This window comes from Pipra filicauda, unplaced genomic scaffold (genome assembly GCF_003945595.2).
Source record: "Pipra filicauda isolate LSUMZ 115617 unplaced genomic scaffold, ASM394559v2 scaffold47_size6085603_pilon, whole genome shotgun sequence".
In the NCBI taxonomy this organism is placed as follows: domain Eukaryota; kingdom Metazoa; phylum Chordata; class Aves; order Passeriformes; family Pipridae; genus Pipra; species Pipra filicauda.
Window position 1 is genome coordinate 3,716,192 of NW_024104620.1, and position 470,684 is coordinate 4,186,875.

The 470,684-nt window shown below is 48.5% G+C and overlaps 10 protein-coding genes and 3 long non-coding RNA genes across 24 annotated transcripts; 6 read left to right on the top strand and 7 right to left on the bottom strand.

Moving 5' to 3' along the window:
* Positions 1-403: 403 nt before the first annotated feature.
* Positions 404-9,309, top strand: LOC113995884 (peroxisomal membrane protein PEX14). Its single transcript, XM_027736415.2, has 5 exons — positions 404-505; positions 1,053-1,155; positions 2,414-2,511; positions 5,623-5,714; positions 7,444-9,309. Exons 1-5 carry the CDS (start codon positions 467-469, stop codon positions 7,907-7,909), a joined length of 798 nt encoding a protein of 265 aa, XP_027592216.1. The 5' UTR covers positions 404-466; the 3' UTR covers positions 7,910-9,309.
* A 13,412-nt stretch (positions 9,310-22,721) lies between these two features.
* Positions 22,722-297,302, bottom strand: CASZ1 (castor zinc finger 1). 5 transcript variants are annotated; one of them, XM_039386350.1, is made up of 22 exons: positions 296,797-297,302; positions 272,692-272,769; positions 181,918-182,061; positions 124,633-124,692; positions 85,711-85,870; positions 67,228-67,797; positions 59,554-60,391; positions 56,803-56,871; positions 52,464-52,554; positions 50,275-50,439; positions 47,644-47,816; positions 46,059-46,927; positions 43,994-44,135; positions 42,769-42,832; positions 40,080-40,240; positions 37,034-37,156; positions 36,151-36,486; positions 35,186-35,384; positions 34,496-34,667; positions 31,674-31,822; positions 29,647-29,881; positions 22,722-24,797 (listed from the first exon to the last, which is right to left on the bottom strand). In XM_039386350.1, the coding sequence occupies exons 5-22, from the start codon at positions 85,727-85,729 to the stop codon at positions 23,536-23,538; spliced, it is 5,637 nt and encodes a 1,878-aa protein (XP_039242284.1). In that variant the 5' UTR covers positions 85,730-85,870; positions 124,633-124,692; positions 181,918-182,061; positions 272,692-272,769; positions 296,797-297,302; the 3' UTR covers positions 22,722-23,535. The 5 variants fall into 5 exon arrangements, with proteins under 5 accessions (XP_039242284.1, XP_027592128.2, XP_039242285.1 ...); XM_027736327.2 differs by having other exon boundaries at positions 124,607-124,692; XM_039386351.1 differs by lacking the exon at positions 181,918-182,061.
* LOC120324286 lies at positions 203,796-205,070 on the top strand. The gene is made up of 2 exons (XR_005565462.1): positions 203,796-204,108; positions 204,642-205,070. It is a non-coding gene; the product is annotated as an uncharacterized LOC120324286 (long non-coding RNA).
* A 3,271-nt stretch (positions 297,303-300,573) lies between the features above and the next one.
* Positions 300,574-310,151, bottom strand: LOC113995839. Of its 3 annotated transcripts, XR_005565476.1 has the most exons (9): positions 310,113-310,149; positions 309,586-309,708; positions 306,041-306,134; positions 305,847-305,913; positions 303,479-303,624; positions 303,268-303,374; positions 301,752-301,859; positions 301,485-301,626; positions 300,574-300,634 (listed from the first exon to the last, which is right to left on the bottom strand). It is a non-coding gene; the product is annotated as an uncharacterized LOC113995839 (long non-coding RNA). The 3 variants fall into 3 exon arrangements; XR_003543549.2 differs by lacking the exon at positions 300,574-300,634 and having other exon boundaries at positions 301,415-301,626; XR_005565477.1 differs by lacking the exons at positions 300,574-300,634; positions 309,586-309,708 and having other exon boundaries at positions 301,415-301,626; positions 310,113-310,151.
* Positions 310,152-310,681: 530 nt separating this feature from the next.
* On the top strand, positions 310,682-315,676 carry LOC113995841 (TAR DNA binding protein). Of its 2 annotated transcripts, none has more exons than XM_027736328.2 (6): positions 310,682-310,761; positions 311,154-311,411; positions 312,122-312,285; positions 312,585-312,725; positions 313,230-313,400; positions 313,757-315,676. In XM_027736328.2, exons 2-6 carry the CDS (start codon positions 311,174-311,176, stop codon positions 314,285-314,287), a joined length of 1,245 nt encoding a protein of 414 aa, XP_027592129.1. In that variant the 5' UTR covers positions 310,682-310,761; positions 311,154-311,173; the 3' UTR covers positions 314,288-315,676. The 2 variants fall into 2 exon arrangements, with proteins under 2 accessions (XP_027592129.1, XP_027592131.1); XM_027736330.2 differs by having other exon boundaries at positions 313,233-313,400.
* A 2,682-nt stretch (positions 315,677-318,358) lies between these two features.
* MASP2 (mannan binding lectin serine peptidase 2) lies at positions 318,359-343,997 on the bottom strand. Its single transcript, XM_039386338.1, is given in 10 exon segments — positions 318,359-318,664; positions 320,509-320,594; positions 320,597-320,698; positions 327,020-327,151; positions 327,408-327,585; positions 328,566-328,785; positions 331,059-331,219; positions 335,380-335,473; positions 342,062-342,215; positions 343,898-343,997. Coding segments are annotated over 7 exon segments (981 nt in total). The 5' UTR covers positions 331,160-331,219; positions 335,380-335,473; positions 342,062-342,215; positions 343,898-343,997; the 3' UTR covers positions 318,359-318,502.
* A 125-nt stretch (positions 343,998-344,122) lies between these two features.
* Positions 344,123-347,694, bottom strand: LOC113995844 (somatostatin-2-like). The gene is made up of 2 exons (XM_027736333.2): positions 347,526-347,694; positions 344,123-344,458 (listed from the first exon to the last, which is right to left on the bottom strand). Exons 1-2 carry the CDS (start codon positions 347,625-347,627, stop codon positions 344,243-344,245), a joined length of 318 nt encoding a protein of 105 aa, XP_027592134.1. The 5' UTR covers positions 347,628-347,694; the 3' UTR covers positions 344,123-344,242.
* A 7,474-nt stretch (positions 347,695-355,168) lies between these two features.
* SRM (spermidine synthase) lies at positions 355,169-360,777 on the bottom strand. Its single transcript, XM_027736332.2, has 8 exons — positions 360,519-360,777; positions 360,258-360,378; positions 359,910-360,002; positions 358,574-358,727; positions 357,822-357,905; positions 357,348-357,493; positions 356,401-356,523; positions 355,169-355,838 (listed from the first exon to the last, which is right to left on the bottom strand). Exons 1-8 carry the CDS (start codon positions 360,662-360,664, stop codon positions 355,821-355,823), a joined length of 885 nt encoding a protein of 294 aa, XP_027592133.1. The 5' UTR covers positions 360,665-360,777; the 3' UTR covers positions 355,169-355,820.
* Positions 360,778-362,517: 1,740 nt separating this feature from the next.
* Positions 362,518-377,720, bottom strand: EXOSC10 (exosome component 10). 2 transcript variants are annotated; one of them, XM_027736342.2, is made up of 25 exons: positions 377,577-377,720; positions 376,517-376,653; positions 375,974-376,097; positions 375,383-375,487; positions 374,799-374,964; positions 373,988-374,099; positions 373,622-373,697; positions 373,375-373,485; positions 372,843-372,986; positions 372,354-372,544; positions 371,577-371,733; positions 370,792-370,940; positions 370,430-370,480; positions 369,573-369,684; positions 368,881-368,931; positions 368,284-368,362; positions 367,999-368,120; positions 367,599-367,694; positions 366,907-366,981; positions 366,406-366,493; positions 366,117-366,190; positions 365,387-365,552; positions 364,849-364,910; positions 363,651-363,724; positions 362,518-363,071 (listed from the first exon to the last, which is right to left on the bottom strand). In XM_027736342.2, the coding sequence occupies exons 1-25, from the start codon at positions 377,703-377,705 to the stop codon at positions 363,041-363,043; spliced, it is 2,682 nt and encodes an 893-aa protein (XP_027592143.2). In that variant the 5' UTR covers positions 377,706-377,720; the 3' UTR covers positions 362,518-363,040. The 2 variants fall into 2 exon arrangements, with proteins under 2 accessions (XP_027592143.2, XP_027592142.2); XM_027736341.2 differs by having other exon boundaries at positions 365,387-365,555.
* LOC120324271 lies at positions 377,279-378,745 on the top strand. The gene is made up of 2 exons (XR_005565435.1): positions 377,279-377,325; positions 378,489-378,745. It is a non-coding gene; the product is annotated as an uncharacterized LOC120324271 (long non-coding RNA).
* A 101-nt stretch (positions 378,746-378,846) lies between these two features.
* Positions 378,847-440,148, bottom strand: MTOR (mechanistic target of rapamycin kinase). Of its 2 annotated transcripts, XM_027736339.2 has the most exons (58): positions 439,974-440,148; positions 439,488-439,596; positions 437,981-438,213; positions 437,427-437,627; positions 436,580-436,714; positions 435,858-436,133; positions 435,436-435,544; positions 434,418-434,604; positions 434,099-434,227; positions 433,235-433,479; positions 432,846-433,061; positions 432,003-432,208; positions 431,369-431,491; positions 430,946-431,035; positions 430,768-430,860; positions 430,128-430,262; positions 429,767-429,896; positions 429,335-429,585; positions 428,443-428,484; positions 427,253-427,339; positions 426,537-426,704; positions 425,587-425,699; positions 424,816-424,978; positions 424,475-424,567; positions 423,646-423,792; positions 422,692-422,834; positions 421,932-422,094; positions 421,668-421,813; positions 405,816-405,891; positions 403,830-403,969; positions 401,345-401,445; positions 400,381-400,496; positions 398,961-399,038; positions 398,493-398,600; positions 396,462-396,587; positions 395,687-395,818; positions 392,844-392,959; positions 391,362-391,479; positions 390,399-390,605; positions 389,723-389,823; positions 389,364-389,460; positions 388,636-388,734; positions 387,954-388,076; positions 387,145-387,327; positions 386,394-386,528; positions 385,936-386,110; positions 385,579-385,714; positions 384,854-385,001; positions 384,018-384,140; positions 383,744-383,826; positions 382,715-382,787; positions 382,127-382,201; positions 381,739-381,874; positions 381,387-381,452; positions 381,166-381,246; positions 380,800-380,880; positions 380,283-380,388; positions 378,847-379,807 (listed from the first exon to the last, which is right to left on the bottom strand). In XM_027736339.2, exons 1-58 carry the CDS (start codon positions 440,091-440,093, stop codon positions 379,792-379,794), a joined length of 7,608 nt encoding a protein of 2,535 aa, XP_027592140.1. In that variant the 5' UTR covers positions 440,094-440,148; the 3' UTR covers positions 378,847-379,791. The 2 variants fall into 2 exon arrangements, with proteins under 2 accessions (XP_027592140.1, XP_027592141.2); XM_027736340.2 differs by lacking the exon at positions 428,443-428,484 and having other exon boundaries at positions 439,974-440,081.
* On the top strand, positions 414,503-420,853 carry ANGPTL7 (angiopoietin like 7). 2 transcript variants are annotated; one of them, XM_027736343.2, is made up of 5 exons: positions 414,503-414,984; positions 416,547-416,650; positions 416,988-417,182; positions 417,991-418,189; positions 419,294-420,853. In XM_027736343.2, the coding sequence occupies exons 1-5, from the start codon at positions 414,600-414,602 to the stop codon at positions 419,461-419,463; spliced, it is 1,053 nt and encodes a 350-aa protein (XP_027592144.1). In that variant the 5' UTR covers positions 414,503-414,599; the 3' UTR covers positions 419,464-420,853. The 2 variants fall into 2 exon arrangements, with proteins under 2 accessions (XP_027592144.1, XP_027592145.1); XM_027736344.2 differs by having other exon boundaries at positions 416,550-416,650.
* Positions 440,149-441,615: 1,467 nt separating the features above from the next.
* Positions 441,616-448,431, top strand: UBIAD1 (UbiA prenyltransferase domain containing 1). 2 transcript variants are annotated; one of them, XM_039386356.1, is made up of 3 exons: positions 441,616-441,634; positions 442,608-443,166; positions 444,774-448,431. In XM_039386356.1, the coding sequence occupies exons 2-3, from the start codon at positions 442,644-442,646 to the stop codon at positions 445,259-445,261; spliced, it is 1,011 nt and encodes a 336-aa protein (XP_039242290.1). In that variant the 5' UTR covers positions 441,616-441,634; positions 442,608-442,643; the 3' UTR covers positions 445,262-448,431. The 2 variants fall into 2 exon arrangements, with proteins under 2 accessions (XP_039242290.1, XP_039242289.1); XM_039386355.1 differs by lacking the exon at positions 441,616-441,634 and adding an exon at positions 442,327-442,507.
* Positions 448,432-470,684: the final 22,253 nt, after the last annotated feature.

A 470,684-nucleotide genomic window follows, 5' to 3' on the forward strand; every position in this document is an offset into this window, starting at 1 on the left:
TTACTCTTCTTTCTCAAAACACTCCCTTCTTTCCTTTTTCCTGCACTCCTCTGGGTCTCTGGCTCTTGTCCCCATTTTCGACAATTGTGATAGAGGAGAACAATAGGTATTCAGGTAGGGAGTTAACCTCAGCTAGTATGGACCCTACAGACAATTATCTGGGATCAGAGTGCATTCTGCAAGGGAACAGGAGGGCAGAGCAGCTTGATGGAACCTTTTTAATTGCTGCTGTGATTTGTCTCCCTGTGACACTTTGTGCAAGGTGTCAATGCCAGAGGTCTGGCCAGATGTTTGTGTCCTCGGGCCAGAGGCCTGCACACTGTGTGCTATTCATGGCTCTTTTCTCTGATAAAATGGGTGTACAAAAATGTTGTCACCTGCAGTTCTGACTGTGATTGTTTCTTGATTTTGGCCCTTAGGTCCCCCTGGCTCCAGATGGCGAGATTATGGGGCTTTGGCCATCATAATGGCAGGAATTGCCTTTGGATTCCACCAGCTCTACAAGGTAATATCTGAGAGAGCCATGTTATGCTGCCTGTGTCCAAATCACCGTGTTGGTTCCAAGCTGGTGAAGCATCTCTGTCCTCAGTGGCACTGCCATTGGTATATTTGAGAAATATAGACATTTAACATGAAAATGCAGAGTCAAAAAAAAAACCATGGAGAGCAAACAAAACTAGTTTTTAGCTGTAACTCTCAAACTGCTGTAAACAAGGTAATTTTCATCAGGTTTGCTCTCAGTGCATATTCAGTTCCCAGGCCCTGTGCTGCAGAAGGATCCATGGCAGTGAGAGTTGTGACCTGTTAGACCCAGTCCATCCTCTGTGTACAGGGTTAGGAACTGGTTTTTAGCACCCTGAGGAATGTAACCACAAAACTCTTCTTCTGCAACTTGTTTTGACACCTCCTGTAGGGGTGTGTGTGGATAAAGGATCACTGGCGCTGTGATAAAGGCTGACGTTTGGGGGTGGGATTTGAGGATGTTTCGGGTAGATTAGAAAGAGCACTTTGCATATCCCTATTTCCTAAAAAAGTTTCTGTACTCCATGCAGAAATACCTGGTTCCTCTCATCATGGGAGGCAAAGAAGACAGGAAACAACTTCAGAGGATCGAGTCAAACATTTCTGAGATGAGTGGCAGCGTGACACAGACAGGTAAAGATTAATGACTCCATCAATTCACCCCTCAAAGCCTTTCTCCCTGTATCCTCCATTCTGCCAAGACCCCCACCCTTTTCTTTCCCTCCATCTCCACTTTATGTGGTGACTTCATTTATCTGCTCTGAGAATCTGTTCACATTTGCAAATGAAGCCGCCGTCATTTCGGTTTAATTTGAAATTGCTTGTTTACTGTCGGCACGGCCTCAATTAATTATGTTTTTACGGAAAGGCTCCCAACCTCAGAATATTAATAAGGGGAATAAAATGACAGCCTTTCGGAGGGCTGTAAAGTTCATTTTTAATTTCTGCTTCTCTGATGTTTTCAGGGGCTTTTTTTTGGTGGTTTCCCCCCACCTTCCATCTGAAAATCCGAGCAAGGGTCAGGAGAGTCTGTAATTACTGTGCCTCCCTGACCTGAGCCACCTTCTCTGTTATTGACTCCATAGGGTGTCTGTTCATTACCCAATGCCCTAATGATGGTCTGGATTAGCTGTTGCCTGTCACACCAGTAGAGGTTTTAATTTTATTTATTTTATCAGCTTGTTTACTACCTGGAAGCTTTGGATAAAGTGCCAAAGTAGAAAAGTTCTACAGCTGGAGTTGGAATCCAGCAGAAGTTACTCAGTGTTTGCTGGGCTTTAGGAGAGGAATATAGGGTGCTCTCCTGAAATAAAAGGGGAAAAGCACAAAGTATACTCAGTTGGGAGGAAAAAAGGTGTGATTTTCGGCAGTAAGTTTGTTAAAGATATTGGGGTTGAAGGAACTGGTGGGTTGAGAGTGGGAGGATGCTAATTACACTTTTTACTGAAGGGTGAGAAGAAAAGCATCTTTCATTTCTCATGATACCCTGAGGTCAATCCTGGGAGCAGCTTCTTCCCAGATTGGAGCTCGCCCCAGTGTTTGCCTGCAAGAGGCCTGAGATAGATAAATGATGCAAACATTGTATAAGTTCAGGGAGATGTACAAATCATAAACCAATATAATTAGAAGGGAGAGGTTTTGGACGGATATACTGTGGGCTATAGACATCTATACAATGGAAAGATAAACTAGAAATACTGGAGGTTAGATGCAGTGCAGGTAGATTACCCGTAGTGCAGATAAATCATATGGATTAAAGTGAGCAGGCAGGCATAGATAAATTAAATACAGTAGGAATAGAGGCATCTCTGTAGCTAGACAGCAGGAAAGGAGTGTGTGAGTGTGTATGTGCATGTATCTCACTTTGACTCTCCTGCTTTTTCCCTCACAGTGACTCAGTTACAGACAACTTTAGCAGCTGTCCAGGAGCTGCTAATCCAGCAACAACAGAAAATCCAGGACCTCACCCAAGAGCTGGCTGCTTCTAAGGTATATCCACCACCATGTCTGGAACATGCATGGCTTCTTTTGTGGGCACATGGAAAGCTCCTGTGGGGTTCACAATGCAGCCATCAGCCCTGTCAGATCCCCAGCCAGTTCCTCTGTCCATGGGAGGTCTGGTTAAAGCACTGGCTGTGGGTTGGGCACTCAGTGAAACAATCTGACTTTGGAGGGGGCTTTGCTGTGCAGCTCTGGATGGAGCACCTGTGTCTGAGGCCTCACACCCGTTCTCATCTTCTGCAGTGCATTTGAGATGAAATAGTTGTGGTGTTAGTCCACTGACCAGTTGTGCAGAGGTTTTGTTTGCGTGTAATATGTAATTTTACATGTTTCTGTTTCTCTTGTCTCTTAAGTCACTTTTCAAAACAGTGACTTAATCCTGTTCAGACAAGCATACACTTGAAGGACTGTATTTAAGTCACTTGTTCAGATCCAGGCCAGGTAATGGCCCATCATTCTTACAATCTGGGTTCTTGTTCCAGTGATTTTGGACAGCTCAGTCACATCACAACCCCATTAGTGACACACAGTGACCCATTCCCCTTGACTCCTGACTTGCCCCTGCCAATAAAACCATCAGTTCTGACCAGTTTGTGTTGTTACATGTGTAAATAAAGTAACCACTTTTAACCAAAATTGATTTTCTTTCTGGCAATGAGAATTAGTGCTTCGCATCTCCAGAGTACTTTGCAGCCACCGGCTTAAGCATTCTACAGACAGAAACTGTGGATGACACGTGAGGTGGGGTGGATTTGAACCAGTCACATGGAGATGAAGCCTTCCTTTGACTCACAAACCTGGGATTCTTCAGGGTCCAGTCTCTGGGCAGGGAGAGATTTTCCTGTGAAATCCTTTAGGCAAAGCTTCCAGCCTTCTACCTGGAGCAGGAATTGTCTTCTCCCCTTCCCTACACTTTAAGCTCGTACAGGGCCTTTGATGGTGTGTCACTGGTGGGCCACAGCTGACTCTGTGCTGTGCACACTGTACAGTAGGAATCCCTCAGTGGCACAGCTGTAAACCCAACCATGAAAGCCAGTTTATGGCCACAACACTCTGCTTCAATTTTCCTTGGGAACTGTGGCCTGACAGTGGCCTGGAGCCAGCCCGGAAATTGGAAAACTGTTTTCAGGTCTTAAGTGTTAAGATTAAGAACACATGTTGAACTTTAAGAAGGAAAAAGGCCATAAGAGTCTTGGTGGTTTAGAGAGTCTTGAAGAAGTTTTTCCTCCCCCCTCTCTACCCCCTGCACTGAAATGGTAGCACACATTGTTATGATATCTAAACCTCATGTGTACAAAGAAAAACTTGGGCAACCCCACAAACCAAGGAATAAAAGCTGTGTTTTCTCAGCTGTAATGTAAGTTTTTATATCTGCTTTTCAAACTCCTACTGGCATGCTGTAAAAAATTAAAAAGAGGGACTTTAAGTAATTAAAAAACGTACATAAAAATTCAAGGCTTGAATTTTCTACAACTGTTTTTAAAGAGACTGGCTAAAAAGCCCCAGATGTCAGATTTTATTTCTAAATCCTAGGCATCTGGCACCATATGTGTTTCGGAAATTTGAGTCCTTTGCAGGCCAGTGAGTGGAAATCACTCCCTTGTTAATGTGCTGCCGTAGCTTTCAAGGTCTTGGAAAGCCAGAACAGTGGCTCCTGGATTCTTGCTGTCTGAGGGCTGGGAGTGTGAATCCCAAGGGAAGGCATCTGTGTATATCACAGCTCCTACAGCCCCAGCCTCTCCCAGCAGTCTGGGGTCGGAGCCCAGAAGTCCCTGTGAGCAGTGCTGGCTGTGAAGGTGCTCAGGGTTACTCAGCACCAGCTGAAGTCTGTTTAAAGAATAAGTAGGAACAACCAGTTCTGGCTACATGGAGTAGGAACTGCTGAGGAGGAGATTTGTGTTATTCCAGCCCTGGCTTCCTTTGGCACGGGGTTTATTAGAAGTATCTCTGGAGCGATGCTCACAAATGGGTTCATTCCAAATGGCTTTTAGCAGAAATTACTGTGGGAAGTGCCAGGCATGAGTGTGCTCTGCTCCCACAGCTACAGGAGCTGCTGGAGCAATAGGATGGGGGAACCGTAGGCCGTGATCTGTCTTTAAGAAAGTCCCTCCCATTTCTCAAGGTCCCGAAAGGGTTAAAAGAAAGAATGCCAAAAGTATTGTCTGCAGCATATTCTGCTCAGTTACTTGCTCTAATTTCTGCCTGATATCCCATGGCAATTCTGATGCAGTGCTGACAGCAGCTGTACCAGGCTTCCAGGAGTTACTTACCATTTTTCCCCACCAAACTGCATCGACTGCCTTGAAATATCCAAGAGACAGAGCCTAGTCCAGCTGCTGCTGGGGGTCCAGCCTGGTAACTCCAGCACAGCTCTAATTCTTCACATCGAGGAAGGGAAGATTTTTGCAGCTTTCAAGCACTGATTTATCAGCCCACCTCTAAACACCACAGAGTGCAGATAATCGATTCTTTCTTTCATGATTTAGGAGAAATGAACAAATGGTTTTAAAATAGTTGTTAATATATAATATTTGAATGTGTTGCCTCAGCTAAATGCAGTCACAGGAAGGAGTAAAGGACCTGATTCAGTGCAACTCCCACAGCTGTTCAGGATCCTAATTCTAGTTCTTCTATAGAAATTCATTAGGTCAATGCCAAATGATTTAGTTTATCTCTTTGTGTATTGTTCTGTGTCTGATATGTTGATGGAAAACATCCTATGTGGACCCAGCTTTGTCTGAATTCTCATAAGTGATCCTGGAAAAAGAAGTGGCCCCTTGAGATGCTTCAGCAGTGGTTGTGCATGGGATGTTGGAAACAAGATTAGTTAGTCCCCCAAACACATAGCAAATATTTGAGTAGTCTTGGCACCTTGAGACAATTAGTATTTCTGATCATTGTGGGGATCTGTTCAGGTCCTTCTGTATTGTGGAAGTTGTTTTGCTCAGATATGAGAGGTTTTAAATGTTAGAGCTTATGTATGTTATCCACAGGACTTGAGATTCCCAGATAGGATAACTCAGGAAAAAGTGACATTGGTGACAAGTGACATTGTCCAGTTCAGACTTTGATCTTCATGCCTTGTTTTTCATGTTCTAGGCCACAACTTCCACCAACTGGATCCTGGAGTCGCAGAATATTAATGAATTGAAATCTGAGATCTACTCTTTAAAAGGGCTCCTCCTGAACCGGTATGAGCAGAACTGGGAGCAGGTTGTGGTGGGGAAAGGGCTGCTTTCTGAATCCTCTCAGTCATGGAGAGGAAAGGCATTTCCAGCAGGAACTAGCTCTATATCCTGTTATTGCTATTTTAATAATACCACTTTGCACTCCACTGTCACTTTCTATTTGCAGGTCTCAAAATGCTTTTCAAACTTACCTTAAATCACAGAGTGCTTGGGGGGAGTTGATAAGATTTTTCCTTTTTGTTTGTGGTAGAGGAGCTCTGGGCCACTCCCTGCAGTCAGGATGCCTCTCACCTCCTCTCAGGCACTGCCTGCATCTGCACCTACATTCTGTTGTACAAAGAGTCACCTCTGGCTGCAGCTCAGCTGCCTGTTCATGGTCAGGGCATAACCAGGATGAAAAGAGTCTCACCACAGCAGAGCCTGTTTATCTCAGATAGCTCGGGTATAGACATCTTACGGTGTAGGAGATGTCCGAAATGAGGTGATAGAAATCCCAGCCTATGGGACAGTCATAAGAACTGGGATCAGACCTCAGTTCTTGAGAAAATTCTTTTTTTTCCAAGTATGTTAATTAAGAATTTATCCAGCTTTTCAGCTATTGATCCCTTCACTCAGATCTGACTCCCTTCCCTCCTTCTACATGTAGCTAAGTCTTCTCAAGTCATCTGTTTCCTAAGAGATGGACTTCAAAGGTCAGTCTAAGATTGAACTAAACACGTTCTGGATCTCAGCAAGTGGGCTTTTCAGAAGTCTGAAAAGTATATTGTCTTTAATATCCTTTTAGATTCTTGCTACACCTCTCATTCCTCCCAGGAGTCTCGGTAGGAAGCTCTGAGGGACTGAGGACACACATTAAGTTCCTGTCTGTTAAGCTGGGTCATACCAGCCTCACTTCTGGGGGGAGAGTGTTACTTGATGACTCCCACTTTCCACACACACAGACGAGGGTGTGTGGGGAGTACTAGATCAGACATGCTTTTTTGCCTTGCTCTTCATGGTGGATGACTCTGAGGGCAGCACTGCTCCCCTTACACTTAGATTTGTCCTGTCTGGTGCTTGGATTCTCCTCGCAGGCATTATTTTGCTACTGTCGTATCCCTAAAGCCACCTGGAAAGGACTCGGAGAAGAGCAGCCAGCTTTCCCAGCTGGTGTGACTCCATTCAAGTCAGAGGAGCTGAACCAGTTTGTGGCAGCCAGGGCATGGCCCAAACATGTAAAGTGCCTGCTGGGACTGGGAGAAAGGCTCTGGATTGCCACGAGCCAGAATGCAATAGTGGTGTATCACTGTGGAGGTGAGAGCCAGGTGGTGAAATTCCTTGGCTCGGGCACAGGACCTGGTGTGTCTGACTTCTTGCTCCAGTGAGAGTTTTCTTTTCCAATTAACTAGTGATTGTTTTATGAAGGGACACCCGTGCCTTTTCTCAGGCAGCATTCCTGAGTGCTGGCTTACTCTGTGAAAATGGCCAAATCAGATCATTTTAGTGCTTCAGATTGCCCAGCTGGGATATTTTCCTTGCATACAGGGAAGGGTGCTTGTAAAGCACTTTGAGAATCTGGCTGGAGAAGCGAAGTGGCCTTGGTTTTGTTCATTTATGGCAAAGAGACTTGCAGTTTCAGTCCTGCTTTACGTGACTTCCCCAGTGCAAATGCCATTCTCTCTAATGATAACCTCTCGGTATTTTTAATAAAAGCCCCTTTCTCTCCTTCTTTTCCCCTCTTCCCCTCCCCAAGGAGGCAGTTCCCTCCCTCCCCTTCGGCTCCTAAGATCCCATCGTGGCAGATCCCAGTGAAGCCGAGCTCACCCTCCAACCCCGTCGTTGCCAACCACAACAGCAGCAGTGACATCTCCCCAGTCAGCAACGAGTCGACCACCTCGTCCCCGGTGAAGGAGAACCACAGCCCCGAGGGCTCCAAGGTCAGCTGCCACCTGCTGAGCACCGAGGAGGCCACCAAGGCCGTCATCGATGTCACCAGCCAGGTGAGGATGGAGGTGCAGGGGGAGGAGGAGAAAAGGGAAACCAAAAGGAACGAAGAGGAGGAAGAGGATGATGAGGATGACGATGTCAGCCACGTGGATGAGGAGGAGTGTCTGGGTGTCCAGACTGAGGACCGGCGAGGAGGGGATGGTCAGATTAATGAGCAAGTGGAAAAGCTACGAAGACCTGAGGGAGCCAGCAATGAGAATGAGATTGACTAAGACACCCTGGCTGCTGCTGCTGCTGCTGTCCATCCTCCCTGGCCTGCTGCACTGTCCCCGGTGCCTCTCCCGTTTTGTGGAGAGAAGTGCTACCATCTCCTCCAGTGATTCTCCCATGACTGACCTCAAGCAGGGTCACGATTGCCTGGTGAACAAGGTGGGCCCTGTTTCACCACAGGGCTTTGCAGTGTTGCAGTGGCTTCTTCTCCCCTCCCAGACCTCCTCCCGCGAGCTGGGGTCACTGCTAGGCTGGAAGACCGATCGCCTTACCATGCACCACAGCTACAGAATCAGCCCTCCTACAAAAACACCATCTCTCCTCAAACAGTCAGCCTCTTGCTGCATCCTAGAGCCCTTCTATCCAACTTCAGAAATCTGTCCTGAGCTCCTTGATTTCACAAGCCTTTAATCCCCACATAAGGCCCAAACCAGTTCTGTTTCCCAAAATAAACCCTCTGTTTTATTTCTCAAACTACTTGATATTCTGTTGCCAAAAAAAAAAAAAAAAAAGAGCGTTTTAGCCCTGAGTTCCTCACCAGACCTCAGTCTTGGCTCTTCCAAACCTTATGCCAAGCCTCAGATTCCTGAAACTACCTAGCATCTAAAAACACTAAATTTCTGTGGAGTCCAAAGAACACTATTTCCACCCCATGTGCTTACACTCATCAGAGTGGCCTCTTACTAGGGACCAAGTCCAGGTGTCAGAGCTGCAGTAAAATCCATGGGAACAGGTGGCTTTGTTGCTGATTGCTCCCCAGTAAAAGAAGGCTTTAAAAGAAGTTGACTCCACTCATCCCAGTTATTACCCTTCCTCCTCCAAAGACAAGGAGCTCACATCAGTTTTTGACATCTTACATTTTATTTATAGCTGCCCTGAATGAACAAATGAATAAATGAATGGGGTGATATATCAGATGCTGAAATAGTTGGTTAATTCTGAGTGTTTGCAATGGTTTTTAGCCTGTTTTTCTCTCTAAATGAGAAGAAAACCAACCTTAAATGGTTAGCTCAGACTTGTATCTCTCCAGTGACAGGCACCTGCTTCAGCAGAGCAGTCTCTTCAGCAGAGAGAGCAGCTCCAGCTCTGAGGTTTAACCACTGGCCCTTCTTGCCCAGTCCAGCCTTTTTTTGCCCCGCTGGGGCCATACACAAATCAAACCAGTGAATTTTGAAACCTCTCATTTGCAGCATTGTGTTCTCAGCTGGTAAAATGGTGGTGTCCAATGATATTATTCACTGCATCAGAACCTCTTAGCAGAGCAATTCTTGTAACAACTGAGTCTCACTGTCCTCACCAAGCAAGTGTGCTCGTCTGTGTGATCATGTATAGATTTCAAATATAAAATATGATTGTATATAATTGTAATAAATATGACTTACCACTATTTAACACCAGGCTATCACTGGATTACCATGGCTCTTATTTTTGGGGAGAAATATGCATTGGGGGGGGTAAGGGGAGGGAAACGGGATGGTTACAGAAATTCAATCCCTTGAAAATGTTTTCTGAAGGATGTTTGTGGTTGGTTTTGTGACTTCTCCAGTCCTAGGTGACCTCAACAGGAGGCAGTGCAGGGAGCAGTGTCAGGTACACCATAAACAGCTCCAACAGCTCCAGTGCTGGGCTGTGTCTGATGGTGCAGAGGTTGGGATGGGTGGATCAATCACCTGGGCAGTGAAATACAGCTGTTCTGCTGCCTTGGCTCCCAGCAGGAGGCTCTGCAGGGTGTGGAATGCTGGGTCCTGCTCCTTCCACCCCGGCAGCAGGAGGTGCTGAAGGGAGCCTGTGAGATATCCCACGGCCCCTCAGCCTTATCTGCTGGGAGGGAATGCTGTGCTGGATCCCATGACTGGTCTAACCCTGCCATCCCAGTCCAGCAGCCACTGAAGGAAAGGGAGTGCAGCAAGTAATTTGTAGCTACTACAGTCCCATCGTTGTTCAACAGAAGGATTTGGCTCCCTTCTGAAAAATGAGGGATTTACTTGATTCCCGAGTATTTGGGTGTCTGGTACACAGTGACATTTTCCTGCTCAGGGGGAGTGAAAGGGACCTTCATATTACTGTATTTAGACCTGCTGCTGAATGTGATGATTTCTCATGCCTTAAATGGACGAATATCTTCCCCAGGAGTGAGTGTGTGTGTGTCTCTCTCTCCCTCTCCCTCTCAGTCTCTCTCTCCACTGTTTAACGTTCACAAAGAACGTCACATTTAGCTAAAACAGGGCAAATTTGAAAGTGTTTAAAAGGCCAGGCTTTTCTTAAGAGATGGCACTTTGCATTTCTCCAAGCCAAGAATCCTCATGAAAAGAAAACACGGCCGAACGTAGGGGTGTGATGAAAAAGTATTGTCCTGCCTGTGTACATTTTATATACATAGAAGGTTTTGAAAATAGAAAGTGCCTGGACAACAGCAGTTGGTGAAATGTGGAAAATATGTTGCTGAGGTATGTGCCTTGCAGAGTGACTTACGAGGTTTACAGTGCAGCCATCCCTGCGGGTTCATTTTTCCCCCCTTTTCCTCCATGTTGCCAATGTTCAATTCATTTACCTCAAGATTCCTGGTGCAGAGTAAAAGGCAGTTTTCTTGAACTGCTCTTTTCTATCCCTTAGTTTTTTCCTTCTTACTGCCTTTACCAATTCTGTAGATCACTGTTTTTCCTTTCTCCAACCTGATAAATCCCAGAAAACTCCATCCAGGCCATTGTTGCTCAAAAAATTTAACTCTGTGCCTCTGGCTGCTGATGGGGTGTTTGTGTATTTTGCTGAGGAGATCTAACCCACCAGCAGAGAATTTGGAAGAAGCCAGACCTTCTGTCCAGCAGGTACTGTCTTGAATCACGAGTTTTATTCCTCTGTCTCACGTTCCTTGTCTTTCCAGCATAGCAACAGTTGTAGGGAGAGGATTTTGGTCCTTGTAACCTGACTGCTAACTTGTGATTTTTTTTTCTTTTTTTTTTTTTTTGCTAGAAGAAAAACCTCCTTAGCTGCCCTGTGAAATGTTTACCCCACTGGCCAGTTGGCACTGAGAATTCATCCTGTTAGCTGAAAGATGACCAGGTAGGGAACATTTTTTTCTGCAGAACAAGACAGCAGCAGCAGTTCCTCACCACCTGGCTCATTCAAGTACTTTGTTTTACTGTGAACTCTTATTTTTACTGTATTTTACACAGGAAGAAGAGTAACCCTCCAGAGAGTGAGTTCAGTGGGTTCGTAACATGGTTTCTGTAGCTTCTTGGTAGAATACAGAAAGCAGATGAGGGAAGTCTGGGCATGTTTCAGTGAATCCCTGAGAGCCTGTGCTCTCTCCTAGATGAAACTATCAGGCTGGTGCTTCCCAGTAATCCAAGAATAGAAAAGCTCCCTTTCCAATACCTGCAAGAGAAATATGGGCAACTCAAAAAATGTGACCAAGGGGGAAAGGGTTAAGAGAGACATCTCCTGATCATGTTTGTCCAACCTTCCTTATCCCCAGATGTGACAAATTAGCCCTTTGTCAAGAGCAGGAAGAATGTTTTTTAATTGTCTTTTGTGTGTTGGGGGTGTAACTGAACAGTGTTTGGGATCAGAAGGAAGAGGATGACTTTGCAAAGTATTTTACTTATAAGTGTGCCTTGGATTTCACACGTGCTGGTAAAAAACACAGAGTATGATAAACACAGAGCTGTGACACAGACAAGTTGCTGAGGAAGCCAACTTTGGGAAGCAGGTGTTGTGCTGGCCCTGCAGCTCACACAACTCCCACCCCCATGGACCCTGTGCCCTGGAACGAGAGCCCCAGCCCCTCCTGGCCACCACCCACTGTGGCCACTGACCCTGACGAGCTCCAGCCCCTGTTGTGGCCACTGACCCTGAGGGCTGGGCTGCCCAGGTGAGTGAGGAGCTGCCCAGCACCTGCAGCAGCCTGGAGATACTTCAGATCTGCTCTTTGCTTGCTGCAGCTCAAGTTCTTCTGGCAAGTAAGTGCTTTTTATAACTATGCTCTCTCTTGATTTTGTCTTCAGTAGGGTGGAGGAACTGGCTGCATTTTCACTGCTCTGGGGTTGGTTGGGTTGGGTCCATCCTGGTGTGTGCTGGTGGAAGGGCTGTGGACAATCCCAGTCCGTGGTGCTTGTATTTGCAGTGCCCACTGTAGGAATGGAGGCTGCCTTTGCTTTTCCTGTGCTGGGGCAGTGTCATGCTGGGGGAAAACAAAGGCTCAGGCAGCAGGTCCAGAGTAGCTTTTTGTTGCAGACCTGTTGTGTTCCAGTCAAGGTCTCCGTGCTTGATCAGACCCTCCACACCCAGCAGGCTGTGGAGAACGTTTGCCACAGGAAGCTTTGGAAGGTCCTTTCTGTGTGGTGGTGCTTTACATTAAGCACAGATTGTTTGTGGTGGTGACTCTGCACTCCCAAAACTGGTGCTGAGCTTGCAGAGTCTTCCAGCCTGGACTGGACCTCTCAGACCACTGGGTGCTGTGCAAGTGCAAAGCAGGAGAAGGGCTTGGCCTCCAGGGATTGGAAACATAAATAAAGGGATGGTGGGAGGTGAAACAGGAAACTATTTACCTAAGGTCACAGGAGAGACCTTCCAGCTTTTTTCATTTTCCCTTTTATTGTCTTATCCCCAGACTATGCTGCTTCCTCAGGAGTCAGCCTTGGTAGGCACCTTTGGAGCTGTGTCTGCCTATTATGCTGATGAAGGGCTGGCTCTTACCACTATTTACGTTCTTAAAAAGGAAATAAAATAATGGAAATGTGCCTAAGGTGAATTTTGGGGTAGGGGGAAGATGGAGGTCAGGTCCTGACCCCCTCTACTTGCTGTGCAGTCCAAGCTCTGAGCTGCACTTGTAGGTTGAGGGGCTGGCATGGTCTGTCCCAGCTCAGGGAAAAAAACAATCCCATCCCCAAAAGGGAGCAAGCACTAACCTAATAAAGGCACCAGCTGGACGAAGGGAAAACCAGCTCGTTGGAAAAAAAAAAAAAACAAACCTCCTTTCATTAGAAAAATAATATATTTCATCCAAATAAGGTAAAAATATTTGAAATGGGGCAGAAGTGAGCACTAGGCAGCATCTGTCAGGCCCTTTCTGAAAAGGGGAAGATTATTAAAACTCAATTACAATTTATTTTTGTAAAGTGTCTTTCAGGCTAAAAATCTCCCCAAATGCTTTGCAAGGACTGCTCAGGGGTTACTTACAGTATGGAGCATCTTCAAAAACATCCTGTGTTCCTACCAAAGCCTCCTTCCCTGCATCTGCTGGAGGATTTCATCCTTCAGGATTTTATTTTTTTTCTATATTTGCACAAATAATGAGAGATGTTTTATGATGCTGGCTGCAAGAACAGCCTGAAGGGGAGTGGGGGAGGGAGGTTGACACTGTATTTTTTTCTGTTTTAGGTAAAATACTTGCTTTTCTTTAGGACTGTGTGTCCTGCATGAGAAGGTGACTGGCTGGGTAGGGCTGACTCAGGGGATCTCAGAGTACGACCGGCTTCTTTGTTGCCTGTTTTCCTTTCTGTGCCTGTCCCTTTGCCAGCCTGTCTGTCTGTCAGTCCCTTTGCTTGGCATGGCTGTTCTGTGCAGCATCCCTGGTGCTGGTTTTCCAGCCTTCCCTCATGCACTGTCTCCTCATCTCTTCCCTTTCTAACAGTTGGCTGTTTCAAACTTTATCCCTCTGCTTCTGTGGCTACTACTGAGGTTTTGTCTGTGTGCACCGAGAGTAACACCTCTTCAGAATTAATTTAACTGATTTAATTGAACCAGAGCAAATTCTGGGGTGGACATTCTTCCATCTCTTTGAACAGATTTGCTTTCCTTAAGCAGTTTCAGCTGAGCTGGGTATGCACAAAGGGCTGGGTGCTAAATGCTGCAGCTTTCCAGAGCAGGTGAATTATTGCTTGCTTCCTGCCCTCTCAGAGTGTCTGCAGCAGATCCCATTGCTGTGTAACTGCTTCCCTGCTTACCTGTCTGCTTCTGTGCCTGTGCAGTGATAACAGCACTTCCACAGTTTTGGGTGTGAGATGGAGCTTGGGGCTCCCTCCTGCCTGTTCCCCAGAATGACCCTGGTGCAGCCTGGCACTGGAACATCCCACTGCTGCACCTCTTTCTTACCTCCTTTTCCCCCCAGCCCTGAAACCTGCAGGCAGAGTCTGCTGATCTGTGTGAAACAGTGGGAACTCATGATGGATGCCCCAGCAGCGGGGGTGGATGTGGAGGGGCTGCAGCTCTGTCAGAGGTTCTGTCCTGGGCACAGACCAATGGATGTGGTGCCACAGGCCAGGGCTGGTTCCCTTCCCTCTTGCAGGCACTGCTGGCTCTTCCTGGGATAGTGCCTGAATGAAGGCACTTGCTTCCCTCCAAGGGCTCTCTGGCTCTGGCCACAGACCGGAAGGCTTTGTTGTGTCCTCCTCAGTGTGTGGGATGCAGAGCTGTGGCACTGAGGCAGAGCTTGGCCGTGCCCTGAGATCCCAGGAGGGTCTGTGGGGCTGCCGGTGGCAGTGGGGGCTCGGGGCACAGGCTGCTGGTCCCTGGCTTTGCAGAGAGCACAGGGCAGCACCCAGCCCTGTGGGAAGGGAAGGGGGCAGGGAACAGCTCAGTCTGCCTGTCAGATAAATCTTCAGCTGTTTACTTAAATCCTCAGTGTTTCTTCATTTGTTTGTTTAAGAGTTTCCCTGCCAAAAAAGAGCAAAAGGAAGGAGGGAAGCTGCCTCTGTTGGCCACCCCTCCTCAGCCAGGATGGGCCTGGGGCACTTGAGGGGCAAGGGCAAGAGAGGGGGGAAGCAGGGCACCCAGCCTTCCCAAGGGAACGTGAAGGGATCTGCCCCTGGAGGGACCATGTTCCCTTGTGAGGGAAGGTGTGTCTGAGGGACTCCAGTGACCCACTTCTTGCCCCAGGGCTGGCATGAAGAACTTGTCATCCCTTCCAGCACCTGCTGTACCTACAAATGCTGTTCAGTGCCTTTCTCCCCTCCTTGCCCTCACCCCTTTGGTTGGGATTGTTGCCTCTGGAGTTGGGTCTTGTCAGCTTTCGGGTATTGGTAAAGTTTGTCCAGGACAGCAGTCAGAGGCCCAAAAAGAGAGGGCTTCCTGCCTGAACATTGGATTTCCGTGTCACAGTGTCTGTCACAGGACTCAAAAGCATCTTGCTTAACCTTACTCTTTATAGATAGCCATAAAATGCATTAAGGGCAGTAAACATCACATGTGCAGTTCCTTCACATGCTTGCACCAAAACTGGCCTCTTTCCTTGTCCCAGTGTTGGGCAAACCCGGGTATTTTACTGTGGCTGTGTATGTGCAAGTCTGGTGTACAGATGTATTCACACATCCTCTCCCCTTTCCAAGTTTGGTCATATTAAGCAAAGTTCTGCCTTGATTTGTAAAGAAAGACAAATTATTTATTTATTAGTGTACATGAAACTCCACAGACATTCCTGACAACCCACACGCTTCTCTTGTTCAGAAAAGGTACGAGCTGCTCAGTGACTATCAGAGAACTCCCTAAAGTTCGTGTTCCTCTTGAAGATGATGTGCAGTTTTATTGTCATGTTTGAAAGCTTCAGTCTTGTATGCAGACTGGGGAGGACAGAGCTTTGGCTGTAACTTCTCTCCTTCCCTTTCCCCAGAGTTGTTTTTTTAAAAGGGCTTCCCGTGGCCTTCCAAAAAGGCACCTGCAGGTTTGTGAGCACAGTTCTGTGCCCGTGTGCCAATGCAAAGCTCTGTTGTGACTCAAGCAGTTGATGCAGTCTGTATGTACCTTACAGCAGGATTGGTGGTTCAGAACCTTCCTTCTTGGAAAGAGTTTGTGCAGAACTGTGAAGGAAATTTTAGAGGTCAAGTGAAGGTCTTTGCTTTAAACATTTGGTCCTCATTCTCTTGTTCACGTCTGTGTCATAATTCTCCTCTCTTGCTTTGTGTCATTATACCCAATGCACAGTGAAAATACTTTTCCAGGAACTCTCAAGGCCTTTGTTATCTCTTAGCCTGTTGTTACCTATTAATGGTTTCTCTCTTAGCTCCCTTACCTGAGCAACACGGGCAGGACCAACAGCTGGCTCAGTCCATTCTTTCTCCATTGTTTAACAGACCTGTTTCCCTGGCAAGTCTCTGGGTCATTCTGAATGTCACGGTGCCTTGGGAAGCCAATGCTGGGCACTGGTCCCTGCAAGCTCCAAGTTATGCCCAGCACATGTTGTGCACCATCACAGATGCTTTTCCTCTGTACCAGTGGGCACCAGAATTCTGAATTTCCTTCTGTCGGGGTACAGGAGGCATTGTGCCCCTGGAGTAAATCTCCTCCTGAGTCACACATGCTTTACTCACTCTGTGCCCAGCCATGAGGAGTATTTCTGTGTCAGGTGCAGCTCTGCACCCACTGCTCTGTGGGCTGGTCCTCACAGCCCCTGTGAGATGGTGCTGAGTGAAGACAGTCAGGGTTGGAGCTGGTGAGAGCTTGTAAGGAAGATTCCTGCAAATTAAATGGCTGCCTGCTGCACTATGAGAACTGTTCCTCCTGGGCCTGGGACACAGGGAGAGGGGTAACCCAAAGGTTTGTTTTCCTAGTGATCTCTGGAAATGCTGTTGCTGGACTGTCTGTGAGAAGCTCTTGGATGAACAGTGATGGTTGTCTTTCTAAGCCACAGTGATGGCAGTTACCTTCAGTTTTGACCAACACTCTATTTCTGTCCTTGCTGGCCCTTCTGGCTCCAGCAAGGACAGGTCTCCATGAGCTAAGGCTGGACCAGGCATGTTTGGTTAATGACATCTAAAAACCAGGATGATTGAAAGCAGCAGCACAACCTTCTGTTCTCCCGTTCCGTGTCCTGGAATACCTTGGATGCTGCTTGTTTATGTTTGAGGCGATTGAACTTCTGCTACCTCTGTTGGTTTAAAGTCTTGAATTGTTTGGAGAGGGGAAGGCAGTGCTGCTGTTTGAGTTTTGTGTTTGGGCTGGTGCCAAGGGATCCTCTGCCGTGGGTGCATGTGTTGGTGGGTGCTGCAGGAGACTGAAGAGGGGATATCCAGTGTCTCATGTGAAACAGGCAGTGTGGTTTTGTGGCTGTGTGTGACTTGTGAGTGCTGCACTCACAAAGAATGGTGTTACTGGGTACACACGAGGTATCAAAGTACAGTAGCAGCAGCAACTGCCCAGTTTTTGTCCTGACATTAGAACAAGTGGCCTTGCCTGGTGTCTGGTGCTTCCTGGGGCTCACCAAGTGCAGGGGCTGTGGGTGCAGAGCTGCACCAGCACCAGCTGTGAGGGCTTGGAATGAATGTGATAGAGAGACTTTGGTCATTCAGCTTGCAGCTCCCCCCCGACTTAGTAATTCTTTTATGAAGTGCAGTCAGAGTTCCACAGAGAGCAGGCAAGTTCCAGCAAGAGCTTTCAAGCAGCGAGTCGTGTCGTTCCTGTCCCCTGTCCCCCCCCGGAAACACGGTCATGTAAATATTCCATGTGCTGTGGGCAGAGCTCCAGTGAGAACAAACCTCTGCGCTCCAAGGTCGGATTAGGAGCGTGTTCAGATAATGACATCTGAAAACAGGATGGCTGGGAGCTGCAGCAGAGCAATGAGGGGGCTTTGAAAGAGAGAGGAGTCTAATCCACTCTGCTAATAAGGAGGCAGCTGCTGCCAATGCACCAGGCTTGGCAGGCACTGCTCTGCTGCTCCCGGGTTCTCTGACGATGGCAGAGAGGCACAAAGACCCGGCTGCTTCGAGATGGCTGGGGAAGAGCCACACGGGAGGGCTGTTCTCGTGTTCTTTGGGTAAAATGAGAACTTGGACATTGCTTGGCTCTGCATCTCCAGTAGCACTTGGCAGGACAGGAATTGTGCAGTGCCCAGGAGCTCACCCGGCACTGCCAACAGGGGATGGATGCACAGACACCCAAATCCTGCTGTTGGTGCAGAACCAGCTGCATTTCCAGGGCACTGGAGCCCATCCAGGAAGGCAGCTGGATGTGTGCTGTCTGTGGGCCGTTCGGGGGCCTCACCACCGGCAGAACCATTTTGGGCAGGGTGGAGGCAGCTCTCGTGCAGAGTTCAGTCCTGGCACACGTAAGGATTCCCCCCAGGACTGGGGATGGGTGCCTGCAGTGACCTGCCATGGAGGGCAGATGCTCAGGGACGTGTCGGCCCCTGGCAGGCACCGCGAGGGCAATCACTGCAGAGCACAGGATGTGCTGGAAACATGCACTGGGGCTTTCTTTCCCTCAAAGAAATTTGCTCACTTCCTCATAAAGTGGCATCTACTGCCTGTCCCAGAGCAGGGATGCCGGTGACGAAAGCCTGTTCCAGACCCACCTTGGGTGTGGAAGTGCCCAGGCCTGGGATGAGTCCTGGGTAGGAGCACAGGGGACAGGCTGGACTGAGCAGGTTTTTAGCTCATCTGTCATTCTTCCCACCAGCCCCCTTGGCAGCTGGAGCAGCTGTACCAGGGCACTGTGCCCACACTGGGGCTGTCAGGACACCCTTCTGCCAGGACATCCTCACCCCTGATGGCAGCCAGAACTCTGGTGTGCACAGGTTTCTGCAGCAGGAAAAGCTGCCGAGCAGCCAGGGAGGAAGGCTGGCTCTGGGCTGTTTGATGGCTGGGGCACAGCTCTGTGTTCTTGCTGACTTCTGCCAGAAGTGTGTGACTGAGGAGATCTGCTGCCCCCTCCCCTTCCATCCAGACAGGATGTTTCATTCAGGCTCCTGTCTTTTTTGTGTGGGTGAGTCAAAGATGTTGATTTGGGGCTTTGAGTGTCACTGTAAGGTGGGTCTCAGCAAGGGCAGTTCCACCATGGATCCCAATCCAGCACTCTGAGCCTGTAGGCCAAGGTAGGAGGGGAAAAGTCAAAATGTGAACGGTCACCTCTCTAATTCCACATCCCAATTAGCAAGTTGTGGAGCTGCGAGCAGGGCTTTACCAGGGACCCTGATGGTACTTCCAATAAAACCACAGCACTGTGGAAAACCTTAAGGCCAGAGTCCATGTAAAGAGAATTCCCTTCCTACTGCACTTCCCATCTGAGCACTGCTGTTCCCTGTTCTGTGGGTGCAGGGCTTCCAAACACCCCCTGCTCCAAGCTCTTAAAAACATAAACCTCAAGCAAGAAGACAACTCGATCACTTAAAACTTTGGGGTTTTTTTTTCCAGTTTTTATTGAGTGAAAATGTCAAACCTTGCATCAGTCATGCAAAAAAAAAAAAAAATCAAATAAATAAAACACATATATTAAATTTCTAATAGCACTAAATTCAAGTGGAAAAATATTCAGTTCTTAATAACGCAGGTGCTGAAGAGACCAGATTCAAGTAAATCAGAGCACACCATCCTGTTTAGGGTGTTTTTTTTCACTTTCTGCATTTTTGTCTCAAAACCTATATATATATCTATATATCTATATATATGTATATACATATAGATATATACACACACACATATATATGTGCATACATATTATTTTTATATTTATATATATACACATACATATTTATAAAACATTAAAAAGAGCATTGGTGGTTCAAGCATTTATTTCCCCCCCCTCCCCCACGGAAAGAAAAAAAAAAAACCAACAACAAAACAAAAAAAATTACACATTTAAAATTCAAAATGAGCTAGCAATGGCTTATAGTCCTAGTGTGCAATATGGATATTACAAAAGGCTAGAATCCTCCCTCATTGTCTTTTTTTTTTTCATTTTTGTTTTTTTAAAGTTGTTTTTGTTTTTGTTTTTTTGCTACATTGGAAAATTTTTTTTAATTTTTTTTTTCTTTACAAAATTCCTTCCACGCAGACTTTAATCCAGTTGAGTTTGTGGCTAGAATGAACAATCTAGTCAATAGTTTTTGTTTCTTTTTTTTTTTTTTTTTGCTCTTCAGCAGTGAATGGTAGCAGAATCAGGAGGGTCCATCTCAAGGTTTATTTTGTTTGGTTTTTTTATCTTGTTTTGGACAGAACAGTTCCGTTTCCTCTCTCCTCTTTCCCCTCCTCACAGAGTCAGTTGAATCTCCCTCTCTTTCTCTGGTCATTCTTTAAGCACATTATTTCAACAGCACTGACAGTCCCACTGATATGAGAGCTCGGAGTGACAAACGCCTGCTCTGACGGGGTCCTTGGGCTGCTGAGGCCCTGGGTCAGAAAAGCACTTAAGCTCAGGCTTAAACCTGGGCCCGCTCAGAGTCATCTGCTTAAGGGTTTTGCTGAATTAAAGCCTGGACATGGCAGAATAAAAAGTCGGGTTTAACCTTGTTGACTTGTTGTTGTTGTTGTTGCGAACAGAGACAGTGTAAGAGTTACAGGAGCAGGAGGAGGATGCTCTGGGGCCGGCCCGGCCGGTGGCCACTGTCCTGCCAGGGCACCTGACCCTGCCCAGGGGTCACCTGGAGCAGCAGCCCGGGGGGGAAAGAACTCTTGTTCCCTGTGCCAGCTCCCGGAGAAAGGGGATAGAACTTTGGGAGAAGGGCTGAGATGTCAGGGAGAAGTAAGGGCGCCTTGGGGGAGAAAATGGTGTGCATAGATAAACACAGGCCCTTCTGGCACGTTGGGCCCCACAGAAGGACGTGTGACACGGGGCCCATCCCGGCGGATCCCAGCCCGCTCCTGCCCCCGGGATGTGTCCCGGCCAGTGCCAGGCAGAGCTGCTGGACACGTCACCCCCTCTCTCCACACACTTCTGCTTTCCTGCTTTCCCCACTGCTGTGCAGTGACTCCTGGAGTCTGGTGAGAGGGGAGGGGTTCAATGCTGTGTCCCAGTGCAGGTTCCCAGCTCCGGGCAGCAGGGACAGGGCCCGACTGTCCCCAGGGACACGGGTGGCCCAAGGGAGCCCCGCGCTGGCCCTGGCACCGGGCAGGGCTCGGTGCTGCTCCCACAGTCACTGACAGACATCCTGTGTTTCAGTGGTACAAAATCATCACATCTGCTTTGCCAGATGTGGCTTTGTGTTACATCCAAGGATTCCTCCTGGAGCCCATCACCATCCTATCTAAGTATTGGACATGGGGAAAATGTACAAGTACAGAACCTGCAGCAAATGCTGGTAAAGTAAAATATTTTTCTGCCCCATCCCATTTTGAGAAATTCCAGGGCATCATTCCATCACTCTGCCCCAGGAACATGAGCTTCATTCTATTCAGGAATCAGGTTGTGCTAGGAAACACACAGCTGAGGGCAGGGGATATACCAAACAAAACAAAAACAAACAAACAAAAAAAAACCCCTATAAAAATAAAAGCCACACAAATAGCTGATAGAGGAAAAGAACTCCAAAGAATTAAATAAACTACAAACTAGTAATAACAATATTTCATTTGTTTTTGTTTTTTCTTTTTTTTTTTTTCATTTGTTTCATCTCTACAAAATTCAAGTTAGAATTCGGAACCGTGCAGCTCCGGTCAGTGCTGGGAGTGTCAAGTCAGCCTCAAACCGCAGCGTTAAGGCCCCCCCTCCCCTGCCACCCCCTACAAACAAACACTACATCGAAGGAGAGAGAAAAAAAAAAAAAAAAAAAAAAAAAAGGAGAAAAAAAAATTGCACACAATTAACCATATCTAAGGGCTATCCAGAAGGCAGGTGACCCCCCCTCATCCCCCTGGCATTGGTGGTTTCTCTTTTGTTCTATATATAGTAATAACCTTTACAGGAAAAATACTGTACAACTTTTTTTTTTTTTGCCTTTCCTTTTGAAACATTATCTGAACATTCTGTCCCCACATTTACACAGCTGAGCTGCTTGTTTATAAATCAGACCTGATCTGCACCAGTTCCTTAGGGAAATAATTAAAAAAAAAAAACCAAACAAAAAACCAATGCAACCTAAACTTCTTGAGGCCTTTATCTGTTCAGAGTGAAAACAAATCCCGGGGATCCCTTGGAGCTGAAGGGCTCATAGAGCTGAGGAGGGGAGAGGGCGCCTGCATGGTATGAGAAAAAATAATTAGGTTTGTTTTTTTTTAAAAAGGGACAAAGCTCAGACTAGGCTGGTATACTTAAAACTGGCACCGAAATAACTATTATCAGAATTAATCCATACTAGTCCTTCTGGAGCCCTGGTGTGTGGACAAGCCCTCTGAGGCTCAGGCAAGGATTTGGGGTCAAACGGCCACTGGCTCACCTGCTGGAGTCTGGGACAGTGTCCTGTAGTGTGTGTTCCCAGACCAGGCTAGGAAAGGAGAGCAGGGAAGAGCTTGGAGCAGGGACAAGCCCGAGCTGCTGGAGGTGGCAGGTGCAGCAGTGTAGGTGCATTTGCTCACGCAGTGCCCGAGCCCCGGCCCTCCCTGTCCGAGTTCTCCGCGTGGCCCCGGCCCTGCTCGGCTCCTCCCCAGCGCTGCCCTGGGGCTGCAGCGGCTCCGGGGGCTGCGGGACAGGCGTGTCCCCTCCTGCCCCAGGGCCGAGCAGGACACCCACCGCGGATCCCGGGCCTGTCCTGCCTCCTCCTGCCTCGGCAGCGCTGCCTTGGCCTCTCCCAGAGTCACCAGGGCTCCGTGTCTGTCCTGTCCTGGTGCCAGGCTGGGGACAGGGCTGGGCACGGGACATTCCTGTCCTGGTGCCAGCGCTCGGGGCAGAGTCCGGACGCTCCTCTGAGCACGGTGCTCCCTGTGGGACAGGGCAGCTCACAACCTCCTGAGATGGGGATACTGAAGCACCACAAAAACGCCTCACCCTCAGCAGAGAGGAAGCACCTGGGGGTTGGGATGAGATGGAACTGGATGGCGGATTAACCCCAGTCCTCCAGTGTGACAGACCCTGTGACTGCCCGCTGTGTTCTTCCCAGGTTACTTCAGCTAAATCCCTACAGGCAGAGCAGCAGGGATGAGGAGAGGTGTCCTACAGAGAAAGTGTAGACTGAGAAAGTTTTACAATATAAATAGCATTCAAAATTATTATCATTAACAGTAAAAAGGATCTGGAAGAACAGAGGAGTGTCCCGTTCCCACCCCTGCTCGTTCATTAATGCGTCCTCATTTATGTGACAATAAATACCCACTCCCACCCTGGCTGTCTGATGCCATTCATTTAATGCTGGAGAAAGAAGGGGGAGGGGTGGAGAGAGAGCACACCCCTCACCCCTCCTTCCCACCGGCAAAAGCTGAGCTACTTGTCTCTGTGACACCAATTCCTTGAATTTTATATATGTGTGTGTGTGCGTACATTATATATAGAGAGACACACACACAAATATATATCTCTAAAATTCATTACCTGTTGTTCCCACCCACCCCCCTCCAAGAAGTGGAGATTATTATTATTATCGTACAACTGAAAACATGGAAAAATAAAACCCAGAAAGAAAATTGGGGGGATAGAGCCCCACCCATAACAAAGGGTCCCCAGATGGGCACAGGCCCCACGCACCATGCAGGGAGCAGGGAAGAGCAGCGGGTACCCTCAAGGTTCATGTCCATATAAAGGGTATTTTTTGCTGCATCCTGCCCCCTGTTCCGGGATCTGTAGAATGGAGGAGGCAGCACCAGTCCTGCTGCAAACCGATCTCTTATGGGGCCTGGGGAGGAGCAGGGGTTTCCTTCCTTCCTCTCTCTCGTGTGTGTGGCACGGAGTTTGTTTTTCATTTGCCATCCCAATCTTTGTTCTCGCCTCACATAGGGTCCTCTTAGTAATTCTGTGTAAGAGCAAAACCAAACCACTGCCGTCGTCGTCTCTTGGATTAAGGAGAAGCTGCTGGAGCAGCGGTGGAGGCTGGGGCAGCAGCTGGAGCTGGAGCAGGAGCAGGAGCAGGAGCTGGGGCTGGAGTGAGGGCTGGCTCGCCCTGTGGCCTGGAAGCATCACCATGGTCTGTGGAAGAAGCAGCCTCCTCTGGTTCTCCATCTTCTTTAGTGGCCAGGCCTTCAGGGTCAGGCAGCGATTCTTCAGAATCCGTGTTCAGGTCTTCCTCTTCATCATCCTCCTCGTCGTCATCATCATCATCCTCCTCTTCGTCATCCTCCTCTTCTTCATTCATCTCCTCCTCGTCATCCTCTTCATCCTCTTGGGAAGAGTCATCCTCGTCCTCCACATCACCAGAGCCCGATGCCCCCGGGCCCCTCTCCTGGGCCGCGGTCCCAGCTCTGCTCGGGGACGGGCCCTCGGTGGCCTCTGCCTGTTTCTTGCTGAGGTCCAGGGAGTCGTTGAGGCCCACGCCGGCCGCGTTCTGCAGGAAGAAGAGGGAGCTGTTGTTGTCAGTGCTGAGGTTGAGGGAGCTGTCCAGGTTGATGGAAGAGTTCTGGATGTCATACTCGAGGGTGGAGTGGGCGAGGCCCTCGGGGCCAGGGGAGATGGCAGGCAGCTCCCCTCGCTCCTGCTTCTCATGCTTGCGCTTGTGCGAGTCCATCTGTGACATACCCACCACCGTGTGTTTGCAGCCAGGGTAGGTGCAGTGGAAGTGGGAGCACTTGAGTTTGTACTTGCAGTCGGGCACCTCGCAGTCCACGCTGGAGCTGAACTGGCAGAAGCCCGCGGCGCTGATGACGTCCTGCTTGCCGTGGTGCTTGCGGTGGGCTGTCACCTTGGTGCTGTCAGTGCAGCGGAAGCCGCAGCGCAGACAGTGGAAGTGTGTGCTATTGCCAGAGAACTGACAGTCTGGGAAGTTACAACTCAGCGAAGACTTGAAACGTTTGAAATCATCCAACACCAGGTTGTCGACGCGGTCGTGGTGCTGCGCGTGCTTGTACATGTGGGTGCGGCCGCAGAACTTGTAGCCGCAGTTCTCCCGCGTGCAGTGGTAGTGGGTCACCTTGAGGGAGAACTGGCAGCTGGAGTCCTTGCAGTCCTCGTAGAGGTCATAGCGCCGGAATCCCTCCAGCATCATCCCCTCATCCAGCATCTTGCGGGAGGACGCGGTCTTGCGGCGCTTCCCAAACGGGGACATGTCCTCGATGATCCAGAAGCGCTTCTTGGCCCCCGAGGCAGTTGGCATAGTGATGGTGTTCCCTGGGGAGAGAAAGCGAGAGCGGTGTTGCTGACAGCCAGGTCTCTGCATCTCCCAGCCATCCTGGCAAGCTCATCCCTCGAGCTCTGAGTGAGCCTGAGCTCCGGGATCCAGCACTGGCTGACGCCTGCTGGACATCACTTCCTCAATTTTCAGCATATCCTGCCTTGCCTCAGCTGGTGAAGCTGATCTTGTCCAAATGCTAACTGTTGCTTCTCTATTCGATACTCTCACAGTTTCTCCTGCTGCTTAATTAATCTCTAGTCCCGTTTTCCTCAAATGAGACTTGAATAGGGAGGAGCTGGCTTGTTCCAGTCCAAGGACTAAGGTGTGTTACTGCAGTTCTTCACCACTGGAGTGGTGAAGGAGTTTCAGGGTGCTAAAAGCCAGGATGTGTGCACTGTTCCACCTATCCAGGCTCTTGAAATCCACTACCATTGCCAAGGACAGGCAGGAAGTGAAGAAGATCCCATGCCTGATTAAAACTGCCCGGGGGGGAATTTATAGAAACAGGATGGACTTTGGCCAGGAGACTGCACCATCCCTCACTGTAATGAGCCTACATATTACAGTGAGTGCACTTAGAAAGACAGATGGACAGATGTTCAATGGGGCTAATTCTCATCATCACTAGCCAGTGGACTCTGAGAGAAAATACCAGTTCTGCAGCTTTCCCTTGGGTCTCAAAAATCACATGATGCCCCCAGTAAATAAAGAGCCCTCATCTGTCTTCCCTTTCATTCACAGGGCCAGTGCATCTGGCCAGTGCTCCCGTCCCCCAGGAACACAGTGACATCAAGGACTCGACCTCATTATATCTATTAACTTTTTTTCCTTCTCTGCTTGCTAGTTCCAGAATCAAACCACAATCTTCAGTATCAACATGCAGCGCAGACAAGGTTGGAGGCAAGAATTTCTCACCAGGTGCAGACCCGTGAGTGTAATTGGAAATTATAGCTTGCAACTAAAACATACTTCTTTTTTTTTTTGCCTCTCTTCTGCTGAAACTGCCATCCTCTTGAAAAGAGACACCATTTGTGACACTGAGTGCCTGGGGCCCGAGAACCCAGAGCAGCTTGAATTCTTGCCTGGGAGACTGAAGGAGCAGTCATCTGTTTGACTGGTGTAGAGTTATTCCCTTTCTGGCTGATGCACAGGTATTCCAGGAATAGTATTCCATACTAGTGCTGCCCTGCTGGCCCTTCAGTGACAACCCTTCAAGAGAAGGAGGTGACCACTGAGGGAACTCCCGGAGTTACCCTGGCACTGTAGGACACAAGTCACTGGAGTGGAGCAGGAACCTCCTCTCCCACATGGCCAGGCTAGAGAGGCTGCAGGATCAGCAAAGAACAGAAGGTTTCTCCACACCCATTTGTTCATGGCACTTGTGCTCAGGCTGCAGGTCAGGACACCAGCCTGGGGTTCCCAGGGCGAGCCCTCGGAGTGACAGGAGCTGGTGCAAACTGCACGCTGGGGATAACTCCGTGTCACTGCAGGCTGGGGATTGGCAGGCGCTTCACTACAGAATCTGGGACCAATTTACTCCCTGCTCCCCTCCTGAACATCTGGTACTGTAAAATCCAGTTCTCCACTCCCAGCCAACTCATGTGAGTGCATTTGTGCCTGGACAAGTTGCTGGTGTCCAGAGAAACTCCTTATTTTTAGAAAATTATAGCCAAACCATCAAGTCCTTTAGCATTAATTTGCATGAATGGTCATACTGTCTTCAGATGGGAATATGGGATACGTCATCTTTGGGGAAAGACTCTGGATGAGAAATAAGTAGAATTTAAATTGTACCTGTTTAAAACTCAATGTATCTACCCAGCTTTTACAACAGTTAAACAGATGTGCTTAAAACTTCAGTTAAAAAGCAATTCTGTTTCCTCATACAGGCAAAGTTTCGGAGTAAGGGCATGATGGAGAGAGATGACACCTTGGGGCACTCTCCTCTTTTGCCACCAGCCAACCTTCAGTCCCTGCACCCCATGGAACATTACAAGCCTCAATGGATGTGATCCCCAGCAAATCTCAGTGGTAAATGTTTGCCATGAGCTTGTCTCTCCAACTACCAAACTATACATAGGTAAAAACAAGAAACTTTGATTAGAGGAAGCACAGCACAAGGTTAAGATGTTTCAGGTTGCATGCAAATAGTTAAAAAAGAAGCAAAAATATAGTTTTTTGTGAATTTTGTTAATTGGCACACACTCCTCTGGACAGGGCAAGGATCCTTCTCCTGCCAAGTCCCATGAGAAAAACCCGTGAACTTCCAAGGGGAGTTGGTCCTCCAGCCACAGTCCCAACCATTGACCTCGGATTTAAACATTACTAAAACTGGCAGGAAGAATGACTGGGACATTTGTAGGCTGCCAGAAGCCTCTTAAGTGAGAACTTTAAGCATATGCCCTTAATTAACTAGAAAAGAGTTGGGAGTTGGGAGAAGAAGCCAAAACTGAGACACACCCTAAAAACCAATCCCAGCTGGAATGAGAATCCCCAGCCTGAGACATCTTGATCTTAGTCACACATGGGAAACATGGCAGCTTAAAACTAAAAAATCTCTCTGTGTTTTCTGCAGCTGGTTAGAGCAGATATAAATAACAGTGAGTGTGAGAAACAGCCCGAGCTGCCTGATGATGTCATGGCGTGACACCGCCTGGACTTCATGGGGAAGGCCCTGAGCTGTGGCTACATATGAAGCTCCCAAGATCAACAGAAACACAGGACCTGGTGCCTCCTCAGACATGGACCTGCCAAGATACACGTGCAGCAGAATATGGCAGGCACTGGGCTGGGTGGCCTGGAAGATCTAAGCAAGAATCCCAAGTCCCATTAATGCCACATGAGCCAAAGTTTGCTCTGTGGCCTCCTTGATGTTAGCAAGAGGCTGAAAGTGCATTTTAGCTGTGGATTTTGTTAGGTTTTTCTCATAGTTAGGAATTGGTGGGAATTGCTCTCAGGTACCTGAGTGTCTGTGAATGATTTGCTGTGGTTTTGGTTCCTTTAGCTGTGGTTACTGTGTGAGCAGGGAGAAGGAGCAGGCACGGGCAGGCCCCTGGGTAACGTTAGATAAGGCACAGAGCGACCTCGGCTGCTCTACTGACCCAAAGGTGCAGAGAAAAAAACGTGGGCAGGGTGAGTGGGGAAGGAGGTGGGCACAGGACACGGAGAGAAAGCAAAGAAGTGTTACCTGCTGCATCCTGCACTAAGGGAACGTCACTTTTTACTGGAGTTGGAGTGGCAATGATGGGCGAGAACCCAGCGGTGCTGGCGGCAGGCATGACAATGCCTCTGCTGGCTCCCAGAGTGGCACTGAGCAGGGAGTACGAGAGACAAGATGGAGAGAAGAGATAGGGCAGGGTGGGGAGGGGAGACCTAAGCAGGGCTTGTGAGAAAGATGGAGGCAGAGATGGTGGTGGAGGTTGTGGTGCAGTGTGGGCATCGTCGGCAGCAGCAGTAGCAGTAGAAGGAACCAGGCAGCCTGGAGAATGTGGAGAGAAAAAAAAAGCAGAAAAAAAAAAAGAAAAAAAAGAAAAAAAAAGAAAAAACACAACAAAACAAAAACCAAACCAAAACAAAAAACAAAAGAACTGAAATGAGAACCCAAGAGCAGAAGCAATATGATGAAAATGGAAAATACATTCACAAATGTATGAAACAGAACTGTAATGGAGAAGGAACAGAAGGTGAGGAACTGACAGCACCAGGAAGAGAAGGGTTGTCTCTGCAGGAAGTAGGGTGGCTTTATGGCATGGGGGAAGAGCCACAGGGTTTCAGGCAGGAATTCCTGATTGACTGGTCCTTGTTCACCTATGTGGTGCCTGCCTGTTCCAACTACCAGCTGTAAGGGTGCTCTCTCTGACATCTGGGGGGTGGAGCTGCTCCTGCCTGGAGAGCATTTCCTAGGAAATGTGACTTGGGCCACCACTGACACAGGAGAGAGTGCCAGGAACCACTGCCCACAGAACCCTCTGGAGAAGCCACAATGTCATGGGGCAACCACTGTGGGGACCCAGCAGTGACATGAGGCTGGCTGGGCCATGGGATGGCCTTCATCTGGTGTGGGAAAGAAAAGTAGGAAAATTAAAGCAAACTGAGGCAGCCTATGCAGAGTATCACACTTAACCTGGGAAGGACAGCTAAGAGATTCCTGAAACCATGAGATGATAACAGAACTCCAAACTGGCACCTGAGTCCTGACAAGCTGACCCTGTAAGACAGGGCAGTGTGAGATGGCTGCACGTTACCCTGGCAAACGGGACACAAGGGCAGGAACTTAATTCCCAAAAGAGGGGGTGATGGGGGTCTCCTCTGTGCAACACTGCACAAAGTGGAACAAGAGTTTCTGTGTGAGGAAGGGAGCTCTCTGAGCTGCTTTTATATGTGGCTTCCTGAAGATGTGGTAGGTTTTATCCCCTGTGTAGATAATATTTGCTGTTGTACAGTCCTTCTGTATCTCACCAGTACAGGAAAGTGCCTGACTTCAGATGCTGCTCAAGGAAATACAGAAAGGTACCAAGGGAAATGCCAAGTACAGAACAGGCCCACAGCTTTTTTTTTTTTAAAATCAACTATTAAAATAGACTCAACTCCAAGACCCGGGATAAAAACCTCTCTTCATGGGGACAAAAAAGGTATGCTGTTAGTTCCTGGATGCTTGAGGTGCACATTTTGATGGACCTTTCTCTCAAGTGCTGGAGAGAGCTGGGTTAGCGTGAGGCACTACTGTGAAGTTGGTACAGTTCATATTTTAAGGTGCAGCTATCCCTTGGCCTCTCTTCATGAGTTTATCTCCCAAGAGAGCAGGCAACTGATGACCCATTTCACACCCCTGCCCTTCTCCCTTACCTGCTGATGTACTTTCGTTGCCCACTGGAGTGCTGGAGCAGCTGCGGTCCATGTTGGAAGATTCCGAGGAGATCCCCCCAGGGCTACAGCCAGTGTAATCCATGTACTCATCTGTTTCCGTGTCCATCATGCTGGGGGGTCCCTGGAAGGAAGCTGGGGTTCCTGATGAGGCTGGGCTGGGTGCCATGCTGCCAACCTGGGGGAGATTCTCATTTCTTGGAGTGTGGCCAATAACCTGCAGCAAGAAAACAGGACAGGGACTTTCACACCAAAAGCGAGATGCCAAGACCAAAACCATCTGTCTGCACGTTTATCTCTCTCCAGTTCATGAGGGATGGCTGGAACATGCTTGTGAGTGGAACCCATGGCACTGGGAGAGTGAATCTTCCTGCACGGGGAGCTCAGAGCATTAAACTTGGCACGGGCACGTGAATTGTGATGCGCTCAGAGGCTGGGAGTGTTAATCTTGGCACCACCTCCTGGTGTGTGGATTCTGAGGCGTTCACAAACAGGAGGTGTTAATCTTGACATTGCTGCCTCACTGGGTAGGTCCTGCTGCAGTCAGACCCTGAGTGTCAGTGTCAGACCATGACTGTCAGTGCTGAGACACGGGGGACACACGTGTGTGCTGTGCTCTCAGCGGCCTGGCCTTGTCTGGACAGTCATGGGTTGGTACCCAGAGTATATCCCAACACTGCACCAACTGCCTACAGAGCACCATGGCATGGGAAAAACTGGAGGCAGTGGCAGCCCAGCAGTCTGGTCAGCTCTGCCATGAGCCCCAGGCTGTGGTTTGACCCTTGTTTGCTTGTTTGCTGGACTGCTCCATGGGCTGAGCCCAGACCAGGATGAGTGCTGTGTGCTCTCAGGACTGCTCAGGTCACCACTGCTGCTTCTCACTGACACAGGACTGCCAGTGAAAGGAGATGGAGGTCAAACCCAGCAACCCCTGCCCAGCATGCACTAAAATTCTCAGGTCTGAACTCAGCATGTGCTACAAGAGTAGTGAACACAAATCTATTTGTTAAACCCTGAGTTTGATTCTTGTACCTAAGCTTTCTGTGTAAAGACCCAAAGCTGCCACAACAGCAACACCAGTTCCTTGGCATCGGTGAGCTCATTAAATCCAACAGCACTAGGCTTGAACAAGTTCACTTACTGACAGTAGTTAATAACTAACAGGGACCTCTCATTCCCATGTTGTGGAATGAAAGAGGGTTTCCATCTTGCTTCTACAGATGGTCCTTTTTGTTTTCCATAAACCAGATGATGTTCTTATGGTCAGATCAGCCACAGGCATTTAAATAAAGCCAGCTTGTTTCATCTCCTAAGTCAATGGAAGCTAAAGCAACTGAAGAGCAAGAACGAGCAGGAGGTGGTAGAAATGCTGTCCCTTGGAGCAGCAGCTCAGTTCTGAAGCTCTTCCATTTATTCAGAGAACAGATAAATCTACTCTGCTAGTTGCTCTCAGTTACATGTTAGAAAAGCAGCAACTGCATCACTGCTACTTCCTGAGAGAGGACAGGAGTGCCCCAGCTAACTCCACATCAATAAGGGAAGAGACATTTCAAGCCTGGTATTTCTCCCATCTTAGGTGGAAGCAGCAAATGATTCTTTATGTGCAACAGGAAATGTTTGCTTTAACCAGCACGTTCAATTCTTCCACATCCTAAGCACTTTAATTTTAATAAGCCAACTGTGTATACTGAGAGAGCTGGGAGAGAGTGCAAGCTGTAAATATGATTATTTTAGTGTTATCCTTCTCAATTTTTTCCCCCATAATTCACAAGGAGAAGCTGTTTACACTAAGCAATGCCTTGCTGTCTGTGCTTCATCATCTTTCCTCATATCGTGTAAGTCCAGTGAGGTAAAGCCACTCTGAGTGTTCTCCCATATCCCAGTAGGATCCCCCAGTGCAGACACACATCCTTAAGAGTCTGGGTCCAAGTGTCCTGGCCCTGCAGCAGCTTTGCAGCCAAAGGGACCAACGCTGCCTGTGGATCTACAGCTCCAATAACAGGAGTTACCTGAGTGGGAACACGATCGAAGTTCTTCCCCAGCATCCTCCTCATGTGCTTTCTGGCGTGGGATGTCATTTGGTGCTTGAGCAGGAAGGAGAACTGGCAGCCCTCTCGGATGCAGTGGAAGTGACTGTTCACCTGGTTGTATTTGCAACCTGCAGACACAAAACCCGTTGTATGTAGTGCATGAAGGTACGGGGAGGGAGCAGGGCTGGGGGGAAGGTGGTCGGACAGGACAAAGCTGCTGCCATGTGGGTTTCTGGGGGATTGAACATTATCAATGGTCGTGGCTTCTTCAGGAACAGTCTTGAAGGTAAAAAAACAAACCCACAGTCTATTGCCTGCTGAGCTACTGCAAGAGAGGATTACAGTGTATGCTGATTTAAGAAGTGAGCCTGAGCCGAGTCCCATCCCTCATTGTTTCATTATAAAGAAAGGAACATTACCATTACATCTAGTCGTGCCTAATGCTCTCCAGTCTTAGCTAGTGCCTTTTCTTTTACAAAGAGAACAAAACCAAGACATTTAGCTGTATCACAGAAGTTACAGTCAAAAATACACGCTCATAATTAGATTAGAAATAAAAAGTTCTTTTTCTCTTTTTTTCCTTTAACTGTGCTCTTGGAAAAGCAGTCTCGTATCAGCTCTAGCTCTGGACAGTGTGTGCTCTCTGGTCAGATAGGAATGAGCCAGGAAGTGTTCATTGCCACTCCAAATTTGTTGTATAATAGGGGCAGCTACTGAACAACAAGCAATTCACTGGGTTCTGGCATAGAGCACTTCACACGTTCTGCTCCTCGTGGCTACAGTCATGTGTGCCAGGGGTGTGTGGCATTAACAATCCCAAACAGCCACTTCCTATAGCTGATAAATAATGGCTTGGTATAGTTCAAACACAGCTGTACCAATAATCAAGTTCTGCTGTTCTCCCCCCCTCCCTTGGCCATACCCTCAGATACACAGAGGTACAGCCAGGCTCACTTTTACGCCCATCCACCTTTACTTGAACATGTATTTTTTCATCTCTCTCTCCAATCATACACGTATATATTTATACACACAGAAACATACATTAAAAAGACCCACCACCCTATCATGTGTGTTTGTTCAGAAACATTCACAGCCCTTAAAGCAGGGCAGTGATTTCTGCTTACACCCATACACACACATTTTCTGAATATATCTCTACACGCACAACGTAAAAAGCAGAGACGCAGGGAGACACAGGGATGGATTCATGTTGGTATAACCACACACCCCCACACCACCCCATCACACTGCCTCTATCTGTGCAGGCAAATGCAGGGTGCTGGCTAAATGTGTGTTTACTGCACAGCAGGCCCAGCCTATGGGCACCTGTACAAACTGCTGGATGCAGGGACCCCATCCCTCCCCAGCACAAACACTGCTGACACAGGCACAGCCTGGAGCTGCCTCGCTGCCAAGCAGCTCCTGGATCACCCAGCCCATGTGGAGCTCTCAGACAGCGTTTTATGTCCATGCCAAGAGTGTGTTTGTTTAGGTATCACTCTGCCCACAGCCCCACCTCTCCTGCCCTCCCCATCCCTCTGATCCCTGTGCTCTGGGACTGGGAACAAACAGTGCTGTGGGATGAAACACTATCAGCACAGGGCAGGTGAAGGCTCGCCTGTTGCCAGGGCACCGTGTGGGCTGGGTGTCATCTATCACTGTCCTGCTTTGTCTGGCCCCTGCTATCACCTGAAACACCCAAAGGTGAGCAAATAACACAACTGCTGAATCTGCTGCCATGTGTCAGTGAGACCCAGGCAGGTACTGGCCACAGGGTGTTGACACTCATTACCCTGGTTACCACAAACAAGCTGCCATTCGGGTACAAATTTTTTGACGTATTCAAAGCTGAGAAGTTTGGTTCTGGTTACTGTGGCTGTTTCCCTGCAATGGGGGGGAACAGCACCCAGAAACATTATTCTGAACCTTGTTTAGTTCCAGCCTTTGTTCCAACCAGGAGTGACAGGGAACTCTTGGGTCTGTGACACTGTTAAGCCAAACCACAACAAGAACCCCAGGAAGTTCAGGGCAGAGCTCTGCTGGAGCTCTCTTTAGGGACTCCCCCTGTTCAGAGCCCCGGATTTCAGCTCTAGGTCCCTCCCCAGGAACTCATTCTACTTTCTGTTGTTTTGTGTTTGTTTTCCCAGCTTTGCACTGGAGGCACTTGGATTTAATAACTGCTGCAGTGCTGCTGACAGTCCTGGCAAGTGGGCCAGCCCCAGTCTGAGGCTGTGCCATACTGGGTGTTCCCCTAGGGCCTGCTCAGATGGGAGGCTGTATTCCCTGGGAGCACGATCACAGGGGCTCTGGAGAACTGGTTTGGAGGAGAAGGGAGTAGTTTATTGCATGCTCTTCTCCACCTCTCTCTCTCTGGTTATTTGCCCTTTGACTTCCAAAATGCTGCACTGGCAATGGTTAAAAAAAAAAAATAAAATCCTCCTAAGAGCACCCTTAAGCTTCCCCCAACACAAGCAGTAGGTCCAAAAGTATAAAAACAAACAAACACCAAAAAAAAAAAAAAAAGCTTTGACAATTAGATAAAAAGGAAAAACAAAGGGGAAGCTGTATGTCCAGACAAATACATATGTACAATTCTCTCCATCACAGTTTCTATCCATTTACTTTGAGTCTATTTGGGAAAACATGATGCACATCAGGAACTGCTTTGTGTTTTGTTGCCTGTCTTGTTTAGTGATTTAATGACCAAATACCTCTTAAGCAAAACCTGCAGGTCCTAACTCCTGGCATTCTTGGCCTGGGCATGGCACAGCCCACATGAGAAAGAGAACAAAACTCACCCAATCTGCCACATTCTTCCCTCTTGGTAAAATACTTGAAGCCGTTGGCTGCCCTCCTCTCTGCCTTCTCATGTTTCTTCACGTGCCAGGGCAGCTTGGTGGTGATGTTTGTCACGAAGTAGCAGCCAGGACGCAGACAGTGGTAATGCCCTCGCATCCGGAATTCACAGTGCTGGGGGGACAAGCAGGCACCTGCTTTAGGCAGGACTAAAACAAATGCACCCTCACCTGCCTGCCACTAATGGTGTCCCTTCTGAGGAGTGAGAGGGGCCTGAACTGACGCTCCAGATCCCGAGCATTTTATCTTCCACAACCTGCAGAGCACCTGGTTCCCTCTCGTCTTTTTGCCTTGCTGTTGTGTACTCTGTAACACACTGCTCTGTGTGGCTTTCCCTGGATTCATCACAGATTTTTATTCTATTTCATCCTGTGTCTCTCAGGTCACTCTGGTCCCCCTGTCTGCTTCACCCCCTGCTTCACCCCAGTCAAACAAACACACAAGCACCGCAATTTCCCATTAGATAGAAACCAAACGTTTTGCAAGACCATGTAATTAAGACCCTTCCACGGTTCTGTAGTTAGACCAGGAATGCCACACTCAGCCTCCCTTCCTGCTGGGGAGTCAGTGTACCTGATCCTTCTCCTCCTCCCACTCCCACAGCATTCCAGATGCTCTGGAATGGCTCTTACCTGGTTGGGACAGAGACACTGCAGGGAGTAATAAGCAAACTGGTCTCGCACGTTCACCAGGTTGTTGTTGGGGTTGATGTGGTCCAGGCAGTGGGATTCTGCTTTGCCAGAGGTTTTGCACACATACTTGCAGTTCCCAAAGAGACAGTGGAAGTGGAATTTGTTGGCGTACTTGCAGTCTGTTGCCAGGCAGGGATCACTGGAATACATCCAAAACCCAATCATCACCTTCACTCGTTTCACACATTTGTTCCTTTGCCAAAATTTAATTCACGGGGAGCCCAGCTGAAGCCTCCATTCCAAACATGGCCCACAGATTTCCCATAGCCACCTTTCTCTTTAGGGAAATTGAAGCTGGCAATGCTACTGCAATTCCACCCAGGCAGGGCACTCTCCTGATTAACATTATTAGAACACAGCAGTGCCTGGTGGGTTCTGTAGTCTTTGAGGGCCACTCTTCCAATTTAAAGCTCAACAGAAACAAAACTCTTGGGAAATCCCACTGCAGGATTCCAGGGCTTCCCCTGATCAGACAAAATCATCACTGGTCTGCCTCATCAGCTCAATGGGTTTGGTACCTTACATCCCCAATTCATTCCATAGATTTCGGGCCCAATAACCCTTCAGTGTCAAAAATACTGCAGACACCTGTGTTTCTGTACAGCCCTCATAAGGGATAAAAAAGGAATCAGTGATATATCACCAAGTTTATTTCTCCTCTAAATTTGTGCCTAGAAGTGCTCTCAGATGTACTTGAAAATCTTGATTTTTTTTTTTCCTAAGATAACTGAAAGTATTTCCTGGACTTCAGAGAATTAAATTTTCTGTGGGGTAAAGGCCAGAGTACTTTCTAGGCAGAAGGTCTCGGTGGTGAATAGAGGTGTAGTACTGCAGCTCTGAGGAGTGGCACAGAGGGCACTGCAAGGCTGGGGGGACAGAGGAGGCAAAGGGCAGCTCCAACTTACTTCTCCTGGAACTGGAGAAATCCGGGTTTGACCTGAGGCTTGGCGTTCTCCAGGGAAGTCGTTGCCAAGGGTGAAGCTGCCAGGTTAGGCACTGATGCTGGGATCTGAGGCATCTGGGGTATAGTGGAAGCCAGCTGCTTCCAAGCCAGCAGTGTGGGGGCAGAGGGCACAGTAGCTGGACTTGGAGTGGGCACGTCGAGGGCAGGAGCACTTGCCATGGTGGCAGAAGTAGCAGATGGTGATGAAGGGGCCAGTGAAGCTTTACTCTCAGTAGTGGTTGAGAAGGGAGACTCAGAGTTACTTTTCACAGTTCCACCCTCAGTTCGGAAGTGAAAACTGCAAAAGGACAGCGTTCATTCAGACATAAATTCTTGACCATTGCAAATAATTTGATTAAACATCAACAAGAGTGGGGCAGGAGTCTGCAAGCAAATTAGCTGAAGATAAATCCTAAAAGGGGCTCTGTAAACTGTGCGTAAAGATTTAGGGCCCTCCTAGACCGTCTGTGAGGAGAAGGGAATTCCTTAAGAGGGGTGGAGAAATCAGAGAAATGAGGTGTGTGAAACCAGGGAAATGCCACAGTCGGAGCTCAGTGTGCCTGTGGGGCAGCTTCCCAGGGCTGTGGAGAGAAGCCAGCAGTTTGTTGTAGTGAACCACAGGGAACTATCCAACAGGAGAGACCAACTGTGCCAACAGATCTGTCTTAAAATCTGCAACATCTCCTTCCCTTTGACCCCTTCAGACTCAGGCTGCCCAAGGCCTGACTCACTCTTTACTTGGACATTCCCCTGCCTTTACAAGGAACTTGGGGTGGTCTTGAGCTGGTCTCTCCCTCCTTGCAGTGTGTGCAGAGCTTTCTCAAGGCTGCTGCTCTCCCACTTACTTGGCGTGTTTGATGGCTCCATCCAGGGTGCTGAACAGGGCCCCACATTCCTCCACCACGCAGTGGAAATGCACCTTGTGCAGGAAGTCACACTGGGCATCGCAGAAATCCTTGGTGCCAAACCTGGCCAAAGCAGACAAGCAGGCATCTTAGGGAAGGCCCCAGGAGAGAAGCAGGGTTGGAACAGACATATTTCCTTTGTTTTTCAACTCTATCAGCGTTCCCACAAACAACAGTCGCTCAAGGGAATCCAGATTCCCCTCCTGCCTTGAAGCAGCAGGGTATCCCACAGATGGGAGACAGGGAGCACCACCTATGTACCCACTGCAGCCTGGACTGCAGAAACACTGCAGAGCATCATCCCTGAACACAGAACAACCACCCTGCCATGCAAGCACTGTCCTGGATGTGCCTTGTGTCATCCTGGAGTCATCCTGGAGTCAGAGGGTAAAACCAGTTCAGTGTGGTGTCACTGCTCACCCACTGCTGAGATCCTCTGTCTTTAAAAGAGCAGCACAAATACATGTGGTTTCAGGAAACTCCAGAATCACAGGGAATGGAGAAATCAAGTAAGAAACACTGGCAGGAAGGATTTGAAACTTAACAAGGGAATCTTGCATAATTAAGATACAACAAACTACAGTTGCTCTGATGAGCAGGAAAGCAAGAAACAAACGGCAGCCTGTGTGGTCCCAGGAGGGACCTCTCACCAAGGGGAGGGTAAAGGGAAAAGAAAAAACTTCTACTGGAGAAGGCCTGGATATACAACACATGCTGTCAGTTATGGCTGCAGGGAGAAGAGGAAGGAAAGCAGGGGTGGGGTGAGAGAGATGAAAACAAGTTACTGCAAACTAAAGGGGTTGCTTTACCAGGGACAAGAGGTGCTCAACCTAAAAAAGAAGGCCCAATGAAAATGGGAGGTGATGAGTCAGAAATGGCTGCACTATAGCATTTGCTTTGGGTGAGAAAACTAAAGACAAAGCAGATAAAGGGACTGGTTGGAAAAATATAAATATACACAAATCAGCCAGTCTGGGTGATGTATGTCCTGAAGTGCAATGGAAATTAACTCCCAAACTGATTGCATGACTATTTGCTGGTTTTTAAGCCACAGAGAAGAGGGAGGTACTATGTAATTGGAAAAAAAAAACCAACAGTCAAGGTACTGGTTGTTTCAGGGGGAAAAAAAAGTCAAGTCATCTTTGGCAATTATCACACCTCTGGCCTTAACTTCTCCTTCCAGTAAAGTAATGGAACAAATATTAAGAGGGAGGAGAAAATCATTAAACATCTAGAGGATAAAGGAACCATGAGCAATAAACAGCATCAGGATTATAAAGAATAAATCTTGCCAGACAAATTTAATTGCTTTTTTTGATAGAATTACAAAATTAGTGGATGAAGGGATGCAATATATTTGGATTTTAGTAAAGCATTTTGATACAGTCTCGCATATGCTCAGAATTAATTCCAATTGGCCTGGATGTGATGCCACCTCATGGCTTGAAACTGGCTGAGGGACTGTAAACAAAGGCTGATGACAACCAGCACCACACTGAGCTGGGAGGAGGCATCGTGTGAGTGCTGAGAGGAGGACTTGGGGTAGCCTGAGCTTATTTAACATCTTCATTAGTAATCTAGGAGTGAACAGCGTGATAATGAAATTCAGAGAAGATATACTAAACTGGGAGGAGTTGGTAACACCAGTGCAAGAGGAGAGAAAGAGCAGAGAGAGGCCTGGCAAGAGAAGGGAGAGAGTTCAGAGCACCAGAGTTGTGTTTGAGAACACACAGCTGATACACTCGGGGGGATTTGTACACAGGGGACTCACAGAGCAACACGAAAGCCTGCCCTGTGTCACAGGGGGTGGCAAACACAGGACATACACGTTGCTCTGTATAGGTGCAAACAGTGAGCTGCCCATGTGGGGGGCACAAAGCTTGTTCTGCCTGGGTGGTGCCAGAGCAAGGGCAGCCCAGTTGGGCACAGAGTCAGACCAAAGGAAGTAAATAAGCCTGGTTAAATGGCACGCTGAAAGTCTGTGACCATCTGAAAGGGGTGAACTCCCAACTGCACAGAGGAATTATCTGCTGTGGTTCAAGGGGATACAACCAGAAAGAACTGCAACAAAACTACAGAAAGGGAAATTCAGGCAGCAAACATGGAAAAAATTGTGACACTGAAACTTCTTAGGTGGTAGAATAATGCTCCCAGAGACAAGAAAATAGCCACACTGCCTGGCATAATTACAACTAGGCTGGACCAAATGCAAATGGACTGCAGGGAAGGATCTCACAGTGGCCAGGGGCAGATGGACTAGAAGACTTCCTAGTCTTTTCCATTAAAGCCTGTGATTTACAAAGTGTCCAGAGGCATTTGTAGGCGATTAATCTGTGTCAGAGCACAAAGCCATGTGTCTGCCTGGGTGTATGTGTGTGTGCTCAAAGCATGTGTCTGTCTGGGCATGTATGTGTGTGTGGGTGAGGTCTGGACCTGTTCCATTTTCTTTCTGAGTCTCCTTTCCTACAACAAAACCAGCAGACACCATCCCAGTTCCCATACCCCTTATACATACTGCCATGTCCCAAATCCCCCCAACTTTCTCTGTTTCAGTGGCCCGTGGTCAGAGGAAATGCCCCAGGAAGCCCTTTAAGGCTCCACGACCCCTGTGCAGTATCTGAACATGGTCCCACACGAGGTCAGTGCTAAGGGGACACTGCAGTGGGTCCCCAGGACTCACAGATCAGGGACATAAGGAGCAGCCTAAGATGAAATGCAGGCCAACAGAGCCTTGTGAAGATCTGTGCTCATATTTGGTTCTCAAGATGCCTTTGGAAAATAACTCTGTGGGGCAGACATTCCTTACGGGACATCAGCACCTGGTGCAGGTAGCAGGGACTGAACACGCTCCAGGTAGTCAGGGTATGGCAGAGTCAGGCCTTTACATTTAGCAGAACTCTGAATTCAGGGGTGAACCAATGAGCCAGACACTTTGCAAAGAAATCCCTTCCCCTTTGCTGCATTCCCAGTTCCACGCTCTCCTTACCGGCGCAGGTACATCTTCCACGGCTCAGAGAGCTTCTCCTGGACAAGGGCCTTCACTGCCTTGCCCAAGTACTGGGTTGGCTCCCCAGCCCCAGCCTGGCTGCCATCACCTTCTGTCTTAATGTTCAGCAGGTTGCCAAGGCTGGCACTGGTCTTGGACATCTGGAACAAGAACACAGACACTGAATCAGGCCCAGCAACAGCCATGGACACCCTCAGGACTGTCCCACACCAAGCTGTGTCTTCAAAGATTGTGAGAAGACAAGAAGTCTGCACAGGCTGCCCCAACTACATCAGCAAAACTTAATAACACCTCACTTCTGCATCCTCCACCCAACTATCACAGAGCACTCGAGTTCCCATTGAATATTCATGGCTCTTGTTCAGCAGTGAAGCCTCGTGTCTATTTTATACAGGGGGGAACTGAGGTGAAGAGAGGTCTCCTATTTGACTATGGAAAAGGTGTGCAGGCTAAAACAGTAATAGCCCTGTGGAGCTCCTACAAAATGCTGGTCTCTACACAGAGCTCTGGTAGAACTGGTAAGCTCAAGTTTATTTTGAGTAACCTTGTCCCTGCCCCAAGGATGTCTCCTTTTAAAGTGAGTATCAGGTATGTTGTGAGGGTGGAAGGAGGAGAATGTCATTCAACCTGGGAAAAAAATTCTGCCTCTACTTAAGTCCCTGGAAAATTCTTATTAACTTCAATAATGAAATATGTCACTTTCTGTGCTAAATGGACACATCCCCCACAAAGCAGGACTCAGACTCACAATGTGCATTTTGTGAGGCTTCAAATTGACTCTGCACAGAGAAGGTTTAGAGGTCCAGATGTGGTGTGCAGGACAGAAAAAAGAAGTCACTCAAGAGTGCTTAGAGGGAAAATTTTCTTTCAGAATAAATGCACAATTTCCCAGACCCTTTCTTGCTCTGTTGTGCTCTCGATTACCTCCAGTAACAACAGTGAATTTCACAGCATGAATAAAATGCAGGATTGGGCCCAATACTTGCACTGGAAACTCCACCCACTCGAGGATCTCAAAGCCCTTTATAAATATCAGTTAATTAAGTCTGACAGCCCCCTAAATAAACTGCAATAGGCTACAGGAATCCTGGCTATTTGAGGCTCTCTTAATGCCCCCTGAAGGTAAAGCCCCTGCTGCTGTGTGGAGACTGCAACTCTTTATGGCTGGAGTCAGAAATCCAGGTCGTCTGTTTCCACTGGGGTGCTGGGCATTCCAGTCCTGTAAAGGGCTCTTTTTCCTAGACAATGAAGGATTCCCCCACGGACACAAACTGTGCAGCAAGAGGAAAAGACAAGTGTGATGTGTTCCTGAGCAGACCGAACTCAACTCGGTTCCTTAGAATTCTTGGAATCAGTTCCTTTAATCAGTGGGTTCTACTCTTTGCTGCTTTGTGTCATTGGTTAATCCCCTTCTTTTAAAAAAAAGAACCTGAAGAACTCACAGTTTGCCCCTGTGCTACGCCTGTTTGGCACAACATAAAGAGTCGTGTGTCAGGCTGCACACAAGCCAATGCTGATTTCCAAGCATATGCTTAAATCCCATGTTATCCTGGAGATTTTCAAGTGAAGTGCCCACTGAAAGAGAATTTCCCCGATTTGGGGCCTTCAGAATGACTCAGGACCCCGGAGAGCAAACTCACTATGCACATTTACTCGCTAGAGAAAAAGCTGCATATTTGGAACCACTAAAGGGACAATACATGGGAACAAATAAGAAATTAAGTTTAAAAGGGGACATCAAAAACCCAGTGTAACAGAGAGCCCACAGAGGAGAAAAGTGACACGAAGGATAAACACAGAAATCAAACAACACAGTGAAAACCAGTGATGAAACAAGAGAGAAAGGAGGCAGGAGATTACGAGGCAAAGTCACTTTGCCCTCTCTTGAGGGTTATATGGCCTTGATGCTTGTAATGCCCAGAGCCAAGGGGTGGGCAATAGTTATGCCTGTAAAACCATCACACAGCAGAATATTAAAGCATGGCTCAAAGGCTGCCCTGATCTCTACTGCAGTTGTATGCAGCAGCAAAATTAATCTTGGTACAGTAGAATTTATCATGTGAAAGGGAAATATATATTTGAGATGATGTATAATTTAAGGAAAAAGTAAGGAAAAAGAAACTGTACATTATCTGAAATAAATATTCTAGAACACGGTAAAGGGGATTCTGTTGGACACCATTACTCACACCAGAAAGACAGGAATTGATGATTTTGGTTCAAAACTTCTAATTTTTTTCCTTCTCTTCCATAAAAACAAATTATTCTCCCCCTCCCCCAATGAAAAAAAATGTTTTTAAGTAAATAAACAAAATGAATAACTATAAAAAGAGAGCGAGAAAGAAGTTGCCAGGTTCTGGAAATAAAAATGAAAGAAAAAAAAAAAAGCAAAGGAACCTTTCGGAGCCGTCTAGAAAGGATGGAAAAAAAAAAAAAGGTGTCAGAGGCTGCAATATATTTCTTCAGCCAGTTCATTAAATTAATTCGTAAGCAGTGGCTCTGAAATTATACCCGATGAAAAATGGTCTCAAAATTTAAATGGTACAAACTCATCTTATTAGAGGCAAAACATTAAAAAACAAACGCATCTCGGCCCCCCCCCCCCGCTATCGCGGCTTTAATTTCTCGTGGTGGGGGCAATGAAAGGCGTGTGATGGATGGCTCTTACCTTATTCATAAGCGAGGATAAAAGAGATGAATTTGCCGAGACTGTGTGGCCATTTGATTCATTACTGGAACACACAAACCAACAGGGTTTAGTTGAGATGTGCACAGGGACCGGGAGCGCTCAGATTAATCCTCCTCCCTTCAAGCTGCCTCAGTCCTCACCTGCTGCATCCGTAGGAAGAGAATGATGCCCACCCTCCCCTGGGCAGGCCAAACTCGGGATAGCCAAGATGGAGAGAAAGGGAGCCCGAGGTCTGCAGGATTTAGTTCTTTAAGCTCCTAAACAGCCCAGACCACTAACTCAGTGTCCAACCCACCCAACCCACCACACTTCATTAGTTGACTCACAACCTCCCCCATGTTCTGCTCCTTCATCCCGCTAGAACTTCCCATGAATACATCCCAGAAAACCAAGGGGGACGTTGCTGAAGACTCACACTGCCAGGGACATGGGTCCCCTGGGCAGCAGAGAGGAAGGCAAGGCAATGGTCAAGTGCTGAAAGGCAGCCTTGGGATCTCACACCATCAGCAGCAGCTCTAAGTGCTGGGGTACCAGGTTTAAAGAAGGTATGGCCAGGAATGTATGAAAAGGTCAAAGTGGAGCTCACTTATCCCCAGGATCAGTTCCTCTGCCCTTTTTCCACACAGGACAATCCCCAAACACTCCTGTTCTCAGCAGATATGCCAGGCAAGTGGGACACATGTTTTGAGAAAGGTGCGTTCACATTGCACAACCATGACCATAACCATGGATCATGCCAGACCCAGACCAGAGTTATCCTGACACTGGGCTGTTTTGTGTGTCCGATTTCTCAAGCAGGTGCTTCCCTCAGACCTGGTTCAGCAGACAGACAGCAGTGCCAGTGCTGCTGCTCAGAGCGTGCTGAGGTGTGGCACTGGGCCTTTGATCAGTTCGGATCACAAGAGCAGGACTAAGGGAAAGCAGCTCTGCCAGTGGCTCATTTTCCAGAGGGGAGGTCAAGAGGTGAGGCTTTTGTCAAAGAGTCAAAAGGTGCTTGTGAGCTCAAAAAAACATCTGGAGAACATACACTTGAGGGGGACTATAATGACTATAATAACCATCCCTGCCTGCAGTTTCGGGGAGTCCAACTCAGCCCCTGTGAAACTGCCTTTCACCAACACTCCGTGTCCTTGTGTTACAGGTACAGGAACTTCCCAGAGCTCGATGCTGGGAAGAGCTCAGTGTGCCTGTCCCCTTCTCTCACCCGTGATCCTTGACGCTCAGGTCCAAGCTGTGCTCCTGCAGGGAGTCCTGACTGGTGGCAGATGATGATCCCATGGCCTCCGCAGGTTCCTGCTTCACCTGGACCGGATTGAACCGTCCGGGAGCTGCTGGTTGTCCATTCCCTGCTCGAGAAAGACACCCAAATTAAGTGCAAAATTTAAATGAAAATGTAGGTCTAAAATGAGGTTACAATGGCAAATAAGTAAGTTAAATCACTGGCACCAGTGCCTAAATGGAAAAAGCAAAGGAAAAGTGTGGGGGGAAGGGAAGTGCTGGGATTGCTGGTCAGCGTTTATTGCCAAGTTGACATGATGGGTTCTGACGTCCACTCCAGCGTGGAAATTCTTCAAGTGATAATTATTGCAAAATTATGTCAAAGTTGTCCAGGCTATGGGCCCTTTAAAGGAGAAGGGCGGAAGGAGCGTGGGGGAGACCTGATTCTCTGCACAAACTGTCATAACTAATTTGCGGGGCTGCCTCTTAAGCGTTTATTAAAGACTCTGTTAATGCTGAGGCAATGTGGCAGCTTTCGACTGCTAGTCAAGCCCCCTTCCCCGTCCCCAATCCCAGCGTTGCCGTAGCGACAGCGCCGGCCCCGACACTGCGCCTGCCCAGCAGGAGCATCTGCCCCGCCGGGGCGATCCGAGGTGACAGCGAGGGACCCGCGACCTCCCGCCACCGCCCCCGCCACGTCCCCACCGACCGGGCAGTGCTGCCCCGCGGGGAGCTCTGGGGAAAGAAAAATCCGAATTAAAGGAAGAGAGGGGGAAATAAAAAAAAAAAAAGAGGGGGAAAAGGGAGAACAAATTAAAGAGAAAAAAAAATTAGGAAAAAACAGCAAAGAAAAAAGGAGGGAAAAAAAGTTGCTGACAGGAACATGTCTGCAGAGCTTTTCTCCACAATCCCCAAGTGACTAAAATATTAATTTGCCCTCCGGCAGTACAGCTGACAGCGAGCTGCTTCTCAGACAGCAAGTGGCATTTTATTAAAAAATAAAGGAAAATAGTTTCCTCAATGACCTTTCTCTGCTTTAGGAAACAATTTTTCAAACAATAATTTTAAAAGTATGTGAAAGTTCCCCTCCCTCTTTAATCAGATCGCTTCGTCCTACTCCCCCGTTTGCTCAGCACTCCCACAGCCAGGGTCAGCAGCTGCTCCAGCCTCTCCATGCCCCAGGAAGGAGCTCCAGGGCAGCCCAATGCCATGGGGGCTGCCAGGCACAGCCTCCCCCCATGACCCCTCGCTGCCCACCAGGAGCTGACTGTGTTCAGCAGACTGTGGAGGTTCCCTGTGCTCTCCTGGGAACCCCATGTCCCTCTCTGGAAGGGCTGGGCATGGGCTATGACCTACATCAGGTCTAGGTGGCAGCAGCAAGAGCTTCATGCTGCCCCAGGGGAGTTCTCATTCCCATCTTTTATCTCCTCAGGGAGCTGCAGGGACAGGTGAAGCACAGTTTGCAAGGACTGACCAGGAGAAAGGTCCTGTTTGTGGACTGTACCAGCACTATCCCCAAACCCACAGGTGGGGCAACAGAGCTGGAGCACAGAACCAGCATCCCAGACCAGAAAAACAACAGGCCATGGGCTACAGCATCATCACCACAGGGACCAGCTAAAGCTCATACAGTCTCTGCACAGCCTGCAAGTATTGGCCAAGCTTTTCTTCATTTCCATTTTCAGTACAGTGCCTCTCTCTTTTCAACTTACAGCAAACTACACATGGCAAAACTCTTCCTTCAGCTCTGGTAAGAGCCTGCTCCTTTTGTGGGCAAAGCTGTGTTTCCTGCCTCTCTTCTGGCCAGGTGGGTATAGCCAGAATCCACAGGAACCCATGCCAAGACTGCCCTCTCCAAGGGTTAACTAGACACAACCAAGTTCACTCTCCCATTCATGTTCCTTTACTACCTCCTTCCCACCTCCAGTCCCATGGAAGTGGGAAGGAGGTAGTAAAGGAACATAAATGTCACTGGGTGGCTTCTCATTCACTCTCAGTCATCAGGCACTGCTCTGCCTCCCACCACTATCACCACTCATGGGGTAACTCACCTGCTTCAAGTGCCACAGAGGGCTTGAGTGCAGCTGCTGCCAGCCTGGCCATCATAGGAGAGATTAATCCCTTGCTAGCAGAGATCCTTTCCATTATAGATGCTGCTGGAGCTGGAGAGGAAGTAGCCGCTGGCTCACCAGATCCTGAGACTGCCTGGGATGAGGAATCTGTAGGAGCAGATGATGTTGGATTGGCGCCAGAAGAACCAGCAGTCATCAGATTAGCCGAGCTGGCAGGCAGTGGTGTAGAGACCCGACTGGGGATGATGGGGAAGAAGGATCCAGCTGTCCCAGGAAGTGCTGAGTTGGAGAGTGCCAGGGCCAAGGGTATATTGCTGGGAAGAGCCTGGGAGAGCAGGCCAGAGATCTTGGTGGCTGGTGTCATGCTGTTGGCAGCCTTGGTGGCCTGTGAGGAAGCGAGCTCGGCCGCAGAGGAGGGCGCGGCCGGGACGATGAGAGACACGGAAGACTGTTGGCTGGTCGGGGAGGCACTCAGGCTGGAGTTCTTGGAGCTCATGGCAGAGAAGTCAATGAGGTCATCGTTACTGGACTCCTCCTGCTCGTTGTCCTTGGAGCCCAGGAGAGAGGCAGGCAGGCCCAGCACTCCCGAGCTCCGGATGTGCCGGCGCTCGTGTTTGCGTTTGTGGGAGGTCATCTGGCTGGTGGAGGTGAAGGTGAAGCCACAGCCTGCCCTGATGCAGTGGAAGTGGTTGGTGGCCTTGCTGTAGACACAGCCCTCATACTTGCATTCCTCGTACTTGTAGAACTTCTTGAAGCCATCCTTGGCATAGGCATCATCTTTGATGTGGTAGCTCTTGTGCTTCTCAATGTCACACTTGTTCTTGAAGGTGAACGTGCACCCAGGTCTCCTGCAAGGGCATCGAGGACAGGGGGGTTGGCTGTGTGGGCAGGAGCACAGCCCAGCTGCTGTCACCTGCCTCCCTCTGGGACAAGGACTGGGGCCAGGATAAGACAACGGCCTGGCTGCAGAGGAGCTGAGGAGCTGTGACACCAAGGCCAGCAGAAATGCTGCCATGTGGGACAGCTGGGATGCTCACTCCCCTCAGAGGAACAGCCACAATAACACAGGCACCCTCCACTGAAAGTTCCAACCAGAACAGCAGCTAAAGGGGACTAAGGTACAAACTGTGTTTTCCTGCTCTTCCTGAGAACATGAGAAATCAATAGAAGAGCAGTTGTGCACAGAAGGCCCAGTCAGGCCCCAAAAGGGATGAGCTGGCTGGAAAAAACCCTACCATGGAAGTGCCATTAGCAGTGTATTAAGGGCCTACTTCAGCTGCACTCTGATGAGCAATGTGATCTCTTTCCCAAATGATTCTAGGATGTATTTTCTAGTGGGTATCCTCTCCTCAGATCATACTCCTGCCTTCAGAGTGGTCTCTGGAAAGATCCTGGAAATCCCATCTGCCCTGGAACATGAGTTCTCTCAGGAGCAGGACTGTGAAGGTCACAGCAGGGAAAAACCAAGTCCCTGTGCACACTCCTGAAATTCGGACTTGGTAGAAGGAGGTAAACAGAGCACACAGCTCTGAGGCAGGATTCCTCCCCCTCCCTGCTGTCTCACCTGCAGTGAAAGTGAGTGGTTTTCTGCCCGTAGAACTGGCACTCCACAGTGCCACAGTCCTCCGTGGCGCGGAACCGCTGGAACCCGTCGTTGATGAGCTGAGTGTTCTTCTTGTGGAAGTTCTCGTGGGTCATCACGTCAGAGGTGCTCGTGTAGACCTTGTTACAGCCCACCTGCCCCAGGCCAAAACAGGAGTCATCAGCACAGTGGTTTAACAGCCTGCCATCATCACCAGCAGTAATAAACACACGAGCAGCACACGTACATTTAACAGTTCCATTTGTGTGCTGCTCCTTGGAGTATTAAGTCATCACTTCAATTCCCAACCTAAAGACTGAGAGAGCAGTTGTGGGAAAAAAAAAACAACCCAACCCAACTCTCTGGGCATGAAACAGTAAGAAAAAAAGGGAGGATTGAAGGGATAAAAGACCAGCTCTGGATAATCATGCCTGCTTAGGGAGGCAGTAAGCAGGGTTCATGCTCTTAAGGAGAAGGGAAGACTAAGAGATGTTGTTACTTGTTGTTATCTTGGGGTGACATGGAATGAAGTAGGAGCTTCAACTATTTGGGGAATACAAAACTGAGTGGGAATAAGTTATTTTCTTCTTTAGTCCTTCTGAGAGGTAAGGCAGGGTGGTGCAACATGGGGCCAACCAATCTTTCGAGGCCATAATAAACAGTTTAATTCTAGCAAAGCTTACACCCAGTGTTCAGCTGGTGACTTTTTTTCCCTGTCCCTGCTCAAGACTTCCCACGTCAATAATTTTAAACTTGTGCAGCAAATGGGAATGGTGTGATGAGGAGGGAATGCTGAAAACCTGCCTTCCTCTGGGCAAACCGGGCAACTTTGCCATATTGAGTAAAAAACCACTGGAATCCCAAAACGTCCTCAGCCCTGCTGAGGGAGGATTTTTTTTTCTTTTCTTCTAGCACAACGTGTGCCAATGCCTGCACCATCTCAGAACTGAAGAGAACAAAAACACCACCCCTTAGTTCAGCCCAGGTTGATTCAAACAGGCCATAACAAAACCCATGACAAATACCCAGGAAAAAAAAAAAAAGGATCTCCAGCTATTTCCAATATTAAAGAGCCTCTCTCTCTCTGCACTGACACCTTGAAAAAAGACAGGCCCTGCACGGTATTAAAAAAAAGAATTAAACAAAAACCTCCTTAGGAATAATTTGCAATGCAGCTCTTGGTGCTAAAGCCTAAAAAAATGTCCGTTTATATAAACAACTAACTGAATTTTATCCACACCAATTATGGACATAAAGAAAAAAAAACCCCATGAGATGGATGGCACAAATTCTGCCATTTAAGCAGTATTTTCTTTAATTGGGAGTTTATATTCAGACACCTTTCCTGTAAGACACTGCTTACAAGGGCGTTATTTTACTGGAAGACAGTGGGCACAGGGTGGAATTAGCCATATATAGTTGTGTAAACGAGGGTCTCTATTTGAACTCAGAGTGACTTGAAGCTGTGAAACACTCCTTGTACTCTAAAAAAAAATTAAATTCTATCCTGCTCAATTGAAGAAACTAAACAATCAATATTATGGAAGTGTAACAGAAAATGTCCTCAAGAGCAAGTCACATGAAGTTCCCAATTTATCAAATGCTGTAAGCACATGCTTCAACCAGCCCCTATTCAGGACAGAACTTGAGTGCATGCCTAACATTTAAGTATGTGCTTAAGCCCCATTGACTTCAGAAAGCTTACCTGACTTCAAGTTAAACATATGCTCAAGTCTATCCCAGCAAAGCATTTAAGCATGTGATTAAGGCCTTGTGACTTTAACTGGGATCTTAAACTGCTGGGACAGGGCAGGGACTGAGCCTGACTCTTCTGACCAGAAAAGCTGCCACCAAGGGTTGCCTGGTCCCTCTGTAACTACAGCACATTCTCAGGGCAATGGCTTAGGCCACAACTCTGATGAAACGAGCACATGTCAAACCCTTGAATCTGAGGAACAATCAGGGTGAGACCCAAACAATGTGGTGTGTCTGTGTCTAGAACAGTGAGGGCACCTCAGAGACAACTGTGCAGCAGCTCCAGCTCTGGCTGTGCCCTGGCTCCTGGAACATGGCTCCAGTGGACATCACACACAGGTACCACTGGTGGGGGAGATGGAGAACCCGGGGGGTTAAGTCTAAGTATGTGACATTGAGGTTTAATTACTTTAGAAATTGATTATGGAGGAAATTAACCCGGTGTTGAAGGGCAGCTGTGTCACAGAAAAGTCTGATTTCAAGGGAGGAACAGATCAGATTTGAGTGGAGGCAGAGGTCCCTGAAGCTTGGAAAATGGGACTTGCTTGGACAAATGAAGTCCAAGACTGTGAGAAAACCTTAAGACCTGCTTTGCCTCACTGCATGGACAAGGCTTCTAACAACAGAGAATGGGGCTTCCCTTTGCCCTTCCCAACACTTGGCAGGGCAAGTGCAGTGAGGACAGGGCACGGACTCTTCAAAGGGGCTCCTGAATCAGAAGCAAGCAAGACAGGCTATGAATGCCCCCCTGAATGTCACCCCTCTGCCTCAGAAGTGTTGGCCTGAACTCAAGAACCCTTGAAGAGCACCGCAGGCAGGACAGGGCTCCAGCAGTGGCCCTGGCTGTGCCCCCATTACCTGCATGCAGTGGTAGTGTGTGCTCTTGCCGTTGAGGTGGCAGCCGTGGTAGTACACGCTGCAGTCGTCCAGGGGGCTGAAGCGCATGAAGCCGTGCTGCAGGGAGTTATCCCGCTTCTTGTGCATGTTGTAATGCCGGATCACATCCTGCTTACTGGTGAATCTCTGCAGAGGGACACAGACAGACACACACGCTGAGACTTGTGGTGGCAGTGGGGGAGTAATCCCAGGGCAGGGTGGGTTTTGTTGTTGTTAGTGGGACCAGGAGTTTAAAGCTTGGCAGTAATCACCCCAGGAGAGTCAGGCTGAAGAGGAATCGTGTGCATCTATCTCCTTGGTAAAGGGAAAGTAAACACGACACTGGGGTGATGTCCAGAACCAGCTCCCTGCAGCTTTAAGACTGCAATTTTTCTAATATAATTTTAGCTGCTCCTATCTCAAGAAGACCTATAGATAGAAAGCAAACCAGTGAACTAAACAGGCTGCAAGAGAGTAACCCAAGCTTCCAAATCACTCACTGTAGTGGTTAGCAAGACACTGGCTGCCACACTCATGTCAGACTGGGAAAAACACTCTGCTCTTTCACACTGTTTTCCCATTCTAAGTCTCCTGCCTCCCCTACAGGGTAGGATAACTTTATTAGGAAAGCAGGGACACACAACTGCCTTCCAGTCACAGAAAAAGATGGCAGTAGAGCTCAGAACTAAATCTGTATGACCAGAATATCCTTTTAATCCTCTACCTGCCTGAAGGAATGAAGGGGTACCCCACTGTCGGAGCAGGCTAAGTGCCTTTAAAATGAAGCTTTTCATTTCTATTTCCCACAGACATCAATATTTAACACTGAAGGTGGGAAAGTAAATCTGATTTTTTTAAAAGAAATCAATATCCATTTATTTTGAGGAGTAATTGAAAAGGCCTGTATTCTAATGTTTAACAACTTTTCCAGTCTCCCTCATAGGAAACAAATGATTATCGCTTCCACTCTTTCCTCCTATAATATCAATCCTGATCAATCTTGCTGGTATTGGCACGGGAATATAGGGATATAGATTTCAACAGAAATCCCTTGGAGGCTGGAGGTATGATTTCCCAGGGCGTACATACAGGATTGCTATTGCCAATCATTGTTAATTTGTGCCCACTTATTACAGAGCGTTACTTATTCTAAAATATATCTCAGCCATAAAATAATTTGCATTTTAAAAAGCAGCCTAAATCCTTATTCCCTGCGAGACCAGACAGTTCCTTTGCAAGCAGCTTCCAGACTCCTTAGGAAATAATCATGAGGCCAATCATAATAATAGGTTTTTCTGTTTTTCCATCCTCTGTGTTTCTCTCTTTCTGGTGCAGGGATATCCATGGCACAGTTGGGACAGACTCATTTCCATTACTTGATGCTGGGTAGGAGGACACTGAGTGCATCCCAGAGAGAAACTCTCCTTTGATCAATAGAAACCCACAGCCAAGCTCAGCAGATCCAGATCGACTTCCTCTGCTGTGGTCAGGCTCATCCCTTGGAGACCCAGAGGTCTCCCGGGGCAGGGCTGAAGTTGTGCCTGATGCACAGCAGAGGCCAACCCTGGGATTCCCACTTACACACCAGCCTGACCACAGAAATGGCAGTGTCAAACTCCTGGACCTGGGATGAGGGTAAACAAACACAGCACGTGACCCGCTGGCCTGACGTGGATCCCCTGGCAGTTCTCCCAGGAATTACAGCATCGCTCCTGCCCCCGCGCCTTCCCCACAAATCCCGGACCGCCGCTGGTCTCGCTGCCTGTTTTGTTGCAGATACTGCTGCTACAAAGTCACTCGGGCAGCGGGAGGGAAAGGGACAGACTAACAGATCAGCATTCCCTGTTTCAGGCACAATTTGTAACACAGCACAATTTATGCTCTTGGTTTCACTGATATAAATCTGGAGTAGTTCCCAGTGACTCGAGCTGATCTATATTCTGCTCTTCCTTGTAGCGGTCTGGCTTTGGTTAAATGGTATTAGATTGAGTTAAACGGGAGCAAAATAGAGTTCTATTAAATTCAGAATATATCCTGTCCTCTTTCAGAGCAGGAAAGTGAAAAGGCATGTGTGTGCACGGGGGAGGACAGCACAGGAGGACACACACCTCCCCCCCTGCCCCGTGTGCTCAGGGGGCTGTGCTGGTCACTCCTGAGCAGGGTTTTTTTACCTGGTAGTTGCACTCGGGGTCGAGGCAGTGGTAATGTTCTCTGTACTGGTATGCACAGTGTATGTGCCCACAGTGCTGGCTGCCCGAGAACCTGCAACAGCAGAGCAGGGGAGAGAATGAATGAGACACTGTCCTGGCAGCAGTGCCTGTGAGCAGGGTACAGATAAAGTCCTGTTTTCATCCCACATGTTTATGGCATTAAACCCCATCTCCTTTATCCCCCCCAAGGATGGTGACCCTCCCGCCTTCCCTTGCTTATTTGTCACTATTTAAAGGTGCTTCTTGAGCCGGATCATTCAGGTCTTGTACATCCCTAATCTGTTTTTCCCCTTGAAATTCATCTTCGTTATCTAAGTTGTTTACTCGGGAAGCACAAAGAAGGAGGGTTCCTTGAACTAACCATCACACAATTCTAGAATTCTCATGTGGGGGTTTAGATACCACAGCAGCAAGTGTCAGAAATCTCCCATGACAGAAGGAGACAAATAAAACATTGGGCAAATACGGATTTGAAATTTTCAGTCTAAGCCCACCTAGCAGGACCTCAGAAAAGCTGCAGACAGCAAATTTGAAAAACTCCAGACATACAGGGTGGAAAAAAGACCAGAAGTGCCATGTAATACCTACATACAGTCAGTACATCTAATGTACTGACTGACAGACATACCAGGAATTGGCACAAGGGGATGATCCAGTAATGGGGTAATCAGTGCAGTGAACTCTCTCATGTATATTCTAGAGGACCATGGAAGAGCTGAAGAGCTTGAAAGGGAAAAGCAGTGGAGAGAAGGGGACTCAGAGGGGAAACATTCAAAGATAAAGTACCATCTGCTCAAAGGTTCCTCAAAGGTTCCTCACGTCACTTAGTGCTAAACACAGCAGGAGTGCATATGATAAAGGGCATGGGAAAGAAACAAGGAAGGGCAGTGGATAGAAAGGGAAAATGAGAGGAGTGAGGGTGTCCTGGAGAAACTGAAGAACGGGGCAGGAGGAGAAAAGATTATGGATCATCATAAGGTGAGGTAACACCAGGCTACAGGATAGAAAAATTCAGGATGAAAAGCAATACTAAATAAGGCATTTCTGAAGCACAGTAAGGAAGAGGAGGTCAACTGTGGAGACAGCAGGGCCTCTAGGAGATGGAAAGGGGACTTAATTGACAGAAAAGATAGACATTGCTAAAAAATTAAATGACTTCTTTGCCTCAGCATTCACAAAGGGAGACAGGGACAGATGCCAGGAGCAGACATGCCTTTCCCTGGGGAAGGAGAAGAAATACTGCAGGAAATCAGGATCACGTCAGAACAGGTGATTGAGAAACTGGAACAAACCTCAGCAGCAGGAGAAGAAACAAACCACAAGGCAAACGGCAGGGCTGGCTGCACAAACAAAGGTGTGGAGCCCAGGGCAGAGGGAGCTGCTCCTGCTCAGTGCCTGGGCAGCTGCAAGGCTCGTCCAGGGCAGGGGCAGAGTCACCCTGGCACTGACCAGCACAGGGAGCCAACTAGTCCTGCCAGTCCAGGCCTTCATGTCAACAGCACCACCAGCAGCTCTTAAAGGAAAGGAGCTTTAAAGGTAAGAGAGAGTAAAGGACTGTGTGAGGCTGGAGAACTGTGGGTGCAGGCCAGGCAGAGGGAAAAGGAAGATAAAAGACCTTGCTGACAAATACAGAAGCAAAGCAGGCCAAAATATTATCAAAAATGAGGATGCAAAATGACCAGAGATGCCAAGTGGAGTGAAAGAAGGGCCAGACACTGAAGAGATCTGGCTATGGGATGATCTCAGTTTCAAAAACACCAGCTAAACAAGCACTCCAGCACTTCCAACTCCTACCCTCCCTTCCACGTGCCACAGAAAGGTGTGTGTGGTGTCTACAGCACAGGAAGGGAGAGGCAAGTGTTCCACCAAACCCTGTGCTTGGGGAAGGAGGGAAGCAGCAAACCCAGCACAAAGGGGAAATTCTGCTCCTTCAGTCCGTAAGGTTGGGCTCCTAAAGGGTTATATTCATCCTGTGTTTCTTCTGACACTTGAAACAGTTCAAAGCTATTAATTTTTAAAGCACAGCATCTGTTTAGCTTTTTCATAACAGGAAAGCTTACACACCACACACTCACTTACATGCAGACACACGGGCACATTTACATGCACAGACTCAGGTACATCAACACCCCTCTGAATTTACATGAACGTACCCACAATTTCCATGCACACAAACAGACACAAACACACCTGAAACAGGAAAACTCAGACCACCTCATCGCACTGATATGCAAAGCCCAACTCCTAAATTGTCCATACAGGCCCTGTAGATTCATTTGCCCAAGAACAACACATTCCCTCTTCCCTCACTTTACTTTTTTTTTTTTTTTTTGGCCAGAAAGAACTAGTCTTGATCTGGCAAGAGTTGATAAATAAATAATAATAAAAATAATAAATAAAGAAGTCAGCATGCTTAGAGAGTGTTTACAGACTCATTACTCTGTAACGATGATATGAAAGAAAAAAAAAAAAATCCACCCCAATTACAAGGGGGGAGGAAACCCACACAGAAATAAATATTTAAGCAAGTGCTGCCAGAAGCACCATCTGCTGAGGCACTAATAATAATAATAATAATTTTTTCTGTGGTCTTTTTTTTTTAATTATAAATATACAGAGGGGGGAGGCAGGGGGAAAAACAACCCAACCCAAACTAGCTAAGTAAGAGGTTTTGTTTTGTTGTGTGAGAGAATGGATTATCCCTGGGCAGCTTTTGGCAGTGGCTTTGGCAAACTCATTAAGCTAATTATGCAGTACAGACATAAGAGTGTCGTGTCTCTCTCCCCCCACCCCTTGATTTTAAGGCTTTAAACTGTTTTTAAAAATGTGTGTAAATTGAAGGGAAGTGGCTGTGCTGCCAACGGGCGGCTTGCGGAGCCTTTTAAGCAGGATGTGGTGTCCCTGAGGTATCTCACGAGCCTCCCCCAGCTACTGCCTGACCCAGGGGAGGGGGCTTGCAGAGCACCAAGAGCACTGGATGTGGCTCTAGTGTTTATTTACACAGTTCTCTGCTAGAGAGGGGAACAGGGGACAGAAGGGTGCCACCTCCTCTCCCACTGCAACCCCTGCAATTCCTGCAATCTCAGAAATGCTCCTTCTGCCCCATGCAAGGAGAGGTTTAAATCCCTGCTTTCCTTCCCATACTCTCTCCCAAGGCAGTGAGTTGCCACATGCTTGAGGAGCTGCATGTGGTGGTGCAACTGCCCTCTCTTCCCATGGGGTCTTCTGCTTCCTCCTTCTGTATCTGGGATTTGGGCAAAAGAGGAAAGGAAATCACCTCCTGTTCCACTCTTCAGCTAAGGGAGAGAGAGTGCTGTTCCAGTTCTCCTGATGTGCCAAGATCTCCCCCTGTACCCTCCTAGCAGCTGACTGTCTCCCACGGGGAGACTCTCTGTAGACTCTGGCAAGGTGGGAAAGCACAATACACATTCCCCTCCCCTCTTGTTAATAAGTGCTGGTGGGAGCAAACCCCTCAGCTTTATTTCTGGAGAGAAGTGTTTGCTTGTTTCCCTGACTGGTGTCTGTCCGGGTACAAGGGGCTTCCTTGTGAGCTTTTTTCACAGTACAGATGGAGGATTCAACAGGCCTAGGGCAAAGGCTGATGGACCCTTTACACCAGGAGCTCTGAACCAGGCAGGTGCTGTGCAGTAATCTCCTCTGTCCCTCTGGCTCTCATGGCATTGCTCACTCTGTCTCCCCACAACCACCCTGGGCTCCCTCTCAGCATTGCTCAGTCCTGACCTAAGCTCTCCCACAGCTGGGATAAGGTGCCCTACTCTGCACCTGATTCAGGGAAGGTTTCTCATACAAATGAGCTGCAAAATTTTCTAGGATAAAAATCTCACGTTGATGCCAAAAGCTGCCTAAACTCAGGTCACTCGTGGATGCCTCCAGCCTAGATTCTCAGAAGTGAGATGTTCTCTGCTTGCCTCCTGCAGGCACTGGACACAGCAGGGGAAAAAGGCTGGAGACAGTACAGCAATGGGCAGAAAGAACAACAGTCAAGAGGCAGCATTCCCATTTAAATCCTGGGCTTCTGCAGTGAAACAGTTTTCCACTATTTGTCACGAAGTCTAACAGCTCTGGGGAGTTGAGCATGCTCTTGGCATGCTTGAACACCTCTCACAGCTACTGCTCTCCCAAGCAGGGCAGCAGAACAAGTACAGCTGCCAAGGGAAATGGAAGTGCCAGTGACTGGTTTAAACACTTGATCCAGATGGACAAAACTTCGTCTCTCCCACCACCAGTCCACCCTCTTACATCCAGCCCTCTCCCCAAGAAAGTCAAAAGTTTTGCCTACCTGGCAATATACTTCTGGTAAATATTTACATCTTCGCTGACGGCTGGTTTGTCAGTGGGTAATCCATTCCTAAGGAGAAACACACAGGGCAGAGCTGGTTAGCAGGGACAGGGCACTGCCTAAACTCCACACACCACTGACACACCAGGAGAGAGTGCCCAGGGAGGAGCACCAGAAAAGACATCCATAGGTTTAACCTCCCTTCCCCTTTCCCTTCCAATCCTGTACCTCCTTCTCCAGGGAACCACACAGTCAGCCTACCACCCCTCCTGCATGTTCCTTCTTTGCAGGACCCAGTGCAGTTTGTTGGAGAAATCAAGATCAACCACAAAACGCTGTTTCTACAGAAAAAACTAAAAATCCCTACGCAAACAAGAGATGGCCACATGAAAACACCTGAAAGCACCTGGCAACGCTGCCCTTGTGTGCACGGTTCAACTGAGGGAGAAGAGTTGTGAGCTCCTGCCCATTTCCTGTGGCCAGGAGACACCCTGCGCTGTGACCAGCACTGGAACCATGGCTCCAGCCCCTGACAGGGCTTCAACTGCCTCTCTGTTTCACAGACACCCCAAAACTCCAACAGACAGATGGAGCAGCAAAGGTATTTACGTACTTTAATCAATGAGAAAGCCAACCCAACTGTCACATAAGCCTGGGTTATTTTACATCATTAGTAAGCAGACAAAAATAACATCCTCAGTGAGTTCAGCAAGAGAGAAAACGAGATACAGGGCCAGGCTCCAGCCTACCCAAGAGGCAGGGGCATACCAAGGCCACCCCAGACAGGCTGTACACCATCTCCCTTCTCCTCCAGTGCTCCTCGTGACAGCCCGGTTTAAACAAGGACACTTTCGCACAGAGTTCACTGGAAGGTAGATTAGTTCAGGGCAGGTTAATAGCATTAGATGTCAGAGAGTTTAAACCCATGGCAAGGGGGTATGTGCATATGTGTGAGAGTAAGGGGTAACTCCTGCCAGGTCATTTGAACCAAGTGGGCACTGAGAATGGACAGCCAGGGCCCAGATACCACAGTCAGTACTTCCTCCACCAGCTCAACTAATGGGATGGGCTGCTGTCTTTTATCATGGAAGCCTGTATCTGGAAATTAGCCTGAAGGGGAAGGGCCCAGAGCCCCTTCTGTACTCCAGTGTGTGATCGGGACATGGCAAGTGCCAGGCTGAAGGCCCTGGTCACCTCCACCCCTGCTGAAGCCCCATGTGGCCCCCTGTGGCCAGAGCAGGGATCACCATGGTGCTGCAAACCCACATTTGCAAGAGGCAGGAAATGAGCAAGAGAAAGGAAATCAAACTGGGATCCCAGTGCATCACCACCGCAGATAAGAGGCTCGCAGCCCCTCAGGCACAGCTCTAGGATGGCCACTGAACTCCAGGCAGCTGAGCTTTCTGAAGACACTTCAGGCACAGAGTCCCTGGCCAAGTCACCCATCACAACAAGGCACTGTGCCTACAGGAATATTTACAACAGTGTTTTTTAGTAACAGGAGTCCCTGCCTGCCATCTGGAGCACATACAGGTTCATCCTGAGCGGGAGCCAGATGCAAATGTTAATAATCCTCTGCCCTTTCCCATACACCTTAACCATGGAGTTCCCAAATCTGTCTGCAGGCACTTGATAAACGACTGTTTCACATGGAAGACAGGTGTCATTACACAGCTCTGCCTTCCAGGTGGGGAAACATGGAAAGTGGGGAATGCACACTTGCTTGGGACTGCAAAGAGGATTCAGCCCAAGGCCTCCTAGGTCCATATGTCAAACACAGAACAGACTTCCTCCTTATCAGAAGGCAAAGTAGAAGGGGGTGTGTGATGGCACTTGCCACAGAAGTGCAGGACAGAGGTCCTGGACTTATTACAAATGACCCCATGAGATTCACAGCTCACAGCAGCCCCAGGTCCACAGTGAGAAACAAGTAAATCCAAACCATGACAAGAAAGCAGAGAAGTCCCTCCTCCCTCTCTTTGCAGCCTGACGTACATATGTATCTCTTCTACAGCTCCCACCTCTGGAAGCCACATTTAAAACGTAATCCAAGGTTTGGCAAGGCCTTCAGATATGTCCATTGAGTCATGGCATCGCTGCAGAGATTGCTGGCAACGTGTGTGTAGGAGGCTATTAGTGGTAATTGGGCTAATGAGTTTGCCCAGTCTGAGGGGTAATTGAATCACCTCTATTTGTGTATGGAACAAGAAAATTGAGAAGATACAGGCCTGGCCCCACAGAAGTATGTATATGGTTAACTCCCATGAAAATTGATGGGAATTAGGCACCAAAATGTCTTCTGAGTTCTGGGACAAACCAGCCCATCTTGCCCCATCTTGCTAACAGTGAAGTCAGCAGAGTCTTGCCATTGAGTTAAATGGAAGCAAGAATCAGGTTCTCCTACAGACACATCTGGATGTCCAGGGAACTGGAGGAAGGAGAAAGTAAAGCAGTTCCAACCTTGACCTTAGAGTGCTGACAGCACCATGTTCCCCCCTCTTTCATTGTAACATATGGACTTAGGAGCCAGTGGACTCTGGATTCATGGCTGTGACTGCTGATGGCAGATCACATCCTCAGTGCAAATAAGATAGAGACGTAGGGTGTTAACAGAGAAGACACTTCAGCAGAGAGCAAAAATTACACAGAGTAATTATCATCCCAGGAACTGGGACTGCCCACTGACCCACACACAGACTTCAGTATGAGCCCCCACTAGTACACAGATAAGAAAAGTAGGAGGACACTTACTTTACTGTAGAGACTGTTCCAGTTGTGATGGAGTCTGTCTTGGAGAAGGTTGATTTCAGGTACTCAGGAGTGTTGAATGGCAATGAGACGGACTGTTCTGGCCCGGCCACGGGAGTGCTGCTGGGGGTGCTGGCGAGGGGAGCAGGGGCCAGGCTGGGAGCTGGAGCTTTTACTGGAGTGAGCTTCTGAATGTTCCTCACATCATACTTGGAAGGCCGGCCTACCTTGCCCGTCTTGAAGGCGATGGCTCCTCCCATATCTGGGCTTCCTTCTCCAGGCTTGAAAAGGTGCAAGTACTTGACGTTTTCTAGGTCATACTTGGAGGCCTTCTTGTACGTGTTGCCGTTTTGTGGCCTGATGCTCTCACCCGTCTTCAGCTTCTGAATGAAGAAGTCGTACTTGGAGGCCCGTGACATCAGGCCCTGCATCTGGGAGCTGCTGGGAGAGGGCAGCGGCAGGATGGTGGCTTTGGTCTCCGTCAGCAGGGAGGCGTCTGGACCTGGCACCCGAATGGGCTGCGCCAGCACCGAGGAAGGTTCTTTGCCCAGCTTGGGGCCCAGCTCCTCGGACTTGGCCAAGTGCATGGGCCACGAGAGCTGCTCCCCGGCCTTCAGCTTGCGGATGTACTCCTCGTACTTGGAGAAGCGGGCGCGTTTGCTCATGGCGTCCTCGCCGGGCAGCGTGGCGGCGGCGGCGGCCTCTGAGGTAGCGGCGTTCAGCTTGTCGAAGCTGATCTTGCGGGCCAGCTCGTCCCGCATGTTCTGGTCGTCGTAGCCGAACATGCCCAGGAACTCGTTCATGGTGGTGGCGGCGTAATCCTGCAGCGACGACGCTTCCCCTGCGGAGAACCCGCGGCACGGAGTCAGGCACGGCGCTGGATTTCCCTCTCCTCCCATACCAGCTCCAGTAGCGGGGACGGGGGGAGGAAGGGGAGAGGGGAACATGATCTACTGACGTTTGGCTCACTTGTTAGGTTTTACGACTCTTAAATTAATTTGTTTAAAAAAAAAAAAAGTAATTAATACTGGGGTAAAATAAAAAGAGTTCATCAATGCCAGGAAAATCAATTTCCTAAATGTTCTAGCCGATGGCTTTTCAGTACATTAAACAAAGTTTCATAAATGTCTCTGCACTCTTGCCTTGGCCTAATATGAAGAAAAAGTAATTTTACTGGAAGTGAGACCGATGCCAATATGCCGAGGTTTGTACAGATCTGTCCTTGTGTGTGTTTGTATATGGAAGGAGGGGCACGGAGAATGGTGTGTCTGTGTGTGTAAGGGGGGGACCACGTGAAAATGTTGTGTGTGTTGGACAAGAGCAGGGCTGAGGGCAGGCAGGGCAGCGTGGTGTGAAATGGTAAGGGACAGGCAAGGCAATGTATGGGGTGGAGCAGGAGGACGGCAGAATGGAATCCTGCAGAGCAGAAGGGAAGCAGCAGAGGTGGACATGAATTAAGGCAGGGGAAGAGCAACAAAGGCTGTGCATGAGAAGCTTGGGAGTGAGGAGTGGGGAGAGGGGAATGGAGAAGACAAGGCAAGACAAAGACAGGACAGCTCCCCACAGCTGCTGCAGTCCTTCCCTTCCCTGTCCATTTTGTAAGGGTTCACACAACTTGCTCCCTTCTTTCTCAATCCCAATGACTGGGCAGCTTTCCATGTGCAAAGGGGCCGCAGCAAGGGCTGTGAAAACCCACAGGCAGGCTCCTGAGCAGCCAGGAACAGCTTCCAGTAAGACCAGGAAAGGGGAAAGTCCATACAGGTGAAAAACAGGTAAGGAACAGCGTTCTCTCCATCAGGATTTGGAGCGAGGAGAGAAAGAGCTGTTGTCCCGGGCCTCGGAAAGGGGGAGAATGTCTGTTCTCTGGAGTGTGGGTTGGGGAAGGGGCAGGAAGGGGTTAGTCTACCTGAGCCTGAGATCACAGGGTGGAAGAATGAGCAAAAGCTGTCCTTCCTTGGGTCTCTCCCTCCCTTCCTCCCTCCCCTACTCCCTCAGGCAGTTTCGCAGGCCACCGCGATGGGAAGAACACACATCTGGAGGTCACCCAATATCAGTGTAAAGGAGGAAATAAAGATTGCTCTGACGTGCCAGCTTGGACTCATTTAGGCTTCAGTCTGACACAGCGCTCCTCCTCCTCTCCCTCTTGCTTTCTCCTGCAGAGTAAAGATTTACTGTGTGCAGGAGTCCTTCAAACCTCCCTCGTCATCTTTTCCAAACACTCACACTGGCTCTCGTGGGCAGGCACACTCCTTCCCAGGGAGCCAGCACAGGCAAAGTGCAGAATGGAGGTTTTAGGCACTGGGTCCTGCTCAAACCAAACCAACACTGCCTTGAAATAGAGGAAAAGGAAAGCACCAAGACAGCCACAGAACAGGTCAGCAGATCCAAAAGATCCATAGGATCTGGGGGACCTGACAGCCAGGTAGGCACATCCACCAGAGCATTTCCACACACACAAGAGCCTGTCAATGAGCACAGTCGAAGTCCAATAGCCATCAGCACCACAGATCAGTTTGCACAGGACTCTGCAGAGGAAGAGACTGACTGCAACGGGCACGGAATGGGCAGGACCATGAAGGTCACATTCCTGCTCCAGGACTGCCCGGAATGGCTGTGCTGCTGCAGCACAAGTGCTGCTGTGCTGGGGCCTGTCTACGTGGTACTGGAGGGAAGGCAACAGTGAACAACATCCCTGGAGCCCGTGAGGGGAAGGACAAAGCCACACCTGCTAAGTGCTGGAATCTGGCTTAGCCCCAAACGACCTTCCAGTTCTGGGCACTTAAGCCCAGCATTCTGCGTGGGATTTGGGATGCCTGACTCCAAAATAAACACCATGTTAGCCACAGGATGAGTGGCAATGCCCCTGCAGTGTCAGGCTCCGGCTGTAGCACAACCTCATGGGTTGGTATTAATCAAATGCAGAAACATGCCCACAGTGTCCAGTAACAAGGCCTGCCTGAAGGACAACTTTATCTTTCACACACAGGCATATTAAATGATTTCATCCTGCTGTAAAGCAGTTCTCCTTTTTACCTCTTTTTCCTCTCTTCCCTACCTCAATTTCAGTGTAACCCTATGACCCAACAAAAGTGAATAAACCCATGAAATCCCTACTGGGTCTAACACTTCCCTGTTTCTGTTAAATCTGCTTTCCCTGTTCTGCTTTTCCCCTGTTTTTGGACCAGTAAAACAACTCCCAGCCCCACTCATAATTCCCTGACTTCGAGCACTGCACAGAAAACCTCCAGCCAGCCTGTGCCAAACTGCAAGGGGAGAAAGAATAGCACAGAGGGGCTCTGATATGAAATTAAACTATTAAGTGTGATTTTTACTAGCTTTAACAGCTGCAATGAAAGTCAGTCAGTGGGTCTCGTCTTTAGTACCATGTGGCTACACCTGAATTGGTGCAATTAGATGCAAACCCCAAACCTATAGGAAAGCTGGGGGGGGGGGGATCCAGACCTTTTTTTGAGGTATATTTTGGTACATTTGAGGTACATTTGACTTTGTCCTTTGCAAAGTCTGAGTTGGAGTTCAGGTTTCACTATCCTGGATTTAATTCCCCAAACCACCTTGCATTCTGCTTTTCCTTTGCCCAGATTTGGTTCCAGACGATCGCAACACCCTCCCTGATCAACAGCTTTGCTGGTGCTGCTCACTCTTTCCTCATCCAGATTTGAGATGAAAGCCTGGCCAGCTCCCACTGCTCACTGCCTGGGAAGTGCAGCTTCTTTCAGAATCACAGAATCATTCAGATTGGAAAATACCTCTAGAATCACTCATCCCGTGAGCCCAACACATCCCCTAAAGTCAAGGGGGTCACTTGATAGCTCAGGCACCCAACCTGAAGGGTGGAGGCTCTTCTAGTGGAGGCACCTTAAGGCAGGGAGTGGGCTCACCAGGAGCAGGGTATGAGACCCAGCCAACTCACTTCATGTGCATTTTCAACCAGCAGTGAAGAGCTAATTATCATTACCTCATCATCAGAAACCCCCCCTCACACCCACACACAGATAAAACCGAGGCAGGACAGAAGTTGGGAAACACATCCCTGTGAGGAGTGCACAGCCCTGGAGGCCTCAGGAAGCACTGTCCCTGTGTTTTCCTCCCCCTTCCCTGCACTGCATTTTTGTCTCCTTTCCTATGTGATAATAAAAGGGCTCCCTCTCCCCTTGCCGCTGCTCTCCATTTGTGGGCATTGCCAAAGAGCAGAGATCTGTGTGTCTCAGAGCAGCTATCGTATCACAAAGGATCCCAAGCTAGCAAAAAAGGCGCTAAAAATAGCCTGCAGCAGCACACTATATATGGAAGGAAAAGCAAAACAGCCCAAATGGAGTGCAAGGTCTGGATACTGGGGGATGGGACATCCCAGCCAGGGCGCTGTCCTTTATTCTGCTTGGGAGGGAAAACACGCAGACTTGGGGGATACAGGATGATGAGCAAGGAACTGGCACTCGTCATTCACGTTCTCCCAAGTGGAGTCTCCTCAGGAAATTATGAAGAGAAAACCCCCCTGGTTAAAAACAGGGCCATAGAATATTCCAAGAGACTTAGCCAAGAGGCTAAGAAAAGAAAGGCAAGTCTGAAAGCTTGTACAGGGGGACGCTCCTGGTGACTACTTTAGCCCACTATGTAACAGGCAAAGTAAGGAACACGGGACTGTGTAGGAAAATCTCCCTGGGCATGTGCGTCAGGGAGGGACTGTGGAGAGGGATCTCTGTCACTGACTGCACAGAGAGAGCTCGGTGCTATATATAAATGTGCTCAGGGCAGTATGGACCCATCAGTGGGCAGGAGAGGGTGCATGAATGAATGAAGAAACATATCTGCACGTCCAGATCGGCTTCTGACACCCATCTCCTGACAGACACCAGCTTTGTGGCTCCTGAATGTGATTCCCAGCTGGACCAGGGAGGAGATGCACACGGCAAGACTGAGCCCTGACTCCCGAGTTCCTCGTTTCCAAGGGGAGGCTCAAAAAGAAACATGCCCTACATGCACGTTCTCCATCTTGTTGCAAAGCATGAGGCTTGAACAGCATGGACTTAGTCCCTCGTGCACAACAAGCCTCACAGTCTGAGCCTGGAAAGAGACAAAGGTGGCCAGGATTTGTCATCAGACCACAGGAGGTGCTGGTGGAGGACACAGGCAGTAGCTGAAGTCCCATAAAGTGGACAATGTGTGTACACACCACAGCTCCAGGAAGCAGGAATCCTCAGCCCCATATAATTAGGATCACTTTCTTCACTGACCAAGAAAGCCATTAGATGTAGGGTTTGGTTTTCTGTGTGGCTCCTGCTTTTAACCCAAGCGTCCAGCTGATCAAAGCGTGGGCTCAGTTTTAAATGCTGCTGAGCACAGCCAGCCCTGTACCCTCTATGTCCTCAGAGGGAGCAACTAGTGCTCAGAACCTTCAAAACCAGGTTTCTGCAATGACTCCCCAAAAGCCACACTGACTGGGAGGGTAGAGCTGTATTCCTCTCCTTTCATCTGACTCCTGCTACCCTCCAACTCCCAGGAAAAAAGCCTCCTTTTTGGCACAGGTAGTTCCAGATCTCATTGGAATAAGCTTAACTTGCACCCAGTACCACCAGGTCTGAGAGGACTTGGTGACGAACAGTTTAAAATTAATTTCCTGAACACTGACAGAATAAAAAAAGGAAAATAGGTTTGTCCTTTCCAAAGCAAGGGATGTTTCAGTTTGTGCTTTTCAGGGAAATGTTGCAAATGACATTTATAACAGGGTTCTCGCAACAGACGCTCAGACGTGGCAGCACGTCTGTTTGCAAGTCAAATCCCACGTGGCTGTAAATGTAAACTGGACCCCGCGTGTGCCATTACCTGCCTTAGACAGAAATGAGGCTTCAGCCCCCCCTGAACACTTACACGTTTTTGCATAATCCCTTGACAACACAGTCCTGCAAAGGCATTTAACTGAGATCTCCTACCCCAGTAAGAAACCTCAGCTCCTTTTCATTTTCCCCAGTTTGGCAACATTTTTTTTACATTTAAGTTCCCCTCCTTTTAGTTTCCATAGCGAATAAAAGCTGCAAACGGCGGCGGGGGGGGGTGGTGGTGGTGGTGCTAGTGTGAATTAAAACAAACTAAAAACAGAGTCCAGGCACAATCACCTTGTGTCTGGGAACGACAAGGGCTTTCCTATCAAAGGAAACTGAAGGTCACACTTTTCCTCATTGATCTTGCAATGTTTGTTAATTACTCTGTCACTGATGTGGCGAAGGATAATTAAACAGCTCTGTTTATATCTTATATGCATAATTATGTGCGCTGCCACTGAACTCGTGAAGACTAGAGAATGTGCCTCTCCAGAAGGGGAACGGACAGACGGAGATGAGTTTCGGCTGCATTATTAACAGGAGGAGGAAAACACGCGCGCACACAAAAGCAGGAAAGTTTGATGGATTCACAAAGTGCTGAGATCAGGGGAGGGGTGCGTGCAGGTGGAGCAGATTAGGGGGAGATCTTTCAATTACAGATTCAGCCCAGCTGAGTGACAAATTGGGGGAGGGAGCTGCTCTGCCCTAATAGAGAGAATTCAATTTACCCAAAGCTTTTACCAAGACTTAGCACTCATACTGCCCCCCAAATCAATCTGGGGGGAACATGTGCATCATAAAGGGAGCACAAAATTCCTCTGGGGCTTTTCCCAACACTTCTTGCTGAATTCAGCTTTTGAATGAACCACAAAAATAAGGCAGAAGCTAAGTGAAAATAGGAAATGCACACACAGGCTGGGGAGAACACCTTGTACCTGCACACGAGTTGGTGTCCAGGACGGAGCTGGTGGGGGACACTGAGCTTTGGGACCAGCAGCTGCACCAGCCTGATCCCGAGCTCAGGGTGGGCAGAGCTTGAGGACTGGCCCCTCACGAGGGGGGCAAGGCCACAGCGAGCGTCACCTCAGCCCCTCCGGCCGGGGAGGGAACGAGAAGGGATGGCTCTGCAGGGACACCGAGAAGGGATGGCTCTGCAGGGACACCCAGGAGGGATGGCTCTGCAGGGACACCCAGGAGGGATGGCTCTGCAGGGACACCCAGGAGGGATGGCTCTGCAGGGACACCCAGGAGGGGCGGTGTCGCTGTCACAGCGCTGATGCCCGGCTCCCGCAGGAGCGGGATCGGCACCGGGGGCCGGGAAGGGGCGACCCTGCCGCAGCTCCCGGAGCTCCCCGGCCTGTCCCGGGTCCCGCGGTCAGTGCCGGTCCCGCGGTGTGTCCCCGCTGATGGAGGGGCCGTGAGTGTGGTCACACAACCCACCACCCGCGTGGGGACACCCTGTGAATCCACACGGGATCTGCCACGAGGGCTTTCTCTGCTTTCCTTCCCTCATGTGGGAATGCATGAGGAGGAAATCAGCACTCACCGCAGCTGTGGCCGTGCGAGGGGTGTGCAGGAGTCTGAGGGGGAGATCTGCTCTACCTAGGGATCTGTGGTCTGGAATGATCCATCCAGCCACGTCCACCCTCACAACACCCCTCTTGGTATGGGGAGGCTGAGCCAGAGACAAACTCCATATGGTCCCAAGAGCAAAATGCCAGGCCTCTGTGAGGGAATCGGGGCTCTCACTCTCCCCCCTTGGCTGCCCGGTGCTGCAGCCTGGGCACGGACACCCAGAAAACGTGACCGTGTGGGGAGGTGGAGGGGATGGAGGGCTTACCTGAGGTGGTTCCTGCTCCCAGCTTGGAGCCTGGCTCGCCACTGGAGGACCGGTAGGCATCATCCTTCAAGGCTGGCCCGTCTGAATCCCTGTCATCCAAGAAGTTGCCATCCTGCAAGCTCCTCAGAGCGTCTGCCTCGTCCCCATTATCTTCCTCGTCGCTGCAGCCCTTGGGCTGCACCATGTAAACCCCTTCTGGGGGCACCTCCGCGCTCTCGGCGCCCTTACATTCCTTGCCCTCCACTCGCCCCAGCAAGGGCTCCTCGTTGTACTCCCCATTCACCCACTTCTCAATCACCTCCCTCCTTTTGTCCTCCTCGATCTTCTGCACGCGGCTGAGTCCATCTGAGAACTCTGTCCCCAGCTCCTTGGTGCCGGGCTGAGGCAGGTCCTTGTTGCCGCTGTCCCGCTGCGGCCCCTTGTCGGCGCGCGCCTGCTCGGCTCCCCCGTGGTCGAAGACGACCTGGCGGCTCAGCTTGGCACAGATGGCATTTAGCTTCAGGCCGCCTTTGCGCTTGGCAGCCATTGTGGGTTTTCCTGAGGCTGCGTCAGTGCATATAGTTCTTTCAGCTGGAAAGAGAGAGGGGAAAGAAGCAAGGAAGGGCATTAGTGGGATCAGACAACTTGAACCCAAACAGCAGACGGCTGGTGACAACCCAATGGGTGTTCAGGGATGGCCAGTGTCATCCTTGGAATGGAGCTGCCACGTGTTTCCTAAGCTCCAAGCAAAAGCCCAGCCAGGAGAGCTCGGTGAGAAGCAGGCTCTGAACCTGCTGGGACCAAAGGATGCCACTAGCCTCAAGAAAGAGATGTGTATGTATGCTGGGGTAGAACTGGGCTCAAAAGGCCCCAAACACCTCAGGTACAGACCAGCCTTTGCTCATGGCTGAGGCAGGATATGAGGTCTGTTAAAAGCCCAACTCACTCTCTCCTTCAGACTGCAGCATCACTTCCTTTAGGTCCCCAGCTCCATTCCAGATGTGCTGGGTGCCAAACCCACACCAGCCAGTGACTGCACCCAAGCACCTCCAGCAGGGAGAACAGCTCGCCAAGCCCACCCTAGTGAGGGTTTCACCTAATGGCATTTGTGCTCGGTCTCAGGAAAGAGAACCAGTATGCACCAGAAAGAACCAGTATGGAGAACAGGAGCCCCGGCAAGAGCAGGTGCTGGAGCACCAGACTGGGGTGTGACAGCTGTAGAGGAGAGAATCGTTGTGGGTTGGTATCGGCTGATCAGGCCCCTTTGCCTGCTCGCTCTCACCCACAGGAAATTCTGCTCTCATACTTCCCAGCACAATCAGCTAATTAGTGTGAGTTTGTTATTTTAATGTAGTTTATTCATATGTGACAGCTAGTAAAGGAGGGGTAAGAGAAGGTGGGGGGAGAGATGAAGAAGGTAAGGTCTTAACTTCAAGGTCACGGAGAATCTTGAACTAAATGGTCCCTATCAGAGTCACTTGCATGATTATTGCACCAACAATTAACAAGATTCAATCGCAAATAAAAGCAAAAAACTGATTCTAAAGCAGGTGCATTGTCTCATTTCCCTCTTTACATATGACACTGCTGAGAGATGCCCAGACTAAGCAGGGTTAAAGGTCCCAGGGCTGCAGTGGGCACACAGCCTGGCTCTTCCCCCAGCGCAGAGCCGGGGCAAACCCTGCCCTGTCCCAGGACTCAGGAAGAGCACCCAATAAAACAGTTGCTGGTCACACGCACCACTGGAGTTACTGTGGGAATGTTGCTGGAGGTCCCTCCAAAATGGGCTCTTGGATTTCATGTCATGCTGAAAGAGGGGTTAGTCACATGGAGAGCAAACAGAACCTGTCTCCAGATCTCGAATGGTGAGACACCACTGCACAGGAGTCCCTTGTGGCAGCTCAGCCCACACCTCCCTGTCACCAGCACAGAGGTGCTGCTGCACAGAAGCACAGTGAGATTAATCAGACCCCCTACAATGCATCCAGAAGCCACCGTGACAGCCCCTAATCCCGTAACATGACAGCCCAATACAAACAGACTGAAACTTTAGACCTGCTGTCCAAGAGCCAGAGAGTGGCTGCTTAGCGTAAACTCCTGACAGCTTCAGACACGCTTCCCTGTCAGAGACCGCAAGAAAAATAACCCCCCGACAAATATATCAGCCCCCCACACAAAGGGAGGCAAAATGTACTCCTCCACTTTCCCAAGGCACCCCCGGCACTAACACCTACGTGCAATCATGCTTTCACGACGGGAAAGCACACGGTGCCCCCAGACACGTCCCTCCCCATCCAGAAATTATAGCTGTTCAGGAGCTGTGTGTATGCGCTGGCACGCTCCACCAGCGGAGTCCTACACGCACAGGTTAAGAAGTCCCATCTCCCCAAAATACATTCCTGTGCATTCCCCCACGCATTCCCCTCTCGCACATTCCCAGCACAGCGCGCAGCCCTCGCGCATACAGATGGGCACAGGCAGGCGCCCGGGAAGCTGCGACTCTCTGAGTGCTGGCACCTTCCCTTCCCACCGCATTCCCGCTCTATTTAGGGCAGAAAGCGCGGGCCGATCCTGCGCGCAACTGGTACCACAGAGGGAATCTCGGGAGGCTGCTGTGAGCTCCAGCTGGAGCCTGGCCAGGACACCAGCGGAGCCCCGGCGGTGCGGGTGGTGGGGACGGTGCTGCCGGGCCGTGCGGGGCCTGCCCGGGGCCGGGGCACTGGGTCAGCACGGAATCACCAGCCTCTCTCCTCAACTGCCCGGTGATTCCCCGTCCACGTTCTCACGACACCCGGCCCTGCTTAACTGGTGAGATCAGCACCGCTCGCAGCTGGAGATAACTGGGAGGCAGACACGCGGCAGCCCGAACCCCCGCTGCCCTCCCCCTTCCTGCCAGGAGGGCAGGTCCCATTATTCTGGTCTGGAGGTGAGCAGCCAAGTGTGTGCACCAGCCGGCAAATGAATATATAAATATTTATTCAAAGGAAGAGAGGAACAGACGTTCCCGAGGCTGCACTTGCCGCGTACGCAGCAACTCCAGGGAGCCTGCAACTTGTCTTCCACTCCTGTTCTGCCTCCTTCCATCACACACACCCTGGCTTTGCCCCTCTGCCTCCCCAGCCTCTCCCCCCCAGCTCCTGCCCTGCCCTTGGCATCTTTCCTGTCCCTTCTCCTTGTGTTTGGGACTTTTTATCATTTTGAGAATATTTTCCTAAAGTTCAAGTTAAAAATAAAGCAAGTTCTGAAAACGTACCATTTCCCTGATCTACAAAATTAATCCTCCCACAGACCTTCCTGGGATGGGATTTGCTGCTGTAATATTGGGGCTCTACACATCTCCATCCCACCTATCCCATATGGCTGGAAATCAGAACTCCCAGCTTCTCCTGCCAACCTTGCAACCACCTCTCCACAAGTCTGGACACATTATTTTATCTTTCCATTGCCTTATTTCCTTGCCTGTGGAATAGGAGGGACATTACCTGTATCAATGTTCCTGTTCCCCTCTTTTAGGCTGTCAGGTTCACCAGCAGAAGGGAAACCCTTCTTACAAAGAAGGGCTGAAGATGGCCATATAGGAGGGGGCCAGGACACCTGTGTTTCCTTCTCTCAGGCAGAGGGAGAGGAGCTGAGCTACAGGATGAGGGACCTTCATACCTGCCCAAGGTCAGGACTGCTGGACCCTCAAAGCCAGGCAGAGGCTCCCTCCCCCCAGGCCGAGCTCCCCACCCCAAATCACCCCTTGTCTCCATTGCACTGTTTAAAGATTCCAGCCTAAGTAAACATCCCCCTTCATTTTCTTCGTCTAAATAGAAATGTTTTGATTTCACATCAATCTGAGGAAGCCGTTTATAACCTGAGCCTGTCACACGGACTTTTCATCTCTGCCCAGGACAAACTCTCCCACATGCTCTATTTACACTGAGCACTTCCTCTGAAAACAATGCCACCGGGAGTTTACTCCTCTTGCCCCCTCCCCACACCCTGTGAGGAGACACCGGCTGCCCCCGCTCTGCACCCACCCCTGTGGCATCTTGGAAGGGAAGGTACAGCTTCTCCCTTGGAAGGGAAGGTACAGCTTCTGCAACCACAGCTGGCAAGGAGGAGGACAAAACTCACCATTTCACTGCCTTGTCACCCCTTGACCTTTCTGCTCCCACTGCCCCCCGGTCACCATATGCTGCCAGCACCCCACATACAGCCCCCAGCTCTCTCCCTCCACATAGCCCCCAAAGCAGCACCCTCTCACTCATGAACTCCACTGTGAGGTGCTGCCGAGGTGGGCATGGCTTGGCCCTGTCTCCCCCAAGGGAGAAAAAGGGGCTCTGGGAGCACACTGTGTGCAGGAATGAAAGGATTGCAGCCCAGACAGAAATAGGCCATCCCAGCCACTGGGCAAACTGCTGCAGAGAGAAGTCTGGCTTTGCAAGAAGAGGAGGAAAGAGTTCAACTCTGCCTTTAGCTTGGGGTCAACAAAAACACACCCTGGTTGAGGGGAGAAAGGGTCTCAGCTGTGAAAAAGGGGCGTGTGGGAGCTGGATGAAGCAGCTGGCATGGGTGGAGGGTAACAGCAGAGCTTACTGGTGTGGGAAGAGCCAGGGGTGCAGGGGGGACCCCTGTGATGGGGCAGGGGCTGAGGAGGGGCAGGAGGGGAGGGGCAGGAGGGCCCAGGCTGGGGGGGGGAGAGGGATGCTGGCTGGGGAGGGACAGCGTTGTCACTTCAGAGGGCCGGGTACGTGGAACAGATGGAGCTTTCATATTCCTATTGAAGAGTTTTAAGCCCAGCTGAGCAGCTCCGTTCAAGAGGGAGGTCCCAGTGCCAGCTTTCCAGGAGCTGCAAGCTCTCATTCGATTAATTATTAACGGCATTATTTGGGGCGGGGAGGGGGAGGAAAGGAGGGCCGACATGCTGCACAGTCCTCTGCTTTTTAACCACTGTGCTGCAAGCTCGACTGGAGAGGCTCCAGTCAGCCCAGCAGCCCCAAACAGGGGCAGCACGGCTCGCTGGGGTGAGGATGCTGCACACTGGAGCCTCTTCACACTTGAGCTGAGGTCCCTAAAATGGAGCCAAACCTTCACAGCAGAAGGCCACTGGGGCATTGGGAACACGCTTCCCAGGAGCAGTGCCCTGGTGCTGCCCAGCCACATGCCGGGAGGAGGCAGGGCAGGCAGCCAAACGCTCAGCCCCTTCCAGAAAACACTTCCCCTCCAGCACGAAGACTGGTGCATTACCCCAGGCAGGGCCAGGGCAAAGGGAGAACATCCCAGGCATGGCCCGCAATGTGTGAGAGTGGATTTAGTGTGTGTATTTTCCCCTCTTCAGTTTATCAATAAAACATTTTATTGCTTTTAGCCCAGGAAATGACCTTGGATTAGTGGATGCTGTCTCTTCTGGCTGACCTTGGGGAGTTCACAAAGGCTCTTTAACAACCTCCTCTGCCCTGCATGGATCCCGCCTGTGTGTGTCTGCGTGGAGCGGGGAAAGCCCTCGGTGTGACAGTGGGACCTGACAGGCTCCAGCTCAGCACTGGGCAGGAGGAGAAGGAGAATCAAAGACGTGGGAGGAGAAACGAAGCGAGCAGCCAGGGTGTCCTCACTGAAGCGCTGCCAGCTACACTCCCTGCTTTCCCACAGCCGTGAGGGCTCTCCCCACACATCCAGTCCATAAACCGTGCAGGAAAAGCCAGGGACTCTGCCCTGCTCCCATGGCAGTGCAGTCTGCCTGCATTCCACAGTGCCTCACCTTCTCCTGCCACACAGGCATCTCCAGCCCCACAAGGGGCCACTTCTCTCCCTATTTCCAGCTCCCAGAGCCTGGTTCAGCCCCAGCCCAAAGGGGCAGAGAGCAGTGCCAGTTCACTTCAGCGAGCCTGTCCTGCTTCCCTCTGCTCACCCTGCTCAGCTGCAGAGTTCAGATGTAGTTTTCTGGTGACAGTGAGAGGCCGTGCACAGGAACCAGCGCTGGGCAGTGGGTGACAGACATCCCAAGAGCAGGGGGTGGGCTCTGGAGATGCTGGTGCCCTGCACTGGGGCTGCTCCTGTTTCCACCCGGCCACTTGGCTGCTCCAGTGCTGCTGACAAGGATTCTCCAGGAGAACAGCTCATGAACACAGGGAGCCCCCTCCTTTCCTCAAACAGAAAATAGCCAAATCATCTCTGAGCAGTGTGTATTCTCAGTGCATTTCTGGAGGGAGGGAATGGGACAAGAGAAACCAAGAGGAATTTTCCTCTTCGGGGGAACAGAAACTACAAGCAAAGAGGGTGAGTGCTGAGCTTTGAGCCAGAGGCAGGTCCCCTCACATGCAGCAAACAGCCCATCCCATCGGGCCATCCCCTCGCTACCCCCCCCTGTCCACACGAGCTTCCCTTCCCAGCCATGTCCTCTCCCACTGTCCCCTGGAACTGGACACAGAGGGTCCCCATCCTCTCCTGCAAACATTCCAACCCTTCCAGTGCCACCCACAGAGGGAACCCCTCCCAGCATGGCATCCAGCAGGCAGGACCCCCTCCCCAGTGCCCGGTGTCTCCCGCAGTCGTGTCCTCCTGAAGAGCGAGCCCTAAAGTGTTAACGGCGATTGGTGAAATGGCACAGCAGATTGCTACAATAAATAATTTACTGATATTTATAAATATTCAAATCAGCAGGCTTCAGAAATTGAAAGGGGGGGGACTGAGCTGACGGGCAGGAGGGGTGTTTAGGGAGGGGAGGGGGGGCTGACATTAATTCCCAGGCTCTCCAAATTCATTTGAGAACTGTTTCTCATTTCAAACAAATATTAAATCTTTTGGTGTCAAGCCTCCAAAATAAAATATCAAAGAGAAAGTCACCACCCTCTTGGTGGCTGATGTCTTGTCTGCCATGACTCTGGGTGCCCTGGGTGGCCCTTGGACTACCAGTCACTGGGGGAGCTATGGCAGCCTGCACTGGCCAGGTGAGGTATGAGAGCAGAAGCCCACCCAGACACACCTGTAACGCAGCCCATGACATCACCAACCACCATCTGAGACAGGAATTCCAAGTGCTATCACCTGCAAGACCTTGCCTTCGTCTTCCAGGAGATTTTCTAAATCCCATTGGGAAGAAAGGGCTGAATGTTGAACAAATGAAGGTGGAGCCACGACTCCTGACTCCGCTGGGGAACACGGCCTTGTGGCAGAAACAGAGCAGGGAGGCAGGCTCCTGACTTCCACTCCTTGCCTCTGCAAGGGAATTTGGTTTTGGTGATTTAAGATGGGGGTTAAGAGCCAAGAGTGCTGGCTTCCAGCCTGGTTTCCAATCACAGTGTAACCATCAGTCCCCCCCAGCTTTCTGTGCCTTAATTTCCCCATGCAGGGGGGTGGAATGAGGATAATTACCCACCAGTGGGCTTTACTCAGTGCTTTGAGACCTCCACATCAGCACTCTGTCACTGTGCTGGATTGTTACAGAGTCTTTTTCACCTCTCAGCATCCTACTGACCCCTTAGATGGCCGAGGGAGATGATCCCGTGTCCTCCCCTGGACCACCCCATTGGTAACGTGAGGCTCCAGCATGGGGTGAATTTCCCCTAGATGAGTAATGGCTTTTCTAATGCACGGGCAGGCTGTCAGCTTCCCTACTCCCAGTGTTTTATGGGTTTAACTGAACGGCTCTGAACTCCCTAGTAAGAAATAAAGTTATCCCTCAGCGTCCCTTCTAAACATTTCACTCAGTGCAAACGGTGTTTAAGAAAAATGAGGACATATTTCTTCTTAAGGATGCAGTATCCCCCTTCAGAGGCCTAATTTATGCCATATATCACTGGCCAGGGAGAGAAAGGCAGAGCAGACCTCACACTAGGAGTGAGCTGGCCCTCGCACAGCCACTCCTGCTGCAATGGTGCAATGGGCTGCAACTCCAAGTGCTCCCGAGTCCGCAGAGTCCCCGCTGGAGCGCCGAGCGCGGCCGGGAGGCAGCGGAGCAGGACGGACACCTGCGGACACCGCGCTGCCTCCTCGGTGCCGCATCCCGCCGCAGGGACCTCCTCACCTGCCCCTCCAGCCCCGCACGGGGCCCTGCTCCAGCCTCCCCCAGCCCCTCTGCCTCGCAGGGGCTGCCTCTGCCACACTCCCTCCTCACCTGCCGCTGACCTGCTCTGCTGCCGCTCCACCAGCTCTTCACAGGCACTTGGCACAGCTGGTGGGGAAAGTGGTTCGACTGCGAGCAAGGACAGGGCTAATCCTTCTTCACAGCTCTTTAGTAACGCACGTCTGAACCTTTTCCTAGGCAGATCTCAAAAATGATCCTAAATGTGCTTTGATCTTGTCAACCTCCGGCTTCCTCATTGGGAGAGCCGCTAAGAGTCCACCGCCCACCCCCAAGTGCAGAGGCAAAGCTCCTCGTCTCTGCCCCTTCCCTTTGCCCTGCTCTGCACTCACATGCCCTGAACCCCTAAAAGGGCAAGAAACAAGCCCCTTTCTGCATACAGGTAACACAGGGAACTTCCAGAATTAACAAAAGGAGGTGAGCATAAAGAAGAGGGGAAAAAAGTGGGAAATGGAGTCAGGAACTCTGGTTCTGCTCCCTGATCTGCTACTGACCTGCTCCTTCTCCCTGGGCAAACGACATCATACAGGCTTCCCTTCTGCCCTTGACCTCCTGGGTCCCTTCAGTGGTCACCCGTTGGGCAAGGATTTCTTGCTCAGCTTAGTGGGTTTGGTGTCTTTGCAATTTTAGGTACTACTGCAGTTCAAGTAACAGCAGAGGAAAAGCACTGATACAGGACAGATTGAAGCTCAAAAGTCCCTTGTGTCCTGCAGCCAACTTCCCAGCTCATCTGTCAATGCAGGATCTTTGATAAGGCTTTTCAACAGTTTTCTCCTCATGAAAGCCTGCTCTCAGTGCTCCAGACCAACACAGTGAGTGGGGTCTTGGGCTCCCTAGGCTGAGCAGCAGCTCCCTGGCAGGCTTCTATCCTCAGAGTTTTTCTTTCAGATAACATAAAGCCAAGAGGATCAGCTTTTCTGATCCAGTTTCTCCTCCTTGCCTTATTTATTTATTATTAATTCTTTAGTCCAGTTAAAAGGTTTACTATCCAGAGGAGCATAAGTGGCCTCACTCAGCCTAAGTAACTCTATAAATCAAGCAGAACTGCTAACATCTACATCACAATCCTGCCATCAATCTCCCCACAGGTTGTGAAGAAAACCAAGGGGAAAGACGCAAAAGGGAGAGTGAAGAGTAATAGCTCATCACCCTCAGGTCCCTGCAGGCCGGCTGTGGCCCTTGGAAAACTCCCTGTGAAGCCAGACGTGTTGTCAGGGCAACTAAATGCAAACACGGTGCCTAACTTCTGCTCCCCATAGCACACAGGCACAGGCCGGGGGCTGTGCCAGCAGGACCCGGTGGATGCACAGAGGGAGGGAAGGGGTGGTGGAAGCACAGGGCTGGGAAAGCCTCTGGAGCAGGGCCTGCCAGCCTGTGTGGGAGCCAGCTCCCAAGGAATGAAGAAGAGGCCAAGACATGAGACTCTTGGAACACTGCACAGACACCTCTGCAAACGCTGAAGGAGCCAGGGCAGGGGGGCAGGGCATCATGGAGGTAGGATCAAGAGGGAACCAGACTTAGCTGCAAATACCTGATGCTAGGGGAATAAAAAGGACCTGGGAGAGACAACAGGTCTCTTGAAAGACACAGATTTGGAAGGGAATTGCTCAAATTTTCATCAGTCCCTCTTGGTGGTTCATCTTTAACGAGTGACTTTACAGAGAATCCAAACCCACCATGGCCCAAGTCAGGGAAGAGCAGCTCCCTGGTGTCAGGCTCATCCCTAACTGAGGGCAGGGGTCAAGTGAGCCACCTCTTAAAACAGGGTCCCTCCAACCCTGTTGGTAGTTGGTCAGTGGTTTAAGAGCAATTTGCAATCCCTTTCAGCACTATTAAGCTCAGACCCAACAAAGAATGCAGACTCCTAATTAATTGCAGTGGGAAGTCAGGAGCTAAATGGGAGTTGGGAGCCTGAATGCTTGTTGCATCACTGAGAAACACAGGGCCAGAGAAAGTTCATTATTGTGGTCTTTCAAGGTCCTGCAAAGTAAATCAGTGTGTGAGCCCGCAGGAGGTGAGAGCTCAGCAAGAGCTGCAGACACAGAGCAAACCAGAGCACCTCAGCCTTGTCCTTCCCAGAGCCCCCAGGCACTGCCTGAGCTGTATGTGAGCAGGTAACTGCTCTGGGCTGGGGATGCACAGGGGGTACTCAGATCCCTTAGAGGTTTCTGTGATTCCCAAGTGGGGCTGGGAGTCATTTGTGAACCCAGAGAGCAGGCACCCCTCACACACAGCACTGGGAGCTCAGGAGCTCTTGAATCCCCAGAGATGTCTGGGACCTGCACATGCTGTGCAGTGTGATTTGGAGAAACCTTGCCTGCCTTGTGTGGAAAAGGCTCACAGCTGGGCCAGAGGAGAGCGAGCTCTGGTGTGAGAGCAGTGGCTCATCCCTGAGTTGTTAACTCAGCACTCCTGTCAGAGCAGCACGGGAGAGCAACCCCATGGCTGGGCCATGTGGGCACTCACCCCACGCTTCCCAGTGCTCACACCTCTCTAATTCCCTGCCTTTTACTGCTCTTCCTTGTGGTCATTAGGGCTCATCTTCTTATCTGCCCTGTCCTCGTGAGCCCGTCCATGCGCCTGTGCTATCACTGCCTGCAAACACCCGTCAGTGGGAGCACACACGTGTACGGAAACGTGGCCGTGCAGGTGCCACCACATGCACAGGCACACAGGACCCAGCCCATGGACACACACAACTGTGCTCGTGAAACACTGTGCACACAGAGCATGTGCTAATGCACACAACGCCCGTGTAGCTGTGACTGTACAGGTGTCACACCTGCACACGTATGTACAGACAGACAGACATGCAGACCCTGCTCCGCTCAGCCCTGCACACGTGGCCAGCACCCACACAGAGCCCACCAGCACCCACACAGAGCCCACCAGCCACACACACAGAGCCCACCAGCACCCACACAGAGCCCACCAGCCACACACACAGAGCCCACCAGCTACACACATGTGCAGCCACTCAGGCAGGAGCTGGTGCGATCATGGAGCACCGCATGCACACTCACACTCACACACACTCACACACTCACACACTCACACACTCACACTCACACTCACACTCACACACACACACACACACACACTCTCACACACACACTCAGCACACCAGGAGCGGTTTATTCTGCAGCTTGGAGTGAGAAGACAGCGGTCTCCCAGCTGGACCCTGCAGACAGACTTGGCTGCAGGGGCAGACACACTCCCCATCCCACCAAAGAGCCCCTCTGTCCCCCAGCCCAGCTGCAGCTCACACCTTAAGGCAAACAGAGCACCGGTGAGTGGCTCACTGGAGCCGGCGTCCCAGCGGAGTGTGTGTGCCGGGCAGGGGATCTCTCCCTCTCCCTCTCTCTCTCTCTTCCACTCGCATCTTTTCATGAACTCTATTTCTCTTTCCTTTCTGAAAACAACTGAGCTGTAAATACTGTTTAACCTTCTTCCCCCCTTCCCCCCTCCCCTCCGCACTATAAAAACACAAATATGCCATAACTCAGCTGGCTCAGCCGCCGCGCCTCCAACATGCCCTGCTCCAGGCCTCTCAGGAAGGTCATAACAAACGACTTTCCGATTCAGTGCTCCTGAAATAATTTTGTGTATTAAAACCTGAATCTGCACTTTCTGGACCGAAAGCCTCTCTTAATTATGGCAAGCGTCCTTGGGATGGACAGTGATCCTTCACTACAGCACCGCTAACCAACCGGAGAGGCAGCGGCTCCGGCTCCCCACCACCACCTCCTCCCGCTGCCCCCTCCCACCACCACCCAACCCACGGCCCCCCTTGCTCCCTCGCCCCCCCGCCTTCCCTTTGCCCAATCTGTTTTCAAAGTGTGTCTGTCCTTTATTAAATTGTTTTCTTTTCCACATTATCAGTTGCCATGGAGACCTCATCTCTCGGATTATTTGAATTTCATTATATCTATTGATTTGGGAGCATTTCATCTTTTTTATTGTTTTTCTGTCAATTTTCAAAACGAATAACCATCTAATTTGCGTCAGTGCTGATTATGTTTGTCCCTCAATAGAGGTCGGCAGCTGCGTCGGGGAAACAAATCAATGGGAAACCATCATAAACCTCCCCAGTACAATCTCCAGGATATGTGGGTGACATTCCACGCCTGCGAGAAACACTCATCATATCCAAACTTCTTTCTTTCTTTTCTTTTTTCTTCTCCCCTCTTTTCTTTTTTTTTTAATTTTTTTTTTTTTTATTTCCCCCTCGTAGCAAGCTCTGCCGGCCAGTGGCGGGTACCATTTAAAATCTTATTTATTTTTCCCACACACATGTACAATTTTGGACGCATCGCATTTTCAGACAGGGAGGGGACAAGGGTGAGAGGAGGGGGAAGGAATTTTTTTTTTTTTTGTGAGAAAGAAGGGAAGAAAAGAATGACAAGAGAAAGAAAAAGAGGAAAAGTGGATCGGGATTGCAAATTGCTTACTATGTTTTTTTTTTAAATAATTTATGCAATTTTAAGCATTTATGTATAAATTTTTTAATAAGCCACCCTGGAGCAAAATAGCCATTAACATCCCAACGTCCTTCTGTCCAATGGGCTCGTGTGCAGGATCAATTTCCGAGAGTACTTTCCTTTTTTTTTATGACATGATAAAATGCTTTTAAAGCAACTTACACAAATATGGAAATTTTTTTCCCCTCCTCTTTTTTTTTTTTTTTTTTTTTTTTTTATAACAGCCTCCACTTATTCACCAGGGAGAGCGAGCGAGCGAGTGTGTGTGTGCTGGGGAGGGCAGTTGGCAGAAGGATAGACCCAGCCCTAACTGGAACGGACCTGCCTGTCCTTCTAACAAGGGCATAAACTTTCATTAGCGATGCACACAGTCAAAGGCAATTTAGGGAAACGCGCTGTACAGAAAAGGAAAACCTCAGCGTTTTTACTCGGTGGCTCCTTGGCTCCGTCCAGGGGGCTCTATCCTTGAGCTCTGCTTGTGCTCTCCAACCAAAGTGACCCCACCGGCCACGGGGGAGGCAGGAGGGGCCGGGGGGCAGGGGCTGGGGGTGCTCTGGGTGCCCGGCAGTGCCCGCAGGCCCCGCGGCTGGGCGAGGGAAGCCAGTCAATATTAACGTCTTGCTGGAACCCACTGGTCCTGCAAGAGGCCCAGAGGTATCTCTTGCTCTGCCCACTGCAGAGCTTCACCCTCCATGGGACCAGTCCTCCCCAAAGGTCTCTATTTTGGGTTCCTCCACACTGGCAAGGAGCTCGCAGCCGCTCGATGCCCCTTTGGGGCATTAGTCAGAAGCTGGCTCTGCCCAGACCAGACAGATGTGTCGCTGCTGCTCCTGTTTCCACAGGGTATATAGGCTAGTTATTTTTGCAGCTGGGACATGTTCAGCCTCACACAGGAACCTGGAAAATGCCATTCCTGAAGGGATGGCTCCTGCCACTGGCCCCGAGAGCAGGCACAGCTCTGCGGAGGACGGACACGAGCGCACGGCTGGAGGGAGAGCAGCCCAGCATGAGGGGCTTGGTGGGGTCTGAAAGACGTGACCAGATGTTGGAAATGAAAACTATTTCTCCAGCTAGGAATTCCCTTGGCTTTGGGGTTGAAGCTTATGCACCTCAAGTCAGCTATGCATTACCCATGCCCAAGCATGGAAATCCCTGTGCATGTTCCTATTATTTGCTCCAACATCAAGCCCTGACACTGCTTTTTCTACAAGAGCAGATTTCTTTACCTTTTTGTACGACACACACTCAGAGATAACACAGACTTATGAATTTAATCCTACTGACAGCAGGTTTGCCCATTACTGGTACCTTACACAGACCCCTGCACTCTCCCAGCCCCGGTGCAGACCCAGCCCAGCCCCACAGTGCTGGCTGGCACAGGGGCTGGGCACACACCTGCCCCACCTGCCATGGTTGAGGGTATAGGAACTAAACCAGAGGTAAAAAAAATAATAAAAAATAAAATGAAATTCAAGGGGCAGCCAATGCTCAGCTGGAAAAACACAAAGTGCCGAGAACAGCAAACCCAATCAATAACAATCACAACCCCGGCAGCGGGCGAGGAAAGCGTGAACCGTTTTGGCCTGCTCCCTGCATGTTCACCCACTTGGGAAAACACACTCCCAGAGGCCCAGGATTTCATCCCCTCCCTCTCCACCCTACATTTGCCCTCACCAAAAAGCCTGGAGTGTAAGTCCGCAGGCTCCTGTTCTGGTCAGGAACTCAGCAAAGAGGGGAGAGGGTCCCTGCACAGAGGAACTGGACTCACAGCTGGTGCCTGAGGAAGCAGGCACTTTTTTTCCAGCAAAGTGCTCCTTACACCCCACCCCCTCCTAACCTCCCCTTCCCTCCAAAATTTTGCCCTTTGTGCCCCCTTCACTTCCCAGTTGCCAGCCTCAGCCTTAGGTTGATCTTCCCCTTCCCTCTTCTTTCCTCAAGTTCCCAACTTCCTCCTCCCCAAAGCTCTGGTGCCCGAGCCCACACCCTCTTTACACCTCTCTCCCCTCATTCCCTGTGGGCCTGACAGCCAGGTCTGGCAGAAAAAGCTGGACTGCCCAGGGGACCAGCACTGCCAGGGACTGGTGACCAACCTGGGGAGGGGGAACATGGAACCTGCCCGGGAAAACACGGGAGCTCTCCCTTCTCCTGGTCTTGCGTCACTCCCCGCACAGACTGCACAGATTTGGGGGATTTCACTGCAGCAGCAGAGGTCAGCAGGAGTTGAAGGTTTTCAGATCATATATATCACTCTATATGGTCTTGTCTATAGCGAGCGCTAAATATAGCCAAGCCAAACCTGGAGGTGACTTCAGTGCTGTGATGCAGGGACAGCAGCCACTGCACAGGCACCTCCACTACCTCAGAGCAATACAGATGTCAACAGTCACAGTCCAAAGCCAAGGATGCCTGTAAACCCTCTGTTCTCCCACTGCCAAGAGGGTGAGCCAGGTTCTTTCCCCTCATCTCCCTCAGGTCTCCATAGTTCCTCCTTTTCAGGACTCAAAATAAGGCATCATTTTCTTGCTTCAGGGTCCATTTTTCCATGGGATGTTGGACCCTCTTATCTCTGACATGCCAGCATCTGTTTCAGCGCAGCTACTTAAAAACTTAACCAGTGGAATAAGCTCCGGATAGAAGGGGAAAGTCTCTTGTGTGGGTCAGAATAATTAGACTGAGCTCAAATTGGCTTTAGGCATCTGCTGCTGCCTCTGAGCAAAATCAAGCCATGCTGCTTCCATCAGCATCTCTCTGCTGTGGGCCTCACCCCGCACAACTGAGGGGATCACACACTGCCTCGTATAGGGCATCTCTGGGAACAAGACTTGCTTCAACAGAAGCCATAAAGCCTCCTTATCCAGCTATCATTAAAGCCCAGAGAAAAGAGGCCAGACAGAGAGATTGAGATGAGCCATTTCCCCAACAAACTTGCTTCCCTTTTTCATTCGCTCCTTTCTTTCTTTTCCCCCCTTTAACTGTCATTAAAATAACAAGTTTCTGTTACAGTCTAAACATTCCCACATTGTATAAAGGGTTATGTTACACTAGAGTCACTGCCGGGCCCAGTGTTTGCACAGAAACCTCACTGCAGGTCCCCCCTCCTGACGAAGTGACTTATTAAAGTTTAAACAGTAATTAACAGAACAATAAAAATAAAGGGATGTTTGGGGAGTCGTAGTGCACACAGGGTTTTTGGCAGTGCCAGCACTTTTCAGTGCCCTGCGCTGGCAGAAAAAAACGGCTGCAAAACCAGTGGGAGAGATGGTGAGCAGGAAGGCAGGAAGGGGATGTGGAGAGGCTGAGGTGTGATCCCAGCCCAGCACGAGGGTGTGGAGAGCAGCAGGATCCGAGGGAAGGGTTTGGGGACTGGGGCAAGGATGCTGAAGGGTCACCTGGCAGGAGGCTGAGTCGGATTTGGTGCTCACTACCTGCCCTGCACTCAGTGTCTTCTCCCATTCTGCTGAGATGGCCTGGACAAACCCCCAGAATCTGAGTTTGGGGAATTGTGTCTCTGAAACCAGAGCCGGGCTTTGGGGCAGTGGCTCCTCTACTTTGTAAGACTGGTAGAGAGGAAAGAGCAACCACAGAGCAAACCCATGAGAAAATCTTGCAAGAGACAGACCTTCCAAAGAGACCCCAAGAGCAGCTCCCTTACTTGGGAGCCTTAAAATCAAACAGAAGACGTCTCGTAAGGACCAATCCTGCCCTGTGCCTGTGCAGGTGTGAGCTGCAGATCCCGCAGTATGTTACTAGCTCTGGAGTCACTCCCTCCTGAAATGCAGCCAGAGCCAGGACCACAGGGTCAATCCCTAGAGCTTTGCCAGAGCCAGGACTTTCCCAACCTATGTGAGGTTGGCTAATCAGGGCTCCCTTTACAGGAGCAAACCTGCTTTTCCTCTGCTTTGTTCCCATCCCAGTTGCCTGCCTTGCCCAGGATGAGCTCTAGAGCATGTGGGTAGAGTTTAAGCTTGGGCTGTCAGCCCTCCCTGTTACCCAACATGCAGCAATGCAGAAAGATCTCATTTGAAGATATTTTTGGTGCCTATTGTAACTATTCTCCAATGTTTGCCTCAGTAGCTCACAGTGCTAGTTGGCTCTAGCCCTGATGTGTGACTCAGTACACACAGCATTGTGCAGTCCCATGTTTGCTAAATCTCTTCCAGTACAACTGCTCAGTTTGCAAATAAAAAGACAGCTCCGTGAGGGTGTATCTCCTGTGCAGAGGGAACTCAGGGAGTGCTGCCTTCAGCCTCTCCCACAAAGCCCTCTCCCAAGCCTAGGACTTTGCACCCTGGTCTGTCTGGGGAGCAGTGGCTCCCACCCGGGCTGGGGCTGCCCCACTGCCCAGAGGAGACCGTCCAGCACCAGCTGCTCCCAGCCAGCCCACAGCCTCCCTTCCCTCCTGGGCTGCAGGAGGAGGAAACCTCAGGAGATGTCCCCAGAAGTCCCAGGATCACACCAGTACAGGTCACCCAAGTGAGGACACTGGGTGCCTCCTCACACCTCCTGGAGGTTAACCCCCATTTCAGGGTGGGCTTGGCAGTGCCAGGTTAATGGTTGGATTTAATGACCTTAAAGGTCTTTTCCAACCTAACCGATTCCATGATTCCATGAATTCAGGCCAGGCTTCCAAGGTGCTGGTTTAATAAGCCATGAGGAAGCCTGCACTAGCCATGACAGCCCTGCCAGGGTGGCATGTCAGGGTTCAGAATTAATGAAACCAAGACCCTGTCAACCTTGGTGATTTTACTGCATTCAGGTATAAATTTATAAACTTGCATGGAGCTCCAGGGAGGACATAGGATGAAAAAAAGGGGGGAAAGGCTGAGTTGAAGACACATGGATGCCCTTTTCCTTTACACCTTTGTTTTAAGTGGGCCCCAGCAGCCGAGCTGCTAGTGTGACACATGGCTCTCCATGCCCCCCTCACTGCCTTGCCCCACTCAACACTCCCCTTCCCTGCTCAGGATATCTTCACAAAAGCCTTCCTGAATTCTCATGAGGTCCCTGGGTCCCACTGCCAGGGAGGTAAATGGGATGGCAGATATGTCATCACCCACTGCCTTGTTTGGCCAGCTACACTATGTCCTTTTATCCCCAAACCTTGTATTGCAACATTTTTATTTTCTTGGTGGCTTTTCTGCCTCCACGGGAAATTAAGTGGAACTGGCTGGTTCAGACTTGCCCTGGAGACAGAAAGCCCCTGAATCCATTGCAAGTCAGGCAGGGCAACCTCTGCCTGAAACCCCCAATCAGCTGAGCCACTGGCTCTGGCTTTTTCTCCCCTTTCCTGCCCCAAGCCAGCTGGATGCACAGGGACAGCAGCCAGGATTCAGCACTGGAGCAAGATGCTGTGTGAGAGCTCACAGACTGAAAGGCCTCCCCAGGAAAGGCAGGTACAGGTGTCTGTCTGCCTGACTCACTTCTGAGGTCTCCCTGCACATTCCCAAGGCTTCTCTGAGCTGATGTGAGCTGAGCTGCCAGTCTGCTTCCTGAAGGACTCTCTTGCCCCACAGACTGAGGATGGACAGCTCATCTCCAGTCCTGAGCACAAGCAAGCAAAATCAACGTGTCCAGTACCTCAGACACTCAGCCCAGTGCCTCAGCTCTCCCCTTCCCGACCCTCTGGGCTCGATCCCTCTCTGATGCTCCCACACTCATGTCACTGCTCAGCTCAGAAGAATGATTTTAGAGCTGACACATCAGTGACAGGAGAAGGGAGCTTATGCCTTTCCACTGCCACTCACACCAAGCTGAGAGAAAAAGACACGCCACCCAAATCTGAACTTTTCATCCCATTCACCCAACTATGGGATGTTTCCCAGCTCCTGGCTGTGCTGGAGTCAGGGTCTCCAGACTCATTTGCAGCGAGAGTGGCAGTGCTTGAGAGGGGAGAAGTGTTGAACAGGTACAAGCAGGTGCAAATAGAACAACAGAAGGTGCCCCCAGGTCAGCACTCACGTGCATTTTCCTCGGCCATGTCTGAGGAGACTTGGAGTCAGAACAGAGCACAGCTTTGCATGGGGGTCTCACACATGTTCACAATGCAGAAAGACTGTCCTGTGCACTTCCTTTTCCAACACGTCGTTCAGGATGTCTCTACAGCAATGCCAGTAACTGCCTGTAGGGAATGTTATGTTAGAAAATTATCTAATGCACTGTTAATCATCTGGTCTTGCAATCTACAGAAGGAAATCGGAGCAGCCAGCACAGTATGAACCTTCTTCCAGACACCACTGACTTCAGATACCATTATCACTGGTAGCCTGGTCCACGTCCCAGAACTCAAACTCTCTTGGTTAACAGGCCATGAAATTATTTAGACTATTCTTGATGTTACATTCTGTTGTATTTGTAATTAACACAGAAGATCAGCAGTGCCACATCCTGTATCTTGCTGAATACAGAGGAGACTGCTTAGAAGCACTTAGTCTTCACCTAACTCTGTTCTGTTAGGTTTAGGGCAAGCCAACTCTTCAGAGCTGACCTGTCCCAGAAGGAAAGGGTTTGATATTGTCAGAGTTTAACCCACAAATGTTTGAAATAGTATATGGGAACCAGCACTCTAAAATTGGGTCTTACCTCTTTTTTTTTGGAAAATACTTTTAAACAAAAGAAAACAATCTGCCAGCACACTCAGTGTTCGGCGCCATCTTCAATCAGGGAAGCCTAATTATACCCATTATACTGATGAGGAAGCACTGGCACAAAGCTGTGCACTCACAGGGCTACAGATACAAAGCAAATCAGTGGTAAAGCTGGAATTAAACCCGGGAATCACGGTGATGAGCTCATCACCCACCTCAGCACAGCCCCCTCGCTGGCCATGGCTGGTCCCACCCATGTCCTGCAGGTTGCAGAGCTGGGGAGGAGCCCTCCACACATCTACTTAACAGGGTGAAAGTCTCAGTCCCCGTTCTGAGGTGGTTTGGGGTGCTCTGGGACACTCAGGGACTGGTCACATCATCAGACCCGCAAAGACCAGTCACTGTATTGAGACAGACCAGTGGGCTGCAGACACCCAACAGCCAGAGCATCAGGTCTGAGCCACCATGAGACCTCCCCATGACCACACAGACCAGGCAGAGATGAATCATCTGCTCCTTCTGAAGCAGCTTAATCAACTTCCCCCCATGTGGATCCTTGCAGCAGGTCCAGCCTGACCCGTCCATGTATTAATGATCCCCTGGGATGTAAAACCCAGAGATTTTCCTTGGCACCGAGGGCCAGCACTTGCTCTGCACTCTCCCTGCCAGGTGCTGGGTGCTCTGGTCTAAGAAAGGCTGCAGAATCCCTCGGGACTGAGAGTCATTACATAAACAATACAATAGGATCACGGGCTGTAATTGTAAAAGCGCCGGAGGTCTTGGCACCGGAGTCTGCCTCAGCAAAGGCCTCTAAATGGAGACCCAAACAAAACAAACAAAAGCCCCAACTCTGTCAGCGCTTAATGAACAATAATAAATAATAAATAATAACCCTAAGAGCCAACCTAGCAAGACAGATGTGAGGCATCACTCCGAGGAAACACTGTCCCTACGGTAGTTACCCTCACTCCCCAATTTCCAGTTCAGGTTGCTGGGTTCTTGCAGGGTCTGGTCCAGAGGGGAAACCTGGGATCTCCGTCAGGAGTATGCACTCCCCCTCCATCAGTAAGATGTGTAGGAGCTGCAGCCTTTGTATGTCCCTGGATTGGGACCTTCACCTGCTAAGTGAGTGCTCACAGACACCAACTCATGCCCAGCTCGTTCCTACTGCAGGATCTCTCTTTAAGAGCCAAAGGCAAAAAGAAGCAGATGGAGCTGAGCAAGGGAATCCAGATAGGTGTGAGTCCGGAGAAGCCTCTCCCCAGCATCATTACAGTCTGGACTCAGAGTCCCCCACCTGTTCTGTGCAAGCTGAGCTCCCGGCAGGACACCAGGAGAGCTGCCTGGCAGGGACAGGGGCTGAAACAAAGGGCCTAATTTAAGTATTTTTATAACTCGGTGCTTGTGACAGTGGGTTTAGCAGTTGCCAGCCATCTGGAATAAAGAATTACAGCCACCTCCCCTAATCCTATATTGCCTAAACCCTAAAGCTGGTTATGGTGCAAGGATGAGGCAGCAGGTTGGGAGGAGGCAGTGATGGGAAGGTGGGGGTGGAGAAGCGACCGCAGGAAAATCGTCAAACTTATTTCTTTTTCTTGCAAGGTGCTGGGTGGTCCCAGCTGTGCCAGAAGTATTTTTGGTAGGAATCAAGAGAAGACAGAATGAACAGAAACAGGGGAGAAGGGAGACAAGGAGCCCTCCATGACCACACAGTCGCATGCACCACACACACACGCTCTCGCACACGCACACAGAGGCTTACTGGTCCGCGCAGGGCTGTCAGGTAAATTAGATCTGAAAGCTGACAATTTCTGACCATATTTCCTTGATTATTTCAAACAAATGCACACCAGCCGCTGTAAGGAGATTAAAGTGACATAAACGTCCCGAGTGGGAGGAGGGAGGGCAGAGAATTCAGGTCACCCCCATCCGTCCCCCATTTGACAGCCGCTATATCGCTATCCAATCCAATAAAAAAATCCCCCCCTTTTGCTTTAATTAATTTTACAGCTAGCTTGCTTAATTACTTTCAATCAAAATCCTCCTGCCATCGCAAAATTAGAGATGGTTGAGCTCCATTAGCCTAAATTCTTCATTTCCATATAGAAAGAGGTTCCCTCGGCAAAGCCAACAGGGCTCCCTCCTATCCAAGCTGCCATCGGACAGATGCCTGTCCCTCTGTCTGTCTCCAGTTCCTCAGGAGAAGGAAGGGGGGGAGGAGACAGTCTTGTTCCCACCACCCCTTTCATAAAGCATCTCCTTGAGAGCTCTGGGCACAGGAGGCCTCTCTGCTCACAAGAGGTGAGCTCAGCCTGCCCTCCCGGCCTTCCTACAGCCGGGCTGGAAGGAGTTTTTCCATGGCTGCACGAGGGAGCTGGGTGGCCCGGCCTCACTGCTGTGCTCCCAGCACTGGGGATGGGATCTGGAAGGGACACTTCTGCTAAGGTTGGTCTGAGCACTGTCATCCCACACAGGCACCACTGACTTGAGATGATCCCTGTGGACACATGGAAAGGACATCAAGGGGACACGGGGGCAGATCATCTTACATCTGCCTGCTGTGGGTTTGGTACCTTCCTTGGGAGCATCTGGCACCAGCTGCTGGCAGAGACATGGCACTGTGGGCCACGGAGCTGCGACATTCCTGCAGCCCCCATGGGCACCATCATCACCTCTCTCCTGCGAACACAAATCCTGAACTGTCCCATTTTGGGCTGCTCTGAGAGCAGTCCAAACTGGTCTCATGCCCATGAAATCTCCTCTGTAGCACAGGGAGTGGCAGCAATAAGCCACACAGCACCGTAGAGGAGAAGAACAAGGAGTGGGTGGAGAGGATGGACACAGGAGGAAACCCTGGAAGGAACTGGGTATGCTGGGAGCAGAGAAGGAAGACTAGCTCCTCTCAAAGGATAGTGGGAACTGGAAAGAATTACCCAAACCATTCCATGCTTTCCTCCCATTTTCTCCCATTTCCTGTTGTCTTCTCCTTTCCCATCTCTCCACACCAACTGCAGAGCAATGGTCCTAATGGGATTTTACCCGTGCTCAGCACTCCGTGTGGGCACTGAGTCCTGGGAACCAGCCAGTGGAGCTTGGCCCCTGCTCCCTCCTCCCATCACCTGCCCAGGCCACACACACCCCCCTGACCTGGAGCTGCAGGAGGGTCACACCAGCACCCCAGGCCCCACACCTTCCCATCCTGCAGGAAGCTCAAGGGGATTCCTAAGCACCAGCAGCCCAACACTCCCCCTGGCTCCAGGGAGGGCAGGTCAAACCCTTGCTTCTTCAGAACAAAATGAAGAAGAGACAAACACAGACCTATTTTGTTTATAAGCTTAAAACTGAATCCAATGGCGCATCTACCTGGGGATTTTAGATTAAATGGTTTAAGAAACTCAAATAGGCTTTTTAATCCGGTCAAATAAAAAGAGCCCCAAAGAAGAAAAGAATTCACCCTGCCGAGCCTCCCGCCTGTGCAGACAGACAGGAAGAATGGTTTTCTTGCTCTCTGCCACTCCTCCCCACCCTGGCATGGGACAGAATGTATTTGCCAAACTCTGGAAGCTCAGGATACACCCTGTTCAGGACGCGTGCAGACTTCACTTTCCCATGGATGACCCACTCCTATCTCACTGTGTAACATCTTCTTCACCCTCTCTGTGCTCTCCTGGGCTGTTCAGCCGGGTCCTTCCCCCTGACACCTGGCAGGCTGTGCACACACAGTGCCAGCTCTGGTTACATCACCAGCACCAGCCAAAAGCCAGCCAAGCGACGGCACCGACACCCCTAATCCCCATTCCACACACACATTTAGGCTCTGTCTTTCATACAAACTACAACCCTGAGTGCTTCACAGGAGAAGACAAGGGGCTGAGCAGCTTGTGAGATGCAGGGGGAACCAGCACAGTCTGCCAAGGGACAGGGCAGACGGACAGTCAGTCCAGGTCTGACGGGTGGAGACCAACCCCACACGGAATTGGGGAGTGTGAGCAACGCCAGAAACTGAACCCTGACAAAACACAGGAAGCAAAGGAGCTCTCTTCTCTGCTGGATGACCACCTCCCCAGGACTTCCAGCCTCCCACCTCCCCTCAGTATCACATCTCACCAACTTCCCAACAGACACTGTCCCCTCTCCCCCACCACTGCCCCACTCCGGAAACGCTCAGAACCAGCCTTCCCCTGCACATGCTCTGCAATAAAATTCCCGACTTGTGTCTCGCCTGCTCCAATGCTCAGAGCAGCTGGGACAATAGAACAGAGAGGCCCTAAATCCACCAGACTCACCCTAAATAGCAATGGCCCATAATTTTGCCTGACATTCAGGAGCTTGTTATTCTTTCCCCTCGTCGCCTGGCTGGAGCTGTTCAGACCCATCAGTGTTATTCTATGCATTAAATGGGAAAAAAACACAACTCAACAACAACCCAGAGTTTCCAAGCCTGCCCAGTGAGGGCTGAAGGGGCAGCATCCATAGCTGAGCTGGCGGTGGGAGGACAGGAGGAATCAATGCCTCAAACCCAGACCCATCCCCTCTGCAGGGGAACAGCATGAGTGGGTCCTGCTGAGACCCCCAGCAGAAACACACTCCCTTTTCTCTGCTTCCATCCCTAAGAAGGGGGCTGCCACGTCTCCCAGCCCTTCCAGCCTCCCACCTGGAGCCCGGGACGGCTGCTGCCCACCCCTCCCCACCACCCGGCCGTGGGGAGCTTTAACCACAACAGTTTGGGGTTTGGGTTTTTTGGTTTTTTTCCAGGCTGGCTCCAGCTGATTAAGGACCTGCAACAGGATGTAGGGATTACAGCAAAACCTGGCTCCAGATCAGCTGGGGCACAGAGCCAAACGAGAGAGCGAGGATTGCCCCCAGCCTGGCTGCCAAGCCGGCACTCGTCCTGTTGGGAGGCCGGGAGGGCCAGAGCCCTCCGCTGGAACCAGGCCCCTGCCCTCGCTGGCTCTGCTGGGGAACAGCCTGCAGCCCACACTGACAAACGTGCCCACAGGAAGGACAGGGCTGTGAGGACGAGGGATCTGTGGCTCGCAGGGCTCGCTGGAGAGAGGAAAATCCCTACGGCCCCACTGCTCGTGAGGTGTGAGGGGGCAGGTGCATCCCCACCTCCCGACTGGGGCAGCAGGAACAGCCTGAGCTGGAGGTGCCCCGTGGTTCCCTGATCCCTCTGCCAGGGTCTGCACCACGTGGAACTTCTAACGGGTATCCTGGAATAACACACGGCAAAATACTCTGTGCTGAGTTTTTAATCCAGGAAGAAGTGATCAGGGAAGGCAATAATCTCAGTTGGCACACGGAGCACAGCAGGATCTTGCTTCTGGGGAGGCATCAAGAGCAGAATTAGCTTCAAGGAGACTCTGGGGCTTTTTTTTTCTTCTGCTAACACTGATCCCTGCCCGGACCAGCAGCAGCAGCAGCAGCTCCCAGCATCTTTCTAAAGTGCCTGTCACTGCAATATCCAACTGCTGATGTCCCCTAGGGGACATCCCCCCATGCTTGGGTTTTCCACGTCCCTCTTGGACTGGAGCAAGAGGGACAGCAGCAGTGGGAGCAGCCCTCCTGCTCTGACCTGAAGCTGTTAGCCTCAAGTCGTGTTTTAATCAGGTCTGGCAGAGCTGCTGCCTTGTTTCCCAGCCTGCCACCTCAGAGGGATAATTTGCCAGTGCTTTCTCAGAGAGCTCTCTGGAAGCGCTTTGCAGAGCCCGAGTTTGCCTCCCCTTCATGGCCAAACCCTGCGAGCTTCGTGCTGGCACATCTCCCTCTCCTAGTGACCCCCAGGCTCTGTCTGCGTAAAGGGGATCGTGAAGATGCCAGGACTTGGTCCTCTCTTCCAAGCGCTGCCTGGCAAGACCTGGCAGTGAGAGGGGGAAGCTGCTTGGAGCAGCAGGAGGGGGTGGAAATCTGTCTGGCAGCAGCAGCGCAGAGACTTCTTAGTGCTGCCCACCAGACTCATCGTAGCAGAGAAACTCTGGAGTCAGCTCCTGCCGGCCTGGGGCTGCGGGGGGAGCAGGAGTTGATATTGCAGGCGGAGGCCACTGGGATACCATTGAAAGCTGCTAAATATGACCAGGTTAGCACTTTAGTCTTTAATGGCAGGTCACCATTAATAAACCCAGGGCCCCAGGGTGCAGTACAGAGCCTCCCTCCCCCCCTCCCCGAAACACTCATTTCATTAACTTCTCTGCGCGCGGCGCTCGGCACCTGCCAGAGGTTCTGCAGCCGGGAGGGCTGGCAAGGGTTAAGGACATCCTTTGGCAGAGCCAACTGCTCTCCTGACACGATGGAGAAGGGGAAGCCTGCACAGCTCCCTCTGCTCCCCACTGCTCCCCTCTGCCTCTGGTTGCTCCGGTTCATGCTGGATGCCAGCCCACAGCTCTTGGCCCCACACAGATGGGCACCCTGGGAAGGCTCCTGAGTGGGAAACACTGTCCCAAGCCTGTGGCCAAGGGGCTGAGTGCAGGTGAAGGACAGCCAGAAGTGTGGCCCCAACCCCAACCGCAGCACCCAGTCCCTCTCTGGCCCTCAGGAAGTCACCTCCCATCACTGTGCCTTGCTTTCCCATTGAGGAAAGATGACAATGGCACCAATGGCCACAACAGGGAAGGGCAGAGGGGAGTTACTTTGAATCCAGGCAGGCAAGAAACACTTGTTAAATAAAGAGACTGCCTAAACAATGGAGGCCAAATCCCTCTCTCAGGGAGCCTGGAATGAACCACAGGATTGCCCCAGTATACGAAAGCGTGAACTTGGCCATTGCAGAAGATAAATGGCAGAGACGGGCCGGTGGGGCCAGTACAGCACGTGCCTCGTGCTCTGTGCAGCCTCACACGTGGTCCCACAGAGGTCTCTGATCCCGTGGCTGCACACAGAGGGCAGGGAAGGACAAGGTGAGAGGCAAGCGGAAGGACAGGGCTTTGCTCCACCTGCTCTCACTGTGACGCTGGTCCTTTCCCAGAGGGATGGTGGGACAGGAGGAGGGACAAATAGATGTGCCAGCTGCCAAAAATCCCATCCCAAGTCTCTATCGATCTGCCCTACTTGGCAACTGAAGCTGCAGCCACCGTCTGTGGTGCTTGATCAATAAGACCTGGGAGGACAGGGAGGGAGAGGCCCTTTTATGGGAAGGCGGGTCCTTAGAGGGAAGTATTTTGATTTTTAGAACGACTGCAGAGTCAAGGAAGAGGAAATACTGGGACTGAAGCTGCAGTTTAGTTTGGACTCATTTCAAATACCTGCTGAGCCCTTTACACTGGGCCCTGGTGACCTCCTGCCCATGGGAGCTGCCTCAGCCTCAGTCCCCGCTGTCCACCCACAGAGCCTCTCGCCTGTCCTGGATGCTCTCAGCATCAACAGCACAGAGCCTGTGTGTGGTAATTCTCCAGGAGCTCCCTACAGATCCTCCCCAGGGACCTGGGGAGAGGCAGAGACTCCCACAGCCACGTGAGAAGGAATTGCTGTGCCACTCAAAGAGCCTCTGGAGGTGCCCCAAGTCCCCAGGTGACACTTTGCAGTGACTGTCCCTGGGGGCAGCCAGGCAGGAAGGTTCTGGCCTTGGTGGCAGTAGCCAGGCTGATTCAGCAGAGGAGCTGGGCTCTGACAGGCCTGCCCACGCTGCTCCCACCCTGCTCCGTGGAAAGCATCACTCACTGCCACCCAACCCCTCCACGGAAGGGATCACAGCCTGGTGAGACACAGCAGGCCACGGACGGGGGGTCAGTGACCACCACCAACCCCTTGCCCTGTCTGTGCCTCCAGACCGCTCTCTTATGCTCAGGTCACCTAGCGGGGCCATCACTAGCGAGCCCTGGAGCCCAGGTGACCTGTTGGAGGAAAGCCCTGTGTTTGACTGCTTTGGCCCCCCCAGCTTATTGCTAATTTTGTGCCCATTAACCCCACCAGGAGAAGGCAGCAGAGGAGGAAAAGTTTTTTTCTAATAGAGGGGCTTGGTAGGGCCAACTCCAGTGGCAGGAGTGGCCCATTCCCAAATCCAAGAGCCAGCAGCAGCTCATTGGCTCCAATCAGAGCTGGCTGCAAGGGGGACGGTGCATTGGGTGTCACCTCCAAATGCCCTTTGGATAGATATGGAGAGAGAGAGACAGAGGGAATCTGCAGTTGTTCCAACGTTTCTTGCTCAACAGAACAACTGTTGCAGTCCTTTTAGTACAAACCCAGCAACTGTTCCCAAAAGCTCAGCCTCCTCAGCTCCTGTCCTTAAAAAAAACCCACCAACCGATCTCCAAAACGTCGGCTTCTGAGTCAGGGCAAAGATGTTATTAACAAAAACATCACTCAGGGGTGGGACACCTGCTCCCTGACAAGCAACTGGCCTGGCTGCCCATGGTTAGCGAATTACATCAGGCCCCAAAAAGAGAAGGGAAAGGGAGGGAGAAGGGGAGAGAGTGGAAAAGAACAGACAGAGGGAGGATGACAGCAGAAGGGAGTAACAAAGACAAAGAAGAGCAGGAGAGGGGAAGCACAGAGAGAAAAGAGCAAGTGCGAGCGTATGTGAGAGACGGAGCAGGAGAGAGCGGGAGCGTGGGGGGAGCAGGGAAGTGTGCGGGAAGTGCGGTGTGTGTGCAACACAGTGTGGGAGTGCGTCTGTGAGAGAGACTGTGTGCATATGGCAGGGACCGCAGCGAGGAGGAGGAAGAGAAGAGTAAGGAAGGGGGAATGACGCCACGAGAAGCAGAAAAATCTTGGAAAAGTGTAACAAGAAAATAGGGAGGAAGAGAGAAACAAAAGGAAAAGTGAAGGCCATCGAACAAATGAGTCTGGTGAAGCAAGAGAGCAAAGATAAGAGCAGGGAGGGAGGGATGGGAAGAGGAGGTGGAGGGCACTTGGGATGAGGCAGAGCCAGGGTGAGGGTGAGGAGGAGAGAGGAAAGGGAGATGGGGACAGAGAAAAAAAAAGAATAAAAGAAATAAACAGGGAGGAGGGAGAGAAAGATGTCTATTAAAAACCTCAGTGCATAACACAAAATGTCAGGGTTTATAGCTTCATTCTTGGCATTGCTGGTACTGAGAACCCCACACAGAAATGTCACTGCTTGTCATGTTTAATCACCTGCTATTTGTTAACACCTTCGCTGCGAGGAGTCTGCCCCTCACCCCTTGCAGGCTTTCCTTTTGGAGAATAAACTGCAAAAACATGTCCCCGCCTTGCAGTTCTCCTTGGACAGTTTCGGTTGCATCCCGGGCCGAGCAGGGGAGGCCAGGCAGGGCCGGGACACCGGGAAGGTTGTTTGACTTCCAGCTGGGACTCAGCATGGGCAGGGCTCCTGCGGGAGCAGGGAACAGGCACAGCATCGGGAGGCAGGGACACGGGATGCTCCGGGGAGAGCAGGATGATTCTGGAGCAGCGGGGGGCAGGTGAGTGAGGTGGGTTTGGGGGACAGTGACTGCAGGGCAGAGAAAGAGACGGCAGAGAGGGGGGAAGGCTCAGCTCATAAAATCAAGGTGCACACGGTGGGGAGTGCGAGGGCAGAGAGGAGCAGGGTACGGGCCCTTCTCCTGCTGCATCCACCCCGTGTTCCCATCCCACTCATGTCCTGTGCCGAACACATATAAATAAAATCCCTGAAATCCATGCAAGTCTGGAATTCTCCAATCTGTTTGCTTGAGCAGCAACTGTCACATAAAAGCAAACATCCAAAGCGATTAAATGTACAGTTACAGTTCCTTGCCCTGGCATCTGCACTGGTGACTTTGCTCTAGTTCCTCCCGAAGCCTTGGACTGATGGGTTTTATTTATGCTGGTTTTCCCCTGTGTCAGGCACTCGTGCCCCCACTGCCTGTACTTCCCACCCAGCCACATACTGTCTGTCTGACATCACATTGCACTGCTGTAGAAATTATTTTGAGGTCATCACTAGACAAGACTTTTCCCTGCTATTTCATGCACTCCAACTGGAAAGAAATCAAAAAATGCTCTCCTCCATACAGTAAGTAGGGCCCTCCCATACAATGAAAACCTAATTCTACAATTTTCAGGCTTGTGGAAAGAAATCATTCCCCCACCTGAATGAGCTAAAATTTAAAGATGTGTATGAGAAGATCATTAGTGCAGCTATTTAGTTTTAACCAAAGCATGGTGACCAACACAAATGAGGGCTCAGCTTCGACACAGTCCTTGCCCCACACTCTGAACTGCTTATGCAGTGTGTAGGGTTTGGGAAGTGCTGATGGCAGTGAAGTCAGACTTCCCCTCTTGAAAGTGAAGAGAATTTGGGGAGTTGAAGGAATGACAGCACGATGAGCTGTAAGGGGAGCCTAAATCCATCCAAACTTTTTCAGCAGGTAGCAGAAGCCATCAGCTGCCTGGACAGCAGCTCAAGGATTTCTGCTCCGGCCCCTTGACTGCTGGGTGCCTTCTCCCTGTGTGCCCAGACCCCTCCTGCAGCTGCAGGACCAAGGGGTTTCCCGGCACTGGTGTCACCAGACACTAAGGACACACCAGAGAAACATCCCGTTCAGAAATAATACAGAAATGCAGAAATTCAGTGCTCATCTCTCTCCAATCCCTACAATACAATTTTAACACCCAGTTTAGATCCTTTGGGACTAGATATGGGACTGAAATAAAAACCTTCAGGCCCAAACCAGGCAGTTCTGGAATCCCAAATTCCAGAGTACACTTGGACCTCACAGTTTCATCTCTGGTAGTGACAGCAGTGTGTTTCTACTCAAATTTTCTTCCTTGCAAGAGTGTTTTCTTGTTTGTTTTTTTTTTCTGATTAAGATCCTCACTAGTCTCCAAAAAGCAAATATTTTCATCCCAATCTCACACACCTGAGGGATTCCAAGGGTCATGGGAAAACCTGCACTGCTGCTCCTGTCCACTCCTGCACTGAGGACAGAGGCTTTTGCCCCATCCAGCACCTGCCCCAGACACCCACAGCCCCCCCCAACTCCACAAGTACATTCAGGCCCAGTTTTTGAGCCTGGGCTGTGACACACAACCCCAGCTGGTGATTGCTGCCTCCGGTGTGGGGAGGGCAGGCAGAGGCTCAGCCCAGGAGCTGGGGACAGTGGGTTCTGCCCCTGCCCCGGAGGGCCGGCACGAGGTCCAGGAGCCACCCCAAGTCCTATTCTGGGAACGGGAACAGTACACAGAAAGGCCTCCCGCTGGCCTCTCGCCAAGGATAAAATTCACCCTTCTGAACACAGGCCAAGATGATCTAAAGTGACTACTGACTTTTGTTGCCCAACTTGAGTCACCTTAAATGGGCCTATTTTTCAAGTGTCAGTGCTCAGCACGGCTGAGAATCGGGCTCTCTAAGATGTCTAAGTCTACAAGTCCAGTCACTGCTGTAACAAGAAAGACCATTATTCCTCTCCTGTGTGACTTCTTCCAGTCTGGCCAGGCCTTTTATCTTTTTTCCTCTCCCCTCCCTTCTCCTTGTTCTTTTCTTTTTCAGCTTTTTATGAATTTCTCTCAGCTTTCCTCCCTCTCCCCCCCTCAAGGTCATGCGGCTCATTTCCACGTTGAACATTTACTCAGCAAGCCAGGTCCTTTCACAGGCGCTCACCACAAATATGCTTTCTGATAAAGTAAGGAGAAAAGAAACTGTAAAACCCAAAACAATGTCAGAAATGAATACAAAAAAATCCCACCAGGGCAAAGCAGGGCTGTAACAGGGCAGACTGTTTCACCAGAGAGAGCAAGGAGGTAAAGCACCCCATTTCCCTGCAGTTCTCTGTTTATTTTCTTGCTCTCCTTTACTGTTTGCTTTTCTGAATATTTCTGTTCTGTTGTTAGGGCTGTGCCACCTATATGAGAGAGACTGTTATATTTAACCTCTTCTCTTTATCCTCAGTGAAACTCACCCTCATTCACAGGTCAGAGCCCACCCAGCCCGTGGGCACCTGCTCCTTTATGGCAGCCCCAACCCATCCTGAGCAGGGTGTTTCCAGCTACGCAGTTTGCTTGGTTTTCCTAAGCCCATTACATGTAAGCAGCTTGCACAAAGCATCAGGGTTTGTGTCCACCCTGGGTAATACACAGCACAACACCGTGTGGCCAGAGAATGCACAAAGGAAGGTCAAACCCCTCTCCCCACTCTCAGGAATGGATGGAGCCCTTTGCATGAGTGTGGTAAGAGGGAACGGGTCCTGGAGAACTGTTTTCATACTTAATTACCAATTCAGCTCCCAGATCAATCCTACAGACTGTCTGAAACTAAGAGCAGCTTCACGAGGCCCACATTCTCCAGCCCAGGGCAGGTCTCCAGAGAGCTCAGCCATGCTCGCTGCTCTGAGATGCTGCAATCTTGATAAACCTCCAACTCCAAAGAAACAAAATTTGGCCAACACAGCATGACTTTGAAAATCCAAGCCTCAGGCTTGCAGTGTCCAAGAAAGTTTTAGAATTATTTCTCAGTGACATCATCCAATCTCCATTTGATCATCAGAGACAGTTACTGGCCCTCACATGAAAGACGGGGTTTAAAAGTGTCCGTTTGCTCACTAACATCTCTTCACCTGAGATCCAAACCCGCCTGGCCTTCGTGGCCACTGGGAAATGGTAAGGAAAAGTAACTTTTGGCTTTTCTAGTCAGGTCATGGTTTTATGCCCAGGAGTGCATCTAGCCCATAATTTCCTGTGGGAGAGAGGCCACCATTTCATTGCTGACCAAGTCAGGTTTAGGATAACAAGCATATAGTACCAAAAGGCTTCCACCTACCAAGACCCCTGAGGGGTTCCCTGAGGAACACTGCTTGGAGGAAAGGGAGCTGCTCTGAAAGCAACAACCTTCTTTTTCTTGAGACAGCAGGGCTCTGCCTTCTCCTCACTCTAGAGTTGTTGCTTTAGGATGCTTCATGTTGCTGCTTTCCTCTACTGAGCCCACAACAGAAAACCAGAAATTTGTGGATTCCTCCTGGCAGGGGGGAAGTAATTCTCAGCTATGCTGCCTGCCCTCCACAGCTCTCCCCTGATTTCTAACACGGCCAAAAAGGCATCCCCCACTGCTCCCATGCACTGCCCACCCCACAGTGGCTGCCACGGCGCAGAGACCCACCCAGCCTGTTTCCATGGAGCCTGACCTTCTCCTGGAGGTTGCAGAAATACACCCTTCCATAAACAGATACTTCTACCTAGGAAAGCCTCAAAGCTCTGTTGGGATACTCCTGGTGGTGCTGGCTCGGGAAGCTGGCTATGAATACCTTGGTGGAGCACCTGGAACAGTGAGTTCTCCTCCAGGAGGGTATCGGCACAGCCGACACCAGCAAGAGCAGGTACCTTGGCAAGTGCCACGGCAGAGCTATTACAACATTTGGGCCCACCAGCATCACCAGAACTAATCAGTTACAAGTTCTGACAGACAGGCACAGCCCTGAAATCAAATATAGTTGCAAAATTATTCTGATTTCAAGTGCTTTTGGCCACTTGCAACTCTGCGTTGGCAGCACAGCGCCGGGGAGAGCAGCACACTGGTGGCAGTGACGCTGTCCCGAGTGGCAGCACACTCCAAGGGAGCGGGGCAGGATGCTGCAGGACACTTTGTTGGCAGTCAGGCCCCTGCAGAGGTTGGGCACTGAGCCGGGTGCCACCACACTGTGCAGAGGCTCCTGCGACCCCTGTGTCTCCCTGGCACGGCCCGTCTCGTCTCACTGAGTGCTGCTCGCCCTCCCTCCCTCCCAGAGCGCACATGGCTTTAATGTTTTTATTACCTGTTTGACTCGCTGCCTTATTGCTTCTCCTCTTAATGGGGCTGTAACCGTGGAAACGAGGAATAAACGGCCACCAGAAAATGAGATGATTAAACAGGTCACCCTGGCAAAACAAACTCCGTGCTCACACAGCCTGGGCTGCGTGTGCAGTTTCTGCCCAGGGAAATGCAGGGCCGGCTGGCAGAGGGCGGGAGGGCTGGATCAGGCTCCTGGAAGGAGCACACCACTGAGAGGTGCCTCCTTGGAGAAGTGTGGTCTCTGCCCAGAAGGGATGATGCTGTGTGTCTCCCAGGAGGGACATGTGGAAAATGGCAAGGTTTGCCGAGGGAAGATGGAAGATAGCGAGGACAAGACACATCCATGTAACTGGGGAAAAAATAGCAACTATGATGAATATAAATAGGCTGGGCTGAAAACAAAACACAAGTCTGAGACAAGTTGGTGTCCTCTGTTGTCCCCGTCTCTGGCATTGCCCACGCCTGCCTCGTGGCAGCTCCCAAGGGAGTGTAGAGGCTCTTCTGCCTGCACTTCTCCAGGCCCACGGGGCACAGCTCCACCACTCTCCTTGTCCCTCCAACGGCCAAGCTGCACTGGTGCCGCCCTGGCAAAGGCACAGCACTGTCCAGCCAAGCATGGCCAGGACCACAGGGAACGTAGGATCTCATGGAGCACAGATCTGGCTTTCCAAGAAGCATCTGCAGTCACTGTGCTCACGGCTCCTTCTCTGAAGCCACGGGGCTGGGAGGAGAGGGACAGGACCATGACAGCTGGGAGGGCATGAGCACAGCCTGGGCTGGTGTCCACTCCAACACAGCCCTCCTCGTGACGGGGCAGAGGGCTGGTCCACACCAGCAAGACAAGGAGAAGGCAGAGGGTCTTTGTGTCTCAGCACCCCGCTGGGTGCCAACATCTGAATGAGATCTCAGTCAAGCTCAGAGGTAATGAGTTTCAGACCAAAATGTTGTCGAAAACAAAAATAAAACCCCCAAATATGCACACCGCAATCAAAAAAGCACAATCACAAACCAACATTCAAAGTACTGAGGATCCTGCCAGAATCCCCATCCTGCCCCAACCTGTCCAAACCCAGACTCACTGGGTGCTGGCAGTCTGGGAAGAGCAGACTTACTCCACCAAGAGCAACAAATTCAGCAGAAGAAATTGGAACGGCAAAGCTTGGCGAGGTGGAGATGTGAGACAACTGCTTGGAGCACACAGGCAAGTGGTTGTGCTTTCTTTCAAAAAAACCAGCAGGTGGTTTATGAAAAGGGCCCTATTCTTTAGGGTAATTTGAGCCATATTTCATTGTTTGATAGAAAAATCCTAATATTCATGACCTCCTTTAACTGGAAGAAGTTTGCTCATCTGAATATCAGCCCACAGAAAAATGGGAAAATGAAAAATAAAGAAAGTAAGATAATGGAAGGGAGGTGGAGGGGGGGAAAAAAAGGAAAGGAAAAGCAAGACAGAATCAAAGGCAGAATGGGAAGTCCAGGAGGGTGACAAGAATGACGGGTCTGTGGGAATATGGAAAGGAAGGACATAAAGGAAAGCTATTTAGCAAGAGAAATTACAACACTGCAGCATAAAAAAAGGCTGAGAAAAGCAAGGGTGAGTGACGGAAAACACAGCAAGAGTGAGCAAAGGAGCTTTCCCTTAAAGTTTCCAAACGCACGGATCAACTTTGCAAAACTGGGATTCCTGTCCTACTGAGCTTCTGTTAAAAATATTCACATGCAATCAAGAAGAAAAATCAGACCCTCTCTCCCCAGCCTCTGTTTCCTCACCCTCTTCCAATCCGGTCCTCCTCTGCTAACATCTGCTGCCTGCCTTCGGGACATGCAGATGGTAATTACTCCAGGAGCAGCTTCCTCTCCTTCCCCTGCTTGCAGAGGGCCACTTGGAAGAGAGCTTCAAGCCATGGAAAGATACCACACACACCTCCACGCCCGGGAGAGGGGGGATGTGGGAGCCAGGGCCGTGCCCAGAGAACTTGATAGCACAGGGGGTGGGAAAGGGGTGAAAAGATGAAGACATTTGTCTACAAAACACACCAACAAAACATCCCCCTGGCCTGAAGAAGGGGGGCCTGGGGAGAAGTTGGCTTGAGATGTGGGACTGCTCGTGCTCCTCCAGATAGGGGAAGGGGTGCTGGAGGAGAGGTGCGCTGGGGAAAGGCAGGCAGTGAGGAAGAGGAGGAGGAGGAGGAGGAGGAGGAGGAGGAGGAGGAGGAGGAAAAGGAGGGCTGCCCTGGGCGAGCCGGCTCAGGGAGTGGATTCATACAGGCATGGAGCTGGCAAACACCAGGCGGAGAGGTGGAGCTGCTTTAATGAGAAGATGCTTCTATGACTCAGGCCTCAAAGGGATTGGGACTTTATTATTTTATTTTTCCATAATAAATTATGCCCTGGGATGCCAGGTCCCGCCGGGTTTTTCTGGAAATACCAGACAAAAGCTGGTGTTGCTACCTGGCTTTTGACAGTTTCCCATGTATGGAAGCTGAAGGTTCCTGGTTCTTCCTCTGCTCTGCCCTGGCCCAGCCAGTCTCGAGAGCGGGGCTGACACCACTGCACCATTCCAAGAGAACAGCCCAGCTAGAGCTCCTCACCTCCCTGCCCAGGTCCTGGAGAGCCCCCTTTGCAGCTCCACGATAGCCCACCCTGGGCCCACGGGTGCTCCCAGCCCGTGGAGCTGCAGCTGCCGGGATGTCAAAGGTGCCACGGGTCAGGTGGGCGCAGGAGCTCCCGGGAAAGCGGGAGTGGGCTCAGCTCCCTCTCCCACACCCCAGGCACCACACCCCGGCTGGAGGGAGGAGCTGCTGCCCGACCCCCGCACCCGTCCATGGACAGCAGCCAGGCCTCATTCACTTATCTCCATCACTGAAGCGCCCAGCCCTGGCTCTGGGCTGCACAGGGGAGTATGATTATGCCCACTTTATAGATTAGGAGTTATTCATCCTACACCAAACCCTCAGACTCTGCCGTGTCTCACAGACCTGTTCTGGAGCTCTTTGTTAGATTTAGGCTGAACTTGGCCCTAGTTCAGCTCAGAAACTTGCGTTACAAAAATCCCCTGTACAACCGCCTGCCTGCCCGTGGCTGTGGACTGAGCTGACTCCAAGGCCATCGTTCCTGGCAGCAGGAATGGTGGGAGATTCACTGCAGGGCAGTGGGAGCACAGGGACACCCAACACACAGACCACGCTGGTCCTCTCTTGCTGCTAAGAAAGATCCACTCGTGGTCACGGCGACGCGAGCACATGGAAAGAGAGGGTTCATCGAGAGCAACCTGGAGAACACCAAGTTCAGCACGACACCAACACAGGGCACGTGAGTGTCCGGGAGCGCGGAGGTGGGCGAGTGTCTGGGGCAGACGGGCATGTGCAGGACACGGTGACGGGGACGTAGGTGTTGGGTGTGGGGAACACCTCCAGAAATGCTCCGGCAGAGCTTGGTGCTTTTACTGATTTCACAAGAGGCTCTGCTAAAATGTCACCTCTCCGAAGCAAAACAGGAGCACGTCGGTGAATCATCGTTTCACACCCCAAAACCAGGAATGGGTGGCAAAACTCTCTAGTGAGGCACCAAATCCTCAGGGGATTGCCATAAAATGCACCTGGTGACTTTAGTCTTCCCATCCTTTTTCCTAGTATCTCCTGATCTCCACCCCTTGCTCTCTCTTGCCAACCTATACGGGTTGTTCAGCTTTTATTTCGAGCATGAAACTGCCTTAGGACTGGAAGCTTTAAGCAGTTTCCCAGCCTCCAGAAATTTTCTGGTTGTGTTTCTCCACGGCAGAGCAAACAATTGCTTCTGTACCTGGCCACCACACCTAACCCCCAAATGCAATGAGAACTCAGAATTCTTTGGGAAACAAGAACGTGTTTTACATGAGTGAAGCACATGCTTTTTGTTCACTATAACTATTTGTTCCTGAAAGGACTTGACAAACTGTTCTATTTTCTGGAACCACCACAAGAAGAAAGATGGGAAGTCCCTTGAGAAAGGGGAGAAGGTTAGTGCCAAGTTAATGCAATGGGAAGGGAAGTTGACAGCTGGACTCAGCCTCTGAGATGGGCAACAAGGGGGCCTAGAGTCTGGGAGAGGGAAGAGCACCACCATCCCACTCCAAAACACGCTCTGCTCCTCAGACAAAGCCTGTGCTTACAGGGAACAGCAGCCCAGCCCCTCACCTGTGATCAGTGCTACTGCCTGTCCTCACCAGCAGGTCCTGCCAGGGACCAGGAGCCCGCCCAGAGGAGCTGCACAAAGGAGAGGAAGCTCCAGGGTACTGATCCCAGCCATGGCCATGCTCTGTGGCCATCTGTCAGTCCAAAGATGGGCCCCATCCAGACCAGCTCTGTGTAGCCCCTGGGCTTTGCCCACCCAGGGGCTGTTCTGTCACCCTCTTGCAGCACCATGGTGACCTGGCCCAGCCCTTCACCCGCCCGTGCCCCTCCAGCACCAGAGCACTGTGCACTCTCCCCACTGTGCACATCCTCAACCCAGCCCCGGCTGCTGTTCCAGCCTGCAGAGCACTGGTCAAGCAGGAATGGGGATTAGAAGACAGCAAGTTTTTCTTTTGCTATCAATGTCTGCCTCTATCTCCCTCGTGAGCCCTCGGAGAGGAAACAGGGAGCAACAAGGTCCTGGTCCAAAGGGCTCTCAATCCTCAAAATGGATTTTACCTGTCTCTGAAAGCTGCCTCCATCTCTCACCCCCATTGCTTTCTCCCTAGGGAAATCAGTCTAAAAGGGGCTAATGGAACAATGTCCCTCTCTCTCCCCCCTCTCATTTTCTCTCTTTTTTTTTTATTAGCATTTGTGGAATTTATTCCCAAACTCTCCTAATCTTTCGTACACAACCATTTGATTTGCATAACCCAGCCCCCTCTCATAAAAACTGGCTGCTAGTTTAATTAAAAAATGTAAATTTGCTGTCATCTCGGGGCCTGGTGAATTAGGACGACATCGGCATTTTTTATTGCTGAAGACGTCCAAATTGATCCAGTCCGCACTGAACCGGAGGGGAGGAGACGGGGCCGCGTGGGACTTTTGGCTGGAGCTCCTGCCCCTCCCCTGCTCCCAGCCAAGCCTCCTCTGCCCCCTCTCTGCTTTGCAAAGTGCAGCTGAGGACGAGGACATCGGTTCTCCCAAAGCCCAGCTGGATTGGCCAGCGAGGCCTCTGCGGCGTCAGCACTTCTGGGAGCTCAGCCCTGGGTGGCACCTGAGCTCTCCAAACCTTGGGAACGGCCGTGGCTCCAAACCCTGGGAGGGAGGGAAGGAGCCCAGGTGGAGGTGGGAGATGCAGCACAGGTAATGGTTGTCTTCACCTCCCACAGGACTTTTCATTACTTTCCAGACACTTTCAACCAACTTTTCAGAGGGAAACCTAAATTGTAGGCTGCACAGCAGCCCAGGGGTATGGTCTGATGTCAGAGGGAGAGTCAAAGTGGCCACAAAAGCTCTCGCTGTGAGGACATAGCCAAGTGCTCTGGCAGCATGAGAAGTGGGACAGACAAGGCTGTGCAGGCAAAGTCCTGAGATAAATTCCAAGTTCAAATACTCCTTTCCAAGAGTGGTGAGGAGGACTCAGGGTGGAAGCATAAACAGTCCAGGAAAACAGAAAGAGAAACCGATTATTTGGAAACTACATATTTTATATTTGACCCCCTCCAGCCGAGGTATCTGTACCATTCCGAGCTGGTTTCAGTTCAAGTTGCCTCTCCCCCTCTGGGACACCGGAGCAGAAGGGTGCAGTACCTGCACACACTGGTAGACCCACTGGCAGACCTGGTTTGGAAGGACTCATAGAACCCAGCAGACAAGGTGCAGGCGAGGAAATGGGAGTTTTTTATCTCGGGGATCAACTTTCTGGTCTTTCTGTGAGTTATCTCTCTATGGTAAAGCAGTCGAAACACTCCTACGGACTTCAACTGGCTTTGAAGCACCTTCTCCAATTAATAGTTGGGCCCTGCTTACACCATGATGGAAAGGTTAATTCCTGCCCTGCTAAACCCTTCTCCCAAGGAACAATCTTCACTCGGTAGGCTTAAGCCCTTGAATGCTTTCCACTCAAGAAGTATCTCATAGGACTCCTGGAAAGGGACGTGAACACCTGAACAAACTGCCTGGGAACCTTCTGCAGACCAAGGGCTCAGGAACGACACCAACCTTGACTAAGCCAATGTCTTCCCAAAAACCTGTACTGTCAAAAAAAAAAAAAAGAAAAAAAAGAGTTGCCACCACTCCAGAGAAGGTGTTTCTATCCACTGGGTGTTTCAAACAACAACAGTGATTTGACAAAGGCATAAAATGACCCTGGGAGTGGAAAATTAGGTGTTTCTCCACTCATTTACCATAGGTGCTTTAGTCCTCATTCTGAGATCAGTTCCTGTAATCTCATACCAAGGATAATTAGGTTGGGGCACAGTTTCCCAAAGGAAGTGACAGGTGCCCAGTCAGTCAAGATATTTACAACCAGACTCGCAGAAAGTCACATGTAGGGAACATCTTGCCACGATCCTGGGCAGATGGACTCAGTCCATGAATTCTTTTCAGCCCTTAACCACTCTGAACACTTCTGGCCCTAGAAGGTCCATGCAAGGATTGACTGAGCTGAGAAAGCTCTCAGCAAGAGCAGACTGTCAGACCCCACATACTGAGTTCCTCTGGGAAAGAAACCCCTCCGGACTTGCCTCTGCCAGCTGGCAGCTCGTGTGAGCAGCCCTCGGGCACTGCCTCCAGGGAGCCACTGCCTGAGGGCTTGGAGAGAATTCAAGAGGCAGCGACTGAGGGAGATAAACTGGCCCAAGCAGATAAGGGTTAGAGGTGGTGATTATGGGGCAGGTCTTTGCCCCAAGATCATGACAAGACGGGTTCACCCACACACAGACCGTAATGCTGACTTAAACAGATCTCCCAGATCCTCATTTCCATGGCTTCCTGCAGCCCCGGGTTCCCATACCGGAGACCGAAACCCACGTGTTACCTGGGCGGCAAGGCCGAGCGCCCACGACACTTCCGAGAGGAAGGAGAATCCCTTTTTTGGGGCGGGGGGGGGGGGGCGTTTGGCTTGGCAGCCCCTTTTCGGGGGCGGCGGTGCAGGAGCCCCCCGGGCAGCGGGCGGGTCCCGCCGGCAGAGGGCACTGCGGGGCCGGGGCACGGCCCTGCCCGCCCGGGGCCACCCCGGCCGGCGACACCCGGGCAGCTGCCACCGCTCCCGGAGATGGAGATCAGGGGTAAATCACTGTTTATTGCTCTTTAAAGCATTTGCCCTCCTGCAGTGTCACCACATCCTTAACTCCTGGGCTGCCCACGCAGCCTCCCAGCTCCTTGATCTGAGAGGGAAGCAGCCGCACGCCCACGGCTGGACCCGGGCAGAGCCGGCGTCGCGCTCACGGGTGGAAGCGGCTCCGGGGCCGCTGGGCTCCTGATATCAATGGTAGAAATAAATAAAGAAATGGAATAAACGACGACAAAATTATCCCCTCAATCACAACATCAGAGTACATAGTTCAGGCCCAGTCAATCATCAACCAGTTTATTACCATCTTACTCCTTATTAAAAAAAACAACAGACACACACGTACACATAGGCTCCGGCAGTAATTACCTGGACTGTAGCACATCGCCAGCGCAGGCCTCTTTGGCCCATTGCTGCCATTTGGATTGTAAATGGCAGAGAATGGCTTACACCATTTTGGAGGAGCAAGTATGGTTGTGTTGGCAGGTACGGGGCCATGGTGGTGGGATGTTGTCCCAAACAGAGAGGCAACATGGCCCAAGGAATTCCTACCAAACTCTGCATTTGCCCGCTTGGTAAAATCTAAATGAGACTCTGATTCAGACTGTCCAAGGGCTGGAAAACCCACCAGCACTTTGAGCCCCACTGCCCCCAGCTGCAGTCACACCCCAGCCCTGTCCAGCACCACACCCAGTGGAGCCACGAGCCCAGCCCAGTGCCAGGCCAGACCCTGCTCCTCGTCCTGATACCTGATCAAAACCAGTGGACGCGCCACAAAAAGCTACAACCAAAAACACGCCCAGTCCCAACACTGGGGCCTGTAATCTAAAACCAAAACATTGCCCCAGCCTGGCCACCTTTCCTCCTCCCTTCGAGATGTGAAGGGGTGGGGGAGGTCTCATACACCTCACATGGAAGGACAAAAACAAACCCATCCCAGATATGCCCAGGTTGAAAAAAAAAAATAATACTCATTAAATGTAATAAGCAGCCTCTTCATCCGACACTGCCTTGTCCCAAATAAATTAAATTCCTTTTCATTTAGACAGCACAGGAACCTGACAAGCAACCTTTACCATCGAGACGCCAAGAGCTCAGGAGGGGGAAAAAATGAAAGAGAAAACAACCCACACAACTTACAACAAATACAAAGGCAGAATCATTTCAAAACCCCCATAAACTTCCCCTCCGCATCCTCTCCCGGCCAGCCCGCTCCTCGCCCCGCCGCCCGCCCGCCGCCCCGGCCCGCGGGGGCCGCGCTGCCGGGAAGGACCGGCGGAGGGAGCGGAGCCCCCGGCTCACCTCGGCGGGGCCGGGAGAGCGGGGCCGGAGCGGCGGCGGGCGCGGGAGCAACTTCCGTAAAACAAGTGAAAGAAGAAAAGTGAAAGAGGCGGCGAGCCCCCGGCCGCACCGCACCGCACCTGGTGCCGCCCCCGCGCCCCGCTCCGCCCGCACCGCGGCCCCGCACCGCCCGCACCGCGCACCCGCCGACAAAAGTTTCGGTGCGGCGGCGGCCCCGCGTCCCGGAGAGAGACTGCGCTGCCCGCAGCGCCGGCCCCGCGGCCGCGGAGGGGCTGAGCCGCGGCCGGGGCGGACAGCGCGGACAGCTCGGACAGCGCTCCGCTCCGCTCCGCCCGGCGCGGGGGCACCGGCACCGGCGGCCGCACCGAGCGGGGGCTCCGCCGAGCGGCGGGCGGGGGGCTGGGGGCAGGAAAAGGACAATTGTGCTGTACTTACCATAGTCGGAGAGACGAAAGCCGAATTCACTTAAATAATCAACTTTCATAATACTTAATTAATACCTAATTGCAGCTGATTGCTCCCGAATAACAAGTTGTTTAAAGCACTGATGTCATTGCCGTGCCGGTCCTCCCCGAGTCACTTTGGCAGCGGGGCCGGGGGCGGGCGCGCCGCCGCGGGGGGCGGTGACTGGCGGGCTCGGACCCGCCCCCGCGCCGGGCCCGCCGCCGGGGGCAGGTGCGGGGCCGGGCCGGGCCGGGGGCGGCGGCCGCGGGGCCACCTCGGGCGGACCCGCAGCGCGGCCCCCGCGGCGGTCCCGGCCCGCACTCGGGGAAGCAGCGCGGGGCTGCCCCGCACTCGGGGCCGCCCGCCGAGCCCGGCCCGGCCGCGGTGCCTCCGCAGCCATCGCGGGAGCGGCGAGCACGGAGCGGCCGGCGCGGGGCAAACCGCGAGGGGATGGGGATGGAAATGGGGGTGGGAGTGGGGATGGAGCGGGGCCGGACGAGCTGCAGCGGTGCCTCCGAGTCCGGGCACGGCAGGACCCGCGGGCAGGGGCAGGGCGGGCACCGCCGTCCCACGCGTGTCCGGGCTCGGCCGTGCGGTGCGGGGCCCGCACCGAGGGGGGCTGGAGCACTGGTGGCCGCCACCGGCGGGTGTCACAACCCTGGGCGCATCTTGCCCAATGCCCCGCAGGAAGCCCGTGCCGCTCCGCCGGGCCCACGGGAGGCTGGGGGGGGCTCTTTTGCAGCGAATTTCCTCATTTTTTGTTGCTTTATTTTTCTAAGTAGCAAAGAATGCGAGGGAGGTTCTGAGAGGCGTGTTGGGTAAACAGAGATATAAGCCTCTTTCTTTAAAACAAACGAGCAGATTATTTACCTGATTAAATAGGTATTTTGAGCAGGTTGAAGGCTGTTTTTGTGAACACACCATATTTGGCTCCATGGATTTTGGCAGAGCTGGGCTCCTCACCGGGGCTGGGGAGCTGCCCATGGACTCACCAGCTCTTAAATCCTTTTTATAAGCAGAACTTAATGTGCTTCTCAAAGGAGGCCAGCATCATTACCCCACTGGGGATGGGGAAACTGAGGCACTAGCGAGGGAAGTGACTCGCCAGAAGTGGCTGGACAGGTTAGTCACAGGGCTGGAAGGAGCCCAGGTGTGTTTGGCTCTGTGCACCAGGATACACTGTACCCACAGAGTGTCCTGAGCCCAGAGACCCAACTGCAGCTCACTCATCACCTCAGCAGTGCTGCATTTGCATGGGCAAAAACGCACGGGCAGCGCAGCCGGAGGGCAGGGAGAGGGAAGAGGAGAGGGGAGTCATTTGTGGAAACCACAAGTATTCCGGCTTCGCCTGGAAAAAAGTCTAAACAAAGTCTGCTAAAGCAGAGCCACCCAGAGACCCTCCGGGCCAGGAAGCAGGTGGGGACAGCAGTGTCAGGCAGGAGGCAAGTGTGCCCTGCCCGGGGCTGCTCAGCCAAGCAGTGCTCCGGAACAGAGCCCTGCACGGGACTCACTTTCCCACCTGCTACAGTCAAGCTCCTGCTTTGAGATGGGCAAAACTTTATCAGCATCGCCCTGACTTCCCCACTGGTTTCTAACAACACCATCGGCTCCAACCTGCACTGTCACACAGTGCTGCCATTAAAATCCTGCCTGTCTGTGCTTCACTGGCCCCAACACAGGCACTGGCCGGGGCAACAGCACCCACAATCCTCGGCACAGCCTGCCCTGATCCCTACGCCAGTCAGACACTACAGCACCTGCCAGGCAATATTCCACATGGGGAACTGATGGACAGTACCAGAAATGTTTGTGCTGGCTCTGTAGGAGCTCAGTTTGGGCCCAACGCTTCCTTCCAGGTGTGAGGTTGCTGACAAGTCCCGTAAGTTCACTGCATTTCACATCACACAGATTTCTCCATTTTCGCCTCTCCTATGAACTTAATATTTAAGCAGTGGGAGTTCTGGTCACTGCTGTTGTTCCCTGAGTGAGTGGCCCCAGCTGTATCTCCACCTCCTTACGAAGGGGAACACACACTCTAACATGGATGTGTCACTGCACATACACAGCCCCACAGACCCTCTAAACATACCTGTTCTTCTACGTGCACCAAGCTGAGCACGTTCACACATCAGTATCCAAATGTTCCCCACCCCTCCCATCCCTGCACGCACACGCAACATGCATATGCACTCCACAAAGAAAATGATACTCTGTGCTCACTGACATTCAAATACACACATATCCATACACCATGACACACATGAACCCACACACACAACCTAAACACACCCGGAGGATCCCCTCCGCAGACTTCCCACTGTCCCTCCCACTCCTCCTTGCAGGAACAACTTGCCAAGGTGTTTTTTCAGGTGAAGTCCACGCCCTGCAGCTGACGCAACGGCAAGGCCTGATTTCCTATCTCAGTGATCTCCAGTCACAGGATCAGGTTTTATTTCCCCATCCTCCCTCCTTTGCCTCTTACCCAAGAAAAGTCGGTTCTTTCCTCTCTCAGGGGCTCTGGAGCTTTCTGCTCCCTTGAGGACCCCTGTGCCCCCCATAAGAGCAGCATCTCCCCTCCTTCCCCTATCCCTCCAGGGTATGGATACACTTGAGGGAAGGCTGCCTCTGACCGTGCCCCCCTGCACCCCAGGAGCACTTGAGGGAAGGCAGCACCCCTCACCCTGCTCTGAACTGTGCTGCTGTGCCACAGCAAGAGCCACCCCAGCCACAGCTGCCCTTTCATGGCAGGTGAAGCGATCTCTCCTTGTCCCTTCACACCCTCCCAGGGGCATCAGGAGCTCTCAGTAATTAATGTTTGCCAGGTGCTCAGAGATCCTCAGATGAAAAGTGCAATGGGAGGGGGAAGGATGATTAATTTATTATTATTATTACAGTTTAATGCTTTCCCCGCAGACAGTGTGCCAGGGCTAAGCAAGGAGTGAGTCATGCTGATATGTGGGACATCCCCCTTTTTGTGTCTCTTCTACCTTTGTTTCTTAGGCTTAGCCCATTTTCTTGGCAGTTTCTCCCTCCTTAGCTGGAGCTGACCCTGGGGCCTGGGGCCGTGCTCTGGATTCATGTGGGCTCAGGGCGCTGGCTCCCAGATTGCAGGTTGGAGATCTGGCAGCGCTTTGCTCCTCCTCCTGCTCCTGCTTGGGGAGTCTATTAGGCAAATGCTCTTGCCCTATTTCTGTAATTTTGTTTGATTTCTGTTTCGTCAAGGGAGGCGCCCGGAGGCCTCGGGGCCTGGGCGGCAGGAGCAGACAATCCGTGCTTTCTTTCCCTTTCCTTCTCCTTCCCTCCTTCCTTCTCAATTCAGTTTCAATCACATTATTGGCACATGGTGCCCCAGAACACATTGCCAAAGCGGCTGTGCCGAGTCTCACTGTGCTGGGTGGGGCTCTGCTGGGATCACTCCCGCCAGTTGCCATTCCTTGGCCTTGCTCAAAGAGTTTGACACCAGCTCCCTGCCATGTGGCTGCCGCTTTTTCAGACACTCCACAGCTTCCAGCATCTGCTGGAAGCCAAATACTGCTCATCTCTTGACCACTGCCCAGAGGGAATGACTGTAGCGGGAGCGGACCATACAGCACTGAACGTACATGGCATGTCCTCGTGCTCCACAGGGGCCCAGAAGACTTGGGGGGAAGGAGTGGCAGGGGTTTGAATGCGCTAACAATTAGTTACAATTTACTACAGCGATTAAAAGTGCAGCCTGGGGATTTCAGGGCGAGGAGGCAAGGGCAGAGTGCTACCCAGGCATCGCGGCCAACAGGGAAGGTACCTGGCACTCAAATGCAGGCACTCTGCCTGCAAACCCAGCAAGTGCCACCCTCAGCCAGCCCAAAGCTGCCCCCACAAAGCCCCCCACAAAGCCCCCGAGCCCTAGCTTGGCACACTGGGATGAACTCCAGAGGCACCAGGAAACCACTGCCCAGTGATAGGTCACAGACTGGGCAAGACCCATTGCTGTAAAACATGGGGCAAGCACAAAAAAACAGTGATTTCTGTCAAGAGGAGCTGCAAACCAGCTTGTGTTCCTGCACAGACACGCTTGGATACAAACGAAAACGTGAGCACTTGCCATGTGCACGCACACACAGAGTCACATGTAAGTGCACAAACATGTGACTGCCGTGTGTATGGTCCTGGCACACCAGAGTGACACCCACCTGGGCACCCAGGGCAGGGCAGGATCGTCACGGATGGTTTGGCAGTGACTGTCCTGTTCTGGACACATGTGGAAGGCCAGATGCCACAGAGATGCAAAGGGGCTCTGGGTAGAGAGGAGCTGCTACCCTACTTACTCTACAGGGCAATGACTTGCCCCTCAGCAACTGTGTCCTGCCGTGGGCTGAGGACACTGGCACACAGGGCTCTCAACACACAGCCCAGCAAGCAACAGAGATGGGACAGGCAGAGAGACAGGCTGGATTTTACAGGATTCTGAAGCTGTCTGAGGAGTAGGGCTGGTCTCCATAAATTCACTCTGGATTTGGCCTGGCTTGGGCAGGAGCAAGAGGAGAAAGGAGGGAAGGCAAAGGGAGCAAAGAGTCTGCTCTGCTCCACCTGCCCCATCACAGGCAGAGGCCGTGTCAGCCCTGCTCCCAAGGGGTCACTGAGATGGGTACAGAGCAGAGTTGGGGACTATTCCTGATGGAGCAAGTGAGACAGACATTCATTAGAAGTGACAGCAGGGAAGTGAGGGGAGATGATGGAGAAGGTAAGAAACGGGCAGCAGACCCCAGGCTGCACACAGCGGGGACCGACTGCCATTCCTCCTCTGGGCTGTGCCAGCAGGATCCCCACCACGGCACCGGGAGGGCAGGCGAGGCGTCCCGTGCTGCAGCACCCGCCTGTCCGCCTGGGCTGGCCCTGCCTGTGCAGCGGGGCTGGCTGAGCACGGTCGCTGCCCACCCGGGGATGTGGCAGCACGCACGGAAGGGGCTCTGAGCGAGCCCATCGCCGTGCCGGCACGGCCCTGGCACGGCTCTGGCACAGCCCTGGTACAGTCCGGCACGGCCCCGGCACGGCTCTGGCACAGCCCCGGCACAGCCCCGCGAGCCGGGCCGATGGCACAGGGACACACCGCGCAGAGCCAGCTCACAGCCCGTCGCAAGCGCGGCCGCGGCCCCCCGGGAGCCCTGGCAGGGGCCGGAGGGTGCGGGGAGCAGCGGCGGGCGGTAAGTGTGAGGCAGACGCAGCGATTGCATTACTGAAGGAGCCCGGGCTGGCAGTGCCGAGCTATCGTCCCTGTAATCCTGTTAGCCAGCAATCTCCATTCCGAAAGAGCTTCATTTCTTTGTGAATATTTGTAAACTAGATATCTAATGGAAAATTATAGGAAAATTATAGTGAAATTCATGACGAAGAAATCCGATTAGCCCTAATTCAATTATGCCATCTTAGCCCACACAGCACATTTCCCATTTTTTTCCCATAAATACCAATGCCAGGGGTCCGGGTAATCAAATAAAATTGAAAATCATCTTCCCATTAAATTCAATTAGCTGCAATTTCTAAAGCCTATCAGAGATTTTAATTACTAAATTATAAAATTCTCCAATGCTAAATTGAAACTAAAAAAATTGCACATCCTTGTATTTCAGAAGAAAAAAACCCAGCAGAAACCTTGAAAAATACCCTTCTCCTCCCATCAGCACCCACGTGAGCACGGGTCTGGGCAGGCTTCACCAGAGAAATGAGTGTGGAGGGACATGAGCCAGGCCTAGGGAGGAAGGTGGCTACCTCTGAGGGAAAGGGCTCGGACATCAGCTGAGATTAAAACCTAAGATCCAGCTCTATTTACAACTCGGTTGGGTTGGAAGAGGGAAGGGGAGAGGCTGGCAATCTCAGCAGTGCCTCTGCTCCTGTTTCCCACACGAGCTCCCGGGTTCCAGCCAGTTCTCCGCGCCCCCGCGCTGCTCTGCCAGGCACTGGTGACAGGGCACGGTGCTCCCGCAGCCGGGAAACAGGAGACTCTCTAGGAGCTGAAACGAGTTTTGCCTGCAAATGGGCTCGGTGAGGCAGTCCCTCGAGTCTCCATGTGCCAAAGCCAGGGCAGGAGAGCTGGTGATGCCCAGAGGGAAGCAGGAGGGCAGATGCTGGCTTTGTGCTTCTGATAAAGCTCCTTGAATAATAGCCATGCAAGCCCGGTCCTGACACTGAATTAAGGGAAGCTGGAGCCCTCAGCAAACTGATTTAGCTTGAAGCACTGCTTCAGCGAACACGTGGGATGTTCCAGAGGAGGGGGACGTAATCACCCTTCCCTGATAGCACAGGGAACTCTCGGAGTTCACAGAGGCACCAGGCAGGCAAGCCCATCCCTAAACTGTTCTTTATTCAACAACCAAGCCAAGCAGGCAAACGGGGAACCAACAAAGCCTGTGCCTACAGATGCTCTCTTCCAGCCCTGCTTCTCCGGGGACCAGCGTGGCACAGGGACGTGGCGAGGGGCAATTAACTGTGCCAGCAAGCAGAGGGAGGGGAAGTGAAGCTCAGCTCTCCAGTCACAATACCTGACCCTCCACGAGACAGCGAGAGAGGATTTTCCAACACTGCCTTTATGCCAGAGAGTGCTTCTGCGTGGTACCTTGAAGGGTTTATTCATGCACTAACATAAACGCATCTCCCAGCTCTGAACAGGAGCTCAGGCTGCCCCGAACCAGGCCGATACTCGGTTTAATTTACTGGGCGCCCGAAAGTTGCCAGCAGGGAGTTGCCCGCAAACAGAACAACAACAAAAAAGTTAATGATCTGGGCTTTTTCTTTAATAAATAGGCAAACTGGCTGAGCCGGATTGTTGGCTGGGATTCGTCTCCCCTTTATCACCCTGGAGCTTCTGTGACACATTCTCCAAATCATCAGCATTTTGCAATTTGAGGTCGTTACCAAATACTATTTTTTTGCCAAGGAAGGGAGAAAAATAAATTAATAATTAAGAAGCCCAAGCAGGGAGAGGCTGTGGGTTGGATGGCGCTGCCACCTCCGCGGGGATTGCTCAGGCACCTGGCACCCGCCCAGCGCGCACCTCGGTCGCCGGCTCACCCTGGAATGTGGTGCTGGCACCCAAGTGCTACTCGATTTTACTACGAATTAATCAAAGTCTCTTCTGCAAACGTCTAACGCTAAATCACCACTGGCTGAGCTTCAAATGCAATTCCCCCGTTCCAGGGATTTGGCGCAAGGAGATTACCAGCTCCAGGTGAAAAGCTGAAGGGGGTTTCCTCTCTGCACATCTCCTGGTTCTCCAAGGCATCAGCCTCTCCCAGCTGGAAGGAGAACAGATTTCCTGCAACTCTTCTCCCGCTCACAGCAGGTAACTGCACAGACATTCCAGATACGCTGGGATAAATCCGCCTGTGCTGCCTGGCTGGAGTGTACTTACACCACGGGGGAATTTGATGTGACTGTGAGCCAGCACAGCGCTGGGTGTGCCTGTGCCCCCACGATCCCAGAGCTGTGGACACCCCTCCACACCTGAGGGCGCGCGGGGCTGTGCCCTGTGTGGTCTGGCTGCGTGCACGGCCTCGTGGCCACGCGTGTGCGCGGGGCTGTGCGGTCACACGTGGCTGCCGCAGCCAGGGCTACACAGACGTTCTCTGCGGGCGTTCCTGCCCTGTCACTGTGTGCATGTCTCATTTGTCTCCGAACCTGCCGTCCCGAGCACCCTCCCCGTTCCCGGCCAGCCCCCAGAAGATGGGTTGCCACGGCTGATGCTCTGTGTGGCATCAGCACACGTCCTCACACCGCTCGGCAGACACGGCCCTGCCCTGAGCCATGGGCGAGCTCTACTCCCCTCTCCACACTTTGCCTGTCTCAGAGCCCTCTCGTATTTTCAGTGCTCACCAGACCGTGAATTCACCTTCATACCAGTTACAGGGTTATTTAGCTTCTCCTGACGCTGATAACCACCAAACTTTCACTGGCAGCTCAGCCTTCCCCTGGGAGACACACAGCAGTCCTCTCTCCCGTGCCCACAGTGCCCCCACCCACGCACACCCACCAGGAGCACGGGGACAGGTCCCCAAGCAGGACACGGTGCCTGGGGACACTGCTCACCCGCCAGCCACAGTCTCTTATCCCCACCCACATCTACACTGTCAGAAAGAGCAACAGAGCAGAAGAGTTAAAAACCGGATGGAAAGAATGAAATAGAGAAGAGGGGGAGAGAGAGAGAAGAGGAAAAGGATGATAAAGCAAAACCAGTACAACCAGAGAAGGAAAAACCCCCAAGACAGCAGAGAAAGGAGCAGAGAGAGAGGCAGGAAGAGTGCAGGGATATACTGTGGGGTTTTGCCCCTGTACACCCCACAAAGCAACACTCTCCATCATTTAACATTAACATACTCTACAGCTCTCCCTGAAATCTTAGGAATCAACTAGGCAGCCCTTGTGCAGCAGCTGGACTAGCTGTGCGTGGGCTGGGGCACTGCTGAGGAGAATTGAGGACGATGAGCCTGTATGGGAAACATGGGACTCCCCCCCAGGGTGCCCAAAGGCCGTGGGAGTGCAGAAAGCCCCAAATGGGAGGGTGAAACCTCCGTGCAGAGCCACGCACAAGGAAGGTCAGCAGCCTGTCCCTCCTACTGATCCCCTGTCATGAGGAAACCCTCTCTGCTCTCCTCTGCTGGCCCAGAGCCACCTCTGCCACTCTCCCTCCCACTGGCTCGGAGCCATCATTGCCTGTTCCCCCTGCTGCAGACCTGTAAGGCACCTTTTTGCCAGCTTTCCCCTCCCCTGCCACAGCCCCTGTCTCTTGGCATCATGTCTTTGGCCCAGGGCCTCGCTGCTCACCCCTGGCCACGTGGGCTTTGCTCCCTGGTCTCCTGGGCTTTCCCATTCTGACTGAACAATTCCCAGCTGAAGCAAGTGCTGCAGCGACATTTCACTCTGCAACCAAGCATGTGCTGACGGCGAGTGGCATCCCCAGGAAGCTCCTGCCTGGCCCCCGGGGCTGTGCAGGGCCAGACTCTGCTGACGAGGTGCACAAGTCACTGCACAACTTGTGGGGCCTCTTCCCACCCTGGCTCTGCCCCAAGCTGTCTGCAGCCAGTCACCCGTCCCACTGCGGCCATCCCCACCTCCTGTCCTGCACAGCCCCACGGAGCAGCTTGGCCCCTTATCCCAGGAGACAAAATCAAAAAATCACCCCTCCTTTGGTCCAGGGATTTCACCTCTGCTGGTGTAACAGGGAGCTCAAATTGGGCACTTTGTTATCTTACCACAGCTGTGGAATAGGGACAAACTCAAACATGACTCCTGTCCTCCATCAAGTGTGCAACAGTACATTCTCACAAGCACAGGCTGTGCACAGGCACATTATATGGAACAGCATGGATCTGGGAAGGGAGCAGGTAGGGGCACAGAGCTGCTCTTGTGCCTGAGGCAGTTGTAGGTGACCCTACCTAACACCAGAGACTGCAACACAGACAGAACTGGTGTGACTTTTGGGGTTGTCCCAGGCAGGGCCAGGAGTTGGGTTTGATGATCCTTGTGGGTCCCTTCCAACTCAGGATATTCTATGATTCTATGACATTATGAACTGCAAGAGCCCAAAGGGACGAGAACAGGATGGACCAAAGCAGTAGCTCAGGCACAAATTCATCACAGCCAAAGACTTCCGTCACAAGTTCATCACAGCCAGACACTTCCCCCTGTCCTCCAGCTTCCTTGGGATGGTTCCTACCGCTGGAACTTCTGTTGGATTCACGTGGCCACCCAGCACAGGCAGATCTGTGGAGAGACGGCAGAGACACCCCCGCAGCCTCACCTGCCCCGGGAGCAAACCCCGGGCTCTGCTTTCCCCGTATCGCCACGAAAAAAAAGCTCTGTGCAAACAATAGATCAATAGAGCCCCCGCCTCTTCGGAAGGAAAACAAACACCCGGATCACCGCAAATTAGAGAATGTTTCGCTTCACTTCATCCAAACAGGCTGACAATTTTTTTGGGTTGTTGCCACGGCGACAGAATAACACAGCGTTCAGCCTGTTGCAGAACAATCAATTAAGTTAATGCCTCGGAGTGCCTGTTTACCCTTCCATTTAGGAGGTGCTGCTCTCGCTCACTTGCTTTCTCTCTTGCTTGTTTCAAATTTCTCATCCTTTGCTTCCTGCTCCTATTTCTTCTCTATTTAACCTAAAATAAAGTCCATCCCTTCAACTACCTTCTGGCTTCTAAGGAGACTCCCACTTTTTGCCAGGATCACCTGGAATAGTTTTTCCCTCTCTCTGACTCCTGTCCTTTCTCCTTTCTTCCTGGAAAAACAAAGCGACTGGGGATTTACCTTTACCTTGCACGGTACAACCCTGTCCCCTCCTTCTGGTGTGCTCAGGAACTTGCAAAGTTTCTAAACATCCCCTGGGCAGAACGAGCACCTTCGGAAGAGGCAAAGTAATTCTGCTTTTAACAAGATGAGGTAACTTTTGAGCTGAAGACCTATGAAGTGATCAGCAACCCTGCCACTGTTGCTGGTTTTCACACTGTGAGCCACAACCATAAATGAAGAACCATCTTGTGCTAAAAACTGTTTGAAAAGGAGAACTATAAAAGGGCCTCACAAGGGTCTGCGTCTCATCCTGTGGTCCATGTCAAATGAAACTCCTAAATATGTGCTTAAATGACTTTGGCTTCAGTGAAACTCATCCCAGTGCTCAAAGCATTGTGCTGAACTGAGCCTGGGCACCACAGGCAGCAGATTATGGCAGATCCATCATCCCAGTCCTCTAAAATAAAGGATGCCAAAGCATCTCTTGGCTCTGCCCTGGCCACCAGCAGTTTGCCAGGCCTTTCACAGGCTGACATGCTCTTGCCACTGATCATGTGGGTTTATTTCCTGCCTAGCTGGCAGCGTGAGCAGTGACACTTGGCTGTGTAGCTTCACTGCCTGTCTGCAGCCACGTTCCCATCCTTGCCCTGCGAGCAGTGATAACAGCCCTGGGTCTCCCCCAGCCCTCCTGCAGACTCTGCTGCACCGAAAGCACAGCTCTGACATCCTGGGGGAAATGAGGTACCCAGGAGTGAAAGGATTTATCCAAGGCCAAGCCAGAGATATAATTCAGGGCTTCTATCTCCACATCTCTCTGCACCCTGGTGCTATCTTCTCATCAGCACAAAATTCCTATGCTTTTCTCTGAAACCTCAGGAAAGGTGTCCGCTTCCCTCACATCCTCATACACAGGAATTAAAGGACAAGGCAGAGGAAAGCATGATGTGAAAACAGGGAGATTCCATGATGCTGTCTTCTCATCCTGCCACCAGCAACAAGTGCCTAAATGTAAGGCACATTAATTTAGCATTGAACAGATGGAACAAAACTGCAGGCAAGCAGACAGAAAAGGGAGGTGCTCAGACACAAGGAAAAATTACAGTAAGAGGGTCAAATACAACATCTCCCCACTTCCCATGCTGGATCCTTTTCCAAGGATTCCATTCTCCCAAGCTAACACCAGAACCCTGCTCACGGGGAGCACCGAGGCTGCGCAGGGGCTGCAGGACCCCCGTGCCGGCAGGTCCCACCAGTGCTCCCTCTCCCCCTCTCTGAGAAGAAGTTGTCAGCAGAACCTGTTGGAGCAGGGGCTCGTTGACTGCTCCCTGTCCATTACAGCCCGGATTATAAGCATATTGCACAGTGCTCTCTGCACGGTGCTGGGGAAATCCAATACGCTGAAAGGTTAATGCAATCAATTAGGGTGACAAGGAAGTAGAGTAAAGCCTTCTGAGTAGATGAAAGGGAGAGAGAGATGGAGACAGGGAAAAGCAAAGAGAAGCAGGGGGGGAAGGAGCAAAGAGTGGGAGGAAGAGGAGGAAGATGGTATACAAGGCTTGTGCTGCAGACCACAGGGCACTGGTGTGGCATGGACGGGGTTGTGTGACCTACAGAGACGAGGCAGGCCATGGATCCCCAAGGCAGCAGGTAGGCCAGGACTCCCTGTTCTTGGTTCCTCCTGCCCTCTCCTGCAGAACCACAGCTGCCCAGGCTGTCCTGTCTCCAGCCTGCTCCCTGATGCTCTTCACTGGGGGACTGGCAACACTCCCTGTGCCTTTCCTGCCCACCTCCCACAACGAATGGAAGCAACTGCTTGAGTTCAGAGTTGCTGTGCAAGGCAAAGGATCTCAGCAAGCCATGGGGGAGCATAACGGGAGGAGAAAGAGGGAACAGGAAGGACAGAGAGAACTTCCTCTGGCATCTCTGTGTAAACCTCCTAGCTAGGCACTGCTCATCACCACCTGCCACATATGCCTGCACCTATCCCCTGGTGTTTTTTGGTCTGGCTCTGTGGGAGCCAGACCAACCCTGCCTGTCTTGGGAGCACCTGTAACAGAGGTGAGGTCCTTCTCTCTTACTCTTTCAGCCTCCTTCCACATGCATCAGCCTGGGCTCTCCTGCAGGGCCAGAGGACAAACCCCAGCCATGCCCCAGCTGCAGCAGGTTCACCTCTGCCTGCAGACAGTTTGATGAGGGTGCTGAGGCTCTCAGCCCACCAGCACAGCACGGAGATCCCAGTGCCGTAACGTGCATCCTGCTGCTCTGTCCAGCATGGCACAGGTCCTCCCTGGGGCATTCAGCTCCGGGGAGAGCCCTCTCCTTCCCCTCCAGCCCCCTGAACCACTGCTGCCTGGCTGAGCTCCTGCTCTCTGACCCCGGGCAGTGCAGCACTTCATTAACCTGGGCTGGCAGGTCAGCCAGCGCAGCCCCTTCCTACCACAGCTCCTGCCTGTGCACGGCTCGGCCCGGGAGAACGTGACACCGGCTCATTAGGACAAATTATTACTCTATAACCCCTGCCGCAATGTCCCTTAATATGCCTATTTAGCAAGAGACAAGTCCTGGTGGGCTCCTCGGCATTAAAACAACCTCACAAATCACCAGAGGCACAAGCACGGAGATCTCTGCTTCTGGGGGCAGCGGGGAGGGAGCTGTGCCCGGGTGGGTGCTGGAGGGGCACAGAGGCCAGGCTGTTCCCCTGCAGCAAGATGAAGCTCCTGGTGTTGCTGGGGGGATGTTCTGAGGCAGGGAGTTGCCGTCTGGCTGTTGGCTCATCGTGCAGCCAAACACACTCAAGGCTTCAGTACAATGAGGTGATGTTCCCTCGTTGAGAGCTGCTTAGGAAGTATTCTGGGATGCCTGTTCAAACTGGGCCTCCTTCCCTCTGCCTTATCCCTGCCTAACTGCCCTCAGGACTACCATCAGTGTCATGTTCCATGTGAGACCTACAAGATACAAAGGTTTCCCTGTGACATTCCCAAGTCAGTGTCTGGCTTCCCAAACCCACCCACAACACTAACCCCACCTGCCAAGTCCTTCAGGTTAACCAGCAAAGCCAGAGAGCAAGTTTGGAAGCTGACACTGCTGGCAGGCTCCGTGTGCTGCCTCCTCATGTGAGGCTGTGCTACATTTCGGGGGATAAGCCCATTGCACATGAGAGCAGTGGGCTCACACCTTGTGGGGAGGGCAGGGCTGTCATCTGTCTGGGGCTGATCCAGAGATTACAGAACCACTGCAGTTTTGGGCACAGCGAGTGAGATATCACAGGGGGAGACAGAAACATGGGCAAATGTCAGAGGATGGGTGCTACCAAACAGCAACAGGGAGCATGAGGAAATCAACCTCCTGACTGGCCTTTGGGAGAGGGAAAAGGGAGAAATAAAACAGTGATTCACGTAACAGAGAGAAGTGGCAGCAGTGCCAGGCAGGAGAGAGTGAGGAAGAAAAGTAATGGAAAGAAAATAAGAAAGTGTGAAAAGTGTGTGATGCCGGGCACAGAGGAGGGGAGGATGAGAGCACGGGGACGGAGAAATGAGGGACCTGGGAGAGAGAGAGGGAGGGCGGGAGGCAAAGGAGGAGAAAAGAGCAAGAATAGCCACGCAGCGAGGAGCACGCGGGCGAGGCAGAGCGCTGTAACCAGGGTTGTGAAGCATGAAAAGGGAAGAATCTGCCTGTTCCTTTCAGCGCTCGGAGCATGGCGCTCGGTGGTGACCTACACTGTGCCCGGCTGTGATCACGTTTTCAGGGCCACTGCCTGCCGATCCCAAACAATGATGGGGAGCCTTTGAAGTCAGAGAAAGAAGCCGCAATGTGAACTGGGGACTTTCTTTTTTTTTTTTTTCCCTTCTCCTTCCCCCCCCCCCCCCCCATTTTTTTAAGGGTCGGGGGAAAGAGGGAGGAAAAGGAAGGCCCAAAGTGGTGGGGGGAAGGTTGGGGGAGAGGTTGCAAGGACAAAACAGAGAGTTGCTCTCGGTGGGGTGCCTCGAAACGAGAGAGACAAAAAGAAAACAAACAGTTTATGAGTAGGGCACATGCTGCCTGTGTCTGCCTGCCCCGCGCTGCCGGCCCCCTGTGCTCCCAGGGAGGCTTCTGTTCCCCAGCAATGATGGATGGACGCACAGGGCCATTCAGCCCTGCCATGTTACAGCAGCGGTATTTACATAACACTGGCCTTCCACCGGTCACCTCTGACACTGCCCAGCCCGGCCTGGGGCCCCCTCCCGCCCCAGCCAGCACCGGCCCCTCGCACGGCGCTGGGACTCAGCCTGTGAGCTCCCTGGAACCGGGCATCAGGGGTCCCCACTGCCACAGGGATGCTCTGAGTGCAGGCACATCCCAGATCCCAGAGAGCGCTCCCGGCACCTCGGAGGGGATGTCCCACAGGGCAGAGCACTGCCCACCCTCCCCATGGCCACTCCTGCCCTCAGGCCTGCCGAGGTGCCTGGGCAGGGAGAGGAGCAATGGGAGAGGCCAGCAGTGGCAGTGCTGAAGGGGGTACCGAGCAGGGACACAGGGAAGAGGGTGGGAACTCTCCAGGTGACACGGGGAGCTGAGGTACTCCTGGGGCCACAAGGAAGGGCCAGAGAGAGCAGGAACTGCCTTGGCATCATCTGAGGTGGCACAGGGAATCTCTGACCCAGCACATGGAAATGAGGCATTTAAGAGACACAATCACCTTTCATTCCCATGGGCTTTAGGCCTCTAACTCTTATCAGACAAAGATTAAGTGACCATCCAGCTCTAGGAGATCACGAAGCTGGAATTTTTTTGCATAAGACAGACCGTGACGGTCTAGCTAAAGGGAAAACCCAGAAAAGTCAGGATTCTGCTGGAGACAGAGCTGCTTCCATCCTACTACCACGGTGCTGCAGTCTGAACAGATAAAACTGTGCCAGAGGAGGAGGAGAACAGGCACATCACCATCTGAATTATGTGAACTGAGCTCAGCAAAACTTCACAGTAGATGGAGACTGCATCCTATTCAGTGAAAGGACCTTATCCATCTCCCCCAGCCCACACGGATGAAGATGAAGCAGTACCCTCTCACCAAAACCCTCACACAGTTTTTTATCTGTAAAGATAGAGGCAGGAGAGCAGATATTGAGGAGAACCCGCAGTGACAAAACCAGGTGCCAGAACAATTGGTGTACAAAGACAAAGACAGGATTAGGACACACACAGGCCATGTCTGCAATAGACCTTCTTCTGTTTCCATCTCTGTAACTAACACTGGTCCAACCCCAGAAGTTCTAGTGCAGACACAGCCACAGTGAGCAGGCCATAAGTGTGAGAGACACGCAGAGGAAAAGAGAACCCAGGAGGGCGTAGTGACATACCCATTGCAGTCTGAAGTCTCTCCTACCTTTCGGAGATTTCAAGGCCTGGTTTCTTGCCTCGTTTTTAGCTCTAAATTCACTTCATTCTGGAAGGGGAAGAGAAAGGATCCAGTTAACACACAGGGAACATCGGAGCAAGAGCCAAGGCACAGACAACTCACAACACCTGGGTGAGAACCCTCCTGCAAGCAGGGCCAGCCTGGGATATTCAGGCTCCACAAGGGAACAAAATGCTTTCCTTGCTCCTGGCTGTACCCCACAGTGCCACACACCCCGCCAGACACACCATGCTCTGGCACTTCTCTGTGGAAGAGGCTCCCAAGGAGGCTTGGGAATAATTTCCCATAGAGAGAGCAGCTATTACTGGTCTGAATCCTGCTCTCCAGGTATCAGAGACAGACCTCCTGCTGGTCTGCACCACGCTCTGCCCACACATCCAAGGCTGCCTTCTGCTCCATGTCAAATTTTTCCCTTCCCAATCTTCCCATTTCCTCTGCTGACCCCTCTTTCACAGAGGTTCACCCGTGTGCTAATGCTGAGGCCTCCCTTGCACACCAGAGGGGCACAAGATGATGGGGTGCAGGGCTGGGTCCCAGTGCACTGAACCCCTTTATCCACCCATCTGTGCATTTTTTACCCTGGAGAACCCAGAGAGTGAGGAGGAAAGAGAAAAGGGACAGGGGAAAAAAAAGTCACAGCAAAACACATGAAAAGTAAATTGAATTATTTAAAACCATATGTTCCAAAAATGTGACAGAGCATAAAAGCCGTGCCGTGAGACTTCAGGAGGGGGTTATCCTGCGCAGGAGGAGAGTTCGCGGGAGGGGGAGGATTGATCCACAGCCAGCCAGGGACCTCCCTCTCCCAGAGCCGGGAGGGGCCGCCAGCACGGGGTGGCTCCACGCACAGTGGTGAGGGTGCTCGGGCTGTTCCTGCAGCCTCTGTTTTGCAGCCCTGCCAGAACAGCTCCCACAACTGCCCGGAGTGGCAGTGCAGTGACAAACTGCCCCGAGGTCACGCACGGCCAGCCCGGGGTTGAATCCAGCTTTCCACACGCTCCCTCTCCGGATGCACCAGCGGGTGCCAGGAGCCAGCCCCTTGTAGGGACCCTCTTTAGCCCCTGGGAGGGCAGCAGTGAGAGGGACTGGGCTCAGGGGACGCTGTGCTGCCCCTGTGTCCGGGGCGCTGGCGCTCCGTGCGTGTGGCCCGGCTCCTCCCGTCACTCACACTCCAGCACTGCCAAAGATAGATGCCTGGTGTTGGCTGGGACCCAGAGTGGGAAGGAGCTGGTGAGATATCCCAGATGGATGGATGGATGGACACAGAGCGCAGGGAGCCCCTCGGGTGAGGGAGATGCATAACCAGCCTGGCTCCTTCCTTTCCCACTCAAATCCTGGTGCTAACAAGGCTGAGGGCACGGCTGGAGTAACAGCTCCCCCACTTGAGGTGCTTCTCCCACCCTGGCACCCTCGGTCCTTCTGGCTCTCTCATCCCTTCTCCCACCTTTTTCTTCCCTTTGTTCTCCCTTTCCTCCTTGCTCTTTCCACTGCTTTCTCTGCCACTCTGTCACGCTCTTTTTTCTCTCCCTCCCTTTTGTTCTCTCCCCCTTTCCCGAGCTCTCTGCCTGTAACTCTCTCTGCCTTCCTGCCTTCACTCCCTCGCCCCTGCTCACGGTCAGTTCTTGGGTTTGAGTTTTTAATTGTTTTTTTTTTTTTCTTACTCCTCTTCTTTCGGCCGCAGCTTATCAATGATGCAAGAGGAATAACGCCAATTTACTTAGAATGTGTAATCCCCAAATCAGATTGGGGGATTGTATGAGGCAATATGACCTTGCATATGTCTCCATTAAAGCCAGCCAGGCCTCCTCTTGTATTCTGTGTTCCCAGTACATATTTAGACAGATAACGCTAATTGTACTTGACATGTCCTCTTAAGGATGGACTCTTCCCTCCCCCAGCTCTGCTTCCCTGCCTGACAATGTGCCAGAGCCCAGCCCGCTCGCTGGCAGCGTGGCACGGCACGGCACCTGCGGGGCTGCCCGGCCGGGTGGGCGCCTGGCACGGCCCCCATGTCCAGCCCTGTTCCGGGAACGCCGGACGGACACCCCGGCACTGCCCGGCTCTGCACGAGGAGGGGGCCGGAGAGGGCAAGGAGCAGGGGGAGCGCTGCTGGGACATAGTTAATCTGAGATTACACACTGTTACTGTGTCAATCGTGGATTCTCCAGGAAAAAAGCCGTCAGACAAAGAGAGGAGACTTGCTCGCCATGACCAGCTTTGAAGGCTCCCTCCTTTCCAACCAAGGGCTTCCACCCCGCACCTCTCAGCTCCCACATAGGCTTTGGATAAATATTTATATCTGGCTACTGGACACCAACTCCAGCTTCTAGGGATCATCACTGGAAAATGATAAAATCCTAGAACTGCTTGGGTTGGAAGGAACCTTTAAATGTCACGTAGTCCAACCCCCTGCCATGGGCAGGACACCTTCCACTATCCCAGGTTGCTCCAAGCCCCATCCAATCTGGCCTTGGACACTTCCAGGGATGGGGCAGCCACAGCTTCTCTGGGCAACATGTGCCAGGGCCTCACCACCTTCACTGTAACCATTTTCTTCCTTAAATATAGGCTAAATTGCCCCTCTTTTAGTTTAAAACCATCACTACAATCACTACAGGCCCTGCTAAAAAGTTTGTCCCTGTCTTTCTTATAAGCCCCCCTGCAGAAGCACTGAAAGGCTGCCTCTTCCCCATGCCTGCTGTACACTGCTGCTCCAGAGCAGGCAAGCAGGACGCAGGAGGAGGAGGGGAGCTTATTCCAAGGAAACCAATGGATCCAAACTCTTCGCCAAAGTGGACTCAGATTTTTTTTTTCCCCTTGACACAACATCCTAATTCGACTTTTTCAGTATCTTTCCTTCAACAACCTTTTTTCCTTCCTCCCCTTCCTACCCGGCAACTGCGCATTTATTAATTCATGAGGCACTAATTAGTTCTTTGTTTAATTTTGTGTTAAACAGACTGACCGGAATGATAACGACTTGCAGCGTTGCATTACGGTCCCCAACCGCCCCTGTTTTCTGACAACAAGGGAGCGCAGTGAGACTGGCGTGATGAACCCCAATTCCCACTCCAGTTGCACTTCATTAAGTCAAAATGTGACAAGAAGCTTAGAGAGCAACTTTCAGATCGGATCGCACATAACAATTGGGCAGGAAACTTTCCGAGGGGGAAGCGGGAGCGGCACTGGCGGCGGAGGCTGGCACCGCGCAATTCCCGCCGGGCTGCCTTAAAGGAGCCGGCTCGGGCTGCCGGCCCAGCAGCACTCGGGGCACGTGCTGCCAGCCAGGGGTGCCAGGGGAGGAAGAGGAGAGGAAGGGCAGCAAGCCAAGCCAAAGGCACGGCAGGGCAGGACAGGAGGCATTGCTGCTTCCCACTCCTCTCGGTTTCCTTCGCAGCGATGGGTTGTGTTGGCAACCGCAGAGTCCAAGTGGGACAATCCCTCAGTGGGTCACTCCAGAGCTCCAAGGGCATCTTTAGGCACCTTCAGCTCCATGCCTCAGTTTCCCTCCTGTAGCTCTGCAGTGAAACAGCTGGTGACCCTCAGCTGCTCTTCAATTGTCAACAACTACACGATTATCACGGAGCCCCTAAACTGCAAAGGGGGAAGGTGAATACTGTTGCTAAAACCAGAAGGGAAAGGATGGCTTGGACACCAGAGAGAGGGATGGCTGCTCTCCCAGGGAGGGAGCTGTGCCTTCATTCAACTTTGCCTGGCGCTCCAGTGGCACTACCAAGTTTTGGAACTGTCCTGATCAGCCTGCTATGAGCAATAAACTTGGTAAGCCACAAAGCAAGCACCCAGCACCCTGCACTCAGCCCTGTGGGTGGGAATCCAGCCACCCCAGTGCTGCCTATCCCTGAGCTCTGCTGAGTGCCACAGGGTTTGGGTGTGTGGTCACACATCCAGCCTGGCCCAAGCATCACCTGGCAAAAAATTCCTAAGCATCACTTACTCCTCAGCACTGGCCAACATGGGACTGACAAACAAATGACATGGATCTGTCCCAGCCTTGCTGGTACATGAAAGTGTACATTGTGGCCACCTCCTTGAGCCCCTTTTGGCTCACTGAAGGGCAGTGAAACGTAAACAGCCTACAAGAAAATGTAAAGGGTCTTAAAACACCCCCTGAGAGGATAGGTGTGTGTGAAAAGGAAAAGGAGACTTCCCAAGTGCACAGAACAAGGAAATTTTGCTACAAATCAAATATATCTTCTGCTATTGCATGGACATCAGCTCTGGGAATAAGCCAAGATCACCTAAAAGTGAAATGAGCTGTGAGGTCTCAATGCCTTTTGTAGCAGATATTTTTCCACACTTCTCCTCATCCCCTCTCCCTCTCTCCTCAAGACAGGAAGACTCACCCTCACCTTGCTTCCAAAGCTCAGCTAAGGTCCAGAACACTGGTGAAGGCATGAGGGCCTCTCTGAGGGTTCATCAGGACTGGGTAGGGACACTGGAGCCACGTGGGAGTGCAGAGCCCTGTGTCCTGGGCAGGGCAGGGCAGAGGAGGGGGCCCTGTGGCCGCAGCCCCCGAGCCTCGCGGGATGCCCGCACAGCAGCAGCTGGTCCGTGCACTGTCAGTGTTTGCACCTGAGTGAGCTCCAACCACACGAGTCTTTGGGAAAGGGGCCAGGCTGCAGCAAGGTATCACAGCATGGTGTTTGCCAGTACACTCACAGCTGAACAACACACAGATCTGAGAGCAGACGTGTTTGTGCTGGCTTCCATCTTTCATGAATCTGGAATGCAGCAGGGACCTCTGTGACTGACAAAAAGGCTGTTCCTCCATGACAGAAATCCCAGGAAGACAGCACATCCCTCTGATTTCAGTTCTACGTGAGCTCTGGATCCCATAAAAAGGCAAATGTAGGTATTAACACTCAGTTGGAGGGTTGGACTGGTTGTCCAGTAAGGGCAGAAGCACCCATTTAACACCTGAAGGAGGGACAATTGAGGAGAACAAGAAACACACCCTGCTGCCACCAGCCTAACAAGCCTTCTTGGTTTGCAGAAGGGCTGGAATATCCTGGCTGCTGTATAGCTCCAGCTGCGCAGTCCCACCCAACTATCATCTCCTGCCAATCTTGGGCTGCCCAGGGAAAAAGGCATGGGCTGAAGGAGAGGAAAGGAAACCCTTTCTTGGCTGCCATTGCAAGGCAATACCAGCAGTGCAACACAAACCAACTCCATCCACACTTGTAGGGCTACACAGCTGCCAGTGGTCCCTGCAAAGTTTTGTGCTGAGAATTAACAAGCATCCCAAATAGGTCATGGTCTGCCCCTTCTTCCTAAAACAACACGCTGAAATGTCCTAGACTCCATCCCCAATCCTCTTTAACCAGGAAAACTCTCCTCCCAGGATTACGGGCCCACTGCCCCCCTTCTCTTCCCCTCCATCTGGCTGGGAGCAGCCTGGGACCGAGCGCTCTTCCCAGCCCTGGGAGAACCCTGCAGTTTCTCTCTCATAAAAAAGAAAAATGGGAGCTATAAAAAAGGCAAAGAAAAGAAAAGCAAAGCAAAGGGAAAGCACTGCGAAGGAGGAAAAGAGCAAAACCCCCCTTCCCTTCCACCCTGTCCCCATTACCTGCCTTCAGCTCCGGGTAGAGCTGCCTGCTCCTCTGCCTGAGCACTCCCCTCGGCACAGCGCTCCCTGGGGACATCCTGCCCTGCCTCTCACCCTGGCCCCTCTGCTCAAACCTGTTGAGCAGAGCCTGGCTCAATAAAGGTGATGCAAAAAGGAGGAGGAAAACCAGCACTGGGCAGCAGGAACGGGACAGGGGCCATCGTGGAGGTAACCCTGCAGCTCAGAGTGCTGGAGCAAGGGACAGAGGGACAGGGACAGCACCCACTGCCCGTCCCAGCTTCCCAGCACTGATGGCACTTGGGACCAGGAAAGGCCTGGGCCCCCCACCTCACAGCACAGCTACAGCCCAGCCCAGCCCAGCAGGAGTGGAGCGCCAAGGGGGGATCCCGAGGATTTCACCTCCCGCCACGGCTTCTGTAAAGCGCAGCAGTCCCCAAACTTGGCATTCTGCAGCCCTGGGCTGGCTCCTGCTAATTTGCTGTCAGGCTGCCTAAGCAAACCAATTAAAACTAATCATTAATTATAAAAAAGAGAGAAAGAAAAAGACCCTGCACGAACGGAGAACTGGAAAGGGCATGGGGAAAAGAAGGGCAGGAGGTGGCAGAGTGACAGAAGAGAAGTTGAGAAAGGCAGGGAGGGGAAAGGGGGGGAAGAAAAGGGTTTTAAAACCCCAGGTGCAGAGCCTGGGATGAAGGCAGCAGAAGGGCAAGTGGTCTCCCAGGGCAGGGTGGGGAGAGGTGAGGGAAGCAAGGAGGACCCGAGGAAAAGGGAAAAGGCGACTGCCAAGGATGGTGAGGCACATGCCGAGCCCGGGTCCTGCCGCGGTGGGAGCCGGCACCGACACAGCCGTGAGGCTGCTTCCATGCTCCCTCTATCCCAGCCCCAGCCAGGGCGGCATGAGCTGCATTTGGCAGAGCAGTGGGCACCTGCCAGCCTGCGGAGACAGGGCAGAGGAGGGTGCAGGGGGGCAGAGCCAGGCGTGAGCACCAGGGCTGGGGAGCGCTGTCCCCCCGCGCCAGCGCTCCCGGCGCTCCCGGAGCACATGCCTTAGAGATGGGGATGAAAAATGGGGCATTTATGAAAAGCCCCTGATTATGCGGCCCTGGCGGGGCCCCGGCTCTGCCGCCGCGGCTCCCGCTGGCTCCCCACGAGCTGCGGGGGCAGAGAACCCCGGCAGCTGTCGGCGCGGCCCCCGCCGCCCCCGCGCCGCGTTTTGTTCGCCGGACCCGCACACACGCACACGCTCCCCAACGCCCCTTTTGAAGAGCCTCAGGCCCACGTCGGGCTGGCGGATGGCGGAGAGGTGGGGGCAGTGCCATGGAAACGGGCCCTTTCCTGGGGAAACGCGTTGCCGGCCCCCCCTCCTCGTCCCGGGTGCCCCCTTTGAGGAGCTGTCAGGACCCTGAGTGAGTGTCACACGACCCAAGGACCAGGCGTGACCAAGCCTATTTTCTGCCTCAAATTTGATTGATTAAAAAACTTTTTAGGAAAACCATGTTAAAAGACAAAAAAAAAAAAAAAAAAAAAAAAAAAAAAAAAAAAGAAAAAAAAAAGAGGAAAGAAAAAAATTAAACAGAAAGGGACAAGGGGGTGGGGGAAAAGGGAAAGGCCTCTGTGCTGGGTTTCCCTGGCAATAGCACCAGGGGACAAGTGTCAGAGGCAGATAAACAGCATAACCAGGCCGAAAATAAAGGTCAAAGGAAGCATGAAACTTAACACAACAGTGATTAAGATAATGATGAAGCAGGGGACCCCAGAAAAAAAAATAAGTGTGACACTCAGAAACACACATATATGCTCCAAGTGATGGCCCAAGAGACCTGGTATGTGGGAAGAGGTAACAGGGCTTGTTAGGCCTTGGGGTACCTGGAAAAGAGTGGAAATGAAGGAAAAATCCAAGGGGAGGATTTGGGGAGAGGGGTCTGTGATTTCCCCTTGGGCTGGTTGCTGTAGGTCGAGTCTGCCCAACGCCACCAAGCCCCAGAGCCAAAGGGGACCCTCCCATAACACAGACACCCTGTCCCAGCCAAGTCATGCTTGAATTTGCCACTGAATTCCTCAAAAGAGTTTCCCTGACGCTGGGAGGAGAGTCTGGGTGGGTGTGGATCAGGGAGGCCCTGCTGACACCAGCGGGGCTGTGCTGCCTGACACTGGCCCAGGCCTGGCTCTGTGCCCTCCAGCAACTGGGATAAAAAGCCTCCGAGAAGCCAAGAGGGAGGGACGCTGGTCAGACCTCCCTGCCCACCTCCTCCCCCTTGCCAAGGCTAATTGTGCAGAGAAAAGCCCAGAAAGGCTGAAGGACTCAGAAAGCCAGTCCAAGAATGCCATACCCTTCGGCATTTGCCTGCTCCATCTCCAAACCTCCAGGATGACCTCACACGTTTGGAGCCCAGCTCATGACTCCCAGTTGCCTGGGACTGGCTGTGTTACCACTGCCAAGAGGCAGCAAAGAAACTGGAAATTGTTCACCAGCTTCTTCCTCTGCGAGTCTGGGAATTAAAACTTGTGCAACAGAAAGTGTGGAAGCACAAAAGGCTTTCCAGCTTTTCTGCACCACCTTCTGCACCACCTTCTGCACCACCTTCCCGCTGGGAATAACTCTGATCCCCTGCAAAATATCTCTGTTCTGCCTTTTCTGGCACGTCAGAGTCCTGGTGCAAGGGCATCTTTAGGGATTCAGTGGGACAGGGACGACGCCTGGGCTTCCTTGTCCCTTGCACTTGGCCTTGGGCAGGAACCACCACACCTCACTCATTGCCTTATGTCTGCACAACTCAAACTCTGACAGAACACTGAGCAGAAAAGAATTGTTCTCCCTCCTGCCAACTACCTTTGGGAAAAGTAATTTTTTAGCTGAAAATTTTCTTCCACGCAGTGTTTGTCGTGAAGGAAAGCAAAGAAATGTTTTCACAAAAAGGCTGGAAAAGTGCTACATGTGAGTTTATCCACACACACTTGGTCAGAAAGCTGTTTTCCATCAAACATATTCCAATGCAAAATTTTCAGCATCATATTCATGTGTCTCCCCCCTCCCCCATCATTGATATTCATGGTCTTTTGTAAAGAATGATTCAATTAAACCACCAATGCTCCTCGCTAGAGGAGTCTGAACAGTGAGAGGAACTCCCCAAAAGTAGTGCTGGGCCAGGCTTTGTCCACCAAACATCCACCAAAGATGTGCAGGTTAGAGGGGCTGGGACACCACCATCTCACACCCCCAGAAAAACTGCTGTTGAGGAAAGAATAAAATCACTGCTCTGATCCCTGACATTACTGGCTGAAAAATGTGCTTTGAAAAATAATAATGGAAAACAAGCTCTTTTTTAATTTCATTTTTGAGCCATTACGGTTCATGTTTTCAATCTTTTTTCTTTCCTCCTTGGTAATCAGAAGAGCGAGAAATGTGATTAAAAACTAAAAAAACAAACAAACAGTGAAAGCTGAGATCCTCATGCGTCCAGGAACATGGACTTGAAGGGAAAACACCAAATGCCCTCAGGCACAGGGTAAAAGGAAGGGTTGGCAAATGTTATATTTTGGTTAATGCTGTCATGAAATGCACAGAAAGTCGAAGATACCAAAGGTACTTGGAAAGGTGTTCTTTAAAGGTATTCTGGAAAGGTTTTCCTCCCTGCACATCTGATAACAAAGATTTAACACGCACTCAGACGTGGGCACAGCCCTGAGACGGGGTGAGGAACTAGTGCTGGGGACGTGTGTGAGAAACTGCATTAAAGTTAAAACCCCCTCAGTGACAGGGCTGGTTCCTTTTTACTTTTTGCAAGGAAAACCAACCCCGTCTCCCCAGTCTGACAGCGGAACCTCGAGATTCTCTGCCCAGATGTCGGATTATTGTTGAGCAGCACCACAACCACTTTTATCAAGATCTTTTTTTTGCATTTCCCAATGAAAATAATACTCTGCATCTGCAAAAGCTTGGTGAGCAAAGATCTGCTTCACTTTCTAACACGCTTAAACTGATTTCTCATGTTCAGAAAGGAAACACAGCAACTCTGGCAACAAAACTAAAGAAAAAAAGGAACACACCAGACCAAGGGCGACCTGGAGTGGAGGCGCAGACACTTTTCCAGCAGCACACATTCCCTCCCTCCCCTGGCAGCCTCAGCCCAGCAAAGGAACAACTCTCCCTGGCTGCTGCTCTCTGATGCAGCACCGTTGTGGCCCCACTGGCACAGAGAATCCCACAGTGCCCAGCGGGCTGCAGGTACCCAGGCAGTGGGCTGGCAGGGAACATGCTCTGACACGTGTGTCCCTGCACATGCAGGACCCAGTACCCACACACACCTCGCAAACGTGTGCCGAGCACAGCAAACTCCCTCGCCGTGGCCGAGGAACTGTCAGGAGAACACAAGCAAAAGCTGCTTCTTGACAGCGAGTCATTTATATTTTAGCTTCGTTCCATTATCCTAACGAATCCTTCATCAGCAGATGCAATATTAACAGCAGAAAATCAGCTCATTACATCCGGGGGGATTTCATCAAGTTGACAATCATATATGCAGCTACCCGAGCCTGGAGAGGACAGGGCTCTCGTTATTTAGTTATCCTGGTTTCATCTTAGAGGCTTTTTCTTTCTTTCTTCCTTTCTTCCTTTTTTTGGTTTTTTTTTTTTTGAGGGGACGGTGTCCCAAACAACCCCCAGACCCCTGAGCTTTCAAGATGCTGGTCCACAGACAGATCCACTCAGCTGGGAAATGCTCCAGCCCATCTACAGGAGCAGCAGCTGTTAAGAGGAGAAAAAAACCCTCTCACAATCTGCACCCTCTGCAGCTCTGAGGACATTCTCTGTGGAGTTCTGACTCCAGGAGAGGGTTTCCATCCTATGTAGCTCCTGCCTTGTGTCCAGGAGCATATGGAGTGGCTGCTCTGGTTCTTCTGCTCCAGGCAGGACTCCCCACTTCATGCTCTGAAGGGTCTCTCTCTGCAGTGTCCCCAGAGGGATAAGACACATTTAAATAGCCTGGGATTTCATGAACTTCCCAGGCAAGGAGCAGAAGAGTCAGTCCAGGTGAGTTGAAGGCAAGAAGAACAGAGTAACAGGGAGAGTTGAAGGCTGAGTTCAGGAGATTTTGGGGCTCTTTTCCTCTCCTGCCTTGTCTAGGGAGCATTAAACAGCACAGCTGAGGCAGCCAGAGCAGGCTGACAGGGCACCTTTAGATGCTGCACTAGAACACACCTGGAATAATCCAAATATCATCCTGTGAAACATCGAGGTGAAAACTTTGAGTATTTGCCCTACTTCCCCCACATACTCTTGCTTTAAAATTATGGAAATGGGCACAGATATTTTGGGTTCCTTCTGTTTTTCACAGTCATCTTGGGACTGCAGGCTGAGAAGCCCTGCAGCATGAATACTGCTTGAAAATTACCTTCCTGCTCTGCCTCCCCTACTAAGGGTCTTCCTCAAAAACAGCAGCCCAAGAAATCCTTGGTATCCCCAGTCTGAAGAGCCACTGCCTGCAGCCTCAGGATTCCTCACTGCCTACTAAGGAGCTTTTCTGCCCACCCTGAGATTCCCTGGAGGAACAGGGATCTCCTGCTGTTCTCACTCACACGTGGTGGGTGCCTTTGCCACCATGGCATTCCCAAGCCTGGTGATTTCAGCTGGAGAGCAGCTAACTGGCTTCCAGGACTTCTTCTCCATCAAGGGATGAAGCTGGAGAGACCAGTCTGGAGTTGGACATGCACCACTCCTGGCAGACACCAGCTTCTGGACAAGCCTCTCTGCTGCTCAGCCTCAACCACCCAACACAGCTGAAGGAAGAAGTTGAGCTCATCTCCTCCAGCTCAGAGGGGGCTGGGATGGGCACTGCACATTTTCCCAGCAGGACTGGATTTCTGCACAGCAAGGAATATGTTCCTGGGATGTCAACTCCAATCTCTACTGCGCTCTGACAGATTTAAGCTCCAGTTTGTCCGACAACATCCCAAAGTGTAAGAAACTGGGGGCAGACTCTCTAATCAGGCTGTAGGACAAAGGCCCGGTCTGACCCTGTCACTTCCACTTACTCTTGCTGTCCGTCTTGCTCCCCCCACCCTCTCGGCAGCCTCCCTGCCCACCCTGGGCTGCCCTCCCTTCCCTAACACAGCTGGGCTAATCCTGCTCCTCCCGCGTCCAGCGCAAATCCTCCCCAGAGTAAACCAATCCTGGGAATTTTTATTAGATTATCAGCCTGCCAGCTCAGTGCTGGCTGGACTAATCCTAATCAGGACTGATTTCTATTAGCCAGCTTCAGGGAGGAGCTGTGCTGTCCCAGCACCCCAGGCCCACACTGGGGGAGCCCGAGGCCTTTTAGCTCATTCTATACAAATTTTCCTTTTAGAAAGGAACAAATTTAGCCTGGGATCACCAGCAAAGTTTGCATGTGGGCTGTGTGGGCAGCCACGGGGCAAACTGTCCCCACCTCATCACTGAGCTGCAAGAGAAGCCGAAGGGGTCCAGGCTCCACAGCCCCTCCGGCCCCAGCTCCAGGCCGGTGTGGCCAGTTAGTGCCACATGGAAAGATGCTTTGTGGCAGGGGACGTGAGCCTGCTGGGGAGCGGGCTGAGATGATGGGCTCATTTCAGACAGGAGGACAAGCAGCCGCAGCTCGAGTGCCCAGGACAGAGTTCGCAGTGCTGGCTGAGTCAGCGAGGTCTCCATGCCCCATTACCCATGCCCAAAGCAATCTACTCTCACTTCCCTCCCCATTCTACTAAAGCAAACTGTCGCTCAGGTATTTCTCCCCTAACCCCATTCCTGGCCCTGGAAGCGACCTGACTGAAAATGTTTGCTCTTTACTGAGGCTGGTGAAAGTTTTGCTGCCGACTTAACAGGATTTGAGTCGAGCCACGAGGGCAGCTTGAGCACGAGTTCACGAGCAGGGTGTTGAGAAGAGCAAGGCTTTGTCCCTGCCTCTGTCCCCTTGTCCCACTCACCCGCTCCGTGCCGAAAGCACAGCTATTCCCAGCAGCCCCCAGGGGACTCCACCGCACTTCTGAGCGCAGCCAGCGGCGCTGCAGCCGCTCCGCAGAGAGACAGACATCGCGCGGGGAGCGCTCGGCAGAGCCTCTCCTCCCAAAAGTGACCGCGGAGCTTTGAAACCTCCCAGAGAAGAGGGGTCATTTAAACCCAATTGCCGTTAAGCCTCTTCTAAACTTGTCTACTCATCCTCTCACAATCACACCATCTTTATGCTGCCTCCCAAAGGAGGAGGAATCGCCTCTGGGACTGAGCTGCACCTCCCGGGCACCGCGGTTCTCTCTGACATGGTGCTCAAGCGAAGAGGTTGCCCTCCCATACAGCAACTGGAGGGACAGTGATGCACCAGACAGGGCTTCAAGCAAGTCAAAAGATGCCCCAGGCTGAGACCAAGGCTAAATATGCTTGGTCTAGACTAAATAGCCCCAGAACAGGAGCCAAGAGCCAAAGCCCTGCCTGGAGCTCCGGGCGCTGCCCCTCTCAGCTTTGTGGGGGGGAAGCACCACGTAACCCCAACAAGGGAAGCATCTTCTAAAGGAGCAGCTCCACAGCCTCCAGACACTGGTGCTGCATCAACTCAGGACCTTGTTTTGTGCCTGGGGACATCAGTAAATCATGAGTAACTGTCCAGAACGTGAGGCTGTAAGTCAGCACAGCTCAAGCCTTGCTCTCCTTTCCGGCCAGGCTTACAGCACCAGTCCTACTCTGGTAGGTGGCAAGGTTTCCTAAGAGAGTTAACCAGATCCGGCTGGAATCAGAGGCTGCAGCAGGCTTCCTGATGTCAGAGAGAGAAATGGGGGACTTGGCCCAAACCCTCCAGAAGCCACATCAAAAAGAGATGTGGGCGAGAGCCAAGAACAGATGATCCAACTGTGAAAGGGCTTTGTGTGTGTATGTGTTTGTGTGTGTGCGTGCGTGCATGCGAGGAGAGAGGAAAAATCAAAAGAAAGAGAGAAAGGAAAGAGGAGGAGTAAGAACGAACAGAAAGATGGAAAGAAAAGGTGTGGAGGCACGAGATCAGGAAGGGACCAGAGCTGTCACAGTGTGTGTGGCCTGCGTGCAGGCACGCGATGAACAACAAAACATGGCAACGATATATAATCGATGTCATGTGTTAATGATAAACACGGATCAGGAGAAACACTGGTTCTGCCTCGAGCACTCCCAGCCCGGATCTCAGAGTGCTGCAGAACTTGTTTCAGTAAGGCAGCACAGCTCCTTCAGCTTTGGTGGAGGCATGGTAGTGGGTATCCTTTGGAAAACCCTGCACACTCCTTGCTCTGCTGCAAACCTGGATGCTGCTCTGCTCCTGTGCATGGAGTGCTGCCACAGAGGCAAGGAGAAGGCAGCAGATTTCCATGGGGGAATTGGTGGAAGAGCTGTGGCTGGAGACCAGGAGGCTTGACTCCCAGTTCTGCGATTTAACCACCAAATCAAGGTTTAGCCTATTTAGAAGCAAAGCAGCACAAGCATTACACAGTGCTGGCAGGATGGGGTCACGATCCCAGGCTCCTCACTCAGAACTAAACCCATCAACAGCAGACTGAGGGAAGAATCCTGTGACTGGGCTTTGCCCTCACTGCAGGAGGTTCCCATGATATGGGGGTCTGCAATAGTTAAATCAGATTATGTATCTCTGCTGTAGGAGAGCAGCAGCTCACCCAAAACAGCTCCTCAACCTCTCCTTTCCCACCTTGCTGCCTGGGCCTCCCCCTTACATAACCTGGCAGGCAAACTCCAGGTAAAGGAGATGAGAGCCAGGGACCAGCCAAACCCAAACCTCTTGTTGAGATACATAGTCTGAGGGACAGAGAAAGAATACCAGGGCCTTTCTATCCAGAGCCTTGTACCATAGCCCAGCTGTTGGCCAAAAATGCTTGAGTACCATGGGTGGAGGTGAAAGGGAAGATGAGACATGCAGCAAACTGGGGACAAGAGAGAAAAGGGACTACGTGAGAGATACGACCAGGTGAACAGTGGGGACACCAAAAGATGACATGGGATAAACCCAACTTGCTTCTGTCCTTTACAAGGGCTCTGGTCTCAAGCAAGGACATTAATACACACCTGGCCTCACCATCCACACCGGCTGTGGTCAGGTAGGAATGTGTCCAGCTCCACGTCCCCTGGAAGCTGGGCCATGCCCAAATGCAATCAGGGAAAGTTTAGACTTTCCTCCCCCCACTGCCTGTTTTTTTTTTCCTTTTTTTTTTTTTTCCAATTTATCAGCAGATTGTGTGGAGCCGAGTGGCGCTCGCCTCACCCTGCTAAATAAAGCTTTGGTATTTCTGATAAAGCCATCAAATTCCTTATCACGCTGACACAAAGAGCATTTAAAGAGACACACACACTCTCCAGCACCCTCCACTTCCCAGTCCCAGGCGCCTCAGGGTAACCTTTCCGAGCTAAAATGACAGGGGGGGAGCAGGGGGAGGTAGCTGTTGGATCTCTGTGTTTCCCAAGCCCCAAGCCCATGTTGTGAGGGGACCCAGCTTGTTTAACCTTTAAAGAGGGAGGCTGGGTTCTGTCAGGCTGTCCTGAATACTGGGACAGATTCGATAGCTCTGTGTAAATAATGCAGGCTGAGATGTGGCATCAATAGAAATGCCCTGCAACAACAAGAATATTGACAGCCGGAAAATCCTATGAGGAGGACGGCAAACCCAAGTGTCCGTAGGTGCTTTTAAACCAGGAGAAGGGGAAGAGAACCAGAGATCTTGGGCTGTCACGAAGACACAACTGGGGCTGCCATTGCCTCTTGGATGTGCTTTTCCTCATGGTGGCAGGGTGTGAAAAGATATGGCTGTGCCACAGCGTGGACTTTGGCACTGCCTTTTCCCTGCTCCACCAGCCTGGAACCTGCCCGGTCCCCTGGGCGATGTGAGCCGCCGGGAACTCCTGCTTCCCTCCCCGCAAACACAGCCCGCAGACATTCTCCCTCCTCTCCGCCACAGCACAGGCTGTTGTTTAACCTTCAAATTTATTATTTTTAATTATTTTGATTTATAAAAGCGTGCGGCAGTTAAAACCACATTAAATAAACTCAGCGTTACGGCGCTTAACAAACACACATAACTTTGGACTTCTGAGGACTCCATAAAATAATCATCTGCCTGGAAGTCGCTGCAGCCGCCCGCCCGCGCCTGCCCCGGCGCGCTCCCCACCACCACCACACACCCACAGCCACAGCCACACGCCCCTAATCCAGAGGGATATTTCAGGCTCTGACCTTCCCTTCCCCAAAGGTGTTTCATCCCATCTTACACGCTGCTGAGATTTCAACAGGAGAGCTCACGGTGTTCTGATACCATGAGAAAAATCGAGCGGCATTAGGTCCCTCCTGCCTTGGCAGGTCTCAAATCCAGCTCTGAGCACCAGCCCCTCTCCTTGCTAAGCAAACAAACAAGCCTGGAGGAGGTGAAGAAGAAACAAGGAAAGAGAGGAAGGAGAAAAAGAATGAATAAAAAAGTGAGAACACCAGTCTGGTAAACTCCACCCAGGATCCCATTGGGAAAGGCTGTTTTAGGACCTAATCCAGCGTTAATGAGATCTCTGCTTCCAATGCCTCTGCACAAACCCTCTGCCACCAGCTGAATGCTGGGGGTGTGGGCTCTGCCTCGCAGCCCCTCTCCCCACCTGCCAACACATCCCAGAGATGTGGAGAGCACACAGCATCCTCCTCCCATCCGTCCCTTGCTTCCAGAGGCAATAAAACACGCCGATGCTTTCAAATCCCAATCACCTGCTGTTTCTCAGCATGGCAGGGCCATCCCAAGCAACTCAGTGGGTGGGCCTGAGACACACGCAGAAAGTTGAGGGAAGAGACTCCCCTGTTTCATTGGCATCTGCAGTGAAACATCAGTGATTTACACAGGAAGTAGGTGAAGAGCAATTATAATTGATTGGGAATCATTTCCTGATGGTGTCTGGGTATGACGGATGGTGCCGGCCGACTGCTGAAGGACAGCAGGCGCTGGAAGAGACAATCTGTAGTTCCCGTCCGCTGGGCTGAGTGTGCCACAAACCACCAAACCCTCCTCTGCTCAGAGACACGGCTCTCCCCAGACCAACCCGGCCCTCGAGCTGAGCCTCTGGTCCCTTGGTGGCCACGGTTTGACACCGAACCTTGCTGTGCTCTGGTACAGCACGATGCTGGAGTTACCTGCCACCCATGAGAACTGCAAGGGAAAAATTCCCGTGCGCACTGCAAGTGCTAACGCACATCCTACACTTCCCCTCTTTTCTCTAGAACCTAATACATATATAGTACAGTGACATTTCACATCTCTGCAGCAACTCACGCCCAAGCCCATGTTACCTCACGGATGATATTCCTGAATGCCTATCACTCCTCATAAGGAAGAGCAGAACAAAACTCATAAACAAATCCTTTTGTTAAAAAGTCACAAGCAAGTATCCCAAATGCCTGCTTCAAGCAGAATTTTACGCTCCAACAGAAGCTCCATGAACCTCTCCAGGAAACTCTCCAGCAGACATGAAAGGCGTTTGGAGGCTGCAGTGATGGTAGAGATTTATAAATGGGGAAACTTAGTCACTGGAGATTAACATGATTGACTGAGATAGCCCCGTCCTTGGCAGAACTGAGGAGGAGCTCATTCCCGCACACCTCCTGCTCCAACCACCGACTCGTCCTGCCTTGCACTTGGCAACGAGAACAGTGACACTCTGCCACAGTTTGGGCTCAGGAAATGAATTTTTAGGCTTGACAGGTGTTGGGGGTTTTGATGTTTTAGTTGGGTTTTTTCCCCCATGAAGTATGTGCTTTTGTAGTGAGCTACTGGAGAGGATGGAGAGAGCTGGATGTGGGGCAGAGGGGGAGGACACTGTGCTGACCTCCTTGCCCTTAGTTTGGATTTTGTTCCCCTGGGAAGAGTCCCACGTGCGCTGCGAGTGCTGGGAGCTGAGACAAGGGACCCAGACATGCTAAATATAAAGGCTACAGGACTGAAGAGGGTTTGTGGGTTGTTGTTCATGGGGAGGGGTGGAGGTAAAGGAGGGGGCTGGGTCACAAACTGCCTGCAGTCACAGTAGCCTGTCAATAAATTTTGCATTCACTTTACTTTCCGACAGGGATTCATTCCCTAATATGGGGCTGGCAGCTTTCTGGGTTATTTCGAGTGTGTGTGATAAAGTTCCCTGGATACTGATGGCTTCCTAGGATCAGGATTCTGAAAAAAACCCAGCAACATGCCTTGATGTGTGGGGTGAAGAGAGGAACCATGGCTAATTACAGGCTTTTCTGCGAAACGAGGCGGTACAGGGGGGTGAAACTCAGTCCCTTCGTCTAGGACAGAGCTCTCTGGAGCCAGGAGCCGAATCCTTCTGCTAAAGAGAGTGCCCTGAAGATTTTATCATGTGCCAAAGCCTTTCCTGCAGAGACTCCAAGCACGGAGGGGAGGCAACCTCACACCCTCCTTTCTGGCCGCTCCATTACGCCTGACCCTCGTGCATCAGGTGAACGCTGAGGATGAGACAGCCCCTGCCCTGAGGCGGCCGGGCTAAAATATCACAGGCAGGCAAAGGGAAATCAAGGCTGAGGGAGATGATTTCATCTCCTGATGACTTGTTTAAGGTTAGATGGGTCATGGCAGAGCCAAGAGGAGAAGCTGGGTCCCCAAACCAGCACTCACATGCTCTGGGTTGCGCTGTCTTCCCCACCTTCTGGCAGTCATTTCAGAGGCCCTGAGAGACCTGCTCCTTGCACTCTGATAAGGCGAATTATCTCCCATCTATTCCCAGATGATTTCCTTAAACCTACCCCCCCCAGCAGCCCCCACACTCCATTACTGACAGCTCTGGAGTACTTGTCTAACCAGAGCCTCTGCTTTGCTCTTACTCTCTCAGCTTTATGACTTAGCTGTGTTTGGTATATGGGGGAATTCTCCCAACAAAATGTGGCCTCAGAGAGATCTGCTCATGCCAGGCTGTGCCAAGGTGAGCTCCATGCTCTGCCCAGAAGTGGGCTTTCTGAACCAAATCTCTGTTTTCTAAAGCTCAGGAGTGGAAGTCCTCAAAGCTGGCCCCAGCAAATGTCTTTAGGGGTCCTTCTGACTTGGATTAGCTTTTAAGAAGAATGAAGTGAAGTGTGCCACAGATAATATGCCATGATTGCAAACATGTCCGGCCCTCTCACCTCCTCCCTGACCCAACCCCAGGCAGCATTCCTGTGGGGAGTTAGAGCTGTGCCACCCAACCTACTGCCCAGGAATGGCAGGGAGCCTTCCGTGGGCTCCTCTCCAAGAGTCCCTCGGGCCAGAGGCCACTTTCTGCTGTGCCTGGAGAGGCTGCCAGCTCCCGTCACCCGCAGCACTGGGCAGGGAATCCCAAGCTTACCTTCCTCTGCAATGCTCAGCTGAGACTCCTGAGGGCAGCTCTGAAGAGAAAGGGATTGAGAACCCGCAGAACCAAAGCTGCTGCCACACCTGTTGGCTTGGAGCAGCCAGTCTTTGGGGACACCTCAGTGAACTGAGCCTGGAGAGGTCTCGGTCCTCATCACCAGACTGGTGGGTGAGGACAGGACGAGGCTCAAGGGAAGGAGATCTCTGAGTGAGCAGGTGGACAAGGGCACTCACCACGCCACGGTGGCTTGCAGAGGAGAACCCACGTTTGCATACGTTTCAAGTGAGCACATTTTCCCTGGAATTTGCAGCAGGCAGGGAGTGTGCCCGCGGTCCCACACCGCAGCACAGCCAGCAAGCGGCAACTTGCTAATCTGCCATAACACGATCATTTACGTTCGTGTGAATGTACCCTTGGATCCCATTGCAGTGTTAACCTCAGTGTCCTGGCCAAAATCCATCTCAAGCCACTGCATGCTGCCTACAGAAATCCCCCAGTCCGTTTCCAAAGTGGAGGGTCAGGTTCCTCACATCCTGCCCTGGGCTGTGGGCAGTGCTGCTGCCAACACCAAGGACAAAAGTGCCAAAGTCTGGGGTAGGGGTAGAAACCCAGGAGATAAAGAGGGAACACCACCACAGATTTGGATTGGGGAAAATGTTATCCCTGCCTCAAATCAGAGGAGACCATAGAAACAGAGAAAGAGAAGGTCCCAGCTGGGGATTTAACACCCACTCCAGCCCTCTGGCACCTCCTTCTCCCAAGCTGGAGGCAAAGGCAGCAGCACCTGAGCACAAGGATCTCCCTCCCTGGTGACCATGGTGTTCCCCCAGGGACACAGTGGCTCTCCTGTAGCCACTGCTTGCTTTGGGCACTGAGGCCACCCACACGGATCCTGCAGCCCTGCCATCCCAAAGGCCTGGCACTGCCCCAGCCAGGGAGGGAGCAGCCATCAGGATGGCCAAGGTGCTCTCATCCAAGAGAGGAGACAAGGAGGGCCCTGTGACAACCCAACTCTGCAGCTGGACAGGGCAGGCAGGGGAAGACATTTTGGAAGTGCTCCCCAGCATGCCTACGGCCCCAAGAACAAAGCTATGGGGAGAATGGTGCAGTGCTCTACCAGCTGCTCTGAGACATGTCATTTATTTATTTATATTATTATTTTAGCTTTGGGCACCAGCTAGTTTTGGGCCACAAGGGGTTAACCACAAAAGCTGCTTTCTCTGCCTTCGCTCTACCTCAATTTCCACTGCTCCCATCACCTTCCTCCCCCACCCCCTGATCTTATGAAAAAAACCCATCAAAATAACTATTTTATGTCTCCAAATATGCAGATCATTTTCTTTAATGAAAGATGCTTGACGTCTCCGATCCAATTAATATGCAAATGCAGGCGAGGATTTATTTGTGACATTCTGTCTGGGTGAGAGAAAACAAAAAAGGCCTGTTAACCAAAACACTAATTGCTGTGACTGATTGTCACATATCATCATTTTCATAGGATCTCCTCCATCCCTGGCTTGCAGGGAGCTGTGAACCAGGACTCGGAGACTAGCAGACACCAAGGAGAAACAGGGCAACCAGCTACCTGCCTGGCACGCTCGGATGAGCCGGGGCCTCCTTCCCGCTGTATGCCCAGCCCCTCCAGCTCCCAGCCCTCCCCAGCCCGGCTGGTACACACAGTCAGAAGCAGCTTTTCATGACCCCTTTTGTGCTTTCTGGGCAAGATGTTCTGTTATCCCCCAAAAGCCTCAGGAGTTACCAGTGTGGGTCTGCCGTTCCCTTTGCACTGTAACATCACACTACCTTGCACTTTCAAGGAGAGGTGCCCAGAGATGATGTACCAAACTGGGATCTCACCACCACTGCCCAGCTCAGCATTCCTGGATCGCATTCTCCACTCCCATAACTCATTCGAACTCAGCAGTTCAACCAGGAAGTGGTTTTGATCCAAAGACACTGAACCAAACACCATCAGACTGGGAATGAGCACACCCAAACTTTCCCATGTGCCCTTAGATATTGCACTGGACAAATTACCTATCCCACTCTCAGACATACAAATTCCATGACTGTTTACAGCAGGCACCATCTCTTTACCCACCAGGCACAAGGCACAGAGGACAGTGAGAGGGAGAGGATGGGAAAGGGCACAGCAAGTCATCAAGGCCGTGTCTGCACTGCAGCTTTCTTGGGTACCTCAGGCTGAGCAGCCCCAGCTCTACAAGGGCTGCAAAACCTTCCAGAGTAGCTGAACAGAGCCCAGGGCAATCAGGCTGTACCACAGTCTGTGCTGCCCACGCTGTGGCCATCTGGTTTAAAGGCACTGCTGAGCACACCCACGTGAGCTGTGAGACCTCAGCCTTGGTCAGAGCCCATAGCAGAGGCGGGAGCTGCCAAGCTGTGCCGCTCACCCGACACCGCACAGGCTGTGCTGTCCCTGGCTACAAACGAGCTCATTCCCCTCCTCTGCACCCTTGGGTGAGCACAAGACCCGAAGATTACCATATTTGAGAGCCTAAGATGCTTAAGGACACCAGAGATGACATATCCCAAGGGCAGGAGGGTTAAAAGCCGAGGTTCCCAGCTGCTGGGTGTTTGATACCTGCCCTGGAATATCACCTGATGGACAGCTGACTTCAGTGGATGGTTTCTGCTCCTTCCCCTGCTCCTTGCCTGCTTTCAGAGCAACTGAGAAGGCACAAATTTGCAAAACTGCCCAGCACCAGGGTCAATTCTGCTGGCACTGAAGTGGCTAGTCAAACTTCTGGGACTTCAAGGAGATCAGGTTTAGGCAAACACAAAGCACATACAAATCCTACTGAGAGTATTTTCCTGCCATTACCTCCCACGTAAGCAATTGCTGGAATTGCCACAGGGAGATTCTGTGATTATGTACAGAAAGGGCATCAATCAGGCCAACTCTCTATTCAGCTGCCTCCCATCCATTGAAAGAAGTCTGGGAACGTTTGATCTGGAAGTTAGAGCACAGGATTGAGAGGTGGGTGCTCAAGCGCCACTCCCTGCTCTGCCAAAGGCTCATGAACACCTGTAAATTATTCATTTAACTTTTCCTGTGACTTGATTTCCCCTTTGCTTGAGGAGGGCAATGAGGCTCCTTCGCCTTGCATGAAGTCTGAACTTTTGCTGATCTTCTCAAGAGGGTAAAGGGCACTAAACCTGAATTAAATGGCACTATGGTTGTCAGAGCGTGTGCTCATGTTCCACTGCACCATCTTCCAACATAGGATTCTTGAATTTTCTCAAAAAATTCCTTGACTCAGCACATCACCCCCCTTAAAATCCTACACACTCATGAGAAGGAGGTGGAAGAAAGGTGAAAGGGCTGTAAGCCCATCTCAGCCCCACAGTCCAGACTAACTGCCAAATGCACTCCCGTGTGGGGAGATCTCCAGTGCTCCCCTCCGAGGCCACCACTCCCTACAAAAAAGCACAAATTCACACCACCACCTGTATCTGAGAGAGCAGTGGGGAAAAGCATTTAATTTAACTTTCAGGGTGTTAGGATAGGTCAGCAGATTCCTGACACCACTAAAATTGAAGTGAAATCTGGGTCTTAATGAAGTCACCAGGAGTTCTGCCATCCAGTTCAGCAGAGACACGCTTCGGGTGGATAAGGCAGGTTGTAGCTTTAATGTGTTTTAGCTTATTAGTGTGAATCTGAGGGGCTCTCCAGGGTTTAGCTTGACCAGCTAATACATATCAAAATTAATTTTTACCTTTTCTACACAAGACTTTTCATAAGGGTTAGCAAACAACTGCTCTACACAAATCCTTTTCTTTCTTCCCTGCAAGGAGAAGACCCAGGAGATGAACTCTGCAGAGACTAGAGAAACAATTTCTGTTTTAAAGCATACATGCTTTGACATCTGGTTTAAAACCAAGCCAGGCCAAAAGGGACTGCAAGTTACTACTCTGCTGGCTGCCCAGTGGTCTGTATAAAACACAGAGTCGTTTGCCACATCTGTACCCACATCTACCCCCATAAACAGGTCAGAGCAGCTGTGTAAGGCGTGTGAAGTAATCTCAGAGAAAATACAAATCTGTGATGGTACTGATAAAAATTTCCCAGCACAGGCAAGAATATGAGATGGACAGAGCCAGGTATTCAGGCCTGAAGCAGGAAAACCTACAGATGTAGATGAAGCCTAACATGCTTGAAGACTTCCTGCACCTCCAGATTCCTTGCTGGAGCAGAACTGGGGACATCGCCCTCAAAAGTGCTTGTCTCCCGAAGTATAATGACACATTTCCTGATAAAGCTGACTTCCAGGGGATCTGGCTCACAGACAGTCAAGGCAACAGAGTCAGCTCTGGGCTGAGCACCCTTGCGATGCAGGGACGCACAAAAACCAACTCGTCAGCACGCTCATCCTTTCAGCAGCTCTGGATGGCTCCCAAATGGGATGTCTGCTGCACCCCGCCACCCAGCTCTGGGATAAGGCGGCACTCAACTGGAAGAGGAAAGGGCCCCTGAAGAGATGCCTGAGGGATTTGGTGGGCTGGGAACCCGGAAACCGTCTGGGATGTGGGTGGAGAGATCGGTGCAAAATAGCAGAGCTGTGACACACACACTTTCCATTCATCAAAGTCCAGGGAGAGAAAAAAGCCAGTATTTTCCCTGCACACATGGGGGAACTGAGGCACTGAGACCACCTGGGGACTCCACTCCAGGAGCTCCAGGAGCCAGTCCAGGCCCAGCCCCTCAGCATGGCAGAGCTTGACACCCAACACATCTTTCCTCACAACTCTCCACCAACTGTGTTATCTTAGTGGCACAAGCAGGGAACTGAGGCACAAATGGGGTAAGAGATTTGCTTTAGATCAACACAGAACTTGGCAGAGTAGAGAGCTGAGACAAATCTTAGATCTCCTGAGTCCCAAGATAATGCCTTAACAGCCTCTGTTCATCAGAAAAGACTCCCAGTTCTGTGATTCAACTAGTTCATTATCCCACCCCAAGAGTTTAAGGAAGATCTCAGTTCTGGCTTTTCTAATCACTAAAAGGAATGATTAAACTAGTTTCAGACCAGTTCTGAAAGCTGTCAATTATCTGATCCTGCCATGGGCAGGAGGTATGCTCAGCAGGCTGATGGCAATGTTGGATAAATCCCACAGGGATATCTCCCACCATAGATCCACAATGTGGACAGGGTTCCTGTGATCTTACCTGGAGATGGAAGAAGAAGAATAGGTGAAGGGGACCACGGCAGTCCCTTTTCAGCAAGAGGAACACTCCTAAGAGGGACAGAGTTGCACAGAGGCCCTTGGCCAGTGGATGTAGAAGAGCAGCAGGAAGGCCTAGCACAGCAGTTGCCCCCAGGTCTCTACCTGTTTTAGCTCCTTTGGGCTGACAGACTCCTTTTCCACAGCACCTAAATGCTTGACAGCTTCAACACACAACTGACACAAGGCATGGTGCTCTTCCCAGCACAGCGGAGTGAGGGACAGAGAGGCAGGGTCCTTGTCTCCAGAGCCCAGGGAGCACTGCTGCATCCACCACTCGTTACAGTCACAATCACAGACAGCACAGACACTGTCGGGACCAGGGCTTTCCCTCCTGTGCCATGGAGGTGGTCAGTCAGTCTGAGGACCTCCAAAAGGCATCATCCTGTGATCACTGACACCCTTCACCCAAAACCAGGAGGTCCCTGAAGCCTTTTGTCACCCCTGTTACCAGCAAAGGTGGCGGGAAGGGCAGCATCGCAGGAGGGGGCAGGAGACACAGCGGCAGTGGCATGGGAGAAGAGACAAGCAAGGGCTGGTAAACAACCCCCTCCCGTCCCCAATCCCAGTACTTTGAAGATCCGTGTGTTTTGAATTTAATTTTGATTTTCTCGACTTCAGCAGATTAAAGTTGAAATAACCTACAAATTACTTAATGTGTTGTAAATCTTCTGAAATTAAGGCCTAATGGGTAACACATGTCGGCAGGCAGGAGACACAGAGGGGAAGCTGGGTTTCTCACCAGCACGAGGAATGCTGTGGGGATGTGAGCCAAAGGAGAGGGGGCTGGGGCAGGGGATGTGGAGTTGCAGCCCTTTCCCACAAGCCTCCCGGTGCCCACCTTGCCTTTGGGTTGGAGCCACCCCTGATCCATGGTATCCACACCTCCTGGCAAGGGGGACAGCGGCCAGAGGGGCCATGGTGGGAGGGCACTGAAGGAACTGGGAGGCAGGATGCTGGTGAGCCAGCAAGGGGCACAGACACCAGAGAAAACCCACTTTAACACCTCATTTCCCACCTGCCCTCACTGGTCAGCCCTTCGGTGTCCCCTACACAGCTCGTAGATCCCAGCTGCCAAACAAGATGCCCCTTCACACCAGCATCTGCCTGCGGGGACCTTGGGAACAGCTCCACCACTTTCTGCACGGGATGCCTTGGCATGGGGGGCTTGGCTGAGCCGGGAGCTCTCCCTGTTCCCAGGGCCTGCCCTCTCCATGCACCTGTCTCACCGGCCCCTGCGCCGGGCGGCCCCGGCTCCTCTCCCACACAAGCCGCCAGCTCTCCCGCTGCTCCTGCCTGCTTGGGTTCCCCCTCCCCTCCCTCCTCTTCAGCAGATTTCTCTCAAGTGCGCTGCCATATGGTTCCAGTTAAGCCCCATATTTTTTCTTGTCGATTGAAAAGACACACTTTCCTCTGTGCCAGACAGTTTACAGATTGCTCCGTTGGCTCAATTTCTTATTGGATTTCTCAAAAAAACTGACATTTTAAATTAATTTACAGCCACAACAAAAAGAGTTCAGAATTTTAATGGTGTTGTAAGTAATTTTTAGGTAATCCGCTCCAGATTTTGATATTAACCTTTGAATCGGGAGTTCAGGCAGCTACTATGTTACAGCACTTTAGCCGGGCTGGGTTTTGGGGAGGGGGGGAGGTAATTTACTGGGTGGCAGCCCGTGAGCCGGGGCGGCTGGGAAAGCACACGGCAGTGGCGCTGGGGAGGCCACGCGGGCGCGCGTTGGCGGTGGCGTGTGCGCGGCGACATGTGGGCACAGATGTGCACGGGCATGTGCGCGCCCGCCGTGCGTGCCAAGGGCGGCGGGCGCGTGTGGGAGCCGCCCGAGGATGGGCAGCACCCGGGCCCGGGGCCTGGCTGTGGGCTCACACCTCCGCACGGGTGTCAGCACGCGTGGGCAGGAGCGTGGGGAGCCCAACCTGCGGCTGGGATGATCCTCCAGGAAGCGGGAGCGGAGGCGGCTGGGTGGGTGGGTGGGAGGCGGGTGAGCGCGGTGGCACGTGCAGTGTGCCCGCAGCCAGGGCCCATCCTGGCAGCCACGGCCTCCCCACGGCCCTGCATCCGCTCACAGGGCCCGGGTGCGGGTCATGGACACGGCCTTGCCACCTCCGCGCCCTTCCTCTGCCAGGGCCACATCCAGCACAGCCACCGCCGCTCCCCGGCCGTGAGCCTGCTCTCAGCCAACCTCACACCTGAGTGCTGCTCTCCTTCCCTTCTCGGTGCCAGCCCCCACCAGGTCACTCACTAGGGCCACCCTCGAAGTCTAAAGCCCAAAGGTAAGGGACGCTCTGCCAAGCGCTGCACAAAAGGGGCAGCGGCACGAGGAGTTCTGCATGGAAGAGCGAGGTGTCTCTCTCTGAAGGAAAGCAACTCACTTGGGATTAGAAACAACACAAGGAAAAAGCCAGAGATACTGAAAATGCCCAGGGGAGGGGAGAGGGAAGAAGAGAAAAAAGCAGAAGGAATGAGAGAGAACAACTAAAAGAGAGAGAAATGAAAGAAGGAAATTAAGCGGCAAACAACAGCAGCAAAAGAAAGAAAAAGCAAATGAGAGAGCAAACAACTGAGAGAACAAATTGAGGAAGAAGGGAAGGAAATTAACAAATAATTAAGAACAAATGAATGAAAGAACCGAGACAGAGTGACGGAGATACAAAGCAACAAAGTGAAGGAGCCGGCATCCCTCCTCCCCTGCCCCGGCCAGCAGTTCCCGTGCCTGGAACCGCAGTGCCAACAAATGGGATTTGCAGAGAGCTGGCAGCCTTCACGAGCCCCCTCAGATCCCGGCTCCAGCAGCAGCCAAGGGACCCGGCCACCCGTGGAGCAACACGCCGCCGGCACCTTCTCCGGAGGCTGGATGGGACACATCCATCCTCAGCCTCTCCCCAGCCACAGCCAAGGTGCCAGGGTTAGCAAAACGCCTGGCATGCCCCTGGCTTGCTGCCACAGACCCTCACATCCCATTTCCCTTTATCATTTGCTCTGCCTGGAAATCCCTTTCCACTTTCCAGCTGCATATGGGCAGCAAAGCCCCTGTGCCACCCTGAGCTGTGTTACCACCGTGCAATTGCCAAACCAACCGAGACAAAAGGGGAAGGGGGGGCCTGAGTACGGAGCAGCAGCCTCGCCAACATTTTACTAAGCTCTGGCACAGAGCAGACGGTGGCTGGATATGGTGCCAACTTACTACAAGAGCGGATTTTTAACATTCCTCCCCTCCAGGAGTCACTCGAGGCAGCCAGGGAACCTCAAGCAGAGAGATGTGAAGACAACAACGGCAGCCTGAGGTCTGCTCTGCTCGGAAACCCTGCCATGGGACAGAAGTGACAGCAAGCACCATCTTCTGGAGCACAGGCCGTGGGCACCTGCACAGGTGGGAGCAGTCCAGCCAAGACTGGCTGCACGCACTGCCCAGGTACGGACTCTGGGGTATGCCCAGGCTGTTGTCTCACAAGACTTGGGAAGACTTCAGGATGTATGGAGAAAAACAACAAAGTCATAAAAGCTGAGGCGTAACGGCCCAGCAGCACTGAGGTGCTCCAAAGAGCAGAAGGGATGACAGGAGAGGCACCAACACCTGGTGGGTCCTGCACACCCACCAGGGAGGAGGGGAGGGGCAAGGGATGGGAGGAGCAGAGGAGATGCTCCCTTTGGTTGCTCTCAGTGGCCCCTGGACCCCAGGCCATGGGAGGGGGGGTCCATCCCGCTCCCCTAACTCTGCCCTTGCCCCGTGCCACCAAGCTGTGACCTCCAGCTCGATTGCTAAGCAGAGCTGTCTCTTCCCAGCCACGCCACCTCCTTCGCTCCTGCAAGAACCTCTGGGATTCACCCACCTCCCTGCCAGCCCAGGAGTTCACAGGAGCGCCAAGTCACTTCCTGGTCCTACATCCTGCAAGACACGGCAGTGGCTGATAGTGCTGATCAAACCTGGCGCGGAGCCACACGCAAGGACAATGTGCCACGTTCGGATCCACCGGGCACAGCGCCACGGGCAGAGGGACTCAGATGCCCCTCGGCACCGTGCCAGGCGTGGGGGGGATTCAGATGCCCCCCCTGGCGCTGTGCCAAACTGGGGGGGAAGGGCTGGATGCCCCCTTTGGCACGATGCCGGGTGCTGAGGGATTCTCCCTGTGGCACCCTGCCAGCGGGAAGAGGGACCCTGCAGCCTGGGTCCAGGCTCAGGGAAGTTGTGGGATGGAGGACTGGCCTTCTCCCGTTCCCGTAGCAGCCCTGCGCGGCGAAGGCGCCTGCATTTCGCTAAGGCGGCGAGCATCCGAGCCGGCTGACGAGTCCCGGTGACAGGGATCCCTGAGAGCTCCCTGCTCGGGGCTCCTCGGCAGCGGGGCTGCCCTGCCACTCAGAGCACCCCTCGCAGGCTGCCTCGCCAGTGATTGACTGGGGAAAGTTGCTATGACGACCTTGGTTTGAAAAAACCCTCAGTAGTTGCCAACTATTTGTGTTGTTGTTTTACAACTGTGGCCAGTGTCACATGAGCAGGAGCCGGCTGGGGGCCTGGGGACACAAAAGCGAATGGCTTTTTAATGGAGTGTCCTGCCAGCGCTTGAAGACTCAATAAAGAGGAGCTGGCGAGACCCCTCCGTGCGGAAGGCCCCGCGCACGGGGCCAGGGCCTCTTTGTAGAGCCGCGGCCGGGGTGGGAAAGTTTGGAGGAATCAGAAGAAAAGCCTCCCCCCGCAGCCCGGGCTCACAGCGCTGTCTCCCTGGGGATGGGTCCGTCCCCAGCTGGCCGTGGAAGTCTCAATGGAGCTCGCTCCGGGCACCTGTCTTGCCCAGGGCCGGTGCTGCCCAGGATGGCGGAGTCTTGGAAGGATGTGGGAAGGTGCAGGAGGGAACACAAAGGGTTTTCCTGGGAGCTGCTTTGGAGCAGGAGGAAGATAGTTCAAAGAGCTGGAAGGGAGAAAACAGGCAAAGGAGGAGGAGTGGGAGATCCCCACCGCTCCCAGGAGCTGTCTCTGCCATGGCCAGACCCTGACCGGGGCTGTGCCGGAGCTGGAATACGCGCAGGCTCCCAGGTCTGAGCTTGGGAGCAGATGCCCCTCTCAGTGGGAAGAGCCCCAGGAGCAGTTTTAGGGGGCAAGCTGGCAGCAAGAACAGCCAGCTGCAAAGGGCACTTGGGCACTTTGGGGCACAGAAGCTCCTTCTGAACTGGAAAGCAAGGGGAAGGACAGGCCAGGGGTGCAGGGAAATGTGCAGGGCTCAAAGGATGCTCTTCCCAACCCTGTGCGATTCTCACAGACCTCTCCGACTCCAGGGCCTTTTCTTACAGAAGCTATAATTATATTACAGAGTTCCTGTGTAAGCTACTGAGCTTTATTAATTAATCCTGCTTGGTCTCACCCCAGCCAGAGCCTTGGCCTCGTGCAGAGATGTGGAATTTTCCAGGAAAACTTGAAAATCGTCATCAAGGAGAAGAAAATGTTTGCACTCAACCTTTAAAGTGTAAGGTGGAGAAAGGGCTCATTTCTCTGATTCAGCTGTGAGGTGGGAAGAGGCAGTGAATGCACGGTACGGATCTGAGGTGTCTCTGACCAGAATCAGCATGGAATTTTCCCAGAGAAGCCCCTGAAGACGAAAATTTGGTTTGGGGATTCCTAACTGCAGACTTGGATAGGGATAAAGGAGAGGCTTAAAAGCACACCTAGCTGTAACTCCCTCTGAGCTCTCAGTTAAGCATTCTCAGTCCAGAGAAGTTCAGCCCACAGAGCCAGCAGAACAGAGGAGAGGGAGGCCCCATTAGCTTTTGGATGGTCTGAAACAGGCTTATTCCTCAAATGACATGGGAGCAGACATGGAACGAGGCAGAAATCACCAGGCAGACGTGGAAGCAGCTGAAACTCGGCCGCTCTAAAGGGGTTTTGCTTAGGGATATGAGAGTCTGTTGGAACCCCAAACTGAGATGGAACCTGGAGAACTCCACAGACTATAAAATTAAAGATGTTACCTGATGTCATGGCATGTAATGGGGAACTAATGCTCTCAGACTGACTCACCTTTCCCAACTTTCATCAGGCCATCACAGAGAGGAGGGAGCAGCACTGCCTGTAGCCTGTGCATCCCCCCTCACTCCTTGCCCAGGCATTTGTACCTGTGGAGAACGTACTTGCCTGCCTAGAAGCTGGTCTTGGTGGACAGGCACAGACACTGCCCACCCTGTTGCAAGCTACAGCTGCAAAACAAGAGGCCAGAGCCTCTACAAGGATCACACAGAAAAGTGTAGCTTCAAAAAGCAGTGGTAGTTTTTGTCTGCGGTGGCCAGGATGAGTAAAAGGCTCACTTGATGAAAGTATCCTACTTCAGAGCTCAGGGAATGACTCTCCTTCCTTCTCCACACTGAACACTCCCTGTACACCAGAGGTTTAGCACCTCACCACGCTCTGCTCATGGGAGGGTTCTGCACACCCCTGGAACCACGACTGAATCCTTCAGAAACACATTCCAAGGTGCCCACCCACACCCCTGCACACGCAGCAGGGGCAGTTGTGCACACGCCTGCGCACAGGCACGTTTTCCTACCTGCTCCTGACTCCTATCAGTCATGCTGATGAAACTCTACCACTTAAGAAACGGCAGCAAAGCAGCAAAAACACAAACAAACTCGCCCCAAATGGAGACGTCCCTCCTCAGCACACTCTACCCACCCACAGTGCCTGGGATCCTGAGCGTGTCTAGTTCCGTCCCGGCTTAATCTCTTGCCCTAAATTAGGTAAACTCACTCCATCCACGAGCCACTGGCTTCTACTTCCATCTTGGAAAAGTAAAGGTGACTCAGTGATCAACAAAATAAATGAAAACAGAGAAAAAGGCACTAATTGGTGAGCACCTGCCTGGAAGGGATGGGAAAAATATCCCCCTCAAAAAAAAAAACCTCTAGGAAAACAAAATGCACCGACATCTTTTTATTTTGTTTTTTTCGGTAATTATACTAAAGATGAAAAACTCATAATAAACATCTCCCAGTCCCCACCTGCTAACAGTAATTATAATAGACTCAACAATAAATGGTAAAGCAGAGCAGTGCTGCATCTCGGGAATTCTCTAGGGTATGTGGATTAGCTCGGAAAGCCTGAATGATTAAAATACACTAATTAAAATTTTGTGTTCCTTGGTAACTCGTCTGCCTGGGCCCCTGGTGTTGGCAAAATGGGAATTAACGTGACAAAAGCAACACAGAGGGTTTTTGTTTTAAATAAAGAAGGGGGGGGAGATCTATATAAACAAGTTCTCTCTGCGCACACACACAAATTCAGAGGGACACAAACTCTTAGGGAAGGACTGAGGCGCGTTGCTGGTGTTTAGGATGAAAGCAGCAGGCAAAGCCTTCCCTCACTGCCCAGTTTCTCCCCAAACCATCGAGGAGGAAAGCCTGGGAGAGAGGAAGGGAGAAGACAGAGAGCGCTGGCTTAAGACAAACAGGGTCATGCGTGACCAGGAGCCCGGCTCTTTTAAAACAATTAGAGAAATAAACACAGGGAGAGGTGGAGAGGCTCGCGCAGGGAAACCCCAGCGCAGGACACTCTTCCGCTCCGTCTCCCTCACGCACATTCCTCCATGGACTCGTCTGCCCTGCTCTTTACCAAAGAAAACAGGACTTTGGGATAACACACCAGAGCTTCTACCCCACTGCAGATACACAAAAGAAATTGAACACTTTTGGGTTGCCCTTAGCAACCTAATTGCATCAGTACATTGCACACAGGAGCCAAAGTAACTGAATTTTGATGAAAAGACGGCGGTAATTTACGGCATCACGAAATTAGTTGTCATAGCGACGGGTTAATTACATCTCAAATTAACAATGCAAGTGTGGTGAAATTAAATATAAATCATATTTTCTGCATAAATTATAGGGGTTGATTAGACCGGGGCTCGGGGAGAGGGAAAGGTTGAGCCGCCATGGGCCTACGCAGCTTTCTGAGCCGACGAGAGAGTCTCCTGGAAACATCGGGAGGAAGACGGAGTAGGGGGGGAATGAAAAAGTGTCAAAGAAAAAAAACGCACTGCCTCGCTGCTCATCTTCTGTGGGGTTTTCTTTGGCTTTTTAATTGTTACCTGAACTCTCCCTTAGTTTCCCCCCGCGGCTGCAGGAGGAAGCGGGGAGAGGAGCCAGGCCCACGCACCGCGGAGCTGAGCGCCCGTCCCGCCCCGGCACCGGCACCGCGTCGGGGAAGCTGAGCTGTGCAGCGTGTGGGCTGCCTGCCCTCACACCCCCTGCCCTCTCCACGGGCCAGAACGAGGGGCCGGCTCACACCAGCACTGCTTGTGATCTTTGTGCCCAGCAGAGAAGCCTCGTGGCCAGCCCAGCTCCCTCGGTGCAGGTCACCACATGCCATCCTACACCCCTGGAGTCGCGCTGCAGCTGCCCCGGCTCTAACACATCCCTAACCTCTAATTTCTCGCCTGGTTCACGGCAACAACATGAAATGTGGTCTGCCAAACTGAGGAAATCCATTCCTGGCAGAGTTTCTGCCCGGAGGAGTGGCACAGCCTGACCTGACACTGGACGGGGAGAGGAAGGCGATCTCTGACGGGTTCTCACCCGCAGTTTCTGTTCGGAGCACACCCCGAAAAGCAGGTCAAACCAAGTGCTGAAATCAGAGGCTAAAGGGAGCAAGAGAAAGTATGTGACACTGCTAAGAAACAGCAGCAGGTAAAAGAGGGCACTAGTGCCCAGCTTCTGCTCAGACATACCAAAAGATCACCCTGCCCAACACATGCAGAGCAAACCCCACTTGTGCTCGGACCCCAGCCCCGTGCCCCCCTGCTTGGGGCAGCAGGACGGGTATGGCAGAGACTGCAGCAAAGCTGGGAGTGGGTCACCAGCTGCAGCACCAAGGAGCTGTGTGGTTGCTCTATTAAACTCTTGGTGACCCTCGGCGGGCGCGGAGCATCACCACTCACAATGGGACACAGCGAACAACAAACAGCAACTACTGAAAGAGTGGCTAAAAATACCCAGCCCCCTGCAGCCCTGGGAGCTGGGTGCCTAAAGGAGCTCCAGCCTCCCCTCCCATGGCCACTCTCCTCTTGGCTTCCCAGGGGCTCACAGGGGAAGGTCACAGTCCTCTGAGGGTACAGTGATTTTGCCTGGCTGCCAACCAGCCCTGCCCCAAGCAGGGGATGATGTTCAAGAGCCTGGCACTGCTCTCCTCTCAGGCCCTGGCTTCTGCTGCCAGCCAGGGTGACAAGGGGCACCAGGCTGCTCTGTACAGGGCCCTAGTGCTGTGCCCAGCCAGCCCCTGCCAGCTGCAGCACAAGTGGTGAGGAGAGGGGATGTGGAAAGTGTCTGCTCCAGGAAGGAGAGGGGACGTGGTAAATGTTCATTCCAGGAAGGAGGGGACTCAGCTGTCAGGAAAGGACACATGGGAGTCAAACCATCCAAGCATGGTCCTCTGCTTCCTGCTTCTCTGAGCAGAGTGAGGAAAACCTCAACAGAAAGTCTGCAAAGGGCAGACAGGACATACCTGCAGCACAGGCAGACAACCATTAAGGTTGGGAGGAGTGGGGTGAGCTGCCCTCCCAGCTCCATGAGCCAACAAGGCTTCCCACAGCCCTGCAGGACTCGCTGCAGTCCCCAGCACAAAGGGAGATTCCCATGTTTAACTCAGACATGTACTACCCCTGAAGAGAAAGCACCCAGGAACCTTTCCCACTGTGCCACTCTTGCAGAACGTGGTGACAAAGCTCCCAGGGGCTGCTCTCAGCCCAAAACCTTACACTGCAGGTTTGTCTTCCCATCCCAGTCCCGCTAACTTTGCCTGTAACCCTCCTGCAGCCACCACCAGAGGAGTGACTGGAGGCATAGAGCTCTTTGGGGACCTCCCTAAAATAACAGTTCCCTCCCACTTTAGAAATGTTTCTCACATAGCCTGCATCTGCCCAGACTCCTTTACGCTCACAGGGGCCATCTGCTCAGGGTGAAACACAGCTCTGCCACCTCCCAGGTACCCTCTCGGTTCCCAGCTCCTCACCTGTGCTGCCACACTGCTTTGCCTCCTGCCCACACAGCTCACAGGCAGCACTCACACGAAACACTGAGATCCTCACAAAATCCTGCCACATTTCATCCGGGCCTGGATGAGGAATTTCTCAAGTAGGGGAATTTGGGGTTTGTTGTTTTGTTTTTTTTTTCAGAGGGGAAGGAGGGAGAGCATATGAAAGAAAGGAAGGAAAAAGCCTAAAAGTAAAAAGCCCTCTGGTCCTGGCAGCCGGCGTGATCGATGGTGGTGGATTTGCATGTACATTTCATTAATTTTTCAGCATGCATTTTATTTATCTATGCGCCATACATCTGCTGAAGTTTATATACTTGATAATATATAAATATAGACACACAGCAATCAATACGACATCCGCTTCGCAGAAGCTTCCATTAGCCCCCCACACTCCCCCCCCCTTCCCTTCCTCATTTCCACAACCTGCTGCCTGGGCACCTTGTGCTGTTCAATCGGTTTCCGATTTTCATTAGCGGTGGAGCTCCGGCTCCCCCGGCCCGGCCCTCCCCGCTCCCATTCATCCCCCGGCCCGGGAGCCGCTGCCCCGCGCTGGGGGAGCCTCTCCTGCTCGTCTCCCCTTGCTGTGTCAATGGGCTTCCCGAGCCGCAAGCGCCGGGATGCTGGGGCTGCCCCGAGCCTGAGGGACACCTCGGAGCGCTCCCAGCATTCCCTTCCTTCCAGCTGCCCAGTGGGATTCTCCGGGTGGGCAGCGGGAGCAGCGCAGAGCCCTGCCTTGGATACGGACACTCCTGGCTACTCTCACACCACCTTCTGCTTCCCTTCCCCAAATAAGCCACAGCCAAGGCCTGAATGTCCACATGGACCAAACGCCCTCGATCCTTTGGCTGTTTGGTTTCTCCATCCCATGTAACTCCATCATCCCACGGTCTGCAGTGTGTTGCAGGTGATACACAGTGTGTGGATGTGGGTGGGAGAGAGGGGGAGCACATCCAGCTGGTTCCCTGGAGGGGAATTCTCCAAGGAGGAGGGCTCTGAGCCAAACAGGGCACCCTGGCACGCTGCTGCCCAGCCGAATTACCTCCTGCGACATGGCCCGGAATCTTATTAAGTGGCTTTGTAGCCAGGATCAAACCACAGCTCCTAAGAACAGCCTGGGTCAGTGTAAACTGTGGCCTAAATTCCCTTTTTTTTCTTGGTGGACTGTCTTCTCTCTGCCTTAATTGCTCCTCGAAGTTTGGGAATTTAACTTGGCCATCCAATCTGTCCTCTCTTGGGAAGAGCTGTTCTACACTCCATTTCTGATCTGTCACACATCTCAGGCATGTCACACTCCATGGAACGTTTCTAGTCCCCCTTTCCATGCCAGTTTGCAACTCCATAGGAAGGAGTGTTTCTCATTATTGATTTATCTGTCTTCACTACAGTCTTTATCTCAAATTGGCTGGTCCATCTACAGGGCAACTTACAAACATCTGCAGCCTGGAAGGAACACTTGGGAACCACTCAAACTACTTTCTTTAACAGCCAGGCAGCACATCATGTCAGACAAGAACTGTAGTGTGGAAGTACCTCGCGTCACAGGGAAATACAACTGGGGAATTTACTTTAAAAGAGTAACTGTTCCTATTATTATTATAACTGACTACAAGCAAATCAGTGCAAAGCCTGAGGAAATTTATAAATGCTTTTTCCCCTGATTTAGGCTGGGAAAAGAGATCTGTTCACAGGAGAGAATGTATGGGAGGGTATGTGAGAGCAGAGCAAAGAAATTAAAGCCCAAGTGACAGATTTCCAGGGAACAGGTCTGAACCACGAGTACATCTTTCCTGTCTGATTAAGGAGCCGCAGAACCTCTTTAACAACCCACTGGCCCTGCGTGGCCAAACCCTTTGCTCTCCCAAATCCCAGCTGGGCACTGCTCTCCTCAGGCAGGAGGCCCCTGGCTGATGTGGAGATGCAAGTGGAGGGTTTGGCAGCAGACCCTGCCCCACCACAGCCTGTCCTTGGCACCTGGAGGTGGCCACAGGCACCCAAACCTCAACTTGTCCACCACAACCCCTTCTCCTGTATCCCAAGAGCCTTCCTTCCCAGCTGCATCCCACTCCATGCCACAAACACCATCCAGCTGGTGGTCAACGGGAGGCTTGCGAAGGGGAGAGAGACTGAAAATAAATAAAAGGATGCCTGTGCCTTTAAAAGAATTTTCATTTATAGGCTCTTCTCCTCTTCCACCATTTCAGTGATCTATATGCAAATATGCTAATGAATGCAAATTAAGACACCACTTTTAGTCCCAATTTAATAGAAAGCATTAAAATACCTTTTTTTTTTTCCCAAAAAACTCCATATGCATGAAGGAAAGGCTCTTTTAAATTTATTTTATTTATTTTTTAATTTTTTAACTTTTTGTTAAAGTCACATCCAGCAGCAAACACACCATCAAAGTGCTGGAAACAAGGAGGGGAAATCTGACTGACATTTCCAGGTGCCAATTACTAAGATCTCGTTCTTCTTCTGGGAGGACTGTGAATTAATTCCTTCTATTTTTTAAAAGGAGCTATTAAAGCTGATGGTACAGCTACGCTGTTCTCACTCCGAGTCTCCCCCACACCTCGAACAGAATGAAGCTGTGGAAGGAATCCCGTCACATCCACAGAGACGTTACACAGTGTGGAAGGTTACACTCACTTTTTGGAGGGACAGGTGTAGAAAAGCACCAGGGAGTGGTGCACACACACATAATCCTGGCTCTGCAGGGGGGACACATCCTGACCAGGAGCTGTAATTAAAGCCTGGTACTTGGGGGGGCTGTGACAGCACTAAAAACTGACACTATTGCCACGGGACCTCCCAGCCTCCCGTTCCCGGAGAAGCCTCCAATCCCAACGTCAGCCTTCCCAGCCTTTTCAAAATATGCTTAGCTTAGTTCAATGAACAAAAACCTCCAAAAACCAACAGATGCAACGCTAGATTATGTTAGCAATGCTGTGAAAGTCTACAGGAAAATAAACTATGACTCATCTTTTTAAAAGTACTTTAAAGACAAATCTTTCCACTCAAGCAAAAATCACGGCTCTTACCAAAACTTTTTGAGATGAAAAATGTAAATGAAGTAACAGTCAAACTTTTCACAAATCCAAAGTAATTCTTTGTAGTTGTTCATATACAGAAAGAAACACCATTTTCCTTCAAATATTTCATGTGGCTGTTTTCTAAATGAAAACTTTCTGCACTTAACTACCTCCTCACCTACCACCATCATCTCATTTTATCTGAAAATCCAAGGTTCAAAACTGTGTAAGGCCTAAAAGGTTGCCTCCATTTAACCCACAGCAACTTCTTTACACATCTTTATACATATATTTTAATTGAGAAGCAGGAAATTGCTCCTCACCCAGCCGTACCTGCTGCACGGCCCCTTCCCCCAGCGCTGCACACCCAGTGCCACAAGGCCTGAGCAGAGAACAAAAGCAGCCAGACTCCACTCTGCTGACTGGGTTTTATCTGTGGTAATTTTACCTCCTCCACAAGGCAGTGGGCCAGAGTCTTTTTGCAGCAACACTAGAGTAAATCAAGATCAAAGCCTCCCCCCCAGGATAGTGGTACTGTTACTCAGGGATTTACACAGCTCGGGCACGGGTGAGAACCCCGTCCCCGCACGGAGCGGGAGCCCCTCGCTGAACGCCCTTCTGGCTGCCCAGAGCAGGGCCCTGCCCAGTGACAACTGTGTTAGCAGTGATCAATACACAGAGAGGCCACGGGCTGCATGCCACACTTCTCCTGGATGAGGCCAGGGGAAGGCAGCCCGTCCCGTGCTCGCTGTGCCAGCTGAGTGCCTGCTCTGCCCACAGGGATCCCGCTGCCCAGCCGAGGTGGCCACTCACCTGGCGGTACAAATAACCCCAATTTCCTTCTCTAACCAGGATGGTAACAAGCCCACCAGGGACCCATCAGCTCCAGGAGCCACGGCAGAGGAGCTGATGGCCCGCCTTGCACAGGGCCGGCTGCAGTGACGCCGGATGCTCCACGTCCTGGGGGTGCAGCCCCTGGCACACCCGGAGCTCTCTGCCCACCTCTGGCGTTTGCCCAGGGCCTGTGGCTGCCTCTGAAGGGGCTCATGGAGTGGGGTGTGCCCCTGAGCCCCCCGTGACACCCTGTGTGACAGACGCTGCTGCTTCACCCAGGGACAGCGATCGCCCCCTCGGCGCAGAGTTTGCTGCGCCTTTCTCCTCCCCACAAAGCTCCCTGCGAGCAACATGAAAGCACAAAGTGCATAAATAGGCTCCTCTGACATGATTGGGCACATCTCTCAATGTTTATGGCAGAGAACAGATATTTAGATATTTACAGGGAATATGTTTTGTCGGTGCCAAACCCCAGGTTTTGCTGTCAGAAAAAACAAACAGAAGCACCGAAACTTGCCTTCAAATGGAAATCTGCACAGAAGAGAGTGATTTCCCCATCAAACCAGTTTTATTAGATATAAATATCTAATTATTTGTACCAAGTGCTGGGTTACCAAATATTTTACATGTAACTCGAGATCATGTGTAGGAGTCTTTATAAAAAAAAGACCTGTGTATCTACATATATATACTGAACTTGATTTGAATGCCATCTGAAATATTTTTGCTTTTTCTGATTTTTCCAGGATTATTTAAATGAAGATTTTTTTTAAAAAGGAAGACATTCTCTCTCAGTTTGTAGGAATTCTCCTGGCCCTGAACACCTCCCACTCTAAATGTTACTAATGAGACACTTTCACCTCTGAATTTTCCAGCAGGCTTCTTTCCCTCGATCGCTTTTCTAACATCTTTTCAGTGCTGTCCTTGTAATTCTGTAAATTCACATTCATGAAAAACACGTTCCAAACACACTCAAGACTCACCAAAGCCCATCCCTCCAAAGATCAGAATTAATGAAATTAGCAAACATCACAAACACTACATACAAAACTCATACTAATACACAGAGTGTGTATCCTAAAACACACACAAAATCCTTATGACTCAAGCCCAAACTCCTACACTGGCCTCACACAAGGAAATACATACACAAATCTACATACATACACACTGCAGAGACATATGCCCACACAACAAACACCAAGACAGAATAAAAACACACACAAACAGCTTGATAAACACACACATCTCAGCCATACATACATTACCTCCCCAAACCACAAAAAACAGAGCCTAAATATAAACTCCTCCCCAACAATACACAAACATCCCCCAAAAACACACCACGCACACCCGACGCCTGCCAAGTATAATCACAGATACACACAGCAAATACCTGCTTCAAAACACACAACTCATCAGAGGCAGCCCACTAACTACAGAAAAAAGGAGCTCCATGTGTACATTTAAAGGTTTAACACCTTATGTCAGCTTTTCCTTTCAGGAGAGTGGGGAAAATGAGAGACAGACAGACGGACAGAGGGGAAGGAGGGAGTGGGCAGGAGGCGATGGGGAGGAGGAAAATGGAAGCTGCCTTGTGGGGAAGGATATGGATCAGGCTGTCATCTGGAGACCCATCTTCATCCAGAATTAATGCACTGAAGTTCTTTGGTTTTACTCTAAATGGTTTTAAAGAGACAGCCCAAGCTGTGCCCTGGCTGCCAGGCCCACGGCTGGCTCAGGCACCCGGGGATGGAGCAGGCAGCAGGTCCGGCATTTCAGGGCCGAGCTGGAGAACCCGAGCACGCACTGGAGAACCTCCGTGGGAGGGAGGGAGGTTATTTTTGAGATTGGTCCACACGTCCCAAAGAGCTTAACCCGTCAGCTCGCTCTGAGCACTCAACAGGGGCAGGGTGGAGGCCGGCGCTGCCTGACAGCGGCTCCAGGAGCTGTGTCCGAGTGCTGCGGGACAGGGATGAGCGCCGGGATCCCCGCTCCGAGCCACGGGAAGGCTCTGGCTGTGCGGAGCAGCTGGAGAGAGCCGCACATCCCCGCGGGGAGGGCCGGCACAGCGGGTCCCCATCCTGCTCCGCTCTGCCGGGGAGCGGGATCAGACGGGAAGTCTGCGAGGCACCGGAGCGAGCAGGCAGAGAGCAGGATGCTGCAGGGAGAGCAAAACCTGCCACCCCTCAGGAGGGGCACGGTGTGGCTGCCAGAGAGCCCGGGGCACCGCGGGGCGAACGCCGGGAGCCGCCTGGGGAAGGGCTCCTGGGGCCAGCCGGGAGAGGCCTCCCATGGACACTGGGAAGAGCAGCCCTCAGTCCAGCCCCTGCGCCCCTCAAACCACAGGCTGTCCTCAGGACAGAGCTCTGGAGGAATGGGATGAGCTGCGTGCTGACCCCCCTCACCACCTCCCTCAAGGGAACCAAGACATCCTTACCTCCGACTCCCAGACCCCGGGGGGATGCTACGGTTGGGGCGGGGGAGGAAGAACTGAGAGCAAACAACAGCAACAGGAACAGAGTTGAGCCATTTCAATTATTCATATGCCAGATGGATTCTTTTCCTGCCCTTTTTTTTTTTTTTTGCTACAAAAATAAAAAAAGGGGGGAGAACACTGATGTTTGGGGAGTGAAGGGAGGAAAACATATTTTCCCCAAAACAAAGTGCAAAAAAGAGAGGGGAAAGCCCCAGCATACCCATCTCTGTGTGAGGAGACCACAGGGAGTGTGAGTTTCCACTCACAGGGGAACTCACAAATGACTGATCTTTTATTTTATACGCACAGAGCTAAAGAGAAGGAGAAAGTGCACCAAAAAAAATATGAGCAAGAGAGAAAGAGGGATGGTGACACAGAGAGAAAGGGACACGGAATGAGAGAGAGAGACAGCAGAGAGAGAGGGAGGGGGGCAGGCAGAAGAGGGCTTTGACCTTCTGTGAAGGATATAAAAAATCCAGCAGCCTCAGGGGACACCCAACTATCTAGCATATTGCTGTTAAAATGTCTGCAAAATTTAATACACTTGGCATGCCATCTAATCAGTCCTTGGAAACCACGGTTTCTCTCCCTCCTGCACTCCAACTGTCTCAGACCTCCATCATTTGGGGACAGGGCTGGGTATTTCCTACAGATGACAGAAAGTTTGGTGTATGCACACAGGGCAGGTTGGGGGGTTCAATTTGTGTTCCATCTGCCTTTTTCGGGGGGGAAGCAAACAGCTGTCATTTTCCCTCAAAGAAAAAAGTTTGTACGAGATCCCTGCTTGCTGCTGGATGTGCAGGGTGAAGGGTGCCTGGTGCAGTGTGTGCAGGAACACGTGTGTGTGTGCACGGACAGGGCGAGGACGGACGGATGGACGGACAGGATGCACGGGGTACACACCTCATGGCCCGGCTGCTGCCAAGGGCAGTGGGCACAGGAGAGGATGGATGGATGGATGGATGGATGGATGGATGGATGGATGGATGGATGGAAAACACAGGACACAACCAGCCCCCCAGCCCAGCTGTGCCAGAGGCAGCGGACACAGGAGGGGTGGGAGGGAGGAATGGATGGATGGGAAGCAGAGGGACACACACACACCCACAGCCCAGCTGTGCCAGGTGCAGCAGGCACAGGAGAAGCTGGAGGGATGAATGGAGGGATGGATGGATAGATGGATGGATGGATGGAAGGATGGATGGATGGAAGGATGGAAGGATGGATGGATGATGGAAGGCTGGCTGGTTGGTGGGGGAGCAGAGGGACACACATGCCCCCAGCCCAGCCATGCCAGGGGCAGCAGGCATAGGAGAGGCTGGAGGGAGGGAGGGATGGATGGATGGAAGGATGGACAGATGGATGGAAGGATGGCTGGCTGGCTGGCTGGCTGGCTGGGAAGCAGAGGGACACACATGCCCCCAGCCCAGCCATGCCAGGGGCAGTGGGCAGGGCGGTGCCAGCACAGCCAGGCCGGCGTGTGTGTGCAGGCGCTGTGGGCGCGCTCACTCCCCCAGCAAGCCAAAGCTCGTGCACGCCCGCCCGGCGTGGGCACCCTCACCACAGGGAGCGGGCTGGGGGGGTGAGGAGGGTGAAACCAGCCCCAGGACGGGGCGGCACTTTGGTGCTGACGCTCCTCACTGAAAGGGACAGCTGCCTACACCGCCCCAGAGCAGCAAAGGAAACAGCTCTCGGGGAAAACAACAACAGAAAAAAGCCCCAACCCTCAGAACAACAAACACATCCAACACTTGTTACCGTGTGCAAATGTCTGGCAGGAGCTCAGGGGGTTGCAGGACTCCATAAAGGCTGGGCAAAGAGTTTCCAAGCCGAGTGGAGAAGGGCACCCTGTCACTGTGTGGGAGGGGGATGGAGGTGCTTGTGGCCGTGCCAAGACAGTCGGCAAAGAGCTGGAGAGAGATCAGCCCTTCCGGAGGGGAGGCTGGTGCCTCCAGCTGGGTGTGGAGGTTTATGACCTTGGTCACCCAAAGTGGAATCCCTGGCAGGTGAAGACAGGCAGCCTCCCTGAGAGCAGGGCACAGGCTCTCAGCTAACACAGAGGCACTGCTGGGTTCCTGGTGCAGGTGGAACCTGGACCAGGGGATTCAGGCACGTGGGCATCCAACCTCCCACCTGGGCAGCCTCAGCCCCATGGACACAAAGGGAACACAGGAGCCCAGGGCCCTTCTCAGTGTGAGGAAGGGGACAGATGAGCTGGGGAAAGGGCTGAGGTGCCAGGTGAGGAGGGAACTGAGCCCACGAACACCCCGAGACCCCGGAGCAGAACGGGCACAGCTGCTCACAGACAGGCTGGTCCTGCAGCTCAGGTTCTTCCCAGCCCCTTGGGACTCTGTCATGGGAAAACCACAGCACAGAGGGAAGCCTCTGCAACCTGGAACAAGCAGGGTTCTTGGCCCTCTGAAGATGGGGCAAAAAGGCTCCTGGGTCCACCTTTTCCCTGCAGAAGAAGGGGCTTGGTGAGAGTGAAGGTGGAGAAGAAGCACAGAGGTAGGGACAGCACTGGGAGGAATTCTGAGTGGAGGAAGAGAAGGTGGCACTGAGCCACGGGTGGGATAGGAAAGGGCATGGATTCACAGAGCTATGGAGAAATTTTAAACCAAGACATGGGCCCCAGCTCAATCAAAACTTTGTTCAGTACAAAAGTTAATTGCTGAGGAACCAAATAAAAGAAACCCCACAGGCTGAAAACTGCTCAGAGTCTTTAATTAGCCAAAAAAACAAAGTGGTTACAGGAAAATGAGAGTGTAAGAGGGGATCCCGAGGGAGTACTTATGCTTCTCCCCCTTCTCTCCTTCATCACCAAACAGCCCAGGGTAGGGCCATGGTAGCAGCCTCTGTGATAGCAGATTTGGGAGAAGTATTTGGGGTTGGTTTCTTTTTACTGTCCAGAAGGTGAGAGCCCCAGCCAGGGAAATTCAGATTTGAATCAGGCACCTGGTAAGCCCAGAGGTTCCAGAGCCTTCTCTTCAACCCCCTGTCAGTGCCTGACAGAAAGGCAGGGAATGCTTTCCCTGTTTGCGTTGGGACATTTGGCTCTCTGGCCCTTTTAGTGCCAAGGAAAATAAATTGCCCCTAGGGTCTGAGCCTCAAAAATGAGAAAAAAAAAAAAAAAAAAGCTACAGGTTAGAAGCAGCATGTTCTTTAATGAGCTACAGGATCATCCATACAAATTTTCCTATTTCTGCTGAATTCCAACAAATTCAGAGCTCTTCCTAATCCCTGCACAGGCTGGCAACTGTCTGAACAGCCACATTCCCAAGTGCCCAGTAACTTGCCAGTCATTTCTTCTACTGCTTTAAGAAAGCAAAGTAAAGAGGAGAGAAGAAGTGCCTGAGTGATTTAGCTCTCCTGCTACCCCCACACACCGTTCACACCTTGCCCCTTAATTCCTGCCCAAGGCAACTGGACTGGGTTTGGAGTCTCACCCACGCAATTCTCCTGGCTCTCCCTCCCGTGAAGGGCTCACAGTCTCTGGGGTGAAAGCTCTCCATTCCTTACAGGCGACACACAGACTCACCCTGTGCACTTGTGGGACTAAAGGGGAACGACACACAGCCTGGAGTCAGGGAGCAAGAGCCAATGCCACCTGTACATGACCTGTGAATGGCACTGGAGTATGTGACCACCCCCAGGAGCTGGGTACGGATCCTGCATCATCCAAGCTCAGAGCCTTCCCAGAGTAATAGTTTCAGGCATGAAAACGTCCAAAAAAGACCCCTAAGAATAGCACACATGAGAAAATAACACCTTTATGGAGGAAGCATCCAGCCCATCCTAATCTCCAGGCTGATTCCACCCTGCTCCAGCCTACCCCCTCCCCTGGGGCCTATCTAGCTGGGAAATCACAGACAATCGGGGAGGCTGTTCCAGCCAATTTCCTTCAGGGAACCTGCAACTTCCTCCTGGGACTGTCCTCCCATTGGTGTGTTGCTGCCTCGCAGAAGAAAGTGAGGGCCACAGTCTTCCCCAGAACTGGCTCTACCTTTTCTCTTCTCTCTTAGGCAGCACTGAGGGTCACAAATCTGACCCACGGGGTTTGGGCAGAGGCAGTGAAGTGGAGGAGGGCTTGAGGAATGAGGCTGGTAATGGCAGGAAACAGGGTAAACACAGGCGCTATGCAGAGAGAGAGAAGGAGAGGGAGGTACTCCAGGAGGCTGTAAATTCATATTTGTAATTACTTCCTCATGTTTTTCAGCACTCCTCAGTCAAGTTTGATTAAAATTCCTTCCAAGGGAAGACGCTCCACAGAGAGAGCTGCAGTGGAACAGGCAGCTCGAGGAGTTTGCAGAATTGCTGGGGTGGGCACCAGGAGCAGTAGTTTGGGAGCTGGGTAGGGATCAGCCGCCCCCTCAGCACGGCTCCATGTCCACGGGAAGCCACCCTCGAGACACAGAGCACCAGCCCGGGTCTGCCTGTTCTCACACTGTCAGGGTATGAAATAGGACACGGCTCCCAACCCTCATCCCTCAGACACAGAGCTGATGTGAGACAGCTTCCACAACAACCTTCCAAACTGGCAGAGAGGGTCCTCCCAGGAGCATGGAATGACTTCCTATGACACATCTGCCTCAGCAGGTGGGGGAAACTTATGTTACTTTCCACCCAAGAGTCCCTCATCCAAGGGCTACTCTTCTCCACGGTGAAAAGCAGGACTCAAGACCTCACATCCTTGTTTGGTTATTCCAAAGAGAGAAAGCCTGAGATCTCACCAGGCAACAGTGATTCATGTGTAGCAGAGATCCCTCCAAAAGCACGAAAAGGAAGCACAGTAATAGAGAAGGACTAATCACCTTCAGTCCTAAGCAGCCTTGGCACCATCCTTACTGGCACCAGCTGTCACCAGGCAGGGGTGGTCTTCCCAGGACAGCTGACAGTTTAACAAAGTTCTCCCAGGGATATTTCCAGGAATGGCTTTGGGATGAAAAGCTCAAAGGCTCAGAAACCCCTTCCCTCACCAACTCATGGTTACTAGTTGTGCAGGGTATTTCTGTCTGACCCATTCCCTCTTTCTCCTGGGTGTAGGAACCTCTATTGCCTACAGTTAAGTGGCTCCCAGGCTGCTGTGTCCCCTCTGTCCTCTGTCCATCCCCAGACAAGATGTTCCCTCAGTGCTATGGCCAACTCCCAGGCTGCATCTCCCACTCTCTGAGCCCTTCCAAGCCCCCAGAAGAAAGGGTGTGAGTACAGCCAATTCTCCCTCTTGACCCTGCCCCTGCTCTGCCAAGCTCCCTGTGGGCAGGGATGCCCCAGGATGAGGGCTGGGGACCAGGGAAGGTAAGCAGCACCAGGCTTTTTTTGTTTATCCTTGATGCTGTGGTAAGAGTGAGACGGAAGAGATGCTGCTGGATATCAGCCTCTGAGTTCCCTACACGGCTCTAGGGAAATCATGATTATCTTGATGCCTGGTTTCTTTCCCTTCTCTCCCCCTCCCCTCCCTGCTCTGAATATCTGAGTATCTTAATGCTCATGTGAGTAAGGGACAGACCCTGCCACAGTCGGCTGAGTGGGAACAGGCAGGTTCTGCTGAGTTTCCTCTCCTACCTGCCTCTGCCAGGACAGTTCAGCTGACCAGGAGACATCCAATCCACGATACTGCCCATGCTGGTGTGCAAACAGATGATAACACACCCTTTCTGGTGGTCTGGTTCTGGTTGCTCTCCACCGTGTACAAGACACAGGTCATGGAGATGACTCCAGCCAGCTCTGCCATCTTTTTGTGCTCCCTTCCTGTCCAACCTGTGCCCAGCCTGTATCAGAAGGACCTTGGGATGAGGAGAGGAGGAGGCAGGAAGATTCCAGCTGCACCTCAGATCCTACATTCAGGACCAGCACTATGCTGAGGAACAGGAGTGCAGAAAATGGTGTGTAGTGCTGCCCTGTGCACAGGTGAGATCAGACACGGCCAGGTTGTAGAAGAGGGCTCGTTCCTCATGGTGAAAGCTGGGAGGAGAGCACGAGTCCACAGCAGGGAGACCACAGAGTTACTGCCTAAACCCTGCAACCACTGCAGCCTAAGCCAGCAAGGTACATACAGTCAGAGGAACACAGATGAGCGTGACCAACTGGAGAACTGCCCAGTTTTTGGGAGCTGCATCAAAGCACTGGGGGACAGGAGGGTGCCCAGGACTCGCCGCTGCCCTGCTGCCTCTGGCTGCACGTGCTGCTGACCATGCACTGGGTGTGGGAGAGCAGGGGGACCCACGTGCCCCAGGAGCAGGGCAGTGTGTCTGGATGCAAAGGAGGCAGCAGCTTGTGTGAGTGTGAGGAAGGGAGGCACAGCCCTGCACCACGTCCTCCCTGCTGGGAAAGTGCCTGAGCTGTGTTTGGAGAGGGGAACCTCTCGTCTGAGAAACCCAGAGGTGGTTTGAGGGGGCCTCCAACTCCAAAGTCATCCAAGTTTCTGAGGTAATTAATTTACTGCTGAAAGAAAGAGCAGGAAGAGCAATAAAAGAGCCTTTGTACTTAGGGTGGGGCAGGAGCATGGGAAGTCATTTCACAGAATAAGGAGTTGGGGGCAAACAAAAAAACAAAAAATAAAAATAATAAACTGATTGACAAGCTTACAAGAAAAGCCACATTTTTAACATTCTTAATCCCTAGAATAAACACACAGGGAGGAATGAGGACAGGGCTGGCTGTCCTCAGACATCACTGGGAGAGACTGGCCTTGGTGCAACCAAGCGATTCTGTGCTGGTGGCTGTTGTGGATGGTCCTGCCCGAGCCAGGGGCACAGACTTCTTAGTCTGTGAAAGTGTGTAGGGGAAACAGCACAGAGGATGGTAAAATCAAAGGCAGACACTCACTTGGATCTTAAATCTCTCTGCTTTTTTGTTTCATGCTGTCTACACTACTGCTGTTTTAACACAATCAGAAGTACACTAGAAACACAGAAACCAACACATCCCACCCAGTAGTGGAAATACAGTGGTACTTTGAGAGACGTACACCTTCTTCCCACCCCAGTCAGCTGCCTTAGGAAGAACCAAGCTGCATAACACTGTGTGCCCCCACCCCTGCTTTCATCTGATTCCCACCCATCCCCAAAGCATCCTTCAAATTTCTCCAGGACAGCAGGAGTTAAATGGCTGGTTTTAGTGGTAGAGACACGTTTAGGAAGGGATTGAATGTGCGCGTGGTGCAGCCCGTTCCCTGTTTATTAATAAGCTATTTATCATTGGTGTTGTTTTTAATACCATTTTGGCTTAATGTTGTTAATGAAATATAAATACCCGCACTAATGATGTTGGTCAGGAGCAGCGTGGGCCACTGGCAGCTTTGCAGGAGGGAGGCCAAACCACGGCTGGGTGTGCGCGAGGCTGCGACGGCGCGACTGCCAGCCCGGCTCCGGAACAGCTTCCCCACACACTCCCACAGCACTGCCTGAGCACGGCAGGGTTGGGAGGGATGGCACAGCATGGCATGGCATGGCATGGCATGGTGCAGCACTGCCAGGAGGTTTCCAGCCCGCTCCAGCAGCCCAGGCCCAAGCTGGTGCCCACCAGGAAGGCGGCTCAGGATCGCAGTTCAGCTCCAGCAGGGTACAGCACTGCTCCCTCTCCACTCCCTGCCTTTTGAGATCACAACGAGAAGCCAGCCTGGCCCAACATGTCTCTGTGGAGGACCCTGCAAGCTGCAAGGCAGCTCTCTAGATGGAAATAAGTAGAAGAAGTCAGATGAGTTGTGTTTGCTTAATGCAGTTGCCCCACCGGAAGAGCGATCTGCAGGCTCTGGGCTACGCTCCCCCAGGGCAGCTCCCACAGGATCCCAAGACCCTTCAGCAAAGAGGCGTTCCCAGAGCACCTCAGAGCTGCCTGTGGCTCACTCTGGGCTGGCTGCAGGGGCTCAGGATGGCTCCAGGCCGTGAGGTGCTGCGGGGTGGGGTGGGGTGGGGCAGGAGGAGCTCGCCCTGCTCCTGGGACCTCTGGCCACTCCACGGCCACTGCCCCGCTCCCAGCCCTGGACAGGGAAGGGAATGTGCTACTCTGGGTCTGCTGCAGGCCAGGTGGGGATGGAGGAACTAAAGGAGTCTCCTGCCCTCGCAGGAAACAACCCCAAAAGCTTGGCCTTTGGCAAGGGCTCAGAGGTTTGCTCTGGGTCTGCAGAGAGGGCTCGCACAGGTCCCTCTCCATTAGCTTGTGTCTAGCTAGCACTGTCATGGGGCAGGGATTACAAATATCCCTAAGAAGGCTTTTGGAAATCCCATCTTGCATTACCATTTGCATTAGAGCAACCCCTAGAGAGAGCTGAGGCCTGGGCACACTCTCAGGAAGAACCGTGGGCCAAGAGAGGTTTCACGGTGCCAGAAGAGAATGGTATGGAAAGGCAAACCAGCTTTGGGACTGGTCAGTGGAAGAGCCGGGGAAAACCTCTGCCCAAGGCCACTGCCCTGCCCAGCAGGCACAGCAGCTTCTGGAATCAGAAGAGAATCTGAAATGGACCTTCATCGCCAGGAAGTCCCAGACTTCTATAAGTCTCCAGAACAAAGCCAAGCACTTGCCTCAGGAGCAAACTCCAAACCTCACCACCACTGGAAGAGTCAGTGAAGAAGCAAATTTGGCAAAAAAAAAATATCACACTCTGTCTTGAGACAGCTCTCCTGATAGCAGTTCATCTTGCTCCGAGTGACCCTCTCCATTAATCCCATTTAACAAGGAGGGAACCAAAGAGTTCCCTACAAGGCTGAAAGCCTCGTGGAATGGAAGAACTAAGTGCAGAGGATGACCAAGCCCCCCTTACCCACTGACCCCTCCCAGGCCAGAGTCACCACAGCCCCTGTGTTACGGCCTCATGCCCTCCTTCATGTTGCTGCCTCTGCCACAAAAGCCAACCCATCATCTGTCTGCATGAACTGCACAAAGATGCATCTCTCCTCCTCCCAGTCCCCACCAACACCCTTTTCTCTTCCACTTTGCAGTCTCCCTCTTCTTCTCTCCCAGGCAGCCAGTGCAGAGGAAGCTACAACTGGTCTGCACTGGGAACCCTCCTGGTGTCCTCTGCCACAATTTACACTGTTCCTTTAAGACGTTATCTTTTAATTTGGTGCTTCCCCCTTTCCCCTCCTCAACTAACTGATTTATTAGTTTACATCTCATAAATTGTAACCCCTCACCTCCCCCTTCACCCTCCCAGATGCCATAAATCCCCTGCAGGGCCTCGACACCCTCCTGCGTGTGGTGCAGCCCCCTGCCCCCCAAAGTCACCTCCGAGTCCCCGGGGAGCGCGGGGCTCATTTGCTGGGGGTTTGGTCTAGCTCGTCTCAGCAGCTAATCCCTTGGGTGGCTCCTGTCAGATTATTAATTAGCTAAAGCGGATCGGCCCTGGAACAACATGCGGTTGGACTTCAGATAAAACAGGACGGCAGAGGCTTGGCATGGAGTTGTTTAAAGGGACATTGTCCCTTTTTTCCCTTGCCTTCCCCCGAGGTGGGAGGAAGGAGAGGAGGAGATGGGCAGCTTCCACAGGTGCTCACAACCCCCCCAGTCTGGCGCCCTGGTCACAGGGCTGTGTTGCTCAGAGCAGGGCGAGCACAGCCCTGGAGGTGCCAAGGACAGGAATGGCACCGTCCCCATCCTCGCCCTGTGGCAGCTAAAACTTCTCCAGATGTTGGAAAAGCTTTGTGAACCTGCTCAGAGGCACGCAGCACTCGGATGGAGGGTCTCACCACTCCTCACTGCCACCTCCCTTCTGCTGTCCCTTGTGCACTCACTGCTCCCTGTGAAAGCCTGGTGTTTGCAGTACCCCCAGAGACAGGGGGCTGTTCCAAGGGCCCACGGCCTTCCCCGTACGGAGATTTTAAACCAGGAGAAGCCATCCAGTTTGTGTGTGCAGGTTTTAAAACTCCCTGTCTTATCCTGGGCAGGATAAAGAGTGAGTGGTCTCACACTGACTGGAAAGCCTGAAAGAGTGAGCTGGAACAAGAGTCAGCTCGACCAGAGCTGGGAGCAGCTCCCTCCTCGCTCCCTTCCCACTTTGGATTGTTTTGACTCAAACCGATGAAGCTGAAATATCGAGTCACAACGGCACTAAACTTCATTACAAGCTCTTAACACAGATTACTTAATAAAAAACAGGCTGCTTTAATTGCTTTTCCCCCATTAGCATTTCTGGAGGAGAAAATTCTGATTAATTTGAAGAGGCACATTTCCCCCACCCCTTGTGCTGGCCTGTGAACCAGACCTCCTTCCCACACCACCATTGTCCAGAAGAGCATCCCAGAGAGTAAACTGAGCCCAAATCCACACGACTCTGAAAAACAAAGGGACTAAGGGCCTGGATGAACAGATGGGAGTAATGGAGTGAAGCAAACAAGGGGAAGAAAAATCTCCTCTCCTTTCTGGTAAATCCACAGAAAGTGGCACAGGGGAACGAGGAAGAAGTGGGTAGAAGAGGATACTGGTAGGACAGCCAGTGTGGCAGGGATCAAAGAGCAAGGAAGTCGGGAGGTGACTGATTTGGTGGGGTCCTGGGAAGCACCTTCACCTTTCTTTGCAGCTGGGAAAGGAGCGAGAGGCAGCTCTGACAGGGGAACATTGTCTAGATTTTCAAAGTCTGGGCCAAAAGCCTGGGAACTCAGTGCTTTCCAAATGCTCCTGGAATGGTCCCTGTTCCTTGTTCAGGCCCTGCTTGTGTATCTGGTTCCAGGGGAGAATAACTGCCCGTTCCCCCTGGCTGGTCACCCCCAGTTCAGGAGTGCTGGGAAGTCAGGGAGAGGCAGGGAAGCACCCCTCACGGTCCAGTAGCTCCCTCCAGGCTGGGAAAACCAGGGATACAACAGTCTCATGGGCAAAGGAAGGAGCCCCTTGAGGGGAAAGCCAGAGCCCAGCTGCCTTGAGGAACAAGCAGGGCAGGCAGCAGTGCTGCTACAGCACAAGACACCAAGCAGCTCTTCTCACCATCTACCTTTACTCCTGTTTCAGGGATTGAGGATGCCCAGTTCCCATTTCCTCAAAGATGGGTATCAGAGAGGACAACCCCCCTCTGCCCCACGCCATATCCTCCCAGCTCAGGTAGGACCTGCACTGCTCCACTGTCAAACAGCCCTGGGTAAAACAAGTCAACCAAAACATTCCCGGCTTTCGATTCCAGCTCCTGTTGTAACTAGCCCTGGCAAGGGAGGATGGCAACCAGGCTCCTGAGTGGGCTGTTCTCTAGGTCAGCATACTTCAGGGACACGGTAATCAAGCAGGAATTGCTCCCATGTGCCAACTCTTGTCAACCTTGCAATGCTTTGTGTTTTTCTTAAAGTCTGAGATCTTGCAAGTTACATAAGAATTTTGTTTTGTACAACAATGTGTGTTTAGTGCTATCCCTCCCTCTGCTCCCTGTGCTCTCGCACTTGCAGGGCACAGCAACCTGAAATGTGATCTGTGTGCATCCTGAACCATAGAAACCCCGGTATTATTAAGTCTTATAATTGGAGGGAGGAGGGGAGTAGCTTTTGACTTCTGAAAGGACAAGGCTAGCAATATTGTTTGCTCATTTTACTTTCAAACTCACCTTAGTTTGTCCTCTCCCCTTTTCTCTTGTATGTTCTATTAATGTACAGCTTACACGAACTCAGCAAGAATCACAAGAAAGACACTGGGACAGATCATAAACTGCCCTGGCAAAGATCAGGATAGTTCTGCTGACGGGAAATGCAGCCCTGGTGCTTTACATCAGCAGATGGTTTACCTGTGGCTCTTAATGGTTAATATATAACTGCAGTAATAACAAAAAAAAGCCCCAGCATTAATACATAATTTGTCAGAGGCAATATGCTAAAACAGCCTTCCCATATTCAACTCAAGTAGTGAGATAAGGCTCACCTCCAGCACTGCCCAGGGGCTGAGCACCAGCTCTGGAATGAGCCCCCAGCAGAAGACATCAGAGAACAGACCCCATTCACTTTACACTATTTGTTCATTTCTCACATTTTTTGTTTTTATCAACATATTTCTAAGAACTGCATTTTGAACATGCATTTCCCTCGAACACTCATGTGCATACTTAGCACTGATTGCTCCAAGTGCTTTCCAGCCGGTTTTCCTTGAGGAACTCCGCGGGTCAGCGTCCCTGCTGGCTGGACAGCTGCCTGAGGGACAGACAGACGGCCCCAAGTACAGTGCCTACCAGAGCTGAACAAGTTCCTAAATGTTTAATGGAACCCTGCAAACTGGCAGAGCACTATTATTAGTTTCTTTCAGCCAGTCTTTCATCGGGGTGCCACAGAACTGCTGCCTGAGTCCCAGCTGAGAGAACTGCTGCTGGATCTAGGAAGGATGGGAAGAAATACTGTCAGATGGTTAAAGGAATCAGGAGATCTGGCTTCTCCTCCCAACTCTGCTTCTGAGTCATTATTAACATAAAATCAGGTTTGTTACATCAGTGAAGCTTGAGTAAATAAACCACGACTCATCACTGTGTTTTATTTTGCAATATCTCAGTGGGCTCCTCTCTACAAATAAACACTATTAATGCTCAGTGCAATTGCAGGACTATGGGGAAGGAGAGATAAAAGCACCTCTATTGGTCTAAAACATTTATGAAGAGCAGCAGGGCAAAATCTCAGCTTTTTGAGGATATTGACTTTTACAGGACAGGAATGTTAAAGAAAAGGCAACCCTTACTTGGGGGGACTAAAAGACAAATAAGTCACGCCTGCAGGTCTGACAGAGCTGATGGGTAAAAGAGATTGGGAAACATCCCAATCCCCTTCTGAGGAGCTAAGGCTGAAATCCTGACTCTGCTGAGGTTTACAGCAAAACTGGGGCTTGTTTAATAGCACCAGGATTTAACCTCCATAAAGTTCAAGTGCAAAGACAGAAGCCTTAGGAAGGAGAAGGCCAACTCTGTCAGCAGGGCTCCAGGAGACTGAGGACACCATGAAGTCAGAATGACTGAAGGTGGCAGAGGAAGCAAGGTCTGAACCCATGAAGGCCTGGACCAGTCCTATCTCTTCCAGCCTCTCCTCCTCCTCCACTCTGAGTTTGAAACTAAATCATTCCACATCTCTCAAGAGCCTTGTAAGTGTTTCCTCCTCGAACTCTGGCATCAGGGCCCTTCTGAGCTCTTTCAACCTGCCCAGATCCCATTGCTGAACTTCCCTCTCCACCACGAGGTTCTCTGAGCATCTGCATCTGTCCAAGGGAGCAGGAGGTGCCAAGGACCTTAGTGGATCAGGCTGCAGTCCCATTCCCAGACCAGATATGGGAAGGACAGCTATAAGGGCTGCCAAGCACATGATCCTCTCTCCCCTCCTTTGACTTCCCCCCATTCAGCTTTCCACAGCCGCCAACCAAACATCTGATCGAAGGCCCGGGGGAGGGAGTCAGAACTGTCCAGTCTGGTTATGAGTGAAGGTCATTGATCCAGCGCAGACCAGGGATGCGGAAAACAGGGGAGGGAGGAAAAAACCCTCAGCGAGAGAGGAGAGAGGGAGCGAGGCAGGCAGAGCCGGCACGGCTCAGGGAGGGAGCGCAGGGAAGGCAGCGGAAGTGGCTGGAACACGGTTTCACACTCCGAGACCCAAGGGCTGTTGTCAACCCGTCCTTCATGCTCACATCTTGTCACACTAGAGGTCAGGTCTCCCAAGCGTTCCTGGAGAGCTGAGCTAGCCCATATGGCAGGCAATATGTTAACAATATGGATCAGCTGCTCGTCAGGGCCTGAGCAGATGGATGTGACAACCCTGCTCTTATCCCAGACAGGCTTTTAACATCTTCCCTCTCCTCAACCCAGCCCTGCTGGAAGAGCCCTGCCCGGGAACTCTTGCCTCCAGCCAACATGGACCGTGGGGCCACAGGTCAGGACAGGCAGCGTGGAAATGCCTGCCTGGCTTTATCTGGATGGAAGGAGCAGGGCAGAGCCCCACTCAGACCAGTGCAGGCAGGAACCAGGCCAGGCGTTTATCCCGGGCGAACGGAAGGGCCTCTCTACACTGCGGATCTGTGCTGGTAACTCCCCAGCAGGGTGATACAGGAGATACTGTATTCAGATATATGTATATGGCGTGTTACCACCAGATGCCACACGTTACAGTCTAGACTGAGTTTTGTAACTGCCTGGGAAAATTTTCTCTCACAGAACAAGTAATACATAAATAGATGTATATTTTAATGGGCAAGTTAAACTCCTCCTGGCAAAGGCAGGCAAGCTGATTTCATACACAGGCGGGTAAATTTCCACAAGGATTTTGCAAGGCTGTTTCATATTCCCCAGCTCGGGCTGGCTGGGCTGGCCCGGCTGCACTTCTCTGGAAGGCAACGTTCCCACCTCGCTCCCTTCACAGCTGTGCCATGCAGTGAACCCAAGGACCCCAGCAAAAATAACTCCACCAGCCCAAGCTAACCCCCAAATTTAGCTTTTCTTCAGCATTGAAATAGGGAGAAATATTTTGCACATTTAAACACAGACAAAGCAAATATTTCTAATCCCTTTCTCACCTTTTTTTTTAGCTTTTTCCCCTGCATAAAAGGCTTCCCTTCACCAACCGAACAAGAAAGCTCCCTCCAACCCTTATAGCTCCAGGACTAAACAGCCAGCTTGTGCTTATAAACAGAGTGAAACAGCAATCACAGCCTAGGGATGGGCTCTGGAGAACGTGCAAACAGCCTCTGTAGCCCAAAGTAAATTGAGCTTGTTTTGAAAGTAGAAGCCATACAACTTGCTGCAGGGCTGAAGACTGGAACACAGGGATTTCTAGTCCAGAGCATGAGCGATCACAAAGCCACATGCCTGAAAGGCTAAATGCATCTCCTTCACTGGAGTGATGTTTGTAGAACTAGGGGGACCTCAGAACACAGCTGGAGTCCAGGGAAATATTTCTATTGTCTCTAATGAGCTTCTGTCCCTCAGGAAACAGCCCCTGAAGGACCCTCAGCAATGCACCCGGTACTGGGAGGAGAAGGCAAACACAGAAAAGGATAATTGATCTGCAAGAATCTGAACCTTAAGGTTCACTTCAGAACTCAAAGAATTCCTGATTTATCAGTCTCCTCCTCTTACCTTCTTGTCTCGGGGGTTCTGCTCATCCCAGGTCTGGGTCAGATGGACATGCAGGGCTTTCAATACCAGGAGCTACACCAGCAGAAACCTGTGACAGGGGTCACAGGAAAAGTTCCCTCTGATGGAAAAATTGACCCAGAACCTATGAGGCAGCTTCCCCAGCAGAGTTTTTCCCCCTGGATGTTGGCCCTCTCTGGAGAGGCACATAAGGATATTTGGTGGAAAATTCACCTGCTGCAGTCAAACTTGAGCATTTGTATCTTATTTGGTAAAACCTCAAGGCTCTTCATGTTCGTTTACCCTATTCCCTTGGGCAGAGCTCCAATTTGGGAAGCTCTCTTGCCTCTGGAGGCCTGGGAAGGCACGTGCCACTGCTCTAAAAGGGGACACGGGCAACAGAACAGCTCACACAGGGATAAAGGCCAGAGTTCCCTACATTAACAGTTCAAAACCAGGCTTTCCAAATAAAGCATGCCAGACCCTGGAGGAGTTTCAGCACTAGGAAGGTGTGGGAAGGCAGAGTTCACCCCTATCCCATCCTGAAGCACACTGCATTTACTGGCAGGTTTACTGAAAGCACTCAGGTCTGTAGGCTCTGAACACGTGGCAAGAACTAAGCCCTGCTGAGCCTTAGAGGATCACGGCTGTTGCTCCTTAAGGGAGGGCACTCAGAACACAAATAAATTCCCCCGTGCCACACACAGCCAGGGATGGCCTGGGAGAGCTGGAGCCCCAGACCAACTTCTTAGCCCTGTGACTTTTCTCATCTCCCCTCTTGCTAAGCCAATATAGTCCCTCCACTGGATCCTTCCAGCTCAGGTCTCAGCTGTACCTGTGACTCACAACAGCTCTGGATACACCGCTTTGCCCAGGTACCAGTTATGGCACAGCAGCAAAAAACAGAGGAACAGGGTGATACACAATCCCCTCAGGCACTTCAGTTGCTAATCTTCATTCAGGCATCATCGGCATTAAATGGTGCCAGCAGAGTATGGAAACACCCCCTGACAAAACCTCTACCCTACAGAGCAGATGTAATGTCACCCAAAGCCCAGACACAGCGAGGAGCCTCAGCACCTTCCGCCTGCAGCAGCACAGCAGGGCCACCAGGTACCTCCCAAATCCCCAATCCATTGAGAAGAAATATATTATCCCACTGTTGTGTCATACCTTTATTTGCAGAGAAGCTGTGACGGCAGCCAAGCAGTGAAGAAAGTAAAACAGCTTTTAGAAACACAGAGTCCCACCCCCTCAACCTCTCGGAGTTACCCACCGTGACCACAGACATCCTCAAACTCTTCATTTGTGAAACAAGTCAATCAGAAACTGTCCCCACACAATACTTACCCAGGGGACTCCCATGCAAACTACTTAGCTAATTGTTAATACTGCGCAGCAGCTCATTAGGAAGAAGGAGGCGAAGAGAGGGAGCTGCTCAGACCAGGGCTCTGCTGTGTCAGCTGGGTGTCTGTGCAGAGATGGGCAGCGAGGGCAGGGGTAAACCCAGTCCTATTTGTAAGCCAGCTCAAGACAAACCAACACCCCACCATGCATTTACCACCCAAAACACTGACTTTCAGCGGCTCTTCCATCTTCACAGGCTAGAGATTTCCCAGGAACTGGAATGAAGGCTCTGGAGAGCCAAAATCACTCACTCCAGTCCTACTTCAGAGCAGTTTGATCACAGAACAAAAGCCAGTACCTTGCACTGAGAAGTCACAGGCTTCAAGGTCCATTCCAGTGTACAAAGCAAGGAGAGAAGTCAGGTTCTTTGTTTTGGAGGTGGTCTCAGATGAAGACAGTGTGAATTTGATGGCCTCCCTTCACTTGGTGAAGTCTCTTTGCCCTGAGGAGAGTTCCAAAAGGAAATGAATATTCCCTACCGAGCAGTCCCGGAGCCCAGGTGAATCACGAGCACAGGCAGTGACGCCGGGCTGAGATGCCACAGCCACCCACAGCCCTCAGCCCTCGGTCACACACCCCGGGCCAGCAGGGCCCGGCACTGCCCGGCCCGACGGACACGGCGCGGCCCCATGTCCTGCTCTGCCGCGCGTGGCACTCGCGGCTCCAGCGCCAAGGTACAAACCACCCCGGGGACCATCCAGTGGGCCACGCACTCCCAACTTTCCCCAGAAAAAAATCCAGGTCAATCAGAGGCAGAAGCAGCCTACAGTACTAAGCCACTTACAGCAAAGAGCTTCCCCCCATAGGCAGCTGAGCGCTCCTGCCCACGTGAGCCCAGGCTGCCATCCCTGCTTTGGGGGATCTGACAGCACAGAGCTCCACCGGCAGCCTGGGACACCCCCACACCAAACCCCACTCCCCTGCCCCAAAGGCGGTACACACGCAACCAGACGAGACAAAGAAGAATTATTATTTCCAGTTTAGTGAGGCCCACGGTAATTAAGTGACTTGTCAAAGGTCACTTGGCAAATCTGAGGCAGAATTGGGAATTACAACTAAATCTCTCAAACTTTGGCCCAAGAGCTGGACAGCAAAAGTCCTGTGCTCCTTGGATGCACACTGCTACCTCTGCAACAGGTTTCACGCTTCTCCCCGCTCTCCCTAGCAGTTAAGACAATTCCCTTCCATTTCCTGCATTGGAGGAAATGAATAAATGCACAGATTTAAATAACAAGAACTTTTACCTTACTTACAAAATTTAAAAACGTCCTAGCTCCAACCTTTGAGAGAAGCTCAGAAGCTTCAGACTCTTCTGTGAGGTAGGATTTGTAGACTGGAGGGTTTTGGTGGTGGTGGTTTTTTTTAATTTCCATCAGACAAAAATAAAAGAAGCGAAACAAAAGAGGGTTGTTGAGATCAATTTGTGATAGGTGCCGGGCCAAAGAAAATGGAGCCAAAGAAGTCAGAACCCTGCAACCAGCAACCTTTGTGTCAATTTAAGCAAATATTGTGGCGTTTCCATGGCAATCCCTGTTTTGAATATCCACTACACTCACTTTTTAAAGGGCTTTTCCTGTTTGCGTTTCAACTTCAAAACCTGTAAATATTTTCAGCCTTAACACATCCCGACCTCCCCCAGCCTCCGAAATGAGATACTATCAATGCTCTGACATGCAGTCTGCTGTCTGCAGTACCCCAAAGTGTGAGAATTCACGGCAAAGGCAGGGTGGCAGCGGGACACTGCAGGGACAGCAGGGGCACGGCCGGCCCTCTGTCCCGCCCTCCGCTCCAGCCTCGGCAGCTGCAGGTACAGGAGCCCACTCCATTCTTTTCCCAAACTGGTGAGTGGAACGAGCCGTGGCAAACCCTCAGCACCGACAGCATCGGCCCAAGGCGAGCAGCAGGTGTTTTACAAGGCTCCCTCCATCCCGCCCTGCCAGCTCAGGCCACCTCTGACCCATCACTCCAGCCACAATTCCCGCTGGAAGCCTCTTCCTGTGACCTGCTCCCACAGCCCAGCGCTGCCCCCCGCCCTGACCTGCGCTCCCCTCCCTTCCCCTCTCACCTGAGCTGAACCACGGCCGTCACTCACACTGATTTATGGGATGCTGCGTCATGTGCGAGTGGGAATGAAGAGTCAACTTTGTCCTCACTTGCAACCTGGGTTAGGTGTAAATTCCCAAGCTTCCTCAGCAGCAGCCTGCAGGTCCCTGCTGCATCACCAACACAGAGCCCAGGGGAAAGTCCTGGTGAGGGAACCCTGGCCAGGTGCTGGTATCACCTGTCAGATCTGAGCACCGGGAGCCTGCAGTTAACCCTCTCCCTGAAGCACAAAGCATCTAGTGCTGCATTTGTGCACGCAAGGGTGTGCATGAAAACACCTTCTGCTGCACTTCAGAGACACACTGAGCACTTTCACCCCCAAGTCCCCAAGTCCTAAAGCTTCACCCTGCACTGTCAGAGTGCAGCCCCTCCCGGCAGTCATGGGAGTGCACTGGTTAATTCTGAGTTTCCTGGCTGTGATGGATTTGTGCCAGGCCTCAAATGTTAGCTTAGTGTAATTTTTGGGAAGTCAATTTCCTTTGTTTTGTTTTGGTTTTTTTTTCCCCTCATTTTTTTTTGTTTAGGCTTTTTTCCTCTTTTCTTTTAAATGGAAAAGTAGGGAGCATTTGAACGAACGTCAGGACAGGGCCATCCATCCACGGGCTGTAGTTTCCCAAGAGCATTGTACAGGCACCATGGTACGTGCACAGAACAGCCATGGAAACAAACACCAAGTGACTTCAAAAGCCGTTATGCCGAGTGCCCACAGAGGCACCTCCCGGGAGCGGTGCCATCCTCGCACCAACGTCACTCCTCGGCCCTGACCACCCCTCCCACAGCACTGGGTGCTTCTGGTACCACCAGCAGATGATGCGTGATACCTGCTGTCCTGGCCAGCTTCCAGCTCAGGTAATTACATCCTACAGGAGTTTCAGCTGGATATTTTATCCCTTCTTCACTTCCGGCCTGGAGCTGCTTCACTGGGAGTTGCTAAAACTCTATCCAGATCCACCCCGGATGTGAGTGTGTGCCAGGGGCTGGAGGGAATTCTGTGCATCCCTGCAGGTCCCAAAAGCCTGTTGTTCCAGCAAACAACCTCTAGAAACACGGGACAACACATCTTCTTAAGTACATCCCGTAACACCCCCACCCAAGAACGAGGTGAAGAGCTGAAAAAACAACCGGCCTGACACACCGGGAACCAACAACTTCTGGAGGCACGTGCTTAACGTCGCCCCGTGGAGCCATCTTTTGGGACATGGACACTGGCTCCTCTGCTTCCCTGAAGTGGGAACTCTCCTCCCACCATGCCACAGGCTCGGTGAAATTAAAACTTGTGGTGGCAGCGGTGTGAGGCTGAAGCCACAGCCGCCGGTCTGCCTCTGCCAGCGGCGCCACACGCCGCAGGGGAGACGAGTGGCGTTCCTGGACAGGAAAAGGTGGGCCAGGTTTAGAGCACCCATGAAAACAGGCAGGGTTCACAACAGGCCAGATCAACAGGTGAGGGGCTTCACTCTGTCTCGACCCCTCTCATCATGCTGCCACTAGAAAGCCAAGAGCAGGAAACACTGGCAGGGTGACACTGGATGCTCTCACCAAACCCTGCCAACAAGCTCTCCACAGTGCAGGCAGAGATGCCTCCTGAGGAGGCTGTGCTTTGGTATTCCCACGGCCACAAGAATTCAGAGCCCTTCCAAGCTGTCCAGGACATTTGGAAATGACCTGCTGACCCACTCAGGACAACCCAGGAGCCCCCAGGCTTATAAGTGGACTCTATCAAACCCACTTTTCTTGCCCTCTTTGTCTTCATCTTTCAGAAGATTCTGGACCAGACTCTCACCTGGTGTAAAATCAGTGCAGTTTCGGTGGCTTCAGTGAAGTCATGCCAATTTAAACGAGTCGAGGATCCGGCCCTCCAAGTTACTGGAGTTGCCAGTTCTTCCTTTGGATAATCCCGAGGGTGATTTCACAGCAAGCAGCGGCACAGGCCCAGCCAGCCTGGCAGGATCAGCTGCGCCCTCCCACCCCCTGCCAGTCAGGCGGTCCTGGCAGAGTCCCTGCTGGGAGACCCTCTGCAGCAACTGGGCCCACTGCACTGAGCTTCCTTCTCTCTGTCCTCTAGTGACAGAGCCAGCACAGAGTAAATCACGCCAGGCTTTGGATCAAGGCTTTCTAATTGCTCTTCTCAGCAGAGCTCTTGCCTTCCAGGGCACTGTGTCATGTATTTGGAGGGGGTGCTGGTCACTTGAACCCCAACCAGGTTTGGTTGACTGTGAAAACAGCACATCTTAATGAAGAAACCAGAGCTGGTTTTCCTCTCCCTCCACTCCCACCAGTCTCTAGTCCAAGGAAGGTAAAGAGCCTGTTGCTGCCTGGCTGCTGTTGAGTGAGCGGCTACAAATCCCTTCCTCGTCCCCAGTCCCACTGTCATCCTGCCATCTATCCACACCACGTCCCGAGGTGAGGGAAGCAGCGATACAGGCACAGGGAACGTGGCACGGCTTCAGCAGGCACTGGGTGCGCAAGAACTTTCCATGCTCTGCCCTCACAAGTCCTTTGCTATCCCCCCAGAGCAATTTTCTAGGCAACAGCGCGGTTGCATTCCCTTCCCTATCTCCTAATAAATATCATGCTAAGCAAGATGAGTATCTTCTTCCCAGACCAAGCAGCATGACCCACTTTCTGAATCAGGGCAGATGCAATTGGGCCCTGGAGTCCTGGACCCCTCCCAAAGCAGAGAGATTTTGTAACAATTACAGCAAGAAGCAGAAGGAATAGAAAAGTAATAAGTGATCAAAGAGTGCAGTGGGGGAGCTGAAGCTGTGGGGTAATTACTACTCCTGCCATCCTACGCTCTGGCATTTTCCTGGGACACTGAGGCAAGAGCCGCGTGCACATTCACACAACATCTCTCCTCCACTGCCCTACATTCCTCAAAAGTAACAGGTCCAATTTCAAATTCTGGCTAATGGCTCAGATGAGACAACTGCTGCCCTCCCTGCACACCCACCTTGATTTTTGCCCTTCTCTTTTTCCCTTTCTCTTTTCTCTCCCCATGGCAGAGTAGGACCACAGGATTCATATTCCAGCAGTGCCAGTCCCCCTCCGTCAGACACACACGTACACACGTCCTGCCCTGCCCCTCTGACAGCCTTGACGACTCTGGGCCAAACCCTGCCTGGCTCACCAGCCACACCACAGCGAGGAGGTGGCTGGATCCTGATCCCAGCAGCACTACTCTCTTTGGATATGCTCCATTTTTCCAAGGAACAGCTCTGTACTTTCCCAGATGTAGCTGGGATCAGATTATGACCCAATGGGCATGGAAAGCAATTAAAAGGAGGTGGGGTGAATGCCAGTAGTGCTTTCATTGCTTGAACCCACAAAGAAAACTTCCCTCCCAGGGGAGTACAAGTCTCCATGGCCAAAAGCATACAGAAATCCCATACCAAGGAGGAGAAAACAGTGCCCAGACTGGCTCCTGTACTGTGCTCAGCCCTGGGGCACACAAACCCACGAGCCTGTGTGCCCAGGGGTGCTGGGGCACTCACCAAAGGGTCACTCCCCTGGAAAGCTCAGTCTGTGTAACAGCAGCAGCTCTGAGAGAGACGAGCCCCCTGTGCCAGGGACACACAGACAGCAAAGACAGCACCTGCCCCAGAGCAAGTCTGACAGACAGAGCAGTGACGGGCAGGGAAGGGAGCGGAGCTGCCGACGCTCACCAGGAGCTTGGAGCTGGCTCTGCCTTCCAAACTCTGGATTCCTCCCCTGGAACACACCACCACCCAGAACCAGCACAGAAACACACTCCAGTGGGGGCTCTGACCAGCACCAACAGTTGCCTTCGGTGTTTGACATGGTGAGATAAGGCAAAAGTGACTTTTAGAGGATTTCCACAACAACTTTTCTTCCTAGTTAAATAAAAGAATTTGAAAAAGAAATAGAAAAAGAAAACCCTTTCACCTAAACTTCAGAGATAAAAAAGAGGGAAAAAATCTTCATCTTAATTCAAAATCCTATTTGATGTGTCGTGGCATGAAAATGTTTTTCACTGCATTTTTTCAGTGTGATCTCATGCACCCTGCAAACGGGGTACGCCCAAAACACCAGGTATTTTATGGGACACAAACAGAGCACAAACATACACAATTAAAAAAAAAATGGGATTGGTAAATATTTAAATTAATCAGAGCTGGCATCTGTGCAGCCTCCCCTCCCAGAGAGAGGGATGTTTGCAGCTTTGAAAAAATAAAAGTGAATAACATGACCTTTTCCTTCATGTTTGTTAGCTCACTGCAGCTCGGTGGGTTGGGGCAGCCCAGGCACCTCCCAAACCAAGGCCAGCAAGTGCAGCTGGGGCTGCTCTCCCTGCCCAGCTCCAGGGGCTTGGGGGGACGGAGCTGGTGGGGATGGAGCTGGTGGGGGAGTTGCTCCAACCTGTTTGCTGCCTCACTCCATAATGCACGGGGTTTGTTGTGTTTGGTTTGGTTATTTTTTTCCCTCCAGTTTAATTGTTGGAGGAGTTTATGAAGCTGTTTGCCAAAAAACAATCGACTCCAGGGAGCCAGCTTACACAAAAAGGGTGTGTCGCCCGAGCGAGGCCGTGGAGCCATGGAAACCACCACCTTTTGCATTTGCCCAGGTGAAGCCAAAGCTTTGTGGACGGCTTGTGAAATCAGCAGAGATCTGCAAGGAAGTGAAACACGTACACGCCACTGTGGTTCAGCCCTCGCAACGCTGGTCCCGTCCCCCGGCACCGAAATGTCCCGCAGGAAGGGGCAGCGCTCACCCTGGAGCAGGGCCGGGTGTGTCTGACAGGCCACAGCGGATCCATGCGGTGTCCCACGCCCGCCCGGAGCCCCGGTGGCTCCCCCAGGTCGGCAGAGGCAGAGCTGCCCCTGCAGCACTCCCAGCTGTGCTGGCACACCCCACGCACAGCTGCTGGGGCAGGCAGAGGGACTCTGCTCACACAGGGGGTACAGGGCACCCACAGCACAGGTCCCAAAGGCACAGAGCACGCCCTGGGGGCTCGCTCTGACCCGCAGAAGGGAGGCTGGTGGTGGTGGTGGTGGCAGGGGTGCGGTGAGGGGACAAGGGGTGTCCCCCCAGGTCAGTCACAGCAGCGGGGCTGTGAGGGCTGTGCCGTGCAGGACCCCGTGTCCAGATGCAGGCCAGCATTTGGGGGGGGATGTTTGTCTTGCGGGTGGCTGGAGAGGGATCCTGGCTGCATTCTTCTCAATCTTTGAAAAGAAAACAGAGAATTCCTCAGGAGCACTGGCTGCTGGCCTGACTGACAGAAAACAACCCAGGAACAAAGGGGAGAAGGGATTTTACAGCCACCCAGCTCCCCAGTGTCTGCTCCAGGACTCTCCTGCTACCTCTGGGAGATGGAAGAGTGCTCTGAACTGCAGCTCTTTTCAAAGGGGTAACATCCATTATTCCCCAGTGCCAGCTGTGGAAGCAAAGCGTGCTGACGGCATTTCAGGGTGCGGGACTTCACCCACTCTGGGGGAACACGGGCAGGGAAGGGAGCAGAGGACAAAGCCTTACCAGGCCAACTCCTGCACAGAGCACAGAGCATTGTGTGGTACAACCCAGAAAAACTGAATGGGCACAGAGAGGCCACTGGAACAAAGTTCCAGGATCATCCTCAAAATCAGAGCTGGCCAGAGCCAGCAAGAAGCCAGAACTCTCTTTGTCTGGTTTGACTTCAAGTCTGCCACACTAACAGTGGGATGAGTCAATCCTGGCACTTCTCTTACCTGGAGCCAAAGGTCCCTGACCACAAACCACATCAAGAATTAGCTCCTGTGCTCAATGAACCCTGGAGAGAGGAGCACTGACCCCTCAGCGTAGGAGAGGCTAGGGCAGCGATGCTTCTCTTGATGCAGGAAAGGAGGGAAATGTTGGAAAGCCCATCAGTACTTTTATGATTCACTGTTGGCCTCTACACGTATATTTACACCAGATCCAAATTTGTCACCAAATGCAATGACCTGGCCTTTTCCCATTCACAGCCCCTTGTTCTCCCCTTTCCTTAGAGAATCCCAAAGTAGGTGCCAGCCAGACACAAGTACTATTTAACTGGAAGGTCCCCAGGGCCACCTCCCAGCAAAGGCAAAGCTTGTGGCACCAGGCAGGACTCACAACAGCACCCAGGTGCTCCAGCCACCCCTGCCCCTCTGGGCTGTCCCAAGGCACAGCCCAAGGCCACTGCAGAGCCTGCTGCTCCCCAAGGGCAGCTCACAGAGACAGGGGACACTCCCTGGACAGGTTCCCCCAAGGGGGACCACGGGAAGGGCCCAGCCGGCCCACAAAGCAGGCAAGTGCCGGTAAGGCTTGGTGCGTCAGCCTTTCTGGCATCGACCTCCCAAACTCATTCAAATATTTCCCTTTTTTTTTTTAATTTAATGTTCCCTATAATTCATCTGTCCCAAAAGATAATCAATAGAGGCCGTAATGAAAATTTGAGCCATATTTTATGAGCCGCTGCAGGAGAAAGGGCCACATCAGCAGGACTAGCCTTGGCTTCCAGCATCATTCCTGTGTGCGCTCGCCTGCTCGCTGGCCAGGCCCCCCCTCCACCCACCCAAGGCTGCTGACAGGGGCAGGCCCTCCAGGAGAAACTCCCACCCTTCCCTCTTACTTCAAACAGCAGCTGCTGGAGGCACAGATAAAGGGAAGTTCCTACACAGTGTGAAGGCCCCTGACCCAGCAGCCCTGGGGAACCTCTGGAGCATCCCTCAGCTTCTCAGCTCTCCAACAAATCCTACGGCCCTCAACCTGACCCTGGGGGGAACACGATGATCAGGTAGTAGGATCTGAAGAATTATTCCTGCCCTTCACAGTAATTCCATAATCCTGGGCACTGCCTCTCAGTCAAGCTGGGCTGCACACTCCTCCTCTCCCAGATGTCACCCAAGAGCGAGGGCAGTCACTCGGGGAAAGAAGAGGGGTTCTTTCAAATCCAGAGCCTGTTGTGCTGCACTGCAGCTCTTCAGAGCTCCCACTTTTCACACCAAAGACCAAAAGAGCACCTCTGGGCTCCCCGAGTCATGAACAGTGACACAGTTAATGAGGGATCAGGGTGGGCTCTCCAATTCCAAACACTGAACATCAGCAGCCAGAGGAGCAAACTCCACAGCTCCACTCCAGCATAACACTTATCTCTTCTCCCTCCTGTGCACTGTTGGCTGGGTCTCAGTTCTACTGGTACAGTCGAGCTTTTGAGTGGCTTGAAAACAGGGATCTGAAATCCCAACTTTGTTCAGCACCACAAGAAAAACAAGGGGGTGGGAAAGGTTCCAGGAGCCTAAAGCACATTCTCACATCTACCAGAAAAATCCATGTCCAGTCACTAGGACTGTGCTCCTCCATGTCTGCTCTCAGGGAACCTCAGACAACCTCACCTGCCTCTCTTTATTCCTTCTAGGCACAAATATTACAACTGCTCCCCAGTCCATCCATTTTACTATAGGATGTATTAATTTAGGAGCTGTGCTGACCTTGCCTGGCCAGTGGGGTAGTGGCAAGGAGGGGCAAGCACATCTCAGTGCCACCTCCACACGCTGTTGTGTGTTTTTCAATCCACATGACAAAACCCGCAGCACTTTTGAGCACCTTGATCTATTCTCCCAGGTTTGTTGGTTTTGCACATGGACAGGGATGCAGCCAGAGCTGAACGAAGGCAAAAGCCTCAGTCCTGTTCCCGGAAGCCTTCTCCATCTCAGATTCCCAGCAGCAGGTCCCCTGTCCTCCCTCTAAAGGCTGGAGCATATTTCACTGCCTGAAGCTGCCGCGTCCGCAGGGAGCCGGAGGTAACAAAACCGTCTTTGATTTGGCCAAGGGAAAAATATCAGAAGTGAAAGGCCAGAGTGAGGAATTTATAACAGCAGCTAAGGCAGCAAAAATACAAGTGCCTGACCAGAAGCTGCCCTCCTGCTCAGCATGTCATGTTGCTCAGCCTCCCATGTGCCTTGGAGGGGCGGGATGTGGCAGAGAGCACAGCCAGAAACCATCGATTTCCTACATGCAGTGTAGTGACACCCTCATGAGATCCCTGAAAAACAGCATCAGCCCAGGGGCTGAAGCTGCAAAGCCAGGAAGCCTCTGCTCACCCAAAGGTGCAGGTGGGGGTCTCATCACGTTTTATGGCTCCAGACTCTTGCCTTTCCTTTACATTGTGCAGGTATAGTGGTGATAGTTTCCCTCCCCAAGTAGAAAATGCTCTCTGGATGGACAGCCTGAACCCCTGTAACCAGCAGCCAGCAACAGCCAAATATCTCCCCCTTTCCTTTCTCTTGGAAACTTGGAAATCAACCGTCTTTGTTTAAAAAACACAACACGATATTCAAATTAATTGTTGTTTCCAGTATGTAGATAAGGTGACAGATTTGCAGGATGTGTGACAGAAGGACTCTGAATCCAGAGGACATGGGTGAGCAGCTTCATGCTTTAAACCTACACTGGAAAAGGGACTGAAATCCCAAGCAGAACTGGGAAAGCATTTCAGTCTCTGAAGCCTCGTGTCAGCACCACGCAGAGCCATCACCTCCTTTTTTTAATCCAGCTGCCAACACAGTATTACAGAGGTACCTGCCTGTGAGAAACTCAGGGGAAAGCACACAGGGCTGTGCACGGCTGCTGCACTCACTGCTAACTTGCCCCAGATTTGAACTGGTGACCCTCACTAATATCATCCAGCCCCTTGATATCCTCAGGGAGCAATCAGCACGTTTTATTAACCCAGCCCATTTTAGAAGTGCACACGCAGTATTCTGGTTACTTGTTACAATTATGGTTATAGGTCCATTCCGTCCCCGTGCCTGTGCTGGAGGGATGTGTGGGGCTTCCACAGGGATCCCGGGGCTGAGCCAGCCCTGGTGCTCTCGGAGACCAACCCAAACCACTGCCTGCAGACATCACACACAGCAGAGACATTCCAACCTAACACAAAGCCTCAGAGATCCCCACAACCAAATCCATTTTTTAAAATGACACGTTTCCACCTATTGGTCCCCGGAGTGAACTAATTGCTTTTGCTAGTTTTAAAAGCCAGAGTTATTTCACTGAAAAAAAATGAGCAAGTGCAAGGGAAATCGGAGACATCCTCAGCTTTCTGACATAAAATCCCCATGTATGCAGATATATTTGCTGCCCGGTCAAACTTCCAGCTTTGCTGCATGGAATGCCACAGGGGAATTCTTCACTTCACAGTGAAGGTGGGAAAACAAGGAGTTAAAGTAACCTGACCAAACTCAAACAGCAATTTAGGCAGAGCTAGAAGATAAAATTTCTGTCTGTGCTCTAACCACTAGGTTATCCCCTTCTTTGCTAAACAGACTCCACAGTCTAAAGGGAAAGTGCTATTTCCACTTAAAGACTGGTGTTTTGTGGGGGGGGTTAATTTTATGGTTTTTTTAAAGATGACACCCCACAACAGGGAATCTGCTCAGCAGGGGGTCAGTCCAGGACCAGCTTCGGTCACTGTCTGGTTCAGAGACAGACTCATTGAAAAGATGGCCAAGAAAAACAAGAGCATTTTCCTGCACCCTGAAATAGCAGGACAGTCTGAGTGTACCCCTGACACACAGACCCAGGAGTTGAGATGCCCTGTAGACAAAACAGCCCAGAGTCCAGCTCTAGACCTGCCTGCTCTGCTGTAAAGGCTGGAGAGTCATTTACAGGCCAGAACAAAGTAGTTACAGACAATACAAATGCACAAATTACGTATAGTTACAAAATCTGAAAGAATCCCAGAAAAAAACTGAGGGATAAACTTTTCAGGGATGACAACTAGAGAAAGAAGTGCATGCCTTTTCAGAAACCTGTACTTACCTGGAGCAGGAAACAACCATAAGTTTTGGGTGCAGGAGCACATCCTGGGACACATTCATCACACAGTTCTGTGAAAACCAGTCCTCACACTGAGCAGAAACCCAGCAGGAAGCAAGAAGTCCCTACTTCCCTCAAGGTAAAAGCACTTCAGCCCCACCATTTGCTGGGAAAGTTTTAGATGAGATTCCTTTTCCAAGTCCAAGTGAACTGCTTTTTACTTTGGTGAAGCTCAGCTCTCTTTCAAAGGAACCAAAGCTGAAGGTGACCATTGCTAATTTTTTTATCATCATTTTATGAGCGTGTTAACCTTAATTCACAAATGCTCTACAGAGTGAATTTCCTTCTATTCCACTTTTCATACTTGATTAGCAGTATTTCAAAGACATGGATTTTTAAAAATGTGTACAAGGAGTTACCTCATACAAACTTGTAATGGCTTCGTGCAGAGCTATCTGTTTTCTACAAGATCCACATAAAAATAAGATTGTTATCAATTAATTTGAACTGAGCCAAAATAACTGTTTCAGTGCAGGCTATCAGTTTAACTACTGCATCTCAAGTTAAACAGGTATAAATGTTTTATACATAAAAGGCTCTAGATTATAGAATTCAAACACATCTTCTACCGTTTCCCCTTTTTCAGCACTTACACTCCAAATTCCCTTTGGGAATTGAGGTGTTGGACAGTGGGAAAAACATCAGTCTCACGTGTGCATGAGGAGGTCACTTTGCTCTCATGTTTACAACACAGAGTTTGGAAAACTCGCTTCAAGTGAGAACTTTCTCCCCCTGGTTCATCGCTCAGTGGGTATTTTCCATTCAAGATATTTATTTGTAAAGATCCTCCTCTGTTTTCCAAACCCCAGGTTTTATGGAGGAAACACTCTGCCCTAAATCATCATCTCCAGGCCAAGGAAAGCTGCTTATGATGTTCCTGCTTATTGCACACACAAACCTCTACGTGGAGATTCTTAATCTTCACCCACCCAAGATTAAGGCAACGCAAATTACGAAATCGATACCGATACAGAGGCAACATCTATTACAGTTCCAATGTTTTTGTTATATTTTTTTCTAAACTCTTAAAGCAGTATGATTTTAATGTGATTGTTATTGTTTATGCAATACAAACTCTCTGTTGTTTGATGCTGTGGGAACTTATGCAAATGCCCCATTTTCCTTATAGAAACCCTTCCTCTGACACCTCTTGTGAGTAAAGGAAATATCTGAGTGTTTGCAAGCTGAGGATCCATTTATATTTAAGGCTCCATTACTGATCAAGAGGCAAAGAGTGTCCTTACAGTGGATATAAATTATAGTTATACTAATTTTAAGGCCCTCACTCCCTGTCCTAGTGATGTAGCAGAAGAGCTTTTGAATAAAGGAGATTCTTCTCTCACAGCAGTTTTGGTTCCTTTCTTTCATTAATCAAAACCTATTTTTTACATATATATATATAGATAGATACACACACACGTGTGGTTTCTCTCTATATGCATGTCTGAATACCTCTTTGAGGTTTAACACTCCTGCACCCAAGATTCAAACACAACAAATCAAAAATCATTTTGCAAGCAACTACAACAGGCATTTCCAGAAGTTACATCACATAACAAGTCACGCAATTAAACTTTAATGAAAAAATAAAAACAAAAACACCAAGCAGCCCCTGGTGCTTGCTTTGCCTTTCACACAATCCATCATAAAAAAAAAAAGCAGGACGTTAAAATGGAAGATCCTCTGACTAAAGCTGTGCCGTAAACAATTTTTTCCTAATGAATTCCACCTCTTTACTCCACTGAATCAGCAGAGCCGGATGGAATTTCTCCCCGCTCTTCCTTCTCTCTGTATAAAGGGATGTGCTGCTGATAAAACTAGTAACCCATGAAGATCATTTCCCCGAGGTGAGATCCTCCTGCCAGCAGTGCTGCTCTCGGGGGGTTATGGTCCAACACCCTCCCCAGCCCCTCGACACCGGCGGGACGTCGGTGCTGTGAGGTGAGAGCTGCTGCAGGCAGGAGGAGCAGAGACTTCCACATTTCTCTTAGGAAATGCTCACACCCGGCTCTTCCAAACTGCTCAGCACCTGCAGCTCTGGAAGGCTCCAGCTGGAGCTGAGGCATTAAACACCTCTCACAGCAGCGCCTGAACCTCGACACGCTGCTCCTCTCCTTCAGCCTCACCCTCTGCTCCTATTTTTTCCACACCTGCAAATGATATCCCTTTAAAATCAAACCTTTCATTTGGTGTCTGCTCAGATCCTATCATTTGATGAAAGGTAACTGGGGTTTACACAAGGACAGGGGAACACAGAGGGGTTGTCGTTTCCAAAACACAGTTTGGAAAGGCAAAAAGGAAGCAGCACGAGTGTCACAGTTGGACCATAAAAGCCATTAAGGCCCTGGACGAGGGAGTTCCACGGGCTCCACTTCTCTCACGGCTGCAGAAACAGGACTTTGCTCAGTGAGGAATAAATTCAAGCTCCAACAAAGTAGGACAAATCCAGCCTTCCTTGTCTCTTACAATCTTTTTCTTCCATTAGGATTTATTTTTCTATTTTCTGCAGTGTGTAACAAAACAAATCTAAAATCAAAATAAATTTTAGAATGTTTGATGTGATTTATTTGTCACCACGTATTTTTCCCGCTGTAGCTCTTTTGAACAGTGAGATAATCAGTTTGTTTAAGGCTTTGGTTTTCCTGAACTAGTCCCCTAGACCATTATATCTGGACTCTTAATACTGCAGAGGGAGTATAAAATACATTTAAAATTAAAGTCAGTAAAATGCACAAGAAAAAAAATGAATTGGGAAAGTGTCTTTGTCATACTTTTGTCTTTAAGAATTTTTTCCCTGTTCGTATAATAAAGTTTGGTCTAATCAGTGACATTATTCTTCCCCTTACCTGCCAAAAGGGATTTCAGTTTTTAACTAAGGCTGAGCTTCCTTTCAATTATTTTCAGAGAAACCTACATTTGGATAGGGGGTTTTTTTCAGTTCACTATATTGTATTACAAAATGAAAGATCTGTCCATAAGAAAAGAATATATTTGTTACATTTGCAAAACACCTTTCCTCCCCAAGTGTTCATGATAAAGGCGAGGTTGGTGCCATGGAAGTGCAGCCAGCAAAGTCTCACCGTGTATGGATTTACCACCATCCAGAGCATGGAAAGGCTGCTGTCCTTTTCCTGTGCTTCCCAAACCATGTGTGAGCTAACCACAAATGCATTGGGGTTTCTCTTCTACACCCATCACCTCCCCCTGCTCTGAACCTGCGCTGGTGAAAAAGGGGCAGCACATTTGGTGAGGGTGTAGCAGCTGCTGTGAGAGCACAGCACTCACCCCTTTAGCATGAACAGAGAAGAGATCCCATCAAACAGGAGCTGGGCTTGGCTATGGAATCTGGGATTAGACATCTGGAAAACCACCTGAGGAAGCAGGCTTGGGAAGGCAATGGGGCATTGAATTCCTTATCCTCCCTGCCTGCTGAACACTTCCAGCCATCTCAACACAACCTCAGGCGTGTAGAGACACAACCTGCCCATGACAGAAGGAAGGGTGACAGCAGGAGGGATGGGGAGAGAAGGACAAATGACACGAGGCGGACGAAGACCAGAAGCAGGTGACAGGTACAGCAAGGCCAGAAAGCAGAAGGTGCAATTTGGAATCCACAGAGCATCTCAAAGTAGTGCAGGAAGCCACATTCCACCCTGAACCAGAGAGCAAACCTGGGAGCCCAAAGTGTGGGTGCAGGGGTGTGGTAAGTCCTCAGCTGGGAAGGACTGGCTTGGCCGTACCAAGCAAGACAGTCTCTGGCTTCAGAGACCGAACACAGCCCCAGAACAGCTCTGCTAACTCAAGGAGAGTTTTAAACACTACCCTAACTCCCTAGGTTAGAAAAAACTTCCTGTTTGCAGTCTGGAGCCTTCCAGTTTCCTTGAGGATGAGCAGTGATGAGTCCAAAACACTGGTCTGATAACGAAACAGAAAACGAGAGAAAGCCCGTGGGCCTGGGGGTTCCCACGACTCCCTGAGCTGAGCAGTTCTTCCTGCCTGGAGCCAGGAAGAGTTGCCCAGGGAGATCAAACCTGCCTTGCAAAGACCCAAATCCAAGTCATGCAAATTCCAGCCTTCCTCCAAGCACTGATACCGGCACAGGGACTCTGACTTCATCAGATGGATGAAGGAAATGGAAAAAGGAGGGGGGACCTTACTGCCTACACACACATACACACCCCACCTCAGGCAATGGAGGGGGTGTGAATAATGGAGCAGGTTCCACAGCCAACAGCATCCAGGGTCGAGTCAGTAATCCCCTTTTTCCATTTCCGTTTGCTATTTGATGTAATTATAGTTTTTGATTGAAATCCACCCGGAGTGTAACCCCTCTGCTTAATGCACTGTTTAAATCCTTGGGTACACAACCACGCTGCTCCCCAGACTCGCCTGGAATAGGAAACCATTTCAATGCCAAAAATAAGTCTTTGCTTTCTTTGGTAACGCCCTCAGTCTTGGCTCAGCCTCTGCTACACCCACCAAAGGAGCAGGGCAGGGAGTTTGAGAGGGTTGCCCGATACCACCCATGGGCTACTGACTTCGTGCTAGAACTGGAACCTGCAAGAGGGTTTAAAAACTTTTGAAGGCTTTCTTTAATGCCAGACACAAGGAGAGGTCACACAGTGGTACGGACAAAGGACCTGGAGCCTGGCCTCCACTTTCCCAGTGGATCTGCTGCTATCCAGACCATAAATAGTAACAAGCCAAAACTCCATCCTGCCTTCGCGTGGGGTAAACAGTGGTTTCTGTCCTGAAAGGCCTCCTGAGGATAAAATGAATAGACATTCATAGTCCAAAGGAGAGCTGGGAGATCTACCTCCCTGCAAAATCAGATCTCTGGAGCTGGTTTTTCCTCTCCAGTTCACTCTGTACCACTTGGCCAAGAATGCAGGGCAACAGCCAGACCAGGCGGCCAGACACCAAACGAGCACCTGAGCAATTACAGCCCACAGGAGGAGCAGCCACAGCAGAGTGACTGGGCTGGCAGCAAAGTCCCAGTACTGCTGGAGAGGACTGCTTTGGAATAAGCAATGTTTGAGGTGCCCATCAGTCTGCTGGCTATCAGAAGGAACAGGGTTCTCTGAGCACTTCACACCCAGTCAGTACCTCTGTCACTGTACAAACACCTGGTGTGGTTGGGGAGGTACATAATACACAGACTTGCTTCAAACAAGCATCTCAGGACAATGAACAAATGTACAATTTCACTAAAATCACAAAAAAAAATCTTAATTCTCTGATTCAGGAGAGACTCAGCATGGCTCCCTTCATTCAAGTGTTGTGTGAAGACTGAGGTGTGAGCAAGGTGGACATCAACAGAAAACAGTAACTCAAAGCCTTCCCCGGCAGGGGAACAGGACCTCTGGGATTTGAAAAAAGGGAATTTACAACTCCTGTTCCACACCTCCCTTTCCACAGGGAGAATGAAGCCCTCACAGTTACCTCGTGAGATTTTCAGACCTGTGGCAAAAACTCAGAATAAGTCTAAGAAAGCTGCTGGGCTTTGGATGCTTCTACACCCTGAGACACCTCCCTCCAAGAGGCACATGGCCAGCCCAGTGCAGGACCTTTGGAACCAAACATGGCTCTCTGGACCCGATTCTTGTGGCTCGGCCTTTATAGGATCATGAGAACAGCACTGTTATAAACAACTTTACAAAGGTGAAAGGGACCAGGTAATCTGCCCATCCCTTTCCATTTGGTGCCCAAGAGGAGTCCTGGGTGAAGGAGGAGGTCACTGAACCAGCCTCCTGGGCTGGAGACACCTTCCCTGGCAGCGCCGTGACTCAGCGGTGAATCAGAGCCCGGATGGGCCGGGCCACGGCAGGAAGGTGAAGACAGCACAGCGAGAGAAAGAGAGAAGTACAGGCAGCATGGGAAGTGTGGGTCCCCTGGGCCGGAAAGCAAAGCCTGCCCAAGGCTCCCACACTTCTAGGAACTGTCTGTCACTGGCAGCATCTGTTAATCAGCTGAGCCCCAGCTCCCGCACCTCCTTCACGGGCAGCGCGGGCACGGCCGTGTCTGGGGGCACCCCCTGCCCTGTTCTGCCCCTTCCCGACGCCCACGGCAGCTGGAGCTGCTCACCAGCACAAACCTGTGTCTCACCAGCTCTTCCCACTCTGCTCCAGCCCTTCTGCTCAGTGGGCACAGGCAGGCAGGTTTTTTTTCTCTCTCCTCATCAGATATCTCTGTCTCTCTGAAATATTCAGATGATTTGGTTTTGTTCTCTTCTCCCCCACATCAAATCCTCCCCCTGCTTGTGGAAGCAGTGGATTTCACCCAGGCACAGGAGGCTAATTTACACCCTTCAGGGTTTAAAATAGCAGTGGCGTAAATGAAAAGTCCAATTTCTTCAAATTTGCATTGTAAAACCATCCTTCAACTTCCTTGAAATAAATTTTACTATTTTATTAGTGCAAACAAAATGGTAATAAAACACTAATACAGCGCCTTGTATCCAGGGGAAGAGCTAAAATTAACATAGACCGAGCAGTGTTTGCTATTACATTCAATTACCTTTTTACTTGAGATTTACATTCTCATCCCCTTAATCTCCATAGTGGTGGCTTTGAAATCGTTCCCCACAGTCATTCCTGTGCTCGGAATGGACGGCAGGAAAGCCGCCACCACGGCTCCTGCTGCCAGCACCCCCGTGCCAGCCCCTTCCCTCGAGACCCCTGGGCAAGTTTCCCCGGAGCGCCTCCGGAGAGGAAACGCAGCAAGTGTGTTCACCTGCCTCTCTGGGTCTCGCTCGGGCCCTAATTTCCAAACTCCAGACAAATACACGAGCAGCAAAAATACAGCCCGTGTTCCGTAGCTGCCTTCAGTCTGGCTCTGGAAACTGCTCCTTAATTCTCAGCCACAAGCTGTGTTGGAGGCAAGTTTTATTATCTCCACTGTGCAGATACAAAAACTAAGGCAAAGACTGAGGACCAGCGTCGGAATGTGGCAGCTCCTGGTGTAAATCTGGAGTAGCATATTTTGTAGTGGAAGTGTTCCAGCTTTTGCCTGGGACTCACTGAATTCAGTCTCTGCTCTGGAGTTATTTAATTGGGATCATGTCCTGCAGCCCAGGGATCCCAGATCCCCAGGCTTAGCAGTACATTCAGGAAAAGAGCAGCTCCAGGGCTGTTTGATGAAACTCAGAGGGAACATGCACTGAAAAGAAAGGTCGCTAAGGATCCATGTCCCAGTTAATGCAATACAGGGAATCCACTTCCTCAGTATCAGGGGAAAAGTTTTCACTGGCAGCACCTTTGGATTACTTCAGTGTAACAGGCATGGCAGTGACTTGGCCATTATCAGAAGAATCCCCAAGACACCTCAGGAAAGTATCCCATCAGTCCAGCTCCACACAGTGACTGATACTCGGCTCTTCTTTCTTCCTTTTCATGTACTGAACGTTGGACACCTCCCCTCCTCCCAGCCAAGTCAAAACATTTAACCTTTCTTTGGGGAGCATGGCCAGTACCTGCCCTACAGGTGATACCCACAATTTTGCTCACTAATTTTGACACAACGCTTTGTGATACCTAAATGAGATAAAAGAGATTAATTAAGCGCTGTGTAATATAGTTCTAACCTGGCCAAAAAACGCCTGAACAGCCTTTCATCCTGGACTCCTCGCTACCCAGCTATTCCAGCATTACAGGACCACTGCAGCACTGCACAGAGGCAACAGCTAAGAAGTAACAGGGCAATTTGGGAGGGCAGCAGGCAGCGTTCTCGGGAAGAGCATCTGAGAGGAACAGATCCCTTGAGTGTCACCCCAGCCCAGCTGTACTGAACACACAGCACGTGGCCTGCAGGCAGGTGCCTGGCAGAGAGAGCCTTCACCACCTGATTGGATGGGAAAACACTTGTAACTGCTCCTGCCAAGTTCCAGGCAGCCCAGCAGTGCTGTGTGGCCCTGGCTGGACCCACGGTGAGCCCCAACAAACCGGCTGAAACCCAACCCCACCAGGATCCATTTTGTCCCACACAGCAGAAGGTCACTCTGATTTCCAGCGCCCCTTGGGCAGCTATCCCACAACTCCCAATTCTTCTTTTGGAAGAAGAACGTTGCAGGCAATTCAGCAAGAGATTTTGTGCCAACCTGCAAAAAAGGGAGGTCTGTGTCCTAGCGCTTGGTGGTACTCAGGAGTCCCCCAGGCAGCATCCCTGACAGCTGCCTTCATGGCTCTCTTTGTTTTCTCATCAACAAAACCCTCTGGTTTCTGCATTTTAATCATGATTTGTCTGCCTAGCCCCTAAATTGCTCATCTGTCTCTCCTCCTGAGAAGCATGGTCCTTCATCCTTCCCTTCTAGCCATCTTGATCTTCATGGCTGGAGGAGAAGGATCATGCAAAGCATGTATAAATGATAGATAATGATAGATATATGATAGAATAAATGATAAATCCTGCCCATCCAAATAACAAATGTGTCCCCAGGAAACCTTTCATCTGTCCACCTTCTAGAAGGCAGCACACAAAGGCCCTTGCGCAAACAAAATTATCACAAGACACCTGAGCAAAACAAAAAACCCCAAACAATAAAGAGTAGGAAGAAGAAACCTGCCCAAGGGAACAGGGCTGAGGTTGGTTTCAGCTGGTCTACCCCTTTTTTCTGTTCTCTTTCCCCCGCTCCCCTGAACAAAGGAAGTTTGTTGTCAGGTTCAAACATTTCCTGGGCCTTGTCCGAGTTCCACCTTGTTTTCTTTTTCTCTTTTCCCCACCTTGTACAAATAAAGCAAAAACCAACTGGCACCACCTGTGATGAAAGGACAGCTAAATGCAGAATTTTATCTTTTCTTTCTTTTCTCCCTCCTCCTTTTTCCCTTTTCCTTGGCCAGAAGTTTTGGGCAAAGGACAAAAGGTATTGTTGGGTAAGCACAATTCCAGGGGCTGAGTCACGCTCAGACACTGAAGCTCTGGCTGCTGCTGGGGCACAACAAGCCAAGCCACTGCTTCACTACATGCAACGAAATGCCAGCAGCACCACTGCAAGCTCTGCCAGCCCCAAAGCACAAGGGGCAACACAGAAATTCTCGCAGCAAGAGGAGGCGCAAAGAAATCAAATAAAATCCTGGTACAAATATCTGCACCTAAGAGATCTCAGGAGGAAAGAGTGTCACACAGCAGGGGCTGGATGGGCTCCTCCCTGAAGACAGTAAAGGTTGTGAAGGTCACAGTTACAGCAGTCACCGCCTTCCCTTACAAGAGGGAAGGCCCAGATGCTCCTGGAGCCCCGAGCACAACCCAAGGGGCAGGGGGGGCTTCCAGACCCTCCCTCCACGATGCAGAAAACCATCAACCCATTTCTGGCTGCAAATTAAACGGTGCCCCGAGCGGGCACTTGCTCAGAGCACGTTCTAAAGCACACTGTAGACCCTGCAACTCAATGGTGCATCTGGGGGAGCTGGAGCACGGGCTGTTTGTTTATTTTATGATGCACTTTGGTCTCTCTCAGTTGCACTGTTATCCTACACCTGTTCGCTCCCCTTTCTCCGGGCTGATAACAGGCAGCACGTTGTGCAGTGGGGGCCTGGCCCAGCTCTTTCCGTGTTTAATGAGACACGTGGATTTGGTTCCAGACTATCAATAGTCAGGCAGAGGGAAGAGGCAGAAAATTTCCCTCAATAGGCATAATCAGTTCAGCAGAATGATGTGGAGCAAGGTCCTCATACGGATCGAAAGAGGACAAATGCCTTTGTTGATCAACCCTCCCTTGGGCAAATCCGGCTTCCCCAGAGCAGCCCATCTCCCTTGGGAATCCACACTCACACAGGGTGTTACACTGCTGCTCTGTTTCCCCAACGCACACACAGGCCTGGCCTCTTTCAACAGTTCTGGCACCTTTTCATGGCAGACCCCATGACACACGGAGGCGGCTTAGAACAAGGAATCATGCTTTTCCAGGAACGGGGAATCCAGATTTTCTGGTTTATAAATTTTCCCATCTGGATTTGTTTTGCTGTTCATAGGGTAGATCACCAGAGATAAGGAGAGAAAAGTAAAGAAATATCAGAGCAGTGGCAGCCCCGACGGGCTCAGATGAATTTCGTGCATGTCACAATCTCCTGTTTGGGCAGAAATTTGAATGCATTTTCCAGCAGCAACACAGATAAACTGGCATCTCCCCCAGGGACTGTTTCAGTTTCTGCTGCTGCCTAAGGGTTCTGTGACGTAGGAACTGAGGAGCTTGGACATGCCCACTCTCAAGACTGACTCCATAAGGACATGGTAACTTCTGTGCCACTTGCATGGCAAAAACTAAAATCAGCTCAGGCTTCTTCGTGTGAAGCCCATTAGAAGGGCCTATAGACAAGCAGGTTATTACTTGAAACAGCTGCAATGAAAGACTGTGTTGGGAAAACCCTGCACAAGCTTCCAAGTGGCATAGGAAGGAATGAGTAGGTCATCTCCACGTAACAGAACCAATAGCTTCACTCCCCTCCATGGCACAGGGCCTGTTGGAGCCTGTTCTCTGCAGGAGAATCCCCCAGGATTGCAGCCAGATGGTGTGGGAACAGACCTCCCAAACCCTACCAAGTCATCCCTCTGCTCTCAGGTAAGACCAGGCCCTACCAGGACCTCTCTGCCCACCTCTGCAGCCTTGTCCCAAGGCGCTGAACTGGCTCCCAATGCCACTGGCCGTCCAGGTACAGAAAGGCACCTGTGGACTAGAGCGAATATGGGCCTGGACCCTAAAGATTCCTGCAGGTAAGAGCATCCTGAGGAGCAGAACCAAGGGGCCAGGAGCTGTGCTGCTGTGCTGTTTGCCCTCCCCTGCCACCCCTCAGCTGAATTTACACAGCGAGGATGGCGCAGCCAGCGCGGCGCTGTCAGCTGGGAGCCTCTGCACACTAAGCTCCTGGTTAAATGTTTTCATCAAAACCAGAGCGAGAAAGTGCAGAGCAAACACCACCAATTAGTGGCTGGGATGAAGCGTTCCTGCCAGCAGATCTGGTGAGAGGGGCATGAGTCACCTTAACCCTTTGGGAGCCAGAGCCAGCACAGCTCCACAGGGGAGAGGAGGAAGATGGGAGAAGAAACCTCTCACAATCCTTTTATTTGATACCACTCTTTTTCATGTATTTGTAGGAAGTTGAATTCAGGAGCCAACACTCACTGTGCCTGAAGCCACATTATCCCCATAAACCCCTGCCCTCGCTGTTCCCACACCTGGAGGAGCCTGAACCAGGCAGCCCATCTGCTCCAGTGACGATGGGCGTGAGGTGGTCAGAGAGCCGGGCAGCAGCCCAGGGCAGAGGCTGCCAGGAGCACACTGAGGAGCTCTGGGGTCAGCCATCCCTCAAGCCATCTCTACCTTCCAAGCCCATTCCAGCAAACAGAAAATATGCCATCAGTTTTGCTGAAGCCAAGGGGTCAGTGACAGTAACCTGGCAGTACTCGATGTCTCGTTCCAAGATAAAATGATTTGTCTCGGACCAAATGCTTCCCCATCAGAAACACGATGAAATGGCTGTTAACTGTCCAATTTCTGAACATGTAAGAGGTGATCAAAGTTAACTGTGTGTCTGGGCTAAATTCCCCTTCAAAGCAAGCAACATGCTGCTGTTTGCAGCAGGATTCAGTGCCGACAAGCCAAAAGTTCAGCTTTCTAGGAGTATCCAACATTGCAACATTAGAGGTGTTTAGAGAGAACCGTCCCTTCCACAGCAACAAACCCTGAAGTCAGAACTCTCCTTTTGCTCCCAGTCACTCAAGCAAACACCCACTGACTCCAGCTCAGCACAGGACTGAGCAGACACTGCAGGAAGGGCCCCAGACTGCACATGGACCAAATCCTGCCCAGCTGTGACACCATCCAGCAGAGACAGCCCTGCTGTGCCAGGCGGTGTTTGGGAAACTCTCAGCAAAGGAGGCTCCCCCACAAGCTCCCTGTCTCCAGTAAGGGGCAGGAAGAGGCACAGGGGCAGTGGACCTGCTGCTCTGGAGATCAAGAGGCATTCCCCCCAAGGCAGGGAAGCTCAAAGCCAGGAAAAGATAAATTAACACCGCAGCTTATGTTGGGAAGATGTCTCTCAATCCAGGGTCCAGCAGGGCTGTGGGGGTGCAATCCAGGATCTGGCCCTGCCCAGTTCCACGTGTCCAGAGCTGGGGCCCCCCGAAGTTGGGAATTTCGAGCATACCAGGACTACTGGAGCAGACGGCTTCAGATCCTGCTGAGCCAGCTCGTGGCTGTATTCAAAATTGACTAAATTTACAGCTGTAGGCTGGGAGTTTATACAACCCCTAACTTGTTAGGGATGGCTGACCAAGCCAGAACGATCGCTCCCCAGCCAACAGGGCTCTTATTGGTTAGACCTCTGAGTGCCTGGCAGATTTTAGTGTTTTTCTTTCTATTTTTCTTTTGCATAGGTGGGGGAATAGGAAAGGAAACATTTATTTTTTTTCCTTTCCTCACCAAAGACAAATTAAAATGAAATCTTGGGTGCTATCCACCACGGATTCCTCAGCATATCAGCTGGTACTGTAGCACACCCAGTGACCATCTCCTTGGATGAGGCTGCCGTGTTTTTCTCCCTCAGTGCAGTCTTGCACCATGAACAGCTCCCTGGGGTTCACTGTATTATCACCACAATTCACAAGGCTGTTCTCATCTGGCCCCTTTTGCGTGGACACTTCCCTCCCCATCCACCCCAGACCCCACAAATGCTACTCTGCTCCAGCCTGGGCTGCAGGAAAATGTGGTCTGAGTTGTCTGAGTTTAGTGCAGCAAATACAGTGCCCTGCAAAGACCTTCCTTCCATCTCCTTTGCAAGGAGAAACAGCTGGAGCAGTACCAGACCTGAAGTGATCTGAACCTGGATTCACAAGCAGCAACACAAGGAGCTGCCAAGTAACGGGCAGGCAGCAGGCAGGAGTGTGAGCAGGACTCCAGGAGCCCTCTGATGGGAACAAAACCAGCATCATTCACTGTGCCTGCAAGTGTGGAAGAGATCCAGTCAAGGAAAGCGTGGGGCTCACCTGCACGTAGCAGCCTCAACCTAAAATCCTCTATTTTCACTACAGCACGGTCCCAGGTCTTGTCTGAAAGGCATTTTCAGAAGGAAATTCGAGCATGATGCAACTGCAACAAGGCTGGATGAAGGACTAGGGGGTTCTCCCGGGACTCCCTTTTCTGTGTGACCACAGACAAGCCAAGGACACACACATCCAGGAGCACGAGGTGCTCAAGCATGGTGAGAGGCACACACACCTACCTCAGCCATTATATATGGTGCAGGCACCCTGTTCCCTGCCCTGGGAGGGCAGTTTTTCTAGGACATGGCTAAGGAGCATTAACAGGTCTCTCCTTTACCCTCCGCTCCATCCTGAATACGTAACAGCCCAGAACATCAATACTTTACATGAGTTAAAGAGCCAGCTGAGGTTTTAGGGACTCAGGCAGGATAAAACACTCTTTAGCACCCAGCCACCATGTAAGAAAATTAGAGAAAATAGGGACCTTTGGTGAAGTCTTAAATAGGAGACTGGAAAAGGGGAAATTTCCTCTCTCCCTGCTCTGTGAGCAGGGATCACACTGCCTGCTGCCGCTCCCACAGTTTAAAATACTTAAGTCCTCCAAGGTGCAGCTTAATTTTCTTTTTTAAAAAAGAAAAGTGTCAGTCTAATTAGATAAATCCTCCAAGCACGTGGCCCGGAGTTCGTCATGGAAATTAACCTCCTTGAAAGATCACAGTGACTGAAATAAGAAACTGTGTGTTTTGGCATAGTGCAGTGAAATGGGAGATGCAGGCTGCATTTCATACACCTTCCCTTTCATAAACCTGCCGCGTTTCATATCTGCCCTACTGGCCCTGAGCTCGGCACCAAGACTTTATCTCTGAATGCCTGTTTGCAAATCGCTGCTGAGAGGTTACAATAACCCCTGGGAGAGATTTTGCTGGCTCACCAGTGTGAAAGGACACTGCTCCCCTGGTATAAAGCTGGGCCAGCCTGAGGCACTGGTGGAGGGAGGGGCTCGTCACCAGCAGCCCTATGGAGAGGATGTTCTGCAGACACAGCCACCAGGGAGGCAGCCACGCTGGGAGCTGTTTGCCAGCCTCCCAACTGCTCTGCCAGGCTCACCGTGCAGCACGCAGACAAGTGTGATTCTGTGCAGCCCCCCCCTCTCCCTGGATGGGGATGGGCTGAGTGGGGCAGGAGGAGACACCTCGAAGCCACAGGCTGTGATCACATAGCTCAGTTTGCATTTACGCCAGTTACAATCCCATCTAATTTAGAAGGCTCTGCCTGGCCACACTGGGGAAGGTGTAGGGCTGGGCAGTTCATACTGCTTAGGAATAAAAGTCCTGGTCACTTTGCTACTGGAAGGAGAAGCAAAACCAGAAAGAAAAGAACTGGCTTTATAAGTGACAGTCAACTGCCAGGCCTACCTTCAAGTCCAAGCAGGGACCAGAACCAGACTATTTCGTACTTTTAGGAAATGTTGACCAGTCAACTTTTCTCCAAACCCACCAGACAGACTCTCAGCACTTGCTCCACTGGCCCCTCCTGAGTGCTAAAATGCATTTTGTAGTGGCAGTTCCAAACAGCCCTTCCCCATCAAGGAGATGGAAGGATTCTCTTTCTAAGCTTTCCAGCTCCCACTGTTCTTTCAAAGGATAAAACTCAAAAGCCCCTAAAAAATCTGTCGAGTTCATCTACCTCCTTCATTGCCACGTCTGATGGATGCTGGTGTGTGCAGTGCTGTGCTGCCCTCCCAGCACTGGGACCAGCCTTGCCAGCTGACTTCACATGCAGGAGGATGAGGACCAGCCTCAGAGACCAACTCTGAGGTGACTTGTTGTATTGTCATTGAAATGACAAGCCCTATGGCTCAGAATCTGGGAGCAACCTATGTTGTTTCAAAACAGCATCACTGGTGGCAGCACAAAAATAGGATACCTTCTGGAGAGAAAACCACCCCAAAATGCCACGGCGGGCAAGGAGCCAAAGGCCCCCAAAGGCCCAAACAACTGACAGTCCTGCAGCCCCTTTTCCTGCAGCGCTGATTACACACGAGGCCTCGGCAGCTGGACGGCTCTAGAGCCGCCCCGGGAGCGCAGACTCCTGAACCTCCGGGTCCTATTCTAGAGCAGCTCAATCACGCGTGAAAGGGATTAGCTGACACCTCCCCAGCCACTGCACACAGCGAGAGGGGGTGCAGGCACATCCCTCCCTACAAGGGCCTGTGTCTCCTTGCTACAACTCATTAACCGCCGAAGAAAATAGTTCAAAAGGCAGACAGTGCACAAAAAGCGCATTGGTGTTTCCTCCTCCCTCCAGCTCAGGGTGAGACGTGCTGGAAGGACACCACCAGAGAAACCAGGATGAACTCAGCCCTAATACAGTTTCTTAGCGGTTCTCTGCCAAGTACAGGCAAGCCCCACAGTTCCATTACTAATAACTTAATACCTAATAATATTACCAATGTAACGCTTAACCTTGAAGCCAAGCACCTGGACCCAGAAAAATCAGCATTTAGCAAGACTTCCACCTCATTTTGTTTGGCTCCTGCCAACTGATCAAAACTCAGCATCCACAACTCCCTCCCACCTGCTCCAAGGTATTTGGAGTCATTTTAAAAAAGGTAAAGCTCCTACTTCAGCCAGAAGCTATGGGCTGAACCAGAGAGACAACACTGAGACTGCAGGAGGGGAAAAAAATTCAAGTGCTCCACTCCCTTTCTTTAGGCTTTGGATGCATTAGGCAAATTCCCAATTACAGCAATCCCTTCTGCCTGCAACTGGACTTGAGATAAGAGACCAGAAAGAAGGGTCAGTGGGCACCGCTGAAGACTCAGCATCTTCCATTACACATCAGCACAGTAAGAAGGGCGCTGCCAACCCTGAAATGTTTTTTTCCAAGAGGAACACTCACACCCTTTAAAATGGGTATGGTGAAATCTCCTGGAGAGGGAAGGACTCGGCAATGCCGGCAGGTTCCTGACTCCTTATCATCAGAGCAGGCAGCCCAGCCCCTGAATTCATTTCATCAGTGTCCTCTTTCTTCCTGCTACACGGGCTCAAATCCCCCAACGCGACTGCAAACACGCTGCCAAGGAGGTCGTGTGATATCTGAATCCACAACGGATTCAAAGACATCTCCATGTTTTGCTGTCAGCCTGAAGTTTGAATAAAGGAGCCCACCAGAAAGAGTGAATGAACGTCGCTGGCAGCTGCCAGCAGAGCCTGTGCTTTAAGCCACCTAGTGTCCGAGCAGCGCAGGGAGAGGCTCCAGGAAATTCAGGCAAAGAGAAGGAGTTGAGGCATCCAACAGGAGTGACACGAAAGGAGCCACAGAGAGGGTGCACAGGCTGAGAACCGAGCCCGAGCAGAGGAAGCAGGTGCCAAAGCAGAGCCATGGCACAGCACCCACCCTGGGATGCTGCTCCCGCTGGGGGGTGAGACCCTCCAGCACTGGGCAAAGAAGGGTGGGCAGCAGACTTGTTCCTCACATCGCTGTCTGTCAGAGAACGTCACCATTGGAGGCCAATCTTTCAGCCCCAAGGTCCAGCTGGGCTGGTTACCATCTCTGGGATGCAAACTTGGAGACAACTTTCCCAGGCACAGGCCTGTGGAACGAACCCAAAGCGCCCGGAGCCACAAGCCCTACTAACCCATGCCCACTCCCTTCAAAACCACTTTCATCCACATCTCCTCTCCTGCCCCCGCAGTAGCCCCCTCCTCCTCACTCTCTTTCTCTGTGTCCTCGAGACTCCTCTCACCTTGAGGAGTGTTAGGATTACCCAGCATTTACACTCAATGCTCCTCTTTATTCCTTAAGACTTATTAAGAATGATAATGAGCTCCAAAGCAGTGACACGTCTCTCTCTCTCCCCCTCTGTCGCGCTCTCTCTCTCTCTCTCTCTACGTGCCTTTTCCGTCAAAGGCACACAGGACAAATCCGACCAAAAAAAAAAACCCTGACAATATGGATCAAGGACACATGAGGATTTATATTCTACAAATCCAGCCTTTTTTGTTTTTATTATTTCTACTCAAATTCCAACCCTTTCCTCTTCTTACTCATGTTCTCCCCCCTTTACCCCAACCCTCTTGGACTTTGAATAAGAAAGAAGAAGAAGAAGAAGAGGAGAAGAAAGCTGCTTGCCTGGAAAACGTCGTTAATGTGGAGCTCTTAAACGGTTGATTAATTTTAGCAAAATTTACGATGCGCCCTTGCTTTTCTTTGAAGCTGCAGCCTTATACACCAAAAGCAAGTTAACTTTGAGATCTCTGTGCGAGCCCACTGCCCCCTAATTCTTGGATGCCCTATTTAGGTACACGAATGTACAGGAGAGAAATGCTAGAGCAGAGCATGGAAACAGTCGTCCTGCCGGGTGCTCAGAGTGGTTCGATTCAAATCCCTTTAGCACAGCCTAATAATCACAACCTGAAAACTCCCAACTTCTCGCTGTTTAACTTCCCATAAAGATTTTAAAAAAATAAAAAAAATAAAAAAAAAATCACCAGTCAGTCCTTCAAACCCAAAAGGAAACAGGGAAACATAAACACCAATTCCAGGAGAAGTGTCTCCAAGTTCCATCTGCGCACGCCACAGAAACGCCGGGCTCTCGGCTGCACTGAAACATCAGGTTCTCCCAAAGCCACCTTTAAACCAGCCACGTTTCACCAGAGGGAAAAACCGAGCCTAAGGAGACGTCACGTACTGATCCACCCGTACCCTGAACGGTACCTCAGGATTTCAGTCATCTCCCCAGCTTCCTCCTGCCCAGTATCTGCTTGTATTCTTTGTCTCCCTCTGCTAGACTCTGTTTTTCTGATACAGACATCAGGAGGTTAAGGGCTCAATTATCAAGTCTGTTGAATCCTCAGCTTCACGTTACTTGGGGGGTTCTCTGTTGCTCTTTGGAACTACACTGCAAAATCTCTTCCCTTCTCGGCTTTTCTTTTTCCTCCTTGTAACGTCTGTTTCCGACACACCCCTGTGCCTGAACCCACAGATCTATTTGGGGTAAACGGAGAGAAACCCTGGATTGCTTTGGGAGACAGAAGCATTAATAAAAATAACCGTAAGACTGCACAGCCACACTGAACCTGAAGCACTCGCGATCTTGAAACCCAAAGTAACATCCACATGGAATTTACAAAATATGATTCGAGTGGTTCTAATTAGCCCCAGTCTGTGGAAAAATTGGAAGGAAGCGGCTCTTTGATTAATGTTACAAACCAGAAAGGAAACAGATTTTAAAAGTTAAAGTAGCAGCATTGTGGAATACAGAATCATTACCAGCATACATTTATGATACCTGCTTCAATCGGATGGCTTGGGGTTTTGTTTTTAGGGTTTTTTCCTTTTTACTCTGAGAAAAAAAAAAAAGGAAGACAGGATGCAAGTAAAAGCTTTTGTTTATGGAAGTGTGCGGTGCTTTTATCTCCCAAGGAATTTATATAGCTGGACTGTGTATAAATCCTTCTGAAAATGAAATTAGCAAAAACAAAACAGGGGTGAAGGTGCTGGGGGGGCCTGGGGGGGAATCACCACCTCAGTAAATCATAGTGGATAACCAGCCCCTGGCTTGGCCAGATAGCAAATTCAGCTGTAATAGGAAGGAACAGAGTTGGGAAGGGAAAGGACAAGATTCATACCTGCAGCAAACTCCTGGCAAAAATGGGGGGCTATTTTCAATAAGCTTTTCAAAGTTACTGTGCAAGTTTGCTTGGGCTTGAAAAGAAAAAGGAAATAAGGGTTTTTTTCCAGCTAGCTTGATTGTTTTGGGTGGAGCTCAAGCGTGTGTGTATATATGCTGTATATAAAAATGAATTACTAATTCTTTCCTGGAAACTGTTTGAATTACAATCTGCAAGATACAAAAACACACCTTTATTTTAACACTGATTTTAATACAGATAGAATGGGGGGGGTGGGGGATAGTGAGGGAAAGGTTTTTTTCCCAGTACACAGCAAACCCCTTCAGCAAGAATAACACCCCCCACATGCAGCCAGAGACACACTTTGCTCAGCTGTACAACACCAACTCAACTCCAGCCCTCAGTGGCTTTTCCCTGTACCAAGGCTTCGCTCTGAAACTGCGAGAATGACAATGTCATGTGTGTGGAAAGCTGACACTTGGAGCTTTTAAAAAGAAATGAGGAAAAATAAGCTGTTGACTTCTTGGTTAAAGTATTTTCTTGTTCTAACTCATGTTCTTATGTCACTGGGCTAAAAAAAAAAAAAGAGAGAGAGAGGGAGAGAGAGATATGACTTTCCTTGAATGATCTGTTTAACCTAAGCCAGAGGAAAAAAAAAGAAGTCATTAATTACTTATGTGAGCTATTGCTTCTGAAAGACAATAAACCTGCCTGGTCGCCATGGATATGACATATTTGCTCTGAAAACAACACAATAATTAGCAAAGGGGAAAGATACAAGGAGAATATGCAAACTCCTGAGTTTAAAGCCATAGTGTTTCCTTTTTTCCCCCCTCCTCTTTTTACTTGTCAGAGTCAATTCTGTTTGCAATTCAAATCAAACAAATAAACAGAATACCTACAAAAAAATTTTAAATGATCTACAGCACGACAAATCACACAAAAAAAAAAAAGGAGAAAAATTATCAAGGAAAAAAGATAAAGTCTGGTATGGACAGATCATGAACCACCTGGGTGTTTTCCATATACGTGTATGTGTGCACATATATATGTGAACTGTAAATGTATATACACACACAAACATATATGAGTTATAAGGGTTACAGGCACTATTTCCTCTAGGATTATTCTTTTATTTTAAAGATCAGTACAGAAGCATATCAAGAGGAAAAAGATCTCTGTTTTAGGGAGGGGAAACATTTTGAAGATACACTAAAAGAAAGTACAACAAGGGGTTTCTTACTGTGTTCAACATGCATTTTGTGCTGGTATAGGATTTTCTTTGCAAACCTTTTAACTTTTCTCCAGGAGATGAGCAAAAAACCCACAATTGGTGTGCACTGTGCGTCAGCCTCATCGACACAGCAGCTTACCAGGAGTTCTCAAATTTTAAGCACAAAAAAAAAAAAAATTCTTCTCTCACCTCAATTACTTTTTCTGAAGTGATATTACACTGATTCACATGTAATAATGCAATGGATAAGTTAAGAAATAATGAAAACTGAGTTATATGCAGAGACACTTCTTTGAAATAATTTATAAATGTTGCGGGGAAAATGTTTTTTAGATTGCTCTCTCATTAAGATGAGACAAAGACTATTAAAACCTTCTCTAATGCGGTAGCTTTCTGGATTCTGACCTTCCACATTTAGAAACCAAGTAATAAAAACACCCTAACAAGCACTTTATCTTTGGAGATATTTGACTTTGAACTTATTTTAACATTAAAAAGACTTGGGAGGTATAAAAATAACAATATAGTTGCCACAAGTTTCTGTTGTTGTTGTTTTCACTGCTAAAAAAAAAAAAATCTTTAGAACAAAATAAGCAGATTAAGGAAACATCCCCCTAATTTAACTGGCTCTTTTTCTGTTTTTTTTAAACAATAGTTTTTAGCTGGACGCTTTGATCTTGAAAGGGTTCTGCTATCTTGTGTGATGAGGGGGGAAAAATGATCTGTTTTAAATGATGATGCAAAAAAAAGGATCAAAGCCCTGACTTTCTGTTAGCCATAATAAGCTCTGTCTTGCACAAAGCTTCAACTTCAGGCTTTAATATATAAAATATACAGGAGCCCAATAAAAGCACTGAAAAGGTACAAAGTCTGAAAACAAAAGGGGACGCTGCTCCTTTAAACGTTTTAGTGCATATGGAGTTTGATTTCTGAAAGAGATCAGTTTAACATCTCCATAGAAACCAGCAACAGATTATCATCAACAGAATAAATAACTAGTCTAATAAATTAAACAGGAGGCATAAGATCTGGAAACTTGATTACTGAAGTTCAACAATATTCCCCCATAAACTCTTCCAAACCACCTTTAGGGTAGCTAACAAGGTGGCAGCGACACACGAGATAAAGGGTAGGTGGGAAGCAGGCAGGACTTCTGAAATGAGAAGTCCGAAACCTTCGCAAGAAATTATTCCACGCTGAGAGTCAGCAAATCAATAGAGGAAATAAATTCATCAATGAAGTTTTGGGAGAGACAGCTCCTGTTCCAGGCAGCGGGCTGCCAGGACCCGCTGTGCAGCGCGGCGCGGACAGGAGGGGGCACACAGAAGGTGGACGTGCTGCTCCTGAAAAGTTTCACCTTCCCGGCCCGAAAGGGCAGGAGGGCTCGGGCCGATCGATCAGCCCCGCCGTGGTTCGGGGCAGCCCCCGCCCGCAGCCCACCCCTCAAACTTTGCCGCACAAGTTGCCCGCGGCGCAGCCGGGCGGCCCCGGCGCCGGCCCTGAGGCGAGCGGCGGCGACAGCCCGAGCCTCTTGACAGCTCTGCCGGCGCCCCGGGCCGCCCCCAGCCCCGCTCCAGCCCCGCTCCAGCCCCGCTCCCCGGAGCGGCGCTCCGCGGCCGGCGGCGCTCGGGTCCCGGCCCCGCACCGCTCCTCGCCTCGTCCGCCCGCGCCCCGCGCCCCCCCCGCCCGGCTCTGAGTGACGGCTCGGACACCTGTTCCCCGCGCCCGGAGCCCGCAGCGCGGGCAGCGGCTCCCCCGGGAGCCCCGCTCCGCGCCCCCCGCCCGCCGCCGCCCCGGGCGGCCGCCCCCCGCCCGCCGCTGCCCCGCCGCGCTCGGGGGAAAGGGGGAAAGGGGGCGACGAGGGGAAGGAGGCGGAGGGGGGAAACTTCCTGGCTCCGGATGGCAAATCAGCTGCGCATTCTGCAAATGCCACCGGGTAAAAATAACCTGCTGCTTCGCCCGGGGGCCGGGCACCGGCTGCCCCGAGCCGCGCTCCCGCCGCCGCGGCCCCTGCCCGGGGGGCTGCGGCCGTCCCGCCGCGGGCACCGGGCGAAGCGCTGCCGGCCCCGGCCCGGCCACTTTGCAGAAAGTTCCCTGGCACGGCTCGCCCCGCCGCACCCGGCCCTGCCCGCCGAGCGCTCCCGCCGCCGCTCGCCCAACTTTGCTGCCGCCTGTCCCCCCCCGAGCCCGCGGTGCCGCGCCGGGACCCCCGGGCTGTGCGGCGCGGCGGGGCCGCGTTACCTGCGCCCGGCGCGGAGCGGGAACACGTGTTCCCTGTTCCCCCGGCCCCTGCCCGCGCTCCTGCCAAAGTCTGGGAAATTGACGGGCGCCGGCGCGGCCGCGGCTCCGCCGCCGAGAGCGGGCACGGCGCTGCCCCGCCGGCCCCGCCGCCGCCGCTCCCCCCGCCTCCCGCGGGGCCGCCGCTGCCGCCCGGTGCCCGCCGAGCCTGCCCGGCGCCCGGGGAGCCCTGCCCGGTGCCCGCGGAGCTGGGCGCTGCCCCGGGGAGCCGCGGCGGAGCGCGGAGCGCTGCCCACCTGCCGGGCAGCGCCGCCCGCCCGCGCAGCGCCCCGGCCCCGGGGCTGCCGGCGGCGGGGCCGGGGCCGGGCGGGAGCGGACGGGCTTACCTGCACTTGGGGCTGCTTTGGGTGACTTTCCAAGTCAAGGGAAATGTGTGTGTGTTTGGGATGGAGGCAGCAGCGCGCATGCGCCATCAAACTTGCCCTGATCCCGGATTTTTCCTCCTCGCGCTCCCCTTTGCTTTGATTATTGAATTTTCCTATTTCTAACAGGAGGGCGGGCGCCGCGCAAAACCCGGCCTGGAGCCCGCGGGGCGCCTGCCCCGGCCCGCCCGGGGAGGGGAAGGGGGGAGCGGCGGGAGGGAGCGGGCACGGAGCGGACTCGGTCTCCAGGCGGGCAGGGCAGGCAGGCAAGGCAGGGGCGCCTGCAAAACCCGGACCGGATCGCCCTCCCCTGGCAAGGGAAAAGGCGACAAAGTGTTCCCATTTCCCAGCCCGCGCGGGCAGCTGCCCCGTCCCCTACCCTGTCCGTGCAGCAGCGGTTCCTCTCTCCCATCCCTCCTCCCTCCCAGAGGCCCACTGGAAGTTTTGTAAAATTTTCTATTTTGCAGCCTGGTGACCCCTGTTCACCTTAGTACCCTGAGACTAAACTCCATGGAGATGATCAATAACTGGGCTGTGAGTATTGCTTTATTCTCCAGCTGGTTTTCCTAGGCATGATGTTCAGTTTCTATTTTACAAAAACTTCTAAACTTCGATACTTTTCTTTTGCTTGTGTTCTTAGTCTGGATTTCACTCAAGTTTAGAACTGAACACTGTCTCGTTGCACCTACAGCTGTACTATTTCTCAGTTTGGGGGTGCTGGCTTTGCTGGCAGTTACGCACAGGACTAACTTTTGGGGGTCTGGATCCTAGAGAAAACACCAAGGAACAGACGTGCAAGCCACGGGCAGCCTCGTGGACTGGGCTGGGTTTGGGGGCTGTCTCTGCAGGATGAGAGCCAAGAGTTCCCCTACATTTGCATGCACCTGAATTTCCAACAGGCAGGCATCACATTTCTGTGTTAAGAAACTACTTTCTTCAGCTCTGCCTTTTCTTTCTCAGCTCTACCTTTCACCTCGCTGAGACAGCGAGTGTACATTACAGTGATGTGCACATTTTGTGGTGGTGATTGCACAGAACCATCCACAGAGACCCTTTCCTTCCTCCCTTATGCCCTCTAGGGCTCCCCAGCACCGTTCCCTCGGGGGTTTGGAGGTGCTGCCCATGCACTGAGTCTGAGGGACGGATCTGCCTCCATGGCAGGACTTGCAGGATTTGGGCCCTCGGCCCAAGCTGGGCAGACCTGTAAACCCTTTTCTCACTGGGAGCTCTGCGTCAGCACACCCACACAGAACCCCTTGCAGGAGAGTCTCGCTCTCTCCCTGTGCTTCCCTGTCCGTGTCTGCCTCCACCTGTTGCCTCTTGTCCGATGCTCACACCGGCAGCTCTTTGGGGCAGAAACCACGGTTTTGCTCTGGATTTGTCAGTGCCTTGCACAATGTGGCCCTGCTCCATAATCACAGCTCCTGTGTGCTATTGCCACACACATAAATAATAACAATAATTAATAATAATAGGCTAATTCCTCTGATTTCGATGTGACTACTCATGTGAGTAAAAGTGACTCACGTACGTGTTTGTGGGACCGCTGCCAGCTCTTGGGCTTTTATGGTGAGTCTCCCAATATTTGGTGCTCTCCTTTGATCCCCAACTCCTGGAATGACACATTTCTAGCACTTTTGTTTACACAAGGAAGCTTGGATATGTGGCCTAGTGCTCCCAAAAGCCTCAGAAGCCAGAGGACAAACAAGAAACTTCCAAAGAAATGGATTTTTAATGGCTTTTGAGAAAATCCTGTGATTTGGCAGCTCGGGGAGAGGCGGAGTCTGACTCATGAATTTTGAGCAGACAAGTTTAGCAATGTGCATCAATTGAGTTAAATATTTAGGTCCCTGTAAAGACTAGACTTTTGCTAACTGGGCTGAATTTACAGTGGAGAGATATATTTCTGTGGAAATACTCAGTGTTTAAAGTGCCCGTGTCTTTGCAGAATCTGGGGTTTTGTGTATTTGCATATTGTTTGGGATTTGTCACTCTGTAGTTATTTATTTTTACCTGCTCACAGTAAGAAAGCAGGAAAATGGGGATGAAAATGGCATAATTAAACTAAATAGGACTGTGTGAGACTGTTATAATAATTGTGGCAAGTATTTATAAATTGCTGAAAATAAAAACACCAAACTTATTGAACTTGTATGCTGGAGAGACACTGCCAGGTTAAAACCCATGTGTTTCTGAAAGTAAATGTCTCAACTTCTGGTACAAAAGCATAAAAGAGCAGATCCCAAGCTATGAATTCTTGCTTATGAGGCATCCCTGAAGAATGAAGGGCTGGGAGAATAGGGCCCTTTAATTAAACCTGCATCGTTACTTTTAATTGCATTTACTTATTATTTTCTCTTGTTCACTTTTTTGCATTTCTCTCATCTGGGGTGTTGAACACAGACTGAATGGCCTTCCTTCTGCTTGGAAGTTGGCTAATTTTGGAGTGCTGAGGAGCTGTCCTAGTTAGGAGGAGAACTTGGGGACAGCCAGGTGTTTTTGGGGTGGCCCTGTTCACCCCCAAAGATCTCTCCTGCCTGTGCTCCCCTGCACGCTGCAGGAGGGTCAGACACCCTACAAGCTGTGCCTCTGACAGCTCCAAGTCTCCTTCCAAACACACCTCACCCCAAGCCCATCCAGCCCATCTGATGTTCACCACACGAGCTCCAGCAAAGGCTCCTCAGCCAGATAGATCAGGAGGTAATGACACCTTACACAGCCCGTTCGAGATAGAAAGAAAATAATTTAGCAAATTGCAAATGATGCATACTTAACTATTTATGCAGCATCTTCCTGTCATCAACCCAAAGCAATTTTACTTCCGTGTTGAACAGTGGATGAAAATGTTCTATAGATTTAACCATTGCGGGAGTTCCTTTTAAGTGGTGCAGTAATCTCTCTCCAGCTAATTTAGTGTTGTAATAAGGCACCACCCTCACAAGTCCTTTGTGTTCTTGTGTCAATACTGCCCCCAAACCAAAAGTGCTGGCATCTGCATCTGTCAGAAAAGTGGGTCTGAAGCACAAAAAGACTAAGAAAGAAGCAATATGGCCATCGGCGGAGCAGCCTCAAGAGCCTTTTACCAATTCTGGACCTACTCGATTTCGTTCAGAATTCCACTAAAACACGATTTGCTTTCTCAACAAATCCATGCTATGGTTTAACAGCATTGGAAAATTCAACAACAAACCTTCTTGAACAGAAGCTGAGTGAGAAGTACCTGGGGAGCCAGGATGCTTCAGTACAGATTCAGTTTTCTTGCCAGTGAGGATTCTTTGCCCACTGCTCAGGATTCAGCTTGAACCAGATCACCTCTTTCATTGCGACTCACGACCCCTAACCAAAGACCTCTAAGGAAAATGCCTCTCAGTTTGGCTCTTTGCTCTTTCAAGTATTCAACACAACAGTGGGAAAAAACCAAAAGGAATCTTGGCCATCACTATCATCCCCTTCCCTCTTATGGCTTTCTTTGCCTGCGTTTACTAAACCCATGAGTTTACATTTACTAAACCTGTGACACGGTCATGGTTCCCATCTTTGCTATTTCCTGCTTGCCTGAACATTGAACAAACAGTTCAGTTGCACAAGACCATTGGCAGCTCAGATTCCACGTGCTCCTCCATCTCCAAACAGGTTTGATGTATTCCCAGCCTTTCTTTAGCTGCCATAGCATGTAGTGATGCCATTAGTGGCTGCCCTTGGGGAGAGGACACCCTGCTCACTGCAAGCTTAGTGCCCATAAGACATTGCTTGTATTGAGCTACATATTTCAAATAAATTTCCATGGACTGAAATTGTAGGACACCTTTCATGCTATTTATCATTTGGCAATTAGCAATAATAGCATCCAAATTCATTATTAGGTCGTCCTCTGTGCCTGCTGTCCACAACTCTTGGTTAAACCCAGGAATTTCTCTCTGAAACCCAACTTGGTGAAAGGTTCCCCCTTTTGCTCGGGGTCCTCATTTGCACCCTGGGGTGGGGTGGGTGCAGCTGTGTGGACAAGCTGCACTTACCTCTGGGGTGCAAGGACACCCCGAGTATCGTTCCCTCCCGCACTGCTGGGCAGCAGTGAGGTATGAGCACGAGGAGCTCGTACAAGCCATACAGAACAGAAGTGAACAGAATATTTAGACTGATGACAGGACAGCTGCTGGTAAAAGGCTGTGTCTTTCCCGCAGACTAGAGGTTAATGTACTTTATTCCCACCCAGCACATACCCCAGAACACTCCATCTGGCTACGCTGTGCAAGTGCAGTCCGAGAAAACTTTACATCCCCTTAAAAAGTTACTCACAGAAGAAAAATGGTGCTAAAACAACACGAGAAGGGCCTGGATTAAAATGCCAAAGGCAGAGAAATACATGCTGAGGGCTCTAACTCTGTCCTCAGCTCACCCTGCTTTTAGTAGAGGGGGAGAGGAAGGACTGCAGAGGTGGCTCCTGTAGCTCTGAGCACACGGGCAATTATCAGGCCGAGATGTCTCGTTCCCGATGCCCAGCGCAGGGGACGTGGTTTCCAGAGGCCTACATGTCACACTAATTCCTCAAAGAGGCAAATCATCTCTGGGACGTGAGGAGCAGGCTGAGGTCTGGGCTGACCACTCTACAAGACTGGACTGGAACAGTCCCCTACTCCATGTGGACTATCCAACAGCCATCAGGCGTCAGGGGGGACATTTTCCAAACCCAGCACAGACCAAGGTGCTGTCCAGAACCTCTCATCCTGCTTCACAACTCCCTGGAAGAATGAAGAAACCACTCAGACATGCACTAGAAAAATCCCGTGGATTTACTTAGTTTCGTAATGGAAAATTAAAAGCAATTGCAGAGGAGGAGGAGGAGGAGGAGGCACTTTTTCAGTTGCAAGTGCAATATTATCCGCTTTCGGTTTTTGTCACTGGAGTGGCACAAGCAATCGGGGAATGTCATGTGGTCATTGTTTGTCAAGTGGCATTTTCTCACAGGCAACTATTTCTTTGCATGTGCCCAGTTTGGGAGAAGGAATTGGTTGGATCCCCATCGTCCCCTGCCCCAAATCCTCCCCGCAGAGGTGGCATTGCTTCACACTGACAGCAGTGGGGCAACACTTATTTATGTTGAAGAGGATCAGGCCCCGCGTTTTGAAACTTCAACCTTTTGTTTAGAAATATATATAATTAATATCAGTATGCAAGTGTATAATAAAAATATTGAAACTGTGTGAAGCAAACTAAAGGCCTCCAGACTGATACTGACTTTTGGCTGCTATAAGTGAGCGGGTACAACAATTTACTCAGCTCGGAATCTGTTCTTATCTGTTTTATTTGCCTTAAATCTATATAAGGTTCAAGCAAAAGACTTAGCAAGAAACATCTCTCATTTAACTCCAAAATTTGTCCCAATCTGTCCCAAAATTTCCCAGTGACTTCACCATTCTGTGTCTTTGGGTAATATCCACTGCTTTAGGGCTTAATCCTAAGGGAGGTTACTAAAGGTAATAAATAAATACAGAAGAAAATAATAATAAATAAGTAACACCAATAATAAAACTGGAATTCAAGTGTGAAGTTGTATGTTTGTAATAGCCTGCCTGTGTTAGAAAATAATCAACTAAATAGCAATAAATAATAAAAATTTATATTAACAATTCATTTGTGCTGATACAGACCTTCAAGTTAGAGTTCATTATATTAATTTACTAATTAATTAAGCACTACATCACCTGGCACCTACATAGATTTTATTACACTTTAGAGATGGAAAACTTAAGAGTCTTGCCTAGGGACACAGTGAATCAGTGGCAGAGCCGGACACAGAACTGGAATATCCTCCACAGCTCTGTCTGTTTACAGCATAAAGCTGCCCTGATTTTCTGACTAATTTAGTTCAACAGATGCAATTCTCAGTGTGGAGACTCCAATTTGGGTGCAAGAGGGAGTTATTTTGTTTGAGCTTAAATCAGTTCTTAATTATATCAAGCTAGTTATATAAAGGCAGTTTTAAAAATATCCTTGCAGGCATCTACATTTCGGGCCATTGACTTAAAAACACACCTTTAGTTTAAATGCTGCAATTTTCCTGATAGGTCCCAAGTCCCAGCAGTTCTTCAGGTCCCTCCCAGTTCACATTTCCCCAGCAAACCTCACCTGCACAACTGAGATGTGCAATCTTGAGTGTCTCCAGCTAAACGGCGCAAATATTGAGAGTGCCCTGAATTTGGTTAAAGACAGAGTTACTGCAATTTAGTTTGGCCTTTTAATAAATGGTTTTAACTTCTTTTAAGTCAGGCTTTGCAACCAAGTCTCAACTGCTTGAGGAGCTGGGTTAACTCCACACTGATGACCCTTCCACACTCCCAGGTGTCACGGGACGCTTCCATCAGGGCACATTTCTCCCTGGACTTTCTGAAATGGAACCCCTTCCATTTGGTCACCCTGTCCTGGGAAAGAGGAGGTGACTTCATTGTGTCTGCCTTGCCCAGTGCTGTCTCCCTTTCCCAGCAGCGTGTGCCAGCCTGGTGGGATGGCACGGGGGCTTCCCAGCCTGGCCAGGGGAGATGGAGGCAAACCAAGGGCTGCGTGAGGAATGCAGGAGAACTGCACGGGATAATGGGAAACATTATTTATGGCCTGAATGCAGAAAACCTCCCCTTCCTCCCCCCTCGCCGACAGACAAACCCATGTCCAGTAATGACAAAGTCATTACCTTTTTATTATTTTTCAATAGGGTTCAGATGTAGCGTGTCTGTTCCTTACAGCCTGTCCTGATGGCTCCGGGCTCCCGTCTCGCTGGGAACACTCAGCTAAACGCGCCGAGTGGGTGTGGAGTCACCAGCCCTGCTTTAGAAAATTTGGGCCTTACCCTCCCAGCAGCCTGTTATCTCACTTATTAAGGGAGAATTATAATGTTTCCCTTCCTCCCAAGAGGCATTTGGGACTACAATAAAGGCCTTGTGAGAACTGCTGCAAGATCAAAGCAGGGATCCCATTGGAGAAGTTCAGCATAGTGCTGTTCCTGATAAGACATGGTTTTGGGGGATCTTAATAGAAACTATGGGCTTTTCAATATTTTTTTTTTTTCTAGCATGAATGCTATCCTTGAAAAAAATAATTTTTTCATGTGGAAATCCTAAAATAACGTGATCCTCAGATACTGCAAAGGCTGAAATTCTTTTGGATTTGGTGACTTTTCAAGCTTTCCACCCCAGTGTCCTGTGTCCCATGAGAAGCCTCTATTCTGACATGCTTTTGCTCACTGATTATTTCACCAGTGATCATTCTCTGAAAGGCTTCTTCCTCCTTCACCTGCTGCCCCTCTGTAACTCCAGTCCTCCTTTTTTCCTGCATTTAATGTCCTATCCATGCTTTGTCTTTGTCTTTGTCTCCTGCTTTGTAAATGTCCTTCCCCCACTTTGTATCTCCAACAAGACCCCCGTGTGCAGGTCTGATAACCCACGTAGCACCCATGTCTCTGGGATTTATTTTGAGATCTGCTGCTTGTTTATTTATTTCCCTTTTAGCACACCCAGCGAGGCCTGTGTGGCAGGAGATGTGAAGGGAGGTGATTATGGGAGACTATTTCCCCTCGCCGCTCATTCATGACAAACAAAGAGCAATGATTGATGATTAAAAATGCATTCTCTGGGCTTGTTTTCTTTTGTTTTACCATTATGGAGATATTATAAATACTGAATACTAATCAATCCAGACCTGGCGGGACCTCACAGACCTTCTGCAATCCCAGGGCTTTGCTCTTCCTTACAACCTCTGCAGCTTTCTCTTCCCTCCTTTGTTCCTAAATAAAACACCTCCATCCCAACCAGAAAGGATTAGGACAACTTTGGGTGAATTCACAATGTCTTTTTGGGCTGGCTGGGCTCTTGCCTCTCCCTGAAGGGACAGTCTCTGTGTTCAGGCACCCTGGCATTCCCCTGCCCTTTTTTGCCCTGCAGTAGGGTGAAAACGGAAATTAATTCCTCAGATCAAAGGGAAATTTCTCTTATTTAGGAAGCCCGGAGTGCCACGAATTTGCTTGCAAAGTGGATACCTGGTGGGGAGGAGAAGAGATCTGGAAGTCCCCTGTAAAACACTCTGGTTATCGGGAGCAGTAAGGCTGGATTGCTCCCTGGGCATTTCTGTGCAAAAGCCAGAGTGCCACATCTGATTCCGCAACATTACACAATGTCCAGATAAACAGCAAACTCGGTGGCTTGCGTTCTTTTATCTTTATTCAGTCAAATTAACTGCTTTCTCTTTCTCTTCCCGCACCCCCGCCCTCGCCTCATTCTCCCTCACTCGTGTAAAACACAGACACGTCGCACTGGCCACTGCAAACAAACCGATCCCAATCACCCATCCCAACTGAATGAGAAGATTCCTCTTCACTTTGGCCTAAAATTACTGCTTTTCTCTAATCAGCTCTCGCCTGTGAGATTTTTCCAGTGTTCTGCTCCCTGCTGAAGTCGACATTAAATCTCCCACACAGCAAAGCTCTGCCTGACTCCAGTGTGAGCGCAGTTAGGCTGAGGCTCAGCTTTTGCTGCTGGAGAGCAGACTGAGGTCCCTTTTGTGCTCCTGACTGCAGGTGGAGGCACTGACAGGGACCCCAGGGTGCCATCAGAGTGTAACGGCAGCACGAGGGGTTGCCTGTGTAGCTCAGATTAAGGGAAATAAACTACACACATTTTTCTTAATATGCTTAGAACCAGCCCAGGAATAGCTGAGCTCAGCTGGAACGTATCAGGAAGGAGAAGGAAGAGAATATGAGCTGGGCTAGCAAGAAATTTTAGTCTGAACCATATGGCAAGAAACTGCAGTATGTTCTTATCTTGAAGCCCGAGGATTTATTTTATGCACATAATTCCCTGATCATCTTGATGTAGCATCTCTTAGGAGGATGGTGTTACACTATCTAACCACCACTGCTGGAAGTTGACAATCTCTCTATCATCTTAACTTTCTTAAATAATTTTAAATATATATCTGTGTTTATGAAATATCAAGGGCCTGATCCCATTGAAGTCTGGGGAAGGACTCTAATCAGTTTGAGTAGGCATTTGGATCAAGCCCATAGACGCTCACTACCCTTCTCTTTAAATATTGTATCTCTGCATCACATCTTTGCATGCTCCTCTTCCCTAGCACGCACAGGATCTTCTCCTTTTGAAATCTGTGATTTTTTTCCTATGAGAACAGCATTTCTCTGTAATCTGTGTTAAAAAATGGAAGCCACTGCTCCCAAGTAACAAGAGAGCCTAAAATTGTGATTTTTTAGTCAGCTTTATCCCTCTGTGTCACCAAATTTGCCTCTTCCCCCCCCTTCCCAGAGCAGTGTGAAACCAACTCCTAGTGCAAGGGGCTTTGCAGCAGTGATGATAAGTAATGTGCTTCAGACTTTTGAGTTTAGCTTGATCAATTGGAACGTAATTACCACCAGTTCACCAACAAGTTCTGTTTGTAGACTTGTTCCACCAGAGCCAGCAGGCAGATTGATCCAAGCCACTCTTTGGTGAGCCTCTGCAACGCAGCGGTATCTTTCCACGGTGGGGTGTTCAAAGGAAATATTGTTATTGCCTTATTTTCAAACATATACACTTTCACCCAAAGATCCTAAACTCTCCTGGCAGTTTGTTTCAACGATACCACTCAGCATAAGCTTGGCAGAGACAGAGGTGCGTGTGGATGCATGTCTGTATGTATATGTATGCACATGTCCTACACCCACCCACACCAGTTACTAATCCATTGGCTGATGTATTTATGGCTACTTTGCTTACAAACCACTGCCCTCTGTGGAGCTCGCAGACGCCTCCTGCAACCACTTGCTTGCCTCAACAGCAAAACCTGCATTTCAGAAAGAGGAAGACTCTGTAACCTGGCTGAGGACAGTGCCCTTCGTGCACACATGAAGTCCAGACCAGACCTGCCTCTTGGCAGCATCACCTTCGGGGTGTGCTTTCCTTGCTGCCTGGTTCATGCACCCCCCAGCCCATTTCTCTGCAGTCACAGTGACCCCCAGAGGCCCAAGGGACAGGAGGACCCCCCCCCCCGCCTGCAGCTGATGGCCACTCTTGTCACTCTCCTTCAGAAGTTTTTCCTCATATTCCTAACTCTCATGCAAAACAGACCACGTTTGGGGTTACACAGCCTGGCACAGCCAAAACGCATCAGTCTGAAGGTGGGTTAGAGAATGAGTCTGGAATGTTCTCTCTAGAAACAGGAATCTAGAACCTAAAAGTGAAGATATGGAAAATACTGCCAAGGCCCACCTGGATTCATTCGCTCAAACCAGGACAGAGGCTGGGGCAACTCCTCAGTCCATGATATGAAGGAGGTCAGAGAGAGAATCACTCTGGTCCTGGGAATATATGACTCGGATTACAAAGTATGACGCCACTGAGCAGGACAATGCTGCTCAGAGACACCCAAGCTGCTGCTGAATAAGTACAGCAAGCAGTGGAAAATTATCCCAGCCAGATCACTGTACTAATAGAGCCACACACTTCTGATATCAAGCGAGCTCAGGTGTCTCTAAAAGGCCCTGCGCCGTGTACGTGTGTACTAAACACTGCAACTGGTGCTTGGCTGTTCTGTCACTCTGTAGCTCAGCATCCTCCTCTGTAAAATGGGGGAAAAGATCACTACCACATTCAGAAGGAGCTATGAGACTTATTTGATGTTTTTTAAGAGCCCTGAAACCTCAGAGAAGGGCAATTTATTGTTCTTATTTTCCTGTGATCACACTATTCCCACTGGGATTGTTTATTTCTCAGCTCTGGGTTTCAATTTATTTATTTCTCATTGTGTTCTGGGTTTCCACACAGAGCAATTTCCACTAGCAAAGACTGAAGGGACTATTTTCCCTTTCTGGCTTCAACTTAACAAACGTACAGGCTGATAAATCCTCTTGTGAAAATCCTACAGGGTGAAGCAGGCTACAGATCAAAGGGAAGGAACATTTGTCCTCTAGTATGATACCAATACCAGCAGAGCCTCCTCACCTTCAGAAAATGATCCTTCATAAAAGCTCATGTCCCACCCTCCCACTCTCAGCTCCCAGACCCAGACTTCTGACTTTGCCACACATTTCTGCCACCCAGATCTGAGAGTGGAATCCGGCTCTGTTGGCATTAAAAATTCGACTTCCTTGTGAAAGACACCTCTGACAGCAACAGGAAACAAGGAAGCAGAGAGAACAGCACGGGGTCCCAGGCTGACTGGTACTGGGAGCTACAGGTCCTTTGTGGGCTCGGGGAGAAAACCCACCCAGCTCTATGTAAGCAGTCCTAGCTCCACCTGGGAATGCTGTGCAGGGAGAGCCAGCTCAGTGCACTCCCAGGGTGCTCAGATGTGGGCAGACTGCCCTTGTCTCTGCTTTGGTCAGGTTCCAGGGAGCTCTCCTTCCTGCTCCAACAGCACAAACATGCTGTACCTGAGACACCTATGGAAATACAAAGGTCACTGCACCGCTGTGTGTGAGTGTTTGCAGAGCTTGTTCCAAGCAGCAGAGACGCTCAGCACACCCCAGGACCTGCTTCCCTATGATCTCCATGCGGTGCACTCAGTCCTGGGAGAAGGTGAAAGCAGAGTCCCAGGTAAGCCCAGCTCAGTCTTGCTCCTTCCATGTGCTGGATCTGCCACTATAAACACCTCAAGAATGGTCTCAGGCCCAGTCCCAAAGTCCTTGCTCCAATTCAGGTATCAGGGAAGGTGTTCAAGTTGAATTTGTACAAAACTTGACTGAAGGAACCAGGCAATAGCTCTTGGATGTGAAAAGACTGGGCCATTTATACAGCCAAAGTCAGCAGGGTATTTAAGGTGGGAAGTGTCTGACATCTTTATATGTCACTTGACTCTCATGCACATGGCAGCACAGACCAGAGGTTGAGCACTTGCTCAACCAGAAGTACTGGAAAGGTCCCAAGTGGTATCAAAGAGTTTTGAGTAACTGTTGAACCATCTGCTTTCGGGGGCGTATCTCACATTCCTGAGATCTGGATCATGATTCACAAACCCAGTTAATCCCTCCAGTGGATTCAGGGGAAAACTAAGAGTTTTGGTTCTATTCAAACCAAACCTCTCCTCTGTTATTAAACTGTTTCTCTCTGGGACCGTTATGAAGTAATTTGAGTGTCCCCAACTGGCTCATGTACTTGAAAAAGTAGATATTCTAGCTATGTCCTGAAAACGTGTAGAATAAGTATGGAGATTGCCAGTACACTAAAGGTATGTACAGATTATCTCAAGTGGCTGAATTATTACAGTTCATTGTTCCTTTTTCCCCAGCTGAGATGCAGGACCTGACCATACTCTTGAGCAGTTGAAATGGTAAATTAAAATATATTTCTTTGAACCAACCTAAGTGCCAACATGGTTCAACCAGGCACATTTCACTCTGGAACTGCACTGATAATTACTGTAGCAACTTTACTGGTTACCTATTAAGCTGAGGTTTGACTTGAATCATACCCTAATACCAATAAATTTGGTTTGGTGCAATTGGAGACACTGCCTTTCCATGCACTGAAATAGTTTATCTGTTTCAATGTTTATAATGATAAACCAGGTTATATAATGGTACAGATCAAACTGTGCCCAGCGGACTTGCACCAGTTTTTAAAATCCTGACTTTAGTTGAAGAGCTCTAAATGTTAAACCTCAGCCTCCCTAAGACTTAAAGCATGGTTAGTCAATGAATGTGCAAACCAGAGCAAACTGGGGTAACTTCCCATAGGTGACAGGAAATCTAGTGCAAACTTTGCCTCTTGTTATTAAAATTAAACTCTGTGATAATCAGCACTCAGGGCAAGCGTCTCAAAACTGGCTCTGTAATTTCAGGGGCTCAGTCTGGGAACAATGGTCAGAAATCCCTGTTCCCACTTTTATAAAAACACCCCCTATGAGTGCAGCTAAAATAGAGCAAACAATTCAGGTGAAAAATTAAAAGGAAAACTCTGGAAAGCTTAGGTGAGACGCAGCTGCTAATCAGTCCAGAAGGGTGGGGAAGATAATTTATTGCAATAAAGTGGACTTATGTTCCTTTACTTGTGAATGTTATCATCTTTGATAAGCCGTATGCATGCATATTTTATGTTTCCATGTTAAAAAGCAAAGTACAATCTTACAATAAAAAAAAGCCCAGTAAGTGCAAGGCCAGGTTGCCCACGGAGGCAGGTGCGTGCATTAATGAAACGCTCCTTCCTCCTGCCCAAAGAGCTGCCTTTATAGCCTGGTCACGAGCTGCAGTTACTGTAAACATGGCCTTCTAAAGTCACCAAAAAAGTTCAGCACCCCTTGCAGGAAGGATCAGTTTACACCATCTAATTTTTCTGTCTGACTAAGACATTAAGTCAGATATCGTTTCCTGCTCACAGACCGTTTATCCATCCAACCAAGCTTTCTCCCTGTCCTCTCCGGGATTATTTCTTGAATCTTTCCATCCCCTTTCTGTCCCCCATGTTTCCAGTGTGCTCACTATTTTTCCCACAAGCCATTTTCCCTGAGCTTTTTCCAGTATGAAGCTGAACACCTTGGTGGGTATCTCCAATTCCCTCTGGCCCAAACCCTGAGAGACCCCTTCAGTTTATATTCCAGAAAATTCCTGTCATAGCCACTGGGCACACTGATCTTCCAGCACACCTCAGGATCTGACCAGGAGAAAAATCTCAGTTATCCCAGATTCCAGAGATGGGGATGAGCCCACTGCCCATGGGTGATGACACACAGAGTCTCCACCACAGCGTGAGGAGCGGGACTGCTCTGCCGTGTGCACGAGGTGTCCACCCCTGGGCAAAGACTAAATCCTGTTCCTGCCACACTCCTGTGTTCACCCAGCACTGAGCAGCTGCTGGGCACAGGATGCCAAAACACTCAGGATGAAGGGAAGGCAAGGGAAGGGGGGATAGTTTTAGAAGAGCAATGGTTGCCTCTGTGGTGAGAGAACAGTACCAAGTGCCTGCAGTGCTGTACCAGTGTGCTGGGAAGCCTCCTGGGAATCAGGCTCCTTGCACCAATCTGGGAAGTGGAGAGAACTCTGTGTGTGCTGCCCACACATCCACACTGCCCACAGAGGGCAACAGTGCCCGAAATATTTGAAGATGGGCAAAATTTAATCAACCCCAGCCCCTAACAAGGGGTGGCTCCGATCCAGACACCTGTCCACTCCCCAAGTCTGAATTCGGCTTGTCCTCAATGGGCCAGCTTGGGGAGGCTTCCTCCAGGAAATCCACCCTGATTTCAGCTGGATTTTACACCCTCCATGGCCCAGACCTGCACAGCTTGCAGTGGTCTGGGGTGGGTGTCTGCTTCTCTCTCACTGTGTCATGGGGCTTGAAGGAGAGGGTGTCCTATTAGCTCATATGCTGTGAGTTTGCAGCCCCTTGGATGATCCTGGCTGGAATTTCACTAGTCCCACTAAAGCTCCCTGCAGACAGAAAGGGGAAATAGCTCTGTGCTCTGCTCCCCTCCTGCACCCAAACATGGTATCTGCGTCCAGGGAACAATGACTTAAAAAGGACTTCAAAAACAGGCATTATTTGTCATCTGGAAGAGCTATAAAAAGAAACACTTCTCAAGTAGTGAGTGTGAATACCATTACTTTACAGATTCAAGGGAAAAAAAGCAGATAACCTTGGGGAGACTCGACCTTCAAACAGGTTCAAATAACTTTACCATGCTTTCCCTTCCTCTCTCCCACACAAGCACAAAATTACATACGTGCACATGTTCCCACACGTATACACTCCCACATAAACACGAGTTTGTAGACATGCACATGTCTTCTCTCTCACACACGCACACAAAACCTCTGGTACATGTTCTCAGGCACAGGTACTCGCCCCCATTCACGTTTCCACACGTTTTTCTCCACTTGCAGTGGCACTCTCATGTGTGCACACACACGAAGCATAAAATGCTAATGCAGTGTGATAACTGCAGGAGGAAGATCAGACCTCTCAATGCTGTCTGTGTTGGGATTTATTTTGGAAAGGAATTCAAGTGTTGGTTTCATACCCACAGTGTTTGGATCATCAGAATATAATCATGTGAATTTACATAGTTAAAAATCAGACTACCTAAAAAATAAAAGCCCTGACTTTTGCAGTTTCCTGTCCCTTCAAATCCAGCTTTCTTGGCAGTCTGGATCAGCAGCAGATCCTAACAATGCTCCCAGAGCGAGGTGCACGCCTGTCTGAGGAGATTTGCTAACTGTGCACAGATTCCCACCCAGAGCAGGACTTTGCAGGGTGTTCCTGTTGCAATCAAGCCCCTGATGTGACACCAGGGCACATCCCGTGGTGTTCTCTCAGGTTCTCCTGATTTTGTGTCCTTTGCGTGTGCTGGGGGCAGGATCCTGTCAGCTACACCACACATCCACCTTGTGACCATGCAAAGTGCAGAGCCAGGGAGGAGATTCAGAATAACTCAGTTAAATTCTCTAAGCTGGGCTGCCCACTGTGCCCTTTTTTGCCAGAACCAGCCAAGACAAACATTCTTCTCTGTGACTTCCAACATCAGCTGAACATCCTGCTCAGGTGGGACCTGCTTATGTCCCTGGCAATGCTGACAGTGGTGCTGCCTGCTCCTCTCCTTCCTTCTGTGCACGAGCTCAAAGTTCAGTGCACAAAATCAGTGCCCTTATTCCCTGGTGTATTTGGCCCCGTGACTGTGCAGTGATCTCAGCCTGAGGTAGAGGTGTTCAGCAGCTCAGACACCCAGATCCTCCCAGCTCACCTCACACACACACAGGCAGTGGGAAGGTTCCTACCCCGGCCTCTGATCTCACACAAAGTAACTGCACAGTGGCACGTGGACGTGGTTTATGTTTTGAAAAGAAAATTTCATATGAAGCACAGTATTATTTCCTGAGTATATTAACTGAGAAAAAGAATGGGAAAACACTTTCCTTTGGATTGCGTACTAAAGCAGTGGCACAGCAGGGTGAGGAACTCAGAAATCCTGTTTCCTAGATCCTGCTATAATCTTTAGATCATATACAGCGTCCTTCCTTTCTAGGGAAAACAATGATTTCATCTTTTCCACAGAGAGTGAGTTTGGTGGAAGGTAGGGCTATAGCTGGCTTTGCATCTGCTTCTGCTGCAGAACCAGGTACACCACTGTGTATCTCATCTGGAACTTGCTCAGCTCAATATCAAAAGACTGGATAACACCCATGCTGAACTCTTCATTTCTGTGGTTTAACTCTGATTTGCATCATCCTCTGGGAAAATGCAATGAAATCAGTACAATTACTCTATATTTTACCCATTGCCACAAGGCCCAAAATTCAGTGTTTTGGTGCCATTTGGTGCCAGCAAAAATAGTCTCTTTTGGGCAAAAGAAATCTAGGAAAGAAATTTAGTGTGTGGCCATAGTTCTCAAACTGCAGCAAGGAGGAGAAACGTTGGGTTGATGTCCTGCTGGGATCCTCTCTGAGGTGGGAGTGAGCCTGGGCAGTGAAGTGCTGGCCAACAGCAACTCACATGTCTGTTCAAGGTTTGTGTGGAGACTGGCAAAAGTAAAAGGCACTTGTGAGTGTGAGAGCTACCTGCAGTCACTGATGACTGGGAAAGACCATGCTTGAATTTGAAAGGTGTGAGGGGTTACTGTGGCCATGGCAAAGCTGCTTTTTCACTGCACTTGCCACAGGAGACACACCAGCACCCATTGCATGCTCTGTATGAGGGAAAGGTTGCAAGGCACAGAGATCAGGTGCTCAACAGCTTGTTTCTGTGTCTCCTGCAGGGAGAGAGGAAAGGCCTGTGCAGGCTCAGACAGCAACTGCAACGCTCAGGATGCAAACCCAGAGCCCGGTTCCAGCCGCCTCCCTACACACCCAGAGACCTCAGCAGCTGGGTCCCTGCAGCTGCTGCTGAGGAGTCACAGAGGAAAAATCCACTTCTGGAGCGCCCAGAGCTCAAGGAGTGTTTGGACAATGCTTTCAGGGACAGGGGGGGATTGTTGGGGTGTCTGTGCAGGGACAGGAGTTAAACTCGAGCATCCTTCTGAGTCACTTCCAACTTGGGATGTTCTGTGATTCGCAGGCCAGCTCAGGGCTGGGGTGGCAGGCACTGCAGTGACAGCCACTGGAGTGGTCCTGCTCTGGCTCACAGGGCTCTCCAAAGCCCCAGGGGCTCTTAGGCCCAAAGTTTAACCTGCACTTGGTGTCCTGGAGAGCTGAGATGACAGCACCCAGCACCAGTGCTCTTTCTGGCAGTCACAGTGCAGCGTTTCCTCCAGGTCACAACTGAAACCAGCCAAGCCATCCAAAACCTAGTACTGACTTTCTTACTCCTGCTTCCTGTGGCAACAGTACAGCTGTCCTTACAGAACAGACTGAGCTGCTCTCCAGTGATCATACTGTTGTATTTTTATTGCTCACTGTAAGGGAGGCGTAAGGAAAATCAGGAGGTTGGAAGGGAAGACAAACTGCAAGCCCAGTCTACTGGTACCAGAGTTTATACTGATGGTCTAAAAGGTCTTATCTTACCATAAGCTTTGACCAGAGAAAAGTGAGGGGCTGTGAAAACAAGAAGCAATGTCAACTGTCACATGAAATGAGTCAATGAGAAGAGTTGCTTGGTCATTTCAGTCAAAAAACAGTGCCTGGCTACTGAAAATGTTCCTGCTGACCCAGACATCATTAGAAATGTCTTTACTGACTTCTAGAGAAAGCAAGAACACCCCATGGCCTGGATGACTGCTAGAAACACCTGTCTTGGTAAACTACTACAAAGGTTCTTTCAGCTTGTAAAACAATCATAGAATCAGCCAGGTTGGAAAAGACCTCTGAGATCATCAAGTCCAACCCTTGATCCACTACCACCACCCTGGTCACCAGACCATGGCACTGATGCCACACCCAGTCTCATGTTAAAAACCTCCAGAGACAGAGAATCCACCACTTCCCTGGGCAGTCCATTCCAATGCCTAACTACCCTCTCTGTAAAGGATTTCTTCCTAATATCCAACCTAAACCTCCCCTGGCAGAGCTTAAGACCGTGCCCTCTCATCTAACTGATAGTTGCCTCTCAGTAGGTCTGGCTGAGAGCCCTTTTTGGCTGGACAGTCAGGCCTGTGCCTTGCTCAGTCTCAGAGTATTTCCAGCCTTAGAACAGAAATCACGTTGAGACCTTCACAGTTCGCTCCAGAGGATGTGACAAAAGGTCTCCAGAAATCTTGTGAATGGCCAGTTGTGTCGCTGAGCTCTGCCTGCCTCTGCTGGCATCACGGATGTGATAAAAATCTTGCAGCGGAATGGCAGTGAAGCAGAAATTAAAAAAAAAAAAAAAAACTTCTCTCTAGTGCCTGACATTCTTTTTAGGATGCCAATAAAAGATAATGTTACCTGTAAAATGTGCAAGCTGCTTCCAGCACTGCGCCTCCCTCATCTCCTACGCCCTTCTTCTGAATTTGTGCTGCCCCTGCAGTGGACTCGGGGAAAAAAGAGCACCAGGGCAAGAATGTCACAGACAGACCCTCACGACTAAAGCAACAGTTAAACAGTCAGACAGGGGCTGAGAATCCAACAGCTTTGCCTGCTGCACCATTTACAGCCTCGGTGGTTCCTGGGAAGCTTTTGCACTTTCTGATTGAGTTTAGGATCAAGCTTTATCTCACTGGATTTTCGAACATCCATGTCCAATATGGGACAGGTATGAGAAAGAGATGAGGGTGGGAGAAACAAAACACGGTCAGCACAGCAGAGCAGACCCAGTGTGTCAGACTGAGCTCTGAGAGTGCTCCAGTGGGTTGTGTGTGTCCCAGGGTGAGCTCTTTCAGCTGCCTCACACTTGCATGGTGAGAAGTTCAAGGACAAATGCTTCGATTTGGAAAAATGTTCCTGTTTTCCAGAGACACAAACTATTCAGCAAAGTGCTCAGAAAGTTTGGCTGCTCCTCTTTTTGGTTCCGTTTTCCCGTGCATTTGGGATGCTCCTGCTATTGGGATCTCAGTATGTAATACAGATTAAATATGACTTTGTGCTGATGCAGTGAATTTCATCAGAAGATCTCACAGCGTTTGCAAATTAATTAATTAAACTCTCATGGCACCCTACTGCTCGTATCACCATCTTATTTAGATGGCAACGGAGGCACGGAGAAAGAGCTGCCTTATTCTGGACCACCCAGAATGTCTGCAGAAAAGCTGGAAAAAGAGCTCTGCAGACCTGATGTTAAGTCTCTTCTTCAACTGACTCGGCCAATTCCCTCCCTGCCCCTTATCACACAGGCTGAGGATCTGTGGTGCAGCCTCACACGACATGAAATGGTTCAGCAGAGGAGATTTTTGTGGGAGGATACAGAATTGCTTTGGGGAAGCAAAGTATGATAATTAGGAGGGGTCCAGTGGGGAAAAGCAGAGGTTTATTCCTTGGTCTGAATTGAATTGTACAGATAATGCCTACAAGACTTTTCTAACTCTGGCAGAGGACACCTTGGACTTGAGCTTTGCTGCTTTCATCTGCCTTGCAGTGCCTCCAGTGAACAGGATTTATCTGAATGAGGCATTTTCCCTATGGGAAGCTGCTGTGGTGCCTTTAAGATTTGGAGTGATGCCCTCTGAAAGGGGAGCAAGAATATTTCAGAGGGACTCTACCCTTCAGGAAAAAAGCCCAAACCATGTCTTTCCAAGATGGGGTCAACTCCTCAGCCCTTTATCTGGAAGCACTTACTCCACAATTAATGGAAGGAACTCTCATCAAATGAGGGACAAATCATAAAATTAGGGAGATGGAAATTAGGCATGGACAAATGATCCAGGTGCAGGAGAGATTTATGGGGGAGGTTGTATTATAGCTAATGATTTCTGCTAATGATCCTCCAAAGTATAAAGTGGCACAGAGCCCACTCTCAATGGGACGAGAGAAAATCCTGTGTGCAGATGAAGGGCATTCCTCTTGGGAGGGGAAGCTGGACCCACAGGATGACACAACATCAGACCACTCCCTCCATCTCCTCACCCAGAGATGCTGGCTGTGGAACTTCCTGGCCAGAAGGCTGTGAGAACAGTGGGAACCCCTCTGCTGTGATGAAAGTCACCCAGAGAGCATCACTTTTTCCTGTGCCTCTCCCTCAGTAGCTTCCAAGAACGTCCTACCCCAACTCTTAACATGGCCTTCTTTCTCCTGAACGTAGCTCCTGACAGCACTCAACCATGTGGAGATTTCCCTGCCATCACCACCAAACCGAGCTGGAATCTCACTGCTAAAGACTTGGAGAGGGGACCTGGTCATTCCCAGCTCTCCTCTTCCCTGCAACCTCCCTATCCCAGTCACATAAATCATGGGAACAAAACAAGGTGGGTCAACTTAAGGTCTGGTGTTCACCAGAAAGGGTCTGCCTCAAGGAGGCATTCCATTGACTCTGATTTTCTGTTTGGGAATCTCTCCTAAGGATGCCTATTTTGCCTTCCCCCTGTGGAGTGGCAGAGCTCCATCACAGCTCTGAGAGCCACTGCCTTGGCTCCAGCAGAGAGGAGGTGAGCTGTGCTCTTCACCAAGACTCACAGCTGGCACAGAGCAGATCTTTGTTTCCTGGCATTACACCTCTCCTTACTGCATTTCCCATCTGGAAGAGGCTGAGTCTCAGCCTTCAGCAGCTCCAAGCTTTCCACACCACCAGAGCTCCTGGTGGCAACTGTAGCAGGGTGGGCTTGCTTAAAGCAGCATTTCTCTGTTCCTTGTACCACTTGTATCACTGGTGCCCTCTGCCAGCTCTAAATCCTGGTAAAATCTGGCTCTAGAAGGGTTGGGAATACCCTTTGCCATCTTTGTGAGGAGGGTGGAGTCCCAAAAAATGAGACTAGAAGCCCAGGCTCAATGCTTGACTCTACCCTTAGACACAACATCCCACGTCTTAGTGCCTCTGTGAAAATAATACCATTTTGAAATCAAAATAATGATCCTGACCTGCTTCACACAAAGGTTTGAGATCTAATCCAAGTGGAGGATGCTATCAATGATTTGTATCCATCAGACTCTCAGCGAGCAGTTCAACAATATTTTTCAGCCACGAAGACAGTAGTATTCCAAAACTTCTGAATGCTTTTCACAGGAAATAGAAATTACAGGATCCGAGTTGTTGGAAGAGAATATGGGATGAGAGAGTTGTAAGTAAGTTGGGGTTCCTTTCCTACTGCCAGGGAAAGGGGGGGGAAGGACAATTACAGCTGTGCTGCCCAGCGCTCCCCTGGGAGCCCCGTCCTGCCAGTGATTGGTAGCTCAGGCTGTGACTTCCCTGTTCTTGGAGCAATAAAAATTCCCAGTGAGTTCCATTTGGAGCTCTGGTCAGGAGTGGCACAGTGACTCACAGGAGTATGGCCAGGACTGGATGCCAAAACAGTACCAAGTAAAATCTGCTGAGCTGGTGGGTTCAGGCACTGTGGGTTGTGTTTGCCCCCTGCCCCCCAAAGGGATTGGATCTATCTGTGACAGGGAGGAGATGAAAGAAATGATGGAATAGGGAGAAATTTGTGAGAGAGAAAAGTATTCAGGACTCTGAAAGACAGAGGATATGGAGGTAATGGGAGTAGAGCACTGAACACTGCAGGAGGAAATTACAGTGGCTTAAATCAGTAGGTCAGTAGATATCTGGGCCAGTGATGGATGTTAGCAACTGATATTGTGAAGTGATACATGCAGAAAAGACATAAAGGAGATATTCTGGGTTGTAAGGCACACAGCCTGTGCAGTCCCCCAAAGAGCCCCTCCAACCTCAACCAGCACAGGGTTTGTTTCTGTTTATATCCTGCTGGATGTATCCTAAACTTGGACCATATAACGAGAAGTATCTCCTTCCCTCAGCATTGTCATTAATTACAGCCAGGGTCCTACTCTAGTCTCTAATTTGGTACAAAGACTTGCTTCAAAAGCCCTTTTGTACCCACAGCCTTTGAAGGAACAGCATTTTTATAGAGACCAAAGAGAGCTCCAAGTTTTCCCCTCCTGCTGGGAAGAGTTTCGATTAGCTGGAATGCAGTCAGGAGCCATACACCTCAGAGAAGAGACTCCAAGAAAGGAAAAGATTGCAGGATTAATGAACGAGGAGAGAAGGGTGGTTAAAAATTAAGAATGTGGAAAATAAAATGTTCCCTGGTATTATCTTTGTGTCTTGTTTTCTTTCTCCTGTGTATCTTTGCCCTGTCTTTAAGCCTGCTAGGATGAGGACTTTCTCAGAGGGTTTTGGTTTGGTTTTGTTTTGTTTTGTTTACTGTAGGAATTCTTGTTCCCTACCTCCTCTGTTTCCCTTTCTCCCTCTAATGGAGGTGAGGTTGAGCAGTTTTCCCCTAACTAAGATGACCTTCATCATACTCATCTCCCAGATCTGCTCTGACCCAATGCAACAAACCCCTCAGCAAGTGGAGCTCTCTCCACCTGGGGCAGGGAAATGACCCTTCATGAGGCTCCACACAAACACTGCCAGTCTGTTTAAGATTCAACACCAATGGGCAGCAGTACAAACATTTCAGATGGACAGACAAACATGTTGTTTCGTGATTAAATGGAAAACTGAATGAATAGACAAAAATGTTGTAATCTTCCCTTTCTTTTTATCAACCTGGGGATGATTTTGTCCTCTGATCAAGCAGAATGAGCAGTACAGTCTGAACAAGATTGACCTGATGGGGGAAAAGGGTCAGGGTGAAAAGGGTCACCAGAAATCTATAAATTAAAACCTACAGTCTCAATACATTCTCTCCAATTCTCTCTCTCTCTCTCTCAAAAAAAAAAAGGGAAAAAAACTAAACTCAAAGTTAAATAACCTCTCATTTATTGTTACCACATGGCATGTCCAGGAAAGTATTTTCTAATAAAACTGTAAATTTTGAAGCCAAAATGGATCAATGAGATCATCTAACCAACCAAGCTGGCTGTGCAGAGATCACCGTGCTGTGGGCAGAGTGTTGGTTCACAGTGCAGTGGGATCTCGCCCTAAATTCCTGTCACTGCTGACCCATCCTCTCGTGGGGCAGCTCCTTTAACATGTTCAGGGGAAGTTCATGTTTCAATCATCACTTGCTTTCGGGTAGAGGATGGAGTACACACTTTCCTCCCTCCCAGGAGATTGCTATGTCCATGTCTGTGATTATCACACTGGAAAGGATCCCTTTAGGTCAAGCTCACAACCACCTTGGGTTTCTTTCAGAGGAGAAGAGCATATGCATTAGCCCACTCATTATGTATTTCTCCTGCTGCATCTCCATGTTTTACTCCCTCAAGGGTATTACAAGTTTTGACCATGGCAGCCTTACTGCTGCAGCCCTTACCCACATAGAGACCCTCTGAAATAAAGAGCCTGCTGGATGCTAAGACCTCCCAGCCCTGGGCTACAGGACTATATATATTGTGCAATTTGTATGTCCATAGTGGTATTGATCAGAGCATTTCTAATGTTTCTGCACATACAAAGAGCAAACGGATGCTGTCATTCAGAATAACATTCATTTTAGATTATATGGACAACCTAACTAGAAGCAAAATGTCCATGAGACAGCTCTGTGTGTGAGCATGTATCTCTTTTGCTCCTCTCTCCTCTGGCACACTACAGTGACCCAACACCAAAGAGCCCTGAAGAGCTGACAAAGTGCCAATAACACGGAGCCCTCATGCAACACTTTTCCTTGGGATCTCATGGCAAACTTCATTCCCCACATTGCCCAGCCCAGGGACCTGGGGCTCAAGGACAAGGTGGTGTGCCCAGGGCTGCAGGAGAAGTGAGTGGCAGAGCTGGGAAGAGCTCCCCATGACCCTGATGGCCCACCAGTCCCCCAGCAATGCCCCCAGCAGGCAGACCTGCAGGGCTGATGGCCCTTCTCCCTGCAGGCCTGCTCTCTAACATCTTTGTCCTCCTGTCAGATTTTATTCCTGAGCCCAGATGGACCCGATTATTGTGATTACTCACACATCCCTGTAAGGTGAAATACACAGCTTCACCCCACTGACTAAGAAAAATAAATAGGACTCTCTCCCCACCACCCACACCCACTCCCACACTTCCCTCCGAACTTGAAATAAAAAACCTGCAGAAAGATTCCCGATGGCTTTGTCAGGGAGGGGGGATGGTGAGGATTGGTACAGTATATAGCATCTCAGCTCTCCTGGATCAGTCACGCTTCCTAATTCAATAAGGTGAGAAGGAGCATAATTTGATCATATTTGTTTTGCATCACTGCAAAAACAGAAAATGAGGGGCTGCAGAGCCGCACCAATTTACTTCATCCGACCTTGATTAAAAGAAAATTAATTGCCGCATCTCTCAGGATATCTCAGGCAGCAGCCAATGGCTCTCCTGAATGGCACAAAAAAAAAAAATGAGAAAAGGAAAGGAAAAAAGAAGGGAAAAAACAGGGAGCAAGGCACAGAGAATCTTTGCCCTTTCATCTCGTTGCACAACTGTCTTATTGGAAGTGTTGGCAGGCTGAGGGAAAAAAGCGAGTGCTCTGGAAATCACGGGGAAGTCAACACAGGACTGCCAAGGTTTTCAGCCTGACTTTCCCTCTGTGGTCACCACTGCATTCCCAACTGCTGGGGACTGTACCAGTCTCACAAGGACCGTCTTGAGAAGCTGCAGGAGCAAAGCTGGGAGGATCTTGAGGCAAGACTTGGCTTAGGGCAGCTGGTAATAGGACAGAGAGGCTTTTCCTGCTGTACTTCCCCATTCACTCAGAGCCAGGCCTATGCTAGAAATTATTTATGGTAATGTCAATTAGGGCCATGATTTTTTAACTGTATTTCTGCACTGCAAAAAGCTGTACTGTAGCTGCAGTGATACAGGAACCAAAGTGCTTTTACCAAGATAGCTGATTTCCCTCAAGAAACTAATTTAAGCCATGCCAAGCCAACAAAAGCACTCTTTGGCTGATCCAAGCTCTGCCTCACTAGTAGGATGCACTGACAGCAATACCAGCCAACATGTTCTAGTGTCAATTAGGAAAGACACTGAGATGGTGTAATGAGTCTGGGATAGTCTTAAAGGAAACAAGGGGAATAACATTTCAAGTGTTATTCCGATACCCTTTCAAGGGGTATTCCAAAGCTTTTGCCCAGGGAACTTTAGCCAGAACTTTCAAAGCCGAGGAAGAACACGAGGCTGCTCCAGAGGGTGAATCAGTGGCCAGATTGTCTTCTCCCTGACAGAGGCAAGTGTGCCTCTGTCTGTGTTTGCACTGGGAACAGACAGATTGACTTCCACAGGCTGCAGTAACATCTGTGGACAGCCCATAAAACCTCCACTGAGAGGGAAGAACCTTCCAAGATTCACTTGCACTGTAAGGTCTGCTCAAACAGCAGCTCCTACAGTCCTCCCCTCTGGCCAGCGAGGCACAAGGGCAGAGCAGTGTCTGTGTTCAACACAAGTCATTTGTCTCTTTTCCTCTCAGTCCTTTGGGTTCAGCACCTGAGTCACTATTTAGCAGAGAGGGGTGGGACATCAGTTCCCATTAGGTGGCTTTGCTCTGTGCTGTAGGTGCCACTCTGAGTTTTTGGGAATTTTCAGGACAGACCATGGATTAAATAAACAGTGGAGCTTTCTCTTGACCTTCCTGCTACTGACTGGGGGCAAAGGGCTAGAACAGGCAGCTGGGGGCTGCCCATGCTCTTGCCCAGCCTGTCCAGGCTGCTGCCCAGGCTCCCATTCTCCAGCTACCTGGTGAGGTTGTCTGCCCTCAGCCTGGGAACTTTCCCCAGCACTAAGCTCTCACACAAAATTTCTGATGGGAAAAAAAGATGACGACTGTGGCTGATCCAGTGCAATTATCAGATCAGAAGCGCCTGCTGCAATCCCACTCAAATCTGTATTAAAAATTCATTTCAAGTGTTCTTTTTTTTTTCCCCCTTTAGCTGCAAGTGGAAGAATTTACCCAGCTGTTTTATTAGGAAATTAAAGGGCACATTTTTCTAAGCAATGCACTGGAATTTAGATGGACCATAACCATGACTAGTGTTAATGTCAGAAAGGATATATCTGTCCTCAACATCCAGCTATCCATCCCACTGCACACATCACTGTATTAGCTATAACCCAAGCAATGCTAAATTTGAGACCCTTAATATCATAGGAATACAGGATTAGAAGGGAGCTCTAGAGGTCACTTACTCTGGCCACTTACTTCTATGCAGGGCCAGCCACAGCCACATCATTCTTGTTTGCCCAGCCTGTTCTCAAAATCTTCTTTTGATGGAGGTTGTACAGCCTACCTAGACAATCTATTCCAATGTTTAACTATCCTTATCGTGAGAAAGTTTTTCCTAATGGCTAACCTAAATCTTTCTTGCTGCAATTTAAGGCCATTATTTCTTGCAATTGAATTCCCACTTTCTGGGTCTCATCCTTGACATAAGAACATTTCTGCAAAAGTCTCAAGGTTTTCATAAGTTAACGTTTCCAAATTCCATCCTTTAAGGTTGGAAATAGAAAAGATGCCCAGTCCCTTCCGGGGTAAAAAGAAACCAAACAGAACATTCCAAAGACAGAAAACTTTTGTGCCACAGAAGACTCCCATTTAAGAAACTTGTTTTAAATTGGTATTTTTACAAATAAATTAAAGGCCAGGTGTTTCTACTTTCCATGTTATCCCTACTGGAAATCTATAGATTATTGTATCACAAATATTGTATCACCTGGGATAGGTGGTAAATGGGGAGGGGGAACACCAAACCAAAAATATTTACTAAGGAGTCCTGATTTAAACCCAAATAGTTTGGGCAGTTCACAGGCCTGTCCTGGTCCCTGAAATCAAAGGAATAATCCCCACTTGCAGCTTGATCCACACACAAATTACTCACAGATTTTCCCCCAGTTCCCAGCTGCAGAGTAGAATATGGGTCATAATTAGGATGGATGGGTGCAAAGAGCAAGCCTGGAGTCAGATCTGTTTGTCTCAGTGCTCCAGGATGCAGAGAGAGAAACCTTTGATTTGGGCTCTTACAGAGCTTTGCATTCCTGACTGCATTCCCAAAGGCAAGAGAAGGTGCCATTCCCAAAGTGCCCAGTTTCCCATCAGCTCCCCCAGTAGCAGCACACCAGTGAAAGCCCCAGTGCCAAAAACGAAGGCTTCCCACTTGGACTCCTGCAGTTCCACTTACGTTTCCCAAACTGCAGCAAATTTTTATTTCACTTAGGAAATGGTGAGAATCTGCTTGTTTAAATTAACTGCTCCTTCGAGTGCTTTTGCTGGGCAATCTGGTAGAGGAAAGAGCAGGTTTAAGCTCTGATTCCTCAGATTTGAGGTAACCCTGAGTAATAAGCAATGCTGTGCAAATCCATCAAGTCATGCTGAGGCCACAAAGGTCTCCCTGCACCAGAACCTGAGTCTGCCTGCCAGAATGTGGAGAATCAGAGACCGATGGAGCAGTTTGGGAAACAAACACACTTTATACATGAAATCAAATTAACACTCTCATGGTCACGCAGACAGTAGAGTCAACCAACCATGAGAGTTACAGTGGAATCAACTTAATTAGCACTCCTGTCTTTAACTGAGCAGTCCATCTCCTCCAGGAAAGCCCTGTAGATTTTAAGGGAAATGGAGTTCCATGGAAATTTCCTAAAACCCTCCAGTGAAATAGAGAATGAGGTACAATTCAGCATTTGAATCATTTCACAGATTGCTAAAGGAAAGACAGAATTCTGCACTGGGTGGACATGGCCCATCTCTAGAACATGAGCAAACACACAGTGCACCAGGTCTCTGCAGACACACAGGCAAAGTTTCTAAGCTCAGAATTCCAAGTTACCATAGATCTCAACGTGGGGTCATATGGGAACTTTCACAGGACTTTTGCTCAGTACGTATCATTGGCACAAATATTTGTGTAAAAATAGGATGAATTTTTGATTACAATTTGGGGATGCATACGAAACCTAAGATTACTTTAATAAAATATCTATGTATCTATAAATGAGTCTGCAGAGGTATTTTGAGTGGTGTAAGCACGGTGGGAACAGGCTATATTTATCACATGTCATTCTATGTGCAACATTTAAGTAGACTATTCCAACTATTTTTGTGACACATACCAGGTCTGACTGCTTCTACTCTGAGTGTGTGGGGAGCTTTGCATATAAAAGATAACAAGCACACAAATGCATATATGTACTGTGCACATGTAGCAGGAATATTTGCAGGCTCTGCTGGGTGTGTGTGCACAAAGGCACATATGTGCACATAAACATGTGTCTGCAGTGTATGAGATGCAGAGGGAGACCTAATATTGCAACCACATGTGCTCTTATACAGAACATGTGTCCCAGAAAAAAACCATCCTGATGTTCTTTCTCTGCTCTCCAAGGTTAACTTAAATAAAACAAAGAAAGCAGTTTCCCTTCTCAATAATTCATGACTTGCTTTAATAGCCCATCTTAAAAACATACATAATTTCCCCCAATTTTCTGATACACTAATTACCTCGCTTTAAAGCCAATGGTGTTCTGTATTTGACCTAAGTGATACATTATCTGGAAACCCCTTCTAGCCCAGACACAGAACCATTTGCTTTCATCATCCATCACTTTTGATTTCCTTGGTGTTTGTCACTATCTATCACTTGAACTCCCAGGTCCTGGTCCTGCTTAGATTGGAGTCAACAGTACAATTCCAGTGGGAGAAGGACTCTCCAGCACCCAACTTTCCCTTCCTTCAACTCTATTCCTTTTCTCTGCTGCCTAAAGTAGCTGGTAACAGCAATATATTGCACCGATACACTCAGGAGTCCTTCAAAGATCTCAAAGCACTCTAATAGACCGCTCAGACAAGTATCTGCTAGCTCAGTAAATCTCAAATCACTTTCCAAAAGAAGTTCATATTACTGGCCTCATTTTACAGATGATGAAACTGAGGCAACTGGCATAAAATGACCTGGCTTCTTCCAGTGGCGAGGGACGGATCCGAGGAAAAGCTGTTCTCTGCTGCCTTCCGAGGCTCCACCGACTTGGCCATGCTCCTACCAGTGCCCTTTGTGCCACGCAGCTGTCCCTGTGGTGGAGCACAACTGCTGCTCCACAGCCCACAGCAACAGCCTGGACGGGGAGTGAACGACCGGCCTGTTTGTGGCTGGGAGTGCCAGGGAAGTTTAAACAGGTTGAGTGCAGCTTTTCACACTGAAATTTGCCCACAGCTTCCAGTCTGAGACTATTATTGCTGTGAAAAGTGCTCTGGAGTTCCCTGTCAAATAGCAGGAAAGCCTTTGGAAGACAAGATGACATCCCCAAAGCTGTAATCCAGATACCACTGGATCCAGCTTCACTTGCCCACCTCACTGTGTGGTGTCTACATGGGAGCTCTCAGAAACACTCTCAATTAGGGGTGCAAAGTATCTGAAAATCTGGCCTTGTAAGAACAGAACAGAAGCTGTAAAGGTTGTGGTTCAGGCCTTTGTATACTTCTTGTTTCAGAGCAAAGTGTGTAACAGAAACCATTAATAGAATAAATAAATCACATGTGTGTGAGCATGTAATGTGCTCACTGCAGGTGGGGGACTATATGGTGACATTCAGCACAAGAAGGAAATAAAATTGTATTTGCTGGCAGGCAGCTGGGACCAACTCTTATTCTTTTGGAGCCTGGCCACAAGCAGGGCACAAACAAGCCACTTCTGTCTTTCACACATTTCTGTAACTGGGTGTGTGGCTCCAGAGGAGGAATATCTACTATAGCACACATGTACCTTCCACATGCTATGGCCAAAAACCATCGGTGCAGTGCAGTGTGAATCCTCTGCCTCCACAACCCTCTCTGTGTGCAGTGTGGATTCACTCAGAGTGTGTGGCAGAGTGCAGTAGGTGTGACTGTGTGCATGAGTATTATATGTGCTTGTGAGTACAGTAGGTGTGGTGTATATGTACAGTACAGCATGTGTTTGGATTCTGGGAGTAGGGGATGTTTAGTAATTAAATCCCTTTTCATCCTTCTGCACCTGTCTCCTTCTGAAAACTGAGAGAACAGACGTCAACCGGGACAAGGGCTGGATTGAATACAGCCAATTCTGAAATATTTATTAGCTTGTGACACCACTCAATGGAGGAGAAGGAATGCTGGTTAATCCGCCCAGCAAGTGCTCGCTTGGTGGAGGGGCATTTTTCTACAGTGCCTCATTATATTTCAACTACTGTCTACTTTGTCAAAAATGGTATCATTTTAATTTGTGTCTATATTTATTTTCAAATGCTTTTGCTGGTAACCAGAGATTTCCGAGCACTGGGCCCTGACTCCAGGCTTGCCTGGACACCCATGGCTTCGTGGCCATCACAGAGCTGCTTTAGAGCTCCTGTTCTGGGGGTGTATTTTCTTCACCCTGCACTCTTCCAACTGCCCTCCACACCGGCGTTGGACCTCCCCGTGCTTAGGGAACTTCAGCAGTTTGTTAAAGCCTGTCTTAACCAGTGAGACTCCTCCACCAGGGTGTGATTGAACTACCACTGGCTGAGTTTGTATTTATGCCTTTTCCTTCCTATAAGTGCACAGATAATGTATGGCTGTGCATTCCTGCATATATATGTGTACACACGTGTACAGGCAGGAATCCATCTTACAGCCATGCGTACCTTTGTTTGCTCTAAGTGTCCACACACTAATCCCTGAGAAATTAGAATTTCTGAAGGTAAAACTTCACTGAGGGAAACACAACCAGGGCTTATAGTGTCAGAGGAAGGGTTCAGATAGATCAAAGGTTACCGTCAGCTCTTTTAGCAGCAAACAGAAACATTAGTTTGCTTTTAAATGGGAGCTCATATACCTGGTTGGATGCCTTCTCAAAGACATTATCACTGGAGAGAGCTTGTCCCTTCCTGTTAAAGGGTATTCAGAGCCCTCAGAGATAACTTCAGTCCAGGGGGTGACTTTAGTTGAAAGGGAGGAATGGACTTTGATTTATAGTGGAGAACAAAATCTGCCCACACCAAAAGCCTCTGTGTGCCGAGACTTCCTGGGAAGGAACTTTCTCTTCACCAAAATAGAAAATACTCAGTGATCCTTATGGAGCTCAGAAGTAACCTTCTCTTTAGGATCTCTTGGGAATTTGACAGATGCCAACAAGATGCAGATGCTGGAGATCCCTGAATAGGGATGGGGGTTAAAAAGTTTTCTTACCAGCACTGCGCAAAAAAAAAAGAAAAATAAAAAAAAAAAGTCAAGACTGACAACAAATCCCACTGTGTGAGGCTTATTCTGGATGGTTTTGGCATGATGCATCGTTGCAACTATTGTGTTTGAGCAGTAATTAGACATGGCCCAGGGGGACTGCAAGTGCATTAGAAGGGACGAGGCTCACCATGAGCCAAATGGCTGCTCTTATTGTTCTCCGCAGGGTACTCAGGATGTTCTTAGAACCAAATCCTCCCATAATGCTGCAGAAAAGGGACTGCAGCATGAGACCTGCAGCACCACCACCAGTTCCCTACACCTGACAACACTCCCTCACTGTAGCACTTGCACATGCACCCACTTCCCTGCCCACATGGACAAGGGCAATCCATTGTGGTGGAACAACCTGACACTGGTTCTGCACCACATCAACGTGCTCACACTCTTGCAAACTACATGGTTTATATGTAATAACAAATATTTTTTAAAGCAATTTTCAGTGTCAAGAATGGGCAACATGAGGTTTGGAAGCCAGAAGACCTGATGTCCCATTGGTTATATCCTTACTGTCTCCACAGCCACCGCTAACATTCAATCCCTTTTCCAATTGATTACACCGGGTTCCTCAGAGCTGCTGACCATACTAAACCTCTTGGTTGTGGAACTATTCTGTTTGTCCCAAGGTACCCCATCACACCAGCTTCAAAACACTATCACATATTGATTTCACCAGGTATTCCCTGTCACACCAATTGTACTGATTCCTTTCACTGCACTGAGCAGGTTGAGTGTTCCTCTCTCCTTTGCCACAGTGGTTTCCTCAGCTGTACTAATTAGATGGGCATTTTCCTGTCAATCTCTGTCACAGTGATACTGAGATCCACTCAGCACGGATTATACAGGGACCAAAACTCCCCCTGTGTCCTGCTGTCTCAATGGCTTCATGGCTTTCACTGAACACCACACATCTATTTTATATGACACAGTGGTCTATACCAAGAAACCCAGTTGGACACTTCAGGCAACACCATCCAGTTTTGTAGGACACAGAGAGAGAAAAGTAGTATTTCCCAGTGGGGAATTCCTCCCTCAACCCTGTTTCACAATTTCTGCTCAGATTATGTTGCACCTAAATGGAGGGAGAGAGAGGTGGTAGGACCCTTCTACCAAGATGGAAGCTTTATTCTTGTCTCAGTCTCAGCTTTTGAGGTGATCACCCACAGAAAGAGACTGCAATCTCAGATTTCAGTTTTCCCTCCTCAAGACCCAGGAGGAGCAGACAGATTGCATGCAGTATGCCAGAAATTAGGAGAACAGTCTGCCTACTTTACAGCTCACAACAGAACCTGTCCCTTCCTGCTCCACTCAGTGTTCCCAACGTGCCATCGACACACTGGCAGGAACCCCAAAGAAAGGGAAGAGATTCTGGTTGTACATCTTCTGCTTCTGACAAAAATCTCAGAAATCCCATGACTCAGCCAGGCAGACACAGAGCTCAGAACCTACCAGAATCCATCCCGTGAGACAGCCCGGGAATGTCATGCTGGTGTAGGTCATGGTGAGCACTGTTCCACTCTGTCTCTCACTCTTGCTTAAAGGGCCACCTAAGAGGCACAGTTGTGCCCAAACTATGGCCACACAATCCCTTCTTGCAATGCGCCAGTCCTTCTGTTGAGATGACCAGGGCCTATGTACTGCTCTCCAGAGTGCTTCCCCTTTAAGACGGGACTGTGCAGTCTTTATTTGCTTGTTGAAACTGTTCAGTTTTAGGACAGGGGGGGAGGTCACACCTGTTGTGGAACTTGATAGAAGGCTTATTTATAAACTTTCAGAGCTTGGGATTCTTGCAGAGCTGAATGCGCTGATGTCCGGAGGGGAAGGTCACCGAAATGCTTGTTTATAAAAGCAGCAGCAACTGGAAAAACCATAAAAGTCTGAAATGATGAAATTACCGAGCTATTTGATCAGGCACATGGGTTATGTGCTCTGTGGTCAGCCAGAAAAACCTCGCACGTAAGAGTCTACCCTGCTGGCTGCTGCCCTGAATTCTCCCGCAGAGCCGAATGCACTGTGCCCGAAGAGGGCAGAAAATAATCAGCTGCTTACTATGGTCTACTTTTGGGTCGCTGGCTGGTCCACTCTTAATTTGACCTTGCATGGAAAGGGGAAAGCCTACTCTGCACTTGGTATCACAGCTAATCCACTCTTTAGTTTCGCAACTTCAAAGAGCTACACCACTTGTTAACATGCAGTGTTCTTTTAGCAAGGACTCAGTCACACCCCAAAAATCTGCCACTGTTTGGCGGGGGGAAAGAAAGATGGCAACTTCAGAAACACTTCTGGATTTCTGCAAAAATGTTGCGTGAAAGGTGTTGGATTTTTGGATTGTTTGTTTGTGCTGCTGTCTGAAAAAGCACTTTTAATATTTCAGCTGGGGGAGAAGGGGAAATAAAAATCTTCCCTTGGGTTTTAGCTTGAGTTTCTATTCTCACTTCACAGTAGAGGAAATTCAAAAGAATTTCCTTTTCTCCTCTTTTTTTTTTTTTTTTCTTTTTTGGTTTTCTCTATATGTCAGAATCTTGGTTTAAGGAAAGCTTCATTTTCACTTGGTGACTGATGGCTGAACAGGTGGCTTCTGAGTTCGCAAGTGTCAGATGAACGAGCAGTTTGGAAATGGACAATTTGCAGCTCACTTTCTCTTGCTGACGGCCCTTTTTCTGCTGACAGATTCTTGCTCCTACCAGCCAAATCATGCACACAGTATCTGCCCTCCACCCCTGGTGAAAAAAAAACCTTCAAGAGAAAAAAAACCCTAAGATGAAAGAAGATGGTCTCTGGGGAGCTCCTAGCCATAAAATGGAAAGGACTTCACACTTGAAGGCATTCTTGCCAGCTCAGCCTACTTGGACATAATTTATAAGAGGGGCAGGATTTTCTGCTTCATTTTCTTTCCTGGAAAGCTTGTTTGTTTTCTGGGATTTTTCTGCAGAGTCCTATATTAAGTGGTGAGATGCCAGAACCAACACCAGTGACTGTCTGCTGAACATGATGAGTTTGTCCAAATACCAGAGCCACCAACCCCTCTCCACAAAATTTTTCCTTGACCACAGCTTGTCAAGATCTACCTGGAAACACCAGGAGATTCTGGCAGGTGAATGCCTTTCTGCCTGTCAGTGATGAAGACTTTCAATGTAACAAATAAGGCTGTATAAAGCTTGCTGTTGAGACTTGTGTATGGCACAGGCATCCCATGCCTGGGAAGGTGGGCAGCACCACACGGGGCTGGTCCTGCTGCCCCAGCTGCCAAGGGATTCCCATGCTGTACCTTTACAGGGGCATGGGATCACCAAATGCTGTATGTCAGTAATTAAAGCAGGTACCAGAGTAACCTTTTTTTGGGAACTGCACAGTTAAAATATGGATTTACCTGAGGTAGCAGTCACTCTTCTGATGTTTGGCTATGGGCGAGTAACTTAAGAGCTGTTTTTTACAGGATCTTAGAGGCTCTTGGTACCAATTTTTCAAGAGGATTTAGATGCCTTTGAAAGATAAGTGCCCAGAGGGGTCTTAAAATTTTCAAGGCAGGCTACATTAAAATCATTTGGATTTATGTGCCTATCTTAAACAGTTTTGATAATCTACAAGGTGCCTATCTGAATCTTTAGATAAAGAGAGCACTTTGAAAACATGACACTTACAGACGTGAGGAATTGTAATCTGGAGAACACATCTCACTGACTTTCAGGGACATTTAAACTCCTAAGCCTCTCTCAGAAATGAAACTTAGGATCCTAAGTCACTTAAGTGCTTAAAAAATGTTGCTATGTGTCTGAAGGAGCTGGATGAGGACAGATGAGCGGGGAAGGATTAGATGCATGCATCTGTCTTTCCGTGTAGCTCTCATAACACTTGAGTGTCTCTGCATATGGATAAAGGTGGATTGATGAGTGCATGACCATATGCATGAGCATATAATATGGCCGATTGGATGGGACAGGGAGGAACAAAAATTGGGTGGAAGTGACAGGCGATTACATGGATAAATAACATCATCTTGCTGAACATTTATTTAGTGCTTTTCATCCAAAGGTACCCTTAAGTGCTTTACAAACTATTATGGATATAAGAATGACTCCACCAGCCACAGCAGCTCTTTAAGAGTACACAGCCAAATTATATGATCAAGTTATGACCAGAAATGAAGAGTATCAAGTCCCACTGAAATTACCTAGAAATTTTTGGCCATCAGCCATTTAGGAGTCAGTCAATACACCCAGGTTAAAGCTGCTATGCAGGGAGAAAGTGCTATGGAGATCTAACAATGACAAATGGGAAGGACTTAGTTTTCAACACCATTCAAAAATGAGCACTGCCAACAACACATGAGCTGCAGAAACTGGTTCAGCATTAATGCAGAGAGGGAACTATTGGCTTTCCAAGGGTGGCAAAAGAGAAGATGGGGGGGGAGATGAGTAAATGGTATTTTAGTGGAGAACAAAGTTACAGGAGTTTGTTTCAAATAAACCTGCATAAAGAGAAAAGAAGCAGAAGGGTGAATGGGTGAGAAATCCAAGGAGGAGAGGGGCTGTTCAGACCTGAGAGATTTTCAGTTCTGCCTGTCTGAAGCTCCAAGCCCATGTTCTCCCTGGGAAGAGATCCCATCTCTTCCCACATTAGCTAACCTGGGCTGTCTCTCTCCAGGCAGCACATGCACTCCAAAGAAGGCAAGTGGTGCCAGCTGCTCTCTTGCCAAACGGTGGAGTTAAAAGCTGTACAAAGTCATAGACAGTAAACAATGAAACAGAAACGACAACACCAGTTTCTGCTCCTGCCTCCACCTCTGTGCCTGCTGCTTCCCCCTTTCACACTCCTTCTCCTCCTCTATCTGCCAAAAGGATGAAAACACGATCGAATCCGTACTCTGTGACACAGCCTGGGGAAAAGCAGCTGCCCAGTATATATATTTATCTCAGTACAGTAGATGAATCAAGACTACCATTATAATACAACCTAAAAACTGCGAGGCACTGAACAAACAGGGGAAAATGTGTTCGTGTGCTCTTCTGCTCTCCTACCTGCACTTCCTCTATGCACAGCATCCCAACAGCCAGTGTCTCTGGTGAGTTCAGTGCTGTGAGGCAGTGTCAGGAAAGGATGTACACCTCACCTGTATGGAAGTCTTTTCCCACCATGAGGAGGATTTTGGGAAATGCTGCCAATTGTCACATATAGCTTCCTCATCACCTTGAGGAGACAGTGATCCACCGAGCAGAGCATGCAAGGGGCCCACTGTGTCCTGCAGCTGTAATAAGGAACATCCTCCTGTCAGGGTGAGTGAGTGCTGGATCTTTGCTGTAGGGAGATCTGTCCTTGAGTGCAGGCCGGGGTGCACAACTCACACACAGCACTCCTGACTTTGGGGGATTCAGGGGATGGATGATGAGTGACTTACAGGACCAGTCTCCAGTAACACACATTGCTCAGTATCAAAGTCCACTGACACCTCTATGCTGTTCCATTCCCTTTACCACTCCTGCATCTTCCCTGCTCCATCGTTTCCCAGATGCTCCCCACAGAGCCCTGCTCCTGGCAGGCTGTCCCCTCCCCACCCTCAGCTGTCACCAGCAGTGCCTGCACAGCCGTGCTCGCTGCCACCCCTGCCCACACCAACAGGCTCTCACCAGCCGGGCTATATTTGGAAGTACTGCCTGTGTAGCCATGGCTGGTGCTGGCACTGGGACCCTGCCCAGGGAACTGTGCCCCCAGAGCCCAGGCACAGGGGGGTTATGCTGACAAAATAATGCTCCTGGTGGTAGAGGTTGTTTCCTCTGAGGAGGTGGTTCAAGCTGTGAGGGCCAATGTGTTCCCAGGCCAGGTGAGAGAGGTGAGGGCTGAGAGGCTCTCACAGCACAGGGACACTGATCCACCCCAACCAGCCCTTCCTATCCACAAGTTCATGCTCTGTACTGTCTTCATTGGGTCTCATGACTGGATCATACGAATACTAACTGACTAGTAGCCCACGCTAAGGGATATTTAAATGAGGAAAGGAGGATGATCTCATTTCTGTAGCAATGACCTGGGAATCAGGAGATGCAGCTCCAGCTCCAGACTGTGCCAAGACTCTCTGGCTAGCCTGGGCAAGTCACTTCCTCAGGGCTTCACTGGTAAATGAGAAGTACTCCTGCTTCCTTTTCCTGCTCCTCCACCTGCAGTACAAGCTCTTCAGGACAACAACTGTTTCTAGCAAGGCAATTTTATGGTACAAAGCATGGTGGGTCTCAGAGTTGGTCGAGCCTTTTATAGTAAAATATGAATCTTAACATACTAGGGGAAATAAACAAAGCAACAAAAATTAAATATGGTTATATTTTTGATGAGTGTTCAGGTTGCCGTTTTGTACACCAAAAGGAATTATTTTTTTTTAAATAACATTTTTAACTTTTGCTTTACTCAAAAAAGCTGTGTTTGGGGGAAAACAGATCATAAAAATATAAATATCAACGGTTTTGTTTTGCACCACCAAATTTTGCCCACTTACAAGTGCTCCTTACTTTCTGGCATGTGTGCACTCACAGAAGCAGAGCCTAATTGCAAAGGGGCTATGTTGGCCATCAGCTGCCAGACTACACGGGATATAGTCTTGGAAATAGCTTAGAAACCATCTTTTACCCTGCTTGCCTATCTGAGAATTTGCTGAGTCTGCCTGGGAAGTACCAAGTTTCTTTTTCTTACATTCCCCAGGGTGCTGGTGAGCAGCCCGTGGTGCCCAACGGAGCTGCTGTGGGGTTGTGTTTTAGACTAATGGTTACAGATGTTTTCCTCTGTCTCTGGGATGACTCCATGATCAGGAACGGGGCCTTCTGCTCTTTGAGTTTGCTTTCATTTCTCACTAGATACATCCTTTGAGCACAAATGACACTTATGCTCAGGCAGGAGTGTTTCTGCTATAGTTTGCACTGTTAATGCCTGTGAGCAGACTTCACTCTCCTTGTGAGCAAACAGATCCCTGGTGCCTTTGAATGTCGGTCAGGGAGGGAAATTGCTGTGCTGCTCTTATCAGCACTCTGCCCTGAATTTCTGCACTGGGCTGCCTGAGTGGAGGACTTGGGCAAGCATGTTTTACTCGTACCTGGCTACGTTTCTTTCTCTGTCATTTCACTAACTTCGTGTTGCACTCACCGAGGAGGGAGATCCACGATGCCTCGTGCAAGTGTCTGCATTTGTGTGTGTGCCGTGACATGTTTACAACTGTGTATCCCTGTGTTTGTCAGCACAGATCAGTATGTGCACCTGTTTAACTGCATTTGTGCCTGCTCCTTGGTTTTGGCTTTGTGTGAGAATGTATGAACACATTCTTCTCCTTTCCTTTTCACCACAGGAGTGCACCTTTTTTCCTGGTATGTGTGTGTGAATATATATCTATAAGAAGTGTCCTTTCTATATTTGTTTTGCTGCCTGTGTGTTCCCTTGCACTTGTGTTGAGGTGCTCACGCAGGCATGTTTCAGTACAGTTGTGCATTGATATTTGTTCCGAGTCGTGTGTCTTTTCCCGTGTGTGTAATTCCCTGGCTCTGTCTCTGTGCTTCCCTGTGTTTCCTTCCCGTTTCCCTGCCTATGCCGTGTGCAGTTACCTGGATTTGTGCATGTATGTATCTCCCTGGTTTTATTGTCTGAGGGTTGTTTCTTTGATGGGGTGGGTGCTGGTGAAATTGTTTGTCATTTTGCCTTGTATTTATCTTTCGATGTTTTCCCTATGTTTGCATAAAGTAGATGCAGAGTACAATTTGGTGATGAATTCTATGAATACTAATCTTAGGCTACCCTTGACCCCAAGGTCAGCTAAAGATCAAAACCAAACCATTTAATATTTTCCTTTTGCAGATCAATAGAAGCATAAATTCACTCTCAATGACAACTATAATTTCAAACAGATCTATAGGAGGCATGCATGCATTTCCAGGATGAGCCGCTCATGCGCCTGTTGGGGAGCACAAGAAAAAGAGTTTCTCTGTTGTTGTGGGTTTTGGTTTTTTTTTTTACCATTGAATCTCTTTTGCCTTTTTTTTTTTTATTGCTCTGAAATGCTATTTTCAGCAGCTGCTGTCATATAAATATCTCTTGTTTTTCTTCTCCTCTTTCCCTCCTGGTGAAAAGGGCAGGGGACCTATTGAAAATTCTGCTTTATCTCTTTCAGGAGAGTTCAAGTGCGGGTCGAACAATCGATTCCTCCTCCTTTTCTTTTTTAAGTTTCCTGTCGTTCTTTTGCCCAGATCAGCATTGAAGGAAAATAGGAAGGGCAGCCTGGAGTATGTGCATCTCTACCTCCAGAGACAGAGAGGGAGAGCACGCGAGTGCTCGTGTGTAAGCCAATATAACATGTTTACATATATATATATATAATGTACACACACACACACGTGCACACACACACACACAGGTTTTTTCCCGTGGCTGTCTGTATGTCACAAGCCTGTGACATGTTCTTACAGTAAAACTATTGCAGAGACAGGAAAAAAGCTGGGAAGTGGGAAAAGTTTGGAAGTATTGCTCAGTTCTAAACCGGAATATTAACCCTTCCAAAAATTCTCCTCTAGGAATTGCAAAAGCTTTTAAGGAAATGCTGTAAGATCCCAGACAGTTCCTACAATTTTCCATGTGGGGGGAAAGGAGGGTTGTTCTGCAAGCAGCATTGTTTCACCAAAATAAATTCAGCTGATAATCCACAAATCTTTAAAGCTGCATTTAGTCTAAAAAAGGTACTTTTCAAACACTTTCACCAAACCCAAGTGGTGGGAGGGGGGCAGGGGGGGAAAGACAGAAATATAAAAAAAGCAAAACAAATGACACCATTAATCTGCCTGGATTTTCCACCTCATAGAACAATCTGTTTAGGAATGACTGAAATAAAGTGGAATGTGGTTTAGATTTTTTTCCTCTCCAATCTCTCACTGCAAATTCCTTGTTTATGGAGAAACATTGAAAAGAGGAGTCAGTCCCACCACCCCCTTAGCAAAATAAAAAAAAAAAAAATTAAAAAAAAGGCACCATAAGCACAGGGAAAGAAGGAGGGGGGGTTTGCTTTGTGTAGGAAATAAAGACCGTAAAGTGAGGACTTTTATTGCTGGCAATCAGAGTATTGCTGCTGGCAGTGGCTAAAGGTGGAAAGCAAAGATGATTTAATTTATAGAAAGGACAAAGATGTCATGTAGCAGATTTAATCACTGAAAAGAAAAAAAAGAAAAAAACCCAGCTAACGTCATAATTTACATTTTGGGATAATAAAGAAGAGTGAAAGAAAGAAACAACTGAAAAACCCTGAATGGGTGAAAAAAAATGAAGGAAGATAAATAGATTTGCCTGTAAAACTAATAAATTTAAAAACAAAACCAGAAAGCAAAACACAGCCCCTTGAAAGTGCTGGTAAAATGGACCATCGATTTTGGAATTCATCTGCATTTTGTATTTTAATAATGCTTACTCTCTCTCTCTCCCTCTCTCTCTTTTGCAAAATATAAAAGCTGATCTGATAAATATTAATTTGAACCATCATAATGTATTTGAAAATTCCAGCTAAAATGTCACCACATGGAACATTAATGTAATATTTCAAGGCCCTGAGAGCAATACTCATATTGATTGCATTTATTTCACTCTAGGGAGGAGAAATAATTCTTCAATGTGGGACACATCTGGTAGCCAAAGATGCAAAAGGCTGAGGGTAGAAATGCAAAATTATATGGAAAAAATCCCATAACCTAACCCCCCAAAACCAAAACAGAAGTGCAAGTGAAGCTGACAAATGCAACCCACTCAATCTCGAGTTTCAGTAATCTTTTTTTTTTTTTTCCAGGATAATTCTCTTTGAATTTTTAGGTTTTGGGGAAAAAAAAAATATCACCAACGGACAAAGATTCCCATCGTGTTACTATGAATCTTTTGGCACGAAAATCAACAGTATCATCACTACTCTAAAGAAAGAATGTGTGTAATTGGATTGCTTATTGGAAACACAGAAGCCAGGCTGAGAAGGCAGCACAGCACTTAATTCTGTGAAACTTTGACAGAGGTTCCCAAGAAAGATGCTCTTATCTGGAGAGCTTCCTCTGAGGTTGGGGTTTGAACTTTGCAGTGCTGGCAACCCAAACGCGTGCGAGATCGGGGCTATTTTCCTGTGATTCTGCAGAAGGAGCACGGAGACGCTGCCTGTCTGGAGTCCCATAAAACAGATCTTTTCCTTGTCATTAAGAATATTGATGTTCATTAGGCCCGGGCGTCAATGAGTCTTTGTGCAAATGAAACGAAATCTGAGTCAAATTGTGACCCTGAGTCCAACACGGAACCGCAGATCGGCGGCAGCCGGGGGGAGCTGGGGGTGAGAGGTTCCCCCAGCACCAAAAATCCACCATCCCTACTCCGAGACCAAAAAAAATCTCTGCAAACACAGTCAAAGAGCCTAAGGAAATGCTCCTGCCCCTCCACCCCCTAAAACACTTTCATGTAAGGTGGTTTCTGGTAAAGATAGAACAGATCAGGGCTACTTTCAGCAGTCTGTTGAGGCAAGGTCTGCCCAGGTAAGATAAAGGTGCTCTCTGCCCCAGCTCCTGGTAGGGCAGTATCACTTTTGCAGGCAACACGCTTTCCTTTTAATTTGCTACCAGGGTTTTTTCTCCTCGCCGTGGGTCTGGGGTTGGCGTTCCTGCTGTACAAACTCCAGGCTAATAAAGCTGGAGCTGGAGCCCCGTAATTCACGGCCAAGCCGCTTTGACGGAGCACTTTCAGTGTTAACAGTGTGACGGGGGCTGTTCGGAGCTAATGTCTCACTGATATTAACAGCCATGCCCACAGAGCAAAATCTGCAATGTAAAAGCGAGTGGCTTGCTAAATATTTACAGGCTTGCACATCTCGCTGTCCCATTCATTTCCTTGACCTTTCCTGGAGGGGGATGGGGAAGGAGATGCCAGGGAATGGTCCCTTCTGAGGTACAAATGCACTACAGCCAAATTGGCTCCAGAGCTGCTGATAGTGAGACCTTGAGCTGAGGTCCCACTCCTTCCTCCCTGGCAGTTCATAAAATTAAGTCAAAAAAAGCCACTGCATGCAGTGGGCAGGCTTGGGCCCAAACTTTCTGAGCAGGGATGGGGGAACAGCTCCCAAAAGGAGAACAACCCTGCTGTGAACTGTGTGTAGGTCACTGAGGCATTTCACTGCAGATCAGCACAGAGGCCAGTCAGATCCCAAAACCCAGTTGATTCCAGGCACAGCTGCTCCCAGAGGAAGGCAGCATTCCCAGGGAATTAAAGATGGGAATGAGTCAAGGAGACACCTCAGTTCTGCATCCAGCTCTGCCACTGACCTGCTGGATGATCTTGGGCAAGCCTTTTCCCATCTCTGCACCTTAGTTTCTCCTGACAGCATTTAAAATAAATAAAGAAAGGGTGTAGCAAACCCTCCCACATGAAGACGGGAGAGGGCATTGTGAGGCTTGTTTAATGCTTAGAAAGCACTTTGAGATCTGCAGATAGAAAGCGTTACACGAGAGCCAAGTATTATAATTAAACTTTATATAACCGGGCTTTGCAGAAACCTCGGGGGCAGGAGCAGCAGCTCCGGTCCCTGCAGCACCGTGCAGCGGGGCGAGCCGGGGGCCGGGGCTGCGGCCGGGCACGGCGGGAGGCGGCCGGGCGGCGTGTGCCGAGGAGCCGGGAGCGACAAAACCCGGCTTTGTGCGGCGCTGAGCCTCGCTCAGCCCTTGCGCGGCTGAGCAGCCTCCGCGCCCGCTCACACTGCCAAAATATTGTGATGCTGCCGGCGCTGCCTGGCAGCCCAGGAGCCCGACGGCCGAGCCGAGCCGAGCCGAGCCGAGCCGAGCCCAGCCCAGCCCAGCCGCGCCCAGCCGAGCCGAGCCCAGCCGAGAGCCGAGCCGAGCCGAGCCGAGCCGAGCCGAGCCGAGCCCAGCCGAGCCCAGCCGAGCCGAGCCCAGCCCAGCCCAGCCGAGCAGAGCCGAGCCGAGCCGAGCCGAGCCCAGCCGAGCCGAGCCGAGCCCAGCCGAGCCGAGCCCAGCCGAGCCAAGCGAGCCGAGCCGAGCCGAGCCCAGCCGAGCCCAGCCGAGCCCAGCCGAGCCGAGCCCAGCCCGAGCCGAGCCCAGCCGAGCCCAGCCGAGCCGAGCCCCGAGCCGAGCCGAGCCGAGCGAGCCGAGCCGAGCCGAGCCGAGCCGAGCCGAGCCCGCGGCTCCGGCGTGCCCCGCGCGCCCCCTGCTGCCCGCCGGCCCGGCCGGGCCCCGCAGCCTGGGGGGCTCTGCGAGGGGTCTCCGGGAGCACAGGAGAGACCCCCATCCGAAGTCCTTGTATAGAGGAAAGTACTCGGACAAGTCAGCCCCACACACGCATGTGAAAAGTTACAACGGCCAAACGCAAGTTTTGTACAGAATTTACCACCTGTTCAACGACTGAACACGCACTGTACAGGTTTTCCCACAGATAATCCTACAGGTCTATGGATCTCCAGCTACATCAGCCTCAGATCTTTCTCCAAAAATGCACCCTCCCCAGCCTGACTTTTATTCGCAGATTCAGAGTTTGGAGAGCGCCTGGAGCAGGAGAAATTAATTCCCTGCAGCTGGTCTGCCTTGCTGCACCTTGCAAATCCCAGTGCTCAGGGCAGGCGACCACGGTGCTTCCTCCAGGCATAAAAAGCCAGGAATTAGTTCTTTTCCTGCTGTTCTCCCAATACACCAATGCCATACATAAGACTGCTGGGAGGTCTTCTCTGTGGGGACCACACCCTCGGGAGGACAGTCCATGGTGCCATAACCCCCCCCAGCTGCACAGCAGCACTGAGAGCAGAGACCTTCAGGGGGGCCTGCAGTGCGCTCGGGGGGACTCTGCCCAGCCTCAAACCACTCACAGGACAAACTGACGTGACCCTTGGAGCACCAGGGCCTCGAGTCACGCTCAGGGATGTGATGATCGTGTCTCCAGTCCTTCAAGTACTGCACAAGGAAACACCCTCCTCACTGTCTGTCCTCTGCCTACAATTTGCTCTCTTGCCATTTACATGGGCGTCAGTTCCAAGTACCAGGACAGAGCTACAGCTGGTGAATGAACCCAGACACTCCTTCAAGCTTTCCCTGAGTGTCTGTCACCAGAAGCAGGGGATTAGACAGGGTAGTGGTGGAAAGTCTTTCACATGAGTGAAATTGGGTCTGGGCCACAGAGGAAGATAGCATTGGAATGGCCTATGCTCCAGAAAAGCAGCACCCTGTCTGGCAACCTAAGCTAAGGAAAGAGCCAGGACAGGAAGAGCAGGTCAGGAAGGAGATGCAGTGGCAGAGCAGCATGTCTGTGGGAGCTTAGGTGGTGCATGCCCACTTTTCTGGGATGCGTCAGGCCCACACAGAGGGCGATAAGCAGCAATGCCTGGGGCAGCACGAAGGGATCGGGATTTCTTTCTCAGGATTCTTGCCAGGCACAGGAATGGGCCCTGAACACTCAGTCCAGATATTTCAAATTCACTTTTGAATTATCCAAGTGTTTCATAAGCCATGGACGAGAAGGAGAGAAGAAAGGCAAGACCGAACACTGCAGAGGACGTTTTACAAAGGCCTCGTGTCTCCATATCTTGAGATCCAAGGGCTACAAATCCCCAAGATGTTGGCAAAAAGTGGCCTATAGTAACAAAAAAAGCCATTGGCCTGGAAGCTTTTCTGCAGCCCTATCCTTGCCCCTGCAGACCACACAGCTGACCATGCAGACCCTCAGCAAGGCACCCTCCCATCCACAGCCAGGGCACCCAGGGTGCAGGGCGAGGCAGGAGGTGGTTCCCAGGCAGCTGCCCTCGCTCGCTGCAGGCACGGCCCCACAGCCTGTGCCATCAAAGGCAGCCCCACCTCGGGGCTAAGCTTCAGAGGGCCTCATCAGGGCCCACATCTCCAAGAGTAATGACTGCCTACACTAGGACTTCTCCTTTATCCCAAGATGATCCCAGTGCATATTTCACATCCACATGCTGCTGAGCTCCATTCCTGCCTACATCTATGAGCTCATGCCTTTCTCACCCGTCTCTGCTCCCTGCACCCCACCCAAGCCAATTTTTCTCTTTTTTCTTCTTCTGCCACACCTACAATATACTTGTCGCTCTACCAAGGGTGGCACTGCAAGCCAGAGTCCCCAAGCATCTATGCCATTTCCTAATTGTTCCTGGAACTCCACCTCTCCCAGGAGGCCTGTGTACATGCCATTCTAATAGCAAACTTTCCCACAATTAGTGGAGGTGTCGGCATCAGGAGCACAGAACAAACCACAAAGTGTGGACAAGCCATCCCTGGAGACGGGAGTAGTGCAGCTGAGCCACTGTGGGATCAGGCAAGGTCTTCACATCCCTCTCCTTACCCTCCTTTTTGTGATTTTAGAAGGAAACTGATTGTGCCCTGCCTATCCTTCTCATACCTCACACCAAAGAAAAGTGCTTCTTCTGGAGTGAGAGCCTACACTTGGTAGAGTTTTCCACACACTTTACAATGAGGGAATGACACTGCAGGATGAACCGGGAATGTCCCACATGTTATACAATTCCAAATATGTAGAGGAGAACATGGAGACAGAGAAATTTGCCCACTAAGCACTCGTGTCAGAGCTGAAAAGCACCCTGTGCTCTTGAGGCAGGCACACGGAGCATCAGGCTGGTTGGTTTTGAGTCTAGAGCTGATCTGAGAGAACCAAGCATGCAGAAAGCATTACAAACCCCTCAACATCATTTCAGACAATTAACGTGTTTGCCTTCTCCTCCTCCAGCATCACTGCCCATCTCTGGGGTCCCTCCCAGGCACTGAGACATCTCCCCTTGGTGTGCACAGGGAGAGCCACAGGTCTGTGGTGTCCCAGTGCTTCAGTGCTGAGGCTGCAGCAGAGCAAGGCAGAGTGATGCATGGGGACAGTGCTCGGTGCATTAATAAATAATCACCTCTCCCGTGCTCTGCAGGAGAGTGTGACTTCACAGTGATGTGTGTGAATGTCACACCGGCCCTAGGAGAGCTGCTGCTCTGACTGCCAGCTTGGTTCCCAAGGGCCCTGCTTATCCTTTGCCTTCCCTCCTGAGCCAGGGCTCAGGGTAAGAGGCTGTACCAGTTGTTGTACACAGACACAGTAGTACTTCACCAGCTAAGTCCATGCAGTTGATGATTCTCTGCCATCACACTGCGAAGGATTCTCCACATACACCTCTAGACTACAGAAAACCACATTCTTCCCTTCTGTCCCAGACCTAGTGACAGATGACGTCACTGAAGTCACCTGGCACTGCAGCCTCTTGTTTGACTAGATCCCTGGAGTCCTGATGGCCCAGTCTCCTCTGAACCACTGCCCACACTAATGAAGCAGCATGGAAAAAAGACTGTACCACATTCTTCTGAGAAGCTTTTCAAGGACAGATGAGGCACAGAAACATTGCCCCCAAATTGGGAATGCCTAAATTACAGCATATGCTGGAGGGCCCTGCAGACTGGTGGGTCAGTGAGTGAGAGAGGACGAGTCCCAGTTTGGGTTAGCCCCCAAGACTCAAAGCAGTGACAGATGCACATGAAGCCTGGGACACCTGGCTGGGTCTGACCCCTGTGAACCTCACAGCAGTTTATCTCATGCTGTGCCAGACCTTTGCTTAATGTGGTCATTCTTCTCAGCTGAGCCCACACTGACACTGCTGCACTGCCTCCCTTCCTGAGCCTGTGCTGAGACATCACCTCCTGCTCTGTGTGCCACAGACTGAGGGTCCCTCTGAGGCAAAACCCTCCAAGTGCCCTGGAGACACCAAGCTGGACACTCTGTGGTCACATCAGGAAATGCTGTGAGTCTCCTTTATTGCTTTCTATGGATGTGACTAAACATTTCCAGGCATTTGCCCTGCACTGGCCTTGCTGTTACCTTTCAGCTCCAAGCACTGGTTCTCCTTCACTCCCCTCCACTGACTCATTCAGCCTCTTGGCTGGGCAAAGAGAAGGCAGGCAGAAAAGCTGTGCTTAATTTCCTGTGTAAGTATTGTAGCAGGACAGGGAAAGGGCTAATGTGTGAGTGTGAGAGGTACTGTAAGATAGAAAAGGCCTTGCCCCCATTCACTATTGCCCCCCATTCTTTCTGTGAAGGGGTATTTGGGGAGTGAGAGTTCCCCTGTATCCTCTATGGGCATCACATGCCTGGCTCACCTCATTTACTCAGCTAGAGCATGTTTTATTAATCTGGAGTCTCAACAAGGTTCTTTACTTCTATTAATTTATTAATATTGCTAATTAAATATCATATTCGCAAATGTAAATTTCCTAATAGTGTCCCTTCCATTTTCAAATTTAGAAAAAAAGAAAAAGCAGCAGCAGCTTGTTATGTTAGTCAATTGAAAGCAATTCAGGCTAATCAGGAGAGCGGGGCTGTCTCGTGTCTGCAGAGGGAGGGCCACTCTCAGTTTGCTTTGGGGCAAATATCCACCTTTACCACCAGCTTTAACAATTAGATTTCAGAGCAGGAACAAAATGGGGTGAGTGGAGTAAATGGAAGGGGGTGGGAGAAGGGGAAAGCAAAGAGTTTGGTGTATGTGGGAATAGGCACCAGGAAAATACCCCAGCAATTGGCACAGCAGGATTGATGAGGGTGGGGGGCACACACATAGACAGACCCCAGGGACAGCACTGGGTGTAAGGGAAGGAATAACTCAAGAGGCAGCCAGCAAGCCTGGGGAGTGGCTGGCCCTGTGTGCAAAGGGTTGAGGGAGGGGACTGGTCCCTCTGGAGGGGACTGGTCCCTCTGGAGAAATGCAGCTGATGGGGAGATTCAGCATCTGAATTGTATTTCACATGTTCCCCCTGCTGACACTTTCAGCTGTGTATTTATATACATATTTGGGAAGATGGGATAATCTGTGTGTTGGGATGACTGGGCTGGTGTTGCATTAAGGAAAGTTTTAAAAATACATTATATCATTTTTATTATTAATGGTAATGATAGGGCCCTGCTCGTCATCTTTCCTTTTGTTATGAGTGCTGTAATCTGAGGATGCTGTGGCAATGTGAAAGGGATAATGCAGTGGTACTGCTCCATTTGGTTCTGTTTTAAAATTCCATCCTTCTTGATAATTATTATCAGAACCCAGAAAAATTACATTTACTTGCCTTTTTCAAAGGGTTTATCAAAAGCGTAGAAACTTTTTTTTACGTCCATTATGCAAAACAGACCCCAATAAAAACCCCCTTATATTCATTGTATGGATGGAGAAACAGAGGCACAGAAGACAAAATAAAAATCCAAAGGTTATTCTTGAATGTCTCTTCAGATTCCAGCCCTTTCCCGAGGTTAAATCCTAAGCTATTTGCAGGAAGGCACAAACCAATACATTATGAGACATTTGGGTGCAGAACACGGGCCACCTGGTATTTCACATCTTGCTTTAAATGCTGAAGACTATCCTAGTCCAAAGTATGAGAGTAGGGGGCACACACTGAACCAAGAGAAAATACAGCTCACTGTCTCCAGGCAGGTAATTTCTTTCTTTACACAATAAAGAATTCCCAAATGTTAATCCACTGATGGCTCCAAGATCCATAAATGAAGAACAGCACAGACCAAGTCAAAAGCAGCTCCTCTCCAGCCGAGAGCTGGAGGGTGGCAGAGCCCCATTCCCCCAAATGCAGTCAGACCTGTACCCTCTGGCACAAACAGGGAAACAAGGAGCCCCTCTGGACACCTGCAGTGCATCCCAGCAGCTGCCCAGCTCGTGCTGCTGCGTGGCATGTCCACACACCAGGGCTGCTGAAGGGTCAGTGCTTTGCAACCTGGTCAGAGGGGGCTGTTTTACCAGAGGGATGTGTCAGGTGCAGGGCTGTGACTAAAGGGGCAGAGAAGGAGGGAGCAAACAGCCGCAACAAAGCCCCTTTTCAGTCTCCCACAGTGAACAGAGAAAGCCCTGGCTGAACTGGAAGGAACTGGTTCTTGTCACCTCACACACACTGGTCTCCAGCTGTTAATGATCTCTGTTGATGTGAACATCATTTCCTCTGCATCCTGGCGTGTGTAATTGAGTGGGTCTGCGATGGGGAGGCAGCACTGCAGCTTCCCAGTCAGCACTTACTGACAGCCTAATCTCAGCTCAAGAAATGTTGCCGAGGTATTGGCTTCTGATGCCATGTTATCTCCCCAGTTTGAGAAAGTATAGAGCTCACCTCCTCGTGCAGATATAATAGGAGAGGACATCACCTTAATTCCACCTCCATTAGACCTCAGAGAGTCGACTGTGACCCCACTGACCTCATCAATATTCAAAAGCTTAACAAAAAAAGGCTATAACTGGGGAAGTCAGAAATAATGTAATGCAGTATTGATTATTTTATGGTACGATTAGGTGTAATTACATCTCTCAAATTTTATTTTAATGTTACTTTCTACTACTTTTAGCCTTTTAAAATTATCCAAAACATCTCTGTTTAATGGAACGAACATGCCTTCAATTTAAATGTGAAACACTCTTTTTCTGCTAAAGTGTGACCTCAATATATTTGAAAACATAAATTACTGCTATGTATAAACCATAAAAAATGAATGATGAATTTAATTCTGGTGAAGCGTGAGGGACTGGGAATGCAATGGGGAAATACTGTTTATCCAGAGGAGAGCGGACAGCCCAGGTGGAGAGAAGGAGGCAAAATATGACCTTCTCTTACACTGAATGGGACATGTCATGTGAAGGACTTGACTTTGGACTTACAGACTAAGGGCAAAAATCATTTATTCCCTGGATCAAGTCCTCAGCTGGCCTTGATCAGCATAGCTTCCCTGCAATCAAAGGTGTGATACTGATTTACACCGGTGGAGATTTTAGTCCACTGCATTTGCTCGGTGTTTGATCCCCTCCAGCTCTGTCAGATGAGCAGAGATGGATGTTCCAGCCAGAGACCCACAGGGTAACCTCCTAACTCTTCACTTCATCTTTCAGACCTCTTTGCACTGCCAGGCTGGTGTAAAAGGACCTTTGCATAAACGAGAACAGGGCCCTAAGAACCCGACAGAGCCCTCCCGTCTCTCATTTGCCAGTATCACCTCACCCATTATTAGAACTAATTACATTCATTACTGGGATCTTGGAGCCTTAGTCTCGAACCAGGGCTCCATTACTGCAGAGATGAGACAGCTGAGTGTCCCTGTTCAACCCTGCTCAGAGCCTTCTCTCACACACCAGTGCTTGGGTCCCTGGGCGTTATCACAAGAGATATATTAATAAATAATGAAAGGCCAGAACTGCTTCCTCGGTGGCCACAAACACAGATGATTTTTTCCTCTGGGACTCCTGTTTTGGATGGAAACTATGCCTGGACTTCACCAGTGCTATCAAGTCCTCTCAACACTTACTGTGCAAGTATAAGTTCAAACTTCATATGGATAGCATTCCTGATTTCCAACACCAAACGTTTCCTTATTTTACCTCTTATCATGCAGGTAGGGAAGAAAGTGTGCTGTCACCTGTAAGTGTGTATAACAGTTCGAGTTTATGTTTGAGGAAAGGAGAGCAGGGTGGCTGGAAGGGTCACTGATAATGGTCTTAGAGCTCCTTTGGGCGAGTGTGAGTGACAGACTGTTAAATTAAAGTAATTTTCATATTAGTTCCTTCCCCACCTCCTGCCTCTCATCCACTGAAATCATTTAAGTCTAAGCTTTCTGTATCACTGGGGGTTATAAAGAAGGTGCGTAGGAAGAGAAATTAGAAAGACAGACAGACAATTGAAATGTAACAGCTGGAGAATCTCAGCTTCCCTGCTAATGTATTCCATACATTATTTGCAAATGGAAAAGTCTCTACACAATCAGGTATCAAATACCTGGGGGGAGTTATCCTGCACTGCATCTCTCAGCTATAGGCTCTGAAGGACGCTGCACGCCGGGGGCTGTCCCTGCCTGTGTCAGAGCTGGCCGAGGGGAGGATGCAGTTAGCAAGTCCTGCTGGCTGGGCATTCATTGATCCCGGGGGTCAGTGACCAGCAGCTCCTAACAAGCTCCAGGCTGCAGCTGCACTCTTAGATACATCTTGCCTGAGCAAGGGCTATCTCGGAATTCTGTAAAACCATATAACCACCTGGGAAGAGTTCCTTTGGAGGAGAATTAGAAAGGGAACAGGTCTTACCACAGGATAAAATCCAGCTCTGTTCTTTTAACCTGCAAAGATAACTTAAGGCAAAAGCCTGTAAACTACTTCAATTGTTAAGACAATGTGAGAAACAAATTTATTCACCTGAAACAATATCATCTGGGGAAGCTCTGTATTGCTGAATGGTTTATTCAGTAAACTTCAAAGAAAGCATTAATAAGACCTTAAGTACATTATTCATCTGTGTAAGCATTTCATAATCTGCTTCATAGTTCTTTCTGTTGATAAAGAAAGAACCGAGGTAGTTCTAGGCTGAGGAGAGCACCAGTAAGATTTTCCATCCTGAAAAGTGCCTGAGCACTGCCTGTCCTTTTGACAGTCTAGAATGTGCCCTGCTCTGCTCAGCCTGTGCTATTGTACTTCACCTCAAAGGAGCAACTTTAGCAGCGGGTACAAAAGACTAAGGTCAGCCTCAGCAGCAGCAAAGGGTTGGTTCAAATATATTAAAAAAATCATTTGTAGGAAAAATCAAAGGAGATTGAAGTCAGCAAAAAGCTGACAGCAACTAAGGATCCATCTGGTCGGCTGTTCTGAAGGTAAATTTCTTAGGTGGGTTTTCCCTGGCACAATTGGATCAGCTCCAGTCAAATTGTGCAAGTTTACTAAGACAAAAGTGGTAATTTTACTGATGTGAAGCAAAGGAGCTACATAGTCTGATTGTCAGTCTGGCCAATTTGTGAACTGAAGCTTCTTGAAACTCATGTGCCCCATCTTAGCACCTCTTCAAACTGAGAATACAACTGCTGTGTAAGGTGGTAATTGCAGGAATCAAGTGCAGGAGTAGCTTTGTAAGGCTGGTCTTTGTTCTAGACCTACTGATACATGAAGGACCTGACTGTTTAATCCACAACTTTTCAAAACACCTGCCAGCAGTTCAGTGAATTCAGCAGCCAAACATCCCAGGATGCTCATCAGCTGGACTTGCTGATTTGTTGCTATCCATTCTTTCAAGTGTTCCCTTATCTGCTTTACATCAACAGCCAGGGTGCCAAGATGCTCATTACTTCCTAATGGTCCATATTCCATTTCTATATTTTTCTTCTTAAAGACCAATTAAAAAAAAAGTTAAGTAGCTCAGCCATTTTAGAATCACCATTGATTCCAGCTCTCTCCTAATTTATTAATGGGCTTACCTTCTCTCTCGTATTTCTTTCCCCCGATATACTTGGAAGAGCTCTCATTATTTATTGTGGCCCTTTGGGCCAACATTAACTCATTCTGCTTCCTACCTACACTGAAAGCTGGAAAGGTTTCTCCATTTGCCTGCTGGCTTCCTCCCCGTTGCTGGATGAGTTCAGGCATCTAAAGGTTTTCAAATTTGAAACCCGAGGAAGTTCAGTATCATTGCTATTCAAGTCACATCAACTCCAACAAGCTTTGGAGATTAGAAATTGCAAAAGTGAGCATGTTCTAGTATCTCAAGAGCACAGAATTATACAGAGTTCCAGGAGCAGTCTATCTAATCCAGATTCTGTTGCTGTTACTTGAGAAACAAGTGCTTTGGAGAAAAAGCACAAGAAATCTGACAAAATTGGAGTAAAAATAATTAGAGTCCACGGAAGGCTCCATCGGCTCCAACCAGAACAAATCAAATACACAGGTTCAGCATTACAAAGTGTTCCAAGGGAGTCAGGCACATCATTTCCTTGTTTTTTCTCTGTGTTCTGGGGGAATCTCAACCTGTGAGGGAAATCGTGTTGGCTGCCAGGATTTACAGGATTTTCTCTCTTTTCAGATGAGAAAATTATTCGTAAGACTGAAGTAGGGAAATCCACTCCTCCCTGGCCACAATCAAGTTTCCCATCAATTAGGCAAATTGACATGATGTTTAACATTTTCTCATTTATGTTTCCAAAAGTACTATAAAAACAATCCTTCAAACTGATATCCAAACTAACCTTGCCCTGTAAAGCAACCTCAGGAAAAGGCAAAATTGCTAACCAGGAGTCCTACCAGCAGTAGAAAGTCAGCCAAATACAAAAGAAGTTTGTAAGAATAAGGAGGGACTGTCTTCAAAGAAAGCATTTCACACAGACATGCACTGAGAGAACTCACAGGTCAGATGTCAGATTAACATTCACAAGCCCATTCTAGAGAAAAGTTATTTCTACAAAGGTTTCAGGTGTCTGTGTTGTAAAGGAAATGAAGAAGAGAAGGACACCTATGGAGGCACAAATGGAAGGTACAGGTGTGCACGTGTGCACACCTGTGTGCAGCAGAAGGTTCCTCCTGTGGAGCTTGTGCTTACACACAAACAGATCCTCTGCCTTTCCCACTGCTCCTCCTGCCCCCTGGGTGTGCAGCAGTGACAGAAAAGGCTCTCAGATGCACTCTGCCACCCCACAACCAGTCATGCTGGGCTATGTACAGGCTCTGCTCTCATCCTGACTCAGGTTTAGAGCAAGATGACTAAATACTAGTTTGCAATTGTGTTTACTCCCAGATTCATCCATCATTTTTCACGTTTCATCAGCAGAAGCAGGAGTGTAATCCAGTGAGCAGCAACATTAATCCCAAGGGAATGCCAATCCCTGGGGATAGCCAAGGCCCTGCTTCCTGTTTAACGAATATGCAGTGACTGGTTAGGCAAATTGTGTGTCTGCATTTCCTATGAATATCCCTGACCATCTATTCCCAGCTCTGTTTTCTATTTAAAGTTGGCATGATGGATGCTCAGAGAGATCCTGGATGCTCATCCCTAACAGAGAGTACAAGTATCAATTCTCCTGAGATAATTCAATTTATCCATTATCATCCTCTGCAGCAGAGTAGCACCTAGATGCCATACAATGCCGAATGGACACAGGCTGAGAGGCAGCTCCCATCCAGAAAAAGGGAAGTCTGAACAAATAAACATGCAGGGAGGGAAAACAAGCTCAGGAATGGAAAGCTTCCCTCTCCTCGACCAGGCTCACACAGCATGCCAGTGGCAGAGCTAGGAAGACAGAATTCCTGGTCCCCAGTCCAAATCAACAAGCTAAGAGCTTGAGCAGCACTCTTTGGGTATGCACTCAAAACTCGTTACCAAACAGGACAGATCACCAGCTCTCCTTCCCTGATCCTTCAGTTCTTTATTGTATCAGCACTGGATGGCACAGAAACTCCAGAGACAGCAGCTCAGGAATCTCTTGCCTATTGCCTACTTGCCGGTAAAAAAGCTTGTTTTGATATTTGCAGGAGTGAATTAATTTGGTATTCCTGATAAGATCTCAGACACACCCCAATGACACTTACACCCACAGCCACAGAGCCTGATAACATCATCAGCTGACTTCTCAGCTCAGCAGCAGTCTTTTTCACCCGTTTCTAGGATTATGAAATACATATTTTGTGTGGCTGGCTAATGCCAAAGTTACAAAATCCATGTAATTAAGATTAATTTAAGAGCTGGATTGGATCAACTTGTGGCATCCACCCATTAATTAAAAGAAACACTTTGAATTTCAAGCGGCTGCCTTAATATTTCACTCTGTGCTGGCACTCTTAACCTCAAATTGGCAGGCGAGCTGCGAGTGCCCAGGTGCGAGAGGCTGGGGGCCATTGGATCGGGAACGCTGCCTGCGCCGGGAGACAGGTGCCCTCTTCTGGAAGGTGTGGACACGCTGCCTGCCTGCGCGGGCTGCGGCATTCCCTGCTCCCGGGAATCCCTACACACGCTCCTGGCTGCAGGCACGCAGGAATGACACCGTGTCCGTCGGGCTGTGTAAATGTGTGTGTGTGACACGCGGCTCTGCAGTGACCCACATACGCTGGGCACGGATCGGGACACGTTTGGTGCGTTACGGGGATGTTTATGAAAGTTTTGCTTTTTACTACATATGTACACGAGCTCTACAGACGAGTCTGTGAAACCCACATGGGCTGGATTTTATGAGCTACACGAAGACAACACTGAAATGGGTACGTGTTCAGAGTTGTAGGGAATGTATTGCAACCATGTGGAAAAAACAGTGACAAATCGTCTTCAAGAGTTCATATGGATGGCTTTGTATGTTCTTTAAGGGTCCTGCCTGCCCAGCTCATCTCATCTTCCCATAGAATCTGACCATTGTTATTAACTATTTGCACTGTCCTAGCACCTAAAGTCTTAAACAATCTGACATTGCCTTTGTTGCATAAACACGGAAGGGAATCTACAAACTGCCCTGAAGAGTTTACACTTGATGGTACAGAGTGTTAAAACCACATTATATGCTGAAACGTAAAACTTCAGGTCCCAAGATTACCTTTCATTTGGAACGGGTCCATTTACCCCCCGGGAACAAAATGAGAAATAACACAGATTTGGAATAACTTAATTTTTCAATTTGACTATGTTGATCACCTCATGCATACAGGGGAATATGAACAAAGATGCACATATGCACCTTGGGACATGCTGATGTATATGCATGTAAGCACATTAATTCAAAGAGGAAGTTAATTTTGATAAGATGATGTACATGCACATAAAGTATGTCAAATGTACAAGAATGTGGAGATATGTGCATATATATATAGAGAGAGAAATTGCATTTATATGACCATATGAACATGTCTATGAAGTTCCTTAAGCAAACTTGTCAGAGAAGACACAGATTATGTGTAAACAGCTGGAAAGACGCATAAGACCAAATGTTTTTTCTTACTGTCATGTCACAAAAAACTTAAGAATCTCTTCCAAATCCAGATTTTCTCTTGGATTCTACAGCTGCCGAGTCTATTTGTTTTATGTATTTTTTATAATCTGAATTGCTCTCATGCAAAGACATCGTTTTAATTCATTTAGAACAAAATCTCTCCCTCTTCCCTTTATGACAGGGTCATATCTTCTCTGGGGGGAAAAAAGTCCACCCCAGCACAGCACACTGTTCTCTCCAGCACCTCCTGTTGGGTGCAGTTAGACTGGTCTCTTCAGACATATCCCATCATTTAACCCACGGCCTGAGCTGAATCAGAGATCAATAAGTCCCTCATAACAGCTTCTGCTGGATGAGATGTAAACCAGCCCCTGTCTTTCTGCCTTATTCTCTCTCTATCATTCCATCAGCACTCAGTGCTGTCTGAGTACAAGGCTTTGATCAAACCAGTAGTTTCCCTTCCAGACATCACCATGATCCATATCCAACTATCCTTCAGCAGGGCAGGCTCCAACACCCCTCATTAGCGGCTTTGTATTTGCAGAATTGTGGCAAGTACAGGCTGGATGAAAACTTGCATGTGTTTAATATAATCTAAATAACTGAGCAAGTCCTGGATTTCGTTGAGTTTACAGATTGGCTATGCCCAGTTCTATTACCCCTCCTCATTGCCTCTCCTGACAGCCTGATCAGCAGAGGTGATTCAGTCATTTACATTTCTGATACTAAATCAAGTTACAAGCAAATAAACCAATCAGATGTAAAGGCAGGTATAACCTTACCTGTCTGTGAAAGGCAGCCACATCTGGAGTGCAGTACAGCAAATGTTCAGAGCGTGGCCAAGCTGCAGCCCAGTGCATCTGCAAGGGACAGGAAGAATTGGGTTAACATGCCATCCTGTACCAACTCTAAATCAATTAATACATTTTATTTTTAAATAGGCATATCTGTATTTTAACAGCTTATGAACGAAAGGAAGGTAGAGTGAGAGGACTTGTTTGAGGTTTTCAGCAAGTGATCCAATAGCAGTTAGAAGTAGAATCTAGAATTAAGGAGCAACATGGCATTGTCTATATTTCCAGCACCTCTGCTCAGTTATGCTTAGGAGCACCCCAAGATCTTTAACAACCAGAGATGACCAGAAGGTCACCCAAACGAGCCTGCAGAAGCTGCTGTAACTAATAACCAACACAAGTTTCCATGGTGAGGATTATAACAGAGCCACCTCCTCTGATACCGGCAGATCCCTGCCCTGCTGAGACACACGAAGCCCACCTGCACCTGAGGCCGGGGCACAGCAGCAGATTTTGAGGTGTCAGTGTACTCCACATGTGTTCTCATTCTTGGGGAAAATGTTCATGATTATTTCATTTTGTGGCAGTAATGGAAAATACATTTTAGTGCTTGTGTTCTGCATTTGCAATTCATGTTCCCATACATGATTACATTAAGTCTGTGTTCTGTCATTTTTGATGAATGTAGCTTGTTTTCTGTAAAAAACAGACTCTGGGATGGAAAGTGACAGAAGTGAAGCTGTAACAAAGGATGATCAATTTTTTATGGCCAGCACCAAATGCAGGGGAAGGCCCTGAATGTCTCTCTGAAGCTGGGGACCCTTCAGTCATGGGCTGAAGTATGACCCATTCCTGTCACCGTGCTGCTTCTGGCAGTCACAGGGCAGCAGTGACCAATACTGCTTTCTTCTTTTGCCAAAGTTGATAAACTAGCTTTTCATTAACAGGTCAGTGGCTGGGAGCAATTTGGCCTCTGCAAACAAGTGTACTCAGGTAAAAAGCAAGCAGCACAGCAGGCAGCAGCAGGTGGGTTTGATTCACTTATTAGCACAGTAACATCTCTGAGCCTCTGATACACTGTGCTGAACAAGGAACAGACACCCTGGAGCAGGGGCCCTCTCTTCCAAAGTCAGAACACCAAAGAAACAGGAGGAGAAGAAAGGTATGAGGAAGAGAAGGGATTTACTCAGAGATAAGTGTTGGAGGCTTCATTGGAGAGAATCAGGAGAGCTGCATTAGAGGTGACAACCCAAAGGACTTGCTCAACTTCACAGTGACTTCAGACTGGAAAACCAGAGGAATGCACAGGCTGGAGCTTTTAGCTGATCTTGTTCGGACTGAGACCTCAAGTAAGAAAAATTGACCCCACATATTTGTGAGAACACAGAGTTCTGCTGCTGACAGTTCCAAACCCAGGCTTGCGTGTTGTTTTTGCTCGGGTGGTCGTGAATCAGATCTCGAGCTCTGAGACTCATCAGTAACCACCCTGAACTTGGGGAACTGACACGGGAGTTTTCCTGCTTCATAAAAGCTGAGAATGAGGTCTCTTGACACACAACTCAATCTTGCTTTGCTTTCAAAATTCTCACTCAGGCTACAGAGGAAGAAGTTGCGGGGCTGCTGGATTTGCTCCTGCCCCCCTCCCCCGGGACATGTGCTCACCATAAGCAGATGGTTTCAGAGATTAAGTTCTAAGGAGGCATTAGCAGGAATATCTGCACACAGCACCCTGGCAGCTGCCTGTGCTCACACCTGTTCTAAGTTTCACAGCTTTCAAAGAATCAGTGTTCAACACTTTTTTGCCCTTTCCTTTTTTGGAAAATACAAGCTTTGAGGGCAAATGCAGAGCCAGCTTCTACAGGCACTCAAGGTTTCTCCCCTTTGCAAGCAGATTCCCTGGAGCTGCACTCAAGTCCAGATTTTCAGCTATCATAGTCAGGCTCTGAAAGAGAATCAAGCTATTTCCCTAGTCCAGAAATTACAATTACAAAGAGAGCTGTAGTTTAGGTGGAAGTCAAAAGCCCTTATCATAGGAAAGGGAACTCACAACCGTTCTTGACCGTTAAGTACTGAAATAAAAATTATTGGATCACCACTGAAAGACTGAGAGACCAACCCTTCACACTTCAGTGTGTTTCTTTGGTCACGTTTCCTCTAATCATCAGATTTAATTCAGAGACATCAATAAGGAGAATGGCATCAGGTAGCACTGGGGGCTCTAACAGTGGCCTCCAGCTGCTGGGCTGGTTAAAGAACTCAACCCCAGGTACTGAGGATGGTGTCTTGTGACATGTGACACCACTAAATGAAGCTGGAGATGCTGAGCTTGGGACACTTTCTGCAGGAAATGGGAAAGGGATCTCCCTTCATGTGAGGAATTTAAGCACAATGTAATCTGGCAGCCAGTCCATAGAAATAATAAAAATATCAGCAGCAAAGCAACCATGTTGGAATGTCTCCTTGGCTTAGCTATACCCTCCAGGGTTTGCCATCAAAAAAATGCGTATTTCACAGCCTAATGTGGCATCCAAGTTGCCACACAACAGATAGTAGAAAAACCTTATATACATACAATAATGACCACTTCATTCATCCAGGTGTGCCTGACTGTGGGAAGTTAGGAGATGAGGAACCATTCCTGAGTATTCCTGATGTATAAGTAGAATTCCTAGTGCACAGAGGCACCTAGAGATGTACCAGCACTCCTCAGAGCTCAAGTGTTTATGTGCTTGGGTGCACGTGCTCCCTGCTCTTGCTGTCCATGCATCAGCCCGTGTGTGGTGGTGCTGCATGTTCTGTCTCCTCTGCTGATAACAAGCAACAGTCTGATAACAGCCAAAACCTCAATCTGCTGAGCAGTGATGAGTCTCTGTCACCACATTTGGAATCAAAGATGCTTATCCAAAGTGATCCATAGGCCTTTTTTCAGGCCTGGTGTAATACCCACTCTCTTCTATAACAGCCAGCAGGAATGTCCTCAGTCTTCAGTCTCTCTCCCACCCAACATGATGCAGTGAGGTATAAACATGAAAGGGATGCTACTGGTAATAAAAAAACATTCCAGGCAAAGGCATGAGCATCGGATAAGAAAAAAAAGGGGTAGAAATAGGAGAAAAGAGAGTGGGATTATTGCAGAAAACCAGAAGAAAAGCAAAGGTTCAGACAGGGTGAAGAACTTTAGACTTCACAGAGCCAGAAAAAGGAATGAACGCAGAGAGGACAAAGATGGTCAAAGACACCCCTCACTTGCCCATGGCACTGTGCCGCTGTGCTATCCCACTGATCCAACCTCTCCTCACTGCTCTGCCAGCAGCACTCAGTGCTTATTAGCAACGTGCCATCTGCCTCCACCACTGCCAAGGGCCCAACCTCGGAATCAATACGGATCTGTTGGTGACATCTGTTGGGACGGGCCGCGGATACCAGTGGCTTTTCACCGAGCACACTTGTTCTAAACAATGCTCAGCTGGTACCCGCGAGCACTGGGCTGACCCCTCACGGAGGGGATGTGCCAGGCGGCTCCCCACCCCAGCGCACATGGAGGGGATGCCAGCCAGACACCCGTGCCCCCCGCCCCAGCCGGGACACCCCGCTCGGAGGGGCTTCCGGAGGGGGTTCCAGAGTGGATTCCAGCCGGGACCCCCCGCACATCGGGGGCTCCAGCGGCTCCCCGCGCCCCCAGAGCGCCACCTGCAGCCCGCGGGCGCTCCATTGCCGGCCGGTCCTTCAGAACGACAAAGACTTGGGGGTTACACCCGCCCCCTCCATCTACTGGGACAGGACCATGGTCCTGGAAACACAACCGGGGTGGTCACAACCTGAGCGGCATCGGGTATCTCGTGGACACCGAAAAATTAATGGAAAGGGACAAGCACGTTAGGCAGGACAGGAAATTCCTGCTGCCGTGTCACGTGTGGCTATGCAGAACCTGTGAGTGAGCAATTGTGAAAGAGCTTCGGGACTTTTTGCTGCCAGCTTTTTCTGGTTACCTGAGCACCTCCTCTCATGCCTCTCAGAGAGCTGCTGGGGCTCTTTGAGAATTTGCTCCTCCATCTGCAAGTCCATATCTGCCACTCATGGAGGCATTCCCAACAGCTTCCACCAAGCTGAAGTGCTGTGTACCAGTGGTTCTCCAACAGGGCCAATACTCCACTCCCAAAACAGTCCCTCTGTATACTTGAAGAAGGAATCCACTTAAAAACTGGTGAAATCCATGTGAAGAACTGCATTTGCCATATACATCATTCCCTTCAGATAAGATTTTTCTACTCTTTGACACTTTGGAGAAGCTCAGAAACAACCTAAAAAAAAAAATCCTTAAAACTCCAGAATAGTCACAATACTCAAAATAGTCACAATAGTCTTCCTTCCCTGTTTCTTAAAGAGAAATCTGCTACCCCTTCATCCTCACTTGAGTAAATGCAAGGTGGACAATATTTGGTATCAGGATTACAAACATATTTTGCAGACCAACACCAGAGCTAGACAAGGGAGCTCTAGAACTGTTAGAGGTGACAGTGGTTCCTACCCAGCACAGAAAGGAATGCCTGTCTTCCCCTCCCACAGAAATGAATGAACAGACCTTCAAACTCCACTGGCCTGGCACACAGAATGGCTACATCTCATCTTGGTGAGTTTTCTACAGTTGATTATGTCTGTTTTATCCACTCGTTGGACTTCCCAGCTTTGCTTGTGACCCTGAGGCAGCAGAAGCTGACGTTTTGCCAGATGTATGAAATAAAAAACTAGTTCGGACGCAAGACAGTAAACTTCTTTAGGAAACAGTTCTAATGAATTTAGGTGAAATATAGAACATAAGCAAAAACTCAGCCAGATACAGTGCAGCCTGGAGGAGTTCTGGATATTTGGTGAGCAGCCCCTGTGCATCTCAGCAACCCTCTGCGCTCCCTCCACCATCAAGGGTGTGTCAGGCCATGCTTTGATCCCTTGCCAATTGTGACAGCCAGCCCCACATGGCCATTTATAGAGCGTTGCAAGGGCACTGTGTGACACTGCCAGTGTCACCCAGTGACATGGCCATGTCCATCAGACACCACACCTCCACTCCTCTCTTGTCTATTGACCATTTCCTCACATTTGATAGCAACATGCTCAGCAGAACTGGTGAGCCACTCTCAGCACCAGCAGAGCCAATCCCACACCCACGCCATCGGGATCTGCTGCTCTCCTGAGATGTTAGCACCCTTGGTTTAGATTCTGACGCTAGAGCTTTTTTATCTCCCTCTCCATCACAGGCTCCGAGGACACTGGAGGCAGACAATGGCCACACAGCTTGGGCCCAGGGTCCAGCACTAGAAGCCCAAGGAGCAGCTCCCAGCTGTGCCACTGGGGCTCTGCCATAAGGATTTCACGCAGCAGTGCCTCAGTTTCCCCCTGTGCAAAGTGAGGATAAGGATAATGACCTACCTCCGAGGGTGTGGGGTGCAGATGGGTTAGCGACCAGCACTACAGAGACACCCCCCACCAACAACCAACCCCGCCTGGCACTGGAGGAGCCGAGGGCACCGCATCCTGCCCTGCCTGGTCCTGCTCGGGAGAGCACTGCCTGCCAGGGCTCTCCCGCCTGCGACTGCGCGAGTGTCCAGCCAGCCCCGGCCTCATCGAACCACCCTGCGTCTATTTGATAAAGACGAATATTGCTTTTTAAATAAATATAAAAACTCCGCTTCCTCCTTGGCGAGTTCATTTTGAGTCATTTTATCTCTTTCCTCCCCCTAGATTTTTCCCCAAATAATGTGATTAAGTGAGTCAGCGTTCTGCTTTCCCTGACAGCCTCTGGATTTAATTCAGTTTGAGGACTGTGACCTTTGACTCCTTTTTACTATACTAACCCAGCTAAGAGAACACTTAGCGATTTCTCCGCTTCCTACTGGGAGAGTATCTGGTGGGGGGTGAGGAGGGGGAGCAGGGGTGGAGGGGGGAGGAAGAGAAACAAACTTTCACATAAAATTATGGTATATGGATAATTGAGAAGTTTAAAAACATGAATCTAATTGTGCTGTCCCTTGAGAAGCAGATATTGAGCCATCCTATAAAAGGCTTGGAGTATCCCAATGGTGATTTATTGCTAAATCCTAGTATTTTTCAATACATTATAGTTTTTAAATTGTGTTTAAATTGAGTGTAGAAGAGCAGAGGCCATTAGGAGATGCAGAAATGATGATTATATTTAAATATTCATGCACGCAGTACCTTATTATTGAATCTGAACACTAACAAAATCAATATTAAGTGCGGTTTGACATGAATTTATTTATGAATTTCGACTTTCTAAGTACTGTATTTTTTCACTCAAAAATTGTGAGTATAATGTAGTAATGATATCAAAACAGAGTGTCAGAGAGCATTAGCTGAGGAGGTTATAAACCTCCGTATTACAGGGCCCCATATCGCCCTCAAAAGTGCTTAGTGCACAAAACCAAAATGTTTGGGGTTTGTTTTTTTTTTTTTAAACACGTAAATACACACACACACACACACACACACACTCGCTCAGAAATAGGAAGGAAATTCTCAGTCGGAAATTGCACTGCAGTGGCTTTGATTGCTCTCTGAGCCTGCTTCAGGGACCAGGCAAACTGGGATTTGAAGACAGACAAACCTGAATGGAGTGCTCCTGGCACGTGGTCTGTGGGGGCACTTTGGTGCTCCGAAGGGAAGCTGCCTAAAAGAGAGCAGCCCACAAGCACAGGGTGTAGCCAGGGTCCCAGCCAGAAAGGAACCAAAGACATCAGTCTGCACCAAGAACACACAACTCCTGCCCTACTGGGTCAGTCACACTGGGATCCCAGAAGGCAACACCAGTCAGTATTCCCATGAAGAGAGTCCAGGGTAAGCTGTGCTCACATTGGCTGGTAGGTCAGGTGGAGAAGGATATCCCACTCTCCTTCATAAGTGTAATGGCAGTAAAGAGAATGGAAACATGCCTCTTTCCATAACCAATGTGCAATATGGCAGGTACCTTGAGCAGTTTTCACTCAAAATGGTGCAAACATGAGAAAACTGGTTAGAAATTACCTCTCTGTCCTCTCAAAAAAAATATGCTTCTGTATTTTTCATGCTTCCTTTCTAAGGTGTATCTCAAGCAGGGCACTTGGTAATCAGGTTGGAACTTCCCCAGAAAAGAGAAAGACAGCTTTTGAAAGCTTGGCACTGGTGCTGCTCATTTACCCAGGATCAGTTAATGGCAGTGCTGCAGCAATCCCACTGCTTCACAGACTCCTTGTCCTTCCAATTCCAACACTGCTGCTCCATTACCACTGCCACCTCTGGACACCTGGTAGGTTTTTGATGGGGCCACCACTCCCTCCTGCTTAAATGAGCAGAGATTTCAGCAGTGGGAGACAGAAGCTTTTTTGGTAATGGGGAGGGGAATAATTCAGACTAAAGCCTTGACATAAGGGGACACAGAGGAGGGGCTTGCACAGATCTATCTACAGATAAGTGATGTATATTAAAAGCTAGTGCTCTTCCTCCCCCACCAATTAATTTCAAATGTGAGAAGACTTTTGAAGATTTATTTGCTATTGACAGGAACCTGGACTGAGCCCTCCACCTGCTGTACTGTGCATCCTCCTTTGAGCCCAGCATTGGTTTAGAAACACTATAGAGCCCACAGGAGACCCTCAGCCCACTTCCCTTCTTTAGTATAAAACACCCCTATCCCGACATCGCTCCCAATGGAAAGGGCTATCCTTTCATCCTTCCTGCTTGGGAGCCATACACCTGCAAGCGTCAGACCACCTAAAGTAAGACAAAACAATTTTGGTATCTCTGGGTCCAGTCCATTGTCAGAAGCCCACAAGGGGCAGCAACAGATACCATGGCAGCAGGATTTCCTAGTCCTTGCTCTCTGTAGAGACAGGTACAGACAGAAAAACAGTCTGATTGAAGGGAAACATCATTCAGCTTTGTCTTTGATTTCTGACCATGACCAGGAACCAATACTTACTGAACCCAACCCAAAGCCATACTGCCTTCAGTAACACCAGATAGCCAAAGAGTCAGTATTTAAGAAGGCTCAAGCATTACATGTGAAGCAGACTGTTGAAGAGCACAGCCCAGCATACTCCTAGTTTTCTCAGGTCTCTAAAATACCAGGTTTTGGCAAGCAAGAGCCAGGGATGCCAAGCAAACTGCACAGTACAGGAATGGTCTGCAGTCCTAAGGGAATCTCCTCTGTTGGGAAGTCCTCTTGGTAAGCCCTTCAGTAAAGTGAACACCATTCTGCAGAGTACAAGCTGAAGACAATCCACCCCCAGAAATCCTTTTGGATGCAGAATTTCTGCTCAGATTAATCTTTCTTTCCTCCTTCTTCTCAGACTTGCCTCTCTCTTCTCTGCTCATGCTAGCATTTCCCAGTACAGCCTGCCAGGCTCTTAATGGATTGGCAACGTTCTTCAGGGACCAGAATTGACACAGAAACACATGTAAAGTATCCCCTCTTGGAAGGGGTTTGATCATGGAGCACTGACATGATGGCAGATCACACTGCCTACACAGAGGCCGCACACGACAGGGCAAGCAGCAGCAAAAACATCACTCATTAAAATTAATTCCTTTCTCATTTTCATCTTAAAAGGAATGCTCAGATTTAGTGGTCTCAGCTGAGTCTCTGATGGATAGAGGTCTGCATTAACAGAGCCCATCATACCCAGTTTGACTTGGTTTATGCTCTGCAGAATGGATTATTTCGGTGACTTTTCCAGGAGTAAGAACCAGTTGAAGAGCCCAGGCCTAGGGGACAGCATTGGAAAAAAGACTTTGTGGGTCACTGTGAAGTCCCTATTATTGCAGATATCCACATGGTATCCACATCTCTTTGTTAAACCCAAACTGAAGCTGTAGCATTCCAGAGAACACACAGCCCCAAGGAAAGCTCACCATCTGAAAGATTTGAGACATCTCAATTTGACAAGGAACCCAAGCAGCAACAGCATCTGGGTATCAGAAGCTGAAGCCTTAATCAAAATCAGGGAATCACAGCACTGAAGACAGTAAAAACGTATGGAAAAGACATATTTTATATTGTGTTTGCAACCCTGCAGAGCCAATGGATACTCCATGGAGAAATAGAGAAAAAAATTCTTTTATAAAGGTGATGCACAGAACAGGTGATGTGCCCCAGGTACCTAAAGCTTGCAGCAGTTTGGAATCATGACTGACAGTGTGTGTGCCAATGTGCTGCCTTAACCACAAGATCTGGTTCTGAACTCGAGGTGTACCCTTGGTAAGAGATGCAGCATAAAGGGCACTCGAGAACATTCAGCACCCAACCTCACTCTAAGCTTTTGGTAACAACTTCCAGGTCTTCACTGCACTGCAGCTGCTCTCAGTGCTACCTTCTGTGGTAAAGGACAGGGCAGTTTAGATGCCTTGGGAGAGGACACCAGACTGAAGTGTCACTGGTCTGATCCAGGTACAGCAATCCCACATTTCTCATGAGATCTCTTTCCCAGAAATGCTAAACACCATCTTGGAAACTCTGCACACAAGAGATGTCTAATGCTGGCATTATTTCTAACACTAACAACTCGTTAAGTTTTTCCACTATGCATCTGTATCAATATTTTAACACAACTGTTACAAGGAAAATTGCTTTTTTTTGTGTGTCTGTGTCTCTTCCCTCCCCTCCTCTCTCATTAAATCAGCATGACAGATTTTAGCCTATTCCATAACTAAGTGAATATCTCGGAAATTTAAAATCCCCAAAGCACAGTGACAGGCTCTGAAAGGTTCCCAGTGGTGCAGAGTATGAACAAACTCAATGGGCTTCGATTGTTCCCTCCCCTTATTGTAACTGCAAGCAGGCTCAAAACAATGGGATCAACCCAAATCTCTGTAGGAGATAAAGAACCCAAAGCACAACTTACAACCATGAGATTCAGCAGTGTGACCACAACAGGACTCATTTTTTAGGTGAGGTTTCCTACAGCAGTGTGACACCAACACAGAGTTTGATCAGATAATCTACAGCTGCTTCCACCCAATTTAAGAGGCAACAAGGAGTGGTGTAAGGGGGATCCATTACACTAAAATGGAAGTCAGACATCAGGATATGGATTGCACAATCTGTAGGTGGAAAAGGAGCACAAAGGTCCCATCCAGATCAGTTCCCAGTATGAGGAGCCCAGCCATTTACTGGTATTTGGGGATATGACTAACATGCATTAATGAAAGGTAATTACTTCAGAAGATCAGCACAGACAAAATGGTCTGTAGTGGGGGCAACAAGCAGAGTGTTCTCAGAGCCAAGGGGGTAAAAATTACAGGGGAACTGATTAAAAAACAAACAAAAAAAAACCAAATAAGAAGAAACTGGAGGTCTTTCACATGGAATATTCACCAGCATTTTTAAGAGGTGGGTGGTGGAGAAAGTGCTATCACCAAGGAAAAAAAACCCAAACCCTCTTTTCCAGTAAATCGATGTATTTTGCTCTAATTTTATTAGGAATATAAAAGGAGCCTTTAGAAAAGTGCTTAGAGAGCAGAAAGAAAAAAAGAAGAGATAGGGAAGGCTAGCAGTGGAAACATTAGTCTGTCTGTATTAGGAATCCCATACTCACATTTTATTGTTACTGTCAGGATGCAAAAGGCAGCGCTTAAAACAAAATAATACATAATGTATTACAGGGGCATAAACATCAGCAGTCATTTTTATTTTAAAAAGAAAATGCAAAAAAAATGGAGATAGCTTGCAAGTGAGGGATCCAAGGCGCAGCATTTATATCTGTGTCCACTGAGATAATCAAAAAGGTATTAGAGCAGCTGATGGAACAGGGTACCACAAAGGGCTCCTCAGCAGTTTACCACTGTTCTCATTACAAGTGGCTGTGGGAAGCTTGTTCAAAGAAATCATGGGGTCAATTTTTAGGGTGGGTGGGAATTTACTCCAAAGGTGAAATGATATTTAGGGAAATAAACGTCATACTTTCGAATGAGTAGTAAAGAAAATGGGTTTTGTACATTTGTGCATGTTTTAGGAGAGAGAGAGGGAAGATGCAGAAGTAAGGAGTCACTTATGCTTTCCATTCAGCTCTTTTCAACCATTACTTTTTGGGGGTGCTTGCCCTATCTGTGTTGACTTCTGCTTTTTTAAAGTTAGTTCTCTTGGTCTCTGCACAGCACATCTAAATCATGGAGAATAGATCCAGCATCTTTTGTTGCTGCCATAATACAAATAAACAAGCTTTATGATACCTGCCTGGCACAGGAGTAAGCAATGCACGTGCCATCTCTTGCTTGATGAGACTACTGGGGGGAAGGAGGGTCCCGACTCACAGGACTTACATCTCAGCTTCCAGCACAGACTGTCCATCCTCCAGGGGTTGTTCCCCAGCCCCACATCAGCTACACTCCACTGCTGCCCTGCTTTCCATCCCCTGCACGGGCAGGGCTCAGTCCTGCCACTGCTTGGGCTCCTACACTGTGCCAACTGCACAGCTGGCCCCATCTGCCTGCTTCAGACTCTGCTTCCAACGCTCTGCTCAGCAGGGAGAGGGGACTCCTTTTTCCTTAGGAAGTTTCTAGAGCCACCTGCTTCTGAGAGCAATCCTAAAGGCAGGAATGCAGAGAAAACCATGTGAGTGGAAAGTGCAGGTGAGCTGCAATAGAGCAGCACTGCAAGGGGAATGAAAGAGATTTTAAATATTTCAGCTGACAGCTGGATCTAACACCCCCCACAACAGCTGGATCCCCCTCTGTAAAAACAACCCAGCTCTTCCCTCCCATTCCCTGTGATTCTCTGAAGGCCTCAGGGGGTACTTGATCCCCCTGCTTCCCTATCTGGTTGTACTGCTTTTGTCACAACATATGCACACGAACATGGCACAGCCACAGTCTGCTGATGGGATGATGTCAAGAGGATGTGACTGCTGGTGGCCTGTGTAGTCATTTGGAGGGCAGGGAAAGAGGAAAGGGGAGGCAGATTGGCCAGAGAGCTGGGAGGAGGTGGGTGAGGAATGAGATGGGCAAAGAATGAAGGACAAGCAAGTTCAGGAATGGAACAAGATTAGGCAAAACAGGAAGTAAAAATGGATTATCTGGCTTTTTAACTGTCTGTCACAGTAAACCACGATGTATCCATCTGCCAGAGCCTATCCCATTTACTCTGCAAGAGTAAGTGGGGCAATTCATGTCTACCACAGAGCAAAACTAGGGGTGTTTAAAAAATTAAATAAATCAAATTGCTCTATTTACTCATTTCAAATAATCTGGAAAACAAGGGTCTGCTCCAGGAGCCAGGAATTACTGACAACCAAAATTTAGAAATCCTTTAAGGAGGTGATATGCATCAAAAACTGATGAATTAAGGAGTTCTACAGTTCTGGAGGACTTGCTCTTGAGAACTGGAGAGGAGTTAACGTCTGAGGCTGGGTTTCATCCCCAGCTATGTCACTTGCTTCACTTCTCAGCACCTGAGATTAGCTACAATGCTTAACAGCTTCACCAAAATAAATAGGGATATTGCTCTTAAAATGAGGGCTCTGGAGATGATCAGCATTAGTGGGACTCAGTGGTGTGTTTGTCTTTCATACAAGGACAGGGATGGGGAATTTGCTGATTTCAGGTAGTCTTGGAGGCTACTAGCTCCTAAAATGAAAATAATTGTGTGCATGCTAGAATCCTCTGTTTGGGAGAGAACTGTGGGTGATAAATCAGAGCAGGGATACACTCATGGAACTGGCTGCTGGACAGGGCTGCTTTATGAGAAGCTGCTTCAGGTCAGGCCTGAAGGGCACAGAGAGCTGTTCAGAGAAGAGCTCACTGTGCATCTCTTTGGGTAGCCCTTGCTGTTTCCTTCCTCTCACTAACATTTATACTCTTTAGAGAAAAATGGGAGGGAAAAAGGAAATTCCAAAGAAGAAATTATGAATTGTACATCTTGTGAAAATTCTGCCCACAGCCCAGAAGATAATCTTCCCCTCCCTCCCATCGTGCCAGCTCGTCTCTGTGACATCTTTCCACTTCATAAATCTCTTCCTTGATTGAGAAGCAGATCTGGGAAACAGCCCCTGGGGGAAACAGTTCCTGAAAAGCCTGCGCACCAAGCCAGAGGCATCTTCTCATTGAGGTACAAAGCAAGTAAAGGCCTCAGACTCACTGCAACTGCACGAGGGTTCTTGGCACCATCTAGTGCCAAGAAAAGAGACTACGGAAATCACGCTGGAGATGGGGAGAGGTGTTTGGAGAAAACTTGGAGAATCTGCTTGGGTAGTGGTGGCAGCTCTGCTAGCACAAGGAGGCAGAGGTAAATGCTTGCCATCTCCACATGCTCTTTGTACAGGGTATTCTTCCTTGTAGTAAATAAGCCAGAAGTGGTGCTACATCATACAGGGAAAGCATTATGGAATCTTTCTGGAGGACACCACCAGCTGTCCTTCATGGAAGCTTTGCTACTACAGGTGGGGCTGCTCATGCCAAGGGTGCACATCCTCCCTGCTGTCCTGTGGATAGCAGTGGGATGGCCAATGATGGCTTCCAGAGAGCAGCCCGAAATGGGGAACCCGCCGAGGGATCCTGAAACCCTGAGCTGCAAGTGAAGCTGCACTAAAGGAATATGGAAGGTGACATAAAGTAATAGCAAGGCCATGGATTGTATGAAAATGGGTCTGACAGAGGGTGTAACTATCACTTTGTAAGCAAAGGAAAGTCCTTCATCGAGTTTGTTACTCATCCACTTCCCTCCTCTCCTGTACAGCAAGAATAGTAAACAGTCGCCCAAGTTACAACAAAACAATCAGTATTTAAAACAAAACAATGCTTCTTGTTTTTCAAGTTTTCCTGGAGCCACCTCCCTTCCTGTTCAGACCCATCATCTTTCACTGTTCCTGAACATAGCCATCACCAGCAGGCACATGGAACTGCAATAATACCAAGCCTCAGTACTGAACCTCCAAGAAAGTTATCACCTGGAAAAGGCTACTGGCTTGTGACGCTGACAAACTGGGGCACGTGTGCTTTGGACGACTACAAGCCCCACTCCTGCCTGCAGTCCTCAGAAAGCAAGGGTAGGAATCAATGAACTATCCAGGAGTAATGTTCTCAAATCAACTCAGCTCTTCATCTTTCTAAGGGAAGCAAGCCAAGGACCATGCTGAAACCTTAACCACAGGGCCCAGCCACTCTGTGGACACTAAAGATGCCAGGGCAGTTTCCCAAAAAGCAGGTGTAGGCTTTGGCATCCTGGGCCAATATTTACATTCCTCTTTGCTGTTACAAAGCAGCCTTTCCACGCAGTTAACAGCCAGATCCCCAGGGGAATGTAGGCGCCTAGTTCCCATTTCATCGGGAATAAGATGTCTCTGCACCTCTGAACCTGGACTACAGCACTTCAGGATCCCTGGCAGGAAAATGGGTGTGGAAGAGTTTAAAGGCCATTTCTACCCTGTCTTGAAATTCGTGTTATTGTTCATTCCATACAAAGCAGTTCTGAAAAGCTCCCAAGCCAAAACTCCCTGCTTGCACAACAGGGTAATGATTTACATTCCCTTTGCCAGGGTGCAAATGATACCTCGTGGTGCAAGGAAGCAGTGGGATCCAGACCTTGTGACAGTTAAATGGGGAAATCACTGCCATGGCATGGATCAGACAATGTGGGTACAATCCTGTTACCAGAAATGCTCAGCACTGGAAACATGCGGCACAGTACATCCACTCTGCAGTCCTGTCTCCCTTAAAGACACGGACACATGCAGTTTTAAAGTGCTTTAAGCAGCTAATTAGGGTGTCTTCCCCTCCTTTATCCCACAAGATGATAATTGCATTATAAAAATGAATATGTAACTAAGCAGAAACCACAGGAGCGGTGATGGCAGAAAGGGAGATGGAACCAGCAGCAGCCTCACTCCACAGTCACAGGTGGAAGCCCTCACATTAGAGAGACTCGCGCTCCAGTGCGGTTTCTGTAGCTGTGGGGAGGAAAACCTCGAAAAAGCCCCACATCATTTAGAGTCACAAGAGTCAGCGAATGGTTTAGTGCTTAAACAATCGATGTCAGGAAGAGAGAAGATCCGTGAGAGTGTGTCTGCCTCTTGCTCTCCCTGCATACATCTCCCCAGAATGTCTACAGTCATCAGGATAATTTAGAAAGGAAAAAAAAAACAGACTTGGCTTGGCCTAACTGGGGCTATCACTGTAATTGTGGAAGGAAGTGAGAACATACCAGCAGGGCCCCAGGGAGAAAGGAGCAAAGTGAGGAGAATGGAGACTGTCTTTGTGGGACCCTGTGAAGCTGAAGAAGTGTCAGAGAGCAGCACAGTGATGCCTGAGGGTGGAGCAGAGCTAAGGCAGTTGGAGCCTCCTGCAACGGCAAATAGGGAAGGATCTGAGCTTGGAGCACATGCCCACAGCCAGCACAGCCCTGGGCTCCCTCAGTAGCAAACACTGTGGGTGACCAGGTAACTGGGCACATTCTCTACACATTGAAAAGGAGAGTTATCGCTGTAAATAGCTGCAGGGATAATAAATATCTTTATGATTTTAGAGAGGAAAGGGGGGACCCTTCCTAGTGCCAGTTCTTCTCTGCCCCCTGCGGAGCACAGGCAGCCTCTATTCTACCAGTCCATTCTTCCACATCCAGTGCATTATTATGAACCCTCCAGCACACACAGCTAATTAGGGAAAATATCCTTTCTAGCAATTTAAATGATTTTGGCATTTTCAGGAGGGCACATGTAATATTCAAATTACTTCCACTCTGCGCTGCCTTGTCTTGCCTGGCTCATCTTCCCAGGTGAATTTGTAGTCTCTGAAATGCTCTAATTTCCCACACAAGCCATGTCAAATATAATTTTGGTGCAAAGTTGGTAATTATACGTAACATCAGTCTGATGTTAAAAACACTGAAAAATTTAGCAAGAAGAGACGAATGGAGAGACACAAGTCTGAGACCAAGGAACGAAAGGCGTGCGGCCCCCTTAGTATTTGCGCTCGTTAATTAATAATAGCATGTTTTCAGGAACTGAAAGGATGTGTTTCCTGAACTGACTGGAATTCACTTATGTCCCAATTACATTGTCTCAGTGAAGAACTTCGGTCAGGTCTCGCTGCAGAGCCGCAGCTAAACCAAAAGCAAAATCCAGACTCCCCGCTCGCTCCATCACAGCTGCAAGGGTATGGGAAGGAGCAGGAATCTCACCACGGGGCTCAAACCCAGGGACCAGGTTGTCTCCTCCTCTGCCACCCCTGCTGCAAGCCCCTCTGGAAGTAGTCAAACAGATTTGCATCAGTGAGTCACCAAGTGCATGGATATGTATTAGAATAAGTGTAATTATAACTGCTGGCCCCAAAGTATTGGGCAAACATTTTAACAGGCTTGTTCCTTGGCTTCAAAGAGAAGAATTAACATGAAGAGTGAATTATCTGACCCCATCATCAACCCTTCCCCAAGGATGCCTGGTCTGCCTGTTTCAAAGAGCATCCCAACCCAGCCTGCTTTTTGACACCATTATCCCAGAACACTGGCTGCCTGTTAAAAAACAGTTGAGAATTCATGAGTTAACCCATTCCACTCAGAAATCCATGCCTGCAATAACTGCTAGGAACCACAGAGCCTTTTGCTCTGACATTGTTGCTCCAGGTGATCTATTTATGGTGTTAATACATTATGGAAAGGAAAACCCAAGACACCTCATGATCACTACTTGAATAGCAGTTTCTGGCTCATATGAGTACTTGGACCACAGCTGGTGAGGAAGACTTGCTTCATTTTGATCCTGGAGGCTTTATGCCAACAGTCAAGAACCTTAATAAAAGGCCTGGTCATATAAGCAAAGTCAGTACACCCAAAGCAAGGATTTGACCCCAAAGGGCGAAATAAGAGCCATTGAATAAAAGCTATTAATTCAGAGGAATGAGGTTTTTAAGAACTGATGAAATCTCAAATAACCTGGAAGCTCCTGGACATAAGGAAACGCCACTTTTGCCCTATTTTAGCCATTGTCTGCTTGTATACAGGATTCCAGACCTAGTCTTGAATTTCAGTCTTTGTGTTTAGTGTGTCACACCCCTCTCCATCTTTCTTCAATCCCACATTAAAAGAAGAAATCCCTTGTTTTGCAGATTGAACACTCCCTGGCTTTTCAGCTCACTCCACCTACTCAAAATCAGTTCTCACTTCTCTTACCCTTTTTCACTCTCTTGAGTTTGTGCTGCTCATTTAACTGTGGCTGGCTGTGCATAAACAGAAAATCCATCATGCTCAGACCACACGGGCCAGAGAAACCCAGAAACTTTCACCACAGCTTTATGAAGCCCTTAAGACCCTTAGATAAAAACAGCTTTCTGAATGTAAAGAGTGGTTCTGCAAGGCTTTTCCTTCTCGGTCTGAAATGATAATGTGCAAGAGCAGAATAGGAAAAGATGACATTTGACCCCTGATTTCCCAAGTGCTAACTAGCTTTCCTTGCCATTTTGAATCAGGTCTCCAATGGAAGGCCAGGATGTGGCAAAGTAGCTGAATAAATATTCCTCTGCTGCCATGGCAATGGTGCAAACAGAGCAGAGCACGTGCCAAAGGAAGTTGTCATAAATCACAAGTTGGTCAATTCTGTTTCGTTTCCAAGCAAGGGTTACATAAACTGGTTGGAAAGAGCTTCACAGAGGAGCCAATTTTCATTTTCTTCAGGAAAGTAAAGTGTTTTCTCTCTTTAGTGCACTGCAGTGTTCTCTCAACCATCCTCAGGCCTGAAAGACTCTAATTTCAGAAACAACTCCTACTTCCAGGGCAGCTTGAACTCTGCCAGGGTCTGAGGGATATCAAGGCACATCGCAATGCCCAAGGGTTTTTTTCACCTGCCACTTAACAGAGATAGATAGATGCAGCACAGAGAAAGTTGGTTACCTTCAGAGGTAAACCTTATCAAGGATTCTGCAGGGTGAGCTAAGCATGTAGAATACACATTTTCAGAGATCACCCTCTCCTGTCCCACTGGACCTTCCAGGATGGAAATGGTCTTTACAAGTCTGCAGTGCTTTCCACTGTCTCACTGCTGGATCAGAATAGTGTTCTCTGGTGCAAACAGGTATTTCTGTGACTCTTATGCCTATAAACTCGCTCCTTTTGGAGCTGAGACAACAAAGTGGGGACTTTGCCCTTCCCACTGGAGAATGAAATTTCTGTGCTAAACACCATTCAAACACCACCAGCAGCAAAATGAAATCCAGCTTGTCCTTTAGCAGCTATTTTGGTTTTGTGGGCTATGATCACTGAATTGCTTGGGAAAAGGGAAGGAGGAGGTTCTGCTCCATCGTTTGAGAAGCTGCACCCTCAGCCTGCTTTATAAGGGACCCACTTGGCAACACTCCCCCCTGCGTGGCTCTGTTACTGCACGGGGTGGCCAGTGAGCTCAGCTCCTGCAAACCTTGCTGAGCCCTGTCAACACTGCATCTCATCTGGGCTAATGCAAACCAGAAACTCACCCTCCCGGGAAGGGTCAGATAGAGTTGTAAAGCATGAGAGTGCTGACAGGGTCTCCAGCAACATGCTCCTGTTGTATCATTAGGTCCATATTCCCTGCATCTCACTGCTCCTGGATGATGCCTTGGTTCATTCCGATGCCAGAGACATTCTGCAGGCAGACACAGGCTTCCTTCCAGTTCACCCAATTCCACTCTGCCCAACTCCTCCTAAACTTCACATTAACACCTATGCTAAGAGAGTGCAAAACTCTACCAGTCAAAACAGTGGAGCATTTGTCCTTCAATTGCCTGACGTGTAGAGGGCACAAAGCAAGAAAGGATTTGGCTTTTAAGCCCCTCTTTGTTTGTGAGCTCCTCCAGCTGGTGGGGCAGATATAACATGACAGAATAATTTTCTAGGCAAAGCAGAAACCTCCTGTTCCAAAGTCTACAGAAGTCACCAGAAAAACAGTGATGGTTTCAGTGGACACGACTAGTCACAGGCTTCCTAAAAATAGCAGAGGAACAGCTTCACCCACAGAAATATTCATAATTAGCAGACCAAATATGACTAGTATTTGCATAAGGGTAGGCAGCACCCTAAGGAGCAACAGTCTGTGCTGGTATGGGACCAAGAGGGTCTCCATGACTAAGGGGTTCCTTGTGAATCACACTGATCTCCTGCAGCCTCTTCCTCACAAGGGTAGTTCACCAACTGTTCCATCTCAGGCAGCGGGGAAGCAAACAGCTGGACAAGGGATTTTTGCCTTTTTGTTACAAATGTCCTGTGACCTGGCACAAAATAAAGGACACACTGATCACCGTCTTCAAGGCCTGAAAGAATTTAATGCTAACTGAAGTTAATTCTGGACTCCTTGTTTAGACACAGAGGATGAAGGAAGAGACAGAGTGAGAGCGCCAGGGGAGCAACTGATTTCCCGTCATTTCATTTCATTATTACCAGAATCAAATAAGCAAAAAACTCACGCATCAGGCTTTTATAATCATGAGAGCTGAAAATGAATGAATACATTGGATTACTTTGTACTGACCTGACTTCAGAGCCTTTACAGTCATAGAATTTCAGACTTTTTGGAGACTATTGATGTCAGAACTTGCCTTTGACTCATGCAAGTAGGAAAAATAACCTCACCTAATCATAGGACTCTATATCTGGGTCTTTAAGCAAAATGTCCACCCAGTTCAATGCTACTCTCATCACTGTCTCCCGAGGTTAGAAAATGAATTACCATTAAGTTGGAGGTCAGAATTAGACACAGAAGAGCCAAGGTAAGATCCAGATGCAGACAGTGGTAGTTTTGGTGCTGGGACTTAAAATGGACTTCACAGCACATGTCACCACAGTTCTATGCTTTAATTTCCCCCTGATTCTGACTCAAATTATTTTATGAAGTCTGCTGTGTGGAAATAGAGGGTGCCTTCGCTAATCTTGCTTGATCACAAGACGCTGTAGCCTACAGATGTGGTTAACTCAAGAGGGTGGCTGTGAAGGTCCCAGATCAAAGACTTGCTGCTGAAGCAGGTGATGAGCCAGTTAAATTCGGGATACATCCATGGTTTTGACTATGTAGCAGCAGAGTGGTCTCCTCTCATTTTCTGTGTTGAAGCCCAGCCAGTCTCTTACCAGCGTGATACAATCCAGCAGCATCTAATCGGCTGCTGCCACCCTCGGCCTTCCCCCACCCTCAGCACTGGCGGATATGTCAAAGCAAAAACATCTCAGCATTTCTGATCTCCCTGGGGTCACATCTGGTTTGAGTAAGGCTCCTCATTTGGTTCCAATCCACTGATTTCCTGCTACTGTCCATGAAAAAGAGAGTGCGACTCTGTGGCTTCCCCTGGGTGTAATGGTCTAATCTGTACCTTGTTGTGCACTGTAGAGGGGAGGGGGAATCAGTGCTACTTGGGAGCAGATTCCTCTTCCCCTGTGATTGCATCCCGCTCTTATGCAAAGCACCTTTATTCTTGCCAGCAGTGGCAGCCCCAGATGTCCTGGTGCCCTCCCTGTATTATCATCCATGTTCCTCTGGCCTCCTAATTGAATCCTTTCCTGGCCGGGACAGGTTTTCCTCATTATGACGAACTGGATCCAATTCTACTCCCACCCCTCCATCTCCCAGTGTCTCCTTGTGAACACAGGGCAGGCCCCACAGAGCTTCTGTGGGTGGATGACTGCCCCAGTGAACCGTTCCTGCAGCTACTGGAATGTTGCTCATGATGTTAACAGAGCAGGAAAGCCCCAGATAGGTACAAGGTGGTAAAGGCATCTTCTCTGCCAAGATTCTGGCAGCATCAAGATGCAGTTTAGTTCTGAGAAATAATATCTATTTGTTTTAATCTATAGCTTTCAGAGCCATTTATCTAAAACATCATTGTTTTGCAGCTGGTGAAGCAGCCTAAGAGTTCTCACAAGAGCAGTGGCAAAGCCCAGGAGTTGATTTGGTCTCTTGCATCCTCATTCCATAGGATCCTCTCCATAGGAGGGCAGTATCCATGATTAATGTTTCACTCATGCACTGAACAAGGAAGGGCAATATAAACAGAACAAATTATCTTTTTTTCACTCTCACTTATCCACTGAAAATCTCATACTGGGGGAAAAAAGTTCAGTCCCATCACCTTATTTATCCTTCTTCCCCTTAATCCAAGCTAGACTATCTTATGCTGCACCACATGAAACAGAGACACGGGTTTTCTTTGCATGCCCTCATTCTGGGAGCAGGAGCAATGCCCCAGTGTTACCACACTGAAGGTGACTCTGTTGTGCATTAAGTGGTATTAGGTCAGGCACAGCATCACTTTATACGTTGGGTTTGGTACTTAAACTGGTTTGTACAGAGCTGGGTAACTTATTATACAGATGGCATCAGCGTGTGCAGGGACAGCCAGGCCTGTGTCCAGGCAAGTAAAGTCAGGGAAACTGAGGCACAAACTCATTTGGTGCATTGACTTCAAGGCAAGTTCTCAAGAGCACTGGGAGGAGACTCAGCACTGCAAATTCCCCCAAATTCCCCAAGTGCCATCACTTTAACTACTAACTCACATTCTTCTACTGCACTAAGTGCATCTGGATTTCATCAGAGCCTGGATATTATTTTTAAAAATAGCCAAATCTTTGGAAAACAAAACCCCTCAAAACACCAGAACAAAACCTCTGATCTAGAGTCTTTTCAGCATCTTAGGGAACGAGAGATGCTATTATTGTTACTAGAAAGGCTCTAAAGGCAACAGTACAAGGAATGATCTATAGGGCACGAGTATGTTTGTTATGAAATAATTTGGATCCACAGAGGAATTCCATATGTGGCTTCCCCTCTGGTGACTAGAGGTTCCCACCTTGGCAGAGATCCTGGAGTCCCATGCCTACAGGCTCAGCAGCATGGAAGGGGAGGGTGGACGCTGGAGGAGTAATGGGATCATCAGGCGCTGAGGCTGCTGCTTGGCACGCCGACAATGTTTGTTTGCACCTCTTTGAAGATGAGAGATGAAAGTGGCGCCCACATGGGCTGCCTTTGATTAGCTTCTTATTTTTAACATTGCAGCTGCGATTATTTTTCTTTTTCTTGAAGCATTTCTTCCCCAGCACCAGAAACTCTGAGGTTCCCTTCTCTAGGGAGGTTCAACTTCAAGGAAACATAACAAAGAGAAGTGTGAATGTAAAGGAGACTGGACAACTCCGGGCCAGTAGGGAATTATGTCATTTTATTTTTAATTTTACTTCCATTTTTTTCCCCAATCCCCCATCCTCAGTGGGTCTCCGAAAGAAAATACTTGTTTACTTCTTTTTTAATAGGGAAAATAAATGAGTCCTGGGATTGTACAGAGCTGTCATGAAGAGGGAAATGTCTAATGGTTCAATTCCCAGCTCTGTCACTGAACCACTCTGGGACTTGGGGAAAAGTCAGTTCGCCCATCTGTAAAATGGGATTTATAATGCGTTGCTTCTCAGGGGTATTGAAGGAGTACAAGTAGCATTGATGGAATGCTTCGTGCACCTTGGATAGAAGGGGCAAGAGCCCTGTGAAGTGCTGTCCTTAATAGATACTTAGAGGAGTTTCCTTCACTGTGGTACTTATCTGACCACAGCAGCCGAGTGCCTCACAGCTGCTGATGGATTTTTTTTCTATTACCTCCCTGCACTGTAGGATTGCCGCAGAGGAAAGCAAGGCAAATGGCAAATTGAATGGAATGGACCCAGTCACATAGAGAGTATGTGGTAAAGTCAGGACTAATTCTTTATTTCCTAAATTTCTGCCACATCCATTAGACTTTCCTCCGAGTTGTACAAATTCTGTGAGCTGAAGGCACGAGGGAAAGCTGCCTTCCCTTCCTTCTACACTGGGCAGTGACACTGTTGGTGTCTTCCTGCTGGATGAGGGACAAGTGGTCTGGAAAGGGGGTCACTGTTTGTTGTCATCATTCTATTTCCTATCATAATATTTTGGGGGTTGTTTCTGTCCCCTGCTAGAGCAGTTTTCAGACAAGAATTTGGCCAGGTGTTAATCCAGTTACCCATAGTGAATGTCCTAGCTTTAACAGGATGATGACAGAAAAAAAGCTTAGCCTGCTGTTCCCTGTTTTCAGGACCAATTTACAGAGGTGATAAAGAGCCAGATATACAAGTGATATCAGAGGAAACTGCTGGTAATTGGTACTTCCAAAAAAGAGCTTCACAAAGCTCTGCTGCTTGTATCAGCTCAAGTTTAACTTCTGCCGGAGTGCCTTAAAAAATGCTAGGCAGAGCCTGATAGCAACAATGTCAATTAACAAGATGTAAAAATCTGGAGTGGAGATAAGAGGAACACCCAAGGACAAATAACAATCAAGCTCTCGATACTCATGCACTTCAAAAGACAAAACACAACTACGTATGTTTATGTTGATTTCTTCGGGCTATCTATCAAGACATTTACCAGCCAAAGAGAAATGGGGGCACATGAGTTGAGTAAAAACTTGTAGCATGCTTACACAAATCCAGCCAACTCTGGTTCCACCAAATAAAATACCTGCTAAATCCTCTAAAAGACACCTCAGCCTTGGCACAGACAGTCCAAAAAGCACATAATTTACACAGCTTTCCTTGTTTTTATGGCATTTCTGCTGCTCCCAGGAGAGGCAGATAGTTGCTCCAGCCAAGTACACCATCCAGATAATCCCAATGCCCAGACGTGGTCCTGCTCAACCCAGCTCCTCATGAGCAAATAAGCCAGTCTTATAGGCTCTTCTCAGGGATATTATGAAGTGATATATTGTGCAGGATAGCTTATAAAGTATACTTATTTCAAATTCACTCCAACCCCACTCCATCCAGTCACATAGACTCCAGGACACTAAATTAACCCCCTGCCAAATTTACTGCAAGCCATCTGACCATACCATTTAGCCACAGTAAAGACAAAATCTATACCTAGCTACAGTCAGGAAAGCAGGCAACTCTGTGGAAAACCTATTTATATCCCTCAAGGAGATCAATGCAGAGCCCAGGCCTGGAGGCCAGTGACCTTGGATTGACACAAAACTTAAAGGGAAAAAATTAATGGTGTCAACTCAAGAGACCATAGCTGTTATTCCAGAGGATTCAAAAGCCAGCCCTGCAGCTTACTGACCAAGAAAAGGTGCTTAAATAGGGATGGAAATAGAGCAAATACTCACCCATTGCTGGTGCAGGAGCAGAGACACAGAGCTGCTCTCCCAGGGCTCCTGGAATGGTTGCCAGTGCCACACAGTCCTTGGTAGCAGCCAAATATCTCCCAGATGTCACCAGTGCAGTGTGACACCAGCAGTGGTGTCTCTGGAAGAAGTTTCTCCTCAGGTTGTCCCAAAGTGATGCTGTGGTGGGCTTCCCATGGGCTGCCTCCTGAAGGTGTTCCCTCAGGGGTCTCCTGCCAGGGAATGGCGGACACCTGTGAGGCGGGGGCAGGGGGTGAGGCACCTGCTGTCTGAAGGGGCTGGAGGCCACACACGCTGATAAGATGAATTTTTAGGCCTCAGATTCCTCAGTTCTGCCTCAGCTCTTCCTTTGCTGCCTGAGCCTTTCCTCAGGTGCCTCAGCTCCTCCTCAGCCACCCCAGCTCTTCCTCAGTTCTTCCTCAGCCGCCTCAGGTCACCTTCAACTGCCCCAGGTCCCCTTCAGGTTTTCCTCAACCGCCTCAGCTCGTCCTCAACTGCCTCAGCTCCTCCTCAGCCACCCCAGCTCTTCCTCAGTTCTTCCTCAGCCGCCTCAGGTCACCTTCAACTGCCCCAGGTCCCCTTCAGGTTTTCCTCAACCGCCTCAGCTCGTCCTCAACTGCCCCAGCCCAGAGCAGCAACAACCCCTGAGGGGCCACTCAGGGTGCTCCAACAGTCACAAAATGGTGGCCCCGGTGCCCAGTACTGAGGTACCAGCACAGTTCTGTGTAGATGACACAGCCAGATGCTGCTGCACAGAGCAGGAGAAAAGGCAGCCATGGCAGGAGACCGACACCTGCTCCTGCTGAGGCACCGGTGGCTGCTCGGACTGGCAAAAATGGCAGGAAATGGCGGGAAACAGCGGCTGCCTCAGCGGCCCCTCAACCAGCCTCAGCCTCCCCCAGACACAGGCCCTGAGGCAGCCCTGACCCAACAACCACAGCACTGACTGCTGGAAACCTTCTCTCCAGTGCAAACTCCATCCATACCCCCAAAACACTACCAGGAAGGGCTTTTAGGGGCAGGAAAAAAAAGTCCCCACCCTGTCACAGCTGACCTCAATTTAGAGGGTCCAGCTGAAAACGAGACCTGCCTCACCTGGCACGGTTGTGAGGTAAATCCTGGAGAAAGCTAAGAGATTTCTGATTCTGTTTCATTATTTGTTTTTAAATTAAAATGGTAAAAGTTAGACCCTTGAAAGAGAAAATTACAGGGACAGGGATGTTCCATGGAAGTTGTGCAGAATCAGGTTTTATTTTTGGAGTAGCCACTGGCTGCTGGTGCAGTGTTGGACACCTTAATGTGCATCTGCTGCCCTTAACACCTCTTGCTTTGTTTTAATTCAACCATTTTTAGGCAAGAATAAATTTTTGGGTGTACAGGTCTGTGCACAGGAGGGCTGTGCTCTGTAATGTGGCCATGTGGGTTACTGGGGCGCAAGTCATAGCAATGCTGGCCATGCTCTGATCTTCAACTTTCTTGGGGACTTTTTGTAAAATTATTATTATTTTTATAACTTTTTGCACTGGGTGACAGAGCCAGGAGGCTGATCCCCCAGCCGGGGACCAGTAGTTCCCATTTGATGTCCAACACCGACCCCGTCAGCTCTCACAGAGGAGCTGGCTGCCACATTGTGGCCTGTTCCCCCAAACGTCACATCTGGCTGATGTAAAACACACATGTTTTGACTGAAGCTTTTTCTTTAAAATGCCAACATTAAAGGAAGGTTCGCTTTGTAAAACTGAAACTGTAAAACTCTTCTGAAACCCAATCTGGGGGATTAAAAGAACCACATGAAAAGGGATAAATATGACCTGGACATTTACTTCCTGTGCAGAAGTTCGCTGAACATGTGCCTCCCAGCCTGTCAGTGCGAAACAAGACCTTCTGCTCTGATTTCCAGAAGGGGAAAAAAAAAAAAGAGGAGAAGAAGAGAGGAAGACAGGAAATTTTGTAAACTGACAACTCTTTTCTACTTCATGGCTCATGCCAGAGACATTGGTTTCTTTACAGTGCCACCTCATACACCTTAAAACCAGAAAGATGCACAACTAGTAATTAGAAATTTAGTATTAACAAATTATTCTTATTCATACTATATAGCAAAATTGGTCTTGATCCATTTTTAACTGAGAGTTAGTGACAGAACTCCTTTGGGTTTCAGTGGGAATAAGGTCAGACCTACAGATACGATGGACTGAGTCCAAGGATTCTCTGATGATGTGCAGAAGAAACACATGGATAGACAAACAGATCTTCAGTTAGTCAGAAAATGGCTCACTTTCAAACAAACTAATGCAAGATGTTTATATCAGTATTGTCCATTTCAAGTATTAAAAGTTACAGTTAGGTTCCAAAAGCAACTTTACTTAAATATTATCAGACTTGAAAGGGAAAAAAAAATCAATTATAGATTCTCTGTATTTCTTTCCTAAGTTTTGAGTCTTTAAGAAGATATCACATTTTTTTCTGTTTTTCTTTACTAAATACTGAACTGGCAGAAGCTTGATTTTTTTTTAAACCAAAACTGACACTGTGATTTATTATAGTATGATTTCAGAAGACAAGACTTGGAGAAAAAAAACATATAAAAGCAGGCAATACATTAAAGTCATTACTGTTCTCAAAATAACTTTCTGATCTCAGGTCCCAGTGCACGAATTGCAGAGGACAAAATGCAATATAATGTAAAATTTGGCACTGCCATGCAGTTTGGGCAAAAAAAAAAAAGTCCTTTTATCCCAGTCAAGTTCCCTAGAAGCCAGTTACACACTAATTTGGGATTATATTTCCCACTCATGGATGATGATGTTAAATTACATTGAAAGTGGCGTTAGTTGCCCAACAGATAATTTGAAGAAACACAACTTAAATACATAGAGAAAACAAATATATAGAGAAGACAGCACTTTATCTAAAGACAGACTTCCAATAGAAAACGTTGGACTCTGCACATGGAATGTCGTGGGGCACCTTCCTGCACCACTGGGTTGTAACTGCTGGGACAGCTCACCCTGTGGATGCACACACAGGATCCTGGTTGGACCTGAGCTGGAAATATTCTGTAGTTCTGGGTGCTTGAAACTGGAGCTTGTCAGTTCAGCCCCACTATTGTCTGATTTCTTTGGTGGTTTATTTTATTTGTTTGGGTTTTTTTAGCTTTAGAGTGATTGAGTCTGTACTGGTGTTCTTGGATAATACTCTGTCCCCTGTGTGAGACACAGACACTCCATAACCCCACACCAAAGTACATTTTCTCCCAAATATTCTCTCATCTTCACTGGGTTTGATCTTTGAGATGGAAAGTTCATCTATTCTACTTGCAGCCTTGGTTTTCTAATTCCACTGAAGCCTTTCACATCATCTGCTACTGTATAGAGCTGGCAAAACAATCTTCTTTCTTTCTGCCTAATCCTGACCCAATTTTAAAAAAAACCCAACAAAAAACCAAAAACACCAACAACTTTTATAGTTTCAAGCCAGAACCAAGCAAAACAAAAGTGTGTTTCAAAGTCAGTGTTCAATGGAGAAAAACCCAGTTCCCAAGTCCTTTCCAAATCCAAAGTGGACAGTTCCTCAGTCACTTCCAAGCCGGAAAGAGGCCATTTTATGAGCCAGAAAGCATCCATTTTCTGCGTCAGTCCTGAGCCAGAGAGGCTACTGCCTGAGTCAGTTCCAGGGGGGGAATGCCTGGCACTTTTCCAAGCTTGGGAGTGTTGCTATCACAGCAATTGTTTGGTGATGCCACCCCAATAAAGCTTCATTATGGTGTTCCTCTTTCTATAAACTTCAGTGCCCTCCAGTGTCCCCAGCAATCACTTATCTAATATTAGGATATTAAAAAATATGGAAAGATTTTAAAGAGACTTATTAAAATGCAATTAGCAGCGTGTACGACTTAAGCAGTGAGATTATTTAAAAAAACGACTTGATTGTGTGGAATGCCACGCACCTTACAGAGATAATAAAGCTGCCAATCAAGTCCATTTTCAAATTAGGAAATTTTCATTCTTTTTTTACAGCCCCCTAAGTGAATATTAAAACTGATTATTAACCTCGGAGTGCAGCAGCAGCCCCCGAGCTCTGAATGGGAGGTTTCATAACCGTGGGTAGCCTGGGCTCCAGTCCCCGCTTGGGCTGAGATCTCGGCGCTTATTTAAAGGGACAGCGCTCGCCCTTTGAATGAGGAAACCTGGGAAGCCTGGATGGGTCCCTTGTTTGGAAAGGGGCAAAGCTCCAGAGCTTGGGAAGTTGGGAGGCCAAAGCGAGCTGCCTGCAGTGGCCCTGCCGCGGTGTTTTAGAGCCGTGACAATCCGCAGGTAAGGCTGCCCCCGCACGTCCGATCCCAGCATCTCCACCACCCCTCAGCTCCCGGCGCTCAACCTGCCTTTTGTCCAAGGGAAAATGTGCACATTAAATAAATGTTTCTGTGGGAACACACACCTTTGTCATACCCGGGTTGCTGTGCATAGATTCTCAGTGGATGTTATTATTCTATGTTATTACTTCCCTTGCTAAATGTAAAACCCTGTCGTTTACCTTGCCTTCTTTTTATTTAATTTCTGTCCTACTGAGAGACAATCAAGTGTGACACTTCCTGCTATTTGACTTTGCTGGCATTTTTATTTCATTTATAAAAATGGATCTTTCTCTGAGAAATTAAGTCACATTACCTTGACAGGTTACTCCTTTTGCAGCTCTTTACTCCACTGTCAAAGGAGATTTATTGATGCTTCCTGGATTTCTCTCTTCAAGCTTGCAAACTGGAAATGATGAATTCTCTGGAAGGCAGCAAGCTAATTCTTGACTTGAATGCTTTATTTTGGGATAAATGCAAAGATTCAAAGGGACTATCTTAGTAGGGGGTAGCCAGAGATTCCAACTCCAAAGCAGGAGTATATTTTAGGATGTGCTCAACCTTAGTATATGTCTAATTTTACCTTTGCTGATCTCTTTGGGAACACACACACAGCCCTGAAGGTATGGACTTGGGCACTTCACCATGCTGGTGCCAGGCTGCTTTGCAGGAAGGAGAGTCCAGACAAAATCTAAACAGGGAGAATGTCACTGAGTTTGGAAGCATCTAGAAGTTATTTTACCAGCACATGTCTCTCATGACTGTAACTCCCTCTGGAATCTAGCTGTGGCACCTGGATCTACTTAGGATTCGCATGGAAGCTATCTGCACATCTTTTCAAAGTAAATAATCTGCCTGGGTTGGATAATGGGGGTTAGGAGGATGACAAATTGGGTTAATAAAATGTCAGCAAGAGCCAGGTTTTTAAGTCTGGAATGAGTCACAAGTGAAACAAGTTTAGTGGCCAGGGTTCACCCTTGATCTTGAATTGTTATTTGTCTACATCACTGAGTAAGCAGGGACCCAGTGTAATTCAGCATAACTGACAACCCAGCATGGGCAATATTCTTGGGGGGTGGGGGGAGAAAGGTGTTACTGCCTCGTTAGTCATGGCAGTTAATGAGAAGCACTGAAGAAACAGTAACCACAGAGGTGGAATTAGACTTCCAGGTGTCTGGGCTGAAAAGCAGCACCCCCAGCACACCCCAAATCTTGTGCTGCTCCTGAAGCCCTCAAAGTGCCTCTTTTCCGCTCCCCAGTGTTTTCATGGCTCATCCTTTAACTGGTTTGGGTGGGGAATGTATGGAGTGGTTTATATCAGGATGAACTGAATGTCCACGATCCTTTGGGAGGTTAGAGGGGAAAGCAGTGCAGTCAGTACTGAGGTACATCAGAGAGGACACGTGGGGGCTCGGGGAGCTGCACTGCAGCTGGGTTAGTAAAAGTGCAGAAAACAGTTCCGAAAGGAACTGTTGGTTGTGGGGGTTTTTGGTTTATTTTTCCTATTTCCATAAACAACTACTCACTGCTAAGCAAATTTTATGATGATTGGAACCACGCTGGCAATGACAAAGAGAATTAAAGAGATGTAATGGACATATAATCTTTGGGTCCGTGAGACACTAAATGTATGGTAATGTCAGCACAGTAAATAACTCCGTTATTAACATATGCTAAAATTAGATCAAGCAAAACAAGCATTCACTAATACTGAGACAATTCCTGGCAGAGAAGAGAGATTACTGAAAAGGTTTGAGTAAGTGCTGCGAATGGGTGATTGCCAGGCTGGAAAGCAAACTTCCAAAAGCATGAAGACTTTGTCCCAGAAGCTGCCTTGCATTCCTTGATTAGGATCAGCTTCAAGAAAAGCCTCACCGTGGGTGCTGGCAGAACCAGACATGAAAAGAACAAGCTCTACCTAATGCCAAATCTTCCAGCTGCAGCTTTGACAGCAGGAATTGCCCTGCAAGTCTGTGCTGCAGAAACTCAACACAGAGTTACACAAATGGTAAAGCAGCAGGAAGTCTGATACCCAGCAATTCAAATAAATTAGAGCAACCAATTGAAAATACAACTGTGTGTTATTTGTAGCAGCTTACTGAGCAAGGTAAGTTTTGATCCAGACATTCCTGAGCATGGAAGTGAATAATTAGGTGACACAGTCAGAGCTTCTATGTTTCTTCTCCTAAAAATAGACATGGAAGATCTGAAACAGCAAAAGGGGAGAGGGAGAATATTGAAAGCACCCCTTCAGTAGAAAAGAGCAGTTCCAAATCCTGGGATCTTGCCACCCCCCTGAGCTTTCCTCACCCAGCCATGTGTGCTGCAGGATGTCTGGCTGCTCCAGGCTCCCCGGCTGCCTCTCACAGTCCCTCCAGGTGTCAGCCTTGCACTTTGCATAACGTTTTCTTCCCTCAGCCACATCTGGAATGAAGTGTTGGGTTCACTGGAGATTCCTGACAAGAAAGCATCAGAGATCTTAAAATATTAAAACGCATTCCCTAATTTCATTTCAGGACAAAATGCTGAATTATCACAGCCAGGCCTCCCTCAAAACAGTCAAGCTGATGCCGTGGTGTGTGGGAGGGGGTCTAAGTGGGCCCATTAACTCCCTGCAGGATCTGCCAAGAGGACTGTGAACATTTGCCAGCCCAGAAACAGTTCAGGAGCCAGGACTTCCACTTGAGTCTTCTTTTTTTAGGATGTAATTGCCATGACTGTCCTTTCCTTGGCCTTAATCCCTAGCTGCTTCCCAAGATACTAAAAGCTTTTGCTCTCCTCTGCACTCTTGCACATAAATCAGAACCACACTGAGATTTTCTCACTGGATCTCGTTGTGGCAGAGCCCCTGGAAGCTTGAATGAAGGCAAGGACATGCAGGCCCACCACATCATCTGCCCCTGCTCTGACTCCAGGGTTAAATTGCTGGCAGTGCTGGTGTTTGGTTTAGCACAAGCACTGTGGGAAAGGCAGCAAAGAGAGAGAAATGGGCCTTGTCAGCCACACTTGCAGCGATAGGATCGCACAGATAGCCCAGATGTCAGCAGGAAGATTCCCCTTAGGATGCTGCTGTAATTTATGATATTGCTCAGAATTGCTACAATTCTTCAGGCAGGTCAGATTTGGGATGTATTCTTAAAACCACATGCATGAGCAATAATGCATGAAACTGTGAAAACAGAGCAGGAAGGGGGTTGTGTGAAGGCTGAGTTATGTGGTGTGGTAGGTTTGCAAAAATGTGATGTTTGGTTCAGGCTGAACTGTCTCTCAGTGTCATGAGTAGAAATCAGAGGCTCGGCAGAGTCTCAGTCCTGCAGGTTTTGAGATGACATCAGTGAATGAGAAACTGCACTGAGGTCAGGGGTTTAATTCTTGTAGTGTAGCCACAAAAGAGCTGTTCAGTGGCAACAATTTTCAGTAACTACCGGGCTGGGAAGGCTTCAAATATAGGCTGTGATGGGTCCAAAGGTCTGTATCCATTAACTGTCACAGGACAACTGGCAAACACAATAATGAAGGCAGTTTCCACAAGGTCTTCCAAAAAGTCTGGGTGTTTCAAGATTTTTATGGCTGTTAGGAGCAAGTCTGTCATGAAAACACAGTTCTGGGTGTCAGGTGCCACCAGTTCTTCACTGTGGACTTTCAGAATGACCTTGGGGAGCCTGGCTTACCCCAATACCTCAGTTTTCCAAGTGGTTGCCTGCAACATTAACTGGCCAGAGTTTGATTAATTAATTGCATTATAAATGTAAGGGCACTAAAAAGACATGAAAAAATTCAGAAAGAGAAAGATAGAAGTCGATCACCTCTGGCAGTTTCAAGTGCACAAAAAGTCCATTTGGTCACATTTGGGTGATCAGTAGCTCTCACCACTCTCATCAAGGATGACTTTCAGTTCTACGAGCATTAGTTCTCCCCTTTCCACAGCTGTCAACTATTCCTCATGTAAAGGTCTTGCTCCTCTTTCAAAATTACCTGTATTAAGGCAAATTATGTGTTCCCTTCCTTTCCCTGTTGAAAGTCATTTACATGAAGAATCACAGAACCGAGATTATAGATACTGGGGGAGGGAATGCAGAAATATAGCTAAGACTGGAAATTTGGGTGGGCCTCAATTTATGGTGGACAGCCAAAGAACAAAGGTCTGATGTCATAGTAAATCATTTATATTGCAAATGATTTAAAATAATGAAAACCCATATGCATTAAATTTTGCCCTGTACATCCATTTGACATATTTTAAGTAGACAAAAGATAGATTTTACATAAATCTTCAGTAAATGTACTTCGAAAAAATATCACCAGGCAGTAAAGCCTAACTGTTTTAAAAACAGTCTTTGTCCTATACTTGAGCTCCTGCTTCAGTGGGCATCATTCAAAACCAGCAAAACACTACTCAGACTGTCTCCCCTGTCCTTGAGAGAAAATAAAGAAAACAGAGAAGGAAAACTAGACTAAACAGCTTTTGAACAGATCCTGCCAAAGTTGTCCTTCACACTCTTCCAGGTGTTACAGGAATAGTTGCTACACCTTACCCAAGCCACCTGTGGCTTTGCCTCTGAAGGAGTCTATTTCCATCCCCTCATATAAATTCTAAAGTTTGTATTCAATATTTAGGGTCTGTCACACACCAACACGTGCAATTTTATAGACCAGTTCCCAGTCTGTGGATTTTAACCTTTGGCTTATGCCAGTCTGTGCTGATGGAAGCTCATGCTCTTCCACAATGGGGGTTACTACACCATCTAGAAAAAAAAAAAAAAAAAAAAGAAAATCTCTGAATCCCAATGCACTGGAAGAGGCATCAAATTCCTTTGGAAGATGCCTGGCACATCTTCACCAGGAACTGAGCTCTGGGAATGGACTCGATACCTCTGAGAATCACAGGCAGAAATCCTTCCCAGGCTCTGCTGCTGGATGCTCCAGAAAGGCAAGGGAGCCGACTCGCAGATGGGTTGATCTGACTCTGCCAAACAAAACAGAGCGAAGGGAATTTTGCATTCCCTGCATACAAGATGCAAACGTTTGACAGTTCCCACAGGTACCACTCAAAGCAGAGGGTGGAGCCGGCAGATAACCCCCACTGCTGTGCTTTGAACCCTCTCACAGCTCGCAAACAAAGGGAGGAAGGAGCACCTCACTGCCAGCAGGGGCTTCGGAGCTCAGAGAGGCCGACTGGCACCGTTTGGGTCTCCAGTCACCACCGAACATTTCTAGCTCCTCCCAGAGCTCTCTCGCAGGCTGATCCTTTGTGTGTGGAACTGGGTTTAGTAAGGAGCAGCCAGGACACCTCCAGCCCTGGATGGCTGATCCCAGATGTTTCAGTGACATGCACTTTAATCAGCCTCACCTAACACTAGGGCTCTCAGGACCCAGACCGGTGGCCACTGGGTCCTTTCAGGTCTTTACAAGAGCCAAACTTGTAAAAATCTGATTTTCATCGTGTCTGCTGAGAGATTAAAACACACATCACCTGTTCTAATCAGTTTTAGAAAAGTCGAGTAAACAAGGATACGAAGCAGAAGGAATGTGGAAACCCTGCTCCTTTAACAGGGTTGAAAATGAGATAGTTGGAATCATGGCTTTATAGGATCATGGGAAAATTGCCTAAAATATTTTAGGTGCTATAATGAAGTCTTAGGTGCTGCTTTAACTAAGGAGATTAGGAGGGGTGTGAGAACTAAATGATATTTCCAGGTACTTCTGTGTGGGTGGAAGCTTCTTATTTTGTTTAAGTGAAGCTTTTCTCTGGTGGTTGTTTATAGACTGCTTGCTATTGGTAAATTTTTATGTTGGTAACTTGCTGGTGAATGGAAAGCTCTATTTATGGTAGGTATTTCTGGAGAAATTGTTCTTCCTCCTTATATTCCTGCTTTATTCTGAGAAACTTGATGTTGGGGGGGGGGGAAATACTTCCACTGAGTAAGGGAGAAAGGTCAGAATTATTAACTATTGACAAAATCAGAAAATCAGGCTGGATTCTGACTACACTGACAGGCCATTATTCATTAAATTCTCCTGCTTTTTACATGGTCAGGAATAGTCTCAGCCACTTCATGTTTTTCAGTACCCATGGTTGTGTGATGCTTTTTTTTTTATCAGGAGCTTATATTTAGTTGCCCACTGCTGCTGTTTTTCATCCCAAGTGCTTTTGGGAGGGTGAACAGCTGATCATTACACCGAGTTTGCTTGCACCCCTGAGCACAGTTAACCTAGAGCAGCAAATAGTTATTGTATTGCACTTTGGTTTGTGCCTGTGGGCACACTTAAGTCAATATACATGATGGCTAGTACCACGTATTGCATCTGTCTGCACCCATGGGCCCTGGAATTGCCAGGGAGAGGGAGCTGGTGAATTAACTAGCACTGTGCCCGCTGGTGTAGTTACTTCAAGAGCAATACCACTGCTAATTGCTTAACTTCAACCTAATCATAATGCAAAATAACAGAACAAAAGTGCTGCGAGAATCCCAGTTCTTGCAGAAAATGGAGAGTAACATTTGTTCAATTCTAAGCTTGTTTGTTGCCAAAAGTGAGGAAGAAGCTCTTGGGGCAGGAGTCTCTGTTGTGGATAATTGCCCTTCTCCCCCTGCCTGTTTCACAGCCAGCACAGAGCTCCCTGCTCTCGCCAAGCTCTTACCTGCATGAAATCTAGTTCAGGGCTGGTGCTTACTCTGCTCATTAGTGCAATTACCACCAGATGCTGTGTGAGATGAAGGTCACTCTGGCTCAGTGCCACGACTGCCTCTTCAATAGGGTGATTGCTAAACTAACTCTGAGTGGAAATGGTGCAGCAGGTAATGTTGACATGCTGCAATTACCGCTCCGTCCTCACAGCGTGTTCAAACAGCGCTCGCTGCCTCCGTGCTGACTTGGCAACACCGGGACTGGCTTTGGGATGTGTATTGTGGGTCACTAGAAAATGTAGGAATTTCAGGAGAACGCCTCCCTCGAGCATTAGCTTATCTCTCAGCCTGTGTCTAGTCAGGTCCTCTCAGAACTCTGTTGAAAAATGGTAATTAAGTGATAAGGCTGAGTGTAAAGTCACACAGGGATAGATGGGCTGGGGTTCAGTGGTGCTGGGAGCCAGTTTTCACACCTGAAGAAATCTGAAGTGGGAGTCTTGAATACTCAGCAGAAGACATTAATGCAAGGGATTGGATTAGCCTTCCCTAGCAGTAGGGTCCTCTTTCCTTACTAATAAGGCTTACTTTTACTTCTTTTTAGGAGACCAGTGCAAAGAAAGTCAAGCTAGATGGGCACTGGGAACACAGACTGGATGAGTGCCACAAAGGGGCAGATGAGGAGGGGAAAAAGGTGGTAGAATTATTTTCCTTATAACAGTGTGGTACAGACCACAGATTAAGCTGCTGAACTGGCTGAAGCTCTGCAGTGCACTTTTTGTCTATGATGATGATGGCAGGGCTTCACAGCTCTGCTAATGCCAACCCTGTGTGGCTTCCTGTTCATATGGATCTTGTAATAAACACTGATTGTGTTACAGATGTCTCTGGTGTGACTGGAGACTAATGTGACTGTGACTGATGGACCAGATAAGCTCATTAGTAAAGTATCAGAATAAAATAACTTGGAGATGTGGAATGGCAATTATCCAGATGGAAAATGTCAGATTAAAACTGTAGAACAGTTAATAATGTATCGGTTTATAGTATTATCACTGCAAAGTAAAAAAAGTGGGGTGTTTATCTAGAGGGTGATGCTGCTGAAAGCTGATGATTAACCTTGTAAAAGGGACTAAACCAGGTGGAAAATACCATGTTCCTGTGAGCGATGTTTCTCCCCTCCATGTGGTTTTCTTTCACACAGGCTTGTCCTTCTTGTGACTGCAGCTCAGGAAAACCTGTGTAGACGGGCTCTTCTGCACTTCTTCTTTTTAAGTGTCAGTAGGAACAGGACTCCCTAAGCCACAATGCCTCTGGAGTTCAGAAGTTTATAATAGTGTACAGTGAGCTATAACCATTAAGTCTTCCACTCAAGTAAGTGGAGATTGGGTTTAGAGAGGATTAAGCTGTGTTATGGCAAACATTTACTGGGTATTAAAGGACAGGGCTAGAATTACTAGCTTTTTTTAACTTCTAGCAATCCTACAAAGTTGCTTTATGCAAGCTCAGTGAGCAGGGCAGTAAGAGGGGGAAAGGCACATAAAAACCCCCAAATATCTGGCGGGATCAATGAAGACATTGGTTCTGAGCGATGAACCAGTTGTTGGGGACGGCATCAGACAGCAAATATGAGACACAGACCTGAGCTACCATGAAACTCTGCATTAGTCAGCCTGGTTAATCGAGTTCTTCCCCAAATCCTCAGGGAATGTCTGCAGATGTGCAGATGGAGGTAGGCTGGATCAGAATGGTTCTGTTTAAGTGCCAACACGCCTCAGCCAGGATCTCTCGTACCTGTCTGTCAGTGGGAGGGTCTGAGTCCTGCTCCAACTTAGGGGTTTAAACACAGGCACCACCAGGGCGAGGTTGATTCCAAACGATTGCTGTGCTCAGCATCTCCAACACTCCTGTCCTGTTCTGTGAAAAAGGGATCTTGAAGTGCACCAGGAGTCTCCTCCTGCCCGACTGGAAGAGCCCTGGGTACACCTCAGATGAATTCTCCCTAGGGATGGAGGCCCCTCATCTTCCCTGGAAGCACTGCTTAGGCCTTAGAAGAGTCTGGGGGGGTTGTTTTTACTCTCGTGGTGTTTTGGGTTTTTTTGCTGCAAATCACAGAATATCCCGAGTTGCAAGGGACCCACCAGGATCATCCCGTCCAATTCCTGGCCCTGCACAGACACCCCAACACTCCACCCTGTCCTGAGAGCATTGTCCAAACCCTCCTGGAGCTCTGGCAGCCTTGGGGCCGTGACCACGGCCCTGAGGAGCCTGTTCAGTGCCCGACCACCCTCTGGGGGAAGAACCTTCTCCTGAGATCCAACCTGACCCTGCCGTGACACAGCTCCAGCCGTTCCCTGGGTCCTGTCACTGCTCACACAGAGCAGAGATGGTGCGGCACCGCACGAGGATGTTGAAGACCCCAGTGAGGTCTCCCCTCAGTCTCCTCCACGCTGAACAGACCAAGTGACCGAGTTGGGGTTGTTTTTTTTTTCAGTCAGGAGCTCTGGCAGCGCGGTGGGAGCGAGGCACAGCCGCTCAGTGCCGAGGGTCTCCCCGCCGGTCCCGCTCCCGTCCCGTCCCTCCCTCACGGCCCGCGCGCCGCCGGCTCCCGGCAGCTCCCGCGCTCGCGCAGACGCGGGCAGGACCGCACCACCGGCCCCGCGCCGGGGGGAGCGGGGCTCGGGGAGCTTCCTCGGCCATCGCCTCTGGTGCCGGGAGGCACCGGCCGAGCTCCGACTGGAAGCGAGCGGGACGCGCTGGGGCACAGTCGTTGCTCCGTGCGGCCTCGCGGCCGCAGGGCCCCGCCGCAACCTCCCCCTCCGGCCGCCGGGAATGGTTCGGCCCGGGCCCGGCCCGGCCGCGGAGGGGCCGCGGCCGCCATTTTGTGCGGCGCCGGCGGAGCGCGGCGGGCGGAGCGGGCATTGAGCGGGCACTGAGGGGCTCCGGGGACGCCGTTCCCTTCCCTGGCCGGTGAGCGGAGCGCGGGGCCGGTGGGACCGGGCTGCCCGCGGGGCTGGGGCGGGCGGAGCCGCGCACGGAGGGGGCAGGCTTGGGCGGGCCTGGCAGGCGGCGGGGCCCAGAGGGGCTGTGCCGAGCAGGCCCCGCGGCGGGAGCCGGTGGCACCCTCCCGCCGTGCTCGGGGACCCGTCGCTTCGGTCCCTCCGTAGCTCCGGGACGGCCCGAGGTGTCGGTCCGTGTGTCGGTCCGGCAGGGCCGGAGGCTTCGGTGTCAGTGTGTCAGTGAACGGCGCGTTTCGGTGTCCCCCGCTGTGTAATAAACACAGCGGTGCCTCGGGGCGAGGGAGACGAAAGCCGAGCCGGGGGGCACAGGGTGGTCGCTCACGCTGCTTTCCCCCTGTGCAGTTCAATAGCGTCCAGCGAGGATGTCGGAGTATATCCGGGTGACGGAGGACGAGAACGATGAGCCCATCGAGATCCCGTCGGAGGACGACGGCACGGTGCTGCTGTCCACGGTGACGGCGCAGTTCCCCGGGGCGTGCGGGCTCCGCTACAGGAACCCGGTGTCACAGTGCATGCGGGGGGTCCGGCTGGTCGAGGGCATCCTGCACGCCCCCGAGGCCGGCTGGGGGAACCTCGTCTACGTCGTCAACTATCCCAAAGGTCTGTGCTCGTTCCGTCGGTTCTTTGTACGAGGTTGCAGTGTTCTGCGTGAGTCACTGCTGAGCTAACGTGGCAACACTGTTCCTGTTGAACCCTCTGATTCATAGGGATCAGCGATTTATGTATATGTCTGTCCTGCCGAGTAGATTTGACCCCAGTAAGTTTTTAAGACTTTACCCAAACGAACACTTTAATGACAAAGTCTTGTGTTATCTTTGAAGGGTCCACAACCTCATCTAGACCTTCAGAGGCCGTGGTCTAATGGGACCTCTGTACTCACAGGCACTTCTCAAGCCTGGTTTGGTCAGAAGTACCATTTAAAAGTTATCAGGAAAAGAGAAGTCAGACCATCCTGCCCCACCCCTTTGGAAAAAAAGGGGAAGCAAATAAATCACTAATGCAATATTCTTGTTAAAACTTCCTGTCTTCTCCACCTTGTTATAGGCCTGTGAACGTTGCTGGATGATATTTAAGTAAACTAATGCAGAGCTAACTGGGTCAAATTGCATTTTGGAGGGGGACTTCAGTGTGGACTGGCTTTGGTCCAGGGCATTCAGATATTTTACAATAGGCTCCTAACAGCTGGCATGTGTCTCTTGTAGTCTGTACTCTTTCCCATCAGAGTTTATGATTTTATACCGTGCAGTTCATAATCAATGGATCGGTTTCCAGATTTGAGGATAATGTCTAATGTACTTTTTTATATTCAGATAATAAGAGAAAAATGGATGAAACTGATGCATCATCAGCTGTGAAAGTGAAACGAGCAGTACAGAAGACTTCAGATTTAATAGTCTTGGGTCTTCCCTGGAAAACCACTGAACAAGACTTAAAGGAATATTTCAGTACCTTTGGAGAAGTTCTGATGGTGCAGGTAAAATCCTTTTGCAGCTCAAGCAAAGAGGGACATTGGGTAGAAGTCAGGCTCCTGAGAAAGCAAGCAGAAACAATAGAGCCATGTAAACTTGGGGAAGATCAGAAGCTATGTCTCTTCCTAAGGGTGTGTTTTGTTCCATGAGCCTGTTATTAATTTTTGAGGGAGATGTTAAGGAATTAGATATTGCTGTGATAGCAGTATTTATAAGAACTCCCAAAAGAGATCTTCACTAAATTCCTTCAGTAACAATGCACTTCATCCTCGTGGTGACTTGTGGTTTTGTTTTTTGCCCTTAGGTTAAGAAGGACATTAAAACAGGCCACTCCAAAGGGTTTGGGTTTGTTCGGTTCACGGATTACGAAACCCAAGTGAAGGTGATGTCACAGCGGCACATGATCGATGGCAGGTGGTGTGACTGTAAACTCCCCAACTCTAAGGTACTTTGGGTTTTACTGCTGCTTTCATTGGTGCTGAAAGAAAAGAGGGAGGAGGTGGGTGAGTTGGGAAAATAGCTGGTTATGTGAGGCAGTGATGAAAATCTGGAAATAGTGTGTTTAATGTCCAGCAGTACCTGCCTAACTTGTCTGCTGCATGAATAAGTGCAGAATAAAGCAGCTGGAATAACTAATCTAGGGAAGAGCAGAATGAGTCTTTGAGTGCAGAACTGAACCTGTAGCTTCCAGTGTCTCTATAAGCAGTTATTACCAAAAAAGTGTCCTTCTGCAGTGGCCTTGTCACTGTCCCTGTGTGTTGCTCGTTTTCTTGTGGCTGCAGGCACGTTCTTGGAATAGAATTCCATTTATTTTTTAAACTCCTTTTACAATCTCAAACTTTCTTGATCTTCAGCCCGCAGAACAGGCCAGATTGAGGGGGGCCCTCATCATCCTATAACTCAGTTCTGCAGGGTGGTTGTGATGTTTTTGTCCTTCCCATCTCTGCAGCAGAGTCCCGACGAGCCTTTGCGCAGCAGGAAGGTGTTTGTGGGGCGCTGCACCGAGGACATGACGGCAGATGAACTCCGACAGTTCTTTGCCCAGTATGGGGAAGTGGTAGATGTCTTCATTCCTAAGCCCTTCCGGGCTTTTGCTTTTGTTACGTTTGCAGATGACCAGGTAAGTCATATTTTAACTTCATATTTAGCCTGCATTTCAGTAGCTTGATAAAGTATCATTTCTGGAACTACACATGAAACACTTACTTGTCCACTGTCCTGAGGATTCCAGTGGTGTTAGCTTGATCTGATTTATTGAATGGACTGAGGTTACATTTCCAGGCAGCTTTTTATACTGCAGCTAGCGTAGTGGTGAATGCAAAGATAAAACACTTCAGATCGGATTAAGTACATGCCTGTGCTTCCTTTGCAGGTTAAATATCTGCTCAGAGTCATGGGGGATGTTTTGTCTTGTACTACTAACATCTAAAAAAAAGACGTCTAACATACATTTAATCAATCCCTTATTTCTTATAGGTTGCCCAGTCTCTTTGTGGAGAGGACTTGATCATTAAAGGAATCAGCGTACATATATCCAATGCTGAACCTAAGCATAATAGCAATAGACAGTTAGAGAGAGGTGGAAGATTTGGTGGTAACCCGGGAGGCTTTGGGAACCAGGGGGGGTTTGGCAACAGCAGAGGAGGCGGGGGAGGACTGGGCAACAACCAGGGCAGCAACATGGGTGGGGGGATGAACTTCGGGGCCTTTAGCATCAACCCTGCCATGATGGCAGCGGCGCAGGCGGCCCTGCAGAGCAGCTGGGGCATGATGGGCATGTTGGCCAGCCAGCAGAACCAGTCGGGGCCCTCGGGGAACAACCAGCCCCAAGGCAACATGCAGCGGGAGCAGAACCAGGGCTTTAGCTCAGGCAACAACTCGTATGGAGGGTCCAACTCGGGGGCAGCCATAGGCTGGGGCTCGGCCTCCAACGCGGGCTCCAGCAGCGGGTTTAACGGAGGCTTTGGCTCCAGCATGGATTCCAAGTCCTCAGGCTGGGGGATGTAGACGCAGTGGGCTCTGATACTGACTCTATGGTGGGAAATCAAATTTTTCTAACTCATGGTAAGTATACTGTAAATTACATATATACTAAAGTTTTCCAAATCAATTTGTTCAGTGTGCAGTATATTCAGCAGTATTTTTGACATTTTTCTTTTTTTAAAAAAAAAAAAGAAAAAAAAAAGAAAAAGAAAAGAAAGGTAAAAGGAATTTTCTAAGTTTTGTTACATATCTAGTTGGAATTCTGAATGTTTGGAAGTGGACTGCTGTTTGCCCGACAGGTGAACTAACACTACAGTCGATAGGAAAGGTTTCTCCTGTAATACTTTATCCCTTGTTTCCTGGCTACCTGAATTCTTTGCATGTTCAAAATGGAACCATTGGTCAGAAACAGCATTCTCTCCCTCTTGTTTTTAATTTGATCCCACCATAAGACTCTCCAAGTGCCCCGTTGGACAACACAGTGTCGTTTTTGTTTTGTGTTTTTGTTTAACACTGTCTCCCCTCCATACTAAAGTACGATATGAAGGCTTCATTTAATCTCCGCAGTTCATCTCATTTCAAATGTGTATGGAAGAAGCACTTCATTGAAAGCAGTGCTGTAAATATTCTGCCTTAGGAATACTTCTGTCTACATGCTTTCTCATCCAAGAATACTTCATCACACCGCACATGCTGCGTCTTAGACGGTGGGTGTTCCATTTTTATCCGCTACTCTTTATTTCATGGAGTCGTATCAACGCTGTGAACGCAAGGCTGTGAGATGGAACCAGAAGGCTGTTTGAACTTTTGAAACCTTGTGTGGGATTGGTGGTGGTGCCGAGGCATGAGAGGGCTGGTATGTGCGAGATAAAGGAGCGAGCGCATGCAGAGACCTGGTGGTGCAGTAATGGGATTTTATTTGACTTGGCGAGATGTCTCTCAATCCTGTGGCTTTGGTGAGAGAGTGTGCGGAGAGCAATGATAGCAAATAAAGTACGAGTGTTTATTGCATTCAAAGGACATCCACATGTGGAAGACTTTAAGTGGGTTCTCTACCTAGTTAATCAATTAGTTGAATGTGTTATGTGAAATGGAATATTTGTATTTCTTTTCCCTTATGTCAACTGCTGTGAATGCTGTATGGTGTGTGTTTTTTTTCTGTTAATGATCTGTAAGTGTGGTAATGTGACTTGAAGACGATGGGGTTTGTGATGAGAACATTGAGCTTGTGGTGTGCTTTGCAGTAGCTCTTGTAGCAGAGATCACTAGAGCTCAGTGTGCCTCTCCAGGGTGGAAGTTCCACTGTCTGTAAGATATCCATAAGAATGCTGTTTGCTGCAGTTTCGTGTTTGGATGCTTTTTATAAGATTTGTCACTGTAGGAAATTCTTAAATAAAACTGATTTAAGTAATATGTGTCTTTGTTTTGCAGCCCTGAATGCAAAGAATTCATAGCAGTTAATTAATTTTACCCTTTTGAGATGAACTTCTGTAAAGCTTTTTGCAGTCACTCGGTTTGTTTCAGATAAGCAGGTTCTAAAGGAGCCACCGCCACACCTCTAAGCCACTGTACCCTTGCACTGTGCAGTGCCATAGATCTAAAATCCAGGTCCCACACCTTGGGGAGCCCGCACCTAGACTGGTAAGCAGCTCCCTCCAGATTCCATCTGTGCCAAGGAACGGGACTTGTTCGGTTAGGAGTCGGAGTTCCTCATCAGGAGGGGGTTGGGGGAGACAGACACTTGCTGTCCACAGCACCTCCTTTGGGGATGGATGTGTTTAACTTGTTTTTAGACCAGCCCACTCATGGGAAACAGGCTCCTGCCACACTTCCAGCCCAGAAGAACACTATTAACTCCTGGTGAAACTAGTCAGGAAAGACCTTCCAGCGAATAAAGCACCAGTAAATATAAACAGGCTGATAAATTCTGAGTCTGAAAAACTTAAGTTTATGACAGGTGTCACATAAGGGGCAGCTTCTTAAGGAAGGGCAGGATGTTTGAGCAGAAACTGGTGGAAGGGAAGTTCCACTGGTGGTAGGAGCTTGAGGAATTGTTTCACCTACTTGGGCTTGAAACCCACTGATCCCTGTTGTTCTGTGCACCGTAATCCTGTGCTGGAGCTGTGAACAGTCTGAATTGGGATATTTACACAGTTTTTAACCTATATAACTTTTCAAGTGAGATCTTCATTACTGTGTATCCTACTGAGGCTTGTGAAGGGCAGAGCACCTAAACAGCAGACAAAAGTGCACGGCTGAGTTTTCCACCTGCAGTATGAAAAAATCAGCTGTATCTCGATGTACTTGGTTTAAAGAGGGTTTCTAAACACTCAGGCTGAGAAGTAATCCTACACCTTTGTTCATATTCCACTGCAAAAAGTTGCTTACATTTTTTTTTCCTGCACCTAAGTCGGAATAATCTCCAAACTCTGTCCCATCTGTGAATTTTGCATTTTAGCACTTGCACTATTACCAGCTACTTCTGCTGAGTAACACTTAAAAATGGTATTCTTGGACCTCCAAAGACTAACTGTGACCCCCTGCAAGGAACTTCTTGGTAAGTTTTTGTAATTAGCATGGTTTTAATTCTGTTTAAATTGTTCAGGCTTAGGTTTTAAGTGGCTGGTTGGCAGCATTGAGTAGTCTTTGCTAATCATTTTAGCCTTCCTTGACCTTCAAACAAAATACCCAAAAATTTTAGAGTAATTTTCAAGTTTCAGTAGCATTTTTTAACTGCTTTGCATATTCTAGTGTTTATAAGTAAATAAACTATGATTGAAAATACATTGAAGTGTTTCGAGTCTTGATTTTTTTAAAGATACTTCATTTTCAATGATATTGTTCTAGAAAGTGAAATATTAATGAAAGAATGTGAGATACAAGGAAGAGAAAGTTTATATTGTAAGGGGGCTATATAATTTTTTTAAACTATTTATTTAAACATTTTTAAACATTTTATAAACATTTTTTTTCTGACCTTGCTTTTAATTAATTCTGAGAATCTGTTGCAGCTGTTCTGCCCTCCCCCTCACCTGCTGTCACCTGAGATCCATCTTCTCCTGGTAAACAAGCAGGTGTAAGAGTGGGACTAATTGGGACTGCCTGCTCCACTCTAACCAATACCATGATCAAAGTGGACAAGATCATTTTTATAACCTTCAGGAATTATTTTTGTCTGGCCTTCTTCATAGTGTTTGCTCAAAATCTCCAATGTCCTGCTCGAAGCTGAGGGGTTTCTTTGATCAGCTACACCACGAGCAGCTGTTAGAGCTGTTGTCACACACAGCTGATCCTCCTGATCCTCCTTTCCCTGTAATTACACCACTTGCCAGGGAAACTCTCCAGGCTCCCCTTGCTCCACAAAGTGCAAGACAACAAAGGCAGCCAGAGCTGTTTAACAGTTTGAGATCTGAACACTGAATTATTGTGCTTATACGGATTAAATTAAGTTAATGATTCTAAATGTAATTCCTAGATTGTTTTGGAATGGTAAAATTGCTTGCAAATGAATATTTGATTTAGAATACAATTTTCATTAGTAGTGCATCCCTTGGAAAAGTTCTGTAATCAAGAGAGACAGCATTGCTGAGGAATTTGGGCATGGAGAAGGAAATGCATTTGTTCTGAATGTAAATTAAGGTAATTGGAATATATGGATATTCTAATCTAAAAGATAAGAGCGACAATTATGCTATTACATTGTAAAATGTTTCTCCCAAAACTCAGTCTTGGATCTTGACTAATTTTACAGTGTAATTAATGTAGCAGTTCAGGCATTAAAAAACAAAATTCCCCAACCCTGTACTGTGCAGCGAGGGAATGCAGTGGCTTTTCCCCTCACAAGTACTGCTAGAGTGTGGTTCAGAAATCTTCCTGTCAGAAACAATGCCAAGCAATTTAAAAGCAACAATTTAGTTAATTATGAAACTGCATTCTCCAAAAGAGCTGGAGTAAAGGAGAACTGAACTGAGTTTAGGGCATTAATCTGCAATGCTGGCTGTGCTGGGGAGACTCAGGAAAGACCAAGGCATGTAAAATAGTAAATGGTTTAACAAATCTAAGGTCAGTATTAGTTATTACAGTCACACCATGGGGTTATCATAACATTTTCAGTTTTCTTAGTGTTAAACAGCACCTGTAGCACTTGCCAGTCTGAAAATCAGCGTAACAAAGGTGGTAATTGGTTGTTAAAATGAACATTCTGCAGTGAAGTGGTTCTGCCTCACCAGCTTAGAGGTACTAAAAGAAAGCCAGGAAAGCCACAGGGCTGTACCTGCTCCTGTGCAGGTGGAATAGCTGAGTGGGTGACTGTGCCCAGCCCAGCACGGGCAGGTCACTGCAGGCTGGAGCTGAGGCACGAGCTGCAGTGGCTCCAGTGTCCATCACCACGTGGATCTTGACCTGCATCCCAGAGACAGCACAAATGAGAACCAGGGACTGGAACAGCTGGGCACTGGTTAACAGCAGGAGTTAGGCATCCTCAGACAACATATTTTAGGTGGCTTTTGAGTCCCTTCGGGCTCCTGAGAAGGTGACTGTGTCACTTCCCCCCCTCGGGCTATTCCCAGGATTTAATCTATTAAATCCACTGATGGATTGGGAATGTAAGAAAGCTCCCAGCTGTGACTGAATGAAGCCTACCTGGGTACCTTTCAGCATTGCTTACACAGCCTTAAAAATGCAAATCCTTCCCACAGGCAAAGTTCCAGGTGTGTCCAGGTAAGGCAGGGACATTCCCTTTGCACCCCCCAGAGCCAAGGACCACGTTTAATTCCATGTTTAGGCCCTACTGTTACTGTTGGCCTTTCCAGGGCAGAACAGGGCTTCACACTGGCCCTGAATTTTGTCACTGCATTTTCACACACCCCCAGCTCTCCCACTGTATGTGTGGAATCCATAACTCTCACATCAGTTCAGTTATTCTGGGTTTCTACATAAACAGTGCAGCTGTCAAATCAGACAGCCTAGAAAGTAACTGCTGAGTTAAGACTCTGCCTTCCCAAACCACCCTCACCTACCCGTGATTTTAAAGTTCCATAAGCATACACCTTCCAAAACTGCCTGCTGGGAAGCTCAGTTCAGTTACTAAGGAGTATGTGTGAAGTGCAGCTTTCAGCAGGAATGACCATGTATTCCTGTTTTAACTTCCCTGGAGAGATGAGTAACAAACGGAAGAACATCAGAAAATCTCACTACGCTGATCTGGTGAAATCTTTTGTAAAATCATCCTTTTCTTCCAACGTAATTAGAAGCAAATCTCTGAGCAGCAGCAAGGGTAGATGGACACGCAGATGTGCACAGGAGCAATTCTTCAGGGAGGGTATCAAAGGTCAGTTGCTGACAAACCCAGTGTGCTGAACACACCTCTAATTACAGCACGCTGATGAGAAAGGGCACCTGCGTGTTTAATCCCCGGGAAATGGAGTCCAGGAGGGCTGACAAGGTTCACCCGTGTCGAGTAGTGATATCTCATGTCACCAGAGAGCACAGTCGTCACCAGGACAGGCCGGGCTTGCACTGGTGCGCTGTGACCATGGGGTGGTGCTTCAGCACTGCGGCACACGGACCTGCAGCGGGGCACGGAGCACAGCGCTCCCCTTAGAGCCCATTTGTTGCTGCTAAGGGCTCTTCGGGGAGAGCACACCCTTTCTCTGCCCTTCCTCTGCACTTTCACACTCGTGGATACAGATTTACAATTACTGAGAATTAAAGTTAAAACGGCGACTGACTCCCACCAAAGGGGAGCAGTGACCTGCACCGACAGGACCAGCCCAGGGTGGCTGTTGTCTCAGCACATACCTTGTAACTCTTGACAAGCTGGGAAAATTGGTCTCTAAAATAGTCATATGCCTGGATCCAAGCTGAACTGTAAGATCAGCTGCAATTCTGGGCTTCTCTCAGAACTTTACTTCAGAATTAAATTCCCTGGCAGCCACTTGGTTGGTAGGCACACTACTGAAAACAACCCATGAAACCACTGTTTCAAAGCACCAGTGTTTGGTCACTATTCAGGCCTTTCCAGTATGAAGTTCTGGGAACAGGGCAGAGATTGGGATGAAATCTAATTTGATGGCTTTAGTGAATTTTCCAAAAGAGGTGTTGAGAGGAAAAAAACCCCAAAGTGACAAAACTGAAGCAAGAAGAAGAAATGAACACATGGTGAAACATGGGCTGAAGAAGATGCAGTAAAAAAGCTGGGCCTGCCTCATAAAAGCTGTGATGAAATGCATTAAACCTCACCTTACCTTAAGGACATCACAGGGGCACAGCAGTCCTGGGTGTGTCTCCACATTAAAGGTCTCCACGAATTGCAGCACGATCAGGAAGCCTCTTCTATCTGGATCCTGTAGCTGCAGGAGCTGAGATCAGGTGTTGGACAGTCAGGGGCAGGGATTTCTCCAATTCTCTCAGTAAAAACGAGACTCTGACAGTGGGCTGGGAAAAAACAAACAACAGGAAATGATCATAGTTGTATTAACTCAGTTCAGCCACGCTGGGTAAAGGAGGAGGATCATTTTCTACACTAGTCTAGGCCTTCATGAAAGTTCTGGAGCCACAAATCTGTTGTGGTGGGTTGGGCACCAGCACTATCCAGCACTCCTGCCTCAGGAGAGGGGCAGGGAAGGACACCAGGAAAGCACCACTTGAACAGCCTGCAGGGCTGCAGGTCAGATACAGGGGTGATAACTGGAAGCTCCTCAGAAACATTCCAAGGTGTTAAATTTGCAGCTTGTCTGCTGCTCCAGAGTGTGTGGAGTGGTAAGATAGCCATCAGCTCTTCAGTTCCAGAAGCCTCTGAATGCAGCCCTTTCTTTTTAATGCCTTTGTTGCCAGACGTTTAGAATGTAATTGTATTCTCTGAGCGAAACCAGCTGTGCCTCTTGCCGGCACAATTGGAGCCACAAATGCTCCCTGCTGAAGAGAAGCAAGAAGGAACAGCCACAAGTGCCCCGAGGATCTCTGCTTGTTGACAGCATCTGATCACTGTGAAGTGGTGCTTTGATCAGCTGGGAACAAAGGCTTTATGATGTGCTGCAAAAGCTGGATGAGCAATCCTGTAATTGATGAGGAATGCTGGACTGGCTGATAACACCGGCAGATTTTTGCACCACTCTGACACTGAATTAATTGTAAGAGGGGAATTGTTTGACTTTGAATTGTATCCTCAAACACACCATGCTAACCTCCACCAACAAAAATGCCATTATCCAGGCATTAATTAGAGATTATCGCCCAAAACCAGATCATACAGTTTGTCATTTTAATGGAAGGTGACCAAGTTGTGAATGAGAAAACTACTGTCCCTTAACTAACTATGGATTTTGTTAGCCAAGGTTCTAAGCTTCTTTTACTTCAGAGAATGAAGCTCGTTTTCACCCTATGCTTCTGTGTCAGCCCCACTTGTTGCCATGGTAAATATTTGGATTACAAGCGTTTACTGGGAAAGGAAAGCAAGAACAGGTAAAAGGATAATCTTTTTGGTGTATGTTTGTGTGGCTCTCAGCCCAACTAAAATACCCCAACAGTCATGATGCACTTGGGCACCAAGTGTTCCTTTTAGCACAAGCTGTAATTTCAGAACAATCTCCCTCCCTCTGTCCATCTTCCCAGAGAGTTACGAGCAGCTGCTTTTGTTTGACATGAACCTTTTCATCGCCCCGGTGCCTGAGCACCTCTCAGTGTTCCAGATCATTCTCACAGGTTTTCAAACACAGCTGGCAGATACACAAACAGTTAATGAACACCTAGAAATGCCTATTCTGTTAAAACTGTGTGCTCTCCTAATTTATAAATCCTGTTTGGTCCAAAGAAATGGAGACAGCTTGACTAATTCACCTGGAGGTGCTGGCTGCCTCTGAATCCAGCCCTACAGCACCCTGCTTTGCACCAGCAGAGATCAGCTGAGCCACCAAGGGAATTCAGTCTTTTCCTTTCATGCTACACTTGTAGAGGATTATTAGTAAGTAGGTTTTTTTCCTTAATTATTACTGCCTCATTCTTCCCAGCTAAATGCACATTTCTGTAATGTCACTGACTGTCTCAAACTACAGAAGCATTTGACTATGTAAGAATAAAGCACATTTTCCAGCACACTCTCCTGAGCTGCTTAAAATATTCCAGACACAGAATTCACTGCTTCTCCCAGGCTTTAAGATCCCACTCTAATGTCTCCTTCCACCTCCTGTAAGCCCAGGCTAAGAAACACCCCGAAATCTGTTTGATATGCAGACCTAGCATATCTATGCTCACCCCATGGAAGTGCAAAAAAAAACCTGCTTCTCTTAAAACTGAAATTTCCTCATGCTGCCAGTATCTGTGCCAACTCCACAGCCCCTCCAGGAGTAGTCTGGAGGCAATTATAGGAAAAGATAGGGATGAAAACATGAAATCCTTAGGTGTGAGAAAAGACAGTGGGAGTTCCTACCCTAAGCATACAAGTCACAATATAATGAAGACTACCTTTATGCCCCCAACTCCCTACTGAAATCATTAGGAAGTTAGGATCTCAAATTCTTTGCCAGTTGTGCAACGGAATCCTTATCATATAACCTACAAAAACATTTGTCCCTGGGCATGGGACCTCCCATGCAAAGAAGGGATTACTCAGGTTGGTAAGGTTAAATTCTTTCTTACAAGAACCTCAGAATCAGAAGGCAGCAACACCTTGGCTTCTGTTTACCAAGGTGATCCATGTTATCCTTTGCTGAAAGTATGTTTAAAGGAATGTTATTAGACTAAAGCTCAGCATAAATACATGTAATAGAGAGAAAGGATGAAGAAAATCCCACTGTGTGATAACACAGATATGCCACAGACACAAAACAACAGTGTGTAAAACCACCACTGTAGCTCCTGAAAGCTGTTTACCTTCTCAATAATGAGGGCAAAGGAACACATGATGAATGTAAAGGGTGAAAACCACAAACCTGATACAAAGCCAGGATTATGCTCCTGCATGAAGGATACTTTAAACAACACTCACAGAACTGTATTGTCCACTGAAGTGTGAGGGGCTGGCCAGGCTCACGGGTTGGACTCCAGGGATCCTCAGCCCGGGTCCATTCTGGCAAGGCACGTTCCAGAACTGCTCTGACTGCCCAGGTGCTGGTTCAGAGGCTCTTCGGGGCAGAGGCTGCTCTGTGTTCACATAGCAAAGAGCAGCACCACGCCTGTGCACAGAGCTGGGCTCCCCACACACTGCTACAGCTCAAACAAAACCAGTGCCCTGCCAGGAGCCCAGCAATTCAGAAAACTGGCCTTGTTTTGGAGGACTGAAAAAGGAGAAAGACAGAGACTAATATTTTTTCATACTTCATTACATCTGTCTCCTTTCAATTCAATCCCTAATGTTGATGTAAGATTTTCATGATACAGTTTGGGAAAAATGTGAATCATCACCAATAAACTCTCTTGACCTGTGCTCACATGAACAGCCAGAACTGGCTGACCCAACAGAAGACACTCTGCTAATCCAAGGGAATCTGCAGCTTGAAGATGAAAAGGCTCAGACTGGACCTTACTTTTCTCCTAATACCTTCTGGATGTGGCCACTGGGAGTTCCCTTTGTCAGGGCAGTATTTTTTTCCATAATTCGGTGAGCAAGAAAGTCATAAACACCCAGCACAAAAAGGATCAAATGATTTTTTTAACATCTGCCAGCAGAAATGCTCTCCCTTGACTGCTCAGTCCGAGCTTTAGGGCTGTCCTGAGAGTGCTCAATTATGCCTAGGCCATATTTTTATTAGGATCACAGTGAACTGTTTGCCAGAGGCTTGAACCCTGAAAAATGGCCCCCTCAAAACTTGCGGGTCCATTGTCATTCTCTCATTAGGGCCCCAACGAAAGGTGGGTCATAAATTGTGTCACTGATCCATGACAAAATTTCAGGCTGCTTTGATCACAATTCACTGTGACCATGAAACAGCCTCTGAACAGGATTAAACATGGCACAAGTAAGCCTTGGTAGTGCTTGCACAGCCACTCTACCCCCAGATCTGTTCCCTGCAGCACCCACCTCCTCGACACTTACTAAGCATGTTCCCAGTAAGTCAGGGCAGGGATGTTTCCTCTCATTTTGCTTATGGATATTCAAAGCTGGTACCAAGTGATTTGCTCAAGGGAACATCAAAGCCTGCAAATGCAGTGGCCTGAAATGAGTTGTGTCCCACCTAAAAGACTTCATCTTTCCTCCCATGCTCACCTGGAAAAGGGTTCCTTCCCAGTTTATTCCACAGCTGGAGTAACCAAGCCTCATAAATAACAATCAAAAGCAACTCCTGCTAAATAGCAGAAATAAGGCAATACTGATTGGCTAATGCTCCTTAATCCCTCAAGCTTTTAAACAAAGCCTTGTCTTACCTTCAGCAGTTCCCCTAGAGCTGCTGAGCTCTGACTTGTTAAACTCCTGCAATAATCATCCCGTTTCCCCCCCAGAGCTGGGGGGCCCTAGTCCCTGACAAGTACAAAACACAGCATTTCTCCAGCATGTTTGAAGATGGTCCCTGCCCAAAGTGGGTACAGCCTAAATGGACATGAAATGGGGATCACTGTGGAGCAGGGAGAAGCACTTAGAGGCACTGAGACACCACAAGCAATTGAGCTGAAGAACAGCATTTCTGGTGTTGCATCTACATGGGGAGAGCACCTGTGAAGAAAAGGCACCTCAGCTGCCTGTGACATTCATATGACTTTACCAAACTCCTGGAACTCCAAAGTTTTTCTTACCAGAACCCACTTCAGCCATGAGGCCAGGTTCCCAATGGAGAAATGGCCAGAGTCACAAAATGGGGATAAAGAAAAATTCAGACCTTTCCAGAGAGTGAATGGGCTTTGAATAGCAAGTTTCAATCTACAGATCTGTGTGCAGACAGGAGTGTATCTAAAAGGACCATTAGGGAACAAAGGTGTGGTCATGGGTTTGTTGCAGTTTAAGAACTATGGAAGGTCAAGCAACAAGAGCTGGACAAGAAATTCAAGAGTCTTCATGTTTAGCTGTGATGCTCAGGGGCCTTTCACAATTGGCTCCCCTCTTATCAGCTCTTGCCTTATCTACCTTCTTTTTTCCCAAGTGACACATGGAAATGTGAGAAAATGAACGCCCCAGAGGCTGCCATCAGCTTTCAACAAGGAACAGCCTCTTTATTGTCTGCAGGAGGCAGGTCTGAAAGGCAAGGAACCACAGCAGACAAGTCATGGAACAAGAGAAGCCTGCAGCCCTTGGGCAGACTGCAACAGGCAGGTCAGGAGGGAGGGAAACCAGCTCTTCCCAGAACATCTGTCTCCATCTCTGCCTAAGCGAGGAGAAGTTTAATTATCTGACGCTGGAAAATAAAGGAGAAAAAGAGCCTGTCAACAGCAACCTGCCCAGGCAGGAGCCCAACACTCACAGCTTTTGCCCTCATCTCATGAAGGAGGTCTGCAGAGACCTTGTCCTTGCAGCCCAGTGGCTGGAGCAGCTGCAGCCCTGAATCTAAGGGCTCTAAATGTGAGCAGGTTCCAGCACATCAGCTGCACCACAGAAATTCCCAATTCTCAATTCCCAACTCCTCCATCCAGGTAGCCCAGCCCTCTGCTATTGCTGAGAAGCTCCCTGTGCTCAGGCTCTGTTCAAGGAGGGGGACAGAACTGGGCACACACAAATGGTCAGTGCAGAGCTGACAGTTCACAGCTTTCCAGTTTGCACCTTTACATCAAGGGCAGACACAGGCTTTACAGTGCCAGTAAATCCATATACTTGTGCTAAAAGCCATCACTTCAGGACAGTCTGTTCCAATACACTGGAGACATGAGGAGCTCAAATCTTGAATCAGACCCAGGCAGCCACGGCTGGAGAGAGTATGTAATGGGCCAGAGTTGGGAAGACAAATGCCAAGGCAACCTTAAGCACTGGAAGCTGGATCCAATTCTGTATTTCAGCACAGGGGAGCTCAAGGAAACCATCTTCCACCTCTGACAGTATTTATGAGCAGTATGTGTGCTGGTTCTGTCCAGACAGAGTTCAGCTCCAGGTGGCAAAGCTGCACCCCCAAAGGATGGACCTCTCACCCTGTGTTTCACTGCACAGGGAATCCTGAGGTGTTGATCTTTTCCCCTGGTTTGACCTGAGCAGCAGAGCTGGGCAGCAGTGAGAGATCTCACAGTGTGAGCCCTCCAAACAAGAGATCCGTGCCTGGTCAGCCTCCCATTAATGAGTGGATCGTGGTAGCTGGTGTCAGTGATATGTGGATTGTGCTGCTTCTTGGCCTGTGGCCTTCCAGGGAAGAAAACTATTTCTCCATTAGACTTCACAATTCAATTGTCAGTTTTTCCAACACATCTACTAATCTGGGTCCAGACTACTCAGTATCTCAGTACCCAGGGAACAAGATGTACTCAGTTTTGCAAGACTGGCTGCACTGGCAGCCATGAACACGGGAAGTGTCTGTGGTGGGAAGTGTAAGGCAAGTTTCTTGCCTCTCCCATTCAACCCACCTAAAGGTGAACAGAAGTGGAAAGGAGTAACCACAACCAAGTGCCATAGCACCATTTTACTGCCACACAAAATTGCTGTCCCTGATGGCAACCACTCTGCAAAGGAGGGCCTCTGCTCCCAGCCCTGACCAACCCCCTGAAGTGCCTTCCAGCTGCACCAGGTGAATAGGGAGAAGTGAAAACAACAGCAAAACCCCACAGATTTCACCTTGTTGTTAGAGCCAGGACTGGATTGAAGTGGGTGTTGTAGGTAGGGAAGTATCTCCTGATCTATCAAGAGCTCACCTGTGCATGTCCTCTTGTTTTCATGCAGTGTGTAGCCAACCCTGCAGCTGCAATAGTAGCCCCCCACGTAGTTGTGACAGTGATGATTGCAGAGGGGTTCACCATCCAACAGCTGCTTGCACTCATCAATATCTAATGGGCAAAGCACAGAATCAGGCAAACAACACCCTTCAACAATGTGTTCTCTCATTCTGAGCCGCTCTGTTTTGAGAGGTTGGGCTGTTTGCCTTTGGTTGCTGTGCCCTTCTGCACCTGCCTCTGTACAGTGAGACATCTCCCACCCCACACCCACAGCACAGAACACAGCGAAGCACCAACCCCCCCACAGCTGTGGCTCTTCCATCTACATCTCTTATCTAAGATCTTATCTCCATGAAAGATCTCTTACCTTCAGCAGCATAGAAGGCCTCAAAGCCCGTGAATGGTTTCTCATTGGAGTAGTCGGACCGGAACACCACCACGAGGTGGTTGGCCATGGAGATGTATGTCTTGTTGCCCGGAGCCTCCTCAGTGTCTGTGCTCTCCTTTCCACACAGTGTAGCCAAGGTCTTCCCACCAGAGCTCAGCTGGAAGACAGACAGACAAATCCACCAGATGAGCACAGAGCACTGATCTTCCCAACCTGCCGCCATGGCTTGGAAAGCTTGTGTTTAGTGGCGTGAGGAAGGAGGTTTGGATGCTCTCAAAACGTGCTTCTGGAGATCAGTCTACATCCAAGGACAGATAAGAGATGATTTCCCCCATTCTCTGTGATTTAAGCCCATAATTTTGTCTCCCTTTTTCCTTTCTTGTTAACTTGGTGCTCTCAGGGACAATCAGATCTTGGTAAAGCCTGAGGCAACTGGGGTGAAAAGAAAAAGTTTCACACGCTGACAAATTCAAATGTATAGTAAAAGGTGTCTTTAAATGAGTGACTCACTTGCTCTATGATTCACCTATTACAGTTTCAGTTCTTAATTTATCTTTAATACAAGAGAAATGTTCTGACACATGGGGTTTATGTTGGGCATGATAGAGAGGGAGCTATGTACTACAGACCTACCAGAAAGGAGTACTCCATCCTGCCCAAAGGAAAGTACATGAAGAGCAACATGGATCTGGGGAATGGGAGCAACTTGCCATATAACACCATGGAAATGAGATCTTTCTAAGTGGGAAGAGCCTGGTTTGGTTCTGTCAGATGGAAACTGGGCTTGCACACTCCCTGTGTACAGAGCTCCCTCTTGGATGTGCATCAGGCCCACACAAACACGTTCTTCCTGAGGTTGTTTGTCACGTTAGCCAGCAGACACCACAGCCAGTGCCCGTTCAGACAAGCTGACAGCAACTTGTTTAGACCATCACATTTTGTGGTCTCCCAGTTCTGCTTTCTTGTCCTGTGGGCCTCAATAAATACGTCATTTAGAGATCAGCTGAGCCTGAACTTTACAAGCAGACTAGAATCAAGTGCTTACAAGAGTTATACTGGTCCTACTGGTGCCCAGGATCACATAAACACAGTTTTTAACAGCTTAGCCTGCTACATGTCACCCCATCCTACACATACCTTCACATAATCATATTCACACAGGTAGGACAGCTCCAGGTTGAAATGGGTAAAGTAGATACGGACAGAATATCCCTTGGGGACAGTAATATTCCAGATTCTCTCCTTGTGGTTTGGGTAGACATTGGGAAAGTTTGGGGACGTGATCCTCCCATACATTTTCTGTGGCACAACACTGCTCTTCGCTCCACTGTAGAGCACAGCCAGCAAGACAAACAGCCTGAGTCAAGGAACAGAGATTAACAGAGGAAGAGTGAGCATTGACTCAGATCATAGCCCAAACCCACACATCTAAGTTGCCAGGCTCAATATCAAATCAGGTATTTCAGCACGAGCTGAAATCTTCATGTCCACCACCCTTCTCATTTGACAGTGGAAGAAATTGGTTGGAATCAGTGCAGCCATACTCTAGTAGCAGCTAAACAAGATGAGACACGTTCCTGCCTTCCAGAGCCTGCACAAAGCCAAGTGGCCAGAGGAGCTGGGGAGGGCCCTGCCACCACACTCACCTCATGGTGCTGCTCTCCTGTCCGAGCCTGCTCCGCTCTGAGCCCCGGGCAAGGAACCTCTGCTGGTGTATTTGCATTTGGGGGTGGATGTATTTACTGTGTGTGCTCTGCTGTGTTTATCTGGATGTTGAACTCTGATGTTTATCTCCCTTCCACCCCCTTCAGCCTGCTGAGTTCTGGGAACAGCAGTCACTAAAAAGCAGGCTTGTGTTCAGGCTTCAGTGAGGGACGGGGAGAGGCAGGCAGGGATGGAGCGGCTGGCTCAGGAATGCTGCAGGCTCTTGCAGGGAGCTGTAGTATCGCTGCTCTCTGGGAAGGCGGCAGTGGGAGGAGGTGGCTCAGACAGTGTCTGCACAGGGAGTGTGGGGAGCTGGGCAATGTTCTTTCCCCTCTAACCAGCTGATCCACAATCCTACTAATGCAACCAGCCCGGTACTGGGAGTAGTTCCTTCTGTTGCCAGAGCAGGAAGATGTTAGGGACAAAATTATGGGGCACATCACAGGATTTTAGAATAGGGAGGAATCTCGTTAGGTGGTTCTGTGTAATGGCACAGAAATACTCAGGGACACCACACTACAGAGTTTCAGAGATGCCAAAGTCTTCCAGTTCTCAGCATTACATTTTAACCCAGTGCAAGCTTGTGGTGACTGAAACCTGCTCCAAGCCTTGTTCATATGCATGGGTTGCTTTTTACCCTGCCCATCCTGGAACGCCCGTAAGGTAAAACGGGCACACTAAAAAAATAACTCAAATTTCTTCTAAACATTGTGGGTCCACACAGGGATTTCACACTGCCCAGGGAATTCAACTGGGAGAGTCAATGCCTATAGGACATAAAGCTTTATTAATTCCACTGCTTGCAGGCTGCTTCTTTCCAAGTCAGCACTTAGTTTTCCCACAAAACTCCTATTCCAGTGCACATGGAGATAGGCCTGAATTTATAGAGGGTGAAAAGCCAGATACGTTAATGCTGAGCTTAGGTCCACCTCTTCCTTGACAAAAATGGACAGAGAGTGGGAAAACTGGTCTGCAGCGGGGAACAGACCACTGCACTGCACAGAGAGGAAATTTATCCAGAGATATCCTTTAATTAAATGGACACCTTTTGAGCAGCCAAAAAATCATTACCCCAGGCAGTGAGACTGCAGGAAAGCAGGAGTTATTACATGAGCAAAAACTAAGGCAAACAAACCATTTGGCAGACTGCAAACAGAAAATACCATTTAATAAAAGTGAAGGAGAAAGTAGTAGCAGTAATAATTAATTGTGTAGTAGCAGTACCTACAAACACGGCTAATGGACAAGAACCCAGAGGGGATTAGCTTTTCCCATGGCCCACTAGCTGTTAAAATGATTCTATCAACAAGATAGATGTGGACCTTAAACTGGTTGGAAACGAGGGAAGAGAAGGAAAATTTTGCAAAAAAATCAATCCGTGCCTAACTGAGCTGTTGCCTGATTCCCCCAGGCAAAAATACTTCCAGAAGCATCCCCCATCAGGCTTCCTGCTGGGTTCAGTAGCAGAGGCACAGAGTCAACTGTGATCTTAGGTCTGAAGGGTTTCTCACAGCCCTGAACTTGATGAGGCCCCTGCAGCTGAGGGTTGCTGGACCCAGACAGCTGCCTTAGTAAACTGTACCCCTGGAGCCTGAGAAGCTGAATGCTTGGTGCACACACCAGCTTTCCCCTGGTCTGGGGAGAAGCACTTGATGTGGACCACGCCAAAAACACTGTCCCTGTTTCTCCACCCAGAATCCTTCCAGCTCCAAAGGCCATCAGGCTCAGATCAGCAGGTGCAGCAGTGTTTTGGGAGTGCTGTGACAGCAGACTTCAGGCCACACAGATGCTCCTCTTGTCCCCAGTCTCCCCTTGGCACAGGACTAAGCCAGCCCTAAGGCTGGGCACTTCATCCATGTCACTGCAGCTTCCAGTGCCCTGGGACTTGCTGAGTTACTGATCCACTTTAGGAAATTTGGGTGTTACCTGGAATGATGCCTCCTGAGAAGTCTGACCAGCTGTCTTCTTGTGCATCTGTCTCCTTCCACGCTGAGGGCTGACTGAGGGAGCACAAAGCTGAGCTGCATTCTCAACAGAAATGCCAGGCCAAGGTTCAGAGAAAGGACTTCCCTTGGAAAAAAAATCTTCTGTGGAATGGAAGAATATGGAATTACACAGAGATTCTGGAGAGTCCTTGTCTGAGCCCACACTTTCCCTCAGACACTGTACAGTCTCCCAGAATATGCTTTTACTACTTGACACTGAGGTCTGTCAAGGAAAGGTTTCAAATCCCTCCTGTGGCAACAGGGAGTGCAGACAGCAAAGTCAGACACATGAATAAACCAGCAAGAGCAGAGCTGCTCAGCCAGCACAGTGCCTCAGGCTGGTACCACTAAGGTCCAGAGACTGGATCTCCACTTTCCCTGCAAAACCAAACACCAGCAGGAACCAACTGAAAAGATGAGAAGGCTGGAAAGCAGCTTTGTTGCTGGGGCTGTCACCGAAGTGCTGTGAGATCCAGGCTAAGTCATGGGGCAGCCCTTCAGTTCAGATTTCCCTCTGACCTCAAGTTCTAAAACTGCAAAAATATTACCTGAGGTAGGTTTTGCCTAAGCTGTCTTTCTACAGAAAGAGTTTCGGTTGTAACAAACTGTGAGCTCCTGTAAAAATGAAATCAATACAGCTCCACTTAATCAAAAAAGTCCCAGACAGCTCTATTCTCAAATGGACCATGCAAAACCACACAGTGCCTCCAAAAATCAGCTTGTGCTGGGGGACAAAACCACCTCTGGGTCTTTGAAAGGCAGCTCCTGCACTCTGGTAGCAGTCCCATGGAAAGCACTGCAGTCACTGGCTGGTGTTTCAGGTATAATAAACAGCACAGTGAGCACCTGAACGTGCCTCTGGGTCTGAAACCTGGGTACAGTGCCAAAGCAAGAGGCTGGGTAATGAATGGAGGAAAAGCACAGTGCACTCATCTGACAGAGCAGGGCTGTCCCTGCGTCACCAACCAGGGCAGCAAATGAGCAAAAGAGCTGCTTGCTGTGATCCCTGAAGACACTGCTCCCCACTGCCCCTGCTCTCCCAAACGCCAGCTGCCTCTGCAGAGCCCTGAGAGATTGCTGGGATGCTTGTTCCATGGCTAAATCCCATCCTCCTGCACTGAGGGCTTCAGAGGACAGGGGGAAGCAAATGCAGCAGAGGAAAAGACGTTCTGTTTCCTCATCACAAATCAAATAGCGTGACTGACATCAAAAGACAAGCACACAGACGGAGCAAGCAGAGCATGGAGTGGGGCAGGGGGAAGAGCCTGGTTGCTGTGAAACAGAGAAAAAAATAATCTTGCCAGGGGAAAAACAGGAGGCAGGGAAAGCTCCTGCAATGGGGCAAGACACTTTCATCAGTTAGGGCAGGCTTTCCTCCTTCCCACGCTGTCTGCTGCCACCTCATTGCTCTATATTCTGTTTGCAAAGACAGACTCCAGCTGCTACAGTGCTGTGGAACATTTCTCCAGCAGGGAAAAAACCACTAGCCTTGGCCTCTTTACCCTGCACAGATAGACTTCCAAAGGACAGCCAATGTAACTCCACAATGTCATCCTCATCTGAAACCTCTCAGGTCTGAGCTCAGATTTTCCAGGAAGATCAACAGAAACTCTGCAGTAAAGATGCTGGTTGACAGTTTTGCTCCTCTGGTATGATCAGAGCTCTCAAAAGCAAGGGTGACCACCATCACCTGTGTGGGACTGGCCTCAGGCTGGGAAACATGACCTCTCCAGGAGCACCACAGAGCTCACACAATTTATACAGCATGTGTGTGTACATACTGAAAATGATGGATAGGTTCTGTTTAACTGCACAGCTGCAGGATCCATCAGCACATCATTTTCACCTCTGCCAGCCCATCTCAACCACTGCATGGACAGATGTGTATTTATGCACGTGACTGTACAAATGCCAGGGCAAATCCCTGCACTGCACACACTCATTCCCTTGGGAAGAGAGCATGACACAAGTAAGAGATGCTGAACACTCTACTCTGTTTCCTCCTGGAAAAAAACTCCCACTCTGCCGTGGGGAAGGCAGCACAAGAACTGCCCAGGTCAGACTCTTTTCCTCTGTCCCCCAGTGCCACTGGCCTGGCTCTCAGGAAATGAAGGAGCTCACACAGCTACTGTCTCGCTCCCACCCACACCCTTGGTAGCTGCACTACGTCTGCTGGGCCAGCTCCAAGTCTCTGACTTCACTGGAGCAGCTGCTTGTGCTGGGAAGAGGATTTAGTTACAATTCAGATGCAGCTACAGCCAAAGCTATGAAACAGTGCTGTCTTCTCTCCAAGCAGAGATGCTCTGCACGTTCCAGGCACAGCCAACACATTTTCCCTGGGTAAACCTGCCTCCAAACAGCCAAGAGGGACAAAGGGGGTGGATGAATCACATGTCCAGCATGTATCTCTTGTCCAACATGAGGTCTCAAAGCAGGGAAGGAAAGTGAGAAGAAAGAAAAATATGACAAATCTCTGTACCAAAGGCCAGCCAAGGATAAGCCCATCAGGAACTCCCAGCTGTGAATAGAGTGAGGGTAATGAAAAGCCTTCCTTGAACCTGTTGTAGCCTCATTCAGCAAGCAGCTTGGCCCTGCAGAGCAATTAGGAGACTTTTCAGCTCCCAGAACATCCACCCAGGAACCACAGTCTCATTTAGAGAGAGTGGTTTGGGGTTACACACCTGCCAGGATGACTGGAAGGCCTGGAAAGTCACTTGCCAGCTTGGAAACAGCTCTTAGCACGTGCATTCCCTCCAGCACAGTCTCCAGCAAGAGGATCCACTTGAGCAGTAGCTTCTCTCCAAACCCATTCACTGTCAGGGGAGAACTGCAAAGCAAGTTTGGCAGAACCATATCCTTCTCCTGCTGGAATTCCCATGTAATCCTCCACTCTTACAGCCTCTGTTAAACAAGGCTTAAACCTTTCCCTGTCTGCAGAACCAGACCCTGCAGAGCACAGCAACCACCACTACATCGGGATGAAACCCTGGGTTTTCAAAAAAGGGGAACCTGGACCTCATCTTCCACCCCAAACCACAGCACACAAGGTGCTCTCAGCTGAGAGCACAAGGTCTGCCTTTGGAAGTCAGAGCTTGGCTGCTTGTCTCTATTTCCACCTCCCTTCCATTTGTTCCTTCTTTCACGACTGCTCTTCCTCTACATGTATGTGCATTAATTAACACCCTGAAGAACTGTACTCTCCTCCCAAATGGGCAACTTGCTGAGACTGCAGGAGACAGTAAATTCCTGAGGCTCCCTCTCTGCTCAGGAAGAGGGAGAAGCTGAGAAATGTGCTGAAAAATAGGCTTGAACAGCATCAGGACTGGCAAATTCATTAAACCCACTTGCAACAGGCTCCTCTGCAATTGTCCACAGCCTGAATTTTTTCGTAACAAATAGGCTATTACCTCGCTAATCTAGACAAACAGTAAAGCCAGCCCAAAGCATTCCCAAAATAAGAGCTACTGCTCAGACATTAAAGAGTTGGTGTGATACACTGGAATGGACAAATCTTCCCTCTGGCTAAATCCCTCACTGAATACACACAACCTCATTCCTGCCTTGGAGAAAATAGATTGAAGGCGTGTTAGAGCCAACAGTCCCATCAATCAGAACCTGGATATTAAAATGCCTGTAGCACTCCAGGAATAAGAAACAAACCTACCAAGCAACCAGCTGAGCCAAACTTTTGCTGACCACTTCAAAGAAAAAAAAATTGCTTTTCTCAACTATTTCAAATTGCTCCCCCTTCAAAGAAGTCTGGGATCTCTGACTGTTCTCTCTTTGGAGGAGAAATTAGGGATACTTTCTAGGTACTAGGTACCTTCTAGAGGTTTTCTAGAAGTAACAAAGACTGGCTTTATCAATCTTATTTTTAAGGCAGAAATGTCAAATCTATTCTTGCAGAAAAGAACTGGAAGTGTTCAAACCAAACCACTGTATTTCAGTCAAGATGTAAGCTCATTTTCCACAAAATTCCACCCTGAAGTTCTTGTTTCTTGCCCTAGAGGGGAAAAACAAAACCCCCAAGCCTATCAAAATGCAGGGCAAGAGTTGCACCCTGAATGAACATTTTACTCCTCAGCTTCTCTGCTTGACTTTGCTTCCCTCACAGAAATCTTCATAAAGCCATAACCTCCAAAACACCATTTGATCCTGTGTCCCTTTGTTTTGGGCCATGTCAAACACCTGGATTTGAGGTGAGAGTGCTATTGTTTCACAGAGAAATTTAATTCTGTCTTTTAAGTAAGTGAGACACTTACCTGGCTTCCTTCTCCTCACTTTTCAGCATTATGAAATCCACAGTGCCAAAGCTTCGCCAGAAGTCATGACTAAAGCTTGAACAATAGAGGGAATCTGCAAAAAGAAAACAAGAGCTTTTAAATAGAGTTTTCAACAAAACCCAATTAAGCAGAAGCCTCACAAAGGAGAGGTGAGCTCGTGCCAACACAGCACTGTATTCTGACTCAGAAAAATCTGCAATTCAGAGATAGGCAGAGCTATAACCTGGCTGCACAAAACTGAATGCTCAGGTGTTGGCACTCAAATACTGCCTGGATTAAGGAGTTACCTGACTGCTACACACAGGTGATTACAAATGTGACTCTTTCACACCTGTTGGACACACTGCCACCTGTTTGTATTTCCTACCAGCAGGTCCACCACTTGTTGAGCCTCAAAGCTGTGTGCAGAAAAAGCCTACTGGAAACTGCTGACGTGCCCTGGAGGCACTGGGCCTGCTGGCAAGCAAAGGAGACTTGGTATATTCGTGTAGCCCTCTAATTTAAAATTAGGCACAGAGTCTATGAAAGTATGTCCTAAATTGACCCAGCCATAGTAACTGACAGTGACTTCCACCAGCCATCAGCTTCAGGATCTTACTTTGCCCCAGCAATGCTCAGCTCCACTGGAAAGGCAAACAAAATGATTTGGCTACATGCAGAGTTAATTTTGTACAAGGATACAAAATGGATCTAACCCCGTTCCAGCCTGCATGGCAATGCCCTCAGCTAAGATCTGAGCCCCCTTAGCTAACAGTTAAAACTAAAAGAAGAAACTCTGGGGGAGTCAAAGTGAAGATATTTCGATACACCTGTATGGGGCAGGGAAAAGGGAAACAGCCTTGCTATGGCATGTGTTCATCTGACGTGGTAAGAGCAATACAGAGCCAGCAAATTAAAAGATCATCACATGTAATTTAAATGTTTGGCTGGAATCCCCCGAGGCCCAGTGGGAAGAATCTCCGAGGAAAGGAAGATGCTTTGTTTGATGTATGTTAGCAAGGAGGGAACTGAGCCAGAGTGCTCACACAGCTGGGGGAATTGCTCTTGCTGAAGTCAGATTACTCCAACTTGTCTGTTGGCCTGTGCTCAGCAGCCCTGTAATGACCCAGAATTGCAGCTGACAGATTGGTGCTGAGTTTCTCTCGCTGAGGCTCCTGTGTGTGGATGAGCCATTACTCTTTCAATTTTGGGCTCTGATGCCTGTTAACATACATTAGGCTTTTCCATATGGTGCATCTTAGCCTGGTGTCCAGGGCAGCTGCCTGGGCCTCTGTCCCCATCCCCATGCTCAGGCCCTGGCTAATGAAAATGGATGATGGCCCCAGCTCGGTAATGGGACACAGATGGACCAAATGGTTTTTCGCTTTGAAACATATTTTCATTTAAGAAAGTCTCCAAAGACTGTGAGCTTTTTATTCTTGTATCACTGTAATATTCCCCCCTAATACACCACAATCTTCAGACAGGTGAGGAATTCAAAGATGCCAACTTTCAGTTTAGCTGGATCTGCAAGTCTACACACCAGTGCCCTGTTCTGCTGATGGTCTTGACATGTTCTCACTTTCCTCCTCTCCCATCTCACCTCTTCTGCTCATACTGAAAGATCTGCAGTGTGAGAAGCTGCATTTTTGGGGGCAGATCTGTTAAAAGAAGGCCTGACAGGTTGCTAAACCAGCCTCAGCTGAAAGACTGCACTGCCTCCTACAACACAGATAATAATAATAAATTAAACAACTGCTTTATTATTATGAGAGCCTTGTGCAGACACAGCAGAAGCCTCCACAGCCACATGTGAGAACACATGACTGAGGGCACTGTGCAATGGGCATGGGAATCAGGGGTCACTTTCCAGCAGGACTCTCCATTCTTCATCTCTGCCCTGGGAAGTTCAAGGGCTCATGAAGCCGCCTCCAACTTTCCAAAGTGTTCCTTGTTATTTATGGTTTCTGCCCTCGTGCTAAGCCTCTTCAAATAATTTGGAAATAATCCCCTTAATGCAAGGGCAGCGTTTGCCCATGACATCTCATTTACCAGGCAGTCCATCTTCCCAGAGAGGTGAAGCCTAGTTAAGTGTTTCTGAGGGACAGGGCAAGTGTCTGTATGTGTATGTGTGAAAATGGGATGGGACTCAGGAAAACAATTCTCCTTGAGTCTCTCAGCCCTCATTACAATTCCTCTTTTCAGTGCCAGCTCTGATTTATGGGCTGCCATTCAGAGGCTGTGAAGCCCTGCAGCCAGAGCTGACCAGCTGTCAGAGCAGGGCTTACAGAACAGGGAACATATTAACCTGTCTCTGTGCCTGCCCAGATCCCACAGCTGACACTGGAGCTGACAACGAGGGGCTGTGCCTGGCACATCACCCTGAGCATTGCTGGGGGCTATGACTGCTCAGAGGGGCACACACCCAGAACCAGGGGCAGAACTGGGACATAGCCACATCTTGTGCCCCAAGAGAGAGACTTCCTGGACTGTGGTCCCTACCCTCCTGCTTGCTTCCCATTTTTATTCTGGAATGGAGCAAAAAGCCACCAGTGGCATTTCTTCTCAGTTGTTCTGCTTCTAGCCCTCTCTGTCCCATGGAATGACCAGCTGTCTTCCAGTACTGGACAGGGTTCAGTTATCCTTTAGGAAGAGCAATCAAAAGGCACTTTCCAGCCCACTGGCTCCCAGCAGTGGGTAAATTCATCAGTTCAGGGACGAAGATGAGCACTCTTTGCGAGCCAGCATTTCAGAGCACAAGGCCTGCTGTTTGCTCCCCACAGCTCTGGGCTCCTAAAGTGTAAATCCAGCTTTTTAGGCAGCTGCAGCTCCCTGTGTGTACACCTGCACCTCAGCTCCTGGCAGGGCACCTCTCACCATGGGACTGATTGGACTCTGACTGGATTGGCAGCACGTGGCCAGGGACAGAGCTCTCAGGAGCAAAGAAAAGGCTTCCATGGAGACATATCCTGACCTCTGGGTTTCACTCTGAGCAAGGGGCTCCCTGCACAGAGCCTTGTCCTGATTGGAAGAGTTAAAAGCTCTGTGTAAAATGTTATGTCTCCCTTTCTCTATTATATAGAAATACTCTTCCTTTCTCTATTAATTAAGCTGCTGCCCATGTCCGGTTCATTAACTAATGCAGACCAATACACCCAGTGCTAGCTGGATAATCTGCTCTTGTTCAAATACATAAACAAAGTCACACTGAAAACAACCAGATCTGAAGACTCTCCCCTCTATCCAACAGTGACCAAATGTGTCTTAAGTGATGGACTCTAAAACCATCATCTGAGGGACCAAACATCTCCTGGACAATTTCCGGAATGTTCAAGCCAGGAGTGGGCAGCTTTCCACAGCCATAAATCATTGGCTTCTTCAATGGCTGTCAAGAAGAGACTAAAACACACCAGCCAAGCACAGCCTAGTAAAACTGAAGACATTTTTAACAGCAGAGTTTCCTAACCAGCAGCCTTACAATAGGAAGTAGGCCTGACCTCAAGCCAAATTCAACAAGGTCCCAGCTGTAAAGATTGCTTGTAATTTATTTTTTGTTTTACACTAAACGTTAATTGGTTTAAAACAAGAGTCCTCCAGGTCCCAAAGGCACTGCTAGAACAGAAATTCCTCATTCCCAGCTGAATGCCCTGAGCCCAGGGAAACAGTATGCTCTCTCCTCTGGCACAGCTTATTCCCCTGTGCACTCTGTCCTTCTAGACAACAAGCCTCATCCAGCCCAGCCAACCACTCAGGGCTGAGACACTCTCTGGGGAGGTGGAAGACATGGATTTGAATCATTCACATTTCCTTCACCTCCCAGACGCTTCCTCTGAGACTTTCTATGAGCCCTACATAATGTTAACAAGTGGGAAGCAGACATGCTGGAAGGTTTGAATCTGGATTCAAACAGCTCTCTCCAAAGCTCCTATCTTAAGGGGCTGAAATGCTGGCTTTTCTCTCCAAAGCTCCTGTCTTAAGGGGCTGAAACGCTGGCTTTTTTTCATCTGGCACCTCCCTCCCCTGCCTGCAAAATGAAACACAAATCTGAAAGTGAGAGCTCAGTCAGCTCCAGAGGTGCTGGACTCAGCAAAGGGGAACACACGGATCAGACACGCCTGTTACAAGAAGGCTCCCAGGCTCAGCACAGGTAGCTCCTGCTCTCCCTTTGCATGGGGTACAGCTGTTCCTCAGGCTCTGGGATACAGGCTGGCAGCTCCTACAGCCTCTGCTTGTATTCCCAGGCTTCTGCAAGGGCTTACTCACAGCAGCTGATCAACAGCAGTGAGCTGTTCTCCATTAGCTCCTGTCTCAGTTACATGACACAGGTCCCCTGACTCTCAAATATTCCCTGCTCTAAAGGCTGAGAGATTATTATGGAATAAAAAGCAACTTTACCCACAATAGATATTCTGCAGTAATGCTCTGCCAGAATCTTCATTCTGAAGATTCTCCTTATGCTGACAGGTCCCATTTTGCTGTGTGTCTCTGGATAACTGATTTTTACCTCCCTGCACTTCATCTACTGCCTTAGTGGTAACTCTGACCATAATTCCTTCTGAATCCCTGAGGAAAAGCTACATCTCTTAAATCCTTGTTGATGCAGTAGAGAGCACCTTCCGATTTCCCATCTCACAGCACACAGTGTCACCACAGTGTCACCAAAAAGCACAACACATAAAACCCTGCCTGTCCTTCTGACCTAGCCTACAAAAACTGCAGTGCTCCAGCAACTCCTCCTCAATCCCTGGAATCTTCCTCTCAAATCCCTGCAAGTTCCTTCAGGGTTAGCAAAGACAGGAAAAATCCACTGTGCCAGACATCCTCCCAGTTCACCAAGTCATTTGTACTCAGGATTTCCTGTGTTGCACATTCTTACATGAAGCTACGGCGCAAATGAATGGTCAAGGTAACAGAAACTTTCACCGAGCAGTTTTCATGGAACATAAAAGGCATTTACAGCCTGCTGCTGCTGAGGGCTTTGTGAAAGCAGGAGCTCAGAGAAATGACTGAAGTTAAATTTTCAAAGCCCACTTCACAGGTAAGAGAGGCTTTCAGAGCTCAGAGAACAAGGTCACTGAACTAACTATTTACAGAGAGTAACAAGGAGGGAACAAATGCCTTATTTGACCACCTGTGTTATTCTTCCACTCAACAAAACTCCACGTGGAAGGAAGGTCAGCAGAGCCATGGGCAGGGGTAAATGTGGCATCATAGTTAAAACAAGATACAAAGCAATGTCTCTTAGATCACCAAGATCAAGGCATAAGGCAAATCTCCCAGACCAAACCACCAGGAAAGATAAATAAAAGTAGCACTTCTGTGTCACAGGAATGTTGTAAAGTTTGTTGTTATCTAAACCACCAGCTTCTCAGATGGATGTTGTCAAAAACAAACATCCCATAGGAACACATTCTGTGAGCCACTACATTAATCTATGACCAAAAGCAAGAGCAGAATTCCCTCTACACTGGAAAAAAAATTCCCCTTTAGTGCAAACTCAGTTACTCTTCCCCAGTTTGCATCTAACTGCTCATATGCCATCGACCTCAGAAACAGATTTTCTTTTAAATAAATGGGCTGACTGCTTTTCAAACACACGTTCAGTGTTTCTGAGCAGAGCCAAATATAATAACAACATAAGACAAAAGACACCCTGTGCAGCCTTATGCCTCATTCTCCCTGCAGTACCAGGTTTAACTTCAATTTTCTGTAGCTGTAATCAACGCCAAAGGTGCCTCGCAGGCCACGCGTTGCTTGAGACTGACAGGCACAGGACCACCAGACAGGCAGCTCCCACTAAATTTAACTCCATTTGTGGCTACCTGCAGACTGACAGGATCTTTGTAAGTCTGGTCAGATTGCAACCCTCTCCTTCGTCTGAAGCTGAAAACGCACACGGTGTGTTAAAGCGAGATCTTCACCATAAAGGCACGTACAAACAAGTCACCATGGAGGGTACTAAATTTCAAATAAACACCTTCCTAGTTCCTCTGTCATCCACATATCTGTCCACATATGCATGTGCTTTGATCTCTGAGTAAATGAGATTTACTCTGTTCTCACCGAGGTATAAGCTACCTTGGACTACTTCACATATACCAAGGAATAGGATATGCAGCCACAGAGTCACCCCTGGGTACTGAATATGCTGTAGGTTCACAGCTGAACTTGTCCCCATGATAATTTATTCACTTGTGTGCAGTTGATGCATAAGCATGAACTACCTTGACATTAAAAACATTAAAAAAAATAAATAAATACAGTGAATACCACTGGACTAGTTGGATTAGGTGAGGTCAGCACTGTGTGTGCTAGCTGACTTTAAAAGCTTGCCTTCTGACTTTTCTTTTACTTTTTAATGTGTCTTTTTCACATTTTTAAAAATCTCATAGGTATTTTGCACTTGCTCATACAGACACACGTTATTCTGAGCTGTGACAAGACTTTAAAGTACATCAGCTACTGCATCTAAAAGAGAAATAGCCTGCCCTCACTGCCGTCTACTTGACATATGCCATTAGAAGGCTCACAATTTGTTTGTGAAAATGCAAACAGAAAATGGCCAGATATGACACATATTTATTAAGCTCCTCCCAGTGAAGCTGATTTCTCCTGCCACACTCCCTAATACAAGCTATCGGGCAGGACCTCACATTGCTTCAGCCTCAGCACATCGACTTACCAAAGAAACTGCCCCGTCCAATCCAAGTCAAACACTGATTTCAGCTGATGAAAGGAAGGAGCTGGGCTGGCCCCTGTCCACAGCACGTGCGCTGGCGACTCACACTTCCCCTTGGTGCTCAGCCAGCGCCTCAGCCTGCCTTAGCAGGAACCATCTGTGGGGATGAAAGAGCACCTCAACTTCCAAATTTACTTCCAGCCTTGAGAGCAGCCAGACTCCTCTCTCCTCCAGGAACCACTAAATAACACAGCACACGGCTTCCTGAACAGGCAGGCTCTGCCAGGGGCAATCCCTGTGTCCGTGTGCTCTGGGGTTTCTCGTTTTCGCTACACGTTGTCTGGAGCATTCTGATCACAGACCAGTTTTAATGGTGGATAATAAGGCAATTCCTATGAGAACACTTCTAAGGTGTTTGCATCCCGGTTGGTCACATACTGCTACACAGGTCTTAGTAATAGTAATGGTTATAATTAGCTCCTATACAGCACTTGCCTCTTTTTATAATTTTTCCTAAGATACGGAGATGTAGAGAGCTTTCACCTCATTTTAAGGACAGGGAAACTGAGGTATTGAAAGGGAGGTAATGATGAAATGTAAATGCCAGCAGTAACATGAGGCACAAAACCAGGTCTCCTCCATCCTAGCTGGGTGCTTCAGGCAACACAGCTGGGAAGCTCCATATCCCATTACCCATATACCGAGTCACCGAGTTCCCCCAGCAAGGATCTTATTTTTCATTATGGAGTGAAAAATAAAACAAGCCACAGGGCTCTAACTCCTCCTGCAAGCCAGAGACAACGCGGCCAGAAATTTCTGTGGCAAACGACACAGTGCAAATGCAGTGTGAGGAGAGTGGCAGCAGCCAGCCCGTGGAGGTGCTGGGCTGTGGTATCACTCATTACCGGGAGAGAGGGGCAGCGTTACCTCAGCTGTCAGAAAACAGGCTGGCTGCTGATTAATCCAAAACGCTGCTGTTGAGATGAGCGACCTCGTGGTCACCGGCGTCCTCAAACAAAATGTAAAGGCTCAAAAGGAAGGCATTACAAATATCTACCTTGAGTTCTCATCAGGTCTTGGGGACGGGCTCAGTAACGCTTAAGTCTATTATTCTGTGTGGCCATTGCCAGCAATATAAGAGATCTCTGAAATTCAACTTGTTAATACTAAGGATTAAAGCAGACAGGGTAACTGAATTTCATACCTTTTTTTTTTGTTGTTTTTGCCAGCATATGAGATCAAGGACTCAGCAGTCTTCTACAGAGGGAAATACCTGTGAACTCAAACATGCCTACTGTCCACCGCTCTCCACTACCTGTCAGTTCTAAAAATAAGGTTCAAGAAGCTCCTCAGCAAGCCCAAAGGAATAAAACTACAGACCCTGCTAAATAGCACCCAAGAAGGTAAGAAAGAGAACCCAGGTGGTTCTTGATTGTTTTTAAGCAAGATGAGAAGACACGGAGAAACCTTAAGAGAACCAGAGCAGAGTCAGAGCTGTTTGACCTGGGGTCACAGCCTCTTGATTTCATTATTTCAGCCTGAAAGCACCCCAGGAACTGCTCTGGCAAACCAGAACTGAGCCAGGCTCTGGGCATGTCTCCCCCTCCACAGCACCCCCAGACACTGCCCCTGCACCCCACACCTGCACAGCACTGTCTGTGTGCTTTACCCAGCCATCCCCAGTCACGGACAGCATGGCAAGGAGCACAGGGAGCTACAGTGGGACCAAACCAGCCTCTCTCCATCATGGCATGGCACCTTATCCTGACCAGGGCTGGCACTGAGGAACATCCCCATGGGGTACAGCCCTGGCTGCCCAGAGCCTCACCACACACTCACCTGGTCCCTCAGAGGTTGAGGGGCAGCTGCAGCAGCTTTATGGATGGCTGTGACCCTGCTCCCGCTGAGAGGCTCCTCTACCCTCACAGCCCTGAAGCCCCTTCCCAAAATGGCCACCCACGAACCGCCCACATGGCTGACCCACAAAATGGCCGCTGCCCCCCACAGCCGCCCCACAAAATGGCCGCCACCCCCCATGGCTGCCCCACACAGAGGCACAGACAGTCCCCGAGGCGCCATGCTTTATTCTGAGGGGTGGAGGGCACAGCAAGGGAGCTGGGGGAGACAAGGAAGACAAGGAGTGGGGAGGGCGTTTGCAGACTGGCAGGGCCAGGCTGGGCAGCACTAGCAGGAGGTGAAGGTTTTCCAGAAGAAGTTCTTGCAGGGCGCCTTGCGCTCCCGCTGCGAGAGCTGGGCGAGCCGGCCCAGCACCGCCCGCTCCTCCTCCAGCTTGCCCTCCTCCTCCAGGTCTGGGGCAGCTGCCTCATGCCCCATATCCACGCCGTCCAGCAGGCCTGCCAGCATCTTCAGGATGGCGTCCTTCCGCACTGTGCTCTGTTCCTGTGGGCAGAGAGCAGGGAAAGTGACGCACAGAGGGCCTGTCCCCCACAGCCATCGAGGTCCCTTTGTGTCCCCCTGCCATCCCTGGTGTCCTTCCCTTGGAGTCGATGCTTTTCCCTTCGGCAGAGCTGTGCCAGAGCTGAGGGATATGTGGCTGCTGAGGGCACTGCTCCTGTCTCCCCTCCCTGTCCAGCTCAGCCAGCTGGACTCTCACATGTGCCATGTTACAGCTGGAAAAGAGCTGCTAACAAATAGACTTGAATTGGCTGTGAAGTCCCTCGCTGCCCACACTAATTAAATTTCAGTGAATGCCAAGCTGCCTCTTCCCCTGGTCAGCCCGTGCTCCCTTCACTGCTCTGACTGCCTGGCATCCACCCTGGGAAGGTGAGGGAAAAGGCACACGGTCCTGGGAAGAGGCACAGAGTCCTGAGCAATATTAAATTAAGCTCACGGGGGGATGTACTCCGCTGTAAAATGAAATGCAACAAGGAGAAGGATGCCCCAAAATCTGCAGCAAAATATTGCATCAGTGGAGGCAGGCAGCTGTATTTCTAGAACAAGAACCTGTGTTTCCATAGCCTGACCCTGGGGGAAGGTGGGATGAAATGGGAGCCGCTGAGTTCCATCCCTTTGCTGTAGCAGAGCCTGTGTTTTGGGGTTTGAGGGATTTCTGCCAGTACAAGCTGTGAGTTGTCGTGTTTCTCTCAACTTTACATCCAGCAAATCTGAGGAATTATCTCGTGCCTGAACATTTCTGGTCTCTGTGGTTCCTTAGCAGGGACAGCTGGTACTGGCCAAACTGGGATAGATGGTTTGACAGGAACAGATCCTGTTTCCCATGTGGATGGGAATCTTGGAAGCACATTTCCATGTCAGTCCTCACAAATGCCATATTTACTGCTGGGACTGCTGTCTCTGTCAGCACCAGCATTCACTAAGGACCACTTGGTGAGCAACTCAAAAGATGGATAAATACAGGCAGTAGCAATTATCCTGAGTTTACATTACAGAAGGTTTATGGGCATTTTTTAATCACTTTCTTAGCTCTAGTAACAAGCCTTGTTTCTGCACAAGGGGAACCGAGGCACAGAAAAACTCCATGCTGTATTTGTGGCAGAAGAGAAGGTAAAGCCAGTTTGTGCTCATTCTGATTCCTTCTCCTGTGCTGCAAGTACAGAAGTGCCTTGAGCCTTTGGGAGATATACTGGGACGGGGGAACCCCTTAAGTGTATCTCCTGGGTCATGTCTTCCTTGGAAGCTTCTTTCCTAGCTGTAAGTGCTGTGTTTGGAAATAACCGAGCAGAGCCAGCGGCCTCAGACTGAGGGGTGGGGAAGGCAAAGCTCAGCCCATGTTAGGGGATATTCCTTCTGCCTGATCAGCTGTGGCTGTCGGTGAAACCTGGCAGCTCTTCCCTGCACTAATCCACTGCTCACATCCTTTCTGCCTGGAGCTGTGCTCAAAGAGATCCACACTCTCTGGGAGCAGTTTGACATCTCAGCACGGTGGGTTGGGGCAAACCCTTGGGGAGCTGCTCCATTCCCTGTGCTCCATCCATCAGTGCATCAGAGGGAACACATCTTCCTTTTGCATTGTAATGCATTTTATAGGGGCTTATATGTAAAATCCCGATGCTTTTCTTACTTAAAACATCTGTCTGAGTTACAGCAGTGGTGACTGCAGGGATTGGTTCATCAGTATCTAACAGTTTTTCAGTTTGTAGAATGCTCTATAATAGATATAATGATTCTCTTTAATTGTATCATTATTTTGTAAGCAACAGTGCGCAGAAGACTAGGAGTCATTACACTCAAATTAATTTTTACCAAAGCCTTATTTATCAATTTATTCCCTACAATTTGTTTCTTTTTTTCCCCAGCAGCTGGGATTTGCACCAGAATTTACTTCTTAAAAAAAGAGTTTACTTTTTAAGTGCTGGGTTCGTTACTATAAGAACGCGGAGCTGAAAGTTTCCAGTTATCCCCAGAAGGGTTAATCCCAGGCAGCTGCAGGAGCCCTGATCTGACAGAACTCCAGCCCCAGCACCTCACACTGTGCACGGTTCTTTCTTGCAGCCAGTTTCGTTGTTAATGGGATGTGAGCCCACTCCTGGAGCAGCGAGACACTGATGGATGAGCTGGAGCCAACACTGAGACAGAAAAAACGATGTGGACACGCACAAAGGAGAAGTTGGTGCCTGTGAAACCAACACTGGGATCCTTCCCTTCTCTGGAATAACAGCAGCCTTATGGATACAGCCTGAACTGGACTGATGACTAACCAGAGCTCAGAAGAACATCAGGGATGGCAGGGAACATGCAGGTGAGAGAACTGAGGGGCGAGGGCAAGAAAACAGGGCTTGTAATCACGTTATGCTATTGCTTCCTACCCCTTTGGCCTCTTAGGGAAACAGCATGGCAAAATAAAGTTATTATAGCGCTCCAGCCATTATAATATTAGGGTTTTGCCAGTTGGTAGGGTAATTATACTGCTATAATAAGTTCTGCCACTGCATAGAGCTGTGCTGGTTCAGAGTGTAATTATTCTAGCAGAACTATGTCAGTATAACTCCCCTTGTGAATACTACTCTGGAAAAAGCAATTTTATTCTGATATAATTACTTCATTTATGATTCCTCTGTTACTTTCCTACTGAACCCATCTTTTAAACATTTGTCCTTCCCATGAGTCCTATTTAAAATATCATCTCCCTTGATCATTTTACCAATTATGTATCTTTTCTCTCCCTCCCTAGTACTCTGCTTTATTCTCTCATGCTGTACCATTTCAGTAATATTTTCTCCTTTTCCCTCTGCTCTCTGCTGTTCATTTTGCCAGTTTTTGCTTAGCTCAGACTTCACTTTTGCAGCCCCTGGCATCTGGTACCTTTCTAAATCAGCTGGGTAGAGCTGTAGGAACAGCCCCAGGGTCAGCAGCATGTGAAGCTGTAGTGCCTTGGAATATAGATGGGTGGGAGAGTTGTTTGCATCAGGTAAAGCCTAACTGCCCTTATCCCCCCTCCCCTGGCTCTGTCCTCACCCAGCTCCTGCCCAGGGTGGCTTTTACTCACCCTGGTGCTCTGGATGGCCAGTCTCTCTTCCCCAGGCAGTGCCGTGGCTCTCACACTCCACACCAGCAGCAGCACGGACACCAGGCTGGCCACCAGCTGCATGATGCACAGGCTGGGACTGGTGCTGAATGAGGAAGACTCAGAGAGGGAGCTGCTCCTGGGCTCTCTTCTGCCTCAGACAATGGCTGCAGCCCCTTTTATAGCCCTCCCCCAGCCCAGTGGGTGACGCAAACAATTAAGTCTATATCAAAGGCAAATTAGACTTTGGAGAGGTTGTTAACACTTGGCTGCTTGAGTGGGATACTTCAGTGCCTCTGGGCTCTCCATGTGCCAGACCTGCAGAGATTGAGGAAGCAAAGGCTTGGGACACTCCAGTAACATGCTGTTTCTTCACTCCAAGAAATTGTAGGCACTCTCTGTGCCTCTCCTAGGTAGCTGGATTCTGTTTGGGAAATAATGTTGGGTAGAAGAGGCCACCAGCTTGCACAAACCTGGATGATTCAGAGGGAAGAGGTAAAACTTCTGGCCACCAGTGCTTAGATATGGTCTTGGACCCTCAGCTGGTGTGTCCAAACAGCTCCAGGCTTTCAGGGTGTTTGGATCTGGGTCTCTGCATCGAGCAATGCATCTCACTGTGGGATGCCAACACGCCTGGCTTTCCCTGTAGGGTAACATGGGGACAGAGCTGCAGCTGTGCAGTTATATCCTCTGTCTGGAAAATGCACATCAAACCACCTGGAAGCCTGCTGAGGGTTATGGGGTCTTGTTCCTAGTGTTGCTTCAATCCCTCTTGAACCTATCCCAGGAGTGTAGGTCAACACAGTGGAGATGCTGGGTTTAAATGTGGTAAAACCCAAGTACTGAAAGGCTGGTCAGAGCCGGAGCTGCTCTGCCCTGAGAGGCTTAAAAAGGCTCCTGCTCTGCTGGCACTGACCACAGGCTGCTTGGAGTGTGTTCCTACCACCCCTGGTCAGCAGTTAATAATGCCTCCTCCTTGCCCCAAAAGCTGTCCCAGCAGTGGGACTGGTCCCTGGGCCAGCAGAAAGTGCTGTTGAGCACTGCTGTCTGCATTGTCCCCATCACTTGCCTGTGACATGCCTGTGAGATGCAGAGCTGAGATCCCAGCTCACCACCAGCCCTTTCTCCAGGAGCACTCGCCTCAGGGCAAGTCTTCCCCTGACCTTAACAACAAATGACAATCAAAAGATAAATTGTTATCCTAATTTAGCACATTAAAAAAAAACAAACCACAGGGAGGTGACTTGGCCAGGGGATGCTGTGGCAGAATTAAGAACAGAAGGCAGGAAAACCTGTTCCCCATTTCTCGCTCTTACCAGCATTACAGATCCTGGAAACAGCATGATGGAACTTTGCCTGCAAATAATCCAGCTCCTAATGCCAGCTACACCAGCTCTTGAGGGAAAAGATGCCACCACTTCCATGCACACTGTAAAAGAAATGCTGATTCCCTCACTGAAAGGCAGAAAAACTCTTTCCTGAGTCACAGAGCCTTGTGGGGGATAAGTAACAATCTAGCAATTTCTGGAAACGAATTTTCTTGGAAAACTTTGTAACCTCCTTGTTTCTCACCCTCCCCAAGTGAGAGGTGGCTGCCACGCACCACTTCCAGATGAAACATTATCTGTTTCCTTTGAACCTGATCTGGCTGGTTTATCAGAATTGCCGGGTAATGGATTCTGTCAAACACTTCCCAGCCAGCCCGGGGCTGAGGCAGAGCAGGAGAGCTCCGGGCTCCAGCGAGCAGAGAAACCACAGGGACCTGCCAAATGACCCGCAGCCGATCTGCTCCAGGAGGGGTGAACTGGGGGAAGAGCAAATGGAGAAAACACACTTGGCTGCTCAAGGGGAAGGAAGGGCAGGTCCTGGGAGTGTGAGATGTGCTGGGGCTGACAGGTGAGCCCTGCACTGGGGCTGTGAGCAGGACTCACCCCGTGGGCCGTGCAGACAGCAGGGGCAGTGCGGGCGGGTCTCCATGCTGGGCCCATCTGCTCTGCCCACGCTGCTCGTTCCAATAAACACAGTTCTGTCTGCAGCTTCCCCTCGGAAGGGGCTGTTGTCTGTAATGCTCCACTGAGAGACTGGGGTCACAAGTGTGACGATGCTCCTACCAGAAAAGGAAGTGGTGAGTGAGAGATCAGCTGCTGGGGAGGCTCACAGGGATGTAAAGTGTGACCAGGCTGCCCTGAATCTGTCCTGGGGTTAAAGGGCAGTAACAAAATAACTGTTACCTCGTGAGCAGGGGTGACTTTGGAGAGAGCTCCTGCCCAGATACTCCAGCACCAAACCTGTGGCCCTGCTGACAAGCACAGCCCAGCCAAAACCTGTGTCTAGCCTGGGCAAGGCTGGGTGTCTGTTCCCAGCTGGGAGGGAGGGAACAGGGACACATCAAAGCACTTACACTCCAGTGCCCACAGTAGGACTGGATCTCTAAATCCAGACTAGTTTCCTCTGGGCTGTGCTACAGCATCTCTCGATATCAGACACCTCTTTTTCAGGTTGCTCCATCTTTTCTAGTGCCCTTCCCTTTCCTCTGCTGCTTCCCCTAGTTAGTCTGTCCTCTGGCCCCTTTGCAGACCCTGCACCTCCCCACCACAGGCTTAGCACCATCTCCTTCACCAAAGAAGTAAAATAACTCTGTGGTGGTAAAATTTGTTCTTTTAAGTAATTGGATAGAGTTCAACATACAGCACCAGGGTTGTTTGTACTTCCTACTGTTCCTATCCCATGTGCATTGGCTGTCTGACCTTTAAGAAGGCCCCAATTATTATTTTTTTTTTGCCAACCCTTAAAAGCTTATCACCCTGTACAGGAAAGGGTAAAGGTCTGCCCTTGGAACAATAAACACTTCTGATAATTCTTTCCTCTTACCACTTTCTCCCTGTTATCTGAAGTCGTGTTCCCTTTGGAAGTCGTGTTCCTTGATGCTTTCCTGCCCCCAGCTGCACATGGCCTGAGTGGGTTTCTGCCACTTCACAGTGAGGGTAGATCTGTCTGAAATCAGAATGCCTTTGAACACATCTCTGGGAGCCTGGCAGGGTGGGGATGCTCCAGAAGGAATTCCTGCATACAGTAACTTGAAAAGGCCTGGCTCTCCCAGGATTTTCTCCCACAGTCAGTGTGGCTCCAGCAGAGATGCACAGTGGGTTCAGAAGCACAGCAGAATATGTTTCCACAACCACACGAGACAACCTCCATCTTTTTGTGACTAAGGCTGCACAAACAACATGCACTGGGAGAGGTTTTATCATTCAAGAAAGAGGTCCCTGACCTCTCCTCAGTGAGTCTGTGCAGCAGCAAAGACTGGGCACTGCTGGAACACAAAAACTATGACTGTGTCTGACACCAAATGCCACACTAAGGAATGAGATTATTTCTCAGTTGCCCTCCTATATGGCCTGGATATTTGCTGCCTTCTGCCCGTTTGTTGCCTGGTCTGGGCTCAGGTCACCATGCCTTGAAGCACGTAGCAGAACCACATCAGGCTTCCTGCACGGTGTCTGGGTCCCAAAGGTGAGGCACTCAGCTGCAGCTGAAGGAAGGGTTCCAATGCCTTCCTGTCATTGCAGTCCTTGCTCTCTGCCCCCGAGAGTCCCTCGCTGCAAAGGCCAATGCAATAAATAAAGCAGTAGTCAGCTGACAGTTGTGAGCCTTCCTGGAAGGGGAAACCAATTTGTTCACGGGCCTGAAATCACAGCTCATTTCTCAGGCAGTGTTCCCTGGCACTGTGCTCCCCAGGGCCCCGGAGGAGCACGCAGGTGGCTGTTCCAGCCTTGGCTTTCCACTGGCACTAATCTAACAAACCCAGGGAAGAGATTGTGGGAGCGTGGGCTGGAGCCTCGTCCCTGCTCAGAGCTCAGAGCAGGTGCAGGAGGAGGAGGGGAGGGCCCAGGGATGCTGCTCTCACAGCACACAGGACTGCAAGGCTGTTCCAGCTCTCTGGGGAGCGGGAGCTGGGGGAGCTGTGCTGCCTCCTCTGTCTGCCGACCCCAGAGGGACTCAGGAGGTGAGGGGGGGCAAGCAAAACGCCCCAGTGGTGCTCAAAGCCTTTTGTAGAACCGAAAAAAGGGAAATTTAGGTTAGATATTCATTGGGAAGAAATTTTTCACTGTGAGGGTGGTGAGACACTGGAACAGGCTGCCCAGGGAAGTTGTGGGTGCCACAACCCCGGCAATGTTCAAAGCCATGTTGGATAAGGCCTTGAGCAATCTGGTCTAGTGGGAGGAGCCCCTGCCCATGGCAGGAGGGACTGGGACTGGTTGATCTTTAAGGTCCATTCCAACTCCTTAATATTCTATGATTTTATGATTTAACTGCATGTGAAGTTAAACATTAAACACCAAAATCTTCCTTAGAAAATAACTAATCACTATGAAACGCTATTTCAAAGTACCTGTTTTCCAGTGCAAACATGTTGCCTGGCTCCAGGCCGGAGTCATTTCAGGCCGTGAAGCCTGGGGTTACTACTGCTGACCTCTGCTACACCAGAGTTGTCCCTTTGGTGGCAGGATTGGCCGGACAAGACTTGGATAGAAACGTTCCTCTACCGTTTGGATCACCTGGGGGATTGCTTATGCACTGCACCTCGTGGGAGTTCCAAGAGCTCACCAGGGATGCTGACACATGGACCTGTGACATTGTCAGCACCACAGAAGGGACCACTGGGCTGGGAGAGCCTTGAACAGGAATTGCAGACAGGCTGGGGTTCTGGGTCCTGCTCTCCCCCGGCTGAAGGGGGTGAGACACACACAGGGTCATCACACACATCATCCTGCTCTTAACCCTGGCTCACAGAAGTAGCTTTGTTAAGTCAATCCTCGCTGGACATGCCCAGCCCTGGGCTGCTGCAGCAGCCCTTCAGTACCAAGCAGAGGCAGCCCCTCCTGCAGGGTACCTGTGGGGTCCCTGCTCCAGCACCCTCGGCACTTCAAGCCCCATCAGCCAGGAGCTGGTGTCCTTGAAAGGCCTGCACTGACATCCCCAACATCTGCAATAATCCACCCATCTTTATGTGCCTCACACCTCACTGTGCTGTAACTGTGATTCCCTGGCTACGATTCCCCAGCTTTTGCATATTTGAAAAGCACTTAACTCCATCCCGTACGTGACTAGGAAAGAGCATCCCCCAGACTTCTCAGTATTTGACTTGGTTAAATTTCTCATCTTACTTTTTAACAGCATTTTGCCTGACTCTTTTGCTAGACCTGAGCTGCTGTTTCATGTTGTCCACACTTTTCCCTCTTCTTCCCCCACCGTGTTACCAAGGGAACTTTCCTCTCCCTGAACTTGGTGGCACTTGTTAATACTTTTTTGACTGGTTGCTTACCAAGGCTGCTGTTCTGATGAAAGATGAATGTCATTCTTCCTTCAGCAGTCCCTTGCTCCAGCTCTCAGCCCCATCAATAATTCAGCCAGGCCTCGACAACATTAGCTCTGGGTGAATATACCACACTCATGCCAATTAACTGACTGAAAGGGCTCGGGAGAGACAGGCAGGAGATTTCTCTTAATTTTATGAAGCTCTTTTCTGAACTTCTAAAAACTGAGTTAGTTCAAAGAATAAAATCAGAGCAGAGATTCTGACACAGTTCAAGAGGTGCCAAGAGACTCCAACAATGGATGTGCTAAAGCCCATCAGGCTCCTCTCCCTCGCTTGTCTCCACCTGCTCTGACTGACACAACACTGCACGTTCCCTGGGACAGAGCCTATCCCTGCTCATGTGCTCCTGACTTAATGAGCTGCTGGAACATGACTGCAGCATGTCTAGACAAACATCATCTCGGTGGCTCTTTGCTTATGAACAGCCTTGCCCGTGGAGAACAGCGACTTGGAACGACTCGGAAACCATATATAGGGCCCTGTGGATGGAGTGTGTGTGACTTGGATGGGAAACAGCCTTGTCTTCCTGCTCTCATCACTGGCCACTTGCTGAACTTACACATTTGGAGAGAGCTCAAAGAACCAGAAGGAATAATTAGCTGTGTGGAGGCCAGGTCTGAGGAAGCTCTTTCCCTCCTGGGCATTGTTGTACTCACCAGGGGTGGGTGAAAGGCTTGAACTTGTTACTAGTCGGCTGCTGCTCTAAGGCCTTCCTGGACTACACTCCTGGTCTTGATTCCCGTTCCAGGGGAAAGTGCCAGAGCTAGTTTTCTGTCAAGGACGAAGGGATGAAGGGGGTTCAGGTCCCACAGGGATTTAAACAGGAGGAGCTAGAACCATTACTGATCTGCTCCTCATAAAAATATTAGAGTTGAGCAATGAAAATGCCTCATTAGCCCAAACGACTCGGTAGCTGTGAGAGAAAGGAGACAGTTACCCAGACAATTAAAGAGACAAAATGGGTGTAAAATTCCAAACACAGAGGAGATCCAGACTCAGCTCTGCAGCTCAGCAATGCTTTGCAAACCCTCACGACCTCCAAGAAGCTGTACTGATACAGGTAGCAGAAGAGGGCACTGGGAAAGAACTGACAAGTCTCATCAGAAAGGGGAGAAAGCAGGAGGGCTGGTACTGACCCCACAAGTCCCTTGCTGTGGGCACACAGTGGCTGCACCACTAAGGCTGTTTGTAGGGTCACAATTGTGGTAAAGCTCAACCCCAACCTTTCCTCGAGTCTGCTCCTTCTGTTTCTCTCTTAACAAGCCCCAAAGGCCTCTCTCGGAAGCAGCTTTTTGCCTTCTCCTGATGCCACCTAGTGCCTGTCCCCAGCCTGCTCAGCCAGAGCCCAGCCCTCGGAGCCACCACAGCTCCTGCAGAGGAAAGGAGGGAGTGGGGCCAGGACTGCCAGGAACTGCCTGATGGCAGCAGGGAGACAGCAGCTGGAAAACAGCTTGGAAAACTGTACCCCAGGCAGCACGTGGACTGGAGCACAGCTTGGGTAACAGGTACTGACACTGCAGCAGGAGCTGTTGGGCTACAATACAAAACAAGAAATGGGATCACTCTTCAGAGCTTTCTTTGGATGAGAACTTGTCATCCCCAGAGATGAGGGAGAGAGGGAGTCAGAGTGACTACAGAGAGCCCCTGGAAGCACAGCAAACCCTCAGGATCTGTGTTCCCCTCCCTGTCTCCCCAAAGAACACCGACCCATGTTGGTGTCACCTTAACCAGAGCCGAGTGTTTAATGGAGTGCAGGGAGGGACAGGGGCACAGTGGATGTGCCGGGAGGGGGATCCCACTGAACTGGGCACGGAGCCTTCAGAGCAGCAGTAAAGGAGTGGAGGCAGATCCATCTCACAGAGTACAACGGAAAACAACTTATGCATCTGGGGGCAGCATTAGAAATAATGATGCCTCCTAAGGACTCGCAAATACCCAGGCCCGAGGCAACTCAGCATGACTGAGATGAGAGATTTGTCAGCACAGCTGATTCCCCAACATCAGTACTGAACAGCAGGCAATGGAGCTAAGGTTTGTTTTTTATATATATATATATTTATATTTATATATATAAAGCGCCTATCACCATATTGATAAACATTCTTTGGAACCACTCCGAGGGCAGAGGTAAGAACAGGAATTAGCCTGTGGGTACCTCAGCACTTCTGTTTCCAACCAATTTAAAAAACAAAAAAAAAAAAAAAAAAAAAAAAAAAAAAAAAAAAAAAAAAAAAAAAGCCACAAGACTTTGCTGCCAGCCTGCCTGGCTGGTGTTTAATACTGCTACTCCATCAGGGTTGGAGGGAGACCTATTGTGAATGGCAACAGTTTGCACTGTGACTTCTCCAGCCGTGCTGCAGAGCAGTGCAGGTGTCACAGGAGGGCAGAGGGACACGGAGGCTCAGACCCGTTACCAGTCAAACGTCTCAGCAGCAGGGAGCTCCCACGAGGAGAGAGCGAAGCTCACCGTGCACAGAGCTCTCACTCTCTGTGCTTAAGGCCGAGTCAGGGACCCTTTGGACTCTTCCCAGATCACCAGACAGAAATATGTGTCAGTTATAAATACATCATGTCAGTTGGGGGTGGAGGTGGGACGGGGGCGCGGGGACGGGGGATTTAGGGTGGGTGCAGGGAGGAGAGAAAGGAAGAAGACACCTTACGTTTCCAGCACTGGAAAGAACAGTTTTGACCTCACGCAATAAGTCACTGGACCTTTTCAATAGTCTTATCTGGCTTGTGCCCCATCATCTGTTACACATCAAAGGGAATGTTGGCTGGCAAACGGGTTAAACAATCCCACACAGTGGAGAGCAAATCTGCAGTCTGCTGGGAAGGTCCCAACCACATCACTGACGATCTCAGGGTCCACCTTGAAGGAAGGAAGCAGCTTCTCAGTCTCACACATCGCTCAGCGCCTGCAGACAGACAGAGTGTCAGGAGGGACCTGCCACAGCTCTACCAGTCCTCAGCAGAAGTATGAATCACCACCTCTGAAACACAACCATGGCATCTGCCTTCATCCCTAGGACGCTCTTAGGAGTTTTTTTTCCTGAACCTGCAGTTGCAACCCAGTTAGGAGATGATGGAATAACGCAGAAATCCTTCAAAAAGGCAGGTTGAACTATGCTGGAGCATCCTTTCTGTACCCTCTGGTTTCTTCTAGAAGCCATAACCACATTTGATCTAAGACTTTTGGAGCTTTTCAATGGGCAACACCAGTTCTGCAGGCTCTGGGACTCAGTTTTGGCAGGTGAAGTAGGAGTGATCTGCCATCAAGGCACGGTACATGAACCCAAGGAAGCTTCAAACTGAACTCCAGCCTTCCCTGACTGACTCATCCTCTGCTCTGTCATACAAAACGCTGTCCTGCTCCGACTTGCCCACAGAAGCCTTTGAGGCTGCAGGAAATCCTCAGTCCTGCCCACTCCCACTCCCACCTCATCCTGGACAGAGGCACAGCAGCAGAGCCCGGCTCACCTTCCGTGCAAACTCGGGCAGGATGAAGGCTGCCCGGTGGATGTCAGAGTTGTAGTATTTCAGACTCCTCTCCTCCACTTGTTGCTGCGAGAGCTGCTGCACAGGCTCCCGGAAATTCGTGTTCTGCAAGAGCAAAGCCAGGTAGCTCTGAGTGCCTGGGTGAGGAGCCAGGGGCTGTGTGACAGGCACCCTGACGTGGGGCAGAGAACCAAGAGGACTCGCAGGAGAACAGATGACTTTCTGTTCTAGCATGAGGTCAAAGGTTCTGCACAGCTCCAGCCCCAAGGGCTGGGGTTCACTCTCTGTAACTCGTGTGACCAGCCCTGATGCACAGATGTCAGTGCATGAGGTCAGACTGGGTGAGCCCCGTGCCAGATGAAGCTGTCAGAGTGCCTGAGCATCCAAGAAAGCAAGGCTTTGCTGTTCAGAGCAGAATCCATGTCTGTGTTAAGTCAGGCACAGTGCATGCTGCCAGCACCCCAGATAAATCCTGTACAGCAGCAGCACTGCTGGCCCCAAAAACCCACCTGACAGTTGGTCTCACAGAGTAACCAGCCCACATCCCAACACTGACTCTCCCTCGGAGGCCTCTGTACGAGCAGATTACCAGTCACAGCCTGATTCTTATCAAGCAGGTGCCCACTTTGTAACAGCCAACATCAACAAGACAAAGCCTTAACAGGCTCTGGGAATTGGTAGCAACTTCTTCCCTTCCAAGTTTGTTGTACTAGACAGGAACCCCTGTCCTTTTCTAAGGCAGCTGGTCAGCTCTGCAGTTCATCCAGCACTGAGCAGGCTGCATTGCAGCTCTGGGACTGCACGGGTCTGGAGGCCCCACAGCTGGGAGAGCTCAGTGCCACAGCTCCAGCTCTTGGGGACAGCCTCAGGCAGACCCTGCAGGTGCTTCCAAGCAGGGGAAAAGGGCACCTGAGGTGTCGGAGACTCACCGGGTTCTTGCTGCAGAGCATGAAGCCAATCTGCCCGCTGGGATACGTGGGGATGGTGCAATAGGCGTATTCCACCACCGGGAACAGAGACTTGCAGAACTGACGCATCTCCTTAATGAGATCCAGGTGCAGCCACTGGCACTCACCTGCAGGGAGAGAGGAAGGCAGGATGCAAGGTGAGAGCTGTCCCCCTTCTCTGTGCCAGGTTAACAGCGTTTCCAAGTCCCAACCTGCTCTGCTCTGCTCTGCACAGCTCATGTGGTTTCAAAGGCAAGACCAGACCCCTACGCCAGTTTTGCTAAGCTCAGTCCAGCAGTCTGAGCTGATGGAGACAGACCAAAACCACAGCTGTACCTGGGAGCCGAAATGCTTTCACTCCCTGCATCACGTCTTCCCAAGAAGAGTTCCCCCTGTGCCTCACCCTTGGCACGCAGTGGTCTGGCATCACCCTCTGCCCAGCCACAGCACCCTCACCTTGGCAGCAGAGAATCCCATCTTCTCGCAGGGCTGTCTTCATCAGCTGGTAGTAAGATTCCTTGAATAAGCTTTCTGCAGGACCTGGGAGAAAAGTGAGTGTGACCCTCAGCACAGCAAAACCATCAGGATTTCAGCTTTGCTCAATAGCAAGCCCAGGACCTTTACCAAAGGAAGTCACAGCAGCTGCCTTTTGCTCCAGGGAGCATTTTTTAAACAGAACTCCTGCTCTAAACTGCATTTTAGACATGCCTCTCCTGTGTTGACTACAGCAAGAGTGAAGGTGGCTCAAGCAGTCATCGTCAGGTCCCTAAAATGAGGTGTCTAATCTACATTTGGTCTCTCTCTGCCTCAGTTTTCCCCTTCAGAAATACAGCAGCCTCACCACAGCCATCTTTGGGATGGGTGCTACACCAACAGTGTGTGAGCCACTGCTTCACTGGCACATGTGCAAAGCTGCCCTTGCCAGCATGGTGCTGTATCCCCCACGGGATTGCTGGTCTCAGGGATCAGCTCTGCCAGAAGCAATTGCTGCTGGAGTTGAATTTTGAGGAGAGAAACGCGTCAGCTGCTTGAAGCCCTGCTAATACAATTTTCTGGTTCTCATCCTTCCCTTTCTCTACCAAAAGAAGCAAGTCAGCAACAGTCTTTCACTTGAAAGGAGCCTGGGCAGGCTGGCATAACTTCCAAGAGGTAAGCAGAAAAGGAGGGGGAGTGTGGAAAGCAGCGCCCTTTTATGGCAGAATTCTTACCCATGGGGTCAGACGAGTCCGTGATAATCACATCAAAGGCTTCTTGATTTTGTTTCATGAACTCAAAACCATCTCCCACGTGCAAGGTCAGCTTAGCGCTGGAATATCCCACTGCCATGCCTGGGAGGTATTTTTTGGATACCTGGATCACATCCTGCAGCAACACAGAGAGCACAAGTGGGTCAGCGGGGGCTACAAGGAGCTGCTTCTCAGGCTACTGTGCAGTTGCAACCGAAAGAACAGCACAGTGAGTCATTTCCTTCCATGCCTTCAGTACAAATCCGACTCAGCCAGCGAGATCCTCAAGAGCTGTCAGCATCTTCAGCCAACAAGCTACACTCAGCCCTTTCCTACGGCCTCAGGGTTCAGTGACACTGTTGGTCTGTCCTTGCCAAACTCAACAAGAAGCTGGAGCTTCAAAGGCTCCCTGAGGAACTGAGTGAACACAATCACAGATCAGACTGCTCTGTGCCCCTTCTCCTTCTGGACACCTTTGCAGAGGTGATCTCCCTTTCTCCCCTCCTAAATGAAACCACGCCAGCAGGTTTCTAGATGCGAGATGAGAAAGATCCCCATCTCTGCTCCATAGCCATTATATCAGTGGCTATGATAAGATAGTTTTCTCTCTAACGTGGTTAGACAGGCACTGCCCTGGGCCCAGCAACTGTACTGAACACTACCAGCTTCTCACAGCTGGCAGAGACAAAAAAATATGCTGGTGTCAGGCAATGCTTGTTCAAAACCAGGCACGTTTGCCTACTTAGCTTGGCAGACTGTGCACACATCTCACATAGCAGTGTTTCCCATTCCTAATAGAGCCCTCCTCTGAGCAAAACTTCCTAAGAAAGTAAAATATCAGAACAAACTGGCCGAGAGGAGGAAGACTAGCCCATTTATCGTGGAAACAAATCCCCCTTTCTTATTTCCTGCTTTCAGTCGCAGGGGACTGCTCAACACAGTGACCATCCTCCTCGGGCAGGAGCAGCAGTCAGTTCAGCAGCGAGGCAGAGAGAAAAGCAGCACCTCCACAAAGCCAGGGCGCTCCTCCAGATCCCGTGCTTGGCCCACGCCGGCCTGGAAGGGCCTCAACCGCATGTGTGTGAAAGAAATCACATGGAAGAGGCAGCCAGCTGCCACGTAGATGACTTGTAAGGCAAAGAGGTGGCGCTGTCAGTGTCACGCCAGCAGAACCGGCAGCAAAGGCGCCCGGTGCTGACAAGGGGCAGCAGGTGAAGCCGCAGCTCCCGTGGATGCTGTGAGGCCGGGCTGCTTCTGCCGGGCAGCCCGCCCGCCCGCAGCCCCGGGGCTCCCGCACGCAGCCGGGAGCCCAACGCACCTCATCGATCTCGCACTGCACCACGGACTCCACGGTGGGGTGTTTGACCACCTCTCTCAGCACTCCCCCGTCGCCGCCGCCGATGATCAGCACCTGGCAGGGACAGGGCAGGACAGCGGCCGTCAGCGGGGGCGGCTCGGGGGGACTGGGGCTGCCCGGCCTAACGGGAGCGGCGCGAATCCCCGCGGGCCCGTCCTGCCGGCGGCCGGCGATGAGCTGCGGGGCCCACGCGGCTGCGGCCACGCTCGCCCGGCGGGCCCGGGCAGCCCCCGGCAGCGCCGCAGGGCCCGGGGCGGGTCTGCGAGCCCCGGCCGGGGGGACCCCAAGGAGGGGCCGGGGACGACTCACCTTGCGGGGGTCGGGGTGGCTGCAGAGGGGCAGGTTGGCGATCATTTCCTGGTAGGAGAACTCGTCCCGCTCCGTGCACTGGATCACCCCGTCCAGGACCAGGACGTTGCCGTAGGTAGTGCTGGGCAGAGCGGGGGAAGCGGGGTCGGAGCCGGGCCCGGAGCCGCGCTCCCCCGCGCCCTCCCCGCGCCAAACAGGCCCCACCGCGTGGCGCCGGCCGCCCCCCCCCCTCCCCGCCGCCCGACCCGCCGCCCCCCGCACCTGCGGAACACGAGGATCTCCTGGTAGCGGGAGCGCTGGTGGTGCAGCAGCTCCTCCACCTGCAGCGACATGGCCTGGCCGGGCCAGAGCCGGCAGGTCTCTCGGAACCAGCCCTCGCGGATCAGCGCGGCCGCGCCGCGCTCCATCGCGGCCGGGGCGCGGGGCGGAGCCGCTGCGGGGGCAGCGCTGCGGGGGCTCCGCGCTCCGCTCCCGCCGCCGCCGCCGCCTGACCCCGCGGGCGCGGGAGCCGCGCGCAGGGCCCCGCGCGCCCCGCCCCGCCCCGCCCGCCGCCATTGGCCCCGCGCCGGCCCCACGTGCCCGCCCGTCACCGAGCGCGGGGCCGCCCCCCCGCCGGGGGAAAGGGCGCGCCCGCCCCGCACACACCCCGCGCCCGCCCCGCCAAAAAGGGTCCGCTTCGGGCGGCTGAGGGGCTGGATGTGACGGGGGTGGGGGGCGTGGGATTTAACGAGGGTGACCGGGGGGCTGGAGCGACTCTCCGGAGGAAAGGCTGAGGGAGCTGGGCCTGTTCAGCCTCCAGAGGAGACGCCGAGAGGGAACCTCCGCAGTGTCTGTCAGTGGCTGCAGGGAGGGGGCAGAGGATGGACCAGGTTCTGCTCGGGGGGGCCCAGCAATGGCACAAGAGAACGGGGCAGAAACCGGTGCCCAGGAAGTTCCACCTGAACATGAGGAAGAACTTCTTCCCTGTGCAGTGACCCAGCTCTGAACAGGCTGCCCAGGGAGGGTGGAGTCCCCCTCACCGGGGATATTCCAGACCCGTTTGGACACAATCCTGTGCCATGTGCTCTGGGATGACCCTGCTGGAGCAGAAAGGTGCGACCAGATGACCCACTGTGGTCCCTTCCACCCTGACCCATCCTGGGATTGTGTGGATGTCACAAAAGCAGGTTTGGTTCTGGTGCTGGTGGGCCATGGCCTGTGCTCAGCTCGTGCTCCGAGGAGCAGGCCTTGGGAGAAACACATCAAGGTTCTACCAAGAGTAGTTCTCCAACCATGTTACACAAAGATCTCCAACAACTGCTGCACAACAGCAAATCAGCCCCAGAGTCGTGGATCCCAGTGCTACAACTTGACTGGCACAGCCAGATGAATAAAGCACACAGGGATTTGCTACTCACTTCTATTAGAAACGTTTTTAAAAACTGTGGCAACTCACAAAATGAAAACAGAAAAGACCTGAAATTAAGATCACCCTTGAAATGTCACTTTGCATGGAACTTTAAGTAGAGGACTTAAACTAGAGAGATTTTAATATCCCTGGGGGCAAGGGAGTTTTTAGTAAGACTTACTTGTTCTTCACGTTACAGAAACAACCAGAACTGGTAAAGCTAGAGAGGGAATTGGCAGCCCCTGCAAATGCACTTAGAGACAATTGCTATTTAACTGCCTCTTTACGAAAACATTCTCCAATATTCAGCCATGCAAGCAGATTTTATGAGCAGAAAGAGACTGTTCCACCATTACAATGCTGCTCAGTTGGCTCTGTTCACACTAAGATACCTAAGAACCCTCCTCTGTTCCTTCCACTCCCTACTCCCCAAAAACAGTGGAAGAGACTGAAAACAAACTCAATCCTAAACCTCCCCACAGTCTTTATAAAATAAAGCCCTGTTAAAATGTCATGTTCCTTACCTCTGCACAGCAGCATTACCAGCCAGCAGTGGTCAGCATTAGAATCAGCTCTGTCGTCCATCCACCAAGTACTGATACTGTTTCTGATACTCTCTACAAAGACTTTGGGGTAACTCACTGTGGGTATTTAAAACCTGGAGATGTTAGTTTAGCTGTAGAGGTTCAGCTGCAGCACAGAACCCACTGCCTTTCCCCAGCCCAACACTGCACTCTGTTTGTACCTTCTGCCTAATGCTATTACTTTCACTCTATAACTTTATGGTGAAGCCACTGACCTCTGATCCCAAAAGTATCCTAACTATTTTTTTTTCCCTTGGAATAAAGTCTTTGTTTAAAAATACACAAACACTGCCAGGTAAACACACTCATTTTTCATATTACCTTGTCCTGTAAGAGTTGAGCTGTGCAGTTCAATTTGTAAGCAAGGTCTAACATAAAAGACAGTCTGGCCTCATTTCCTCCTCTGGACTGCTGGGGTTTGAGTCATATCTACTGAATCTATGACTTTCCTGCTGCCTTTAGAGGTGCCAAGAGGTTCCTCTCATACTCCATTGATATGCTGGTTCTGGACTTCAGGCAACTCCAACAAGTGACAAGTTCAGCCTAACTGTGTTTGAGGATACAGGATAAACTTTCAAAATTATAAAAAAGGCAACATTATGAGTATAATTAGAAAAAAAACAATGTGAATATAATAAAAGTGGTATCAATTAAAATGTTTTTCCTTTTGGAACAAAAAGAGTTTTAATGGTCTTAAAAAAACATTTTCTGTACAAAAATTGCTCAATGACCGGTATTTGCCTCCTCGTGGTGACAACACTTCTAACTATTGTTTCCTTCAGCAGCAACTCCCACAGGTCCTGTAACAAGGATTATCTCTTTGGCCAGTGGTGTGTCGAACCCCTGCAAAAGAGTTACACAAACACTTTAACTCCTGCTCTAAATTCACTCAAGACTGAACACTGACGATGTTACAATGATTCTATCAAGGGTCCTGATGCAGACAGAGCCCTTACCCCCTCCAGTGCTGCCCTTACCTAGTGTTGCTCTTTTATGACTAAGTAACACACAAGACTCATCTCTTGTAAGCTAAACATTAAGTATCCATTCAGAACAAGAATGTTCATGCTTGGCAGTACTGTTATTTGTCTTCCTCCCAAGCCAGGCAGATGTTCTCCCCACCTCCACCTACCTTTGTGGTCAAAGAAAGCAACTCCCACATCCATTAACACAGACTTTTACCTCAGCATTTCAAACCTTCCACTCAGACTTGTCTTTGATTGCATTAATCCTGACTAAGTTTCTCTTTTTTTTCCTTTTTTTCCCCTTTAAACTGACGTCAAGCCATGACACAACCTCTTCCCACTAAACATGTGCTTCAGCTCCCACAGCAGCAGAGCACAATTAGCTGTGCTCTGCCCATGGCTCCAGGGCAGGGGTGTGCAAACACTCCAGCTGGGTCAGAGCAGGCTGACAACACACCTCTCAGCCTTCCCCGCCAGGTAGGACATGCTCCGGTTTCCAGACTGTTGAAGTTTGTTAGCTCCAGCAAATTTCTGCAGAGAAGAAACAAAACACCAGCACAGTGAGGTTCCTGCCAGATCCAGTGTATCCTGTGAGGTTCATGTGCTGCCAGGTTGTGCCACCCTCACACCACTCCATCCACAGCGTGAGCTTTATGCTTTAGGGCTGCTCTGAGTGCACCTGAGGAAGTGCTGTTCTACTGCTCTGACCTGGACATGTGAGGCACAATACCCCACTGACAACAAATCTTACCCAGCTAGGCAGAAAGACCTGTACAGGCTGTCCCAAATTCACCATTTGGTTTCATTTTTTATCCTGGAACAAGTTTCAACTGACAGGATTGCACAGGAAACTGTTTCCTACTCTATCAGGCATAAACTAGTTCAGCTTCTAAAACGCAATCTTTTTGAATGTCTCAGATGCTCCCTGGTAACATTTCCCCTCCAGTTAAATAAGCAGGAAGGCTGCATGCACAGGGGAGGCTGAAATGCAAGAAATGGGCTTCAGAACTTAAAATTAATGCTCAAGCACCCAGTGAGTTCACACACGGGCTTCCTGTTACTTCCTGCCTGAAAGCCCATGGACACGACACATCAAGCACCCAAACACCACGTGTGAGCACTATGCAGGTATAGATGGGGGGTTTAGGTACCCAGGTTTGCAGGGGACAGCACAGGAACTGCCCTAAGTTTGTGTTTGATTGTTTATGTTTTCTTTCTTCTCTTCAATCTCAATTAGGAGTAAGTGAAAAATCTCTGAGCTCAGACTGTTTTCCTGATAACAGCACTTGGGGAGAACATGAGCAACACACAGACCTGAAATGACCTGGAACCATTGGAATGACTGAGATTTTTGAGAGTGCCTTGAATTTGGTACTGGGAATTTGTAGTGGTGTGCTGTGGTCCAAGTGTCATGCCTGTGATGTGTGGAGGTGTAGGTGTGAATAATGTACGAAGAAGTGGGAAACAAAGAGTCTGAGGGGCCCCAAGGAAGCTCCTGCTAAATGGGAAGCATGAACTTGTGGCTGGAAGCTGCACCTCAGCACCAAGTGCTGTTAGGGAACATTCTGCACACCCAGAAAAGGTGATCTGTCCTCCCCAGTTTGGTACACACTGTCACCCACATTTCTGTTCCTCTTTTCATGACAGGCCCATACCTTCCCTGTGTAAGCTTGCTTGGCAGGATCAAATTGTGGCGACTGCTTCGATTTGCTGCTTCCTAAAGGAGAGAGGAGAAGCTGTCACTAAAATTCTCCATAAAGAACAATGCATTCCACAGTGTTCCTCTGATGATATGGAGGTTTTGTTGTAGTCTCCCACACAGTACAACTCAGAACAGTCTCTTAAGGACAGGGGATGCTTTTGAATAGGTGCTTCTTACAAAGGAGTCCAATCCTCTTTGCCTCCTAGTTCCCGAGTCCAATTAAACAGATGACTTTCTCCATGGAGAAAAGAAACAAAACCCAAATCCACAATCCATTTGGCCAAAGGTTTCAGGATTTTGTTTCCAAATCAGAAGGGATGTTGAAGTGTTCATTCCTCAAGTCAACTTCTTCAAGTGCTTCCCCACTGTACGGTAAGTGCACTGTAACAGTCTGCGCTGCCTTGCCACCCACATTCCCACAAGCCTTCTCCAGGCTCAGCTGGCAACGTTTTCCACAGCCTGCAGCACTCTAGCAGGGGATCAGATCTTACCTGCAAACACTTTGAAGTTGGACTTGCTGTAATCAAAGGGGGTAAACTGCTTTGGTGCTTCCAGCTCCTCTGGTTGCTGGGGGGGTTTTGGCCGTTTCTTCTCCTGTGTTGGCAACTCCGCTCCCGTTTCACTCGTGTCTCTTTCCCTCTTCCTATTTGCTTGTTCCTGCTGGGAAAGCAACCCACAGAAGAGAACCAAGGACAAGGTCAGGAGGGGAGAAAGAAACATCCCTGCACAGGCACCGGGGTGCAGATGAACTGCCCAGTGGAGCCAGGCCCCAGCGACAGCTCCTGCCTGTGGCAATAACAGTGTGGGGAGAAAGCTCTCTGCTCTTCCTGGGGCCTAAACTGCTTTGTTTTTTTTCTCCTCACACAGCAGGCACTTCTGAGCTAAAAAGCCAAGCTGTCATTTCACAGGATATCAGAGGCTGAGACCTGCTGTGGCCGCACTGGCAGATTTGGGGGAGCCTACGTGGAACAAGTGAGGAGCTTTGGGGGAACAAGTGAGGAGCAGAAGTGCAGCAGTGGAAAAATTCCCTACTGAGCACATGGAGGGATGTGACAGTGTGCACAGCACAGTTTGTAGGGCCTGTTGTTACACCCAGGGCAGCACCACTGTCCAAACACTGACATTCAGGTGTTCCAGAGTGACAGGGCTCAGGGTTTCACTCTGAACTGCTGTAACAGTCAAGATGGGCACAGTCTGGAAGGAGGGAATTCCATGACATACCATGGCTTGCTGACGAACAGACACAACGTTTTGTGTTGTGTTTTTATGCACCTTCTGTGCCTGGGCACGGGCAGCTATGGAGACAAACAAGCATTACTGTAAAAAGCAGCAGTAAGTTAGCCAGGAGCTTACAAAAAGCAAGCAAAGCAGCAAGTCTCAAACTAAACATAGTATAAACATTACCAAACTACAAAATTTCTCAGGAAATCCATCGTCTACAGGAAACAACCTATGTGCACAGGGAAAAGCATGCTGGCACACACCCTGAGGAAGGGAGGAATGGCTGTACCTGACTCCTGGGCTGCTTTCTTACTGATTTCATTCTTGGGCTTCTTCTGTACTGGTGCCTGACTCATCAGCTTCCATCGATTGCTGATCTGCAATGAAAAAGTGTCACCTGGAACCACTTTGTTTGAAGTTTTACGGCAAAAGGGAGTTTATAAACTTGCTTCCACGTGCTGGTCTTCATTAAGAGTACAAAAGATCAAATTGGATGGTAAAAGAGATTAAGATCTGCTGCACCAGGTGAAGTAAAACCAAGTGCTTTAAAAGTTCTGAGCTACAAACAGGTCATGAGAACAAAGGCAGATACTTCAGCAGTAGTTGCAGTTTTGACAGACAGTGGAATGTCTCCAGTCCTGGTTCTCCAAAGAATATAAATGCCACAGAAATATGTCAAGTTTCTCAAGAAGAAAAAAAAATACTATATTGCTGAGGTTCCCAGAGCAAAACAAACTACTTATTTGTTTCTTTTGTACCACTTTGCAGGAATTTTTAGCACAAGCCTTACCTCATAAATTTTTGATGATGGGTCAAACTTGGCAGATTGTGAGATATAGGTAGAATTCTCCTCTGGAGGTAGGTACTGTAGAGAGGCAAAAAAAACATTTTGCTTTAAACACAGTGCATGACATTTATCTCATTGCTAAAATGCTACTTGTTGTAAATCAGTGAGTTCATATTTGAGAAGCATTCTGCAGATGGAACACCTTGTGGAAAAAGAGAAGTTACTGCAGCTATGCCCAAGAGAAATATTAAAGAAAAACCAACTGAAAAAAGCCCCACAAAACCGAAAAACCCCAACAAACCAACCCTCAACCGCACACCAGAAAAAGTTGGTTTGATATTATTTCCCAGTAATTTGCCACTACAAATCTGCAGCAGTATTCTATTGTTCAGCTCACTAACTCTAGCCATAAAGTAGAGATGAAAACGTGATGCAAATTTCAAAAACCTCAAACTTGATTAAAAAAACTAGAGAAAGGTTGTTTATTATGTAGACTTATATCCAAGAGGCATTTAAATGTGTTTTGAAAACAAGTCCACACGTGTCTTTGCAAGAAGAACAACCCCTTGATTCCAGTGAGGAGCAGCTGATGCTCTATCAAGGTCTTAAAGATACACCTGAAAAACCAGCTCAGGACATTCTCTGCACTGGGTATTTTGTGAGTCCCACTACAAATATGTATTGGGAGCTTTTACCATTTTAAATGGATTTTCAAAGGACTCCATTATTAGCTGAGCTTTCCGCTGTGCAGTGGTTAAAGGCCTCTTATTTCCTTCGTCTCCATCACTTTCCTTAAAAGAAGAAAAAAAAAAAGAAATATTAACACAAATATTCTCTTAGTTTGGCTACTGCTGTTTCAAGCATGGCTGTTTCTCACTCTGAACCCCCACCGAGAGCAGTGACCCTCCAGAGACATTGAACTTGCTGGCCTTCTAACCCAGCTGTTGGGTTATGCCACACACCTGACAGGAGTCAGTGCTGTTGCCAGGCACGTCCCTCCTTATTATCTCTTGCAACACTTCCACACAGTTTTATCAGATTATTAAGTCTGTTTTCTAATACTTCAATATGGACACTCACAAACGTGCTGCTTACACTGAATATGCTGACAGTGGCAGTAGCAACAAGACATGCTGGCTCTGGCTGAATATCTTGACTATTCGTTGTCCTCTCACTGTCTGAGAAGAGACAAGCATCTTTCAAAACTGGTGCAGGCTCTGCATGAAAAGGAGACAAAATTTTTATTAGATACTTGTGTATTTTACTGCTCTTTCGTGTAATGAGATTCCTCTGAAAGTTTTTTCAGGGCCATTTATTTCCTCCATGTCAAAGCCCCACCACTGCATTATTAGCACAGCTTTTAGGTTAACTCTAAATTACCCAAGGCAGAGTTGCTCTGAAAATCATCCATAGGAATCCGTGAGCTGTCGTGTGGTCCAAAGAGGGCATTCTCCAGCTTCTGCAGAGGGATTCAAATTACAAACACAATTAATACACTATGAATCTATGGTTTCACACACTGCAGACACTTAAGACAGAAATTCAAACAAAAGGATGAAATTCCTAATGTAGCTCACCTGCCAGAGCACTTTGCAAAAGGCTACCTATGCAAACACCCAGTGGTTAATGGAGATGATTTACTTCACACACAAGAGGAGAATGAACGACTCAGCCTTATAAACTCATCTAAAACCTCTCTTCTTACAGCTCAGTCAATATATTTTAACACATATGAAACTGTCCAGCAGCCAGAGTGTTTGCTGATACAGCCTTAAGTGCTGCTTTATAGTGGTTTGTAAAACACCAATTTACAGCTGGTAATGTTATGAGTCTAGCACAGAACACAAACATTAAGCTAAAGCTGAGAGATCTGTAAAAGGGATGAGATAAGCAATTCACTAGAAAGTAGAATTTTGCTACATTTGTTTCCAAGTTTAAGGCTGAAGACATTAGGTAAAAATACCATGTAAACAGTACCTCAGGGGTGGGTAGAGATGCTCTCTTCTTGGCAGTTGAAGTAATCTCCGACTAGAATGGGAGAGAAAAGTAAGTTACTTAAATGTACCTGCCCTGTTTCTTCTAGGCTGGCCTCCTTATCAATGTTTTCAACACATTCATTACAAGCTAGCAGTTTAATAAAATTACTTTCTTCTCCTGCACTGTTTGCACTTGGCTATATATTTAAACACCTTGCACAGAAAGGACACACTCTTGCTCACAAGTGTTTTTGTTTCACTACAGGAGGAAAGCTGTACTAATATCAACATGCTGATGATGCATTTTAACTAATGAAGCTCTTGCAGCCAGGGCTGTTTTTGTTTGCCTCGCCACAGCTCTAAAAGATTTATGAGTCCGTTTACACGGCCAACAAATTCCACAAGGTGCAGTTCTTCCTCACGCAGGCAAACGAGACGTGCAGTGTAAGACAGACAACTGCACCCTGCTCAAGCAGTGTCTGCTCCTTTGCTGCTCCAGTTCTGCAGGGAACCACCAAACAGCACACAGGCAAGGAGCTGCAGCGGATCTTTCTGCTCTGCCACAGAGCATCACATTCAGCGTCCAAAAAGCAAACTTCAGCACGCACATCATCCCAGGTCACCACTCAGCTCCAGTCCCCAGCTTAGGGAAAGCCAGTGATGAGTCTCCTGTGTGGTACCAGCTACTCCTACCTTGACAAGAGGCATCTCCCGGGCCTGCTGAATGAGCAGATGCAATTCATTAATCTGCTGGCGAACGAGGGGTGGGACGGGATTACAGCAGGCAATGATGCCCTGGGGTTCTCTAAAGAGAGAGGAGGAAAATTCAGTGTGCTGTATTTATGGCCAATATGTCAGGTATTTGCATTCCAAGGATGTGCAATGGGATATAACCACGGTCCTGACTGTGACAGAGCAAGACAAGTCAGATTAATATGTCAAAGTTTATTCTCTGTGATAAAATTCTTCTGTATCAGTTTGTGCAGACAAGGAGAAGCCATTAAGTCAGCTCTCCTCTCATTTAACTTTTCTGTGGTCTGACTCTCCTCATCATCATTTCATTCAGTATTCACCTATGAAAGCTGAGCCCAGCAGTGGGCCTACCTTTAAAGATGCATTTTTATTACTCTCAAGTATGGATGTTAGATGATGAGTGCCAAGTGGTCAAGGAAAATGTTGTGTAAATCGGGTATTTCAAGGGATCTGCCCCTTGCCCTTCCCAACCCTCTAGGAAGTGCAAAAAAGCCCAAATAAATGCTATGGGGGAACTCATCCCTCTCTTGTTCTGTAATAGTGTGGGAATCTCGGGAATTTGTGACATAGAACAATGCAAAGGAATGTGGTTTATTAGGGGAATAAAGTCAGAGATGTATCCCAGAGGTCTGGAGCCTTCCCAAGGAGTATTGCTATTTATTTCTCTTCCAAACTGAACAACTATAGAGAAAAGCAGTACTGGCAGCTGGAAGGAAATCAGAAATCATTACACACTAGGAAGGAACTTGCTGGATACTAAAATCAAATAAGACTCCTTCAGGGTGGACTGAACTTACTTGGGCAGCTCCTCTGAGATCTTCAACAGCATATGATTTGGGAGCACATATCTACAACACAAAGAGGCGGTGTGAACGTAACAGAATGTTAAAAGCACTTAAAAAAACCTCCAAAGTGCACAACTCTGCCCCAATTACAAGGTCTGAGAAGATGACATCAGTTAAAAAGAAAAGGAATTAAGTAGGACTGATCTAGGTACCTGTAAGAATTTACTGCTAATGTAACAGGACTTCTGAGCAACAAGCAGCCTGAGGCAGTACAGTGATTTCTACAAAGTGGTTCCATCTCAGGGGTGGAAGGGGCACAATCCAAGAGATTTATTGAAGTATTAAGCCAGTGTCCATAACAAAAGACTTCCTACCCTGTGCTCTCGTCCTCTTGACGTGCTATCTTGTCCCTCCATGCGAACAGCAACCTAAATGCTGCCAGCTGCTGGGTGTCGAGGTGTTTTTTCTGCCTCCTGTAGAGCTCAAGGTAGGATTCATCTGTGAAGAGGGGCTTGATGTATTTCTGGACAGGAAAAAAAGAAACACTCGTGATCAGTATTGGATTTGTGCTTTCTAGTTTGCCTTGCTCCACTGAGACAGAGAATCTCACACAGACATCAGGGGACTGAATGCACTCTGGTACAATGTGTCTTGAGCTTTTATCCTAAATGATTGCTAGGAGCCTATTCCTGAAAAACATACATCTCATCCATTTTTAGGGGAAAACCACCCTCATCAACTCCAGGAGGAGCTTCAGTATCTTCAAGCTTCTCTATATTACACAAGGCCTATTTTCATAGACAGTATTTTCCAGGCACAACGTAGTTGTCTCATAAGGCAACTCCAGCGAGGCTTTGAACTTCTAGGAACATCCAGCAGAACTGGAAATGTAACATCTCTCTTGGAAAAGACACACTTGAATGCAGTGTGAGGCCAAGGAGTGCTAACATTCAAAAAACAGCAGGAAGGCACCTCAATCCAAGGATTTTAGCTAGTGAAACAAATGACTGCACATGACTGAGGCAGAGTTTATAAAGCTCATTTCAGATACACGAAGAGGAAAACAACCAGTGTTTATGTAAGAGAGTAGAACAGGCAAAGGACCCTCTGTCCCAAGCCCATACCCTGATCCAGGTAATCCATCCAGGTGAGGCTTTACCTTCAGGCAGATGTCCCTGCTGCGCTGCCACACAACCTGCAGCTGCGTGGGCTGCTCGTTCCCTCTCTCCCACAGTGCCTCCCTCATTTTGTCATAGATGTAGAGCAAGTAGTGAGTGTCATCACGGGCATACTGCATCATTTCTTCTGGCAAAGGGCTACAAAAAGAGCCACAATTACACCAACATGTTTCAGTTGTCCCACCAAACTGCCACTTTCCTCTTGCAAGGCATATTAGTGCAAACTGGACACGAGACATGCCAAGAACTAACATGGGAATTCCTCTGTTTCCTTGCTGAAGGATTTGTTGGGCCACAGCAGTAACATGCTGTGCCCCCTCCAATTCATATGGCATCCTGTTCACAGTCCTGCCAGAGAGCAGGACTGCCCTGCAGCTGAGTCAGATGGCAGAACTGCTTGCTGTGGTATTTGTCATAACTCTGCTGTCTCTGCAGAGCCTACATAAAGTAGATTTAGGATCTCTGTGGTGTGTAGGGTGCACCTGCACAGCCCAAGCTCCCTGCTCCAACAGCACCTTGTACAGGTGACAGTGTTTCCGTGGGGGCTCTGGGGGAGCAAATACAGACTGACTCCATAACACTGCAGTGGTTAAGCACTGTTCCACACTCAAACTTAAGGCACAGCCAAGGTGAATGCTGTGCTCATTCACTTTGAGACTAACCTATAACTATGGGTCTTGCAACTAGAAGCTCTAGCAGTGCAAACAAGGAGAAAGAGCTACCTGGCAGCTCCAGCCCATTTAGGGGTCAGTTTTTACCGTATCCTCCAGTCAGCCAGCTGGTACTTCTTGTCAGCATCTACACTGCAATACAGCTTTAGCAGGTGTTCCAAAGAATGCCTGCCAAGATTGAGGAGCCGAGCAGCTTGGTGAGTATCAAACATGTTCACCAAGTACAGACCAAAGTCTCTCTGCAGCCATTCCACGTCTGAATCAGCACCATGAAGGACCTTGAAAAGCAAAACAAGTTGGGAATGATACAAAGAACATTTCTACTCCAGGCTGGTGGTGCTGTGTTTTCATATTCATGTGTCTAGGATGAGATTTCTTTTCTCTGTCCTTTACTGTTAAGTACAGAACTACTCAAGGAGTGCAACTGGCAAGTAGTTCACCACTTACATCGAGGAAAGAGGTCCATGAACAAATGACAGTGAGAGCAGAGCCAAGTGTGATTTTAAGTATAATAAAACTTAAACTAAACCAATAATGATAATAAAAAAGGGAATTGTGGTGAGTTTGGCAGCTGACCTTCACAATGGCAGGGTCTGTGAAGGTCTCATTGAGGATGTTCAGGTCGCTGCGCAGCTCCAGGGCATCAATAATGAAATCTTCTGTTCGAGTGGAAATCTGCATCAGACATGTCAAGCCCAGGAAGCTCCTGTAGGAATGGTGCTGAAAGTGGGGAAGAGAGGTGTAAACTAGGATTCATTACAGAAGTAATGCCATAAAACAAACAGCACCCCAAATGAAGGAAGGAAAGGACTTCTTTAAGAAAAAAGACAACTGGATAATCAAACTTTCTCTTTGCAGTCATTAAGATGACATAAAAAAACCATGGGATGAACTGAAAGAAGATCAAATTCAGCTAGAAGTGGGCAGCCAGTCCAACGACTGGAAAACTTATAGTATTGACACTATTTAATTCAACTTTCATTCAACTCTCATGTCAAAAAGTACAAAAAAACCCAGAAAATGACAAAACAGACTAGAAGAATATAATGGTCTCCTAGGTCCTAAAAGTACACGTGTAACTTTTAAGCAGAAAAGGCGATTTGATTACCTCCAAATCCAGGGCAAACTCTTTACAGTTCATAAGCTTTTCATTCAGTTCTACCAGCTCATCCAGTGTGGTGATAAAGTGACAGGGTGTTTCCTCCATGGGCCTGTACATCTGGCAGAGCACATGAATTAGGCATGGTATGTTCTCTGTCAACTCCCACCCCCACCTCCACCCTCAGATCTGAAATTTGTCAAGTATGGCTGTAAATGTACTGCAGCTGCAGCTGCAAATTACAGTGGGCACCAACCTGGAGTTCTGGTTTCTTGAGAACTCCATCTGGTGGAGAGAAATGCTCCAGTTCATACTGGTAAGGGTGGGCAAACCTGTGGAAATTAGGAAGATAAGCACAGGCTAAATCCCAGCCACCTTTATGAGGCCAGAGCACAGAGACTTTGACACCTACGGCAGTTTCCCTTTCCGGCAGAAATGTTGCCTGTTATTAAGCACGGGTTCAATGTAACTGCAGAGGTCTAAAGCAAATCACACACACTGCAGTGTGGGCACAAACACATGCAGAGCTGTTACACACGGCGAGCACCAGCGTGGTGGGAGCACACGGGCACAGGTCCACCCGGGGGGCTCCCAGCACCTCGCTGCCAGGTTCATTTCTTACATGTCTTGCTCAGTTTGCTGCGTCCTCTGCTGATGTATGAAGTCTGCCAAGGCAGCTGGCACGTCCAAGTCCTCAGGGCGCTCCTTTCGCTGCCGTCCACTTTTTGTGAGGGCTGAACAACCAATATGGAATAACTGGACTGGGTCCCCCACATCACACGTTCTCAGCCTACTACTCTCTCCCCTCCACCCACCACGAGATCCTACTAAAACCACAAAGCATCAAAAATCTTAACAATTTAGAGCTGCAGCTTTTGCTGTCAGCACCTCGAATGACAACTCAGTTACCAGGTTGCTGTTAAGCAAGACACAAGGTGGTTCTGCTCAAAAGCTTGGAAGGAGATTGAAAAATCTTCAGTTATTAAAAGTACAGTGGCATCAGTGGAGATTATGGATGAACCATCAGCAGCAGAATGTTACCAAAATAGGGTGTTACACAGCGGCTGTGGTAAATCACCCAAAGCAAAGGTGGGTCTCCCCACACACCTCACTCATTTGAAAGAACATCTGTAAAGTCAACTAGATTGGTCAAGACTTCTGAGGCAAAAGTGACTCTGGTGTATGTTCAGTGGTGGTAAAGAGCACAATATCTGTTTGGGACAGATTATTTGCTGTATACCAACAAGAAGATGCTGTATGTTGATCTACTCTTACATTAGACAAGTAAACAGAGTCACAGAGCTCACTACACCCAAATGCTCAACATCTCCCGTTATGTGTTTTTACAGTCAATGATTTCTCCTCTAGACTGTGAGGACCAGGTTTGTGTCACATACTCTCAACAGGTCACCCAAGTAAAATAATCTCCTTACCTTCAGGCAAAGGTTTCAGAGCATTTGGCTTGATAAAAAGTTTAGGGACAAAGGGAGTGTTGGAGTTGTCAATCTTCTCCCGAAACTTAAGCTGCGGTCGAGAGATATTCTTGGCATGAAGCAGTCGGAAGGTTTCAGACTGAGTTCTCTTGTGGAATTCTCCTGCCTGTTTAAAAAACCACAGGTAAAACTCACATGACTTAACAGACATTCAGAGTTTCTCCTACTCAGCCTGACCCAACATTCAGAGAAACGAAGTTATACCCCACGCTCAAAACTGAGTCACTTTTTCTCAGCAAGTCCAGCACTGAGGAATGAGAGTTCTCTGAATCAGGATCCTGAATCCATATGAATAAGCACAGGAAGGGCTGTGGTGTACATGACACTGAAATGGCAAGTGAAAGCACAGAGAATCCAGAATCAAGTCTGAATGAACAAGAAAAGGGAAAAAAGAGGGAGGGACTCAGAATGTGTGAAAAAAACATGAGAGAATATTTAACTACTGAACTCCACTGGAGAATTAGTAGTGCCAAGGCTGGGAGAAGAGCTGAGCTAACACAGCAAGCTGAGCACAGGGGCCTCACCTTACGGTTCCAGCTGGAAACGATCATCTGTGGGGGCTGTAACCCAGCTGGCAGGACTGGCTGCTGGTTTCTGTTCACTCCGGATGCCTCATCCAATAAAATACTCTAAAACCCAGAAAAGCAACGTGAAACACCTGCTAAATTACCACACTCAGCCACTTTGGTCAGATCGAGTAAAGAAAGTCACACAGGTAGGTACCTCCACTGCCATTTCCCCCAAATTCTGCACAACACAAGACAGACAATGTGGGAGGAGCATGCTGGCCATCAAGGGTGGGAAGAGTTTCCTCAGAGAAGCAGCTCTAAAATGTACAGACCTGTTCCCAGGTTGTGAGGGTTTTGTGCCAAACTGTATTTAGTTTCCTCACAAGTCACATATTGCAGTCCCTCCCTCTGGCCCATAACCCACCTGCCTCAGCTGCTGGGAGCTCTGGCCCAGCACATGGAGAGGGTTTTAAAATAAGGGAAAACACCAGACTGAGGAAATACCAACTGTAACTGTGAAAGCACTACCACTGAAACTCTTGCAATGAAAAAAGTTATGGGAACTGAACAGTTTATAAGAACCACATCCAGAAATAATTTGCTTACCACTCTTTCAAGAATGACATCGTTGGAGTCAACCAGCATATCAAATTTATCTTCCAGCCCTGTCACTTTGCTGGACTCTTTCAGGAGGCTCCGGCAGCCGTGGTACTGCATCACCTGGCTCATGCTTGCAAGAGAACAGCACAGCTGTCAGCAATCTGTGAGCAGGCAATCTCAATCCTAAAACATCCAGCTTTCTTCAACTTTCTGCACTTCAAAGTTTGAAAACAAATCAAACCGTAGATATCATCACATGAGCAGTGAAAAGGAGAAGCACCTATGCAGTATTAAGTGCCAGAATTAATTTCTCACAAACCACACCACGACTTTTAAAACGGACTAATTTGTTTGGAGTCAGCTGCTCCCCTCTGCCACAGCTCTTCATGGCGATCAGTACGAAAGGCCCTCTTTAAGCTTGTCACGGGGCTAGAAGAGCAGCTAAAATCAGGTGTGAAGTAAAACACTGTTTTACCTACAGCAAAGCATGGAGTTCCCAGAGGAGGGGGCTGCCTGCTGGGGGCATGGGGAGGGGCAGCAGGCCCTTACCAGCGGAGCAGGCGGTCTCCCTGCGTGTCGCAGTACGCGCGGAAGCCGGGGAAGCTGCGGTAGAAATCGTACTCGTCGCCAGGCTGGGGGAGCCCGTTGGATGCCTTTGTTGCAGCCACCACCGTGCCCAGGGCGTACTGTGCAAGAACACCACGTTATCAGCATTTTGTTCCTGTTTGCCCAGTGTACCCTGTGAGAGAAATGCGTCCTGCCTGGCTGGTTTGACCTGCGTGGTTCTATTGTGTGGTATCGTGGGGCTTTTCACCAAGAGTAAGTTCGCATGGACTATTTGGAGAACTTAAGATAATTAAAGTCTAAGAACAGGATCTGTAACTCAGTCTAGCATTACAGATATGACCTGAAGTTGTCAGTGCAGGGTTACGTGGGATCTCAGGAAAAGGTTCTTCCCCCAGAGGGTGGCTGGGCACTGACCAGGCTCCCAAGGGCAGTGGGCACAGCACCAAGGCTGCCAGAGCTCAAAGGAGCGTTTGGACAACGCTCTGAGGGACAGCATGGGATTGTTGGGGTGTCTGTGCAAGGCCAGGAGTTGGACTGGACGGTCTTTGTGGGTCCCTTCCAACTCAGTATATTCTGTGACTCTAAATCAGTAGGAACGTAATGACTTCATTATTTTAACAAAAAAACCCCAAATGCTGCAACGCTTCCTTCTTGGGAACTGGCAGACGTTCCCTCTCTAGAAGCAGCATCGTGCACACGTGAAACACACCTGGACTGACGCTGCGATCTGTAACGCCAGGTGAAGTAATGCCCGTGCCACAGGCTCTCCCGAAGGTCCCCAGGAATTCCAGGTGGGTGATAGGACTAGGGCCCGAGCCAGGCGGTAACAGGCCCCGACGCACCGCTCGGCCCCCGCACCCGCAGGACCGGCTCGCACCCTCCCTCCCGCGCAGGGGGACTCCCCACAGGTGTCACCATTCGGGCGGGGGTCTCCCCGCAGCCCCCGCGGGGCCGGACTACAGCTCCCGGCATGGCCCAAGCGCACGCGCACGCCGGGGGCGGCGGCGGCCGTCCCGCTCCCCCCCGGGCTCCCCCAACGCACCTTGACGAAGGCATCGGGGCTGTCGAAGCCGGGTAGGGTCGGCATGGCGCTGGCTGTCCCGCTGTCCGCGGGTGTCCCGGCGCCGCCCGCCTGCCCCGCCGGGCTCCCCTCACGCACGGCGGCCGCCATATTGATGCGTGAAGCTGTCGCGAGAACTGGGCGCTCTCGCGAGAGCGCGGCGTCGGTGGCGGGGGAGAGCGGCGGGGAGGGGCCGGTGGCGCCCCCCAGCGGCGGGACGGGACCAGCCCCCGTGTGGGATGGGAGGCCCTGAGGGGGGACACTGAGCGGGGGGACACCGGCCCTGTCTCCTCTCAAAAGCACCACCAGGGAGCCACAGTATCACAGATTATTGAGTTGAAGGGACCCACCAGGATCATCCAGTCCAACCCCTAGCCCTGCCTAGGACACCCCAACAATCCCACCCTGTCCCTGAGAGCATTGTCCAAACACTCCTGGAGCTCTGTCAGCCTTGGGGCCGTGACAAAACCCTGGGGTTTTGTGCCAACCACCCTGTTCAGTGCCAACCACCCTCTGGGGGAAGGACCTTTTCCTGAGATCCAACCTGACCCTGCCGTGACACAGCTCCAGCTGTCCCCTGGGTCCTGTCATGGGTCACAAAGCAAAGACATCAGTGCTGCCCCTCTTTACCTCATGAGGATGTTGAAGACCCCAGTGAGGTCTCCCCTCAGCCTCCTCCAGGCTGAACAGACCAAGTGCCCTCAGCTGCTTCCCCTCAAGGCCCTTCCTCACCCTCACTGCCCTCCTTTGGACACTCTCTAAAAGCTTAATAACTTTCTTATATTGTGGTGCTCAGTCCCCTTGACAGCCACACCAGTGCCTGGAAAGGAGGCAGGGGCAATACCACCCAAATTCCTGACCGCCACCTCCTTGTTTCCCATTTTTGAGGTACAGCACCTGGAGGAGGCCAGGGAACTCTGCTCAACACCCCACGCTGTCCCTCGAGCTGTGGCTGTGACCCTGAGACCCAGCACGCTGATGTTCTTACTGCACAGACAGCATCACATCTCCTGGAGACAAAAATTTAGGGGTTCTACGGTCAAGTTTCTGTTATACAAGCGACAGATTTCATTCAGTCTTGGTAATTTTGCATCCAGCTGCCATCAGAAGGGAAATAAAGCCTGAACTGATGCACAAAAAGACAAGTCAATGGCAATAGACACCTTAAAAGAAAAAAAAAAAAGAATCTTAATCTACTTCCCTCTCTCTGCCTAAAAAATATTTTGGAATAAACAGGAACACAGCCAAAGTCTTTACATTTCGGTGTAATTTATTGGCACAAAAATATTCAAATACAACATGGCATCTAAACATGGCTACTCTGTTGTATTTTGTGCATTGTTTTTAATATGTTTAATTCATAAATCATAACTTTATCTTCACCCTCACGTTTAATAACCATTATTTTCTGTTTCAAGTTATGACCAGTTCTCCCCCCCCATCTGCCTCCTAGGCCAAGCCCTAACTTTCCCTAGTTATTTCCCAACACTGCTTTTTAACCCAGACACTGTGGGAAGCTCCCAAGTGGTATTTATTTGTACCCTGCACCCAGTTTGCCACGGATCACTCTGCACAGAGGCACCGACTTCGCTCAGCTCAAGGTCTTCAAACCTTGATACCCTGATCTAATCTGAAACATGACTCCTGCACTAATGTAATGAGCAGATAGACAATTTCCAATTTTGGGGCAAGAATCAAGTTTGAAAACAAGGTACAGGATGAAACAATGGTAAAATTCTGCTTCTCTTTCCAGTTATCCAGCTCACCCCCAGACAAGTGCATTGAGCTCATTGCAGCCACATCAACAGGAATGATCAGGGCAATAATTCATCTGCAAGTGACTTAGTTACATTGCAAAGTAAGTCAAAACCCGTATATAGTTATTTTCAATGGATCACCAGTTCCCCAAAGACCAAGTGGAACCATAGACATCTGTGGTACAATCAGTCTTCGCTGTCCTGGAAACCCAAATCAAGTGTTGTGTTTCAGACAGCTTGTTTTTTTTTTCTTTTTCCGACAGCAGCTATACATTGGCTTAAACCAACTTTTAATATACAATAACTCTTTTCATTTACATTTAAAAATATTTGACAAAGGCTGTATTTCAGTCCAAGGTTCAGTTTGTGTTTGTAGAAGAGCAAGTTTGGAGTGCAAAAGCCTCCAGAATAAAAGGCTGTGGATACTTTGGAATCTTCCGTTACCAGAAAGGACACCTAAAGAAAATAAAGATATTGTAATAATGCTGACTTGTATGGAGTTTCACAAAGGCAACACTGAGAAGGACCGAGATTCCATACTAATTAGGCACTATTTTAGCTTAGGGAAAATTGTCAGGTGATCCCCCCAATACTTCTTTCCTGCTAAAGTTTAAAAACAACAGAGACCTATTCTGTCCAGCATCGTTCAAAGCTAACCCTCAAAATGACAGTAAAAATAAGTAAAATAAATAACACTTCTTCACTGTAACTGTGACCATCACATTCCTCATTGCAAACACTGAAAATGTTCTAAAATCCCTGTCACTCCTTATAAAAGAGCTTTCCTAGAGGACTGTCTATGGCATCGCTGTCATGACCGCAAAATCTACCAGAGCAGATGCAGGATGTGCTAAGGCTCCTACAAATAACTAACCACACGGTTAGATTATTCCAGAAGAGTTTTGCCAGCTCAGCTGAGCGACAAACTCACCATCCAATGTAGCACTGGCACAGGTTCTCATGAGAAGTCGCTTGTTTGATGAGCAATTCCACTTGTGTGGGGACATCGAGAGTTTCGTCATGAGAAAAGTCCCGACCTGTGAAAAAACACATCAGTGAAGTCACAAATCCCGCTTCTAATCCCTTCAGATACATTATTTGGCAGGTGGGGGGGGCAGTTTCTTATAAATTATAAGAGTGTAAAATTTTGCAACCAAATGCTGCAAACTATAAAGCCAGGACAGTGGAAATTCAACTTCCACTGAACAAGCTAAGACATGCAAGTCTGTGCAGTTACAAACACCTCTGTACTTTTCAAAGCAGGCTCATTTCAATCTAAATGCAGGCACCAGTCCTTGGGTGTTAGACAAGAACAGGCAAATGGCCTCGTCCACTTAATCAGAACATGTTAAATTCAAGGATTAACACAAAATACAAACACTAAGGGTAGTGCTGATCCCTCTCATCAGATTTTATGTTTATTTTATATAACATAAAAACGTGCTCACCAGTGAGCTTATCTCGAACCCTGTTGATGATCTGAATTGCCTTCTTATTTAGAGCTTCTGGTTTCACCAGACCATCTCCTACTGAAAGACAGAAACAGGAAAGAGAATTAGGACTTCACCTGAACAATAAAAGCATTTGTACTGCTGTTAGATGTGCCCTGCCCAAATGCCATTTTGAGAGCAAACCTAGATACATTTTCTATCACCTTTTTGTTGGGAGTTGAGAACACAGGTAATTATATTCCTCATTTATGCTGACAAGGAACTGTATCTGTCCCAACTCATGTAATGGCATTTGGATCATGACGAAATTTTCTGATCTAAGAACAATTTCTGCATTAGTATAGAAACAACAAAGAAACTTACTGAAGGAATGGATGGATTCAGGCACTGTGGTCCCAGTTTTTTTATGGGATGTCTCACCGAGTTCCACACTGTCCAACATTTCTATTGAAAAAAAAAAACCCACAAAAACATAAATTTGAAGTTGAAAAGCAGCTAAAATATTCTCCCAGAAACATCAACAAAACTGTTAATCATCTCATTTGAAAAGCATAATTGTGACATCCACCATCTTTCCTACTCACCCACTGACTGACTGGCTGAGTAGGAGTCTGTCCTTGTCCGTGAGCGCTTATTGCCCTTTGTATTTGCTGCAAGAAAAGGAGTTGAAAGGCATGAACTGGAGTTTCAGTGTTTCAGAGCAAATCTGTCAACAAACAATATAGATTTCTCCTTCTCCAGATTTGATGCCACATGAAAATAATTTCAATCTCCCGCTCTCTGTCGCAATTTCACATTAAAATCCTCAAAGCTGCACCGAGAAATAGCACATGGAAATGAACAATTTCATCAGATTGTTTTCAGATAGACATTGAATTTCTTGTATGAAATCAGAGCGATTCCTCTCTTGCTGCCAGTGTTTTCTCAGTCACTTACTGTCCATCAGCCTCCAGTTCAATAAGGGATCGTACACAAAGGCTTCCAGCACAGCCATGACACTGTCCTTGTGTTCCCGCAGCACTTCCATCACCGTGTGACAGGTGATCCTGTAGTTGCCATCGAGGCCTGTCACCTGGGGAAGAGAAAGAGGTGAGTCCACCACTGCTTCATTCACTGTGCAACTCCAACCCCAACATTCAGGGAGCAAGAAGTGGCTTTGAACTGGAATTCACTGTGGTTTCAGAAAATGCACCTGAAATATTAACACCTCTGGTTCTTAAGGTGTGGAGAAGTTTAGCCACAACAGAAAATAGAGGAAAAACTGGGAATTGGGTGCCATTTTCCTCAGGAACAATCCCCTTCATATTAAAGAGGGGATGCTTACCTCCATAGCATTTGTCAGCATCCTTGTTAACCTAAATGGAATCTTCTCAGGGAACTTTTCTCTTGTCATTGCAACCTAAACAAATGATGATGGAGAATTAGTCAATTAATAGCTAATTTAGTCTTTAAAAGTTACTAAATATTGGGATCTTTTTGGTACAATCTTGAAGACTTTATTCCAAATAGGAAAAAAGTCACAGATTTATGCTCCTCAGTTTCCACAAATTTTTGGGAGAAGCTAGATAAGTAACTTGATAGCAAAGGGAAAACTCAGCACATGCCCAGCTGCTACTGTCAGGTAACACAGCCTGCCTGTCAGCAGCCTAAATTGCTCCAAGAAATTTCAGGGAAGTGATGCCAGCACTTCTTTGCTTGTTCCAGTGGTCAACTAATCCCCAAGACACGCCTCTGAGATAAAGTACCTATTATTTTCATCTTGCCTGTAGGTAAAGCAAAGCTCCAAAGAGCCAAAGGGCTTGCCCAGGATCAGACTCCAAGGTCAGTTTGTCCTGGCTTATAGATTAATTGCTGTTCTACCAGAAAATGTGAAATGTTACAGAAAATTTAATGTCCAACTACAAAGATTTACCTCAAAGCAGTCCCCGAAGTCGATATGCAGGATCTTTCCACTCAGTCTGTCTAACATCAGATTGGAGGGGTGCCTTTGATGAAGGAGTGGGAGAAAAAACAGGGTGACAGACCATTCTAAAAACCCAAAGTAAATCACAGCAGTTCCAGTCTGAAATGATATTTATCTTCATGAGCAAGAACAGCCAGTGACAGCTTTCTTGTCTGAGATCTTCAATCTCAGGATGAACAGAAAAGCTTCCTGACAGTGCATCTATCACATTATTTTTGTAATTACCTCTCAGGTGTTAGAGATCTTCTCACCTTGGAAGATAAACAATCTCTTAGACCAGAACAATCAGTACATTTCTCGGACAGGAACATTTATTTTTCAGTTAGGATAAGTTTTTCCATTTGTTTTACGCTTTTTCATTTTATTCAGTATAGAAAAATGAAATGCACTATGCTACAGGTGAAATAATACAAATTGGTTTACAATCAAAAGAGAAGAAAATCAAACTAGAGTAGGAAAACTACAGGGCTGTATTCATGCTATCTTCTTCCAATTTTGTTTTAATTCAATTTTCAAAGGTTTATAATTTCATTATAAAGACCTCTAAGTTCAGGAGTAAGAGCTTTTGTTATGAAAACACGTGAGGGTTTAGCTATTTTTGCATTACAGCCTTTAAATCTAAAATACATTGTCTTCAAAACTATTTCTAAAGTTATAGAATGGGTGGAGAAAGACTTCCCATTCTGTGAGTGAAAGGACATATTGGGGCTTTCAATATTAGGACTTGTGGTCCTTGATGTATTTCTGTGGGTATTCATCTCAAAAAGGAAGAAAGTCTTATCAGTACTCGAGATACACAAGCCCTGCATCTCGTGCCTGCAGTGCTGAAAGTAACATTAGGACCTGAAAGATGGTATCACTACAACTCAGCAGTAACCACAGTGGAAGATGTTATCACAAGAACAGATCCCAGGAATGAATTGATAAGCCTTCACAGCCTGTGCTTTTAAATAAAAGAAACCTTTATACTTCACTTACCTGTCCCCAAGGCCCAAAATGTACCCAACCATTGACATCACAGCAAGTGAACGAGTGTAATTTGTTCTTCTGTCAAACCACACCTACAAGTGGAGACAAAACAGAAGCCAGGCAGGCATGTTGGGTGTTTCAGATTATGTTTTAAGTTACACATTAACCACTTGCATTTTGCACAAAACAGAATTGTGACATGCTTAGGATCAATACATCCCATAAGCCTGAGGGGGTTCAAACACCCTGTGCCCTTGAATTAGGTGTCACGTCCTGAACTCACCTCTGAGCTTGGACTTTTCAACCACAGCAGTTTGGCAAGGTCATCCCCAGCTGTGTTATTGACAGCATGTTCAAATACTTCTACTTTCTGCATCAGAGTCAGGTGGTCATAATCTGGAGCCATCTATAATTGAGAAGTGACATTCAGCAACTTAAAAAAAGCTGCCTCCAGTAGTCTCTGGTTGTACTATGAGAAACACAGTAATCACAAGTAATTTCATATGAAGTTTATATTTAAATTATTTGTAGACTGGCCAGTAAGTTCTCAGACACAGTGAGGTGGTCACCCAGCAGTGAAGAATTCATTTTAAATGGGATAACAAATGGTTTAATATCCACAAAGTAAGCAGCCCACAGTCTTATTTGACTAAAGTACTGCCAAGGTAAGTATGTTTCAAAAACCATTACCCAAATAAGTCTTCTGGGCTGGCACACACTTTCCTTTTTGGCAGGGAATTCCAAATTTTCTAGTTCCAAGTGCTCAGTTTCCCTTATCTAATTTTGGCCCTGCAGCTTAAACACAATGCTTGTAATGCCAGCACCAGGCAGCTTGTGTGAGGCACATCCTGCTCATGCAAAATCCCAAACGCATTTCAGTCACCAGATGGCAACAACCTGTGGTCACTGCTAAAACTGGAAAGGAGAAACAAATATACATATGGCAAACTTTACCTCCCAGAGGTATTTTATATCTCCCATCTGATATTTTTGTACTCATTATCGATACTGATAACAATCAGAGAAGAGGCAGAGGAATGAGCTGTGAATCATTCTCCTTCCTTAAGACACTGGAGTACTAAAAGAATGTGCCAAGAGCTGTGCCAGCTCTGCCCTCACCCTCAGCATGATGCGATGCTCGATGTTGAGCAGGATCTTTTTCTTCTCCCGGTAGTCTCGGATCAGGGCGTGCAGAGTGTCACAGTGGGGCACCCAGCCAATCAAGCCTGAATTTGTAGACAGTGGAATAACAGCATATCTCTGGATGCTACAGGAAAAAAATGGAGAATCAGAGCTCAGATCGTTGTATGTTGCCAATTGTTACATTTTGAGATGCCTAAAACAACTACTATTAAATCCGATTCTGATCCAAATTGTCTCTTCTTTAGTTGCTCTGTTTGTCTTCTTTTCAGACAGACCTCAAACATCCATTTGCACAGACTGCTGCCCGGTGATCTACACCTGCACTCAGTGAGTACTCACCAAGCTATTTAGTGACTACAATAAAAAAATCCCTGACAAAAACTCATTCCCAGTCTCCTAAAGCAGCGCTCAAGGTGTCCTGAAACAGAGGTTGCCTCAACGATCATAACAATTTACAATTACAACTTGCAATTACTTCAATTAAATAAAACAAATGATCCCCTTGGATACATTTCCTCTGTGTTTGAATTCTATGAATGCTGCTTTTATTTCTCTCTCTTTTTTTTTTTTTTAATTAACTTAGTTCCAAGATTTGCCATTTTCTCACAAACCCACTACTCCTTGTGCCAAGGTTTACTTGGGAACTGCATCCATGTAGGGTGTCATCTGTGCACAGTTCAGTGACCACCCACAGCACACACCTGAGGTTTTTACGAAGAGAAGTTGGGTCATTTGCTAGCAGGGTGTTGACCAACCCAAAAAGCTGCATCACTCTTTCATCTTGGCGAAGGTCTTCGTGACCTTTCAGAAGGAACACAAACTCGTGCCCGTTGCTTCCTGCAAAAAGAATTAATACAGAGAAGTTTGCTCTTGTTGAACAAACAGCCAGGAGTACATACACCCAAGAGCTGGAGAGTGTGGCAGCCAGACCCACCAGCCCACCAAGAAAAACCTCACCTGAAAGGAAGCTCTGGAAAGGTTTTATGAGGTAAATATGCAGTTTGACCTAAGAACTGTCTAAATGCTGGAATAACTAAGTGAAAAGTGCTCTCTCTCACCCATTAATGTCAACTTCCTGGGCCGCTGCTTGGAGGTGATGACCTGCAGGGAGGGTGCGATGGACTGAATCCGGATGATGGGCTGGTTGGGATCGTACGTTCCTGGCACTGCCAATTCCAGGTCCCGGCACATTAGGAGTTTTGGTGACACGTACTGCAGTTCCAAAGAAGTGAGCTACCAAAGCCAAAAGAAAGGCAACCCTTCAGAATTTCAGTTAAATCTCACACATCTGAAGAGCTCGTGTTGTCGAGTGACCTAAAACAGTTCAGTCAGTGATTGATACTTCAGGTGCTTGAAGGAAGTGCTGCATAAACACAAAACCTGCAGCAAATCCTATGCAGGTCTTTCCACAATACTGAACTTGAATGGTTTGAATAACCAGAAAAACATGAAACAAAGATTGGTTCTGACAACTTGAGCTGAAAGACCCACAACAGAACTGAATCTCTCCCCTCACCTGAGGCAGCTGCTTTGAGATACGTCGGAACACGTGGTAATAGAGATCCCAAGCCTGAGTCAGGTCTTTGACATTTCCTGACTTCATGTACTTCCTGCACCACTCCTGAGCTTCCATGAGATCTCTGCCATAGGCCTGGGGAGGAAGTGAAAAACAACAGAAGAGAAACATTTCAAGAGACTGTAGTGGAATGGGTGGAGACCACTTAACACCTACAAAGAGCATTACAGTCTCTTTTCAAATTGCATTAAAAATACTTGACCTCCAATTTTTTATAGAATATCAGAATTAAAGATGCAGAAATTCCTGGATCCAAGATCTGCTTTGAGTTTATTTGCTCACAAATAGACTCCATTATAGGAGGCAACAGAATGAGTAGAATCCTCCTTTAACAGTGGGCTCACAAGCTCAAATTAATTCCTTTTGCTGGCTCAGGAGAGATCATCTCTGCTATCTGTGCTTCTGCTTACTGTGAAGCAAAGCAGAATAATGAACTGCAGAGCAGTTGTGAGTTTTCCAGACTCTATCAGACATCCAGCTGATACAAGACTCCACAGCAATCAGTACTACCATGACCCCTGTCATCAACAAAAGTGACACAGATCTGAAGATAAACATCAGTAATTAAATTTGCAACTAATGCAACGAGTCCCATGAGATTCACTGTCTGTTAGATGGCAAAGGTTCCTGTAATACATCTGGGCAGGTGCCTGTCCTTCAGAATGTTATGCTCTTGGCCATTTGCTGGTACCTGATTGAAGGATGTCTCCTTTAGAGTCTGAGGCCCACGTTCCATCATGGCGTGAAGCGGTTCCAGCACCTCGAACATCCCCTTCACGTTCCTTTCTCCAAAATAGAGACGAGATGCTTCTTCCAGCCCTTCGTGCCACATCTCGTGCCACAGGATGGCCACACGGATTAGCTCCTCACTCACCTGTTTTGGGACAGGAAAAAAGACTGAACACCTAAAAAACCCCTGTGACTGTGTCCTGACTTAAAAATGCAGAACTCCTTTCTCATGTTCTCTCTCACGTTATGAAATACTCGTTGTTGGCAGCCAGAGGGAGCCACGAGAACTACCACAGTGATGTTACACTTGTTTCTGCAAGAAGCTGACCAGGCTTTTCTCACCCTGTTTGTTACCATTGAAATTTTCTATGTATTTGTGTAGCTTGGCCTGAAAGCATTACTTTTCATTTATTCATAAAAATCTTTATCAAATCAATTAAATTACTCTTTCGACGCTATGCTTGGTAAGTTTTGTTTCCGCCTTTCATTAAGCAGAAATATGTGTTTATTTCTAATAATCTAATATAACGATTCCTCATTTATTTGTTCTCTAAATTTATTTATAAGGAGACACAAAAACTCAGCGTGCAAAATATTTTTAAATTAAAGTGTTCTCTTGCAATTACACTAATACTGTAACTTCTACCAGCTGCAAATACCCAAATCAATTGTACTCGAACAAAATTAACAATGAATATAATTTGTGTTATTATACCTGTAGTAAATCCATTCCTGAGACACAACACACTTCCTGGTACAATGAGTACTCACCATCATTGCCTGCTGCACCAGAGTGTTGCTGTGCTCACACATGTTTTTCAAGATCTTATTGGCAGCGTTGTGCCGGGCAGTGGTTGTAGATTTAGAGGCTACAGTCAAAGGGTAGATCAAAGCCTGCAAGGGACAGCAACCAAAAATGCTTTAGAACCACACAGAACTGCCACATAAATTGAAATATTAGCAAAGCATTAACAAACAGCAACCTTAGGGCTGGACAGGAGAAGCAAGGTTCCTTCTGGAAAGGGGTGATAGGAATTTGCTATTCAAAGTCTTCCAACCTGAAAGGCTCACAAGACTGTAACTCTCTGAGTAGCAGAATGACTTTGAGAGCCTGTGTCAAACTGGAAGGACAAAAATAGGTTTTAGGGGTTTGTGGGAAGAAACTCAGATAAAGCTCCTGTGAGGTGGGCTCTGAGTAGTCACCGAATGAGATTTAAGGTGATTGCACTACCCAGTGCTCTATCAGACAGAGAGAACCTCCCCTGCTACCTGGCTCCTCCACCTCTTCCTGTTTTTATGTGAACAGTGCTGAGGTGAAAGCAGCATCAGAAATAGTCCCCACCCTCATTGCTGTGACTTCCAGCACAGGCACCTGGACAAGGTGAAATGGAACACAGGAAAGGCCTTAACTGGCACCGGCCTGTGGGAATTCCCCCTCTAAGCCAGGGCTCACCTGGGGATGGTACCGACCGATGTCTGTGAGGAGCTGATGGATGAGACGTCCCACCAGGGGTCGAGGGGTGTCGATTCTTGCAATGAGCTGAGGGATAACCTGAAATAAAGACCCCTGTCATCTCGTGTGCTCAGTGCACCAGCTGTTCTGCCCTCTGCTAGAGGCCTCACAGCAACTGGAGGGGACAGAGGCCCAGGACTCGTTTTTCAGATGGTCAGAGGATAACAAGGTTCCAAACAGTGTCAGAAATGTACAACAGCTCAGTGAGACTGCAAGTGTTCTGTGCAAAAGTGTTACAGGATCCTCTGTGGAAAGAGTAAGATGTGTCTTGAAGTGTAATGCTTAAATAAAAAATAAAGTATTTTTTTATTTAACTACAAGAGTCATTCTACAAGGCAATTCTGAGAGAGACTGTGAACCCCATCAGAGCAGCACAGTGTTGTTTTATACTTCATCACCACTGAATGCACATCATCTTTAATTTAAAAATGTTCGTTCTTTCTCATTCATATGCACTAATCTGCATATAAATGCTGAAATATATGCAAGAATGTTTCTCATGCCTCTGTGCAAGATGCTTGTTAAATCAGTTACAAACTGTACTGCACACTGCTCTCAGAACTCACCTACAGAGGATTGTTTAGCAAAGGATCTTCATGGATATCATGCAGCAAACCCCCAAGCTCCCCCCAGAACTGGGGTTTGTCTTAGCCCTTTGTGTTCCTTACCTGCAGCCAAGTGTCAATCTGGATGGCCTTGACTCCTTCTACCAAAGCCTCGTTCACATCAGGCCAGTGACCATAGTCAAACCACAGAGTAAGGACTCTGAAAAAGAGAAATACTTTTGTTAGGAGTGAAACAATAAACCCAAAACGTTCCAGTCAAACGCCTCCAGACTCATTTACAAGTGATTTTTCTTCCCAGTACCCACAGACAGCAGGGATAACCCACCTGACAAAAGTTAGCTTGGACTGAAGCATTCACTTAATTCAACCATAACAGAAAGGAGCAGAAACATGTTCTCCCTCATCTGAGACCATGTGCCCTGATAATTAGGATTTCATTTACTGTGTGCTTCGTTGTGTACCTTAGAGTGTCCTGCAGGTTGTTTCCTCGGGACAGAGAGATGGATCGGAAGAAACCCTGGACAGCAGGGACTGTGTACATCAAGAGGGTCTTGGATAAATCCTTTTGGAATGAAAATTTCTGCATTAGTTCTAACCAAGCACATCAGGCTACATGAATTCTAAACTCAGGAAGGGGAAAAAGGAAGAAATATGTGAAAATATAGACCTAATCCACACTGTAGTTGACTTCTGCCTGGCAAGGAACGTGCTGTGAAGTGGTTTTATACTTCAGTTTGTTGGCAAAGCTATGGACAGCAAAGCAGCCTAAAAACAACAACCCTACTATAACTGGTAAGTAAAAGAGATTCCTCACAGTCTTCCATGAAGGACTTAAGCAGCAGAACTTGTTAATGCACTGTATAACCTATGACAGCCACCTAGGCCTCTGCTTTAGGTCACAGCTAACTTATGATTGTTTGCATTAATTTAGTCCTCTTCCCACAAGGCTGAGTTAACCTGAACTGCCTCACTTTTGCTGTAAGCTCTGAGTGTGTGTGTATGTGTATTATATATATATTTATACACACACACACAGAGAACATCCACAAGCCAGGTACATACAGCAGCACGTTCCCCACCACAACATTTTCCTGGGTCTAAGCACTAAGTACCACTCTCTCCACACCAACAGGGTACCTCAGTGACTTTTTTCTGCACTGGAGAAGGGATGGGGCTGTTCTCTGTGCTCTCTGCATCACTCTCACTGTTGCTGCCCTCTGTGTTGGCACTGGTGACACTGGCCCCGCTGGCGTGACGCAGCTTCTTCTTCTCATCCCTGGCCTGGTTCTGATGTTTGTAGTGAAGCACTGCCTCAAAGTTCATCACTGCCCAGGCATGCCAGGCCTGCCAAGAGGAGAGAACAAAAGTCAGAAGGAAAATTAATCCTTTCTGCAACCTGCACTTTCTAATTGTTAGAGATAATCCAACCTTTCTGTGCCTGCAGACGACTGCAGCAAGCAATACCCTGCAGACAACACAATGCTTTGCTTTCTCTAATTGCTTGTAATTTTAACTGTCTTATTATCTTAAATAACATCACAGTGAGTTCTTGGCCAGGAGTTCCCTGTTGAATATTAAGGCAAAGGAGCTCTGTAGCAAAAATTAAGTTATATTTGCATACACCTTAATTTTTCAAAGACTAAAATGAAGATTAGTGTGTTAGGGCGCAGGGAGGTGTAATGGAAGAAATACAGGAGATGACTGCCCCAGAGAAGATCTGGCACCAAATACTAATTGAGATTTCACAACCCTGAAATCAAAGGCTCTTTGGAGAATTAACAACAAGGCTACTTTCCTTGTTCAAGTATACCGAGTGAGAACAAGTTAATTTTTTCTATTTATATTATCCTTTCTCCTTCACTGTTACCTGCCAGGGGAAGAACTCCCAAAAGCAAGAATAGAAACTGAATTGTGGCCTAGTTTTACCAACCAGATATAATTCTAAACAAGAATCTTATGGTTTCCTTGGGCCGCTGTCACTGGGGTTTTTTAATCCTACTGGCACTAACAAGGCAGACAGTTATAGGAGATCTTCCTGTGAACATCTTCCTTTCCTTAGTGTGGGATGTGGTGAAATGAGTGATGCTTTCCCTCACTGACCTTGTACCAGTTGCGGTCGTGCTCGGTGGCAGCACTGTAGTACTGCAGGACTTTGGGGATGGTGCTCTCATTGATGCCTTGCAGGTTCAGCTGCCACTCCCCCAGCTTCAGGAAACACCTGGTTAAGCAAAGGGATTATTGACTCAGAACCCAGAATGAAAATGAAGCCTCTGGATTAAGAGGCAGAATTCTTAACTGGAGTCTGGAAGACGTTCCATGTGGTGAACCCCCTCAGGAAGCCTCTCCTGGAAGCCTCTCCTGCAGGATGGGAGTCTGTGTGTTAACATGGAAGGCTCAAAACACCTCCATCCCGCCTCTAGTGTGGAACTAACTAGTTAAGGGTTTAATTCAGGGGGAAAGGTGAGGGTCAAAACTTGCTCCTCATTTATATGAGTTATAAACTTAACGTAAGAAGCAGATAACAGCAACACTGAAAGACTTCATCACAGAGCACATGTGGGTCACCACACGGACGAGCCTTCTGGAGAGAACACTGTGACAGACAGTGGAAACACAGAGGAGCTGTTCTTCCCCCCAGCCAGAAGCCCATTTAGTCATTCCCTCCCAGAGGAAAGGAAAACCAACATATTTTTACTGCAGCAGGGTGGGGTTGTGAAGGTTTGTGCAAAACTTAATACTTTGCTCCCTCAGCAGGCTTTAAATGCCACAGTTACACAGCTCTCCTTTCTGTATTTTGAGTTTGCCAGAAGGCATTGTGCAAGGCAAATTTTGTGTGCAACTCATTACTAATTTGTCTTCCATGACAGTCACTGAAGAAAATAAGACAAAGGTGTTACTGAGTTCCCACCTTCATAAAAGCAAGTTGATTGCACATCCCCCTTTAAAAAAAGAGCAAACTTTCAATAGGAAGCACTGTGCAATTTTTTCTTTAAATTGAAAAAAACAGGTCTGGCACCTCCAGATCCACAGAGGAAAATGGAGACTAATATGTGTTTTTAATGCAATAATATTTCAAGAGACCATCACATGCTGGGCACCTACTGCCCAAAGCACTGCTGTTGTGTTTGGCTTAATACAGATGTGCCAGGAGTGTGGGAAGTGTTTCCTTCCTAGTGACTGGATCTCCTGAAAACCAAAAAACAGCCATGCTGAGAGCTCTGCCTTCTGCCAGCGAGCCACAGCGCTGGAAAAATACCACCAGCAACAAACACAAGCTTGTTTAGGCTGATGCATCACAACAACGTTTACTGAAAATCATAGGATAGATAAGAATGTAATAGCAAAGCAGCTAAATGAGAAATGCCCCATTCTTTTAACCAATGTAATACCAAAGCAGCTAAATGAGAAATGCCCCATTCTTTTAACCAATGTAATAGCAAAGCAGCTAAATGAGAAATGCCCCGTTCTTTAAATCAAAGCATGAGCCTTGTCTGAAACGTGTCATCTGCAGGGACCCTGCAACTCCAGAGAGCCCTGAGCTGCAGGAAGGAGCTAAAGGGAGTGCCAGGACTTGGTGCTGACCGTGCCATGAGCTTGTGGAGCTCCTGCTTGTGCTGCTGGTCCTCGGTGGCGATGGCGTGCTGGGCCTGCTGCTGCATGGTCTGCACAAAGTGCTGCATGTGCTGGAACGCGTCGATCTGCAAAGGGAGGAGGGTTCCAGTGAGGGCCACAGGGCTTACAGACAACTTCAGGAGGGAGGAAGACAGGGTGGAAGTAAATTTTGACTGAAATGAAAACGTAGGGTTTTGTTTTCTTTCAAAGCTTTTCAGCTGTTTACACCCCTCTAAAATCAGCTTGTAAAGGAAGAGGTTGGAGATTCTTGATGTCTCTGAAATTGCTGCACTGAGGAACAAATTGCTGCATCCTTCCAGTGCCAGGCACACCTCCACTGTCAGACAGACAATCAACATAACACTGTGCTCTGATTGCAAGAACTCAGCTCTAGCAAAGCAACAAGATCACCTGCACAGGGAGAAAACTTCACCAGCAGAGAATGTCCTGTTACTGCCCAGGCAGAGTGAGACTCTAGTCCTGAGACAGAGATGTCTCACTTGCAGCTGAGCACAGCAAAGACAGCCTGGCAATTCCAGAAATCAAATGTTTGTAGCTTACAAACTGCATCTGAGCAGGACAATGTTGAACACCCCATGCTGTCACAGATCCAGAGAAGCCTGCCCTTAATATGGCGTGGCCTGAAAAAGATGATTTGAGAAAATAATGCCTGAAGGAAAACTTGCAGCTTCCTGATCTTCCCCTGTAACCCCTCAGCTTTGGCTAGGCTTGAAGTACACACCATGGAACATTAACTTTGAGTTGTTTCAACAAATGAAAGCCTAGATTTCTCCTAAGGTTATTTAAGAAGTACAAATGTGCATTGCTCCTTTGCCAGGAGATTACATAAGGCAGCAGTGCTAAAGAACTTGCACTACCAAATTCTGAGGGAAAAATCTTCATAAAATTCCTTGGAAAGAACTCTGGGGTAAGAAGACCCAAAATTAAAGATTTAAGAAGAAGGTATGCACGCTTCACTGGGAAGAATTAGAGCAAAGCTCCTGCAATCTGCAAGGTCATTTCAGGTCAGAAGCTGCAGAATGTGCTGTTAGAAGGCCAATTTACTTCTGTTCATCTACAGGAATGAGCTACCTTAGAGTGAGACAAGAATCACCTCAGCTGAAACGCCCCATCCACCCCATTCAAATGTCAGCCTGCACAAGGCAGTGGTGAGGAAAAAGGGTATTAGCCCAGGGTGAAATAAAAGAAGGATTCACACTCTTAACATTAACGTGGGGCATTCCACAGCTGGGAATGCAGAGAGAAGAGGAGGGAGAGTAAATAACAATCTTATCAAGAGTTATGCTAGATATTTATTAAAAGTAGACAAAAAGATATTGTCTGTTATGTGCCCCTCTCATATCTAGACACAGCCAACAATCTGCTCTTCAGTTTCCACGAATATGGAGAACTGATCACCACAAACTGACAGGCAAAGCACTTGAGACTGAAAGCTGTTTTCTGTAACACTGAATTCCTAAGTTTATATTGCAGCCTTTTTATGGGATATGGCTTTGGAATGCAGCTGCTGGCAAAGGTCCTTGTTAGAAGAAATGTAATAGGGTTTACTTATCCATTTTTTATCTGTTATTTAAGAAAAGAAAGTTGTGCAGCTCTGTGGCTGGTTTCCATTGAGATGCCAGTTTTTTCTCCTGCTGGATTTGGCAAGTGCCAAAATGGCAGTAGGGAAAACATTTGAGGTCAACCTTGAAGTGCTCAGCTAGAAAAAAATGGTCATTTCCTACCATACCAGCCCACCTCAGCAGCTGATTCCTTAGGATACCAAATCAAGTGAACACACACAGTTATATAAAACTACACACAGCACTAAGTGTAACTTTGTATTATTTATCCTTTTTTTGGTATCATTTTTTTCCTCCATCTTCCTGGGCTCCATATATTCTTGCATCAGTTTATTTTAGATACATCCTCTTCTCTCATTCCCTTAATCTTTGTTCCTTCTCTCATTCTGTCTTCCACTACTGCATCTTATCCATCTTTATCAGAGTTCAAACACAGAAAGCCCACTTTCCCTCACGGAAGCAGGCAGAGACCCCACACACTTCTGGGGTCATTTACTGAAGAAAGAAAGAGGCCATTACACTGTTTTACAGAGCCAACAGGACAGGGCCTCATCAGCAGCTCCTTCTGCTTCTTAAATTCAAATAAAGAATAGTTAGGTCATGGCAGTGTTCCCACAGCAATGGCTCCGCTCCAGTGCTGGCAATTCCAAAGGCAGGAAAAATAAAAAAAAGATGTGGCAGAATATGAGGATAAATGGAGGCTTTAATGTATATTAAAAAAAAGATAACTTATCCAGTCTGGAGCTTATTGGATTTGATTATGTAAATTCTCCCTGTGTTGCAATGTCAAAAGCATTCACCCTGGGCTCTCTGGAGCCAAATTGTTCCCATGATAAAACCCTATGTATTTTTCAGCTGCCGTTCAGTTAGAATTTTTCAATAACGTCCTTAATAAAAGTCAGCTCTGCTCAGCAATTAAGTACAAACTGTTCAGGATACTTTCCTAAAACTGGCAATAAAACCCCTTACTTCTGTCTTTGAGCATGTAACCCTGACCACAGGTAGAGTGTGGAGACCTGGCAACCTGAACAGTGGATGAAAAGTCAAGTACTAAGAACAGAAGAGTTACTATTGACCATTAATCTCAGCTGCAACCCTTGGGTACCAGACACTGGTTTAGCAAAAATAATCTTTCCATGCACGGAATAGAATTAGGGCCAGGCTTTCTCTGTCACTAGAGAGTTTTAAAGGAGAAAAAAAGTGAGCAGAGAGCAGGGTGTTCTCCTGTACCTTCCGGGCGCTCTTCCACATGTGCTTCATGTAAGCGTAAGTCACTTGGGGATGGACTGTGGGCAGGGGGTGATCCAGCTGCCGGGATGGATCTACTCCCAAGAGCAGGACAAGGGTCTTATGGGCCAAAGCCTGGGGAAGATTGCAGAGAGAAAAGGCAGGTTAAAACAAGCTCGTTCTTACCTCCATCTCATGGTGCTTCAGAATCACCCACCACTAAAAAATACACCTGAGCCTCCAGAGAAAACACAGGCACAGCAGCCTTAGTGCCACTCCCTGCACTCACCAGAGTGCCACAGGATGAACCATATGTCTTCCTTTGGATCAAATTCTCATTTCAGAAGCCAGTAGAGAGTGTCAAGTCTCTGTTTCAAGCATTCTTGGTGATAAATCTTTGGTGAATGTTAAAATAGGACCTAAATGTTCAATGGTAACATCACACTCTAGATCTGACTCTCTGCTTTAGCAGATAGAGCCATTACTAATAATTACCAGAGCTGCATAAGAACTTCCAGTTATAGCATGCAACAAAAAGTTGGCTCTGGGGCTCTCAGGTATAATACCAGTCCCACAAAAATAACCTTGGCTACAAGCATGAACTCTATGCCAGTTACAATTTTAGCATTTCAACAATTCCTGACTAGTTTCTCCCCCAGAGGAGGGCCCATCCCACTTGGGCAATGAAGGCATTTGCAGATGCTGAAGGTTGAAGCAGAATGGAAAAGCCAGTGGCCCAAAAAAAAAAAAAAAGAGGACAGAGCCTGACAATGCTCACCAGCCTCCCACTCTTGCCACATAAGCTGGCATACTTGAGCCAGGTCCTCATGTCCTCGTGAGGATTCACCACAAGAGACCGGACCATCAGGATCCTCTGCCAGTCCTCCACGATTCGCTGACAGCCCTGAGGGGAAAAGCAAGGGAGAACTTGTTAGGATTTGAGCTCCAATGACCTCCACACAGCCTTAATTCAGAACCTGAAGGGACTTCTAGCAAGATAGAGTCTTCTGTACCCCTAATTCACAGCAGACTGACAGTAGGAACTAGTGGTTATTTCTTTAACACTGCAGTGTGTGAAGAAGGTTCAGTCCTTGACTCTTACTGTCTGCACCAGCTCGGGGTTTGCAGCCTAACAACATCTTCTCATTGAAAAAGGAGAAAAGTTCCTAAAGCAGAAACACACCCAAAAATCAGGAAAGCTTTTTGTACAGTCCCAAAGTGAGTCAGGAGTTTTATAACCCTTCTCAACCTAGTTTTAAAGCCTATTTTTGGTTTAAATGGTGACAAATCTCAACGTGGAGATAGATGGTAGAAAACCAAACGGTTGCAAAGATATTTTTGTTATTGCCCTTTTTCTTCTCCTTGCATGTGTTGCTTTTGGAGGCTGGCACCACTGAGCTGAGATCATGCCAGAAACTGCAGCTCCAATTGCTGTGCTGCTTGTGCAAGCATTGTCTGGTTCTTTTCTGTCTGATGGGAGAGGCACAACAACATTGTCAGAGCAGGATGAGCCTGTATGTCAAACATCCAAGGATGCTACAGAGAAGTAGAACTGTGGAAGGGACAGTAACAACCCAAGCATCTATCCTTTCCCTTTTTCCTTTGCCCCCAAATCGAGGGCTGGGAAGTTGGGCAAAGCTTGTTCCCTAACACCCAAATAAACCTCTTTCCAAGAGGCATTTAAGAATTTTTAAAAAGCAGCTATAAAATGTGCAAGAACTGTATGTACTGCTTTCAGGACTATAAAAAGCTGTATTCAGACATTACACTTCCTGTCACTCTCAGTTTCTCCACCCCAGTGGAATGATCCTGAGCTTTTCCAGACAGGAATGTAGATGGGAGACTAAAAGCTTTGTCACAGTTTCCCAAACAGCTAAAAAATATGCAGCAGCAACAGCCTTTCATAAGGTAGCAGATTACAGCAGTCCCAGGGAAGAACTCTGCACAGGGAAAAATTCTTCCTCCAGGCAGCATTTTACCCTAATTATGCCTTTTTTTCTCCTCCTTCTCATGCAGGAATCACCTCTTTAAACAGTATTCCTGTATGTACTACCACATCTGAGGATGATCACCTTCATTGTAGGAATGCCTCTTGTAAGGAAATAGTGTCAAAATATCTGTCTGATTTAAATCTTCAGAGGTGCTTCAGATTTTTTTCTGTTTAGAGTAAGAAAGGCACAAACTTCTCTTTAAACACAGAAGAACAGCATTGCTAAAGGTCTCTTCTAAAAGGTCAAGGCCAAGCATAGAATCGTTTAGATTGGAAAAGACCTTTAAGGTCATCAAGTCCAACCATAAACCTAACACTGCCAATTCCACCACTAAGCCATGTGTGCCACCAATCAACTGGAAATGTTCTTGTAAGAGGTCCAAAAGGAACAGGACAATCTTTTATTTTACAAGTATGTGAGTTTTCTGACCAGTTTTCCAGCATTTGGAGAGAATTCACTTTTTAAAATGCAGCCAAGTGAAAAGTTCAAACCAGCCTGATCCAAACCAGTATTTCCAGATGTAATCCAATACTCAGATAAGCAGCCTTGGGGATGTTACTGGTGTCTGTCCTCTTTATACATCTATGTCAAGACTTAAATCACCCTTTTAAAGTGTCACATCAGCAGAGATCTCAGAACATTAACCAAAAGAAAACCCCCAAAAACCAAGCGACCAGGACAGACATAAAGGAGACAGGGAGCACACAGTCGTGTGAGTATGGACTGGGATAGAGAGAGACATGGAAGGACTTGCTGAGCCACCACACCGACTCAAGAGGCAGCTGAGCATCTCCATCCCTGATCTTTCCCAGATGTACCTGCAGCCTTTCCCACCAGATCTGGCGGATGATCTCACGGCGCTCCGGTACAAGTTTATACTGGATCACCTCTTCCAGCTCTGACAGCATCTGGCAGGATACCATAGCCTGGAGGAAACAATCACATTCCATCCCAATCACCACACAACAAATCTATAATTAAGGAACAGTGTTTTGGCATCAGGATCTTAAGCACATACACTGCCCAACAGGTAAAGGACTGACTGCCATATATTGGTGTCTAGGATTCAACCTTCCCAAATGCCAGTTCTTATTGCTTTGGAGTGGGTGGAGCCCACCTCACTGTTTGGATTGTCCCAAAGCTGCTCCAGCAAAGTTATGTTTCTTATCTGACAAAAGCCATTTAGCTTGTGAGCATACACAGCTCCCATTTTTGATACAGAGGTTTTATGCAACTCCTGGACAGTCTGAGGCAGAGCGAGGGGAAGGAAGATGAGTTACACTCACCCCGTAGGCTCGGCTGTAGCTCTCTCCTGCCATGGCAGTCAGCTCAGCATCCAGCAGGTCTCTGGCTTTGTCAATGCACTGAAACACAACAAGACATTGGGGCAAAGGTGGTGTGTTTTATCCAGAGTCACCTGTTGAAACTGCTGTTCATCTGTTCCGTCCCGTGGACAAAGCTGGCATTGTTCCCACCCTCCAAAAAGAACCAGGGAAGGGTCTTATCAGTAGAGAGAACTGACAGGAAAACAGTGTCCATGGATGGGTATAAGGGAAGTCAAGGGGGCTTCATTCACCACCTGCACAGTCTGAAGTCTGTCTTCCTACAAAATCCAAGTTTGCAGTATTTCTAATCCTACTGTCATTGTAGAAATCATCATTAAGAACACTTTATAGAGGAAAAGAGAAGTTCACATTGTAGTGCAAGAGTTGGTTACAAAAAAGCCTCAAGAAATGCCTTTTGATACCATACAATGACAGAAAATAGCTTTCACTGTTTTACGTAACCCAGCAGGATTTTATGAATTTTACAGGACAGCAAATTCCATTTCTCATCCTCCAACTAAGACAGGCTCTTCAAGCATGAAACAAATCCTGCTCTGGTTCTAGTCATTATATAATCTCTCACCTATAGCTTTTCCTGTTCAAAATGTTAAAGGTTAATCACAAGCTCTACCCTTCTGAATGCCTGGTTAATTTTACTGTGCACATCACCCAAAAATCTATGGGTTTTGACAGCACAGACTGAATTATTCCTTTATCTAAGTTGGCAAGGCAGCACAGAATTTTGAGAAATGGGACTTGAGCTTCCTTGGAAAGTAAACAACATGCTTCACATCTAGAGAGAGGAGCAAGTCACTCTGCAAATCTCCTGTGTGACAGACAAGCATTACCACTACAGCTGTTTAATAGACTCATTCCCTGCCTTGATAGCTCAATCTAAGATTTGAGATTTATCAATGCCACCAGAAAAATTAAACTTATTGTACATGATATATATGAGCACTTCACTGAAAAAGCTGCAAGAGACAGAAGTGCACAGAACATCCCTGAAGAATCTTCTCAGGCATTCAAGGCATTTTACAATCAGTGCCTTGTACAATGGAACCTCTGCTGAGATAATCCCCGTGCCCTGTCAGTCTGGAAAACAGGCATAAAAGTAAAAAAAAAAGCCAAAAAATGACTAAGGCATTCTTATGCTCTACAGCACTGGACCACTGCTCTGTGTACATACATTCACTGCTGTGTTCCTGGGAATACAAGGCAAGAACAATCACAAAGGTCTGATACACCCATGGAAAAAAGGTTATTGGGCAATTCTAACAGGTCATAACCAACTGCTTTAAAACATCATGTCTTCTATGCAGCAAAATAGACCAGTTCATCTGAAACTAGGTGTTGGGAAGCCAACAAGGAGGGTAATTACTTGCTGAGCCAGTGAGAAAAGGTCCTGATGAAGTGCCAGCACAGCCCTGTAGAAAGCCCCATCGTGGGTGTCCCTTGGGATCATGCAGGTGTATTCTTCCATGCTGTCCCACTGACCTGCAGAGACACAGAGATCCTCAGCAACACAACAGCCTTCTCTGCAAGGGAAGAGCAGGACACAACTGTGCTACAGTGCTCAGACATCAGCCACCAGGCCTGAGTGCTGTGAGGTACTTCTGCATTTCAGGCAGCTCTCCAACAGCTTGTCTTTGGCAGGGACACTCTGTTATATACATAAACCATATATAAACAGACAAGGGAAAACATAGGCATTTTTCTTCTAGGCAAATTGTTATCCTTGTGGGAAAGGTTCTTTCATTTCTTATGATGAAAAAGTTGAAATTCTGACACTTTCAGAACCTTTGAATGAATTAGTGCCCTACAGAGCAAAAGATGAATTTTTCTCAGGAAAGGCTGGCAGACAGCAAGTGATTTATAGGCTTCTCTAGGAAATATCTGGTTATCAGCATAATGGACATTTGGACCATTATAGATTTATTTCACTTAAGACTGTCTACTCAGCAGACATGACCTATCAAAATGCTCAGCACATATTGTTCTGTTCGTAAATAGGAGTCTGCCACAAATCTGAGGAAGTCTATTAATCTCATTTCAAGCCTGAGCTCTGTTCAGTACAAAGCCAAGCAAAAGGGAGCAGTTAAGCAACCCATCACCTGCACAGACCAGTAAGGCACTCTGTTACTGGAGACCACACTGGGAGACTTGATGTAAATGCAGGTTTTCCAAAGGGCTTCAGTATGGAATGGCACTTACTTTGTTTCCCAGTGTAAATAATTTGGCTCTTTGATGTTGCTGTTTCTTATATTCTGTAGTTCTGGAGTCAGTTAAAAGTATCTGTGCCCCTACTTTGTGAGCTGTCACACCCCCACAGGAGGATACCTTACCTAGACCCCAGGCAGCAGCTGCAGCCATCCTGGCCATCTTAGCTTGAGTTTCATCATTCACCTGTGTCCACTTCTCACAGCACTGCTGGTGGAGCTGTCCCCTAAGAAGAATCCACAATTTCTGATCAGCAAAAAGCCTCTTCTAAGAATTCTGCCTTGTTAAACAAGCACTTTCCACTGATAAGACAACAACCAGCCCTATCATTCGTTTCATACTGAGAGGAGACCAGGATTTGACTCCTCTGGCCAACTCAGTCACATTGTGTGATGACAAATATCCTATCAGGAGAAAATTCAAGGCACACTGTTTTGAAAACACAGATCCAAATAGAAGTTTGCATCTGTTAATGCCTATTTCACAAACTGGACTGTCAACACCAGTCTACAAATGCAGAAAAAAAAAATAATTCCCAAGAGAACAAACCAACCACCACCAAACGAAGGATGCTGAAAATGTTTTGCAAGTGTCAGAACAAGAAACACATGATCTGAATAGCTTGGGCATGGCTCCTGCTCTCCAGCATTTTGAATTAACACATCACCAAGCCTGAAGACAGAGACTGGAGAATCAATGTTGCTGTAACCCCGTGTGAAGACTTGTCATGGCAAGATCTCAGAGGGACGCGAGTCTTTTGTGGCCAGCGGAGAGGAAGCACCAGGATTTTTATATAATTTCTTTTAAATCAACTGTGAATGCTCCACTAATCAAACCAATTACTGTGGGTGTTGCAGTTCCAGGATTTCTCAGGCTGGATACTCTGTAGCAGTGGAACAGCTGCCAACTGCGAGGGAGAACAACTCGCCTTCCCTACTGCCATCCCCTCCCAAAAAGGAAGATGAGTTAGTCAAACAGAACCGATGGGCTGCCACAGGCAAGACAGTCATTCTGACAGCTTAATAGCCCAGGAGAAAAGAAACAACAAAGCCAATGGAAAACCAAGCCAAACCTTGCAACAGCAGTAAATCAGGACCTCACAGATGCTGAAAAAGCACTGTGGGTCCTGCAGGAACAACTACGTCAGGAGATAAATGGCTAAGAATGCTCTGGGTGTGCTCTCCAAACATCCCTGCACTGAAATAATGACACTGTATAACATAGTTCTGCATTAACTGCCTTGTCCTGCCAAGCAGATTCCAGCAGCAGAAACAGTCAAGTTGAACAGCACTAAAGAGTATCAGCAGCCAAACCGTGGAATCCTCAGCCCCAGGATGATGCCTGTAGAGTCAGGTAGCACACAGCACTTTGCAGAGGCACTTGTGAATTGTAAAAAACATCTGCACAGAGCTGGAATGCAGCTCCACCACAGAACTCAGAGACTCTGATCACTCTCATCACTGCAGACTGTCAGTAGATCCATATTTTGCTCCAACCGAAGAAAACTGCCCTTTTGTTATATATTTGCCACTGATACATGAATAAGCAGGAGGTTCAGAAAGGACACTTTACACAAACACACGTCCTGCTGGAGGGAAAAATTCTTTAAATCCCTGGTGAGAGCTGCCTACTCCTGGAAAAGCTGATTGAGGAACACTGAATAAGAGGATCTGTTTTCCCTACAGCAAAACCTACACCCCGTGTGTCTCACCCCCGTCTAGAAACAAAAAAAGGCAGAAAACCACTGTCAGAATTAGGTTTCTCAAGCAGCCCTGTTTCTCTAACAGTAAAATGACCTGAGTGCAGAGGAATCTCCTGCCTGTGTGCCATCCCATGGGTTCACGTCAGGACCCATCAGGAGGGAGCTCGTGACAGGCCAAGTTCAGCAGGAAGGTGGAACCTGCACCCAACCTCACATGCCCCTGGGTAGGACTGCACGCCCCAGTGCACCCCGTGCCTGCTCCAATTATCCTCCTGCAGCTGAACAGGGAGAAAAACCAGAAGCCCCCAGTTAAGCAGCAAGCTGTAAGTCACTGCCAGCTCACCCTCTCACAAATACTGACTCCAGTCAGTTGGTGTTGACAACAGACATTTAACACGTGGCATGAACTATCACATGCCCACAAGGAAAAGGCTTAATGAGGGCTAAAAAAGAGTAATAATGAAAAATTCCTCCATCTGCAAGATGGGCAAAAGGATAGGCACAGGTCTGACCCTGAATAAACACAGAAACCTCTCATGGTTCTATCAGAGTTTAAAAAGAAAGGCCCCAATGAGCTCCTTTTATGACTGTTTCTGACAAGTCCTGCTCAGTTAATGTTTCCTCTATTTACAGTTTCTTCCTCTGTTACAAATGGGCTTGACCTGATTATAAGACTGCAGACTCTCTTTCAGAGGCTTTAACTCATCAGATGGCCACTCCCAGGAGGCTCAGAGACGTTATTGCCAATTCTGACTTCAATGAACAAAGTGAGAAGCCACCAGAAATACTCCAACTATTAAGTAAGCAGAAGTAAATAGGAATTCAGGCAAAACAATTTCACCTGAATGGCAGCATCCTGAGAGCAGAGAGACACCATTTTCCCAAGTCTTCAGGCCTTCCCCTCTTACCATTCACCAAGTGCTTCCAAGCAGCGCATCCGTCCCAGCATCAGCTCAGGATCATCTTTGTTGGTGTCCATCTTCTTATCATAGGCCACCAGAGCATCTTCCCATTCATGAAGCTTTTCATACCAGGTAGCTTGAATTTCCTAAGGGAGTGGGGAAAAAAAAAATCAGATTCTGTATTAATTACCACAGCTCTTCCTGAAAAATCTGTGTCTGCGGTGGTCACTTCACGCTTTTTTCATCCTATGTATCCTCACAGACTTCTCTAAGACAGAGAAAATACCTGAGCTAGTCTGAAAACAGGGATCCTGGCATTGCTCCCCTTGCACAAAAGGAGTTGAGGTTTACCAGAGGGATCAGTCCAACATCATCCACCTATTCAGTGCCACTGAAATACCAGCTCAGTAGCTGGTGCTTTTGGTTTTGGAGAAGTGGAGTGAGTGGGATAGGGAAAAGGGTAAATCCATAACATATTCCACTTCCCATTGTTGTACATGCTTGCATTTAAACAAGAAAAACAGTCCTGTGTTCAGGAATGGAGTGACCAACTGGAAAAAACCTCCAAACTGTTATCTGGCTACTGCTGGGCGGTTATTGAATAGAGCAGGCAGTGTCAAGTTGGGGTCTAATCACACCCCTCACAAGGGAAGGCTGTGGTTTGTAACAAAGCCTTTAAAAGAAAGCCAAGCAGTGATCCTTATCAGCTGCACAAACTTTTCTTCAGTCTTTGTTTCTAGATTTTGTTTCCAATTTTCAAGAAAACAAAATGCCTTGATATATTTTCCGTACTTTTGCTCTGCCAGTGTTTTTTCTGCTCAGTCTTTGGCAGCTCCTGTCTTGACACAGGCTGCAGAACAGATTCTTTTCCCAGCCCCGTGGGCAGGGTCACTATAAACCATGCCCTGCATGCCAGGTCTTCCTCTCAGCCCTTTAACTTCTCAGCTAAGTCATATTTCAATTAAGTTCCTGAAAGCAGAGCTCACAGCTCCTCTTAATTTCTTTTCACTGCCTATTCTGGCAAACTCTGTGCTTTGAACTGCATTTATGGCTAGAACTATATTACTGCTAAAGAGTGAAGTCAGAATTAGGTAATACAGAACTTTGCTCAACCCACCCAAGGAATTATAAGAAGCTGCAAAGATGTTCTGAAGTCTGTACTTCTCCCAGAAAGGATCTATTTTCCAGTCTAGGTCAAAACCATACATAATTCTACACCAAATGAATTCCACCATTCTGTGCTTAACGTGTTTCCAGTTTTTAGTGGTTCCTATAGAAAGGGGCTGGTCTGCTGTGCTTCCAGGGCAGCCTCGTTTTTCCCAGTAACCCTAAGACACTGCAACAATTATCACTGCAAAATCATCTTTTTACCAGCAGAACTGGCAGGAGAGCATAAATGGTTTAGTCCCTGAACACTAAGCTAAATGACTTATAAAAAAAAAAGGAAGAAAGAAAAAAAGGTAAATCATGCAGAGAAAGACACAGAACAAATACAGAATGGGGTTATTTGATTTCTGTGAGCAGTCTAAATTTTAAGAGACTGGCTAAGCTGCCATTCCAAATAATATCTGAGAACACTCATGTGCCTTCTGGATGAGATGCTAGAGGCATGACTCCATTAAATCCTTACCTGGAAGGTGTTGATGCAGTTACTCAAATCCTTCAACCTTAGAACAGGAACTTTCTGTCTCCCTTCCCAGCTAATCCTAAATAAAATGACTTATGTTGTCAAGCTGCTAGTTGCTCACAGCTGCATTTAGTATCAGTGATAGCTGCTAAATTCTCCTCCAAATCAGGTTGTAACAGCCCTCCCTGTGCCCAGCATTTGCTGGGAAGTACCCATGTACATCCCCGTGGGCAGCAAGGCCCTTCACTGGGGACAGAACCCCAGTGTGACTGATGGAATAAACACACCACCATCCACAAAAAACCACACTGCAGAAACCAGGAAAACACAGGACACGAAGAGAAGAGCTCTCCAGCAGGACTCACCAGCTCCCCAAAGTGCTTCATGGCATATTCCAGCACCCCAGCAGCTGCCTCTGGCTGTTGGAGTTTGTTGTTAATGCTGAAAGGGTAGGAAAAGAAAGATCATTTAACACAGCTGGCAACTATTAGGGGCTGGTATGAGCTTCTACTTGGTAATACCAAGCTCTATCATTTAGAAATACCAATGGAACACCCTCCTTTTTTAAAGCTTCCAAGTGAACAATTAAACTACATAAGGCACACGATGATTATGTATTTGCAAAACAATAGGTGCACACATTTTCTCTGCACATATTCTCAAGACTTGTTACACAAAGCAGTGATGGTATATGATTATCAGTTCTAAATAACAGCCTGCACGGGGAGAAGAACAGTTGCCAATAGTTTGAAAGGCATAATTTCTCAAATAGCTGCATTTAAGAGCTTTACAGTGCTGATTTTTTCCCCTCCTTTCTCTTAAACAGACCACCAACTCCTTTAAAAATCAGAACAGAGATCCAGGAAACAGCCTACATCATTAAAACAGCTGACAAACGTCACCAGGAAAACACATAAAAAGCATGCAACCCTAATTTCAGTTTCACATTTCACACAGAGCCCCTGCACTGGTGTTTAACCAGCACTGGTGCTTTTCTTCTGCTGGTTTTCAAGAACATGCCAGAAACTGCTGCCATCACAACCAGCCTGCCCCAGTGAGGCACCTTGCTTTGCAAGGGCAGCTGAATTTTAGGAAGCACAGCAAACAGGCCACTCTTGAGCCTGGCTCTCCAGTCCAGCAACACGAGGTACAGCTGTTCTCTTAAATCATTTCTGTTTCACATTGGTTTTCTGATCTCACTATCAGAAATCAGGTGCTTGGTGAGCAGCCCTCCTGCTAAACCCTGATTTAATGAGGAAATTAACTTTTTATTAAGCTTCTGCTATTTTATAAAGCTTGTTTATGAGCAGCCTCTGGCTCATTGCTCTCCCCTTTCCCCTGGAAGAGGAGAACAAGAAGTGCAAGTTGTTCAAAGCAACATGACAACACCTGAGCACCTACAACAACACACCCCCACAGCCCAACATTAGCACTATTTAATGCTTGGAATGGAAGCATCATCATTAACAAAATAAAATACAGCAACAGAGAACAGTGCAGAGATTTTCAATGGTCTTTGAATATGACTGCAGGCACAGGCAGCTTTCAGAAATGCCCCTTCTTGCCTGCCATGATCAGAATATCTGCATGATTTCCCCCCTATGAGAGGCCTGTTGATCAGTAAGAGACAAGCAAACTTACAGTATTAAAGGGGGTGATAAACAGATTTAAAAAAGGGAAAAATTTTCAAATGAGTGCTACATTTCTTCTGCCTGTGGAAGCTTCCTTTCGTGTCAACTAAGGGATCAAGCTCCAAGACATACTCTGGATACCTGGGAATGTCAAGTAAAATACTCTTGGAAACAGGAGCTCAGAGTGGTTGAGCTGAAATCATGTTTAGCCAGACTAAGAACACACCCCAACCACGGCTGGAGATGACAGCACCCAGCAATGGGAAGCACTTGAAATACACCCATGGCTATTTTTCAGCAGGACAGTCGAAGCTCCTGCTCCCTCCACGCTTCCCAAGGGAAAGCCAGGCAGCAGAGCCTCATAAAAGTGATAAATGGCTGTCACCTCTCATACCCGATGATTTAAAGAGCCACTGGCAGACACATCACTTCCAGCACGTCAGGCAGTTAATTACTTCCAAGTTATCTTTCTTGTCAACACTTCCTGACCAAATTGGCCATTATCTTTCATTCTTTGACAATTAGCACTGCTCTTCTGCTGCTGCTCCCCGGTGCACTCAATTACTCCTTTTGTTTCTTACTTTCTTGGCTGCTCAGAGTAGAATTAAGTGTTTCAAATCTTTTTATGGTTAGGTTTAAGCAAAGGGAAGGGAGAGATGGGGAGGACAAGGAGAAAGACTTTGACTCAGAAGAAGACACAGCAGTAGATCCAATACCTTGTTGCTGTTAATAATCATAAATCACTCTCCCATAACAAATGATCCAGCAACACAGTGAGCAATGAGAGGTAATTTTGTGACTGGGACATCTCCTGGCAGCTGCTTTTCCCTGTGTTGAGGATCATTTCTGCCAAAGCAGTGAATGCTGTGGCTCCCCCCTCCCAGCCCATTTGGGATATACACTATTTTAATCTGGTACATTCAAAAGACACATTTAGAAATGACGACATTCTGTGCTTCCCTTCCCCTTCCCCTTCCCCTTCCTTCCATGAAGGCACTGCCCTTCTCCCTGCAGACCTGCTGAGGTCTGTGCTCAGGCAGGATCTTCCTAAATTTCATAACACCCCTAAAAGCACCACAGAGCTGTTTTCTAGTTACCATGCTGGAGACTGAACAGCATGAAAAACACTGCAGAAAAGCATCCAGGCACACAGAAAAGGCCCCCAGGGCTGATATTCCAGCCAGGCAGAGTTGCCAGGGGGTTTTAGTCACAGTGTTGCTGCTGGAAATCGGGGCAGTTTACTGGATCAGAATCAAGGGGATAGATTTCTCCTTGCATCTGCAAAAAGATAACTACAGAATCTTTCTGGATTAAAGGAGAAGGTGGGGAAACATCTCTCAAGATAGAAACAATGCTGTTGGCTGACTTGTCAGACAGTAACTTAAGTCTGTTTACTGGGAGATGTCTTTGCAATTTTCCCTAGTTTAGGATAAAATTAAGTTTAATATTAAAGGAGAAGATCAATTGTTCTCCATATCCACTGAGGGTAGAAACATATTCAACAGTTCATTTTTGTTTAGAACCTAAAAATCCCTTCCACTATCCCCTACTTTACTCAAAGGCTTGGCAGAAGGGAATAGAAGAACATCACTGTACCTCCTTTCTGGGAAGTTTCTGGGGACAGGTTTGGTGGGACAGAAGTTACACGTCACTGAATACCTCAGTATTCAGCCTGGGCTGGGCTGCCAGAGCCTTCCAGCACTGCTGCTCCAGGGAAATATTGCCAAATTATAGATTTTAAATGCCAGTGTACATTCCTAAAATATTCTGTAACTACCTCAAGACACAGCTGTCTCATGTTTGCAGGCCAGACTATTAAAAGGGGAGACCACAGGAACAACAAGATTTCCCAAGTCAATCAACTAGACTCTGATATACTTTGAACTAATGCACTAATTTCTGTTTAATACCATCACTTCATTCCACATTTTAGTCAATAAACAAAGTGATTACAAAAAGCAACAGAAGATCCTTAGACTTTCCTTCAAAATGAAGACAAATCAGTTGCAGAAGTGATTCCTATCACTAAGGTTTGCTCTGAGTCTGGCCCCCCTGGACTCACTGCATAATTCCATAGTGCACTGGAATTCAAATTGCTGTCAATCACGATGACAAAAGCAGTAATTCCTATATTCCAAGTGCACAGTGTTGCAGCTGGATAAGGAAATGAGACTGGCACAGAAAGTTTTTTGAGAAGACAGTTAAACCCAAGATTACAGATATTTCCCCCCCCATTTATTAAGCAATATCTGCACTTTAGCCAGAATAATGCCCAATCCCCACCTATTTGTAGCACTTGATCATGATGAGGAGGATATTAAAAAGTGACAAGCCTCCTGAAGAAAAACATTTTCCAATTATTCTGTCATTCTATCCCTACAAAAGGTGACTACCCTTGGCAAACTCCCTAAAAATATAAAACCCTTGGTCAAAAATCTTAAATGTTCAAACTTTATTAGTAGTGAAAGGCTACATAAACCTACTGTTTGATGATTAAGATATCAAAATATCCCACATGTACAAACAACTAAAATGCAGCACACTGAGCTGGAATCACAAAAGAGAAGAATATTTAAGAGAAATATATTCCTATTGCTTGTATATTTTAAAGGCTATTTTAACAGAAATCAGACATGAACTGGAAATGAAAACCAACTTTATTGTCTTCAGTGTGAAGAGAGCTCAAATGAGGGACTTTCCTCCTCCACAAACCCCAGCCTTAAATGTATAATGTTTACTAAAAATATTCTCTTTTATAGATCCCTGGGAGCTTTACAGTCTTCCATTATCTTTGACATTGACAATATTCTCTATCACTCAAAATATATTAAATTTTCAAGAATTCAGACAGAAGAGACTCTCCCTATCTTCTCATAAAAATTAACCCCCCCTTTTTTTTAAACAGAGCCTTTTCAGGAGGCAACACACACATTTCCTATTGCCAAAATGCATCTCAGAACTTGATAGAGAAACCTTATTTTTGCTATAAAGCAAAAAGGAAGAGTTTGTCTTCTTGTTTAGTCTCCCCAAGTTTGCTTAAAAAGATGCTCCATGTGACAGACTTTATCAACCTAAGTCAAGCTTGTTTTCCTTTCTGAAGAAGTGCTGGAGCTGCTTCTGGGAGTGGAGGTGGAAGGCACTGCTGCTTTGTGGAGGCTTGGGGGAACAGATAATCCTCTGGCAAAAGGAATTGGCTTTGCTGGCCAGTTTCCCCAGTTCTACAGTTTATTTGTGCTCAGGCATCCCTGGGTCCTTGATTCAGCAAACCTCAGAAAACAACCCCAAAACAGCTCGAAAAACCAACACGTGTCCATTGTGCCACTAAAAACTATCCCCAGGCTGGGAACAAATACATTTGAGAAACCAACACCAGGAAAGAGCTGTTTTCCATACAGGGTTGTGATGATTGAGGGCTTCCAGGCCAGAGCAGCCCTTCAGCTTCCAGCAAGGACACACCACATTGCTAAGAGGCTTTAAAACCTGCCAGACTCCCTATCTTGATATAAATGTTTGCAAATCAAATAAAAGCATTCATCAGCTTTGAAAGAAAAAGCAGTGAAAACCATGACAGTAAAATTCCTAGCCAGTCCTGCTGCTCAGGCTGCAGAAGGTTTTGTACCACCTATTTTTTATTAATAAGGAAAAATAAAATTGCCAAGGAAGATACTTAGCAGAAAAAGGTGAAACACAGAGTCAGTCTTTGTGTATTGACCATGCAAATAGTGGATGTGTTAAATAAAAAAGAAATCACAGGTGACTGCAGGAAGTATGAGGGGTTTGTTTCTCATCAGACCCTCTCCCTTGTTCCATCTGTTCCCCTGGAACTTCAGAGGTTTCCAGTGCAGTCCTGACTGTAAAGCTGTAAATGCTGGAGCATTTATGAGCATCTCCAAAGCCAGGGGTGAACAGTTTCCCACTTCCTGGGAGGGAAAAGTGGTATTTCAGAGCTCTGACCAAGTGTGGACTCCAGTGACCTGCCAGCAGAGAGCTGATGGGAGCCTTTGCCATCTCAGCAAGCACCAGGAATTCCAGATTCGAAGCATTTGCCGGATGCATATTAAGGGTTTTGCAATGACTGGCTACCAAATAAATAGCCACAGGGCACTGAGCTTTTCTTCTTGTCTCAGCTTTGCATGCACCTGCCAGAACAGCTTCCCAGAGCAGGCAGTCATTCAAACCCACCTCTGACTTAATCTGCCCCTCCAGGGACAGGAGATAACTGCTTCTGATCAAGTAATACTCATATACTTGAATTCAGTAACATCAACCAACGTTATAAACACATGGCACATACAAACTGAAACCATGTTTAGCCTCAATTCTTCCCAACCACTTCAAACCCACGTCATAAACAGAGTCAAAAAGGGGTTGCATCGTTTTCTTGACTTTAGGATCTCATCTTTTTAGCTTCCATGTAGCAGAAAATTCCCACATACAAAATATAACGGGGCAAAACCGGGGTGTTGAGATTTCAGACCAAATGATACTTGATTTCTCCATCACCACTGGGGGGAAAGGAAAAAGCAGGACTAGGACCCATTCAGTAATTATGGAACTAGTTTCTCCCTAGCTATGCTCCAAACTACACCTCTGTCCAAAATATGACAGGATCCTGAATTCAAGTTGAAAGACAACCAGTACAGAACAGTGGAACAGCTTTTGTCAGCTTCTACAGCTGATCTAACCTGGCAGTGACCACCATCAGGAGCTATTGCTGCCTAAGTGACCAGGGAACTGGGAGAGACTCATCTTTCAAACACTTATAAAGAAGTCAAATTCCACTAAGGCTGAGGTTTCTGCCAAGAGATGTCTCTGCCCAAATCTCTCTTAATGCTTCCTCAAAAGCAAGGACAGATGGGAAGAGTTGTGCTCTTTTCCATTCCTGCATAATGTGTCTGTTGTCACACCCTTACACAGAACAAAGTATTATCTCTTTTTAAACAGGTAAATCAAAGTACCCAGAAGAGAGATGGCTTACATTGGGATATATAAATTAGAGGCTGGATCTCAAATAAAACCCCATCTGTCTCATTTCCAATTAAATACTTCCATTTAGAGAAGGGATTTGAAGGCCCTTCTGCACTGTTTTGTAACATTTGTGTGTAACTGAGAGTTTGGCTGAATCTTAGATCCTTCCAAAATTTGTATAAAGAGGGAATGCACGGACCTACAAGTGGCTCCTCTCTTCCACATCTGCCCAAGACAGAGGAGTTATGCTGAGTGGGAGCAGCAGCAGAATGGGCTGGAGTCCTGTGTAACACAATGGGGGTGTTAGCAGGGTGGCTTTTTGGGGCAGGGAAGCCAGAGTCTGGCCTGTCCTATTCTTTGTTCCAACCTTGACAAAAACACATTTCTCATCACAGGAAGCCGGAGAAGAATTTGCCCCTGGGAATGACAGAAGCTCCAGCTGGAAGAGGGCTCAGACAGGATTAGAGGCAGAACAAAAAGGTCAGGCTTTCATCCATGTGCAGTGGCACTTTCTGGTCTGATGTATAAAAAGCAATTTTGCTATGGAAGGTTTCTGGAATGTCCACGGCAAAACTCGACTGAAGCCTGTGCTCTGCTGTGGAGGTGCCCTCGGTGCTTTAACCACATTGTACCTGCACACCTCTGGCAATATCTCAGGTCCCCAGTCCCACCCAGCAGCCTCAGCAGCTGACAGGACAGATGCAGTGGTTCTGCCTGGAGCACAGCACACAGGAGTCACCCACCACACAGCTCAAGACACCCACGCTGCCTGTGTGGAGATCACTGACCTCCTCCGAAAGATCCCCTCTCCCTTCTCTGTGAAAATTCAGGTTTAGGAAACATCTGTATTCACATTCCACCCCTGCAGTGCTTTGATGCCTTCATGCCCCTAAATCCTTGCACCCTTGTGGGTCTGTTCTGCAGAACAACTATTACCAGCTGTGGTGCAAATCAGAGGCAGCAAGAAAGCATCAAGCAACAACTGTATCAAAGCTGAGGAGGAGAGAAACTGCATCAACAAGAAACTGTGCTTTCTATTTCTCTAAAAGCAGATGTCAGATCAGTAAGGCTTTTCCAATGGTTCCTAATCAAGCAGAAATCCTGCAGCCACTTTGGATCAGCAAAAAACACCCAGATGGGACAGTATGTGTCAGTTGGGTTTGTCCTGATGCCCTTTGTAAAAGGAGCAAGATTAGCTTTCTTTTGTTTTCTTGGACACCAAGAAGCTTTCACAGCATTTACCCCAGGAGCAGATACATGAGCCATTTCCACCTTCATTTCATCTTATTTCTGCCAGTTCTAATCAGAAACTTTGCAGGGAGATGCAAGAACCCACATGTTGGGCAATGACAGAGCAGTGGCCAGGGGTGAAACACCTTCACCCTCAGGATCTAAGAACAAAGCCTGCAGACCTTTTGCAGAAGGTTGTCCCACTGCTGAAAAGGTTCTGCTTGGGGATCAGACTGCTATAATTAACTTTTGAACTGTTAAAAGATATAAAAGAGGAGAGGAAGTGGCTATCTCAGCCAGCTGATACTCGATCAATTCTCAATGTCTAAAGATTTACTCTTAAATCTACTCTTTTTGTAACTGTGGACATTTTAACTACCCATAGATTTTACTCTCAAAATCCTGTTAATAAACTGCCCTCCACAATACTGGAGTTAGATCACATTGGCTGTAAAAAACTCACCTCTTGTCAAGTTTTAGTAGACTTCCACTATTACTTAATGCCCTTTCACTTGCCCACTATGAATAAACAGTTTTAACTTATATATTTTGCAGATTTCTTTCCACCCTACCCTCAGATATCCCATCTCTAAAAAGAACAGCACTGAATTCTACAAAGTTAATAATGTAGAGACACCAGTGTACAGAGAGGGGGATTAGATGCTTAACTGATTAACTTGCTAAAATACTGTCTAAATTAAGAAATACTGCAAGCATAGAATTACCCCCTACAGTTTCTGGGGAATGCATTAGTAGGATTTGCAGCAGCCAGGGCTACCTCCTAGGGAGTTACCTTCCCTGAACTTGTATAAACTCATCCTGTTTGAACAGCCTTTTCACATTCTGGACCTCTACTGTTACTGAAGTGCCAGAACTAGTCACCGAGAGGGCTCCAATCCAATAGGCAATAATTGCTGGAAATTCTCCTCATTTCCTAGCCTTTTCCAACACCCCTTCAAGACACAACTGAGGGAATTCTCTGCTGCTCTCCCCAACTTTTCTTGGCTGAAACCTGTTCCAATTGCACCCTGTAAATACCTGATATGAACAGATGAACTGGGAGGGGCCAGCAAGCCCTTCACAGCTTCAGAGGGGTGGAGGTAAACAGAAAAATAGTATATAAGATGCTTTGAGACAGACTTCCAAAGTGCACATCCGACAGGAGGGGTCTGAAAAAAAGCCACTTCTTCAGGCTCCACCTTCAGAGACTCCCTTCCCTGGAAGCAAGGAAGGTGCCAGGCTGCTGCAGGGGATTTCATACCTACCCCAGCTGCTCTCAGACCGCGCTCAGCTGGAAGGTTTCTGCTGCTGTAAGCAAAAATGCCAGCGAGATCCACGGCTCAGCTGGCGTGGCTCTGCATTGTCACCGTGTCCGTGGCAACCTACCCGGCCCTGCTGCAGAGACCTCCCAAGAGGAGAACCCTCAGCAACAACGGGAACGCTCAGCCCAAGGTGCCGGGCTGCTGCGAGGAGGTCAGGGAGCTCAAGCTGCAGGTGGCCAACCTGAGCAGGATGCTGCAGGAGCTGAGCAAGAAGCAGGAGGGGGACTGGGTGAACGTGGTCATGCAGGTGATGGAGCTGGAAGGCAGCACCAAGCAGATGGAGTCGCGGCTCATCGACGCCGAGAGCAAATACTCCGAAATGAACAACCAGATCGACATCATGCAGCTCCAGGCGGCCCAGACGGTCACACAGACGTCAGCTGGTAAGGAGGGAGCCCCCAGGCTCCCACAAACACCTCCTAACACACAGCTAATGACCAGTGCCCACTGCCACTAACGTGACTAGCACGGGGGCACGCTGAGTATGGCCGCTGGAAGCGCTCCTGGAGGCAGGGGGTCCCGAGAAAACCAGTGTTTTTATTTCTAGATTTGTTATCAGGGAGTTGAGAAACAGCGCATTTGTACGGCACAGAATTCAGTCTGATATTTCTGAGCACCACAGCACCAACAGTAAAAGAATGGGAGCTGGCTCTGCCAGGGAATGGCTCTGGCAGTAATATCCCCCGAGTCCACAGCGCTGACAGGGGACCAGAAGCTGTTAAAACAATTAGAAATGCTTTCCAAGACTTACTAAGGATTTGTAATTTTATCTTTATGACTATCTCTGAATCAGAACAAAAAAGAGTGATCCATTATTTGAATGATAATTCTCAAAAGTTCAAGGCTGTAGATGATGCAAGACACAAACTGTGATATAAGCCTAGCCAGAACACAGTTAAATTCTTCCAAATTCTCTTCCCTGAGGGGAAATTTCACTGCACACAGCAATTGCACAGGCCTGTACTAAATGTGGAATGCAGGTGCACTTTTAGGTCAGCTACCTGTAAAGCCACTTCTGGAAGAAAGAGTCTCCCCCGTTGACTTTTCTTTTAAAATTAAATTAACCACAAAGAGCTTAAAACTTTAAAAAGACACTGTTGTTGTCTGGGATGACTTTTGGGTTTGCCAAAAGACTTCATTCAGACTTTTTTTTCTTTTTTAACTTTAAGGAAAAACTTTGAAATCCATTTACTTAATTCTTCTTACAAAAAAGCTCCGGTTGGTCAGTTTTGACACATTGCTGTTTACAGTAGGTCTTAAAAAGAAAGTTACACCATAACAAGTCTCTTTGGAGCTGTAGAAAAAGTTTAGGAAAAAAAAATACAGGAACACACAGCAGCAACTGGCCCAGCAGGTATTTAAGACAGCTGTGTCTCCCCTCACCAGGTAAGAGACACTTAGTGTGTACTAAAGTGAAAACTGTCAGACAGGATAAAGCTTTGCTTCAGCTCATTTATCCTCAGAATAGCTGTGCATTTTACCACCTTCAAGTCAGCTCCTGCACCAGGAGGAAAGGAACTTTGCACAGATGGACTGACTGCAGCTAAAAGGCACCTTCTCTGTCCCAGGCTCCGGTGCAGAACAAATATCTCTCACCAACAAGCTTGGCCAAGCACACAAAGCAGGCACCTGGCAGCAGGACTGGCCATTATTACATTGGATAAGTCTCCCAGCACAGACATACAATAGCAATGTGAAGAGAAAGCAGAGATGGCTCTTTGCACAGCAGAGGTTATTAAAAAAAAAAAAATCACAAAGTCCCAGTGCTACGTCGTCTTTTTCCAACGCATACACTGCTCCAAACTAGACCATTTCTGAAAACATTACACTTGTGGGAAGTCTTCCTCCTTAATTACTCCTTGCATTGCACACTAAGCTGTACAGAAACCACCCTGACAGGAGAGTTCTTGCTGTTCAGACTCTCACTTTCTGGTTCTGATCCAAGTAGATGCTGTCTATGACTGCTCATCGCTTTACCAGAGGAACTACCGAATTTCTGGAGTTTACAAGCTACCCCCCGATGAATTTTTGGGGATTCCAGATCTGGAGGTAAGGATCATAAGCACACAATGTATATCATGTGTCTTTTCAAATATAACCTAGAAATACTTATCTACAGAGATGAAAAGAGCACACACTGAGTGAGGACACCCTGCACTTGCAATCAGCATCTTCCTGTAGGCAAACCTCAAGGAAGGAAAGAGTGAACACTCAAGAGGGCAAACAGAAATAGGGAAAATTAATTTAATAATTTTTTGCCATGAGTTTTAAACAGAATAGAAATTTCTGCAAGTTGTGAAATCTGGAACAGTGTCTTGTGTTAAGAGAATTGGACCTTCCCTAAGTTTACTGACAAGTAACCACTGCCTTTTTTTCCCTGTTCCAGGTGTTCTGTGACATGGAGACAGATGGAGGTGGCTGGACCATCATCCAAAGGCGCAAAGTTGGTTTGACATCGTTCAACAGGGACTGGAAACAATACAAGGAAGGATTTGGAAATATTCGGGGAGATTTTTGGCTGGGAAATGAAAACATCTACCGGCTCTCCCGACGCCCCACTGTCCTGCGAGTGGAGCTGGAGGTAACTAATGAGCTCTTCATTTCAGCAGCAGCAGGTCTTTGCACAAAGTGAGTCCCCAGCAGCAGATCCCATCTCCCACCTCCGTAGAAGGCTGAAAGAATTTGCATGCTTTAATTACAGGAGGAGGAGGTAGGATCGACCCAGGGGTACACTCAAGGACAAGGCAGATGTTCTCCACTGTGCAAAGTCAGTGGGACAACCTTCTGCCAGCATATGGATTGTGTCTCCAGGAACACGTGGGGACCTAGGAAATCCTGCAGACAGAGATCAAACTGCTGACCACCTCAGATTTAAAAATCCAAAAAGTGATGCCCCACCAAGTTTTCAAGCCTTTGAGTCTTTTCCTTTTGCAGCACTTCCTTCTAGCCTGGGTGCAAAAGAGTTTGCCTTTTATTACCCTCAAACAATTTCTTCAGTCTGCTAAAGGCTTGGGTCTGGCTTAGACCAGTTTACAGATGGTACAACAGCTTAGAGGGATGGGATGTGCATAAGCTGAAAGGCTTTTAGATACAAAGTCCCTGTTTCAGAGAGGAAAAAATATTACTTGAGGCAGCACTGAGACAAGGATGTTCAATGCAAGAGCTACACATCAGGTTTCCTGGACACTGTTTAATACCAGGTGCAGATAAGACTTGGAAGGATCGTGCTTTGCTCTGGCAAGTTCCTTTGCTCTGGCAAGTTCCTTTGCCTTAACAGAGCAGTTCCTGCAGCCTGAGGCAGAAAAAGTGTATGTACATAACCATGGATGGTGGAGTCTTCTCATAACTGTTCTAACAGCACCACTTCCTTCTCCCCTGTTCTGTGGCAGGACTGGGAAGGCAACACACGTTATGCCCAGTACCAGCAGTTCACCCTGAGCAATGAGATCAACAGCTACCGGCTGTTTGTGGGGAACTACAGCGGGAACACCGGGAGAGACTCCCTGCGGTACCACAACAACACGGCCTTCAGCACGAAGGACAAGGACAACGACAAGTGTGTGGATGACTGTGCCCAGTTCCGCAAAGGTACAGCACACAAACACCTGCCTGTCCCCAGAGAACAGCCTGGGGCAGGTGTAGAGAGCCCAAAACACCCTCTTTCCATGGTAACATGTGGGTGGCAAATCGAGGGAGAGGTGGTGAACTCTGGGATACACTCTGATGTAGGATATCTGGCAGCTCAGGCTGAGCCAGACTGTGTGTTACAGACATCAGTACCTTCAAATGACCTGGTGTGTGCTCTCACCTGCACACACTGTTACCCAGCCACACTGTCTCAGATGCTGATGCAATTCAGTGAGGCAGGAAGTTATTCCTGAAGATTTATCAGGTTCTTATTTTCTCTTACATTTTTTTGAGTTTTCAAGTTCTAGTATTAGGGACCTGTAATTATTCTTTTATATTACTATCCTACACCCATCTCCAGGTTCAACCTGACTTGTGATCTTTATTCCTACCCTATTACAAGCCTCTAATGAGGTTATTCTCTTCATTCAATTTACTATCTTCATTTGAGTTGTGTCAAAGATAATTATCTTCACTGCATCTTGCCCTTTAATTTCCCCATTGTCTCTCACACAATATGCAGATAAAACTGTTGATATCAGTCTCAACGAATACTTGCAGAGTCCAGGAACTTTTGATACATCTTAAGATGCCCAAGCTAAGAAACCCAAATTCATTTCCTGTGCTGCCTCACTGAGTCAGAGATAGAAACACGTCAAGGAAATATCCCAAGAGGAAGAAGCAACTAAATGAAAAGCTGGTGGACTAATTTGGCTATAGAACTGTAAAGCCTTTATGTGTTTAGAACCTATGTTAAATTTTGAATTTGCCTGCAACCTCAGCTACTACAAGCCTCTAATGATGTCACTCTCTTCATTCAATTTACTATCTTCATTTGAGTTCTGTCAAAGATAATTATCTTCACTGCATCTTGCCCTTTAATTTCCCCATTGTGTCCCGCACAACACACAAATAAAACTTTTAAAAGCATTTAACCACTGGCCATAGGCTGCAGGGATTAAACGCTGCATTCTGCTCTCTCTCCTCCGGAAAGAGCAATAATTCTTATTATTAATACAGTTTTAAGTAAATGGCTCACCAGGAATGTATTCCTCTGTTTCCAAGGTGGCTATTGGTACAACTGCTGCACAGATTCCAACCTGAATGGGGTTTACTACCGAAAGGGAGAGCACACCAAGAACATGGATGGCATCACCTGGTACGGGTGGCACGGATCCACCTACTCCCTGAAGAGAGTCGAGATGAAGATCCGGCCGGAGGATTTCAAACCATAGAGGGAACCAGAGCTGGATTATTCAGCTCCACGGTGCCACTGCACAGAAGGTGGGCAATGGACAGCCAAGTAATTGTTCCTTTCATCTAATCCGTGTGACAGCCACGCCCTGGCCATGCACACACCCCAACACCGCGGCGCGGCAAGCACCAGCCACAGCACCAGCGTCAGCAGGGCTCACACCTACTTCCTCCTCTTCAGGCTCTTTCCAAAGGGAAAAAATATTGTGTTAGAATAGGTTAGAACTGAATGCACTCATAGCACCTTCAGAAAACCTCTGGGTGTGTTTTCTCTAGCAGTGGGTTGCTTTAGTGTTATTAACTAGATGGGCAGGGACTGAAAAGCAAAAGCCTCCTTTGCTGCCTTTCCTTCAGTGTCCCGAGCCAGCACTGCTGAGTAACCCCTTCCAGGAGGGACCCAAACCACAAAATTACACACTCATTTCAAGCCAGAGGAATCAATCAGAGGTGTCCCTGATGCACCTTTCTTTAGTGTACAGTAAGTGGCTTGCTTTCCCACAGAGGAAAACCACAACGCTCCAAAATGTTGGATTGATTAGCATTGTCCAGGTTCTCTCCTGAAGTTTTACTGCCACCTCCTGCTGCTGCCTCAAATAATCCCCACAGAGGCCACGCCCAGCAGACAGTAACCCTGGAGAAGGATTTGTCCCTGGTGCTCTCTGATGTTTATTCCTATCCACACAGACCACCCGAAATGCTGATAAAGCAGAAAGCAACTTTCTGGGCTGCCACCAAATTACATTCAGGTTAGAACACAAACGTGCTGTGTGTCAGTAAGGCTAAGAGTGAACAGCAGGTGAGCCAAAAATGTCCAGACCCAGCCAAAAAAAATTCAACTCCAACACTTAAAATCACTGTATCCACGAGCAAAACATGAGTACACCACCAGAGAATCCCTAAGTGCCAAAGGTTACTCAGACATAAGGGAATGTTTGCTAGCACACCACACTAAGGAATAGCAAAATCTATTCTGAAAACTACCCCCACAGCAAGTTACCTAGAGATGCTATGTCAAAACTCAGCATGTTTCTCCCTTACATAACACAGTGTTAAAAATAAAAGTTGAAAAAGAATGAGACTCCTCCTGTAGCCCTACCATTGTTTGAATATGTTGGAAAAGATAGTTATCATTAATATATCTATTTTTATTCACCTTAAAGAGAGTTTGAATCTAATTTAAATTGTTCAGTCTTGTGTGAAATGGGAGCTCAAGGTGTCTTGGGAATTGCCTTACACATGTTCAGCTATTCATACTGCAAATTTCAACTGTGTGGAACTATAGTTGGAACTATTTTAACTGTGGTCTTTAAAATGGATTTTTAAAGGTTTCTAAAAGTTTTTCATTTCCAATAAATTGTCTTTCATTTTTAATCCTGCTTTACGTCAACTCTTTGCTCCTTAACCCACTTTTTGGTACACAAAGAAACAGCTGCACGAGCAACTGAGACCAAGAAAGGAAATACACTGAATTCTGTATTTTCCTCAACAAAACGAGACAGGACAAAGGATGAGAGAATAAAAGAGGAGAAAAAAAGGGGAAATACAATTCCAGTGAAACAGGAGGGCTGAAAAATTCACTGCATAAAGACAAAGCTAAGTTTTTGCTCAACCCAAATAAGTTTGTCTCAAATAGCAGAGTTAACATCTCTGTGATATGGAACAGTTTCACATTTTAAAACCTCTAGTTTAGTACCAAATCCTCTGCAGGTATGTTAGGCCAACATCTTTGTTGTTGACAAAGCTCAGGAAACAATACACTCTTGTTACAATATCTTCTATTTGACATATGAACAATGAGACCTATCTAAGCTAAATCAGCAGAATTTGATGAGAAATTTTAAGTAAGAATTTCAACTTTTCTGACTTATTTACATGTAGGTGTAAATAAAAATCTGTCTCATTTGACTTGCAGTCACTTCATTCCATTCCATATTGAGTTTGAAGGGTGAAGGGGGGGAGTCAGAACCTTTTTCCTGCAAAACTTCCCAGGGCTTCTATCATAATTTTAACCACACTGTAGAAGAGCAGAACTCAGCAGTTACAAGTGCACATCTGCAAGCTAGTCAGTAAGCCCACAAAAAAGTCTTGTGACAGTGAAATCCTAGGAATTGCCTAGATTAATCCTCATGGTGTCCTAAATTGTGGGCTACTGCAAGAGCAGAAGTCTCATGAGTTGTGGTCCTACCTGATGAGAGACTCCAGAATGGCTGGGGTGGGACCCTTCTGAAATTCCAGCTCCTTGTAGTGAAGGGCCTTGGCATATGCTCTGCATTTGGCAGCTCTCTCCCCCAGGAGGACAATGCCATTGTCATCTCTCAAAGGCAGCGGGCCCTGGAAAGGAGCACAGGCATCAAAACCAGGATGAGTGTTACAAAGGACTCATGAACTCTTCACACCCTTTCTACAGGCCAGCTACCAGGAGAAAAGAGCTGCCCAACAGCATCTCTACCTTGTCACTGTGCTCCATGAACTCTGCCAGGTTCAGCAGTGTCTGAGTGACTTCTGCAATGTCCTGAGAAGTCAGGGCCAGCTCAATGCTTCGGATCAGCTCATCCTGCTGGTCTTCGTTCAGTTCAGACCAGCATGAAACAAAAGCAGCATTGAAGAGGTCTCTGTGGAGGGACACAAAGAGAGTGAGAGGTGGGGATTCACTATTCATGAGAAGTCTGTTTGACAGTGGACTTGCCTTCTTATTCAGAGAAAGAGCTACAAAATGCACTTAGATGTCTACCTGCAATAAACAGTGATTAGTTTTTATAAAGCTAATTTCTGTGAAACCTTCATTTAAAAAGCAGAGTAGGCTAGTATACTACAATAATAGAAATACTGTACTCTCGTGCCATTGGACTCGAAGTTTCTCCAGACATACAGGTAGCAAAAAAGCACTGCAGCTCATTCCACTCAGAGGCATTTTTATTCCCCCACAGTAGATCCTCAAAACTATTTCATACTCTGCTGTTTTTCCAGCTACACTTTTGTGCCTTATGCTATTTCTAGACTAATATGCAGAATTCCAGTGAAAGATTCTGTGCACACCGTGGAGCAGCCAACTGTGGAAATGAAATCAAGTTGCCAGCTCTTTGATTTGTCCCAAAGCAGGAACTATCTCTTATTTATGAAACCTAAGAGCTTCTAAATAACTTTTTCCTTACAATTTCTGGCTTGCATTTGCCATCTCAAGTGAAATGGAAAAGGCAGAAATACTGTACCGAGCCATGGGATTATAGGCCTGAGCCAGGGCCCAACACGAGCGCAGGGACGGTGAGGAGGAATCTTTCAGCAGCTCCAAACTCAATCTCCTCAGCCATTCCAACCAGTCATCTTTGGAAACTCTTCTTGCTGCTCCCCAGGCCTGCAGGACAAAGGAGGACAATTCATCTATCAAACAAAGCACTCTCCAGGAGCAGAAGAAATCCACCAGCAGGCAGCATTTCTGCTTTACAGCTCCAAACCACACGCTGAGAATCCCTTTTCAGTTCCCTGAAATCCATTACCTTTACACCAGATAATCCACAGTACTTCAGTCTCATTTCTAAGAAATCTTCCCTAAATGTATTCCTGCCATGACATGGCAAGTATTTAACATGAATAATCTTTTCTCTACAAAAATACATGAAGAGCTGAAGCCACTGTTGAAGCATCAGCTTAAAAATACTTAATGCGTTTAGAATTACGTTTTTAAGTCCAGCATTTCCAAGCCAATCCATCCCACTACTGAACTGAGTGCTGCATGTATTTACTGTTCAGACTAGCCAGTGCTTAGCTATTAAGCTCTGGCTTCAAGATAATATAGGACTAAGACACAAAAGAAGCAAAACAAAGAATAAAAGAAAGGCAGAGGTTCCAAAATAGATGTCTCCAGTAATTTGAGATTATTCACTGTGATCTAGAAAGTCTTGTTCATACTTCACATAACAAGCATCAAGATTACTTCACAGCCATTAATAGACTTAGTTCAGGTGCTCCTGTCCTTAAAGTTGCTCAGCACCTTCTAATTCTAAAAAAGCCTCAGGCACTACTTGGACCTCAGTTTTGTACAGAACTGGCAATTGAAAAGTAATGTAAATAAAGGTAGATCAGATGCACTGAACAAAACCCTTCATTGTGACCCTTCAGCTCCTCCCTTCAGTAGCAAACTCACGCTGTGAGGGCTCCAGTCTTACCTTCTGCAGGTTGATGGTGCTCACATGTAATTTCTTCATGGGACCTGTTTCCACAGGACCACTGGCCAAAGTTTCTCCCTGGTTGCTTCTCAACATCCGATGCTGATAAATCAGGGGATCCTCCTCTTCATCTGCCAGAGTGTAGCCCTGCAATAAATGGCTTACAGTGAAGATACTCCCACATACAAGAACAGATGATAAAGTCAGAGCATTTACAGCAAAACTTGGGAAGCAAACAACTGTGTTTCGTTATAATGATTACACCTCATAAACCAGAGAACTCCAATGATATCCCTTTGCTATTCAAGGTAACCATTAAGAACTCCTATTGCCAGGATAAAAGGCCAAAATAATACACCTTAAAACAAGCACTCTTGCCTATTTGAGTAAGCAGAGAACAGCAATGTGCTGCTTGCTGCACACTAATTAAATTGCACGCCAGGTACTGAGTTTTTGAAATGTGGGACATCCTGCAGAAAAAACTGTGATAACAAGGTCTCCTTAAGGCCTATAACTGTGAGAAAATAGGTTAAATCCACATGTATGAACTAACAAGAAAAAAAAATACTAATGACATTGGTTACAAGTCTAAGTTTTACCTAGAACTTGCTGTGATTTTTCTACAGGAAATATTTAATACCAATACAATAATTTTCCCAGTGTAATCTCAGTCTCCTTAAAAAGCTGTTCTTAGCACACAATTACAGCAACAACCATTCCCTGTTGCATGAGTAACTCAAAGTGAGGGTTCCAGCTACATCTGTTTCTACATGACAACACCTCCAAAGTGCCCTTAAACAAACAACTATATATACACTTGACAGCTCACCTTTACAATTCTGCAGATGAGAACATCGTAGCGCTGGTGGTTAATTCTGTGTCGCACCAGGACTTTGTTCACCATCGGGATAAAAATCTGGTACTGTACAAGGGAATGTACATCATAAGCTTGTTACTCAGTGGCACCAAGAGCAGCATAATTCCACCTCTGTTTCACTGATAAGAAACCAATTCTGACAGTTTGATTTCAGTAACTCCCCATTCCAGAAACAACTAAGAGGAGAAAAATCAGTTTTCTTTAAAATCCATTACAAAAAATTCAATGTTAAAGCCTTGATCTTCGGGACAGTCCCTCCTTCTGCGAGCTTTCAAGCCAAAGAACAATCTTACCTTCTTTCCCAGCTGGAATACCAGAGAGGAGAGGGTGTCCATGGCAGTTGTTCGTAGCTCAGGGCTCTGGTCCAGTGTTCGTACGATGGGATGAATAATCCGTGAGGCATAATCAGTGAAATCCAGGGACTCTGTCAAGCGATCCACTGTCTCCAGAGCAGCTCTAAAGTCACAGTAAAAAGAGGGAAGAACTTATCTCTCAGGGTGTAAGAAAGAAGAAACAAAAAAAGATGTAAAAATACCCAAGTGCTCAGTCTTCCCAGGACTAACAGCAATAGGAAAAACAGGCCACCAGAAGTCTGCTAATGCAGCTTGTACTTGCAGGACAGCTTGCAAGTTGCAGTGACTAAAATACTGGCAGGTGAGAACCAGAAAATAAAAATAAAGTCATAATAATATAAAAAAAATTTTAAACCCCAAAACTACAAAAAAATACACACAATCCCCCCCCAAAACCAACCAACCAAAACCACCACAAAACCCCACAAAACAGAAAAAACAAACAAAACCCCCCAAAACAAATAAACAAACAAACCCAACAACAAAAAAACTCCACAAGCACACACACACAAAAACATAACAAACAAACAAACAAACCAACCAAAAAGCTACCAACAGTGCTGTGATGTCCAACCAAAAATAACCTTCCATAATGATTTAACACAGAGAAAAAGCTGTGGAAGGAACTAAGTGGTGTTCCATGCTGTGGCAGCCACTGCAGGACTTGGACATCACAGGGGAAACAGAGACTGCAAAGCCACCAGCACTTACTTGCGAGCCACCACGGGCACATCTGGGGCATCAAAGAGCTTTACAATGGGAGGTAGCAGCAAGTGAAGGTAGTCATCCAGGTTGGCTCCAAAGAGCTGGATTGCATTCAATAACTGGAGGGAAAAATCACGGAATGTTAAGGGGCTGGAATGGACCTGAAAGATCATTTACTCCCAGGCTCCACCTGCTATGGGCAGGGACACCTCTCACTAGACCAGGTTGCTCAAGGCCTTATCCAAACTGACTTTGAACACTGCCAGGGCAGGGACATCCACAACCTCCTTTGGCAACCTCTTCCAGTGTCTAACCACCTCCACAGTAAAAAAATGTCTTCCTGAATATCAAACCTAAATTTCCCCTCTTTCAATTTGCACCCATTGCCCCTTGTCCTATCACTACAGCTCCTGATGAAAAGTCTCTCTCTCTGGCTTCCCCGCAGACCCCTTAAGATACTGGGAAGTGCTCTGAGGTCTCCATGCAACCTTCTCTTCTCCAGGCTAAACAGTCCCAAATTCCTCAGCCTGTGTCCAGAGGGGAGGTGCTCCGGTCCCCTTACCAACCTCGTGGCCTCCTCTGGACTTGCTCCAACTATTTCATGTCCTTTTTATGTTGGGGACACCAGGGCTGTGTAACTGGTGGACACAGTACTCCAGGTGGGGTCCCACAAGAGCAGAGTAGAGAATCACCTCCTTTGACCCAAATAACCCAAAGCCAAATGACTCAAAATCACAGACAAGACCCATTTTAAACAAGTCAGTACCCAGTGAGAAGCTGCTTCAACCCTGCACTTTAAAGTGCTGTCTGCATCATTTCACACCAAGCCACTGCTGAGGCCACTGGGTCCCATTTGCTTGCAACACACAAGCAAGGAGCCCTGCTGAGCTGGCATTTTGGGCATGTACCTGCCTGGGTAGTACCCAAATCCAGCAGCTGCTGCAGCCCCCACTGACCTTGACAGAGACAATGCGCCCCTGGCTGTTGTCGTGCATGAAGACCCGTAACATGTGAGGAATGAGCTGGGGCAGGTAGAGCTTGAATTCACCTCCCAGAGCTACCACAATTTGCTCAATAAGTAGGATGATCGTGCTCTGTATGGAGTTGTTCATGACCCAGAAGTCCTACAGAAGGAAGAAAAAAAGGGAAAAAAAAAATATTCAGCAGTTCTTCAACTGATTACAAGAAAAGCAAACTGTAGGAGACAGCCTCTAGAAAAGTTTAATATTGCAGGCAAGGGCTATACTGTCTGTTTTTAAAACACTCTGCACCTTCACTATATTTATAGCTGATAAAAACAACCTCTGGGTAACTGATTTTTTCCTAATCCTTCTAAGCTTTTGCAAACAGCAAGTGAAAATTAAGTGAAATGACACCTATTTATGAACTCCAGGCATCTCTCGTTAAAACTACGTTTCTGAAAGTAGCAAGTGCACAAAATCCAAGCACTGAAAAGAACTCAGTCACCAGCAGAACCTGGAGCTGGCTCTTATTGCAGGTGCTGGTAATAATGTATATTATTGTTCAAATAACATGTTATTTCAAAATACAGTTGTTACTTCAACTACATGCAATTCTGCACTTCCTGTGAAGTAATCGATACATTTGATAATGACAAAAACACTGTCCATTTTTTCTGACAGTAAAATGCTGGCTTGAAGATCGTACTCACTCTCATCAGGGTGACAATTTCATCCATATAGGGCCGAATATGACTTCTCACAAAGGACACCAACATTCCCAGCTGCTGGAACAGGAACTGGAAGGAAGAAACGTGCCATGATCAATGTAGCTTATTCAAATATCAAAGACACACTGGGTAAACGGTGTTTCACAGGCAATTGCAAGCTCATTTACCAAACAAACAGCATGCACAGCTCCTATATGCTCAAAATCTGGGGCTAAATTCTTGGCAGCTTCAGCTCAGCAGTTTGGGTTTGGTGGCGTTTTGTGGTTTGTTTTTTTTTTCCCCCCAAGTGTTTGTTTTTTGTTTGTTTGTTTTTGTTTCAATTTTTCTTTTTTTTTTTTTTTGGAGTGGGGTGGGGAAGAAAAGTGGTTTTGGGTTTAGTGGTTGGGTTCCCCCCCAACTTGCATAAAAGTGAGCTCAAAGCATCAGACAGTCAAGCACACAAGTAATGGTTTATAACATGCCAGCAAATTGACAGTGGCAGAACAGACTTGCAAGCACAAACAACTACAGAGCCTTGTAATTGAGGTTTGGAGGATGCTTTCAAAAATTTAGCCCCCAGTCTTTTCCCCCTGCCTGCAAACCAAACTGGCACACGTTCTTTCTGTACTCTTTCCCATCCCCACCAAGATATATTGGTGAAAAGTTACTGGGGAACACAGTTAGGTCCTTGCCAGAAATACCACTGCTTTTTTTAAAGATGGTTGATTGCACCATCCATTCTTCACCACCAAGAAGAATTTTGACTGAGGCAGTTTTATTCAGATATACTATGGTAGTATTGCAATTTCTTTTGCCACAAACTCTTGATCGTGACAATGAATTTACTCTTTAAACTGGTATGAAATCACGTAGGCTAAATTGCTTTGATGTATATGTAGCCTTTTTTTCCCCTAGGAAAATGTAAGTTATCATATATTAAATTTCATTTCTTCATGCAGCTTTTGAAGACTACGGTGACAAAATACAAAGTGGAGCTCAGAAAAAGAGATAATATTTTGTGAGAACTAAGTAAGAAACCACATCAGCTTCTTTAGTGAGAGCAGTACACCTACATTTACCAAAAATGAACCCTGAGCTCCCGTACTGTGCCTTTCCTTTGGTGTAGTGAGAGGATGTTTAACATACAGGACAAGGACCTGCCTCTTTCAGGCTTTAGTGTCACGCGTACCCACCTCAGCTCTTCTCCCCAGTACACTTTCACCATCTTCTTTTACCTGAAAATTTTTAAACAGAGTGTGCACAACTGCATAGCTTTCAAGCAAGTTAGATCAGTCAGGTCTAGGAGCTCGGCCAACCCAGGCGTGTGAGGTGGTTTCCTTCCAATCTGAGTAGTTCAGTCTGGGAGAAAACAGTGGTTCTATAGCAGGGTTGGGATTCTAAGGGAGCACCCATCCCACATAAAACACAGCAGCAGTGAGTACAAACTGCCCTTCCCACCCTAGAGATTCCAGCTGCCTGAGGAAAAGCCTTGGCAAACAGCAGCCATCTCTGGTTAGGCAAACCTTAAGTCCCATTATTATCTTCACACAGTTCTCATTTCCTTCTAAAACTGTAACTTAAGTGGGAAGGAAGAGAAAGCACTGCTGTGGAATCACCACCCACGCTGCTCTGAATGTTAGCAGACTGTATCAATTGAATTTTCCTTCTCAGGGATGAGCCAAAGTACATGGCTGCACCAGAAATTTGAAGCATCGACCTCTATTATTTAATAACACTGTTTGCAAAAGCACATTAACACAGAGATCACTGAAAGCTCTGGAAGCTTCACAGGCTGTTTTCCTGAACAAAACCAGCTTGATGAAAACACAGAATCAAACATCGGCCTTCTAAGGATTATGCTCAGAAGCAGCTGTTCCAATAAGAAGCAGGGAAATGGTTTCCATTGGATATTCTACTAAAGGCTCACAGGAGGGAAAAAGCAAAGCTGAACCTCACTTCTGCAGCATGCTTGGCAGCAACACACAGCACAGCAATGCCCAAAGCCAGGCACATTCTCTTCAAAGGAAAGGATTCTCAATTTCGGGCAGTGGAACAGGAAGAAGGAGCAGCCCCTGGGACACTCACCTCTCGGATGGCACCATCACAAACCCGTATTACATTAAGGAACGTTGGCATGACCTGGGGCAGGAACTGCACACACTTCAGCCCAAGGGATTTGAAGATAAAGGTGATGGCCTGGACCACCATGGTGTGGTGTTGGGACAAGGATTGGTCTCGAAAAATTCTCATCAGTGCCACCATAGAGACAGCTGGATAGAACTCATCCAGAGGGAGGTTCCCCATGTTCACCAACATCTCACTGGTGCTGTAGTCCGCTAGGAGAAAGAAGGCAGTGTCACAGCTCTGCATTAAATGGTCTTGAATACGGGTTCAGGGGCAATAATTTGCTAAGAAGAGGAGGCAAACTCTTCAGAACAAAACAAAGCAACAAGGAAACAGCCAAGATCTGTTTGCAGATCATAAAGCTATTTATCTGAAAGGAATTCAGGTGCTTACAAGAATCCTGGCTGGATTTGGACTCTGAAAGGCTGACGGCTGAAGCATCCCGTGACTGGTCGATCATGCCAATGTTCACTTTGTGTTTGTAAGGGTCCAAGGCACCCAGCAGCCCTAACACACGGATAGCCTGGTAAGACAGAAACCAAAAATAAAAAAAAATCAATGCCTTCCATTCAGCTGCTGGAGGTCATTTCACTGACTCAACACTTTCACCCTCCTAATTCTGCTCATTGTATTATGATCGGGCGCAACAATGACCTCTCCCTCCCCGCCCCAAATCTATGCAGACACATTTATCTGACAGTTCTCTCTCCAAAAAGCTTTTCTAAGTGGTTGTGTGGCAGGTTCATGTTCATACCTCCCTGCGGGTGCCCTGGTTCTGCTCAGTCTTCAGGAAGTTCAGAAGCACCTCCAGCAAAGTTGGGTATTTCCTGTATGGTTCCACCACATAACCAGTGCTGGCCACAAGCTGTCCCAGTGTCCAGAGAGCCACCTGGAAAAATCAAGCCCAGAGAAGATTAGTTTTGATCAGGGAATTTATTACATCTTTTGATCCATCAATCATTCAACTTCTGTAAAGTTTCTTGGAGCACTTTAGGACCACAGTGCAAACCACAGTCCGTGGTTCCAAAGCCTCTATAAAGAGCATTTTTCAATAAGCAATAGTGAAGAAAGTGGTAATCAAAAATCTGTTGAGACTTTGACTGCCACAACTGCCCCCACTCAGAGGTATAATTCAAATAAGCATTCAATTCAGTGAGTCCAGGCCTTCCAATAAAAGCAGCTTTTCTTTTTTTCCTTCTTTTTCCTTGAACAGCTCTGTGCTATATCTCAACAGACAGGCACTGCAATCTCTCACCTGTGTGACATCACTGTGACTCCACCAGAGACTTAGTGATTTAATGGTTCATTTTAGCAGCTATGATGGAACACAGGGATATTTTGTTACAGCTCTGGTCACAGCAGCTGTCAAGTTTAGTGCAGTTGTAAGCACTCACTTGTCTTTTAGCCAGCAGGGAGGAGTCCTGTAGCATGTCCATAATTATAATGAAGAGCTCATCCACCCACTTCCTCATCTCCAGCCCACTGACCTATTGAAAGACAAAAATCAGTCCTTCATCCAGCATTGCCAAAACCTTTACAAGCATGGCAAAGAGGTACCTGCAGTATTCCCACCTGTGCAAGCTCCCCTATGGTAGCCAGGACATTGTTAATCACACCCGGATTTGGATCTGGATCAGGGTCTTTCAACTTCACAATCAGTGCCTATGAGTGTCAGAGAACAAAACAAATTTGTTTAAAAGAGTACTCGAAATTATCTTTCCTTTTCTTTACATCTGAAATGGACCCCATGGGGGCTCAACTTGCATCATGGTGAGCATTTCAACTGTAAAGGAAACTTTTATGTGACAAACTTTATGCAAAACCAGGATCAAGTTGGGCTACACTGTCCCCTATGTGCATGACTGTGGGTAACATCCCCACCAATCTAGTTTTTTCCTGCTATGATGAAGCAAAAGAACTGCAGTTTCTGAGGGTCACGTAACCACCTGCCATGTCATCTCATTCCCAAGTCTCCAGGAAATGTAGAAAGTTTACCTTAAGGATGGGCTCCATATAGGGACGAATGAGGCGTGGAGCGTTAGAAACCAGGTGACCCAACATCCTGGCACTTTGCTCTTTAATCCTGCCAACACCACTGTGTTCCAGCTCTGTCAGGATCTGCACAAGAAACGATGGAAGTGTGAAAACTGGGAAGGTAAAAATTCTTTGCATTTTCTTCTCTTCTGTTATAAACTCAGCACTTTTAGAGGGTGCTCTACATTTCACTCCATCAAGTAATTTATGTCTAAATGAAGACAAAATTAATTAGCATAAAACTGAATAGATGGCTCCAAAACCATCTATGTTTATGAAGTGGTACCACCTAAAAGCACCACAGAACATTCTTCTTCAACACAGGTGGAAGGCACTCCTGCATGAAATAATAACTGCTACCCTTTCCTAATACATCCATAGAGCTTCACTCCAAACATCCATCACTAAAGACTTGCTCAAACCTGCTAAGCTGGGCAATAGCTGTTTTTCAAAAGGGAGCTATTGCCCCACTCTCCACACTTTTACAGCTAGATACTCCAGTTCTTTAACACCACCTTAGTTTCAACACCAAGTACCCTATTTTCCCTGCAGACATCCCTTACCTGGATCAGCATCAGACATCCCTGTTCCTTACCTGGATCAGCATCTTCCTCAGGAAAGGCATGACAAAGGCAGGGTTCATGCTGCTCAGGCGCCCCACAGTGCAGATGGCCAGCTCTCGGATTTCAAACACTTGGTCATTCAGGGCCACAAAGAGAGCTTGCAAGTTCTCTGCCTGGGCAAGGTGAGCATCAAACCGCTCATCCAGGGAAGCCAACACACAGAAACGGATGTCAGGGTCTGCAAGAACACATTTGTTTCTCTTTAAATGCGAGTAAACTCTTGTTCATCTTATTGCCTTGTTCACAAACCATCCTCAAAGAAACTTTACAATCTCAGGGAAATGCCAAGAGCTTCCCCAGAGTGAGACACTACTTCAGTGTTTTACCCATGAGAAACAGGATGGGTCAGGTCAGCAAACTCTGCTGCTCAGTACTGCCCCAATAACCAGGTCTGTGAAGTGCCAATATCCTGCACCTGCAAGCGGCACTTCCAGATGCAACATGGTAACCTGAGATGAGTTCAACTGTCAGAACAAAAAAAATCAAGTAGGAAGATTCAACAGAAGGGGCCAATCCCTCTCAAAATGATAAAGTTGGAGGTCATGACCCAGAACACCAGCAAAAGAAGTCTCAGGGCTCTACCTAGTTCAAAGGATTGCCAAGGGCACAGTTGGAGCGTTTTGCACTATTGTTCTATTCATACTTCAAAAATCAAGATCTGGGAAGAGAAATTAGTAGATTTCTTTGTAATTTATAAAGAATGACATCTTAACTTAGTGGCAAATATGTTCAAATTCCATAACAACCTTAACATCATCATGATAACAAAATTATCACGTGGTAGGAGAACCCTTCTCTCCGAACCCCACACCAACCTGGGTCGGTTATTCCAACCACGAGCAGCTTGCTGAGGACATCGGCCACGACCTGCACTGCTGTCTGACTGACCACATGGGCATGGCCACTGATGAGGTGGATGGAGGGGGTGAGCAGGCGAGAGCAGGTGCGGGCGGCTTCCATGCGGATCTCCTTGTGCTCGCTGTTCAGGAAGTGGTCTGCGCAGTGCCGGACAAACTGCGTCAGAGAGTGGCCTGTAGAGAGGAAGATGGGAGTTAAACACAGGCTTACACCTCCATTACTACTTTTACCACAGAACAGGAGTTTAAAGAATGTGCTCTCAGTCTTCCTGCTGCTTGTACTCAACCCCACTGCTCTAGTGTCACATCCCATACCCCTCGGCCCCCACTCCCTTATTTCATCTCACCTTCAAACTCAAAGCTGCCGAGTGTGCGAAGGGCAAGGGTGATGCTCCCCACATCACTGGCCTCTGGGATGTTGGTGAGGCTGGGGGAGGCAAGCTGGTGGGCAAGGCCCTTTGGCATGCCTGGATGTCGCAGGGGCTTGTGCATCAGAACAAGAGAGAGCATTTTCAGCAGCCCATCCTGGATATCCTTCTTCAGCTGGGGGATCTGACGGCTCAAGTCGTACAGCACAGCCGTCAGAGCAGGGCTGAGGGCAAGAATCAGGTAGAGAGTCATTAGGGCAGGAGCAATGAGGGGCATATTTCCCCTTCTCATTTAGTTATGTCTTTGCCCATCAGGAGATAATAGTGGACATTCACACATGACAGCAACACCTGCCAGCAGAGCACAGGGGCCTTGTGTGAACTCAGGCACATCACGACCTTCCTGTAGGAACGTGGTGAGCAAACTGCCAGGATCTCGGCACACACTGCTACAACAGTTACAAATCTAAATGTTTGTTACACTTGTGCTTTTTAAATAAAAAAGCAACTCAATTCACTTCCAGGCGGCAACATTGTTATAATTTAAACAGCTCTGTGCTACCTGGATATTTTCTCCACACCCTCCCATACTTCATTAATTCTTCCAAAAGGAACTGTCAGCTCCAAGGGTGAAAGATACCAATGCTCTTAAGTAACCGAACAGACACACTAACACTTCAAACATGTTATTCTTCTGAAACAGCTACACTGATCTGCTGAAAGATCACTTTAAGGGCAATAATCTTCCTTCTCAATCTGAAGACTCTCAAGGTCTCATTCCGTAGGGCCAACAATGCCATCCTGTGGCTAGCAGGAAAATACGTTCCTGTGCCTTGTACTTACCTCAGGCCCACAGCCAGCATAGGTTCCAAAAGCTCTTTGATGTCCTGCTGGATACTGGGTCCCATGGCTCGTGCCAGCATACTGATGCAGGTGAAGACTGTGGCATCAACCTGCACAGATTTCTGCCTCCTGGAAAGGGATCACATAGAAGTTCATTAGGAGGAGCTAATATTTTTCAAACATCTTTCCTCATCCTATTCTGTGTTATCAGCCTTACAGAAATAACTTCTGATTTTAATACAATAACTTAATCCCACATCACAAAAACTATTCAAAGAACAGGTGTTTCAATTTCTTTCTCCACCTTTCACATACTTACTTGTGGGCAAAATCCTTCGGGGGAAGAGCTGCTTTTATGATTTCAAGGACTTTTGGCAGGTAAGCTTGAAACTCGGACCTCACAGCCACAGAGAGCAAACCCAAGGCCTGGAAGGCTGCTGTTCTCTCCTTCTCCTTCTTCACACAGCTGAGAACATGATTCATGGTGTCTGGAAGATACTGATCAGCTGCCCACAAGAGAAAACAATACATATATTAGAATTCATTTACGTTTATACAATTGCATCATATTTGCAACCAAACCGTTACAAGTGTAAAACTAGGGAACAGACACAGTCATATTAAATTTGCTGACATGATCATTGGCAAACCTATGTCACCATATAATAAAAATTATAACTACAGAAGGCTTTGTTTTTAAAAAGAAAAATCACCAAAATAAAAGAGCTATTAAAAAGCCCCATTGTACCAGGTTTTAAACACAAACAAAATCCAAGTATTTTGATTTTATAGTGATGCATTGGAAATTCGGAAAAACAACAGAAAAGTTGTTCCAACCCACTGAGAGCAGCTTATCTCCAACTCTGATACTCTCCTAAACTTGCTTGATAAATCAACTGAACTGCTTTTAAGGTGGCAGGTGTTTCCCATTTTTGCTTGTTATTTCCTAGCACATGCAACAGAGAAAAAGGAAGAGAACTCTGATGATATTTGGGATACACTAAGGGGGAGCAAGAGAGCAGAATTCTACTCTAAGTCTGACATACTGAGGGGAAAAAAAAAAAGGAGGTTCTATGTGTTTTGGTATTGATCAGAGCATTCAGACAATAGTTTCAATCTGTTTTCTTCATCAGAGCAACATTTTGGCATCAGCTATCAAGTCACACTTATTCAGAAAAAAAAGACTGTCCTCCCACAGAGCAACATGCTCATCTCACAAGCACCACATTTGGTCTGCTGCATTGCCTGCACAAGCTCATCTGGACCAAAAAGAGAGCTGGACACTTTCCAGCCCAATCTCAGCAACATTTCTAACATCCAACCATCTGTCTTGTCACCTGTGAATGCCGAAGGACGGAAAGCTGCCAGCCGCGGGAGGAGATTGAGAACTGTCATCTGGATCAAAGAATTTTTGCTGGTTCTGCACTTGAGAACCCACTGGCAGACCTGAAAGGAGATAGACTGGGCTTAGAAGGACGGCCATTAGCACAAATGTTTATTACCTGGGTGCTTTTAGGCATTCTACTGGCATTTGGCTTCAGAGTCCATCAGAAAGATGGATAATTAAGGCTGTTTCCAAAGGAAGTAAATCACTTGCTCCAAGACAATGACAAAGCCAGGATACATATAGTTATTGAGTTTTGAAGGCTCAATTCAGCACTAGGCAGTATTGCCTGCTAAGTAAGGACACAGAGGACAATTGCTCTGCCAGAACAGATGTTGTGAACATTGGTAGACAAGTTGAAGAATGAACACTTACTTGATCAAACTTCTCTTCCATCAGATCCCTGCAGCATCGACTTTCTACCAAAGTAGACTTTGCTGGGACAGGAGAGGTTGCAAACCCCATGATTCCTTGGTGAGCACTGTACCCCAGGAGACCAGCCAAAGCATTGGACTGGGAGGGCTGAAGAGACTGGAAGCTCGTGAAGGGAGTGATGTGCCGAGGTTTGGTACTGAAGCCCATCAGGTCTTTGCAGTACTTGTCATGCACAAGTTGCTGCTGAGTGATCTCTTCCATCTCCTCTCTAAGGCGCTGGACAAAGCAGAAGAGCATTAAAAAAATAAAAAGTAGCTGAATAAGTTACTCCCAGCAGAGTGCTACCCAAATCTCCTGAGCAGCATCCTGTGTAATTGATATCCAAATGGCTGTAAAACATCAACTGAGCAAAAACCCACTAAAAATATTTGGGTATCTAACATGCAAGAGTCCTCATTCCATACAAAATTCTTTTTCATTGTAATTAATCCAGTTAACAGCCTTTCCATCAGAGTTTAACACAACCTCAGCCCAAACTTGCCCCTGTCATTTCTCTGACACACTTCGATTTGTAATAATCAATGCTCTGACTCCACGTTCAGATGACTTTTCTGCCCAACAACCCCATTCCAAACACAGTGGGATGTTTCCACAGACTGCAGAGTTGCTACACACTGTCAATCAATCAATCCCTATGATCCCCAACTTGTTCCTTTGCTCACCTCTCCCTCCATACTGCTGATTCTCACTAGCTCATTGAGGATCAATAAGGCACCATGGATTCGGTCATCACGATTCATTCCTTTCTCTTTGGCCAAAGTCTCATCAAAGCCCTTCTCAGCCTCCTCGTATGTATGCTTGGGGGGGAAAGCAAAGAAATCTCAGTGATAATGCAGAAACAGAGCCTGTGGAAACAAAGTAGCACTGCCAGTCAAGAGTTACTGATGCCCTGAATTTTCCAACAGTAGCCACAAACCTTAACTGAGTAGTAACAGAACTACAACAGAACAAAACTCAGATTCACCCCCAAAGTTGTAGACTGTGCTGTAAAGCATTTTCAACAGCACTAATCAAACAGCATGGTATAAACTCCATCAGCACTTATTTGATTATAAGGAATCCAAGTTCACAACATTTGACTGCAAGGCCCAAAACTTATTTGATATCGTGAAGCTTGACAACGGCAGCAAAGCGAAGGTTCAGACCAAAGAATTCTCACGTTTCTCATTTAGGTTTTATTTGCATCAATAAAACCATCTGCTAGTAAGAGATGACAGTAGATAGATGACTGCATGGCTCTAAAACTAGGTCAGGTTTAACAGCTGAAAATGAGCCACAGACAAAGCAATGGATTCTTGAAGGAGTTAAGTCTCTTTCTTACTTTTAGAGTGCATTAAAGCAACTACTCATTTTGGAACCCGTCATATTTTCAACCCTTTCAAGGGGAGGCAGTTTTCTCCTGACAAAGCTGACACAGGTTCTTAGCTTAGACAGCTCTTCTGAAAACTGGCCCTTGACCATCTGCATTGCACTATGAGGGGCTGCTTCAAAACAAAGCCGTTTTCTTACCCTGTACCACTGGGGCTTCTGCATCTCTTTCGGCTCCCGCTGCGTGGTGAGGATAAGGCAGGCTCTTAAGGCAGACACAGCTCCCTCTCGGATGGCCTGTTTGGGATCCCACACAGCCACAAATATATTGTCAAAGAACGGTTGCACTTGTTGGAAGAAGAAGGTGGGCACGCTGATTGCCAGCTCCCGCAGGACAAGAACCTGGAGGTGGGGAGGGAAACAGGAACAATCTGGAGAATGAGCACCCAGAGACAAACCCCGTAACTTGTAGAGCGTAGTATCATTTATTTAGACTGTCGATATCTGTGAGTTTGACTGTTTCCAGCTCCACACTTTTACAGTTCCTACACATCGGAACACACATCTCAGCCTCCTTTAGTCACTGGGCTAAGGTAAAAGCAATGAGGCAGCACTATCTGCCATGAGAGCACCTCAGATCCTCAGACGTTCCCAGAGCTTTTCCGCAGCTCTCTGTGTGCACATCTCCCACCACTGTTCTCTAATCCCAACCGTCCCGTTCCAAAACAGGCGAGGACAACAAAAAGATCACTTACAGCTGCATGTCTTCGCCCCTCGTTCCTGTCAGCTCCCAGCCATTCCAGAGCCCGTTTCACCTCAAACTCCACGTACTCCGCTGTGAAAGTGTCTCCAGCCATCGCCAGCCGCCCGATGGCCTTGGAGGCCATTTCCATCACCACGGGGTCGTTGGATGGCAACAGGTTCCTCAGGTAGTTGGCAAACCTGCCAATTCGGGTGGCATTACCTCCTTCCACACCAATGAGGCTCGCTGCAGAGAGAGGGAGCAATGCTGTAGGTTCTCCTTAACAGTCAGTGAGGCAGACAGCAGGTAATCCCTGGATGAGAGTTAGTGTTCCCTATCCATTCCCTAAAGATTCCCATTAACACCTCACAAAGAAAAAAAACACATTCAAGCAATAGGAAAGGGCCACCATGCTTTTGAGCTGGAACTTGTTGAGTGAGCAGGAAAACACACTCAGTAGCTTCATAGATCTTCTACATTTTTAGTTTTAAAAGAGAAAAAAAAATATCCACCCCGAGATCACAGACCCATTCTCAACAGAAAGGCATCCATCCACATGCAACTATTATGGCTGGTCTGCCTCAGGAGAGAAGTCAAAGACTGAATGGACCAAGGAAATGCTCTCCCCTTCAGCCCTAGAGATAGTCTGTCCTGGCCAGGATGGAAGCACTTCATCAGGCAGCAGTGTGGCAGAAGCTTTCACTGCCAGTGCCTGGGTTGTACCTGCTCTGTAGACAAAGAAGGCATCAGTGTCCAGGAGTGTCAAGCCAGCACCTTTCAACAGCACTAAACTCACAGAAACAATTTTGAAGTGATACCATCACCTCAAGATCAGGTAAAGTCAACAGATATCTCTCTAGTTAAGGGACTTTCACTGTCTTCAAACACGTTGGGATTGGATGATTAGCTCTGTGAGCCTAAACCATAAACACCTCCTGTGGTTATTAAAGAAGTAACTGCTACAACACAGGCCACTTGCTTGGAAGGCAAAGTATTTATGGAAGCTGACTTCCCCAAGAGATGCAGCTCTGCCACCTCACAGCGAACACACAACCAGAGCCACCGATGGAGCAGCTGATCAGAACCAGAGCAGCTTGGTGAGCCCTTCCCAGGGATGGAAGCTGCTGTTATGGAGACAGGTAAATTTAAATAACAAGAATCAGCCTCCCCACTCGGATAAGAGTTGAGACAGGCAGTGCACCCTGATACATATAAATGGGCAGAACAAAGTGTTTGCAGCTGAGCTCCAGAACAGAATTTTCACGTGCTCAGCACTCACATTTGATGCTCCACTCCCAGAGAAGCTCAGGGCCTATTAAGCATCAGGTTTTCAGCCACTCTCAGCACTCAGCAGCTCCCATGCTGACACTTCAGACAGATTCTGAGAGCCCAGCAAGGAGCCTACTGAGCAGTCAGACATCAGGCCCTGAGTATAAAAGCTCACTCCTTTTGAAAATCTGTCTCTGAAGACAGATGCATGAAGAGAAATCTCGCCAGAGGCATTAAGCCCTTTCACTCACCTATAGCCAGAATGCCACCCTTCCTTTCATTTGCATCAGAGCTAGAGACCAGCTCAAATATGTGATGGTTCAGCTGATCGTAGAACCTGGTAGATTCTTCCTGACTCATCTGTAAAAGCAAAAAGTTCAAATCAGCTTTCAGCATTCTCTCCCTCCTTCCTGCCCCCAAAACCTCCATAAAGACAATAGTTCTTAAATCACCTAAACAGAAAGAAATTAAATCAACCCCCCATTACAAATCCAAAACAGCATGTCTTTTTTGTGCCCTGGATGCAGTAAGTTTATTTATTCTGGATATTCTGTGGTGCTTGACCACCCATTTGTGCCACCAACTCACCACTTCTGCACGCTGGGGCAAAGACAATCTCCCTGCTATGCCCCGTCTCCTCTCTGAGACCAGGCTCCATGTTCCAAAAATCTCCCTTGCCAGAGCACCCAGCCCTCAGAGGACACACAGGGAGGAATGATCCCATTTGCAGCACTCACCTCCCGCAGCTCCATGGTGACATAGTGCTGCAGGTCCTTGGCAGCCTTGGCCCTCGTCTCCTCGCTGCGACTCTTCAAGCCATTGGCGAATTGCTGGAGGATGGACACGGTGCCCGACATGGTGGTGGCAGGTGGGGCCCGGGGGCATCCAGTCCTGCAAGTTCTTCAGAGAGACATGGGGTTTTTTTACTGCTTGAATTGAAAAACCTGAGCTTCTTCCTTGAGGCTGCTCCTGCTGCCTGTTTTCAAAGCACACATCCTATGGCATGCAGGGATGCTGTGCCAGCAGAGCATAAAATTACAGGAAATGAGTATATTCCTTAGGCCCGTGATAAAACTGTATCACCACGTATCCTGACCCCCAGCCTATTTGCTCTCCAGTTCCTCAAACACCAAAATACACTGCAGCAGGTCAGGTGCCCCATGGTGATCTAATTCTAAATCAATGGTCATGCAACAGCTGAAAAAGAGCAGAGTCACACTGGGGTTTGCAATTAGCCCACAAGAAGTAGGCACAATCATTCCCAGGATGAGACCACTATCCTATCTGACTCCTCCTTGAACACTTCCATCCAAGTTTGTCCACGGAAGTCCCAGTGTTATGCCAACACAAGGAAGACTCAGCACTCAGGGCCTGGCAAGCATTACATCCTCCAGCAGATATTTACAGACGGCAAGTCCACTTATAGCAACACCAACCACTGCAATCGGGGCTCTCCTACCACAACACACAACCAAACTTTCTCGGGGGTCTTTCTTTACACCAAGAGCATTTGAGAGGCTTGACACCACCCCCCGCCCCGCTATTTTCATATTACATAAGCCCAAACCGAGCACTGACACCAAAACTTCCACTGCTTCTCCCTAAACATTCCCCAGAGGTCCACAGGGATCGCAGTGTGGGGTGGGAGCCGGGAGAGGATCCCCCGGGCGAGGGAGAAGCCGGGGGGTGCTGCCCGTCGCCGCTGCCCGGTGTCCCTGCCCGGGGCTCCCTCACGGCCGCGCTGGCAGCAGGACCCGCCAGGCCCGCGCCCGGGGGGCTCCGCAGGCCGGCGTTGAGGGAAAGCTGAGCCTGGGCCCCGCCACGGCGCCGGGGGCTCGGGCGGGGCGCTGCGGGCGGGCAGCGGGAGGCGAGGGGAAGGGGAGGCGATGCCGAGGGGAGGGAGGCACCGCCGCGCACTCCCAGTCACTCTCTCACTCACCCGCCGCCGCCCCGGCCCCGCCGGCTCCCCCGCTCCGGGCCCCGCGCCCGCCCCGCCGCCGCGCCCGCCGCGCCGGCCGGCCCCCGCTGGCCAATGGGCGCCCGGGAACGCCGTGATGAGCATGGACTCTGGCCAATAGAAAAAGAGCAAAAGGGAAGGGGCGCTCGCAGCCCCGCCCCTTAGCCCAAGGAACGGCAAGGACAGTCGCCTGCTGACCAATCATAGAGCCAGGCGTGGTGAGTGGCAGTAGGTGTGACGAATAGAAAGGCTGCACTGGCTCTCTAGGCCCACCCCCCAGACGCCGGCTTCCGCCCTTCCTTGAGGCGCCCACCATGGCGGGGCTGCAGCGCGGGGGGTGTGCGGGGTCGCCGGCAGCGTCTGCACCGGCTGGTGCGGGGCGTTCGGCGCTGTCCGCACAGCCCACACGCCGCCGTCCCGGGCTCTGCGCTGCACAGGCAGGTATTAGACGGATGGATAAAGAACTGGCTGCTCGGCCGCACTGCGGTCAGCGGCTCTTTGTCCACGTGGAGATCAGGGAGGACAGAGGTCCCTCGGGGGTGGTGTGGGGCCGATGCTGCTCAACAGCTTTGTCGGCGATATGGACGGTTTGACTGAGGCACCGTCAGCAAGTGACATCGAGCTGTGTGGTGCCGTCACACGCTGGAGGGAAGAGATGGGAACTGGAGCACCTCCCCTATGGAAGGAACAGAAGGTTGTGTGGAGACCTCAGGGCAGCCTTACAGAACCTGAAGGGGACTACAAGGAGGCCAGACAGGGACCCTTCCTCAGGAACTGTAGTGACAGGACAAGGGGGAACGCTGAAAGAAGGAAAATTTAGATTAGATATCAGAAAAACGTTTTTCGCCGTGAAGGTGGTGAGGCCCTAGCGCAGGTTGCCCAGAGCAGCTGTGACTGCCCCATCCCTGGAAGTGCCCAAGGCCAGGTTGGAGTGGGCTCGGAGCCCTCTGGTCCCTGGAAGGTGTCCCCGCCCGGCGCAGGGGTGGGAATTTAAACGATCTTTGCGGTCCCTCCGCGTCCGCCCCGCGCCCGGGGTGTGGCTGCGGTCTGCGCATGCGCGCAGGGAGCGGCGCGCCGTCGAAATGTGTCCGGCCGCCCGTGACAGCCCCGAGAGTGGCCGCGGGGGCTGCGGGCGCTCTGTGCCCCCGGTGATTCCTCCAATCCCAGTGCCGGCGCGTGCCCCGGGCTGACCCCCTCGCCGCCGCGCGTGACGCCGCGGGCCGATTAATTTTTCCATTCAATCAGCGTACGCCGGGAGGTGCCGGCCGGTGCGGAACTCCTCGCGCGGGGGCGACGAGGCGGGGCGGGCCGGCGGTAAGGCGGGTAGTGGCGGCGCTCCCGCTTCCCCCCTCAGGTCGCCATGGCCCCCCCCGGGCCCCGCCGCCCCGCTAACGCGCGGCCCTTCCCTTTCTAGGTGCTGCTGCTGCTGCTGCGAGCCGGCGGGGCGAGCATGGGGCCGGCGGAGCCGGTGCAGAAGATCAGCATCAGCGCCGAGAGCCCCCGCGGGAGCGAGAGGAATGGCGGCGGCTCGGCGCTGGCGGGCGCTGAGGGGGCCGCTCCCGGCGGCTGGAGGCACAAATGCGCGGCCTATGTGCTGGCCCTGCGGCCGTGGAGCTTCAGCGCCTCGCTGACCCCCGTGGCGCTGGGCAGCGCACTCGCCTACCGCGCCGAGGGAGCGCTGGACCCGGGGCTGCTCCTGGGGAGCGCCGTGACCGTCCTGGCCGTGCACGGCGCCGGCAACCTGGTGAACACCTACTACGACTTCTCCAAGGGCATCGATCACAAGAAGAGCGATGACAGGACGTTGGTGGACCAGATTTTGGAGCCGCAGGACGTGGTGCGGTTTGGGGTGTTCCTGTACACCGTGGGCTGTATCTGCGCTGCCGGGCTCTACGCTGTCTCCACGCTCAAGCTGGAGCACCTGGCGCTGATTTACTTCGGAGGACTTTCTAGCTCCTTCCTTTATACCGGGGGTAAGTGCTGCGTCCCGTCTGCTGTGACTCTGAATGTAAATGTGATAGAATTAGCTGAATTGTCCAAGGTTTCTAGAAGATGCAAATTATCTATGTAGTGTACTGCCATAAGAGTATTTGGTGGTGTTTCCTGGAGTACGGGTACATAGACTTGTATTCTTTCCAGTTGATTGTTGTGGGAAGAGTCCTGCTAAGTTCTTCAGTTGGAAAGTGGTGTTGAAACATTGTTATTTACATATATGGCTTTAGGTGCTTATCAGAACCATTGCTGAATCTTTTTGTGATGTTTATCTCCTATTCCTTAGCAGGGTACCTCACAACCTATTTTCTTTGGTAGAATTGTTACTGAACAGTTTATGTTTGTTCTTAATGAGAGGAGGATAATTTTAGTGCCTTCCTGTGTTGGATATATACAAATATCATTACTAGGAGAAGAAAAACCAACTCGGTTTCAAACTGTCAGACATTCAGCTGTGTTGGTTTCTCGGAAAGAATCTTGTCAGTTTTGCATTTTGTTCTGAGCATTTTATATCTTTCTTCAGGATTGGGTTCTAGTATGCACGATCACACTGAAGAGTACCTTATTTGTAGGGATTTCTGCAGAAATAGGTACTTAATAGAAATAGAAATAGAAATAGATGTGAGGATGGATATTAGAACCTGGTCCTTATTATCACAGAATCAATTAGGTTGGAAAACACCTCTGAGATCATCAGGTCCAACCTTTGACCCAACACCACCTTGTCACCCAAACCATGGCACTGATGCCACATCCAGTCTCTTCTTAAACACCTCCAAGGATGGTGACTCCACCACCTCCCTGGGCAGCCCATTCCAGTGTCTAATCGCTCTCTCTGGAAAGAATTTCTTCCTGATGTCCAACCTAAACCTCCCATGGTGCAGCTTAAGGCTGTGCCCTCTTGTCCTACTGCTGGTTGTCTGGGAGAAGAGCCTGACCCCCACCTGGCTACAGCCTCCTGTCAGGGAGTTGTAGAGAGCAATAAGGTGTCCCCTGAACCTCCTCCTCTCCAGGCTGAGCCCCCCCAGCTCCTTCAGCTGCTCCTCACAGGACTTGTGCTCCAGACCCTTCACCAGCCTCATTGCCCTTCTTTGGACATGCTCCAGCACCTCAATATCCTTCCTGAATTGAAGAGCCCAGAACTGGACACAGCACTCAAGGTGTGGCCTAACTAGTGCCAAGTACAGGGGAAGAATCCCTTCCCTGGTCCTGCTGGCCACACCATTCCTGATACAGGAATATGTTTCTTATCCATAGCTGCATGTGCATTGCTTGTTTTGCAATATTCCCATGGGAAAGGGCTGGCATGTTGTGTCATTCATTTTCTTCTGTCAAATTGGAGATGTTTGGCGATGCTTCATTTTGGTCCTTGGTTTCTGTTACGTTGTTTGACTGGAGTAATCCAGAAGCTGCATTTCCTCCATTATCTTTGAAAAAAAGGGATAATATGCTTCTTGTCCATATCTGCACGTGCATTGGTTGTTTTGCCATATTCTCATGAGAAAGGGCTGATCTGTCGTGTCATTCGTTCTCTTCTGTCAGACTGGAGTTGTTTGGTGACGCTTCCTTTTCTTGTGTCTTGCCACAGGGATTGGATTTAAGTACGTTGCCCTGGGGGACGTGGTGATCCTGATCACCTTCGGGCCGCTGGCCGTCATGTTCGCCCACGCGGTGCAGGTGGGGTACCTGTCGGTGTCCCCCCTGCTCTACGCCGTGCCCCTGGCCCTCAGCACCGAGGCCATCCTGCACAGCAACAACACGCGGGACATGGAGTCGGACCGGCAGGCGGGGATCGTCACCCTGGCCATCCTCATCGGCCCCACCTTCTCCTACATCCTCTACACCGTCCTGCTCTTCCTGCCCTACCTGATCTTCTGTGTGCTGGCCACACGCTACACCATCAGCATGGCCCTGCCGCTGCTCACCATCCCCATGGCCTTCTCGCTGGAGAGACAGTTCCGCAGCCGGAGCTTCAGCAAAATCCCTCAGCGGACAGCCAAGCTCAACCTCCTCCTGGGGCTGTTCTATGTGTTTGGCATCACGCTGGCACCAGCCGGGGCTCTGCCCAAGCTGTGACACCACCTGTAGAGCCAGGCCTCACAATCCAGCATTCATGCCAGTTAATTTGGGATTTTGGGGGGCAAATGACCCGTTATGGACAGTGGGGAGAACGGAAAGACTGTCTCACACTGTTCTTTGTGAACTTTACCATTTCTAGTCCTGGTCAGCTTGTACAGCAGACTGTAAAAAACTGATTTGTCAGTTCTTCAAAAGGGATGAACTGTGTGGCTTTGCCTCGGGGGGAGCAAGGTGACATGAGGTGTAGGAATGTTTAAAAAACCTCATCCTTCTGCCAGTGAATTTTTTCACTGTCAGCTCAATGAAAGCTGGAGCCTCAAGTCAAACTCTCTGTTCACTTCACAAGCACAGTGATTGCTTTTATCATTTCTTTTCTTACCATGGCCAAGGAGTCCAGTGGCTCCTTTGTGGTCAAGAGAAAACACTGCCAAATGTTTAGCATCACAACAACATAGGTGCTATTACTTCACTCTCTTGTCAACATAGTTCCTCTGTTACATGTTTTAATTTTTTTTTGTTTTTCCTAGCCAAATGTTGAGCTTTCATTTCCAAGCCCCCTGAAATGCACTAGATTCATTAACTGTTGCTTGTTCATTATAGTCTAGAAATTTTGAAGTTATAAATCTCTGTGGAACGTGGTGCTAAAATGGAGCACGATTAGCCCACTGCACAAATTTTGAGCCAGAACTAGTGAATCTGTATTCTGCCACGAAAGCTGAAGCTGCAAATGCAAACCATGCAACTGGAAAGCCCTCAATGGGTAGAAAAACAAACGGTTTCCATTTTTGCATTTGCTTAGAAGTGGCAGTTTTGGAGTTAAAGGGGAGCTTTCTCTGAATGGCTGGGGATTAGTGGATACCTGGGTGGAAGAACAAATTCTTGGTTTAGAAAAAGACGTGGGGGTTTTTTTCATTTGTTCTTCTCAGTTTATTTAGATGCCCAGAATATGTCTTATTCTAAGAAGCCCAGTTTAGCAAAGGAGAAATATACAGGGTTAGAAAACCCAAATCTGGATTATTGCATTGGCTCTGCATAAAAATTAGGACAGGAAAGAGGAAGAAACCAGTTTCATTAGCAAGATTTTTCCTAACGGAGTCCAGAGTTTGTGTCACTGAATCACAATTAAGTGATTCAGAGCTCTGAAAGGATGTTCTCCACCTCTTTTCCCCCCTCTATTCCTTACAGTGTTGCTTTGTTTTCTCCTGCAGCTCTTGCCACTTGCTGTCCATGTGGCCCTTTGGAGAACTGACTGTTTCAGCAGTTATGTAGCTCTGTGAAAAACATGCCAAACACAGTGGGGAAAAAGTGTGCCTTCCAGTGCAGAGCTGGATTTGATCCATACTTTGTTACTCAGTGGCAACTGGAATTCTCTTTTGTGGTGGAGAAAAAACACTCCTTTCCTGTGTGCAGGGTTTTGGTGATAGTTGTTTGCAGGAGCTGTGGAAAGCTCGGAGGAGCCGAGGCAGGTGTTGAACTGGAGCTGCTGGTGCCTGGAGCACAGCCTTGCTTTGGAAGGAGTGCTGACCACTGAAGGGCTCTTACACACGAGCAATAAAGTAGCAATAAACTCACAGGGTGGTACCCTGCGTCTGTCCTGGGAAGTTATGCCCTCGTGGTGTTGATCTGGATGAGCCAAGTGTCCTGTTTAGTGGGTTGTACTTCAGTACAAAGCTGAGTTGATGGTACCAGATTACACAGTCCAGCTGTTCAGTGACTGGGTTTATGTTATTCAGTGTTACCCAGCTGTTACAACTGAGCTGAAGTCAATGGGAAGGGTTCTTTGAGGGCCTGTTGAATGAGCCATGGTGTTATCTTTTATTAAAATTGGGCAGAAGATCTCTCTAATCTGACTGGGCACAAGGCAAGAGGAGATGGACTTCAGCAACTGCTTTAGATTAGAAACACGAGGAGAAAATGTAGAAGTTCAGCTCAGGTGGATGGAGGGGCATATCCAGAAGGTTTTGGAAACTGTTTTCAATACAGACATACACAACAGAGTTTCTCCTGTTGCTTCTTTGTGGACCTACAGAATGAAGAAGACCCTGGCTCCAATACCCACTTCACTTTTCTGCAAACCAAAAGCTTTTCTAGGTCTAAGGGCTGAGCTGATGAACCTGTTAACCTTGCAATGGGGATATGTAGGTTTATTAAGTTAATCCTGCCCTTTGTAGCAGTTGTGTGCTTTATTTTATGGCAGCTTGGTTTTGAATAGCTATCAGTTTAAAGTTATTTTTTAGTTATCTTTTTTCCTACTCCTTTGACAAAAACTAGAGTACTTAAGCTGAATTCCATAAAGTAACTAACACTTGGCTCATGTCTTTGATAACCATAATTGTAGTGGTTGTAAGATCTGGAATATGATCATACAGTGTGTAACTCTAGTGGTATCTTAGCTGCCCTTTCCTGGGTGGGATGTCTGCTTACTGCTGGAAAGGACCAGTGCTTTTTGTTACTCAGATGAAACAGCTCCTTAGTCCATATACGTGTCTGTGGAACACTTTTCAAGGTGGGGGGGATTAAAAGTATTTTAATAATAAAAATGAGGTGAAAATTTGGTAATTCCTTACTAGCAGATGCTGGTTGCCTCCAATTCTCTGTCTGTGAAAAACAGTATCATTCCAGGTTCTTAAGGATATTATAATAACCAACACATTCTTCACCGTGGCTTTGAGGAAGTCATTTAACTTCTCTGTGTCTCAGAAAACAGCTGATTTTTGCCTACCTCGCAGGGATGCTGAGCTGACATCATTGTCATAGAGAGCTTTGAAAGTAAGAAGTGCTTTATCTCTGTGTGCTTTCCAAAAAGCTAGTTAGTACTAGAAAATATTTCAGATATGAACTAACCTAAAAGGTAACTTAACCAATGTTAATTAGACCAAAATAATCTTCACATGTAGTCATTAAGTAGTAAGAGAGGTTCATTTATTGGTTTGCTTTGTGACAAGGATGCTGGGTCTCTTGCCCTACCCCTCTTCTTCCTGTACCATGTACTTTCCCTGAATATAAACTTTAAAAACTTCTTTCAGTCTCTCTTGATGAGCTGTACTGCAGTGTGATGAGTCTGCACTGGTAGATGAACAGGCCTGTAGCCCATCTGTGAATGTGTCCCAAAGCACCTCCTGGCCTTTCTTCTGACCCAATAAAATGTCTGAGTGTCATTCTGTTAATTATGCTGTGTTTGATTATTTTATATTACTCAAGGTATATTTTTGCACATGGATTAAAACATCTTCACGGGAGGAAGAGGGTCTCCATCCTCCATGTTTATAGTATAAGTGCATGAAAAATCACTTCTTTATGTAGAAGTCCTTCTGTGAATCACATAGTCCTGTCCTTCCCTATCACCAGGCAAACAGTTCAGTAGCAGTGATCACCTCCTACCAATGGCAGACTTCAGGATAGTTCTGATATATTCATCAGTGTGCCACACGATTGCATTTGGAGATAATTGTAGGATACAGGGGCTGTACTCCAGGATCCTCCCGAGGCAGGAGGCTGCAATTCCGAGTGTCCACAGATGGCAGCATTGCTCTTCCATCATTCCTGCAGCACCTTGTCCCTGCAGGAAGGAACATATCAGCTGTGTTTGCAAGATTTTTGAGTATTTGGTTGTACCTCATTGGGTCTCCTCTGGTATAAGGAATCTTGGAAGATAAATGGCTGCAGATGAATTTCTGATGTGCAGATTATGGCTGGACAGATGCTCCTGGCCCAGGCAGGTACAGGCAGAAAGGGGCATTTGAAGAAAGCCAGTCAGCTCTTAAGTTTTAAAGCCTTTGCTGATGGCTTTGTAAGCTCATTCTGGTCAGATGGTGAGGGCTGAACTTTCAAAAGAGTGTGGGCAAGCTGTGCATGAGGGGCAGCACACTCATAGGGGGAGGAGTGCAGTATCTGCACACTCTGTGAGATGTACTGTTCAGTCAAGTGCTTTTAACACATCTTGGATCCCCAGTGGAAAACCTTAATACTTTCATAGTGTTTTTAGGAGCCTGGACTATATTCTCCCCATTACTTGGGTGAGTGGACTGTGTCATTGCTGCTTAATCAAGGTCATGCTCCTTGGAGGAGAATACAGTCTGGTACTTTAATAACTAGTCCTTTTCCCTCACATCTTGGTTTGTCTTTTAGGTCACTGGTAGATTATTTTTTATTTAAATCACCTTCAGTCACTTTATACTTGGAGTTTGAGCCTGCTGAATTACATTTTTAAGGAATGAAATGCTGCTCTGGCTTCTTAAAGCTATTTTTCATTTTAAGGGGGAGTTAAATATCTAGCCAAGATAAAATCTATAGCTCCCAGCACTGCCTAAAATGTGTAACATTCAATAAAGCTCAGCAGGGCCAGCTTATTGCAGCTGTATGTCTACAGGAAGAGGCCCAGGGCTGGACAGGATAATTCCCGTGTTTTACTGTCTGAAATAAGGTCTTCGTGCTTCTGTGGAGCTCAGAGTAGGACACAAAATGAACACATTTGTCAAGGGGTTTTTTACATCTTCTGACGATAAATAAGTAGTCAATGCTCAGTATTGTCAGTGCTTACCCTTGCTACAGAATTAGATCACAGGGAAGCCCATGTTCTAATCCAGCTGTTTCAGTGGCCACAGGGGTTTGTCTGAATGGCAGCTACTTGAAGGACATAGCTGAGCATTGCTCTGGGGTCAGCTGAGAGAGAGAGACCTGCTCCAACATTCATCTCACTGATCTGCAGGCACAGTGGGTTATCAGCCAAGTGTATCCATTCCCTTGGAAAGAAGCCTGTGTTTGGGCATCTGTCCCAGGTTTCCTGCATGCACTGTCCTGAGAGAGTTCACACACCACAGTTCACAACCTCTGCACGTGAAGACCCAGATGTTTTTTAAAAACCAGAGCGAATCCAAACAAAACTATAACCCCTGACTGTCCTCTGCTGACTTCCCATCAGCCTGCCAGGGCCTGAGTGATTTGAAGAATTAAAAATCTATGCTGCTGCTTTCTCATGGAACAACAAGGAGGAGAACCTGCTCATTAATCAGATGGCTCTGTCAATAACGGATCGAGATGAACGTGCTGGCTGAGGGATGTGTCACAGGCAGTTTGTCAGGGAGCAGGGAAAGCAGGGAGAACCTCGCTAGGACACAGGATCTGGATGCTGCTCTAAGAGCTTGGAAGTGTTGAGAGCTCAGCAGCAGGAGAGGTTGGGGTCTGCCTCCTCCAGTCTGACTCGTGGGTGGCCCCTCTCAGATGTCTTGTCCTAGGCTAGACAAGCACTGGTCAGCTCTGCTGTTCTGGCAGTGATTTTAGGTGCTAATTGAGGTGGGAGATCCTGGCACCTGCTCTTTGTTCTGCTGCTACCTCCATGGCCAGTTTGTTAACTGGGGAATGCAGAATAGCCCAGCAATTTTAATAAAGCCTAGTCTTCCTCAGAATGGATAGAACACCACGTTCTTTTAGGGAGTGGTTTGGTTTGTGTGCCTTGTCAGTGATTTAGCACAAAGAATAAAGATGCATGTTTTTAGGTGTCCCAGTAAGCCAAGAAACAAAGCCTGCGCCCCAAATCATCTGACTTACAGTGGTAAGGGAATAAACAAAATGCCTGCTTGATATAAAGGGCAAATTCAGACAATTTACATCTCATGCAGTGTTTGCAAATACATCTGCAGACATCATCTGCACAAATCATCCTGCCCTGGGAAATAAGCAGTTTCTCAGACTTTGACCTAATGGAAAGAGGGTCTAATAAACCATCTTCCCGGTCTCGTTATCCATTGTCCCAAAGGTTGATGAAATGACTTCAGATAGAGCATAAATTACTTTCTGTATGGCATAAGGCCACTGTTATGCCACAATTGAGTCATATTTTAACCTGGGGGGGATAGCTCTACTACTGTATAAACCTGAGCTCCAGTCAATATAAATAAAGGAGAGGTTGGGAATAACATGCTAGAGATTCGTGTGCTGTTTTGTGTGTGTGTTCTAGAGCTCAGTAAAGCCTTAAGAGTACTCTTGATGCTGTGCCATACCATTCTTCATCTGGTCTTTCTTCCTTAAATTAGTTCTTAAGTAGAATTTAATTAGCCACTCAGAAACACAAGGCTCCCTCCCCAGTGATGTGCTGCAGGCTTTCTGTAAAGCTCCTTTCTCAGTGAATTCCCTGTTTTTCCAAACCTTTGTAGCTGAGGTTTCCAGAGAAAGTGGAACAACATTTGCACATGTATGGGGAGAGAAGAATTAAGGGCAAAGATCAATAAGGGAGTTGGAGAGGATAGATATATATTAAAGAAATTCAGAAGCTGAAATCCTGGTTACTTTATGTCAAAAGATTTTTCTCTCGAGGCAGGAATCACCTGCTGTTCTGTGAGCAATAGTGGGTCATTGTGGCACACAGAGCTTCCCTGCCTCTGTCCTCCAGGGTTCTAAAATCCATATCCCAAATTACCTAGTTTTTGAGGATCCCAGGATTTTAACTTATTGAAATGCAGGAGAAAGGATGAGCTGGGGAAGCTGAACCTAAACCACTCCAGGTTTAGTAGTGGCTCTGTCAGTATTCCTGCATAAGATACACAGAAATTCATGTGTTCTAGAGAAAAAAATAATCTCATATGTGTAGGGTATTTTAGCATTGTTTTAAAGTGCTGCTTCATCCAGAGATATTCAGCATTTTCACAAAGCTGATGGTGTGACTCCTATGACTGGAGAGCCTGGGATTGGGAGAAGGAGGTGACTTGGCCCAGTGTATGAATTTGGCATGTGGCTCTGAGATTACAAGTCCCATGTATTTGTCTACTGTCCTGCTCCTTGTCTTCTGATGTCCTGGGAAACCCTTAGGCAGGAAATTGGTCTGTTCCCAGTGTCTGTGTGTAGGAACCTCCAGTTTTGAACAATGTTCATGGCCAGAAACAGCCAAGTCCTAAATTCCTCTGGCCTTTTCTGCAGCCTCTGTAGAGCACAGATGTGGGGTAACCCATGGAGAGAGGAGTGCTGGGCCAGGAAGGGTTGAGTGCAGGTACACACCTGAGAGGGGTGAACGCTCCCACTGAGAGTTAACTCGTCTCCAGATGGTGAAGAAACAAATTTAAGTAATTTAGGAGCCCTAAATGTCTCCTGAGGATTGAGACATAAAAAGAATATCAATCTCTCTAGCAAGCTAACCCACAGGAGAAAAAAAATGGTTGTTTTCTAGACATCCATATGTTTTTTGTGTGTGGGAGAGAATGTGTGTTGTGTTCTGATTTGTATAAAAAGGCATCTTCTGGAGGAAAAGTTAAAGGGAAGAAATGTTTTCAGTTTTTACTGAAGTAAGGCTTTGCACTTTCTAGGGAAAATGGAATTTAATGTACATTGTTTCTCTTACACTGAAAACCTGACCATCCCAGTCACCATTCTCCTGCTGACAGTTTTGGGGGGAAAACTGAGATTCTGTGAATCCCTGTCTGTCTATGGGGAAGAGACAGGGAATAGTTTGAGTCCCAGGGAGGCAGAGCTGTAGGAATGTCTGTGCTACAACGGGAACAGTGGAATTAGACTGTTCAATTTTCCTGTCCAGAAAAAGAGTTTTAACAGCAAAGTTGTCCCAGATTGTCAGGCTATGAGGGGTGCTTACAGAAATGTGGCATTTGGAGCTCGTGTAGCTTTAAGCAGTTTGCCTGAAATAGTATCACAAAGCACTTTGGGACTGGGGCTGACATTGATGGAAAGGGCCACTATCAAATGGTGCCAATCCAGGTGTGAATGTCAGAAACTGGCTCCTGTGACAGGACAACTGTTCACAAAACCAGCACAGGCATTTGTAAAATGTCAGTGGCCAAAGAAGCCTGGGCCCCATTTTTTTGTCCTTGATGGGAGACAGCTGTGCAAAGAGAATATGGTGTTCCATGGTTCCAGCAGGCACTGCTTCCCCTTCCCTGGGGTGACAGCCCACTTGGACAGGAAAGGACATGGGAGTGCTGGGAGCTGTGCAGGGGATACCTGTCTGTGAAGGATGCAGACAGCTGTGTTACTGTGTCCTTGTGGCAATGAATCAGGAGTCGTTTACAGTAACAAAGCTGATGGGGGTGGGCACAGAAGTAAAGGCATAAAGGTGAAGGCAGTGCCTGGTGAAAGTCTGATGGTCTCACAATGTATTTCCAGAGCCCACTCCTGGCTGCAGTTTTACAGGTGGCAGCTGAATCGGAGGTGGAAATGAAATAGTTTCATTATCAAGCCCTTACCCTTCAATTTGCTATAAATTGTTCCAGTCACTGCCAAGTGAGTGACAGTGAAGAGAGTCCCCTGGCTTGATGCCTGGCCTATGAATATAATTTCAGTCAGTGCTGAGCATTCACATCCTGGATGGGCAGAACAGCACTTATATGTGGTTACAAGACAGGACTGAAGGGAGCTGTACGTGGGGAACCAAGCCTGGAACTGGAATAGGGCTGAGGGGATCTGGCAGAGGTGCTGAGCCCTGGCTGGGATGTGTCAGGGGCCCTGATCAGAGGGAGCTGGCTGGCAGCAATCCACTGAGCTCAGCCCTGATCCCTGTCACCTCACTGCATCACCAGTGTCCCTGTGCTCTGTCCTGGAGCAGGGCTTTGGGGCTGATGCTGCAGTTTGTCTTATTGCCTCACAAATTGGGATTCTGCACTTGCTAGAGTTCAAGGCTGGGCTATAAAAATCTGTTCAAGCCTGAATTCTGCCATAAAACTTGCTACACACGAATGGATGTATTTACCAGGCTGCAGGGGGAAATGAGCAAAGCCACTGATGGAGGAGAAAGTCTTGGTTTCTGACAGAGTTTTTTGTTTTGTTCCAGTATAACCTTAAAAAGTCTCCATAATTTTCTCATTCAAGCTGTTAGCACACTTAATAGAAATTCTTTTCACCTAATGGAGTGCACATTTTCGTGGTCTGCAATGAAGGGAAAAAAACCAGCAGAATGTCATCCCTGAGACAGCACTGGTATGTGAGAGGATTCAGACAAGAAGTAGTTAACAATTTGCAAAATCACCTGGGTGCAGTAACCCTTACCCACATTAACAAACCAGTGGGTTTGGTCTATCTCCAGAAACTACAAGGGTTGAATTTTCTTTTTACAGTGCCCCATGTGCTGCCACAACCACTATAGGTGGCCAAAAGGTGACATCATTTTGTCTGATTGTCCATGATCTTTATTCCTCTCTTGGCACCAGTGTCTGTCCAGTGTCTCATTCCTCATCCATTGGTAGAGCCCTTGCATGGAACATTCAGTGGTCGCTGAAAACACGACTACTACAACGAACACACCGGGTATAATCTGGACTATGAACATCATGGACTTCTGTGAGGTGATGCTTACACACCATTGCTGATTTTGACTCATTTTTTTGGTTTGTTTAGGCCTAGATTTAAGCCCACTGATGGTTCCTGTAATTTCCTGCAGATTTGGGGATAGTGTTTGACTTGCTCTCTACGTTTTGTTCTGCACTTGTGAAGATGTTTTACAAGAGCTTTGTTCCACTGTATTTACAAGCTCCTCTGTGCTGCAGCCAAATGCTTCACAGCCCTTGAGAGATTCTTTTGTGATTTAATATGGGTTCTCTGTAAAGAATAGAACACCTCCCCTTCCCCCTGCTAATGCTATTGCCTTGCACTGCCATAACCTTGGAAAAAAGCTGGCACCACAGAGCAACAGTGCCCAGCCCAGGTGGGCTGCCAGCTCTGGGCTGCAGAGGTTTGTGCCTGGCTCTGTTTAGCCTGGAGCAGCTCTTGCACACAAGCCTGCCCACCAGCACCCTCTGGAGAATGGTCTCCTTGTGTTTGTGGATGTTGTGAGCTGTTGTTTTACACTGTCTGGAAGAAAGGTGTATCCCACTCTCTGTTCCAGTGGGAAGCACAAGGCAGATGATCTATCAAAGCCTGACTTCCTTGTGTCTGCAACATCTTTATTTCTTTCCCTGCTGTGATGATTTGCAAACTGTCTCTCGCAGGCAATGCCAAAGCCTGCACTGGATCATGTGGTAAAAGACTAATTGGGCACCTTCTGTCCCAGCAGAAAAAACTGAGATCGTGACCTTTCAGGGATTAGGAATCCAATTACCTGGAGAAACAGCTCCCAGATTGAACTACCCTTCTAACCTCTTATTGCTTAGTATTCCAAACCTGTACCACCTCTCTGTACTGGAAGTTTCAAAAGTCACCTAATAACAAAGATTGGAATTACCTTAAATAGCTTCCATAAAGGTTATTATTATCCAGTGATAATTCCATTTCCTGAGCCTGTCTCGAGTACTTTCTGGATCCAGTTAAGCCAAAGAGTGCTGATGATTTTAAAAGACTAAAGGCCCTTTATTTACAGGCCCTCTAGGATGGGGCAGAGTGGGACCAACACGTTCAGGTGCCTGAATTTGCTTCCTCCAGGAATTGTTGTTTTCTTTAAGTTTTTAGAGAACAACACAGAGAAATGTTTTTATTTTGTTTGCAAGACAGAAAATATTAGCACAACAGGCAGTGTACAGTGAATTGTTCCTTAACCTGGCCACTGCTGGTTCTCTGTAGGATACTGGTACCTAGTGGGGAGTTTACCACCAAAAGAGTTAGGAATATACACAGTTTGTTCTTGTCTGGGTTTTGAGTACAGGGGTTGTTATGATGGTTGTTTTTTATTAGTTTAATATATGTTGAAGTCTACAAATATATGCTGGGACCCAGGTGGGACAGATGAAATGTGACTAAGTTCTTGGATGATTGATAATGAGCAGGGACTGGAAAATCAATTGTGTTAATTCCTGGCTTGTCACTGGGACGGAGAATTAATGAGAAAATCCGTCTAACTTAATGGTATTTACACATTATACAGACTGTGATAAAATGGTCTTCAGCCACTGCTTGGCATCACAATTATGGGATTATTGTAGATCCAGAGGCAGGAGCAGAAATCCACAAGCACAAAAACTCCCTTCATGAACAGCCACTGAGTGATGACATGGACCAGCTACGAGGCCTGAAGAGAAAACAAAGAGGAATCATCTTTTCCTTTTGTACTGTAAGCTTAGAACTTACTGTAGGGGTTGTGGCACTGGGGTGTGAGGATTCATATTGTGTGTGGTGCTGTGATTGTGCTGAACACTGTGCCCCATGGGAATCCTTCCCTCCAGGAGTCTTCCAGCACTCTGCAGGAGCAGGGGGGCTGCTCATCTTGCAGTGCAGTGGTTTCTAGGAAGCTGTTGAAAACACTTGAAAGACTTTAGTCCCCATCTTCATCTAAGCTCGGGAGTGGTCTGTAATTATGCCCTGAGCATGAAGTTTGTGTCAGAGCAGCAGCAGTGTTATCATAGAATCATAGAATCATACAATAGGTTGGGTTGGAAAAGACCTCCAAGATCATCAAGTCCAACCCCTGATCCAACTCCAATTACTATATCATGGCACTAAGGGCCACGTCCAATCTCTTTTTAAAAACCTCCAGGGATGGTGAATCCACCACCTCTCTGGGTAGGCCGTTCCAATGCCTGATAACCCTCTCAGTAAAGAATTTCTTCCTAACATCTAACCTAAACCTCCCCTGGCAGAGCTTGAGCCCATGTCCCCTTGTCCTATTGTTGGTTGCCCGGGAGAAGAGGCACTGAGGTTATGTTATGGCACTGAGGGGGAAGCAGTGGTGCTGCCTTTCCCAGCAGGTCAGCAGGGAAAGCAGCAGCTGGGCAGGAATTCCTGCAGGAATGTGTGATGCTGCCAGTGACTCCTGTGCACAACAGAGCACTCATGTACCTGCCTGGGCACGTGGGGAACGCTGCTCTTGATCATGACAGACAGAAAAGCAGATCCATCTCCCCAGCTGCCTCTTGTCTGCCAGGAGTTGGTCCAGCTGAGGCAGCAGCAGCGCCGTTGATGGTGTGTGACTGAGTCAGTCATCCATAAACCCTGTGTGCTCCCTACACCTGCATCCCTCCCGCTTTCCTCCTCAACCTCCCTGTCCTTGCTGTTGTGCTTCACGTGCCCTCCCCTCCTCCCACCTACACTGAAGGATGCTGAATGCTTCAAATCCCAGCAGCTCCCAGGGCTGTCGGAAAGGGGAGCAAAAGGAGGTGCTGTATAGACAGTGACACTAAATTTGTTTTGTGTTTTCTCTCTGAAGATTTGGTGCAAGTCCTTTTCTTTCCATCTCGATGTGTCAAGGTTTTAGTTGCGATAGAAAGTTCTGGTAGTGAATGATTAAAAGTTCCTTTTTCTGACAGGCAGACAACTACAGGGGTGGGAGTCAGAGGAATAGGCCAGACCTCAAATGCCCCCAGAGCTGAACTCTACAGGTTCTGGAGCTGCCTAGGTTGCCTCTATACAGCTGCCTCTATAGTCAAGAGCTCCCAATTTGCAAATCTACCTTTTTTAGGAGAATTCCTACAGGACAAATCCTAATTATATCCTATCATTTGTGTTATCCCCAGGTTTTCTTAAAGAATCCCTGAACTTCCAGTGCCTTTGTTTTTTTTTTTGTATTAGCCAGATCCTATTACTACCAAGAGATGTAAGGAGCATCTTTCTGCTACAGCCTACTCAGCAAGAAAGGTCCCAGTTTTTCCACGGTTCCCAGACTGCTCTAGCAAAAATTCCCAGGTTGTCTTCTCTCTTTGCAGGTTTTGAAATTACAGCTGGGTTGGATGCACTGTGAGAGCTGTGTGATAGTGGTTATTTCAGGGATCACATGTGGACATATCCAACATACTGGTGAGCAATGAGCAGGGACAGGCTTCACAGAGCTCTGCTCTGCATAATCTCCTCTGAAAGAAGAGAATAACATCCAGAATGAAACAGTGTGGGACATAACTTTTTGAGATACAAAGGGGTGATCTTTGTTGAGATTCAAATTAAACTGAATTTTCTCACAGGTGTTCAGTAAAATCCTGGACTCAGGCAGAGACAACCTGTGCTCTGACTGTGTTTAAATGCTGGAAAGGAAGGACCGTGGTGCCATGAAGAAAAGCAGCTGAGAGCTCCCAAATTTGATTTCTGTCTCATGCACAGTTGTATTTCTTTCTCTGTGTGTCGCCTACCTGGGAGGAATAGATAAAACTGCAAACCAGTATTTCTAGGCTGTGATTATGTTACGCTTGGCAAGAGATGTAAAATTAATTTCTTGCAGCTCTTAAAACATCTAGGAGAATCTCTCTTAAATGCCACTATAAATGCACTTGTAATACATGGCTTGACTTGTTCTGATTCTCTCCAGTGGAGGATAAGGGCTTGTCTGCAGCCTCTCAGCTTCACTGCACATTCCACAGAGCCAGCAGGGAAATTCAGGAGCAATGGGCTGGAGCAGAGGGTCTGGGGTGTCACAGATAAAAGAACCAAAAAGTGAAACTATTTGATGGTCCTTTACTTTTTTTGGTTGTTTTAAGATGGGCTTAGAGGTAAGGAGAGCAATAAAGGATCATTCTTTGCCAAAATGCACTGAGAAATCTCCAATCCCAAAGGTGTTTGTTGCTGCACTCTTCCTGGGAATTCCTCACAAAAGAAGCAGCTGTCCAGAGTTGCTCTGAATGTGTGTCCAAGGTGATTTGATTTAAGGAAGGTATGTTGTTTCCCCTTCTGAATGTAACTGAGTTCAACCCTGACAAAGCCAAACAAGGTGGCCACTGTGGCTGCCAACTGTAATTAGGAACAGAATGCTCTCCGAATGAAAAGAAAGTGAAACCCCAAGCGTTCCTAATTCTCATGATTTCTGACAAGTTTGTGGAAAGCTGGCTCCTTAATCCCCAGGATGTGTTCTGCTTGGAGTGCCCCTGCTTTCATGAGCCCCTGCTATGCCTGGGTCACACAGACATCAGGCAGGAGGATGAGTGAGCAGACTGTGCTGTGCCTTCACGCTCTGGCATCCAGGTGAGCTGCCTCACAGTGCTTAAATACACCTTTGGATGGCCCCAGGCTGGGTCACTTGGGTGCAGAGAAGGCAGGAATCATGAGGCTGTGAGATCAATCCATAATGATTCGTGTTCTGCTTGGCTGATGCTCTGAATGATGCCACCACCTGTCAAAATGACACTGATGTGTTGTGGGAGAGGATTCTCAGCACTGAAAGCCTCAAACACAAAAACTGAGTGCAAATCTGTGCCCACTGCAGTGACCTGTCCTGGGAAGGGGAGCAAAGTGTTACTGAGGGAGAAGATTTGCTGCCTGCTGAGGTTTAGGATGTAGAGGAGGAGCCAGTGGTTAAGGCATCAGTCTGCAGCTTGTAAGTCAGGCTAAATTCTTTGCTCAGGAACAGGTTTTGCATCTAATAGTGGATCAGATGTTTCCCTTTCCTGGTCTCATCTGTAAAATAGGAATAATCGTCCTCATCTTGCCAAAGCCCTGCCATGACAGGTCTGTTAAGACTCTGAGGTACATAGACACTGTTGTGATGAAAGCTTCTGTCAGTAATTAAGATGGCAGTTTAGATGTTTTCCTCGGTGATCTCCCCAGGCCTGGTTCTAGGAAGGACTTGCTGACAAGAGGCTGAATCAGAACTTCCTTTCTTTTGTTCTGCTCTCGTCTGCAGGGGAATTTTACCTCCTTCTGTTTTGGGCTTAATCACTGGAAATGCTGCAGTGCATGATAAGACTGTGAGGAAAAAGAGATTTAAAAGCGAAAGGATTAAAATCTAAAGGGCTTATCCACTGTGTGCTCTGGAGAATCTGCTCAAACTGAAGCCTCTTGGAGAAGCTGCACATATCTCTATATTAGTTCTGACAGGGAGAATGTCTCTGTATCTCTATTACTAAGGCTGAGCAGCTGTGTTCTGGACCCTGGACAGCTCTTCAGACAATGCCTGGAGGGAACATTGAAGATATGGCATGGAAAGCTGGAAGCTTAAAATCTAGATTGTGGGTAATAGAATGTATTTGATAGGGTTAACTTAGTTTTATGTTTTCCTGGGAAACCATGGCCAGAGCTCCTCTGATTTGTTGTTTGTTTCCTTTTGAAAATATCTTAAACACTGTGGAGTGATGATAAGCCTGTCTTGTGGCTGAATGAGGGCAGCTCCATCCTCTGGGAAGTGAGTAGGACTCAGACCAAGCACTGCATCTCAGCTCTGAGAGTCTGGAGAAGAAGGAAACCTCTGGTCTGCCAAGGGTAGAGTTTGTGGCTTATCCACAATCCTTGAGAGATTTCCTTGAGATCAGCAGTATGAATTGCTAAGGAATTGAGAATGAGTGGTGACAGGGGGAAAGGAGGGTGTGGAAATAGGTCCAGGAAGAGACTCTTGTCTTTGAGAACAATCAGTAGTCAAATCTCAGCATTCTTACACTTGGATGGGTCCTCAAAAGACTGTGAAGACTTTTATTTGGCAGAACTGAGTGCTGGCAGTGCATCAATAAGTCATTTGTGGTGAGAATAGTCCTGAATTTACTTTCAGGAAAAGCAACCTTTGCTGAATTCTTTAAGGGCTGCAGCACTTGTAGAGATTCATTGTCTGGTTTCAGAGGTTCCCTTCATCCAACTCCACTCCTGTCTTGAGAAGGGATTAATGTGCCTGGCTCCTAAGTTATGATGGGAAAGTGGAAAATGATGAATATGATGGAATAGAACAACTTGATGTTCATCTTCGCAAAGCAGATATTAAAATACTTCGACAAAAAAGAATCTCTCTATACTTCAAAAGCCTGAAATGGCTGATGAGATATAACAATAAGAATAAGGGGAAAGTTTATTAACAATATCCCAGGAACTCAGAGTAGCTGAATAACTCATGAATCTTTCATGCATTTTACAAAAATGAGGGATGAAATCCTAAACACTGTGATAGATATATGGAGAGATATATTTCTTTTACCTGAGAATATCTTGTAAATTATTTTCTCTGGAAATTAAGGAACTATCTGGTTTAGGCTTATATTATTCTTCTGCAGCCTGAGAATCTATTGAACGCTTTGTCTCAGAGTACAGTGATCTCCCTCAATAGAAGGAATGGGGAGGAAGAACATTTTAAATACTAAACAACAGATTTGACTGTGAAATTGTTACTCCGAAGTGGGAATGGGCTAAAGCCCATGGACGTTGCACTCCAATTTATTGTGGAACTTCTGTGATTTCAGCTCGCAGTAAATAGTCTCATTTACACCCCTTATTCCCTGCTGATGGCACATTAGAATGTCTCCAGGAAGCCAAATTTGCCAGTCTCCCAAAGAGGGAGAGACCGGGGAAGAGCAGCTGGAGGACACCTAATGTGCATTTCTCTTTGTATCTGCATTCTTATGCTACAGTTGTCATTTTAAAGCTGTCTGAGCCAGAGCTCACTGAAGTCTGTGCTCAGAACTGAGTCCTCTGATGGACTGGGACCCAGCCAAAAAGAGAGGAGAGGCAATCAGGCAGGACAGGATAACTCCATGGAAACCACAGGCTGAGGGTTTAGTGGAGAAGGACCATTAAAGAAAGGAAGCTATTTGGAGATTTGCAGGCCTACAGGAAAGTTCTGTCTTATTCCAAGGAGTTATATTTCATCCCCTCCTGGGAATCTGATCCTCCTTGATCTTCAGAGCTTTACCTGTGACTCCAAAAGTGTGTCAGCCTCAATGCCAGCTTGTTAGAAGTGTGTGGGGGCAAGTGGTCAGAAGTCAGAACGAGATATGGTACAGCAGCCCTGTGGCACCCACAGCAGTTTGAGAGCCTCCACCAAATCCTGGTCCCACTGGAACTGTCCTCTCAGGGCTGTGCCTTGCACAGCAGTGTTACAAGCAGTTATGAAGGCAGACAGGTATGCAGGGAAAAAACTGCTTTATTCTTCTCTGGCATCTTTTTATTGGCCTCTAATGCTCAGTTTTAACGAGTGCTGATGGAAAGCTTTGCTCTGGCAGCAGAGGAAGCCCAAGAGCTGCTGCACGAGATGATTGGAAACAACAGTTCCCCTCAGGCTGCTCAGTCACTGGGGTTCAACCAAATCCACAGGCTCGTTCTGCAGCACCAGGATCCAGCCCATTCTGAGTGGGACTGCTGAAAATGTGCTGCTCCAAAAGGATTAGCTCCTGACAGATGCAGCAGGAAGCTGGGGTGGGAGATCTGTCTCACTGCAGACAGTTGCCAGGATCTGTCCATGCTGGATGCGGAGGCAGCCCTTGTTTTCCTCTAGATTTCTGCCTGGCTCCCCAGCTGGCTGCACTGCCTGTGCCACACAGCAGCTCTTGGAGTGATCTGTGCAGAGAAATTCCAACAGGCAGAAAGGCTTTTTATCCCAGTGCTGTCCAATCCCGGATCCCTCGTGCCCAGCACGCTGTTCCTTGTGTGCAGTGTCAGGATTGGCTGGAGATAAGGCTCCGGGTACATCACTAGATGGAGCTCACAACATAAGAAATACTTAAGAGAGCCAAATGCTGTTGTTGACTAAACTGGCTGGTTTAGGAGAAGCTGGTGTGGGAGGGTGGCAAATTTAGGTGTGGTGGAAAGATGTGATGTGAGGAGAATGGATGGAGCACGTGTTAGAGGAAGGGGGGTACTGAAGAGCGGGGGATGAGGAAGCACGAAGGTGAGAGCTGTTGCTTTGGGGTGAAGATTTAAACTGCAATTCAGTGAGACACACTGTTCTCTGAGGATCTGCTGTATCCCATATTTGTGGGCAGTCTGGGTACCTCTCCTAAGAGCATGTTGTGAGAGTATGACAGGTAAGGACAATTGCTACAGGACAATGGCATCTTCTCAAGCACAGGTGTATGTGAGTACATTGTCTCTTCAGGCACATGCCCATCACAGAATAAAAGGACAAATAGTCATCTGTTTGCATCTGTTTTGGCCTTTCTCACACCCCAGGCAAGTTGTCTCACTGACATCACTGGGAGGAACATACTTTCTTTATGAGGGAGGTGTCCAGATTGATTCCTTTGTGTTCACTTTCTATAACATCCAATCACACTAGGCAGGAGGAAATGAAATTTTATATTCAATTTCTGTCAGCATCAACATCAGAATCAATCAAGGAACTCATCTTTTGTCGAGTCATGGAGCAAAAATAATTCCAAATGACAATTGTAACTAAGCAACCCGGCGTGACTGGTGAGTGGGAATGAAAATGAAATTAGTGAAACATTTTACTAACTGATTTCAAGTAACAAGTCTGTTTGGTAAAAAAAAAAAAAATAATAAGCTCCCTCTCTCCAGAGACATTTTGCAAAAGAAGGAAAAGAAACTTGCTGTGATTTAAATGGTGAGCAGGGTCTTTGGGGCAGGGATCATCAGGGGCCTCTTTTTCCGTGGTTGGATTGCACTGAGCACATGAGCTGCCCTCTGCCATTGGGAATATGCCTTTAACTACATCCAAACAAATAAAAATGGACTACAGCCAGATTAAGGTACTGCATAAACAGGTTGTAAGGGCTCATCTGTGACTCTGTAACATGTCTAGTGTCTGAGTATTACATCTGCGGGGTTGGTATAAGGCACTTGCATCATGATAAAAGTAGATCAAAATCTGCCACTCATTTATTAATAGATAGATCTTGGTAATCACATTATTAATGCAGTTTCAATATAAACTCCACAGGCAACCCAGGATATGTGACTGGAGTTCTCTTCACATTTGAATAATGCTGGCTTTTCTAGGTATAAATCAAGATGGAAACCTCGTGGGCCGAAATAATTCCTGCCATGCTTGAACTGAATCATACTGAGGATGAATTTGTTCTTTTCTGCTATTTCTCAGCATCCCAGGGGCTTTAAAGCCAGCATGGGAGAGATGGTATCTCTTGCTGCCCTCACATCTCTTTGAAGTTGGTGTCTTTCTTAAGCCTTGGGCATTAACATCCTCCTCCACAGCCAGACAGTGACAGCAGCACCATGTAGTGGCTGTAGTATCATTCTTTAGCTTCTTTATAGCAGAGTATAATGACTAGCTCTGTTACCATATCACTGACACAGAGCGTTACTAATTATGATGATTAATGGGTTTAATTTACTTAGAAAGAATAATGTGCAATAATTCCATTGTCAAAGCTGAAAATCTGGAGTTCCAGCTTCAGATCCTGTCAGCAATGTTGTTACAAACCCTTTTGTGCCAGGGAAAAGTCATTGAGAGATGTTATTTCCCACATGTTTTAGAACACAGGCTGCCTTGGGAATTTTCCTTTCCACTGATAAGCCTGCTTTGCCATGAAAAAGGCTTTTAGGAGAAATCCTGCCTTGCTTTTTCTTTACTGCACTTAAAATTTTCTCTAATGATGCTTTTATAAACAGGAAGAAATATTTATTACCTGTTGTGTGGAGGTAAAGGAGTCTGTGGGGGGTTTTTGTAGTGGTAGCTGAGAAACAGCTCTTGGTGGTAAGGAATATGAGTGGCATTGTTCCATTTGAGCTGGACAGGCCCTGTAGTGCTGCTTTTTCTGGCTCCCAGGCTAACTGGTGCTGCCTAGAGCAGGTCTGCCTGGGACCAAACTGGAAGGAGCAGTATTGGAAGGGATTCCTTGCACCAGGGCAGCTTTATGCTATCTCTATCCATGTGCAGGCTCTCCAGGACAGCCTGGCTGCTTTTCCAGCTTCTTCCCACCCCCCAGGTTTGGCTGGCTGTGATTTCCATGCACCAGTTAAGCTTCTTAGATCAGCAAGATCAGCTCTGACTCCCAGAGCAAGGCAGGAGAGGTCAGGTACAATGCAGCATTGTCTGTGATTCAGGAATCTTTATGGCTTTAATTGTTGATTTAATTATCTCTTCCTGTGAGCAAGAAACATCCCCCAGAGGTAAAATAATAAAAACTCCACATTTCCTCTCCCTGCTGTCATTCTGAGATCCAGGGACTTTGTGCTCACAGCAGCTATAAATAAACTGTGCTTTAAGCCCTGGTGACTATTATGATCTAGTGAGTCACCCAAGCTTTATTCTGTGTGTCTCTGCCTCTTCCCATTACTACCCAGCATCACATTTTGTTGTGATCTGTGCTCGTGTCAGTATTTTGCATCAGGAAATAGCCAAAGAAACAGCTCCCATGCCCACAGCATTGCCTGTTAAACCTCAGTGCTGCGGAAGCATTAACAAATTAATTGCTCTGTGATTGAGGGGAAACTGAGGCAGGGAAAGGTCACCCAAGGCTTCCCAGCTGATTGTTGGCAGGAACAGCAGCAGGGCCCCCTCAGTCACTGAATGCTGCTTTTTAACTTAGGTCTTGTCTCATCTGTGCTGCACATGACATAGGTGTTCAACCTTTCTTCCAAAATCTCCTCTTAAGCTGCTGTCCAGAGCAGTTGCCCTTTAATATTGATGCACATGAAGGTCACAGTTGCTTGATCATGATCCTTGAGAGGAGAATGGTATTTTTCAGGTACAGCAGAGGAAGGCAATCTGAGTTATTTACAATATTTAGCACGGAGTTGTCAAAAATCTGTGATTTTTCCAGCCAAGCCCGAGTCTCGTTGAAGCCTATACTTACATTTTTCTGGCTTCAACAAGAGCTATATGAAGCTGTTATGATGCCAGCCATGGTGTGGTGAGGTGCTTAATGCATTTAAACAGATTGTGTTGCCCCCTGTTCCTGCCCCTCACTGGACCAGCATCAGAGGCTTGTTGAGGTGGAGGCTGAGAATCAGAAATGAGCAAAAAGGTGCCTGATGTCCTTTACAAGGCACCTCCCCATTTTTTAATTCACTTTATAGGTAAGTCTCTGAAGTGTTGACGCAGAGTAGTGCAGAGGGGCCCTGGTTTCATCTGAGCTCTTTAAGAATGCTGTAATATCCAAGGGGATATTTCACGGCAGAAAAGAAGATGATGTTGAACTCCGTGTGATTTCTTGCTGGCTCAGCTCTTATTTAAGTATCCATTAAATCTGTCTCCCATCAAATGAAACAGAATCTTCAGTATCCTCTCCCTCACGCTCCACTGAAACAGTTAATAGCTGATGTTCCTGTTTGTAGTCCTGCCAGGATATTTTTAATTACCTGCATGGTTTTATTACATAACGGTGATGTTTGCTCCGTCGGGCTATTGGCATCTTGGCAGGAAGCAAACAAACCTACTGGCATCCATCACGTTGACTAATTACAGAGAGTTTGTTTACTTTTCCCAGGTTTCCTGATCAATACTGGCACTGGCTCTGCAACCCAGGCTCCCAGCCTGGCTGCTCACACAGCCAGCTTATCCTGCCGCCCTCCCAGGCTGGCTGGGGCATGGTGAGGGTTTGATCATCCTGAAAGAACAGCAAGGGGATGACAAATGATAGAGGATCATCCTCGAGGGCCTAGGCACAGGAAATGCCCTGATCTCTTCCTGTAGGATTTTCCAGCTAGAAGGTAGACTTTTGTACCACAGGGAGCTGGGAAGTGCCTTTGACTGGTTGTGTTTAGTGGTGTCTGTGGTGAGGCCTTCTGGCTCAAACATCTGTTTCACTCACACTCTCCGTTGTGGGAGGCTGGGTCCACTCAGGCCTGTGTTTAGAGGACAGAACTAAAAAATGAGAGCCTGAGTGTGTTCCCCTTCATGCCCTCACGTGCTCAATTACACTTGTCCAAATGAGGTGTGAAATGCTGCCTGGCAGAAGGGAAGCTTTTTGCACTGCAGAAGCAATAAGGTGCAAAGTGGAACAGCCTACCCCAAGGCATGGACACAATGTCACTCTGTTTTTCATTGCAGTGGGATTCGTGCCAGCCTGTCACCTTTAACAATTAAACACTTCAGTGACAGAGCAAATACATCCATAATAGTGAAAGCATTAGACATCCTTGTGGTAGAAGTGGCATCTCATGCACTCAAGCCCCTTTCATGGCTTGTTCATACCTCAGAGTGGGTCACTGCCGGGTTGTGGAGACCAGGAAAGGCAGAAGACCCTATTCAGCAGGAGATGGAAGAAGTTAGGGAGAGCAGAAGGTTCTGACTCCTCTTCTAGTGAGTGGAGAAGGGAAAAGAATGGACCAGACATTGAACTAAGTGGTTTCCATTGCAGAAAGAAACAACTTCTGTGTTCAGAGACAGAAATCCATCTGTGTTAGGATTTAAGTGGCAGGGCTTGGTGATGTGGAAGGATTGTGTGGCCTGACCCTCATCAAGTGGAATGTGCTCGTTACTGAGAGAGTGCAGTGTCATCACTGTCTGAGCAGAGAGATGTGGTCTGATAGCAATGATTTCCTCAAGAGAAAGGAGGGCTCAGAGAGCTCTGAGAGGAGCTGGGGAGACTGAGCAAGGATGGCAGAGGAGGTGAATAATTCATATAAATGGCAGTGCTTTAACCCTCCTCTCCAAGGTGTGATGAGGAACATCTCTGTGGAGATAACTACAAAAAGTCATATATTCCCCCTCTCAGTGCCTGTTGCATTTCCTCCCCACAATGAGAGCCTATGGGAAGTGGAACAGGGCTTTATGTGCTGACTTGCTGTTGATCTGAAAAGTGCTGTGTCGTGGAAAGTCAGAGCAAAGGCTCATAATGGAATCCAGCAGGCTCAGGAACCCAACTCGAAGGCTGATTGGTATTCAGCTCTGGTGCAAAGTGCTTAAGAAAAAACTTATTAATTTCCCCTTCCACAAAGAGCAGGAGTGCGACAGTAATCACAGTATCAAGTCATAATAATAAAAAAAACTCCATTGAAAATAGCTGTTAAGACTCTGGAGGGTTCAGCAGGGGAAGATTGTATTAAGATAAAGTAGATTATAACACCGGTGGACATTAAAGGTTGTCATTGTATGGTAAATCACATCAGGAAGTCACAAAAGCTGCTCTTTACACAGTCAGGGATAGAACACTGATATAGCACCTGATTTATTCTCTGCCCCTGTTACACCACCCCCAGCAAACACACAGGTAGAGAGAGGAGAGGAAGAAGGAAGAGACTTGCCAGCTGGACTGGATTTCTGAGCTCTGGTTTGGGGGAGATGGGTGTGACTGGGGTGGAGCCAGACACATCCATCCCTTCCCCTTGTGCCAGGTGCTGGGGCTCTGCACAGGTTCTGCATTGCAGAGACACGGATTGGAGCTTCCCCCAAACCCCTTCTCTCCTGTGGAGTGATCTGAGCAGTGATCTGAGTAGGATCCACACAGTTCTGAGCTGTACAGTGGAGGCTCCCTCACTGTTCAGACTGCCTCAGTGCCACCACAGAGGCAGCAGCACACCAGCAGTCCCCAGTCCCAAGTATGTGGATATCCAGCACAACCCAATCCATGGCATCCCTGAAGTGTCCCAAGCACACCTACCTACCTTTCAGCTGTCCAAACCCTTTTGAAAGCTGCCCTCTCCCTTCTCTGCCCAAAATAAATTGCCAGAATCTCTTTACTCGTTGCAGTTACAACCCAGGAACAATGCAAGAACACACTTAAACCTGCCAGACACCTCCTGATGGGACTTCACACTTTACATAGCTTTAGAAAAGCCTTTTCACAGTTAGAAGTGTGCTGGTAAATGAGACAAAGGCTACTGTCTCCCTCCTCCCTGGCCAGTGCTTTGTGAGCATCTTCCCAGGAGTGCGACCCAATTCTGTCTCAGATATGGATTAAACTAATGCCTAAAATCACCCCGGTCCCATTTTGCAGCTGAGTGCATTCAAACTCTTGCCTGTCATCGTTCTGTGTCCTTGACAGATATGCAGTTGAAAGTCACTTTGTATTCTGCCCCAGACCTAGAGTGTTTACCAGACAATCTTACCAGGAAGAGATGTGAAAAATCACGGACAGATCCCGTAGGTTTCTTCTGTAGAGACACTACTGACACCTGCAAAAGTGTCTTTTGCTGGTGCAGCTTGTGTTGTTTTTGCAGGTGGTTTAACCATAGCAGCACTGAATTCCTCCCAGTGGTCAGAGCAAGCATTTTACCCTCCAGGAGCCTTGGCAAAGGCTGGAGTGCTGTTGTCTTCCTTGCACACCAGCAGTGACCTGCTCTGTCACCATCCTGGACACCCCAGGTGTTGTCCTGTTAAACTCAGTGACTGACAGCAAGGTCTGTTAGAATCTCCGGGCTGGTCCTCAGGTGAGGCAGAGCATGACAGACTTTGCTTTTTTGGGGTGCAGTTATATAAAAAACTTTCCCCAAACCACCAGGTTTTTTTTCAGCTTGCTCTAGTTCCAGGTAAAGAGTCAGTCTGCTGGTTTCATTAGTGCTCCTGAGTGTCACAATCCTGAGAAATGAAGGAGAAGGCACATTAAATATAATAGGCTTTTGCTGAGATGAATGTTAGCTTGTGTAGATTAGCAGAGTAAGTTGTTTCACCACCTAATATGCACATTTAGAAACAATTTTGGAGTGTGAAAACATTTAAAGGGAATGCTAATTCCAAGATGAGGGAGGTATGTTTGTTTAGAGAATAAGAAAGCCGAGAATGGCCAGCCAAGAACTGAACTGAGTTAATTCTGATTTTCCTGGTTCAGCTGCATTGCTCTATTTGTTAAAGTATTTCAGATCTTTTGCCTGTCGTGCTACTTTATGAGCTCTTGTGTGGTAGAGGGGAAAGGGAAATAAGTCTCCACGTTCCTGAAGGATGTCAGGGGAAAACATGTGAAGAATAAAATGAAAGCTGTAACAACAGCTGGAATGAGGATAGAGTGCAGGCTGCATATTGCAAACAAGCACTATGATTAAACTGCATGATTTCAGGGAACCTGTTAGTGCATGGTTTCCCAAAGAGCAGCCTGGACTCACCCAGGTGCTGAGCTCTGTTGAAAATCTGAAACCTGTTGTGGGCACCGAGTGTTTGCATGTCCTGCCAAAATCATATTGCCCCTCCTGTTAGAAGCAGAAGAATATTAGGGAAAACCTGACTCTGATTTTACCCCATACTTCTTTTCCCAAATATTTAAGCAGGTGCATTTTGCCGGTGTAGAGGTTTTTTGAAGTAATTTGAAGCTTCATGCACAAGCACTCAGAGGAGTCAACTTGAACATTTACACACTTCCATGCCTTTCAATTGAAACTGTTCTATCTGACTTGGCCAACAGCAAAGGAATAACTGCTCAAGCCAGTGAATTTTTATCAAAATTTTATGTCCAGTACAGATAAACCCAGTGAACAGCTCTGAATAATGGCTGCACTCGTGGAAATTCTGTCTTTCATCATGTTAGGATCACAACTTGTGTATATTTATCCTCATACATCTCTGTGATGTGTGACAGTGCCAAGAAGTTGCATCTGGTTTATACAAAGGAAGCTAAAGAGGTGACTTGATCACAGTCTGTAAGTACAAGGAAGAGATTTCTGATAATAGAAAGCTCATTAATCTGGCAGACAGTGGCCACAGTGAGATCCAGTGCCTGGAAGCTGAATAGCTGGAAGTGTGTCTGACTTTCTTAGGCTGGGAATAAAACATAAACAATGTGATAATTAGGTATTGGAGCAACTTGCCCAGGACTGAGATGGGATGACTGTTGGTAGGAGTCTTTGAATCAGGATGGGGGGAGGGTTTCCAAAAGGTGTGTGATCTCTTAGATGGCCTGGCTTGCTGCAGAAACGTGTTGGTCTGTTTTGACCCTGTGCTCCATCAGAGGCTGTGTTATGCAGGTTAATGAGCAATTGTTCCTTTGGGCTGTAACAGCTGGAGCCTTGCTCTTGCTTCCACACAACC

Bases quoted from the DNA above. Each gene is read 5' to 3' on its own strand.
- MTOR (XM_027736339.2), bottom strand. From the start codon at position 440,093: ATGTCGGGCACCGTGTCCATCCTCCAGCAATTCGCCAATGGCTTGAAG. The intron at 403,970-405,815 runs GTGAGTCCTGCT...CCACTCCCTTAG, and splicing joins TGAAGCACTTTGGGGAGCTG to GAAATTCAAGCTACCTGGTA. The intron at 382,202-382,714 runs GTAAATCTTTGT...TCATTTGTTTAG, and splicing joins ACTTCGGGGACTGCTTTGAG to GTTGCAATGACAAGAGAAAA.
- ANGPTL7 (XM_027736343.2), top strand. From the start codon at position 414,600: ATGCCAGCGAGATCCACGGCTCAGCTGGCGTGGCTCTGCATTGTCACC. The intron at 417,183-417,990 runs GTAACTAATGAG...GTTCTGTGGCAG, and splicing joins TCCTGCGAGTGGAGCTGGAG to GACTGGGAAGGCAACACACG. The intron at 418,190-419,293 runs GTACAGCACACA...TCTGTTTCCAAG, and splicing joins CTGTGCCCAGTTCCGCAAAG to GTGGCTATTGGTACAACTGC.
- CASZ1 (XM_039386351.1), bottom strand. The intron at 36,487-37,033 runs GTAAGTGGGAGA...GTCCTTTTGCAG, and splicing joins GGAGCCATCAAACACGCCAA to TTTTCACTTCCGAACTGAGG. The intron at 35,385-36,150 runs GTAAGTTGGAGC...GATGTATTCCAG, and splicing joins TTTCTCCAGTTCCAGGAGAA to TGATCCCTGCCTGGCAACAG.
- LOC113995841 (XM_027736328.2), top strand. From the start codon at position 311,174: ATGTCGGAGTATATCCGGGTGACGGAGGACGAGAACGATGAGCCCATC. The intron at 311,412-312,121 runs GTCTGTGCTCGT...TTTTATATTCAG, and splicing joins CGTCGTCAACTATCCCAAAG to ATAATAAGAGAAAAATGGAT. The intron at 313,401-313,756 runs GTAAGTCATATT...TATTTCTTATAG, and splicing joins TTACGTTTGCAGATGACCAG to GTTGCCCAGTCTCTTTGTGG.
- UBIAD1 (XM_039386356.1), top strand. From the start codon at position 442,644: ATGGGGCCGGCGGAGCCGGTGCAGAAGATCAGCATCAGCGCCGAGAGC. The intron at 443,167-444,773 runs GTAAGTGCTGCG...GTCTTGCCACAG, and splicing joins CTCCTTCCTTTATACCGGGG to GGATTGGATTTAAGTACGTT.
- EXOSC10 (XM_027736341.2), bottom strand. From the start codon at position 377,705: ATGGCGGCCGCCGTGCGTGAGGGGAGCCCGGCGGGGCAGGCGGGCGGC. The intron at 376,654-377,576 runs GTGCGTTGGGGG...GTTCTTGCACAG, and splicing joins GCCCCGATGCCTTCGTCAAG to TACGCCCTGGGCACGGTGGT. The intron at 374,100-374,798 runs GTAAGGAGATTA...TTGGTTGTTCAG, and splicing joins TCTGAAACCTTTGCCTGAAG to CCCTCACAAAAAGTGGACGG.
- LOC113995844 (XM_027736333.2), bottom strand. From the start codon at position 347,627: ATGCAGCTGGTGGCCAGCCTGGTGTCCGTGCTGCTGCTGGTGTGGAGT. The intron at 344,459-347,525 runs GTGAGTAAAAGC...CTCTGCCCACAG, and splicing joins TGGCCATCCAGAGCACCAGG to GAACAGAGCACAGTGCGGAA.
- SRM (XM_027736332.2), bottom strand. From the start codon at position 360,664: ATGGAGCGCGGCGCGGCCGCGCTGATCCGCGAGGGCTGGTTCCGAGAG. The intron at 360,379-360,518 runs GTGCGGGGGGCG...CGCTCTGCCCAG, and splicing joins GAGATCCTCGTGTTCCGCAG to CACTACCTACGGCAACGTCC. The intron at 360,003-360,257 runs GTGAGTCGTCCC...TGTCCCTGCCAG, and splicing joins GCCACCCCGACCCCCGCAAG to GTGCTGATCATCGGCGGCGG.
- LOC113995884 (XM_027736415.2), top strand. From the start codon at position 467: ATGGCAGGAATTGCCTTTGGATTCCACCAGCTCTACAAG. The intron at 2,512-5,622 runs GTATATCCACCA...TTCATGTTCTAG, and splicing joins AAGAGCTGGCTGCTTCTAAG to GCCACAACTTCCACCAACTG. The intron at 5,715-7,443 runs GTATGAGCAGAA...CCCCTCCCCAAG, and splicing joins AAAGGGCTCCTCCTGAACCG to GAGGCAGTTCCCTCCCTCCC.